Source organism: Cupressus sempervirens, chromosome 2 (genome assembly GCF_028749045.1).
Source record: "Cupressus sempervirens isolate cs-2001-9-10 chromosome 2, ASM2874904v1, whole genome shotgun sequence".
Taxonomy (NCBI): domain Eukaryota; kingdom Viridiplantae; phylum Streptophyta; class Pinopsida; order Cupressales; family Cupressaceae; genus Cupressus; species Cupressus sempervirens.
Window position 1 is genome coordinate 32076112 of NC_143119.1, and position 460122 is coordinate 32536233.

The window sequence follows — 460122 nt, forward strand, 5'->3', positions numbered from 1 at the left end:
GATGTCTAAGGTCCCATGGATGAAGTAAGATGTAATATTAACCCAACATGTAAGACCATTAGCCCGAGTAGCACAATATAAGCCATCACAATCAACTTGGTCCAAGTATCAATGCTAGAGTAGGATTTGATGCTTTTAGAGGTTTCGAGTCTTTTTTATTTGTAATGCACCTATCTTATATATTTTCAAAAGGTTTGTGTGTATATTTTTTCAAGTTTCAAAAATTATCAAAAGTGACAAAATGTTGATTGACTACATTTTTTTAACTATGCAACTTTACACAAAATCAACCAAATAACTATATCTAATGCTTAGAACTTTCAAATTTTAGTTGGGTGAGTTAGCATGGATATATTTAAGATGATTTAGATCAAATCTAAGAAGAGGTGTATAGTTTGGATGAATTTGTTGTTAAATACGATAAATAGTTTATTAGTTCCCCTACAAAATTCCACATTACATGTGTTATCATTGTGTTTAACTAACTCATTGTGACCCAAACTTTTTATGTTTGGATAGAGGTATGACAACATTTGAAGGGTTTTGGAAGCATATTTTTCAAACTGGGTTGAAATCGTCACTTAACCCAAGGTTTTAGCTAGAAATGTCTCTAAATTGAATATCCATAATTGGATTTCCAAGGACATTGGGGAGAAGAAAGTAGATACAATGTATTCCAGTTCCCCAAAAGCCTTTTCCGAGAAAACATCAATTTCTATTTTTCTACTCATCCCTAGTTAGGCATCCCTTTGTAACCAACTCTATTAGAAGTGTAAACTTATGCATAGAATACAAAAAAAAATGGATAAAGATTTTAAATTAAGGATTTGGAGCATTATTGACATGGAAGAATTATTTTGAACCTTTCCTTGTGGGGATCAATACATTTTTAGGAGCTTGTACCATAAATAATACCTAATTAGCCCTATTGGAGTTTAGGCATCATAACTTCTAGCCAGACCTTGAAAATTTGGAATATTGTAAACCTCTTACAAGGGTATTTGAAACATCCATTTGTTCCTAAGGTCCTTTTGAAGTCTAGAGAGATAAGGCTAAAAAACTGATTAGGTAAACCTAATGCAAGTAGGTCTCCCTACTAGGTCAAGTTGAATAATTTGGATCACAAACCTTGAAAGGTTGTGTCAAGGGTTGGATTGGGATATTTTAGTCACGTTGAGACAAATTTGACCCACTCCTATCATATTGAACTCCTTATGATGCATTTTGAGTATGTATGCCTAATATAAAATTAGGTCATAGAAATGTTGTGTATTGATCTAGAGGTTGTCAAAACTTCCTTAAAGCATTGATCTTTTCCTCATAGGGTTGATAAAGTAACGAATCACTTATGGATATTGTTAAACCATTTCCTTGTGAGTTTGTGGATATAGGCCTAGAGTCAAGCCTCCCTGTTTGGCTTTGTTCCATAGTGGTATCAGATGAGGTTGATCAAGCCTTTGCAAGGTATATGTGAGAAGAGTTTGAGCTTGAATACTTTGAGGTTGAGGTTCCAAACATTTCTCCTAAAGGGATGGCTGCATAAGTAGTAAGAAAGTTCCTAGAAATTGAGGAACTCAATAAGAAACTAGTAGAGGAAGTCAATAGATTGAGGGGGTTGGAAGAAAAACTAAGGAATCCTAGATAAGATAGAATATCCTATGGAATGGAAGAGAAATGAGAGAGAATCCCCCAAGAAGAAGGAAGTGCCTATAGAACAAAGATATCTAGTAGAAACCTTGAATTAATTGGAAGAAAAGAATTAGATGACCAAAAAGATATCACTATTTTTATATGGAAGATTGAATCCATATGTTTTAATGGAAGAGATCAAGGATCCTAAAAATCAATTTGGATGTGAAGAGGTTCTTGAAAATCAAAAGGTGAAACTAGCCAAGTTAGAGATGAAAGGTTAAGACTTAACTTTGTGAAAATATGTCTAAGATGAGAGGGCAAGACAAGGGGACAACACAATCTCTACATATAATTTGATGGGCCATAAAATAAAATAATTGTACATTCTTGAGGATAATGAGATACATTTGCATAGGGAAAGACAAAACCTTAACCAAAAGAACATGGATATCAATGCCTATATAGAAGAATTTCATAAGCTTAGTTTGAGGTCAACACAAAATGAATGAGATAAAGAGAAAGTAGAAAGGTACTTGAATGGACGTAATTATATTATAAAAGATGAAATGATTCTTTTGGCCTTTATAACAAGGAATAGGTGCTATCAATTGGGACTTTGAGTAGAAGAAAAGTTTAGAAGAAAGCAAGAGACAAATAATAGATGCAATGTAAAAAAAAATTTAGAGCAAGAGGAGGAGCCAATGGAAGAAGCAATTTTCCAGAACACAAGGTGAACAAATCCAATTTAAACAAGGAGAATCAAGTTCAAGAGGAAAATTCAAAAAAAGAATACCAAATTGCATAGGAATATTTGGAGTTCAATTACATGCAATTTGGTTACCATGCAAGTAGATACCTAAAGAGGACTGGGTCCAATACACAAGGAGAAAGGAGAAATCAAATCATCTAAGAAGATTCTCAAAGAGTCAACTCAACATCCAAATATCTTGATTGTGAGGAGAGAGTAATGTTGTTGATGATGAGAGATTTTCTAAAGGTACCTTCTACCCAAGAGCCACCACAAAGAAAGAATTTATTCATAACCAACTGCAAGAGCCATGGAAAGGTATGAAAACTTCTGATTGACTTTGGATCCTCAAAAAAATTAGTGTCTCTTGAAATGGAAGAGAAATCAAATCTAACAATAATTCCTCATCCCTACCCCTACAAAGTATCATGGTTGAATAATTTCAAAAAAACTTTAGTGAATGAACAATCATGGGTAGAATTTCCAATTAGGTAATATAAGGATAAGGGTCTATGCGATATTTTAGATATGGATGCATGTCTACTTGGTCATCATTGGCAATATGGCCTAAATGTCATACACAATGGAAATAAATACACCTATAGAATTCTAAAAAATGGTGTCACGTACAAAATAGAACCCATGTTTAATTTGAAGCTAGAAAATGAATCAATTTTCATACTAGTAGGAGAAAAGGAAATTTTCCAAACCTTCAAGGAAGTAGGTGATATAGGGTGTGCAATGGTTATGCAACCTAAGGATAAGGAAGAATCATATAAACTGAAGGAGATCCTTGATGAAGTTAACTTGTTGTTGGATACACACAATGGGGTGGTTGGAGAAGACTTGCAGAATACCCCTTCACCCTTAAAAGATATTAGTCGTCATATTGACTTGGTCCCTAGAGAATCTCTACTAGGCAAGGTAGCATACAAGATGACCCTTGCTAAAAAATTATAAATCACAAAACAAGCACAAGAACTATTAGATAAAGGACTAATAAAGAAAAGCCTAGTTCTTGTGCAATACCAACTATTTTGGCTCCCAAAAAGGACGACAAATGAAGACTTTCAACTAACTCTAGGGAAATAAATAAAACCACTATAAGGTATAGATTTCTAAAACCTATAATTGAAGACCTATTTGATAAGTAAGGGTGTGCATGTTGCTTCTCCAAGATGACCTAAAATCAGGCTATCACCAAATCAAAACAAGGCTAGGAAATGAATGGAAAATGACATTCAAAACAATTGAGGGTCTACATGAATGACTTGTAATGCCTTTTGGTTTTAATAATACTTTAGGCACATTTACAAGGCTTATGAATGAAATTATTCATGAATTCATAGGAAAATTTGTAATTATTTCTTCGATGACATTATTATCTTTAACAAAATTAAAGAAGAGCATTTGTAATACTTGAATATGGTTATGAAAAGGTTACATGTGCACAAACTAATGATCAATCTAGATAAGTGTATTTTAATGTTCGAGGAACTCACAAACCTTGGGTTTTTTGTCTGCAAGGGAACTCCTCAAGATTGACCCTTCCAAGGAGGAAGCCATCATTAATTGGCCCACTCCAAGAACACCGGGTGATGTGAAAAGATCTCATAGTTTGACCACTTTTTTACACTGAATTTATAAATAATTTTTGTCAAATTTGTGCACCAATATTGGATATAATCAAAGGGTGTAAAACGGTAAATTATTCTTGGAATATTAATGTAGATAAGGTCTTTGAGTATTTGAAAACTAGGGTGACACAATCGTCCATTCTCGTTCTCACTAATTTCAACGAATTATTCACCTTAGAAACATATGTTAGTAATTTGGCAATAGGAGCTATCCTTAGCCAAGAAGGCATATCCATAGATTTCTTTTTCAAGAAATAAAATTAGGCCAAGGAAAACTATTCTACCCATGATCTTGAATTATATGCTATGGTACAAGAACTAAAAAAATTGAGGCATTACCTACTTCTAAATAAATTTATTATTTTCATATATAACCTTGCTTTGAGTAACTTGAATAACTTCAACAAGTTGAGTGCAGACATATGAAATGGGTGGAGAAAATACAAGCCTATAAATTCACTATCAAGCACAAAAAGGGCCAAGTGAATAGGGTTTCAAGTGCACTTATTAGAAGGATAACATTGGTAGAAAAAATTCAATTGTAAAGTGTGGGGATAAACACCCTAAAAGATCTATATAAGGATGATCTAGAATTTGGAGAAGTCTATATGGTTCACACTCAATTTACTGATGCATATCAGTTAAAATTTCTTGATGTTTTACTACAAGATGGATTGCTTTTCAAAATGGGACAAATCTACATCCTTAAATCTGAAGTAATATCATTAAAGAAAAAGATTGTTGTAATACAGTGGTAACTTTAATATAGATGAAACTATTGAATTGGTGAAAAGGAATTACTATTGGCCAAAAATGTAAAATGACATAAGGAAATTCTTTGAGTCATGTGTAGTTTGTCAAGGGGAAAAGGGTGTAGAAAAAAATCAATGTATCTACCAAGCTCTCCCAAACCAAACAAGGTCATGAGGAATCATAAGTATGAATTTTTTCATGGCTCTCCAAAGAGAAAAATAAGAGTTTGACAATGCATTTGTGGTTGTAGACATATTTATAAAAATGACACACTTTATCCCCTGCAAGAGCACACATGATGCCTCCCACAAGGAAAACCTAATCTTCAAAGAAGTGATTAGGATTCATGGTTTACCAATCAACATTATTTAAGAAAAAGATGTAAAATTTCAAGGACATTTTTGGAGGACACTTTGGATAAATTTGGGCATTAACTTATCTTTCAGTTTTGCTTACCATTCCCAAATAGATGACCAGAAAGAGGTGGTAAATAGGTCATGTGGAAATGTCATAAGATGTCTCACAAAATAGTATGGTCAAAGTTGGGATGCCATCTCATGACAAGATGAATATGCGTATACTGATTCTATAAAAAAACCTACATGAAAGACACCTTTCCAAATCAACTATGGAGTGCACCCCATAGGTATCATAGAGTTAATGGAGTTACCAAATAGTCTCAAGATTAGTGCACATGGAGAAGAGTTGGTAGAGTTCTGAAGCATGAGCATCTTAGGTTTCCTTTCTATCATTCTCATCTTTGTTCATTTTTCTTTTTACTGTCGAATTCTAGTGGTTGCCAAGTTGTAGTTGCTAGCAAGTTGTTAAGTGTTGACTGAGTTGTTTAGTGTTGGTAGAATTGCCTAGTATTGACTGAGTGCTTTGGTGGTCAAGTGTTCCTTCATGTGCCAAGTGAACCTGGTGTTTATTGATGCTTAGTTCCTTCTTTGACCGAGTTTTTTTGTGATTGGTTGTTAGTTTGAGCCAACTTATGTATTTGGGTCATAAATTTAATGTAAGAATCTTGTCTTGGGATATGTGTAGACAATTTTGAGGTTGGCCTTCTATTATATAATAATCTATAATCTTTTGTAGGTCATTTTGAAAAGTATAAATAGGGATGTTTAGGTTAGTTTAGGAGTGATGAGGGGGAGATTGTGAAGTAGAAGGGCTGGAAGTCCGAATAAAGGATTTGCAAAAATTCTAAATCTAGAATTTCATAAATCTTGTTGGTTGTAACCTAGAAGGTCATATAACCAAGCATGTATGTGGACAATTTGGTGAATTAAAAAGTATTTGTTTTTCTTTCTCTCCTTGGTGTTGTTCTCTGTGTTGTTTTCTTTCATTGTGTTTACTCAATGAGGTGGTTAGATATTTAGGTGTGCCTCTAGCCCTGTCTTTTCATATCCTCCTTGTGTCAAGTTCATTAAAAGGTTCATGATCAAGTGAAGTTATCACTACAATAGAATACTAAAAAGTATAAACAAAGTACAAATAAAAAAAGAAGAGTAGTACATTCCAAAATAAGTTATACATATGTGCATATCTTAGAGAAGGAAGATTACCTAAAGTCAAGAACACAAAGTTACATGTAAGGAAGATTGGTCCATGCACAACCATCCATAAGTTTGGAGAAAATACCTATGAAACTTCACTTCCACCATCTATTTCTATTTCACCCATTGTAACATTTTTAATCAACATGTTAAAAAGATACTTTAGGTTACAATGATGTTGTACATGGTGAAGAAGATTTAGATTGACTCAAGGATCTACCTCCTACATAATCAATGGAGTTAGAAAAGATCTTGGACACCAAGATGATCAAGAAAATTAGTAGGAACAACTACAAAAAATACCTTGTGGAACGTAAAGACCTTCCATATGTAAATGCAACATGGATAGGTAACAAAGCTATTTTGAAGCATGGCAAGACATTGGATGCACTCCTCTTAAGTTCAGAACTGGAGATATTTTCTTCAAGGCAGTATGGTACAGGAGCACCTTGAAGGAAAATAACACTCATGGGATGCCATGAGACTAAATGGTGTATCTATGTGTCAATATGATGTCTAAGGTCATATGGACCAAATAAGGTATAATAATGATCCAACATGTAAGAGAATTGACATGAGTAGCATAATGAAAACCCTCATGGTTAACATGGTCAAAAGATCAATGTTAGAATAAGATTTGATGTTTTTAGGGTTTTTGAGTGTTTTTGAGTCATAATGCACCTATTTGATATGTTTTCAAAATATTTGTGTGTATGATTGTTCAAGTTGCAGAAAACATCACAATTGAAAAAATGTTGCTTGACGACATTTTGTCAATTATGCAACTTTACACAAAATTGACCAACTAACCATCTCCAATGGTTGGAACTTTCAAATTTGGGTTGGATGAGTTAGTGTGGATCTATTTAAGATAATTTGGATTGTCCAAGAAGAGGTATAAGTTTTGGATGAATTTGGTGTTCAATGCAATAAATAATTTACTAGTTTCCTTGTAAATCTCCACTTTGCACTTGTTGCTATTGTGTCTAACTAAATCATTGTGATCCAAACTAGATATGGTTGGATAGAGGTATATGTTAGGGTCACAATACACCTAGTTGCATTAATTTTGATGAAGTTTAAAGGGTTTTAGAAGCAATTGTTTCAGGCTGGTTTGAAACCCTTACCTAACCTAGGATGTTGGCTAGAAATGTCTCTAACTTGAATTTCCACCATTGAATTTCCATGACCATTGAGAAAATCAAGTAGAGATAATGTATTTTAGTTTCCAAAAAGCATTTTGTAGGAAAAAATCATTTGCTATTTTTGCTAGCCATTTGTAGCCAATCATCCCTATGTGTCTAACTTTGTTAGAAGTGCAAAATTGTGCATATAATGTAGAAAAGAGTGGATCAAAACTTGAAATCAAGGATTTGGAGTCTAACGTACGTGGAAAAAATATTATGAACCTTTCCTTGTGGGGATCAATCCATTTTGAAGCACCTGTAGTATAAATTAGACACAATAGACCTAATTAGCCTTATTTGGGATTGGACATCATAACTTCCATCCAAACCTTGAAAAATTTGGAATCTTGTAAACCTCCTAAATGGGTTTATGAAACAATTATTTATTCCAAAGGTCCTTTCAAATTTTGGAGAGATAAAGCTAAAAAAATCATTAGGTTGACCTAATTCAATTAGGTCTCCCCACTAGATCAAGTTGTGCAAATTGAATCATAGACCTTGAAAGGTTGTTTCAAGGGTTGGATTGGGATATTTTGGTCGTGTTGAGACTAATTTGATCCATTCCTATCACATTGAATTCCCTATGATGCATTTTGAGTATGTATGCCTAATCCTTAAAGCTAGGTGCATGGAGATGTCTTATGGTTCTTGTCACACAAATGTTGTGTGTTGATCTATAGGTTATGAAATATTCCTTAAAGCATTGAGATTTCCCTCATAGGGTTGATAAAGTAAGGAACCACTTGTGGTTATTATTAAACCATCTCCTTGCACGTTTATGGGCATGGGCATAGAGTCAAGCCTTCCTATTTGGCTCTGCATCACTCACTTAACCGACCCATTAAATGGTGAATCCCTATAATATACATTTTTAAATATCTAGTATCATTTCAATTAATTTATAAAGATGGAATGAAGGAGTGACAACTGAGATAGAATCAAAGATAGATGAAAAAACCAAAAATAAAGGAAAAGAGAAAACCAAGAGATGAAGACATGGAAAAAGGAGAACTACATAGACGACGAAAGTTAGTATGAAAGAAAAAGTAAAGAAAGAGAGGATTGTAATTCAATTGGTTGTACACAATTGTTAAATATGACTTCCCCTGATTGTACCATCCACTAAGATTCAAATTATAAATTTCAAAGCCGATTTTTTGATTTAAATATATGACATTTTAATTTAACATAGATAACTTATTACATGTATTTTGACATTATTATTATATTATAAACCATATATCAATATTAAATATATTTATCGATGAAATGTCCCTTTACTGATTTTTATTGATATTTCCAGCCTCAAATCAGAACTTTAAAATCAAACAACCAATATTACAAAGATCTGCCAATTTCCCAATAAAACCCAAATCGGGTATGTCCAAATTAGTGCCAAAAACTTCACAACTTCACAAATTATTAATAAATCTAAAAATGGACATTTTTACAGAAATTTCAGCAGCATAACAGCCTACAAAATGACATTTCCAAATTTTTATAGCCTTTACACAATAGCTCACAAAAGTAGGGCAAAAACTATGCTCAATCGGGCTCCTGAAATTAACACAAAAATGCTCGGAAACACCACAAAACACTCATAAACTATCTCAGAAGTTTAATCACGACCCAATACATATATTCAGCTCTATTTTAACATCATAAAGTCTGAAATACAACAGCAAACCAAACTGATATGAAACACTCAATTGAAAACCCAAACTCAAACCAAAAACAACCCCGAAAACACCCAAATTGGCACTATTCAACACAAAGGCAAACTCTGTATGAGCATGCGCATGGAATGGCTTCAAACTCCCATCCTTAGCCTTCCTGGAAACCTGCAAACTCTCGTTCTTGGGTCTCCTTCTCCACAGGTTTGGCAACCTCTTAACAAAGTTTATTTTTTTTTAAATTATTTGAATAGGGGACATGACAAGTCCTCCCCTCCCAAATATTGGTTGTCCTCAAGCAATGAAGGTTGGAATTCTCAAGAATATGTTCTCCTTTCCAAGTTGCATCCTCTAGTGGTAATCCTTTCCATTTGACCAAATGCTCTATGATGCTCCTATTTCTCAACCTTTTCTCTCTTGTATCCAAAATCTCTTCTGGTATCAAAACTAATTTCCCTTCATCATCAAGAGGTGGTAATTCTGTAGATACTATGGTTTGCTGGCCTAGAACCTTCTTTAAGCAAGATACATGAAAAATATTATGTATTTTGCTGTTTGGTGGGAGCTCCAATTCATAAGCTACCTCTCCTACCTTCTTGATGATTTTATAAGGCCCATAGAACCTTGGCTTGAGTTTCTCTGCCCCACTTCTCTTCAAGGTGCTTTGCTTATATGGCTGCAACCTAACAAATACCAAATCTCCCACCTCAAAAGATCTTTCAATCCTTTTCCTGTCAGCATATATCTTCTGTTGGTTTTGTGCATGTTGTAGATTATCCTTGAGGGACCTTATTATGTCTTGGCTTTGCTTGATGAAATCACTTGCTGCGGGTACTCTGCTATCGGAAAGTATTAGATCAACAAAGGAAAGGGCATCATAACCATAAAGAGCACGAAAAGGAGGCATACCAATAGACATGTGATGAGATGTATTGTAACAATACTCCCCTAGGTGTAACCATTTCACCCAAGCATGTTGTTGATTTGAAACATAGTTCCTCAAATATCCTTCTATCCATTTATTAACTATCTCTGTTTGTCCATCTGTTTGAGGGTGATAGCTAGTACTGGGAGTGAGTTCAGTTCCTGCCAAATGAAAGAGCTCCTTCCAAAAAGAGCTGAGGAATCTACTGTCCCGGTCACTAACAATGTTTCTAGGCAAACCATGTAATCTAAAAATTTTCTTGAAGAACAATTCGGCCACTTCTGATGCCTTGAAATCAGATGTGATAGGAAAGAAATGTGCATACTTAGTTAGTCTATCTACCACCACATATATGCAATCCTTACCTTGAACCTTGGGCAACCCAGCGATGAAATCCATGGAAATACTTTCCCATTTTTGTTCGAGAATAGGAAGTGGCTGCAACAACCCTGTAGGAAAATTTTGCTCACTCTTGCTTTGTTGGCATACCATACATTCCTTAATGTTTTTAAGGACATCCTCCTTCATACCCTTCCATGAAAACCGCTCTTGAATTTGCCTGTATGTCTTGAAGTATCCCTGGTGACCAGCCAAAGGTGTGTCATGAAAGGCCCTCAATATCCTCTCCTTAGTTTTTGACCCTGGCACTAAGAAGATCCTGTTCTTGTAATAAATCAATTCATCAACAACCTTGTACCTGTTATCATCCACTAACTTATTCAAAATCTTGGTGGCAAATGAATCTTTAGCATACTCTAAAATTATGGAGACTTTCCAATCAGCAGAGATAGATGATAAGGAACACAAAGTGGGCTTTCTTGAGAGAGCATCAACAACCACATTATTCTTTCCTTTCATGTATTCAATATCAAAATCATAAGCTTGCAATTTGCTTACCCATTTTTGTTGACGATCATTCAAATCCCTTTGGTTCAAGAAGAACTTGAGGCTATTATGGTCTGTCTTTACAATGAATCTCCCACATACCAAATATTGTCTAAACTTATGAAGTGCATGCATGATTGCCAACATTTCCTTATCATAGATGGAGTACCCTTTCTCTGATTGATTTAATTTTCAACTCTCAAATGCTATTGGATGTCCCCTTTGAGTTAGGACAGCCCCTATACCTTCTTCCGAAGCATCACATTCAACAACAAAAGGTAAAGAGAAATCTGGAATTGCAAGCACAGGGCATGAAATCATTACCTCCTTAAGCTTATCAAATGTTTTTTGTGCCTCTTCTGTCCAAACAAAAGCTCCTTTCTTTGTCAAATCAGTCAAGGGGGCAGCAAGCTGAGAAAATCCCTTGGCAAATCTCCTATAGTAGCTACACAACCCGAAGAAACCTCTCAACTGTGTAAGATTAGTGGGTGGAGGCCAATCCAAAATTGCCTGGATTTTTTGTTGATCAACCTGTACTCCTTTAAAGCTTATAATATGTCCCAAATATAGGATCTCTGTCAAACCAAACTCACATTTAGATATCTTAGCATAGAAGGATTGCTGCTCCAAGATTCCCAAAACAGTGTCTATGTGCTTTAGATGCTCTTCCCATGTTTTACTGTATATCAAGATATCATCAAAAAATACCAAAACAAATTTTTGAAGATGCTGACTGAATACCTTATTCATACAAGATTGGAATGTTGCAGGTGCATTAGTGAGTCCAAATGGCATAACAAGAAATTCAAAGTGCCCATAGTGACATCTGAAAGCAGTCTTTTCCACATCTTCACTCCTCATTCGGATTTGATGGTAGCCTGATTTTAAGTCAATTTTTGAGAAGTATACAGCACCATGTAACTCATCAATGAGTTCATCTATGCGTGGTATGGGATACCTATTTTTTATGGTCTTCTTGTTTAGAGCCCTGTAGTCTATACACATTCTCATTGTACCATCCTTTTTCTTGACAAGTACCACAGATGATGCAAACGGACTAGAGCTAGGCCTTATGAATCCCATGTCCAGGAGTTCTTTAATAGTTTTTTCAATTTCTTCCTTATAACCTCTTGGATGGCGGTATGGGGTTGTTATAACTGGTTTGGCACCCTGTTCTAACTCTATAACATGCTCAAAACCTCTATCTGGTGGTAATCCTGGAGGCAAATCAGTGAAAACTATACTATGCTTATCAAGAATATTTTGAATTTCAAAATGGAAATTACCTTGATTCTTTGGAGAGCTTGTTGGTTGGATTATGACTCCTGCTGCCCATGTTACTTGTCCTCTTTGAAAAGTCCTCTCCATCCTCTTTGCAGAGACCGCCTTAGGTGCTTCATTCGATAACCCTCTCAATATGACTTCTTTCCCATTGGAATGAAATTTAAACTCCATAGTTTGATGGTTCATGTAATAGCCTCCGATAGAGTGCAACCATTGAACACCCAATACAAGATCTGTCTCCCCAATACCAACCACATAGAAGTCATCACATAACTCATAATCTCCTAAGGTCATCTTGAGTTGTTGCACCACCCGTGTGCAAGGCATAGTGAATCCATCAGCTACAGTAACATTGAATCCCTCAAAATCTTCTGCTTTAAGCCCTCTTTTCATGACAAATCTCTCATCAATAAAATTGTGAGTTGCCCCACTATCAAGAAGAACAGTCAACCTTTGCCCTGCTAGTACCCCTCGAATTCGGAAGGGATGGTATCTTGGGACTCCTGATAATGCTGCTAAAGTGCCATCCTTGCTGATTTCTTTTACTTTCTCTTCTTCTACCTCCTCCTTAGTATCATGAAATTCCTCATGCTCATCTGAATCAGATTCTGAAGCAACTTCAATATAGTGCACTTGACCTTTCCCCAAACATCTGCGTCCTAGAACCCATGGTTCTCTACAAGTAAAACAAAGCTTTTTCCTTCGTAATTCACTCCTAGTCTCTTCATCTACCTTCTTTTTTGCCACATTTGTTACATCTTTTGGTGGTAGTGTTGGGAAAGTCTTTTTTTGAAAATTTCCCTTATGTTGCCAAAGATTTGGGGGTTTTTGATTAGTGATTGATTTCACAGGCATGCAAGTTTCAAGTTGCAAGCTTCTTTTGATAGTTTCCTGTAAGGTTGAGGGTGAGAAAGCCTTAACCAAACCCTTAACAGAATCTTCTAAACCATCAAGAAAAAGATAAACGATCCTCTTTTCACTCATATCAGGTACCATAATAGCCACTTTTTGAAATTCTTCTATATACTCATTAACTGATTTGGTTTGCTTCAACTTTGACAATTCTTTAAAGTACTCTTCATCATCCTTGAGGTCAAATCTATCTATCACCCTTTGACTAAAATTTTCAAATGTAGTTACCTGATCGTGACCTTGAGTAGTCATTCCATGATACCACCAATCATAGGCTGCATCTTCCAAGTGTAGACTTGCAAATTGAATAACATCACTCTCTTTCATGGGGTTAAGTGTGAAGAAAGTTTGTAATTTTTGTAGCCATGCTCTAGCTGAAATTTTATTTGTTCCATCAAAAGTAGGTGCTGTAAACTTGCTTATTTTATTTTTGAGCTCTCTTCCACTTGTGTCATGCTCCCTCCTGTTCTCTTTCTTGGGCATCAAAGCGTTCATCATATCCACATATTCTCTAAAAGGAACTGAACTACGAAAGTCATCATCTAAGCCATTGTAAGTAGCTCTTAATGTAATCAAATTACCTGTAACCTCTTCCACTCGATTAATGGCTGGATTTGGTACTGGTGGCTCATCTGCAGGCAAGAAAATAGATTTGGTTGATTTAGATGGTGTGGATCTCCCATTTCTCGGCTCCTCTGAAGTGCTCCCTTTCTCATTAATAGATGCAATTCCTTGTAATTTTTCTGTCAATATTCGCAAAGCCTCTCTAGTTTCCGCCAAACCATCCACTGTTTGCTTCTGAGTATTTTGGATGTCTTGGAAGAATTTCTTTGCCATCTCATCTGGATCAGCCATACTTTTTTCTTCCTTGGATTTTGTACTTTTGCTTTCAACTGGGGGTTTGATCAAAATTTCTTTATTCTTTTCTCGCTGCAAATATCTTTTTTCTCTTTCACTTAGTTGCATGCAATCATAAAATATGACATGCAAGATCTGGGTAGTTATCGAAACTTGACATGCAAGATCTGGGTAGTTGTTAAAAACTGACATGCAACTTCTACAAACCCTCAGGCTGGCAAGATCACGGCTCTGATACCACTGAAATGTCCCTTTACTGATTTTTATTGATATTTTCAGCCTCAAATCAGAACTTTAAAATCAAACAACCAATATTACAAAGATCTGCCAATTTCCCAATAAAACCCAAATCGTGTATGTCCAAATTAGTGCCAAAAACTTCACAACTTCACAAATTATTAATAAATCTGAAAATGGACATTTTTACAGAAATTTCAGTAGCATAACAGCCTACAAAATGACATTTCCAGATTTTTATAGCCTTTACACAACAGCTCACAAATGTAGGGCAAAAACTATGCTCAATCGGGCTCCCGAAATTAACACAAAAATGTCCGAAAACACCACAAAACACTCATAAACTATCTCAGAAGTTTAATCACGACCCAATACATATATTCAACTCTATTTTAACATCATAAAGTTTGAAATACAGCAGCAAACCAAACTGATATGAAACACTCAACTGAAAACCCAAATTCAAACAAAAAACAACCCCGAAAATACCCAAATCAGCACTATTCAGCACAAAGGCAAACTCTGTATGAGCATGCGCATGGAATGGCTTCAAACTCCCATCCTTAGCCTTCCCGAAAACCTGCAAACTCCCGTTCTTGAGTCTCCTTCTCCACAGGTTTGGCAGCCTCTTAACAAAGTTTATTTTTTTTTAAATTATTTGAATAGGGGACATGACAATCGATAAGTGATAATAATATATTACATTTGATTAAGAAAAAGGAAGATATAAAAATAAAATATATATTAAAAAAAAGAAGAGGAGAAAGAAATTAAAAGGAAAATAGAGAACATATCCCCTTCCTCGTATATAATGGTCAATATTTAACAGGGAGTCAAAACTCCCATTACTTAGTTAAGAACCAACTATTTTAGAATGTGACTCAACATAATAGCTTTTTAAATATATTTTCAACTAATCAACTAATCACATGCTATCTTTAGCTCACCACTCTTTCACATTGAGTTAATAATAGACTATTATTAGTTTAACCCTGAATCAAATCCTAATTGAAAAAACATTAAGATGTATGACCTTCCCAGAAATCTAGGTACTCACCTCTATAAACATTTCCCTAAATACAATAAGTACATGTCTTCATTTCCGGAGAATAAATTGAAGTGAACCTTCCATCTCATTGACTTCCACTTTAACTTCCACTTTCCTGCTCAGCCCCGCCCACTGTTTGGTGTAACCATTGTGCCTCATGGTGCGGTAGTTACTTTGCAATGCGAATACATTAAAAGAAATTTATACCGTTCATTGCCTGAAATAGAACTGTGAACAGAAGTTTGAGCGAAATCCTGAACGAGGATAGTTGCTATCCAGCAAACTAACCCAAATATATGACAGTTTGAAAAAATACTCAAGTGTCCCACCTTGGTAAGCTATGCGTTCTACTTTGCTGTTTAGACGTTGACGAACAACTGTGATAGTACTCCAACTCTCCGAATTCCCCTATCCACTAGATACAGCTGTAGTATATTATTCGCAATTATTTTGTAAATTCAAATAATCGCTACTTTCATGGCAGGAGAATTAAAGAGACTTGCCATTTCAAATTCAACATTACACAGGCCAGTAGAGTAGCTCAGTGCAGGTTACTTCATTATCAACAGAAGATGGGCATTCCTTACTTCAGCCTGGCACCTGGACTAAAAGTCTCAAAGCTTTGCCTAGGTATTCTTAATGATGTTTTTCTTTCGTCGAATTATTGCTTTTGCAACTCTTATAGTAGGTTCTGCTATGGACATTGGTTAAATGGCCGTCCTCTCACTGTCCACTACAGGTATCATTTATACTGCAAGTCTCTATTGTGTTTCATAATTTCCTTTATTCTTCCTTCTGTCTGACACCTTCCTAAATTATGCATTCATCAATTTTTTTATGGTGCTTATATTGATGCTCTTTATATGTATCTATTAAGGATCCAAAAAAGGAACCTAGTTTACTATGAGATGTTTTAACACTAGACTATTCATCCTTGCGCTGTAGGAGAGCATATTGCTATTCCATTTGTCATTGGCCACTGTTGTAATAGCCATACATAAACCCACAAATACTAAATGTTGCGGCAAAAAGTTAGTTGCTAATAGATAATGAAGAAAATAAAATTGAATAATTGAATAATAGAATAATAACAAGCGACAAATTTATGTGGTAAAACCTTGAAAATATGCTAAGGAGACATCCATGGGGCAAAGTCTTGGGATTCTTATTACTAAAAAAAAATGCAGTCTCCAATGCTTCTGCTATTATGGTTTCTTTGCCCTGAGAGCAACAGAGATAGGTAGAATTGTTAATGTTTCATCATCGCCCAAGCTTCTGCAACATCATAACACAACCATGGTATACATCAGAGTGCAGTCATACATCCATTGTCATACACCCCTGCAGCATCATATTGGAAGAAGCAGTGATACTTATTGAGGCGTCATACAGTGCTATCTTCAGCATTGACAAATATTGTGACATTAGTAAATCAGACATACTGACACCAGCACACTGAACATATACACATCTGCATCTTGAGCATATAGACATGTGCACATTGGGCATCCTACTATTAGCACATTGTACTGTTAGAAATAGGGAATACTGAGGGGGGGAGGGGGGTGAGTCAATGTTCCACAAACTGTTCCCCAACTATGAATATTATTAACAATCTTTAAACTTGCATAGATGATCAAACTGAAAAGTAAACATAAGCATAACACAATGAAACTCATAACACCATTATTTATTAACTAGGGAAACCCTGGCCAAGGGAAAACCCTGGTGGGGATGGAACCCAGAAATGATCCACCAATAAAAGTATCTTGTGAAAGATATTGATCCTGTTAGGAATCTTTTACATCTGTACAGCGTATCTGTCCTTGTTAGTGGACTAGGCCTTGTTAGAAGCCTCAACCTTGTTAGGAGTTGTTACAATACAAAAGAGTGCAAGATGAACCCAATGCTCAAACATGCGTATACAATCGTATAATGCTTATCTATAAGATAGATACAAAAACCTTTTTCTTTGCTGATATCTTCAATATTTGATCAGTCTTTGTAGTTCCTCTTTAAAACTGTACATGCAACTATTCTGCTGAGTTATAGCATCAAGTTTGCATCTATACCAATCACATAAAATGCGCATATAAACTTTTGCTCAACAAACTTTTTATTAACAATCTTTAAACTTGCATAGATGATCAAATTGAAGAGTAAATGTAAGCATAACACAATGAAACTCATACCACCATTATTGGTTAACTAGGGAAACCTTGGTGAGGATGGAACCCGCAAATGATCCACTAGTAAAAGCATAGTGTGGGGGGGGAGAGTGAATCAGTGTTCCACAAACTTTTGCCCAACTATGGATATTATTAACAATCTTTAAATTTGCATAGATGATCAAATTGAAACACATAAGCATAACACAATGAAACTCATAACACCATTATTTGTTAACTAGGGAAACCCTGGCCAAGGGAAAACCCCGGTGGGGATGGAACCCACAAATGATTCACTAATAAAAGTATCTTGTGAAAGATATTGACCCTGTTAGGAGTCTAACACAACCGTACAATGTAACTATCCTTGTTAGAGCACTAGTCCCTATTAGAAGCCTCAACTTTGTTAGGAGTTGTTGTTACAATACAAAAGAGTGCAAGATGAACCCACTGTTCAAACATGCATATACAATTGTACGATGCTTATCTATGAGATAGATACAAAAACTATTTTCTGTGTTGATATCTTTAATATCTGATCAGTCTTTGTAGTTCCTCTTCAAAACTGTACATGCAACCATTTTGCTCTGTTCTAGCATCAAATTCACATCTATACCAATCACATAAAGTGCACATATAAATATTATATCAATACAATACAATGCCATACTTTGCTTAACAAAATTCCTTTCCTTTATACCAAAACTTTCAGCCCTATTGGCCTTGTGCTACTTGATACTTTGCTAAATCTTTAAATTATATTCTGCCATGTGTGGGTTGATATCTAAGATGTGGTCCCAACCTTATTAAGTAATAATTTTGGTAAACCAAAGCAATTCCCTAATCAAAATGCCATTATACTATTGTTTCATCTGTTCTGTCCTGTCAGCCTATACGTGGTAAATCTGCCATAACTTACATTGTATTCCTCATAAGCTTTAATGCTCTTGCACATGTGCTGTATGCTGTCCATACTACCTTCCTTTAACTAAGTCATCAAGTGCCCCTAGTGAAGCATGCCAAACCAAACTGTCTGACTATTCACTGTTTTCCTTTACCACACTTAGACAATTTTTTAAGTTTCTATACTTCAAAATTATTCATATCTTTTGCCATCTCAAAATAGACTATATGTTTCCATAAATGACAATCGTAATACATTACATTAGCCAAATTGCCAACAATCTCCCCCTTTGGCATTGATGGCAACATATGGTTAAAATTGGCCAAGTAACAAAATCTCAAATTTGCAAAATCCGTGGAGTGTTTCACTTGGTCATCAAAGTTTCAAAAATTGTGGATCATCTCTATTTATCATATCAAATTCTACATGTGTATAGTGCGCTCCCCCTTTGACTACGCTCTAACTTATATCTCCCTCTTACAATCTTTATGATGCTAATACTTGCAACTTTTGTTACCATTACTTTCCCTCTTTGACATCAATGACAAAGGTGAGTCCAGAATTTATGTACATGACAAAATTTTAAGTCTAGCATGGAGTCTTCATGCTGAATGAGTGCTAAGAAGTGCCTTCCAGTCAGAAAAAATCTTCTTTAGACTGAACTTTCAGTCCTGTCGGCCTTGTGCTGCTTGGTACTTTGTTAAATCTTTAAATTATATTCTGCCACGTGTGGGTTGACATCTAGGATATTCTCCCAACCTCATTAAGTAATTATCTTGCTAAACCAAAACAATTCCTTAATCAAAATGCCATTATACTATTGTGTCCTTTTTTCTGTCCTGTTAGCTTGTACCTGTTGTGAGGTTTTCACACCATCGCCCCAAAATTTTTGGGGACCCCCCTTTTTTCTAATCACCTCGACAAATTTTTGGATTGCCCAAAATTTTGAGTTTTGAAAATGTCACGCCTTGGCACCTTCAGGACAGATTTGGGAGGCTTAGCTTATTTTCACCCAGTTTCAACTTGATTTTCCAGAGCTATCAATTTTATCCCTAAGCCGAATAATTTTCTAAGTTAACTTCAACTTGGCAGGATAAAGTTGTGAATTTTGTACTTAGGCATTTTCTTTTGAAAATTTGGTCTTAACTCTATAAATTTGGATAATTCTTAAAAGAGAAATTTTAATTAGACTTAAGTTTTTGGAAAATCTCAAATTTTTCTTTGGTGAAATTTTTTAATTTTGTTGAAATGTGGAAAATTGCAAAAAATCGATTTTTGGTTCTAAATGCAATTTTAATTTTTAGCTTGGCAAAATCGATTTGGTAGAAAATTGCAAAAAATTGGCTTTAATTGGATTAATTGCCTTGAAAACTTTTAAGTTTTTAATGAATTCAGTAATTTAATATGGAAAAAAATGACTTTTGGTTAGCCAAAATACAATTTCAATGACGTATTAATTACTAAACCCTCATTAAATGGAAATATTTAACACCCTCAAGGCCATTTAATTTCGTTTTGCAATTGGAGCTAATTGGTAAATTTAAAAGTGCAATTTTCTTTCGGCAAAATTAATTTTTTTAAGCTAAGTATTTAATTGTGGGCCTTCACTTGAATTTAATTTTTGTTTTTTGTTTTCTCCTAGACTATGTAGGCCGACTTTATGGAAAAAGAAAATTGGCTATAAAAGGAGTCTCCTCCTCATTTCATTTTCACAAATCATTTCTTCCTCTCCTTGTGGGCGAATTTTGTGGAGGAGCAGATTTTTTTTCAGACTTGGGCGAAATTGGTGGAGGCTGAATTTTGTGGAAGCCGAATTTTGTGGGGGCCGAATTTTGTGGGAGCCGAAATTTGTGGAAGATAAAATTCTGATTTTTTTCAAGAGGCTGCGATTTTTGCCCTAGGTTGGGTAACTTTATTTGGAGGTGAATTGCATGGTAAATTCCTGATTTGCAAAGGGATTTGAACTTCTTGAAAGTCATATCCTAGGTTCCGAAAAGTCGCTGTAAGTTTATTGGTTAAGGTGAATTTTCATCATCTAGAGTTGCAAGGAGTGCTTAAGCTGAGATATCCATCTTTCGTTCTAAGCTAAGGATTGCTCCGCTTGGTTCTTCTTGCCTTTTGGTCCACCACTCTACCATCCTGTAATAGGGCGACGAGCATGGAGGATGATAGTGCAAGTAAGAATCCCAAGCGGGCGAACACTAAGAAAGACAAAGAGGATATGACGCTCAATACTTCCTTCTTCTCGAAAATGAAGAGAATAACTGACACCAATATCTGTACAGTGGACATGATACGGATGAGGGACAGACTAAAGGAAGGACAATCCCCCTTGGCAAAAAGGATTTACAAGAGTGGAATTGTACACGCAGCAGCTTTTCCTCCCACATTGCCTTGTCCAGAATTGATCATGGAATGTGCATCCAGATTTGATCTAAATAGTAATTCCATCATTTTTGATGGAAGGAAGAGAGTGTTGGCCAGCATTGGCAAACAAGCGATTGAAAAAACATTTAACATTCCCCAATACAAGAGCATGACAATTGTAATGATGGATCAAGCAACTAAGTTATTTCAAGATAACCAAGGGGCCTATTACACTCATCTAAAGCAGAATTGGATACGCAAGGGAAGGAAAGGAGTTAACAGATCATCGAGACTTACAGTGACACTTGATTTTGAGGATATTAGAGAAGAGGATGTCAATGAAACAGATTTTGGATCGAGGTTGGATGAGTTTGGAAAGGTTGCTATCAATAAAAAGCATTTGGGCACCCTTTCCTCTCTCAGTGCTCTTATTGGATTTGTGAATGAATATGAGAAGGATCATGAAAAAAATACTACAAGCAGTGAACAGCGTGGCAAAGACAGCGGAACTCAAGGCGAAGCACACACCTTGTCCTCCTATGGAATAAGTTAACAAAAGGCTAGCTAAGTTCATTTCCTTAGCCAAGAAAATGAAAGAAAAGGGAAGATTTATATTAGAAGATCATTTGATGTAAGCGCAAGTGGCAAATTTCCCCTTTCTTCTAGAATAGGACAAGTGTCTATTTTTGATTGGCCACCATTTTGGTGCCTTCTCATTGGTTGCCACTTTTTGCACTTTTTTCATTGGTCCATTGATGAGGTGGCAGCTTCTCATTGGCCGATGGGGTGGCAACCCTAATTAGGGTTTTGAGGATCCAATCTGGATCGTTGATCTTGTTTTGATCTCCACCGTCCATTGTATTTCTGGCCTCTATAAAAGGCCATTTGCTCTCATTTGTAAAGTGGTCGGAGAAATTGTTGCGAACATAATACCAAAATTGCTCTCTTCATTGTTGCGTTTTGCATGTTGATTAAGAACATTGGGTATTATTGCATGTTTTCTACTTCCACTTAGTTAGATTTTCTTTCAAGTTGTTAAAGTTGGTTGCATTTGAAGTTGTTTAAGTGAAGCTAAAGTAGGTGGATAGTTGTGTGGTAGCATTGGTAAATGTTTGATAGGGATCAATACTAGGCCACTAGCATCCTAGCGGCTAGTTGGGAAGCTTTGTGTGGTAAACTAGTTTATTTTTCCTTAGAATCATTGCACCTGTGGAAGTGAGGCCGCTGGTCAGCTCTCATTAGGTTCGATCCCCATCCGTTTGCTAACCTTCCATTCATAGGAGTAGGAGTAGAATAGTGAGTAGTTGGGTAGTCGAAGCTTAGAGAGGGAAGTTAGAAGGAGTAGGTCAAACATTAGAACACATCCATTCACCTTCAACGACCATCGCTTTCCCATCAACATCATCACCGGCAGACACATCCTCCATCACCACCATCATCAACATTATCTGCTTTCGCACATTTCACAAACCGAGCCGCCATCACCTTCAGTCCACCAAAGTCCAAGTCATCCTTGAATGAATAGCGTAAGGCCGTCTACGTGATTACCAGCGAATCACATTGATAAAATTGAGCGAGTATCCAACGGTGTAAGGAACATTGGAGCTAATACTTATGTCTTCATGAGTAATGACTTTTCAAGAGAGGAGTTGCATGTTTGATATCCCATATTGAATATTCAAATCCTAATATGTTATGTAAGTGACACAAAACTCGCATCAACAGTACCTAATAAATCTTCCATAACTTCACTGTATTCCAAATAAGCTTTAGCGCTCTTGCACACGTGCTGTATGCTGTCCATACAACTGTCCTTTAATTGCGCAAGTCATCAAGTGCCTCTAGCCGAGCGTGCCAAACCAAACTGTCCGACTGTTCACCATTTCCCTTTACCATATTTAGATGATTTTCTAAGTTTCTATACTTCAAACTTATTCTTATCTTTTGCCATCTTAAAATAGAATATATCTTGCTATAAATGACATCCCTAATGCATTATAGAAGTGTCATCCTCTCACGACTCCTAGCATAGAATAATTGTTAAAAGGCTAAGGTGCAACATCTCTTGAGCTTTGTCATGAATGTAATAGCAAATGTAATGATTTGAGTATTAATTGGAATCTTAGATTGCTGGTCTATCACTGCATATCTTGTCTATTTAGTTCTTTTGTCTATATTAATTGGAATCTTAGATTGCTGCTCTATCACTGAATATCTTGTCTATTTAGTTCTTTTGTCTTCTTGGAGTATTTTGAAGTCCATTACAGTTTTCATCATCAAGAAGCTCTGGAAGAACTGAGGTTCATTCCAACAACATAAAAATATCATTCACAAGTCTAACTTCACAAATGAGCCTACGTTGGCCTTATACAAATATTTGGAGGGAAATATTCAATTAGAATATAATAATTTCTTTTTTTCCTTCCCAAAAATCTTTTAGAAGAATTAATATTAATTTTTGTGTCCGAAATCCCCCAGGCCTAGAGATCTTTTAAATATGATTAGATTCATTTCATATTTGAACTATATATGTATCATTCGAATTTTCAGAATATAATTCTTACTAATCTCTGTATTTCAGTAGTAATCAAAATTCGGTCTTTGACAAATGTGTATGCTAGTGACAATTCAATATTGATAAATACTGAATATTAATTAGTAATTTTGAATCTGCTATCTGTAGACACTGAACTCCAAAGGGCAGAACATTAATTGATTTCAATGCTCTTTTTGGCCGATTGATTTGAGTATATGTAAGAGATGAAATGGTATGTCCATGAGTGTTTATGGAGACAATGGACATGTCTCTTTCAATGCAACTATTTGTTTCCAAACTAAAAGCTGATCTTATTCAGGATTAACAATAGTTAGCATTTAATCAATATATATGATATGTCGCCGATCTGCAATAAGGAAAAATTAGACTTCGATCTGATTTAGTCGAGCATTTGATCATAACTCTATCTGGGCAAGAGGAACATAAAAATGACAATGATCAGTAGTGGAATCTGCGAGTGCAGATATACAATATTCTTGGATCCATTATGATCTGATATAGATAATTATCTATCTTCAATAAGATCATTTATTTGTAGGGTTTCAATTAGATGCAAGGGTGATGATTATTTTTCCAAAACAATCAATCAACATACCTATATCCGACCGAAGCTGCTTTTAATTCAACAAGATCAAACTTAGAATACATCTCAATACCTTTTCAACGAGCTGTTACATTAAGTTGTCCTTTTAATATTTCCAACATTAGACAACTTAATTAATTAAATAATAACTCAATTGCTTACCTAAGTTGCAGAAAGTATGTAGAAGATATATTTATGAAATTATGATCATACCACAACGATATTGGAATCATAGGACAATGAATTGAAGCAACTAGGTGATGTACTGAAAATAGCTTGCTTCTCCAAGGAGTTCGGAGAGCACCCAAAACATTGGATATTGATTTTGAAAGCATCAAGAGGCTCCATATAATCATTTGTATTCATTGCCAACCAACAATATCTTTGCAAGACACAACTTGAGCACTCTAAGAAATTTGAAAACCCCAAATAGGGGGTCCCCATTTGCAATGGGGTGATGGTGTGAAAAGCCCACAACATGTACTTGTCCAATCCTTGATTTTGCAACTTCAGAGGCTTTGGTTAGGCTCATATAGACACATTTTCAGGTGCCATTTTCTTTGAAAGTGCATAATTTTTAGAGAGCAATCCATATATGCTATCATAGAATAGACTTATTTGGATGAAAATTTCATCTTCAGCATTTGGTCTATTTTGGCCAATTGGCTACTTGTACTTTCTGGATCCTTTAGAGATCTTGTGTCCTAGTAGTATTGAGTCTATTATTGTCTTATATTTGTTGTTGTAATAATTAGAATCAAAAGTCCACTTTGGCCAATTGAGCAATTGACAATTGTACATGTTAGTCCTTGTTAGGAGACTTTGAATCCTTGTTAGAAGATTCCAACTTTGTTAGGAGTTGTGCCAACCCTATTAGGAGTTGAAAGGAGAACAACTGAACCCATTGCTCAATTAGCCTCAAACTGTCTTCACCAAACGATCTTTAGGATAATCTTTCCAAGTTCTGAACTAATTAAATAACAACTTTTTTGCCAATACAGCTCCTTTGAAGCTCACAATACATCCTCAACATCAATCTTTGCTTTGACTTTAGCCAAATTCGCATCCAAGTTCGCATAACCAAACATCACAATACATATGATCTCACGGATGATCAACCAAGGAAACAATCTTTCCTTTATACCAAGTCCTAAAACAAGTATTGAGTTGGCCATGATGCTTTCTCAATTTACAATGAATAATATAGGACATCATAAAGATATTGCAATACATGTTACATTACAACCAAACTCTTTCTACAAATGATTTTATTGATAGTGGGCTCATAGGAACAAACACGTTGAATAGACTTCATAAGTCGGCTCAAACTGCAAATCTGATTTTTCCATCTGGAACATAACATCTTGAATATGTCTCTGACAATCCTCTAAGTGCACTGAACATAATATCATCTCAATCAAAAGATACAACCAATTTACTAGTATCCGATTACGAGAAACTCTCTCTGAAAGCTACCTCCATAAAACATCTCATAACTCTATCATAATTGAATATCTCTTTTTGCGCATTTAACTATAGCATCTATACACATATTTGACTATATGTCTAAGAGTGCACATCCCAACTCGATGACCTATGATTGTGCCAAATGCATCTACCTCTGCAACATTGGAAATCTTCACAGAATAAGGTGTATGTTGACATTAGTGACAAACATTGTCATGAATGCAACACATAAACATTGAATCCTGTCTCCAGCAATGGTAACATACCCCCCCCACACAAATACCATCAACATTCATTGTAACACATTATTTATGTAATCATGGAACTACATCCTTCTACCATACAATTAATTAGGGGTAATGATGCATTATGGGCAAAAGGAATCATCACACATTGTAGATGGCTTAATATCTTGCCCAATCGTTATGGACTCATACCTGAGCCAAAGACATATGGGAAGCTGTCATGTCCCCTTTTCAAATAATAAAAAAATAATAATCTTTGCTAAGACAGGCAGGCCCAAGAAAGTGAAGTTTCGGAAAAAGGGAGTTAATCTTTGGAAACCGTTGGACTAATAAATGATAATTATTATTAAAATATGTTTCATTAACCTCTCTTGGACGTGAGTTACAGTTATGCCCTTTTTAAAGAGGTTTGGAGGCATTTTTGGGGGGATTCCAGAACTTGATTTTTGGCTCATTCTTTGTTATTCTTCAGAGGCTGCCAAACCTGTGGAGAAGGAGACCCAAGAACGGGAGTTTGCAGGTTTCCAGGGAGACCCAAGAACGGGAGTTTGCAGGTTTCCAGGAAGGCTAAGGATGGGAGTTTGAAGCCATTCCATGTGCATGCTCATACAGAGTTTGCCTTTGTGCTGAACAGTGTAGAGTTGTGGGTTTTTGGGTGTGTTTTTTGCATGAGTGTGGTGTTTTCAGTTGAGCATTTCATATCAGTTTTGGTTGCTACTGTATTTCAGACTTTAAGCTGTTAAAATAGAGCTGAATATATGTATTGGGACGTGATTAAACTTTTGAGATAGTTTATTAGTGTTTTTGTGGTGTTTCCAAGCATTTTTGTGTTAATTTCGAGAGCCCGATGAGCATAGTTTTTGTCCTACATTTGTGAGCTGTTGTGTAAAGGCTATATAGATCTGGAAATATCATTTTTTAGGCTGTTATGCTGCTGAAAAACTGTAAAAATGGCCATTCTCAGATTTATTAATAATAGGTGAAGCTGTGAAGCTTTTGGCACTATTTCTGGCATACCCGATTTGGGATTTCTTGAGAAATTTGGAGGATCTTTGTGATATTAGTTGTTTGATCTTAAAGATCTGATTAAAGATTGGAAATATCATACAAAATCAGAAAAGGGACATTTCAGTGGTATCAGAGCCATGATCTTGCCAGCCTGAGGGTTTGTAGAAGTTTGCAGGTCAGTTTTGACAACTACCCAGATCTTGCATTTCAGTTTTGAGAACTACCCAAATCTTGCATGTCATAATTTATGGTTGCATGTTTCTTCTAATTAGCTGCATGTCAAAATTAATGGGTGCATGCTACTTCTAATCATTTTCATGTTAGTTCTTGGTGAATTTGGTGCTTGTAGAAGTTTGCATGTCAGTTTTCACAACTACCCAGATCTTGCATGTCAGTTTTGACAACTACCCAGATCTTGGATGCCATAATTTGGTGGTTGCATGTTGCTTCTAATCAGTTGCATGTCCAAATCTATGGTTTCATGTTAGTTCTTGGTGAATTTGGTGGTTGTAGAAGTTTGTATATCAGTTTTGACAACTACCCAGATCTTGCATGTCAGTTTTGACAACTACCCAGATCTTGCATGTCATAATTTGGTGGTTGCATGTTGCTTCTAATCAGTTGCATGTCAAAATCTATGGTTGCATGCTACTTCTAATCATTTGCATGTTAGTTCTTGGTGTTTGAAGAAGTTATATCCTATTGGGGTTACACTCTACTTTATCCAGAATGGACAGGTATAGTACAGAGTCTCAGAGGACACGATCTTGGACAATTGATATCCAGAGTCAAAACAATAGGAAGGATGGTTATTTAGACATTCGAGATAAACTTATGAAAATAAGCCATGACATGTCTAAACAGTTGGTTGAGCACCACCGTATAATGAATGACATGTTATCTGACCCAGCTAAGGTGGATAAGTTGACTGGATTTCTATTTGGCAGATTTTCTCACAGGACAGATGATACAATTCCCAAGAACTTGCATGAGGAGTTTGAGAAACTAGCTGATAGCCAGGTAGAGGTCTCAGATTCTACTTTGCCACAGGAGGTGGTGGGAAAGGATATTACACAGATTGATAGTAACAGTCAACTTGATACTCAAATTGAGACAATTGTTTACAGGTTGTCAAAGGGTGATGCCACAAGTATTCAGGATGGTATAGTTACAACAGGCAGTGACTACAGTGTAGTGGGTTCAGATGATGATTATGAGGATGTTGTTGTGCAGGATGGTGAGATACCTGGTAGAGATGAGCAGACATTGAGCATTCATGACTTTGCTGAGAAAGAGTACCAAGCGCAGTTAGATGCTTCATCACATGAGGTTGAGGCAGGTAGTACTTCACATGATTTATCCCGCCAGCTGAAGGTGAGTGAAGATAGTATTGTGACTTCATTACCTCATCATGACAGGTATGTGGAGTTAGTTGGTATTGGTCATATTACTCAGGTGAGGAGTTTGCTTGAGTTACCAGTTGATTCTAGTTTACGGATATGGACTCGAGATTGTTATATTGGTGTTTGGGATTCAGTTGATTGGAGATCTTTAACATTTTTTGGTAGCAGTGTTTGTTTGGGTGCTATCATGGATTTGATTAGCAGATTACACGGTGTTGTCTTTTCTTGTGCCAGTATCTTGTCTGATGTTGGTATTAGTTTTTATACACCGGTGTTGGGCTTTGTTCATATATCCAGTCGACCATACTTGCTGGAATGTGTTGATGATCTTTCATATTTGGCAGTGTGTACAGATGAGTCCCAGGATCATATTGGCATTGATGACATCCAGGAGGATGTAGTGGGCAATTTTGAAGACTTAGTTTCTTTGGGTACAGAGGAGTTGGACAGCAGTGCTACAGTTTTTGATACTCTGTATGTTGATATGAGCTTTAGAGTTGATTCACAGGACATGGATGGTAATACTCTAGAGACTAGTAACTTTGAGGATACTCCTTTAGACAGTGCATCAAAGGAGGTTTGTAGGAGACAGTCAAGCCAATGCCATCATGTGTCTAATCAGTTGAGAGTTAGTGACTGAGACATTGCTATCACTTGCCAACATTTTGATGCTGCTCGTCAGTTATTAGCAGTTTATGGATGGGGTTCTCCTACTAGTGATGAGCAGGAAGGAAGTTATCTTTCCTTGACAGAGATCCACTCTTTATGGGAGGCTATTCGGATTTTGAGACAGAATTATATGCAGTTGGTAGCTGACAGAGATTATCTTATGGAGTGGGGTAGTACAGCATATGATGCATTGTTGGCCAAGGAAGATGAGGTGAGTGAGCTTACTGAGCAGCTTGAGGTGACTTCTGAGATTCTTGAGAGTACACAGTTGGCTTTCAAGGAGTCACAGTTTCATTTGGCTAAAGTGACCATGGAGTTAGAGCGACTACAGTCTTTATCTGATTCTATACAGTCACAAGCTATGGTGTTTGGTGATTCGAGGATGTCCATGGCTGAGATTGTTAGAGACAGTGGAGATGGGGATGCATTCATCCTTGATACTAACATTGGCATATCAGGTTCATTCCCACTAGAGTCAGGTTTAGTTGAGTTGGGTATTGTAGCAGATTATTGTATGCCTGATAGGGTGGTGGCCTCTAGTACTGAAGGCACAGAGACTAGAGATGTATCAAAGGTCATGCGTGATGTTGGTGAGTCGACAGTTGGCATGGTTCCTGCTAGTAATACTACTCCCTTGGTGATATCTTTGGAGGTAGTAGTCAGTTCCAACATGGTTGATGATCAATTGCAGTTAGTTTCATCTGGATTACAGTCTGAGCCACTGATTGAGATTGGCGCATTCTATTGGCATTACACTGTGAGGTACGCTCATCAATTCACCTTTGATGACCATGTTGATGAGATTATGATACAGAGATGTACTTTGGTTCCTAGTGCTTATCATCAGTTATGGAATAGTTTGATGCCTCGAGATGAGAGTTGTGATGGGCACGACATGGCGACAGGTTCTGTAGTTGATAGCTTGATAATACATGACTTAGAGCAGGAGTTTTGGAGTGATGCTTCAGCAAGTGTTGTTATTGATTCTACTCCTTTGGCTATGACATCTCCTGACTTAGCTAGTGATAAGTCACAGTGGGTTGTATCACTTGTTCATGTTGAGCTGTTGACTGAGGTTGGTTTTTTTAATCAACATTATATTGCAGGGTATGTACATCAGTTAACAATTGATCCTTATGCTGAGGAGTTGATGGCAGGAAAATTTGGTTTGGGTTCCATTTCTTGTTGTTTATCTTGTGATGGCTTTTCACCATCAGGGGTGCATGGGTTATGGTTATGAGACAGTGGCCAATGATCTACAGAGTTGTGTTGACTGCAGGAGTTGTACAGTGTGTGGATTCTCCATACTTGGTATAGTTTCATTTGAGAGCATTCACCATTGTTGCAGAGTTGGATTGTACATTCCATATAGGCCAGTGGAATGCATTGATGGTATTTACTATGTTGGTAGTCCACTTTACTTGGGTTTTGATATTCTAAGAGTTTGTGTCTCATGGGTTTTTGACTGTGGTAATGGTGATTTTGGAGTTTGGTTGAGCTATAATTGCCAGTTTGATTATGGATTCCTCTTGGTCATATTGCAGAGGATCTTGCAGGAGTCTGTGTTAATTGGTAGTAGTATAGTTCATGACTACATTTGGGATCCAGGAGGATTGATTGGTTTATTGTTTAGCCATTGCTTGAGGACAAGCAATGTTTGGGAGGGGAGGACTTGTCATGTCCCCTTTTCAAATAATAAAAAAATAATAATCTTTACTAAGACAGGTAGGCCCAAGAAAGTGAAGTTTCGGAAAAAGGGAGTTAATCTTTGGAAACCGTTGGACTAATAAATGATAATTATTATTAAAATATGTTTCATTAACCTCTCTTGGATGTGAGTTACAGTTATGCCCTTTTTAAAGAGGTTTGGAGGCATTTTGGGGGGGATTCCAGAACTTGATTTTTGGCTCATTCTTTGTTATTCTTGAGAGGCTGCCAAACCTGTGGAGAAGGAGACCCAAGAACGGGAGTTTGCAGGTTTCCAGGAAGGCTAAGGAAGGGGGTTTGAAGCCATTCCATGTGCATGCTCATACAGAGTTTGCCTTTGTGCTGAACAGTGTAGATTTGTGGGTTTTTGGGTGTGTTTTTTGCATGAGTTTGGTGTTTTCAGTTGAGCATTTCATATCAGTTTTGGTTGCTACTGTATTTCAGACTTTAAGCTATTAAAATAGAGCTGAATATATGTATTGGGACGTGATTAAACTTTTGAGATAGTTTATTAGTGTTTTTGTGGTGTTTCCGGGCATTTTTGTGTTAATTTCGGGAGCCCGATGAGCATAGTTTTTGTCCTACATTTGTGAGCTGTTGTGTAAAGGCTATATAGATCTGGAAATATCATTTTTTAGGCTGTTATGCTGCTGAAAAATCTGTAAAAATGGCCATTTTCAGATTTATTAATAATAGGTGAAGCTGTGAAGCTTTTGGCACCATTTCTGGCATACCCGATTTGGGGTTTCTTGAGAAATTTGGAGGATCTTTGTGATATTAGTTGTTTGATCTTAAAGATCTGATTAAAGATTGGAAATATCATACAAAATCAGAAAAGGGACATTTCAGAAGCAATCAGCTTGCATGAGTAAAAATGAACGTATTTGTGCTATAATTTTTCGTAGTCTCCATTCCTTTAGATATTATATAGTCTACCATATGGCTATGGATAATGATTTCCCTCCTAGTTTGGATTATTATTTAGGAACATTTTGGAGATCCAGATATTCCTCTAGTATCAACTGATCCAGTTGCATTTTGTCTCATTCCACTTGATGATGAAGATAATATTCCCTATGATGATGAAATACTAGAGTTGACCACAGATCTTGCAGAAGAAGAGAGTCTTGATGATCGAAAGCCTCTAGTTGCATCACCTACTTCTCTAGTTGAGATCACATCTGCTGTTGTTCATGATGATACTTGCACTTCACACAACCATGGATTCAGGCGATTTAGTGCAGCAGGACATTCCTTGTCTCCCAATTACAACTCCTTGGGATGACTTCTTGGCAAACATTCTAGGTTTGTTTGTGGAGTCCTACATTGAGGATTTGGGAGACATCATTGATGATGTTCATCTTCTCTTTGTTGAGGATGATCATTCTTCAGTTTTTGCGAGGGAACATTTTGACCCTCATCATTCTTAACTTGATCATTCCTTTGAGTTTAACATGATTGTGGATCCTTTGATACAACAGTTGCAGGAGGTCCCTTTCACTTTAGAGAAGACTTTTGAGTCTTTGGAGATTAGTTTTCATGAGTTTCAAACTTCACTTGAGATGTCACATTGCATGGTTGATCATACTCATGTGGTGGAGATTCCTATTCAGCTTTCTGAGACATCTTACATCTTGAGGGTTCTTCCTACTACTTGGGGGGAGGATTATTTGATACACCTATGACACTATTTCTTTCTAAAGGGAGGAACATCATTTAGTTTTTTTGGTGCAATTTCTACATTTATCCAAGAGCATCTATCATGGGTGTAGTACAATCTACATTGAGGGGGACTTATTTGCTTCTCTTCTAACTTCTTCTCTTGAGGAGATATCTTTATCTTTAGAATTTGATCCATATTCTTACATGGATCAGTTACCACTAGTTCCTTGTTTGTCACCTTCTATTGGGCTTGATTCTGATTGAATCGTGACATCTTTATCACTCAAGAAAATGATGACACATCATCAGACTTCAGAGACTTCATACTTCATTTTGATTTCCCTTCCCTCTTCCTATCCTCAAGAAGCATTCTTGCATTTGTACTTGGTGTATCTTCTTCCTAAGGGGAGAAATGTTGTTTGTAGGCATTGGACCACCTTTTGTCTTCAAGCACTTGGCATACTTGTAGGAGATCATTCATTATGGGGGGGGATATATTGTATTTTTTTTTCCTTCCTACAGAGGGATTCTATATAGTATATGTGTGATGTATGTCATAATAGGGGGGTCTTGATTACTCCATCAATGCATGCATCTTGCTTCTTTTTCATCTCTCTTTTGGGGGGAGGGTTTTTCTCATGAGGTTTCCATCTTTGTCCACTTTATGAGAGATTGCATTGCATATGTTTTGCACTCACAGTTTGTACATGGGTACCTAACATGGCCTAGTAGTTGGGACCCATCTTACATTGTCATCTAGCTTTTGTAAGCTTAAGTGCATTCCGCTAAGTTGCACTTAAGGGGGGTTTTGGTATAATTAAATATTACTAATTACGCTTTACTTAAGTTTACATAGGATAATGCATTTTCATATTAGTTATCATGTAGACACCTAGGAGTTCACATTTTATTTTGGCACATGGTTTAGGAGAAATCCACTTGCACATAGTTGTTGTCTCACACTTCATTGTTTGTGAGCTCTACCTTTGTGTTCTTATCACATTATCATCCTCTCATTGTTGTACATACTTTATTGCACAATGGAGGACGATCCACCTTTAGTGGACATGTGGTTACACCTTGCGTGGTTGATAGGTTATCTCTATCATCACTACTACTTATCATGCATTGTCTATATATTCAAGCACTTCTACATGCATTGTATTTGAATATCTATTATCATTTGATCATTATTGAGATTCTCATTTGATCATCACTTTGTCTCTCTTGTGCTGTCTCTTGAGCTTCTAGATCTTGACATTACATTCATTGCCTTAGGCAAATTCTTAATAATTATGCGTGTAGATATAAGATGTTTTAGATTAAGGTAAAAACAGGTTTTGAAGGGACCCGAAACCCTTAACATAAAATCAAAAGATAGACAATTAAGCACAACCAGGTTTTACAAGGACCTGAAACCTGCAGTATGAAAGTAGCTAAACCAAGTTTTACAGGGACATGAAACCACAAAATAGGACTAGAAAACAAAACCAGGTTTTGCAAGGACTTGGAACCTAGAGTTTGAACAAACGGAAGAAAAAACCAACTAAAAAACCCAAACCAGAGACCAGTATCTAGAACCACTACCAACAACTATTGCAGTTCCTTGATCATTTTCACCACCTCCTTGCTGACCTCTGCAGTATTCTGAATAATGTTAGCAGAAGAGAGCCCAATTCCCCCAGTAGCCTCATGCGCCTTCTTCCTTGAACTCAATCTTGTTCTTTTGCTTGGCCCGCCAAGAGACATGATTTCCTCGTTATTTTTCTTACCTAAGCTGGCAATAGCCGCACAAAGGCTTGAAGTGACCTGTTCCATCTTGTTACCACTCTCTCTGATCAAAAGACGGAGCTCATGTTCATATTCCTTTAACTTCTCCAGGATATTGCCAACCTAAGCTTCCAGCTGGATGATCTTAGCTCTGTTAGTATCCTGGTCTTGCTGCATCTTTCCAGTTCTTTTTTTCAGAGTCATTAACTCATTGTACATCCAAGAATCACCTTGGAGAGAGGAATCTGCCTTGAGCTTTGCAGTGTGAAGGAAAGAAAGCGTAGTACCCATACCAGTTGGGTCATCCTTCTCCTTCCCCATATCTTCCTCCATCTTTTCCTCCCTAGCTTTCTGGGGTTGCTCACTCTGGTTTTTATCCTCTTCTCCACCGACCCTATATTTTTGTCATGACTTTCCTTAGCCTCGGCCCTTCCAAATTCGTCTTTGCTGCCAGAGTAACCATTCAGATTTGAACTGAAGTCCCCCACATCCGTATTCTCCTCATTCTCTATATTCATTTCATCATTTTTCTCTGAATTTTCAGATTCCGTTATTTCCACAGCATATTTCTGAGGTGTTTCTTGCTTTAGACTCTTCTTTTTCACACTTACCCCTTCGTCTCCCTTACTGTTCCTTGAATAGGTCTCACTAACAAACCCTTTCTTTTTTTTAGAGGGTGGGGAAGAAATAATGGCCTTATTCTTATAGTAATTTTCAATTAAAAGAATTAGCCCTTCATGTAAGACCAGACGGGATTCTTTTTTCCTATGGGCTCGAAGGCTTTGAAGTAAGGAAAACCTTAGATAAAACGGGAAAGAGATCCTATCCTTGTACGAAAAATGATTCAGGAAAATAAAATGAAATTTATGAACTCTTTTTGCCCTACCATCAAGAATGAAGTACTCACAGATGCAAGAGAGGACGTCCCCCCCAAATGACTTTTATCTGGTTCAGCTCATAAAAGTCACCATTCTTCTCCAATTTTTTCTCCTCCTCTTCAGTCTTCGGGAATTTCTTGATTGCAGCATTTGAAATACTGGTTTCCTTATTGAACTTTATTCCTTCCTTAGGAAGCCCTGTAACTTTAGCAATGAAATCTTCAGTCAGATGCACCATAACACAATGCATGGTAACCTTGTCTTCGATCCAATTTTTAAAAAAGGCTTCCGTGATATGAGGTTAATAGCCATGAAGGCGCTCTAGGTAAGTAGTAACATTACCCTTCTCTAGATCTGCCAGACATGGACTTTGGCCTTCCACGCTTTATAGTTCTTTGGTTCCTGTTTTCTCGGTTCCCCGCACATATCCAGAAATTGCATTTCACTATGAAAAGCCAAAGTAGAGCAGACTAGAAGAAATAAAGATATTGAGAAAAGTCGAGACGCTCATAAAAACAGCCAAAGATCTCATTAAAACACTTATGTGCCAAGCATAGGTGATACTGAAATGAAATAAAATGCTTAAAGACCAAATATTATTTTTTTGGTTTTTCAAAGATATAAAATGCTGAAATAATACTGAACTGAAATATAAGTAATAACTATGCAACAACCACTATTAACTTGTAACACAATGCTGCAAATTATTGCTTTATTACCCAGGAAATTACAATGTAATTAAGGAACCTATAAATGCTCGGTGCAGATGTCCAATTTGCAGCAGTAATACCATGGAGAATCATGCACATTAATTCCCACACCCAACTCTCAACCAAGTAGAAGATCACAGCTGTCAGATGAAAAACACTGCCTTGTCAACAAAGCCAGAGACCCATATTCGTGGCTGCCAGATAATTACCATGCCTATGTAGCAAACTCATGTAAAAAACGTGAATGTTTGCAGCAGAACAAACACCCTTTAATGACATCTAAAGAGAAGAAAACAATTGGGGATAATAGATGCCCAATCACACTCAATCCATAGAAACAAATGGCTACCCAAAAAGATAACAATATCAAACAATCCCAACGACAATCTGCTGTTAAATTGATGCCAAATATGCAGAGATCAAGGACGCCCAATTGCAGCAAATATTCGCGTTCTAGTCAGAGTCAACACAGTAGAGAATGACAGAGAAACTTGCAGAACTATAAAAGTCACAACGGACACCAAAATCAGATTGAAGTCACAATCAATTCACTGTTTCAATTCAGATTCAGGAGACTGATTCAAATGCTTTACAACAGCAGCAATTGATCCATAGATCAAGAGGAATCAGTCTTCAAGAATTCTCTACCTTGACAAGTCATCAAAAGGAAATAGACAAAAATGAATATATTTCTTTCATGAAGTCACTTTCATGATGCAACTTGGCTTCTCCAATATACTTTTCGTTAAAGATGCTTCATCAATACACCTTTTAATTAGAAGCTTACAACTAATTGTTTTAAATAAATAACTTTCAAGCTTATAGCTTCATGAAGACGCTCTTCACTTAAAAGGCTTCTTCAACATACCATCAAATTATAACACATAAATGATAGTCATTTATTAAGATAGCCTTAATAAACGACTTATAATATAGAGCTCCATTAATTTACCCAATCAGTTAGTGAAGAAGCTAAACACCTGGGGCCTTAACTGCACTGCTAAAAATAATAATTGCCCACAATTGACTTACTATAAATGGCAAGAGTTGTACATATACCATCCCAAAGAACCTTCCCGAAGGGGCCCGTCGGCTACATGACAATTATTGACAACATCAACCCATCGGCTACTTCAATATTTATTGACGACAACAAGTCGGCCATAGAGACCATCAAATCACACTGTTAGCTCACGAGGGTTGCAATGATGAAATGACTAAGCCTAGCTACAAGAGTTTGCTAAAATGGAGACGTTACATTTTTTGAAAGTACTTGCAGCAATAATTATTATTCTGATCGCCCTCGTATTGCAACTCAAACCCTTGATAAATACCAATCAAACATGTCTCTTAAGGAAGGTCGATCAAGCTATACTTTGCACCTTGCTTGACAATGACTCGAAGATGTACAAAACTGAAAATTAAATAACTTATATAGCTTTTGTGTGCTTTTCCATAGTTTTGACTTAGGCACCATTTAATATAAAATTCCATCACTTAAAGAACTAATGGATGGGTCATGGCTCCATTGTCCCTTTAAATGATCTTTAAAGTGACTTATTAAACAAATTTATTTATAAGTTATTTAATATCACTAATTATACCCTTTAATAATTCGTAAGTTAACTTTAATCACCACTGCAAATGGGGTTTTGACTGGTCATCAAGTGCCCTGCTAAATTTAGCAACCCTCTTAATAACTTACTATAAATAGTAAGTCCTCATAAACACTCCAAACAAATATAGCAGGAAATTGCAACTGATAACACTTTGCATTGTATCACGACTGCCTCTAGTAGCCATTTCCAAATATAGTAACTGGAATCATTTTTTGCAAATGTACAAACATTTCCATTGTTATAGATGTATTCCAAATGCAGATCCCAATCTCTTATAAATATAAGAGGAGGAGACATGTCTGATGAATTCATGAGACACGTCTCTATGATTAATCATTATTAGTTAATATATATTAACTATATAAATCACAATATAACATATATATATATATATATATATATAATTATAATATTATATATATGATATATATATATCAAAATTGTGTCTTACAATTGAATCAATCTGATTGTAGCTATAATCTTAACACTCCCTCTTAGTTGGGGAGGGTTTGTTATGGAACACAATATGCTCTCAAGCATATGGAGATAGATCATCTCAATGTGATATCCCTGGAATCACATATTTATGGATACCAACATAATTCCATCAACACACACACACATATATTAACATATATTACATATGGAATTTGCTTCAGTTCACTATGAGGCTAAATTTCTCAACACTCCCTCTTTAGCAAAGAGAGAATTAAAGCAATTATAATACAAGATTTGAGAACCACCTTAAGCGTGGTCTATAATAGATTTAAGTTATGGTGTTCGACAAGATCCAGCCTGAAGAACCATACCAAATTGATTTTCATGGTTGCCGGTAAAATCTGGCCCGAAGAACCTTTAGGAGTTGATTATTAAGGTGTCTGGCAAAATTTTGCCCGAAAAACCATGATAACAAGTCTACCATATATAAGCTCGTCACCTTACAATGGTTACCTTCTGTTTATATATGTCAATGAAAGATTGTCACCTTTCATTACATATCATATGTGAAATAGTAACCACCATGAACCAAGTCAGAGGGTGGTACAAAAGCTTAAACCTCAATTCTATCTCATAGAGAAGAATACATTACAATAAATTTTACTTAGAACTTCTCATCGCACTTAATTTCGTGCTTAATGGAGGATAACCCATATCTGGTGGACATGTGCTTGGTTGTATGACTTATCATGTTGCTGACTTCTATGCATTCTAGAAGCTCTTTTGAGGCCTTTATATATAGGCACTCTTAGTGTACTCTCAAGCTAGCATATTGAATTAATATCGTCATTCTGATTATACTCTCTCTATTTTGGTCTATTGTTGTGCTTGTGTTTGAGTTCCTTGGTCTTGGGTGAATTCTGGCCTAAGCCAAATTCTTACATGATATCAGAGCTGAGGGAGATTCTCTACACATAGCCGTTCGAGACCGTTTATGCTTTAGCACCTTGACCTGAATCCGGAGCATCCGCAGAAATTGAGAGCATCTAGAGCTAGATTTGACCTCATCGTTGCGTCCAAAGCGTCGATTCGGTGAAGATTGACTATAAATTTGCCTATCTTGGGTGAAAGTTGATCGTGAGACAAATTTTTTTTGCAAATTAGAACCCGAGGGCCCTGATTTGCAGATTGGAGAAATTTTTTTTGCAGAACCAGGCTGTTAGATCCCGACTCTGCAATTTCAAATATTTTATTATTTCGTAGGGTACCATATACCTTATTAGTGGGCCATACAACCAATTTTCGGCATAGTTTTTTCAAGGGCCGTACCAGCTAAATTCGAGCACCTTAAAGTGCACAGACCAAGCACCTTCAATAATTTCGACAATCTCAATAAATTCGAGCACTGCACTTAGCACATCAAGCGGCCATCCAAAGACCAACGGGGCACCTGTTTATTTAAACTATCCCGCACGTAGTCCTTTATGCACTTTCTACACAGCAGAACCCACTCATGTGGGATTAAAATTGTAAACTCTAGTGTTTGCTGATAACATTTTGGCATTTGGTAAATCACGGCATTGCCAAAAAGGATTCCGGCAGGTCCGTTGAGTTCCGGCCCTCGCAACGCTCTCCATCTCTTGCGACATACACACCGGAATATTCTGTGATTCCCGGTGTCCACTTTGCAACATTCTGCGACGAAAAACTAATCCGACAGGGCATTTGCGATTTTCGGCGCACATTTAACTCATCCGTAGCGACATGTGGCAGTACCCCACTCGCCCATGCGGATAGATCAGACTTGTGACACGTCAGCAGCCGTAGACAACCCTGCTGACGCAAGCATCCAGTCAGCGCCACGCAGTGGCACAAGTCATTGCCCAGTCAATAGTTGCACCCTGCCACGTCGATATTTCCCGTATGATTCCATACAATTGCATACAGTCACATCATCCGTTGATGTCACCATCTGTATAGATGATGTCATCATCAGGTTGAATTGTCGCTGACGTCATCAGTTTCACTACCCTAAATTTGACGACCGCCTGATCGTCATTCTAGGGTGATTTACAATTATCGCGACGGCCGTATGACCTTCAAATTTAACCCCATCGTTTGCTGATGCAACCCCTCTCTAGATTGATTTTGGTTTTTGCAATCCAACTTCAGGAGGCTATAACTCGGACATCCGGACTCCAAATCAGGTGCGATTTTTTTTGAAATTGGGTAGAATTTTCTAAAATTTTCAGTGGTGCAGTTTTTTCTTGGTTTTGGTGCACGGATTTGTTAGAATTTGCGTTTTTTGGTGACTGTACCTGCATAATCCTGCATTTTGCAACTTCAAATGCTCCGTATGGGCACATCTCGAGTTGAAAACAAGTTCTGTTTTTTTTGAAAGTGTGTTATTTTTCGTCTACTTTCCACATCTGCAGTTGGATTGAAGGGTTGTGTGGACAAAAGTGTCACTTTCAGCAATAGGGCCTTTCTTTGCTTTGTAATGCTTCAGAATTGTAGCACATTGTAAAGTCCCAGATTTGTAATCCATTAAGAGGTTGTAACAAGAAAAATCAGAAGTCCACGAAGGCCAAAATTGGCAACTGGCCCATTGTAATCGCACTACTGATAAAGTGCCCAAAGCATCTATTTTGGGGGGGTTTCTTGATTTAGTGAAAGGGGGGGTGTTCTTGGTGTTGTGTTCTCTCTTTTCTGCACTTTTCTTTCATTTTCTACGTTATGGGCAACTTTAAGTTCCTAAATTAACTCCTCATAACTATGCTTCATTGTCCATCAAAATGTGGTATCACTTAATGCATAATGGAGTTTCACAATATGTAGATGGTACTCTTCCTAAACCAACAAGTGATAAAGTTTCAGATAGTGATATTTCAGCTTGGTTAGCAATGGATAGGAAAGCTGTAGGTGATATATGTTTGGGGGTAGATGAAAAGATCATGTATCAAATCAAGATGTGTTCTACATCCAAGGAAGCTTGGGATACCCTCGAAAACCTTTATGAGAAAGTGTCTAAAGAGGATGTTTTCAAAATTGAAGATGAGCTTGTCTCCTTAGATCCTAAGTCATATGATTCCATGTAGGATTTCATCATCAAGGTGAATGAACTAAGGACAAAGCTTACTGATTGTGGGAGTTCTATCAAAGATGACAGACTGATCTATCACATTCATAACAAACTGCCATCGGAGTATTCCACATTTGTATCTTCTTTGAACACCTGAAAGACTACCTTAGGGTCTGCCTACAAGAAAGTCACTTTTGACGAATATGCTAAACTGTTAGATGATGAAGAAAAGAAGTTGAAATCAATGGGGATTCTCAAGTCACTTCAGTCCAAAGCATTGGTGGCCAATGAGGATTCTCAAAATTCAGCTAGACAGTCGTCAAATAAAGGAAAAGGTAAGAAGAAGTGGAAGAACAAATCAGAGGATGCAGAAAAGACAACACCACAATCCAATCAACAAGGCAAGTCCTCGAATTCCAACAAGAAGGGGACAACAATAAGGAGAAGAAAAAGTGCGCTTATTGCAAGAAATCGGATCATGAAGAGCATGAGTGTTATCTCAAGAAGATTGATGAGTTGACCAACATCATGAAGAAACATAATGTTCCATTGCCTAATGCTTATAAGGATAAAGGGTTGTCTTCAGATTCCAAGGGCAAAGGACAAGCACTCATGGAAAATTCGAACTCTTCAAAGGAATGGGTATTTTACTCAAGTGCCTCATATCACATGGGATCTTCAAAGGAGGATTTTTCTTCAATGAAGCAGTCCAAGGTACCGCACATCTTCATGCGAGATGATAGCAAAATGGAAGTTGAAGGAAAAGGAAATGTGGAAATGGAAAATGGAGAGTTTCAAGATGTTCTCTATGTTCCAAACCTAAGTTCAAATCTCTTATCAATCTACCAAATCACTCATCTTGGAGATGGACATAGAGTTGAGTTCCTTCCAGACTTAGTAGAGTTGCACACTCTTAAAGATGATTCCTTGGTTGCAGTGGGGAAAGTGAATCATAACAAAAGGTTGTACTCTTTCTCTCATTTTGTACCCAAGTCTCCTTCAAAGGCCTTGTTATCACAATGAAATTCAAACATGCAATTATGGCATGAGCGGTATGGTCATCTTGACTTCCGCTACCTTCAACAACTTTGCACAAACCAAATGGTCAAAGGTCTACCTCAAATCAACTTTTCCAATGGTGAATGTTCAACGGATTCAGTGGATATGCATCCAGAGGGAAAGTTACAGAGAGGGAAGTCTTCAAGAGCACCAGGTGTTCTACAGATGGTTCACATGGTATTAGCAGGTCCTTTTGCATGCAGCCAGGGTCGCTACATACTTGCTTTTGTTGATGACTTTTCAAGGTTCACTTGGGTCTATTTTCTTCATAACAAGAATGAAGTGGTGGACACGTTTCTAGACTTCAAGACTCATGTAGAACAGAAATCTAGAAAGGCCATCAAAGTACTCCGAATGGATAATGGAAACATGTATGTGAACAGAAGACTTATAGACTTTTGCAGACTCAAGGGCATTGATCTTCAGACTCCGCCAGCATTCAGTCCGCATAAGACAGATGTTGCAGCATTGAGGATCCGAACTCTTAAGTCTATGGCGAGTTGCATGATTCAAGCCAAGTCCCTAGATCCATCATTAGAAGTCGAAGCAATATCTAGTGCCACTCACATTCTTAATCGTTCTCCTCATCCAGCCTTAGATGGCAAGACTCCTTTTGAGGCATGATGTGGCATAAAACCTATTGTGACACACTTTAGAGTCTTCGGTTGTCCTGCATGGGCAAACAGATCTTCCAGGGGTTGCAAGGCACAGTCACCTCGACCTTGTACCTTCATTGGTTATGAAGACAGTGTGAAGGCATACAGACTTCTAGATCCAAAGACGCATCAGCTTTTTGTGGAGAAGGAAGTATACTTTGAGGAAAATTCACCTAGGTTGTTCTCTCTTCTTCGCACATCATACAGTGTGGAAATTGATAGTGACACTAGCGATAGTGCTTCAATAGATTTAGACGTGGGGTTTTATCGACAGTTACAGTGAGAGGTCACTACATCAGTTTAGTCCAATGCATACATCGCCACAGTGATAGGTCCAGAACAACAAGGTACATTCAGTCATCCAAGTACAAGTTTAGTGACAGATTTGGGGGACACTATTGATGATCTGCCTCTTCTTCTTGATGCAGAAGTACCTTCTTCAGTTGTCACAAGGGCTCCATCCGACTCTCTTGTTCATTCTCCACATGATCGATCCTCATAGGTTGAAGTGATTGTGGATACTTATGATCAGCAATTGCAGCAGGTTTCTTCATCAGTTGAGGAGACAAACAACTCTTTGAGACAGGTTCTTCAGTTAGTTGAGCAAGTTTCAGAGACATCACTTATCCATGGGATTCTTTCCATGCACAATAGAAGCGTCTCATTTGTACCCTTGGCATTGTTTCTTCTTAAGGGTAGGAACACCATTCTGTAGTCTTTCATCACCTTCTTCATTGGAGTAGTCACTGTTCAACATTCTTCTTTGGGGGGGGGAGCCTATCCTATCTCTCTTTCTCTTCTCATCATTCTCTTATGTATATATTGGATGTATGTCGTAATGGGGGGGGTCTTGATTATTCCATCCATCCATGCATCCCTATTTATCTCTCTTTTTGGGGGAGGGTTTTTTCCATGAGGTATTCCCTCTTTCTCCGCTTTATGAGAGATTGCATCTTCATTATGTACATGGGTACCTAACATGGCCTAGTAGCCGGGACCCATCCTGCATATCATCCTAGATTTCGTAAGCTTAAGGGCATTCCCCTAAGTTGCACTTAAGGGGGGGTGTTGGTGTAAGTAAGTATTTACTTATTACACTTACTTAAGTTTACTTAGGTTAATGCATTATTTAATTATTTTGCATTATTTTATTATTTATTTAGGTGAGACACTTAGGAGTTTGTGTACTCTCATGAGTTACACAATTCTAATTATGCACATGGTGTCTACAACACGAGTTTGCATCATTCACTTAGTTGTCATGATGACAACATAGTTATCCGCACTCTTGATACACCACTGATTTGCGTGCTACACCATTTTAGGCTTATCCTCACATCATCGCACTTAATTCCATGCTTAATAGAGGATAACCCATATCTAGTGGGTATGTGCCTAGTTGTATGACTTATCATGTTGTTGACTTTTATGCATTCTAGAAGCTCTCCTGAGGCCTTTATATACAGGCACTCCTAGTGTACTCTCAAGCTGGCATATTGAATGAATATCGTCATTCTGATCATACTCTCTCTATTTTGGTTTACTGTTGTGCTTGTGTCTGAGTTCCTTGGTCTTGGGTGAATTTTGGCCTAAGCCAAATTCTTACAAAACCTTAATTTACTTATGGATCCCTTGCTACAGAGAATATGAGTGCAAATTTCTATTCCTTAGTCTATGAGTTCACTCGACACTAGAGTCGCATACGATGACTCTTCAATCACATGCACCATAATCTGACCGAAGATATACTTAGCTAGTAAATCTGCTTTCCTTGAAATAACTGTACAAATATATTGGCGCTTCTAGTTCTTATTGATAACAAAATTCTTAGCACAAACAAGAGTCCTACTAGGACCATCCACACCTCCAATTATAGTGATAAGCATATTTGTGTCATTGTCAATGGCTCTTACCATTTTAAGAAACTTATTTGAATATTTCTGAATCTTCCCATCAAACAAATCTAGTATATTGAGGAATTCACTTGCAGCTACCATTTGTCTTTTCTCCATTTGAAATCGGCATACATTTCACATTTTGGTTTAGGTCATTTTTAGATGAATTCTTCATATCCACGTGACTGGCGATTAAATGTTTTCCTAAGGTAATGTCCCTTCTGGATATGCCCTTATGGTATATACTTGACTTACTTAACAATTTTATATCTTTTTAACATAGAGACTTCTCTTCAAATACAAACATTCATAAGTCACTTCCCTTCTTAAATTGTCTCATTTAGAAAATAACGACTGGTGGTAAACAAGTTGTCGCTCTTGGAATTTTTTTTTTTTCCGACAAGTTTATTATATTCTCTTCCCACAATAGATTGTAAATGGTGTATTAATAAATTATTTTATGCCGCGTTCCCATTGATAACATCTATCTTGGCTCAACAATCTATATCTTTGAAATTTGCATTCTCTTTATTCTGTGATATGTAAATAGAAATAAATATACCTACCTTTTTAAGTGAGAATTTACATACCTTCTAGAACAAGGAGGTTTCTAATCTCAAATTCTCAACTACTTTTCCACGTGGATTTCCTCTTTTAATTTCTTCCATGATTGGCGGTCAAATGGATAGAGTGTGCTCCAAACCATTAGAAGCCATGCATTGAGCATGAAAGAATAATACATCAATTCATGTTGCAAGCCATGCCTTCATCTACAATCCAAGTTACAGAATCAGAATAACTTAATAATGCTCTGTGTTCTCTCCTGTTGATTTTGGCATCTATATTAATGAAGAGATGCACACTAATTTCCCAACCAACACGCCTTGTCATAAAGAATAACTAATCCTTATGTCAATATCTTAAAATATATATTTAATTAATGAAGAATGTAAGTTTGGAGTATGCTTTGGTTTATTGCGTGTATGGATTAGAGAGGTTTGTCCGTCATCTGGAACATAAGGTTGTCTATTGCCTTGATGTTGCAGCAAGGCAGCGATCAAATGATATAAGGCATTGAATACTGTCAGAGATGAGGATGCGACAAGTATTATTGAATTGAGCCAATATGCCGACCACTATGATAGGATGTAGTTTCCACTTCTGCTATGAATTCTTTCTGTATGTTGCCAATTGCATATGATGACTGCTCACAGGTTGATGGTGAGTGAATTTGAATGTAGTGCTGCCTTGAAAAGCTGATTCAAACGGGTTGAAGTTGAACTCTTTTTCTTCCTTATGAGCATTTCTTGATCTCTTATGTGAGGGTGTTACTCCACAAATGGACCTCGTAGTCTCCTTACCGCCTAACCTGACGATGCCTCTTAACAATGTTCTATGCATGATACACTTCTCATGGGGTTTGGACATCTGAATGCTATGGAAGGTTTGTGTAAATACTTGACTAGCTTGCTGTCAGTGTTGCCTCATATTTCGAGAGCTCAGATCTCACCCCATTCGTGCTTATTAGGATGCTCAAGTTTGAAGCTTGACTGTAGAGAAATTTTTTATTGGAAATCAGTGGTTGAAAACAGGCAACATTGGTGGCCTCACGAGTATGTATCTAAGATGTTTGTTTTTCATAGGGCATCTCTCGGTTTCTTTTGAATATGTATTTGAGAAGCCATTCTCAAGCCACTCAGCAAATCCTTCTTTCGCAAAGATATACAGATTAAGGTTTGTCACAACAACCTTCATTCCTAAGTCATTAGCTTCAAATCTGTATTGTTCTATCATCCTTTATTCCTTCTTTTACATTTGTAGTATGGCTCTGATACCATGTTGAGTAACTAGAATCGTTTTCTGCAAACGTATTAACATTTCTGTTGTTAAGATGTATTTCAAATGCAGATCCCAATCTCTTATAAATACAAGAGTAGGAGACATGTCTTTGTGATTAATCATTATTAGTTAATATATATTAACAATATAAATCACAATATAACATATGTATATATATATATATATATATTATATAATTATAATATTATATGTATATGATATATATATCAACATTGTGTCTTACAATTGAATCAATCTGATTGTAGCTATAATCTTAACAATAACTACTAGGGTGATCAACTTACTATAAATAGTAAGTCCCTCAAATTGACTCAAATGAAAATTTGATGTGTTTGGACTTGGTCAATAACTACTCTGCCCTCTGGTGATGTCCAAAAAATAGCAGGTATCGGTGTACAAAAATACACTCAATCCATATGATAAGTCTACGAGGGTCGTAGTAAAGGACTAATCTGAATAACTTAGAGTCAACTGAAAAAGGGGACATTACACACATCTATAGAAGATGTTCCTGCAAATAACCATCCGTAGAGTTTGCACCTTCGCCACCACTTGGAATACATGTTTTAGGATCATGACATAACTTATTTAACTCTAGATCAACATCCATACTTTCTTGTGGACTGGCTACAAGGCTCACTTTGGTTCCTAGTACTGCCTGCATTTTGCCACCTCTGAAGTTCCACTTCATCATTGGCTTGTAGTTGCTTGTGGATTTATTTCTTCTAGTATTCTGTTAACTCTCATCTATGACTAGCTAAAATTATCCTATAATGTAGCTATGCTCTCACAAACCATATGATGACGGTGGCACAACACACTATGATTCTAGTCAAGCACATGACTGTTCTGTTGACCCTTTAATCTAGGCGTATGGAAATTGAGTATGATGTCATTGGAGGTTCGTGTATTAACCATTGTGATTCGTACAATAAACTCCCACAATGTATAGTGAGATTCAATGCCATACAATAGGATTTCTAGATGCAAGGACACGCACCAAGATAGATGTGAATGCCGACAGAGGCACAAACACAAATGCGAGCATGACATGTGCACGAAGATGAACATAGACATGGAAACGAAGATGGACATAAACACAAACATGGGCATGGAGATGGATGCAAACATGGAGATGGATACGAATATGGGTATGGGCACGAATACAGATGAGATACAGACACATACACAAAAACGGATAGAAATAAAACAGATATGAAAACAGACAGACAGAGACACGACCATGGATAAAGACACAAACACGACCCCGAACATGGCTACGAAAACGGGTATGAATATGGACATAGGCACCGGTACGAACATAGACATGGACATGGCCTCTAACATGGTTACGAACATAGACACAATTACAAACACGACCACTGTCTCATATATGGGCACAGGCATAGACATGAAAACGAACACGACCAACACAACCACGACCTTGGAACGATCGTAGAATTGGATATCGCCACAACCACAAACACAGCGACGACTACAGACACGGCCACGACTATGGACACGAACACAGACATAGACACGAACATGCTCACGGATACAACCACGGACTTAGAGATGAACATGACCAACCATGGACATGGAGACAGACATGGCTATGGCCATGAACATGGACAAAGAAGAATTTGATTGTAGATAATTCCTCCAAATATCTCTTGGATCACGAGGCCTCTTCCTAATCTCCAATTGTTGTTGATCCTCAAAGATATGGATGCCAACACTCCTTGCAATCCTGTCATCACACCATTCAATTACTCCCTCAGAATGGTATGGAACCTCCAAGCTCATTTGCATCTTGTTTGTCCCATGTGGTTGCCATTCTTTTAGAAAAGCAATGACCATTTCCATTGCATGTTGCACAAAAAGGACTCTAAACTCAACCAAATGCAGGCCTGGTCCACAAAAAGGACTAGTGGTAGAGCTCATGTCTCCATGATCAATCTTGGCAAGTTCTATACAAACATCCTCTTCACCTTTTTGATTGTCATATATGTTTATGTTTTCTCCACATGTAGGTTTAGAAGCAATATTTAGCCCATCCTCATGTGATTGAGCAATTTTGGGATCATGCCTTCATCCTTCTCATGTAATGCCTCACCCTTATGTCATCATCTACTTTCTTCCACTTGTGCAAATGAGATATTAAATTTTTTTCATAATGCTTCATTACTTACCAATTTACATGCCGCCGTAGATGAGACACATTCTAGATTGTGAACCACCTACAACATAGATATGATAGGTTGGGATATTTCTTCCATCTCTTCAATGCACAAAATCATAAGGCTTCCATAGCAACCAAAACCTTAGTATCATGATATTCCTTGATTGTGACTAAGAAATGATGAAACATATCATGGATAGGTCTTGCAACTCTAAATCTAAGAGGAGTTTACTTTGACATTTGCGCAATTCTCCAATATTGTAGAACTCTTGCCAAAAGGATCACCATTGATGTCATCGAGGCTCTGCAAGCTGTCAACAATCAAATGTAATATATCTATCACGGTGTTATTATCATACGATGCTCTAGTAGTCGAGATTCTCAAAATCTCATTTAGACATGTAGCAACTGCCAACTTGATTTCGTTGTCATGGTGTCTCAAATAACTTGGGTTAACTTAAGGCACCCTTAATTGGAGAAAGGATCTGCTATATAAATCTTGAAGGTGATTGGTCCACCTTCCACAAACATACTTCCAGTAATCTAATGGAAGATCAACATCATCACTGAGCTCTTTGCCAATCTTTTGTAGTGTATTTAACCATCATTGTCATCGTTGTTAGGCACCATAGTGTGATCCAAGTCCCAAAATCTCTCAATCATCCCAATAAGTTGGTAAGATCACCTACTTTGATACCACTGTAATGTTTCGCTTGACACTCCCCTTAATTATAATTGCATACCTCGACAAATACTTCAAAATGTCGATCTGTTGGACATGTACTAGTTGAATTTCATTGTAGCTGACCATCACTGAATATAACATCCCATACATTAGAAATGGAGATGTGTTGATGTTGAGGAAGTGACCATCTGTGGCGTATGGGGAGGCTAGAGAATAGATTAGCCTACAATTGTTTTGACTGACTGTACGATGGTTGTTTGTAAGAATAGCCTAAGGGACCTCAATTGTGGCCAGTGAGAGATGTTCTTCTAGCCGTGTGGAATGCCAATGCCATAAGGTAGGTGTTCTGCAGTATGGTGTGGAGTCTAGCTGATTGTACATACACCAAACTATTGCGTGTGATGAATTCAACAGTTGTGGGCTCAAGTTGGCTCAAAAAGGCGTGGAGTATGGCATCATCATGGACACTTTCATGTCGAGTTTACTCCCACTCCAAGGGACAAAGATAACAAAACTCTACCGAAGAAGCCTTCATTGGACAAAACTACCAAATAGGAACTATGAAGGAAGAAATTATGTTTCACCTTTAAGGATCTGTGGGAATCTGGGCACAAATGCCTCGGTAAAGGAAAAATGCACTACATCAAGGTCATATTTGATGATGAGGATGATTAGGAAGATTTACCCATAGAGGGTGGTCATCTACAGGAGGACACCAAGGTGCTCATCCTAAACCATACAGAGAAGATCGCCACATTGGTACAATGTGAAGAAACTATCACCCTTTTCGGAAGCCCAAGATGTACGATATTCCAGGTATAGGGAACCCTTTAGGGATAGAGGGTCATTGTGATGTTGGATAGCGGAGCCATTCTAAGCTTTATAATCTCATTATTGGTGAAACAAAGAGGTATACCTACAAAGGCACGCATAGGTTTCCAAGTCAAGGTCATCGAAGGAACACTCTTACCCTGCACGCACCTTGTTCACCAACTTAGTATCACCATGGCTAATTACACAGTGACGAAGGGTTTCTTTATAGTAGACTTGGATGATATGGAGGTCACTGTGGGCATACAATGGATGGAGTCATTGGACGAATACACAGAGTTTCAAATAGATGGACTTGACTTTTGTTGTTGATGGAAAGAAGGTTGTTCTTAGATAGATGGCCAATTAGGGTCTGAAGGAAGTTTCCGCACAATGGATGGAAGCCATTTTTCGGCATGATGACATTGTGTGGGTTGCACGTTGTTTCGTTTCGGAAGAACCAATAAAATGCCTATGGGCTTACCATCAGGATGGTGAGCTATATGCCATTTTGAATACACATGATAAAGTTTTTGCAGACACTCTTCTTGGCATACCTCCCCATCGTGGGTTTGAGCATACCATCGAATTGGAAGCCAACACCAAACCAATTATCACCACGCCATACCGCCATCCTAGAAAATTCAAAGATGAGATTGAGAAGACGATTCAAGAACTACTCGAGAAGGGATGGATCCATCCCAACTCTAGCCCTTTTGCATCATCAGTGGTGTTGGCAAAAAAGAAGGATGGGACGTTATGCATGTGTGTGGACTACCATGCGTTAAACAAAAAGACAATAAAACATAGATACCCTATTCCCAGAATTGATGAATTTTTGGATGAGTTGCATGATGTGGTTTACTTTTTTAAATACATCTCCGCTCTGGATACCATGTAAAAACCTCTAGCCTGGCTATAACTTGAGCAATTCCAATTTTCATTAAATTTTCACCAATTCTTCCTCATAAATCAGATGTTTGGCATTTTGTCAAACATTTGGCACATAGCTGGTCAATACTGTATTTATGGTATTTGGCATGTACTTTTCTTTTTGCGTTTGGCATATATGATTTGCAAATTGAATACATTCAAATATAAATACTGAAACTAAATGCTAACTGAAATCATTTCTCATAAAATAGCTATTAGAGCATCTAATTCCAATGAGTTCCAATGTTGAGACTAACTTTATTGACTCACAACAACTATTATTGGTAATCAAACTAATTACAATGATCATAATCTTCTGGAAACGAAATGCAATGACTTAGAATCTGATTAGACTCCTCCAAGATTTTGTTCAAGTATAGACTTTGCTGGTGGCTCTAAACCTGATTGCAGTATGCAAAATGATATACATAGATCTTCCAGACTTCACTGTAAGTCTCTTAAACAAAACACTGGCCCTTAAAGAAAGTGCAGAATATTTAATCACTTCCTTGCATCTGCTATATTGCCAAATATGTAGTGACATCCCTTGGAGTCAAATCGCAGGTAGATGGAATTGGACGTTGGCTTATAGGGACTGATCACATACCTAACATGCAGATCGCAGGTCAAAACATTGACTGCTATGCCTGTAGATTAATCCGCAGCTGCTGTAGGAGATCACACACTACTTGAAATCAATCACAGACCCAATATGCAATGCTGTCCAGCCCCAAGGGAATTAGATTGGCTCAGAGATCGCCAAGTATACACACAGCATTTGCAATGCTGCCCTCTATAAATTGATACACAAAAAATGCCCCAATTTGAAACCAAATATCGTCTCACAAAAATGCTGCCAACAAATATGCAGCTTCAGAATTACTAATGTCCTCCACAATCAGAATTTGCAAATGCAAAACAGATTCTGATCTCCGCAATTGAAGATGTTCACACACAATCTCTCCTTAGCCACAGGTATCACAGTAGAAGAGAAAAGGGCAAATTATTTACCTCGGCATATTTTACACACACCAACTCAAAATTCTCAAAAATATAATTCCAATCTCCCAGACACAGATAATCACAGATAGGAGATTTAACTTTTGAAACCACTATACATCAGCAGTGACTTCAAATGAATCTTTAGGAACTAAGAAACCCTTATACTTCAGCAAGGGCTCACAATTCAAAACTTAGGAAAAAGCCACAAAGGCAACAAAAGAAAATATATCTTTAAGTGTGCTTTTCCCCATGAAATGAGCTCTCATTTATAATCTTCCGTTGGCTCAAAGTTTCCTAAAAAACTCCACTTTAGAAATTGTGAAAGTTTCCCAAAAGAACTCAACACTAGAAACTTTCCAACACACTTATTATAAATATCACTTAATGTCATTATTATAATAATATAAACATTATTATAATAATGCAACATAATAATTAATGAATAAATAAGAGCTCATGCAATTATTAACTTGTTTATTGTAGGGGACGACCAACTAACAAAGCCACCCACTGTTTACCGTATAGGTAAATAGATTAATGCACACAGACAATGAACAATAATATGTCACAGTAGTACTCCTTTTATTATTTGCATATGCCAAGGACATTACATTATGTTTATGATGATGATTACAATGGTCTCGAATAGTGTATATATGCTTTCCGAAGGGGTCCGTCGGCTACATAACAATTATTGAAGGGCCCGTCGGCTACATAACAAGAATTGATGACATCAACCCGTCGGCTACACAATATTTATTGATAACATCAACCCGTCAGCTACACAATATTTACCGACGACATCATCGCCCCCAAAAGAAAAAGTCGTCTCGGGACGACAATTACAAAATATCTGAGACAGATTTACAAAATGGAATACATTAACCAACAAACTACAACAAGATAAATCTGCTTTTGTCACATCATTTTCATATTTGTTCCGTGCCTGCACCAAACTGGTCTCCAAAACATGTTGCATCTATAGCCTCTGCTAACAATACTGTCTCCTTAGCCAAGCTGACCGTGATAGCCACCCGTGTCGCCTTCTCTGCTTCCAACTCCTAGGTACATTGAGCCAAGTGTCGTTGTACTGCCTTCAATTGGATGATCAACTCCTCGCGAGCTCTCTATGCATTCACCAAGACAGCTTCACGTCCAACACCTACTCCAAGTGCCTCAAAGCGTATCACCCCTCTCAAAAGGCTTGCTCTGTTCTTTCCACCTCTGGTACATAGATACTCTATGTCTAGAATAGTTCCAAGTCTCATGAACTAGTCACACTTCCCACGACTAATAATTGCACCGATTGGGGGTCTAGGGGGCATTGCTCCCAGCGGGGTCGAGGGGTAGCACCCCTGCCGCCAAGACCAAATTAGCACTCTCAAAGCTACACAAAACTACATGGAACACACCATTTTTGTGATTTTCTTCTGATTCCATACTCTTTCAGCGAACCGCTTATGTTTTACTACCTTTTATGTCTTTCCCTTCCCTTCGGTATCATATGTTACTCATTCTGAACTGTTTTGATCTGTTGTCGTTTTTTATTTTTTTGGAACACTTCTTGTCCCCTTCTATCAATCACCTCTGCCTTTTGCAATCCTCTAATTGATCGTACGGTAATGCTTATTCTCCCACCGATCCTGCAAGGTCCGTACAACCACTTCTTCTTTCACTCTTGGGTGTACGGTCCAATTTTGCTCATTCAATTGTTTAGGCCGTACGGCCGTATAGGGCTCTTATAGGCTTCTTTCTCCAATCTAGCTGTACGCATTGGATGCGTGTACGATATTCTCCTTTTTCCTTAAGCCATGTGATCATGTCCGTACGGTTCAATAACCTCATTGCCTTTGTTGTTGTACGGTCCGTACAGTGTTGCTACATCCGGTGATCTTTTGTTGACAATACGGTATGTCTTCTTTCTTGCTTTCCGTACTTTCTCCCTTCCAATTTGCCTGTATAGCCATAAGGTATTTTTCTAGTGTTCACTATTTGTCTTGGCCGTACCTTTTCTTTTGCTTCTAGTGCCCGTACGGCTCTCTGTTTGGCTGTACTATACTTTGCGTGGGCCGTACGGTGCTCTCCAAGGTTCTCCTTGAGTCTGTACGGTCCAATTCACTAGCCAGTTATTACCCATACGGTGATACTTATTACCCTCTTAAGCCATACGGTGTGTCATGTACAATATCTTCTCTTGTTTGGCCATACGGTGGATCACCTGTAATTTTCTGCTGTCTTTTGCCTGGCTGTACGGTGTTCTTACTAGGTCATACAGAGTTTTGTTTTTCTTTACTGCCTTCCTTTCTTGCTTATGCTCCTGATAGGCTGTATGGCCCTATTTTATGGCAATTGTACTCCCTTCTACTTTCCTTCACACGTGCCTGTACGAACAAAATTCCTTTTGACGCTTGTTGGTATGGTGTACTTGCTTTGCTCTCCTAAAAGGCCATACTACTATTTTAAATGCAATAGTTTTTAATTTTGGATTCTAGTTATTTCCTACCAGTATGTTTTTTGTTTCAATATCATTTCCAAGGTTCATGGTTTGTATTGTGGCCTCTTCATATTTTATCGGCTTATCTTCACTGAACGTATGGGTCGGTGTTTCATCCACCTGCGCTTCTCCCTCCATTAGTTCACTATACTCCTTCGGGAACTCGTTTCTTCCTTTTTTTTCTTCAATGCCCAACATGTTGCAGCTCGGGAAGAGTTCATAATCTTCCATCTGCCAGTGAAATAGTCTTTTCACCGAATCTAGGTTGTCCTCATTTGACCCTTTCGTCCAGTCTCGATACTCTCTCTTCATCAGGTTCCATTCTCTTCTTCCCCTTGTCATCCCCTTCGCCTTCGCCTTCAGAATTCGATGACATTGCCTCCTCGCAGACCATTTGTGTGTGCAGGTCAATTATGAATCTTTTGCCTCCGCTCTCCATTGATAGGGTATTTCATTTCTAGTCATGTTTTACTTTTGCTTGTACCAACCAAATCCGTCCAAGAATAGTCATACCCTCTTCTTTCTAGTGGAATGACCACGAAATCCAATAAAACTGACTGTGTTCCAATAGTTGCTGGTTGTGCCATCAAGGTTCCCAACGGTTTGATCCCATGTTGGTCTGCCGTGAGCAACTGGAATGTTGGTGGCCACAACGTAGGTTGTCCTAATTTTTTCCATACATCTTCTGATAACACATTCACGCTTGACCCTCCATCCACAATTGTGTTTGTCAGAACAGTTCCTAGAATGCCCATTTCGATTACTGCTGGATACCTTCCTGTTGTGAGTGCCAGAAGCTTTAGGTCTGTTGCTGTTGTTCCACTATTGTCGCTTCCTGTTTCTTTTGTCGCTTTAGGAAATGGTGTCATATTCAGAATGGCCGTTCGTAACTGGAGCATTGTGAGGTCACTTAATTTGATCAAGACTTCCATTTCCATCACCTGCCTTATTATGTTTTGCTCAGCTCAGTTCCTTGTTGAGGTACTAGTAGTGTCCTTCAATTGTGATTTCTCTGCCTACATTGCTTTCTCAATTTACGCCCGTGCTTCTTCCAATCTCTTCTTTTCTTCCGCTGGGTTGAGATACAATTTTGCTTGTTTACGGGTGATTGCCAAGACTTCTTCGTCCGCACCGATGCTGATCAAATTCACTCTTGATTTTAGGCACTTGGCATCTTCATGATCTCCAGGACCGCACCATCTGCATAACAACTTTGGTGCGTTTGTTGATGTACAGTTCCGTGCAAAGTGGCCCCACAAATTGCATGCTCGGCATTGAACCATCAGTTGGCTGTTCGCATCGTATTGAATTTGGCTGCGACCCCCATTATTATTGTTGGTATTGTTGTTTTGCCCTCTTCTATTGTTTCTGTACCCCCCCGAAGTGGCACCATCACTACTGGTGTTTTCGCTCCCTCTGGATGCAGAAGCCTCCTATGTCAGGAGCACTTGTTGAGGTCCTCTCATTTTCATATTGAAGGGGCATTCTTTTATGGAATGTCCCATAATTTGGTAGATCTCACAGAACTAGTTCTTCGGACAAGATCCCTTCGTGTGATCTTTTGTCTTGCATTTGGTGCACCATAGCTCGTTTCCCTTCGTCTCTTTTTGCATATTTTTAAATTATTTCATCATTCTAATCATATCCTTCTAGAGAGCTCGGACCTTTTTGCTGCCCTTTTCGTCATCATTACTATCTTCTTCCACAGACGCGTCATCTGAGTCGGATGAGCTACTTTTCTTCTTCTTTTTCGTTTTTTGTTCACTTTCTAAGTCCATTGCTCGATTGTATGCTTCGGTGTATGATGATGGCGGCACAATCTTCATTTTCTTCCTTAACTCGGGGCGTAGTCCCTCAATGAACCATCACTTTTTCAGCCCATCTGTCAGCGTAATTGGATGCTTGATACAGAATATCAAATACACAATTCCTCTCTTGAAAAGTTATCTCTCATGGGACATGAGTATAACTCCAATGTTCCTTACACCGTTGGATACTCGCTCAGTTTTATCAATGTGATTTGCTGGTAATCACGTAGGCGGCCTTACGTTTTCTTGTTTGAGAAAAATTTGGATCTTGGTGAGAAAATGGAGATGGTGGTTCGGTGTGAATGCTAGATGATGTTGATGGCGCGATGATGGCAATGTAGGGTGAATGGCGATGGAAGGTGAGAATGTCGATGTTTTGGTTTACTTCTCTAACTAACCTCTTCTAAGCATGAAATTTGGCTACTCAACTACTCCTACTCCTAAGAATGGAAGGTTAGCAGATGGACGGGGATCGAATCTAATGAAGGCTAACCAGCGGCCCTACCTCCATAGATGCAACGCTTCAAAGGAAAGTAAACTAGATCACCACACAAAGCCTCCCAACCAGCCGCTAGGATGCTAGTGGCCTAGTGTTGACCCCTATCAAACATCTACCAAAGCTACCATGCAACTATCCATTTTATTTTACTCTTACTCTAACAACTTGAAATGAAATTGCTTCAACTTGAAAAGAAAATTTAACTATGTGGAAGTAGAAAACATGCAATAACACCCAATGTTCTTAGTCAACATGCAATGAAAAAGAGAGCACTTTGGTATTATTTTCGCAACAATTTCTCCAACCCCTCCCCTTTACAAATGAGAGCCAATGGCCTTATATAGAGGTCCAAAATACAATGGACGGTAGAGATCAAAACAAGATCGACGATCCAGATTGGATCCAAAAACCCTAATTAGGGTTGCCACCCCATCGGCCAATGAGAAGATGCCACCTCATCAATGGACCAATGAAAAAAGTGCAAAAATGGCAACCAATGAGAAGGCACCAAAATGGTGGCCAATCAGAAACAAACACTTGTCCTATTCTAGAAGAAAGAGAAAGTTGCCACTTGGGCTTACATAAGATGATCTTCTAATATAATTCTTCCTTTTTCTTTTGTTCTTTTAGCTAAGGCAATGAACTTAGCTAGCCTTTCGTTAACTTCTTCCATAGGAGGACAAGGTGTGTGCTTCGCTCGGAGTTCTGCTGACTTTGCCACGCTGTTTGCTGCTTGTAGTATCCTTTCGTGATCCTTCTCATATTCCTTTGCAAACCCAATAAAAGCATTGAGTGAGGAAAGGGTGTTCAGATGTTTCCTTTTGATGGCAGCCTTTCCTAACTCATCCAATCTCGATCCAAATCCTGTCTCACTGACATCCTCCTCTCTAATACCCTCAAAATCAAGCGCCACCCCAACGTCGCTCATCATGGTCGAAATGGAAGTGTCGACGCTTGGGCCGTGTTGTGCAATCTTATCATGAATTTCTTCAAGTGTTCTGAATCTGGTAGTCAATGCGACATACCAAGATTCAACTATGCTCAATCCTCTCTCATCAACCAACCGGGCTCTTTCCAAATATGCCTCCGGTAGCCTAATGAACGCCTGCAGCCTAGGAATAACCAAATCCTTGATGGGAAGAAAATTCTTCCATTCCTCTTCAAATAATCTGAATTTGTTTCTAACAGTCACCAATGACTGGAATGTTGAGATGAAGGAGGGCAAGAAATTTCGCCCATCTTGGATTGTATCATAGATCCAACCCCTTACTTCATGTAACTGAGCTGATACCTCTTCTGAATTGCTGCCGCTGTCTTGAGGAAGGGCTGCTGATGCAGCTGTTGGATTGGCTGGCAATCTCTCCAATATTTGTTTTCGGCCTCCAACTTTACTATCCTTTCGTTTGCCTTCCTCAATCTTTCTCTGATTGATGCTATGCCTTCCTGAACCTCCTCACATTCCATATCATCTGTATTTCTTCCCAAATTATGTTCTACTATTTCGTACTCCTGGGCTGCAATCTCATCCGCTGCCTTATTGACTGTTGGTATAGCAATCTGAACCCTTCGATGACCATCACTGTCGCTTCTGATTACCCTTGCCACCGTATTTGCCATCTGTTTTTGGTTCTCGCTATCATCCTTTTCTATTAGTCCTTGGATATCATCAACTGCGTGAGCCATTACCACCTCGCCTCTTGGCATAAGCATTTGCCTTAACCATAGTGGTGCAGTGCATGTCCCTAAATCCGGATTCGGTTCGACCAACAAAGCATCACCAACGGCCTTAGACGCCTGACTTATCTCTTCAATATCAATCGGCCCATCTTCTTCTCTACTAGTTTCTGCCATATTTCCTTGCTGGTTCTTCGAGAGAGGGGAGTACTCCGTACTTTCACTGTAGCAACTTGATTCCGAATCAGATCTCACCTCCACTGCGGCCCCTTTATCACTCGAATTGACCTCTTGGCTTCTAGCCTTAGTTATACTCTCCCTTGACGGCGCTGCCCGCTGTCTCTTGGCTGGAGGTTCCGAACGTTCTTGGCTTTTCTCTACCTCCAAAGCCCTCTTCTTGCTATTTCTAACTGTCTCCGATTGCCAGCCACTTCCATCACCCTTCTGTCCGATTGATTCTACTAGACCTTCTTTCGGTTTCATCATCTCATAAGTAAGGAGAACCTTTTGTCTTTGTAGCTTTCTCAACTTGGCATTATACCACGACTCGGTATGCAAATCTACTGTCCTTGTGACTGCGTCCAAGGAAGGATCCTGATGATCGTCCCAATCCACTGGATTCAACTCTGTTCCAATTACTGTCTCATAGTCTTCTCTCAACACACTACGATCATCCTCCAATTGATCGGGAATATCAAGGCCTCTCCATCTGATATCTCTCATCATGTTCACCGACAATCTCGAGAAAGCTAGCTTTCTCACGTGAAAATCATCCTTTGCATTGGCCCAAAAGTCCTCTATAGTGGGAACATGCTTAAATTCGCTTCCATGAGATGCCTTGATAAGACCAACAGAGTCGAATCCTTGCCTTGCTCTGTACCATCCTAGATGATACCACTCCAATTCCTTTTCCGTAGCCTCAAAGGTGGCCCGATTTGGGCAACTATCATTGCCAATCATAATTGAGAAGGAAACGCCTGTTTTCCCCTCATTCCTCATTACTCTATCATAGTGCTCAAGCTGCCTAGCCAATTCCATCAAAACTACCTTGTCGGGCGGGTATCTTGGAAGCCTCTTGGGACAAACTGTACTTCCTGCCACTCTAATGTATGTGAATTGCGGGAATTGGATGAACCAACTCCCAAACTTCTTAGTCCTTGCTTCTGCTTCCGATGAAAGTCTCTTAGCAGGCGCCCCTTGTAATACCCTTACTGTCTTCATGGCGAATGCATCGCAAAACATCTTGTAATCCTTGTTATTGTGCAAATGAAGCTGCGGATAGCATTCATGCACCAAATATTGCCCCGGCCCATTACCAATCTCTCCTAAGGCCCTAAGTCCCGGACTCTCATACAATCTAGCAATTAAGTAAAACAGATAGGATCCCATGTAGAATTGCCTTTGGTTTTGAACTGTTCTAAGTTGCAACTCTAAATTTTCACTTATGATCCTAGCCCAATCAAATTTTCCTTTTCCCTTTTCAATTTCATCAATGAAGAAGTACATCCAGTTTTCGAATTGCATAGCTTGAGCTAGGCCCATGATCCGGCTGAGAAGAACAATGAGATCGCCATATTCCGGCTTGAAATCTGCCACTGTAAGCCTTGTTGATTTGTTAACTCCTTTCCTTCCTTCGTGTATCCAATTCCGCTTTAGATGTGAGAAGTAGGCCTCTTGGTTACCTTGAAATGATTTGGCCGCCTGATCCACCATTACAACTGTCATGCCCTTGCTCTGGGGAATATTAAATGTCTCTTCAATTGCTTGTTCGCCAATGTTGGCCAACACTCTCTTCCCTTCGCCAAAAATGATGGATTTACTGTCTAGATCAAATCTGGATGCACACTCCATAATCAATTCCGGACAAGGCAAAGTAGGAGGAAAAGTTGTTGCATGTACAATTACGCTCTTGTATATCCTCTTTGCCAAGGGGGATTGTCCTTCCTTTAGTCTGTCCCTCATCCGTATCATGTCCACTGTAGCGATATTAGTATCGGTTATTTTCTTCATTTTCGAGAAGAAGGAAGTTTTGTTCGTCATATCCTCTTTGTCTTTCTTAGCGTTTGCCCGCTTGGGATTCTTACTTGCACTATCATCCTCCATGCTCGTCGCCCTATTACGGGATGGTAGAGTGGTGGACCAAAAGGCAAGAAGAACCAAGTAGTGCAATTCTTAGAAAAGAGCGAAAGAATGGATGTCAGCTTAAGCACTCCTTGCAACTCTAGATGATGACTTTCACCTTAACTAATAATCTTACAACTTTTTTTCGGAACTCGGGATATGACATCAAAGAATTACAAATCCCTTTGCAAATTATAAAACAAAGCCTCTAAGCTTATCCAACACTTGCCTTCTATGCAAAAATCAAACTTTCATATGTATCTCTTCTCCCAACAAAATTGCCCAAATCTGATATAAAAATTGCAGCCCCTCTAGAAAATCAGAATTTTGTCTTCCACAAATTTCGGCCCCCACAAAATTCGGCTAATCATGAAAAAAAATCTGGCCCTTAGACAAATCGCCCAACAATGGCAATGGAGAAATTGCCCAAAAATCGCCAAAAAACTGCCTTCCACCAATTTCACCCAAGTCTGAAAATCTGCCCTTGCTTCAAATTCGCCCAAGCATGAGGAGCAAATGAATTGATGAAAATGAAATGGGAGGGGACTCCCTTTATAGCAGCTTTCACCTTCCTCCCAGGCTGGCCGACTTGGTCCTATAGAGGAAAAAAAAAAGAAAATTAAAGCTAAGTTAGTGGCCCACTTTAAATACTTTGCCAAAATTTTAATTTTCTAAAATGAAAACTGCACTTTTAATTTACTAATCAACCACAAATTGCAAAACAAAATTGAATGGTGCCTTGGGGATGCTAAAAATTTCTATTTAATGAGGGTTTGCTAATTAATACATCCTTGAAGTTGAATTTTGGCTAACCAAAAGCCATTTCTTAATATTAATTTACCAATTTCATTAAATACCAAAAGCTTTCAAGGCAAATTTAATCTATTAAAGCCAATTTTTGCAATTTTCCTCTAAATTGATTTTGCTAAATAATTAAAATTTTATGACAAAAAAAAAAATTGCCTCTAGAGTAAAAATCGATTTTGCAATTTAACTTCATCTTACAAAATTAAATTCTATTTCACCAAAAAAAATAAGATTTTCCAAGAACCTAAGTCTAACGAAAAATTTCCTTATTTGAAAATCATTCAAATTTACAATTAAATCCAAATTTTCAAAAGAAATCGTCTAAGTACAAAATTCACAATCTTATCCTGCCAAGTTGAAATCAATTTTGAACTTATTCGGCCTAAGGATAGAACTGATAGCTCTGGAAAATCAAGTTGAAACCGGGCGAAAAATACATCTAACCTTCTCCACTGGCCCTAAAGGCGATTAAAAAGGGGGTCCCCAAGATTTTGGGGCGATGTGTGAAAACCTCACAACATCTGGCGACTCCACGGGTGAAATGTTCCTGAACATTTCGAGAAACAAGTAACTTAGAACAAAATCTCAGGATGGCCTATCCACAAATCACTTAAGGACGAGCACTCAACAAGGGAAAGGACTCTCAAGTTGAACCTAAGCACTCTGACCATAAGTTACTCACGTGTGTGCAAATGATTTATTCCCCGCTCGACAAGAAGTTGATAGTCTCTCAGATCCATTAAACTTAGCTATTATAAATATCCTTACTTCAATAGCAACCCGGATAGAGCTCCGCTGCCAGTCAGGCGTCTATAGCCCCGACGGAGTTATCGCTGTGGCACCACAATCACGGTTCTGCCTTTAGTGATTATCTTTATAGCACCGACAGAGATGACTGCACACCCTTTAACCAAATTTTATCTTTATTTTCACTTTAATATTGCCTTTTCTCTTTTCTCCTGATATTTTCTCTTTTTCTTCTCTCTTTTCAATCTTTTGTTTGGTTTGCAGGCAATGAAGCTTGCGGAGGGTTTGGAAGACCACAGTGGCGCTGAAGCAGGTGTATGATTTTTACTAAGTCCAACTTCACTTTAAAACACCAAGAACTCAGAGCAATTAAGTGTGAGTAGAATGTTGTAACCATGTCAAAAGATAACTTAAGAACCTCTATAGAGTCTAACCCAAATTTAGTACAAGTCCTACCATAGACCAACGACTAGACACATCCTTTAATCTCTGAACCTTGTTAAATGCATTCGAGAAATGAACAAGACAGACTCCGTTTTGTCCCAATATAATATAAAATCTACACACCTTGCCCATGAGTGATAACATGGAACCCTCCTTTGCACTTGCAAAGGTCCAAAACCAAAACTACTCTCCGACTGAGGGAAGCAAAAAGATCTCAAGTCAAATGACTTGATGCAAATCAAATTCAAGCTCCCTCAAAATTCCTAAACTAAGCAACTAAAAGAAAACTACTCTAAACAATTGAAAGGGAAACTACTCGAACCCTTGGGCCAAATGGTCCAGGATAAACTCTATTCTAAAGAACTGAAAGCAAACCTAAACTAACAACTGCAAGCAAACCTAAACTAACTATGTACAAAGGGCTCCGGACAGAGTCCTAGGCTTGGAAATAATGCTTGAGGAATTGCCCATTGACGGACAATGGGACATCTTCTCCAGTGAGTGTCTTGAGTCTAAATGCATTATCTACGATGATCTCAACAATCTGGAAAGGACCTTTCCAAAGTTTGTCGAATTTATTATGTTGTCCTTTCTTTTCATGGGCTTTGTCCCAATATAAGACCAAGTCAGAAATCCTGAAGGCCTTGTTTTGTGCTTTTCTGTCAAACCAACGTTTTACTACCCCTTGATGTTTTGCAAATTTTTCCAGGGCTTCGTCTCTTTTCTCATCTAACTGCATCAGTTGAGTCAACCTGACTTGGACTCTGTCTTCGTTCTCATCATAGTATTCCTGTATGAACCTTAAAGTTGGAATTTTCAATTGAATTGGGAATACAGGGTCTTGTCCATAAACCATATGAAAAGGAGTGATCCCTATGGACTCTTTAACTCTTGTTCTATCTGCCCACAAAGCGTATCTCAGTTGTGTGTGCCAATCTTTTGGGTTCCTGTCTAAAAGTTTTCCAATCACAGTCAAAAGGTTCTTGTTTGTGGATTCTGCTAGGCCATTTCCCTGGGGATAGTAACCTGATGAAAATTTTAAAATAATCCCGTGATCAAATGCCCATGTATGAAATTTCAAAGAAGTGAAAGCAGAACCATTATCACAAACAAAAGCAGAAGGACACCCAAACCTGGTAGTGATTCTTTCCTCTAAAAATTTGATAACAATCTCAGCAGTGCAATTCTTGAAAGCTTGGGCTTCTGACCACCGAGTACAGTAGTCAGTTGCGGTTAGAATATACCTGTGTTGTGCTGAGGAAGGTGGATTGATAGGACCGATGAAGTCAAGTCCCCACATCGCGAAAGGTCTCACCTCGATGATTGGCCGCAGAGGCATTGCCGGATTCCTTTGTCGTTTTGCCGAAGTTTGGCAAACATGACAAATCTTTACGTGCTCGTGAGTATCCTTGAACAAAGTTGGCCAATAATATCCTGCTCTTAGTATCCAATGTGCTGTGGCCAAGTCTGATCCGTGTCCTGTTCCCCATTTATCATGAAAATGTTCCAAAATATTTCTGGCTTCTTCCTTTCCGACACATCTCAAATATATCCCTTCATGATTCTGCTTGTATAATACTGCTCCTTGTAACATATATCTTCTGCTCTTGAATCTCAATGCTCGCTTCTGTACTGGATTCAAATGTGAAGGGCACCGATGATTTAACAAATAGTTGGTTATGTCCTGGTACCATTCATCGGGATGTACATCCTCCAATTCATAAACTTGTTGCACAAGTCCAGGCCCCTCTGATGCCATGGTCTGTGCCAATTGTTGTCCTCTAACCAATTTCATTGGTAGGATTTCTATGTCATATTCTTGGATAGTGGCGACCCACTTGCCTCTTCTTTCTCCAAGCTCACTCTGCATCAATAGCGTCTTCACTGCTATATCAGGTACAATTGCACGTACTTTACTTCTCAAGATGTAGTGCCTGAATTTCTTCATTGCCTTCACCAAGGCATAAGCTTGCTTCTCCACATTTGGATAATTCAATTCAGCTTCTCTGAAAGGTGCGCTCATGAAGGCTATCGGGTGCTCTTCATCTTCTTCATTCTTCTATGTTAAAATAGCCGCGCATGCATGATCAGAGGCGAAAGAATATATATTGAATGGCCTCTCATAATCTGGACTCACTAGAACTGGTGCATTGATGATAGCATGTTTTATCTCTTCAAATGCCTTCTTAGCTACTGGAGTCCAATCCACTTTTGCATCCTTTTTCAACATGTCATTCATTGGCTTCACGATCTCAGCAAATGCAGATATGAACTTTCTCACAAAGTTGATCTTTCCAAAGAACGATTTGAGCTCCTTCTTACTTCCTGGCATGCCAAGTTTGGAAATTGCTTCCACCCTCTCTGGATCTATCATGATACCTCTTTCTGAAATTATATGTCCTAGCAATTTACCCTCAGTGACTCCAAACATACATTTCTTCGGGTTCAGAGAAATTCCATACCTACTACATTTCCTGAAAACTTTCCTCAAATCCAGAATGTGATCTTCTCTGTTCTTTGAAAATACGGTTATGTCATCCATGTAGATTATAATGCACTTGTCTTTTAAGTCCTTGAAAGCATAATCCATGGCTCTTTGAAATGTTGCGCCTGCATTGATCAAGCCAAAAGGCATCCTTCTGTATGCAAATGTTCCCCACTTCGTGGTGAAAGCTGTTTTTAACCTATCTTCTTCTTCGACTATCACTTGATTGTATCCCGAGTATCCATCCATAAATGACATCATTTGGGCTCCATTTACAATTTGCAAAACCTCGTCTAGTGATGGCAATGGATAATTGTCTTTTTCTGAGGCTCTGTTCAAATTTCTGAAATCTACACATAGTCTTATCTCTCCGTTCTTCTTCCTTACTGGGACAAGATTGGGGACCCACGTTGAATGTCTCACTGGGAAAGTGATCCGCGCATCTAGCAACTTCTTTACTTCTTGATATATCAATGGTTCTAACAAAGGATTGACTGGCCTCTGCCGCTGCCTGAATGGCTTACTCCCTTCCTTCAGTGGAATTGTATGTGTGATGATAGAAGGATCATATGTTTTCAAATCTCCATATCCCCAAGCAATTACATCTGGGAATTCCTTCATCAAACTCAATATATCTGCCTTCTCCTTAGGTGTGCAAACTTTCCCAATGTGAACTATTTTGGGACAATCTTCTGTCCCCAAATTAACCTTTTCACACTCATCGCCCCCTGTGGGTTGATACTGCATTTTGTGGAACTGGTCCATGTCAAATATCCTTTCTAACTCAATAATCCCCTTTGGAATAGTATTTTCTTTTAAGCTCATAATTCCTTCTGCATCAATCTCTGCTTCTTCATCCACTTCACCATCTATGATTTGCGCTGTGAAATCATCTGAATTGGTCAAGAATTTGAGGATATGTCTATCATCTTCAAACACTTGGAAATTCTTGACATTGTCTGGTACTGATGGAACCGATGCCAACTCAACTCTGAATTTCTTCAAACCATGCAACTTAATTGGTGCCAGCGAGCTTGCAGTCTGTGCAAGGGCATTTGCCACCTGATTGTTCGCTCTATAGCTAAACTTGATATTGAAGGCATCGAAGTCCTCTATCAAATCCCAAACCCTGTTTCTATATCTCTTCAATCTCTTGTCATAGCAGGCGAACTTCTGTTTTATCTGCTCAATTATCAAATATGAGTCCCCAAGAACACGTAGTATTTTGGCACCTTTCTTGATAGCGCATAACAATCCTAAAATCAAAGCTTCATATTCTGCCACATTGTTAGTGCATGAGAATTGAAATCTATGTGCCTCTAAATATGTTGTCCCTGTTGGGCTGACTAACTCAAATCCGGCTCCAGCTCCTTGTTTGGTTCGGGAACCATCGAATCTTAGAGTCCATACTCCATTTCTTTCTAGATGCTTCTCCTTTTGGAGACTCTCCGACTCGTCTATTTCATCATCTTCTTTTATTTCCGCACTGGGTGGTGTAATTTGGTTCTTTGTTTCACCCATCATGTTGCTTTCTGCTTCATCAACTTGTTGAATCTCAACCTTCTCAACTTGTTGAATCTCAACCTTTTGTTTACCATGTTGATCTTCTCGTTTTAGAGCCCCTGGTATTCTCTTTTCCACTTGTTCTAAGGCTACTGTACACGGAGAGCAAGATAACTCCGAGTGGAATGCATTGTGAATTCTGCACCAATTGGGTAATAATAAGTCTCTTACTGGTGTTCGGTTACCCAACTCCATTCCTTGTTGCACGGTCCTAGTCACGAAATTCTTGAAATTTTCAAACATGCCTTCACCCTCATCGGACGAAGCATCTGGATCTGACTCAATCAGGATCTCAGTGGAATCCCTTCCTTTGCTTATGATATTCATTGTCAATACTTCTACTTTCTTTGGTCTGTAGGTGCTCATATTTGTCTCCACAAACAATATTTCGTTTGACTCCCCATTTTCGGTCACTATCAATCTCAACCTTGGGGTGCTATCAATTCTAATTTGATTCGCCAAACCTTTCCATGGGAGCCACATGTGGGAGAAGTCAGTAGCCATATATCCATTCAATTTTCTAGCCCAATCTCTCCCTAGGATCAATCCGTAGGTATCGGCTACATCCACTACTGAAATGTCTACCATGTGTTCCATCCTCGGATCAGATGCCAACTGCATATGTATATTGTGTAATTCTCCTACCACTGGCACTTCCGTTTTATCCAATTGAGTAACTCTTCTGTTGGAGTCCAAAGGCGTGATTCCTAACCTTCTGCAAATGTTCAAAGGCATGACGTTGCTTGATGCTCCTGAATCTATCAAACAATTGTGAAGCAACTTCCCGAACATCCTTACTGACAACAAGAATGGGGCTGGTTCCTCTTTCCCTTGATAATATACCACAGGTGTCTTATGTGCTTGCTTTGGCTTCACTCCGAAATCTATTGTTTGAGCAATCTCTTCCTTCTTCACCTTTTCTTTATTGTTCACCGGATTTTGACTCTTTTGAGTTTGTTGTTCTATAGGCGTCGATCCTTGAGCCACATAAATTGGTTGAGGCCCTAACTGGCCATTGAAACTGCTAATGTCGCCATATGCAACCTCTTGTGTAGGGTTCTCCCCCTCACCATACGAAATTTCTTGAGATGAATTTGTCATATTCGCTCCTAGAGCGTCTTGGATTACATGCACCGAATTAGGAGGAGACCTCCCTTGAGTATGTGTTACTGTACTTTGAGTTTGAGATCCTTGTGGTTTGTTATCCTTCAAATTGTTAAGGAACGTATCCCTAACCTCTGCTATCTTCAGTAATTCGAACAAAGGGAGACTGATCTTGATCTTCCTCATTTCCTCTGTCACACTTTGTCCCAACTTCTTCAATTCTTCGTTATTGACAGTGTTGTTTCCCGTTCTTCCTCTATTTGTTTCTTGTGTCGACTGGACATTCTGTGATCTTTGAACATCTTGATTGTTCTTTTGTGTACCCTGTTGAAAATTCTGTTGTCCATTCCCACTGCTATGGTTACTCTGTCTGTATTCAGGGGCATCCCTTGAAGCATTTGGTACATTGCTCGCATTGGGGTGTGGAGGTGTATTGAAATTATTCGGGGGAATGGAGGATGTGAAGGGTCCGTCATTCCTCCTGTTGTTTCTCTGATAAAATCTTGCGTTGCTAGCCGGTTGTTGAAATGTTTGATTCCCACCTGTTCCTTGAACTAGAACAGTATCCTCCAAAGGTGGGAAAGAAAAATCCGACTCATTGTTATATTCATTTTGATTTATCACCTCGCTAACTGGCCCATTGGCTGATTCGGGTGGAAATCTTCCTTGGTGCTCTTTATATGCTTCAAATTCTGGCGGGAATGAAAACTCCTCAAAAGTCAAACACTGATCATATCCCGGGGATGGAACAATCTCATACCCCGTGACCTTCACATCTTCCTGACTATTTGACTCATCTATTATGTTTTGAAACAGGTTAGATGCCCTCTTGAACTCAGCACATCCTAACTCCGAATGTAAATCAGTCTCATGAAATCTGCAATATTTGGACATAGCGGACTCAGCTAGAAATATTCTATCTACCGGTCTACTGTCCGCTGAGGCCTGATTATCAAGTGGCGACACCACATTTCCATTGTTTGGGCCTGTGTTCCAAGTCTTCCTTTGGTTAGACTGATTGCTATATCCTTGGTCTTGTGACTGATTGTTACCTTGATAGTTGTTTTGATAGTTCCTTTGATAACCACCACCTTGATTGTTTCTTTGGTAGTCTCTATCCTGATAATTTCTTTGGTATCCCCCTTCTTGATGGTTTCTTTGATACCCTCCTTGATAACTTCCACCTTGATTCTGGTAATTATTCCCTTGGTTCTGATAATTGCTTCCTTGGTTGTTTCTATGGGAACTTTGGAGTTGATTGTTCTGATTTCTCAAATAGGTGACTTCCGTGGATAGCTTCTTGACTTGGTCAATCAACTCTTTCATCTCATCCTTCTCTTCTTGTGTCCTCGTGGAGGAACCTGCACCTTGTAGATAAACTGGTACTGAGGGTGGTGCTTGAGATAATGGAGGTCCCGGGTGTACCACCAATTGATTTGTAGGAGCTTGGTAAGCAAGTTGTGGAACTGGATTGTTCGGATACCTTACACCTTGAGGTTCTATTCCTTGTTGGCCTAATTGCCTCCCAATCTTAATTGCTTTAGTGTAAGCCTCAGTTAGCGTTGTAGGAGCAAGATTCGCCATCCTTGTGAACATAGCCGTCTGGCTGTCTAAGGCACTGTAGTATGCTTCCAATGCACCCGCCTCTGCTATTGTGTAAGGAGCTTGCAATCTCGTGTAAGCCTTATGGAAACGATCATTGAAGGAACTTACTGACTCTTTATCACGTCTCCTGATGTCCACAAACATTCTATGTAACTCCAGTGGTGTGGTGGGTATACCAAACTTTGCAATAAAGGCTTCCCTGAGTTGAACGCATCCCGTTATTGATGATGCTGGCAAATTGACAAACCAGTAATATGGTTCCTCACTCAATGAATAGGGGAAAAGCCTACATGCAACATCTTCTTCTTGAATTCTTCTGTTGCATAATGCCTCTTGAAACACTTTGATATGCTCTTCTGCTGTGCAGTTAGGGTTATTGACAAAAAACTTGGAGCAAAAAACCTCAGGATTTTTAGGTAGATCATGGTACTGTTGGAATGAAATGGGTGAAGCATTGTTTTGAATCCATGGTGGTTGAGCCATTGTTGGTTGATTGGCTTGAACTTGAACTTGAACTTGAACTGGCGAATTAACCAAAGCTTGGATTGTTTGACCACTTGAGGAGCTAGCTAAGTTTGAGATATCAGCTACCTGACGATTCCTTGACCTTTTGGGAGATTCTAACACAAGTAAATCTTCTTCTTGGTGTGGTGTATTTCTCAATATCCTCTGTCTCTTATCCGATATCAATCTCTCAAATCTTTCAGGGGAAAAAGATCCAATCTTTCTATCCAGCTTGAATATAGTTCAGACCCGACTCAAGTGATTCTCTAATTTGAGTCTTCTTTGATAATAGCTTGAGCTTGTCTTTGCGCCTTTCTTTCTCTCTCAAGCTTCCTTTCCAATTCTCTTTGGCGTTCCAACTTCCTTTGAATTCTCCTTTCAATAGCTCTTGCTTTCCTTTCTTCTTGATTCAATACTTCAATGGTGTCCAAATACTCTCTGGTGTTTTCACTTTCCTCCCAAGCAATTGAGCCCAAACTGGCTACAAGGTGATCCTGAAGTGTTCTCCAAGTTGCTCTAGGTTGATTTGATCTAGGAAGCACCATTCTTCTTCATACTTATCTTGAAAGTTTCTCAAAAAGAAAAATTTCTTGCCCTCCTTCTAGCGCCAGATAATGTTGATGTGCGTTTTGTGTCACTACATAACATATTAGTAATTGGATGCTTGATACAGAATATCAAATACACAATTCCTCTCTTGAAAAGTTATCTCTCATGGGACATGAGTATAACTCCAATGTTCCTTACACCGTTGGATACTCGCTCAGTTTTATCAATGTGATTTGCTGGTAATCACGTAGGCGGCCTTACGTTTTCTTGTTTGAGAAAAATTTGGATCTTGGTGAGAAAATGGAGATGGTGGTTCGGTGTGAATGCTAGATGATGTTGATGGCGCGATGATGGCAATGTAGGGTGAATGGCGATGGAAGGTGAGAATGTCGATGTTTTGGTTTACTTCTCTAACTAACCTCTTCTAAGCATGAAATTTGGCTACTCAACTACTCCTACTCCTAAGAATGGAAGGTTAGCAGATGGACGGGGATCGAATCTAATGAAGGCTAACTAGCGGCCCTACCTCCATAGATGCAACGCTTCAAAGGAAAGTAAACTAGATCACCACACAAAGCCTCCCAACCAGCCGCTAGGATGCTAGTGGCCTAGTGTTGACCCCTATCAAACATCTACCAAAGCTACCATGCAACTATCCATTTTATTTTACTCTTACTCTAACAACTTGAAATGAAATTGCTTCAACTTGAAAAGAAAATTTAACTATGTGGAAGTAGAAAACATGCAATAACACCCAATGTTCTTAGTCAACATGCAATGAAAAAGAGAGCACTTTGGTATTATTTTCGCAACAATTTCTCCAACCCCTCCCCTTTACAAATGAGAGCCAATGGCCTTATATAGAGGTCCAAAATACAATGGACGGTAGAGATCAAAACAAGATCGACGATCCAGATTGGATCCAAAAACCCTAATTAGGGTTGCCACCCCATCGGCCAATGAGAAGATGCCACCTCATCAATGGACCAATGAAAAAAGTGCAAAAATGGCAACCAATGAGAAGGCACCAAAATGGTGGCCAATCAGAAACAAACACTTGTCCTATTCTAGAAGAAAGAGAAAGTTGCCACTTGGGCTTACATAAGATAATCTTCTAATATAATTCTTCCTTTTTCTTTTGTTCTTTTAGCTAAGGCAATGAACTTAGCTAGCCTTTCGTTAACTTCTTACATAGGAGGACAAGGTGTGTGCTTCGCTCGGAGTTCTGCTGACTTTGCCACGCTGTTTGCTGCTTGTAGTATCCTTTCGTGATCCTTCTCATATTCTTTTGCAAACCTAATAAAAGCATTGAGTGAGGAAAGGGTGTTCAGATGTTTCCTTTTGATGGCAGCCTTTCCTAACTCATCCAATCTCGATCCAAATCCTGTCTCACTGACATCCTCCTCTCTAATACCCTCAAAATCAAGCGCCACCCCAACGTCGCTCATCATGGTCGAAATGGAAGTGTCGACGCTTGGGCCGTGTTGTGCAATCTTATCATGAATTTCTTCAAGTGCTCTGAATCTGGTAGTCAATGCGACATACCAAGATTCAACTATGCTCAATCCTCTCTCATCAACCAACCGGGCTCTTTCCAAATATGCCTCCGGTAGCCTAATGAACGCTTGCAGCCTAGGAATAACCAAATCCTTGATGGGAAGAAAATTCTTCCATTCCTCTTCAAATAATCTGAATTTGTTTCTAACAGTCACCAATGACTGGAATGTTGAGATGAATGAGGGCAAGAAATTTCGCCCATCTTGGATTGTATCATAGATCCAACCCCTTACTTCATGTAACTGAGCTGATACCTCTTCTGAATTGCTGCCGCTGTCTTGAGGAAGGGCTGCCTGATGCAGCTGTTGGATTGGCTGGCAATCTCTCCAATATTTGTTTTCGGCTTCCAACTTTACTATCCTTTCGTTTGCCTTCCTCAATCTTTCTCTGATTGATGCTATGCCTTCTTGAACCTCCTCACATTCCATATCATCTGTATTTCTTCCCAAATTATGTTCTACTATTTCGTACTCCTGGGCTGCAATCTCATCCGCTGCCTTATTGACTGTTGGTATAGCAATCTGAACCCTTCGGTGACCATCACTGTCGCTTCTGATTACCCTTGCCACCGTATTTGCCATCTGTTTTTGGTTCTCGCTATCATCCTTTTCTATTAGTCCTTGGATATCATCAACTGCGTGAGCCATTACCACCTCGCCTCTCGGCATAAGCATTTGCCTTAACCATAGTGGTGCAGTGCATGTCCCCAAATCCGGATTCGGTTCAACCAACAAAGCATCACCAACGGCCTTAGACGCCTGACTTATCTCTTCAATATCAATCGGCCCATCTTCTTCTCTACTAGTTTCTGCCATATTTCCTTGCTGGTTCTCCGAGAGAGGGGAGTACTCCGTACTTTCACTGTAGCCACTTGATTCCGAATCAGAGCTCACCTCCACTGCGGCCCCTTTATCACTCGAATTGACCTCTTGGCTTCTAGCCTTAGTTATACTCTCCCTTGACGGCGCTGCCCGCTGTCTCTTGGCTGGAGGTTCCGAACGTTCTTGGCTTTTCTCTACCTCCAAAGCCCTCTTCTTGCTATTTCTAACTGTCTCCGATTGTCGGCCACTTCCTTCACCCTTCTGTCCGATTGATTCTACTAGACCTTCCTTTGGTTTCATCATCTCATAAGTAAGGAGAACCTTTTGTCTTTGTAGCTTTTTCAACTTGGCATTATACCACGACTCGGTATGCAAATCTACTGTCCTTGTGACTGCCTCCAAGGAAGGATCCTGATGATCGTCCCAATCCACTGGATTCAACTCTGTTCCAACTACTGTCTCATAGTCTTCTCTCAACACACTACGATCATCCTCCAATTGATCGGGAATATCAAGGCCTCTCCATCTGATATCTCTCATCATGTTCACCGACAATCTCGAGAAAGCTAGCTTTCTCACGTGAAAATCATCCTTTGCATTGGCCCAAAAGTCCTCTATAGTGGGAACATGCTTAAATTCGCTTCCATGAGATGCCTTGATAAGACCAACAGGGTCAAATCCTTGCCTTGCTCTGTACCATCCTAGATGATACCACTCCAATTCCTTTTCCGCAGCCTCAAAGGTGGCTCGATTTGGGCAACTATCATTGCCAATCATAATTGAGAAGGAAACGCCTGTTTTCCTCTCATTCCTCATTACTCTATCATAGTGCTCAAGCTGCCTAGCCAATTCCATCAAAACTACCTTGTCGGGCGGGTATCTTGGAAGCCTCTTGGGACAAACTGTACTTCTTGCCACTCTAATGTATGTGAATTGCGGGAATTGGATGAACCAACTCCCAAACTTCTTAATGCTTGCTTCTGCTTCCGATGAAAGTCTCTTAGCAGGCGCCCCTTGTAATACCCTTACTGTCTTCATGGCGAATGCATCGCAAAACATCTTGTAATCCTTGTTATTGTGCAAATGAAGCTGCGGATAGCATTCATGCACCAAATATTGCCCCGGCCCATTACCAATCTCTCCTAAGGCCCTAAGTCCCGGACTCTCATACAATCTAGCAATTAAGTAAAACAGATAGGATCCCATGTAGAATTGCCTTTGGTTTTGAACTGTTCTAAGTTGCAACTCTAAATTTTCACTTATGATCCTAGCCCAATCAAATTTTCCTTTTCCCTTTTCAATTTCATCAATGAAGAAGTACATCCAGTTTTCGAATTGCATAGCTTGAGCTAGGCCCATGATCCGGCTGAGAAGAACAATGAGATCGCCATATTCCGGCTTGAAATCTGCCACTGTAAGCCTTGTTGATTTGTTAACTCCTTTCCTTCCTTCGTGTATCCAATTCCGCTTTAGATGTGAGAAGTAGGCCTCTTGGTTACCTTGAAATGATTTGGCCGCCTGATCCACCATTACAACTGTCATGCCCTTGCTCTGGGGAATATTAAATGTCTCTTCAATTGCTTGTTCGCCAATGTTGGCCAACACTCTCTTCCCTTCGCCAAAAATGATGGATTTACTGTCTAGATCAAATCTGGATGCACACTCCATAATCAATTCCGAACAAGGCAAAGTAGGAGGAAAAGCTGCTGCATGTACAATTCCGCTCTTGTATATCTTCTTTGCCAAGGGGGATTGTCCTTCCTTTAGTCTGTCCCTCATCCGTATCATGTCCACTGTAGCGATATTAGTATCGGTTATTTTCTTCATTTTCGAGAAGAAGGAAGTTTTGGGCGTCATATCCTCTTTGTCTTTCTTAGCGTTTGCCCGCTTGGGATTCTTACTTGCACTATCATCCTCCATGCTCGTCGCCCTATTACGGGATGGTAGAGTGGTGGACCAAAAGGCAAGAAGAACCAAGTAGTGCAATTCTTAGAAAAGAGCGAAAGAATGGATGTCAGCTTAAGCACTCCTTGCAACTCTAGATGATGACTTTCACCTTAACTAATAATCTTACAGCAACTTTTCGGAACCCGGGATATGACATCAAAGAATTACAAATCCCTTCGCAAATTAGAAAACAAAGCCTCTAAGCTTATCCAACACTTGCCTTCTATGCAAAAATCAAACTTTCATATGTATCTCTTCTCCCAACAAAATTGCCCAAATCTGATATAAAAATTGCAGCCCCTCTAGAAAATCAGAATTTTGTCTTCCACAAATTTCGGCCCCCACAAAATTCGGCTAAGCATGAAAAAAAATCTGCCCTTCCACAAAATTCGCCCAAGCAAAGAAGGAGCAAAATCTGTAAAATCTGCCACCTAGGGCACAAATCGCAGCACACAAAGTGGAGCAAAAATCCCCAAAAACGCAAAAAATCTGGCCCTTAGACAAATCGCCCAACAATGGCAATGGAGAAATTGCTCAAAAATCGCCAAAAAACTGCCTTCCACCAATTTCGCCCAAGTCTGGAAATCTGCCCTTGCTTCAAATTCGCCCAAGCATGAGGAGCAAATGAATTGATAAAAATGAAATGGGAGGGGACTCTCTTTATAGCAGCTTTCACCTTCCTCCCAGGCTGGCCGACTTGGTCCTATAGAGGAAAAAAAAAAGAAAATTAAAGCTAAGTTAGTGGCCCACTTTAAATACTTTGCCAAAATTTTAATTTTCTAAAATGAAAACTGCACTTTTAATTTACTAATCAACCACAAATTGCAAAACGAAATTGAATGGTGCCTTGGGGATGCTAAAAATTTCTATTTAATGAGGGTTTGCTAATTAATACATCCTTGAAGTTGAATTTTGGCTAACCAAAAGCCATTTCTTAATATTAATTTACCAATTTCATTAAATACCAAAAGCTTTCAAGGCAAATTTAATCTATTAACGCCAATTTTTGCAATTTTCCTCTAAATTGATTTTGTTAAATAATTAAAATTTTATGACAAAAAAAAAAATTGCCTCTAGAGTAAAAATCGATTTTGCAATTTAACTTCATCTTACAAAATTAAATTCTATTTCACCAAAAAAAATAAGATTTTCCGAGTACCTAAGTCTAACGAAAAATTTCCTTATTTGAAAATCATTCAAATTTACAATTAAATCCAAATTTTCAAAAGAAATCGTCTAAGTACAAAATTCACAATCTTATCCTGCCAAGTTGAAATCAATTTTGAACTTATTCGGCCTGAGGATAGAACTGATAGCTCTGGAAAATCAAGTTGAAACCGGGCGAAAAATACATCTAACCTTCTCCACTGGCCCTAAAGGCGATTAAAAAGGGGGTCCCCAAGATTTTGGGGCGATGTGTGAAAACCTCACAACAAAGACTTGTATATATTTCAAGTTACGTGCCGAGTAGTAGTTACTGCCAAGCAGGCCAGAGGTTGTTGAGTACTCCAATGATTGCTGAGTTTATCAGGGATAGTAGTTGATGCCGAGTGATATAGAGGCCGAGTAATTCAGTATATGTCGAGTATAGTTTAGGTTGAGGGATAACATGATGCAACAGTTTATGTTTAGCGTTAGTACGATGTTAGTGCCGAATAATACAGATTCACATATTTGTTTGGAATTACACAAAATCTCATGTGAACTATTTTTATCGAGCTAGAAGTGTGTTTTGAAGATCGAGGAGGTAATCAAGTAGCTGATTATGCATTAAAAGGAAGATCATTAATCCCTATGCGAGGCAATTCACCAATCAGAAAATTGCAAGGATGAAGTGGGAAAATAAATGAATCTAGATCGTTGATTGAGATCTAGAAGGTTTTCCCAAACAACTATTTAAGGAGGGTCTATGACCTAGTTTGCGTGTGTGAGTGTATGGATGAATGTAATGTCCTAATTTCCATGATTGATTTAATAATAAGAGTTAATATAAGATTAAACAAATGAATAAATAAATAATTAGATATAATCAATCATTAATGTTTAATAAAAGATAATATAATATAATAATTATTAAATTAAAATACTAACTCAATAAAATAATAAACTATAATATAGTTTATTAATTATATAATGAAAGAGTATAATTGTACTAATATATACAAAAGAATAATAATATTAAAATGTAAAGACTAATGATAATATTTCACATATCATCATTAATAAATACTTAAATATTATATAGAACAAATAATATTTAAATATGAAATATTATATCATATTATATTAAAATGTAAATTTTGACAAGAGACGTATGTCTTCATTCTTCATAGTATTAAAAAGACGAAGATACTCAGAAAAAATATAGAAGGGACATCAGACGATCACACTCAAAAACCAGTTGATATACTCAACGGAGAAGCAAAGTGGATTTCAGGCAAATTGATAAATCGGGACACTTGAAACCCAACATTCAGCAAGGATAAAAACATAGGCATCAAATACAGGAAATAATCCCATTGGAAGTATCTTGCAATCCAATGCGCCCATTCCGTTCTTCCATGTTGGGGAAATGATCAATGTTATAATCATTGAAATAGTTGGCCTTTCCTAAGCAAGAAGAATGGAGGTGTAAAATATATAAGCCGACAAAGGAGGTTTAAAAGCGGTAACGGGAAGACTATTAAGAGAGCGTAAACCACACCAAAGATATTGCATCTCAATATGAAGAGCACGCAGCATCCAGGTCAGAGGTCAGCAGCACAATACATCCATAACCCTGTGTAAATATTATAATTACGTCAAATAGAAACCTCCACAGATACAGTCAGCATTGAAGAATGTCCATGTCCTTTGAGCAGTCTCGTGCAATTAGAAAATCGATTAGGAGAAGAACAAAAATCAGTTCCAATCAGCCAACAGATAAGTAATACAAAAAATAATTACTAGTAGCGATTAAAAGATGACAGAAATCTGGTATACTTACGGCATCCAAGCAGAGAATGTCTCAAAGAAAAAACCCATCCCAGACACTATGTATATCGAGTATTGAGTTCCAAATGAAGTTATAGACGATCTGTATAGGAAGGGAATAGTGAAGTTCAGTCCACAAGCGCACGCAGCATGACCGGGTAGAGTCAGTAATTTCTTAGACACTGACAAATACTTGTAGAAGGAATTGGAGATCGTAACTAACAGGGGTTAAATTCATGGCTTGAAAGAGTTATTAATCCTTGATAGTTATCAATAGAAGACAACATCCCAATTAATTAAATCTGAACTGGCATTCAGGAGGAACTATTACTTATATTTATCTTTTTTCCATCTACATAGCATATTTACAACAATGTCATAAGCTATTGATCAAGACTTCATCATTATCCATTCTTAACATATATGTATGATCAATTCAACTCATATAGATCAAGTTGTCCAATTAGAGACAGTATTGTACAATAATATGTCTTTCTGGTAACTACTCTATAAAGAATCTAAGATATCCATAATGTTCTTGAAATAATACTATCACTCTCTATACCTCACAGATTACATAAGTTTAAGGTGTGCTTCAGAATAAGAGTCAAGAATTTAAGTTTCAGTTTCAGACAACTGAGAAAGGAACATTACTTTATAAATTATCTAGTGTTGGCTTTAGCTTTCTAGCCTATATTGCCTCTTGCTAAATCAGTAAGCATATAATCTAGAGGTGATACATCAGCAACATAACTCAGTTCAGATCTAACAGAAAGATTAATCATCTAATTGCAGCAATTATATTACAACTATCCTACAAGGCACCTTTGGAACAATATTCCATCACCCATATCTTATCGATTACATAAGGTTGCAAGTAGTAATTCATAGTAAGAATAGAGGATTAAGGATAAATGTCCTAGATTCCTAAACGACTCTACCAAGGGATATTACAATGAAGAGTTTGGTTGCATGTGAAGTTTTGGAGGTGAATCAGAGTGTTAAAAACAATTGAGACCGAGTAGTGCAGTGAATTGTTTCAAATAGAGATAAAAGAAGATCAATCACAGTAAGGTGAAATTATATTGCATAGAGGAGATCTGATATTAGCATTGTAAGTGCATACCGAAGGATTAGGTACTGAACATTCTAACAGTTGTTTTAGGGTTTAAATCTCTTAGCAGAGCAGCTTTAACAACCTTTTGTAAATCTCCTAACAGATTACTCACTTAGTTGTGATGTAAAAATCCTTTAATCAAAGTAGAACCTAGTAGTTCTTTTAGTCTTTAACAGGGTAGACCCCTCATAGGGTAGATATTCAAAAGTGATCAAACATTGTAGCCTTAACAGACACACTTTATTGCTGCAGTAGTGAAGATTTCATGGGTGTCATCCCCATTGCAGTTTTGTCTTCACTTTACAGGTTCTACGTTACCAAATTTGTGTGTTAATGTGTTATGTGTTTATGAGTTTTCATTGATGCAATTAGAAGTTAGATCTGATATTATGTTGATGTGAATGATTACATTGATGTAAGGTTAATGTTCAAATGAGGGTTTATGTGAAGATATCAAATATGTTTCATGTTGAAGTTGAAGAAGTTTTATAGATCCTCATTCACCCCTCCTCTCAGTATCACACTTTCCCTATTAGATTTCCAACAGAAGGCTATGGGGCAGAACATCCTTGTATCCACCGACCTGCTACCTTTGAATGATGAAGGGAAGTTGATGTTGGAGCCTGTCGAAATCCTTGATGTATGGGAGAGCAAATTGTGGAATCACACCATCAAGGAATATTTGCTATGTTGGAAACACTTGCCCCTCGATGATGCCACATGGGAAGGTGAGCAAGTTTTCTAGTATCCAACACTATGTTTGCTTGAGGGCAGGCAAATTCTGGGACAAGAGGATCGTAATGTCCTTGTCATAAAATCAATAATAAACTAAAACTTCTTTTATGGGCCGATTGATTTAGCATATCTTGGACCCATTTTTATTTTAATTGTTTCCATCATAGTTTAAAAATTTGGTATCGACAATATCTTGGCTGACCCAAATTTTTGAAAATATCGGAATCAGCAAAAACTCGGCAAAGAATTTGGCAATAAATCGACACTTTTATCAAACATTTGAAAATATACAATCTCTTAAAATATTCTTAAAAATGCATACATACACACTAAATTTGTAGAACATATAAAGATTTGAGATATCTACCATATATGAAGCAAAGTTCCGAGTTAAACAATAATTCATAATTTCATAGCAATTAAAACTTAGTAGATTAACAAAGTAATAGAATCATAAACCGAAAAACAAGTATAACATCAAAATATAAATAAGTTCAATACATATAGCAATCAAACTCCATGAAAGTTTGAAACTACAACTTCTGAATACATATTAAGTTCAAGTTTTAGTATCAATGAAAACTAAAAGTAGCAATCATAAATTGCGTTTATGAATAAAACTCAAAAAAGATCGTTGCTGCTGGGTGAGTGGTGTTGAAGTAGTTGCCATAGCAACATCCTCAACAAGTACCCTAGTAGGTGCCTCACGCTCCACAAAAGCCTTTGATGGATGACCAAGCTTAGGATCCTCCTCACGTGCTGCCACATCTGTATCCCAGTCATGTGCCTCTATCTCAAACTTAGCTAGCTGCTCATTTGTCAATAAAGGTTCACCCACATCCGCATTTGCACCCTCACCATCAAGAGGAGCAATCCAGTCTGCTGAATATGGATTAATGTCAACCAAGTCTAGTGCTGCATATGAAGCTTGCCTTTTCACCTTCTTCTCGTGCTAGAGAAGGTTGTACTTCACACAGACCAAGTCATTTAGGCATTTTTGAGTCGACCTATTACATTTCTTTGTGTGTATGTTTTGAAAAGTATTCCAATTTCTCTTGCAGCTAGAAGCACTACAAGGCTGCAATAAAATTCAGATGGCAAGCTGTCGAAGATTAGGCGTTGTGGCACCATAATCTTTCCACCAAAAATCTGCAAGGCTTAAAAAAATCATTTATGATGTGGTATAACTTCCAATAAACTTCACGAGTGAAATAAATGGTATGATAAAAGTAAACGCATGTTCTTTTTTGCCTGGCTGCGAGGTGTATCTCCTACGCTTGCAATCAGGAGAAGAAAACAATGGCCCCTCTTCCCTCTTGTAGCTCTGTAACTCATCAAGTATGACATCTCAGAGGTCTGTATCAGCAACCAATCTTCGAATACATGTGTTCAAGCCAATTTGAACCTCTGCATCTACTTTAAAAGTGTTGGAGAAATAGTACTTGGGGTTCAAGAAGTAGGCAGCTGCATGAATTGTCAGCCGACTGGATTGTCGTCGGTGGGTAAATAGTTTGTAGCAGACATAATGTTTGTGGTCGACGGACTCCTTCGAGAAGGTTCGACGGATAGTATTTATATCCCGTTTGGGATCATTGTAAATCATAATCTATCTATCATTCACCTTATGAAGCATAATGTATCTCTGGCATATGCGAATATAATTCTGCTGTTCGTGTTCCATTGTCTGGATGCGTCCATTTATTTTACCCGTACGGTAACCATTTGGCGCCATTGACTTATGAACCTGGAAGGTGGGAGGAATGAAGATTAATGCAAAATCAGCTTAACAAGGATCGGAATAAGGTCAAGGGAAAAGATGGAATCCGTACTGTGTAAGAGAATTTAATTCTGGCGCAGCAAGCCGAACGCCGATGGAAATCGGAGTGCCGAAGAATTGTTGGAGGAGACTCGGCAGCAAGTGGAATTGGTGGAAGAAGCATGGGAGAAGTTTTTGAATTTGTGTTCGCCGAGGGAAGAGAATCCAGACGGAAGAGCATTGACTCGCACGGCTCGGAGTGCCGATAGAGCAAGAGCGTGGAGTGAACTCTTCGTTTGGGATATACTTCCGCAGGGGACAACTTCAAAACACCCTTCTTCACCAAGGTTCGCAGTTGTTGAGTCTGACAGTGTGGGAGAGCAGTCTGCCGGTGTGGGAGTGCAGATCGCCGGTGTGGGAGTGCAGTCCGCCGGTGTGGGAGAGCAGTTCGCTGGTGTGGGAGAGCAGTTCGCTGGTGTGGGAGTGCAGATCGCCGTTGTGGGAGACTAGTCCGCCGGTGTGGGAGACCAGTCCCCCAGTGTAGGAGTACAGACCGCTGGTGTGGGAGTGAAGAGCGCCAGTGTTGCAGGACCGAGCAACGCCTGTTTACAGAAACCAATTGTGATGGCGGGACCAAGAGAGAAACTGCCGAAGTTCAATGGCGATGGTACGGCCGATCCCATTCGACATTGCAAAACATGTGAAACGATCTGGAAGGAAAATGGGATAACTGATGAAGACGACTGGATGAGGCAATTTCCAGCCACCCTACGAGGCGTAGCAATTGATTGGTTCATTGATACAGATTCACAGAAGCTAAACAGTTGGGATAACATTAAAAAGGAGTTTCTGGGAGAATTTAAATTGTTGTGGGATGATAATGAAATTTGAGCAGAGATCTTCAATACTAAGCGGGGGAAGAACGAAACCGTCCGTGTTTACGTCAAGAAATTAAAAGACTTGATAAACAAAATGGAAAGTAAGCCGGTAGATGGACTTCAAAAAAGATGGTTCGTGGAAGGTCTACGCTCGAAGTTGCGGAGGAAAATGAAAATTGTGCCACCGTTGTCATACACAGAAGCTTATAACAGAGCATTGGACCTCGAAAGTGAGCAGAAAAAAAAGAAGAAGGAGAACACTAGCTCATCCGATTTTGATGACGACAAGCCTGCCGGAGAAGATAGCAGCGATGATGAAGGCAGTAGCAAGAAGGTCTGCGTTTTACAGAAGGACATGATCCGCATGATGAAGGAGTTTAAAAACATGCAGAAGGAGCCAAAAGGCAGTGAGCTGTGGTGCACAGAGTGTAAGACTGACGGTCATACTAAAGGATCGTGTCCAAAGAACCAATTTTGTGACATTTGTCAGATCGTGGGCCATTCGACAAAAGAGTGCTCCTTTAACATTAAGACGAGGATCTCCGTAGGTGCTTCTCACACAGGAGGCTTCCCCGTTGGGTAGTAGTGGAAATACGAATAGCGCAGGTGCCACATCCGTAGGGTACAGAAATAATAACAGAGGGCAAAATAACAACAATGCTAATAATAACAATAATAATGGGAGCCGAAGTCAAACCCAGTATGATGCAAACGGACGGCCGATTGTTGAATGCCGAGCATTTAATTTATGGGGTCATTTTGCGTGGGATTGTACAGCGGCAAACACACCGAAATTATTATGCAGATGGTGCGGACCCGGCGACCATGAAGATGCCAAGTGCCCAAAGTCTGGAGTAAACTTGATCACTGTCGGCATGGATGAAGAGGAGGTTCTGGCAATTACGCGGAGGCAAGCAAGGTTGCTGGTGGAGGGAAAAAGAAAATTGGGGGAAGCGCAGGCGGAAATTGGAAAGGCATCGTCGGCAAGGACATCTCAGTTGAAGGACATCACCGGCACCTTGGCAAAGAACTTCGCAGAACAAAACATTGTACGACAGATCTTACAAACGGAGATACCGGTCAAGATAAGTGACTTCACAATGCCCCAGTTACGGACAACCATTCTGAATCATACACCGTTTTCAAAAGCACCGGAGGACACAGGAAGGGACAGTAGTCCAATGACGGCAACAGACCCAATGCTTTTGGCACTCACGACGAGAAGGCATCCGACAGTCGTCGAGATGGGGATTTTAGGAAATGTTTTGACAGACACAATTGTCGGCGGAGGGTCCGGCGTAAATGTCTTACAGGAGGATACCTGGAAGAAGTTGGGAAAGCGACATTGTGGCCACTTGCATTTCAGTTGCACACGGCAGACCAGCACGGGATCAAACCGTTGGGAACCTTAAGGGTGCAACCGGTAACCATTGGTACGCAACCATTTTTATTGGATTTTGTAGTCATTCCATTGAAAAGAAAAGGATATGATGCTATTCTTGGACGGACTTGGTTGGTGCAAGCAAAAGTAAAACATGATTGGAAACGAAGTACCCTATCAATGGAGCGCGGAGGCAAAAGATTCATATTTGACCTGCACACACAAATGGTAGGTGAGGAGGCAACATCGTCAGACTCAGAAGGTGAAGAAGACAGTGACAACGAAAGAAATGACGATGAAGGAAAGAGGAGAATGGAACCGAACGACGAAGGAGTATTGACACTAGAAGGAGGATGAAATGATGATGACCTAGACTCGGTGAATGGCCTTTACCATTGGCAGATAGAAGACTACGAATTGTTTCCGAGCTGTAACATGCTAAGGGTCGACGAAGGTGAGAAAAAAGAGGAAAATGAGTGTCTGAAGGAATACAGAGTAGCGGAAGAAGGCAAGGCGGTTCCGCCTGAAACTGAGGGGAAGAACATACAGTCCAAATCTAGAAAAAAGAAAGATCCCACCATTCGGTACACGGTGAACGGACCGCACAGGAAGAAAAGAATACATCGTACCATAAAATTACTTGAAGGGTACCGACGGCAAGGAAATAAGCTAGATGCGCGACGATCGCAGGCACAATGGGTGACGAAGGTGACACAGAACAGGCATAAGGCGTGGCATGACAAACTCAACATGTTTCAGCCGGGGCAGTTGGTACTCAAGTATGACGATCAGAATGAAAGCAAACAGGAAAGTTTTAAGGCAAGATGGGTTGGACCATATCAGATCCGGGAGGTCGGCGACAATCGAGTGGTAAAGTTGGGGACGTTGGATGGGCAAAAGGTACCTCACGCAGTCAACGGATCCTACCGTGCCAGGAAGATGCCGTCGCCGTCACCGTCATAGAATGATCAGATGATTCCCTTGTCGTTGTCATTGCAGAATGGCGACGCGTGGAGGCAAAATTGAGGTGCTGTTTTTAATTTATTTTATTTTTGTCAAAAAAAAAAAAAGAGGACCCAAAAAAAAAAAAAAAAAAAAAAAATTGTCCGCGGGAGGTACTCCGCAGGCACCTGTCTGCAGGGTTGTTTTAAAAGGCCACGAAGTTCCTTTCTTGTCCACGGGGTTCTCTCCAGGTTGTCCACGGATGACAACCCGCGGTGTTGTGCTTGCGGGCTTCTTTTTCAATAATTTTTGCCGCTGTAAAATGGCCTCCCGCATGTGTATAGCAGTCTCCCGAGGTGTTATCCCTCCACGGCCGGTGAATAATCGGAAAACAATCTCCGGGCATGACAGTATTTACCAAGAAAGAAAACAAGAGAGAAGTGACGAGGTTTATGGTTTTTTGTGGCAATGGATAGAGGTTTGCAGTGTGGGGTTGAGATAAAAAATGAAAAAAAACTGTATTTTTGGGAGTTTGAGGTTTGAGGATTGGGGTTTGTTATTCCAGCAGATTTTTTTGCTCAGGCAGCGGTTTGATCCGGATACGGAAAGCACGGTGGAAGGGAGCGGGTGCATGTTGTGTCTTGGAGTGAATCAAGCAGGCGACGACTTTGGCTTTGAGTGGGGGTGGTGGATGATGCTGATGAGGGGTGTTTTTGTGTTTTGTGCGGGGCAGTATTGCCTTTGCTAATCTCAGCAAGTGGTTGCCTCCTCCTTTCCATTGGCAATTTCTTTCTCTGCTAAGCTCGGCAATGGTATTGTGGTAAAAGATAACTATACAGACAATATCGTCCCTCCAGTAGAAGACTGTATTGCAGTAATTCTGTGTTTTCTTATTCGGAAGGGAGCACCAGATCTAACAAACTTGGAAAATCACGCAATGAATTAAAGTTAACAAGCGGCAATTTGGAAGAGAGAACTTGCTTTTTTATTCCAATGGTGGTTGATTGAGATTCAAAATGCCAGGTGTGAGTAAGGTGTGTGGAGGACTGGGAAATTTTAATTGGAGGCATCGGAGGATTGGAATACAGGAGGGGGAAAGAGGTGTGTGTTGTCGTTGGTAGAAATTGTGTATCGGCCGATGGGTCCCTTCGGAAAGGAAATTGTGTATCAGCCGATGGGTCCCTTCGGAAAGGAAATTGTGTATCAGCTGACGGGGCCCTTCGGAAAAGTGCTTGTTATGTAGCCGACGGGTAAATAATTTGTAGCGGACATAATGTATCTGGCCGATGGACTCCTTCGGGAAAGTTCTTCGGAAAGTATTTATAACCCCTTCGGGAAGCATTGTAAAGATGATATCATATCATACAAGAATAATGTATTGTTGGGCATATGCGAATAATAATAAGAGTTCTGCTGTTCGTGTTTGTGTTTATTATCTGTGTGCGTTTCCTAATTAATCTATGTGGTAAACATTTGGCGCCGTTGCCCGATGGACCTGGTACGCAGGCAGGCGAATATGAATTAAATGCTGAATCAGTTGAACAAAGATAAGAATAAGCTGAAAGAAAAAGATGACATACGTGTTGCGTAGGAAAATTTAATTTTGGCTTAGCAGATAGAGCGTCAAAGGAGATTTCAGAAAATTGCCGACGGAAACAAGAGCGCGAAAGGATTGTTGAAAGAGAGTCGACAACGGCTTGAGTTGGTGGAAGAAGTGAGGGAGGAATTTCTGAACTTGCATATGCCATGAGAAGAGAATCCTGACGGAAGGAGATTGACTCGCACGGCTCGGAGTGCCGAGGGAGCACAAGTGTGGAGTGACCTCTTCGTTCGAGATATACTTCCAGAATGAACAACTTCAGTTGACGAACCCTCTTCTTCACCAAACAGCGTGGAAGTCGAAAACAGCGCAGATGTTGAGAACAACGCGAGTGTTGGGAATAGCGCGGGTGTGCAGAACAACGCAGGTGTGCAGAACAGCACGGGAGTGCAAAACAGCGCAGGTACACAACAAAACCCTCAACATACAGTGATCATGGCAGGTCCGAAAGAAAAGTTGCCTAAATTTGATGGTGATGAAGCAAGTGATCCCATTCGACATTGTAAAACATGTGAAACGATCTGGAGGGCAAATGGCATAACAGATACAAACGAATGGATCCGACAATTTCCTGCTACCCTACGGGGTGTTGTGATTGATTGGTTTACTGATGCTGATCCATAAAAATTAAATAGTTGGGATAACATTAAGGAGTTCATTGCAGAATTTCAACTTTTGCGTGATGATAATGAAATTGTAGCGGAGATATTCAATACCAATCAAAAGAAGAATGAAACAGTACGGGTCTTCGCCAGGAGATTGAAGGACTTAATCAGTAAAATGGAGAGTAAGTTGGCAAATGGGCTCAAGAAAAGATGGTTCATTGAAGGCCTTCACCCAAAGCTGCGGAAAAAGATGAAGATCGTGCCACCATCAACATACGATGAAGCGTACAATCGGGCAATGAACCTCGAAAGTGACTAGAAGACAAAGAAGAAGAAGAAGAACAGCTCGTCCGATTCAGATGACGATGCATCTTCAGGAGAAGATAGCAGCGATGACGAGGGAAGCAACAGGAAAGTCCGTGCCCTCCAGAAGGAAATGATTCGGATGATGAAGGAATTCAAAAACATGAACAAGGAGACTAAGGGCAATGACTTATGGTGCACGGAGTGCAAGAAAGAAGGCCATATGAAGGGATCCTACCCGAAAGATCAATTTTGTGAGATTTGCCAGATTCTGGGACACTCGGTAAAGGAATGACCTTTCAATTTGAAAGCAAGAACACTGCAGCAAGTGTTCGTGATGCAGGAGGCATCCCTGTTAGGAGGGAACGGGAATACCAGTACGGAAGGTGCCACATCGGGAGGATATAGAAACAATCAGCGCGGTCAAAACAACAACAATAATGGTGGGAGGAGTCGAATCCAGTACGATGCCAATGGCCGGCCGATAATTCAATGCCGCGCATGCAATCTGTGGGGTCACTTCGCCCGAGAGTGTACAACAGCGAACACACCGAAGTTATGTAGATGGTGTGGACCTAGTGATCATGAAGATGCTAGGTGTCCGAAGTCGGGAGTAAACTTGATCACCGTCGGGACGGACAAAGAAGAGGTTCTGGCCATCACACGGCAACAAGCGAAAGTGTACCCCGACCTAGCAGAAGAAAAGAAGAGACTGGAGGAAGCACGAGCAGAGATCCAGAAAGCAACACAGGCAGAAATAGCACACCTGAAGGACACGCAGAGTACCTCCGTACGGAACTGCATAGAACAGAACATTGTACGGCAAATATTGCAAGCCGAGATACCCATCAGGATAAGTGATCTGTTGCTCACTATGCCTCAGCTCCGATCGGCACTCACAAACATCGTTCTCGTTACTCAACTACCAGGAGAACATGGAAGCAGGAAAGTGGAGCAAGTGCAGCGGACAAAAAGGAGAAGGAAAGTGGCGCAAGTGTAGAAGATCCGATGCTGTTAGCTCTTTCATCCGGACGCTATCCAATAGTCGTTGAAATGGGAATTCTCGGGACTTTATTGATGGAAACAATTGTGGACGGATGGTCCGATGTCAATGTGTTGCCTGAAGATACTTGGAAAAAGTTGGGACAGCCGACATTATGGCCGCCTACATTCCATCTGCTAACGGCCGATCAACATGGAATCAAGCCATTGGGAGTTCTGACAGCACAACCAGTGATGATTGGAACACAACCATTCTTGTTGGATTTCGTCGTGATCCCATTGAAGCGGAGAGGATATGATGCCATTCTGGGCCGGGGGTCGCTGATACAAGCCAAGGCGAAGCACGATTGGAAGAAAAATACTTTATCACTTGAAAACAAAGGCTGAAAGTATGTCATCGATCTACACACTCAGATGGTTGGAGAAGAAGCTCTATTGTCGGATTTTGAAGGAGAAGACGATGAGAGGAGACAGAGTATGGAACCCAATCAGGAGGGAGTCCTACGATTGGAAGGAGATGACGATCTGGATTCAGTAAATGGTCTTTACCACTGGAAGATAGAGGATTACGAGCTCTTTCCAAGTTGTAATATGCTAAGGATCGACAAAGGTAAGAAAGAAGAAGGAAATGAATGTCCAAAGGAACATAGAGAAGCCGACGGAGGAAATGAATGTTTGAAGGAACATGGAGAAGTCGAAGGAGGAAATGAATGTCCGAAGCAACACATAGAAGCCGAAGAAGGAAACACGGGTATAACTGAAGCTGAAGGAAAGAACATACAGTACGAACCCGAAAGGAGGGAAGATTCTACTGTACGACTGCGCAGGAAGAAAGTATTATGTCGAACCACAGATATAGCAGAAAGGTACCGGTAGCAAGGAAGACACACGATACGGTCTGCACAGGCAACAAAGAGGAAGGGTTCAATAAAAGTTGTAGCAGTATAGAGTGAAAGTGTTATTGACGGACAGAAGGGGCAGCTGATGGAGTCCATGGTAGCGAACTTCGGGAACAAATTGGGCGATATGGAGATGACACAAAACAGGCGTAGCAGGTTTCAACTCAGACAGTGGGTGTTGAAGTACGACGACTGGAATGAGATCAAACCAGGCAAGTTCAAAGTTAAGTAGGTTGGGCCGTATCAGATCCAGGAAGTAGGAGCAATAAAATTATGGACTTTGGATGGACAGGAAATCCCTCAGGCGGTGAATGGCTCGAAGCTGAAGGTATACCACGGTCGGAAGACTTCTGTGTCACAGAATGGCCTTCGGGAGACCCCTTCGTCATTGCAAACCGACGGTGACGACGGTCGAAGGGAAAACTGACTTTGTTATTCATTATTATTCAAAAAAAAAAAAAAAATTAAAAACAGAAATAAAAAAAAAAAAAGAGAAAAAAATTGCGGTACGATTTTCAGGATTGGAGAAAAAATTTCATAATTTAAGTGCCGTACGGTTTTCATGGTTGGAGGAAAATGTTCATAATTTAAGTGGTGTATGGTTTTCATAATTCAAGGAAAGTACCGTACAGTTTCCATATTGAAAAAACAGTACCGTACGAATTCATAGCCGATGGAAAGTGCCGTACGGTTTCCATATTGAAGAAAACAGTGCTGTACGGATTTCATAGTCGAAGGGAAGAATATTGTACGGCTTCCATTTCGAAGGTTGGTGTATGGTTTTGCTGTAGTACGGCTTTTTCTTACAGTGTACGATTTTTTTAAGAGTTGCATATTGTAACATTGAGACCACCGTATGGATTTTAATAGCCTGAAAAAGTACAGACTTTTTCACTGTGTGGATTTCACTACTCACCGTACGGATTTCATGAAGACTTGGAGCGTATGGATTTTTAGCTATTTTAACCATGTAAAATCACCGTAGGGTATCCCTGTACGGATTTTTGAGGAAAGCCATTGACACTGCAAATTTTGGCCGTACGGTGCACAAAATTTGGAAGTAAAGACAGTGTACGGAAATTGCAATTTGGAATGCGAGGTGATTGTACGGATTTTTCAAGCATATCATGTGTACGGATTTGGATTGCGAGATTACAGATTTTGAAGAGTGGGGTTTTGGCGTACGACTTCTACTTGCTATTGCATTCAGACTTTGGAGGACGTTACAGGATATTGCATAAGGAAGGAGTCGATACAATGGCAAGATGTATGGTGTAGCTGTACATTTGTAGCATAGAAGGGTGACAGGAGGTTTTCTAAAAAAAAAAAAGAAAAAAAAACGTCGACAAATCGAGAGTGCTCAGAATGAGTATCAGATGATGCCATAGGGAAGGGGAAGCATCAACAATTGCCAGAAAGAGTGTAGAATCGGTAGAAAATGACAAAAATGGTGTGTTCAGTGCAGTTTTGTGTAGGTTTCAGAGTGCTAATTTGGTCTTGGCGGCGAGGGGCGCTGCCCCTCGACCCCGCCGGGGACGTTGTCCCCTGGACCCCCAGTCGTTGCAGATATCAATTGTGGGAGTCTGACCAGTTGAGAAGACTTGGAGCTGCTGTAGGCATGGAGTGTCTGTGTATTAGAGGCACTGAGAGTAGGTGTTGGCTGTGAGGCTGTCTTGGTGGATGCGTAGAGAGCTCGGGAGGAGCTGATCATCCAGTTGGAGGCAGTGCAGCGACACTTGGTTTAGTGTACTTGGAATTGGAAGGCAGAAAGCGGCGCAAGTGGCTATCAGGGTCAGATGTCAGATTGGCTAAGGTGACAGTGTTGAAGACCAATTAGTCAGTCAATGTATTTTGGTTGTTGATTTGTCTTAGAGATTTTGTAATAGTCGTCAGGAGACGACTTTTCTTTTTGGGGGGGATGATGTTGTCGGTAGAAATTGTGTATCAGCCGATGGGTCCCTTCAGAAAGGAAATTGTGTATCAGCCGATGGGTCCTTTCAGAAAGGAAATTGTGTATCAGCCGACGGGTCCCTTCGGAAAGGAAATTGTGTATCAGCCAATGGGTCCCTTCGGAAAGGAAATTGTGTATCAGCCGACAGGTCCCTTCGGAAAAGTTCTTGTTATGTAGCCGACGGGTAAATAGTTTGTAGCGGACATAATGTATTTGGCCGACGAACTCCTTCGGGAAAGTTCTTCGGAAAGTATTTATAACCCCTTCGGAAAGCATTATAAAGATGATATCATATCATACAAGAATAATGTACTGTTGGGCATATGCGAATAATAATAATAAGAGTTCTGCTATTCGTATTCGTGTTTATTATTTGTGTGCGTTTCTTAATTAATCTATGCGGTACACATGTGTTAGGCTAGAAGACAATGGAAGCAATCAGAAGTAACAAAAAAAAAAAAAAAAAAAAAAAAAACGATGACAGATTCAAATTGTTCAGAATGAGTTATAGATGATGCCAAAGGAAAGGGGACGCATCAGTGGTTGCCAGAAAGAGTGTAGAATTGGCAGAAAATGGCAGAAACAGTGTGTTCCATGTAGTTTTGTGTGGGTTTTGGAGTGCTAATTTGGTCTTGGCAGTGAGGGGCATTGCCCCTCGACCCTGCCGGGGGTGTTGCCCCTTGGACCCCCAGTCGTTGCGGATATCAGTCGTGGGAGTCTGACTAGTTGAGAAGAGTTGAAGTTGTTGCAGGCATGGATTTTTTATGTACCAGAGGCACTGGGAGTAGGTGTTGGCCAGGAGGCTGTCTTGGTGGATGCGTAGAGAGCTCGGGAGGAGCTAATCATCTAGTTGGAGGCAGTGCAGTGACACTTGGCTCACGGTACCGAGGAATTGGAAACAGAGAAAGCAGCACAGGTGGCTATCAAGGTCAGCTTCATTGAGGAGACAGTATTGTGTTAGCAGAGGCTACATATATAACTGGATGAATGAGGAAGTGATGTGACAGAAGCAGATTTTTTGTAGTCACTCTGTTAATGTATTTTGTTTGTTAATTTGTCTCGGATATTTTGTTAGTCGTCAGGAGACGACTTTTCTTTTTGGGGGGGATGGTGTCAGCCGATTGGATTGTTGTTGGTGTTTCTATAGCCGACGGGGTGATTGTCGTCGGTGGGTAAATAGTTTGTAGCGGACATAATGTTTGTGGCAGACGGACTCCTTCGGGAAGGTTCGGCGAATAGTATTTATATCCCGTCTGGGATCATTGTAAATCATAATCTATCTATCATTCACCTTATGAAGCATAATGTATGTCTGGCATATGCAAATATAATTTTGCTGTTCGTGTTCCATTGTTTGGATACGTCCATTTATTTTACCCGTACGGTAACCATGAATGTGTTGACGGAGTTGTCGGTTCCACCTACGATCAATGATGTTCCATATGGGTAATATTTGGTCTCATTTGACCTATACAAGTGCTGAATGGCTTCTTTTGCGCTATCCATAGCCTCATATAGAAACCCTATGGGGTTTTTATCCCCATCCACAATTCGTAGAACCTTCACCAATGGTTCTGATACCTGGACATAATAAAGCATACAAAATCAGCCAATGAAAATATTTCAAAATTAAATACTAAATCATCAATTAAGATTTGAAAACTTACTTTGAGGGTCTCCTCCATTAGCTTTTCAAAGCTACCATCAAACACAATCCTCACATTCTTCTCTGCTTCAGGCTTCTTGGCATAAGGACTCTCTAACCATTTCTTATCAAGAAATATGCACTTGAGGTCTAACAATGTCTCTGATATGCTTTGCAAGTTAAGAAAATTAGTAGCAAAGCATGTGACCCCTGCTTGTACAAGATCCTTACCACTAGTGTGCTCTCTCATAAGACTCAAGACCCATGTATGATTGTAGATGTATTTCGCAATATTCCGTCCATCTTCAACCACCTTCTCCACAAAGCTCAGTTTCCCTAGATCCTCAAGAAGCAAGTCGAGACAATGGGCAGCACAAGGGCTCCAAAACAATGTGTGATTTTTCACGTGATGAGAGGCATCAACTGATTTTAGAAATACCAATTGCCCCCTTGAAGCAACTATAAAGTTGATGAGCATCCTATTCCTGCCATCAGTCCACCCATAAGATATAATAGTGCAAACTTTCTGTTCCCAAACTCTTCTTTGCTCTTCCACAAATTAATGAATGTTTCTCACCTTGTCATCTAACAATGGCCCACTCACCTCATAGGGAGTTGGGGACTTGAACCCCTTACCCGACAAAGAAATGGAAGTTACCACTTGATCCCAATATGGACTACATAAAGCATTGAAGGAAAGATCATTTTGGACCCAAAATCTCGTAATTGCCACATTCGTCTTCTTGTGCATCTCTTTGTTCCATGCAGTACCTAGTAAGCCAGGTTGAGCACCAAGAGTGTTACGTGGAACCCAAAAATCTAGTAAAGACCCACTCACACTTCCTGATCCTCGTATCTGAGGCCCAATAGAAGAAGAACTTTCTCCACCTGTTTGTGATCCTGTAGAACTAAAAGTCCCCATTGGGGCTGCCATGGCCTTGAATATCCTCTTTTTTGCTGGCTTACTTTGTGCATATTTTTGAAGGCTTGTCATAGCCTCTCTTGTAGCCTCTTCTGGACACTTTTCACATAGTGTAATATCATTACATGGAATCTTTGCAAGATGATATTTCAATCGGCTAATGTTTGAAATCATGCATTTAAAGCAATGGATACATTGGACATCTCCTTTCTTTTCTCTTGGGATACCATGTTTCCATAAAGGGTCCTTTGATCTGCCACCACTAGTCATCCTGTTTTAGTGACACACACAAGTCCACTGAACAAGAATGAAAAATCAAATATTAGATAAGTTTGAGATAAAACATAATTTGTAACAATTTCTAAAATAGTATGAATCTAGAAAGCATAAATCACAATTAAATAATGAAACCAGAAAACACAAATTAGGTGCGATTCCCAAAATGCACAGGTTAACCAAATAAATTGGAATGAGGTCTATTTAATAGGGATAAATCATAGATCTATTAAAATATATTAAGGATTAATTTATATAATTGTATTATTTTATAAAACTCTTAATAACTCAAAAAAATTAAAACGATAAAATGGCAAATGGTGTTATATATTTATTATTTATAATTTTATAGTTATTAAAAATGAAAAAGATGATATAAAATAGATATAAATTATTACTGATAATTTGACTTATTATTGATAATTATTAGTATGTTATTGAATAATAAATAATAAATAATAAATATCCTTGTTTAAATTTAGATTTAATATTTTATCTTACAATTACACTACAGTTATTAACTTATTAATATTTAATATTTATAATTTATTAATTAATAATAATAAAATATTAATTATATTTTAACCTAAAAAAACAAGGAAGTCTTATATTTATTATTGTCAACATTTGGAAAAAAAACAAAAAAATTCTGTGTATGGAAATGGAAGTTACCCCTTACCTGGATGTCAATGTCGATTGGCTCTCCACTCTCCACTGCTAGCTTTCTGTCTTTGCAAATCATCCCCACTCAAATCGATTTTTTGGCCCCCAAATGAAAGAATCCTTTGTTAATCACAAATAATTTTATAATTTGACTCCTGACTGAAATCAGAAACCGTTCAAATTTTTTGGCCCCTGACTGAAATCACAAATAATTTGTGAATTTGAAAATTGCGGAATGGAAGAGTGTTGTTTCAATGCATTGAAATGGCGGAATCCGACTCGTAATAAGGAAGTTGTCGGTGGCAGGTAGAAAGAAGGCAGTTTTAATAAAGTTAAAAAAACCCTAAACGATGGATGACTTTTCAACGATTTTTTGGGTGACTTTTTCATTTCAACTCATTTTTTTTCCGTTTTTATCACTGTGGTTTTTTGCATTATTTCGGCGCCGAAATTTACTGCGTTTTATTCGGCTGCAGGAGGGTTTCACGAGATATCGCAATATCTACATTTTTTTGGTGATATTTTGAGTTATGGTTTCCATAGGAGTATACCGTGTCTTCTGTCAGCACTTAGTTTCTCCCTCAACAAGGTATTTATGTTTCATCTCAAAAAGGTGAATTTGTTCATCTCTTCCAAGAGGTGTTACATCAGGCATTGATATCATTGCTCCAATTGTTCATGCTCCACTTATACAAAATTGTTTGTAGACATGCAAGGTCCTGCAAGCAGCTGAAAAACAGTAGCTATTTTGCTGAACCAGTTAATGTTTTCATCTAAGCAGTTGCATTGTTAGTTAGTTTTAATTAGGCAGGTTTTTCTTTGTTTTTAATAAGTGTGTCCGCACAAGCTTGTGCGTGTTTTGTTTTAACTAGGTTTGCTTTGTGTTAGTTGTGTTATTCTTTTTAAGTTTGTTTTGTTTTAACTAGGTTTGCTTTGCCAATTCATTTCTTAATGTGATATTCCATTTCTTGAATTTCCAAACTTCAGTTTGGGCTAATAAATTAACATTTTTCTTTTGAGATTTTAGAACATAACAATATTTTGATTGGAAATTAATGATGCAGGCACCATGACATTTGGGCAGCAGAATAGCTTCCAGGAATCATGCAAGCTTTTGGACAGAGCTTCAGCTGCTGGCATCAATTTCATTGATGCTGCTGAAATGTGAGTATGATTGTGCCCATATATGCTTATTTTGTGGCTATGAAAAAATCAGATTAATCTAATTCCTACTTAGATATACAGTATTTTGTAAGAGAACTAGTAAATAGATCAAAGAGGGAGCTTAAGCATAGATTATGCGAGGGTGCTATCAGAGATGACACCCAACTGGGTAGGAGTCAGGAAAAGTCCTCTTTTTGGGCAAACAAAGGTGACATTATTGTTCTATCAGTCATACTGTTCTTAAGGATGGGGTAAGTCCTTGAAATTAGTGCAATCTCTGGGTGACTGGGATTTATCTGGCATTCAGTATCTTGTGTGTACCCCCTTTGCTGTAGAATCTCTACAGCCAAGCTTTGAACTACTACATTCTAATAAGCCCGGGTTAGTGTTTGAGCCAAGAGCCTCATTGGCTCCAAAAAGCAAGAAGATTGGGTGAATGAATGGGAAGCATGATATTCCGTGCTTTCTGGGTGATTTAAGGCTTTGGTCCTGTAATTAGCCATCTGTTTGACATTTTGTCTAGTTCAGTTGGCATATGGTTGTCCTCTGGGGAATAAAAATAACTGATACATTAAGTAACAATTAGTAAATGCTTTTGCCAACCGGCAACCTAAACCTATATGGATCAGGTCCGTGCGCATCTATGATTAGAGGTTCTGAGGTGAGTTTTTGACATCACTGAAAGTTACGGAGTTGATGATATATTATGGGCCCTGATATCTGGTGCTAATACTTCTTTATGGTAGAGTGCAAGGGTTGCCCTGTTATACTTTTTAGTACATATTAATCTTTTCTTAATGAGTTCAATAAAAAAAAAGTCATCTATTTTTTATGCGCTGTAGTTATTATTGACTGTCTGCTTTTATAAATGGGTAATTTTATTTGTCTTCCCAGTCTGCATAGACATTACTTTAATTCCAGGCTCATAAATATTATATAACTGTAGTATTTTTTGTAGGCAAACTGCAGTTCCAATGCAAATCGGTTATATGTCCTATTATATTACGGTTATGTTGCAATCACGTGGAAAAGCTGCATTGATAATGTTTAATGTGTCCGCACTTGTTGAAGTTACAGTTTACTTTTCATTGGGGACTTTTTCACATGCAATTCTGTTAAGTTGCACTGCTTACTTCTCATTCATAGGCATTGGAAAGGAGCACTCAGGACATCTATGAATTTATATGATTTTTTATATGCTGCTTGTTTAAGAGCATATGTTTTAGTTAATGCTCAAAGGATGCATGCTTTACCTTGACTAAGCCAACTTATTTGTTTGTTAAACTATTATAGTATTATGCAGTGCTTTCCATCTTCCTGTCTTAATTTTCCATGCACCACTTCCCTTTTAGACTTGCTGTAGAAAGTCACTTGTAGGCATGTTAAAAACGATTTTTTGATAATATTGCTATTGTATACTGGAAAGCTGTCTAGCTAGATGAACCTTAATTGATCTGCAATATTTAGATTGCATATGCAGATTAGAACACAAATATCTATTTTAAATTTCTGGCAAGATTTTTGAAGATGTTTTCTTTCTTTATTAGTTTATGAAACCCTTCTATTATATGTAACTGATACATGTTTTGTAGGTATCCTGTGCCACAACATCCCAATACCCAGGGAAAGACAGAAGAGTATATTGGACGTTGGCTTAGGATCCGAAAGCTACCTAGAGACCATTTTGTTTTGGCAACAAAGGTAATTGTGGTTTTGATGCTTGCAATTTCACAGAAGCAAGCTCCATTCTCTAAGTACACATTTCTTAGGAGATGAGAGTCACACATATCCAGCTAGAAGAAGATTCTAATTCAATATATCACATCAGTTATTAAATATTATTCTCAAAACCAATATTTGAGATCAATTTAATTTCCATTCCTCCCATGTCATTTGTCGTATCAAAATATCATCATATTCTTTGCTAACTATTGTGGAATTTTCACACCATCACTCCATTGCAAATGGGGGTCCCCTTTTGTCTCTTGGTTTTGTCCTTTTGGCTTTAGTTCTTGGTAGTATTGGGCTCAATCTTCTAAGGTCCCCTCTTTCAAATGAGAATTGGTAAAATTGGCTAGATTTGGAAAGTGTTGTCCGTGTGGCTCTAAGAATGGAAATTGTTTGCTTGTTTGAGAACTGAATGTCTTGACATACTATTTTTTAGCTTCTCTGTTTTTAGTAAGTCTATTTATAGTAAATTTCACTGCCTTTCAGATTGACCTTGTTTTGACTTTGGAACCGCTTACTATTTTTAGAAAGTCTATTTTTAGTAAATTTCACTGCCTCTCAGATTGACCTTATTTTGACTTCGGGACAACTTACTATTTTTAGAATGTCTATTTTTGGTAGGTCTATTTTGGCAACAAGTGAGCTATGGTTGATAAAGAGCCAAAAGGGTACATGTTTCTATATCCAAAAGAATGAGCAAGCATGACAATCAATCAAAAAAAAATGGTTAAGTTTGAAATCACCCTTGAAACCAAATGTGGAAAGGCATGAAAACATCAGGAAAAATGGTTGTCCCGAAATTCTTCCATCATGGACAAAAACCATGACCACTCAAAAAATCCTCCCATGGACAAAAATGGTTGTTGCGGAATTCTTCCATCATGACCAAAATCCATGATCTCTCAAAATATCCTGCCATGGAGAAAAATGGTTGTTGTAGAATTCTTCCATCATGGACAAAATCCAGGATCACTTAAAAAATCTTGCCTTGGAGAAAAATGGTTGTTGTGGAATTCTTCTGTCATGGACAAAATCCACGATCTCTAAAAAATCCTCCCATGGAGAAAAATGGTTGTTGCGGAATTCTTCCATCATGGAAAAAATCCACGGTCTCTCAAAATATCCTACCATAGAGAAAAATGGTTGTTGCAGAATTCTTCCATCATGGACAAAATCCATGATCACTCAAAAAATCCTGCCTTGGAGAAAAATGGTTGCTGTGGAATTCTTCCATCATGGACAAAATTCATGACCACTCAAAATTTCAGCTTGCAAGAAAATTATAAATCTTGGAAAAATGGCTTAGTGTTGGAAATTCCTCCTTCATGGAAGAAAAAATGTTGAGTGTTGAAAATTTGTCCTTCATGGAAGAAAAATGGAAAGTGTTGGAAATTTGCCCTTCATGGAAGAAAAAATGGCGAAGTGTTGGAAATTCCTTCTTCACGGAAGAAAAAATTCTAAGTGTTGGAAACTTTTTCCTTCATTGAAAAATAATGACAACTGTTGGAAGTTTGTCCTTCATGGAAGAAAAAAATGGCTAAGTGTTGGAAATTCCTCCTTCATGGAAGAAAAAATTCTAAGTGTTGGAAGCTTTCTCCTTCATTGAAGGAAAATGACGAGTGTTGGTCCTTCATGGAAGTAAAAATGGCTAAGTGTTGGAAATTCTTCTATCATGGAAGAAGAAATGCTGAGTGTTGAAAATTTGTCCTTCATGGAAGAAAAATGGGAAGTGTTGGAAATTTGTCCTTCATGGAAGAAAAATGGCTAAGTGTTGGAAATTCCTCCTTTATGGAAGAAAAAATTTTGAGTGTTGGAAACTTTCTCCTTTATGGAAGAAAAATGACAAGTGTTGGAAGTTTTTCCTTCATGGAAGAAAAAAAATGGCTAAGTGTTGGAAATTCCTCCTTCATGGAAGAAAAATTTCGAAGTGTTGGAAACTTTCTCCTTCATTGAAGGAAAATGACAAGTGTTGGTCCTTCATGGAAGTAAAAATGGCTGAGTGTTGGAAACTTTCTCCTCCATGGAAGAAAAAATGGCCAAGTTTCAGAAAATTTTGCCTTCGTGGAAGAGAAAAATGGCCGAGTGTTTGAAATTTTTCCTTCATGGAAAAATGAAAAAAGATCAGTGTTGGAAATTTCTCCTCTAGATCTAAAATTTCACCCTCTTCAAGTGTGCACCCAAGACTGGAAAAATGATTGATGATGATAAAGAAATAGGGGGAATTCTTCAAAAATGTAAGAAAAGGTGTAATAGTGAATTTAAAGCATTTGAAGAGAAAGGAGGAGAAAGCTCTAGTTCTAGAAATTTAAGAAAGATGCTCAAATCCAAAAATCCAAGAACATGGTGAAAGAAGTTCAATATGAAGAAATTCTAGTTTAAAATAATCACCAGCAAGGGATTCTAATCCATTTTAGGGAGATAAATTTCCAAGCAAGTACATGGAAGACGAGAATGTTCAAGGAGAGATTTTCAAAAAAGTCAGTTAAAGTTGGATCTTAGTTATAAAATGACGCAGTTGGAAAAGATTCGAGCTTGCATGGCCTCCATCATCATTTCATGGCATCCAATTATCTTTGACGAAGAACTAAGGTCTCCAAGTCAAACTTCTATGCATTTAGAGAATGGAATCAAGAATAATTTATTCAAGGAAGACTGAGCATTTATTGGGTAATGGACATGCATGGTGGATATTTATTGCACCCCACTCACTTTCTGTGCAAGCATTCATAGTGGGAATTTATTACCCACTACAATAGTGGATTCCTTGATGCATTAATGTACAATCCTTTTCTTTGCCCTAACCCTAATTAGGGCTGATATGGCATGCTCTGGGCCATCGGTTATTGTGATCATCCGGGCCACCCATTGTAATCAAGAACCTATATAAAGGCCTCACTTCTCATTTGTAAAAGGGGGTATTTTTATGAGATTGTTGCTATGAGCTACCGAGATAATAAAGTTTTCATTGAAGCGTGGTGAATACTTGATGCGTCCTAGTGCTTGCTTGTTCTCTTAAATTCCTTCAATTAGATTAAGTTTAGCCTAGTTAATGTGTGGTGGTCACAATGAAGAATATGATGGTGTATTGATGAATTCCTTTGGTTCATACTTTTGACGTTTTAGTGATTCTAACTCGTTGTGCAAAATTAGCTTTAACCCCTTTCATACATATGTTTAACTTCTATCATTTGTATACATTGTTCTTTATGATGGTGTATGCGGTGGTATGAAAATCTTTGGCATAACCTTTGAAGATTGCACTAGTTCACTCGTAGTTGTAGTATAACTTGGCGAAGTGGAGCTCGATAATTTGAGGAATTTTTCCACTAGAGTACTATTTATTGCCATCGCTACCCTTAGGATTAGAATAGAATTCCTAAAGCCTATCCTATTTAATTTCTGCATCTTTTGTGAAAACTCCAAAAAGTACTTCATTGCAAAACCTTAGGATAGCTCTCACATCTAGTATGGCTTGAAATAAATCTGAATAAACATGTAAGTCCCCTTATGATCATCAACAAATCACATCAACCACCGATCTTATCCACAGTCAAGACTTGGCATTAAAGGAACCTTGAAGTCATCGTATGATCTTCTAGCAATCTTAGCATACACGAGACTTTATTCAAGAGAGGATAAGATATTTTGGTATTTTGTTCTACTGTTTGGTGGGTCATAAAACACACATCAACACTAACCTTAACCTTAACCATATCAAATGGTCTTATAATGGCATTGTCGATCATCTAGCAACAGATGTGCTTGTTGACGTCCCCCATTCTTTTCATTTGCTTCGCTTCAACTGTTTTACTCATGGGGAAATTTTGAAGTCAAGTTTATCAGTTGGATATCCTCATTTATCTACCCTCAACATGTTTCGAAATCTTATCTTTTATGCATCATGTTGTTGGGTCTTTTTAGTATCCCACAGGATTGTACATTCAAACACTCAAAGAATAACCAGACACGTTAAAACAGTCCAGGGATGCATTGGTGAATAACTAGTGTATTGGCATGTTGAAGTCTTTCAGCATGTGTAATGTCCCTACTGAAGAATTTTAATATCTCTGATTTTTTTTGGAAATTTTCTGACTTTTTTGAAAATTATAGACTAGAACAACAAACTGGAAATCAGCTAAATAGCTGGAGACTTGTGGAATAAACTCTCACAGGCTGAAATACTCATAGCACCACAACCGTAAATAAAACACGTAGAGGCCCAGTTAATTATTGTACTTGCTTATTGATGAGTGAATAGCAGTATCAATTTTAGAGCAATAATTGTTTTCAGATATGAAATCAATTGGAAGCATAAAATCAAACCACAAACTGATTTGATTCCAATGTTCTGTCACTAGCAAGCTATAATTTCTGTCCAAGCGAAATGGCAATTTAAGTAACAAATTTCAGAGAAAGTATCATGAGATCCACTCACACAGACCCCTGTTGATAGTATGGCTGGCTCGAACAGCAATTGTTAGCCCTATATTGAGGCTGTATGACTGTATAGAAGTGTGCAGCTATGGCTAGGACTAGTATGACTGATGAAAGATCTGGACCAACAAAAATTTAAGAACGTATAATATCCTCAATGCTGGTACTGTGGTCCAATGATAGAGAAATGTTTGTCTCCCACCAAGGATGCCCTGCATCTATTGACCACTCCCTCAAATGGTACAAACATAGATGGAAAACTTGGATTGGTCAAAAACTCATCGAGTACTCAATGATTTTTTACCAAAAATGCCAAGCTTTTTCCTGAATTAGTCGTGAGCATGTTTGACTCGGTGATCAATCAGTGAGTTCTCCGTCTATGCTACATAATTCACCTCAAATGTTGGCACACCTATAATAGGCATTTGTTTTCATTTTCTAGGGAATCTAAAACACATGCTTAAATTTTCAAATTAGTTTTGTAATATGTGTGCACATGTGTTTTTATTTGTTTGCGTTTAAGAAAGAATATGTTGTTCAGTGATCTTGTTATAGGGATTACAAACAAAACTATTGTAGCTCCATGGGCTGACCATGCTTCAAAACAAACCCATATTCTCTTCTTCAGAAATATGTTGATAGGGTACAACTTCTAGGCGGTGAGAATCACGTTTGGACTTGTAGTAGGTGGGATGTTAGCTATTCAAGCTCATAAAGTTGGGTAAAGGGCCATTTATGCCACATCCCTAGACTAGGCATCAAAGCTTGCACAAGAAAAAATGATGTATCCATTCTAGAAGCATAAATCCTAGCATATATTAATGAAAGGATAAAGCACATCAAATAGAAAGAAAAAAGTCAAATCAAAAGGATTTCAAGAAATGAAGCTCTCCTTCATTGGTGTCTAATCTTCTACTTGTAGGGTGCCACCCACTTTTTTCCATACTTGAAGAATAACCTAGAACCTTTAGACATAAGAGATCAAAGGTTTAACTCCCTAACTTTGACCACTCGGTCTCCTACACAACATCCTTTTAGAAGTGGCCAAACCCATATTGTTGGTAAAATTATAAAACAACCGACGGGTAGATTAGCATGCAGTCGGTAATTGTTATGTAACCGACGGACCCCTTTGGGAAGGTTCTTCGGGAAGTATATGTACACCATCCGAGATCATTGTAATCATCATTGGAAGCACTATGTAATCTCTTTGGCATATATGCGAATAATAAAAGGAGTACTACTATGTTACATGTTCTTGTCTATTGTCTGTATGCATTAAGCCATTTACCTCGTACGGTAAACAAACCTTACATGAGAAGTGCAGAAGCGAGATCTAGTCTTATTGCCATTTGAGCTTTGGTGTTTAGAGCCCACAACCATTTTAGTTGGTCATGCCCTGTAGACTTCCATGCCTATGAGAATGATCTTCATGACTAGGCATATACTACTAGTTCAAGTGATGGATGGTTACTACACCATTGCATAGCACCACATTGGCCAAAGTCTTATTGATGCAAGCATTGTACATTGTGCTTCTAGTTTTACCACCGTCTCTTGATATTCTTTCCCACCTTTTATTTGAAATTAGGGAGATAATAATAAAGTGGCTTTATTACTAAATTACTAAACTCGTGTAATGTCCCTTTTTTGGGGACATTAGAAAATTAACATCCAAATTATAAGACAATTAAAAGTGACTTTGGAGTTCAATTAAAACTATTTAAAAGGTCTCTTTTATCTAAAGAAGGGGAAAAGGTGACAAAGGAGATAAGATGAAAGACGAAATAGGATTCTGAAGAGTAATAGTTGAGCTTTAAAAGAGGGAGTCTCGTTCTGTCGTGGGGATGCTTGGATATTTACTTGGTTTTTGATCTGATTATTGATCTCTCTAGGAGAGTCAATTGGAAGCTTCAACTTCAGCCTACTTGGAGGACGAAACCCCACAAGCCAAAAGACGGTGGACGAAAACCCATCGTGGGGGAGGCGTCATTTCGGGTGTCTCATTTGTACTTACATTGTATTTGGTCTAGTATTTCCAATCTGACTGTAATATTGTTTTTAAGATTGGATTATGGTGATAATAAGTTATTGTAGTGCTGATGTATAATGCAATAACGAACTCGAGGTTATAGAAGCTGTTATATTGGATGAATTGGTGGGGATATTTTGTTGAGAATTGTTAGATTCAGTTCCATACATTGTTGTTCAATATTTTTATGAGATTTCACTTGAGAGTTTGAAGATAATACCCAGCCGGGGTATTACAACTTGCCATTTATAGGCACCCATAATAGGCACACGATAAAATCATATCAACCTATCCTAAGCTGTTGGTGTAAATAACTCCCATAGGTCTGAAAACTCTAAGAGGTCTGAAATCAATGCCATGTAACATATCTTGCCAAGGTAACTTAAGAAAGACCCCATCAACCAATTCCTTGCCAATCACAATCTTGGGTAACATAAAGAATAATCCATTTAACGAAAAAGTAAAAGTCTCAGTATCTCCCCTCATGATGACTCAAACAAGAATTTGACCCGTCACTATCGGGGGACTGGAATAGAAGTCAGCATAACCAACCATGACACCAACTAGCCAAGTTTTACTTCTATGGTCAACCACCAGAAACATTGTATCGACAGTTAGCCTCCAAATGCTAGTGTAGGAAAATCAAGTTTCTTAACAATTCCAACTCTTCGATTATCATTTGAAAGAAAACATACTAATGTTATTAAATGATAGCAGTACCTCAAATTCAACCCAGTGGAAGTGAAAGATAATTGAGTTGTGCCCAAAGGATGGCCCACAACTAACTGCACTGAAGTCTGCAAGTGTACACAATCAAATTGCCTTATGACGGAGGTCAACACCAATGTTGTGAAGTAATTACTACAATAGTTAAAATATATAAATTCCATTGAACACATAGGAGTTATGAGTATGGACGTAGATGAAAATCTATCTCCTATGATCAAAGCATATCTACTATTGCCCCTTAACGAGGAACTATTCATCTGTCGTACCAAAGAATCCATCCAACTCATCTGTAGATTAGAATTTGAGCCCATGTGCAGGCTGATTAGAAAGTTTTAACTCTAGAGATCGATCCACTACTCCAATCTAGTGACCAAACCTCATCACTAGAAACTGCACCTGGGTCCTAATTCTTGTAATCAATTCCATTCTTATCACTGGGGTTAGAAAGAACTTCCTCATCCAACTCTAAGAGTGGATTATCAAATTTCCAATCAATATCTACCTCAAACAAAGAATTGTCAACCAGCTGAATATTATCCTTTACTCCCAACTCACATTGTTGTTCTAGCTGGTCCAATTTTTTTTTATTCGATCTTCTAGGACAATTTTCCAAATCATAAGTCTGTTGTTAAGTTCCTTAATCACTTCATTGATAAATTCAGTCCTTACTTGATTCTCTTGCTCCCTAAAATGATTAGTAACAATAATATAATTTTTTGCTTTTTGAAGAGACATTTTGCTTATTCTCCAATATTTTCTGAGTATCTTTAAGTTTCATAATGAGCTTATTGACCTCATCCTTCTTTCCCTTCAATTTGTTAGCATACACTTCAATTACCTTTAAGACATGACCCCTATCTGAAAGTAAATACACATAATCAGATTTCATTGATTCATGAGCTACTTTAACCACTTGCAATTCTATAAAATGAGAATCGTATTCCATGCCCTTTTGTCTCCTTCAATTTGAGCCTTCATGTAGAGGTCTTCAATGATCTGTGAGTGTCATCATTGTTTACCGCATAGATTAATTATGGCACACAGATAATGAACACGAACAACAAAACTCCTTAGATTATTCGCATATGCCAGAATATTACATTATGCTTCATAAGATGATTTACAGTGATCCCAGACGGGATATAAATACTATCCGCCGAACCTTCCCGAAGGGGTTTGTCGGCTACATAACAATATTAATCTACTTTCCACAGAACCTTCCCGAAGGGGTCTGTCGGCTACATGACAATTACCGATGACATCAACCCATCGGCTACACAACAATTACTGACGACGCCAACCCATCGGCTACAATATTTACCGACGACATCATCCCCCCCAAAAGAAAAAGTTGTCTTCGGACGACAATTACAAAATATCTAAGACAAATTAACAACCAAAATACATTAACTGACTAACTACAACAAGATAAATCTGCTTCTGTCACTTGCCTTTCACATTCGTCCCGTGCCTACACCAAACTAGTCTTCAACACTGTCACCTTAGCCAATCTGATATCTAACCCTGATAGCCACCTGTGCCCTTTCTCTGCTTCCAATTCCTGGGTACACTGAGCCAAGTGTTGCTCTACTGCCCTCAATTGGATGATCAACTCCTCCCGAGCTCTCTATGCATCCACCATGACAGCCTTACGCCAAACACTTACTCCACTCTGGTACATAGACACTCCATGCCTGCAGTAGCTCCAGGTCTCATCAATTGGTCCCACTTCCCATGACTAATAACCGCAACGATTGGGGGTCTAGGGGGCATCACCCTCGCAGGGTCGAGGGGCAGCGCCCCTCGCCGCCAAGACCAAATTAGCACTTTCGAAGCCACACAAACACCATTTTCGTGATTTTCTTTTGATCCCACACTCTTTTTGACAACTGCTTGCATTTTCCACTTGTTTATGTCTTTTCCTTCCCCTCGGTATGATGCGTTATTCATTCTGAACATTTTTGAGTTGTTTTATTTTTATTTTTTTGGCTCCTTCCTCTGCCCGTCATGAACCTAATCAATGAAAACATTCTATGATATTCTGTCTGTCTAGAGCTGCCTCGACTGCTCTTTCCCACACTTCGTCCAGCCCATCACTCGGACCCCAACATAATCCAACCGCATAAGAAAACCCACAAAATGTTGATCAAACTGCGATCTGGAATGCTCAAACTGCACGTATCGATACAACAAATTCAATAAACTATGCACCAAGGGTACTAAGAACTGCATCCGAGCTCAAGATCCTTAAATCCTCAATCATTCCTCTTCCTCGAAATGAATTGCGTGCATGATGGTTGTTTCTTCCTCTTGCACATGGATGTTCTGGTCTTTATCAACGTGCTGAATCACAAAGCTGCCCTTTGTTTTGTTTGTGGGAGAATAGGCAAGTCGTGGTTGCTTTAAGGTAACCTAGCAGGAGAAAACACCAAACGTCGAATTGATAAGCACCTCCGCTGAACATAGAGTGAACTCTGTTGAATTAAGAGACACGTTGTGGGTAAGAAAAGGCAAGTGCGCGGTTTCAAAAAAACTGGCCGCGGAAGACACAAGATGAAGCCGTGGGAGTAGAAGATAAAGTTGCGGACAAAAAGTGAAGCTGTGGATTTAATAAGCAATCCGTGGGAGAACAATGCAAGTCCGCCGGGAGAAAAAAAATAGGCCGCCCGCAGAACCATGCCTGCAGGGGATAACACTCTGTCCGCGGCCATCTTGCAAGTTGAGTCTCTTTCTTTTTTTCTTTTTTTTTCCCAATTTTTATTTATTTATTTATTTATTTTTTCAATCTTTTTTTTTAAATTTTTGTTTTTTTTTTTTTTTTACAATAAATATACAACACCTCAATTTTGCCTCGGGGCGTCGCTGTTCTGTAACGACAATGACAAAGGAGTCATCTGGTCATTCTGCGACGGCAACGGCGACGAAGTCTTCTTGGCACGGTATATTTTCAATTTTGAACCGTTGACTGCCTGAGGCACCTCTTGCCCGTCCAAGGGCCACAATTTGATCGCTTAATTGTCGCTGACCTCTCGGATCTGGTATGGCCCAACCCATCTGACCTTAAACTTCCTTGGTCTAATTTTATTCCGACCATCGTACTTGAGTACCAATTGCCCCAGTTGAAACCTGTTGAGTTTGAGATGCTTGTCATGCCACGCCTTACGTCTGTTCTGTGTCACCTCCGTCACCCACTATGCCTGCGGTTGTCGTGCATCTAGATTATTTCCTTACTGTCGGCACCCTTCAACTAATTTTATGGTGCGATGCATTCTTTTCTTTTTGTGCGGTACGTTCACCGTGTATTGGATGGTGGAATTTTTCCTTTTTCTGGGTTTGTACTGTATGTTCTTCCCCTCAACTTCAGCCGTAACCGCCTTTCCTTCATCCGCTTCTCTATATTCCTTCGGACATTCATTTTTCTCTGTTTTCTCACCTTCGTTGACCCTTAACATATTACAACTCGGAAATAGTTCGTAGTCTTCTATCTACCAGTGGAAAATGCCATTCACTGAGTCTAGGTCATTGTCATTCGATCCTCCTCCTAGTCTCAATACTCCTTCGTCTGGTTCCATTCTCCTCTTTCTTTCGTTGTCACTTTCGCCTTCACCTTCTGAATCTGACGATGCTGTCTCCTCACCTACCATTTGTGTGTGTAGGTCAATTATGAATCTTTTGCCTCCGCGCTCCATTGATAGGGTATTACGTTTCCAATCATGTTTTACTTTTGCTTGCACCAACCAATTACGTCCCAGAATAGCATCATATCCTTTTCTTTTCAATGGAATGACCATGAAGTCCAAGAAAAATGGTTGCGTTCCAATAGTTATTGGTTGCGCCCTCAAGGTTCCCAACGGTTTGATCCCGTGCTGGTCTTTCGTGAGCAACTAGAATGTAGGTGGCCACAACGTCGGCTTTCCCAACTTCTTCCAGGTATCCTCCAATAACACATTCACGCCGAACCGTCCGTCGACAATTGTGTCTGTCAGAACATTTTCCAAAGTCTCCATCTCGACGACTGCTGGATGCCTTCCCGTTGTGAGTGCCAGAAGCATTGGGTTTGTTGCCGTCGTTCCACTACTGTCCCTTCCTATGTCCTTCATTGCTTTTGAAAATGGTGTATAATTCAGAATGGCCGTCCGTAATTGGCACATTGTGAGGAGGTCACTTATCTTGACCGGTACCTCCGTTTGTAAGATCTTTCGTACAATGTTTTGTTCCGTGGAGTTCCTTGCCGAGGTGCCGGTGATGTCTTTCAACTGAGATGTCTCTGCTTGTGATGCCTTTTCAATTTCTGCCCGTGCTTCCCCCAATTTCCTCTTTTCTTCCGCCGAGTCCGGGTACACCTTTGCTTGCCTCTGTGTAATTGCTAGAACCTCCTCTTCTTCTGTTCCGACAGTGATCAAATTTACTCCGGATTTTGGGCACTTCGCATCTTTATGGTCTCCAGGTCCGCACCATCTGCATAATAATTTCGGTGTGTTTGCCGTTGTACAATCCTGTGAAAATGACCTCACAAATTACATGCTCGACATTGAACGATCGGTCGTCCATTTGCATCATACTGAATTTGACTTCTGTTGCCATTATTATTGTTATTGTTCGCATTGTTATTGTTGTTTTGCCCTCTGCTATTATTCTTGTACCCACTCGAAGTGGCACCATCAATGTTTGCATTTCCGTTCCCTCTTGACGTGGAAGCTGCCTATGTTAGGAACACTTTTTGATTTCCTTTGGTTTTCATGTTGAAGGGGCATTCTTTTGTGGAATGTCCCATGATTTGACAAATATCACAGAACTAGTTCTTTAGACAGGACCCTTTAGTATGACCTTCCGTTTTACATTCTGTGCACCACATCTCGCTTCCCTTTGTCTCATTCTGCATGTTTTTAAATTCCTTCATCATACAGATCATGTCCTTCTATAGGGCGCGGACCTTCTTGCTATTGTTTTCATCATCACTGCTATCCTCTCTCGAGGAGGCGTCATCATTTGAGTCGGAGGAACTATTCTTCTTCTTTTTCGTCCTTTGCTCACTTTCCAAGTTCATCGCTCTGTTGTATGCTTCTATGTATGACGATGGCAGCATAATTTTCATCTTCTTCTGCAACTTCGGGCATAGGCCTTCCACGAACCATCTTTTCTTCAGTCCGTCCGCCGACTTATTTTCCCTTTTACTTATCAAATCTTTTAATTTCCTGGCGTAGACGCGGACAATTTCATTCTTCTTTTGCTTTGTATTGTATATCTCTATGACATTTTCGTTGTTGTCACGCAATAGTTGAAATTCGGGAGTAAACTCTTTCTTAAGGTTGTCCCAAGTGGTTAAGTTTTGGGGATCTGCATCAGTGAACCAATCAATTGCAACACCCCGTAGGGTTGCCGAAAACTGTCGGACCCATTCGTTTGTATCTGTTATGCTATTTGTCCTCCAAATCGTTTCGCATGTTTTATAGTGTTGGATCGGATCAGTCGTACCATCACCATCAAATTTCGGCAACTTTCTTTTGGTCTTGCCATCACTACTGGATTTTGTGCACGGGCGTTGCTCGGTCCTGCAACACTAGCACTGTTCACTCCCACACCGGCAATTTGTAATCCCACAGCGGTGGACTATACTCCCACATCGGCAGACTGGTCTCCCACACCAGAGGACTGTTCTCCAACACCAGCGGTCTGTTCTCCCACACTGACGGACTGTTCTCCCACATTGGCAGTCTCAACAGCTGCAAACCTTGGTGAAGAAGGATCTTCTGAAGTTGTCCCTTGCGGAAGTGTATCCTGGACAAAGAGTTCACTCCATGCTCTTGCTCTGTCAGCACTCTGAGCCATGCGAGTCAGTTCTCTTTCGTCTGGACTCTCTTCTCTCGGTGAATACAAATTCAAAAACTCCTCCCTTGCTTCCTCCACCAATTCCACCCGCTGTCGAGTCTCCTCCAACAATTCTTTCGCGCTTCTATGTCCGTCGGCAATCTCCTGAAACCTCCTTCTGCGTTTGGCCTTCTGTGTCAGAATTAAATTTTCTTGCGCAGTACGGATTCCATCTTTTCTCTTGACCTTATTTCGATCCTTGTTAAGCTGATTTGGCATAATCTTCATTCCTCCCACCTTCCAGGTTCATGGGGCAATGACACCAAATGTTTACCGCATAGATTAATATGGCACACAGATAATGAACACGAACAACAAAACTCCTTAGAGTATTCGCATATGCTAGAACATTATATTATGCTTCATAAGATGATTTACAATGATCCCAGACGGGATATAAATACTACCTGCCGAACCTTCCCGAAGGGGTCCATCGACGACATAACAATACTAATCTACTTCTCGCGGAACCTTCCTGAAGGGGTCTGTCGGCTACATGACAATTACCGACGACATCAACCCATCGACTACACAACAATTACTGATGACACCAACCTGTTCGCTACAATATTTATCGACGACAATCATAGTGTACTAAGGGCAACAATTATATTACTAGTGACCTTCAATTGATTCTTCAAAGTATCTTTCTCAACACCATTACCTTGAAATAAATTTTTTGTCAATCCTCCAAATGAGCCCCTTTAGTGTCAAATCTCTAGTATATTTTGGATTCACAAGTTGGGAAAGCCCCTTGGCCAATACACAATTCACCATTGGCTGCAATAATTTTGCATTTCATGTTTGAGGATTTTTTTTGCGGGTTGTGATTAGTTGCAGGAATTGTTGGTGAAGCACTATGTTTAGTTTGTTCGTGGGAGTGAGCATACTGATTGGGTTGCTGAGATTTTGATTTTGGAATTGATGAAGCAGAGCTGGTGGATTTGCAGATTTGGTCTCTTGTCCTTGATAGATTGGAAGCTTTTAGTAAAGATGAAGTTGGGTGTAGATATTTCTTTGGGCATCAAAGTATGGGAGATACTTTTCTATCTACCTGGGTGGTTTGATGTAGGAGCATTGAGTTTGGATTTTGTGGACTTTACAGTTTGCACAGTTGGGGATGTGATCGAGGCACATTGGTGGACCTTTTCCTATGTGCGCATAATGATTGGATTGATCACATTGGAGCTAGAGCCTTCTTGGTGGTGCGGGTAACGTGTTCCTATTTTTTGGGTAGATCTTGGAGATTATTTCTGTGAGCTTCTATTTGTGGGATTTTGAAAGATCCCTGATGGATCTCTTCTATTGATATGCTGTAATTTTATATTTTTAAATCTGTTTTCCTGTTTATTTATGTTTTCTTGCAGAACTAGATAGAAGTGCAGAAAGGTTTGTTTGTTTTTGATCCTTTTATAACATAGGAAGGAATAGGGAACAACAACCATGGAACAAGACTGAAATAAATAAGGTATTCAGTAAAAATCAGAACTATTGCAAACCGTACCAGGTAGATTTGTCTGAATTATAGAGCTAAGCAATAAATCCAATGCATTTCCTAAAGCTCACATACAAATTTGATGTCAAACTGGAAAGTGAAGATTGTTCTTGAATCCATCATACATTTGGAGGTGAATACAAGCAATACTCTATACACCGTGTGGTGTATCTGCTGCAAATGGTGTCCCACAGGCTGCAATGAACCGCGTCCCAACTGGAAAGATGATATGCCATGCTGAAACCCCAATGAGAATTGATGTCTCTGTCCTTAATCACCACGTACAATGTCTAAGAGATTCGGTGCCAAAGATTGCTAAGGGCTACGTCCTAGCCAATCACTAACTTGGTGTTTGCGTCCCAGACTAAAAATTGCCTATTTAGAGAAAATTCATTAACAAGTTGTCAAATATGCAAAATATGATCTTAGAATGAAGCTTCTATCTCCTTATAAACCCTCTCAATTGCAAATCGAACCCTAAGTGTCTCCAAGTGGCATTGGGTAGTGAAAGTGTTATAATTTCTTATTTTAAAGTGGTCATGTTACTAGAAAATGACCTTTTTCCTCATAGACAGAAATCTGTTCACTGAATTGCCCTGAGACCAAAGAGAAAGATTTAGAGAATTTTGAGACCTTTCCAACGAGCTATCACACCATAGGATGCGCATCCAGATGAGACCAAAAACCCCTTATTACTCCAAAATGGCTAATAACTTAGCCTTATTTAATTATTAAACGCTAACTTAGGAAATATTAAAAATATAACCCAAATAGCCACAAAATGCCCAACTGACATTACAAACCATAAAATCATCCTATCACCTGTCTGTGACTGAAGTTGGAAATCAAGGATCCACTGGCAGTGTCATCTCTAAAATCTAGGGATGCTCCTAAAATTTTTAGGAAACAAGCCCTATCCCTCTGAAATTGAACCCAAAGAGTAATCTCATGGAGACCCAACCCTGGGCAAGATCATACCTCCTAAAAAGTAGGAACTGCCTCCTAAAAACAAGGAATGTCTCCCAACTAATCAGTAACTGCTAGAACATCAAGTCCCCAACACTGAATAACCATACTGGGTCTCTATCCAACCCTGTTAGCCTACAAGACCCCATAATAAGCTGACTCACATGTCTCTGCTAGATTGAGCTAAAAGAGGGGACATGACGGATTTGGTTTATGCACTTTTGGATTTGGATCGTTGGATGACACGTGGATGTCATGTCCCCAAATTTTAATTTAATTTTTTTATTAAATTAATTAATTAAGTGGTCCCGGAATTTAAATAATATAAGGACCTTTAATTAGTTACTTTAATTAATTAATATGGGACCCAAGTTAATATTTGTATTTGTGGTTCCGACTGATTTTATATATCTCAGAACTATTTTTATTTTAGTTTCTATTGGTAAGTGTTGCTGTCGGCTATCTTTGTACACCGTCGGAAAGGTTTTCCTTGACGGGTATTTAAGCATGGCTTGTAGATAGTCGTAGATATGCATTCTGATTATTTATTTTGTATTGCAAATTCCCGTTGGGGTTCTCTGTTGTTTGCCGTTTCGGAAGTTAAAGATCTTCCGATTCAACCCTCACCCTATTCCGTTACATGTAATACTTCGCTCGGATCTAGCAAATTGGAGCACCATCTTTTGGCAAATATTAATTGAAGGATTATTCATGTTCAATCTCCATTATTTTTTGGATTTTATCTGATGAGTTCTGGTCTCTTAGTTATTCATTGCATGCTTGAACATTTCCTTTCCATCTGTACATCATCCGCTTCCCATAGTGCGAAGCACATCTTTTCTGCATTGCTACATTACTCTACTATATAGACAATTTTTCCCGGCTCCCTCCTCCCTACTGCACGTACGATTGTGCCTTCACACCATACCACATCACATCACAGAGGACTGACATTATTCTACCGTACGGCTTGTTCCTGATACCATACGAACATTATCCTATCTACCGTACGACAGTTGCGTCTTGCCTACCATATGGCCACAAGCCTCTCTCGTACGGCCAAGACTTGGCCACCGTACACCACTGCCTCCCTACTGTACGGACTCCTCATCCAAGCCCCACATCCTACGGTCTTCACTGTACGACCATCCTTCCTGAGCATCCATTCTCCTTGTGTCACCGTATGACACACCTTCAGTCCAACACTGTACCATACGACCTTCCCATTGTCCATACATTTTCTTTGACATCTGTACGGCTTTTAGATTACCGCACATGCTTCATTTGATTGTCATTTTTTTGGGTAGAAAGATTTTTTTAGAATAGAGGTCGAGAACAGAACATTATAGTGGTATCAGAGCAGAAACCATTTGGGAGCATCTCTAAAACTTTTAGGAACATTACCGAAATCGTTCGGAATATTACAGTGGTATCAGAGTAGAAACCATTTGGTAGCATCTCCGAAACTGTTTAGGAAATCTCCAAAACTTTCAGGAACATTACTGAAACATTACAGTGGACCTATGCCTTAGGGCACATACTTTTATGTTGTCATATGAGTTAGTTATGCATCGTAGACTTGGGGTTTGTCCTAACTATTTAGTCATGTATTTAATGTTTGTTGTCAAGCCAACTTGTGGCATGACGGTTTATTTAATGTAACTTGCTAGGTTGACTTGTGGCTTGGTTTTAGTATAAGTAGAGGGTCTTGTTTTATTTAGAGTCATTCGTTCAACATGGAGTATTAAGAGGAGCGAAGTTAAGAAGAGCTAGTAGCTAAGTGTGGGCTTGGGAAACAAGAAGGTTGCTTGGTGGCTTGTGAGGACAAGTTTAGATTCTTGTTAAGGTTTTCTACTAGTTTGAGGGTCTGGGCTAGCTAAGGGGTTGGATCTTGCGAGGTCTTGGAGAACTATTATTGTAATCACTTGTATTTGGCCATACCTAGAAGGTCTTACAGCCGAGCATGTTGGATGTGAATCTTATGATTCTATTATGAGAATTGGCATTGTTTGGATCTAAATCCCTTTGTTATTGTTTATATTTAGTTGTGTGGTTAATTGCTAGGGGCTAGGACATCTCCTTTGGGGATTTTCCTGCCTTGTGCTGCACCAGATCCACATTAAGGTCAGATAAAAACTTGCTACAGTATGATCATCATTTTCACACAAAATACCTCATTCTACCTTCAAATTTTATCCAACTTCCTCTTCAAACATCACTATTAACCTTATTGAGTCATTGGTAGTTGATGGATTTCAAAAGAAAAGTTTATGATTGGGGGGAGGGGAGCGGGAATATTTTGATTTGGAGGATTGTTTCAAGGCGGACATCTTGGGCTTAGAGGAATTCCACCATTTATTACATGCTTTATCTTGATCATAATCTCCCTCTCTCCTTCAACATTTTCATCATTTAGCCCCTTCAATTTTCACCGTTCTCATCTTTTGATATTCGATCAGTTCTATCTCTTCCACTTTGAGCTCTCAATTATCATAAAAAAACGTCCCTCTTTGGGCGAGGATCTTGAGGATAGAGGATTGACTTTGGGTGGAAATCTTGGACTTAAGAGGATTTCCGCCACCCTTTACACGCTTTGCCTTGTTCAAAGCTCCCTTGTTTGCCTTCAAAATTTAATAATTTCACCTTTTTCATCTCTTAACCATCAATTTTTTTCATTTTCATGACTTGGGCACTTAAATTTGTCAAAGGTTGTGTTTTCACTTGGGCAGAGATTCTGAGAGTAGAGGATTAACTTTGGGTGGAATACTTAGGCTTAGAGGAATTCTGCTAACTCTTGCTCTCTTGATCAAACTTACTTGATTTTGTCTTTGTACCATTTCCCATATTTTTGATCAATTTGGAGTTGATAGCTTTGATCAAAATGTCACTTAAAACTACATCACTTAAATATAGATAGAAAATGCTAGGATTTCACAAGAGTAGAAATCTTGGGATCCTACAATTTACGACCCCTACTTTGCATGTTGAAATTCACACGTTGTCACTTCAAATTTTTTTAGCTCAAAGGGCAAAGTAATTTAGATAAAGTGTGACGTTTAGGTGTCTTTCTTATACTTTAAGTTTTATTTTAGATAAATATTATGAAGATGTTTGGGATAGATTTCAGCTTCATAGGGTTTATAATAAAGATTCTATATTTTGGGAGTTTCTAAAAATTTCTAGACTTAGCCAATTTTCAAGATTCAACATGCCTTCAACAATGTTATTTCCCACAACACGTCTTGACTTTCTAAGGTGAAATCGAAACAGGAACAATTTTTTTCAAAAGGTTCTTACTTATTTCATCAGAAATCCATATCCTTGAGTAGCTTAGCTCAACTCTTGCTCATACCCTTGACAAACTTGACTTCTCAACAGTTAAAGTCGCCCAAATTGATCTCTTTGACTTGGAAACTTGAAAAAATGCTACCCAATAAGACCAACTAAGAGAACCTAAGACCACTACTACTACTAAAGCAAAAAGAGGGTGTCCCCATTTGCAATGGGGCGATGGTGTTAAAACCTCACAACAGTTCTTTGGTGGAATTCCCAGCAACTGCAACCATGAGTCAATGGTGGCATGGATCTCACCCTTGGTAGTCTCTACTAGCACTATCTTACCTGCACCACCCTCAGTTGGAAGTGTCTCTGTGATGTCCCCATTTTTATAGGACTTAATAATAAATAATCATGAAATAAAAAGATTTTCATAAATAAATATACAAATAAATAAATATTATAATCATTATTAGTGAACTATAATATGATTTATTATCAGAGTAATTATATTATTAACATGATATTGGAATAATATTATTTATGCAAATAAGTAAAAATAGAATATGATTATAATATAGATAAGTATTAGATCATAATCAATAAATTTTATTTATATATATAAAATAAAATGTCATTATAATATAGACAAATAATAATGATCAGCTAAATAAATTATATATAATAAAACATAAAATTTAAACTAGTGACAATATGTTGCAACTACTAGAAAGGATCAACTAGGAGAGGTAAATAAATAAGAAGAGATCATATCAGAAAGAGGAAGGATAATCAATGTATATTTGGTGTTTAGGATATAAATGAAGAAAGGAACAACAATACAATAATTCCTCTTACTCAAACAGATAGAAACAAAGAGAAGAAATAAGAAGCATTGAACTCAACACATGCTAAGTAATCGACTTGTCATCTCTGCATGAAAGTTGGTTAGAATATTTAATCACCAAGAATTGAAACAGAGGGAGAAATGATAATACAATTAGCATACAATTTGCGCTGCTTACAGTCAGCAAACAAGACATCAGCCAACATCTATAATTAAGCATCCGCATCATTGAAGAGGTCTTTGTCCGATCACTTATAATCATGGATTAAAGAATTAAAATATAAAAAAGACTGTATATAATCAGATCAATAAATTTGATAGCTTTATCAGAAGTATAAGAGAACATTGAATACAATTTAGTCTCCCTCTCTACCAATCAGGGCTTGTGTTACATGAGGAGCTTGGTCCCTTTGTGAACATAATAATCTCGTAGTTAGGAGAGATTTCTTGTGGTGAGGTCAACCAATGCTGATTGAGCAGCGATTATAACTATGATGATATTAGAGGATATTGTCAGTAAGGAAAAACTACTAAGGAATATGGCTCATTTATCAGAGGCAGTGGAATGCATATGGTATTCCTACATAAATACAACTATCGTGGATATTGCCAAACCATATCAGATTAAAGGGGAGTATTCACTAATCATCCTACTCATCACTAGCAGTACATGATTGTCAAGATTGTTAAAATAATGATGAAATAGCATTGTCTTGGAAGAGTATGATTCAAAAACAATATAATGACAGATCATTCACATTCAAACCTTTACTAATTCATTAACTATGAAGTGATGCAATTTAAGTAAGAGTTGAGAAAGAGAAAAAAATATGTCTCTTGACGAAATCCTATCTGTTCACAAGTTAGAAGAAGATATTCCATATCAGTTAATAGGGTGGAGATTTAATTAAAAGAGAAATAAGTAACATAAACTTCTAATAAAAGGAAGATTCGAAGAAAAGAACACAAACAAGATAAAAGTCATCGTTGCGGAAGATAGAACAAAAAAAAAAAGCATTCAGGAGTAAAAGGAGCAAATAAGACAGGTGACGTGGAATACACACAAGCAGTGAAGAGTTTGGAGAGAACCAAGAACAATAGAAACAATGAATTGAGGTAGAAGATTGATTGTCAATATTCATTGGCACTCACATAATAAAGAGAAGTAGATGATATAAACAAGGACAATGATCACTACCAAGGATTGTGGTTAGTAAAACATATTATTATAATGTTGACCACAACATATATAATCTGTCATAACAAGGAGAGTAAACATTAAGGCCACAATGACAGTGAATAAATGTAAAAACCCAAACTGGCTCCCAATTTGAATAATGATGCACAAACTCTTATTTGCAATATTTAATTGTTCTCCAATTTATTTTGAATTTTTCCAAGTTGATAAGTTACAAGAAATCTGAAATGATGTTATAAATTTAGACTATAACTGGAAAAAGATTCTTTGCATTTGATATGAAAATCACAGATCAGAAATATACGTTTTAATAATGGCACCTGGCTGCAGGTAATTTGCCAATTTATTAAATTGAGGAAATGACCAACCATGCATAAAATCTCAATACAATTCTAAATAGCGATTTGAACCTGAAATGAATTGTAGATAGAAGTTTTCCACAATCAATTAGAATTCTTTGCTGTGTTTTGTGGGCAAATTGTGTTACAATTTTTTCTTTAGCTCTCTCATCCTGATGATGGATCATAGAGTGTAATCCAAAATGTTGATGCAAAAAATTGTAACACAATCTGCCCAGAAAATACAGCAACTGTATTGATTTGTTTGGAAAATGGCCGTCTCTCCTTATATCAACTCACAACTGAATTGCAGATGCACCAACTACCTCCAGCAGAGATGGTTACGTCTCCAATAGCACTTCCAACGCCTGCCGTCACCAATATGCAGCTCCACACCAACACATGGATATAATCTGCTTGCTCACATGACCAATATTAAACCATAAACCCAGTTTAAGGTAACGCTGACCTCTCAACAATTGTCCCAATTCAAAATATTGAGCTGAGAATGATGTGGGGTCCCTGTTGCTGCTGTCAATTCTCTTTATGCAATCAGCCCTTGCTTTCCAACACAACTGCTAGTATTATCAAATTTGCAGCCTTCCCACTGATAATTTCATTCAGCATACCCAATGTAGATTCACAACAAGAGACGTTATCCTTCACTATCAGAATTCTCCCAACACACTAACAGACAAATCCTTAGGAGATCCCAACACACTATCCTTCATTATGCCTACCCAATCATCCTGCAGACAATCTAGCTAAGGCTCAGACTAACTCTATACCCGGTGCAAATCCTGAACATGGGAGTCAAATACCAAACTATAATTACTCATCACAGTATGGACTCTATCATCAATATGCTCATCTTCATCGACATCCTCATGCTGCTGTGATGACTCATCCTCAATCACATCAGTGTAAACCCACATACCATGATTTGCTGCTCCCTTTGGCCTTAACACACAAGTATGACCTTTAGAGAAAGGCCCCTTGCACCAAAGCAAAGTTGACGCCTCCTCAAATCCTCTTTTGAAGTGACATCTGACCTCCCCATTGACTTGCCCTTGTCCTCAACAGTTGGTGGGGACTCCTCATCATCAGGCGGAAGAGCAGAAGATTTCGAAGCAACCTTGCTTTGAGAAGAGAACTCCAAGTCCCGTGCCTTCTGCATTGCTACCTATAGAGAAGATGGGTCCAATGACTTCACCCATCCATGGAGTGGCTCAGTCAATCCCTCCATAAATAACATTACTCGTTTGCACTCCGAAATATCATAAACCATGACATAAAGCCTTTGGAACTCATTGATGTAACTCTCCAATCCACAAGACTACTTCAGTTGAGCCAACTCATGAAAGTACACCTCCGGATCCTTCTTATCAAATCTCTTGATCAAGTGATCCACGAACTCCTGATAAGAAGTGATCTAATCATATTGCAAAGAAACTAACCCATGGTACCACCAGTCATGGGCAGCTTCATCCAGATGCAACACTCCAAATCTAATAGTGTCCACTTCTGACATAGGACGCAAAGCTAAATATGTGTCGAGCTTATGAATCCAAGCTCGAGCTATAACTCTCCCAGTACCATCAACGTGCTCCAATGTCATCTTACTAGTAGCTTGTTGTAGCTCAACTTGTTGGGGTTGTTGTCTCTCAGGTGCCGACCTTGCTTTGGAATGCTCCCATTTTTGAGTTTGGAAACCTAGCAAAACTTAGATGATCTTCAATAGCTTGTGGTAAAGCATCCCACTCTGTAAAGTGTGCCAACACATCATCAACAAAAGAAGCAGCCTTAGACTCAATACTGACCGCATCCAGCTCAGGTCTCAGAAATGCGAGCCTTTGTAGCCTATCATGAGTGCCAGTATGTATGTTAGCTCTGTTGGCTAATCTACCACGATCCTCAACTCGAACCCGATCTACATCTCTATACCTAACACCATCTCAGGTTCTATCCTCGACTCGAGATCTATGAGAACCAACAGAAACATCTCGAGCTCTCTCCCTACTCAGTCCTCGAGGAAATGCTATCTGCTACAGAGTATTAGACAACTGCTGCAATACACCTAGTATTTGTTGTTGCTCGGCTGCAATATTCCAAAATGCCTGCAGGGCACCTCTATCAACCTCAGCATCTGCGAGTCGTAGTCCAGTGCTACCAGAGCCACCTGAACTACTAGCCAAACCAAATTGAATATCAAGCTCTCCTTCTCTAGGAGGAGAATAATGTCCTCTTCGGGTATAGTGCATACCTGACACATATCTCCTATCATCAGCCATGATAGAAAATAATGGATCACATACAGACCACTAACAATTGATTTGGAGTCCAATTCCTGCAGGTTGGCAGGAAATCGCTCTGATAACATTGCAAAAACCCAAACTGGCTCCCAATTTGAATAATGATGCACAAACTCTTATTTGCAATATTTAGTTGTTCTCCAATTTATTTTGAATTTTTCCAAGTTTATAAGTTACAAAAAAATTGAAATGATGTTATAAATTCAGACTATAACCGGAAAGAGATTCTTTGCATTTGATATGAAAACCACAAATCAGAAATATACGTTCTAATAATGACACCCGGCTGCAGGTAATTTGCTAATTTATTAAATTGAGGAAATGACCAACCATGCATAAATTCTGAATACAATTCTAAATAGCGATTTGAACATGAATTGAATTGTTTGGAAAATGACCATCTCTCCTTATATCAACTCACAGCTGAATTGCAGATGCATCAACTACCTCCAGTAGAGATGGTTACGTCTCCAATAGCACTCCCAACAACTGCCGTCACCAATATGCAGCTCCACACCAACAGAGAGCTATAATTTTCTTGCTCACATGACCAATACTAAACCGTGACCTCTAAACAACTGTCCCAATTCAAAATGTTGAGCTGAGAATGACGTGGGGTCCCTGTTGCTGCTATCAATTCTCTTTATGCAATCGGTCCTTGCTTTCCAACACAACTGCTAGTATTATCAAGTTCGCAGCCTTCCCAGTGATAATTTCATTCAGCCTACCCAATGTAGATTCATAGCAACAGACATTATCCTTCACTATCAAAATTCTCCAAGCCACAGTAGACACAATCAGAGAATATTGATAACATTTACCTTAGCACAATTATCAAAGAAGATCTCACAAATTCTTCAAACCCTTAGCTAGATGATATGAGTAAGAAAATATATAATTCAAGATTATTCTCCTTAGCTACAACAAATATAGTAGGAGAATGTTGGCCAATTGTATACTTCAACACAATTGCCAAGAACTTCTCAGACTTAACCCTTGTACTTCAGCAACGGCACAGTTTAGAACTTAGGAAAAGCTACAAAGGCACAAAAACAAATATATATTCAAGCGTGCTTTTCCCAATGCAATGAGCTCTCATTTATAATCTTCCGTTGGCCAAAGTTTCCTAAATAACTCCACCTCAAAAATTGTGGAAGTTTCCCAAAAGAACTCTGTTGGAGTTCTTACTAGTAAGGAACATACTAGGTTGCTTTGAACCTAATACCAGGGCGCACAAGACTAAGACCAAACCTAAGGAATAGTTAAAACCTATAAATAGCTGGGTTCATCCTAGCTCTGGACCAACATTAATAGAGTCATTAGGACTCTGTTTACTGTATTGGGTAAAGAAATCAATGCATACAGATAATGGATCAAAATATTAGTAAGAATACCAGAACTATTGTATTATTTGCATATGCCAAAGATGTTATAGTCAGATGACAAGATCATTACAACGATCCCGGAGGGGGTTATATATACATCTCGAGGAACCTTCCCGAAGGTGTCTGTCGGCTATATACATGTCAACTACAATAATAGAACCTTCCCGATATCGACGAGAACATTCCCGATACACGCCCTGTCGGCCGATACCGACGACACACATCCTAATACACACCCCATCCTGATATCAACGGAATACATCTTGATACACTATTTCTTGACGACGGACTCACTTCACTTTAGGCTTTACAGGGCCAAGGTGGGAAAACCTTAGGTATTGATATGACTACTATGATATTCTTCTCTTCAAGACAATCCCCTATAGCAAACAGTGGTGAACGTTCTTCTATAGTTTAACAATAACTTCCCTATCATAGTAGCTAACTATAACTAAGAAGATGTTGCAAATAAGTAACGACCAACAAATTTAGTTCTTCATTACATGAAATGGTCAATTGATTGTTTGTAATTTGTGTATTTAGCAAATATATGAATCATCAGTTTGCAACTTAAAAATTAATGACCAGTGTCTTATCCATTGTTATATAGAGTCAAAATCTATAGCTTAGACCTATTTAGTCAACTTGTAACTAAATCTATCAACAATGAGCTCTCATTTTCATTCTTACCATATCCTTCTCATAAACCCTAAACCCTATCACTTACAAAAAGCAATTACTTAATTATTTGAATTAACAACAATTAGTAAGAGATATACAATTCATTCAAATTGAATTAAATTGAAAGAAACTTGTTCATTTCAATCTCAAGATCAAAGATATATGGAGGAGACAAAACTCAAAGACACAGATATATATAAGATTTCCTTTTCTTTTTGTATTGATTTTCCTTTGAAAATGCTTACAATACTGATAGAGACTCAAAAATAACTTAGAACTTGACAATTGATACTCAATACTCACTATATTCTGGAGTATACAGAACTGATTACATCCATATAATTACCAAAATTGGGTGGACTTAAAAAAGGCATAAAACATGAAGATTCTATAGATTACCCACTTTATTCCACATCTTGGGAATCCTTATATAGAGGATTGCAACAAGCTTTGGATGGGAGGGCAGGTGTCAAAAACTATCCGGTCCAAACAAAAAGCAAAAAACTTTTTAAAAGTTACATTAATACATTCTTTGCAGTTGGAGAATAGATAGGAAAGCAGGTGCATAAAGTAGATGTCATTTATGGCAAGAGCCTTTGCTTTAATTGTTGTGTCCTCTTCTATCTCCTTTTGTCTTTTCGTAGCAGCTTCATAGTTGTATCTGTCTAATCATCCTCCTGGGATGGTAGAGCCTTGATGTTTGCAATCAATTCCCAAATGACCAAATCTGATTTTACTTCCGGCCAAGTAGCATCCCTTACTGCATTTAATTCTTCTACACATTTATTCCACTTAGAATTGGTAATAGCTTTCACATATCCTGAGGCTTTACTGATATCTAATTCTATTCTAAAAAGGAAATCAACCAAATCATATGCAGCATTTATATCAGTCTCATTATTAGAATATGCCAAAAACTTTGGATATCTCAAAATATCTTCAAAAGAAGGAGACCATTCCTCCCAATCCTTAAGATCTCCATTACTATCTATTATACTAGGAATGAAAATTGGTATTCCCGCAGCAATCAACTTCATTTTTCCTTGGATTAATTGCAACTTTCCTATGAAGAAACCATGCAACTACCTTACCCTATTTATCATTTTTCTAGTATTAATGATTACCAACTTGGGTAAATCCTTTTTCTGGGGTAGTAGAGGGACCAAATTATCGAAGAATTGAGCATAGGGCCCCCAAATTGTGAATAGAGAGGCTAAAATGTCTAAGCCTCTGAGCATCTGTATTCAGCTCCCTTCAAGCTTATGTAGCTGCTGTGCACAATTTATGAAAGAATTTGTAAGGCACCAATTTTGTGCATGAGGAAATTCTGCATTGTCTTTATCTCCACTTCCTTAGCACCATCCCATTCATCAATATTCATATGTTGGGCCTTCCCTACAACTGCAATCTCAGCTTCAGTCTGAGTTTCTCTATCCTTTACCTCAATAACAGGTCTGATTATGACCCTTAAGCTCCTTATTTCTTCTTCCATGTCAGCAATTTTCTTTTCCAGGACATAAGTCCTCTTCAACTGTTCTTCATATTTTTTCCTAGCATCAATGGATATACTATAGTTTGTGTATAATTGTTCTTGCAATGTATCTATTTTGCTCTTCCCCATTAATGATGCTGTATTCACCAAATTGTGAATTTGGTCACTGGATACAGTGAAAACATTCCAAAAATTCACATTTCCCTGAGGGGATTCCTTTATTTCCATAAGAGTTGGTTTATTATCATCACGAGGCATGCTCCATGTTGCCATTGTTTTGCTGTCTATGTTGAATTGAGAGCCTTGCAACTCACCAGTGATATTAGTTTCTTCAAAAGAGACTGATCTTTCCTGTTTCCTAATCTGATCCAACATAAAAGAGGAAGTAAGTTCCCAACCAGGAAAGAGCAACATTCCACTTCTTGTTACTAATTCTCTTGCCTCCTCAACTGTGAGATTCTCACTGTTGGGATCATAATCTTGCAACCTTCGCACTAGTTCTGCAATTTTTTCAGGTGAATCCCCATGTTGCAACTGCAGGGCAAGTTCATTCTATTTTACTTTATGAAGGAATGACTTAAATTCGTTAGAATTTACAAATTGGTCATCCTTAGTGAACTCTTCTGCCTGAATTATTCTTTCATTCAACATTTGGATTTGCAATTCAATCATGTTGGGGATCTTCTCATGCTCACCTACCTATTTGATTAGAAAATTGTGTCTAATTGTATCAAAGAATTTTGATCCTTGAGGTATAATTTGCACTGCCTTTCCTTTGAGCTTATCAGCTCTCTTGTTGATCATCTTCAACCTCTACAGTTATAACATCCTCCTGTTGAGGAGGTGGAGATTCTGCTCTATCTCTGAATTCTGTAGGGACTTGAGTCATTAGCTCATCAAAATTATCTAGGCACTTATTGTATCTATCAAGGTATGGCACATCATGGTGGAAACTTTTGAATGACGGGTCTGTAGCCTTCATGGCTTCTTCTATCTTCATTATCTTTTTCTAGTTTAGAGTCCTCTCCCTACACACCTCTATTTGCAGGCAGTTCATGATGCAATCTTCTTCCTAGATTGGTTTGCTGCTAGGAAGGGTGTACTTCCTCATTTGTTTAAGAGCAGTTCTCACCAAATCATTTGGGTCATAGGTCCTAGCTGGGGCAGAGAGAAGTTTGAATTCAGCTAAACACTGATCTATTTCATCTATGGCATCTTTCCCTATTAGGAAATCACCTATTTTTGTATTTCTAGCTACAAAGGAGCCTTTCCAGACAGCAGGGCCTAGATACTCTCTATTCATCATTAATAGTTGCTAGAAGAATTCTACCTGGCCTTAGGGACATACCTAGGTAATACATGGGGAGGCTGAGGACAACCAAATACTCTTATAATTGAAAAGTTTTCAAATAAAAACAAACTATCCCAATCATGGCTAGGTACCTTATCCTCATTTGGGCAGGTAGATGGTCTAATTAACATTCTTACCCCTTTAGGTACTCTTTCATTTATATCTATTAACATGTTCATGATTGGAAATACAAAATCATTATAGAAAGCAATAGTACTAGCATAGGGATAAAACCTTTGCCAGAAGTGAGTCCATAATTGCATAGGTAGGGTTTCTCCATTCTCCTCAGTAGCCTCGATGAAGTCTGGACTAATGCGCCCTATATTCATGAAGAGGATGATGTGCATTGACAATGAATAATGGAAAAACTTGAAGTTTCCCATGTCCCCCTTCTAAGTTGCCTCAATTTTCTCATTCATTCTATCAATGATGTATTCCAAAAAATCATAACAAACATTATGATTTGGATCCTAGATATCCAATGCCATGATATATACATAACCTAGGGCATTCATGGTACCATCGACTCCCAGTACCTTCTCAATCCCAAAGATGGTGTATCTGAAATATTTCTAGAAGAATTCCAATGGCATTAGTTCCCCTACCTTCTTAGGTAGGTCTCCCGTTTCTTTCTTTGATTTGGGAATGTGCCTCCTCATGACAGTTCCAGTGACGAAACTTTTGGAAGTCTTGAAGGTCTCATTCATTTTTTCTTTCTCAATTTTCTTCGTGAGAGGCCCCCCTAGGTCAAAAACCTCAGCAAAGTTCTCCCTATCCAATCTGCAGAGGACACTCATATCTTTTCTGTGAAAGGCCTTGGTAGTCGGATTATAAGACTTAATCAGTGCTTTCACCAAATCAACATCAATTATCACCTCTAGCGTTTTTAATTTTGCCATGTTACTGATCCATGGGTTATAGATTGGAGACTTTCAATACCTATTTTGATGAAAATACTAGAATAACTCATTCTCGTTGGTCTCAGGCACAATGGCATCCTTGCAGAGGGAGTATACATCTCTGAAGACATGGGCATTCAGAGTTTGAGCATGTGAGGACCCCAGGAGAAAATACACCCACTCCTCTGCATATAAAGTTGCCAACTTTGGCTTCACTTGCTTTGTGGCCTGTGAAGATTCGTCCACATCAACTTGTGCTATCATCTTTCCTTCCTCTTGTGCCATGATCTCTATAACTGAAGATTTTGGAACAATATCTATCAATACTGGCTCCGAGAACTCTGAAATTTTGGCAAATTCTTGGCCCTCAAATTCTTGTTTCTGACTTATGCAAAATACTGTAACTGAGGAATTCGTTACATCAACCTCTTAATGGAGATAAAAGATAACAAAAGAGCATTTATGTCTCTTAATGTCAACATGCATGGGAAATCTCAAAATTTGCAAAGTGCAAAGCCATGACATGTACAACCAACCATTTAATTCTTTAATGCATGCTTTTGACAGGACATAATCTTTGAAATCATAATAGGGCTTCCAACAACCATTTTTCACTTATCATTTCCTCCTTACGACCAGGCGACCGCAACATCTTACCTTTTTCCGCTGCTTTGCGGTCTATTCTCTGTTGTTGACAACTAACTGCGCGATCATAGGTTCTGATCCTTCATTTTGCTTCAATCATGCGGTCACCACCTTATTTTAGCATCTAATCTTAACATCAGCGACCCTAAGATCACCATCAGTTCATGAAGTTGCGGCATCGCGCATAGTTAAGCTTTTAAAAATTTACTCTTACGACCTAGTGACTCTTACATTTAGCTTTAACTTTTACTACATCACATGGTCACGGTCAAACTTCCTTTCATATCTACTGACTACACGACCAAGCGATCAAACCCTTTCTAACTATCTTTGCCGGATTGCTGAGTAAACAATTCTTATCCCTTTTGGTGATGTGACTGGGCGAACAAACACTTATGTATCTTTATAACAATGATCCTTGGCTCGCCACTTCTCTTACCAGTTCGCTGATATTGCAATTGCACAATTCAGCATTTCTTTTAAACCTTGCGCCATTTCGCGGTTAACCACAAACCTTTATTTACCAAGTGCCCCATTGAGCGATCAAAATAATCTCCTAGTCGCTGCCACATTTTGATAAAACACTTATCTAAGGTGACCGCAAGATCAAGGCAACCTTAATTGCTTCGCTCGGTCGCATCTAGGGAACAACTTTACCACCAACCCACTACGACTCAGAGATCAAAGGGAAAACTTGACTTCTTTGGGTCGCGCCCTTCCTTGCTGTAGTTTGATTAGGATCCTCGATCGTGCGACTAATCGTAGTCACATGGTCACATTTTTAAAACATAAGAGCCCTCATCAGAAGATAAAAAGATATAAAATAAGGCGCCATCTTTTAGGCACTTTGAATTATTTTTAAAATTTAAAGGTGTGGGCTTAAAAACAAGGTCATGCTTAGGGTAAAGCACATTCATGAAAATCTCAAAGAAACCTTAGGTGCCTGGCATAAATAAATTTCAAGATAAGGTATTCGCCAGGGGATAAAAACATATTGTCATTAACTCAAATTGCTCAAAGGTTTAGAACAATTTGGTGACACAACTTGGATAAAAAGGGCTATTGGAAGTAAGGGCTAACAAACTCAACACTAGAAACTTTCTAACATGCTTTTTGAGAAATATCTATTAATGTCATTATTATAATAATATAAACACTATTATATTAATGCAACTCAAATAATTAAGAGCTCATGCAATTATTACTTCATTAAGTGCAGGTGATGACCAATTGCTGAAGCCACCTACTGCACTGCTAAAAATAGCAACTGCCAATAATAGACTTACTAAAAATAGTAAGTTCACAATTGAGACGCCCAAAACACCTTGTCAGCTCATGAGGGTTGCTATGATGAGCTAACTCCATCAACTGTGTAGACCTACCAAAAACGGGAATATTATAACAAAGGCCATCAAAGGCCTGGTCAATATATTTGAGAGTCCCTTATTCTATTAAAATTAAATTCCTGAAAATAAAAGATAGTATAAAGATACAAGGAAGTGAGACTAAAGATAGAGTAAAGAATCAAGTGCAATCTTAAGGACAACATAAAGGTTATAGTCTTCATTACTCAATCCGGAAAGCGGGGACATTACAGTCTCACCTTCGACACCCTCAACTCACAATGTCTCACTCTCAACACATTTGGCTGGCACTATCTCACCCTCAGCTAGATAATAGACCTTGGAATGCGCCACTTATACAATTCTTTTATTTGGCAAAACAAATAGGAAATTGGACAAAAGTATATGGAATTAGGATTTTGCAATTTAATTTGGCATTAGAAGAAATTATTTTTATTTCTTTACTTTTGAGGGTTTTGGATTTACCTCTTTTGATCATCTCTTATTATACGGGCATTGTTTTTGGTTCAACTAGGTCACAGGACCATCTGGACAAATGACATGGATTCGTGATGGACCTAAAAGTCTCAATGCATGCAACATTAAAGAAGCTATTGATAATAGGTGATTTCTTTGTTGGATGCCTACTAATTTTGTTTATCTTTAGTTATATATTGGGAATATGAAGTCTAACACAATATCTTTACTTTTATTTTTGTAAGCATTTGCTACTTAATCATATTATGCCTTTTTCTATCACTTTATATGGTCATTCTTAGAGATTTGCATTAAAAAGTGTTTGAAATTTAATAGAATTGTTAATCCAAGTCAAGGTAAACCCATAAGTTAATGACATCGTTTTTTACTGTTCAATGTTTATTTTGAGACAAGTGAAAACATAATAGTATGTAAGATAAAACCACTTTTTAAATTGCAAGATGAAGCTCCTTGAGATCCAAACTACCTTTGACAAAATTATAGACAATGTACACATTGATTCACACTATACAATATGTTTTTAGAGAGATTTGCATAAATAAAATCATAGAAGCATAAAACTTCAAAAAATCTTGATTTATGCCATTTAAATAAAATCTACAGTCAAAAAGTCCTGGTTAATGTGATTATGATCATCCGATTTCTCAACTGCTTCTTTCTCACTTCCAATACATTTACAAATTCCAAAATTATCTTTCCTTCCTTATCCAAAGGAGATAATCTAGAAGTACTCACAAGATTCTCCCAGTAGCCTTCTAGAGACATGAAACATGGAAGATATTATGAATCTATGTATTAGGTGGCAACTCAAGCTTATATGCCATTTCTTCAATCCTCCTCGCTATTCTGTATGGAACATAAAACTTGGGTTCAAGCTTTTGTACGCCATTGTTCTTCAACGCCCTCTAGCTATATGGATGAAGGCCTAGAAATGCGATATCTCTAACCTCAAAAATCCTCTTTGTCCTGTGGCGATCAATATACATCCTTTTCTAATTTTGTACATGTTGGATATTATCTTTGAAAGGCCTAGGGGTCCTATAACCAATCCTTGGCTCAGGAAGCCCTATTGTCATCAAATGCCAAATTTTTGAAAGATAAAGGCTCATAACCATAGAGAGCACAAAAAAAGTAACATTCCAATAGTCATGTGATATGTAGAATTATAGCATCACTCATCAAGATACAACTAACTGACCCACGTCTTCAAGATACAACTAGAATTAAGGATAGTTTCAATGCCTTTAGTAGCAGAGTTAGTTTCAGTGGGACCACCACCACCATCGGCCGAGTTGACTTTACCTACAGTGTTACAGGAGGTTGGGAAGGGTAGACCTCAGAGGGAATTCCCAGGTGTTGAGTCACAAGGGGGAGTGCTCGGATAGGTAGAGACAGAGGAGAGAGAGCCACATAGACAGATGAAGATCTTAGGAGGTGGAGAGATGCTAGAGGAGGAGACAACACTAGAAAACATTGATGAGGCAGATTGTGTCATGTCCCCAAATTTTAATGTACTGTTTTCAATTAAACTAATTAATTAACTAGTCCCAAAGTTAAATAATATAAGGACCTTTAATTAACTAATATGGGGCCCAAGTTAATATTTGGATTTGTGGTTCCGATTGATTTAATATATCTTAGACCCATTTATATTTTAGTTTCTGTTGGTAATTGTTGCCGTCGACTATCTTTGTACACCTCGAAAAGGTTTTCCCCGACGGGTATTTAAGCATGGCTTGTAAGTAGTCGTAGATATGCATTCTGGATTATTTCTTTGTATTGCAAACTCTTGTTTAGGGTTCTCTATTGTTCGCCATTTCGGAAGTGAAAGATCTTCCGTATTTGGCTTGTGTAGTTTTGGTGGGATTCAACCCTCACCCTATTCCATTGCCTGTAATACTTTGCTCGGTTCTGGTAAGTCAGAGCACCATTTGTTGGCAAATCAAGAATTGAAGATTGTTTGTGTTTGGAGCTCGATTATTATTTACCATTATTGAATCTATACTTGGTAGCAAATTAATTGTCTATATGTATCCACTACTTGTGTATCTCAGATAGATGATAGCACACCATCTTCCCATACTTTCCCCTTCGGTCTCCAGACTATCTACCCCTTTGTACGACTAACTAACCTGTGCTCTCTCATCGTACGAACATTCTCTTCCCATCGTACGAACATTCTGTTTCCATCATACGGAAACACCCCATCTATCATACGACAGCCTCCTCTACCACTGTAGGCTCACACCTTTTGTTACCCTCTTCCGTACAAGTACTTGTAGACACCGTACAACCACTGTCTCTTCTTCTATGGGCTGTGTAAACATCGTATGACCATTGCAACAACTTCACCGTACGGTCCCTTTTTGGTACACTCCTTGTCCATATAGTCATCCTCAATAGTGATCCTTTGTACATCAGAGAAAGCAAAGGGCCAGAGGCTATTTGAGAACATTACAGTGGTATCAGAGCTTTGATGTTGTAGGCATTGGATACTGTACAGTACTGTTTGAGTTGCATCCAACTGGCATCTGGAGGTCAAGAACACTACAGTGGTATCAGAGCATAAATTGTTGGGAGCATCTCTGAAATTGTTTAGGAAAGTGGCCACGCAGAACGGGTAGTAGCTGTGTAGCATGGGCAATTGAGGCCGCACAGCACAGACTGTGATCGCGCAGCACAGGAGCATCTCCGAAATCGTTTGGGAAAGTGGCCGCATAGCATGGGCAGTGGCCATGCAACACGGGCAACCGAGGCCGCATAGCATGGGCTATGACTGCATAGCACGGGAGCATCTCTGAAACCATTCGGGAATATTATAGTGGTATTAGAGAGAATCATTAGAAGCATCTTCGAAACCATTTGAGAAAGTGCCCGTGTAGCATGGGCAGTAGCTGCGTAGCACGAGCTGTGACTGTGCAGTACGGGAACATCTCCTAAACCGTTCGGGAAATTTCTGAAACTTTTAGGAACATTACCGAAACCGTTGGAATATTATAGTGGTATCATAGTTGGTGATCTTGCCAACCTCCTGGGATGATTGAGAGATTTTGGCACTTGGATCACACTATTGCCCCAAACAGTGATGGAGAGTGGTGGTTGAAGGCACTACAAAGGATTGGCAAAGAGCTCAGTGAGGGTGTTGATCTTCCATTAGATATATTGGAAGTTTGTTTGTGTTAGGTGAACCGATTACCTTCAAGATTTATACAGAGAATCCTCTCGCCGATTAAGGAGGCCTTAAGTCAACCCAAGATTTTGAGACACCATGACAAGGATAAAAGATTGGCAGTTGCAGCATGTCTCAGTGAGGTTATGAGAATTTTGGCTCCTAAAGCACCGTATGATGATAATGCCGTGATAAAGATATTGCAATTGATAGTTACAACTTTCAGAGTCTCAAATGACTTCAATAGTGACCCTTTTGGTAGGAAAATCTACAATATTGGAGAATTGTGCAAATGTCAAAGTAAGTAACCTTCTGTTAGATCTTGAGTTGCAAAATTTGGTCCATGATATGTTTCATCAGTTCTTGGTCACCATCAAGGAAGATGATGATACTAAGATTTCTGTTGCTATGGAGAGTCTTATGATTTCGTGCATTGAAGAGATGGATGAGATATCCCAACCCATCACATCTATGTTATGGGCTGTTCGTAATTTAGAATGTATCCCCTCTATAGCAGCATATAGATTGGTCAGTAATGTTTTCAAACATTGTGAAGAAAAACTAATATCTCATTTGCACAAGTGGGAGAAATTGGATAACAACGATAAGGCTGATGCTTTACATGAGGAGAATGAAGGCATGATTACAAGGCCGCTCTAGGAGGATTTGCTAAATTTTTCTACTACACCAACATGGGGAAAACACCAATAAAATGAAGAGGTTGCTTGCACAGATCTTGTGAAGACATGGATGGATCAAGTTGTGCCCAAGGTTGTGCCTGTCACCAAGGCACTATTTGTTGAGGAAGTTAAGTTAGTTGCCGAAGTTGTGTCCATCATAGAAGCTGTACTTGTTGCCAAGGTTCTGTGTTTGTCACCGAAGCTATGTCCATCGTGGTCTTGTCCATCGCTGAGGTTGTATGTCTGTCCCCATCATTGTGTCTGTTACCATCGTGTTCATCATTGTCATGTTCGTCACCGACACCGAGTTTGTGTCCATTGTCGAGTTCGTGTCTGTTACCATCATCGTCTCTATCACCGTAGTGTCTGTCACCGACATTGAGTCGGTGTTCGTTGTTGAGTTCGTGTCCGTCACTGTCGTGTCCATCACCGACGACGAGTTTGTGTTCATCGTCGAGTTCATGTCTGTCACTGTCATGTCCACTGATGACGAGTATATCGTCGAGTTCGTGTTTGTCACTGTTGTTATATTTGTCACCATTGTGTCCATCACCGACGTGTCCCTCACTGACGTCGCGTCCGTGTTCATCATCGAGTTCGTGTCCGTCAATGTCGTGTCCATCACCTACACCGAGTTCGTGTCCATCACCGTTGTTGTGTTTGTCACTATCGTGTCCATCACTTTCATGTCTGTCACCAACATCAAGTTTGTGTCTGTAGTCGAGTTTGTGTCCCTCACTGACACCGAGTCCATCATCGAGTTCATGTTTGTCATCGTTGTCGTGTTTGTCACCATCATGTCCATCATCGATGTCGAGTTCATGTCTGTTACTATTGTGTCCATCATCGATGCCAAGTTTTTGTCCCTCGTCAAGTTCGTATTCGTCACCGTCGTGTCCGTCACTAACACTGAGTCCATGTCTGTTGTCGAGTTCATGTCCGTCACCATCGTTGTGTCCATTGTTGTCACTGTTGCCATATCCGTCATCGTCATTGTGTCCGTTGTCATCACCACTGCCTTGTCCATTGCCATGTCCGACACCGCAGTCATCATCTTCATTGTATCCATTGTCGTCACTGCAGCCTTGTCTATTGCCAAGTCCATCATCATGTTCGTTACTGTCGTTGCATCTGTCAACATCATTTTGTCTATCATCGACGTCAAATCTGTATCCATCATCAAGGGTGTATCCGTCATTGTAGTTGTATCCATCGATGACATCATGGTTATCTCCACCATCATTGTGGCTGCATTGGTCGCAATAGCTATGTTTGTTGCCATTGAGACATTGCTCACTTTCGAGGCTCTATCCATTATTGAGGCTTCAACCGAGGTTCTACATGCCATTGAGGTTTTATTTGGAGCTAAAATTTTGTTTATCGCTGAGGCACTCTCCATTGAGGTTTTCTCTGCTAAGGTTCCCTTTAATGTGGTACTCTTTACTGAGGCTCCCATCATTGCAACACCCTTCACAAAGCTCATATCACTAAGGTTTTCACAGTTGAGCTCTCCTTTGTTGGCATTCTCACCACTGGGTAATGTTCCCATTATAAAATAAATCATTTATCAAACTTTTGTAACAGGCCGATTGATTTAATATATCTTGGACCAATTTTTATTTCTATTTCCATAGTTTGTGTCACTGTCGGCTATCTTTGTACACCCTCAGAAAGTTTCCCAATGTGTATTTAAGCACGACTTGTAGGTAGTCTTTAATCATGCAATTTGGATTATTTCTTTGTACTGCGAATTCCAGTCGGGATTCTCTGTTGTTCGCCATTTTGGAGGTGAAAGATCTTCCCTACTTGGCTTTTCGGTTTTGGTGGGATTCGACCCTCACCCGATTCCGTCTGTGTATTGCTTGGCTCGGATTTGGCAAATCGGAGCATCATTTTCTATGTGGAATATTATTATTTGGTACAAGTGCGTATCTATTAAGTATTTGATTATTTGCAAGTTATTCTTGTTTTAATATATATTGCTTGCATTTGAGACAGCGTCACCAAACTTCTCCATTGTCCATCATCATCTTCATTTCACTGTTCGTCCTCTAGTCACCACACAGACATACAACCTCAACTGGTCTCACCTTCTTTATACATCCTTCCGACTCCCCTCTGTGCTACTGTACAAATATCATAATTCCGCACGGCCGTATGGCCTACTTGTCCCCTCCCCTCTCCATACTTCCATTATCCCTGCATTCACTGTACGACATCCTTGTGCCACCTTACGACCTAGTTACTCGACACCGTATGACATTTATGCGCTCGCACTCCCCACTGTACAGTCTCAATACTGTACAATGTGCAACCATTCCTATACAACCATTAATAGCCACTGTATGGCCAAGTGTAGGGTCCGTATGACCAACATTCCATCTATACAACGCTCCTTGTATAATCGCCTGGTCACACCATACGCCCCAGAACCATACAGCCTTCTGTTCCTCTGCACAAAGCAAAAGAAAAATCATTTTTTCCAAAGAAGACATCGGTAAGGATCATTACAGTGCTATCAGAGCTCTTCGATCCTGCCAACCTATGGATAGTGAATGAGAGTTTATAGCTGGAAGAGGACACATTCAGTTGATCGAATGGCTGCCGAACTGGAAACGACAACTGCTGAACTTGTGGCACTACTGAGGGAACTTGCTAGGAACCAGGCACAGATCACTGATACGCAACAACTCATGGAAAAGACTCTCAAGAAGTTGGTGGACAATAATTTATCCGGCGAACAAAATGGTCACAGTATGGACTTGGTGTCGGGTAAATCAACCCTTCATCCAACACGCTCTTGACCGTCCATGCTAACTTTTCCTTCACGGACGGAGACACGACTCGGAGGGAAACAACCAACCTTTGAAGAGATGCAAGAACAACTGAGAGAAGACTGGAAGAATGCAAATTTTGAAGAAGATATATCCTACAAAGATTATGCAGATCTGAGAATGAGATATTCGGGAGGCGGAAATAGAGAATATTTTAACAATGATTTCAGAAGAAAGTTGAGTAAAGTAAATTTGTTTCCATTTGACGGATTTGGTTCCATATTTGTGCAAGTGTGGGTAATGAAGGCTGATACTTACTTTTAGTTGAATCGTATGCCAGAAGAAGCAATCAAATTTGCGGCACTGCTTCTAGAGGGAGTTGCGCATGAAGGGTGGCATCGCGACATTATCATGCTGGGGCATGATCAGATAAATACTTATGTAGAATTCATTGAGAGATTGATAGATCGATTTTTCGGTAAAGATCTGGAACTCAATTTCAAAGATTCGGCACAGTTGAGACAAAATGGATCAGTTGATCAGTACATTGTGGAATTTCAGAAACTCTCTGTTTTGGTCACAGACATTTCTGAAAGAACACAAGTAGTACTCTTCATGGATGGACTGATAGAACCTTTGAAAGGTTAGGTAAAGTGGTTCAACCCTGCCACCTTGTCGGAGGCTATCATTAAGGCACAGAGTATGGCATCATCATCTGCATCATCCTCTCAACGTTACTCATATGCCAAATTGTCGGCATTTTTGAGGGCAAATAAACCTCCACCCAGGAAGCCATCGTTGGACGAAGCTACCAGATAGGAACTCCGAAGGAAGAAACTATTTTTCAATTGCAAGGGAGCTTGGGAGCCTGGCATAGATGCCTTGGAAAAGGGAAGATCCATTACATTGAGGTCTTGTCCGATGATGAGGACGAACAGGAAGAAGTGCCCGTTGAAGACAACCAACATCACGACGACATCAGCATGGTCAATTTAAACCGTACGGAAAGATTTGCAGCTTTGGTACGGCGTGAAAGAACTATTTCCCTAGTTGGTAGCCGAGGTGCACAGATTTTCGTGTACGGGGAACCCTCCAAGGACAATGGGTCACGGTGATGTTGGATAGTGGAGCCATTCTAAATTTCATAAACTCATCCTTAGTGAAGCGAAGAAGTCTACCTACAGAGACGCATGCAAGCTGTTAGGTCAAGGTTGCCGGAGGGCCTCTTCTGCCCTGTATGCAGTTGCACCTTGTTCCTCGGCTAAGTATCACAATGGAAAATCACACGGTGCCTGAGGATTTCTTCATAGTAGACGTGGATGACATGGAAGTTATTCTAGGCATACAGTGGATGGAGACACTTGATTAATACACTCAGAGTTTCAAATGGATGGACTTCACTTTTGTTGTCGATGCAAAGAAGGTTATCCTCCATGGAATGGCAAATGAAGGTTCGAAGGAAGTTTTTGCACATTGGATGGAGGCAATTTTTCGGCATGATGATGTTGCTTGGGTTGCGCATTGTTTTATATTGGCGGAACCTATAAAAGGACATCGAACACCTCTACATGATGATGAACTTCAAAATATTTTGAGTAAACATGATAAAGTTTTCATTGACATTCCTCTTGGCATACTGCCTCATTGAGGGTTTAAGCATAATATCGAGTTGGAAGCAGGAGTCAAGGTGGTCATAATCACACCATACCGGCATCCAAAGAAATTCAAAGATGAGATCAAAAAAACAATTCAGGAACTGCTAGATAAAGGATGGATTCGACCCAGTTCCAGCCCTTTTGTGTCATCTGTAGTTTTGGTCAAAAAGGATGGGACGATGTGCATGTGTGTGGACTACCGTGCGTTGAACAAAAATAAAACAAAGAAGAGATGTCTCATTTGAAGGATAGATGAGTTACTGGATGAGTTGCATGGTGCAGTCTATTTTTTGAAAATAGATCTCCATTTCAGATACTATTAGATCAGCATGAGGGAGGAAGATAGAGAAAAAACGACCTTCCATTGCCACTACGGACATTACGAGTTTTTGGTCATGCTGTTCAGATTGACAAACGCACGTGCTACATTCTAATCATGCATGAATCGCATTTTCAACAAACAACTGCATAAGTACTTATTGGTATTTTTTGATGATCTTATTTATAGCAGGACATGGGAGGAGCGCCTGAAGCATCTGAATGAAGTCCTAAAGATCATGGAGGAGCAATCTTTGTTCGCCAAGCAATCCAAATGTGAATTCGGCATGACAGAAATATTGTACCTGGGGCATGTTAGTAAATACGGAGTTCAAGTGCATCAGGAGAAGATTCAAGCTATCCTTGATTGGCTTCCCCCAAAATCACTCACAAATTTGCGAGGATTTTTTGGGCTATGCAGTTATTCTTGGAGATTTGTCAAAGGATTCTCTCAGCTCAACGCACCTTTGATGGATTTGACAAAGAAGGGGTCTTCCAGTGGAGCGAAAAGGCACAACTCACTTTTGAGAAATTGAAAGAGGCAATGAGCACTTGTCCCGTACTTGCATTACTTGACTTCACGCAACCATTCATTTTGGAGTGCGACGCGTCCGGAGAAGGCATTGGCGCAGTACTGATGCAGGATAGACACCCCATAACTTATGAGAGTAGGAAGCATACGCAGACAGAACGCCTCTATTCCATCTATGACAAAGAGATGTTGGCCATCGTACATGCACTAACCAAGTTCCGATAGTATCTGGTAGGTTCCAAGTTTGTCGTGCGCACTGATCACAATAGTTTGAGATATTTTCTGGAGCAACAGGATTTGAACAAGTGGCAACAGAAATGGGTAAGCAAAGGTTCAGGCCTTTGATTTTGACATTGAATATGTAAAAGGAAAGAACAATGTGGTTGTAGATGCTTTGTCCAGAAAGCCCACTGTCTGCTTACTAACCCAAATTTCAGCAGATTGGAAAGCACAATTCTTGGTAGAATATTCCAAAAACACATTTTCCTGTGAGCTAATGGATGGCATCGCCAAGGATGACAGGTACAGAGTAGTAGATGACATCATTTACTATAAGAGTTGGATATTCCTAGTACCTGAATCTAAATTGAAGTAGAAAATCTTGGAGTTACATGACTCACCTTTGGCAGGACACCCAAGCTTCCTCAAAACGTACAGAAGTCTACCGGAGAGGTTTTCATGGAAAGGATTAAAAGGGGACGTGTTGTAGTATGTGAGAGAGTGTGCGGTTTGCTAACAGAACGAATCTGAACATACTCTGCCTACCGGTTACTGGAACTGCTACTAATTCTAGAACATAAGTGGGAAAGTATGTCGATGAATTTCATAATGGGGCTTCCCCAGGTGAATGAGAAGGATTGTATTTACGTGGTGGTTGATAGGTTGACAAAGTATGCACATTTCTTCGCCATCCCCTCAAAATTTCAGCCTGCAGAAGTTGTCGAGCTATTTTTTAGAGAAGTTTTTCGTTTGTACGGGTTACTCCGAAACATTGTCAGTGATCGGGATGGGCGATTCATTATATCTTCTGGACATAACTGTTTCGGATGGTAGGGAAAAAATTGTCACCAAGTACTAGTTACCTTCTGCAGATAGACGGGCAAACAGAGATTGTGAACAAATGGCTCAAAGGTTACCTTCGGAACTATGTTTTGGCACAACGAGCGTAGGTCAAATGGATCCATCTCGGGGAATATTGCTACAATACCACATATCATATGTCCATCGGAATGGCACCATTCAAAGCTCTAAATGGGTACAAACCCCTTTCCTTCATTGACACAGTTCTGGGAGACAACCGTGCACCAAGGGCGAGAAACTGGCTTTAGGAGGGACAGGATATTCTGAGATGCTTGAAGGACAATCTATAGAGGGCACAAAATCAACAGAAGATGTACGCCGAAAGACACAGAATGAAGAGGAGTTTCAAAGTAGGTGGTTTGGTTTGTCTCCGGCTCCAACACTATCGACAATCCTCATTGAAGGAGAAAGGAAAAGAAAAACTGAAACCCCGATTCTATGGCCCCTATCGTGTAACTCACCACATTGGGAAAGTTGCCTATGAGCTGGAACTTCTGGAGGGTATCCGTATTCATAATGTCTTCCATGTTTCTTGTCTGAAGAAAGCCATAGGACAAAACGTCACAGTTGCTACTGACCTCCCACCATTCAATGAAGAAGGCAAGCTCATATTGGAACCGGTCGAGATCATCGAAGTTCGTGAGAAGACTTTGCAGAACCACACTATGAAGGAATATTTGGGGCGTTGGAAACACTTGCCATTGTACGACGCGACATGGGAAGGCGATCACATTCTCCAACACTCGGCATTGCAATTGCTTGAGGACAAGCAAATTTTGGGACGGGAGGACTGTAATGTTCCCATTATAAAATAAATCATTTACCAAACTTTTGTAACAGGCCAATTGATTTAATATATCTCGGGCCCATTTTTATTTCTATTTCCGTAGTTTGTGTTGCCGTTGGCTATCTTTGTACACCCTCAGAAAGTTTCCCGATGGGTATTTAAGCACGGCTTGTAGGCAGTCTTTAATCATGCAATTTGAATTATTTCTTTGTATTGCGAATTCCAGTTGGGATTCTCTGTTGTTCGGCATTTTGAAAGTGAAAGATCTTCCCTACTTGGCTTTTCGATTTCAGTGGGATTCGATTCTCACCCTATTCCATTCTGTGTATTGCTTGACTCAAATGTGGCAAATCAGAGCATCATTTTCTATGTGGAATATAATTATTTGGTACAAGTGTGTATCTGTTCGATCTCTGATTATCTGCAAGTTATTCTTGTTTTAATATATATTGCTTGTGTTTGAGACAGCATTGCCAAACTTCTCCATTGTCCATCATCATCTTCATTTCATTGTTCGTCCTCTTGTCATCGCACGAACATACAACCTCAATTGGTCTCACCCTCTTTATACATCCTTCTGACTCCCCTGTGTGCTACCGTACGGACATCACAATTCCGTACGACCATACGGCCTGCTTGTCCCCTCCCCTCACCATACTTCCATTCTCCCTACATTCATCATACGACATCCTTGTGCCATTGTACAACCTAGTTACTCACCATCGTATGACATATATCCACCTGCACTCCACATTGTACTGTCTCAATACCGTACGACATGCAACCATTCCCATACGGCCATTGATAGCCACTGTACGACCAAGTGCAAGGGTCCGTATGATCAACATTCCATCCTTACAACCCTCCTTGTATAGTTGCCTGGTCACACCATACACCCCAGAACTGTATGACCTTCTATTCCTCTGCACAAAGCGAAAGAAAAATCATTTTTTTTAGAGAAGACATTGGTAAGGATCATTACACATTGAAGCTCTCTTTGTCAAGGTTTTATCCGTCAGGAATTTAAAAGTGATTGTTATGGTTGTGTCAGTGGGTAAGTTTATGCCAGCATCAATGTTTGTGTGCATGACCATACCCAAGGAGATTTTTGAATATAATGACATGAAAGATTGCATCAATTTGTGTCATTGGGATCTTGGTGAAGGCTACGACAATATTTATGTCAGAGTGGCACAGCGGATGCTTAATGACAGTAGAGTCCAAGGGAGGTTTGATGACAATTCACTCATTTTGCCTGCATGTTTAGTTTGGGATCCTAGTGACTCAAGATACGATAATGTTTATATCACAGTGGCGCAACGAAAGTTTGATAGCAATGTAGTGCTGCAGAGGATTGATGTCATTTCACTTGTCTTGCCTACATGTTTGATTTGGGATTCGGGAGCTGTTGGTGTTTCATCAGATGACAGACAATCTTTGGGCAGCGAGGATTTGTCATGTTCCCAAATTTTAATATAATTTTTTCAATTAAATTAATTAATTAATTGGTCCCAGAATTAAATAATATAAGGACCTTTAATTAGTTACTTTAATTAAATAATATGGCGCTCAAGTTAATATTTGGATTTGTGGTTTTGATTGATTTAATATATCTTGGACCGATTTATATTTTAGTTTCCGTTGGTAACTGTTGCCGTCAGCTATCTTTGTACACCCTCGGAAAGGTTTTCCTCGATGGATATTTAAGCACGGCTTGTAGGTAGTCATAGATATGCATTCTTGATTATTTCTTTGTACTGCGAACTCCTGTTTAGGGTTCTCTGTTGTTCGTCATTTCGAAAGTGAAAGATCTTCCCTATTTGGTTTGTGTGGTTTTGGTGGGATTCAACCCTCACCCTATTTCGTTGCCTGTAATACTTTGCTTGGTTTTGGCAAGTCGGAGCACCATCTGTTGGGAAATCAAGAATTGAAGATTGTTTGTGTTTGGAGCTCTGTTATTATTGACCATTATTGAATCTATACTTGGTAACAGCTTAATTGTCTATACGTATTTACTATCTGTGTATCTTAGACAGATGATAGCACACCATCTTCCCATACTTTCCCCTTCGGCCTCCAGCTTGTCTACCCCTTTGTACGGCTAACTAACTTGTGCTCTCTCACCGTACAAATATTTTGTTCCAACCGTACAGGCATTCTGTTTCCATCGTACGGAAACACCTCATCTACCATACATCAGCCTCCTCTACCACTCTAAGCTCACACCTTTTGTTGCCCTCTTCCGTACGGTTACTTGCAGACATCGTACGACCACTGTCTCTTCTTTTGCAGGCTGTGTAGACATCGTACAACCATTGTAACAACTTTACCTTACAGTCCCTTTTTGGCACACCCTCCTTGTTCATATGGTCATCCTTAGTAGTGATCCTCTGTACATCATAGAAAGCAAAGGGCCAGAGACTATTTGGGAACATTACACTGGTATCAGAGCTTTGATGCTGTAGGCATTGGATACCATACAATACCGTTTGAGTTGCATTCAACTGGCATCCGTAGGTTAGAAACACTATAGTGGTATCAGAGCAGAAACCGTTGGGAACATCTCTGAAACTGTTTGGGAAAGTGGTCGTGCAACATGAGCAGTAGCCGCGTAGCACGGGCAACTGAGGCCGCCCAACACGGGCTGTGATTGCCCAGCACAAGAGCATCTCCGAAACCGTTCGGGAAAGTGGCCGTGCAGCACGAGAGCATCTCCGAAACAATTTGGGAAAGTGGGCGCGCAACACGGGCTGTGACCGTGCAACATAGGAGCATCTCCAAAACTATTCAAGAAAGTGGCCACGCGACACGGGTAGTAGCCGCGCAGCACGGGTAACTGAGGCCACGTAGCACGAGCTGTGACGGCGTAGCACGGGAGCATCTCCTAAACTGTTGGGGAAATTTTCGAAACTTTCGGAAACATTACCAAAACCGTTCGGGAATATTACAGATTGGGGGAACCCTTACCTCTCCACAACACGACCTACCATCTCCATAGGAGATAATTGATTTGGAGGTTAATAAATCACCAATTTGACCAATAATCATGGAGTTGGTGAAGATAGACTTTGAGCCCCCGAGAAAGCCAGACTATACTAGAGTTAGTCATTGAGCCTACTGAGGAGATGCTCGCGACAGTGAGTGTCGAGAAGGGCCTTGTATAGGAGTGTAGTAGGATGGAGTCTAGAGAGGGTGACATGGAGCATTACCTGCAAGAGGTGGTCGCAGGAGCTAGGAGGGTGATAGCATCTTCTCGGTTACAGACTCAGGAGGAGGTGATAGAGGAGTTAGAGAGACTCTTGACGTTTGTACGAGTAGGATGCTCAGAGGAGTTTAAAATTTTCTACGAGTCTAGGTGGTGGCCTACAAAAGAGTCACTTACCATGTTGGAGAAGTGGACACTCTAGAAGAGTCTAGGAGGACTCGAGTACTTGCTTTGGTTAGGTAGATTGGGCAAACCTTCATGGAAGGCTACTACGCCTTGTGGTGCTTAGAGCATGTCTCAGCCACATGTGAGACAACTAGGACGGAGTTGTTGACTAAGTCATGCATAGTGAAGGGTGAAGTGGCTTGAGAGAGGGAGGCATGGGCCACAAAGAGGGTAGATATGGAGGTAGAGAGGGAAACCATGTAGGCAAAGAGGGAAACTATGTAGAGAAAAACAAAGGGAGAGTCCAAAGTCTGGCAGGTAAGGAATTTCAGCATGAAGAAACCATCGAAGACCACTGGATGAATGCAACAAATGACTACGATGTCTGTATGAGGGATTATTGTAGGATGACTTTGTATTTGGCGGAGAAGGCTCAAAAGCTCCAGATTCTATTGCAGATACTACAACAAGACTCAGGGGAGCTGCTCGACCCTTTGTTCAACGCAGACAAAATTGGAGAAAGGCTCATAATGAACGCTGAGGTTGACAAGGAAGAAAATGATGATATTAATCATCAGGCGAGGCACGTCATCAAAATGACGTAGGATTGGATCAGGAAACCATTTAAACTTGATCTAATAGAGACAGTGGTCTTCCATGCACAAGCCCGCCCAACCAAAGGTAGAGGGAAGAAGGTCACTATTCCTACCTTTGTAGCCTAGTCACCAATAAGGCCGGAAACAGTATACCAACTTGGCTGACCGGTTGGATACTATCACCCTCCGGAGAAGAAAGGAAAGGGCAAAAGAAAACGTGCAAGGGCCAGAAGATACTAGAGCTTCCCAAGTCCAGATAGACCCTTAATTGCCATGGTTATTTTGCAATAAAATTATGCTTTTGGATTGTAGTGATTCTTGCTTAAATGTGTCATTCGCATTTGGATTGTAGTGATTCTTGCTTAAATGTGTCATTGTTTTGTAAATTTATGTTCATGGAATCATGATTGAGCCAAAAGTTTATTGCTTTGTTTCTGGTTGTGCGATCTTTTTTAGTTCTGGTGTTTGCTATGGTTTTAACGAATTCCATTGATGTATCTAGCTCTAGAATAAATTATCGAATTGTATTTGCATAACTCCTTGTCTTGCATGAGCGCACTTTCCGTGGCTTTGTGATTTGATGAAGAGTGAAATATCATACGATTATTAAAGTTTCCCATCGACATTTTTGATTAATGACTATATATAGTTCCTTACATGCGGGGAATCAACTGGAATTTGCCTTGTTCGTACGGTAGCCAAAACCAATGAATGGTGTAGGGTGATAGCAAGTTGTTCATACAATGAAGTTGGAATGGTATGTCCATATGACGAAAAAATTCAGTTCGTGCGGGTGGAGCATAAGTCCATGCAGTGGGGAAAATGTGATTGCAATGCTCCACCCGGTGGGGAAAATGTGATTGTACGATGATGTTGGCTAGGTGTCATATGATAATGTGGAAGGATGACTGTATGGCTAGGGAATGTGAGGTGTTGGCCTACGAGAAATTTATGGTGATGGTGTACGATGGGGTGATGGTTGTTGGTGGGTTGTACGACTGCTCGTCCGTACAGATGAAGGTAAGATCTGCGCCAAGGAATAGTGGAGTGTGTGTGCCTTCCACGATGCCGAATCCATTACAAGTTAAGACAATCGCCAATAACAAACATAAATCAACACAAATATGGACAATGTAAATCATGTAAATATATATTAGCAGACAATGATGGTGCTCTAGATGTGCTAGACCCGAAGTAAAGTAATACAAAGAATCGAAATAGGATAAAGGTTGAGTCCCACCAAAACCAAACTAGCCAAGTAGGGAAGATCTTTTACTTCCGAAATAGTGAACAGCAAAGAACTCCAACAGGAATTTGCAGTACAAAGAAAATGATCAAAAGAGCATGACAACTACTACCTACACGTCGTGCTTAAATACCCATCAGAGGAGCTCCCGAGGGTTTAGAAAGATATCCGACGACAATACCTATGGAAACAATAAAAATGTGTCTAAGATATTAATAATCAATTGACCCATAAACAATGCTTTGATTATTTATTTATTTTATGATGGGAACAATATAGTCCTCTCGTCCCAAAATTTGCTTGTCCTTAAGCAATCGCAATGCCGGATGCTGAAGAATGCATTCATCTTCCCAAGTTTCATCGTCTCGCAGCAAGTGTTTCCAGCATATCAAGTATTCCCTCAGGGTATGGTTCCGTAGAGTCTTCTCCCATACATCAATGATCTCCGCCGGTTCTAACACGAGCTTCCTTTCTTCATTGAGTGGTGGAAGATTTTTGGTTACTGTGATGTTCTGTCCTATGGCTTTCTTCACGCAGGAGATGTGAAAGACGTTATGGATGCAGCTCCCTTTTGGAAGTTCCAATTCATAGGCATCTTCACCGACACGATGAGTTACACAATAAGGACCATAAAAACATGGCTTCAATTTTTCTTTCCATTTTGCTTTCAATGAGGATTGCTTGTATGGCTGGAGCCTGTAATAGACCAAGTCTCCCACTTCAAAACTTCTCTTGATTCAATGTCTATCGGCATAGATGTTTTGTTGATTCTGTGCCCTTTGTAAGTTTTCTTTCAAGAATCTCAGGATGTCTTTCCCTTCTTGAAGCCAATCCCTTGCCCTAAGTGTGTGACTATCATCCAAGATCAGGTCGATAAATGAAAGGGGTTCATACCTATACAATGCTTTGAAGGATGCCATCCCAATGGACATGTGATAAGTTGTATGTAACAATATTCCTCTAAATGCATCCATTTGATCCATGCCCATTGTTGGTGAAATGTAGTTCCGGAGGTAGCCTTCCAGCCATTTGTTCACAATCTCTGCCTGTTCGTCCATGTGAAGGTGGTAGCTAGTACTTTGCGACAATTCTGTTCCTGCCAACCGAAACAATTCTGTCCAGAAAATACTGAGAAACCGACCATCCTTGACATTAACAATGTTTCGGGGTAACCTGTACAGCTGAAAAACTTGTAAAAGTAAGTCAGTTACCTGTGCGGCTTGGATTTGAGGAGATGGGAAAATAAATGTGCATACTTCGTCAATCTGCCAACCACCATAAAGATACAATCTTTTGCATTTACCTTAGGAAGTCTAGTGATGAAATCCATAGAGATACTTTCCCACTTTTGTTTTGGTATTGGCAAGGGTTGCAATAGCCCAACAGGTAAAATGTGTTTAGATTTTTTTTACTGGTAGATTGTACATTTCTGTACTGTACTGCAAAACATCATCTTTGAGTCCCTTCCACGAGAACCTCTCCTTGAGCTATCTATAGGTTTTGAGAAACCCCGGATGTCCGACCAAGGGTGAGGGATGTATTTCCTTCAAGATTTTCTGCTTTAGTTTGGATTCAAGCACTAAGTATATCCGCTTCTTATTGTAAATGATGTCATCCATCACCTTTTATCGGTCGTCTTGACTGTTGCCGTCCATTAGCTTACATGCAAATGTGTTTTTGGAATATACCACCAATAAGTGTGCTTTCCAGTTAGCTGAAATCTGAGACGAGTAGATAGTGGGTTTTCTTGACAGAGTATCTGCAACCAGATTGTTTTTTCCTTTTACATAATTAATGTCGAAATCAAAAGCTTGAATCTTACCCATTTTTGTTGCCTCTTGTTCAGATCCCATTGCTCCAGAAAATATCTCAAAATATTATGATTGGTACAAATGACAAGTTTTGCATCCACCAAATATTGTCAGGGCTTGGTCAATGCATGCACGATGGCCAACATCTCTTTGTCGTAAATGGAATATAGGTGCTTAGCTTGTGTAAGCTTCTGACTCTCATAGGTTCTAGGGAGTCTATCTTGCATCAATACTGCGTCAATGCCCTCTCCGAATGTGTCACACTCTAGAGTGAATGGTTGAGTGAAGTCAGGTAAGGTGAGAATCGGGCAAGTGCTCATTGCTTTTTTTAACTTATCAAAAGTGTGTTGCTCCTTTCATTCCACTGGAAGGAGCCTTTCTTAGTTAGATCTGTTAATGGTGCACTGAGCCAAGATAATCCTTTAATAAACCTCTAGTAATAACTGCATCGTCCAAAAATCCTCGCAACTCAGAGAGTGATTTTGGTGGGTCCCAATCAAGGATACCTTGAATCTTCTCCTCATGGACTTGTACTCCATATTTATTGACAATGTGCCCTAGGTATAATATTTCTGTCATTTTGAATTCACACTTTGAGTGCTTGGCGAACAAGGATTGAGCCTCCATGACTGCTAGGACTTCTTCCAAATGTCTCAGGTGTTCATCTTAGGTTTTGTTGTAAATAAGGATATCATCAAAGAATACCAACAAGTACTTATGCAATTGTTTGTTGAAGATGTGATTCATGCAAGACTGAAAAGTAGCTAGTGCATTCGTTAATCTGAACGGCATGACTAGGAACTCAGAATGCTCGTAGTGACAATGAAAAATTGTCTTCTCCACATCTTCCCGCATGCAGATCTGATGGTACCTAGAACAAAGATCTATTTTAGAAAAATAAACTGCACAATGCAACTCATCCAACAATTCATCGATCCTAGGAATACAATATCTATTTTTTATTGTCTTCTTATTCAACGCATGGTAATCCACACACATGCGCAATGTCTAATCCTTCTTTTTTTACCAATACTACTGATGATGCAAAAGTGCTACAGCTGGGATGGATCCATCCTTTCTTGAGCAGCTTCTGAATCATCTTCTTGATCTCATCTTTGAATTTTTGGGGATGGTGGCAAGGCATGGTGGTAACTAGTTTGGTGCCAGCTTCCAACTCGATGGTATGCTCAAAACCACAATTGGGAGGTATGCTAGGAGGAATGTCTATAAAAACTTTATCATGGGTACTTAAGATAGTTTGAAGATCATCATCTCGGTGGGGTGTCTGTTGTCCTTTTATTGGTTTTGCCTAAACAAAGCAATTTGCAGCCCATGTATGTCATCATGTCAAGAAATGGCCTTCATCGGCTGTGCTGAAACTTCCTTCGGTCCCTCATTGGCCATCCCATGGAGAACCTTCTTTCCATCGACAACAAAAGTGAATTCCATCGGCTTGAAACTTTGTGTGTATTCATCTAGTGACTCCATCCATTGTATGCCCATAATAACCTCCATATCATCCAGATCTACTATAAAGAAATCCTCTGTCATAGTGTGATTAGCCATAGTAATACTTAGTTGGGGAACAAAGAGTGTCCAGGGTAAAAGTGTTCTTCTGGCGACCTTGACCTAGTACCCTACGTGCGTCTTTGTAGGTAGACCTCTTCTTTTCACTAAAGATGAGTTTATGAAGTTTAGAGTGGTTCTGCTATCGAGCATCACAATTATCCTCGGTCCTTGAATTGTTCCCCATACTCGCAATGTCGTACATTTCAGGCTCCTAGCTAGGGCGATGGCTCCTCCACGTCGTACCAATGCAATGATCCTCTTCGTAGGGTTCAAATTAACCATTTTGGAGGCCTCTTGTGGGTGACCGTCCGTTGTGGCTAGAGTCTCTTGATTGTCTTCATTATCAGACATCAGTAACGACCTCGATGTAGTGTATTTTCCCTTTAGCGAGGCATTTGTGCCCAGGTTCCCATGACTCCTTACAATTGAAACATAATTTTTTCCTTCGGAGCTTCTGTTTGGTAGCTTTGTCCAATGAATGCTTCTTTGGTAGAGGTTTGTTATCTTTGTCCCTTGGAAATACTGACAATTTATAGTGGGAGTTACCTCGAGAGGATGATGTCGATGATGATGCCATGCTTTGTGCCCTTTTTACAGCCTCCGAAAGGGTAGAAGGATTCAAACCTTTTACCCAACCCCTCAGGGGTTTTGTCAGTCCATCCATGAAGAGCACTATCCGTCTCCTTTCAGAAATGTTTGTAACCAAAACAGAGAGTTTCTGAGGTTCCGTGATGTATTAGTTGATCGATCCAGTTTGCCTCAATTGTGCCAATTCTTTAAAATTAAGTTTCGGAACTTTACCATCAAACCGATCTATCAATCTTTCAGTGAATTCTTTATAAGTATTTACTTGGTAATGCCCTAGTGTAATAATGCCATGATGCCACTATTCATGTTCTACTCCCTTCAAGTGGAGTGCTGCAAATTTAATTGCTTTTGCTTTCGGCATTGGATTAAGCTAGAAGTAAGTATCAACTTTAATTACCCTTTCTTGGGCAAATGTGGATCCGGATCCGTCAAATGGTGACAAATTTACTTTATGAAATATCCCAAATGGATATTTGTTCTGCTGCTGCTATGATGTTTGATTATATAAATTATATTTTCCTGGAGATTTTTCTTTGATCTTATACAACTAGACAGAAGTTGTAGAAGGATGTTGTTTCTTTATTTATTTTTCAGAATAAAGGTATTACAGTGAACAAATAACAATAACTGATAAAATAGAAGTGATAGAAATCATATGCAACAATACATACTAATTTGGAAATGATTCTAAAATCATATCAGCAGAGTCTGATTTATTTCAAAATAGTACCCATATAGATGTACTTTAAACAAGGTTGCCACTAGTTGAAGATGGGAACTGGCTACAACCAAACAAGTTCAAATGATAAGCTCAAGCTTCTGCAATAAAACAAATCCAGTTTGTTGCAAATAAACACCCTAGAATTCCTCACGTGAGTTGCTATAAGGAAACGCCAGGCTGAACCAAAGTGGCCGCCTTCCCTAAAAATCCACTACCTGCAAAGTGTGACTGCAATACTAGAAATCGATCCTCTGCCTTGATCAAACTGTATGCATAAGAACCTTCGAATCTGATCTTGTTGAGGGCTATATCCCAACAAATCTGCTCTCAGCTCTAGGGTTTGCGTCCTAGGTGAGGAATGCTCTTCCAGAGCAATGATGTCCAAAATAGGTTGACAAAATGATAAAAGATACTCACCTTTAGGTTACCATCTCCATATATTCCCTCTCCAAGGCAAATTGAACCCTAAAAGAATCCTAAAGTGGATTTCATTTGAACTTTATAATATAACATTATTTTCCCAATAAAGGCATCCTAATAGAAGGAAATCATTACTTTATTAATGACAAATAGCTCCAAGCATCAAATAAGTTGCGGCAAGTGATAATCAAATAGTAGAGACTGAGCTCTTTCCAATAAGCTATCACAGAATGGAAAATTGATCCAAATAGAGCCAAACAACTCCTTATTACTCCAAAATTGCTAAACACTAAGCCTTATTTAAATTATTAAAATGCTAACTTAGGAGAATATTTAAATATATTAAAATATTTCCCAAGTAGCCATGGAACAACCCAAATACCTCTAAAACATGAAACTAAGTTTGTCACCTGCCTATGACTGATGTTTGACAACCTGGGCCAACTGGCAGTCTCACCCTCAAATCTAGGGATACTCCTAAAAAATAGGGAACACACCTAAATCTCCTGAAATTGAGACCAGGGGGTGATCTCATAGAACCTCAATTCTAGAAACATCACCACCTCCTAAAAGGTAGGAATGTCTTACAATTAAGGAACTACCTCCTAAAATCAAATAACTGCTCTCAATTGATCTACTACTGCCAGTAATACCAAATCTGGATGTTGAAAACCCTGACTGAGTCCCTGATCACCACTGTTAGCCTATGAGACTCCATAATAGCTTAACTCTCATATCACTGCTAGACAGAGCTAAAGAGGGGACATGGCACTTTACTCAACTTTCTTTTGAGATTATTGTTAAAATATCCTCAATTTTCACCTCTGTAATATCGCATTCTCAATTCTGTGTAATCTTTGTAGGATATATCCTCTTCAAAGTTTGCATTCTTCCAGTCTTCTTTCAATTATTCTTGAACTTCATCGAAAGTTGGTTGCCTTCCTCTATGTGGTTCCTCCATCCGTGGAGGGAAAGTCAACATAGATGGTTGAGAGTGTGTCGGATGAGGATTTGCCTTTCCTGAAATTGAGTTGGTATTGTGACCATTTTGTTCCCTAGATATCTTATTGTCTACCAATTTCTAGATAGTTTCTTCCATAAGTCGCTGAGTGTCATTGATCTGTGCGTGATAAATCGAAAGATCCCTCAATAGTGCCATGACATTCATAGGAGTGGGTTCTTGATCTTCCATTCTATTAACTGAGTGGGATCCCTAGCTATAAACTTTCATTCATTGTCCATAGGTTGGTGGTATCTTTGGCTCTGATACCACTATAATGTTCCTATGCCCATCGACCTTAGATTTCTGGTTAAAGAATGTATATACTTCCTTGCATGTGGTGAATCAATTGGAACTTGCATTGTTCGTACGTTAGCCAGGACCAATGAGTGCTGTATGGTGATAGCAAGTTGTTCATATAGTGAAGTTGGAATGGTATGTCTGTATGGCAAAAAAATTCAGATCATGCAGGTGGAGTGTAAGTCCATACAGTGGACGTAATGTGACCGTTTAGTGATATTGGCTAGGTTTCTTACAGTAATATGAAAGGATGTTTGTACGACTAGGAAATGTGAGGTGTTGGCATACGATAGAGGTATTGTGATGGTGTACGGCGGGGTGATGGTTGTTGGTGGGTAGTATGGCTGCCCTTCGATATGGATGGGGATAGATCTGCGCCAAGGAATAGTGGAGTGTGTGTGCCTTCCACGATGCCAAATCCACTACGATTTAAGAGAATTGCCAATAACAAACATAAATCAACACAAAGTTGGGCAATCTAAATAATGTAAATTGTTGATAACAATTGTTCAATTGTATATTGTCTTTGATGTTACACAAAATGTCAAGTCTTTATGAGTCAGTGTCTGCCGAGCTCGCTCGGGCAATGAAGATAGTTTCCAGTGCCTGCTAAGCATTCTAGGGATAATCATGTTCAAAGACAGCATTTGCCGAGTTCAGTAGGGCATCAAAGGAAGTTTGCAGGAAGGCAGTGTCTACCGAGTTCACTTGGGCACCAAAGAGAAGTTGGCATAGAACCAGTGTTAACCGAGCTCACACGGTTGCCAATTTAAATTCAGTTCAGGATGTAGTGTTAACTAAGTTCACATAGTTAACAAAAGAAGTTTGAAGAAAGTCTTTTCTGAGTTAGTGTTGACCGAGTTGGGTCAGCTAACGAAGAATTTTCTTGAATCAACATATTTAGTTTGATGAATTTATTTGTTAAGTTGAACTGACTTAAGGGATGAATATTGAATATTTGTAAGTGTATTCAAGCCGACTTGACTAGGCAAAAGATATAAGGTCAAGTTGTGGGATTGAAAGAGAGAAGCGTGGGATTGAAAAGATAAACCAAGGAAGCGAATTGGAAGGATAGCAGAGTATCCAGAGTTGACCAAGCTGCAAAGTTTTATATGATCAAGGAGGATCAAGTATTCAAGCCAGAACAGAGATTTGAAATCAGCAATATAGTTGCATTAGCAATTAGGTCATATCATTGTTACTCTCTCATAATTGTAGCAGTGTAACAAATCTCTTAATAGAGTTAGCTTGACAACTATTTGCCAAATCCTCTAACAAGGCCACTCCTAATAGTGTGATTAAATCCTTTAACAGGGTCACACCTAACAATGTGTTTTGTAACCTTTAATAGGGTTGGCTTCTAATAGGGCTCACTTCAGAAGCATGAAAAACAATAACTAGTTGCAATTGGTGGTTTTTCCCAAATTGGGTTTCCACGTTAAATCCTGGTGTCATATGTGTTCATGTTATTTGCTTTATGTTTCTGCAACTAATTTAATTGTGGTTAATAACATTAAACATCTTAAGAAGCATTTATTTTAGTAATTGCCGAGTAAGTGTTTGCCAAGTGATTCAGTGCTGAGTTACAACAGTATTTTTAGTTTCAACAGAGTTTGGTTTTGATTTGTATTGACATCTAAGGGATCTGGGATTTATTTTTGTGGTAACTAATTCACCCCTCCCCTCTCAATTACTCCTCTTATCTTTCCAACTGTAAATATATATTAGCAGACAATGATGGTGCTCTAGATGTGCCAAACCTGAAGCAATGTAATACAGAGAATCAGAATAGGGTGAGGCTTGAGTTGCACTGAAACCGAACTAGCCAAGTAGGGAAGATCTTTCACTTCCGAAATGACGAACAATAGAGAACTCCAACAAGAAATTGTAGTACAAAGAAAACAATCCAAATCACATGACAACTACTACCTATATGCCGTGTTTAAATACCCTTCGAAGGAACTATCGAGGGTTTACAAAGATAGCCAACAGGAAGGCCTACGGAAACAATAAAAATGGGTCTGAGATATATTGAATCAATCGGCCCATAAACAATGCGTAGATTATTTATTTATTTATGACAAGAACATTACATTAGATGGAGGAGGCTAGGGAAGATAAGGTTGTGCTAGAGTCATGCGTGATGAGTTCTATGGAAGAGCTCAATGCCAAGGAGAAATAACTACTAGAGACAACTATGATGGTGTAAAAGAAGTTGGTCGTAGATTGGGACTTGCAACTCAAAACACAATAGGTGTACGAGTTGCAGGTTCGCTTATCATTCACTCCACTACCCTTATCCACCACTATGACATCAAGGACGCACTCTTAGCTTCTCCCATCCTGATTTTCTTTTCTCTTTTGTACAATGTAGTGTAGGTTTCACCACCATTCGATTTGGATTGTATGTCGTTAGGAGACAACTTTCTTTTTGAGGGGAATGATGTTGTCGGGTATAATGCTGTGTTAATGGCTGAGGGGTAGGTAGTTATGTTCGTAACGGTTCAGATCATCATTATCATTGCTGTCATTGGTGTTGTCTGTATCACCTGATGTAAACCTTGACTAATATTAATGGAATATATGGCGGTTCTCCGATGTTGCTTGCATTTACTTATATCTATTATAACTCTTATTCAATAGCATTAAAGTACCTATAGCTATAGGTGGTAAACAAAGTGCATGGTTGTAGCTGTATAGTACATAAGGCAAGCTCTCATCCCATGTGCAAGGATGCTTGTAGTGATACATTCGCAAGATATGAGTAATCATTCAATTCACCACCTTTGTCTGCCCATCTATTTGATGATGGAATGTTGTGGACCCTGTCAACTTTGTGTCCATTCTAGCCCATAGTTAAGACCAAAACTTACTTATGAACTTGCTATTGCTATTAGAAATAATACTTTTTAGCAAACCAAAATGAACTTAAACATGTTATAAAAATAGCTTGGTAGTGCACTCCGCAAAATCATTTTAATAGGTCAGCATGATAGCCATTTTAGAAAATCTATCTACCACCACGTATACACACTTGTGTCCTCGTCTTGTAGTTGCAAGTCTAAAAATAAAATCCATTGAAACAAAATGCCATGGTTTATTAGGAATAGGCAATGGTAAATAGAGGCTGAATTTTTGATTTATAGGCTTTGCAATTGCACAGGCTGCACAAGTTTGTACATACAAAATATGATTTTTAAATTTTTTTTCTTTTTCCTTTTCGATGTTCCTTGACACTCTGGATCAATTACGCTCTGACACAACTGTAATGTCACCACTACCTGGACTGATGTAGGTTTTATCCTTGGCAAATAAACCTGCAATAGATGTTACTATTACACAAAATATATAGGTAAAATTATTAGTAAAAGTAAGATATTATCTAATTACTGCAAATTATTTATGAAGTATAAGATTCTAAATTGGCCAAATTAATCCCCTTCTTAAGGAGAGATTGTGATTAGATACTTAGCCCTTGGGGGGCTTCTTCTTGGGGCTCTAGTTGTACTTTTACAACTTAGAACAACTCTCTAGCTAAGTACCATCTCCTCACTTTAGTTTAGGCTAGAAAATTAGGCTAATGTAATGTCCCCGATTTAGCAGGTTTCTGGATTATGGTTTTGTCAGCTTATCATTGTGACCCTCGTGAGATGACGTTTCGATTTGGGGGTCTTTGTTGAGGAATTACTATTTTGGGAATTTACCATTTTGGTCTGAGCACTTGGGAGGATCCACGTCAATGATCAGAGGCGTTAGTTTGTCATTTAAGGAGGATGTTATTCATCATTGAGGTTCTGCAATACTGGAAACCTGCCGTATATCTTCTCCTGAGGCATTTGTGTTTCAAATCTGTTGCTACAGGCATTTGCGAGTTGGAGGATTTGTGGAGCCAATACATTGTGCAAAGTGAATTGAAATTCAGGTTCCCATTTGTCATTATTTTTACAATTGAGCAATCAGATTTATATATTTTGTTTCATAGTGGTGAGAATTTGTATTTAGTTTTCAGTCATTTCTTCAAAGCATTTTTACTTAACCAGAAAAAATACAAAAAAAAAAAAAAAACATTTTTTCAAAAAATTACAAAAAATGGAAAGCACCAAAGAAAATACAAGAATACCAGTTGTGTATGAGCATTTCAGTTAGAAGCCAGTTCAGGTCTTTACAGCTAACCAAGCTCTTGGAGAGATTACAAAAGAAGAGGGCCTTACATTTTTTGGCTAATTGGCAAATTCTTCAAGAAAATGTGAGTATACTTTCTATAGAATAAGTATAATTGCTTAAAAACCTTTGTCAAACACAAAAGATTGATTGAAAATTATAGAGGTATAATTTATTTGGAATCATTTCTTATCCATTTAATTATCATTATTCTTAATCAACAGTTATGCACCAAAATTCTGTTTTTTTATGCCTAGCAATAGGAAAAATTATTCTACAATTTATTTTATTTTCCCTAAATTGTGATGGGATCTGTGAACATAATACTGGCATTTAATTAATTAAAAATTTGAAGGTTTCACCAAATGAAAAGTGCATTCTTCTCATTTAATTTCTCTTCTGCAATGCTAAGCAAGGCCTACGATGATTTACATTAGATAGTGCATCTCCTACTTATTGGTTTCCTGATAATGTATAAATCTTTATCATCCAAATTGTAGATGGAGTGTTAAGAAAAGTATTAACAATTGGCTATTTAAATGTTTTGCTCAATTTGTTCTTATCCTGACTGAAATGTACTCATGGACATTCTACAGTTTGTTGCGGCTAGGTACTGATTATATTGATCTTTATCAGATCCACTGGCCTGACCGGTTTGTTTTGAATTTCTCCTTATAATTCATTTGTTGGACGATTTCTTGAATTTTTCTGAATATATTTGCACTTAAATACAACAAAATTGTAAGGTAGTTATGTTTTAAACATTTCTTTTAGCTTTATATTGGATCCATAATTGCAGCTATGTACCCATGTTTGGAGAAACAGAATATGATCCTACACAGAAATATGCGGCAGTGCCAATAGAAGAGCAACTAGAAGCTCTTGGGAGGGCTTTTAATGCTGGGAAGGTATGTATGCATCATGATCAATTTTAGCACCTTATCTTGTTGTTTCAGTATAAGTTATTTTGTTTGTGCTTCCACAATGACTGTAATGTCTTGCAGATCAGATATGTTGGGGTTAGTAATGAGACACCTTATGGTGTAATGGAATTTTGCAGGCTTGCTCAATTAATTCCCCATTACCCAAGAATAGTGTCAATTCAGGTAGGTAGAAGTTGGGGAAACAGTATTCCGTGAGGCAATAAACTGATTTTGGTTTGAAACATCTTAATGGTTTTTCTTTACTAAATAGAAATTTCTGTGTCTTGTTGGAAACAGAATGCATACAACTTGCTTTGCAGAAATTTTGATGCAGGTTTAGCAGAATGCTGTCACCATGAGAGGTAGTTCACTTTTTTTTACAGTGTCCTTGACTGTACGTGTAATGAAATAAAGATGATTAAATGATGGATTGCAGCATAGTTAATATGAATATAAAAAAAGAGATGGTATGAGAGTTGTAAAGACTAAGTGTGAGTATATAATATATCTATGCAAGGGAGGAAATATGACTGGAGAGAATCAGGACACATCCCCCCAAAAATGGACCATTCTATGTAATAGATACCATAAGAACTCCCTTCCAGAAATGCTTTCTCCTCAAAGCATTGGAAACAAAAGACACAAATTCATAAATAACTGGTTCTCCCATGAAGCTTCTGCCTTCCATAAAGTTTTCCATAGAAGGCTTTGATTTATGTTTCAAAATGTTTTTTACTTCTCAAATAATTCACCTTGTGCCAATCTGGAATCTCAAACTGAATTGGAGATTGTAAGAATTTGGTATAGCTCTGATACCATGTAAGAATTTGCCTAAGGCAATAATTCAATATCAAGATTTAAGAAGCTCAATAGATAGCACAAGAGAGACAAATGATGATCAAATGAGAATCTCAATAATGATCAAAATGATAATGGATATCAGATGATTAAATACACACTAGAAGTGCTTGTAAATAAAGACAACTAGAATGACTAGGAGTCAGCAAAGAGATAAAAATCACAACTAAGCATATGTCCACCAAGAGTGGATTATCCTCCATTGAGCACAGGAGTTTGTGCGATGATGAGAGGATAAGTTTACATAAGTGTATCTCAAAAAGAGATGTTGTAAACACCATGTGCTCAAATAAGTTGCTAACTCCTGTGTTGTCAACAAGACAACTCATGTGACTATGCATATTCCTAAGTAAACTTAAGTAAAGTGTAATAATAATTAATTATTTACACTAGTAGAGATGATTTTAAGTTTGTGGCACCCATTTTGGTTAGCGGACCCTTTTCTTAGTAGGTATTACAGTTCCATCTTTTATTGTTCTTGATGGAAGATCATTGCCTAATCATTGCCATCAATTAAGCAATTCATCTTCTTGTGTCTGTGATTCCTATTTAGGAATTCGAATTGGAGAGTAGTTTCAGAGGTGAGAGATCCCTCTAGTCTGATAATTACTTCAATTAAGTCACTTAGTGACCTAATTGGACCAATTGCAATGGTGGTCTTATTTGTAGATCAGAGACAGCCGACACCATTGGAAACATGAAAATCAGTCACATCTCCTTGCTGATTGGTGACTTTTCACAATGAAATTTGTTGGGCTAGTAATCTTTCATATATGGTGATATGTCCCTTGAGCAGTCAGATATGAACATCTATACTAGCGAATGTCTTGAATCTACAACCTCATTACACTGACACACATACATTCATTGTGCAACTGGTTGGCAACCATAATCCTTCAAGTAAGCCACAATATTAGCACCACATTTGATATCATAGGCGACTATCAGAAACGATATTCTATGATATCCCTCACATTGGCAATTTGGAGATCCATCTGTATTTGGAGATCAAGTATAACAGTGGCAAAGTCCATTCATGTACTGAGATATCAATTCAATCTTGCTATATTTATATACATCAGAAACATCCACCTACCATTGATTGGATCTCTGCTTTGGTAGATAGAGTAACATAAACAGTCTTGAAGAATTCTAAAAGACATCTTTGACAAATCTGATCACTCAAATACCATTCATCCACTCCTTTGCATATCAGAGACAATTGCACATTTGGGGGCATAGAATACTGTATTTGCATAGTTTTAGCAGCATCCACACCTTACAATGCTGATACTAATCGTTAGAGGACTTATCACCAAGATTTCCAGGCATATACAAATTGTAATCACGCTCTGAATTCAATTGAGATTTGATTGATGGAATATTGTCATTTATGTTAAAAGCATGAGCAAGATTATAAGATTAGCATCATCCATTTCAAAGAGGAGTGAGTAATGAATCAGCCAATGCAAGAAGGATACAACAAATTAGCAGCTACAATAAAGGTTAAATAGATAGACATTAAAGTTTAATTAAAGATTTAAACTTTGTCTAGCTAACACACAGCTAAGATAATAATCATGATATGTTCTATTTGTAAAAGAAAAGAAAGAAAATTGAAGTATTTCATGTGGATAAAACTGAAATTAGAATAAAGTTTTTATATGAAAAGAAACATTAGATACGATGCAATCAAATATACAAAGTGCCACCGAGGAGTGAGAAACATGAGACAGCAAAATACATGACAAATGGTGACCATGTGAAGACATCTACCTCAGGAATAATAAGACAAAGCAATATGATATTATATGCAGCTACACAAGCAGCGAATAAGCTGTGCATAAGATAGACTATGAAACACCGTATTTGATAGCAGCAATGATTGGAATAAAATATATCAACGGCACCATGTATTTGTTTTATAGAAGAGACCATATCAATATCGAATGAAATGAAGTGCAGAACAAGAAAACGGGTTTGGAATCTTGAAGAAAGCATGTAGAAAACAAACAAATTCATAAACTATATAGATGACATCGTAAATTCTGGAAGATGCGGAGTTTACAACAAAAATGGTTGAAGAAATTATAAAGTGATATATAAGTGGCACCGCTAATAAATACCAAGACAATCTGTTGAGACACATTGACAAGAAAATAGAATATCCCATCAATGATTCGAGTGTCACACTACAGAATGTATCCTTATACAGATGCCGTCAAAGTAGTCAAAGTTTGAATGAAATATACTTAACATTTATAAAAGCGCCCATGACAAATATAGACATCATTATTTTCTATGTTTCGATAAATCAAACTATTATGTTACATCTGGCCAAAGATTGCAAAATGAATATGGCCTACTAAGGGGCTGAAAGAGTTGACACAAAGTGTGCCGCCATATATATAAGTAAAGAAGGATGTCGTGTAATAAAGCCTGACATGTACAGAGAATCATATGAATAAGAAAATAATACTATTGGGAGATATCTCTTTCTGCGGCAAATGGAAACCAAAATGAATATATTAAACTTGAACAGGCAGGTATTCAAATACGCACAAAGAGAATGTTTGTTTGATTGTCTCAGAACAGGAAAGTAACGGCAAATGATGAAGAATTTAATGACGAACCTAAGTGTGAGCAGTATTGGCATATCAAGTGCCCATAAGCCTGACATTCTAAAGTAGTCCTAAGATAAAGTTCCATCAAGCAAGGACAGAATTAATTAATATTACCTTTGGAATTGAAAGATTATTAAAAATATAGAAGTCATCAATGTTTATGCAGTCCTCAAAAGGTCAAATGATGACTGAAATTTAAAAGGATATTAAAACATCAAATCAAGACAAGCAGTAGTATACTTAAGATGAGATTAAAGGGGAGACATAATTAATTTTTTTTTTATAAAGGTGCAATTATATAAGTTAACAACAAAGTAATTTAACTAATACAAGGTTGTGACTTTTCATTTCAAGAGACATGATCTTTATAAGTAAAAGATACAGAAAAACTTAAAAGATTTCTTTTCTTGCATAAGTGAGTCAAATGTTGGGAAAAAAGAGTAAAGGAAAAAGAAAAGAGTATGAAAAGTCAGTAAGAGGAGTGAAAAGAAGAATTAGACGTGAGTGAAGTCAACAGTGGATTATAAGGAGTAGAAAATATATTCATGATATAAATCAGATTTTATATCTGTTTTATATATACATCAGAGCTAAAAGAAAGAAAGTTATATATATATAAAGAAGTGGACTGCGTGTAATATATGCATTTATAAATGAAAGACTGACTTTAGATAGATTGAAGAATAGATCGCATCCATTATCCAATTGCGTAAGCAACATTATCAGGGTGGAACATAAGTGTGTGCGTAGTGGGTTGGTGCTCATGAAGATAGCAAAGGGAGTTAAAGCTTCCAGTAGGTTGGATCATCCAAAGTGTGGGAGTTGGAGCTTCTAGTGAGTTGATGCTCATAAACTTAGAGGTCGTAGCCTCTAGTAGATTGGAGCCTGCAAATAATTGTAATAGAAAAGTTTATATAAGAAAGTATTTATTTGCCGTGGTTTTCTCCCGCATTGGGTTTCTATGTAAATCTTGTGTTATTGTGTTCATGTGCATAATCGTTCATTTCAACATTTGAAGTTAATTGTTTGGATAAAAGTTTTAAATTGGCAAATTTTTTATTATATTGATTCACTCCCCTCCTTCTCAGTATAATCGTGTGTTGGTTTGATATTGATGAAGGGTGCTCCTTTTAATACCACAAACACATAACAAAAACAAAGAAATAACAACAATTTGTGATAACAAAATATGGGCTTCTTATTATCATTGCAAATGTAGAATTACAAAACTTGGAAGTACAATATGCAAACCCACATGGGTGTCTTCCTTACACTAATTTGCAACATAGAGCTGCGAACTATCACCCAGAGTTATCCTAGACAATGTACAGACATTTCTTAAATAGACATTTTTACACCGCTCGGGAAGTTTCTAGACATCAAACTCCAACCCTTGAGACCAACTAACTCTAAAATTACATATAGAGTTGGCCCGATAAACCTTTGACATTTATTTTGGAAATTTTGATTGGCCCAACTTCGGAAGGCCATAACTTTTGAACTATTGCTCTGATTGGCTATTATACCACTTTGCAGAATCCCCAACTTTTGATCTACAGAGCACGTCTTGCACAAGCACTAGCCGGCCCCATTTCAGAGCCCATCCGAGGCCTCTAAAGTCTTCAATGGTGAGCCTGAAGTTTTTATACCAAAAATGCACATAAAAAATCCACAATAAATCCACAAATACTCATGATACGACACTAAGCCTCAACTAGTAGGATGATATATCCAAGATGAACATCCACCTCTGAAATTAGGACATTCTGAGCTAGTATGACTGACTTACTAAGTAGCAAGTCCCCAGAACAATAACTACATTGAGTCAAAACCCTTATTCAAGAAACAAAAAGGAAATAATTTTGGATGATGTAAGATTGCTCTTACACCCAGATGCTCCGGCATCAGACACCCAGGGTAATTTTAGAAGTGGCCCCATCATGTCTCAGGCGGTCAGAGGAAAACCAAGGCGGTTAACCTCCTCCCTTAGTAGCCATGATGAATCTTCTACAGGACTCCCTTTCCATTTGACTAGGTACTCTTCAAAAGTTTTGTTCTTTGTACTTTTGCCAACACGTCTGCCCAATATCTCCTCAATCTCCTTTGTAGCCGAACTAGGTGCTGGAATGCTCCATTGCGCTTCTGCAACTTCATCTCCATCACCTCATTCATAATACTCTATCAGATCTGAAATGTTAAATACTCGTGAAATTTTCAATTCAATAGGCAACTCCACTTCATAGGCATTTCTAGAATCATGCCTCTTCACTATCTTGCACGGTCCAAACTTCTTCATTTTTCGCTCATTATATGTACCCATTGGAAAATGCTCCTTTCTCAAATGAACCATGACTTCATCTCCAATCCGAAATTCCTTATACCTCCCTTTCACATCTACCTTAGCTTTATACTGCGTATTCATTTTAATAATGTGCTTCCTCACCTCTTCATGGATATTCTTCAAATGTTTAGCAAATTCTTTTTCTTCAGCACTATTAATTTCTCCTTTACCCAATTGCCTCCATTCAAAAGCATCTCTGGGACTGTTCCCATATACAATCTGGAATGGTGATTTGCTAGTACTCCTATTGATAGAATTATTGTAAACAAATTCTGCCTTTAGTAAAATCAGTTCCAGCCCTTTGGTTTATCTCCAACTAAGCATCTCAACAAATTACCCAAACTCCAGTTCACAACTTTTGTTTGTCTATCAGTCTGTGGATGATGTGATGAACTAAATTTCAAATTTGTCTTCAATTTCTTCCACAATGTACGCTAGAAATACCCAACAAACTTGGTATCTCGATCTGAAACTATACTCTTTGGCAGACAATGTAGTCTCACCACTTATCTGAAAAAAACTCCAGCACATGAACATCATCGATAGTCTTCTTGTAGGGAATGAAATGTGCCATTTTTGAAAATTTGTCAACCACCACAAATATAGAATCATACCCTCGCTGTGTCCTTGGTAAACCACAAACAAAATCCATGCTGACATCCTCCCACAACTTCTTTGGTACAGGTAATGGTTGATACAACCTAGTATTCTGCTTCACTCCTTTTGCTATCTGACATACTCTGCAACTTTGCACAAACTTCTTCACATCTTGTTGCAACTGTGACCATTAATAATTTTCAGCAACCAAAGCAATGGTCCTATCTCTACCAAAGTGTCCAACGAACCCTCCACCATGCTTCGCCTTCATGAGATTCTCTCTCATAGAACTTTTGGGAATGCATAATTGACATCCTTTGAACAACATACCATCTTGAATTATGAAATCCAACCATTTGTCCTCTCAAGTGTAATAAGTTCTGTACAAGCCTTCCAAGCTTCACTAAAATCAAGATCCTCTAGATACAAATTCTTGTGTTCCTCGAACTTAACCATCTCAATCTGCGACTTTGTCAGCAAAAGCTCTCTTCTACTAAGAACATCTGCAACTTGTTAGACTTCCCATGCTTGTGTTTCAAAACAAATGTATAACTCTGCAAAAATTCAACCCACTTAAAATGCCTTTGGTTCAATTTTCCTTGACTATTCAAATGTTGCAAAACTTGATGATCAATATACAAAACTAACTCCTTAGGAAGAAGATGGTTTCTCCACTTCTTTAATGCTTGAACTATAGCATAAAATTTTTGATCATAAACAAGATATTTTCTTTTGGCATCATTCAACTTCTCACTGAAATAAGCAACAGGTCTAACTTTTTGGCTCAACAGAACTCCTATTGCAGTACCACTAGCATCATAGTCTACTTGAAACACCTTGTTAAAATTTGAAAGTGCTAAAACGGGCTCCTCTGTAACTTTTAGTTTCAACAGATTAAAACTCTTATCTGCTCTTACATTCCACTTAAATTCTTTCCTATCCTCTCTCATAGTTTCAATCAAGGGTCCTAAAACATTGCTAAAACCTCTGATAAACTTTCTATAAAAACTAGCCAGTCCATGGAAAGATCTTACCTCAGTCACACTCCTTGGAGTAGGTTATTCGAGGATAGCCTTCACTTTCTCAGGGTTCATTTTTAAACCTGTTGATACTATGAATCCCAAGTACACCAACTCCTTCAAAAAATTACACTTCTTTAGATTTATCAACAAATTTTCTTCCCTCAACTTATCAAACCCCTTATGAATATGCATCAAATGCTCCTCCTATGTCTTGCTAAAGATCAAAATATCATCTACGTAAACAATGACATACTTACCCAAAAACTCCTTCAATACCTCATTCATGAGCCTCATGAAAGTGCTTGGTGCATTGGTTAGCTCAAAAGGCATGACTAACCACTCATACAATCCTTCCCTTGTCTTGAAAGCAGTCTTTCACTGATCTCCTTCTCTAATGTGAATCTGATGGTACCCACTATTCTAATCTATCTTTGTGAAATACACAGCTTCACTCAAACAATCCATAATATCATCTATCCTTGGCAATGAAAATTTGTACTTGATTGTGATCTTGTTGATAGCTCACGAATCTGTGCACATCCTCCATTCTCCATTCTTCTTTGGTGCTAATACAACACATGGACTCAGACTCTCTCGAATCTAACCCATTTGCAACAACTCATGAACTTGTCTGTTCAACTCTTCATTTTTTATTGGTGTCATTCTGTGCGCTGCCTTGTTTGGCAAACTGGCTCTTGGAATCAAATCCATTTGGTGACTGATCTTCCTCACTGGGGGTAATCCATCAAGTACATTATCTGACACAATATTAGGAAACTCTCCCAACAAATTTGCAACTTTTGCAGGTACCTCCTCTACTTCTTTACCATCTTTCTGGATTACAACAAAACACATATGTTCATGCTTCACACCTTGGAGAAACTCCTTTCCATCAACAAAACATATTCTGACAGCACTACATACCTTTTCTTCTTTCTCGTTCAATGGCTTCAACTTATGTTTCACCCCATCCTTTGTCAGAGTGTAAGTATTTGCTTGCCCATCATGTACAACATGCCTGCCAAACTGCCGTGGCCTACCCAACAACATGACTTATTTTCATAGGTATGATATTTTCCCAAATAATTTGCTTAAAAAATTTCAGGATTGTAATGACAAATCATCCCATATGATTATGAAAGATATAGCGAAATGATAAACTTATTATGGATGATAAATCTCAGGAAGAATACTAACTACTATATCATCATGAAGCAAACATCAATGTCCTATGAACCAGCTCAATAATGACTAAGCAACAATTATCAAAGAGTATACCATCAGCAACTAAAATAAGATATTGGAGGTATGGAATAATAATAAATGGGAATCATATTAGCCGCAGTTCCTACGATTGCAATATCTTGACCTGCAATATACAAATATTGTGAACAATTTTGTTGTTGTGTATGAATTCGCTTCCACTTACTCATAATGGAAGAGTGGATTGAATGATTAATGTGGTTTGCACTAAAATAGTACATGTTGTTGATGGTTTTCAAATGGTTTTGTCCTATGCCTGGGTGTTATCTGATTAAAGACTAAGGAGTATTGTATTCAGGAGAGGAGCGATTTGCTAATCCAACTAAAATTAATTGTAATCGAAGGGTGATCATTGTGTTTAACTGTAATTCCTATTATGACAGTGATTAGATTGATGACTGAGATAGCCAACCAATTTTAGATAAATGATATGATTAACATTAATATGAATGCAGCAATTAGGAAGGCATTTATAAACAGAGATGAGTCATGTGATTCATCCATTCATTATCACATCAAGAAGCATGGAAGAAGGATTTATGAAATGGATTCATGGACTTAGTGATTTAATGAATTACTTATATCTGAAGAAAGGAATCAGATAATATAAAAGATCTATGTTACTCTTCATAAGGAAGAGATAAGAAAGGTAATATAATTGTGAATACTCTTCAAAAGAAGAATAGTAAGAGAGTAAATACAGGTGCTACTCATCAAATGCCAGAGAGATCATTTTATTAATATTATCTGCAATCTATTGAGGATGGTATCATTATATTCATGTGTCTATTAAAAATATGTGATCATATATATATAGAAATACTTGCACTGTTAATAGTAGATAGTCAAATACATGAGAGATAGTGAAACAGAGTAATATAAGATTATGGCAAATAGCTATATATATAATATAAATAATAATATCTTTATCTGATACTTGGATTGTAGATAATAGGAATTTGATTCCCATCTTTTACTATGGGCTTGCATAAGATAGGGAGTTTGACAAAGAGAAGGGTAGAGTAATGTTGGTCACATGTGTTAAGTTTATAACAGTGATAATCTACTGGTCTGAGAGTGCAGACTGCACCTAGTCTTCCTCCTTTCTAATATCATTTGAAGGCATTAAATATATAACTTACACCTCTTGTGATGGGCGGCGATTTCTGAGATACATTACTAGTAATATTAACTTAACACATTGTGTTAGTTATTGTTTATTGTTAAATATCTTTGCTAGTTGCCAATTTTTGGGAGAGAGGTTTGAGCCCAATTAGGGAGGGTCATGTCCCTTTGAGGGACATGCCCTTTGGTCATGATATTAAAGGAGGGTGTTATTGTAGTTTGAGGACACAACAATTACAAGTCTGCTCCCTCAAGCAATAATACCAATTCGAATTTATTGCAGAGATAAAAAAACATTTCAGTAAAGAATACAAGTTGACAACTCCTCCATACTTCGGAATATTAAAAAGATCATTTTCAGCAACAAAGGATAACACAGAAATCTGAATTATTTAGTACAGAATTTGCAGAAACTTTACACAGTATTAGAGCTTTGGTAGTCGAACCTAGGCTTTGCAAATTTAAGTAATCAGACTTTATATATATCTAGCATCTATCTCCTATCTTCAATGGCATACACAACCAGACCCGAGGACAGGTTTGATGGGAAAAAACACTTTGATGCCTGAAAATTCAGAATCATGATGATTCTTGAAGCAAATGATGTAAAACAATTTGTTGATTCAACATCCAAACAATCTCCAATTGAACCTCATACATCTATCTGGAGTAAAGGAAATAGAAGAGCCATTCAGATCATATTAGATGGAGTAAAGAAACGTATTGTACCTATGCTAACAAAACATCAGACAACATTTGAGATGATGGATGCATTACAAAATGCATATGATGTCATGTCCTCTTTTTAGTGACATGTTATTTTTTAGGACTCTTGTAGGTAGATATTTTGGTGAGAAAGTCATTCTGATGATTATTTGGGGATTAGATGGTCTTATTTGCTCTTGGAGAGATGGGGTTTATCATATTTTTATTTTGTGTTATGCGGGGCCAAAATATTATAATTTTGAGTTGAGTTGCACTTTTTATTTTATAAAGTTACTTTTATATAAAAGTGCATTACAAAGGATTTCATAAGAATATTTTATGGATACTTCTAGAAGTTTTTAGTAGCTTTTTAGAAAAGTGAATAAATAGGGTGCTTGGCCTCTCATTTGGACATGCTATGACTTGAGTTTACACTACTTTTCTCTTTGAGCATTTGCGGCACCATCTTGGTCTGCAGATTGTCATTTGATCATTAAGAATGGAGTCTCCTAAGGATTTGCATAATTGAGGACGTGAAATATCTTTTGAAGGGTTGCACTTTGAAAGTGGTATTCAACTACTTCAAGTTGGGCTTATTTGGACATTTCCAGCAGGGTTCGATTTTTAGCCTAGACATACATTTTTGCTCATATCTCACTGTTGGCTGGGAGTTTGATTTTTATTTTTTAGGAGAATTTTCCTTGGAGCCTGGCGATTATTTTCATAGCATTTTCAGCACCTTTCAGCCCAACATTTATTTTTGCTAGGTGTTGTACCAGTCCGTACATGTATGGTTGTAACTACAGGCTGTACGGTCAGCAATTTAGAGGGCAGGTTGGAGTTGCATTTTCATCATTTTGTCTTCACCATTCAGTCTCTAGCATTTGCTCAATCCAGTTCTTTCATTTTAGTTTGTAGTTGCAAGAAATTCTCAGTTGCATTCAGCCAGTGAGGGTTTGTTTGTAATGTGCCATGTTGTAATGCTCAGAGTTGAAAATCGCATATCATATGTAAAAGCATTTGGTTATCATTGAATAAATATATTGGCACTATTTACATCAGCTATTTGAGTAGTTTTGTTGCACAACAATTTCTTTTATTCAGCATTTTACTTTCAACAGTGTATTTAGTTTGCATGTCAAGTGTTTGACAAAATTTCATAGTTCAGTATTAGTGGTTATTAGTGGCCTATTAGCAAGGGCCATTACATATGAGTTCAACAATGCAACTAGAGTTCTCACACTGAAAAGGCAACTAAATCACATACAAATAAAGAAAGGAGAATCAATGAATTTTTACTTCCTAAGAGTTGTCAGCATAAGAGATGAACTATCAATTATAGGAACCATTATTAGTGACACAAAACTAACACTAATGGAAATAGATGGATTATCAGATTCATGGGAAACTTTTGCACAAGGAATAAGTGCTAGAGATAAACTTCCTGACTTCAATAGCCTTAACAGGGATTGTCTTCAAGAAGAATCCAAAAAATAAAAAAAAGGAGGGGAACTAAAAACAGAAGATGAAGAACTTCATGTTCTTAATACAAACTCCTATAAGGGCAAGAAGAAGCATTTCAAGAAGGAAAAGGGAAATCAAAAGAATGGAAAACCCAAGAAAGATCTATCCAAGATAAAGTGTTTCGGATGTGAAAAGTTTGGACACTATAGATCCAATTGTCCTGAGAATTCTAAACAAGTGAACTGTACAAATGTTACTAGGGAAGAAGATAACTATGATCTTGAGAATCATGTATTGTATTCGTTACTATCAAATGAAATCTCAAGTAAAGCATGGGTAATTGATAGTGGATCTTCTAGACATAACATGATACAAAGAAGTACTAGACTCTATTTCAAAAAAGGTTAATGGCGAAGTTACCATTGGTGATAATTCAACACATTTCGTTGAAGGAATTGGAAACTGCACCTTGAAACTAAAATTGGGAAATTCTCTTTTACCCAAAGGAGTACTCTACGTACTAGGAATAAAAAGAAATCTAATCTCGGTTACCAAGATGATCGGCATAATATTGCATTCATGGATGGTAAAGTAATAACTTGGGCAAAAAACTCCTCAATTAAAAAAGCAAAGTTGATTGGTCAGAGAAAAAGATATTTGTATGAATTAAACTCAAAATCTAGTCGACCTATTCAAGCCTTAATTCATGAAGCTATAGACATAAATGAAATATGACACAAAAGATTAGGGCATCTAACTTTCAAAACCTTATCAACTATGGAGAAGATGGTTACTGGTTTACCTAAACTAAATAAAGGCCACTCAAGCATATGCAAAGGGTGCACTCTGGGTAAGAACACCAAAAGTCCATTTCATGATAGCACTAGAAAAACAAATAATGTTTTGGAATTAATTCATTCAGATTTATGTGGACATATGTTTGTTCTTTCTCTTGGAGGATTTTGGTATAGTATTTTGTTCATAGATGACTTCTCTAGGAAAACATGGATTTACTTCTTAAAATGCAAAGAATCAAAAGAAATCATAAAGAGATTTAAAGAGTTCAAAACATTAACTGAAAACTTATCGGGACATAAAATTAAAACTTTTAGAACTGATAATGGAAGAGAATACACCTTAGATTTGTTTACAAGGGTTTGTAAAGAAACATGAATTAAGAGGGAGTACATCGTTCCTTATAATCCATAACAAAATAGGGTAGGAGAAAAAAAGAATAGAACAATTATTGAAGCTTCTAGAACTATGATATTTGTATCAAAATGTAGAATATTATCTTTGGGCAGAAGCCTCTTGTATTGCTGTCTATATTCAAAATAAAAGCCCTCACTCTTACTTTAGAGATAAAACTCCTGAAGAAGTATTTACTAAGGTTAAACCCAATATAAGTCATCTTAGGATTTTTGGGTGCCCTATATATATCCATGTTCCAAAAGAAAAGAGAACTAAGTTAGAACCCTTTGGGAGGAAAGGTATTTTTGTAGGGTATAGTGAAACATCTAAAACATATAGGATTTTCACACCTGGATAGAAAAGTATTGAACATATTAGGGATATAATTTTTGAGCAAGATTTAGCATTCAAAATAGCCCTAAGTTCTGAAGAACCTTCTCTTTTACCTAGTTCCGAAAGAAATACTGAGTCTGAGTCTTAGAGGGAGAACATAGAAGAAATTGAAGATGAAATTCAAAATTTAAATCTTGGAGAAACTGAAAATTTAAAGAAAAGACCACTTTGGGCTATTAAAACAATCGAGGAAGCACAAGACTTTGCTGGACCTTCTGGAACAGTCAGAGAAAGCAAAAGACCTAAAATATTTTCTAGTTATACAACAAACATGAATGATTTGTCCAAAACAAAACCAACCAATCCTTTAGATGCTATTAAACATATGGCTTGGCAAGAAGCTATGACAGAAGAATACCAATCTATTATGAAGAATGATGTTTGGGAAATTGTTTCAAGACCTGAAGGAAAATCAGTTGTTTCTTCCAAGTGGATATTTAAAATAAAGCATGTTGCTGACGGTAGCATTGAGAAATATAAAGCTAGATTTGTGGCCAGAGGATTCTCTCAGAAAGAAGGGATTGATTATGAAGAAACTTTTGCTCCTGTTGCCAAATATACCTTTATAAGAGTAGTCCTGGCAATTGCAGCATCAAAGGGATGGAAAGTACATTGGATGGATGTAAAGACAACATTCCTAAATGGAAACAAAAGAAGTATATTTGGAGCAACTTGAAGGATTTGAAACTCACAATCCTAATGTTTTTGTTTGCAGGCTCAAGAAAGCTCTCTATGGGCTTAAGTAGGCTCTAAGGGCTTGGTATGAAAGAATTGATAAGTATCTCATTGGCTTAGTGTTCTCCAAAAATGAAGCCGATCGAAATTTATATTATAAAAAAGATAAAGGTGATATGATAATTTTGATACTGTATGTTGATGATTTACTAATAACAGGTGAGGATCATCTCATAGATCATTGCAAGAAAGATCTAATTAGAGAATTCGAGATAAAAGACTTGGGACTCCATTACTTCCTAGGACTAGAAGCATGGCAAAATTCTGACAATATCATACTTAATCAAGGGAAGTATACATCAGACATTTTGAAGAGATTTGGAATGTGGAATTGCAAGTCTATGTCTTCTCCAATGGAGACTAATCTATATAAACTTAAAGAAGCAGCAACAGAATCAACTTCCATAAATTCTACTCTCTATAGACAGATGATTGGGTCCCTTATGTATTTAGTAAATACAAGACCTGATATTTTCTATGCTATTAATGCCTTAAGCCAGTTTATGTATGAGGCAAAGGAGATTCACCTAGTTGCAGTTAAACACATTGTAAGATACTTACAAGGCACTCTTAATTTTTGGCTCAAATATGAGAAAGTTGATTTAGATTTGCATGAATTCATTGAATCAGATTGGGGTGGAAGTGTTAAAGACATAAAAAGTACTTTAGGATGTTGTTTCAGTTTAGGATCAGCAATGATATCTTGGATATGCAGAAAGAAGCCTTAAGTAGCTCAAAGCTCCATAGCAGCTGAATACATTTAAGAAACGATGGCCTTGCGAGAAGCAGTTTGGCTAAGGAAGTTACTTGTATTATTTGGGCAAGCTATGAATCCTATGATTATTCATTGTCATAATCAGAGTTCCATGAAGCTTTCGGTGAATTTGGGTTTTCATGACAGGTCCAAACAAATTGAAATTCCTTAGCATTATGTAACAGATATGGTAGACAGGAATACTGTAAAATTAGAATACATTTGCACTGCAGATCAAACAACAGACATACTCACCAAACCTCTATCTAGAGTGAAGATAGATCACTTCAGGAGAAGACTTTGTATGGTTGAATTGTAATCCATTTGTATTCTTTAAATTATTAATAAAATAATTTTATTTGTCAGGCTATTGAGTGTTATGGGCTCCACCATCTATATTCATTATTTAAGAGGTGATGATCTTTGAGATAATGAATACTTGTATAAAAGACATGAGAGATGACGATCCCTCAAATAATGTATTGAACACTAGAGAACTACTGTTAGATTTAGGTGAATTCAAGATCATTTGTGAAATAAGCATTTCTATGCCTATTTATCACAACTTGGATAAAGGAAGAATTTATTCTTCAGACTTTATCCTATTTTCTGGTAGATCTTGACTCAAGATCAAGTTGTGATATAGGATTACCAATTACTATAAGTCACAACTTGGATAAATGAAGAATTTAATCAATCTTCAGATTTTAGCCTATGTGTATTGCATTATATTCAATACTGACGTCACTAGTATAAGTGATGAGTCATATCACAAGATGGTTATATGACTCAGTATCTTGTGATGTTATTTTCTCAAGAAGATTTAGATAGATATAGAGTATCAATCTATGCTTATTCATTGTAATTGATAATGCTAGATATGTTCTCTCAGAATGATTATCAAGTTAAGAGGGAGTGTTAAGTTTATAACATTGATAATCTACTGGTTTGAGAGTGAAGACTGCACTTAGTCTTCCTCCTCTCTAATATCATTTGAAGGCATTAAATATATAACTTACACCTCTTGTGATGGGTGGCGATTTCTGAGATAGATTAATATTAATATTAACATAAAACATTGTGTTAGTTATTGTTTATTGTTAAATATCTTTGCTAGTCGCTAATTTTTGGGAGAGGGGTTTGAGCCGACTTAGGGAGGGTCATGTCCCTTTGAGGACATGCCCTTTGGTCATGATATTAAAGGAGGGTGTTATTGTAGTTTGAGGACACAACAATTACAGGACTGCTCCCTAAAGCAATAATACCCAGTCAAATTTATTGCAGAGATAAATAACTTTTCAGTAAAGAATAAAAGTTGACAACTCCTCCATACTTCAGAATATTAAGAAGATCATTTTCAGCAACAAAGGATAACATAGAAGTCTGAATTATTTAGTACAAAATTTGCAGAAACTTTACAACATGATGGGTATTTCCCAAGAGAGGGTTAAATCTTGAGGGAGCCTGCTTGTAGATTGCACACCATTGGTACAGTAAAACTTCCATCTCATGACATTATTTGTAAGAAGGGAAGAAGGGATTCATGCAATCTATATAAGGAGATCATTCAAATGACAAGTTTAGGCTACAATAATTATTGACGTTTAGCGAATTACTTGTTGGTTTGCATTTCCTTTTACATTTATAAGTTAATGATAGATAAACATGGAGTAATATGTGAATATGCTTGGTTAGTAAGAATGATCCCTACTTCAAAATTCCAAAGCTGTACAAATTTATAGATTGTAGGTCAAGTGATAGGAAGGGATGTTACAAACTCCCACAACTAAGCACCCACTCAGGAAAAGATGCTAATCTCTCCTTTAGGAAGCACTAACTTCAAAATCAAAAAAAGGTTCCACTTGAATGTTGCTATTATTATAATTTTTCTTGATGTCTGCAATCATTAAGCTGTAATGCTTGAATAGAACTGTCATATGGAGTTTAGTGTACGGATATTGTCAATTTGTGGGGAATGTTTTGATGAATTGGTAATAAACTCTGGAAAACATCTTTTTCTTATATATATTTAATTCTTGTAGGGTGAGGTTGTTGGCATACAGTCCTCTAGCAATGGGCTTGCTTTCCGGGAAGTATTTTGCTGCTGATGGAGGTCCAACTGATGCACGCCTTAACCTCTTCAAAGGTAAGGGAAAAATGTAATAATGGTTTAATCTCTAGTGTTTTGAATGAGTGGTTTCAAATGTTCTAATTTTTTTAAGTTTGGCATTGCCATTGAAAAAATACAGGACGATATGCAGAAGGGGAATCACGATACAGTCTATCAAAGAACAATGTTATTGCTGCAATCAAGGCAAGTATGAGATTCTAATATCCCTTAGAAGGTTCTTAGATTTTCAAGGGCTGTATGGATGTGGCTTTCTGTAATTTGACTTTTCAATTCTATTGCTGTGTGAGCTTTGTCACGGTGTTGCAAATTTACATAAAACCAAAAAGTAATGCTACAAAAGAAGTATAAACTCGGAATGGTCAAATCCATTCATTCAATCTATAACTATTTAGAAAATATATGATTTAAATACTATAAGAATAGATCTTTTTCCGTAAAGTTTCTGCAAATTTTATGGGTTCAGATCTGAGATAATACCTTTAGTCTTTGTTGCTGTTCTGATCTTCTTCCTCTTCTAAATGTAGCAGGTAATTTTCAGAATATTTTATGTTTCTTTGAAACTTGTTTCTCTGTGCAATAACTCGTATAGGACAGTATTGTTTTAAGGAGCAGACTTCAATGTATAGTGTGTTCTTAAACTACAATAACACCCACCTATTATACCATGACCAAAGCGCATGTCCCTTAGAGGGGCATGACCCTATCTAGGTCAGCCCACACCTCACTTGTAGAAATCGAAGCCCAAGAAGGAGATAACACATATATTAACTAACATAACTATTAGTTATGGTGAGTGTATAACAATGTTATTGTCAAGGATTGCCGCCATTCTTATTTGCTAAGTGTAAAGTATATAATGCTTTGGAATGGTATACAAGGGGAGAAGATTAAAGTGCGGTCTGCACTCTCAAACCAGTATGAATATCACTATTATAAATTTAACACTCCCTCTTAACTTGATAATCTTACTGATAGATAACATATCTAGCATCATCAATTACGATGAATAAGCATAGATTGATACTCTATATCTATCTGAATCTTATGAGAAAATGGTATCATGGAACACATGATATTGAGTCATATAACCATCTTGTGATATGAGTTATCAGTTATACTAGTGATATCAGTATTGCATGTAATGCAATACACACAGTATAAAATCTGAAGAATGATTAAATTCTTCATTTATCTAGGTTGTGACTCATTGGAACTGGCAATCCTATATCACAACTCGATCTTGAGTTAAGATCTACCAGAACACAAGATAAAGTCTAAAGAATAAATTCTTCCTTTATCCAAGCTGTGAATCATAGGCATAGAAATGCTTACATCACAAATGATCTTGAACTCACCTAGATCTAATAGTAGTTCTATACTATTCAACACATTATCTGAGAAATCATCATCTCTCATAATGTCTTTTGTACAAGTATTCATTACCTCAGAGATCGTCACCTCTAAAACAATGAATACAAATGGTGGAGCCGATAACAGTCAATAGCCTGACAATAAAATTATTTTATTAATAATTTAAAGAATACAAATGAATTACAATTCAATCATACCAAGTCTTTTTTGAAGTGATCTATCTTCACTCTAGAGAGAGGTTTGGTGAGTGATGCAGGAGCATCCTGGGTTGCATTGTTGACTTGCATGTTTCAATTTTCCTAGCTTTTGCCGAGTTGCAATGTCTTGCATTGCCGAGTTATCAGTTGTTACCGAGCGTTTAGTGGATGCTGAGCTTCTTGGTTGATGCCTAGTTCACAGTTGCTGCCGAGTGTTCTTTGCATGCCGAGTTGTATGGGTGCTGAGTTCATGTGGTTGCCGAGTTCGTGTGGATGCCGAGTTCGTGTGGATGCTGAGTTTGTTTAGATGCCGAGTGTTAGTATTTCGTGGAGCTTTCATTTGCTAAGTTGTTTGTGTGTGGTTTCTTGTCGAGGCCGACCTTTGCATTTAATTTAGTATTAGATATTTGTTGTGTGTTGTCTTGTGGCTTAGCCTAGCATTTAATATGAGAGTTTATTTAGTTATATTTGCAATAGGCCGACTTGTGGCCATGCATGTATTTAAGAGACCTTGTGTCATGTCCCCTTTCTAGTAACCATAACTTTAACAAGGAATTTGCCTATTAACGACTCTCGTAGGCAAATGATTCTGGAAAGAGAGTCATTTTATTTCCAGATGATTACATTTTTGTTCTCGGAGAATAATAGTTCAGCAAGTGAGACCTACTTGTTCTAATATTAAATTAAGGTTTTACTTTAACTTTATAAAGTTATTTATTTAATTTTATAAAGTTTAATAATAAAAATACATTATAAAAGATAATTCCGGAAAACTTCCGGTAACTTCTCAACCAAGTGAATAAATAGAGGACATGAGGCACCCATTTGGACAAGCGATTTTGTGGATTCTACTTCTTCTTCAGTTGGAGTAATTTGTGGTCATTTGGTCTGCGAATTCTCAATTTATCTTTGGGAACGAAAACTCCCATTGATAAACAATTGTGAGGGTGTGAGATATCACCTGAATTATTGCAAAAATAGGAGGTGGCATTTCAGGCATCTCATAAGGGCGGAAATCTGTGGCCTAGGGCTGAATTAGGAATTCTTGCATTTTGATTATCTATACATGGATCATTGCAGAACAAGGTAATTTTTCGGGCTATAGCTAGGGTTATTTGCTGCATAACTATATTGAGGCCGGAGTGTATTTGTATGGGCCGACAGCTATTTTCGACCCCATTTCCGACTCTGTCTGGAAACTGTTCTTCCGCAGTTAACTAAGTGCAGATAGCGGGAAGGGCACATTACCTCAAGCAGGCTCTATCACACGAGCAACGCGTTGCATATCCATTGTTCGGACGTCTGCATCCAAACTTGGCAAATCGTCAGCCAGTCTTACAGCGGTAACATCATCAAATAGCGGGTGGATAAAATTGGTCTCGTGAACCTTCAGATTGCGAAAGATAAGGGCTTCATCCAATAATAGCATTGCAAGTCGAATCTTGGAGGTCGGCAGTTTCAGAACTGAACCAATATCCCATTTCCGGGTAACTTCGGCATAGCTGATTATCATAACAAACACGCGGCAGGTGGTAACAATATCGGCGCTGGTCTAAGAAGGCAGGATATAAATCACGCAAGATCGTAGGCGGCAGTTGGAATAAATCGGCAACAGCAATCGGGTCTGACAATTCCATAAAGTGACCAATATCCAGGTTCCATTGTTTGGTTCTGATATTTGGTTATTCACCTTTGTTATTATAATAGCACTTGCAATAAAATTATTTTGAACTACCATTATTATTGGTATTTGGATATTTGGTAAATTTTCTGGAAACATCATGTATTGAAATTTTTATGCCAAATGTTAGTCAAAGTACCTCAATTCAGAATTGTTATTTAGTAGCTCAAATTGAGGGAGTTATTTCAGTAATATCAGAGCTTGCTTGCAAAATGTTTGATGAAATGACAAACAACTGAAGGATAGAGAAATTTTGTTGCTGGAAGAATCTATAACCTATTGGGGTTATTTCAGTGGTATCAGAGCAGTGTTCCTGCCATCCTGTTGGGTAGGACATCTTATGAAATCATATTCCAGGTATTATATTCGCAGGAGGTCTAGATATAAAGACAGAGATATGGGGGAAAGACAATCACTGAGTCCACCGAGATTTCCCAGAATTGATGATGATGAAACCAGAGAGTTTTACAGAATCATGACTACAAGACAGCAAGAAATAGCTCAGTCACTACAGGCTTTGAATACCATGATGGAAAGAGTTGTTCAGCCCAGGATTCAGGAACAAGGTAGAGGTACATCTAATCATGATAATAGAAGTGTAGCAGGTTCACAAGGTGCTCCTAGGCGCAGATCATGGACAGCAAATAGACCTACTCGTCCCACCTTCGTAAGGGAAGAAGCTCAGGAGATAGGAGAAGATGACTTGCCAGATGATTTCCAGGATGATCTCAGAGCTGCTACTGCAGAATGGCAGGCATTACCCTCGCATGTGCGTGAACTATTGAACTTTGATCGCTATCTAAATCAAAGGAGAGAACATATGAGGAGCAGCCGCCAGAATAGGAGGCCTAGAGGAGGTCATGATAGTGAGTTACAGCGAGCTGTTAACAAACTCACTTTACCAATTTTCGATGGTAGTGGTCAGATGACAGTGCAAGCTTGGGTTCACAAGTTGGATACATTCTTAGCATTGAGGCCTATGACAGAGATAGATGCCATTAGGTACGCCACCCTGCATCTGGAAGGTGCAGCTCATGATTGGTGGTCACATGGGATGGTTACTTTGCAGCACAATCAGGTAACATCTTACCAAGACTTTGTGGATAGATTGGTTGAGCGTTTTGATAAGAAGGATCCAGAGATTTATTTTCGCGACCTTGCACAATTGAGACAGTCTGGCAATTTGGAGGTTTATATTAGTGAATTCCAGTGGTTGTCAGTCATGGTACAGGATGTGTCTAAAAGAAGGTTAGTTATCTTATTTACAGAAGGATTGTCTGAACCTCTCAAGGGATGGATTAAGGCATTTGACCCACCAACACTGTAGGAAGCTATGAGGAAAGCACGAAGTATGGAGCTCACAGCACCTTCTAGTAGGTTCACCTCTTGGAGTACTACCTCTTTCAGAGACAAAAAGAAGTTTGATAAGAATAAAGGGAAGAGCATTGAAACCAAAGGAAAATCTACTACACCCCTGGATGCAGAAACATTAAACGACTTGCGCAAGAAGAAATTATGTTTCTATTGCAAAGGCCCATATGATAGGGATCATGATTGTCCTTTGAGACCTAAAGGAAAAGCCAATAGAGTTATGTGGGCATATTACGAAGAATCAGACTTTGACAATACAACGCATGAAGATGATCACAGTGATTCAGAGCCTGAAGGAGAAACAGGGAATTCAGAGCAAAAAAAGGAACCAGAATTGCATTTACAGCAGGGGTGTTTGTCTAGCATTCAGCAGGAGGGATCTTTTAGGTTATGTGGTGTTCTAGTAGGACAGAAGGTGATCACCTTGGTTGATACAAGCACTACTCACAACTTCATTGTTGCACAACTGGTTGAGTGCCGTGGTATTAAGAAAGAAGAATTTGAAGGTCTTTGAGTACAGGTTGCTGATGGTTACACTCTTAAGTGTAACAAGATGGTTAGAGACATGCCGTTACGCCTGAATAATTATGAGTTCAAAGCGGATTACCATGTGGTCAATATGGGTGACTTGGATATCGTTTTGGGTATTGCATGGCTACGTTTATTTGGCGAAGTTACTTTCCGACTGAAGGACATGGAGATTAAGTTTGAGGTTGATGGGAGGCAGCATGTGCTGAGAGTAATCAGAAATAGTGACATCCGAACCATTTCCCTCAAGCGAATGGAAAGATTGGTGAGGCATAATGATATTGAATGGGCAGCCATGTGTACTCTCATGCCTACACAGGAGGAACAACAAAAGACAGAATATCATCCCGACATACAAATATTGAGGGAAAGGTATAGTAAGGTATTCAGCGATATTCCACCGGGTACACCACCTGATAGAGGGATTGAGCACATCATCGAATTAGAAGAAGGTGCTAAACCAGTCATGATCACTCCATATAGGCATCCAAAAAGGCTCAAAGATGAAATAGAGAAAACCATCAAGGAGCTTCTCGCGATGGGACACATCAGACCTAGTAAGTCTCCTTTTGCTTCTTTAGTAGTTTTGGTTAAGAAGAAAGATGGTTCGTTACGGATGTGTATAGATTACAGGATGCTGAATAAGAAAACCATTAAGAATAGATATCCTATTCCATGGATTGATGAGCTAATAGATGAACTACATGGGGCATGCTACTTTAGTAAGATTGATTTGAGATCAGGTTACCACCAGATTAGAGTTAGAGAACAGGACATAGAGAAGACTGCATTCAGATGTCACTATGGGCATTTTGAGTTTATAGTGATGCCATTCGGGTTGACCAATGCACCAGCTACTTTCCAGTCTACCATGAATAAAGTCTTCCATCATCAGATGAGAAAATTCGTGCTGGTATTCTTTGATGATATCTTGGTATATAGTCGAACATGGCATGAGCATATGAAGCATCTAGAGACAGTATTGAAGACCTTGCAAGCAGAGTCCTTGTATGCCAAAGAGTCTAAATGTGATTTGGGCACGACCGAGTTGTTATACTTGGGACATATTATCAGCAGAGAAGGAGTACGGATGGACCCTGATAAGATTCGTGCTATTATGGAGTGGCCTATTCCTGAGAACCTGACACAGCTGAGAGGATTCCTTGGTTTATGTGGCTTCTACCGCAGATTTGTTTGCGGATATTCGCGACATGCGGCTCCTATGACAGATTTACTTAAAAAGGGAGCTTTCGTTTGGACAGCGAAGGCACAGGCTTGTTTTGACCGATTTAAGGAGATCATGACTTCATGTCCGGTACTAGCATTGCCCGATTTCTCGAAGCCATTTGAACTCCAGTGTGATGCTTCAGGAGATGGTATTGGGGCTGTTTTGATGCAGGACAAACACCCAATTGCATATGAAAGCAGAAAACTCTGTGGGCCAGAGAAAACATTCAGCATTTACGACAAGGAGATGTTAGCTATCATGCATGCATTAGCTAAGTTCAGGCAGTACTTAGTAGGTGGTAAGTTTTGTATAAAAACTGACCACAACAGTCTGAGACATTTCCTTGGGCAAAGGGATCTCAATGATAGACAGCAGAAATGGGTGAGTAAGCTTTAGGCATACGACTTTGATATATCATATGTTAAGGGCACTCAGAACATAGTAGCAGACGCCTTGTCACGCAGGCCACATCTTAGCGCAATGGTAGGGATTTCTGAGGATTGGAGGCATCTGATTATTGCAGAATATGTTAGAGATCCATGGGCATCTGGGATAGTTGATGGGACAATTGTTGATACCAGGCATACACTTATGGATGAATTGATTATTTACAAGAGCAGGATATTTTTAGTCCCAGGATCGAAGGTGAAGCAGTCTATTATGCGAGCTCTTCATGATTCACCTATAGCTGGTCACCCCGGATACTTTAAAACATATAGACAGGTGCGAGAACGATTCACTTGGAAGGGACTCAAGACAGATGTATTGCAGTATGTTCGTGAGTGTCCTGTTTGTCAGCAGAATAAGCAAGAACACACTTTCCTAGCAGGACTCCTACAACCACTTCCTATTCCAGATCAGAAGTGGGAATGCATATCCATGGATTTCATTACCGGGTTGCCCAAGGCTTAGGGTCGTTATTGCATTTATGTGGTGGTAGATAGACTAACGAAATATGCTCATTTCTTTCCCATCACCACTACTTATACTACAGTACAAGTAGCCGAGGTATTCTTCAGAGAGGTTTTTAGGTTACATGGGATACCCCGCAGTGTTGTCAGTGGCAGGTATAGTAGATTCTTGAGTCATTTTTGGCGAGAGGTGTTCCGATTATGTGGCACTGAGCTCACACCCAGTACCAGTTATCATCCGCAAACTGATGGACAGACAGAGATAGTAAACAAATGGGTGGAAGGCTACTTGAGGAATTACGTGGCGGATCAGCAGAAGACATGGGTAAAATGGATTTATTTGTGTGAATATTGCTACAATACCACTTTCCACATGCCTATTCAGATGACACCTTTCCGAGCATTATATGGATATGATGCACCAAGTTTCATTGACTTGTTAATGGGTGATGTTCGGGTTCCACGTGCCGGGGATTTGATTCAAGAAAGTAAAGACATTATTAGCACTCTACGGGATAACATAGCTCGGGCACAGAATCAGTATAAGCAATATGCAGATCAAAAGAGGACGGAGAGGAGCTTTGAGGTGGGTGACATGGTTTACCTAATGCTTCAGCCATTTCGACAATCTACTCTCAAAAAGAGTGGGTCAGAGAAGCCTAAGCCTAAGTATTATGGGCCTTTCAAGATCACCAGGTGAATAGGGGAATTGGCTTATGAGCTTGAGCTTCCAGCAGATAGCAAAGTGTATAATGTGTTTCATGTATCACGCCTCAAAATAGCGTTGGGTCAGAATGTGATACCTTCTACAGTATTACCTCTCTTGGATGATGAAGGGAAATTGATCTTAGTACCGGAATTCATTCTAGAAAGCAGGGAAAAATAGCTCCGCAGAAGGGTAATCGGAGAATATTTGGTCAAATGGAGAGATCTACCAGTTGAAGATGCTACTTGGGAAAATGAAACAATTTTGCAGCATCCAGCTTTGAGATTGCTTGAGGAAAAAGCAATTTTAGGAAGGGCAGACTGTCATGTCCCCTTTCTAGTAACCATAACTTTAACAAGGAATTTGCCTATTAACGACTCTCGTAGGCAAATGATTCTGGAAAGAGAGTCATTTTATTTCCAGATGATTACATTTTTGTTCTCGGAGAATAATAGTTCAGCAAGTGGGACCTACTTGTTCTAATATTAAATTAAGGTTGTACTTTAACTTTATAAAGTTATTTATTTAATTTTATAAAGTTTAATAATAAAAGTACATTATAAAAGATAATTCCGGAAAACTTCCGGTAACTTCTCAACCAAGTGAATAAATAGAGGACATGAGGCACCCATTTGGACAAGCGATTTTGTGGATTCTACTTATTCTTCAGTTGAAGTAATTTGTGGTCATTTGGTCTGCGAATTCTCAATTTATCTTTGGGAACGAAAACTCCCATTGATAAGCAATTGTGAGGGTGTGAGATATCACCTGAATTATTGCAAAAACAGGAGGTGGAATTTCAGGCATCTCATAAGGGCGGAAATCTGTGGCCTAGGGCTGAATTAGGAATTCTTGCATTTTGATTATCTATCCATGAATCATTGCAGAACAAGGTAATTTTTCGAGCCAGAGCTAGGGTTATTTGCTGCATAACTATATTGAGGCCGGAGTGTATTTGTATGGGCCGGCAGCTATTTTCAACCCCGTTTCCGACTCTGTTTGGAAACTGTTCTTCCACAGTTAACTAAGTGCAGATAGCGGGAAGGGCACATTACCTCAAGCAGGCTCTATCACACGAGCAGCGCGTTGCATATCCATTGTTCGGACGTCTACATCCAAACCTTGGCAAATCGTCAGCCAGTCTTACAGCGGTAACATCATCAAATAGCGGGTGGATAAAATTGGTCTCGTGAACCTTTAGATCGCGAAAGATAAGGGCTTCTTCCAATAACAGCATTGCAAGTCGAATCTTGGAGGTCGGCAGTTTCAGAACTGAACCAATATCCCATTTCCGGGTAACTTCGGCATAGCTGATTATCATAACAAACCCGCGGCAGGTGGTAACAATATCGACACTGGTCTAAGAAGGCAAGATATAAATCGCGCAAGACCGTAGGCGACAGTTTGAATAAATCGACAATAGCAATCGGGTCTGACAATTCCATAAAGTGACCAATATCCAGGTTCCATTGTTTGTTTCTGATATTTGGTTATTCACCTTTGTTATTATAATAGCACTTGCAATAAAATTATTTTGAACTACTATTATTATTGGTATTTGGATATTTGGTAAATTTTCTGGAAACATCATGTATTGAACTTTTTATGCCGAATGTTAGTCGAAGTACCTCAATTCAGAATTGTTATTTAGTAGCTCAAATAGAGGGAGTTATTTCAGTAATATCAGAGCTTGCTTGCAAAATGTTTGATGAAATGACAAACAACTGAAGGATAGAGAAATTTTGTTGCTGGAAGAATTTATAACCTATTGGGGTTATTTCACCTTGGTTAGAATCTTAGCAGAGGGAACTTGGAGATTGAGAGAGAGCAAAATTCGAAGTTGGATCATCGAAGATTGTAATTAACATTGATATATGGCCATAACCCAGTAGGCCTTACAGCTGGGCATGTCATTGATCATTGATGAATATATGAATGAAAGAATCTTATTTCCTCTTTCTCCCGAGTTGTTTACATTTGTTGTTATTTTCGCTATGTTGACTCTGTGCAGACGGTTTGAATAGCTGGGTGTGCCTTTGGCCCTAGTTTTTTGTACCTTCTAGCGTTAGGAATTGAAAATCTTCCCTCTAGATCCTCACCTTTAGATGCAATTGACTTTTGAAAAATCGAAACATTACAGTAGTATTAGAGCAATTGCCTTCGAGTCGAGATCTCCTTCGGGAAGTCATTGCCTTCAGGTCGAGATCCCCTTCGGACCGAGATTGCCTTCAAATCGAGATTGCCTCTAGACAGAGATCCCCTTCGGGTTGAGATTGCCTCCGGATAGAGATCCCCTTCGAGCCAAGTTCCCCTTTGGCCCAAAATTGCCTTCGGGTTGAGATTGCCTTTGGGACATTATAGGTATGAGAGCAATTGCCTTCGGGTTGAGATCTTCAGGAAGTCATTGCCTTGGGGTTGAGATCCCGTTTTGGTCAATATCAACTTCGGGTCGAGATTGCCTTCGGATCAAGATTGCCTGCGCATAGAGATCCCCTTCTGGTCGAGATTGCCTTTGGATAGAGATCCCCTTCGGGCTGAGGTTGCTTTCGCATCGAGATTGCCTTCGCACTGAGATCACCTTCAGGCCGAGTTCGCCTTTGGAACATTACAATGTATAACTGCATGATTTAATGGGCCTACCCCCTGTGTACATGAGGAAGTGACAACATCCAAATGATCATCACTTGTATTTGTAGAAATTATTGAAAGGTGACGCTCTTACAATAATTTAATTTTCTATGATGATGGATATCTTACGATGTCTATGTAGATCATGATAGATTATACTTTGCATGGTAGATGTTTCTATGGGAAGCATTATGAGAATGTGTGTCACATGCCTGACACGTGATTTCATTGTGGAGTGTCCAGATTGTCCTCTGTTCTGGCATAATCTCTGTTTAGCTGAAGTATCATGATAGAAAACAATGCAAATGAACCCCTTTTCCAATAGGAGCAGCATCAGATCATCTGATGCTTTAATTACTTCAATAAGAGAAGTATCCTTGCCTTCAAAGATTGGTTCTTTATTGTGCCATCATAATTTAGTGCAATCATTTCTAGTCATGAATCCATTTGAATGCGACTATTTAAGAACTATACATGACCAACAATTGACTTGTATGACCTTTCTTTAATGCTGGTTCTATAGTCCAAACCATCATTCTCCCACGAGGATTCTCCCATGCATTCATTTGTGTAAGTTACTTACTTTTCCCGATAAAAAATGTAGACAAAAATTTGGGCTTCATCACCACCTTCCAAAAAGAAGACCGCTGTATCCAGTGACGATTCCCAATTTTTTCTCAAAGCCCCCGTTACTACCGCACAACTGATTCCTGCCACTTATACTTCCCATACTCGTATTCCCAATACCAGTATGGCTACTGGACCATGGAGAGCAGCTTTTGGTCCACTGAATCTTGCAACACTGTTACATGCAATGGCCTAGGGTACTTGTAAAAACTTTCCTAAATTCTATTAGGACGGAAAACAACACCCAGATGAACACATTAAAGCTTTCTACTTTTCTGTAGTATTTTTTGGTGTGGAACATGAAGATATCTTTGTAAGGCTCTTCATTGAAACTTTATAAGGTGTAGTGGCTGACTGGCTCTACAATTTGGAAACCAATTCCATCACGGATTAGGCCTCTTTGTAGACTAAATTTCTTGCCAAATTCAAGCCGACCAAAGATGAGCATGCTCTCCTAGCACAATTCACACAAATGATGATGGAAGCGCAAGATGGAATGCAAGATTTTATTACTGAATTCAATAAACCAGCCAACCGGATTCTCACAACTTCTCAACCAATTGCTGCGAATTTGAAGTGTTTCTTCATTAACACTTAACTTGCAAAGGTTAGTTTCTTGCTAAGAAGGCTGCCCCTTCGACTTTGGCTCTTGCAAAAACTTTAGCAACGAAGATTGAAGATGACTTGATACTTGAGGGAAAAATCCATAAGGTTTCTAATTGATTCAAGAACAATTCCTATATAGGATCTTCTTTATCGAGGTCGTCTGATCCATTGGTTTAGAAATTAGCAAATGAATTTCTTTTCCCTCAAGAAGCAAATATCTTATGGATCATTTGCTGCTTCATACAAGGATATACCAAGGAGGTCATATCCTAGTGTTGCAAATAACTATGTAGCTGTTGTCAGTAAACACTATATTGTAGCCGACAGGTTGAGTTGATATCTGAAAGGTTGCGTGACGATTGAGTCACTCCTTTAGGAATTATATGTACATCGTCCGAATGGATTTACAAATCATCATTATCGTAATTGGAAGTGCATGTATGCTTATATGAATAAAGTATCTGTTTTGTGTTACATTCTAATCTATTAATGCGATAAGTATCCGTTCACCCTGTATGGTAAACAACAACCAAGAACCAGAACAAGCTTCCTCATCCTCTGGAGAGGCTTGAACTAGAAGCACCACCAAGTAATTCAGCCAATAGTTACTATAAAGCTGATCCTACTGGTGATAATCAAGAAGACTATCCTTCCGAGGATATTGCTACCCAATATCATGATACAACTGCCCAATATCATGAAGATCATCAAGACGCTGGCGACTCTACTATTGGGTACGTCCAATATAATGATGAGGACCATGAGATTGATTTTGCACAAGCCTACGTGGTCATGACGTGTTGGCAAACAAAGCTGGCTCAACAACAAGAAGAGGCTGAAAAGAAATTGGATGCTCCTCAGATGCTTGCTATTATTGCAAAGAGGGGAACAACTCAGCCAACCCTACCTAACAAGTCAACTAAAAAACAAGTAAATGTTGATCTACCTGATGGAACCCAGAAATTCGTTATTCTATTCATGTGAACGAATGTTGTGGAGAGGTTTCTTTCTTATATTTTGATGAGGAAATGATGTGTAGAAGAAGCACGCTATGATATTTGGTCACCCACTTAAATGGGCATTACTTAATTCAGTTTGCAGCAGGGGCACCTACATTATTAGTCTGAGAGGTTTTAAGTGTATTGTTCATATATTTCTCTTCAAAGGAAATATTCAGTTAAAGAATAATCATGAAGAAGCTTCTTCTCAGCTTTCAAATCTGTTGTTGCAAAAGTTGGGTCAAATCTGAATCACCTTGAAAGGATGTAAAGATACTCTCATACAAGAACCTGCAGGAGTTAGGAATCATCAGTCAATTAATACACTGGATTATTTATGATTAAGTTAGCATGTTGATGCTGGGTTGACTAGATTTCGATTGGTCAAAGGAATAGTCTGGCTAGGCCTCTTATTGTTGATAAAGTTCATCTTAGAAGGTAATATAGCACGTACAGAATTATCCATGGTCTGAGAGAGCACTTTGTAATTGTAGTTCAGTACAAGATGGCACTACGGAGTTAATGAAAACAGAGAAAATGTGTGCAAAATCCCAGTTTCTTATCTCAAGTTTCAATTATGAAATAGATCTACTTTCCCACTTTGGTGGTTTTATGCGCCAGCAGCAGTGGAAGAGGTATTCTTCTTTCCTGAAAGTTAAAGGACCATGCGTAACATTGCTAACAGGAGTCGGGAAAAGATGATTACTGTTTTGCTAAAAAGCCTGGAACTACTGCCCAGAAAATAGTTATATACAGTACCGTTAAAGATTGAGATTAACAATATTTAAGGAGCTATCATCGAGAGGGGTGCCAATATGTGTTTTCAGAATCGCACAGTGATTATAAATGGTGAATGACTGCAAAATCAGAAACTTAAGCATTGACAGCATCAGATATATCTGCGATAGAAAGACACCCGAGTCTGAAAACATATGGTTGAGGGGAGATCTTTATTGAAGATTGAGGAATTTTGATTAATATTTTGCGTGCTTATTTATGTGTTGTTTGATCGTAGGTCTGTGCGCTGCAAGGGCAACAGCAGATTGCGATTGGAACTAATTGCCGGCAGCTTCAGTTTGATCGCAATTGTTTGAAAAGGGATGAAGGCCTCCTTGTGTATGAGAAACGTCATAGTTCTGGTCGCACATGAGGGGTTTCGAGGCATGAGCAGAATGTATGCACGTTTGGGTGAAGGATGCCATCTGTGCATATAATGGTGAAAGTGCTCACATAATGTTGAGCGATTCAGAATGCAGTGCGAATATCAATGGCAGAGGCAAGCGTTGGAGTTTATCGGCATGGATGGAAATGTCCATATTCGAATTTTGATGATTTAATTAGCAGGCAGGCAGTTGTGAAATATTAGTGTTTTAATAAAAATTTATTACAATGGGCGGTTAGTCGTTAGTTTTGAATAGCTATGTTATTAAAACATGACTTTTCAAAGAGACGTAACCTTTCAAAGTATGACTCTTCGTAGTCTATATATATGTGAAATGTAAATCAAGTAAGATATCATAAAAAGGGAGGAATTGGTCATTATTCAGCAAAAATGTATTGAAATTTTTATCTTCTAAAGGAGAAATTAGAGTTACGAACTAAGCAGAGAGAATTGTAAATTTTCTGAGCATTAATTCAAGCATTGTGTGGTTCGAACTGTGCTGAATAGAGCATCAGAAAGTTGAGTGTCTTCAGCACGATTTGTCCAGCAATTAAATCAGTAAGAAATTCTATTTATTTTAGAGTTGAAAATATATAGAACTCGTCCTTTATGGTTTTATTGTCCATTTGTTTCTAATTTATCAATTTGATAAGTACATTAAATTGTTTGCTGTTATTCAGATTTGATCAATACAAATAGTGCAGGATATAATTTCAATCCCATTGTTTGTAGCTATTGTGTCCGCATAATGGTTAAACCATAATAGACTAGTCTGAATACGTTACAGTGTGACAATTTGTGGCATTAAGTTGATTAAGTTATTGACAAATACTTTATCATCAATACTATAAAGTTGTATGTAAGTAATATATGTTTGACTCTATCACCCAATTAGAATTCAGCACTGATCATAAACTTGCTCATTAATTTTGAATCTAATGCTGGCGTATCTCTATCCTTTTTCTTTGAAGATCTGATTTCATATAGTAATTTGTTTTAACTTTTCTATTTTCAGCATACAACTCTCATAAATAATCAAAGTCTGAAGTTATTAATCGCAATTAGAAGTCTTCCTTGATGCTTGCCAATTGAGGAGTCTATTTGATTTCAATAATCTGCTATAAATCATCTTGGAATTGAGTTTTGCCATCCAGGATTTAGGTAAACAGGCCTTGGTCCAGCAGAACCAAAAGCGCAGAGGATTGAAGTCAATCCTGTCAAGTTGGCCAAAATCAGTTAGATACCCAGCATCGAGCAGGCAAGGCTCGTAGGTTTCTAACTAGTGATTTTGATTACCAACACTACCTACTCCATCTAGTATTTCAAATCCCAATGTACCTAATACTAATGCTAAGCCCCAGGCTGAAAATTTCAATTCTTCTCTAGTTAGTTCTTTCCAAGCTTTTGATATGATAGACCATGCTAAGAGGACTAAAATCAATTTTATTTGTGCAATGAGAGTCTTCAAGATTGATGTTGCTCTTTGTTCTATTTAGACTTATAACATAAGTTTCAGTCAATTTTGACTTTCTTTGTAATTAATGAGCTTCTCTGATGAACTTCCGCTAAATGATACAGAGGAATCCATGGTGTAACATCTCGATTTCAAGGGTCTTAATTATCAATTTACAACTAACATACTCAAAGAAATACAGTTATAACTACATCTTCACAGGAAGTCAATTAAATCAGTTTCATTCATATGAAAGAGATTGACGGTTAAAATTAGTTAAACAAATTTTTTTAATGAAGAGCTGAAAACACCATCAATGAAAATTACTATAGAAGTTAAAAACCACATACCTTGAAATTTGAGATCGAAATTAAAACTAGGGATGCTTCTGCAACCACCAGGGTTAGTTCACAAATACCACTATAACCTTATCACAAAAAAATTTCCATCCAATCTTGTTAATTCAAAATCAAATGACGATTATCATTAAATACCACGATATAAAATTAGGGCATTACTTATCACTGTAATCATTAGGGCATCGATTACCATTGAAATCTTTTAGGGCTTCTGATACCCTTGTATCACTTAGGGTTTTCAGTACCACTGATTCAGATAGGACTTCCGATGCCATTGATTCAAATAGGGTTCCTAATACCACTGTATCATTTAGGGTTCCAGTTATCACTCAATCAATTAGGGCTACAGATTCCTTTCCTTCTGATTTCTTAACTGTGACAGTAACTCAAGATTAGAAAATATACTTATATTCGATATTCATATAAATGAAAAACAATCCAAAAATCTATCTCTTGCATCTAGGTGTAACAATGAAATAACTCAATTACTCTTACCTTGTTGCATATTAATTCGATGCATGCTCGACAATTTGTGGAGAGGCGGTGAAACATTGTCAGGGGCTTAACCACCCAACCTCAAGCCAAATCTTATCCCCACACAATCTCTAACAAGAAAGGCCCTCCCTATCCAGAATAGATAGGGGTCATCTTGCCACCTACTGGACATCCTAGTATTTTAACATATAACTTGGCAGCAGGAGATCACAATTCATGCATGAGCTATTAATTAATTCATATTAAAAATGATAAATGTTGTTCCTTCATAACTGATACTAATTCATGTTATTGATGATTCCTTTCTCTCACCTCATCACTCATCTCCTTGGCTATGCAGTTGGGTGAGTCCTAGGTATTCCGAATTGTTAGAGTAGACAACTCTGTCAATTATTCAAGAAGATTACATACATCCATCATCTCACACTCCGTGATTACATAATTATGTTCTTTAAAGATTTCAAAATTGAATGTTTAATTAATCAATTTAATCATAACTGATTTCTCTTTTGCGTTCTTGTAGATTAACTCCACCTGTTCACCATTTCATGGCTTCTCTGCCAGTGAATTCCATGGTGTTAATAGTATTCTGAATTTGTTTGGAAAAACTGTGATAGCATGTGCATTGGTGTTGATTCACATAAACAATCAGGTTTTAAACACTACTATTTGAATTCATAAATGATGTATTCCCAAGGATACACGAAGATTGATCTCTTTTGCACTTCGGGAAACCAACAACTAGTACATATATTGATCTCAACTATTATGCCTAGCCGGCTAAGGATGGATACTCAATTAGAAAAGAAAAGAGTTGGATCATATTTGATTTATTCTTTGACCTATCATTATGTACTAACTGAAAATAGATATTATGCTCAGTGAAAAACGAATCAGGAATTACAATACTTCTATGGTTTCAAATCTTGGAATGAGAAATGCAACTGCAGTCAGCTTATCCTTGAAAGAGAAAGAAAATAGAAACGAGACTTGTGACCTGCAAAAAGAATGTGGCTTTTCCTGCCTTGGCCGTATCTCTTGTTCACCCGTTAACTTGAGACTTATTTGCAAATTTCTTTCACTGGCGGATTAAGGGAAAATCGAGGCAATAATGGTTTATGAAAAATCAGAATGATTGTTCAGCTGAAAAAGGTTATACTCTGCTTGAAGAGGTAGAGGCAATGTGGGAAGAAAAAGAGTTGTCTCTAACATGATTCATGATACTCTTTTTAATGGTCAGCCATGACCCTTTGGCTACCATCGGTTATCACGAAGACTATTTGGCCATTCAAATTCATCATAAATTCGAATTGAAAAAGGAGAGAACTAAAGAGGGAAGAGAAAATAAAAGGTTGGAAGAGAAGTTGGAAAGATTATAAAACAATTCGAATTGCCAAAAATCAAATTGATTTATCTTGCCAAGTGTTAATCGATTAAAAACAAAAATATTAAAAAGAAAGAATAGAATTGGAAGATTATAATTCGAAAATTATAATAATTCAAATGTTATTATAATTCAAACATTCTTATAATCTTATATGTACATGTAACATTACTTTATTAATTATTAAATTATAATGGTGCCAAATTATTTTTATATTATATGCACGTTTATAAATATTTATTAAAATAATATGATGAGAGATAAATTAAAATTCTTTGAGATATGTTTTATATTTTAACTCAATTATTTTAATTAAATTAATTATCTAAATAATTTATGCGGTTCCGTAGATGTATCTTGTTTCAAGTCACTAGATCCTCTACCCCTCTGCCCAGTGATGGTGATGCTTCTACCTAATTCTTTTCTAAAAATGCTTCGAACCCCTTCGACATGTTTCCTGCAAGGAAATTCCCCGCAGTTAAATTATATTATCATAATGAATTATTTAATTATAATTAATCATAACGGTTTAACCATCTTCTCAATTCCATGAATTCGTGATTAACGATCAATTAGCTTGTTATCTTCACTTGAAATCATAACCACTAACTATCTTACCATTTCTCCAGATTATAATGAATTAAACTGCCAACTGACTTCATGTGAACCTCAACGGCTATATTTTTCAAATTAGGTCAAAATTTGGGATGTAACACATGGACTTATTGCTTTTGTAATGTTTCGATCGTGGGAGGTACTTCTATGATCTGGGAGACCACGATTTTCTCAAGTATGGAGGAGTTGGCTGATGGTGTATAGCCTGGTATGTTTGAAGTTAGCAGCTGTATGATTTAGGGGAGGACTGATGTACGGTGGAGATGGGAGAGATAGTGTGTCACACGTGAATGGAAGGGGAAACTAGACAGCATATGGTGGGTGACTTGCTGGAGGCCGTATAATGGAGTGGGGTGATGGAATGAGTCACACAGCTAGGGAAGGGGGACTCCACACGGTGAATAGTAGTGGTGTCTGTATGAATTGTTCAACCCGTAGGTGAACAAGAAAGAAACATATAATCAATGCAAAATATTATTCATTTATCAAATGCTTTCTGTACACAACAATGATATTTCATACAATGATAATGATGCCAAAATACATAAGTGTTCACGACATTTATAATGTCCGAAATGATGCCAATGAAATGACACAACTGTGTCCGCACTGGTAACTATTTAACTACTCCTTTTGCCGAACAACATCATCCCCCCCCAAAAAAGAAAAGTCGTCTCTTGGCGACTCAAAATTAGGAGACAACATACAAACATAGAAACATAGAAACAATATAGACTAGGGAGGAGGTTGTGTCCTTGAAGTGCTCTGCTATCATTGCAACTCATAAACTTGATTAGTGCAGATGCGTAAATCCTTCTGCGTTCATGTGTTAACCTCCATTGCGTCCTTCAGGAGAAGTGCTGTGTCCATGGGCTGGGGCTTAGCTGTTTGCAATTCTTGTTCGGCTGCCTATAATCTTTGTTCGGCCTTCTCCTTATCTCGCAAGATTGCTGTACGCTCGGCTGCCCATGCTCTTTGTTGGTGAACTAATTTAGCAGCTAACTTCTCTCTAGTTTTCCTCTCAATTGTCATAGACTTCTCAACTGCAATCCTCTCTAATGCTCTATCTGTCTCATACGCCTATGAGCATAGTAGATGCCTTTACATGCCCTCACTATCTCGTGTGCCAACTTTTCCATATGAGTGTTGCACGGTCCCAACTCAGACTCTATAGCCCAATCAACCGACATCTCCGATGTTTCCACGGTTGGCCATCTCCAGTGCCGCCTCCTCTGTGGGTGCACCCTCAGACTGTGGTACTCGCACGTCCTGTGGCTCTAATATGGAAGCTGCCCTTGGGGATACCTCTCCATGCCTCGGGGATTGAATGGAGGGGCTGACCTCTGCAGGAATGAGTTAGAACTGCTGTCGCAGGAATGTACTAGCTCTGTCCATCACCTCAACCTTCTCGGGTTGTGCTACCTATGTCGTCTCAATGCTCTCAACTAGTTCTGCTGGCTGGGCCTTGACCGACAAAGATGAAGAGATGGTGACCACAACGCAGAGCCAATCACATCTAGTCGAACTTGAGGTTCGAGCTTTGGCATGCGCATCTCTACTATCTCTGCTATTGGCACTGCTGGTGCAACTGAATTTGGTGAAGCACTTTTTGGTGTCATAGCATCTGTCATGGTCATTGGTGGAGTCATAACATTTGTCGTGGCCGTTAGTGGAGTCATGATAACTGACGCATGCCTTTGGCCAAACAGAGGAATGAGCTAGGTAGTGGTTGTCAAGTGTGTCAAAGTTGGCAATTGGGGAGGGGTGAAAAATGTGGACCCTTTGACTGCCGCATTGCTCCCAAGTTCCACCGAGGTACTTTCTTCCTTAGAGTCGGCCCTACTACTCTCTGTGGTTTCCTCCCTTCCGCCGTTCGTGTCCCCGTATGCCTCCAACCCTTACATTACCTTCTTCTGACTGGCCGTAGCTCCATCCGTATCTAAATGCCTCCTGTAGAATACTGGAGGTTGTCCTGGTGCCAATTTCCCCCTCGTTGGAATTTCAAAGTCGTCTACTGGAACTTGATGAAGGGCTGCTTCCAGAAACAAGTTGATGGCATGAAAAGTGTCTTATGCTGTAATGTCATAAACTCCTCCATCTTGTTGGTGAGGACCCTGGCCCAATCATACACGATACCACTCATGATGCCTTTCATGAATGTAATCTGAGGCAAGGTGATATCTGAGGCCCTACTTGTCCCCGTCAACTTGCTTTTAATTACATCCATAATACATCTCTAATGGCCCTCTTGAATGAAATCTCTTTGTAGTCCTTGGCTCTTGGCACCTTTCACCATAGACTTTATTTCCTTTGGTGTGAGATCACGGCCCACCAATTTTACCATTTCTTACGTTCTTGTGGCAACTTGTGATTCTTGGTCTCCACTTTGCGACCTCCTTGGCCAGGAATGCCAAAAACCCTACCGAAATCTGGCGGTTTGAAAGAGGTTCTCATACGGTGCTTCTTGTAAACAAATGTACTTTTTTTGCTATTCTTCTTGTACATTTCTATAATAGTGTTTAAGATCGATTCAAGCAGCCGAATGGAGAACATTGGAAGTTGTATTACCCAACGTACTTGCGCTCGTATTAGAATTTTTTTGATTAAATCTGTATTTGTAGTCTCTTGCCACCATTTTTGGCTTTCATTGCCATTCAACCCTTCAAACTGAACTATGAGGTGTGACAGATTAGCCTTCACCTTCTGTTTCTTGTTGTTGGAAGCTGTTGGCCTTGCAACTTGAACTCCAGAAGCCAACACTCTGGCATTCTTTTCCATATTTTCCTTCAACTGATCTCTCCACTATTTTCTTTTCCTTGTGGACTCCATAGTAACAGCCTCTTGTTTTGTCTTTTAATGTAACCAAAAGAAATGGTTAGGGTATGCTCTCTCTTTTTGTCTTCCGCGGCAGTGCTTCTCCGGCAACAATGGTTCCCAATGCATTTGTTATCTTTTACTTCCCTACTGGTATTCTTCTGTTTCCCGCGGACGCTATGCTTTGAAATATGGTTCCTTTCCCTCGGAACGTGGCTTCTTTCTTTTCTCCTTCAACATATACTCTTCTTATGGCTTCCTGTAGATGCTCTTCTTGTATACTGACATCAATACTGCTACCCTGGACTGCCTTTCTCTATCTTTAGCATACCCTTTTCCCTTTCTGGTAGAATTTCTGTCCCACTCGCGACTTTACTTCTTTTTGTGGATTATCATCAGCAATTGTCGTGGATATTTCATGTCACCAAAAACCTTTCGCAACATATATCTAGGTCAACTCCATGGCTTATATTTTGCACCCACGGTGGCATGGATTTTTGTTGTTGTGCGACACCATAGTCTGTGTCTGCACACCTCCCTCCGCGGAAACATATACCCGCAGGACACTTAGTGCCCGCAGAAACATGTCTGCAGGACACTTAGTGTCTGTGGAGTGATATTTCTGTGGTACCTTTGGTTGCTGTGGAAACATATGTCCGTGGGACCTTTGGTTGCTATGGAAACATATGTTCGTGGCTTGTTTTTTTTCTTATAATGTTTTTTTTGGTAAGTCGATACATCGAATTCCCATCTGGTATCACTACCCATTTCACCTTGTTGTCGTTCACAATAAATTTTTAGCTTAGACCCATTGACGGCGTCAGGGATTTCTTGCCTGTCGAGAGTACATAGTTTTATGGATCCATTATCGTCGACTTCTCTCACTTTATACGGTCCAAGCCATTTAACCTTGAATTTCCTTGGTTCTATCTCGTTCCGGCTATTGTACCAAAGAACGAGATGGCCTGGTTGAAACCTTGTTCTTTTCAAATGTTTGTTGTGCCACGCTTTTCAATGGGTTTGTGCTACCTCTATCACCCATTGCGTTGTTAATCTGCATTCATGCAGTTTGTTCAATTGATATAAGCATTCTTGTAAACTCTCCATATGCTCGAGTCTATTGTCAATTGCAATTCGTAGACTTGGGACCATAAATTCAGCTGGTACCACAGCTTCTTGGCCAAACATCAACTAGAACAACGTCTGTCTAGTTGTGACTTTGAATGTGGTACGGTAGGCCCACAGTGCCGAAGATAACTTCTCCCAATCTGACTATTCCCAGTCTGACTATTCGAGACCACATGATTTATATATTTAATATTATGGCCACTAGAATTTAATTTGTGGCTTCGGCCTGGCCGTTGGCTCATGGGTAGTAGGGGCTTGCCAACGAATGAAAAATCTTTAATTCCATTGTCAATAATCTGATCACGTGGTTGACAAAGCGAACCCCTTTGTCACTTGTCAACTGAATATGTATGCCATACCGCGTGATGATTTGTTTAGACAAGAACTTAGCCGTACTGATTGCAAAATTTTCAAGTAGTGCTCGTGCCTCTACCCACTTTGTCAAATATTCCGTAGCCACTACTATGTATCGGCAATGCCGGGCCCTACTCGCCTTCAATGGACCCACGAAGTCTAGTCCCCAACATTCAAACAACTCCTTGTAGAGTGGTAATATCACTCAAGTTCACAGATACAAAATAACACAATTGGTATACACACGCATAAAACATAGAATGTACCAGTAATACCACAATCCAGTAGGCAAGGAAATGATTTCTTTATTAATACCAAAAAATCCACACTCGTATATTGACAATCATCCAAGTTCTTATAGAAGGGTCGGTTGGTTGGAAATCAACCGACGCATTTCCTTACCACCTAACTACCCAACCCGATAACAAGTACTAACATAATAGTTACTATACTTCAACTACATCTATCCCCCCATAAAAGAAGTCGTCTTCTAGACGACTGCTGAACATGAAAACAACAGAAAAGAACATTGACTGCAAGAAGAGGGATGGGAGGACATCCCTGTGGTTGGTTCAGCTTCCTCTATCTTGTAGGCTTCCTCCATGGCCACTTTTCTTGCTTCCTATTGTTGAGAGGTGGCAGCCACAAGCTGCCAATGCTTTTGCTACCCTTGGCCATCTCACCCTTGCCCTTTGCCATCTCCCTTATTGTTGCTTGTATGTGCCACCTATACCAACCATTCCTATGATGTGACTGCTTGTAACCTACTTCCACAGGATGTCCCATTTGTCGTACAGATTTTTCAGGTACTAGGAATGTTTGTGTTTGTCGTACCTCTGTTTGCCATTGTAGCCGTACCTTCGTCTGCAGTCTTCGAGATTGTTTTCGTACAGGTGTCTTCCCTTGCTGTACGGAACTCCATCGTACACACTCTTGTCATACGGCTGAAAGTCTTGGATTGTGATACTGTACGAATATGAATGATTGCCGTACAGACACTGAATGTCCTCGTCTGCGACCTTGCCATACACGTACGGATGAGAAGCTTTCACCTTGATGCCGTACGAATGTAAGTTCTGGCTGTCGTACTTCCTTTGACTTCCATACGTGGTAATGCCGGACTCCTTGTTCCTGTCCATGGTGACATTGTACTCCCTCTCCCCATACGGAATTTATGTGTTGATACTGTACTTTTTGTGGCCCCTGTACAGAATTGCTTTGGGGTCCAGTTGCCGTACGACTTACTTTGGCACCCCTTTGTTTTGTTTGTATGACTGTTTGTACATCCAATCTTTTCTCCTGTCCAGCTGTCAGAGCAATCTTTGCTACTTCTTCCTCTCAGCCACACTTTGCAATTTCCTAGATGTTGTCTCTGGCACTCCCTTCTCTATCACTTTGGGTACTGTTTTGGGAAGTGTTTTACAACTTCGTCCTTTTATAAGGACTTGGTTCGATTTTTTGTCTTATTGCCACTTTATTCTGTCTCTCATGCGCTTTTAACATAGACTCATTTATGAGGTCTCTGATAGGTTTGTTAGCCCAAGTAGATAACTTTACTGCCCCATTCTCTTTATGCTTCGTGTACTCCTTTGGGTACCCTCCTTCTGACTGAGAGTCTTGTACTTGTAACATATTACATTCTGCGTGGAAAGCTTCATAGTCTCCCATTTGCCAGTGGAATAATCCATTAAGGGAATTTGTGTCGTCGTCTGAGCATTCCCTTAGTCTGAGCACCCCTTCCTCATCTGGTTCCATCCCTTCATAGTTTTCTCCTTCAGAATCAAAAGCCAAGTCCTGATTTACTGACTGGTTTTTGAGATCTATAGTGTACTTCCTTTCTTCCAATTCAATAGAGAGGGTGTTTCGTTTCCAGTTTTGATTGGCCTTTGCTACTACTAGCCATTCTCTCCCTAATAAAGCATTGTATCCTTTCTTCTCTAAGGTAATAACCACAAAGTCTAAAACAAATTGTTGGGTTTCTATTATTACCTTTTGCCTTATCAAGGTGCCAATCGATTTGATGCCATGTTGATCTGCTCCTACGAGTTGGAACATGGGCGGCCATAAGGTAGGTTTCCCAATCGCCTTCCAAGTATCTTCTGATAGGACATTTACCTCAAAACCTCCATCAATTATCATGTTTGAGAGTTTGTACCCCATGATCTTCATTTCTACCTGTTAGAAGTTGTATTTGTTTGATTCCATCCTCTATGAAGATGGATACTCAGAGCACAAAGATGGATAGTCAGCGCTAGAAGCCATTGTTTGTTCATCCTAACAGAGATCTTCATTTCCACCACTTTGTATTTCCTCTGAGCCAAAAAAAAACTATGTTTATGCTCTAAACCCAAAAACACTCTTATATCTGAAATCACAACCAAAATTTAAGGTCGGTCCTCCCAGATGAACTTGGGAACGTTCTCTGATGACCGTTTACAATATGGGGGTTTCTTATATGGAAGAAAGAGACTTTTGGAGCACATAAAATAATGTATCTGCAGGAAAGCAGAATGCTAATAAAAGGCAAAAGCAGGAGGGAGGACAGGCAAGACAGATATCAAAAGAGTACAGAGTTGCTAATAAGGAAAACTCTTTCGCGGCAAGCCTTCCAAAGGGGGTTAGATGAAAACTAATAGAAAATAAGAAGTAACCTGCACAAATTAGAGCACACAAAAGTTAATCAGGTTTGGCGGTAAACCAGCCAAACTCAAGAAAAAATTCAATTTCTTCCATCTTTAAGAAGATTAAAGAAGAAATTACTAAAATCTCTCTAAAGAGTCTCCTTCGAATCGTACCTTCATGCAAACACTCAAAACAAAGATTAACCTGCTCTGATACCATGTTAGAAATGGAAAAAGAAATATGTAAATAAGCAAAACCAGGAAAGAATCTAAGTGAGCAAATGCATGATAAGATATTACCATAAAATAGGAGAGAGAAAGCTTCAAGCTCCAACACCATGAGACAAGATATTTGGAAAGGGGAAAGCAAAGAAAACCCCTTGTGACATTATGAATGAGGCATGAAAAGCCTAAGAAGGAAGAGAGAAAGAGAGAGAGAGCAAGAGAGCAATTGCTCATACAATAATTGAGAAGAGGAAGAAACCTCGTTCTTAAGAAATGAGAGAGTAGGGTCATCTCTTAAATAGAGATGATAGAGAGGAGTTAGAATGTAACTCCCATGTCTATGAATGCCACCATTCATAAGTGTGTGAGGCCAAGTGTGAGATTCCTCTTAAGGAGGAATAATCTAAAATTAGAAATTACAATAAATATTTGTCCTCACATATTCCACTAGATGACAAAATAAGATGTAGTGGAAAAAGGACAAAAAAGAAATATATTAGGATACCTTGGCTTATATCCTAATATATTACAACAATAAAGAAAGGAGTTCTAACCTTGGTTTATAAACACACCAAGGAAAGATTACAACTTCTAACACTACCACTCCTGGCGCTCTCCCTAGTCCTGTTATAAATAAGGTATTTTCTTCCTTTTGCACAAAAGTTTCTTCTTTTTCTACCTGTTCTACTGCTTCTGGTTCCACTTGTTCCGCTATTTTTGGTTCCACTTGGGCATCCTGTTGAGTTGGCAGTGTTCCCTGTGTCAATGCAACTTGCAACTGGGGTAGAGTGTCCAGTAACCAAAGTAACAAGACTCGGACCCAGCTCGGACTCAGCAAGGGTAACTCGACTCGTGACCTAGCTCAGACTCGGCAGTGACTCAACAAAGTGATAAAACCCTTGAAATTTAGAGATTTTTGTGGATTTAAATTAATTCCATGCACCCATTATTGAATAAAGATTAAATACACTAACATCATAAAATAGAAGGTAATTTGATCACATACATAACATATATGAATTACGTAACTACAAAGGCAAAAAAAATAAAAATCAGCCAAGTTAGATGAGTCAGCCGAGTCACCTAGGCGAGTCAATTGAGTCACCCTACCGAGTCAGGCGAGTTAGCTTAGTTGACTCGCTGAGCCAGGGTCACGAGTCATTTTGACATGGCTAAGGCAACTTGACTCGCCGACTCAGACGACTCGCCCAACTCGCGGCGAGTCTTGTTACTATGCTAGTAACTCCCCAATGGAGCCCAGAATGGTAGTTTCTAATACTTTTCTTATGATGTTGGGTACCCCCTTGCTCATAGGGGTCTTTGCTAGCTTAGCTGTTGTTTCCCCTCTCAACTCATTTTGGATGTTCTACTTTGCCTACTCAAATCTTGCTTTTTCCATAGTCACCTTCGGGTACATGGCTTTCTTAGCTTGCATCCTTGTTATTGCAAGTATCTCACTTTTTGATCCTGCAATATCCAACATGTTCACACCCTTTTGCCTTGGGCAATTCGCATCCTCATGGTTGCCAGGCTCACACCATTTGCAGAGCATTCCTCCATTTTGTCCCCCTTTGTTTTGACATTCTCGAGCAAAATAGCCCCATTCGTTGCATCTTCGACATTGGTTCATGGGCCGTCCTCAAGAATTATATTGGATTGCCCATTGAGGTGTGTTCATGTTGCTATTGTTATTAATACTATTGGCACTGCCTCTTGGGTTATTCCTGTACCCCCCTGGTGAAGCTTCTGTATTATTATTCTTTGGGGGAGTTGCTGGTACTGTAGACTGTTCTCTAGTAAACAGTATCTGGGCATTCGTTGTTTTTAGGTTATAAGGGCAGTCTTTGATTGCATGAACCCCTATCTGGCAAATCTTGCAAAACATCTTTCTTGGGCATGCTCCTTTGGTATGACCCTCTTTATTTGCAGTCTGTAGACCATAGGTCTTTACCTTCCTTCTTGTTATCCTTAGTTTCGGCTACTTCCTTCATAAGCCGTTTGAGGTCCTTCCTCAAGGCTTGGATCGTTTTCGACTCTTCCTCACTCTCCTCCGAACTCTCACTAGAGCTTCCATGTCGTCTCCTCTTCGAGATTTTATTTACACTTTCAATGTCCATGGCACGCGTACAAGCATCTCCAAAAGTAGATGGTGGTACTATCTTCATTTTTCTTCTTGAGGACGGGGTGAGTCCTTCAATAAACCATCTTTTCTTTAACCCGTCCATAGGCTTATTGTCCAATTTGTTGATGAGTTCCTTCAGTCGCCTGGTATAAACCTTCACTGATTCCTTCTTGTCTTGCCTCGTGTTATAGATTTCTGTGACAATTTCATCATCATCTCTTAACAATTTGAATTCCTCCTCAAATGCTCCACACAAATTATCCCAAGTGTTCTTCTTGCCAACATCCAAGTCTGCATACCAATCTATGGTGATCCCTCTTAATGTGGCAGGAAATGCCTTCAACCATTCATTACTATCATTCTCCCCGTACGCTTGCCATATAGTTATATAGGTTTTGCAATGGCGAGCAGGGTACTTTGATCCATCCCTTGTAAATTTAGGCATTTTTTGTTTGTCTAATGCCATTCTCTTTCCTTGTTGCCTCCTTCCCAATGGAACCCCTCCTCCCGAGGGAACACCACCACTGGATGGAACCCCACTTCTCGATGGAACACCACTTCCCGCTGGAACTCCACTTCCTGATGGAACTTTACTTCCTGATGGAACACCCCTTCCCGTTGGAACTCCACTTCTTGATGGAACTTTACTTCCCGATGGAACACCACTTCTCGATGGAACCCCGCTTCCTGATGGAACACGCCTTCCCGATGTAACACCACTTCCCACTAGAACACCACTTCCTGATGGTACTTTACTTCTCGATAGAACTTTACTTCCCGATGGGACACCACTTCCTGATGGAACACCACTTCGTGCTGGAACTCCACTTCCCAATGAGACACCACTTCCCGATGGAACACCACTTCCCGTTGGAACTCCACTTCCTGATGGAACTTTACTTCCCGATGGGACATCACTTCCTGATGGAACACCACTTCTCGTTGGAACTCCACTTCCTGATGGAACTTTACCTCCCGATGGAACACCACTTCTCGATGGGACACCACTTCCCAATGGAACACCACCTCACGATGGAACACCACCTCCCAATGGAGCACCACTTCTTGATGGACTAGACTCTTGATTGTTTATCTCCTCCTGACGAAATTCTTGTTGTGCAGGGGTTTTTGGGTTTTTGCACCCGAACTGCCTTCCTGGTGTTTCTGAAATAACCAAATTGGCTAGGTCCTCAATGGTATGTTCAATCCACCCTTCCTGATTTCAGTGGGAATCCCCTTGTGTCCTCATGTTACGGCGTCTCTCTTCTTGCTGCTAGAGACGTAAGGTTCTTAGGGCGACTTCCTCCTCAGTTTCGTCCTCTGGTGTTGTCCTCTGGTATTTATTTGGAATCAGGGGCATGAAGTAATTCAGTGCCTATCTCCCTTTCTTGGCTTATTGGGTTCCTCTAATTTGTGATCCTGCGTCCTCTCGATAAATTGTTGAAGAACTCGTTGCCTTCTTCGTTCCCTCTTGATCTGTGCTCTTTCGTCCTCAATATGTACTAAGTTCCTTGCTAAAAGCTGAGGAATCTGTCCTAGGAGATCATGCAGCACCGGTGGCATGGAGAGTTTGTCGCGTACCGTGCTCTCAGGAATCATCCTCTCACGAGCTTCCCTTTGCACGTACTACTCGACTGCAACTTCCCACGCTGTCATTAGGTCGCTTGTCAATTGATCCTCCCTAGTTATTTCCACCTCTCTGTTGCTATTAGTAATTTGGATGCAAGGTATGAATGGTCTTCCCATTAGTCCATCCTGTCTAGCACAATACCTCTAGATCCAAATTTAGGCAACGGCACTAAAAATGTAGAGTGGTAATATCACTCAAGTTCATAGATACAAATTAACACAATTGGTATACACATGCATAAGATATAGAATGTGCTAGTAATACCACAATCCAGTAGGCAAAGAAATGATTTCTTTATTAATAGTAGAAAACCCACACCCGTATATTGACAATCATCCAAGTTCTTATAGAAGGGTTGGTTGGTTGGAAACCAACCGACGCATTTCCTTACCACCTAACTACCCAACCCAATAACAAGTACTAACATAATAGTTACTATACTCCGACTACGCTCCTGGGCGTGGGACGAGTTTAATGGCACGAAGTCCCTCTTGAGTGGTTTGCTAGTTCTCTAGCATGTATCACAGCTCAACACCCATTCCTGTGCATCGTTGTAAAGTGTGGGCCACCATAACCCGGTAAGCAAAACCTTCCATGTTGTGTCGGGTCCCATGTGGCCACCTGCCAGACTTTTATGTGCTTCCCTTAGAACACCTTGCACTTCTTCTATTACACATCGCTGTAGTACTTGATCAAGACCTTGATGGAGCCCTAATTTTTAAAGTCTCCATTTGTGCACCATATTTAATCTTTTCACCCTATGATATATATTGTTGTTCTATTTTGATACTTTAAAGAAAAACTTAGTGACCTATACAAATTGCCAATCATTATTAATCTTCTCCATATTCATAAAAAATATTGTCCTTAGTATTGCAGATAAAAACAACCCACTTAGGGACATCCCTGCATGTCATCCTTTTGATATTGTAACAAAAATTGTTGTCAGCAGTCTATCTTACCAAAAAACCATGTCAGATTTCATATCTCTAATTGCTATCCCATTTTCAATCGGAGTGTCATCTTGCCTGTGATATGTGATCAGTGTGACCATACCTGCAACTAAGTGCACAACCAAAGTAGAAAAGCATACTGCGTGTAGAGGCCAGAATAATCACAATCTGAGACTATCATATGTTTAGATCGAGTTGGTAGAACAGACTGAGATAAAGCTGTGTTGTCTGGAAAGTCTGTACACATGATTTGATTCTAAAACAGAATTCAGCACCAAAGAAAAGAGTTTGCTCAAACATATCATAACAGTGGGTGTGCTTCTTGATTGATATACAAATATATTGGTTTGTACAAGGTGGAGGGCTATCCATTGGACAAATGAAAGTCTGCATCAGGTATTTTCAAATACAGATTGCAGAGGTTATCTTGCCAGCCTGGAGTGTCATCCGATATATTAAAAGTTACTCTTAAATAGAAGTTGAATCTATCTTCAGCAGGGACCATTAGAAAGAAATGATGATGGTACTTCAAACTCTCAATACCTATTCTCATTAATGAAACTCTCCTACAGATGAAGAAGTAATATGCCAAAGCTGTGGAACTACAGGGGATCAAAATTGAAGTTAGAAAGTGTCATCACAACAATGCACAGGAAACTGTGGATATAAACATTCAGCTGCCTTAAAGTTTTTGGAGATCACTGTAACAATAAGTGTGTGACAGGAGACCATCATCTGACAAAGTCCATAATACAAACCCATATGATTGACGATGGCACATCATATACTTCTGGTGACGATGCAAATGAAGACGGGCTCTTGTAGAGCATAATCTTCTTGTGCACTGTTCTGAAAGGAAGGCACTGAATTGATGCAGACTTTCATCCACCGTGGAGGCTCAAAAGAAATTCAGTCCAAATATTGATAATACACGGAGAAGGACAAATACAATCCATAAAAGCCCATCGAATATCAAACAGAAGATGAAGATTTGAATTGATCAATATATATGCATTGTAATAGCCGCAGATGTAAGAAGATATGCTATAATATGCCCAGTCTGGTAACCTAATTTAGCGATCATTATATACAAATGCCCTGGATATGGATGCACGAATGATGAATAAATCTCAGACAAGCTTATAACAATTATACCAGAAGGTGAATAAACTCCAACCAATGGAAGCGTTGCTTTGCAAAGATTATTCGTCCACAACTATATAGTAGTGTTGTTGAAATATTAAAATTTGAAGTATAGTCTTCCACATGCTCCTGAAAATAAAAGGCATAAGATATCCGCCAATGATAATAGGTGATTAAACTTACTAAAGGTCTTTTATTGAGGATATCAAACAAGGATTATTTTAAAAGAAAAAAAGATTTAAATGACGACATGTGATTGTAATTGAATTGAAAATATTATTTTTAAAGGGAGGTACCCTTTCATATTTAAAATTCACGTCTCTTTATATCTAAGATATAAATAAGGGACAAGTTAATTGTGACAAGACATATTCGAAACACATCCGAACATTTTATATTCTTAAGAAGAAGTATTTTATATTACTTGTACAAAGGGATAAGGGCTACATTATGACTTGTAATATAAATTCTATTATTTTATTTTAATAATAAAATAAAATGTTCTTTTATTTATATTAAAGGTGTGGAGATTTAAACTGCAGGCAAATCATCTTTTGTAATTGTTTTCTGGAATTTTGTATACAATTTAAATAATATTAGATAAGTGGACATGGTCATTTAGCATTTTAAATTTGATCATTGCAGATATTGTAAAATATTAAATCATCTCTGTATCTATGTCCTGTTTGTCTCCCTCCCAGAAGAGTTAAAATTTAATCTGGACTAATTTAAGGTTGTATAAATATTTGATCTGTCGCATCTTGATTATTTAATTGTTGGCAGTTCAAGTACGTGGAATATTATAAAGTTGTACATGAAAATTCATTGAAGTTGACTCTATCGCCCGGATGAGCAGAGGCATTGGTCTTTTTATTATTGAAGTCAAAAAATCTATATATTCCTTCTACAAGCATCAAATTAATTACTATTCAATTATACAAAACATTTAACCATTATCTAGCATCCAGTTTTCATTATGATTGAGTTTGAGGACCTTGCCAGTTGGGGAACTCCAAAAGTTTAAATTCGCTATAGAAAAACCTTGAACTGGATAGTCAACGTTTGAGGAGGTCTACCCGCCTAGGTGTAGCAGAGCCTGAAGTGCAGGGGAATCGAGAAGTATTCCCGTTCGTTGGCCAAAATTGATTGTGGAATCCTATTGGAGAAGTGGCAGGCTCTTGGATTTCCAATCTGTGGTTTCGGGAACCAATAGACCCATCTTGTAGAGAAGACCTTTTATTAGTTGAAAAGTTTGGCTCCTTAAAGCTAGCTTCCGCTATTCGCTTGGTGGCATCTCTCTCAAAAATTGAGATGTCAATAGATACAGCCTGATAGATTTGTACCATCCTGGAAGAATGGCGATTTTGAATAAGTGTGCATCCGGGAAATCATCATTGACACCTTCTGGTGGCTCCCTGGACCTGATTCGGGAGAGCTGGTCCGTAATGACATGACTCTTCCCAGGTTGCACAATGAAGGTGAAGGTGAATTCCTATAGTAGCAACAACCATCTGCTAATTCTGCCTTAGCTAATTGGTTTGTTCACTAGGTACATTAACGCTTGCTGATCCACATAAAAGGTAAATGGCGTAGCCAATAGGTAATGTCTCAACTTTTGTACTGAGTACACCATCCCGAAAGCCTTCCTTTCAGTGGTGCTATAATTCTTCTCGGCTTTTGACTGTAGCTGACTTGCGAAATACTCTAGGTGATCAAGGCCATGCTCACGAATCTGTGCCAACGTTGCACCTACGGCAAAGTTTGAAGCATCCACGTGGATGTGAAATTCCCTGTCCCAATTTGGATATGCTAATATGGGTGCCCCCAACAATCTATTCTTCAGTTCTGTGAAGGCGGTCTCTTGCTCGAAAGTCCAGATGTATGGTTCTCCTTTCTGTGTCAACTTGTCCAAGGGCAGAGCAATTGGGGCATAGTTCTTTATAAACGATCTATAGTACCCAATGTGCCTGAGAAAAGACTTGACTCTAGATACCTCCGTTGGGGCTTCCATTTCCACTATCACCCTTACTTTATCGGGGTTAGTCTTTAATCTTGCCTTGCAAACAATGTGCCCAAGTAGTTTTCCTTGAGGAACCATGAACCTACATTTTTTTGGATTCAGTGCGAGCCTTGCTCATCGACACCTCTCCATACATTCTTGGAGTGCCTTCAAGTGGTTGTCTTGTCCACTGAAAATGGACCAATCATCTAAAAATGCTCGGAAGTTGCCTATTGACATTTTTTCGAATATGTGCAAAATGATCCTCTGAAATGTGGTAGGCGCATTACACAATTCGAAGGGCATTCGGTTGTATGCATACACTCCATCCTCCACCACAAAAGTAGTTTTCAGTTTGTCTTCCTCAGCAATGGAGATCTAGTTATAGCCAGAGAATCCATCCATGAGGGAATACATCTCGTGTCCAGTTACTTCTTCCAGAATTGCGTCAGTGAACGAAATTGGGAAGGGATCTTTTATTGTGACTGCGTTGAGGCATCGAAAGTCCACACATATCCATATTTGGATCCCATCCTTCTTCACCGATATCAGAATTTGTGACACCAACTCATTTTTTTGAATTTTGAATATTATGCCGGCTTCCAGCATTCGTTGTATTTCCTCATCTACGTAGGCTGTGTAGTTTTTTTCATTCTGTACCGGCGCTTCTACACAGGTATGGCTCCGGGTACCAATTGTATGCAATGGACACATCTCCGGAGGGACTCCTTTTAAATCCTTGTAAGTCATTGCAAATACATCTTTTTACTCCAAAAAGATTTTGAATGCCATGGCCTTCAGTATCGGGTTCTAGTTGTCTCCCACAAGTATGTTCCTCGGATTCTCTGCATCGCCAAGATTAGTACCCTCTACGGCCAGCTCTTCGTGTCTTATCTATTTTCCTTCAAAGCAATAGGTGGGACTCTTATTGATCTCCGCGTTTCCTTCTTTGTATTCTCCGTGTTTCCTTCTCTGTATTCCCCAAACTGTGGTGGGAATACCTCCTCATCTTCGGGCTCCTCGATGCCAAGCATGTACTTATGGAAGAGTTCATAGTCTTCCATCTGCCATTGAAAAAGTCCATTCAATGAATTGGTCTTGTCTTCTGAACACTCCTCCAGTTCTAAAACGCCTTCATCGTTCGGAGCCATTCTTCCCTCATCTACCTAATGCTCTTCGTCTGACTCAAACTTTGATGACGATGTCATTTCTTCACTTACCATTTGAGTTTGGAGATCAATAGTAAACTTCCACCCTCCTCTAGTTTCCATTAACATGATATTCTTCTTCCAGCTGTGATTTACTTTCGCGGCCAGCAGCCATCCTCTTCCAAGAATGGCATCATATCCCTTCTTTAAGGGAATTACTACGCAATCCAGCACAAATGTCTGCGTCCTCTCATAGTTACTTGTTGAGCCACCAAGGTCCCTAGGGGCTTTATCCCCTGCTGGTTGGCGCCAAGCAAGTTGAATGTGGGCTGCCACAAGGTAGGCTTGCCCAATTTCCTCCATGTCTCCTCAATAAGAACATTCACCACTGACCCACCATCCACGATGGTGTCCATTAGGATGGTTCTAAGGATTCTTGTCTCAACCACAGCCGGATGACGGTTGTTGCTTACTGTTAGAAACATGGGATCTGTTGCCGACCCTCTTGGTACCATTGATTGTTCCTTCGTATTTAACGGGTTTGTGTGGGCATTTAGTAATGCCATCCTTAGTTGTGGTACCACTTGTAGTAGGTCTTGAACTCTAATGTGCACCTCCATTTGCAGAATCTGATTGACCAAGTTGTTCTCTCCCTCCAATCACCGAGGAATAGTATCTTTCATATCTTTTGTAGCCTTCATTGCCCTATCTATGTCTTTCTGTGCCTCTCGTAGCCTTTGCTTCTCTGTGCGAGGGTCAAGATAGGTGGCATGCTTAGCTTGGTTGCAGGTGATAACCAGAACATTTTCCTTGTTAATGTTAATGAGGTTTACTTGTTTTGGGCAGTTAGCATCTTCGTGCTCCCCTGGGGCACACCATCATCATAATTTCTATAGTGTCATTCTTCGGACACTCTTTGGCGAAGTGGCCCCATTGGTTACAAGCCCGACATTGGATTATGGGCATTCCGTTGGAATCATATTGTATCTGATTCTTCTTGTCATTTCCGCCCTGTCCTCCTTGGCGGTTGTTCCGGTAGCCACCAGATGTGACATTATTGTTGCCCTAGGTCTCATTGTTTATGCCAGAAGTGGATGGTTGTTCCTGTGTGAACAGTATCTGTTGGCTTCTAGTCGTTATGTTGAACGGACATTCCTTTGTAGAATGACCTAGGATTTTACAAATATCACACATTGCCTTTTTTGGGCACGCTCTCTTTGAATGACCTTTCTCTTTGCAATTAGTACACCAAATTTCTCCTTCCTCCATGTGGCCATTGGTTCCCATCATGGATTTGAATTCCTTTCTCATCTGCTCTAAGTCTTTTTGGAGTGCTTGCACTTTCTTGCTATCTCCTCACTGTTTGCACTGCTTCCCTCATTAGAGGATTAATCGCTCTCGGAGGAGGATGAAGATTTACTTCTCTTTTTCTTCTTCTTTGCTGTTTTGCTCTCACTTTCTAGATTTAAGGCATGGTTGTATGCATTTGTGTATGATGTGGGCAGAACTATCTTCATTTTCCTTCTCAATGCCTCACGGAGGCCTTTTACAAACCAGCTTTTTTTTAGTTCATCTGTGGGTTGAGTACCCATCCGGCTAAGAAGATCTTTGAGCCTTCGATTGTAGGCTCTAACAATGTCCATTGTCATCAGGAAATAATGTAACGGGATGTACCTGTCGGGGTAACGGGATGTATGCGTCAGTGTATCGGGATGTTCTCGACGAGGTATCGAGAGGTTCTCAACGGTGTATTAGGAGCTTCCTGACAGGGTATCGGGAGGTTTCTGCCAGTGTATCAGGATGTGTGCTGTCAGGCCGACATGTATCGAGATGTATCCAGAAGGTTCTATTATTGTAGTTGACATGTTGCATGTGGCCGACGGATACCTTCGAGAAGGTTCCTCGAATAGTATTTATATCTCCCTTCGGGATCATTGTAATCATGATCATATTAGAACCTAATGTAATATCTTGGCATATGCGAATAATAAGAAGAGTTCTGCTGTTCGAGTTCGTGTTCATTATCTGTGTGAATTTCTTAATTAACCTATGCGGTAAACATTTGGCGTCGTTGCCCGATGGACCTAGAAAGGCAGGAGAATGAAGAGTAATGCCGAATCAGCTGAACAAGGATAAGAACAAACTAAAGGACAAGGACGAAATATGCACAACACACGACGATCTGATTTTGGCGCAGCAAGTCGAACGCAGAAAGAGATTCCAGAAGATTGTTGCCGACGGACATGGAAGCATTGTTGGAGGAGACGCGATAGCGGGTGGAGTTGGTAGAAGAAGCACGTGAGGAGTTTTTGAATTGGTGTTTGCTTAGGGAAGACAATCTAGACGGAAGAAAACCGACTCACACAGCTCGGAGTGCCACAGGAGCAAGAGCATGGAGTGAACTCTTCGTCCAGGATCCACTTCCGGAAGGAATAGATTCACTTAACGGAGAGCCTTCTTCACCAAACACAGCTGTCGAGATACCAAGTGTGAGCATCAAGATACCAGGTGTGAGCATCGAAATACCAAGCGTGAGCATCGGGATGGTGGGACCAAAGGAGAAGTTACCTAAATTTGATGTTGATGGAGCAGCTGATCCCATCCGACATTGTAAAACCTGTGAAACGATTTGGAGAGCTAATGGCATAACGGATACAAATGAATGGATGAGGCAATTTTCGGCAACCCTACGGGGTGTTGCAATTGATTGGTTTACTGATATCGATCTACAAAAGTTAAATAGTTGGGATAACATTAAAAAGGAGTTCATCGCCGAATTTCAACTCCTGCGCGAGGTTAATGAAATTGTAGCGGAGATATTCAATACTAAGCAGGGGAAGAATGAAACAGTCCGAGTCTTCGCAAGGAAATTGAAGGACTTGATCAATAAGATGGAAAATAAGCCAGCTGACGAGTTACAGAAGAGATGGTTCATTGAAGGCCTTCACCCAAAGCTGCGGAAGAAGATAAAGATCGTGCCACCATCAGCATACATTGAAGCATATAACCAGGCAATGAACTTGGAAAGTGAGTAGAAGATCAAGAAGAAGAAGAAGAAGAATAGTTCATCCGATTCAGACGATGACGCCTCTTCAGGAGAAGATAGCAGTGATGATAAGGGTAGCAGCAAGAAGGTTCGTTCCCTTCAGAAAGACATGATTCTGATGATGAAAGAATTCAAGAGCATGAACAAAGAGACTAAGGGCAATGAATTGTGGTGCACGAAGTGTAAGAAGGAAGGCCATACAAAGGGATCCTGCCCGAAAGAGCAATATTGTGAGATCTGCCAGATTATGGGACACTCGGTAAAGGAATGCCCTTTCAATCTAAAAACAAGAACACTGTAGCAAGTGCTCCTGACGCAGGAGGCATCCTCGTCAGGAGGGAACGGGAACACCAGTACGGAAGGTGCCACATCGGGAGGATATAGAAACAATTAGTGCAGTCAAAACAACAACAATAATGGCGGGAGAAATCGAATCAAGTACGATGCCAATGGCCGGCTGATAGTTCAATGCCGCGCATGCAATCTGTGGGGTCACTTCGCCGAGAGTGTAGAATGGCGAACACACCGAAGTTGTTATGTAGATGGTGTGGACTTGGCGATCATGACGATGCTAAGTGCTCGAAGTTCGGAGTAAACTTGATTACTGTCGGGATGGATGAGGAAGAAGTTCTGGGAATCACTTGGAAGTAGGCGAAGCTATACCTCGATCCGATGGAGAAAAAGAAGAGACTGGAGGAAGTACGGGCAGAGATCCAGAGAGCAACGCAGGTAGAAATGACACACTTGAAGGACATACCTGGTACCTCCGTACAGAATTGCGTAGAACAAAACATTGTACGACAAATATTGCAAGTCGAGGTACCTGTCAAGATAAATGATCTATTGCTCACTATGCCTCAGCTTCGATCGGCACTCGCAAACATTGTTCCCGTTGCTAAACTACCAAGAGAACATGGAAGGGAGCAGGAAAGTGGAGCAAGTACAGCAGACAAAAAGAGGAAGGAAAGTGGCGCAAGTGCAGAAGATCCAATGCTGTTAGCCCTCTCATCCGGACGCCATCCGCCAGTCGTCGAAATGGGAATTCTTGGGATTGTATTGACGGAAACGATTGTGGATGGGTTTGGTGTCAATGTGTTGCCTGAAGACACCAAGAAAAAGTTGGGACAGCCGACATTATGGCCGCCTACATTCCAGCTGCTAACGGACGATCAACATGGAATCAAGCCATTGAGAGTCCTGATAGCACAACCAGTGACAATTGGAACATAGCCATTCTTGTTGGATTTCGTAGTGATCCCATTGAAGCGGAGAGGATATGATGCCATTCTAGGCTGGGGGTGGTTGATACCAGCCAAGGGGAAGCACAATTGGAAGAAAAATACTTTATCACTTGAAAGCAAAGGGCGGAAGTACGTCATCGATTTACACACTCAAATGGTCGGGGAAGAAGCTCTATTGTCAGATTTCGAAGAAGAGGATGAAAGGAGGCAGAATATGGAACCAGATCAGGAGGGAGTCCTGCGGTTGGAAGGAGGATCGACAGACGACGATCTCGATTCGGTGAACGGTCTTTACCACTGGCAGATAGAGGACTACGAACTCTTTTCGAGTTGTAATATGCTAAGGATCGACAAAGGTAAAAAAGAAGGAAATGAATGTTCGAAGGAACATAGAGAAGCCAAAGAAGGAAATGAATGTCCGAAGGAACACAGAGAAGCCGAAGAAGGAAATTAATGTCCGAAGGAACACAGAGAAGCCGATGGAGGAAATGAATGTCCGAAGGAACATGGAGAAGCAGGAGGAAATGAATGTTCGAAGCAACACAGAGAAGCCGAAGAAGGAAACGCGGGTATGACTGAAGTTGAAGGAAAGAACATACAATATTAACCTGAAAGGAGGAAAGATTCCACTGTACGACCGTGCACGAAGGAAGTATTACATCGACCCACAGATATAGCAAAAAGGTGCTAGCAGCAAGGAAGACACATCATACGGTCCGCACAGGAAACAAAGCGGAAGGGTTTAATAAAAGTTGCAGCAGTACAGAGTAGACGTGTTATTGACGGACAGAAGGGGCAGCTGACGGAGTCCATGGTAGCAAGCTTCGGGAACAAACTGGGCGATATGGAGATGACACAGAACAGGCGTAGCAAGTATCAACTTGGACAGTGGGTGTTGAAGTATGATGATCGGAATGAGATCAAACCAGGCAAGTTCAAAATTAAATGGGTCGGGCCATACCAGATTCGGGAAGTGGGTGATAACAGAGCAATAAATCCATGGATACTAGATGGAAAGGAGGTGGCCAACGTAGTGAATAGGTGGAAGTTGAATGTCTACTATGAAAGAAGTAACGCACCTCCGTGGACGAACAATTGAGACAAGAACGACTGTAAGTACTGTATATATGTAAATATTGTACTGAGTTATTTGCTAAAAAAATTTTAAAAAAAAAAAGAACAAAAAAAAGGGGGAAAAAAAAGAGAGAGAGAGAAGAGCACCGTACGATCAAGTGACCGTATGGCATTGTGAAGAACAATAGAGACCGTACGGTGGAAAGGTTGCATCGCCGTACGGTCAAGTGACCGTATATCATTGTGAAGAACAGTAGACACCGTACAATGGAAAGGTTGCATCACCGTACACTATCATCTTATATCACCATTCGGCTTGGAATGAGAACATAAAGGCAAATTGGAAGCATTGATCACCGTACGGGCTAAGAAAGAGTCCAAATGACCACCGTATGGTGTTCCTAGTCACTCACCGTACGATTTCTAAATTCATATCATTGTACGGCTCGGAATTGAAAAATGAATCCCGTATGGTTTCCAGTCTGTCAAACAAATCATTTCTTCCTGAAGCACTGAAGGCATTCTTCATCGTACGGACACAGCTGGAGTACAAGTTGAACACTGTACGGCTTCGAGAGGTGTCCACATTGAGCCGTATAGCTTCTTTCTGGACAACAGCATTCAGCATTGAAAGTGGTAATCTTGTACAGCGTATTCAAGTTGTATCATCATACAGTAGCACATGTTGGAAAATTGAAGAAAGAATTGAGGCACATCAGCCATACGGTGATGCAAAAGGACCGAAGCACAGTAGCTGTATATTGGCAGTGCAGAAGAATGATGACAGGAGGTTTTTAAAAAAAAAAACGACGATAGATTCAAGTTGTCCGGAATGAGTAGCAGATGATGCCAAAGGGAAGGGGAAGCATCAATGGTTGCTAGAAAGAGTGTAGAATCGACAGAAAATGACAGAAATGGTGTGTTTCGTGCAATTTTGTGTGGGTTTCAGAGTGTTAATTTGCTGCCTCAGGACCCCGTCGGGGGCGTTGCCCCCTGGACCCCCAGTCGTTGCGGATATCAGTTGTGAAGTGTGACCAATTGAGAAGACTTGAAGCTGCTGTAGGCATGGATTGTCTGTGTACCAGAGGCACTAGGAGTAGGTGTTGGCCGAGAGGCTGTTTTGGTGGATGCGTAGAGAGCTCGGGAGGAGTCGATCATCCAGTTGAAGGCACTTCAGCGACACTTGGCTCAGTGGACCCAGAGTTGGAAGCAGACTAGGCAGCACGGGTGGCTATCAAGGTCAGCTAAGGAGACAGTTTTTGTTGTCTAGTTGTTGGGAGACGACTTTTCTTTTTGGGGGAGATGATGTCATAAGGAAATAATGTAACGGGATGTACCTGTCGGGGTAACGGGATGTATGCGTTAGTGTATTGGGATGTTCCCGATGAGGTATCAGGAGGTTCTCGACGGTGTATCAGGAGTTTCCTAACAGGGTATCGGGAGGTTCCTGACGGTGTATCAAGATGTTCCTGAGGGGGTATTGGGAGGTTCCCGATGGTGTATCAGGATGTTCCCGACGGGGTATTGGGAGGTTCCCGATGGTGTATCAGGATGTTCCCGACGGTGTATCAGGATGTTCCCGATGGTGTATCAGGATGTTCCTGACGAGGTATCGGGAGGTTCCTGACAGTGTATCAGGATGTTCCCGACGGTGTATCAGGAGCTTCCTGACGAGGTATCGAGAGGTTCTCGACGGTGTATCGGGAGGATTCTGCCAGTGTATTGAGATGTGTGCTGTCAGGCCGACATGTATCGAGATGTATCCAAAAGGTTCTATTATTGTAGTTGACATGTTGTATGTGGCTGACGGATACCTTCGAGAAGGTTCCTCGGACAGTATTTATATCTCCCTTCGGGATCATTGTAATCATGATCATATCAGAATCTAATGTAATATCTTGGCATATGCGAATAATAAGAAGAGTTCTGCTGTTCGAGTTTGTGTTAATTATTTGTGTGAATTTCTTAATTACCCTATGCGGTAAACATCTTTCTTCCCTTGTTTACAGTTGTAGATTTACCCTACAACCTCATTTTCGTCTCGGAGTAGTCGAAGTTCTGCTTGGAATTCTTTCTTCAGATCATCCATATGGAGATCTTTGCCTTGTCCATGTCGGAGAACCAATCCACTACCACTCCCCATAGGCTGGCTGGAAACTGGGTCAGCCATTCATCCGCATCTATGACCAAGTTGGTGGTACATATTGTTTCACACGTACGACAATGCCGCATAGGATCTTCCTTCCCATCACCTGTAAACTTCAAGAATTTTTTCTTTTGAGGCATTGTGCTTCTTTCCCTTTGATTATCACTAGATCATGTCGCTGAACTATTAGAAGTTGGTCCTGGCGGGTTACTCTAAACATCATATAGTGCTACTGCTGCTCCGACATTTCCTTTTCCCCGAGTGTCTTTTGTTGGCCTCGCCTCCTCTCCTACTTCTTCACAGGTTCCCTCTCTTAGTGGTGTTCGTGATGAATGTAAAAAAAGCTCCTTTGTCTCCTCAAGCACTACTAATCTATGTCGTGTTTCCTCAAGCAACTCTTCATTGCTCCATCCCCGCTGTTCCAACGAACTGTGGCATGCTTTGTTGGTTCCTGTGAACCCCGCTATGACCACCACACTAGGTGATTCCTCCGGCTGCCCCTTAGTCCATTCCTTGGCAATTTGTCTTATTCTCTGCCATCTTCACCATACAGTTTGTAATTTGTCGATTTCTTCCCTCAAATTCCTATTCTTATTTAAAAGATTACGCATTTGACATATATCATTATAAAACAAAACAAAATAGAACACTCTTTTATTTATTTAATTTGTATACATAATGTGTTGATTTATGCAACAATTACAGACTTCTGAGTGCCCTTGACATCGCGTCGCAACAACTCATGGTTTGGTTTTCTGACACAGTGCGTCTCTCTCATAGAATTTCTTGAGGATCTCTTGATGGTGTTCCTCACATTCTGCTTCCTCCCGACGTCTCTTCTGTGCCACGTAGGCTTGTGCAATCAGACAGGGGAGTTGGTCTAAAAATTTGTTCATGGTTGGGCTTGCGTGCATAGCATCCCACACATTGTCTGTCGTAACCTTGTTCTGCGTGGCTTCTTTCTATACGAAAGTTTCAAGGCCTACACGGTATAGGATGTGAAAGTTCTGTGCTGCCTCGTGCTCTCCTTCAAATTTTTTTGTTTCATCATCCTCATTTGTCTTTCGGCTGTCTTGTACTGTTCTTCCCATTTATCTTCATCCTTCCATACTACTCCAAATTCAAACTAGCAACGACACCAAATGTTTAGCCCGTAGGTGAATAGAAAATAAACATATAATCAATGCAAAATATTATTCATTTATCAAATGCTTTTCGTACACAACAATGATATTTCATACAATAATAATGATGCCAAAATACATAAGTGTTCACGACATTTATAATGTCCGAAACAGTGCCAATGAAACGATACAATTGTGTCCGCCCTGATAATTGTCTAACTACCCCTTTTCCCGGACAACACGGACTAGGTGAGTTGTGATGGTGTCCATACAGACTGAAGGTCGTATAGTGGAGTTATGCCAATGAATAACAATAGCGTACAAACATAGATTATATGGTGGATAGGGGAGGATGTTATGGGCATACGGAGCAAGGGTATTGGAGGGAGTAATGAAGGGAGGTTTATGGCATACAGAAGAAATGTGTACGGTTTGAGTATTATAATAAAACATAGAGATTTATAATTACCTTCGATCTGCCAAATGAAATAAACACTAAAGATTGAATACACACAAAACATCAATTTGGAACCAAGCAGAGATTATAGTTGCAAATAGTGATGGTGCTCTGATTTGCCACATCCGAGCCAAGTAATACACCGATGAATTAGGGTGGACGTTGAATCTCACCGAAAGTAGAATAGCCAAGTAGGGAAAATCTTTCACTTCTGAAATGGCGTACAACAGAGAATTCCAACTGGAATTTCTAATACAAAGAAAAATAATCCAAATCGCATAACAACTACTACTTACATGTACTTAAATACCCTTTGGAGGAATTCCTGAGGGTCTACAAAGATAGCCGACATACTGAAATAATTAAAAATTAAAATGGGCTCGAGATATACTAAATCAATCGGTCCATAAGAAAAGCTTTGATTATATATTTATTTTATGATGGGAATATTATAGTTCTCCCATCAGCAAATTTGATTGTCCTGCAAATGCAATGCCAGATGTTGAAGAATGTGTTCACCTTCCCAAGTTGTGTTGTCCAGCGTCAAGTGTTTCTAGCGCATTGAGCAAAACTTAGTCTAATATCACCGAGGAAAATAATATCTCCTGCATAAACTTTGAATATTAAAGAAAGGTTCAAGTAATGGACATATTGGGTAATACATAGAAACAAATAATACAAGGATAATTCAAGATAATCTTCTGAAGTTACCATAGTTAGAGGACAAAAAACGAAAAGATAAAGGAAATGAGGGTTTATTATTTTCCATCTTATAAACTGATGAAAGTAAGGCAGGAGAATAATATTGTATGCAATGTCAAATGAGAACAAGGAAGAAGGTTTGGTTATGAAGCAATCCATCTTTCTAATCTATACCATTGTGGAGTAAAACAATTTTTTTTTTTCACTCAACCTCGATCACCAGCATCACTTGGCTGAGTTGATGAAACCCAAAATCGATGAGATACATGGATAATAAATATCAAAATAGTCAATTGTGAGCAGTTTGGACGAGCCTTGATTGGATATATGGTTTAATAGTTTATTATCAGCATATCAACAAATAATGAAGAGCAACCTTGAATGATCGGAAAGCTCATCAACAAAAGAGGAAACATAGATTGGAAGGAGAAATACTTTTGTGAATCATAAGTAAGACTAGTGCTAGATAGAAGGTAGTGGGACCAACACCAACGCTGACTGCTGAAAGAAAACCACGCCCTATATGCAAGCAGTAAATCTCCAGGATAAATAGTGGATAATATGTTCCTCTCTCCATTATTGACTATTTAGAATCTGCTGAAGCCTATGCATATTCAGACTAAGGCTTGATAGCCAAATTTCTCGTATAATATAGTGACGAGAAATATGAACTATTCAGGTATGATGTACATGAAGTGAGATGCCATTAGGATATCATTAGGGATAAAGAGAATTATTACCACACAAAATTAGAGGAGTCATAGGCTACCATTATTTGCAATTCATGAGATTGAAGGATGACAATAATATTAAGCGATGGCTGGCTATGAATACAATCCATCGAATATGGAAACAATAAGAAGAGTGAATATCCAAAAAACAAAGGAAGACAAGCGATGAATGGATCAGCAGAGAGATGAACATATACTGCAGGAAAATGAAATTATCATGGGAATTCAATTGTTAATATACCAATATATACAATAGTGTTATCGCAGATAACAACAAAAATTCAGAATTTTAGGGTAATTGGCAAATATCACTAATTTGGAATATCATGTGGCCACTAATCAATATCGTCTAACATTGAAGATATCATTAAATAAGACATCAATACCTAATATTCCAAGTGTAAAAATATCATCGAAGGATTAGTTGAAGACATGGATGATAACTGAAGATCAATCAATGGTAAAATCTATGGAAGGAAAATAATCACATTGTATGAACAATAAAAAAATATTGTGTACAGGCAACACAAGGTTATGATACAAAAGGATATTTGGTGACATACTTTCAAGACTAGTTTATTAGAGAGGTTATCCATGCCAGATAAATACTAATAAGTATATGTAAAGATGTACCAAACATAAAGCAATTCCATGGACTTTGTGCAAATGGAGGTTAAGGTAATAAGGTAATATGGAGGTATGTATTATTTTCATGTTTTATTATGAATATGTAGTTTAAATTGATTCTTGGTTTTTTAAATGTATTTGGTATTATAATTAAATAATTATCAAATAGGATGATTACAATTAAGTAATGATTGATTAGAATTAAGTTTCCAAATTCGAATATTGAGAGGGATTAGTTTTCAATCGTTATCACAAATAATGTTGTAAACTAAAAACTAATTTAATTATCTAAGATCACCATCTTCCAAGATAAGATAAGGCCGGCGGTGGAATGGGTTGGGTGTGTCATGTCCCCTTTTCAAATAATTAAAAAAGAAAATCTTTGCTAAGGTAGGCAGGCCCAAGAAAGTGAAGTTTCGGAAAAAGGGGGTTAATCTTTGGAAACCGTTGGACTAATAAATGAAAATTATTATTAAAATAAGTTTCATTAACCTCTCTTGGACGTGAGTTACAGTTATGCCCTCTTTTAAGGGGTTTGGAGGCATTTTGGGCTCATTCCAGAACTTGATTTTTGCTCATTCTTTGTTATTCTTCAGAGGCTGCCAACCCTGTGGAGAAGGAGACCCAAGAACGGGAGTTTGCAGGTTTCCAGGGAGACCCAAGAACGGGAGTTTGCAGGTTTCCAGGAAGGCTAAGGACAGGAGTTTGAAGCCATTCCATGTGCATGCTCATACAGAGTTTGCCTTTGTGCTGAACAGTGCAGATTTGTGAGTTTTCGGGTGTGTTTTTGTATGAGTTTGGTGTTTACAGTTGAGTATTTCATATCAGTGTGGGTTGCTACTGTATATCAGACTTTTAAATGTTAAAATAGAGCTGAATATATATATTGGGACGTGATTAAACTTCTGAGATAGATTATTAGTGTTTTTGTGGTGTTTCCGGGCATATTTTGTGCTATTTCGGGAGCCCGATGAGCATAATTTTGGTCCTACATTTTCGAGCTGTTGTGTAAAGGCTATACGGATCTAGAAATGTCAATTTGTAGGCTGTTATGCTGCTGAAAGTTCTGTAAAAATTTCCATTTTCAGATTTATCAATAATTTGTGAAGTTGTGAAGCTTTTAGCACTATTTTCAGCATACCCGATTTGGGGTTTGTTGAGGAATTTGGTGGATCTTTGTGATATTAGTTGTTTGATTTTAAAGATCTGATTAGAGGCGTGAAATATCATGAAAAATCAGAAAAGGGACATTTCAGTGGTATCAGAGCCATGATCTTGCCAGCCTGAGGGTTTGTAGAAGTTGCAGGTCAGTTTTGACAACTACCCAGATCTTGCATTTCAGTTTTTAGAACTACCCAAATCTTGCATGCCATAATTTATGGTTGCATGTTGCTTCTAATCAGATGCATGTCAAAATTTATGGTTGCATGCTACTTCAAATCATTTTCATGTTAGTTCTTGGTGAATTTGGTGGTTGTAGAAGTTTGCATTTCAGTTTTGACAAGTACCCAGATCTTGCATGTCAGTTTTGACAACTACCCAGATCTTGCATGTCATAATTTGGTGGTTGCATGTTGCTTCTAATTAGTTTCATGTCAAAATCTATGGTTTCATGCTACTTCTAATCATTTTCATGTTAGTTCTTGGTGAATTTGGTGGTTGTAGAAGTTTGCATGTCAGTTTTGACAACTACCCAGATCTTGCATGTCAGTTTTGACAACTACCCAGATCTTGCATGTCAGTTTTTGGTGGTTGCATGTTGCTTCTAATCAGTTGCATGTCCAAATCTATGGTTGCATGCTACTTCTAATCATTTGCATGTTAGTTCTTGGTGTTTGAAGAAGTTATATCCTATTGGGGTTACACTCTACTTTATCCAGAATGGACAGGTATAGTACAGAGTCTCAGAGGGAACAATCTTGGACAATTGATAGCCAGAGTCAAAATAATAGAAAGGATGGTTATTTAGACATTCGAGATAAACTTATGAAAATAAGCCATGACATGTCTAAACAGTTGGTTGAGCACCACCGTATAAATGACATGTTATCTGACCCAGCTAAGGTGGATAAGTTGACTGGATTTCTATTTGGCAGATTTTCTCACAGGACAGATGACACAATTCCCAAGAACTTGCATATGGAGTTTGAGAAACTAGCTGATAGCCAGGTAGAGGTCTCAGATTCTACTCTGCCAGAAGAGGTGGTGGGGAAGGATATTACACAGATTGATAGTAACGGTCAACTTGATACTCAAATTGAGACAATTGTTTACAGGTCGTCAAAGGGTGATGCCACAGGTATTCAGGATGGTATAGTTACAACAGGCAGTGACTACAGTGTAGTGGGTTCAGATGATGATTATGAGGATGTTGTTGTGCAGGATGGTGAGATACCTGGTAGAGATGAGCAGACATTGAGCATTCATGACTTTGCTGAGAAAGAGTACCAGACACAGTTAGATGCTTCATCACATGAGGTTGAGGCTGGTAGTACTTCACATGATTTGTCCAGCCAGCTAAAGGTGAACAAAGATAGTAGTGTGACTTCATTATCTCATCATGACAGGTATGTGGAGTTAGTTGGTATTGGTCATATTACTCAGGTGAGGAGTTTGCTTGAGTTACCAGTTGATTCTAGTTTACGGATATGGACTCGAGATTGTTATATTGGCATTTGGGATTCAGTTGACTGGAGATCTTTAACACTTTTTGGTAGCAGTGTTTGTTTGGGTGCTATCATGGATTTGATTAGCAGATTACACGGTGTTGTCTTTTCTTGTGCCAGTATCTTGTCTCATGTTGGTATTAGTTTTTATACACCAATGTTGAGCTTTGTTCATATATCCAGTCGGCCATACTTGTTGGAATGTGTTGATGATATTTCATATTTGGCAGTGTGTATAGATGAGTCCCAGGATCATATTGGCATTGATGACATCCAGAAGGATGCAGTGGGCAGTTTTGAAGACTTAGTTTCCTTGGGTATAGAGGAGTTGGACAACAATGCTAATGTTTTTGATACTCTGTATGTTGATATGAGCTTTAGATTTGATTCACAGGATATGGATGGTAATACTCTAGGGACTAGTAACTTTGAGGAAACTCCTTCAGACAGTGCATTAGAGGAGGCTTGTAGGAGACAGTCAAACCAGTGCCATCATGTGTCTAATCAGTTGAGAGTTAGTGACCAAGACATTGCTATCACTTGCCAACATTTTGATGCTGCTCGTCAGTTGTTAGCAGTTTATGGATGGGGTTCTCCTACTAGTGATGAGCAGGGAGGAAGTTATCTTTCCTTGACAGAGATCCACTCTTTATGGGAGGCTATTCGGATTTTGAGACAGAATTATATGCAGTTGGTAGCCGACAGAGATTATCTTATGGAGTGGGGCAGTACAGCATATGATGCATTGTTGGCCAAGGAAGATGAGGTGAGTGAGCTTACTGAGCAGCTTGAGGTGACTTCTGAGATTCTTGAGAGTACACAATTGGCTCTCAAGGAGTCACAGTTTCATTTGGCTAAGGTGACCATGGAGTTAGAGCAACTACAGTCTTTAGCTGATTCTATACAGTCACAAGCTATGGTGTTTGGTGATCCGAGGATGTCCATGGTCGAGATTGTTAGAGACAGTGGAGATGGGGATGCATCCATCCTTGATACTAACATTGGCATATCAGGTTCATTCCCACTAGATTCGGGTTCAATTGAGTTGGGTGCTGTAGCAGATTTTTGTGGTGTGCCTGACATGTTGGTGACCTCTAGTACTAATGGCACGAAGACTAGAGATGTTGTATCAAAGACCATGTGTGATGTTGGTGAGCTGATAGTTGACATGGTTCCTACTAGTAATACTACTCCCTTCGCAATGTCTTCAGAGGTAGTAGTCAGTTCCAACTTGGTTAATGATCGATTGCAGTTAGTTACATCTGGATTGCAGTCTGAGCCACTGACTGAGATTGGTGCATTCTATCGACATTACACTGTGAGGTATGCTCATCTATCTACCTTTGATGACCATGTTGATGAGATGATGATACAGAGATGTACTTTGGTTCCTAGTGCTTATCATCAGTTATGGGATAGTTTGATGCCTCGGGATGAGAGTTGTGATGGGCATGACATGGTGATAGGTCCTGCAATTGACAGGTTGATAATACATGACTTAGAGAAGGAGTTTTGGAGTGATGCTTTAGCAGGTGTTGTTATTGATTCTACTCCTTTGGCTATGACATCTCTTGACTTAGCTGGTGATCAGTCACAGTGGGTTGTATCACTTCTTCATGGTGAGCTGTTGACTGAGGTTGGTTTTTTTTATCAACATTATATTGCAGGGTATGTAAATCAGTTAGCATTTGATCCTTGTGCTGAGGAGTTGATGGTAGACAAATTTTGTTTGGATTCCATTTCTTACTCTTTATCTTTTAATGTCTTTTCACCATCAGCAGTGTATGGGAGTTATGGTTATGAGATAGTGGCCGATGATTTGCAGAGTTGTGTTGACTGCAGGAGTTGTACAGTGTGTGGATTCTCCATACTTGGTACAGTTTCATTCAAGAGGGTTCACCATTGTTGCAGAGTTGGATTGTACATTCCATATAGGCCAGTGGGATGCATTGATGGTATTTACTGTGTTGGTAGTTTGATTTGTCCACTTTACTTGGGTTCTGATGTTCTAAGAGTTTTTGCCTCATGGGTTTTTGATTGTGGTAGTGGTGATTTCGAAGTTTGGTTGAGCTATAATTGTCAATTTGATTATGGATTCCTCTTGGTCATATTGCAGAGGATATTGCAGGAACCTGTGTTAATTGGTAGTAGTATAGTTCATGACTACATTTGGGATCCAGGTGGATTGATTGGTTTATTGTTCAGCCATTGCTTGAGGACAAGCAATGATTGGGAGGGGAGGACTTGTCATGTCCCCTTTTCAAATAATTAAAAAAGAAAATCTTTGCTAAGGCAGGCAGGCCCAAGAAAGTGAAGTTTCGGAAAAAGGGGGTTAATCTTTGGAAACCGTTGGACTAATAAATGAAAATTATTATTAAAATAAGTTTCATTAACCTCTCTTGGATGTGAGTTACAGTTATGCCCTCTTTTAAGGGGTTTGGAGGCATTTTGGGCTCATTCCAGAACTTGATTTTTGCTCATTCTTTGTTATTCTTCAGAGGCTGCCAACCCTGTGGAGAAGGAGACCCAAGAACGGGAGTTTGCAGGTTTCCAGGAAGGCTAAGGATGGGAGTTTGAAGCCATTCCATGTGCATGCTCATACAGAGTTTGCCTTTGTCCTGAACAGTGCAGATTTGTGAGTTTTCGGGTGTGTTTTTGTATGAGTTTGGTGTTTACAGTTGAGTATTTCATATCAGTGTGGGTTGCTGCTGTATATCAGACTTTTAAATGTTAAAATAGAGCTGAATATATATATTGGGACGTGATTAAACTTCTGAGATAGATTATTAGTGTTTTTGTGGTGTTTCCGGGCATATTTTGTGCTATTTCGGGAGCCCGATGAGCATAGTTTTGGTCCTACATTTTCGAGCTGTTGTGTAAAGGCTATACGGATCTGGAAATGTCAATTTGTAGGCTGTTATGCTGTTGAAAGTTCTGTAAAAATTTCCATTTTCAGATTTATCAATAATTTGTGAAGTTGTGAAGCTTTTAGCACTATTTTCAGCATACCCGATTTGGGGTTTGTTGAGGAATTTGGTGGATCTTTGTGATATTAGTTGTTTGATTTTAAAGATCTGATTAGAGGCGTGAAATATCATGAAAAATCAGAAAAGGGACATTTCAGGGTGACACCACACGGAGGTATTAGGTAAGGCCTGCAGTGAGATGGGCATTGGACTACATCATCCAAGGGTACTAGGTAAGGCCTATGGTGGAGCAAATACCCCAGAGTACATCATACAAAGGCACTAACTTGGAGATGATGATCAAAGAGAGATAACAGTAATGAGGGAGAATGGTGAGGTCCATTATTGGGTAACTAGGCACCCTATTATAGTTTTTCCTCCCATACTCAGATAATGATGAGTTAATAAATGAGCTATACTTTTGATTAACAAGTCACTAAATTGACACCATGGATACCTTGTTAGGGGATTGATATAAGAAAATCCTACAAAGGAAAATTTATATATAAATGTGTACTAATGATTCTTTGTGGTTGCAGGTTCACAATCAAGGAATTGCATAACGTGTGTCTTCATTTGTCTGCATTGTGTTTGCTTCGTGTCTTCATTTGTTTGCATCGTGTTTACTTCATGTCTTCATCTATCTACATTGTGTTGCATTTTGTCTTCATCTGTTTGCATTGTGTTTGCTTCGTATTTTCATTAATTAAAGATGTATATCTCATAAATTTTTTAGGTCTTTTATATGCAAATATGTTTTGTATCTATGAAGAAGTTTGTTTATGAATGATTTTTCTTGAGGACAAGCAAATTCGAGAGGGGAGGACTATGATATCCCCATTTTGACATATACAATTTAATAATAAATAAGCATAATATATAAAGTTATAATATTAAAATGATTAATAAAGAATATAAATTATTACATATCATATATATTATCATACATATTTAATATATATACATATATATTAGATATTTAAAATAATATATTGTTGAATATAAATAATTTATATATATCAATACTATGATATATAAGATTAATGAATAAATAAACACTAATAGTCTAATACTGTTAATAACGATATCACTATAGATATAATATATGTTATTAAACTTATATAGATAATGTCTATATATTAATATAATATGTGGTATTATTAATATAAATATATATAATTAATATAATTATATTATTCTTAATATAATATAATTATTATCAATCAAAGGACATGACTCTATGAAACATGCATAAATATAATATTCAACATTGAGAGGGAAAAATGGAAAATATATACACAACACTGTTTTAAAACCTAATGTCTCAATCGGGGACATAACAGATTTGGTGTATGTCGACGTAGATCTTTTGTTGATTATGTGCCCTTTGTAAGTTTTCCTTCAAGAATCTCAGAATGTCTTGTCCCTCCTGAAGCCAGTCCTTTGCCCTAGGTGCGCGGCTGTCACCAGAACTATGTCCATAAATGAAAGGGATTCATACCCGTAGAGTGCTTAAAAGAGTGCCATCCCAATAGACATGTGATAAGTTGTATTGTAACAGTATTCCCCCAGATGCAACCATTTGACCCATGCATGTTGTTGTGTTGAAACGTAGTTCTAGAGGTAGCCTTCCAACCACTTTTTCACAATCTCCGTCTGTTTGTCTGTCTGTCTGTCTGAGGGTGGTAGCTAGTACTTGGTGACAATTTTGTTCCTGCTAATCAAAACAATTCTGTCTAGAAAATATTAAGAAACTGACCATCCCTGTCACTAACAATGTTTTGGAGCAACCCGTGCAAATGAAAAATTTCTTTGAAAAATATGTCGGCTACCTGTGTGACCTAGAAATCTAAGATGGTGAAGAAATGTGCATACTTTGTAAATTTGTCAACCACCACAAAGATACAATCCCTTCCATTTACCTTAGGAAGTTCAGTGATGAAGTCTGTAATGACCCTTACTATAAAGGCCACTGAAACCCTCAAACTGGACTTAGGAATTTTGTCAAACAGTTGGCATGTAACCGAATAAGGCTGCAATATTACTAATTGTTGTACAACGAAACCTCAATATATGATGCCAATAATGTATGAACAACAATTCCAGATTATAACACTACCAATCTAAGAGATAGATGACAATATGAAACTCAAATATGAAGCCCAATGCAATTCTGATTTTATGACAGCAAATAGAACTGATTACAATGAGAGACTGTCACAGCTATGCACTTCTAATACATCAAGCTCTTGACAATGCAATGTTATGACATGAACAATAACCCAGTTCAGATTTGGAATGCAAATGACGAAACTTTTACAACAGTTATTAATGACTGGAAATAACTATTTATGCAATGACAGTGCTAATTGTTCTAATCCATAACATGCAATATTTTGGCAATCAAAACTTCAGTTTGTGCACCTGAAATAGCTCCAATTTTGCCGGATATGAATGCTGAATTAATGCCACACGAAGACCTCACAATCTGCCCCAAACCGACTCACAAAATTGCTACTGCTGCCCAACTGACAGGGCCGTACAGGTACGGCCTGGTACGGCTGCTAGATAAAAATACTGCAGCGTTTTTTGTCACTCTAAAAGCAATAAATCTGGGCGCCTAGGGTTGCTGAATAACCCCCTAAAATATGAAATTCATCCGTCAAGCCAATTAGGAGTTATGAGCAAAAACGTGGGTCCAAACCCTGGACTGGCAGTCTGAAAATAATGCACAACTGTGTCTTCAAACCCTGTTAATCAATCCACAAATGCTAGGGCACAACTGAAACCCTTATTCCAACCAAAGTAAACCCTTATAACTGAATCTCAACGAAGTCCAAATGAGATGGCTGAATTACCAACTCCTCAAATGCAACAATTCAGGTGATATTTCACAACCTCAAAGTCGCCAATCCAAGGGAGTGATTCGTTCCCAAAGATCAAATAATAATTTGCAGACCCAAGAGACTACAAATTTGCTCCATAATGGAAGAAGTAGAAGAAATCTCAAATCCAAGCATGTCCAAAATGAGAGGCCCAGCCCTCTATTTATTCACTTTTCTAAGAAGTTGCTAGAACTTCTAGAAACATCCTTTATAAAATCTCATTATAATGCACTTTTTCTAGAACTTCTAAAAACATCCTTTATAAAATCTCATTATAATGCACTTTTTATAATAAAGTAATTTTATAAAATAAAAAGTGCAACTCAACTTAAAATTATAACATGTAGGCCCCAATAACACATAATAATAAAATATAACCTCTTAACACTTCTTCAAGAGCAAGATATGACCATCTGATCCGCGAAATTGACTCTCTCTCCACACCATTTGCCTACGAGAGTCTGGAATAGGCAAAATCCATGATCAATGTCATGTCGAACTAAAGAGGGGACATTACAGTCCGCCCCTCCTGAAATTGCTTGGCCTCAAGCAATCTCAACGCCGGGTGCTGCAAAATAGCTTCCCCATCCCAAGTAGCATCCTCAACAGGTAGATCTTTCCACTTAACCAAGTATTCTCTGATCACTCTTCTGCGAAGCTGCTTTTCTCTGCTCTCCAGGATGGATTCTGGCACTAAAATCAATTTTTCCTCATCGTCTAAAGGAGGTAATACTGCGGAAGGCACCACATTCTGACCCAACGCCTTCTTGAGGCGGGACACATGAAACACATTGTGCACCCTGCTGTCTGCCGGAAGCTCCAACTCATAAGCCACCTCACCAATTCGCCTGGTAACCCTGAATGGTCCGTAATAGCGTGGCTTGAGTTTCTCTGCACCACTCTTCGTAAGAGTAGATTGCCTGTATGGCTGCAACATGAGGTAAACCATATCATCCACCTCAAAACTACGCTCAGTCCTCTTCTGGTCTGCATACTGCTTCTGCTGGTTCTGAGCTCTCGCAATATTATCTTTGAGAGTAGCAACTATATCCTTACTCTCCTGTAATAATTCTCCTGCACTGGGTACCCGGCTGTCGCCCAACAACAAATCCAAGAAACTAGGTGCTTCATAACCGTAAAGTGCCATGAAGGGTGTCATCTGTATAGTGATGTGATATGTAGTATTGTGACAATACTTGCAGAGATATATCCATCTGACCCAAGCTCGCTGCTGAGCTGCCACATAATTCCTTAAATACCCTTCCACCCATTTGTTCACAATCTCCGTCTGACCATCGGTTTGTGGGTGATAGCTAGTGCTGGGTGTAAGCTCCGTGCCACATAACCGGAATACCTCCTGCCAAAAATGACTCATGAAACGGATATCCCTGTCACTCACAATGTTCCGAGGCAATCCGTTTAATCTGAAAATCTCCCGAAAGAAAACCTCTGCCACTTGAGCTGCTGAGTGGGTAGTGGTGATAGGAAAGAAATGAGCATATTTTGTTAATCTATCTACCACCACATAAATACAATCCCGTCCTTGTACCTTGGGCAAACCTGTGATAAAGTCCATGGAGATGCACTCCCACTTCCTGTCAGGGATCGGAAGTGGCTGTAGGAACCCTGCCGGATAGGTGTGTTCTTGTTTGTTTTGCTGGCAAACAAGACACTCTCGAATGTACTGCAAAACATCAGCTTTCAGCCCCTTCCAAGTGAACCGCTCTCGAACTGACCTCTAAGTCTTGAAGTACCCGTGATGGCCTGCTGTAGGTGAGTCGTGAAATGCTCTCAAAATCAGTTGCTTAACCTTCGATCCTGGGACTAGGTAAATCCTGTTCTTGTAAATGATTAAATCATCTACAAGTGTGTATCTGGTATCAATCACTGTTCCCTCCACTATATCGGAGGCCCATGTATCCCTGGCATACTCTGCTATAATCAAGTGTTGCCAATCCTATGATATCTGAACCATAAGAGTGAGGTGTGGCCTTCGAGAAAGAGCATCTGCAACAACATTCTGAGTTCCCTTGACATATGAGATGTCAAAATCATATGCCTGCAACTTACTTACCCACCTTTGCTGGCGATCATTCAGGTCCCGCTATCCCAAGAAATGCCTCAAACTGTTATGATCAGTTTTAATACAAAACTTGCTACCCACAAGATATTGTCTGAATTTGGCCAAAGCATGCATGATGGTCAACATCTCCTTATCATATATACTGAATGAACGCTCGGGGCCTCTGAGCTTCCTGCTCTCATAAGCTATGGGGTGCTTATTCTGCATAAGTACAGCACCTACTCCCTCTCCAGATGCATCACATTGAAGCTCAAATGGCTTCGTGAAATCAGGTAATGCTAGAACTGGGCACGTAGTCATTATCTCCTTAAATCTCATAAAACAGTCCTGTGCCTTCTGAGTCCACACAAATTCCCCTTTTTTCAGTAGATCTGTCATGGGAGCTGCATGTCGTGAGTAGCCACTGACAAACCTGCGATAGAAACCACATAAACCAAGGAACCCCCTCAACTGTGTAAGGTTCTCTGGTGGAGGCCAATCAACAATAGCACGAATCTTTTCAGGATCCATCCGCACTCCATCTACACTAATAATGTGTCCCAAATATAACAGCTCGGTCATCCCTAAGTCACATTTGGACTCTTTTGCATACAAGGACTCCTCCTGTAAAATGCTCAACACTGTCTCCAAATGCTCTAGATGCTCCTGCCATGATCGGCTATAGATCAAAATGTCATCAAAAAACACTAGCACGAATTTCCTCAACTGATGGTGGAAAACTCTGTTCATAGTGGACTAGAAAGTGGCAGGTGCATTGGTCAGACCGAAAGGCATGACTACAAACTCAAAGTGCCCACAATGACATCTAAAAGCAATTTTCTCAATATCCTGTTCACGGACTCTGATCTGGTGATATCCTGTTCTCAAATCAATTTTCGTGAAATAACAAGCCCCATGCAATTCATCTATCAACTCATCAATGCGAGGAATGGGATACCTGTTCTTAATGGTTCTCTTATTTAATTCCCTGTAATCAACACACATCCGAAGAGTTCCATCCTTCTTTTTTACCAAAACAACAGAAGATGCAAAAGGTGACTTACTTGGTCGGATGTGCCCCATAGCTAGGAACTCCTCGATGGTCCTTTCGATCTCATCCTTGAGTCGCTTTGGGTGTCGATATGGTGTGATCATGATAGGCTTAGCACCTTCCTCCAGCTCAATAACATGCTCAATGCCTCTGTCCGGTGGCCTGCCTGGTGGAATCTCACTGAATACTTTTTCATACTTAATCCTCAATTTCTGAATATCAGGATGATATTCCGTCTTATGTTGCTCCTCCTGTGTAGGTGTCAAAGTACAAACTGCTGCCCACTCTATATCATTATGCCTAGTTAATCTCTCCAGCCGCCTAAATGAGATAGTCCTGATGTCTCCATTACGGATAGCCTTAAGCACATGAGTCCTACCATTCACTTCGAATTGTATCTCCATATCCTCTAGTCTCAGGGTAACCACCTTCAATGAATGTAGCCACTGCATTCCAAGTACTATGTCCATGTCACCCATGTTGACCACATGATAGTCCGCCTTAAACTCATAGTTGTTCAGGCGCAAAGGTAGGTCTTGTACCATCCTGTCACAACGAAGAGTGTATCCATCAACTACCTTGACTCTTAGTCCCACGAACTCCTCAGTAATGAGTCCATGCTTCTCCACGAATCGTGCATCAATGAAATTATGTGTGGCACCTGTGTCCAATAATGTAATAACCTTCTACCCAGCCGAAACTCCCCGAAGTCTGAAAGATCCCTCTCTCTGGATACTAGACAGTCGTGCTTTCTGTAAATGTAGCTCTGTTCCCTGCTGTTGCCTTGCACTGTCTATCTCCTGCTCTCCCTCTACTTCATCAGGATCCTCATCATGATGTTCTGAACTATCTGAATCTGAGCTTTCGTAATAAGCCCACATTGCTCGGTTGGTCTTCCCTTTTGGCCTCATAGGACAGTCATGGCCATACTCATACGGGCCTTTGCAATAGAAGCATAGCTTCTTCCTACGCAAGTCATTAAGTGTCTCCTTGTCCAACCTCTTACTTTCCTCCTTAGGTAGCTGTGCCTCTCTATGAAAGGGTTTCCTGTCCCTATCTTTTTCTGAAAGGAAACTCTTTGCCTGGAATTTATTTTTAGAAGCTAAAGAGGAATCCATGTCACGAGCTTTCTTAATGGCTTCCTGCAAAGTGGGAGGGTTGAGAGCTTTAATCCACCCTCTCAACGGATCAACTAGCCCATCCATAAATAAAACCAATAGCCTCCGTTCAGATACATCTGTTACTAACACTGCAAGTTTCTAAAATTCTGAAATGTATGTTTCCAATGATCCCCATTGTTTAAGCTGAGCTAACTCCTTAAAATGGAGTTCTGGATCCTTCTTATCAAAACGTTCAATCAGTCTCTCCGTAAACTCCACATATGAGGTAATGTGTGCATGACCCATAGTGATCATACCGTGATGCCACCACTCGTGTGCTAACCCATCCAGGTGAATTGCTGCATACTTAATAGCTTCTTCCTCAGACATAGGGTTCAATTGAAAGTATGTGTCAAGTTTTTGAACCCAAGCTCTTGCTGTAGACTTCCTCGAGCCATCATAATATGGTAACTGAAGTTTCCGTACTTTCTTTCGTAGCTCATAGCTCTGAGTCCTGTCATGTCCACGGGGCATATGCTTCATCCGCACATCCATATACTCTCTAAAGATGATTGCAGCTGTAAAATTTGGACCTCCTGCTTCCCAATCTCTCCTCAGCTGATCCTGTATGTCAGTGATCTGGGGTTCTGGTACTGGCTGCTCTGGAGCTCTAAGAAGGAACGTGGGAATCATAGGTCTTGAACTCACTGTCCTAGCTTGCTGGGGTGCATGACCGAAATTGTTCCCAATTTGTTCGCCTCCATTATGTATCCCATCCTGATTATTCCCATTCTGATTGTTACCATTCTGATTATTTCCTCCACCTATGTTAGCGTTCAACCCCATTTGACGAGCCATCATCTGCATCATAAGCTCCATTCTCTGATTCTGTTCCTGTGCTCTTTGTTCGGCTAATCGCTGTCCCTGTGCCAAGGTGTCTAATAACTGTAAAAATCTTTCCTCTTGCTGATTTGGATCGGCATTCCCGCCTCTATCCATATTGTAGTCGTAGTCTTGATCAAAGAATACCTCCCCTGTGTCTGTATGACTGGATTCTATGTCCACCTGTACAGATGAGCTAGACTGTTCGCTCTGCAGGTCTGAAATCCTATCTTGTCTTGCTTTGGTATTGCGGAAATTATAAAGCCTCTGTCGCATGCTCATAAATGTTCTGATTTTAGTGTTTTGACATTTCGTCAAACACTTTCCCTTCTATCCAGCTGTTCCAAATTCCCTATAAGACCTCCACAGGATGGCAGGACTTATAGCTCTGATACCAAGTTAGTAACCGTAGTACCAAAAGCCCGGACTGTTAGTAAACGGCACCTCCCCGCGTTAAGGGGGCAACCCCAGGATAGCTTCGCTGGCGAGGACCCCAGACACGTGGTAGCGACAAACCGCACGGACAGACCTACGTCACCTTCCGTTAGGGGCCCACTCTGGGGACATCACAACCCACCACGCTCCGCGGGTCTCGACCTCGAGACCTCCGGCTCTGATACCACTGTAATGACCCTTACTATAAAGGCCACTGAAACCCTCAAACTGGACTTAGGAATTTTGTCAAACAGTTGGCATGTAACTGAATAAGGCTGCAATATTACTAATTGTTGTACAACGAAACCTCAATATATGATGCCAATAATGTATGAACAACAATTCCAGATTATAACACTACCAATCTAAGAGATAGATGACAATATGAAACTCAAATATGAAGCCCAATGCAATTCTGATTTTATGACAGCAAATAGAACTGATTACAATGAGAGACTGTCACAACTATGCACTTCTAATACATCAAGCTCTTGACAATGCAATGTTATGACATGAACAATAACCCAGTTCAGATTTGGAATGCAAATGACGAAACTTTTACAACAGTTATTAATGACTGGAAATAACTATTTATGCAATGACAGTGCTGACTGTTCTAATCCATAACATGCAATATTTTGGCAATCAAAACTTCAGTTTGTGCACCTGAAATAGCTCCAATTTTGCCGGATATGAATGCTGAATTAATGCCACACGAAGACCTCACAATCTGCCCCAAACCGACTCACAAAATTGCTGTTGCTACCCAACTGACAGGGCCGTACAGGTACGGCCTGGTACGGCTGCTAGATAAAAATACTGCAGCGTTTTTTGTCACTCCAAAAGCAATAAATCTGGGCACCTAGGGTTGCTGAATAACCCCCTAAAATATGAAATTCATCCGTCAAGCCAATTAGGAGTTATGAGCAAAAACGTGGGTCCAAACCCTGGACTGACAGTCTGAAAATAATGCACAACTGTGTCTTCAAACCCTGTTAATCAATCCACAAATGCTAGGGCACAACTGAAACCCTTATTCCAACCAAAGTAAACCCTTATAACTGAATCTCAATGAAGTCCAAATGAGATGGCTGAATTACCAACTCCTCAAATGCAACAATTCAGGTGATATTTCACACCCTCAAAGTCGCCAATCCAAGGAAGTGATTCGTTCCCAAAGATCAAATAATAATTTGCAGACCCAAGAGACTACAAATTTGCTCCACAATGGAAGAAGTAGAAGAAATCTCAAATCCAAGCATGTCCAAAATGAGAGGCCCAACCCTCTATTTATTCACTTTTCTAAGAAGTTGCTAGAACTTCTAGAAACATCCTTTATAAAATCTCATTATAATGCACTTTTTCTAGAACTTCTAGAAACATCCTTTATAAAATCTCATTATAATGCACTTTTTATAATAAAGTAATTTTATAAAATAAAAAGTGCAACTCAACTTAAAATTATAACATGTAGGCCCCAATAACACATAATAATAAAATATAACCTCTTTACACTTCTTCAAGAGCAAGATATGACCATCTGATCCGCAAAATTGACTGTCTCTCCACACCATTTGCCTACGAGAGTCTGGAATAGGCAAAATCCATGATCAATGTCATGTTGAACTAAAGAGGGGACATTACAAAGTCCATAGAGATACTTTACGACTTTTGTTTTGGTATCAACAAGGGTTCCAATAGTCCTGCTGTAAGGTGTGTTCAAATTTATTTTGTTGGCAGACTGCACATTCGTGCATGTACTATAAAACATCATGTTAAGTCCCTTCCACGAAAATATCTCCCTGAGTTGTGTATAGGTTTTGGGAAACCCTGGGTGTCTGACCAAGGGTGAGGCATGTATTTCCTTTAGGATTTTCTAGTTTAGTTTGGATTCAAGCACTAAGTATATCCGATCCTTATAGTAAATGATGTCATCTACCACCTTGTATTGGTCATCTTGAGTGTCACCATCTATTAGCTTACATGTAAATGTGTTTTTGGAATATTCCACCAATAAGTGTGTTTTCTAGTCAGCTGAAATATGAGACAGTAAGTAGATGGCGGGTTTTCTTGACAAAGCATTTGCAACCATATTGTTCTTTCACTTCACACATTCAATGTCGAAATCAAAAGCCTAAATTTTACTTAACCATTTTTGGTACCTCTTGTTTAGATCTCGTTGCTCCAAAAAATATCTCAAACTATAATGATATAGACGACAAACTTGACACCTACTAGATACTACCAAAACTTGGTTAGGGCATGCACCATGGCTAACATCTCTTTGTCATAAATGGAATTTAGGCGCTCAACTTGTGTAACCTTTCAACTCTCATAGGCTATAGGGTGTCTTTCCTGCATCAATATCGCGCCAATGCCCTCTCCAGATGCATCACACTCTAGAATGAATGGTTGAGTAAAGTCAGGTAAGGTGAGAATTAGGCAAGTGCTCATTGCTTCTTTTAACTTATCAAAAGTGTGCCGTACCTTTTCATTCCACTGTAAGGAGCCTTTCTTAGTCAGACCTGTTAATGGTGCACTGATTTGAGATAATCGTTTTATAAACTTTCGATAATAACTGCACAACCCAAAGAACCCTCGCAACTCAGAGGGTGATTTTGGTGGGGGCCAATCAAGGATAGCTTGAATCTTTTCCTGGTGGACCTATACTCCATATTTATTGACAACGTGCCTTAGCTATAACATTTCTATCATCCCAAATTCACACTTGGATTGCTTGGTTAACAACGACTAAGCCTCCATGATCCCTAGGACTTCATCCAAATGTCTTAGGTGTTCTTCCTAGGTTTAACTAAAAATAAGGATATCATCAAAGAATACTAGCAAGTAGTTACGAAATTATTTGTTGAAGATGCGATTCATGCAAGACTGAAAAGTAGTTAGTGCATTCGTTAATCTGAATGATGTGACCAGAAACTAATAATGCCCCGTAGTGACCACCAAAAGCCATCTTCTCCACAAATTCTTCCCTTATGTGGATCTGATGGTATTCAGAACGAAGATCTATTTTAGAAAAATAAACTGCAACATGCAAGTCATCCAACAATTAATCAATCTTGGTATTAGGATATCTATTTTTTATTGTCTTCTTATTCAATGCATGGCAGTAAAGACACATGTGCAATGTCCCATCCTTCTTTTTCACCAATACCAATTATGATGCAAAAGGGCTAGAGCTGGGACAGATCCATCCCTTCTCGAGTAGCTCTTTAATCGTCTTCTCAATCTGATCTTTGAATTTTTTGGATGGCAGTATGGCGTGGTGATAACTGGTTTGGCACCAGCTTCCAACTCGATGGTATGCTCAAAATTGCAATGGGGAGGTATCAATTTATGAGCTTAAGGGGCATTCTAATGAATGGTTCATAAGGCACAACACTCGGTTAAGGTTTTGCAAATGGGGTTGCAAGCTCTGGGTTAAACCATGGAGGAAACTTTGTAGTTAAGTGCAGGGATGGGTGACCTCTTGGGAAGTCTTGGTGCTTTACCCCTGTGAGCATCACTTAGATCCAATGAGTGCTAAGTGTTCCATTTATTCTCATGAGAGATGGATTTATGTTGAATCACTACTCATGAAACATGGGTCAATGAGTTTGACTTGAAATCACAGTTAAATTCTGATAGCAATATCACAATGGGGAGGTATGCCAGGAGTATGTCTATAAAATCTTTATCATGGGTACTCAAGATAGATCATCATCTTGGTGGGGTGTCCATTGTCCATTTATTGGTTTAGCGGAAACAAAGCAATGTGGAACCCATGCAATGTCATCATGCTGAAAAATGGCCTCCATCCTTCCTTCGGTTCCTCATTGACCATCTCACTCAGAACAACCTTCTCTCCATCGACAACAAAAGTGAAGTCTATCAGCTTGAAACTTTGTGTGTATTTGTCTAGTGACTTCATCCACTGTATGCCCAAAATAACCTCCATATCATCCAAGTCTACTATAAAGAAATCCTTCGTCATAGTGTGATTAGCTATAGTAATACTTAGTTGTCATTTCCCCTTTTTGGAGGTAATTTGATTTAATTAATTTAATTAATTAAGTTGTCCAAAATAATGAATATTTTATGAGGATGACTAATTAATTATTTTAATTAAATAAATAAGTGGTATTAAGTTAATTATTTATAAGTCATCAAATAAACAAATATTAAAAAGTAACTTTATATTTAATTAATTTAATAAAGTGACTTGAATTATAAAATATATCATAAAGTCACTTAATAAAAATAAAATAATTTCTGGAAGCTTCTAGATTTTGGGCCAACCTCTTGAGGAAAAAGTATAAATAGACATCATGGGCCTCATTCTTATCATTCAAGAATTGTTGTTTGAATTGATGACTTTTTGATAGTGGAGAAGCTAGTTAGGGTTTCAGCCATTGGAGGGCTCTTGGAGGACGAAAACCCTCATTGGTTACGCAATTTTGAGGCTGTGAGAAACTAGCTGAATTATTGCTGACTATGGGCTTTACTTCAGAAGTCCAATCTTGTGCTTTACGGTGGAGATTATTTGAGTACAATAGTTGATTTATTATTGTACTTGCAACAGCTGATGTATTGTTGCATTTGATAGAGAAGTTACTTCAGCAGCTGATGTATTGCTGAGATTGATTATCTTATTGAGTAGGATCATTACAGACCTTCATAATCTGCTGTCATGGAGGTTGATCAGTCTATGTGAGTCTCATGTTTTTGCTCATATCTTTCGATCGAGGAAGCCAATCATTCTGTGTATTGTTGCATTCAATTCCTATCGTCAAGACAATCATTTTAGGGGCAAATTGGAAGGTGTTTGGTGCTGCAAAATTATCTAAACTTTTGCCAGGCAAGAATTGGGGCAGCAGCTTGAGTATTTTGATTTGAGCTTGGAAGGTGCCTATCACATTGGATTTTTATAGTTCCTTCATCAACAACATTGGCAATCATCATTACCAGGTTCTTCTTGCATTCACTAAGTAGTTTGTATTTTCATAAGTGAATACTCAGAAAATCAGATTTGGCACCATTGTCAAACAATTGTAAGCCAAGAGTCTTGACCAATTCATAGCATTATTGTAGTAGACATTTTATTGCAAAGGAGATATAAGTTGTTGGTCAACTACTATTGTAATTGAATATGTTATTGCCATTCATGATCAACTTATTAGTTTGCATGCCAATTGTTTGTCAAAATGTCAATTGGATGTGGGTTCTCTTTTTTTTGGCATAAATAATGTTATAATCATGCATACCAAATGTTTGTTAAAATACCACTTGGCTGTAAGTGCATAAATGTCATCTTAAGTTGCATCCAAAGTGTTTGTCATAATTACTAGTTGCTGTAGCTGCATATTGCAAGTAGTTTCAGTCAAATATATGCATTGAATATTGTCAAAATAAGTTGCATATTCATGTTAGGTCATTGTTTAGTCAATTTAGAGTCATTTGTAAACATTCTCATTGATGCTAATTGAAGAAAAGAGTCATTAAAGCAAATTGAAATGTTATATCAGTTATATGACCCTTGTATGTGAAGTGTTTGACGAAATTCTTTGAGCCTTCAATCAGCATTTTAAGGTCAGATTTGAGCAGGGTCATTACATTAGTTGGGGAGCAAGGTGTGTGCAAGGTAAAAGTGTTCTTCTAGTAACCTTGACATGGAATCCTGCATGCGTCTTTGTAGGTAGACCTCTTCTTTTCACCAAAGATGAGTTTATGAAGTTTAGAGTGGCTTTGCTATTGAGCATCACAATGACCCTTTGTCCTTGAAGGGTTCCCCTTACTTGAAATACCGTACATCTTGGGCTCCTAGCCAAGTTGATGGTTCCTCCACATTGTACTAGTGTAATGATCTTCTCCTTACGGTTCGAATGAACCATTTTGGAGTCTTCCTGCGGGTGACTGTCTTTTGTGGGTAGCTGATCATCCTCATCATTAGACGCAACATCGATGTATTTTATTTTTCCTTACTGAGGAATTTGTGCCCAAGTTCTCACAGCTCCTTATAATGAAACCATAATTTCTTCCTTCAGAGCTCTCATCTGGTAGCTTCGTCCAACGAAGGCTTCTTCAGTGGAGGTTTGTTATCATTGTCCCTTGGAAATACTAGCAGTTTGGAGTGAGAGTAACCTCGAGTGGACGATGTCAATGATGATGCCATGCTTTGTGCCTTTTTTATAGCCTCCGAAAGGGTGGTAAGGTCGAAACATTTTACCCAACACCTCAGTGGTTTTGTTAGTTTGTCCATGAAGAGCACTATCCATCTCCTTTCAAAAATGTCCGTAACAAAAATAGAGAGTTTTTGAAATTTCTTGATGTACTAGTTGATCAATTTGTTTACCTCGATTGTGCCAGTTCTTTAAAATTAAGTTCCAGATCTTTACCATCAAACCAATCTATCAATCTTTCAGTGAATTTTGCATAAGTATTTACTTGGTCATACCCTAGCATAATGGTGCCATGATGCCACTATTCATGCACCATTCCCTCCAATTGGAGTGCTGCAAATTTAATTGCTTCTTCTGGCATTGGATTAAGCTAGAAGTAAGTACCGACCTTCATTACCCATGCCTGGGCGGATATGGATCGAGATCTATTAAATGGTGATAGATTGAATTTACTCAACTTTGTTTTGAGATCATCTTTAAAATATCCTTTGTTTCCGTCTCCGGAATATCATATTCTTTGTAGGATATATCCTCTTCCAAGTTTGTTTTCTTCTAGTCTTCTTTCAACTATTTCTTGAACTTCCTCAAAGGGTGCCTTTGTGTGGTGCCTCCGTTAATGGAGGAAAAGTTGGCATGGAAGATCGAGAGCATGTTGGATGAGGATTTGCCTTTCCTGAGGTTGAGTCGTTACTCTGACCTTGTACCCTAGATATCTTATTGTCTGCCTGTTTATGGAGAGTTTCTTTCTTAAGTTGCTAAGTGCCATTAATATGTGCCTGATTCCTTGAAAGATCCCTCAATAGTGCCATGACTTCAGCAGTAGTGGGTTCTTGATCTGCTATTCTATCAATTGAGTGGGATCTCTTTCTTTTCCAGTTATAAACTTTCATTCACTGTGCTTAGGCTGGCAGGATCTATGGCTCTGATACCTTTGTAATCTTCTGATCGTGGGAGGTACTTTTATGAGCTAGGAGACCACAATTTTCTGATCATGTTTCACTTTTTCTTGTAGCAACCAACCCCGTCCAAGGATAGCGTCATACCCTTTTCTTTAAGTGGAATGAGCACGAAATCTAAAAAAAATGGTTGTGTTCTAATAGTTATCGACTGCGCCATCAAGGTTCCCAACGATTTGATTCCATGCTGATCCGCCGTGAGTAACTGGAATATAGGTGGCCACAGCATAGGTTGTCCCAACTTTTTCAATGTCTTCTGGTAACACATTCACGCTTGACCGTTCGTCCACAATTGTGTCTGTAAGTACAATTCCCAGAATACCCATCTCGACTACTGTTGGATGCCTTCCCGTCGTGAGTTCCAGTAGCATTGGGTCTGCTGCCGTCATTCCACTACTGTCCCTGATTCCTCTGTTGCTTTCGGAAGCGGTGTCATATTCAGAATGGTCTTCCATAGTTGGGGCATTGTAAGGTCATGTAATTTAATAGGGACTTCTATTTGCATTACTTGCCTTATCACATTTTGTTCAGCTAGGTTCCTCTTCGAGGTGTCGACAGTTTGCAACTATCTTGTTTCCGTCTATTTTTCCTACTCCATTCGTGCTTGCTCTAACCTCTTGTTTTCTTTCCTCTACGTCAAGGTATCTTGCCTTTTTAGCTTGTTCACGTGTAATGGCTAGTACCTTCTCATCACATGCTTTGATGCTTAACAAATTTACCCCCTACTTTGGGTATTTTGAATCTTCATGGTCTCCCAGACCACACCATCTGCATAACAGTTGCAACATCTCTTTCGTGGTACAATCTCTGGTGAGGTGCCCCCAGAGGTTACATACATGACACTCTATCATTGGTCGTCCATTTGCATCGTACTATATCCGACTCCAGCCTCCATTGTTATTATTATTACCACCCCTTTTGTGTTGGTTATTGTTGCGATATCCTCTTAAGGTTGCATCATTGTTCGTGTTATTTCCGGTGGACACTTTTTGCATCAGTAACACTTGCTGGTGTCCCTTTGACTTCATATTAAACGGGCATTCTTTTATGGAATGTCTCGCAACCTGACAGATATCACAAAATTACTTTTTTAAGCATGAACCCTTTATGTGGCCTTCCTCTTTACAATCCCTACACCACAATTCTCCCTTCACCGAGTCAAGACTCTTTTTCAAAATTTTAAATTCTTTCATCATCAATAGCATATCCTTCTGTAATGCTGAAACTTTCTTGCTTGATTCTTCATCACTACTACTTTCGGATGATGAATCGTTGAAATTCGACAATTTGTGCTTCTTCTTGCTTGTTTTCTATTCCCTCTCTAGATCCATTGCCCGATTATATGCATTTGTGTACAATGCTAGAGGTACAATCTTCATTTTCTTCTTCAGAGCCAGCTGTAGCCCCTCAACAAACCATTGTTTTTTCAATCCGTCAGTTGGTTAATTCTCCATCTTCCCAACCAACTCTTTCAACCGTCTTGCATAGGCACGGATTGTTTCATTCCTTCCTTGCTTTGTGCTGTACATTTTTGTTTCAATTTCATTATCGTCCCATAGTAGTCGGAACTCTGCTATGAACTCCTTACTGACGTCTACCCATGTAGTCAACTTCTAAGGATCCGCGTCTGCAAACCAATCGATTGCCACACATCGTAGGGTTGTTGGAAACTGTTTGACCCAGTCATCCTCGTCTGTTACACCATTTGCTGTCCATATTGTTTTGCACGTCTTGCAGTGTCTGATCGGATTTTCTATTCATGCTATTTTGAGTACCCATGTTGTTCTGAGCACCCGCACTGCTTCAGATTGCCCTGTTCCTAACAACCACATTACTTGGTGAAAGAAAATCTTCCTCAAGCGAAGTTGTTTGATTCTTTGCTTGTATCTGTTCATCAGGTGCAAAGTAACAAGAATCGGAATCGGATCGAAATCGGCAAGGCCGAATCAAATCGTGAATCGGCCATGAATTGGAATCGAATCGGCCATGAATCGGAAAATTTAGAAAACCCTTGAAATTTAGTGAGTAAATTATTTCATAAACCCTTTATCGCTGATTCGATTCACCGATTCACAAAAAATCGTTTGGCTTGAATCGAATCGCCGAATCGCGTGAATCGCATGAATCGCTGTGATTCTTGGAACTATGATCAGGTGTATTGGGAACGAAAAGTTCACTCCACGCTCATGCTCCTTTGGCACTTCGAATCGTGCGAGTTGCTTTCCTTCCGTTCAGATGCTCTATCCTCGGCATATACAAGTTAAGGAAGTCCTCCCTTGTTTTCTCCACCAAATTCAATCGCTGTTGGGTCTCTTCTAGCAATTCCTCAGCACTCCTCGGCTTGCTAGTTGAATGCACTCCCTCCGTCTATGCCCCTTCACCCCCTCGGTGTCTGTCAACAATTTGCTGAAGCTTTTGTTTGCTTTGTGCCTATTGTGCTAAAATTAAAACATCTTGTGATGTATGTATTTCATCCTTATCTTTTATCTTATTCCTATCCTTCTTAAGCAAATTCAGCATTAATCTTGATAACATTTCCTTAGGTCCAAGTTCAATTGGCAATGGCGCCAAATGTTTATCGAATAGGGTAAAACGATAGTTATCGCATGTAGTATAGCAACATATAACACATAACAAATATTGTATTCATATACACAATATGCTTATTACAATGATTCCAATGATTTAGATTGATCCAAAGTCCTCTCCGGACAGTGTACATATACTTTCCCGAAGGGGTGACTCAACCGTCATGCGCCCTTTTAGATACAATTCTACTCGTCAACAACAATATAGAATTTACCAATAACAAATGGTATATGTAAAAGCAATTACAAATATATTTTCTTAAAGCGGATGTTTACCATACTGGTAAAGAAATCAACGTATACAGACAATGGAACAAAATAGCAGAGTTATATTCGCATATGCTAGACATACATTATGCTTGATAAGATGAATCATAGAATATCCATTACAATGATCCCAGACGGGATATAAATACTATCCGTCGAACCTTCTCGAAGGAGTCCGTCAGCCACAAACATCATGTCCGCTACAAACTATTTACCTGTCGGCTGCAGAAACACCGACGATAATCTAGTCGGCTGACACCATCCCCCCCCAAAAAGGAAAGTCGTCTCCTGACGACTAACAAAATATCTGAGACAAATTAACAAACAAAATACATTAACATAGTGACTACAACAAGAAAAATCTGCTTCTATCACATTACTTCCACATTCATCCGGTTACATTTGTAGCCTCTGCTAACCTAATACTGTCTTCTCAAGCTAACCTTGATAGCCACCCGTGCTGCTTTCTTTGCTTCCAACATTGGGTCCACTGAGCTAAGTGTCGTTGTACTAGCTTCTGGATGACCCACTCCTCCCGAGCTCTCTATGCATCCACCAATACAGCTTCTCGGCCAACACCTACTCCCAGTGCCTCTGGTACACAGACACTCCATGTCTGCAACAGCTTCAAGTTTTCTCAACTGGTCACACTTCACGACTGATATCCGCAACGATTGGGGGTCCAGGGGGCAATGCCCCCGGCGGGGTCGAGGGGCAACGCCCCCGTGGAGTCTGGGGGCACTCTGAAACCCACATTCTGTCATTTTCTGCCGATTCCTCACTCTTCCTGGCAACCACTAATGCTTCCCCTTCCCTTTGGCATCATCTGCAACTCATTCTGAACAATTTGATTCTATCGCCGTTTTTTTTTTTTTTTTTTTTGGAAACCCTCCTGCTTCTGTTTGTTTGTTGCTGTTTCGACTCTCTACAAGTTCCTCCTTCCAATGCTTTTGTTTTTCGCGGCCATGTTCTGTGCAGAACCCCAACAATGCCTCCGGCTTAATATTTCTTTTTCTCCCACGGAAACTTACAACAACTGAAACCGTGAACATTCACCCATCCGCAAACTGGAAAGAGATCTTCGCAAGGTGCGTGAATACCCAATGGGAAGAGGACCTCCTGATAGGCTGCCACGGACAGGTGCCCACGCAACACTTCCCGCAGACAGATGTCCGCAGAGCACCTCCCGCGAATAGGTGCCTGCGGAGCACCTCCCACGGATAGGTTTTTTTTTTTTTTTTTTTCAAATTTTTTTTTTCCTCCAACTTTTTTTTTTCTACATCAATTTGGTGTTGGAGCATTACGGTCATCTGACAACAACGGAGGAGTCACGTGGGCATTCGGCGACGGTGAAAGCAACGACAACATCTTTCTAGCTTGATATATTCTCAATTTGGAATCGTTGACTGCTTGAGATACCTCTTCCCCGTTCAAATTTGACAATTTGATCGCTCCATTGTTGCCGACCTCCCAGATCTGATATGGTCCAACCCCTCTTGCCTTACACTTTTCCTGCTTGATTTCATTCCGACCGTCGTACTTGAGTACCAGTTGCCTCGACTGAAACCTGTTGAGCTTGTCATGCCACGCCTTATGCCTGTTCTGTGTCACCTTCGTTGCCCCCCGTGCCTGCGGTCGTTGCGCATCTAGCTTATTTCCTTGCTGTCGGCACCTTTCAACCAATTTTATGGTGCGATGCATTCTTTTCTTCTTGTGTGGTCCATTCATCGTGTACTGGACGATGGAATTTTTCTTTTTTCTGGTCTGTATTGTATGTTCTTCCCTTCTTCAGCTGTAACCTCCTTTGCGTCATCTGCTTCTCTGTATTCCTCCAGACACTCATTTTCCTCCTTTTTCTCACCTTCATCGACCCTTAGCATATTACAACTCGGAAAGAATTCGTAGTCTTCTATTTGCCAATGGTAAAGGCCATTCACCGAGTCTAGGTCGTCGTCATTCGATCCTCCGTCTAGTCTCAATATTACTTCGTCGTCCGGTTCCATTCTCCTCTTTCCTTCATCGTCATTTCTTTCGTCATCACTGTCGCCTTCACCTTCTGAGTCTAATGGTGCTACCTCCTCACCTACCATTTGTGTGTGCAAGTCAATTATGAATCTTTTGCCTCCGTGCTCCATTGATAGGGTATTTTGTTTCCAATCATGTTTTACTTTTTCTTGCACCAACCAAGTCCGTCCGAGAATAGCATCATATCTTTTTCTTTTCAATGGAATGACCACAAAATCCAATAAAAATGGTTGCGTACCAATTGTTACCGGTTGCGCCCTCAAGGTTCCTAACGGTTTGATCTTGTGCTGGTCCACTGTGAGCAACTGGAATGTAGGTGGCCACAGCATCGACTTTCCCAACTTCTTCTAGGTATCCTCCGATAAGACATTCATGCCGGACCCTCCATCAACAATTGTGTCTGTCAAAATATTTTCCAAAATCCCCATCTTGACGACCGCCGGATGCCTTTCCGTTGTGAGCGCCAGAAGCATTGGGTTTGTTGCCGTCGTTGGACTACTGTCCTTTCCTGTGTCCTCTGTTACTTTTGGAAATGGTGTATGATTCAGAATGGCCGTCCGTAACTGGGGCATTGTGAGAAGGAGGTTACTTATCTTGACCGGTATCTCCGTTTGTAAGATTTGCCGTACAATGTTTTGTTCTGCGAAGTTCCTTGCCAAGGTGCTGGTGATGTCCTTCAACTAAGATGTCCCTGCCGATGGTGCCTTTGCAATTTCCACCTACGCTTCTTCCAATTTTCTTTTTTCCTCCGCCGGCAATTTTGCTTGCCTCCTCATAATTGCCAGAACCACCTCTTCATCCGTGCTGACAGTGATCAAGTTTACTGCAGACTTTGGGCACTTGGCATCTTCATGGTCACCGGGTCTGCACCATCTGCATAATAATTTCGGTGTGTTTGCCGCTGTACAATCCTACGCAAAATGACCTCACAAATTACATGCTCAGCATTGAACGATTGGCCGTTCGTTTGCATCATACTAGGTTCGACTTCGGCTCCCATTATTATTGTTATTGTTCACATTGTTGTTATTTTGCCCTCTGTTATTATTCTTGTACCCTCCAGATGTGGCACCTACACTATTCGTATTTTCGCTACTGCCCGACGGGGAAGCCTCCTGTGTAAGAAGCACCTGCGGAGATCCTCTTGTCTTTATGTTAAAGGGGCACTCTTTTGTCGAATGGCCTATGCTCTGACAAATGTCACAAAATTAGTTCTTTGTACACGATCCTTTAGTATGATCGTCGGTCTTACACTCCGTGCACCACAGCTCACTGCCTTTTGGCTCCTTCTGCATATTTTTAAACTCCTTCATCATGCGGATCATGTCTTTCTATAGGGCACGAACCTTCTTACTATTGCCTTCATCATCGCTGCTATCACCTCCGGCAGGTTCTTCGTCATCCGAATCAGATGAGCTATTCTTCATCTTCTTCTTTGTCTTCAGCTCACTTTCGAGGTCCAATGCTCTGTTATAAGCTTCCGTATATGATGATGGTGGCACAATTTTCATTTTCCTCCGCAATTTTGAGCATAGGCCTTCCACGAACCATCTTTTCTAAAGTCTGTCCGCTGGCTTACTTTCCATTTTGTTTATCAAGTCTTTTAATTTCCTAGCGTAAATGCGGACAATTTCGTTCTTCCCCTGCTTGGTATTGAAGATCTCTGCTACAATTTCATTATCATCCCACAATAGTTTAAATTCTGCCAGAAACTCCTTTTAAATGTTATCCCAATTGTTTAGCTTTTGTGGATCTGCATCAGTAAACCAATCAATTGCTACGCCCCGTAGGGTGGTCGGAAATTGCCTCATCCAGTCGTCTTCATCAGTTATCCCATTTTCCTTCCAGATCGTTTCACATGTTTTGCAATGTCGAATGGGATCGGTCGTACCATCGCCATTGAACTTCGGCAGTTTCTCTTTTGGTCCTGCCATCACGATTGGTTTTTGTAAATAGGTGTTGCTCGGTCCTGTAACACTGGCGCTCTTCACTCCCACACCGGAGGTTTGCACTCCCACACCGGCAGTCTGTACTCCCACATCGATGGACTGGTCTCCCACACCAGCGGTCTGCACTCCCACACCGACAGTCTGTACTCCCACACCGACAGACTGGTCTCCCACACCGGTGGACTGCACTCCCACACCGGCGGACTGGTTTCCCACACTGACGGACTATTTTCCCACTCCGTCAGACTCAACAGCTGCGAACCTTGGTGAAGAAAAAGGATCTTCTGAAGTTGTTTCCCACGGAAGTGTATCCCGGACGAAGAGTTCACTCCACGCTCTTGCTCCGTCGGCACTCTGAGCTGTGCGAGTCGATGCTCTTTCGTCTGGATTCTCTTTCCTCGGCGAACACAAATTCAAAAACTTCTCCCGTGCTTCTTCCACCAATTCCACCCGTTGTCGAGTCTCCTCCAACAATGCCTTCGCACTCCTATTTCCGTCGGCAATCTTCTGGAATCTCCTTCGGCGGTCTGCCTGCTGTGCCAGAATTAAATTTTTTTGCGCAATACAGATTCCATTTTTTCCCTTGGCCTTATTTCGATCCTTGTTAAGCTGATTTGGCATTAATCTTCATTTTCCAGGTTCTTCGGCAACGATGCCAAATGTTTACCGTACTGGTAAAGAAATCAACGCATACAGACAATGGAACAGAATAGCAGAGTTATATTCGCATATGCCAGACATACATTATGCTTGATAAGATGAATCATAGAATATCCATTACAATGATCCTAGACGGGATATAAATACTATCCGCTGAACCTTTCTGAAGGAGTCTGTCGGCCACAAACATCATGTCCGCTACAAACTATTTACCCGTCGGCTACAAAATACAAAAACACCGACGACAATCACCTCGTCGGCTACATAAACAACTACGACAATCCAGTCGGCTGACAGCGGAAACACGAGAACCGATATTTTTCTAGCCACATGCAATCTTTCAAAAAATTACAGTTGAGAGGTGTAGGCTAATCCAACCAAACTCTAATGCTTGTGAAACTAGGGACATTATAGTCCACCCTCCCTGAGATTGCTTGTCCTTAAAAAATCCTAACTATAGAGAAATTCCACTACACTATAAGTCCGAAGGAAGACTTGATATATCCCACACAACATCACTGCTGAAGCACCATGATAACCACAAGTACACAAAAATGAACAACAAACTATCCAAAGATTCTACTCACTAAAACTGTGTATCTGAAACCAATAATGTAAATGAGAATCATAAATGAAACAACAAATAATCCACACTATGTACATGCTACAATACTCCCCAGTGAACTCAAATTGGAACCCTGATGCACACAAAAGATCCCACAACACACTAAAAAGTCTCCAAAATAATATACCTAGATCCCAAATTTTGAATATACGCTTGCCAAGAAGAACATCGTAAAATTTCTGCTTGTCAACATTGATCCACACTTCCCCATGCCAAAAGAGGTGAAGGCATTCAACGGAATCCGCTCAAGCTTTATTGCTAGCCCTGTCACCACCTAGATCCCAATGCACCGAGGCTCAACAATATAGATGGATGTCATCTCACGCTTATACAAAGTTTCCTTACTATTGTCATGAAAATCAGAACTGTTATCAGAGAAAATTTCGCTGCAATCCCCATTCTTGGCACCAATATCATGAGTACCAATACCCAAAGTCACCACCATAACACTTTTTGGACTTGCCACGACTTGCAATTTTTCTTTACGCTCAAGTGGACAACCGCTGTCATAAAAATCAGGCTTATTATCATGACTGATAACAACTACTTCAGCATTGATAATTTCCACTTCCTCAATTTTCACCTTCCATCCACTAGATACAATTTTCTTGCAATTATGTGAACCAATCCTTCTTGTAAATAGATCACAAGCTATCCTATGATATTGTTTCTTTACCAAGTTATTCTTAGAGAGTAGTCTTGGATGAAAGTCCATGAAAGATTTGAAAGATAAACCCTTCTTAAGATATTGAGGAAGAGTCTCATATTCCCCAAAAATGCTAAATACTTCATCCCTTTTGTTTTCCATTACTGAACAATTGCAAGAGTGCTGATCACTCACATGTCATCTATATGAATTCTATGAAATTTTAATTTCCAGCCCCAACATGATTGCAGGAAACCGCTGTAAGAACCCCTGCTATTTCAAGCTTCATTAATCCATTGATTTGCTATGAAAATGATATGTTGTCTTGAAATTTGATAGTTATATGTAAGAATCCCGTGTTTGCTAGTTAGCTTTTTTGAATTATGGATGTTTAATATTTTGTCAACCACTTTGTGTGCAAGCTTCGATACCACTGTAATGAACCCTGTTGGTTCAACCTCTAACCAATCTAGCAACTGACTAGTTTTTTAATTTTTGAAAGGTTTTATACTTTTTGTGCTTTTGGAAACATAAAGGTTTTTTTACAATGGTGTACAGTTTTTTTTTTTTGAGTTTTTTGAATATATGTTTTTTGAGTGTTTTTGGGTTTCTTTGGGAATATACGAATCAGTTGCTCATTAAACAGTTTAACTCAAGCTATTTATGTAAGTAAGATTCGCTTTCATTACATGATTTCTTTCTTCAGAATCAGTGATACTTAAGGCATAATCGTTGCTTTAATTATGTCAACTGCTGACCAATGTTATTTTATGTTAAAAACCATACACTATAATGAAGTACCTCCTTTATTAAAGTAGAGTCACTCATTGTCTCTAATGAATACAATGTGAGAGATTTTAAACATTAGTCTCTTCTTGGTCAAGTAAACATGTCTCCACTTTCAACACTGATGATTTAATATCCTTATTCTTTGCCAATGATTTATTTGACATTTATGATAACTAATATAACCTTATTTGACAGTAGAACTCATCTAACAAACTCCTTCCATACTGGTTTGATATCAATAAAAATCTTGTCTTTTAAACTTTGATATGTATTTGGACGACTGAACAGGTTCTCATTAGATTTGTGTGGTGCGTAACTTGCTGAAAACTTGCAAGTTTGTTGAGATTCTGTCAAGTTCTCACTGCTTTTTTGGCAAGTTTTCAAAAAGAGAATTCAGCCAGTCCCTGCCCAAACATACAAAGTACTTATTTAGGAAAAAAAACATTAAGAAAACAAAATGTACACATGATGTTTTGTTTGGCGAAATCCTTCTTTTGGGCTTAGTGGCAGGGGTTAGGGGCATTGCCGTTGGACACTTCGAGGGGTAGTAACCTTCGATCTCGTTGACAGTGCTGCTTCTATACCTCCCCCTCCCTCCCCTCCCCTGGGGACACTACCCTTCAATCCCATTGGGATCTCTAATATGCTATAACCCCACTAGCTATCCCAGATTTCTTCTCATATAAAATAACTGATTACAATGGGGGTATTTGGGAGAGGAGACGAGAGTTGATGACATAGACAATTATTTTTACCACTATCATTATATCATCGATCAATGATGAAGTATCATACTATCCATATCAAATATTCAAATGTCATTATTTCTATAAATCCAATACAACCTTTAGCTTTGCATAAGAAAGCTAGACAACAAATTAGAGATCATATGTTTGGTTGAGTCAAAACTACAAATATATCTTTCAATATTAAGAAAGAGGCTGCGACAAAGTGCAAGGATTAGACGGTTTAGACCTCTCTACTAGTTTTCATTGGACTAGGGAAGAGGGAGATGTAAATTGTTGTAATATGCAATTTATAATTATGATAATGATTTTTGAAAGGCAATTGTCATAAATTCATAATAGCTGCCGACTAACTCTTTTATTGTGATGTAGTATAATGATGCAATTTGTATTCAAATAAACCAGATTGAATAGAAGACACTTTTATGCTAATTTATGGATTCATTGTATATATTTTTGTCACTGAATTTTGTCAAAAAAACATTTAGAAAAACAAGCAATTATTTAAACTGACAAATTTGTTTGCCAAGCCACAAATTTCGGGTCTGCTGAGTTTTTCTTAATTTTGTGTCTGTCAAATATATTGTAACTATGGTTTACTGAATAATACATTTAGGTACTGTTAATTGTGGGGTTCTTTTCCTGAAAAGGTTTTCCCCACCGTCCTACTTAAAAGATTGAAATTTGGTCAACATTCTCAACATATTAGTGTAGTAAGCATTTTTTAGTACCTTGCTTCCTTTGACAAAATACATTTTTAGGAGATTTATTGGATCTAAGCAACAGTTAGAGATTAGACAATATTCCATGGGGATGCATCCCCCTTCCTCCAAAAAACAAGTGTCCCCTGCATGGGGATGTTTCCTAGACTTGGGAACTTTGGATAAACATCCCGTAATAATTCTACTACCTTATCCGCCTCTACTAGGGACATTATTGGGTCACTTGCTATATTGCACATGTCATTATGTATTGATTGCCAATCATTAACTCTTTGAAAGCTAGTTTGCCTTTCATGAGACACTCACATAAATGTTATGTTGTAGATTTTGCCTCAAAGATTTCAATTCACCTCAATTTTAATATCAGTGTCACCCCTACCACCATTCCCACACCATCACCTTATCGTCACCCTTGTCGTCTCCTAACTTAGGCCCTTGGTCTTGCTGTCCTTGAAACTCGTCCCATGTCACCCTATTAGGAAACTCTATGGAACAATAGTTCTAGCAAACTAATACTGATTATATAATTTGGAGTGTCAAATTTTTTGTTCCTCGATTAACAAGAAAGTTGACAGGAGATTAAGGCGTGCTTTGTTTTGTTAAATTGGTTAGATGTTCTAGGATTTTGTATGAGTGTAAGAATCATGTTAAGATATTGGCATTGCTTTCACACTCTTCACAAACTAAATATATAAATGTTATTTACTATATTGCAGGAATATCTACAGATATCGAAAAAATATGGTATCAATCCTGTGGGACTTGCAGTAGGTATTGTACTTTGTTTGCATTTCATTTTTGTCACATTTTAGTTATATTTATAATTTCATCCTTTGAAATCTCTCGTATTGATTTGGGTTTTAGACATCCTATATAATTTCAAAATGACTTTTTGCAACTTTGCAAACAAAAATGTCATGCTATTCAGAATTGGCATGGAATCCTTTTGTTGCACATCGTATATTTCTGAATCTGATCAAATATCAATTGTGGCTGTGAAAAAACCTTCCCTCTGATAAGTTTTCAAATAGCTAAATTTTTTGTTGAAGACATACAAACATAATTATTTATCTATCAGTTAAATAAATAATCAGAATTGAAGATGGTCTTCTGAAGATTTCACCAATGGCAACTGAAAATAAGATAATATACATCAAATTTCTCTGTCCAATTGATGGAGTTTCCCAAGAATCTAATTATCTAATCTACACTCTTCCAATTCAAGTTAAGACTATTGTGGCTTGCACACACGCACCCCTGTAGTTAGGGACCCCCATTTGTTTTTGTTGTTCACTTAGGTTAGGTTGATTATGTCTTTACAGTATGAATCCTAGAGAATGTCTTGCATTGCAGAGATTTGCAACCTCGAAGCCTGCCAAGGAATTGATTAAAAAGGAATAGTATAGGGCAAGAGTCGTTAGAATACCCTTGGAATTGATAGGGCAATATAGGAATTGGGTTAGACAAAGATTTACATAATTCTGTACTTGGGAACGCATCAAGAACCAATCAAGGAAGCAGGTGTGGAATGAATCTCGCAAATTTGGAACGAACCATTTGGTCTATTGAGTCATAAAGGAATCAAGTAAAGTTGAGAAGAAACATGCACAAAGATGAGAAATTCCAAATTTTTATTGAATACGAGCATAGAAAACCATCATTTGTACTTGAGAATACCAAACTAAGAGTGCATTCAATACCATATGATGGGGATAACACCTTATCTTGGAAAATCCAAGACTACCTCCTTGAGCTGCCATTTGTGTGCCTTATCCAAGTCCACCCAAAGACAAATTCGAAGGAAAAAAGTGCAAAGGCAAATAGAAATGGGACGTGGAGGCTTGTGGCTGGGATAAGCTAGAAACAAGGACAATTTGGAAAACTTCTTCTGAGACTGCCATTCCTTGTGCCACTCCTAAAACCACTTTGATATCAGCCTGAAATTGAAAGAGAGCACAAGTCCAACACAAAAAGCACGACGACTGATTTGAAATGGTAGGGAAGGCGTCATGTTTTGAGAAAGTCCCTAGGCTTCTCCAAAGGCCACCAGTTCTTGTGCCTCCTCGTACCTGCAAAATTGTGATTTTAGGCTCGTCGTGACATTTCTGCTCTTAGCACTAGGGGAGGCTCCCTTCTTATTGTAGGTGGCTTTGATAGGATCTTAACTAAAATTACAAAAGAGGTGATGCTCTCAGTCAGTTCCTATCTATTCAGGAATGGTTCACAGACAATTACAACTCTAAATTGTACAAAAATCACCTATTGCTATGATGCAGGAGGATCTTGGGTGTAAGAACAATCTTGCATCACCCAAAAATATTTCTTATGTCTTTCAATAAATGCTATCTCAATGCAAAGTTGCTATTTCTGGAAGCTTACTATTTTTAATAAGTTGGTTGTTTGAGCTTAGAATGTTTTGATTTCTCCCTTGGAAATATGCACACGATGTGCCCTCTTGTGGATCGACCCCAACTTTCTCCTATGATCTTTTTGTCTCCTTCCCTTGGCATTAATGGAGATCTTCATCCTGCCTATCCTGCAGCGTTACTTGCGACTATTCTGCCTCCATTCTTTTGCTCGCCAATGTTACTCGCGATTGTGTGCTTGTTCCGTTTTTCCTGTTATGGGTTTTGTTGCATGTCCGTGTCTCTCTTCGCAAGTGGTGTTCTCTAGTGTCTTGCTTCTGTGGGTGTCTTCTGCTTTATCGGAAGGTGCCTTTTGCTTCTACGAGTGTCTTTCACGAGCTTTCGCAGGTGCCTTCTTCTCTGCCCTTTACTTCCTTTTCATTGTCTTTGATTAGGCGTCTCGGCTCTCTGCCCTTGTTACCTAGCTCTGTCTTGGTTGCGATTGTTTGGGCCTGTCTACTGCTTGCATCCCAACTACTCCTCTTCCCTCCTGTTTTCTAGTGTGCGGGACCTCCGAACAGTGATAACAGTAAGGGAGTGTGCTCATTATGTTTGTTGCATATAGACAACTTCTGGCTTGTGCTTGTTGTTTGTCATGTACCAGTCTGTTGTGTGTTCTGTTGCTAATAAGTATGACTACAGGTGATAGCTGTTTGCCACAAAATCAACCTCTGACCTAGTAGAGACTATGTGACCATGTGAACAAGTTGGAAACTAACAATACCCTGCTTAGAGATCAGGTTGCTGCGCTAACAGCAAAAATTACAGAACTCAAACAGGCTACAACATTGAACACCTCGAATATCAAGGGTTTTTCTGATACCTTCATCTCCGAAACTGCAAGTTCAAAAACTAATTTAGAATCCATCATTGAACAATTGGATGGATTGGAAAAATCAAGGAACAACAAACAAAAATGACCACTATACACTCTTCTCTGATTTTTGAAACTGAATAGAAGGTGAAATCATGGGCCTCTCTTTGCACCAATATAAATACTACTACACCTCTATTGATCTTAGATAAGATTGTCTAGGGAAAGATTGATGATGAGCGTGTGTGATGGGCTCGTGAGCTCAACTTGCGTGATCACAGTCTCCCTTCCATTTCCAACCCCCTTTCTACTAGGCACTCTTTCCTTACTAATCAGCTTGGTATTTCCTACATCAGTTTGGATAAATGTTGGTTAGGTCCGAGAGATGCTCTTTTCATCAGGTTTTTCTCTTTTGCTGATAGTCTTCGTGCTCTTAGGGCGAAGAGAAAGCTTTTTTCTCTTCCCTCTAAAATTTATCTTGATGAAGATCTCACGAAGGCATAGGTTATAGAGCTGAAATAGGCACGGGGAATTGTGGCAGATGCTAGAAGGGCTGAAAAATGGGCTCTTATTAGGAATGTTAGAGCAGTTGTTCGTGATTATACTCCTAGTGGTTGGGAAGCGAGGCAATCCTCCAAGACTGATGACATTTTTGACATCAATCTGACAAGAAGACGCCCTCCACTCTTCCTCTTCTTGTCAACTGCTGGAATGATAATGGTTTATTATGGTCATCACCTGGTCTCTTTCACGATGCGGTGGGGTCCATTGATATTTTGGCCGTTATGGAGGTCCACAAGAGTTCCATGCACCCTCTTCCAGGATATCTTGGGTATTAGTGGTTTTTAGTATGTAGAGAGGAGGTTCGTACTTCTGGTGGAGTCCGTGGGTTCGGGGGTGTTGCCTGTTTGATTAGGGATGATATTTTTAGCTCCACCATAGTGGTTCACTCCGACGGTTTTGCTAGATTCATGTGGGTCCGTATTGGTTGTAAGAACCACCGACAGAGGGACATCTTTCTTGCAATATGTTATTTTCCACCGACCTCTTCCCCATATGCCATTCATGGCACTAAGGATGGGGACCCTTTTTGTGATCTTTATGAGAGTATCTCATAGTTTGTAGCTTTGGGTGATATCATTATTCTCAGAGACTTTAACACACATACTAGGAATCTCTAGACTCCCATACATGATTGTGGTTTTGATTCGATCTACACTTCTGAGATTGATTCAACTAGTCTGGGACTTTAATGTACCTCGGAGGATGTTCTTGGACCGCTCTCTTGTTATGGTCACCACCTCCTCCAGCTCTGTGAGTTCTCTGGTTTATTGATTTTGAACGGTCTATCCTCCTTCTCTGGCTCAGACCTCTTTACTTGCTGGCCTCATTGTGGTGGTGTGAGTGTTGTGGACTATGTCATCACCTCTTCCTCCTTTATCTCTTCCATTCACAGCTTCACCATTTCTTGTCTCCCCTTCGTCGATCATGCTCTTCTTAGCATTGCTCTCCATGACTCACTCTGTCTGTCGCCTTTCCCCCAGCCTCCTTGCATTCCGTTTGACACTGCCCACACCCCTACTCGCTTCCTCTACCGTGAGAGAGATAGTGAGCTCTTTTCCTACCATCTGGGGAGAGTCGAGACTACTGACCTTTGCTAGTTTGAGTGATTCATATGCGGCCTCCACCATGTTTGATTTACTTGCTCATGTCATTTGGATGTCCGCTCTTCTTTCTATCCCTCATCGCTCTCCACGCTCTCTTAGGTCTAGGCGTCGAAATATATGTCCTATGAACCAATGGTTTGATGCTGATTGTAAAGCTTTCCATCACTCTGTTTGCTCTGCTTTTGAGACTCATTCTCTTGCATTCACCCACTTGCGTTTCTCTTACCTTAGTTTTCTTCACCATAAGAAATGGTCTTTTGCCTCTTCTCAATGCAGATCACTTTGCTCCACGCGTATTCACAATCCCCAGATCTTCTAGCGCACCCTTTTCCCTCGGTGTCCCCCTTTGTCCTTCACTCTTGACTTTCAGTCTCTGACCTCCCAGACCATTACTCTTTATGACATTCTTGGGCAGCCATCTTTGCATTCCACTCCACCTCCATATTGACATCTATTCACCCCCTTGAGTATTTATGAGGCCATTAGATCCATGAGATGCAGTAGAGCAGTTGATGAGAATGGTTTTCAGGCCAAACTTTTCAAACTTGGTGCCTTGGTCTTTAGATCCTGCCTTCCTACACTCTTTAATAGAGTGGTCTGCATTGGGTTTCCTAAGTCCTAGTCACAACATGTGATTTACCCTATTTATAAGTTGTCGCCTATTTCCGACCTTGGCAACTACATGAACATAAAGATCGGCATACATTTGCTAAACTTTATGCCACTGCTCTAAACACTATGCTATCCAGAGAGCTTGACAGAAGAGGCTGTAGAGCTAGAGGTTAGGCTTGTTTTTGGGCTGACTGCCAGACTATGGATCATATCTTCACACTGCGGGCCACTATTGAGGAGGCTAGACACCCCTCTAAGAAAGTTTATTGTTGTTTCGTGGACTTTTGCAAGACTTTTGATTCTGTTCCTAGTAAGCTCTATTTTAGAGATTTAGTGAGATTGGGATCTCAGATATGTTATTGACAGCTATTATGAGACTATATGACAAGCTAATTGGTAGATTTAGGACTCCAGAGGGTTTTTATATTCCAATTTAGAGCACCATTGGGGTGAAGTAGGGCTGCCCCCTTTTTCCCACCCCGTTTGGGTTGTATATCGACAAGCTCAAGGATTTTCTTATGAACTCCTCACAACCCAATGGTGATGGGTGCTATTTGCATTAGGTTTTGATCTCCATTCTTCTTTTTGCAGATGTGTAGTTCTTTTGGCCTCTTCCTTTGACAATTTACAGAGACTCCTTGATAGTTTGGCTTCTTCTTGTGATCAATGTCAGCTTGTGGTCAATTTGGGTAAGACTCGGGTTATGATCTTTAATTGCTTAAAGATCTCTACTCTTCATTTTTTCTTCCAGGGGCAGGAGGTTGAGATTACTTCTTTGTACATTTATCTTGGGGTGAAGTTCTTGGGACCTCGCTTTGGCTTGTGTAATGTCCCATTTTTAACATTCATAGCATGATGTTGTCATTAGCCTATTTCCCCACAGTCGCGTAGGCTAACCGGGACATTAAAGGGACTTAGAGGCCATTTGGCCTAGATAGTTTCAGTTGCAGGTCTTTCTGAGGGGTTTTGAGGCAACTTTGGGCATACTTACTATTTATAGTAAGTCATCTTGGGCATGGGCGGACATCCAGTGGCAACGGTATGTCGATGGTAATTGTTTAAAATCGACAAGAAGACTTGTTTATCACTGATAAGATTTGTTATGCATTGATAAAGCTATTTTATAAAGTTAAATTTAAATATTTAACTTTATTAATGTGTAGACTATAGTTTGTGGGAAATATTTAAATTAAAAGAGTCCCCTTTATTTTATAACACATTGGAGACATAAGTTACATAAAGGGAGTTATGTTTTATCCCACATTGAGAAAACGAAGGATGGAGCCTTTGTGAGAACACTATAAAAGAAATGAAAGAGCTTCTTTTAACCATGGTTGAAAATATCAAAGAAATTGGGAAATTTTTTGGAGATTATGTCTCAATAGTTTGAAGGACAAAATCCCTTCAAGTTGGAAATCTTGACACCATTGAAAGATATGGTCTTGAGATTCAACATGGTAGCAATTTGAAAAAACAGATACGAAAAAGCAGCTCGAAAAAGCAGAACCGAAAAAGCAGGCTGAAAAAGCAGTTCAAAAAGAAGATCCAAAAAAGTAGTTCGAAAAAGCAAATCGGAAAAGCAAAGTAAAAGGGGCAGCATTGAAGAAAATTAGTACAGGCATCTACAACCAGGTTCCTTTATTAGTATTGTTTTTTAGGTGTTATAAGTTTCAACTGTAAGTGTGCATTATACCAGCATTATCATTTTGTAATCCATGTAAATGCCAAAAGTCTTGACCATATTTCATGAGCATTGTATTAGAAATTTCATTGCAAATTAAGAAGATAATAGTTGCTAGTGTCATTTAAGCAATTCAATATCATTATTTATTAGCTAGTTAGTTTGCATACCAACTGTTTGTAAAAATGCCAGTTGGCTGTAGGTGTTCATTTCTCATGCTTAGATCATATATATGCACTGAATTTTGTCAAAAATTAGTAGCACACTCATGTTAGGCCATTGTGTAGTCCATTTGGAGTCTTCTAGCACAAGATTCTCATTGATGCAAATTGAAAAAAGAGTCATTTAAAGCCAACTGAAATACTATACCAGTCATACGTCCCTTGCATGTGAATTGTTTGATGAAATTCTTTGAGCTTTCATTAGCATTTTTTGAGAGTAGATTTGAGGAGCGCCATTACAGTGGTATCAGAGCTTGCTTGCAAAGTGTTTGACGAAATGTCAAACAAATGAAGTATAAAGATTTTTGGTGTTTGAAGAAGTTATAACCTATTGGGGTTATTACAGTGGTATCAAAGCTTGCTTGTAAAGTGTTTGACGAAATGTCAAACAACTGAAGTATAAAGATTTTTGGTGTTTGAAGAAGTTATAACCTATTGAGGTTATTACAGTGGTATCAGAGCGGTTTCCTGCCAGCCTGATTGGGTTATTTCAAATTGAATTCAATTATCAGAATGGCTTTAACAGGAGACAAGGATTTGGAAGAAAGAATGCACAATGTAAAGAAGAAATTAGATTGTCCATTTCAGCAAACAAAGGACCTTCTAAGAACTTTGGAGGAGTTGGAAACTTATTTAGGCAAGTTTGATCAGTCAAGACCAGATGCTATGCAAACATCTTTATCTCCAGCATTTGGTTCGTTGGTTAAGCCCCGATTATTGAGACATCATGATGAGGTAATAAGACTTACAACTCTCTCTTGCATTAGTGAAATCATGAGGATAATAGCTGGCCTTGATTCTTATGACGATCAGATTATGAAAGAGGTACTTCATGCCATGGTAAAAAGCTTTGAAAAGTTGGACAACATTCGGGACCCTTATTTCACAAAGAGGGCAAGATTATTTTAAGTATTTGCAAGGTGTAGATTTGAAAATATTATGCTGGCAATTGGTTGTATTAGTGACATTCGTAGGATGTTTAATACATTTTGGAATATTATGGACGAGTTTCATCCCAGCAGAGTATTGGCATCAATGCACTCCATCATGTTCACAATCTTGTTTGAGGGGGAGGATGAAATTTCTAAACTTTTGGCAGAAGACTTATGGTGTCTTTGGACAAAAGAGAGGAATTTGTCACCTATGGCATGTACGTGGTTAAAGAGCCTGATTGATAGGCCTAAGGATCGTACCTTCCCTATGATAGGCAGAAACTTGTATGAGGAGTTTAACAGACATGCGGATTCGATACAGGGAGACATTAGCACATCTTCAGGTAATGGTTTATCAGCATCATCTTCACAGGCAGAAGGGGTTAAAGATGTTGTGCAGGTTGAGCCAGTTGCATCAGAAGGTGATATCACAGACACACTAGATTGCGTGATTGACACAGATATTGATTGCAGTACAGTTGGGCTAGATGAAGTTACAGCAGTTGAGGATACTATCATGTTTGAGGATAGTACAGTTGATCAGAAAGTGAGCATTCATGACTTTGCTGAGAAAGAGTACCAGGCACAGTTAGATGCTTCGTCACATGAGGTTGAGGCTGGTAGAAGGTGAGCAAAGACAGTATTGTGACTTCATTATCTCATCATGAAAGGATGTGGGATATGATAGAGTATCACATTTGGATGATTCAATTACAGGGTAGACATAAGGGAGTTTAGGCAAAGTCTTCTTGTGTTGACTTACAGGCGATTAGGGAAGGAATGGGAACGATGAAGTTGAGTTATTTACATCTTCTATCAGATCGTGACCATCTTTTTAGCTTTGTCGGAGACTATTCAGATGCCTTGAGGAGGAAGGAGGAGGAAGTTGACAGGCTTTCTTGCGAGCTTGAGGACACTCGAGTTTCTTTGGTGAATACATCATTGGCATTATAGGACTGGGAGAGACATGGGGATAAGCATGGCATGGAGTTGAGTTTAGTTTCATCTTGCACTCCTGATACTCAGCTTTCTGCGGCACGTAAATCATATGTGGTCGTTGATAATGTTGTGAGTTCATCTTGCATTCACATCCAGGATACAGGGACAATGTCAGACAGGTATGTGGAATTAGTTGGTATTGGTCATATTACTCAGCTGAGGAGTTTGCTTGAGTTACCAGCTGATTTTAGTTTACGGATATGGACTCGAGATTGTTTCATTAGCGTTTGGGATTCAGTTGACTGGAGATCTTTAACACTTTTTGGTAGCAGTGATTGTTTGGGTACTATCATGGATTTGATTAGCAGATTGCACGGTGTTGTCTTTTCTTGTTCCAACAGCTTGTCCGATGTTGGTATTAGTTTTTATACACTGGTGTTGGGCTTTGTTCATATATCCAGTCGACCATTCTTGCTGGAATGTGTTGATGATCTTTCACATTTAGCAGTGTGTACAAATGAGTCCCAGGATCACATTGGCATTGATGACATCCAGGAGGATGCAGTGGGTAGTTTTGAAGACTTAGTTTCCTTGGCAGTTTCTTTTGGTACAGAGGAGTTGGACAGCAGTGCTACAGACTTTGATACTCCGTATGTTGATATGAGCTTTGGAGTTGATTTGCAGGATATGGATGGTAATACTCCAGAGACCAGTAACTTTGAGGATACTCCTTTAGACAGTGCGTTAGAGGAGGTTTGTAAGAGACAGTCTAGCCAGTGCCATCATGTGTCTAATTAGTTGAGAGTTAGTGAGTGAGACATTGCTATCACTTGCTAGCATTTCGATGCCCCTCATCAGTTCTTAGCAGTTTATGGATGGGGTTCTCCTACTAGTGATGAGCAGGGAGGCAGTTATTTTTCCTTGACAGAGATCCACTCTTTATGGGAGGGTATTCGGATTCTGAGACAAAATTATATGTAGTTGGTAGCCGATAGAGATTATCTTATGGAATGGGGTAGTACAGCATACAATGCATTATTCGCCAAGGAAGATGAGGTGAGTGAGCTTACTCAACAGCTCGAGGTGACTTCTGAGTTTCTTGAGAGTACACAGTTGGCTTTCAAAGAGTCATAGTTTCATTTAGCTAAGGTGACCATGAAGTTAGAACGACTTCAGTCTTTACCAAATTTTGTACAATCACGGACCGTGGTGTCTGGTGATCCGCGGATGTCCATGGTCGAGGTTGATAGAGGTAGTGGAGATGAGGATATATCTGTCCATGACACTAGTATTGGCATATTTGGTCCATTTCCACTGGAGGCAGGTTCAACTGAGTAGGGCGTTGCAGCTAAGCATTGTGATATGTTTGACTTGGAGGGCACAAAGACTAGTGATGTTGTTGTTGATTCTTCTATATCATCCTTTGACTTAGCTGATGATCAGTCATAGTTGGTTGTATCACGTCTATAGGATGAGTCTTTGACTGGGATTGGTTCTTTTTACCGGCATTATACTGTAGGATATGTTCATCGGTTTGCTTTTGATCCATGTGTTGAGGAGTTGATGGTAGACAGGTTTGGTCTGGGCTCTCGTTTTTGCTATCTACCGTGTAATGACTATTCACCATCAACAGTGCATGGGTGTTATGGTTATGAGACAGTGACCGGTGATCTGCAGAGTTGTGATAATTGTAGTAGGTGTGCAGTGTGTGGATTCTCTATATTTGGTGCAGTTTCATGCGGGAGTATTCATCGTTGTTGCAGAATTGTATTGTACATTCCACATAGGCTAGTGGGATGTGTTGATGGTATTTACTATGTTGGCAGTTTGGGTTATCTACTCTACTTGGGTTCTGATATTTCGAGAGCTTGTTTCTCATGGGTTCCTTACTTTGGAGTTTGGGTGAGTTGTATTCGCCAATTTGATTATGGATTCCTCTTGTTTAATTTTCAGAGGTTGTTGCAGGAGCCTATGTTGACTGACGGCAGTATAGTTCATGACTGCATTTGGAATCTAAGTGGATTGATTGGGTTGTTGTTCGACCATTGCTTGGGGACAAGCAATTTTGGGAAGGGCAGACTGTAATGTCCCCTTTTTAGCATTCATAGCATGATGCTGTCGTTAGCCTATTTCCCCACGGTCCCGTAGGCTAACCAGGACATTAAAGGGACTTAGAGGCCATTTGGCCTAGATAGTTTCAGTTACAGGTCTTTCTGAGGGGTTTTGAGGCAACTTTGGGCATACTTACTAATTATAGTAAGTCATCTTGGGCATGGGCGGACATCCAGTGGCAACGGTATGTCGATGGTAATTGTTTAAAATCGACAAAAAGACTCATTTATCACTGATAAGATTTGTTATGCATTGATAAAGCTATTTTATAAAGTTAAATTTAAATATTTAACTTTATTAATGCATAGACTGTAGTTTGTGGGAAATATTTAAATTAAAAGAGTCCCCTTTATTTTATAACACATTGGAGACATAAGTTACATAAAGGGAGTTATGTTTTATCCCACATTGAGAAAACGAAGGATGGAGCTCTTGTGAGAACACTATAAAAGAAATGGAAGAGCTTCTTTTAACCATGGTTGAAAATATCAAAGAAATTGGGAAATTTTTTGGAGATTATGTCTCAATAGTTTGAAGGACGAAATTTCTTCAAGTTGGAAATCTTGACACCATTGAAAGATATGGTCTTGAGATTCAACATGGTAGCAGTCTGAAAAAGTAGATACAAAAAGCAGCCCGAAAAAGCAGGCTGAAAAAGCAGTCCGAAAAAGTAGTTCAAAAAGCAGATCCGAAAAAGCAAATCGGAAAAGCAAAGTAGAAGGGGCGGCATTGAAGAAAATTATTACAGCCATCTATAACCAAGTTCCTTTATTAGTATTGCTTTTTTAGGTGTTATAAGTTTCAGCTGTAAGTGTGCATTATACCAGCATTATCATTTTGTAATCCCTGTAAATGCCAAATGTCTTGGTCATATTTCATGAGCATTGTATTAGAAATTTCATTGCAAATTAAGAAGATAATAGTTGCTGGTGTCATTTAAGCAATTCAATATCATTATTTATCAGCTAGTTAGTTTGCATACCAACTGTTTGTAAAAATGCCAGTTGGCTGTAGGTGTTCATTTCTCATGCTTAGATCATATATATGCACTGAATATTGTCAAAAATTAGTAGCACACTCATGTTAGGCCATTGTGTAGTCCATTTGGAGTCTTCTAGCACAAGATTCTCATTGATGCAAATTGAAAAAAGAGTCATTTAAAGCCAGCTGAAATACTATATCAGTCATATGTCCCTTGCATGTGAATTGTTTGATGAAATTCCTTGAGCTTTCATCAGCATTTTTTGAGAGCAGATTTGAGGAGGGCCATTACAGTGGTATCTGAGCTTGCTTGCAAAGTGTTTGACAAAATGTCAAACAACTAAAGTATAAAGATTTTTGGTGTTTGAAGAAGTTATAACCTATTGGGGTATTACAATGGTATCAAAGCTTGCTTGCAAAGTGTTTGACGAAATGTCAAACAACTGAACTATAAAGAATTTTGGTGTTTGAAGAAGTTATAACCTATTGGGGTTATTACAGCTTGAGACCGATTATTCAGTCCAGAGCCAGCAAGGGTATGGGTTCCCTGACCATGCTTGAAAGATAGTGCTTCAGACATCATTTTTAGGATACTTTGTCCAAGTTATCCCTCTTGGACTCCTTGGTTCAGTTGACAGTTCTTTATGGCACGGTGGTTTGGGGACCTTCTCTTCTTCTATCAGATTGGGCCTTTATAGAGCGTGTTTAGATGTTGCTTTTACGGCGTATCATTGAATGTCACAAGCTCACCCCGCACAACATTATCGTGGCCAAGTTTGGAGCTCATCCTTTCAAACTTGCAGCTATTTTTGACTTGATCTAGTTTGTTCATTGACTTTGGGGTTTGCGGATTCAGCTGTTGACCGACATAGATACTCCTACTTGGCATAGTGTTATTTTGTTATGGTTATGAGATCTGATACTAGCACTATATCTTTCTGTTGGTATGCCCAGGCCACCTCTTCGTTGAGTTAGATTGGGATTGAGATTGATTGTCTTCCTCCTTACCAGTTTTCGTTGGATGCTCCTGCTCGCCTTCTTCCCTCGTGAAAGGAGCTAAATGAACATCTTAGGCAGGATATTTATAGACAATACATTATCACTATCTGGCATAATCCTCCAGGTGGATTATGATTGAAGATGGCCTTTTATGTTGAGCATTTTCTCGAGATTCAGAATGGTATTATTGTCCGTCTTGCTTACCTTTATTGGCACTAGATTCACACCCTGCATTTCTCCTTGGGATCCTTCAAAGTTGGCTCCCACTGTCTTCGGGTTCAGATCAATCACCATATGGCTAGAAATGACCAGATTTGTCAGCTATGTACTTTGGCAGAAGTTGAAACAGAGAATTACTTTATATTTCATTGTCCTATCTATTATGAGATCAGAGGGAGATTTTACTGCCTATTTAGAGATTGCTTTTCTTTTTCAACGTTCTTGAACTATATTGACCAACGATGCCTTGCACTTTACCTCCAAGAGGCCACCCAGCTCCGTGAGCATACGCTTCAGTTGCTCATACCTCAAGGCCATATCTCAAATCAACTCATCACCAACTTTTTCTCCCCTTGTCTCCACCACATGGTGCAAAAGGTTGTCTAGCATCACTCGCTGCAGATCGGTGAGACATTGCACAAGTCTGTCCAGGGAGTGACACTCCTCCAACGGTTCTTGGCGACAATCTAAGACTTTGGATCATCCGCAATTATACCCATCTGTGACCGATTTCTTTGTGCCAAGGAAGGTCCCTAGGCCTTACCTTGGCTTTTCTGGTTTTATGTGTTGTTTTGTTTCTTCTTGGACACCATTTGGTGCTCCTTCCTTGGTTGGCTCTTTTGTTTGTATGCTCAGTCCTATAAACGCTTGGGGTTTCCTATTGGACATTAATATGATTATCTTATTTTATCTTATCTTATGTTCCCTAGAGGTTCATTTTAGAAATATTAGCGTACCAGTAAAGTTTCATTTCAATATCAAGTCAATTTGTGAAGTTATAGAAAATTATCGATATTGGTAGTAAGGTATAAAAACATTAAACTCAATTTTAAAGGCTTTAGAGGCTCCGGAAAGGGGTTAATCCTTAGTTGAAAGGAGCATTCACATTATTGGCATTGTAGAGCAGTTCATTGCATTTCTGAAAGGGGGTCATAATAGTCAATTGAAGCAATTGGTGAGGGTTTATGGTCTTCCGAAGTCGCGCCACCTGAGATAGACAAAAATGAATTTCCTTCAAGATTTCTTTTGAGTTCCAAAAGTTGTTAGGGCTTACTCTAATGTAATAAACTTGGGCGGTTGAAAATTGTCTTTATAAAGGTCTGTAGGGTTGTCTAGGACAATTTTGGGGATGTTTATGGTGGCATTGGCTTACAAAATATCGTAAGGAAAATTTGCATGTGGCTATGAATGTTATATTTTTGAAACTTATATTTTCATACTTTTGGATGTAATAAGAAGCCAATTTTTTTTTCTTGCAACTTGTTATTTCTGTATTTGTGTTGTGTGTTTGTGTTATTAAAGGGAGTATCCTTCATCAAGTGGTATCAGAGCAACAATTTCTATAATGTTTTGTTCTACAGTTTCCTTATGAAGTCCCGTAGTATGCTTTAGGTATTCTTGTCGCGTGCTTCAAGTAGTCTGGTTGTGTGTTCCAAGTAGTAACCCTCAGTGCTTCGGGTGGCTAGTGCTTCAGGTTAGTGCTTCAAGTGGCGAGTGCTTCAGGTTAGTGTTTCAGGTGGCTTGTGCTTCAGTAGTATAATATTATCTTGATGGTCGTACGGTAGAGTCTAATGATCTGTTTTCCATGAGTGCCTGATAGCGAGTTCCAAAATGCTAAATGTTTGTATGGATAGGGTTGCAAGAATGTCGTACGATAGGAAGTACGGTTGTATGGTGTCTAGGGAAGGTGTATAGTAGGTAATTGTTGAAGCAGATGGTGTACGGATCTTTTGTTGTTTACCTTGGTGACCGTACAGGAAGGTAAGAAGTCTGTACGATGAAGCTAGAGGACCATACGGTATGTGAGGGAGTAGATAGGTACGGGGAGCAACAGTGGATGAAGCCGTACGGTAGGCTTGTGAGGTTGTACGATTGAAATTGAGGCCTTCTGAAATGTGGAGTTCGAATTGTATTTGATATCAAGACAACACAGTTACCAAATATGCTATAAAATGATAGAATAAATTATTCAATACAATTCCATATATATATATATATATATATGCATTAGCTACAAAGATTGTGCTCCAATTTGCTAGATCTGAGTGAAGTGTTACAGATGATGGAATAAGGGGAGAGCTGAATCCCACTGAAACCGGACAAACCAAATAGGGAAGGTCTTTCACTTCCGAAATGGCGAACTTAGTACAAAATAAATAATTCGAATGCATGTCTACAACTACCTACAAGCTGTGCTTAAATACCCGTCGGGGAAAACCTTTCCGAGGGTGTACAAAGATAGCCGACGGCAACACATACCAATTTAAACTAAAATAAAAATAGGTCCAAGATATATTAAATCAATTGGAACCACAAATACAAATATTAACTTGGGCCCCATATTAATTAATTAAAGTAACTAATTAAAGGTCCTTAAATTATTTAAATTCTGGGACTCGTTAATTAATTAATTAAATTAAAAAAATTAAATTAAAATTTAGGGACATGACAAGTTCTAAGTGTGTAGAAAGATCGTGGAATGTGAGGTAGTTTGCACTAGGATTTTGGGTTTAAGCGATAAGCGTGGAAATGCCTCCACGAAAGAATTGTGGTGAAAGAGTCAAAGGTGTGACAAAAGAGGGTTTTAGAGCCCTCCAGAGACATGTGCAAGTATGGAATGTTCCACTTCTGGATTACGTATGGATATTGTAAACTGCAATCATTTTTTAGTATAATATTGAAAAAAATAAACATTTCCATAGTATGTCTAAACAAATATTAAATTAAATTCTACCCAAGCTACCCTTCCTAATTCTTTGAAAAAGCCCCTTCTCAAATTACCTAACCCTCTGGTGAACTATATCTCGATTAGGTGATTAATATAGAAAAGAGCGTCTTCCTTAGGCCTCTTGGGATCTTTGGTAACACTACTTGGTAGAGATCCCACCTCTAACCAAGTCTCTTATCTCTGACATATGCATATGTTTGACCACTACAATATATATATTGCCCCTAAGGGATTCTTTAGAAATCCCTTCTCTATAATCCAATTCAGGATCTCAACATTCGATTACGAATGCCCTCTGGTCTCTATGTTTCATTTTATGTTCATAATTATTTATTACCAAAGTTTACCTTGTCTCTTAGATATTAGCTCTCACTACAGTATGCATCATACCTCTATGTGGGAAGATTGTGTGCCTCTAAAGTTTCTTATGTTGATCTATTCTTCAATTCTTATTTAATATTCTTATGAATACTTCACCAATACTATTGCTATATTCAGACGAGAGTTGAAGATTAATTGGTAATGTAGCATTCTGTTTGTTGTTATCCACAGTGGCTATGTAGTTAAGGTTCCTTCTTTCCCACTAATGTCGATTAGTGATATTGACTTATCACTTCACCAACTGACTGTGGATGGCTTCCTTCAAAGATGATCGATTCTTCCTGTCCTACAGTATGGTGTGGCGGCAGATATTGATTGGTGTTTTAGAAACTCTTCCCACAAATCGATATCCGATGCTTCACTTCTAATAAGGGATGGGGTGTAATACTGGTGTTTGCAATTCTTCCTTTCCGCGTCTGTAATTTGAGTGACATACTCACTTATCTCGCCACAACTGGTGCTCCTCACTATTTCCATCTACGAAGGGAGTATTTATATTGCTTTGTATACCCTCTTTGAGTTGGATGTGCTTTGATCTCCTATTCGATGCCTTCCTTCTCTCTCATGATGATAGCGGTTAATTGCAGATAGCTACCTTACTTGTTCATTCGATGAGACTAGTGGTGATGAAGTTTGATGCCTGACAATATAATCCTTGAGCACTTGTTGACTCAGACTTGCCTTCGTGCTTTGTTGGATGTCGATGATGAATCTCCCTTCTTTTCTGCCCCTCGATAGCTATCGATTACCTATATATATTGTGTTGGTGTATACTTACACTCTTTTGCATGCGTCGGTTTGATTAATATCAGTGGGTATTATAATTTGATAATTATATTAAGTCTTAGCCAAAATAGATTAAATTGATAATTACGTTAAGTATTGGCAAAATAAATTTAATTTATAATTTCCCTATTTATTTATAATAGGTATTACTTATAATTAAAAAAAAATGCTTTTAATTATAATTCATTATAATAATATAAATTCATGTACATGTCTCTTATAATGAAACTATGTCATTAGGATCTCATTTCTGGTTTATTACAAAGTATTGCAACGAGAGATAAAAGTGAGGATGAATTTGAAGAGGGCATGTTAAAAATGGAGCAGAAGAAGATATGGATCTTGGGGAAGATAGGCTTTTTAGAACCATTTCTAGGATTGGAAAAAGACTGAAGATTGACGTCCCCACATTTTTGGGAAATCTTAACTCAGAGGAGCTAATCAACTGGATCAATGAATTAGAAGAATATTGAGTATAAAGATATCAAAGGTCCTAAGAGGGTCAAATTTGAAAAAGCCAAAATAAATTGTAATTCAAAAATTTGGTTGTAAGAGATTCAGTTTGAGCTAAATAGAATAAGAAATGAGCACAATCGTAAGATCGGATCAGTCACGAGCTCGATTTGCTGAAGAAAATGCAAGGGTGTAAGCTAGTAGAAGGATCTTTTTAGGAGTATACAAAAGAATTCTATGGGGTCCTCATCAAAATAACCCATGTGAAAGATGACAAGAAGAAAGTTATCCATTATCTTAATGGGCTAAGGTCAAGTAGTCAAAAGGAGTTGTCTAGTTAGAATGACCAGTATTGAAGAGGCATACCAGTTTGCCTTGCGGGTGGAAGAAAAGTTGAATAAAAAGTTGGAGAGGAAGCAAGGTAGAAGAGGGCGTGGTAGAAGATCCAATAGACGGTCTTATGAAAGCCAAAATGAAGACAAAAAAAGACTGATGAGGCCAGTAGCAATCATAATAAGGGGAAATAATTTTGGTCGTTCTCATGATCAAAATAACAGGGATCAAAGCGGATGGGGAAGAGGTCAAGGAATAGGAAGAGGAGGTTTAAGTGGACATGTTTCCATGGTGGAGAAGCACGTAGTGCTTATGAGTGTCCTCAACATCAAAGGAGAGCCAACAAAAGACCTAAGGGCAATGCACCAGTTGCACATGTAGATGAAGATGCCAATTCATCACAATCTCAAGATGCTGAAAGAGAAGTCTTTGTTACTAGAAGAGCCTTTTTGAGTGATGAGAATGAATTTGAACAAAGGAAGAATTTGTTCTGTATGAGGTGTAAATGTAATGGTAAAGTATGCAATGTCATTATTGATAGTGGCAGCACAAATAATCTTGTTTATGAGGAAATGGTTAATAAGCTGAAGTTAGAAAGAAAGAAGCATTCGATTTAATGTCCCCATTTTTGGCAAGCTCTTGCAGTTGATTGAGTCAGTTCATTATAGTGACCCTTGTGAGATGACAAGGTGTTTTGGGGGTCTCTGTTGTGGCCTTATTAGTAAGTCAAATTCAGACAGTTGCCATATTTGGCAGTGCAAATGGTGGTGTTGGCAGTTTGTCATGTTTTGCATCAAATGGGGCTATTTATTGCACGGGTTCATATTTATTAAGATTTTATTAGTATAATAGCACTTTATTATATCATGTTATAAACTGATGTTGTGTTGGTGAAGCTTCTTTAGTGAAGTTGCATTTGGGAAACTTTGTGCCTATAGGGTTCATAAATATAAGCCCATTTGATGAGAAAGGCATCTGATTATCTTTTTTTGTTTTGTTGTCTTGGTGACTTTTTCTAAGGTTCTGTTTTTAATACCCTTGCTAAGGTATGAGGGTTGGAGTTTTGAGATGTGGTCTGTAATTCACAGCTGAGGTATTGTCAATTAATTCCAAGAATTGGTTCTGGTTAAATTGTTGAGATTCCCTTCTGTTGTTATTGTGCTTAAGAAGTTCATATTTGCGGAAGAATTTGGCAACTACGGAAATTTAGTCTTGGTGTGCCAGATATTTCTGCGTGGCTGGCATTTGGGAATTCTAATTTCTTGTCTCTGTTTGGACTTCCTATACCATGTTATATGGTGTGTCTAATTCCTTGATACGTAGCTGGTAAATTTGCATTCTGATGCTCCAATTTCTGGCCATTTGGTGTTAGACATTCTTGTGCCTTGGATGCACTTCCCTTCTGATTGTCTGGCATCTGGTATTCAGCTATGTGGCATTCATGTTACTTGCTAGCAGGCGCCCAAAAACACTAGGCGACCATCTTTGGAGGTCTGCCTTTATGTTTGAGAGATTTGTAATTCCATTTCAAGGTCAGCATCCATAGCATTTCTCCTGCAAATCATTTCCAGCAGCCTACGTTTCAAATTCAATGACCTGCGATCTGAATTGGGGATCACTGTGCATTTAGAGGGTTGTAAATATCATTGCAAGCAGCGTGGTACTCTTCTTAATACCTGCAACCATAGTTGGCATAATCGCCGAATAATCGGCGAGTTTTTACTAATCGCCGAGTTTTTGGGACTGGTGAGTTTTTCTCAGATTTAATCGCCAGAAAAAATCGCCGAGTTTTTGTGAAAAATCGCCGACTAATCGCCGAGTTTTTTAGAATTTTTTTTTTTTTTTTTTTTTTTTTTTTAAATCAAAATTTTTTTATTTTTTTTTTGGTTAAAAAAAAGGCAAAAAGCCTATATATATTATGTAAGATAGAGAGTTACAATATGCTAGTAGAGCTAGGAAGAGGAAAATGTGATTGTAATGATGTTTTTACTTCTAGTTTGACACAAATTATTTACTATTATGCTTCCCACCATCAGCATTCAGCATGAGAATGTGATTTTGAACTCATTAGATGCATCTTCTCATTGAAATTTGCAAAAAAATGTATTTTGAATTAAATTTTAGCGGTTTTTTTAGGTTCCCGAGTTTTCCCGAGTTTTTTTTAAAAATGGCCGAGTTTTTCCCGATTAAACTTTTGGGGGGCTCGGCGAGTTTTTGGATTTGGCGAGTTTTCCAACTATGCCTGCAACCACCTTTAGAAAAAGTAGCATTCAGTATAGACAGCCTGCAACCAAGAAAGGTGGGGCTGTGTTTGATGTTTAGGGCCTGCGATTTGTGCAGATAGTTCCCCTTGTTCATTGAAAAGATATTATCAGGTTCAAATCTATAATTGTTTTACTCCTTGTGTGTTTGCAACAATAAATTGATCAAATTCTTGCAGTTACATTTCAATTGTAGTTATGTGTTTAAATTGAAATGCATTAGTGGAGGAGAGTTATATTTCAGACCTGTATATACAAGTTCATAAAGTTCATAAGGAAGACTTACATAATTGTTGGCTGGTATTCATTTTGACAAGAATATAAAACTCAAATTGTCATGAACATTGTGAGCACCTCTTTTGCATTCTCTAGTTTGGTGTTCAAAATTTAGAATATCATGTTTATAGTGAAAACAGTGAAGCATACCAAGTGTTTGACAAAATGCTGGATTTTTTATTAATTAAAGAAATTGATGTTCATTTAAACTATAACCAGTTGAGGGTTATTACAGTGGTATCAGGGTGGTTTATTGCCATCCTATGGGGTAGGAAATCTATTATTTTAGATTTGCTATTGCTTTTGGAGTGACCAACAGTCTAGCAATTTTTTAGCTATGAAAGACATAGGAGGACTAGTAATTTCGGGAGTCGGCGGAGTAGTGTAGAAAATAATGAAAAAATAAATGCTTTAAGGGAAAGTATGGAGAGACTTAAGCTTCATCAGAAGAGATTGGAGGTGAGGTTGTTAGATCTAGTGATGGTGATAGAGCAGTGAGGTACATGGTTTCAGCTTTTAGTAGACCGACACTGAGGATGTAGGGAAGGAGGATTGAGTTTTCCTTGATAGGTGTTCATGAAGCAAATGTACCTATGTTTTGTACAACACCCACTAGTCCTATCTGCAATGTTGATGATGGACTTATTTCACAGGCTCATCTGGATGTGTTAGTGACAGCAGAGGATAACAACATTGAGCTTCAGTAGGTTGAGGATTTGAGAGTTGTTGTGGATGGTGTGGAGTTAGATGATGCAGTCATTACCACTGAGTGTTCAAACTCTTTTGAGGAGGTAGTTGATTGTGTGGAGAGTTTGAACACTAATTTATATGATAGTTGTTGTAGTGTTTCTCTAGGGCTGGAGGCAACATATTTATCAGGTGGGATAGGCAAGAGCATGGAGCTTACATGCTATGATATTAGTGATCCGGGTGTTACAATGGAGTCGGTGGCTATTGCTTCATGCTCAAGCATTATTGATTCACAACCTTACATTGAGTCATGTATGTAGAGTCAGGTGACAGCATTTGAGGCTCTGGTTGGTTATGTGGATATAGATAGTATGGACACTTCTAATGATCTATTTAAGGATGTTATGAGGTGTAGCAGGTGAGCATGTTATGGATGGGTCCTAGGATTGATTTTTGTAGTGTAATGTCCCCATTTTTGTCAGTATCAGAGTTTCATGGATTAGCCTATTAATGTGATCCTTGTAGGCTAATTATTGTGGATAGAGGGTCTTTTGAAGTAGTGGTTTGGCTTGAGAGGGTCTTATCTTCTCCACAGTTTAGTAAGCTACAGGTTGGTCTTCATTTGGCTCAGATTGGACTTCATTTGACCTTAGTTTTGTGTACTTACTATTAGTGGTAAGTTGGTGTTGATTGAGATGGACCCTTTCTATTTTTGGAAAGTGCATTTGGTCACATCGAGAAATAATAGGTATTTTAGACTCCTATTTTAGACGGCATATTTATCACTCCTATTTCAGACAACATATTTACTACTATTTTAGACAACATATTTAAATGATGAGTATTTTGGGAGATATTATATTTTTAGTGGCCAAATTATTATTAAATAATTAAATGGCTTATTATAAAGTTATAATTTAACTTTATAATTTCACTTAAGTTGAAGGTTGAGTTATTAGTGGAAAGTGCTATTTATTAATTAGTTAAGCCAAGTCAAGTGAGAGAATCTAATGGAAGCTTCTAATTAATATTGTGTGCTGAAGCTTCCTGAGTGAAGTTACATTTTGGCAACAAAAGGGAATCTGGAGGTTAGAAATACAAGCCCATTTGTTGAGAAAAGTATGCTTGGATAATTAATTTTCTTTTGATGCCTTTGTGGCTTTTTTTGAGTTCTAATATTTTGTGGCCCTTGCTGAAGTATAAGGGTTGAGTCTGAGAAGTTCTTGGCAATTGTGCTGAAGTATACAATTGGCCAACATATCCTACTGTATTTGTTGTAGCTAAGGAGAATAATCTTGATTATTATATACTTATTGAAGCATCTGGCTAAGGGTTTGGAGTTTTAGAATTAAACATTGATCATGCAGATGAGGTATTGTGGATCAATTTCTTAAGGTTTTTATCTTCCATTTCTGTCATTACTGTTGCTTGGAAGAAAGTGTGTGAAATTTTGAGATGTAATTTGATTCAATGCTGATGTAAATTGAATTAAGGGATGAATATGGAGTAGTTCAATTTTTTTTGAAGTGACATGGCATAGTAAATCAAATGCAAATCTATCATTGCCATTGAATTGAGCTTGGTCATCATCAGTGTTCAAAAATTGCCTAATCTTGGTGAATGTGATTTAGTTAGCCTTAGAGTTCTTTTCAGTAATATTGGCATTGTATGCTAAATGTTTTGACGTAATGTCAAAAGTAAAAAATATTAGTATTTGTTAGAGCTATAGTCAAGGAGGGTTATTACATATAGGGAGTTACTATAGAGGGGGAAGTTGAGTCATGCAAGGAGATTGATACTATGAGGGCATCCACTTCTTCATTTGAGGAGTCGATAGAAGTACCGAGTAGCTGTACCTCAGTTATTGATGTATGTGAGGAAGATAGCGCACATGATGTTAGCAATCACAATGTGAGACATTTAGATTCAGTCTCTTGTCATAGTGTAGTTAGTGAGACAAAACTTGCATACGAGAAGATAACTGATAGTGGCATCTCTTCATCTCTTGAGCATTATGATGTCATTTGTCAAATGTTAGCAACATATGGTTGGGGAGCTCCTACGTCAGATGAGCATGGTGATAGAAGTCTTTCCCCAACACAGGTTCCTATGCTTCGAGAAGCTGTTGGGATGTTATAGCATAATTATTTATAGTTAGCTGCAGACAAGGATTACCTTCTGGAGTGGAGCAGCACCTGTTATGAGACATTGTTAGGGAAGAGGTTCCTGTAGTTGGCTTGGTCAGTTCACTATCGCGACCCTCGTGAGATGACAGTGAGATTTGAGTGTCTCACTTGTGTAGTTATAGGGTTTCTAGTAGCCTATAGTGTGTTTTGGCTCCGTATGAGGGACTTACTATTATAGTAAGTCAAAATGTTGATTTCGATGAGCTAAGTTGAGTTAGAGGAGTTCAGTGATGCTCTCAATTTTTATTTTAGGCTTTTGGTTTGGGCTCCAAAAATCTTGGAGGGAGCGTCTATATATAGTAAGTCACCCTATCAGGTTCATTCATTTTTTTTCTTAATCAGGATTACTCTGGTGTTGTCAAATTTCAATTCTGAAGCTTCTTTAGTTGTTTTTGCAAGACGGGTGAATTATTATTATTATTCATCTACGAGGACTTCAATACATGGACTAGAGAGCTCCAGACTACTCTATGTGATCGTTGTTTTGATTCAATTTGCACTTCAGAAAGATCTGACCTGTTTGGGACTTCAACGTACTTCTGATGATGTTCTTGGGCTGGTTTCATGCTATGGTCGACACCTCCTCCAGCTTTGTGAGTCCTCTGGTCTAGTGATTTCGATCGGTCTTTCTTGCTTTTCGGATTTTGAGCTCTTTATCTACTAGCCTTATAGTGGGGACACGAGCATTGTGGACTATGCGCTCACTTTTTCCTCCTTCATTCCCTCCATTGCAGCTTCACCTTTTCATGGCTCTCCTTAGCTGACCATGCTCTCCTCTGTATTGCTCTTCGCATTTTCCCCCACTCGTCACCTTCTCTCTAGCCTCCTCGTCTCTTGTTTGTCTTTGCCCACCCCTTGCTAGTTTTTGCTTCCTTGACAGAGATTGTGAGCTCTTTTCCTCCCATCTTAGGAGGCTCCTTAACCCTACTTGCTTTAGTGATTCTTGTGAGGCCTTCTCCATGTTTGATTTACTTGCTATTGCCATTTGGGAGTCCACACTCCTTTCCATCTCCCATCGCTCTTCTCTCTCCTTTAGAACCAAACACCGAAACGCTTTTGAGGCCCATTCCCCCACTTTTGCTTGCTTGTGTTCTTACCTCCATTTTCTTCATTGCAAGAAACGGTTGTAATGGTCCGACCTCCTCTGGTAAACAAATCAATCAGATAATGGTGTGTATACCCTCCAAGAGAATGTCGTACGGATGGTGTACAGAGTAGGTGTGAGGAATGGATGCTCAGGAATCCATATGAAAGGCCACAAAGATCATGTGGTAAGAATAATTGAGCCGTATGGTAGGAAATGGGTGTCCTGTACTGTGAAATTAGCTAGGTTGTACGGTGAGCGGTTGTTGTGCAGTTAGGTGGAGATTGCTAGGCCGTATGGTGGAAGAGGATCAGCTGTACGATGGAGGAGGAGACAGATCAAAGGACTATGCTGGTCGTACAAGGAAGTAAACAACCGTATGGTGATGTTTGAAGACCATATGGATGAATTGGAGGCCATACAATAGTAAGCTATACAGTGGCAGGAAGGGCATATGCCATACAATGATATGGATGTCGGAGGGATGGGGGTCAAGCAGTACAAAATGACAAGATAGGTACCGGGGACCAAAAAATATAGAATACACTCTTTGTTTATACACAAACACAATAGATCCTGATAAAAACCACGCAATAATAGAGATTTGAATGCGAGTGATAATTGCTGAAAGACGGTGCTCTGACTTGCTAGATCTAAGCGAAGAAGTACAATGCAACAATGGAATAGGGTGAGGGTTGAATTCCACCAAAATTGCACGAGCCAAATAGGGAAGATCTTTCACGGCCGAAATGGCAAACAATCCGAACTCCAAAAGGAATTCACAGTATAGAGAAAAATAATCCAAAGCATGCCTAAAGACTTCCTACAAGCTGTGCTTAAATATCCATTGGGAAACCATTCCAAGGGTGTATAAAGATAGTCGACAGTGACACAAATTTCGAACACAAAAATAAAAATGGGTCCGAGATACATTAAATCAATTGACCTGTTACAAGGTTTAATTTATTATTTATTTTATTACGGGAACATCACAATGGTCCTTTGTTGCGCCTCAGTGGAAGTCCCTATGCTCCACGCTTATCGACAATCCCCAGTTCTTTTGGCATACCCTGTTCCCTTGCTGCCCCCCCGCCCTCCATCCTTGACTTTTGCACTCTGACATCTCACACCGTTGCGCTTTATGACATTCCTGGCCAGCCATTTGTCCACCCCATTCCACCTTCCCACTGTCGCTTGTTCACCCCCTCCAACATTTAAGAGGCAGTTAGATCTATGAGATGCAGTAGAGTGACTGATGAGGAGAGGTTCTTGGCCAAAATTTTCAAGTTTGGTGCCTCGGTCCTTTGCTCCTAACTCCCTATACTCTTTAATAGAGTGCTTTGTACTGCAGTAGTGTTAGTCTCAAATGATCCCTCTTTATCACTTCTTCCTCATCGTTACAATCTTACCACAGATCTTCTAGGTGAGGAACTGTCGGTGATTGACCTTTTAAGCTAAGTATTTTAGCTGCAAACCCTTTACTGTCAAAATTTCTCCTTCCTCGGTAGGATCCAAAATTGAAACTGAGTAAATTACTTCCAACCACTGAGGCATTGATCATATTACTATAGGTTGAATAGCCAAGCTTAATAGGGAAAACGGACTCCCACTTCTCCTGAGGTAGATTATCCTTAATCATCAAGAACAACTGCCTACAAATCTTAGCTATAATAAAACATTCTAAAGCATACCGAGATAATCTCACTGGTTCCTCTTTGAATCCCCCTATTCCTAAGTATGTGAACTTAGGAAATTGAATGAAATAGATCCCATACATTTGAATCAATGTTTGGGCCTCCAAGGATATCCTTGGCATGGGTGCTTTTCTAAGGTTCAAATGCACACTTTCTATCGGAACATCATGTGTTTTCCTGAAATCTTCCAGTACTCTATCTCTTTGAAGTAGAGGATAATACTAATAGACAGTCACATTTTTCTTCCAAGTTTCATGAGGAAGAGAAGTGATATTGCTAACACACACAATGCAATTGGTCAGATAGGAGGAGATATAAAAATCTTCTCTGGATACCTTAGAGTGTGTGAGCTGATATCTTAATGAACTGGCTATTAATTATGCCCAATCCAACAATTGTTCTCTTTCAGAAAAATTTCTATATAACGGTACATCCAATCATCAGAGAGAAAAATGTCTATAAAACCTTTCATCCGATGCAATAAAACCATGAGGTCATGAACATGAGGCTTCATATGATCCTTGGTTATTATTTTGGGCAATCTTGAACTACCTTTATAATTAGTCTCTATCCATTTCTTAGCCAACATGTTACGGTATTTGTCTGGACTTTCTTGATATTCAACCAAGGATTGGGTAGGATTGAAAGCAGAAAAGGTACATTCAGATAGATGAAATACTGATGAAATAGTCTCCCTAGAAGTGGAGAACACTGGTTGCCCGTCTTTATTTAGAATACTCTTGGTTCTTATGTCATAATGATCAATGCACAATTGGAGTAACTCAGGACTCAAAAAGGCAGGGGGAAAAGCCACAGCTTCAACTAAACCACTTGTTAGAATTTCTAAGCAACCATTAACCTCATTAGCTTGCTCAAGGAAATTTTCCTGTAGCTTTTCAACTTTGACACCTTCCAAATTAGTATCAGAAATGATAGGCCTCTTACACTCTAAACTAGAAATACTTCCGGAGAAATGCATAATAGACCTCATTTTAAGAAAATGAAATAAAAACCCAACACTGCTTTTGTGCTTCAAAACACATACAAAAGAAAGAACAAGGGGCTTCTTGTATTCTCACCTGTAGTCCACTGAGAGAAAACCAGACCTCTTTTCTTCCCTTATTGCTGTTCCATCTTTAATTTGCTTCTTAGCATGATAAAACAATTAAGTTGGAGACTTATGCTTTTAAAAGGAAGGAGACATACTAGCGAAAGTACCGCCTAATAATGAGGTATTCATAGCAATTTCGTTGCGGCCTAATTTGCATGCTTGAAATTGTGACAAGACGCCTTCATTAAATGATCATCTTTGTGGATGTCCTTGCAATAATTACAAATCTCTGACAAATAATTAGACTCCCAAATGAAAGATTTTCCTCCTTTTTTTATCATGATGACAACTGATCTTTCATCTCAAACAAAAAAAACTCAAACAAGATTCTCAATCATTACTCTTGACATCTCAATTAATTCCTCGGGAACCGGTTGTCCTTTGGGAATCATTAGCACTCGTGCAAACCTTCAATGATAGAGCTACTTTGAACTGAAGTTCAAAGAGATTTGAAGAGGTTCAAACAAACATCTCCAATATACTTAGCGGGACCGCTACAGAACAATTAGTATCTAAATCCCTTAGTTGAACTACTTTGAACTACTTCAAACTGAGTTTCAAAGCGGTTCAAGAAATAAGAACTGTAAATGACATCACTGGATTAATCTCTATATGCAAAGCCTGGCAATGCTTATAAGATATGAGACCGTTAAGGGCTTGTTTAATGTATGATTTCGAGTTTCAAAAGGAACCGAAGAAAGTTTTAAAATATGGCGACTCAAAACTAAGGCTAACAAGCCTATAGAACTCCCCTACCTCCAGCCCTTGTCAGAATGCATAATGTGTTCCATGTATCATATCTTTAGAAATATATAACCCATCATGAGCATGTTATTGACTAGAGCCTTTTGCAAGCACGAGACCAAGGGGTGGTTAAAATAGAGGTGCTCAGAATACTCGAGTTGTGTAAGTTTTGCTTATAGAATCAGGACATAACATAGTGCAAGGTCCAGTAGGACCAGTATACTGAGGAAAATGTCACTTGGGAAGATTATGATGAGATCTTCCAAAAACTTACTTATATTTTTTCAAGAACTTGATCTATGAATAAACTTTGATAGAATGCATTACAGAACTATATATGTTTTAATTAGAATGTTTTTCTTTTATATTGCAAAGTTTATCAAGGACGATAAAACACAAGGGGAGGGTATGTTAAATCCCAAATTTTTGCCCAATTTAAAATAATCATACAACCCTTGTGTAATTCTTGTGAAGTCAGTTGGTTGGTAAATCAGTTAAATAATATAATCATATGAAATGGAAATATGGTTATCCTTTTTAATTCATATGAAGATGACATGTTAGTTGATCATTACAATTTTTACTAAAAATGAATATTTATTATTTTGAGAAGTTTGGAAAAGTTAGTTGCTTGTTTGAAATGGTGGTTAGCCTTATGATGATTATGAAAATGATTTTTGGTTATAGTAACCTTGATTTTATTGAGGAATATGTTATTATCGTGGAAATTCTTGTTGTTTGCAAAACACGATGAATGGGGGGAAGTATTGCCAAAATGACAGCTAAGGTTGGGGCACCAAAAAGTTCACTAGCAGGCCATCAGGTATGGATTCTAACCATCTTGGCTAAGATTAAATGATTGGGCATGCAAAAGTGCACCCTTGACAACTATGAGCTAACTAGTCAATTCATAACACTTATCAATTAAAGCATTAAGCATTAAATTAATAGGTCAAGTTGTTACCTTTTTATTTGATATTATTGTGGAGCTCCTCGATACGCTTTATATATCAACACCATAATATTAGAACACCTATACTTGCACATACATGTATATAGATGTGTGTGTGTGTAAATCAATATAATGGTACAAAAGAAATAAATGATTAAGTTTATGGACATGTATGTATATGTGTACGTACAAAAAGGTGGCATAGTTACCATGAGGCCAATATATTTTAAAAAACATTTGGTAGGGAGAACCATTATCATTATTATTGTTCCTTGGCAAAAGGGCTCATTTGCTTTATGTTGAGCGATTACCTATCTTTCTCATCGGGCTTATATTTCTCAAATGTTTATTTTTCAAATATTTCAGTTGATGTAGTTTAATTGTTTGAGACAATGAACTTATAATTCTTTTTGAAACTTATGCTTGGCTATGTGTCCCCCACCTCGATCTTTCTTGTAACTGAGCATGCACTTAGTAGAATGTTTTATATCTTTCTCGCCATAACCTTGTGAGCATTCTTCCAAATTATTAGCTCTGTGATTTCTATTCATTCTTCTGGCAATAATCATTAGCCATACTATGAGCACTGCAAGTAGTCCTGCGTTCAAGCTCCCATATCTAATATGAGTCGAGCATTCGTGGTTTTTCAGATTCACCATATCATATAGCATCCAACTTCTTTCATATTGTCAAATACGTCTACCAAATGAGGACAACGATTCATACCTGTAAAAGGTTGTGTATTTCTTTCTAGACGTATAGTAAGTTTATGCATTTCACTTATTCTTTTGTGCTACAACATAAAGATTGAATGAGTAATATCATAGATTTAAACTTCATATGTTCAATATAATACTGCAAGCAATCCACCATGCATATATTTCTTACATTTTCTTTGTATGATATGATAATTCGAAGCACTAAAGTACCTTTATTGCACATATTGTCTAAGTGTGTTGGCTTATATAGAGGTTTTCGCAATATGCCTTTGAGATAATTACAACACTTGTAGGCATGGTAATAATTTTGTATATGAATATGATATAAAAAATGCAACTAGAAAGAAAATTGAAACTTTACTCATGGGATCTCCTAGGAAAGCACCCATAAGGACCAGCATGGTCGAGATAAAAGGTGGGAGGATAAAATATTGCTGCAATAGCCAAAAAAAAAGGATGGATCAGTAATACATAACAGTATTAAATAACTGAGTCAGCTCATGGTTGTCCAATATATAACTCTTGTTGTCAAGTCAAGCGGTGGGTGATCGGGCATAATTAATAGTTCATTGAAATCCTTGGCCAAGGTAGGTTAGTGGCATGCTTGTCACTGTGATCTCTAGAGATCAGAGTGCTAGCAAGGAGAGGATATGTTGATGGAGGATATCCATAGCCTCATTTGCTGTCTAGTCAACGCTCTAACACTGGGATTCTTTGGTGACAGGACCATGGTGCCCCAAGCCTAATCCCAGTGTAGGGAGGGCCTTTCTCAGATGAGATTGTGTAGGGATAGTTAAAGGTCCATGGTTGAGAGGTTAAGCCTATGACAATGCTTCTCCTCTCTACTAGATGTCGAGGCTGTAATGATCCCATCTTTTGGCCTTCACGTTCTCCAAAGTCTAAGTGGAGGATAAGAAAAAATTAAATTAATTTCTTATAAAGTCATTCAATTTAAAGGTGACTTTGTATTTAATTAATTTAATTATTAATTACAAGGGAGTAGCTTCTAGGGTATGTATTAATTATTGGAAGGACGGAAGCCTCTCGATTTAATTAATTATTTCTAGGGAGGAGTTTTTAGGTATGCATTAATTATAGGAAGGAGGAAGCTTCTAGCCCTTGCAATTAATTAATGTTTTAGTTCCTTCCAAAAGGATGAAGAAAAGGATAAATAGGGCTGAAAGTCTCATTGTTGAGCATGGGATTATTGTATCGGATGATTATACCTTGCATTTGATAACAGCTTGGATGTGTGAATCACACTCTTTTTTGGCAATAGGGGACGTTCATTCTCTGTTGTAACATTCTAGACGTCATTCCCTTAGGGTTTGGCCTTTGGAATACATCTCTTTGTAATTGATTGCAACATTTTCAGCATTAATATAATTTCAGCCTTGGTTCAGCTTTTGGGCATTCCTAGGTGTCCATTACAGAGGCTTGCTCAACATAGTAACTGTTGTCTAGTTCATATCTGGTATTTGATTCTTTTTTGCATTTTCGATTATCATTTGATAAATTATTATGTAATCATGAAACTTGGTTATGTTATTTCCTTATGCTATCATTTGAAAGATTGTATTAGGAATGGAAATGAAATAGATATGTTAGTTATAACTATATTTCATGTGAACTTAGATTAGTTCATTATTGTTTCTCTTTAAAGTGAATTGCAATATCAGAATAAGTTCGCTAAATTTATCTTTCATATGTAGTTGCTCTTATAACTGTCACTTTGTCATTCTGTTATGAATATAGATGTATCTTGAATTAATAGTTTAATTTGGCTACAAGAAAATACCATGTTACATATGGTGTCTATCTATTCAGCCATTTGCCTTACAGCTTGTTTCAGCTCCTTTTAATGCCACTCATCCTTCCATGTCCTGGACAGTATCCTCTTGGTAGAGAATTCAAAATGCTTAGTGCCAACGGCTCTTGATGTGACCGCAATCAATATTTTGAACAATAAAGTTTTTAGAAGAGGTGTCTTCCACATCTTTATTTGTTACAGGTTTCGCCACCTCTGCCATCCGATGCCCTGTATCGTAAAAACAAAACATTGCTAATCATTTGAAAGGTAGGCATGTAACACCATGTCTGTCATAATTGTAACTTGAAGAGTCTATTTTCTAACACAAAAGTGTGGGCATTCACCTATTCCTGCAACTGTACAAAAACTAAGCTTCATTTTCCCTTTCTATGGCATGCAAATAATCACTGCCTCCAACTTTTGGTATCAAAAAGTTCCCATCACCTTCTAGAAGACACGAGAGTCAATGAAGAGGCAACATTTAAATAATAACTTTTTATTTGATTGTGATAAGAAATACCATATGGTGTATGTTATGAGTTTTTTGTCATTGTGTGTATGTTCTGAGACTTTTGTTAATCATTTTTAAATTTATATGCTTTAAAATAAATACTATGTTTTTCATCACAAATGACATTCAAAATTGATGAACATTTCCTTGTTTCAGCATTTGTTCTTCGACATCCTTTGGTTGGCAGTGTTATTTTTGGAGCAACAAAACCTTGGCAACTCAGTGAGATTTTAGATGCGTGTGAGTTGAATCTCACATCTGAAATTCTGAATGATATTAATAGGGTCCATAAAATGTACCCAAATCCTTGTCCATAGTGAAATAGTGAGTGGAAATGTTTTTATATTGTTCAATGCACATTTGTTATTATTTTGCATGATATAATGGTTCATTTTTGGTATATGTAAATGATTTTAATATCAGTTATCAGTCCACTTTTTTATATATCTCGGTGTTATGGTCTAATACTATTCAGTAAGAAATGTTTATATTGATTGTGAATTTCATGTTTTACTTTTAACATTAGGGGCATCAATTATAATTGCAAACCAGATTGTATTTGTAAGTTTAACTTTGATATTGTGTATATACTATATGGTTGGCACAGACTATGACATTTAAGCAATTCATTTACATCACCATATAGTGGTGAAGAATCCAAATGTTCTATGGGAATCAATTATTGATATGGTTCAAGCCATCACGGGCTGAAACATTTTAAATATTTCCTCTGCCTACTCTTTTATTTTATTCTCCTGTGACATTTTAGGAAGCACGCACTATAGTGGGAGTAGGTAAAGCTATTTTTACGTATAGTGGGAGTTGGTAGTAAATAATATTTTTAAATCATAGGAAGTTTCTAGAGGTTAAATCTTAGCCCTTGAGAAGATTTAATCCTGACCATTGATTCAAATTGTAAAAACTATAAAAGGCCTATGGCTCTCCTCATTTTTAACAAGGATTTCATGAATTGTGCTTAAATGCTGGTGAAATGAATGCAATTTTTACTTTGACTTGGTGACAAACTTTGTTTATTTGCGAGTGCGCATGGTACTTGCCTTCTCCAAATCTTATTTCCAAGTCATTTTAGTTAGTTTATGAAAGCTATTTTGCTTGATATGCTAGAATTACTGTGTTCATAGTCATACCATTTGCAGCTTGTTGATGCATGTTGCAATGCATGGTTAAATAAAACTTGTTTCAGAAATTTAGTTCAATTTCCAAGTCTATTTATCATTACCTTTTGTCTTATGGGATTGATGAATGCTTAGTGATCTGAAAATCATTCACGTCACCTTGGAAGATAGCATCAATTGTGTTAGTTGCATTGACCTGGCATAGCACATTCTGGTTTATGAGTTTCAGCAGTCAGATAGGAGAATGCTTCATTTGGTCAAAGTACTATTAGCTCTCTCTAAATACCTTTTGTCCTGTTTTCAGTTTATTTCAAAAGGAGTTAAGTTAGATTATCAAAGTCTTGCAGTGATAGAGGATTACATCTGTTGTCCAAGAACAATTATGCAAGTCCCTTTGTGAAACCAGTAATGACGTTTTCCACCAAGTTATCCATGCATAGTCAAGACCTGACATTAGGAACCTTGGGGTTGTCTCACATGATCACATCTAATAGCACTTGAGACTCCTTGTTCAAGAGTGTAGGATGATCATGAAGGGGGTAGGACCGCAAACCAAGGCAGACAAGACCTTATATGAAAATTCAAGAAGGCCAAGAAATCTTATAGACTAGGTCTTGTCAGCTTTGGTTTGCGGTCCTATCCCCTTCATCCCACCTCTCTTTTTATCCAATCCTTGGTCTGCAATCTGCGTTTTACTTCTTGGCTCTTTGTTAGAATTATTATAATAACTGAGGGTGGGGGGGAATCAGCCATTGTCAGGTCCATATGTACCAATTAAACTTTTCACAACTTAATCAAACTTATAAATCCACTCGGTCCATACAAAAATTCATCAATAATCTCACTTATTCATCCAATACTTAGCTCTATGTTTAGTATATGTTGAATAACAAAAACATATAACAGTAAATAACATGAAACATGAAAACAACATTCACACAAGTATGACACCAGGATTTAACGTGGAAACCCAGGATTTAATTTGGGAAAAACCACCAAGTAACATGCTACCACTTTTCACTCTTCTGAAGTGAGCTCGATTAACCCTATTAACGTGGAAACCTAGGATTTAACGTGGAAACCCAGGATTTAATTTGGGAAAAACCACCAAGTAACATGCTACCATTTTTCACTCTTCTGAAGTGAGCTCGATTAAGATGTAATGTCCCCTTTTTAGCATTCATAGCATGATGTTGTCATTAGCCTATTTCCCCACGGTCCCGTAGGCTAACCAGGACATTAAAGGGGCTTAGAGGCTATTTGGCCTAGTTAGTTTCAGTTGTAGGTCTTTTGGAGGGGTTTTGAGACAACTTTGGGCATACTTACTATTTATAGTAAGTCATCTTGGATATGGTCGGACATCCAGTGGCAGCGGTATGTCGATGCTAATTGTTTAAAATCGGCAAGAAGACTTGTTTATCATTGATAAGATTTGTTATGCATTGATAAATCTATTTTATAAAGTTAAATTTAAATATTTAACTTTATTAATGCATAGACTATAGTTTGTGGGAAATATTTAAATTAAAAGAGTCCCTTTTATTTTATAACACATTGGAGACATAAGTTACATAAAGGGAGTGATGTTTTATCCCACATTGAGAAAACGAAGGATTGAGCTCTTGTGAGAACATTATAAGAGAAAGGGAAGAGCTTCTTTTTAGTAGGCTTGGAAATATCAAAAAAATTGGATAATTTGCTGGAGATTATGTTTCAATAGTTTGGAGGACGAAATCCCTTCAAGCTGGAAATCTTGATGCCATTGAAAGATATGGTCTTGAGATTCAACATAGTAGCAATCCGAAAAAGCAGGTATGAAAAAGCGGAATCGAAAAAGCAGGCTAAAAAAGCGAATACGAAAAAGCAGTCCGAAAAAAGCGGAACCGAAAAAGCAGTCCGAAAAAGCAATCCGAACAAGCGGAACCGAAAAAGCAGGCCGAAAAAAGTAGTCCGAAAAAGCAGTTCGAAAAAAGCAAATCAGAAGGGGCAGCATTGAAGAAGATTATTACAGCCATCTACAACTAGGTTCCTTTATTAGTATTGTTTTTTAGGGGGTTATAAGTTTCAGCTGTAAGTGTGCATTATACTAGCCATTATCATTTTGTAATCCATGTAAATGCCAAAAGTCTTGGCCATATTTCATGAGCATTGTATTAGAAATTTCATTGCAAATTAAGAAGATAATAGTTGCTAGTGTCATTTAAGCAATTTAATATCATTATTTATTAGCTAGTTAGTTTGTACACCAACTGTTTGTAAAAATGCCAGTTGGTTGTAGGTGTACATTTCTCATGCTCAGATCATATATATGCACTAGATATTGTCAAAATTAGTAGCACACTCATGTTAGGCCATTGTGTAGTCCATTTGGAGTCTTCTAGCACAAGTTTTTCATTAATGCAAATTGAAAAAGAGTCATTTAAAGCCAGCTGAAATACTATATCAGTCATACGTCCCTTGCATGTGAATTGTTTGATGAAATTCCTTGAGCTTTCATCAGCGTTTTTTTGAGGGCAGATTTGAGGAGGGCCATTACAGTGGTATTAGAGCTTGCTTGCAAAGTGTTTGACGAAATGTCAAACAACTGAAGTATAAAGATTTTTGGTGTTTGAAGAAGTTATAACCTATTGGGGTTATTACAGTGGTATCAGAGCGGTTTCCTGCCATCCTGTGGAGGTCTTACTGGGAATTTGGGTTAGCCAAATAGAGAAAAATGTTTGACAAAATGAATGCCAGTCCAGATCAGGGAAAGGAAAGATTCTTACAGTTATTAGACACCTTAGCACAGGAACAGAGTCAGAGATTGGAGCTTATGATGCCGATGATGGCTCGTCAAATGGGGTTGAATGCTAACGTAGGTGGAGGAAATAATCAGAATGGGAATAATCAGGATGGGACACGTAATGGAGGTGAACAAGTTGGGAACAATTTTGGTCATGCACCCCAGCAAGCTAGGACAGTGAGTTCGAGGCCCATGATTCCCACATTTCCTCCTAGAGCTCCAAAGTAGCCCGTACCAGAGCCCCAGATCACTGCTATACAGGACCAACTGAGGAGAGATTGGGAAGCCGGAGGTTCAGATTTTACTGCTGCAATTACCTTTAGGGAGTATATAGATGTGTGGATGAAGCATATGCCTCGTGGGCATGACAAGAACTAGAGCTATGAGCTATGGAAGAAAGTAGGAAAACTTCAATTACCATATTATGATGGCTCGGGGAAGTCTACAACAAGAGTTTGGGTTCAAAGGCTTGACACATACTTTCAAATGAACCCTATGCCTGAGGAAGAAGCTATTAATTATGCAGCAATTCACCTGGATGGGTTAGCACACGAGTGGTGGCATCATGGTATGGTCACTATGGGTCATGCACACATTACCTCATATGTGGAGTTTAAGGAGAGACTGATTGAACGTTCGTACCTTCCCTATGACAAGCAAAAACTTGTATGAGGAGTTTAACAGACATGCTGATTCGATACAGGGAGACATTAGCATATCTTCAGGTAATGGTTTATCTGCATCATCTTCACAGGTAGAAGGGGTTACAGACATTGTGCAAGTTGAGCCGGAAGGTGATATCACGGGCACACTGGATTGTGTGATTGACATAGATAGTGATTCCAGTACAGTTGGGCTGGATGAAGTTACAGCAGTTGAGGATACTATCATGTTTGAGGATAGTACAGTTGATCAGAAAGTGAGCATTCAGGACTTTGTAGAAAGTGAGTATCAGGCACAGTTGGATGCTTCTTCACATGAGATAGAGGCTAGTAGCTCTTTACTTGGTTTGGCACGCTAGCTGAAGACAAGGGACAAGAATATTGTCACGGCTTTATCTCATCATGATAGGATACATGGATTGATTGAGAATCACATTTGGATGATTCAACTGCAGGAGAGACAGAAAGGAGTCACAACAGGTTCTTCTTGTGACGATTTACAGCAGATCAAGGAAGGCATGGAGGCAATGAAGTTGGCTCTCCAGGATTCTGAGAGACATGTGGACGAGCGTTGTCTTGAGGTGAGTTCAGTTCGAGAGTTAGCGCATATAGCAGGGACTCAGTTTCCTTTTACAGTCGAGTCACATATTGATGATGATATGAGTACATCTAGCATTCACACTCCGGATTCAGAGATTGTAGACAAGTGCGTGAAGTCAGTTGGTATTGTTCACATTACTCAGGTGAGAAGTTTACTTGAATTGCCAGTTGGTTTCCGTTCATGGATTAGATGTTGGGATCCTGATCTTAGTACTTGGGATTGTTTTGACTGGAGATATTTATCATTCTTTGGTAGTAGTATCTTTTGCACCATCATGGACTTGATTAGTAGCTTGTCAGGTGTAGTTCTCATCCATGCCAACAGCTTGTTTGATGCTGGAATTAATTTTTACACACTTTTGTTGGGCATTGTTCATGTATCCAGTCGACCATTCTTGTTGGAATGGGTTGATGATCTCTCAGATATGACAAAGTTTACAAAAGAGTCCCAGGATCTGATTATTACAGATGACACCCAGGGGGATGTTGTGGACAGTTTTGAGGACTTAGTCTCCTCAACAGTTTCCTTTGATACGGAGGTTTATGTTGATGCCTCAATCACTCCATTTGATGAGACAAGTTCAGCAATTGGACTGCAAAATTTGGATGGCAGTATTACAGATGATAGCCATTCTGAGGTTACTCCTTTGGAAAGTGTACCAGGGGTAGAGTATAGGAGTTTGACCAGTCAACACAATCATGTGTCTAGTCAGCTCAGAGTTTGCGAGCGAGACATTTCTATCGCTTGCGAGCATTTTGATGTTGCGCGTCAATTGTTAGCAGTTTATGGATGGGGTTCTCCTGCTAGTGATGAGCAGGGAGGCAGTTATCTTTCCTTGATAGAGATCCACTCTTTATGGGAGGCTATCCGGATTTTGAGACAGAATTATATGCAGTTGGTAGCCGATAGAGATTATCTTATGCAGTGGGGGAGTACAGCATATGATGCATTATTGGTCAAGGAAGATGAGGTGAGTAAGCTTACTCAAAAGCTTGAAGTGACTTCTGAGTTTCTTGAGAGTACACAGTTGGCTTTCGAGGAGTCACAGTTTCATTTAGCTGAGGTGACCGTGGAGTTGGAACGACTTCAGTCTTTACCAAATTCTGTACAGTCACTAACTGTGGTGTCTAGTGATCCGAGGATGTCCATGGTCGAGGTTGATAGAGGCAGTGGAGATGAGGATATATCTATCCATGACACTAGTATTGGCATATTTGGTCCATTTCCACTGGAGGCAGGTTCAACTGAGTTGGGCGTTGCAGCTGAGCATTATGGTATGTTTGACTTGGAGGGCACAAAGACTAGTGATGTTGTTGTTGATTCTGCACTCTTGGCTATATCATCCTCTGACTTAGCTGATGATCAGTCACAGTTGGTTGTATCACGTCCGCAGGATGAGTCTTTGACTGGGATTGGTTCTTTTTACCGGCATTATACTGTAGGATATGTTCATCGGTTTGCTTTTGATCCATGTGTTGAGGAGTTGATGGCAGATAGGTTTGGTCTGGGCTCACGTTTTTGCTATCTACCGTGTAATGACTATTCACCATCAGCAGTGCATGGGTGTTATGGTTATGAGACAGTGACCGGTGATCTGTAGAGTTGTGTTAATTGCAGTAGGTGTGCAGTGTGTGGATTCTCTATATTTGGTGTAGTTTCATGCGGGAGTATTCATCGTTGTTGCAGAATTGTATTGTACATTCCACATAGGCTAGTGGGATGTGTTGATGGTATTTACTATGTTGGCAGTTTGGGTTATCTACTCTACTTGGGTTCTGATATTTCGAGAGCTTGTTTCTCATGGGTTCGTGACTTTGGAGTTTGGGTGAGTTGTATTCGCCAATTTGATTATGGATTCCTTTTGGTTAATTTTCAGAGGTTGTTGTAGGAGCCTATCTTGATTGATAGCAGTATAGTTCATGACTACATTTGGGATCCAGGTGGATTGATTGGGTTGTTGTTCGACCATTGCTTGGAGACAAGCAATTTTCGGAAGCGCGGACTGTAATGTCCCCTTTTTAGCATTCATAGCATGATGTTGTCGTTAGCCTATTTCCCCATGGTCCCGTAGGCTAACCAGGACATTAAAGGGGCTTAGAGGCTATTTGGCCTAGTTAGTTTCAGTTGCAGGTCTTTATGAGGAGTTTTGAGGCAACTTTAGGCATACTTACTATTTATAGTAAGTCATCTTGGATATGGTCGGACATCCAGTGGCAGCGGTATGTCGATGCTAATTGTTTAAAATCGGCAAGAAGACTTGTTTATCATTGATAAGATTTGTTATGCATTGATAAAGCTATTTTATAAAGTTAAATTTATATATTTAACTTTATTAATGCATAGACTATAGTTTGTGAAAAATATTTAAATTAAAAGAGTCCCCTTTATTTTATAACACATTGGAGACATAAGTTACATAAAGGGAGTGATGTTTTATCCCACATTGAGAAAACGAAGGATTGAGCTCTTGTGACAACATTATAAAAGAAAGGGAAGAGCTTCTTTTTAGTAGGCTTGCAAATATCAAAAAAATTGGAGAATTTGCTGGAGATTATGTCTCAATAGTTTGGAGGACGAAATCCCTTCAAGCTGGAAATCTTAACACCATTGAAAGATATGGTCTTGAGATTCAACATAGTAGCAATCCGAAAAAGCAGGTACAAAAAAAAAGTCCGAAAAAGAAGAATCGAAAAAGCAGGCTAAAAAAGCGGATACGAAAAAGCAGTCCGAAAAAAGCGGAACTGAAAAAGCAGTCCGAAAAAGCGGAACCGAAAAAGCAGGCCGAAAAAAGCAGTCGGAAAAAGCAGTTTGAAAAAAGCAAATCAGAAGGGGCAGCATTGAAGAAGATTATTACAGCCATCTACAACCAGGTTCCTTTATTAGTATTGTTTTTTAGGGGGTTATAAGTTTCAACTGTAAGTGTGCATTATACCAGCCATTATCATTTTGTAATCCATGTAAATGCCAAAAGTCTTGGCCATATTTCATGAGCATTGTATTAGAAATTTCATTGCAAATTAAGAAGATAATAGTTGTTGGTGTCATTTAAGCAATTTAATATCATTATTTATTAGCTAGTTAGTTTGTACACCAACTGTTTGTAAAAATGCCAGTTGGCTGTAGGTGTACATTTCTCATGCTTAGATCATATATATGCACTAAATATTGTCAAAATTAGTAGCACACTCATGTTAGGCCATTGTGTAGTCCATTTGGAGTCTTCTAGCACAAGTTTTTCATTGATGCAAATTGAAAGAGAGTCATTTAAAGCCAGCTGAAATACTATATCAGTCATATGTCCCTTGCATGTGAATTGTTTGATGAAATTCCTTGAGCTTTCATCAGCGTTTTTTTGAGGGCAGATTTGAGGAGGGCCATTACAGTGGTATCAGAGCTTGCTTGCAAAGTGTTTGACGAAATGTCAAACAACTAAAGTATAAAGATTTTTGGTGTTTGAAGAAGTTATAACCTATTGGGGTTATTATATAAGAGCCAACCCTATTAATTTGGAAACCCAGGATTTAATTTGGGAAAAACCACCAAGTAACATGCTACCACTTTTCACTCTTCTGAAGTGAGCTTGATTAAGAGCCAACCCTATTAAAGGTTATAAAACACACTGTTAGGTGTAACCCTGTTAAAGGATTTAATCACCTTGTTAGGAGTGGCCTTGTTAAAGGTCTTTAAAACATCCCATTAGAATGTCACTTTGTTTAAAGGATTTACAATATGACTGTTAGGTCAACCTTGGTTAAAGGATTTACTGCCACAATGGTTAGAAAGTAATAGCTAGGTTGGTCTGATAAAACACAACTCACTTTGCAAATTCAAATCTCTATCTGACTCATTCCTGGTTCATTGACTGGACTTCATAACATTCTCCATCTCTGATTTGCTTCGCAGCTCATCAAGCAATCTCGCTTCACCAACTTCATGCTTTTCTTTTGCAACTCTATTCTTCACTTGTTCACAAATTCACTAGCAAACAACACTGTAACTCATTTCATATGTCTCCTTAAATAGATAGGTTAATCTTTTGCTACTTAAACATAAATATAGATCTTAGGGTTTGATCAGATTCATTGAGTCTATCTATTGATTTGTCCTTCTACTTCTTTGTTGAAACTTAGGGATGCTTTTTATTAAATCTTTGCCTTAGATCACTTTAAGAACTCAATTCATGCATTAAATACACCAACTCATCAATCGCTATCTTTCACACATTTTGACCAATTCGTAAATTCAACTGTGTTGGCCTCAAATCTTGTTTCTTTCATAAACTATTAATTTGTTGACACTCAGTCATCACTAGGTAGCTTGGTCTTTACTAATTTGTCTCACTTGGCTTGCACTGGCTCGCTCGGCTTATACTACACACAATTGTTACTTCAATTTACCTTTATCTTACTCGGCCATTACCATCACTCGGCTAATTTTTGCTTGGCTATTACTTAAGTTCCTTAATCTTTTGTTTCAACTTCTTCAATGACCTAGTAACCTGTTACTCGGTCAAGCTTAGTGTTTTACTCAATTTCTTGACTTTCATCAATCATCTCTTGCACACTTCAACTCATCTTTCTTCTTTACTTAATACAATGATCAAACAACACATTATTTTGTCAAATACCAACTGATCAAGTGCCCATTGTAGTTCCATCATATTTACTCCTTTTTACTCAATCACTTTACTAGTTCATCTTGTTATCTCTCTTTTTAAATCCTCTTCATCAATCAACTAATATGACACTCTACACTGTTAGCAAATGTCTTACCAGTAAGGTTTGTCATCAAATACAACATAACAATTGCTCCAATCGTAGTTCCAACACTCTCATGCATCCTGATGATGGATCATGTAGTATGATCTGAAACCTTGATGTTAAAAAAACTTACACAATCGAACCCAAAAGAAGAAAGAAACAAACAAATATCCTCTTAGATCTTGAATTGCAAGATTTGATCCATGATATGTTTCATCACTTCTTCATCACAATCAATGAATTAGATACTAAGATTTTGGTTTCTTTGGAGAGCCTTATGATTTTGTGCATTGAAGAGATAGAGGAAATACATCAACCTATCATATCTATGCCATATGTTGTTCATAATCTAGAATGTATTCCTTCAATTGTGGCATTTAGATTGGTCAATAATTTATTCAAGTATAAGTGTTGTGAAAAAAAGTTAGTTTCACTTGCACAAGTATGAGGAAGTTGGAGATAACAACATGAGTGACACACCACATGAGGAAAATGAAGAATTTTCTGCTACCCCTACATATGGAGAAAACCTAAGCCTACATAACAAAAGCAAGGTTGAAGAAGACACTTACACGGAGCTTGTCTAGAAGACAACATTGATCAATCAATTGATGGACAAGTAAACACTATCAATGATCCTTTTTATGGGCATGACCACATAAAGATTTTGGATTAGAGCTTTGATGTGTTTTGTGATCAGCTTCCTTGGGATGCTGATAACCCTAGGCATGGCAATGTTTATGTTAGAGTGGAGCAACGGAAGCATGATGGGGAGTTACTCTTCACTATTACAGAGGCAGTGTTGATTGATATAGATATGGTGGTAGTGCTGACTAGCATGGTACTAGTGTCAACGATGGTAGTGTCGACTGATATAGGTATGGGGGCAGTGTTGACTAGTACAAATATGGTGGCAGCGTTGAACTGCATCGTGGGGTGGTGACTGGTATCATATTATTACCAACAGATATCATGGCAGTGTCGATTGGTATGGTAGCAGTGCTGACAAGTACAAGTATGGTGGCAATGCCAATAGGCACTATAAAAGTTTTGATTGGTAAGATGGAAGTGTCACTTGGCATCGTGGAAGTGTCAACAGGTGTGGGTACAGTGGTAGTGTCGATTGCCATCACAATAGTGCCGACTAGTATGGTGGAAGTGTCAACTAGCATGGTGGTAGTGAGGATTGGTACAGTGTAATGTCCTTGACTACAATACTCAAAGACCTTTAGATATTTGTAAGAATTTGTTCGTAGATCCTTATGTACAGTTCAAGGGAGTGCATATGGCTAATGCATGTGCAGGTTGTATTGTCAATGCAAGGCAGGTTGTACGGTAGATGTAGAGTCAAGCGTACAGTTAAAGTAGTGGCCAATGCATGGTGGTTGTTGTGTGTATGGTTGATTGTTGGTGAGTGTGTGCATGTATACTGGTGCATACAATGGGCGGTTATCCTGGTCATGCGGTGGACTATCTGTGGAAGAGAGGTGTCGTTCAAAGGACTGCAAGGATGTGAAGTGGCAGGTTGGCAGACAAGGAAGGTTGCAACATCTGGCTGTATAGTGGTAATAAGTTTCTATATGGTTAGGATGGTGACCTATGGTAAATCCTTAGTGACAGATGCGCCTTAAACTCAATGTCATTATATTTTCAGACTTTACATAAAATATTATAGTCTATATAAAAATTGAAGTACCCAAAGTACCACCCTCATCTCCTTTTTTGAAAAAATAACCATACCTATACCTATCTCCAAAGTAACCAACTACCCCCATCTCCGTGCAACCTTGTTTTTTGGCATTGACTGGGATTTTTTATTATCTCCACAAGAAACATCGGGAGATACTTGGAGATTGGCAGGGCATTTCTTGCGTTCATAGATGTCCCTAATTATGTCCTGGGTGTGAGAGTCGTGTCCTATAGAGCTGGAGATGTGTCTCCCTGCAACTTTTCTTTATTAGAAAATTAACTGTTAATAATCTCTCATAATTTTTGATGAGCAATTTCCATAAGTTTCCTTTCCTTTTTATGACATTCTTTCATGCTTATTGGTTATAAATTTATAATCACAAGGCAAGCTAACATGCATTCTACGTGGGACTGGGAACATATTTATGTTTCATGGATAAGAAAAGCCATTTTTTATAACTATTGTTGCTGCCACCTTAGAGCCAACCCTCTACAGTCTTATTTTGAGCATCTTGCAATGCTTGTAGCCTAAATTTAACCAAAACTTATCTCAATGTAGATCTGAGAGGGGATTAGGGGTGATAAGCATTGGATCCCTTTCTTGAGGTCTACAGATTAGTCTTTGGTTCAGAGATAGAGCTTATAAGCCAAAGAAAAGAGCTACCTGCTTGTTCCAGAGCCCATATGCAGTATAGAGATGCCCGAAATAGAGGACTCCAGCTCCACATTCAGACTATGACATACTTACTATACTTTTAGGACTAATTTACTAATTTGTAAATATTTCATTTTCCCTTGGAGAGATTTTGATCCAAAACTGAAGCATGTGTTGCATAACTTGAACTCTGATCTAGAAGCCATCAGCTTTACCACATTTTATAGATAAAATGTAGAAACACTTTCTCTGTCTTTCCACAAAGCATTAACATTCATATTATTATATCTCTAGGTGCAACATAGAATTAGAAGTACGCTGAGGCTTACTTGATTCTGTGCCTGCTATCTCTGTATTAGTTTATATGGGATATCTTATTTCTGTTTAGATTACTGACACAGTCACTGTCAACTTATCCAGGGTTTTCTTGCCCAGGCATATACATGAAGGGAAATCTCTATGCAATGTGCGTTTTGACATTTTGATAACTACCAAGAACTATCGTGTATGTTCTGTAATTTGTTTTTGACTATATATGCAGATAATTTCCTCCTTACCTTTAAGATGGCCACACAAATATCTATTATTCCTAATGTTAAATCATGGCAGAGGTTATTTCTCACCATAAAAGAAATGCTTACTTTTGTAGTTGTTGGTCACAACTTATCTCATGAATGCATTGAATTTACAAAAGCAGACATATATTAAAAACCAAAATAAATATAATATTGAAAGCAACTAAAAGTAACCTAAAGGGACCCTAAAAATGTTAATGTTTAGCAAGCTTACTGAAAGTAACATTTGCCAATAGGCAATGGCCTATAGCACAATGGTAAGTTGTGAACCTCTCATCTAGGAGGTCTTGGGTTCGAGTCTACTCAGCTTAACAAGTAAAAATAATTTATCTCAAAACTTACAATGATAATTAATCTCGGCTTTGGCCTATTATCCATTAAAAAAAATAACATTTGTCAATTGAAAATATTTTTGAAAAGAACCAAGATTTAAAGAAAAACCTATTTTGTATGCATAGTGCATAAAAATTAGAATACAACAATTTAAAGCAATGGATATTCTGAATGAATAAACTCGGAGCACAAAATAAAATTGCATGGCCTTTGAAGCCAATAGGTCAAGACTCAAGAAGTTTGCACAAGTATTGTTAACAACTCTAGCAGTCAGTACTAGTATAATAATGATTTTTAACATCATGTAGAAGAAAGTGATTTATAGGACCTATACAGAAATTACATAAGTCTTATATCTGATCCACATTTTGCTGTGAAAACAAAGCAACATGTCCAATGCCTTATAACAGAATGACCACACAAGTCAGTTGTTGTAATGACTGTTTCCTTTGGTTATTTCACTGGCACATGAAGAAGCCTTGAATGCATGTTTGTCCAGAAGCACATTATTTCTGTCTTCAATCAGACTTGGTGCTGAATAGATGGCTATATAGCCATATATTAATCCTACAGTAGCTTGAATGTTCTCCACCTCTGCTTTGCTTCCCCTGTCCATAAAAATGATCTTAATAAACCTTTGCAATTTATTATGGACTTCATTTCCTAATATGTTTTTAATCTTTTCTAATACAGCCTCAGTATGTTTTGCAGCAACCAGCCCCATACCCTTGGCAAGTCCAACTCTGTTTGTTTTATCTGCCATGTTAGCTTTGCTGTACATCAAATCGATCTTCTCACTAACATAAGCCCTGTCACCAACCTTCCGAAGTAACATGCCAAGACACCTATGTAGCAGCCCAGAATGTTCGTTATCACTGATGTACAGTTCATATTGCCTACAGAGAGCATCTCCAAGAGATAAAACCCATTTTTGTTCCCTTATTACATTCAAAGATTTAGCAAAAAAATCTAGGATCATGTCATCCCATTTTTCCTGTTCCATTAATATTTCTTCCCGAGAATCTTGACTATTAAGGATGTATGCTTTCATCTTTGGAATTTCATCTTCCCAAAGTGCTCTTACATTTTTTGGGAAAAGCGGTGCCAAATAATGTAGAACAGATAGAATGTGTACAGCAAGTTGATTGCTTGCCAGATGGTTGTGCAAAAGCACAACAAAACGTGCAAATAGCTCCTGAACAGTTGGCAAATGATTATCAAGTGATTTCATTTCTGTGAATAATGGAATGCCACAATTGATTCTACCTTTTGCCAACTCTGAAATACACCTGCAAATGGTAGCCATTGCTCGGGTGTAATTCAATTGAATTATAGTCTTAAACAAAAATGGCCAAAGAATTGTCTCCATCTCAGGAACAGTAATTGCCAGTAAAAGAAGCCCTTTCTCAAAAACAGCCACTGAAGCCTCGCTTTTCATGCAAGTCTTGGTAAAATCAAGATTTAGAAAACCTGTTACTTTATTTGGGTGTTTTTGGCACCGGATGAATTCTTCTTCTTCAATGGTACACTGTTGCACAAGGAACTCCAGAAACAACTCTCCACAACTGCGTTCCATAATATAGCCCCAAGAGGCCATCACAACAATTAACTCAGCAACACACTTCCGAATGCTCAAATCCTGCTCATTCAGCAATGATATCACAGCTTCAATGAGATATTGTCTACTTCCATGCCATGATTTAGACAACCAGGATAACAGATGCTTCACAACACAGAGCACCTCCAACTTAAGAGAAATAGCATTTTTCTCTTGATAAGTTATTTGGCCTATAAGGAGAGTGAATAGATCAGGGGGATATGTCAACCCTATACTAAGAAAGCAATGTATCATCTTGTTGTAATTCTTCAATGTTACTCCAATTTCATTGTTGTTGGTAAGAGGGAAAGCAGTGAGCAGAGGAAGAAGAGTATTCACAACAACAATAACATCCTTAAAATCCAGGATTGGAGTCCCGCTGGCTGATGTTAGTGAGGCATCAAGAAGATCATGTAGGCTGCACGTTACCGTCCATGCATTGCTTTCATTCTCGACTCTTTTATACAATCTTAATATTGCAGAAAGCAGTCTATAAACTACAGCCTTTAAATGTGACTTACTGATAAGCGCTGCCATCTTTCCTAAAGAATCAATTGCCGATAAGGCCACGTTAAGCTTACCAGAAGTGGCCCAAACATCAAGTAATAAATCAAATGTAGAATGCAGATGAACCTGAACATCACTGTTAAATGGTGGAGCTGACGGAAAGTCTGCATAGTACTGCAAGGCTGCTTCACAGCAGCATTTGATTGCATTTGCGAAAATGGGGCGTAGATCATCCGTTGTCTTTCTAAGAAGAGGCGAAACTTGTGAAAGAACATCTTTCAAAAGTGGGGCAAATTTTGAAGGCTGTGCAGATGCAAATTCTGCAAGTGCTTGCACCATGTCGACAACACAAGTTCTAGTAGATAGATGAATAAAGACTTGTTGCAACATGAGATCAGGCAGGCGTGCGCCTATTGCAACAAGTAAACTACATGCAGCCTCTTGTACACCATCATCTAAATTGTCCTTATAATTAGTGGTAATTTGAGATGCTGCAAGCTTAGTTAATGCGTTCATGAGATCAGCATTAGCTTCTGTTTCATTCATTACACCAACAGTGAATGCCATGATTTGATAAACTTCTGGAACATGACCAGATGGTTTTCTCCCACCTCGGACCAATACTTGAGTACAGCAATCGAAAATGGGTATTGAATTAAAATGAGCATTTTTCTGTAAAGAAGCCATTGCTGCTTCTCTGACCTTCGCTGACTCATCTGCTAGAGCTCCAACCAGATTCTTTATAACCTCTAGACCATCGTGAGAGTGGGATGATGCCATCAATCAATACAATTTGAAATGAATTTTTGAAAATTTTGCTGTTCACAAATTTGTTAAAAAATTTCTACCAAAGATCCATTTTTACCGAATGCCAAGGCTTTAGACCATGTTCAAATCAGAGCAATTTTGGGAGCATACATACCTTCTGTCCTTTCCACTAAATTGAAGACGATCCCTTACGCCAGGGATCCATTTTTACTGAATGCAAACGCTCAAGGCCTGTTCGAGTCAGAGCAATTTTGGCAGAATAAATACCTATAGTCCTTTCCACCAAATTGAAGATGATTCCCTGGACCAATTATCAATAAGATGTTTAAACTCTTCAGTTACGGGGAAAATATATAACGGAATGTCATAATGCAGGCCTTGATTTTACCTCTGTTTTATCGTAACTTAGTTTTTCTTCTAATTAATATAATAAACTCAAACTGAACAGGGTAACAATTTATAAAATTCATTTTGTTCTCCTATCGCTATAAAAAGCCATTGGTTAGGCGGAAGCTTCGGCCGACGTAACGATAACATAACTATATGTTGTTTTATGTGATTGTTGTTAATGGTGAAATGGGGTATATTCCCCTGCATTTGACTTCTAGAGTCCATTGGCTAATTTTAACATTGATTGAATATTTTAATGTTCATTTGAGGAATTCTTTCTACAGCATTGACCATTGAGAAATCTTTATTTTCAAAGAAATTGCCATAAAAAACCGACACCGGTTTATGTGTTTGCCTCTCCTTATCCTTATGTAGCGTTCGATACTATAGAGGTTTTGAGTTCTATCTTTTTCCTGCAAGCTTACTCTCGTTTATCTTATACCCAAATGTTATACACTCGGATCTTTTCTGCATTGAAAACAACGGGCATTACATTTCCAATACTTGGCTACGAGAAGCCATTAAGATAATATTATTTTCATAGTGAAGATAGCCGTTGAAAACATATAGGACGGGGGACGATGGAGGGTAGGAGGCCAGAGGATGAAGGGTATGAAAACGATGAATTAAAAGTTGCCGTAATAAATTGCACACAGTAACTTGTTTGTCTGGGCGGCAGATGTACAACCATTTTTTTCCTCCGGAGATTTGAAAGTTACAGTGTGGGATGTATTCCAAATTGCTCGTGGGTCGTGGTAAGAAAATGAATTGAAGTTAGGCATTTGGTGGAGAAAGGGGGGAAACGGGTAGAATTTGCAACCCTAAGGATCTGCAACAGAAATCGAATTCCTGTAGGGTCTTTCTAAGCGACTACACCCCACTTTTAGAATTTTACAAAGCTTGAAAATTTTATCACAACAGTTGGGTTTCCCATTAACGTGCTGCAGAGTATTTTCCACCATTGTCTATGCAGCATCCAAAACACTTCACTTAGGATAATTATTATTTAATTAGAGCCATTAGCATGACTGGATGTTCTTGGGTTATTGTCTCATACAATAGTAAAAAAAAAATGTTTTGACTAAAGTATCCGGTGTGGTTTAGGTGGTGTTATATATATATATATATAGGTGGTTGGATAGATGCTGGCTAGGATCAATCTAATATATATATATATATATATATATATTAGATTGATCGTAGCCAGCATCTATATATATATATATATTAGATTGATTCTAGCCAGCATCTATCCAACCACCTAAACCACGTCGGATACATTAGTAAATTTTTTTTTTTTTTTTACTATTGTATGAGACAATAACCCTAGAACATCCAAGGCTAGGATCAATCTAATATATATATATATAATTAATGTATGGGGTATTGTCTAGGTGGTTCAATAGAACTGATATGGCCTTGCTATGGAAATGATAATGTTAAATGATGTGCATTCTTCTAAAGAGATATTATGATTTTAGAGGTTCTAATTGTTAGATTAATTAGTATAGTTGTCTCATTAATTCTCTCTAGTCAAATTACTTTTCTTAAAAGATTTATATATATTTAGATTAAGCTAATAATAAGTCATATTATTTCAAAAAATAGGTTGGGACCATTTGTCATGATCTAATTTAATTCTTATTGAAATTTTAGATGATGATATTTCATTTTATGCTTCTGTAAGCATTCATTATAATCATTCAATTGTATCCAATTAATTTGTAGGTTAACTTCATTATTTGATTCATTTTTGGATCAACATCTCAATCCCGCATAGCATAACCATGGCTTCTTTTAAACATGGTGGGCGTTTGATTGTAGGTAATTTATGAGAGATATGTTTCACTATCAATTCCAACATGGAAATAAAGTATTAAAGTTGTAATTCCTATTCAAATTTTGAGATATCTGACTCTGAGATAAGAATTGGCTTATCCTAGATAAAAACACACATCATTGTATGATCTAGAACATTAAAAATATAGAGATTATTTTCCTAGATATTGAAATTTAAGTAGTTGAAAAAAGATTAAGCGACAAGGATCTATCCATGAAAATTCATACGGTCATACATACTTGCAAGCTTCCCTACCACCATTAATCTTGTGTAAGAAAATGAATTTTAGTTCCATAAATTGCACACACTTCTTAAGGTGCCAAATTTCATACTTACTTAGCTCTCATTTTAGTGTGTGTTCATTCTTCCATGCATCATAAGACTTCCTATGCATTTAATTAATAAAGATGTAAATGTAAGTCCTCTCTTTTTTTTTTTTGAAGGACTAATAATTATAGTTGCACCCATTTCAATTTTTATTTATTTATTACCACTTGCATACAACAGCCCTATTTTGTTATGACTGGCCTTTTGTATTTATTTTGATGTAACACCTAGATTTCATGTGCATTTTGAGCATGCCCATATTTGAATTGACCATCAATTCAAGTCCGAGCCTTGACTAGCTGGTATAGGGTGCCAAGGGAGGTATGGAGTGAGTCAACTTGCCCCAAACCATATAAGTCACCCCACCATTACTAGTCCTAATCTAGTTCCTTGAAATCTATAAAAATCTTGTGCTACCCCCCTCTCTCTTTTTGACCTCTTTAAGTATCCTTCTCTATCTTTCTTTCTCTAGCTTCCCATTATTTTTAAGGACCAACTTGTACACATTCATCCAAAAGTCATTTTATTCTCAATGTATGAGTCCCTCCTTGGAGCTTAAAAACTATTAGAAGAAGAAAATGAAATGGACGTGCTAGTTTTAAGTTACTATATTTGTACAAACTTCAACTAGGAGAGGGTTTGTTCAAGAAATGTCATATTATTTCATTGGAGGAGTTATTTAAAAAGATTTTACAAAGATGAAAATCCCTTGACATCCTAATTCTTTAGATCCAAGTTGTGGACATATACCATTTTGTGTACCTCTCACTTGCCCCCCCTCTCCCTCTCTTCCTCCTCTCCATTTACCCCACTCCCCTTGCGTAGTCTCTCGCTTTTGAAATTTTCATTTAGTGATTTTGGTTTAGGAGCATCTAGGGTTTGAGAAATAACCCTTGAAGTTTTGGCTTCTAATGACCTTAGCTAGGTCATGAGTGAAATAAGGATCATTTGTGGATCCAATGAGTGTATTTTGGAGGTTTAATGGTATGTGTCATTGCCTAAATTGGGCAAAAAGTTTCTGGGTAGGTTAATTTTAGCACAATGAGTATAAGGATCCAAAATGCTCAAATTGGGTCAAAATAGTGTAAGATGGTTCTTGGATATGATTCTAGGTCATTCTACACAAACTCGAGCCTAGTTGATACAAGGAAATGCAAAATTGTAATTTTCTCAAAAAGTTGTCATGACAACTATTTGTAAGAATGTGCAACTTCATGCCAAATCAATTATAGGCACCATAGATCGATTGGGACAGTTGAAGGAGGTCAATATAAGGTCTGTCATACAAATTTTGCCAGGTTGGAGGCATTTTGTTTGAAAAGCAACTTGAATAGAAGATAAATTTTTGGAAAATTTATCACAGTTAATACTTTGCTTGAGTAAATCCACCTCCATGGATTGAAATTGCCTTATTTTCATCATGTGTGGTTAGATTAGCTTGTTTTCTTTCATTTCAAGTGTTGGTGTGGCATTGTGAATAGTTTTGTTTGATCAAATAAAAGTACAACCCTACTTAGTTATTCAGTGCTAGGTTCAGGGTTAGTATTGGTCAAATTCCTTTAACTTGAAATCTAATTGTGGGATTTCTATGGCTCTTGGAGGATTGAAAGTAGAGTCATTGTACATTATGCTTGTTTTTGTACAGGTCCAAATAACACAATTTTCTATTTTGAAACTCATGCCCTAAGTGAGTGCAATGATTTGACTAAGAGTGAAACATGATAGTTTGATCAATCTTGTAGGAGTTGAATGGGAAATGCAATCTAAGAGCATAGAGGACTTGTGTTGATACTAGAGACCCCCTGTTAGAAAGTAAACTCCACCAAGATATCTAAGAGGGGGGGGGGGGGGTGGTGGTGGTGAATCAATTATCCAACTATTAAAACATTCATCAACCTTATTATTCCTTAAGCATGTGAACAATATAATCAATAACCATAAGATGATACTCATACATAATATCACTAGATATGTTAACTAGGGAAACCCTTGATCAGAGGGAAAACCCCGGTGGGAATGGCACCCACAAATGACGTACTAATATAAAAGTTCCTTGTTAGAGGATGGACTCTGTTAGGAGCCATTGAAATACATTTAGTACATGTTAGTCCCTGTTGGGAGATTCCAACCCTGTTAGGAGTTGTAGAAGGCAGATGGACCCACTGTCCCAACAACTTCAAGAGAAAGACCACTGAACTCACTATCCAACTAATCTTCATATTATTTCTTGCAGAATAATAGAAATGTATAGCTTCTTCACTACCCTATGACTGGACCAAACCTCTTCTGATCTTGATACTAGATCACCAACTTTGCATCCAATGATCCCTTTGATTGCCTACTCGCATTTACCAAATACTTTGCATATCACGCTTGAATACAAGTAATCACTTGCACACTTCATACAAGGAAAATAACCTTCCTTTATACCATATCCTCAAAATAATTCCTTGATTCGGCCTTGAGGCTTTCCCAATTAATTATAACAGGACCTCATTAAGATATTACAAAACTTTACATCTTTTCACAATTAAAAATTAGTGTCGGCTCACAGTTTTTACAACTTCTCATACAGGCGATCTTTGACCTTGCCCACTTGCTCACGTCATCATTAGGTTGTCTTCTATTATTCTATAATTGCACTCATCACGATTCTATCTTTGTTAGGAGATACAATTCAAATATCAAAAACTACTTCTCAAGTACTCTATTTGTATATTGTCCTCTATAAATCAAACATATCTCTTGCATGGCTTCAACTTTATCGATGCACACTTAACCACTTCATTAGGACACAATGTAGAACACATCCTTAACTATGCTTGACTTGATTATTAATACGCAGTTTGTACAACCACATTCTCTGTTTGCTACTCTGTTAGTCCTCACAGAAACAATGTTATGTTAACATCAATGACAAACAAAGTCATGAATGCCACATGTCAATTATGTTAACAATCTCCCCAATTGTACCAGCAATGGTTAAGATACTCCCCAAAAGGAATGCCATCAACATTAATGCTAACAATCTCCCCCTTTGGCGATGATGATAATATAGATGAAAAACATCCAAGTTTCAAGAATACTCAATGCAACTCTATTTGTTGTTGTTGCTCTCTTCTTTTCAAATCCTCTTCATCAATCAAATTTGAAGTCCACTAAAACATTGCTCTGTCTGTGATTTCTCCTTCTTAGGATCAACATCAATTGTTCACCTCTGACTCTTAGAAAAAACCCTCATTCTTCCATGGAGGGAAATGAATTGTTCACAACTTCTCCCCATTCGATGTTTCTCCCCATTGATATTAATAATTTATTATAACACTTCTCTCCCATACATACATAGGATTTTTTCATGTAATCTATCCCCCATACATAGGAGACACTTCTTCCTCATTCATAGGAGATTTTTTTCATGTATAATATTCCCATATTGACATCAATGACAAAGGCTTCATTATGTCATCTGCTCCAAGTCTTTAATCAACAAGTGTCCAAAGACATTGTTCTATATCAACTACTATGAGTCCTTGATGACTCTATTCATGATAGATACTCCCCCGTACAGGAAGCATCAACATTCTGTCTGGATAAACAATAGTGCTTTGTACCACTAGACTGATGCACTCTCTACATTAGCTACTCAGAAGTAAGCAGGGGTATAACCCTAAGCATGCCGTCCAAGTACTCAAATGTATCTTTAGGCAAATGTTTTGTAAAGATATCCGTAATTTGCTCTTTTGTACTTACATATTCCAATTTGATCTCTTTCTCTGTACGTTTTGTCTCAAAACATGATATTTAATTGATATATGTTTAGTCTTAGAATGCAACACAAGATTCTTAGATATACTCATTGTACTTGTGTTATCACAATGTATGATAACAAATTCTGAAAATTCTATTCCAATGTCCTTCAGCATCTGCTTCATCCACATGATCTGATTGCAATTGTTTGTTGCTGCTATATACTCTACTTGTGTTGTCCTTTGTGAAATACAATCTTATTTCTTTCTTAGCCAAGAATCAAATCTTCCTCCAAGGAAAAATGCTCCATTAGTAGTGCTCTTTATGTCATTGATATTGCTTACCTAATCCACATCTGTATAAGCACACAAAGTGAAATCACTTGATCTATCATACCATAGTCCAAAATCAGGTGTACCATTTAGATATCTAAATATCCTCTTTACTGCAACATAATGTGATTTCTTAGGATTAGCTTGAAATCTTGCTACTATCCCAATTGCATTTGCTATATCTAGTCTGGTGTGAGTCAGATATTGCAAATCTCTTATCATAGATCTATACTTCTTCTGCTCAACTATAGGTGTCTCATCTTTGCTAGTTAACTTGTGACCAATTATCATATATGTACCAATAGGCTTACAACTTTCCAAACCAAATCTTTTCAACTAGTATTTTAGATACTTAGCTTGTGATATGAAAATACCATCATTTTTTTTGCACGATTTATAAACCTACGAAAAACTTCTTTTTGCCAATTATACTCGTGTTAATCTCATTCTTCATTTCAATAGAAAACTTATCACTTGCTTCATTATTACCTCCAAAAATGATGTCATCAACAAATATTACAATGATCAATAATCCATTCTCAATTTCTTTCAAATATAAGTTACTATTTGTCATACCTTTAGCAAATTCTAACTTTGCCAAATATTTGTCCAATCTTGCATACTGGGTTCTTGGTGCTTGCTTTAGACCGTACAATGCTTTTAATCTACGTACCATGTCCATTTCTTCTATCAAAGGGAATCCTTTAGGCCGCTCAATGTAAACTTCTTCTTAAAGTTCTCCATTTAAAAATGTTGACTTAACATCTATTTGATACACTTTAAACTTCTTATTTTCTGCATAAGTCAAAAACATTCTTATTGCTTCCATTTTGGCAACAGGGGAGAATGTCTCTCCATAATCTACACCTTCTTGATGTGAATAACCTTTGCATACCAGTCTTGCTTTATTCCTCACAACTTCACCTTGTTCATTCATATTATTTCTGAATACCCATTTAGTTCTTATAACATTTTTGTCTTTAGCCCTAGGAACTAATTCCCATGTCTCATTCTTCACAATTTAATCTAGTTCTTCCTTCATTTCTTGAATCCAATGATTGTCCTTACATCCCTTATTGTAGTTTTTGGTTCAACTTGAGAAATCAAACATAATTCCTCATGTACTTTGTTTTTTGTCATCACTCCTTTGTCTTTACTTTCAATGATCTCTTCAATAGGGTGATTCTTTGTAAAATTCCTATTTAGTGTAGGAGTTGCTATCTCAACTCTTATCTCTTCTCTTGGTTCTAATCTTTGTTCAACAATTTGAACATCATTTTGCAAGTCATTATTAGTCTCAAAGAAAACTTAAATAGTTTTTTTAACGAATTTTATATTATCTTCTTCTTCACCAGAAATATAATCCAATATTCTCGTTGTAACTCCAAACTTTCATCCACTTTCACATTTGTACACTTAACAATTGTCTTAGTTCCATGATTTAAACATCTATAAGCTTTGTTTTTCAAAGAATAACCATAGACCATACCTTGATTTCTTCTTGGATCAAACTTACCAATATCATCATCTCTCTTTTTGTAACACTTACTTTCAAATATTCTAAAATACTTTACTGATGGTACATATCCAAACCATAATTCATAAGGAGTCTTGTTTGAACCTTTTTTGAACTATACTTTGTTCATGGTGTATACTGTTGTGTTGATTGCTTCTTTCCAAAATTTCTTGGATACATCATTCTCAAACATCATTGCTCTTACTACTTCTTATATAGATCTATTCCTTCTATCTACAATCCCATTTTTCTGAGGAGTCTTGGGTGATGATAACTATCTCTTGATTTGATTTTCTTCACAAAAGATGTTAAACTCTCTAGAAGTAAACTCTCAACCTTTATATGATCTCAAACATTTAATCTTTACACTAGATTCATTCTCAACTCTAGTCTTAAACACCTTAAATTTTTCAAATGTCCAGATTTTTCTTTAAGAAATGCTACCCACATCATTCTAGTGAAATCATCAATAAAAATCATAAAGTACCTTTCTCCATAGAATCTTTTTATTCTAGTAGGACCACTCAAGTTTGTAGGAATAATCTCCAATTTCTCTATGGTAGTGAACTTCTTGATGGGAAAAGAAACTTTCTTATGCTTCGGCATAATACATTCTTTGCAAACAACATTAGTAGCCTCCATCATTCTATGTAAATCTCTGACAACAAATGTGCTACTAGCCTTAACAATATTATCAAAGTTTATGTGACAAAACCTTCTATGGAATATTCAATTGTTATCCACTTTTGCAACCAAACAAGTCATTTTTGTAGGGTTCAATTGAAACACATTACCTCTAGATCTTGTACATGTTCCAATCAACTTACCATCTTTGTCTTTGATAATGCATGTCATCTCTATGATTTGCAGCTGATAACCTTTATCAACCAATTGTCCAACACTTAGTAGATTATGTTTTAGTCCATCAACAAAATAAACATCATCACTATTAGTCTTTCCATTAAGAGTAATAGATTCTATCTATGTGATGTGACAAGATACATTGTTACCAACTCTAACAATTCCCCCATCATGATATCTAAACTTGACAAACGTATGCATATCTCTAGTCATATAATGTGAACATCCACTATCTATAATCCAATCAAATTTCTTTTCAACTTGTGAAACTAGGACTTTTTCTTCTCTAATTTCATTTTCAAAATTCTTTTCTTTTATAGCCACAAATCCTAATTCACCATCACTTTCACTATGAACTCTTTCCTTAGATTCATCATCTTCATTTGCATAAAAATAATCTCTAGGTCTTCTAGATTTGAAATTATTCTTATTCTTTTTCTCTCTTTTATTACACTTAGAACCATAATGACCAAATTCATTGCAAGTCCAACATTGTAAAATTCTCTTACCATCTAGTTCTCTTCTTACAAGTAGGGCAATTTCTTCTTCAATTCTTCTATCCTCCTTAGATCTGGATTTGTTGTTGCCAGCATAGCCTCCACTAGTGCTTGCACTTCTTGATAATGAAGGATGAATACTTAATGCACTAAAAGTTGTTTCCACTTTGGAAAATTCTCCAGATTGCTTTAAGCTTACTTCTATTGCTTCCAATCTTTGAAGTTAGGTCTTTTTGGTAAACTACTCAGTGCAAGGTATCACTTGCTAAATCATCTGTGTTGTTTGTTTGAATGGTGGTGTCAATGTTTTCAAAATTTTCCAAATAATCTCATCTGCATCATTAGATCCTTCACAAGAATTAATTCCTGCAACAATCTCATATATTCTACCAGCATAGCTTCTCACTGACTCATCTTCCATCATTTTAACATCTTGAAATAAACATATCCAATTTTGTAGTTAGACTCTTAGCATGCTTATCACCTTCAAAAGTAGATTCTAAATCTTTCTAAATTTCATGAGATGTTTGTAAGGATTTTACTTGAATGTATTCTTTCTCAGGAAGAGTTGACAATAATGCTTCTCTGGCAAGAATATTACACATAAATAGATCTCTTTCAGTTTCACTGCCTTCCTCAAGTTTGATTTCTTCCGCTATCTTCTTTTTGGTCTTTGTCATTAGCTAATATCTTCAACCCATACATAGCAAATGAGTCTTCATCTTCTCCTTCCAATTGTCATAGTTAACTCCATCAAACTTTAGACTTTCTTTTATGAAGTGATCTTCCATTGATCTCCCATAATTTTTAAGCTTTCTCTTCAAGGACTTGACGCTTTGATACCAATCGTTAAAAGGTAAAGTCCACCAAGCTAACTAGCTAGGGGGGGAAGAGGGATGAATCAATTATCTAATTATTAAAACATTTATCAACTTTATTATTCTAGAAGCATGTGAATAATGTAATCAATAACCATAAGAAGATACTCATACATAGTAACATCATATATGTTAACTAGGGAAACCCTTGATTAGAGGGAAAACCCTAGTGGAAATGGTACCCACAAAATGATGTACTAATATAAAAGTTCCTTGTTAGAGGATGGACTTTGTTAGGAGGTAATGAAATACTTTTAGTACATAGCAGTCCATTTTAGGAGACTTTGAAGCCTTGTTAGGAGTTGTAGAAGGCATATGTACCCATTGTCCAAATAGCTTCAGGGGCAAGACCACTAAACTCACTGTCCAACTAATCTATGTATTATTCCTTGTAGAATAATAGAAATATATAGCTCCTTCTCTATCCTCTAACTAGACTAAACCTCTTCAAAACTTGATACTAGATCACCAACTTCGCATCCAATGATCTGTTGGATCACTTACTTGAATTTACCAAATACTTTGCATATTACACATGAATACACTTAATCACTTGCATACTTCATATAAGGAAAATAACCTTTCATTATACCATATCCTCAAAATAATTCCTTGAGTCGGCCTTGAGGCTTTCCCAATTAATTATAATAGGACCTCATTAAGATATTACAAAACTTTACATCCTTTTGCAATTACAAATTATTGTCATCTCTCAATCTTTACAAATTCTCACACTTGCAACCTTTGATCTTGTGCATTCACTGATGTCATCATTAGGTTGTCTTTTGTTACTATATAGCTGCACTCATCACGATTCTATCTCTGTTAGGAGATACAATCCAAACATCAGAAACTACTTCTTAGGTACTCTATAAATTAGGCATATCTCTTGCATGTCTTTGACTTTCGCCATTCAAACTTAACCACTTCATCATGACACAATGTAGAACACATCCTTAACTGCGCTTGACTTGCTAATTAATACTCAGTCCGTCTAATCTTGTTCTCTGTCTGCTACTCTGCCAATCTTCAGAGAAACAATGCTATGTTGACATCAATGACAAAACCAATCATGAATGCAACATGTCAATCATGCTAATAATCTCCCCAAGTGTTTTAGCAATGGTTAGGATACTCCTCCAAAGGAATACCATCAACATTGATTCTAATAGATCCTAGGTGTAATATCAAATTTAGTTAAATTAATTTCATAAGAGTTTCCATTGAAAGATTAAGTGTTTCTCATTTCCTTTGTATTTTTGCCCTAATTGGGTTTGATATTATATGGACAGGGTGGTGAATTAAAACCCTAGAAACCTTTAAACTCTCCAAAAAGGGTATCAACATTGGTGATTAGTTTATAGCCTCATATGGGAAGTTTTGTAATTATTAGGCAAAAATTCAGTTAGGAGGCATGATTTGGCCTAATAGACCTAAAAGTTCTAAAACTAGGAAACTTGGAGATCGATAAGAGAAGAATGCCTAGATAATATAAAATGAGATAAATGGTGATTAAAATGATGGAACTAGAAGCCAAATACTCTTGCAAGATGATGGTGAGTGAACAAAGGAGTTGTTGTGTAGACTTAGCTTAGCGAGTTCAAGAAAGCATGCATAGTTTTGAAATGGTAGAGAGACTCTAGAAAAAGGGGAAAATAGTTTGGGTTTCCCAAGGGATATAATGTTGAGGAGAGAGAAAATGCCTGAAGGTCTAAGAGTGGCTTAGAGAGGAGTTCAAAGGAACTTAGTGTGGGAGTCTGCTAATCAAATTTGTATTAGAGTTCCTAAGATTTGGGCTAAGGAATTGTGGATGTGATCCCTCGAATCAAGAGGTGACACAAGCATGGTGACTAATGTGGAGTTAACAAAAATGGTCCAAGGCCAAGAGGAGGAAAATAAATAGTTGAAAAAAAAGCTTTTTGAGTTGGAAGCTAAATTAGGTGAAGTGGCAAATAAGATAAAGGGCGACAATTAAGGTCATTGCAAAAGAAGAACAAGAAAGACAAAAATGAGGTGTTAGTTGAAGATGAGGTCCCAAAACCAGACCTTGTATTGCAAGGAGAATAATTTCTTTAGGCAATGAAGGCATTAGGAGGTATGACACTTGAAGGTAACCACTTTTTAGTGGAAAGATGGAGATAGAGTTAGTAATGGAATGGATAGAGGGTATGAAGAATCATTTTGATTGTGAGGGCATAAGTGGAGCCAAAAAAGTTAAAGTAGCAAAATCTAGGAGAGGAGCAACTTTGACATGGTATAAGTTTGTGCAAACAAAAGGGAGAAAAAAGACAAGAACCCCATAGGTGGATGGAAGAGTATGGTAGCCATGGTAAGAGAAACATATCTCCCTGAGGATTATGAGATTCAACTCCATAGGAAGAGACAAAATCAAAGACAGAGAGACCTAGATGTAAATTCCCACACAAAAGAATTTTAAAAATAGTGTTTGAGATCCAAGGTCCAAGAGGATGAAAGTATTAAGATTGCTAGGTATTTAAATGGTTTAAGATGGAATATCAAAGAAGAGATCGATCTCTTAAGCCCCATAGTAGTTTATGAATGTTATCAACCAACCTTTAAGGTGGAAGAGAAGAGTAAGAAGAAACATGATTCTAAAAGTAAGGGTAGGGTGTTGGGTAGATATTTTGCAACTAACAATTTTGGGTAAAATTGAATCACAAAATAAGTAGGCCACTCACATGGTGTGAGACATAGTCTCTCCTACCTTAAAGGGAAGGCTCCTCCTTACTGTTCATTGGATCAACTCAAGGTAAGAAAAAGCTTGAGAAATTTGAAAGGGTACTACTAGTATTCTTTCCTCTTAGCTTTTAGAAAAAAATCTACTTACCCGTGGAGCAAGTAATGGGCACAATGAAACCTTGAACTATACTTCTATCTAGAGTTGTAGACGGTGATATCAATAAACTAACACTAACTCAAAGGCTAGCTGAAAGCATACCCATTTGGCTATAAGTTTGGTCTTGATCTATGGTATAAGAATAATTTTTACTTTTGGGGCACAAAGACTTCTAGTTGTAAAGAATTCTAACTATTTTTCATGAATTTGAGATCGTAATACAAGTTACAATCAAATCTCCTAGTCTGTGTATCACCATAATCACTTGTAGTCAAAGCTTTGACTCTAATTGCTTCTTAACTCACTATGCTCTATTATTGAACACACAATAATAACATGAATGAAAGACAATAGGCACAAATTATAGTCAAAGCTTCTAATTTTCTCTATCACAATTGGTTCCAGTCAAAGCTTCGAATCCAATTGCTTCTTTTATTCTTTTTTCTCCCCAATTCGTTCTGTATAATCAAACTTATACTTGCACAAGTGTGGTGGAGCTTTCTTGCATACAACAAAAAGTGATTTTTACAATGAGGGGGCACTCCTTTATAAAGGCCAAGGAGTTGAGAAAAAATGGAGGAAAAAGTGGGAGCAACTCAACCAACTTTGATCTGGTCTAACTACAGAGATAAATTATTAGATTACATGTCATTACACATGTAAACCATAGTACATGCAATTACACAATTTAATGTAATACATCCTCTTCATCTACAAACTTGGACACTAAAGAAGGAAGAAGACAGAAGAGAATTGAAACAATCCTAGGGATTGTTTTGAAGGGCCTTGTACTTGATGTTTTCTCGGATGATAACATGACTGAGAGTTCCTGTATTTGTGCCATTGTATTCACCTTGAGAATCATGGTGTTGCGTCTTTTGATAGCCTCTGACTCTCTTTGATGAATTTCTTGTTGTCATTTGAAAACTTGATGTGATCAAGATTTTTCTCATTCAAGATGTTGTGAATTCTCCTTTGTAGATTAGCACAAACTAGAGTCTCTGACACTTTGAAAACCTTCTTGATGGTGTCCGGATGTAAACTCGAAATAACTTTTTATTAGCACCTTTAACTCTCTTTTTTTGAAGCAAAATGCTTGTTACATTTCCACACGTACTTATGTTCCCGGACAACCATTGAAAAAATAGAGACCAAATGAATTACTTCTTTGATTCAAAGCACACCTTCTTTACTAGACATCTTCACTCTTTATAGAAATTTTGGCATATCTTGACTTGCTGCAACATGAAAGTTTCAATGGGATTGAATCCATCATTGGAAGACATGGATTCTAACTCCATGAGAAGATTGGAAAAATAGATCTCTAAGGAGCATTATATTCCAAGTATTGATTAGATAATCATGGAATATATGCAATGAATTGGATGTGATATGGAAAGTACATGTAGAGGGCTAAAGTGTGACTTAGGAAGATGAATGACATGTAAATGTGTATGGGAAAATGATGAGTTCTTATAAAGATGCCTTGAGGAATAAAAACTAGGTGCATGGTAATGCATGCAAATGATAAGTTTTGACTTTAAATGTGTGACCTTTAGTAAAAGATAGGTTCTTTGGATGTCATTACATGTAAAGTAGATTACATATAAAATGAACATGCATTCAGGGTCAGAAGATGTAAATGCATGTGAATGGGAACGAATGATGAGATTGCATGTAAATGTGGATGGAGAGTGACATTACATTCACATATGGAAAATGAGATGCAATGTGCCTTGGCATGTAATGGCAGATATGGAATGAAATGATGCACTTGCACAAAATGGTGGAAAGTGGAGTGAAGTGAAACGTGTTCAAGTTCTTGGGAAATAACTTGCAACTTCTTCCCAAAGAAGACAAAATGAGAAAACAACAAAAACAAACAAAAAGAAAATATATATATTTGGTTTTAGACTCAAACATGTCAACAAGCAAGTTCTTTTGATATGCAAATTCAAATTTGGAGTTTGGGGAAAATCCAAAAGTGTGAAAATGAGAGTTTTCATCATATTTAAAGGCAAACTGCACTATTCTTGGCATATATATGGACAAGTGTGTAACTTCAAGCTAAAATATGCATGGAAATAACAAGATAATAATGAATTGATGAGCAAGTTGGAAAATGTCTGCTTACTTGGAAATCAAAGAGCCAAAATAACAAGATTCGTAGATTTTGAAGACCAATTCTCCTCGAAATCCATATTCTCAAACAATAATTTGACTTCTGCCACACTTGCATTCAATGAATATTAATGAGCAATGAAGTATCAAACTTGGCATGAGGATGCCAAAAACGTGATCAAAGATCACTTGTGCATGCCACATTTTTTTTGGTTATAAAACCAAGTCTTGGGACATTTGTTGCAAAAATGTGGTCTCTTGTTGCCATGAAACAAGTCATTTTTCTTATGAGAATGCAAAAAAATTTCATAGATGGCATAGATATGGATTCAAACCGCAAAATGATCCATCTTTGGTAAAAAATGCGACTCAAATCTCAAATTCTGGGCGTTTTTGTAAAAACGTGACTCATAGATTGTATGAAATGAAGTGTTTTTGACATCTAAAAGAAAAAAATGTGTTAACCAATAGTAATGGCATGCATTGAAATGCCAGAATGATTCCTCTTTGAGAAAAAACATGACAAAACTATCCTAAATCTAGGTGTTTTTCACTAAAACATGGCTCCAAAATGCCATAAAATAAACCATTTTTTGTGTGATCTTCAATGCACAGGCATTATAATGCCAAGGGATGCTAAAATGACCCTCTTCTTCGGGATTCCAAACCATATCATGGGTAGATCTAGGCATTCTAAATGAAAAATGTGTTCTCAAAGGAAGAAAACATCAAGTTTTTCGCTCTTGAATCTTCAATTTTGTGTTTACCATTTGCAAATCTATGAAACAAATGCAAAATTCATTCTCCAAGTGTCATTATGTATTTTAAAAACACGAGTATGTATTGCTCATGCAAAACACACTCTCGAAGTGCAATGACATTTTCTAAAACTATATTTTTTGCTCTAAAGATGCAAAACACACTCTAGGAGGGTGATTGCACACTTTAAATAACATGTTTTAAGGCAAGACTCATTCTCCAAGCCCCATTGCATATTTTAAAAATATGCAAAACCCACTCTAGGAGGGTCATTGCACATTTTAAAAACTCGAATATGCATTGTTCACTCTAGGAGGGTGATTGCATATTTTAAGTTAAAGACATTTACATGCTTTTAGTTCAAAAACTCATTCTCTAGGAGCATTTGCATATTTTACATGCAAATGAGTTTGAAGAATATGTTTGCACAAGTTAAGTGATCAATTAACCACTTGTTTAATTGGTTTTTGAAGAAATATCATAAATAATATTTACCCTATATAGTATAATAAATATGTGCAAATATCATTAAAAAAGTAATATTTACTTAGATTGTTTAAATTAAAACATAAAGTAACTCAAAATTTTAAATCAAACTATAGTTTTGATTAAGTAAAAATAGGTTTTGAAAGGACCCAAAACCTTGTACAAAGAGAAAAGAAAGATATAACAATGAAGGATCTTAACTCAACATGGAACACCACTCAACAAACTAGAGGGTGTATCACCTGATCTAGTAGTGTAATATTGAATACTAACTATTAACGAATTCATTTACAATACTAAAGCAGTTAACACTTATGATAGGTCAAGGTTATCACCAAGAAGGAAGGCAAACCAAGAATGGTAAGCTCTTTGGGTGTACCCTATGATGACGTAGATATGACCCTGATGGATAGGGGATGTATGCCCACAGTGTGCTCAAGCTTCCAATGGGTATGTGTTTTTACCAAGTGTGTAAATGGGTGAGGATTTCAATAATAGAGGTGTGGATGTATTTTAGCATGGTGATGGTGTACAATGACTGTGATGTAGTGGTCAACAGGGCATTATAAGTTTGCATAAAAGTTGATGATTGTGGATTGTGAGAGTGAAGGGCTTTCTTTATAGGCTAGGGGTAGTGAAATGGAGAGTCAAGATGCAAGGATGGTAGAATGGTGAGGGAGGGCTAGGATGCATTCAAAGGGGAGCACATGGATTGTGCTTGTTCAAGGATCTAGCCTTGTGACAAGTGTCACAAGGGGATTGGGTGGTCAAAAGGGAGGGTCAAGAGGAGTAATGAGGGAGGATGAGTGTGTAAGAGGGATGGAAGAGCCATTAATGCTCTTAGATAGGGACGGAAGAGGATAAGGGAGACTTGTTGACTTTGGCTTGGGTTAGCAAGTCTTAACCCTTGCTTAAAGTTGTGCACATGTTTAGGAGGGTGATTAGACTTAGTTTAGAAAGGGGGTTAAGGAGCAAGTGGCTTAGCTTTGATGGGATGGGTTAGTTAGGAGGCTAAGTGAGGTTAGTATGGGTGAATGGATTGGATTAGGGGTAACGGTAGGTTTAGGGATGTTTTATGGGTTTGGATAATTTATTAAATGATTTATTTAATAAATAAGGGACATGGGATTAAATTAAATAGATACCCCTCTCATCTCATCACTAGGTCCAAATTCATCCACCATCTATAGATTTCTATAGGTAGGGTGCCACCTTATCCCAGTGTAGGTTGTCTTCCAATGCGTGTAGATGTATGGGCTACTGGGGCATAGATATATAGGGCTCCTTAGATCACTAGATGATAGTCTCTTGTCTATCTATCCATCTATTTGTACTATTAGGAAGGGGGAAGGGATACGATCCAATCCATACCATAGTTGGGATGGAACTATAGAATAGAAATGCCCCTAGATTAAATATGGCTAGCTCCCTATCACCCATATGGCTCGCTGAACACCTCTCTATCCACATATAGTTTATTTAATAGAGGAATAGGGTTTTAATTAATAAATTGATTTTGGGTTATCATTTGATTTATCAATTGGACAATAGTTAATTGAATAAATTAATTAACCAGGGGATGGGGATTAATTAATTAAATAATAAATATTTAATCAATAATGTCCTGGGAGATGACTAAATATGATTACCTAGTAGTGTAATTAGATTTAGGTGTTTATAGAGCAATGCACCATAGTTCCCAACAATAGGGCTAAAAATTAGTCCAGAACAAAACAAAAGACAATCAAGATTTACATTTTGGTCTAGTCTTTTGAGAACATAAAGACATATCAAATGAAGGTTTGGAGCATTTGACTTCTTTTCCTTTAACTGATGTCAATCCATCATCCACCTTTCTAGCAGTCATCTGCCAATCTAGAGATAAACCCAAAGAACTAGGGAAGACCATATGAGTATCCATAAGAGGGAAAGGGGTAGCACCACTACTAACCCCCAAAGCACTTGCAGAAGAAACATGGGCATTAATACCCACAATAGTAGGAGATAAGACAACTGAATTAGCTCCAACATCAATGTCTTGGACAGAGCCAACAACTAAAGAAGGGGCAACCTTCAAAGCTGCCTTAGAGACACCATCAGTATCATCAAAGACAACAACAATATCATTTTCCAAAGAAAGATCATTTTGAGGTCAGCAATCCACCCCATCCCCTTCCTTGGAAACTTTTTGAATTGTATAATGATGGTATGAAACTCTCAACCACCAAGAAGGTGATTTCTTTGATCTAACCTTATCAAAGGAACACTGCACAACGAGATGAGCAGTCTTGTGACATTATTTCATCTGAAAGGATTACCCTCATAATCAAGATTTTGGGTCCAATAACCATTTGGAGAAGCCAAAGTAATCTGTTTAGGGAGACCCTTAGAAACATCAACCTCCACAAGAATGCGAGCATACATCATTTTAAACATATCAGAAGAATCCATACCAACCATCTGGAAATCCCCAATGGCCACCTTTACGAACTCCAAGACTGAATCCAACCAAAGATGAAGGGGAAGATTCGACAATCTTACCCATAAAGGTATCTTATTTAAGGATTCAGTAGCCAAATCAAATCCTTGATACCGAGGTTTTCCCATCAAGGGAAACCTCTCCTCTCAAGAGAAACAATTATTACACAAAATGGTTTTCTAATTTGCAACATTAGAAAATTTCACAATTAAAAACCTCTTTCCATAGGGTAAATCTAAATTGTATCAATTATGATTGGTTCCCAATGTTTGGAAATCCAAGCATGTAAATCTGGAAGAGAGGGCCAAAAACCCCTAAAACAAAAAATAACAACAATAGAAGAGTAATCCACCACATTTTTGGAAATCTCATACAAAATTTCTGAATCAAGATTAACCACAATGGGGCTACTTACATAGAAAGACACAACCAATGGATGGGGTCCCCCTCTCCTAATAGAGGCAGGACCACCAAGACCCGCCTCAAAAGTAGCCACATTTGCATAAGAAATCACAGACCTCCCTGCAACAACTTGAGACTTGGAGAGGGTTGTCTGAGACAACCTACAATACCCACCAAGAGATGCAACAACATGGACAAAGAATTTCTCATGAGAAGCACCCCCAAACACTACAACATTTGGGGTCCAATTGTGACAACAATTTGTGATGATGGTGTAATTTGTGGTCATTTTCATTTTTTTTTTTGCAATTATCCATGACGTAGTTGCAGTATTGATATTGGCATCATAATTGTGACATCCTTGCGATCTTAAAACAAAAAAAAAGGAAAACATGACAATCATTTTCCATTTGTTTTGATTTTTGAACGTTGTGCATGAAAGAGGTGGAGAGCTTTGAATGAGGGTGAAGAGTTGTGAACGTTGTCTTGGCCCTTATGATCAAAGCATTTGGTTGTTGTGCCCTCATGATCTCTGCATTTTGTTGTTGTGCCCTTGCTTTGCGATTTCATTGTCATGTCATGCCCTTGTTCTATGATTTCATTGTCATGTCATGTCCTTACTCTGTGATTTCATTGTTGTGTCGTGCCTTTGTGATCTATGTGCCCTTGCTCTATGATTTTCTTCAAGGGCAAGAAGAGGTACGTATGTAAATAATTTTTTTCTTTTTCTTTGTAAACATGTATGTCTTTATATTTCCTTCTAAACATGTATATCTTTATATATTTAGAAAGATCATTTTCAAGGTTCTTATTACATATATGATCCAGTTGCATACATATTCTAGAATCTAAATAATAAAACAATAAAGCTTTGTCAACCTATGCTAAGTGACTTATCCCAAGATCCTGCACAAAAATAATGTAGACATGAAAAATGGGCCGAGTTTGCAAGAAATTTTACAAAAACATATCATATCAGATATTTTTAGAAAGAACCAAAACATAAGCCAGTTAAATTGGTGTAGTTGCTGATTAGCTGGGTTGATTATGAATTCTTGTAGAATTGTTATTAGATTAGGTACAATAAAATGAACAACAATTAGCTGGGTTGATTATGAATTCTTGTAGAACTATTATTAAATTAGGTACAATAAAATGAACAATCAGCTTTACCAAAAATGATCTAGTTGCATACATATTCCATAATATTGGCCTTCACATCTTTTTCACTTATTGTACAATAACATCATAGGGATGGTGAATTTTTCAAATAGATGTAGAGAGTGCATGTTGCGTAGAAATATTCAGGAGGAGATCTATATGGATCAACTATAGGGTTTTTTAAAGGAATTCTATGTTTCTTGTAGTATCCAACATTCATTATATGGCCTCAAGAAAGTTCGTGGGGCTTGGTAGGAGAAGATGAAATCATTTTCTCTCTCTTCTAGTTTCATTCATTGTCATTCCAATCCCTTAGTTTACACTCAATAGCAAGATGGAAACAAAAAGAGAGGTATAATTTTATCTTGGTATTATATGTATATGATTTGGTCCTTACAAATAGATCTCACTCTATGATTCGAAGTGTTCAGTGAAAATTGATGGAGATTTTTGACATGAGAGATCTTGGGCGTCTACATTATTTCCTTGGGATTGAGGCTATTCAATATTTCCATGTGATTTTCATTTGTCAACAAAAGTGACATGCTTTCAAAGGTTTGGCATGCTTGATTCCAAGCCAACTGCCACTCTTTCAACTGGGTATTGTTTTGAATACCAATAACACTTCTTTATTAGTTGATATTTTGTTTGGCAATCCTTTATACCTAACACATCCTTGTCCTAATATTTCTTTTATGATTGAGCTTTATGTGCTCACTTTTCTATTGACCCACATGAGTCATTGGGAGACTATCAAATGCATTTTAAGGTACGTACTATTCATCAAGTGACTCTTGCATCATTGAATTCAAAGATTTAAACTGGGCTTGTGATTCTGATGATTGGAAGTTTACTTCTAGCTTTGTTTTATTTCTTTTTCTTGGTTTAGGCCTTATTTCATTTTTTTGCAAGAACTAATCTCTAATTGTATTATCATCTACAAAGGCTAAGTACAAAGCAACAATTCTTAATAGTCAAAAGGTTTTATGGATTAATTAGTTAATGATAGAGTTTCTCTCTCCTCCTAATGGTCTCATTATTCTTTTGTGTGATAATTAGAGTGCTATTCACATTTTGTGCAACCTAGTGGAGCATCAAAGGATTAAGTATATTGAAATCCACATGTTCACTATATTTAACAATTGATTCAAGATGATATTCTCCACTTGGAGTACACATTGATAGAGGAAAAAGTTGTAAGCATCTTTGTAAAGCCTTTGGCATCTCCATGCTATCTTTAGTTGCATTTGATTATTTCAATGAACAAATTTGTCTTTGAGGGGTCCTCTTGAGGCCTCCCTTTATTTTACATTTTATATAGTTACATCTCTCACTTTTAGAGAGGGTTTTTTGACCATGTGGTTTTGCTCCTTATTCTTCACTTTGAGAGTCTTTCATTGTGCAAGGGTACTTAATAAGGTATTTTTTTGTTAGGACCTATTCTTACATTTCATGCTTAGAGAGTTTGCAATCTTGCGTTAACTAATTGCCTACATGTTCAAGAATATCATCATAGACATTTTTATACATAATCAAGAACATGTTTGGACATTCATGCTCTAACTTAAGTTCACTTAATTGAGCCCAAATTAATAATATTTTAGTCTAGTAGGGCTCTAGCTTATACATTGTGCATATCACACACTTCTAACTTGCATATCTAGCTACTATAAATTTAGTTTGAGTTATGTCTTCATTGTAATTCATATTGCATATTATGACTTTTTTAAAGGAATATGACTCCCTATTTGAATTTTTTTCCCTCTATTTTTTGCCGAAATTTTATGTACCAAGATCTTACTTTGTGCATACTTTGATTGTTATAAGTATATGGTGATTAGCTAGTTTAGTATTTCATTAAATATCATTAGACACAAATTATTTATTTAATTGAATTCCTTTTTGAGTTTTTTTTCCATATATTTGCAATCACTTTCCTTAGTGTTATCATAAGATGATATGGACTATTCTATGCATCATAAAAACATGGAGAAAGAAATTGAAAATCTATTCTACAATATATAACAATAGAGAAACAATATAGCTGGGAGAAGCAAGGATTTAGGTTAGTTGAAGATGGAGAAATAAATTTTCAAGTGAAAATAATTTGAACAATCAGTTGTTCCTAGCTAGTAGGATCAAGTACAATTTTTCAAGGTGATAAAATTGCATATGTAGATGCAACACTTGCATGTCAGGCATGAAGTGTGTTCCCCAACTTATAACAAATGGTTGGATATAAAGGCTCCATACGTTTTTCCAACAATGGAAGGCAAGGATGTTAAAGAATAACTTCAACAAAGGGTTGAGTGACATTACCTCTAAACCTCTAGACATAGTGAGAGACATTTTGTGGTTGACATTGAGTCCCTTTCAAATGATGATCAAATAGGGCTCTAAGAGGCAAATGTCTTGGACATTAATTTGAGCACCCAAGATCGTGATTAAGGACTTCAATGTAATGAGGATGAACTAGGTGAGATTACCTCCCTAACATGGCTATCAAAGTGAATGTGATGGGGACAAATAATAATAGCCCAACCAATTAGGAGTTAGCAAGGTAGATCTAATATCAACACTGTGTTCTTGCTTCTAAGCTAATGGTTCTTTAGGTGCATTTTCTTGTAAAATATTAATTTTTTTGAACAATTCTAAACTCTTAGAAAATGTATTCTTTTTTTCTATTACCATTTGTTAGAATCTGAAAAGATTAATAACCCAAAAAACTAGTGCAAAGAGTAAATATCTAAACTATGAATGCAAATGATACAAAATCAAAATAGCATCATAGAGTTAGTCTCCAAGAGAGTAATGCAAATGCTGGAAGCAAAATAGCATTAAGAGGATGTAAAAACAAGAGATGCAAATACAAGCCACGTAGCATGCTTATATAGGCTAGGAAGAGGGAGGAGGTGGCAACACCAATCAATGAGGAGCAACCATCTATCGGACTAAAGATAGCAAAGTATCTTCCCAAGATAGCTAATAGATGCTCACATGTAGGAAGGTGACACCTCACAACCATTCACCTAATAAGACATGCTTTATTAACCTAAGTGAGATTATTAAAAGTGTAGGAAAAACCTAGCAAAATAGAAAAAATAAAAAACTACACTAACACCCCCCCATAAGCGAAGCTTAGGTGGATGTAGAAATGGGTCCCGACAAGTCAAGCCTGATGAGGTACCCATGTACATAAAATTCCTCCAAAAGAGAGATAAAAGAGACTCCCCAAAGAAAATTAGGACTCCAAGTGAGAGGAAGAGGCCCCCCTAAAAGATGTAGCATCCTGCACCTCCAGCAAAGCTTGCAAATTTTGTTCGATAGATCCACTTACATCAAACAAGTTTTCTTTCCTTAGGAAAAGGGACAAGATCCCAAGTGTGGTTCCTCATCGAAGAACTATACTCTTCCTGCATAGCTGTATCCCACTTAGAAATACCAGAAGCCTCATGAAAGGACCATGGATTTGAGGTAGTAGCAATGAAGATATGTAGAGCATCTTGGAATTGTGAACGATTCTGCTTGGTGTCTGATGGATCCCCAACCCAATCACCTGCAAACTGCAAGGTCTGTCTAGCCCAAAGTGGACCAGAAGATGGAGAATCTAGAGGAGAATCATCAACTTGTAAATGATGACTAGGAGAGGAAGGAGGTGAGTCCTCTGAATCACTCTCTGCATCAAAAGTGGAGGTAGAAGACTGCTCAAGTGAATCTGACCCATTAGAAGATCTATCATGTATTCCAAGTGACTCCAATGTCAAAGTAGAAGGCAACCCTATGATCATGCTCTGTTGGTTAAGCTGATGCAAGTAGTGGAAGTTAAGATGGCCAAACCACTCATGCCATAATCTGCTCACATCATTAGAGTGAATGAGTGAAATAGTCAAAGGAGGATCAAGAACAAAGTGAGAAAACATATAGAGTCATGACTGATGATCTGCTCTCCCAACTGCAACTGTAGAATCATGGTGCAACTCACATATCTCCACTGAACTAGGAGTGAACTCAACCCGCTTACCTAAACCTGTGTGAGTGATCTGGTGTACCGACAGGAGATTAGTTGACAATGAGGGTACACAAGGAACATCATGAAATGTGCCAACCCCCACATCAACAGACCCTCTCTCACACACCTCAACATGAGTGTTATCACCCATCAAAATAGAAGGCATAGTACACGGCTCCAAGGATGCAAGTTCTTCCTTAGATGAAGCCATGTGGTGTGAAGCACTCGAATCAAGAACCCAAGTGGATGGTGAGGAAGCAACTGCAAAAAGTGTCTTGCCCTTTCCTTTCCCCTTGTTGTTTTCTTTTTCTTTGTTAGACCCTTCATTAGAACTTTGTTTAATAGACTGAGGAACACTGATATTATTCTTCTCAAGAATGTATGTCAAGTGATCAAGTTGTTTCTGCAAACATTTATGTTCATCATGACCAGGTCTTTTACAATAGGCACATTTGACATTTTCTTTCTTAGGCTTATCACCCTTGGAAGATGGTGTATCAATAGTTGCTTTTGAAGAAATCGATATCTGATCCTTCTTCTCCTCGCTATTCTTTTGTTTCTTATCCTTACTATTGTTGTTACTACTTTGTCCTTGTTGTTCTTTTGTGCCTTGGTTGGCAGCCAAGGCATGTGAGTTAGAGGACTTAAGAGTGCCCATCTGGATTAGCTTGTCCTGTTCTTGAGTGAGATTGACAGCAAAATCATCTAAAGATGGCATGGTAAATTGAGTACCAAGTGCACCCTTAGTAGCATAGAAGGTAGAGACAAACACAGAATATTCTGAACTTAGCTTAGAAAGAATACTAAGAATCAGTTGTTCATCTTTCTTTTCAATTCCACATTGTTTTAACTGCAGCCTTAGTGATTTCAATTTGGTGAAGAAATCTTGGATTGTGTTGAAATTGCCTAGACTCAAACTAATTAATTCATTTTCCAACATATGACCCCTCATTGAATCTTGTGTACCAAATAGTGTTTCTAGCTTTGTCCATACTTCATTTGGTATATCCAAAGACTCAATATGAAATAGCAAGTCAGGAGAAATAGACAAGCACAATGTTCCAAATGCCTGATCACATTTGTTAAACTACTTCGGCTTATCTTCATCTTTAGCAGGTTCAGTTTCAAGTCCCATAATTATCCTATTTAATCCAGCTTTCTTTAAGTGAATTGTCATGCGTGATTTCCACTCAAAGTAATTGTATGGAGTTAGGATAGGCATATTTGTTTGATCCATGATGAAGAAATCTAGAGAAGAAATGCTAGAAGGAAGAGAACCCAGCCACGACAATGCCCCCCACTTTTTACTCAATCAAAGAACCCCCCCAAAGAAATATGATTTGGCACTTTATTTTAGTGTGTTTACAGCTACCACTAGAAAGAAATACTTAGTGGTCTTGATTTCAATGCATTACAAACCCTCATGAAGAGCATATGCTAGAAGTGAAACTTGGGCACAATAATCAAGGAAACAAATAGCACCACTGCGATCTACTCAAAAAATCATGCACTTTCAAAAAAAGAATCGCCTCGATATAAGGTCGTATGAGAAAGTTATGATCCTCCGAAGTTTCCAAAATGAGAACTGTGCACAGTCATGGCTGAGAATCTGCAATTTCTGAAGAATTCATGAATGAAAATCATAAAAGAACTCCACTAGTGGATAGAGCAAAAAAAAATAGCCAAGTTCATAATAAGAATCATCAAAATCGAAGTCCGTATGAGCAAGAATGAGACATTTGAAAACTGCGTTCAAATCTACGACTGCCAATGGAGAGGGGTATGGTTGTAGCTTTGCATGCTCGATTTTGCAAAATATATAGCTTGCATGCAAAATCTAAAAGATACCCAGATGGTTTTTCGGGGCTGCGAACAAAACCCAGAAAGCGTTTTTCTTTTTGATGTATAGAAGATGCTGCTGTAGTGTAAATTGGACGCCTTTAATAGTAAAAAACGGCTCCAAAAATAAAAAATGACCCTAGCAACTAGAATATGACATGCAAATGTTGGATCAGCTTCCTAAGTCCATCAATGGCATGCTAGAACCTACAAAAACTGATTGAAAAATCCAAATATGCAAGTTGGCTGTCAGATTTGAGATTGAAACCCCAAAGAAAAATCATTTTTGTCAAAACTTTTCTGATTCTCAGGATCATCCAAAGATGCAAGAGAAGAGCATACTTCATTTTTCAAAAAACTACAATAAAGTTTATTTGCCCCCCACACCCCCCCCCCGAATCTCTCAAATAAGGAAACTAAAATCTACTCTTGCATATAGAAAAGCTCTGATACCATGTTAGAATCTAAAAAGATTAATAACTCAGAAAACTAGTGCAAAGAGTAAATATCTAAGCTATGAATGCAAATGATAGAAAATCAAAATAGCATCATAGAGTTAGTCTCCAAGAGAGTAATGCAAATGCTGGAAGCAAAATAACATTAAGAGGATGCAAAAACAAGAGATGCAAATACAAGCCAGGTAGCATGCTTATATAAGCTAGGAAGAGCGAGGAGGTGGCAACACCAACCAATGAGGAGCAACCATCTATCAGACTAAAGATAGCAAAGTATCTTCCCAAGATAGCTAATGGATGCTCACATGTAGGAAGGTGACACCTCACAACCATTCACCTAATAAGACATGCTTTATTAACCTAAGTGAGATTATTAAAAGTGTAGAAAAAACCTAGCAAAATAGGAAAAATAAAAAACTACACTAACACCATTGATGGGCTTCCCTTGAAAAAAATCAAAATGAAGAGGCATAAATACTCCAAGTTTTTCTTTCAAAACCATATGTGTAGATATAAACATTAAGTACAACATATCCAATATTTTTGCAGATATACACATTAATTACACCAAATTTTTCTTTCAAAATCATATGTGTAGATATAAACATTAAGTACAACATATCCAATATTTTTGCAGATATACACATTAATTACACCAAATTTTTCTTTCAAAATCATATGTGTAGATATAAACATTAAGTACAACATGTCGAATATTTTTGTAGATAGACACATTAATTACACCAAAATTTCCTTTCAAAACCATATATGCAAATATAAACATTAAGTACAACATGTCCAATATTTTTGCAGATAGACACATTAATTACATCAAATTTTTCTTTCAAAATCATATGTGTAGATGTAAACACTAATTAGATGATGCTCTTGATGGAAATAATGTTGCTACTAATCAAGATGATGATGCTTCTACTAATCATGATGATGATGATTTTAACCTTTTAATACTTATAATTCATATGTGATGCTAATATTCGATGTAATTTTGAGTATATGTATCATGAATTTTTTAGCTAATATAAGACAATTGATTTACTATTGCATAAACATGAAGTCGTTTCACAAGCATCCCAGATTGTCTCATGGATCATCAGGCATAAGTCATTACACCCCATAGAGATTAATGTGTTTTACTATTTGTAAATTATCTCTCTCATTTCCACCTATCTCTCTTATTTCATGGAGTCCAGGTACCAGTGAATAGGTATTTGTTAGATTTGTCTTCCTCTAGCGAGGAAAATGTAGGAATGGAAGAAGAAAGTGGGACATTTAGTATGTCTAAATCAATGAGATCGACTTGAGGTCAAAATATAAGAAAGAAATTCAATAAGCACATAAAAAATTTTCTTGCTCAAGGGGATCATGTTCTTATGATGATGAGAGTAAAGGGGAATCTGATGTGCCCTTTAGGTACAAATATCTACAGAAACAGTGGGTCCCCAATGAACTTCCTCCAATAAACATTAATTTTTGTGTTGGAGAGAGGATATATCACCTAGCACCATCCTCATTACATGGTTTGGGCCTATTTTCCATGGATGACATAAATGTCTCTTACAACAAGGTTGTTGAATTGATGGATTATGTCAGACCTTGTTACAATTACAGTAGTTGGATGCAGATTGTTAGATATAAAAAAATTGTGTGTAGGTATGCACTCACATCAAATTATATACAACAAAAAGTTAGTGAACAAAGTAAAACAATAGCTATATACATTGACGCAAGGCACAAAATTTGGTGAAGGTTTTGCAAATGGGGTTGCAAGCTCTGGGTTTAACCATGGAGGAAACTCTGTAGTTAAGTGCACTCAGGTTGGAGTAGTACTGGGATGGGTGACCTCCCGGGAAGTCTCAGTGCTTCACCCCTGTGAGCATCACCTAGATCCAATGAGTGCCAAGTGTTCCATTAATTCTCATGAGAGATGGACTCATGTTGAATCACTACTCATGAAACATGGGTCAATGAGTTTGACTCAAAATCACATAGTTAAATCCTGATAGCAATATCACAATTTGACTTGCTATGGAAATTATTTTCTAGTTATCAATTGATGAGCTTAAGGGCCTTCTAATGAATGGTTCATAAGGCACAACACTTGGTGAAGGTTTGGGTTTAACCATGGAGGAAACTCTGTAGTTAAGCACGCTTAGGCTAGAATAGTACTGGGATGGGTGACCTCCTGGGAAGTCTCGGTGCTTCACCCCTGTGAGCATTACCTAGATCCAATTAGTGCAAAGTGTTCCATTTATTCTCATGAGAGATGGATTCATGTTGAATCACTACTCATGAAACATGGGTCAATGAGTTTGACTCAAAATCACACAATTAAATCTTGATAGCAATATCACAATGAGTATATCTTTTCACTCCCAAGTCCAATTGAGTTTTAGTATAGATTGAATCGAAGGGAAGATTAAAAGTAATAATTTAAGCAAAGCCAAAAGACCAAAAGCTAACAAACACACACTTAAAAATGCAAAAAAGGACTATGAAGGCTTCACAAATCAAGCATAGGCTCAACAAATAGAACTAAAAAAATTGATGAAAGCCTTTAGTAAAAGGATTCATTATATCAATTGGGGTTGATTAGTTTATCAATATTTTTCAATTAAATAATTAACTAGCTTAGAGAAATGAAAAACTAAAATAAAAAATTTTCGTACTATTACCTATATTTTGTGGGGACAAAATGTAGGACAACACATGGAAAGAGGCAGCGACAATAGAGGTCACATAGAAAGCTATATTAAAGGGGAATTGATCAGAGATGACAAGGTGAATCTAAAGTGACAAAGCAGAGGGGTCATTTAAGTGGTAGAGGGAGTTATAGAAAAGAAAGACGTCCTCATGACAATAGTAGAGGTAGGTTTTGAGGTTCAAGCAAGGGATCTCATTTTGCTACAATGAAATGTTGTAACTGTAATCAATTAGGACACCTTCTTTATAGGTGTCCTAAGAAAGCTACCTCATCCCAAGGTGATAAAAGGGTGAATTATGTTCTAGAAGACACTACTAGTGTCAAGTCCTTTGAGGTAAACCTAGACTTAGAAGTTGGAGACAGTTTGATGATAAGGAGCATATTGATTTAAAATCCATTCAAGGATGGACCAAAGAATAAGAGATATGTCTTCAGTGTCAAATGCAAAATCCTAGGCAAGGCATGTAAGTGCAAGAATTAAGTATATCTCTGATACCATGTAAGAATTTTCCCAAGGCAATAATCCAACACCACGATCAAGAAGCTCAATAGATAGCACAAGAGAGACTATTGATGATTAAATGATAATGGATATTAGATAATTGGATATTAGATGACTGGATATCAGATGATTGGATAATTGGATGATTGAATACAAACTAGAAGTACCTATATATAAAGGCAACTAGAATGACTAGGAGTCAACAAAGATATAAACATCACAACTAAGCACATGTCCACCACGAGTGGATTATCCTCCATTGAGCACAAGAGATTGTGCAATGATGAGAGTATAAGTTTACATAGGTGTATCTCAAAAAGAGATGTTGTAAACACCATGTGCTCAAATAAGTTGCTGAGTCCTGTGTTGTCAACAAGACAACTCATGTGTCTATGCATATTCCTAGGTAAACTTAAGTAAAGTGTAATAATAATTAATTATTTACACTACCACCCCCCCTAAGTGTAGCTCAGGGGAATGCACTTAAGCTCATAAAGATAAATACAAGATGTAATGTGGGTCCCGGCTACTGGGCCATGTTAGGTACCCATGTACAAATGCAAAGCTCTACATACAATGCTATGCAATGCAATCTCTCTGAAAATGGAGAAAGAGGGAGAATCTCATGGGAAAAACCTCCTCCAAAAAGAGAGATGAAGAAATACAAGATGCATGCAAGGATGGAGTAATCAAGACCCCCCTAGTATGACATACATCATGCATGTACAAGCATATATCCCTCATAAGAAAAAATACATGATGGTATCCCCCCATATTGAATAATCTCCTACAAGGATGTCATGAAGACAAAAATGTATCCAAAGCCTACAAGTGACATTTCTCCCTTTAGGAAGAAAATACACCCAAGTATAGGTTCAGGTATACTTCCCATTGTGGATAGGAAGATGGATGAGGAATCCATATGTAGTATGCTATGGATGTTGCCTCTGAAGTTTTCTCATATGTTGACAAGTGCTTGATGAATGTAGATGCCACAAGCCAATCTAGTGGATGCCCAAAAGAAGGTGTCAAACAAGGTAACATGTCCATGTGTGAAAGTGAATCAAACTCCAAAGACAAGGAATCATCCTTATAGAAAGACATGGGAGGAGAAGAAATGTAGCCTCCCCTCAATGATGAATGCACACCCATGAAAGAAGCTCCTCGATGACTGAAGAAGTTGCACCATGAAAACTGAATAATGTTCCTCCTTGTAGGAAGAAGTGGTGCCATAGGTGTAGTAGAGAATGCTCCCTAACTAGTAGGAACAATCCTCAAAATATACGATGTCTGAGGAAATTGGAATACAATCTCCAAAGACTTATATGTCTCCTTTGAAGTAAAGGAGTACTCCTCCAACTGTTGAAAAGAAGTGTCCATAATCATGTTAGTCTCAAAAGAAAGGTCAAGTGGTTGAGGGTCAGAGTGTTCCCTCGCAACAAGTGAAGAAGAATTCTCTTCAACAAAGAGAAGATGGATGTTATCAATAATGTCTCCCACATCTTCAATGCCACATCTTCAATGTAAGACTCCACAAACAACACTACAATGTCTAGAAGGAAGTCATCCCATGAAGCTAAAATAGGAAGACATGGTCTTTCATGCTACATTGAATCAGGAGCATCTGTGGCTGAAACTAGATCAATAGAAGCAATATGAGCATCAGGAGGTATGATCTCAATTGAAGTTGTAGATACCACAACTAGAGTGACTATAGGTAGAATGTCCTTTGGTAATGAAGGGACTCGTGGATCTCCATATGCTTCCCAAAGACACATCCAAACATCATGAGGACTACTTGCTTTACTAAGACGAGAAAAATATTCCTTGCTCATACCGTTATACTTAAAGTGAAGAAGAAGAGAAAGATGTCCCCAATTAGTATTAGGTGGAAATATCTTCGAATATAGATAAGGAAACACTTCCTTATGTTCTCTTAGATGATCAATCATCAAAGCACTCCATTTTTTATAGTTCCTTTTTGTCAATTTGAATCTTAAACTAAAGTGACGCTTCTGACATGACTTCATGAGATCAAATAATGTATTCACCCCCAAAATGCAAAAAAAATCAAAGAAACCCCCCCTAATGCATGATTTGGCACTTTATATTTAGTGTGATTACAGTGGGCCACTTGTCCAAATGAAGGAAAGTGGACTTATAATTTTGATGATTACAACGACAAATATGAAGCTATATTAGACTCAACAAGATAAGACACAAGACCTCTCAAGGATCTAATTAATTACAAGTGTTAATAGGCCAAAATGAGACCAAAATTTGAAATTACTATGTCTACTCAAAATTACTCCAAAGTAATACCAGATCTAGAAAGTAGACAAAAAAAATAGCACCTGAATATGTGTCTAGATGAGCCCAAACTAAGTCTTTGAAGTTGCAAAAATTAGGATTTGCGATTTGTAAAAAAATTTAGGAACAAAGATCTCAAACATCCTGCACCAATATGTAGATCACAAATTCTACCCCAAAATTAAAAAAATTCTCGAAAAAGGGAGTCCATATGAGGGAAACATCACTGTTTGATAATCACCTTTGTAATTATTTTTCTCAAATCATCATCATCGCACCTCCAAAAATCAAATGACTCTAGATTTCACCTTAGATGTCTAATTTTGATGAAACAAAAGTTGATTTGTGGTTTTTTTTGAATTTTTGAATGTGATGCCAATATTTGATTTGCACCAAGAAGCTCCAATCTTGACTTGCAAAAAGTCTCTCCAATGGTTATGTAATGAAACTCCTATGACTTTGATACCATGTAAGAATTTGCTATAGCTTTGATATCATGTAAGAATTTTCCTAAGGCAATAATTCAACACCAAGATTAAGAAGCTCAACAAATAGAACAAGAGAAACTAATGATGATCAAATGATAATGGATATCAGATAATTGAATATCAAATGATTGGATATCAGATAATTAGATAATTAGATGATTGAATACACACTAGAAGTGCTTGTGTATAAAGATAACTAGAAAGACTAGGAGTTAGCAAAGAGATAAACATCACAATTAAGCATATGTCCACCAAGAGTGGATTATCTTTCATTAAGCACAAGAGTTTGTGTGATGATGAGAGGATAAGTTTACATAGGTGTATCTCAAAAATAGATGTTGTAGACACCATATGCTCAAGTAAGTTGCTAACTCCTATGTTGTCAACAAGACAAAACATGTGTCTATGCATATTCCTAAGTAAACTTAAGTGTAATAATAATTAATTATTTACACTAATAGTTGTTAGTCTCAAACTGGTTTTGAAAAATTGAGTGTCAACACCCTTAAGATATTTCTAAGTTGATGTTAAGTATAATATAGATACCGAGCTACAGTATGTGCCAATCTAGAAATTCAATAGGTGTCGCGTTATTCAAGTTCCAAGAAAGTTTCAAGTACCAAGTGTACCTGTGAAATGTGGGCCTCTGAACCTCACAGACACTTCAACACGGTCCTTATTTGCGGATTCATCCTAGAATGAACATCAGATTGTTCACCCAAGATTAGTCCTACAAGGTGACCTATTGCCTCCTATCTAAAGGAATTTTGCCTGTTAATATCCTCAGAATCAAGGTGCAAGCAACTAGACCCTCTAAGAACGAAGGATTTAAGAATGCAACTAATTCTATATGAGTGTGCAGATTAATCTAGAATGAAATATGCATTTTTAATCGAAAAACATGTGAAAGAAATTATACTAAATGCATGCATATTAAATCTAGATGACATTAAGATAAGAAATGTATGAAAGATAACAATGCGCTATGTGAGTGCAAAATACATTCGACGTCTATTCAAACATCTCCTCCCAAAATGAAGAAATGAGGGTCTCTTAAATAGATTTTCCTCGAATCCATCAATAGTTGAGATCGATTTCAATCAACAGTTAGGATTGAAGATGAGGTTTAGTTAAAGTGGAAGATTCTCAAATTAAAGGGAGTTAACTAACTCAAATCTAAGTGCAAGAGTCAGTCAGCTCAGATAGACTTTAGTGTGAAAGCAAGTGACATGGGTCACTTCTAATTTGATCAACAGTGAATTGGGAATTTCCATTTTTGAACTGAAGAGAAGAATTAGAAAGAATATTTATTTAATAAAATGAGATATGCTCTCATAAATACTTTTATTTATTTAATTAATTAATTTTATTTAATTAATTAGAGACACTTTTCTTATTTAATTAAATAACTTCATTTAATTAATTAGGAATGGCTTCCTATTTAATTAAATAACTTTTCTTAATTAATTATAAATAGATTTTCTATTCATTTAAATAATTTATTTTAATTAATTAAAATAGGCATATTTATTAAATTAAATAAATTTAATTCCGTAGTACATTAGCCATAGGAGATAATTTAATTTAATAAAGTATGAATACTTTAGATTAAATTAAATTGAAATCAAATAGGTTTAACGTGGCTAATATGAGTGCGTACTATAGGGATTAAATAATGAGTATGATGAATACAAATTAGGGTTTTCTGTATCTGACAATTAAGTCAAGTAGCGAGTAGCAGAATGAGAATTGCCTATTAGAATAGGTCTTAAAATTTATCAGAATATACCAGAATTGGTGATCATGGCAATGAGCCAATTTTGGGGTATTACACCAAGTGACAATTGATGCCAAGCTAGTATATGTGTCGAGTAAAGTATAGGTGCCGAGTAAGACTAAATTACTATAGGAGCAGAGTAAGATAGAATTTCTATATGTGCTGAGCATTAGCAATCAGTAAGTGCCAAGTAACATAGAATTAACATAAGAGTTTTGTAGGTCCCACTTGCCGTTGCACCAAAAGCCATGACTATTAGTGAACATGGAACACCACATAATTAACCACCTGTGGGCAGGGGAGCGCGTCGCATCACCCAACAATCTCCCCCTCGACGTGCATACCAGGTGCTTACGCGGGTCGGGATGGCACCGGGGAGATTTGAACCCATGACCAAGCCAAAACCAAGCTCTGATACCAATTGTAGGTCCCACTTGCCGTTGCACCAAAAGCCATGACTATTAGTGAACATGGAACACCACATAATTAACCACCTGTGGGTAGGGGAGCGCGTCGCATCACCCAACAAGTTTGTGCCTTCACAAACTCAGATGTAAACCATTTTTGAGTCAACTCAAGATGAATCTTGAAGGATCTAAAAGATAAGATCAAATCTATTACATTCCCTATGCAATCAACAATCAACCAATCAGAAAAATGGAAAGAACATGCAACCAATCAAGAAAAGAGACTTGAGAGGGAAAGATGGATGGATCTCAATCATAGATTCATACCTAACCCTAATTCTTGAAACCTTTATAAGGAGGTCAAAACCCCATAATTCAAGTGAGTGTAGGAGAGAGAGTATGGTACATGAATGCAAGGAGAGAATGCTAGTGAAGTTTAAAGGGGTGTAAAGACTTAGAAGAGGAACAACATTATAGAATCAAGTTGATCAGAACAGAGTATCAACACTTCGAATAAAGTTATATAAGATCAAGAAGGATCAAATTAGATTGGACAAAACAAGGATCTAGAATCATCAATTGAAGATTGTAAGTCATCAGATCAACACATTCTACTATACTTTCTAGCCATTGTATTAGGAGAATGAAAATCCTATGATGATAGGTTGGTTTAACAACCATATTGTAAATCCTCAACAGGGTGTTAAACCCTTTAATAGATTGACATTCCAAGTGTGTGTTTGTAAATCCTTTAAATAAGTCACTTTTAACAAGATGTTAAAGCCTTTAATAGGGCAGGCCTTTCATAGGGAAGACCATTGATGATGGTCAAACTTTATAACCTTAACAAGTTACATATTGTTGTAGTGATAAGTTGTGGGTGTCATCCCCACCCTAGTTTTACCTTCTAATTTTGGAGGGTTTCTGAGTGATCAAATCTTGTGTTATCTATTTTCATGCATGCCTTTACTTTCATGTTTATTAGAGATGTTAGATGCATGTATTGATTTCAATTAAATAGTTTTAGAGGATAAAGTTTGGTACTTTTGATTCGACACCCCCCCCCCCCCCCCCCCAAGAAATATCCTTCTCACTTGTAAATTCCAACAACAGTAAGGTTATCATATACTTAGGATCTATTGATAACATTATTTTTGAAGTGCCAAATAAATTGGGTTTAACTAGGATACCTCATAGTAGTCCTTATAGGGTTACGCAATTAAACAAAGGGCAACATGTGTTAGTCAATGAACAATCATGGGTGGATTTTACTATAAGATGATATAAGGACACGATTTTATGGGATGTGTTTCCTATGAATGCTTGCCATTTTCTATTGGTCAGACCATGGCAATTTGATAGAAAATCCATACACAATGGTGAGAAGAATTCATATTCTTTCAAAAAGATGGGATGACATAAAATACGGTCTTTGATGGATGGAGAAGAGACTACATCTATTGGTCCTAATGTGTTAATGGTTGGAGGAAAATAGTTTCTAAATGATCTCAAGAAGGAAGATGGAGTGGGCTTTGCTATCATTGTGAAACCTAAAGAGGAGGAGAAAAATAAAAGGTCATTCTTACCTATAGAAGTACAAGAACTTTTGGATCAATTCAAAGACATTATTAGTGATGGAAGCCCTACAACTCTACCACCGCAAAGATCACTGAGTCATCAATTTGACTTTATACCTGGAGCATCCTTACTAAATAAGGAATATTACAAAATGGCCCTGGAATAGAACAAGAATTGATTGCCATTGGGTTGGTAAGGAAAACCAGTAGTCCTTATATAGTCCCAGTGGTATTGGCACCCAAGAAAGGAGGGGCATGGAGACTATGCATTGATTCAAGGGCAATAAATATTGTAACAATTAGGTATGTTAAAGTTTGATTAGATTATAAATTTAGATTTTTGTATAAACTAAAACCTTACACTTAGAACCCCACTTTTTAATAGCACTTTAATATTATGTGTGTTTCAAATGTGGGTTCTTACTCCTATAAATATATTTGAAGGGGGTATGAACATAACCTTTACAAGGCACACATCTCATTAAATACAACCTATCAGCATGAAACCAATAGTTAATATATGTATCGATGCAATATATATATATATATATATATATATATATAGATTTATATTGTTATATCTGTGATAACATTTAATCAAGGAGATTCCTTTAGGTTAACACTACATCTTTTATCTGACTGATGCTATAAAATGTTAACACTCCCTCTTAACTAGGGAGGATGAACATGATTCATACACAATATGAATAACATATGACCTTAATGTTAAAATGGTTTCTAGAATGTCAACTCATTTGACTTTCCAGTTTATTGAATGCTGATTCATTTGGTAAATGTCAACTCATTTGACATTTTAAAGTCAACTCATTTGAATTTGAATGTTGACTCATTCAACATTTGAATGTCGACTCATTTGACATTCACTAGGTGCCTTTGAGTAATGACCTCCTGAATGTCAAGTTTGCAAGATATTCACCAATTACTATGAGTAATGGCCTCCTGAACATCAATTTTAATAACATTTACCAAGTACTAAAAAATGTTTATAAGGTATGTGCACACACATTCTCATAATGTGTACCATATAAAAATTCACCATAATCTCTCATGATCTGCATATACATCATAAGACATCCATCATAATAGAAAATTAAGTTATTGTAAGATTGTCACCTTGCAATAACTCCTATAAATACAAGTGATAATCATTTGGAAGTCGTCACTTCCTCATGATGTACATAGGGCCCATACAAAATAACTTTTATCAATAAGTAATTAAATAGTAAAATAAACATCTTGAGATTCTTCTCATTTATTTCAGTATACCAAGTTTACTTCGAAAGTGATCCAATTTTATTTTGCTAGAGGTTTGGTGTGGATAATAAAGAACTCCCTCTTAATCTAGAATTTTACAAAATCTTGGAGATTCTTTTAGAATGCAAGATTCTCTAAATCCAAGTTTGAATTTCTGATTTTAGCGAAAGAAGCTTGATGTTTGATTCTGTTAGGACATCTTTCTTGCAGTGTGACAATATTTTTCACATCTAAAAATTGTACATGAGAAAGATCTTTTTGTTTCTTGAATGGTTTTTTATCATTCTTTCCATTTTTCCTTTTTAAGTTTGTGGTGAGAGCCTAAATGTCTTCATTTGTGGACTCTATGTCAATTCCTTTAGTTTTTCGATTACACTCTGCTTGAATACAATCAGCTTTTAGTCGATCAAATTTTTGAGGTTTAGGACAAGAACGTATTCCTTGTCTAAGGTTTTCCCATGAAAAAGGCAGCCCATTTGATGATACCATAATTAACTCTTTACTATCATACTTGTGACCAACTATTAATAGTTGGTTTCTTAACTCTATTATCCTCATAAAGTATGATGTGATGGACTCTCCTTTCTTCATTTTTATATTATTGAGTTGATTTTTCAAAGTGAGAATCTTGCTAGTGTTGTTGATCTCAAACATGTCTTCTAGAGCTTTGAACATTTCATATGCAGAGTCTAATTTTGTGATAATAGGTAGTAGATGATCTTTTACTCTCTCTGCTAGTAATTCCATTACTTTGGTGTTGTTAGTTTCCCATTCATCAATCTTCTTATGTTTTAGAGGATTTTCCACAATCATTGTTAACTTTTGTTTTCTTAGTATCATCATTATATGCAATTTCCATGCTTCAAAATTTGAAGCACCTTGGAGTCTATCTTCAATCCTCATTCCACTTATCATTTTGATAAGTAGGGTTTAATAATGTTTGAGTGCACCAATTAAATAAATCTAATCTAAATCATCTCTTAAACTTGGCTATGATACCATGTTAAAGTTTGATTAGATTTATAAATTTAGATTTTTGTATGAACTAAAACCTTACACTTAGAACCCAACTTTGTAATAACACTTTGATATTATTTTTGTTTCAAAGGCAGGCTCTTACTCCTATGAATATATTTGAAGGATATATGAAAATAACCTTTACCAAGGGGCATATCTCATTAAATGCAACCTATCAACATGAAACCAATAGTTAATATTGTAATACCCCAAAATTGGCTCATTGCCATGATCACCAATTCTAGTCAATTCTGATCAATTTTAAGACCTATTCTAATAGGCAATTCTCATTCTACTACTCGCTACTTGACTTAATTTTCAGATAGAGAAAACCCTAATCTGTATTCATCATACTCATTATTTAATCCCTATAGTACTCACTCATATTAGCCACGTTAAACCTATTTGATTTCAATTTAATTTAATCTAAAGTATTCATATTTTATTAAATTAAATTATCTCTTAAGGCTAATGTACTACAGAATTAAATTTATTTAATTTAATAAATATGCCTATTTTAATTAATTAAACGAAATTATTTAATTGAATAGAAAAGCTATTTCTAATTAATTAAGCAAATTTATTTAATTAAATAGGAAGCCATTCCTAATTAATTAAATGAAGTTATTTAATTAAATAAGAAAAGTGTCTCTAATTAATTAAATAAAATTATTTAATTAAATAAAAAAAGGTATTTATGAGAGCATATCTCATTTTATTAAATAAATATTCTTTCTAATTCTTCTCTTCAGTTCAAAAATGGAAATTCCCAGTTCATTGTTGATCAAATTAGAAGTGACCTAGATCCCTTGCTTTCACACTAAAGTCTATCTGAGCTGACTGACTCTTACACTCAGATCTAAGTTAGTTAACTCCCTTTAATTTGGGAATCTTCCACTTTAATTTAACCTCATCTTCAATCCCGACCATTGATTGAAATCGATCTCAACCATTGATGGATTCCAGGAAAATATATTTAAGAGACCCTCATTTCTTCATTTTGAGAGGAGAAATTTGAATAGACATCGAATTGCTGCTGCATTTTGCACTCACATAGCTCATTGCTATCTTTCATATATTTCTTAGCTTAATGTCATCTAGATTTAATATGCATGCATTTAGTATAATTTCTTTCACATGTTTTTAGATTAAAAATACATATTTTATTCTAGATTAATCTGCACAGTCATATAGAATTCATATAGATTAATTTTCATAATCATATAGTTGCATTCAAAACCCTTCATTCTAGATGGTCTGATTACCTGTACCCCAAATCTAAGAGCATAAGCAGGTAAAATCCACTTAGATAGAAGGCAACAAGTCATCTTGCAACACTCCTCTTGGGTGAACAATCTCATGTTCATTCAAGGATGAGTCCACAAATAAGGACCGTGTTGAAGTGTGTGTTAGTAGAGGCCACAATTCACGCATACAAATATATGTATCTATGCAATCTATATATATTAATATATATTTGATAGATCTATATTGTTATATCTATGATAACATTTAATCAAGGAGATGTCCTTTAGGTTGACACTATATCTTTTATCCGACTGGCACTATAAAACATTAACAAGGTATAGGTTCCCATTTCCTAGACTAGAAGATTTAATGGATTGTCTAGGAGGAGCTTAGTATTTCACCAAAACAAATATGAAGGATGGATACCACAAAATCAAAATAAAGGAAGGAGATCAGTAGAAAAAAACTTTCAAGACCACATAAGGCCTTTATAAATGACTCTTTATGCCATTTGGACTCACTAATGACCCTAACAAATTCATGAGGCTCATGAATGAAGTCCCCAAGGACTATATTGGTAAATTTATTATTATTTATCTAGAATCATACTCAAGGACTATGAAGCCCTAATGAATGAAGTCCAAAATAAGGCCATTCATAGAATGACTCCTATAGAAAGTGAAGTATTTAATAGACAAATACATGAGTAATTGCAAAAGGGGTTGATTTCATGAGAGCTTGAGTCTATGTGATATACCAATAATATTAGCACCAAAGAAAAATGGAGAATGGAGAATATGTACAAATTCTCAGGCCATAAACAAGACCACTATCAAGTGGACAACTCCATTGCCAAAGATGAATGATATTATGAACTATTTGAGTGGATCTATTTATTTTACAAAGATAGATTTTAATGAGAGGATATCACCAAATTCAAATCAGAGAAGGAGGTGAATGGAAGATAACATTCAAAACTAGGAAGGACTTTTATGATTGGTTAGTCATGCCTTTTGGGCTAACTAATACACTGGGCATATTCACGTGGCTCATGAATGAGGTACTAAAAGAATTTATAGGTAAGCTTGTTATTGTTTACCTAGATGATATTTTGATCTTAAGTAAAACATTGGAAGAGCATATAATGCATATTCATAGAGTCTTTGAGAGTATATGAGAAGAGAAAATGTTGATTAATCTAAAGAAGTGTAGTTTGGTGAAGGAATTAGTGTATTTGAGATTTGCAGTTTCAATAGAAGGTCTAAAAATAAACCCAAAGAAGGTGAAGGATATTCTTGAATGACCTATTTCAAGAAGTGTGCTTGAGGTAAGATCTTTTTACTATTTGGATAGCTTTTACATAAAGTTTATCATGAGTTTTAGTAGTGTCTATGGGCCCTTGACTAAATAGATGAAAAGGGATATAAAGGAGTTTAAGTGGACTACAAGAGAAGACAAGAGTTTTGAATTGTTGAAATGGAAAATTACTAAACAACCTATTTTAGCACTTCTGAATTTTCATAAGGTCTTTTAAGTAGACACTAATGCTAGTGGTAATGCAATAAGAATTTTTTTGAGCTAAGAAGGTAGATCCATTTCTTACTTCAGTTAGGCATTAAATGACATCAAAACAAAATATTATGTTTATGATCAAGAGCTTTATGCTATAGTTTAGGCATTGAATAAGTGGAGACATCATCTATTTACTGAGGAGTTCATTTTATTATTGATCATCAAGCTTTGCATTATCTGAACAATCAAGGAAAATTATACTAGAGGTATTTGAAATGGGTTGATTTTTTTACAAATTTAGTACATTTTTTTTGAAACATAAGGCTGGAAAGTCTAACAAGGTTATAGATGCTCTTAGTAGAAGATATATTTTTCTGAAACAAAAGCAAAATGAGGTTGTTGGGTTCTATTGTGGGGTTTTTACACCATTGCTCCATTGCAAATGGGGAACCCCTTTTTGTCTCTTGATCTTGTACTTTTGGATTTAGCTCTTGGTAGTCATGTGCTTGATCTTCTAAGGTCCCCTATTTTGAATGAGAATTGGTAAAATTGGCCAAGTCTGGAAAGTGTTGTCCCATGTAGCTCCTAGAATGGAAAATATTTACTTGTTTGAGAATTGAATGTCTTGACATGCTATTTTTAGCTTGTCTATTTTTAGTAAGTCTATTTCTAGTAAATTTTATTGCCTCTCAGATTGACCTTATCTTGACTTTGGAACAACTTACTATTTTAAGAAAGTCTATTTTTAGTAAATTTCACTACCTCTCAAATTGACCTTATTTTAACTTCGAGACAACTTACTATTTTTAAAAAGTCTATTTTTAGCAAGTTTGATTTGGAAACAAGTAAATTGTAGTTGATAAAGAGCCAAAAGGGTACATGTTTCTATATCCAAAAGAATGAACAAGTAAGATAGTCAATCAAAAAATAGTTAAGTTTGAAATCACCCTTGAAATATCCAAAAGTGGAAATTCATGAAAACATCAAGACAATTAGTTCTTGCAACATTCTTCCATCATGGAGAAAATCCATGACCACTCAAAAAATCATTCCTTGGAGAAAATGGTTGTTGAATAATTCTTCCATCATGGACAAAATCCATGACCACTAAATTTTTTTTGCCTTGGAGAAAAATAGTTGTTGCAAAATTCTTCTATCATAGACAAAATCCATGATCACTCAAAAAATCTCGCCTTGGAGAAAAATGGTTATCGCGGAACTCTTCCATCATGGCAAAAATCCATTACCACTCAAAATTTCCTCCAACAAGAAAATTGGAAATCTTGGAAAAAAATGGCTAAGAGTTGGAAATTTCTCGTTCATGGAAGAAAAAATGGCCAAGCGTTGTAAAATTTCTCCTTCATGGAAGAAATAATGGCAAAGTGTTGGAAAATTTCTCCTTCATAGAAGAAAAAATGGCTAAGTGTTGGAAAATTTCTTCTCTGTGGAAGGAAAAATTGCTCAGTTCTAGAAAATTTCACCTTTGTGGAAGGTAAAAAGGGCTCCTTCATGGAAGAAAAATGGCTAAGTGTTTGAAATTTCTCCTTCATGGAAAAATGAACAATGATTAAGTGTTGGAAAATTTCTCCTCTAGATCTCAAATTTTACCCTCTTCAAGTGTGCACCCATGATTGGAAAAATGATTGATGATGATAAAAAAAGGGGGAATGCTTCAAAAACATAAGAAAAAGGTGTAATAATGAATTTAAGGCACTTGAAGAGAAATGCGGAGAAAGCTCTAGTTCTAGAAATTCAAGAAAGACACTAAAATCCAAAACTCTAGTACCAACATCAAAGTACTAAGTTATCATATCCTAGGCATTCAAGGTTCAAAGTGTTGGATTAAAAACACCATTGGGGGGGGGGAATCTGTGGTTTAAAATACATTTAAAAACTTAAAACAATTACAAAATTTAATACATGAGAAAGATAGTTAATGAATAACAAAGTGATACAATATTTTAACATGGAAAACCCCTTAGGGTAAAAAGTCACTTTGAATCTAAAATTTTATTGGCCTCTTGGGAAAATATTTTAGAGCTACAACTCTAGGAAGCACCAATACCTTGTTTTAGAAACACCAATTTTGAGGAACACCAATCCCTTACACCTGAAGCACCAACTTTATAAATACAAGAAGCACCAACTTCATGAATACAAGAAGCACCAACTTCAAAAATGAACAAGTGAAATATAAAATCAATGGATCATCTCTGTTACAACAAAAATCATGAATCATTAGTTACAACTTCTTGTTGAAAACACAATGTAGGATATACTTCTATTCTCCTCAAAACATCCAATATCCAAATATATTTTCTTTCTCCATGTAATGCCGCGCCAAGGGATCCAAAGAATTTTACTAAGTTTACCAACAATTTTTTTTTTTTTTTTAAACATGAAAGTAAAACCATACACAACACCTGTGGAAGCAATAGTAGCATCCAACTGAAATAACATAACTTAACATATTACATTCTTTAAAGATCCCTTAACATTGAATTACTTCCAATCAAAACTTATTCATCTAACATTACATCCTTAACAATGAAATAACAAGGATACATCAAATGTTCTTAAACCATATACAAGTGTACATTTTAGATTGCTCAATCATCCATTATACATGTTACAAGGTATGAAAAGCTTAAAAGTATAACATCTGTACAAATAAAGTACAACATCATCCAATATTAATCCATGATGTGATTAAAGTAAATGAAACCACATATCATACATGATACAACATCATCATAAAGATGTAAACATCCATCATAAAAAGATAACCATACATCACAAACATAACTAACTAAGTGCACGGTTCCTCCCAACCGTTAATAGCATCATTAGACCATCATGGATCCTAGCCATTGCTCTGTGCGTAACATTCCAAAGCACCAAAGAGATCATCGGCTATAAACATAGTAGGAATGTCACTCCTAAAAACATCCTACTAACATGCAAAGTAAAGCATAAGATATCATCATCTAACATATGCAAATCATCAATGTAAGGAACATACCAGTAAATACATCCATCATAGGGTATATCATCTACCATAATGATCCAAGAACATAATGAAGATAAATACCAACCAAGAATACTCTAGCCACGGTGTTTCAATGGATCTCAAATGATAAGAGTGATAAAACACTACCACCCGACCGCGTGAAACTTAAGTGGTCCACTCCCATCGTGCTGAAGAGATAATCTCAAGTCCCAAACAAGATATCAAAACCACAAAACATAAATCTCTTAAAGTCCAGGAATCTTAAAAGTATACTACTCAAAGGTTCCAACACACACAAAATCGACATCTAATTCCCAGAGGCACACAATGACATGTAGGAAACCTACTCTGCAAGCGGGAAAGTGTCATCGCATTTATCTCGTACAAGTTACCCTAGCAGTTAGCTAAACTCCACAGGTCCATACAGATCTCATGCGGCCATTAGTATCTTCTCATACTGACGAGGCATACTATGGAATGCAAGGTCGCAACCATGCGTCTCACTACTCCCATCCTAGCCTATACAAGCGCTCAAGGCATGGGCGAGAACATCCAAAACAATTATCTTTTTAGGTTCATTTAATCCCCATTTAGTGTGTAAATGTTATCACTTATTAACCAAACTTACAATGAGTTGTCCTGGTAGCCACTTAGGGCCCCGACCCCCATTGCAAGCCACTTCCCAACACTACAAGTAGATTACCTACCCTAATGCTCATGGAATCATAAATCACCACAGTCCTATACAAGCGACTATAAAGAAAATCCAAAAGATAATCCATAAAAAGAATCATCAAATATCCAAAATATAAGCATCAAATATTCACAATAAGAATTATCAAATCTCCAAGATAAGAATCATCAAAATCTCCATGATAAAATCATCAAATATGCATAAAAGCATCAAATCTCCATAAGCAACATCCATAGAAAATCATGACCACAACAGTTCTCTATTGGCGACTGAAGGTATCACTGATAATCATAAGTATCCATTGGTTCTCAATAACCAAAATAAATCATCACATCCATTGGTTCTCAACAAGCAACCAAGAATATCTCAAAATCATACTGATCGAAGACTCCAAAATGGTTGAGTCAAACATGTCACAACATGACATCATCAAGAAATAAATCAACATTTTAGTTCCATCATGGCGACTACAAAATAATCCAAGGATAACTGATCGATGACTCAAAAATAATGGTTAAGTCAAGTGTCTCAGATACATACATCTCAGCTTCACACATGAAGACTGATGAACAATAACCAACATTTCATAGAGCATATGATCACATTACCATGGTTGGGCTTATAAAGATCGAGACCAAATAAAATCAGCATGCCAACACATCTCATAACCCCCGAGCCTCTAGTAACAACCTAGGACTGGTCAATACTAGTCAACCCAAAAACCCAAAACAAGAAGCATATAGAATACACGATGCAAACACATGTTTTGGTTTTGCTATCTTACATAGCTGAATTAAGTGTAGAGTTTCATTTTTCCATTTTCAAGTGTAGGGGTTTCAGTTTCCATTTTCAAGTATACTTCATATGTCTAGGTTTCATCATTTGACCTATAAGTCAACCCATTTGTTCCCCGATAGCATTATCCTTCTATTATTAAGAATTACATTCTAAGAATAACTTAAGGATAAACATTTACTCATTAAATTGATCATCATTGCTCTTTAATCAAGTTGTTCTCTATTTTAACCATGATCCATATTCTAATTGATTAACTTTCCTATAATGTTACTTCAACTTTCAACATAAATCAAAGATCATTATTCTTTTATAAAAGAACCAATTATCAATCCTCGAATAAGAAGAATTATATCTTAATTAAAATGATCAATTAAATCAATCAATTAACATAGGCACACCATCTATGACCTATTATCATTCTAATAACTCTTGATTAAGACTTAATTAAATAATATTAAAATTTAAGCCTTTAATTCAATCGTTATCATCATTGACAACCATATAATATCTAAAATCATAATTCAAGTCATAAGACTTATCAACCTCAATATAGATAATTTACAATATCGTCAAAAGATTTATATTAATTAAATCTCCATTACATAACTTAAGTATTAAATCTAATTAACTGTAATTAATTGATTTAATTAATAATTTCACAACCAAACCATCAACTCAATGAGTATTAGTTGACTAATAATAGTTTGTACGTCAAAATCAACTTCAATCTAATACAAAAATATTAATATTTTAATAATAATATTAACAAGTTATTTTGGAAATCTTATCCATAATGACTATATTCATCTTTCTTAACGATTTCGTATTAATGATAATCATTTCCTAGTTAAATCTCTTTCGCATTTAATTATATTGACAACTCATCAATCAATTTATAATCCAAATCCAAAAACTAATGTCTTTACAAGACTTCAATCGTTAAATAATCTCCACTAGATTAACTCTAATCGAATTTATTGATACCTATATAATCTATTTATTATTTATTAATAGTTTATTAGACCGAACAACATTAATAAATAATAAACTCATCACTACTATAAATAATATGACTCCATGTCAATTAAATCCTAATCCATTATCATTAAAGTCTCATCGTAATATAAAATTGCCATTTCTTATTTACTTAATGTATATATTAATATACATTAGATAATTAATATTAAAAGTCACCCTTTAGACTCAATTCTCTAATCACACAATATTCAAATTAATAATTCAGTATCTCTTAATAATAATTCACGAATTATTATTAATCGATTATCATTTATCATTTTCAATGAGTCAATTAAGGACCCCAAAAATAATAGCTAACTTAAATATTTAAACTCATCTATTATCTCTATTTAATTAACTTGATTAATTACTTAATATTACATATATCTACATACATACATACATACATACATACATACATACATATATATATATATATAATGATTAATATTCAATACTTCATTATGTTTACAAAATCGAATTCAATATAATATTATACACACACACACACACACACACACACACACACACATATTTATTTATATATTTATACGTATATATATATACATATATACATATAATAATTATATATAAAATTGAAATCCAAACTTTATAACATATCGCATAACCTGTTTATAGCAACAGATGCCGCGGTACATAGTACACTGCGAACTAACAAATATCGATTCCAACATCATACATTGCGATAATAATTTGCAACAACGCTGTGCACTTTAGTCGTGCGGCCTCCTGATAGGGTGCTGCAGGCTTATTTATATAGGCCGTGCGGCCCCCTGCGTCAGCAGGTCCGCCGACTCTCACATGTGGTCACGGGGTGCAGTGGGTATAACCCTGCCCACCCCAAAGTTATATAATTTATATTTTTATATAATTTTTTTAATAAAACATTTTCTCAAAGCGGGTTTTATAAAACGATTTTACACCATTCGATCCGGATTTATTATTAAGGTTTCTCATTTCAACTTATACAAATATATACATATATGTATATATGTATATACGTATATGTATGTATATCTATATATATATACACACACAAAATTTATTATCAACCATCACTATATTTAAAATACAGATATATGTATTTATTTATATGCAGATTTACAAAAGAAAATGCATACTTAGATTGAAAGGACTTTTCTAAATAAGTATTTTTTTTCCCTTTTAAATAATTGTTTTCTAAACATATCCATTAATTTATCTATAGGTTTAACTATAAATTTGAAATCACCTTTTTCAATTTAATTCTAATTCGAACCCAAACCCGATTCAGATCTAATCACTTCCTTAATTGGATCTAGGGTTTTCTTATGTTTCCTTCTCAACCAAATAAAATATCTAGATACCAATTTTCAATTATAGATTCAATTACAAGAGTATTTAGACACATAGGCATGATAAAGAAAGGAAGAGAAATAGTGCAAAGAGAATATGCGATTATCAGGAGTGCACCTGGACACTGATGCTAATCCGCCATGCCTCAGAAGTCCATAGAAAATCCCTTCTTTCTCCATCATCCGCGATCCTTCCAAGATCCAAGCCAACCGAGAATCTCCAAGTGACTAAAAATGCTAGAAGAAGCATGGAAGCATATAGAACATATGAGCATGAAGGAGAATATGAGCTTGTAGCTTGTAGCTTCCATTAAGGTTTCATTAAGCTTGCATTAAGCTTCTCCAAACACACTAGGAGAGCCTCTATTTAAAGGCCTCTAAGATGCATCTAGAGTGTCTCTAGAGACAACTAGAAGATAAGCATGACAACCAAGCATGAGCCTTCTCCAACCTTCTAGATAAGTCTTAAGGTTGTAGACACCATGTGCTCAAATAAAAATGCTAACTTCTAAGTGTAGACAACTAGTGCATTCTTAGAGTGCAAACTCCAGTGTTGTCTACATGACAACTCCCGAGAATTTGCTAACTCCTATGTGAGCAAATAATAAAATAATGCACATTAATTAATATAATATTTAATTTACTCTTTCCAATTTAATTTATTTATTTATTAAATCTCATGCACAAACTTTTATAATTCCACTTTTCAATCTTAATATATTTATATTTTAATTACATGAGATTTAAAATCTTTTATTAATTTTAAATATATCTTCCTCTTTTAAATTTCTTTTTCCAAAACTTAATTGCTAAAATATTTATTAACTTTAATAATAATATTATTTAGTCATTTATTTAAAATGAGCTCCAATAAATATTGTCACATTCCAAATTTAAACTTTTAACTTTTATTTTCACATTTAATTATTTTATTTAATTAATTTTCCAATTAATTAAATAAAATAAATATTAAAATATCATATTAATTTTCTATTTAATTAAATCTTTTAATTAGGCTTAATCAATAGAAAATACATCAAAGACTCACAAGATAAAAATATGAAAATCTATCATAGCCAAAATACATACAAAATCAAATCAAGGGTTAATATAACGAATTACGTTATCCAACATATTCAGAGGGTACTCAACTCAGATACTTGTCCTAATTTTCCAATTAGAACAAATGGCTTAAAAGGGTTGGGATTTGGACTTGAGAATTTATCTCCCCTCTCTTATCATTGAGATAATATGACAGGGTACGCTCATCCTGACAATTCAAGGAAGTCGATACTCGGTACCTGCAACCTGCATAAAAACTACGCATGTACAAGCACAATATATACTAAACTAAACAAGCAATGGCAGGAAGTGGTGCATCGTGTAGATCCCGACTAGCAGGTGACTACGACTCCCTTCCTTACCACATCAGACACGCCATACAAAAGAAAACACGCAAAGCAAACACACACACCATACACATGCAAGTATGGGGTAAGTATCCATAATAAAACACATATGATAGTAAACCATCTAACTAATTATCATTAATAACTGAAAGCAATGTAATAATCATCATCAATAATTATGAACACTAAAAATAACCATCATACATACATGAAATACAGAGTTTAAGTAATCTCATCACATAATAAACTGAATCCATAACACAATATTTGATAATCTCAAAAGAATGCTGCTAACCAATAACATAAAACTAGTCTTAAAAGAGTTTAGCAATGCGAACTAGGGGCAGGCACTACATCCATCCCCCCTGGGATTAGGCTTACTCCTGGAAGCCTACAAGAATGAAAAACTAAGATACTCACTTTGCGGGTCCCATTGAACCTTTTTCCTCTATAGGGAGGCATGATTCCACTGAAGATATTACAACAACCTTGGAGCAATATGATTCTGGTTTAATGGTAAACCGAAAATGACATCGATCCAACATCATTCATTTAACAACTACTAAAATAGATCCCCTAATGCATTCTAAACAAAAGCAACTTAATGCTTGCAAAGATAATCAAGGGCATACTACCTTACATTATAGATAGAATTATACATATTTTGCAACTAGCATAAGTTTCAATTTTCAGTTTTGCCCTCGTTTAGGTTTAAGTAGAATTTTCAGTTTTAAAAGCTAAGTGTTGAAGTATGAAAAATATGCAAGTAACAGTTTCAAGTTCTGTTTCAGTTCACCTAGTTTCAAGTTTTCAGTTTGAAAGAGATACACATGATAGTTCAAAGTTTTCATTTTGTTCAACTAGCTAACAACCAGTGCCATTCTAATATACCCAGAGCTCCCAATGTTGAAACTCAGGCTCTGATACCAAATGTAATGCCCCGCCAAGGGATCTAAAGAATTTTACTAAGTTTAACAACAATTTTTTTTTTTTAAAACATGAAAGTAAAACCATACACAACACCTGTGGAAGCAATAGTAGCATCCAACTGAAATAACATAACTTAACAGATTACATTCTTTAAAGATCCCTTAACGTTGAATTACTTCTAATCATAACTTATTCATCTAACATTACATCCTTAACAATGAAATAACAAGGATACATCCAATGTTCTTAAACCATATACAAGTGTACATTTTAGATTGCTCAATCATCCATTATACATGTTACAAGGTATGAAAAGCTTAAAAGTATAACATCTGTACAAATAAAGTACAACATCATCCAATATTAATCCATGATGCGATTAAAGTAAATGAAACCACATATCATACATGATACAACATCATCATAAAGATGTAAACATCCATCATAAAAGATAACCATACATCACAAACATAACTAACTAAGTGCACGGTTCCTCCCAACCGTTAATAGCATCATTAGACCATCATGGATCCTAGCCATTGCTCTGTGCGTAACATTCCAAAGCACCGAAGAGATCATCGGCTATAAACATAGTAGGAATGTCACTCCTAAAAACATCCTACTAACATGCAAAGTAAAGCATAAGATATCATCATCTAACATATGCAAATCATCAATGTAAGGAACATACCAGTAAATACATCCATCATAGGGTATATCATCTACCATAATGATCCAAGAACATAATGAAGATAAATACCAACCAAGAATACTCCAGCCACGGTGTTTCAATGGATCTCAAATGATAAGAGTAATAAAACACTACCACCCGACCGCGTGAAACCTAAGTGGTCCACTCCCACCGTGCTGAGGAGATAATCTCAAGTCTCAAATAGGATATCAAAACCACAAAGCATAAATCTCTTAAAGTCCAAGAATCCTAAAAGTATACTACTCAAAGGTTCCAACACACACAAAATCGACATCTAATTCTTAGAGGCACACAATGACATGTAGGAAACCTACTCTACAAGCAGAAAAGTGTTACCGCATTTATCTCGTACAAGTTACCCTGGCAGTTAGCTAAACTCCACGGGTCCATACAGATCTCATGCAGCCACTAGTATCCTCTCATATTGACGAGGCATACTATGGAATGCAAGGTCGCAACCATGTGTCTCACTACTCCTATCCTAGCCTGTACAAGTGCTCAAGGCATGGGCGAGAACATCCAAAACAATTATCTTTTTAGGTTCATTTAATCCTCATTTAGCGTGTAAATGTTATCACTTATTAACCAAACTTACAATGAGTTATCTTGGCAACCACTTAGGGCCCCGACCCCCATTGCAAGCCACTTCCCGACACTACAAGTAGATTACCTACCCTAATGCTCATAGAATCATAAATCACCACAGTCCTGTACAAGCGACTGTAAAGAAAATCCAAAAGATAATCCATAAAAAGAATCATCAAATATCCAAAATGTAAGCATCAAATATTCACAATAAGAATTATCAAATCTCCAAGATAAGAATCATCAAAATCTCCATGATAAAATCATCAAATATGCATAAAAGCATCAAATCTCCATGAGCAACATCCATAGAAAATCATGACCACAATAGTTCTCTATTGGCAACTGAAGGTATCACTGATAATCATAAGTATCCATTGGTTCTCAATAACCAAAATAAATCATCACATCCATTGGTTCTCAACAAGCAACCAAGAATATCTCAAAATCATACTGATCGAAGACTCCAAAATGGTTGAGTCAAACATGTCACAACATGACATCATCAAGAAATAAATCAACATTTTAGTTCTATCATGGCAACTACAAAATAATTCAAGGATAACTGATCGATGACTCAAAAATAATGGTTAAGTTAAGTGTCTCAGATACATATATCTCAGCTTCACACATGAAGACTGATGAACAATAACAAACATTACCATGGTTGGGCTTATAAAGATCGAGACAAAATAAAATCAACATGCCAACACATCTCATAACCCCCGAGCCTCTAGTAACAACCTAGGACTGGTCAACACTAGTCAACCCAAAAACCCAAAACAAGAAGCATATAGAATACACGATGCAAACACATGTTTTGTTTTTCTATCTTACATAGCTGAATTAAGTGTAGAGTTTCATTTTTCCATTTTCAAGTGTAGGGGTTTTAGTTTCCATTTTCAAGTATACTTCAAATGTCTAGGTTTCATCATTTGACCTATAAGTCAACCCATTTGTTCCCCGACAGCATTGTCCTTCTATTATTAAGAATTACATTCTAAGAATAACTTAAGGATAAATATTTACTCATTAAATTGATCATCATTGCTCTTTAATCAAGTTGTTCTTTATTTTAACCATGATCCATATTCTAATTGATTAACTTTTCTATAATGTTACTTCAACTTTCAACATAAATCAAAGATCATTATTCTTTTATAAAAGAACCAATTATCAATCCTCGAATAAGAAGAATTATATCTTAATTAAAATGATCAATTAAATCAATCAATTAACATAGGCACACCATCTATGACCTATTATCATTCTTATAATTCTTGATTAAGACTTAATTAAATAATATTAAAATTTAAGCCTTTAATTCAATCGTTATCATCATTGACAACCATATAATATCTAAAATCATAATTCAAGTCATAAGACTTATCAACCTCAATATAGATAATTTACAATCTGGTCAAAAGATTTATATTAATTAAATCTCCATTACATAACTTAAGTATTAAATCCAATTAACTGTAATTAATTGATTTAATTAATAATTTCACAACCAAACCATCAACTCAATGAGTATTAGTTGACTAATAATAGTTTGTACGTCAAAGTCAACTTCAATCCAATACACAAATATTAATATTTTAATAATAATATTAACAAGTTATTTTGAAAATCTTATCCATAATGACTATATTCATCTTTCTTAACAATTTCGTATTAATGATAATCATTTCCTAGTTAAATCTCTTTCGCATTTAATTATATTGACAACTCATTAATCAATTTATAATCCAAATCCAAAAACTAATGTCTTTACAAGACTTCAATCGTTAAATAATCTCCACTAGGTTAACTCCAATTGAATTTATTGATAGCTATATAATCTATTTATTATTTATTAATAGTTTATTAGACCGAACAACATTAATAAATAATAAACTCATCGCTACTATAAATAATATGACTCCATGTCAATTAAATCCTAATCCATTATCATTAAAGTCTCATTGTAATATAAAATTGCCATTTCTTATTTACTTAATGTATATATTAATATACATTAGATAATTAATATTAAAAGTCGCCCTTTAGACTCAATTCTCTAATCACACAATATTCAAATTAATAATTCAGTATCTCTTAATAATAATTCACGAATTATTATTAATCAATTATCATTTATCATTTTCAACGAGTCGATTAAGGACCCCAAAAATAATAGATAACTTAAATATTTAAACTCATCTATTATCACTATTTAATTAACTTGATTAATTACTTAATATTACATATATATACATATATATATATATATATATATATATATATATATATATATATATATATATATATAATTATATATATATAATGATTAATATTCAATACTTCATTATGTTTACAAAATCGAATTCAATATAATATTATATATATATATATATTTATACGTATATATATACATATATATATATATATATATATATATATAATAATAATTATATGTAAAACCGAAATCCAAACTTTATAACATATCGCATAACCTGTTTATAGCAACAGATGCTGCGGTACATAGTACACTGCGAACTAACAAATATCGATTCCAACATCATACATTGCGATAATAATTCGCAACAGTGCCGTGCACTTTAGCCGTGCGGCCTCCTGACAGGGTGCCGCAGGCTTATTTATATAGGCCGTGCGGCCCCCTGCGTCAGCAGGTCCGCCGGCTCTCACATGTGGTCACAGGGTGCGGTGGGTTTAACCCTGCCCGCCCTAAAGTTATATAATTTATATTTTTATATAATGTTTTTAATAAAACATTTTCTCAAAGCGGGTTTTATAAAATGATTTTACACCATGCGATCCGGATTTATTATTAAGGTTTCTCATTTCAACTTATACAAATATATATATATATGTTTATATGTATATATATGTATATACGTATATGTATGTATATGTATGTATGTACAAATATATATATATATATATATATATATATATATATATATATATATATATATATATATATATATATATATATATATATATATATATATATATATATATACAAAATTTATTATCAACCATCACTATATTTAAAATACAGATATATGTATTTATTTATATGCAGATTTACAAGAGAAAATGCATACTTCGATTTAAAGGACTTTTCTAAATAAGTAATTTTTTTCCCTTTTAAATAATTATTTTCTAAACATATCCATTAATTTATCTATGGGTTTAACTATAAATTTGAAATCACCTTTCTCAATTTAATTCTAATTCGAACCCAAACCCGATTCAGATCTAATTACTTCCTTAATTGGATCTAGGGTTTTCTTATGTTTCCTTCTCAACCAAATAAAATATCTAGATACCAATTTTCAATTATAGATTCAATCACAAGAGTATTTAGACACATAGGCATGATAAAGATAGGAAGAGAAATAGTGCAAAGAGAATATGAGATTATCACGAGTGCACCTGGACACCGATGCTAATCCGCCATGCCTTAGAAGTCCATAGAAAATCCCTTCTTTCTCCATCATCCGTGATCCTTCCAAGATCCAAGCCAATCGAGAATCTCGAAGTGACTAAAAATGCTAGAAGAAGCATAGAAGCATATAGAACATATGAGCATGAAGGAGAATATGAGCTTGTAGCTTGTAGCTTCCATTAAGCTTCCATTAAGCTTGCATTAAGCTTCTCCAAACACACTAGGAGAGCCTCTATTTAAAGACCTCTAAGATGCATCTAGAGTGTCTCTAGAGACAACTAGAAGATAAACATGACAACCAAGCATGAGCCTTCTCCAACCTTCTAGATAAGTCTTAAGGTTGTAGACACCATGTGCTCAAATAAAAATGCTAACTTCTAAGTGTAGACAACTAGTGCATTCTTAGAGTGCAAACTCCAGTGTTGTCTACATGACAACTCCTGAGAATTTGCTAACTCCTATGTGAGAAAATAATAAAATAATGCACATTAATTAATATAATATTTAATTTACTCTTTCCAATTTAATTTATTTATTTATTAAATCTCAAGCACAAACTTTTATAATTCCACTTTTCAATCTTAATATATTTATATTTTAATTACATGAGATTTAGAGTCTTTTATTAATTTTAAATATATCTTCCACTTTTAAATTTCTTTTTCCAAAACTTAATTGCTAAAATATTTATTAGCTTTAATAATAATATTATTTAGTCATTTATTTAATATGAGCTCCAATAAATATTGTCATATTCCAAATTTAAACTTTTAACTTTTATTTTCACATTTAATTATTTTATTTAATTAATTTCTCAATTAATTAATTAAAATAAATATGAAAATATCATATTAATTTTCCATTTAATTAAATCTTTTAATTAGGCTTAATCAATAGAAAATACATCAAAGACTCACAAGATAAAAATATGAAAATATATCATAGCCAAAATACATACAAAATCAAATCAAGGGTTAATATCACGAATTACGTTATCCAACGTATTCAGAGTGTACTCAACTCAGATACTTGTCCTAATTTTTCAATTAGAACAAATGGCTTAAAAGGGTTGGAATTTGGACTTGAGAATTTATCTCCCCTCTCTTATCATTGAGATAATATGATAGGGTACGCTCATCTTGACAATTCAGGAAAGTCAATACTCGGTACCTGCAACCTGCATAAAAACTATGCATGTACAAGCACAATATATACTAAACTAAACAGGCAATGGTAGGAAGTGGTGCATCGTGTAGATCCCGACTAGCAGGTGACTACGACTCCCTTCCTTACCACATCAGACACGCCATACAAAAGCAAACACGCAAAGAAAACACACACACCATACACATGCAAGTATGGGGTAAGTATCCATAATAAAATACATATGATAGTAAACCATCTAACTAATCATCATTAATAACTAAAAGCAATGTAATAATCATCATCAATAATTGTGAACACTAAAAATAACCATCATACATACATGAAATATAGAGTTTAAGTAATCTCATCACATAATAAACTGAATCCATAACACAATATTTGATAATCTCAAAAGAATGTTGCTAACCAACAACATAAAACTAGTCTTAAAAGAGTTCAACAATGCGAACTAGGGGCAGACACTACACTCCATTAAAAGATATGATCAAATATTGATATGAATGAATAAAGAAGCAATATATAACGCTTCTTCTACCTCTAATAAACTTTTGCAATGAAAATTAAATCACAAATGTGAAATAAGAAACAAAAAGCATTACCCTCTTCTTTGCTGTTAAAAAAATTGCCTTCAAACTATTCGGTCTATAAGGAATTTCACACCAATTCTGTAACTTCTATCAAAACCATCTATTGAATGTGTTAGAGGAATGCATCCTCTACTTATAAACCAATAAAGTCAAAATTTTGGAGGAAATTACATACCCCAAACTTCCATTAGACCAAAACTGCTCAAAATTGCTAAAATTGTCATAATAATTTGGTAGTTGTTTCTGATAAACAAACTTTTTCTCTTTCCATACATGTGTTATGCAAAAACTAACAAAGACCCATTTTAGCTAACTCCGAGTCCTTTCCAGAAAGGTATTATAGTTGGGGTTTATTTGATAAATAAGCTTGTCGAATTTCTAATAGACCAAAACTATTTTTTTAATATCCATTTTTAAAACTAATGTGAACATTAAGTGTTTACTATATAACACTTAAGTATTTGTCTTGAATATGTTTTGAACAATATTGAAGGACATCAAATAAGATAATTACAAGATGTTAGCCATACCATATACTCATTATTGACATGAATGACAATAATCAAAGACCAAATACCAAGGGTTAAACATACTCCCCCTTTGGCATTGATGTCAATACCAACTTCCACCTGTATATCCATGTGTGCCTGTATATCTTATATTTTTACTTGTATATCTTTGTATCCATATGTACCTGTACCTATATATATCCATGTGTACTTGTACCTATATATCCATCATGTAGACATCATCATTTTTCTCCTGCTTTGAAATCAATGAAAAAGGAGATATACCAAGGTTTCAGTGGAGAAAGATAAACAAAATATGGTCCCCCTGAAACCCATCATTCATTTATGAACTTGTGCAAGAGAAGAGAGGGACAAAACCCACAATCTTGTTCTTAACCCTTCAAATGTGGCTCTTGAGAGAGGTTTTATAAATATGTTAGCAAGATGATTTGAAGAAGGAACAAATTCTAATTCAACATTACCATTCAAGACATGTTCCCTTATGAAATGACAATGAACATCAATGTGCTTGGTGCATGAATGCATAACTAGATTCTTAAAAATATTGATTGCACTCTGATTATCACAATGGATAGGAATTGGTTTAGACACTATTACTTTCATATCTGATAAAGTTTGAACCACCTAAAGAACTTGTTGACAACAAGAACATGCGGCTATATATTTAGCCTCTACAGTAGAAAGTGTAGCAAATTCTTATTTCTTATGATGCCAACACACTAGCCTATTACCCAAGAAAAATGCTGCCCCTAAAGTATTTTTTCTTTCATCTAGACAACTTGCCCAATCTAAGTTAGTATAAGCAACAAATCTGAAATCATCATGTTTAGGATACCAAATCCCATAATCCAAAGTATCTTGAATATATCTAAAAATTCTTTTAACTTCCATAACATGAGATTCTTCAGGTGAAGATTGAAATCTTACAACCAAACATACATCATGTATGATATCAAGCCTTGAAGCTGTGAGATGTAGTAAAGTGCCAATCATGGATCTATAAGTAGTTTGATCAACATCAGGAGAATCATCATTTTGAGTAATCTTACATCCTGTTATCATTGGTGTTCCCATAGGTTTACAATCTTCCATATGAAATTTCTTTAACATCTCTTTTGCATACTTAGTTTGGGATAAGAATTGTTGGATACAATTGATTAATTTTGTGTTATCTTTGATGTTACACAAATGTCATATCAATTGATAAATAGTGCTTACTGAGCTCACTTGGTTAGTGAAGATAGTTTTCCTTGTCTACCAAGTGTTCACAGGTTTACTCTGAATAGATGATAGTGTCTACTGAGTTCACTTGGGTGTTGAAGGAATTTAGGCAGAAAAGAGTGTTAATTGAGCTCACTCGGTTAAGGAAAGGAAAGTTGGAAAGAGTTAGTATTCACCAAGTTCACTCGGTTTCCAAAAGATTTCTACAAGTTTGCAATGTTAACCGAGATTTTGTTGGTTAACATAGGAAATTGTTCCAAAGTTAGTTTCTACTGAGAAGGGTAAGCTTACGAAGGATTTTTCTTATTTTGGCATATGAAGCTTAATTACTCTATGTATTGATTCTAACCATTCGTGATGATGAATATTGGTTATTATAATTTTAATTTGGGCTGACTAGACAATTTGGAAGGTATAAATAAAGGGTCAAGTTGAGATTTCTAGTGTTTAAAAGTGTGTTGATTGAATTGAAAAGAAAAGAGAGGGAGTGAACTTGAAGGATATGCAAGTATCCTTGTGGAGTAGAAATGTAAATATTCAATTAGGGAGGATTAAGTTTAAGTAGAAATGAGATCTGGATTTAGCAATTTAGTTGCATCACAATCAGGTCATTTCATTGTTACTCTCTAACCATTATAGCAATGATTTAAAATCTCTTAATAGAGTTGGTTTAACAACCAGTTGTAAATCCTCTAACAAGGTGGAAATTCCATTGAATTTTTTTAAAACCTCTTTCAAGGACACTCCTAGTAGGGTGATTAAATCCTCTAATAGGGTCACACCTAATAGTGTGTTTTGTAACCTTTAAAAGGGTTGGCTCCTAATAGTGCTCACTTCAGAAGAGTGAAAAATAATAACTAGTTACATTGGTTGTTTTTCTCGAATTGGGTTTCCACGTTAAATCCTAGTGTCTCATCTTTCATGTTATTTCTCTTATGCTTGCAAGTTGATTGCTAATAATGTTTTAAGATTTGCTAAATGTAATTCACTCTACATTTATCGAGTTACAACAATTTCTGTTTGTTTACCGAGCATCTGCAACAATCAATTTTTTCAGTGTAAATTTTGTTGTTGACATCTAAGGGATCTATGATTTATTTTAGTGGTAACTAATTCAACCCCCCCCCCCCCCCCCCCCCCTCATTTAAACCTATTTTTCCAACAATTGCTATCAGAGCTTCTGGTGCTTGCAGGAAAGGTTTCAAGGACCTAAGTTAAAGATTAGGATGTCTTACAAGAGAGAGATTCCAAAGCTAAATAGAGACAACTTTTTAGTATGGGAGGGATTCATGAGATTTCATCTAGCCACCATTAGTGATCCAGGCTACAAATACCTTGATGAAGAATACAAAACTCCTACTAGTACATTATTTGTTGGAGATCTTGTTGAGAAAAAGAACCATAAAATCATGATGATTGGTATTGTATCTACTCTTAGCTATGATGAATTTGATGAGATCAAAGACTGTAAAATTTCTTTTGATATGTGGAACAAGCTAAATGATATCTATGGTGGTGATGAAAATGTAAGGAGAGCCAAAGCAGAAAGCCTTAGAGGACAGTTTGATAAGATGAGAATGAGAGAAGATGAAAATGTTGCCAAATATGTGGAAAGAATCAAAGCTAGTGTTAGTGCAATCAGAGCCTCTAAAGAGAAATAAAGGAAGAAACTATTCTAATTAAAATTTTTAGAACTTTGCTTCCCATCTATGCAATCAGAGTGTCTTCTATTTAAGAAAAGAGATGTAGTTCAGATAACAAGCTAGGCTAGGATGTCCTAGTAGGAAGATTGACAACTTTTGAGCTAGACAACTTTGACAATTATGTTCCAACTTTCAAAAATGTTGAGTCTACATTTGAAGCTAAACTTTCACTAAAAAAAAAAGCAAGAAAACAAAGGACAATCAGTCAAAAAGTGAAGAGGAAATAGATGAAAGTTTTGATAGTGATCTTGAAGTTGTTGAAGCTTTACTTGCAAAGAAATATTCTAGAGGTAGAGGAAAGTACAAAGGTAAAGTTCCTTTAATCTATTTTTCATGTGAAGAAATTGGTTATGTTGCTGCTAGGTTTCCAAATAGAGAAAGAAAGGATGAGAAGAAGAGCCACAAGTACAAGGGCAAGAAAGAATCTAAAAGTCACAAATCCTTCAAAGAGAAAGGTAAGAACACTTTTTTTATGGCTATAGATTCTGATAACTATGAAGATGAAATATTATACATTGTTGTAAAAGATGAATCTGATGAAGAAGAAGATAAGATGACACTTATCTCTCATGTTAGTAAAAATGATACATGGCTCATAGATAGTGGATGTTCACATCATATGACTAGAGACAAAACAAAATTTGAACACTTTGAACACTATGATGGAGGTAGTGTAAGGTTTGGAAATAGTGAACCTTGTTGCATAAAAGGGAAAGGTCACATCTCATTAACCAATGAACTTGTATGTGACAATGCCTATTCAGTTGAAGGACTAAAGCATAACATTCTAAGTGTAGCATAGCTAATCAACATTATGTTCAAGGTAGAATTCATGCATGACAAGGAAAGACTACTAGATGACAAAATGAATATGATTGGATTAGGCAAACAAACAAGAGGTAACCTATTTTATCTTGATCTTGGTGATTGCTTATGTTTTATTGGTCAAATGGAAGAAAGTTAGTTATGGCACAGAAGACTATGTCATGTAAACTTCGATAATATGGTCAAGATAAGAAAGTTTAGAAAAGTAAGAGGTATCCCTAGTTTGAAGAAACCAGATGTTGGTTTATGCAAGAATTATCAGATTGGAAAAATGGGAAAGACTAGTTTTAAGAGCCAAAACTATTAGTCTAAAGATGTCTTGGAAATTGTGCATATTGACTTATGTGGACCTATTGGAGTAGAAAGTTATAGTGGAGAAAAATTCTTTATTCTTTTTATTGATGACAACTCTAGAATGATGATTGTTATGTATCTTAGAGAAAAGTCAGAAGCATTTGACAAATTTAATTGGTATTTGGCAAGAGTAGAAAAAGAATTAGGAAAAAGGGTAAAATGCTTAAGAACATACAGAGGTGGTGAATTCATCTCCAATAAATTCAATAATTTCTACATTGAAAGAGGAATCAAAAGAAAAGTATCTACCCCTAGAACCCCTGACCATAATGGAATAGCTGAAAGAAGAAACATATCCATCATGGATTTTGCAATAACTCTAATGATTGAAAATAATGTTGCTATCAAATACTGAAAGGAAGCCATTAACACTATAGTTCATATTTTGAATTGAGTATAGTTGAAGAAGGACTCAGATAAAATTACCTATGAATTATGGTATGGCTACAAACCTAATGTAAGTTACCTGAAAGTATTTGGTAGTAAATGTTATATCTTGAAAGAGTCTAGAAAAGACAAATTTGATGTGAAAGGTGATGAAGGTATATTCTTAGGATATTCCTACAGAAGTAAGACATAAGTATTTGAATTTGTCTACTCATAAAATCATAGAAAGTGCACATGTGAGAATTGATGAGTTTGTAGAAAAGATTGAAGAAGAAAGCAAAAAAGAACTAGAAGATTACAAAGATTTGTTTACTTCGAACCTGATACATTCTCAGGAATATCTAACAATAAGGAGACTTCACCTCCCAAGTCTTCTATAGTTATCAAGTTGCAAGAAGTAAAAACTGAGCCATAGGGACTTGAGTCACATTTTGAAGCTACTGAGTCAATACCCACCGAGTTTCAATGACCTAAGCTTGAAGTTGAAATTCAAAATGAAGATAGTGTTATTCATTCAAAAGGCAAAGAACTTATATTGAAAAAGTATGTCAGAAGGCATCATGCACCTAATTAGATTATTGGAGATAAATTAGAAGGTACTATGACAAGAAGAAAATTAAAAGGTACATGTTTACTTGCTGATCTTGAACCTAGAAGTACTAAGGATGCTCTAGAAAATGAAAGTTGGATTGAGGAAATGAATGAAGACCTAGTACAAATAGAAAATAACAACACTTGGACTCTTGTTCCTAGGCCTAAAGATAAAAATGTGATTGGAACAAAATGAGTATTCATAAATAAGCTGAATGACGATGGACAAGTATCAAAAAATAAAGCTAGATTAGTGTGTAAAGGCTATTCTCAAGAAGAAGGAATTGAGTATGGTGATACTTTTTCCCTTGTTGCAAGACTAAAATGTGTTATGACCCTACTTGCATATGAATCTCATAGAGGATTCAAAGTATATCAAATGGATGTTAAATCCACATTCCTAAATGGAATTCTTGATGAAAAAGTCTACATTGAATAGCTAGAAGGTTTTGTTGATCTTGGAAAAAGGGACATGGTCTGTAAATTACACAAAGCACTGTATGGTCTCAAACAAAGTCCTAGAGCCTAGTATGAAAGATTACATAACTACTTGATACAAATTGGTTTTTAGAGAACAAATGATAATAGTAGTCTGTACATCAAGGAAGGACTAGATAACAAAATTGTGTTGGTAGAGATATTTGTGGATGATACTCTATTTATAGTAAGTGATGACTTATGCAAAGCATTTTCAAAACAAATGAAAAAAGAGTTTGAGATGTCCATGTTTGGTGAAATAAAATTCTTTGTTGGATTGTAGATACAATAGAACAAAAATGGTATCTATATCACTCAATCCAAGTACATAAAAGAGATACTCAAGAAGTTTAGAATGGAAGATTCAAAACCAGTTGGTACCCCCATGTGTAATGGACTCAAGCTTACCAAAGATGATGACTTCAAAAAAGTAGATCAAATCTTATATAGATCCATAATTGGAAAATTACAGTATGTAGTTCACACAAGGCTTGATATTGCCTTAACAATTGGGACAATGGCAAGATTCTCAGCTAAACCTAGAGAAAATCACATGATGGCAATTAAAAGAATCTTGAGATATCTAAAAGGTACTAAAGAGTATGGCTTATGGTACAAACTTTGAGGAAACCTAGACCTAAAGGTATTTACTAATGCTGATTGGGCAGGAAATCTTGATGACAAAAAAAGCACTAGTGATGGAGTTTTCTTTCTTGGTAAAAGGCTAGTATCTTGGAAAAGAAATGAGAAAAATTGCACATCCCAATCCATAACAGAAATAGAGTATGTGGCAGCAGTAGTAAATTGTTCAAACATTATTTGTTTCAAACAATTGCTGGAAGGAATGAAGGTTGAAAACAAAGAGTTAGTGGTCATGGATTGTGATAACACCAGTGTAATTAACATATCAAAGAACCCAATGATGCATTCCAAAACAAAGCACATTTCTATAACAGATCACTTTGTCAGAGAACTGGTGTAGGACAAAGAAATCAGATTGGAATATGTCCATACAAAAGAAAAATTGTAGACATATTCACCAAGGTATTACCTAAGGATGCATTCTTGTATCTAAGAGGTAAGATAGGGGCCATTCCCCTATTTGAAGCTCACTAAATAAAGTTTAGTGATGCATCAACAAGAACCAAGTTAAAGATCAATCAGTTGATGCAACATAATCAAGAGAATATTGTATATGAATCAGTACTCAAGGTACATTGATAAAAATTTGGCATGTGTTTTCTTTGGCATGTGTTATCAAAGAGGGAGAAGTTTGCTGCCATATCTTTATCTTTCTAAACTTTGTAGAGATCTTTATCTTTCTAAAATTTTGTAGAGGGAGAAGTTTGAAAAGAAGTTATGCAGTTCCTACACAAAGGGAGAATACAACATAAAGAAGAAGTTCTTGTGTAAAATCAAAGAGGAAGAAACTTTCTATCAAAGGGAATCTTATTCTCAAATTTCATTATGCTATGACATGTTGTGTGGCCATCAAGGCCAAAGAGGGAGATTGTTGAATATAATTGATTAATTGTGTGTTATCTTTGATGTTACACAAATGTCATATCAATTGATAGATAGTGTTTACTGAGCTCACTTGGTTAGTGAAGATAGTTTTCCCTGTGTATGGAGTATTCACAGGTTTACTCTAAATAGGTGACAATGTCTATTGAGCTCACTCGAGTGTCGAAAAAATTTAGGTAGAAAAGAGTGTTAACCGAGCTCACTTGGTTAATGAAGGGAAAGTTGGATAGAGTTAGTATTCACCAAGTTCACTCAGTTGCCAAAGGATTTTTGTAAGTTTTTAGTGTTAATTGAGCTTCTATTGGTTAACACAAAAAATCATTCCAAATTTAGTTTCTACCAAGCAGGGTCAACTTACAAATGATTTTTCTTATTTTAACATATGAATATTAATTACTTTATGTATTGATTCTAGCTAATTGTGATGATGACTATTGGTTATTGAAATTTTAATTTGGGTTGATATGTCAATCTGGAAGGTATAAATAAAAGGTCAAGTTGAGATTTATAGTGTGTGCAAGTGTATTGATTAAATTGAAAAAGAAAAGAGAGGGAGTGAACTTGAAGGATAAGTAGGTATCCTTGTGGAGTAGAAAAGAAATATTCAATCAAGAAGGATCAAGTTTAAGAAGGAATGAGATCTTGATTCATCAATTCAGTTGCATCACAATCAAGTCATTTCATTGTTACTCTCTAACCATTGTAGTAGTGATCTAAAATCTCTTAATAGAGTTGGTTTAAAAATTAGATGTGAATTCTCTAACAAGGTCACAATTCCATTGAATTGTTTCTAGACCTCTTGGGAGGCCACTCCTAGCAAGGTGATTAAATTCTCTAACAAGGTCACACCTAAAAGTATGTTTTGTAACCTTTAATAGGGTTGGCTCCTAACAGGGCTCACTTTAGAAGAGTGAAAAATAGTAACTACTTACATTGGTGGTTTTTCTCAAATTGGGTTTCCACGTTAAATCCTATTGTCTCATGTGTTCATGTTATTTCTCTTATGCTTTCAATTTAATTACTAATAATGTTTTAAGATCTGATAAATGTAATTCACTCTGCATTTACTAACTTACAACAATTTCTATTTGTTTATCGAGCATCTGCAACAATTAGTTTTCTTAGTGTAAATTTAATTGTTGACATCTAAGGGATCTGGGATTTATTTTAGTGTAATTGATTTAGATGCCCTCTTAGTTACTCATTCTATATTTCCAACAAATAATATACCATTTTTCAATTGAGAAAATTTGTAACCCAAGAAAATAGGATAGTTTCCTAAGCATGGACATTTCAAATTCAGATTGCATAAGCTTTGAGAAACCTTGACTTAAAGCATCATCATTAGATCCAAATACTATATCATGAACATAAACAAGAACAATGAGAACATCATCACATGTACCATATATGTACAAATTGCTATCAATGCCACCTCTTCTGAAGCCATTTTTGATAAGATATTAACCAAGCCCTTAGAGCTTGTTTCAAACTATAAAGAGCCTTTTTTATCCTATAGACATGATTAGGATAGTTTTTGTTTTCAAATCCTTCAATTGATCCATATAAATCTCTTCATCAAGATAACCATTAAGAAATATTGTTTTAACATGTATTTGGTACATTTTACAACCCTTGAAGCTAAATATGCAAAAAAGATTCTAATTGCTTCAACTCTAGCCATTGGTGCAAAAGTTTCATCAAAGTACACACCTTCTATTTGTGCATAACCCTTACAAACCAATCTAGCTTTGTTCCTTGAAATCTTTCCATTTTCATTAAGTTTATTTCTAAAGACCCATTTAGCACCTATTATATTTTTATCTTTAGGTCTAGGCACTAATTCCCAAGTTTTTTTTTTTTTTTTTTCAATTTGACTTAGTTCCTCTTTCATAGAATTAACCCAAAACTCATCAATAGTAGCTTCTTTATATGATTTAGGTTCAATTTGAGATAAAAAATAAAAGATTAGCACATTCACTAGATGTAGTCCTTGTTCTCATTTGAATACCTACATGTTTATCCCCTATAATATGTTCTTGAAGATGATACTTCTTCAATCTTGTTCCTGTAGCCTTTGTACTTATGGGTTCTATTGTTTCTATTTGATCTTTTATATTTTCTTCAGTTTGAATGACTTTATTATCTTCTTCTTTTAAGTCTTTACCACCATCTTGTAGGAAAGTATTATCCATTCTTATTTCCTTTTTATCTTGCACAACTTCATCCACTTTCACATGCATAGTTTCAACAAGTTTATTTGACCTTTTATTAAATCATTTGTATGCTTTACTTTGAGAAGAATATCTAGAAAACATTCCTTCATCACATCTTGAATCAAATCTTCCTATTTTATCATCATAATTCTTAATGAAACATCTACTTCCAAAAATTCTAAAATGCTTAACAGATGCAGGATGTCCATACCATAACTCATAAGGAGTGTACTTAATTTTTACCCTTAGTTGTGCCTTGTTTAAAATATATACTACTATTTGAACTGCTTCTTTCCAATATCTATTTGATACTTTAGATTCATCTAAAATAGTCCTTGACATTTCTTTCACTGTTCAATTCTTTCTCTCAACAACTCCATTTTGTTGAGGTGTCCTGGATGCTGCATATTATCTTTTGATGCCATGTTTTTCACAATAATCAAAAAATTCATTTGAAGTATACTCACCACCTTTATCTAATCATAAGCATTTAATCTTCATGTCTAACTTATTTTCAACCATTTTCTTGAAAATCTTAAACTTGTTAAATGCCTCTGATAAATGTTTTAAGAATGTTACACATGTCATTCCTACATAATCATCTATAAAAAGCATATTTTTAACCATTTAACGACATTGTCCTTGTACAACCACACAAATTAGTATGTACTAATTGCAATGGTTTAGAACCAAAATATTCTTTTGAAGGAAAAGATGCCTTTGTTTTTTTACCATGTTGACACCCTTCATAAATAACATTCTTTGATTTACTTATACATGGCATACCTCTTACTTTTTGATGCTTACTAACCTTTACCAAGTTCTCAAAATTCAAGTATCCAAGCCTTTTGTTCAATAGACAACTTTCATTCACCTATACCATAAGAGAAACATCTTCATGATTGTTAGTATTTTTGATATCTTTTAAATTGTATACATTCCCTTTAGATCTTTTACTTGATGCAACCAACTGCCTATATTTTAATTTGATTTGGCAGCCATGGTCATCAAAAACAACTTCATATCCATGATCACAAATTTTACTAACACTTAGAAGATTTTACTTTAATCCATCAACATAATACACATCATGAATGAACATTTTGTCACTAAGCATCAAAGAACCCAAACCTTTAATTTTCCTTGAAGAATCATCACCAAAACTAACATTGCCACCTTTGTAGTTAATCAATTTGTCAAACTTCATTCTATCTCTTATCATGTGTCTAGAGCAACCACTATAAATTATCCAAAAGTCCTTTTCTTCAAAATTTAGAGCCATTTGAACAAACATAGACTTATTAATCTTAGGCCTCCATATCTTAGACACTTTAGTATCAAATTCTTTATCAACTTGTAGACTAGCATAAGATTGATCATTCTAAATTGACTTAGTTTTGCAATTAATCATAACATGACCAAAGAGATTGTATTTGTAACATCTTAGACTATTCATTTGACGAAATGAATAACCAAAAGAAACTTTGAATACCTTCTTGACATGTATTTGCAATTACTTATTCTATGTCCATATTGATGACACATGAAGCAATACCCATCAAAGAAAGAAGTGAACCTGTTTGAGTATTTTTTACCCATGAATGAAGTGCTTGATATAACCTGATTTTTATCATTATAAATCTGATTAAAATCTGCATTTTTCCCATCATTTGAAGTGGTAGCATTCTGATTTGTATCCTTACTTTTAGATTTAAATATCTCAAATAAATATTTTATCTTTCTTGTAACTAGAACATTGTCCAAGTTCAAAACCAATTCTTGCTAGATCATCAGTTCTTCTTTGTTTCCTTAACATATCATCCAAAGTAGTGTTTTCATATTTTTCTAACTTTCTTCTATATGATACTATTTCATTCATTAACCTTATACATTCCCAATCTTTAGAACTTAACTCTCCCTTAGTGACAAAGACAATTCTCTTTTGTTCCTCAACTTGTAATTTCATTCCTATAACTTGTTGATTTAATTCCTTAGTTTCATTTTCAAAGTTCTCTTTTTCTTTTAAGAATTTATTTTCTTGAACACTTAAATTCCTTTTTAATTCCTTGATATTTTTAGGTGCATAAAAGAAATTCACATTCTAAATCAGCCTCAACAAGTTCAACATCATCATCACTATCTAATTCTTGATAAGTAGTTTCTATAGCCATAAATGAAACTTTATTTTCATCTCATTCAAAACTACTAGAATCACTATCTAATACATGAGCAATCAAACTCTTCTTCTTCTTAAAGAACTTCTTTTTGTTATAGAATTTCTTTTTATTTGATTTCTCTTTCTCATCATCTACTTAATCATGACTATTATAAGGACATTTAGATGCAAAGTGTCCTATTTTACCACCATTAAATTATTTGAAAGAATGTTTACCTTTTTATTTACCCAATCTTTTATTTAATTTCCTTTATAAATATGCTTTAAGAACATCAAGATTTTCTGATTCTGAAGAAACTTGCTTCACTTTCTTTTCCACCTTGAATGCTACTTCTTTGCTAATGGATTCCTGTTTGCCAAACTTTCTCATTCCATAAGCTACAAGTGCTCCATAAAAATCTTCCATTGTATACTTGTTAATATTTCTAGTTTCTTCAAAAGAACATATCTTAGAATCAAATTTATCAGGAAGAGATCTCAAAAATTTCTTTACAATATCAATAACATCAATTTTTTCACCAAGTCCTTTTATGCCATTTATAGTTTCCACGTTAAATCCTAGTGTCTCATGTGTTCATGTTATTTCTCTTATGCTGTCAATTTAATTAATAATAATGTTTTAAAATCTAATAAATGTAATTCACTCTGCATTTAATGAGTCACAACAATTTCTATTTGTTTACTGAGCATCTGCAACAATTAGTTTTCCCAGTGTAAATTTAATTGTTGACATCTAAGGGATCCAGGATTTATTTTAGTGGTAATTGATTCAACCCGCCTCTCAGTTACTCATTCTATATTTCGAACAAAGAATATACCATTTTTCAATTGAGAAAATTTGTAACCCAAGAAAATTGGATAGTTCCCCAAGCATGGATATTTCAAATTTAGATTACATAAGCTTTGAGAAACCTTGACTTAAAGAATCATCATTAGATTCAAATACTATATCATCAACATAAACAAGAACAATGAGAACATCATCACATGTACCATATATGTACAAATTGCTATCAATGCCACCTCTTCTAAAGCCATTTTTGATAAGACACTGATCCAACCTAGAATAAAAAGCCCTCAAAGCTTGTTTCAAACCATAAAGACCCTTTTTTATCCTGTAGACATGATTAGGATAGTTTTTGTTTTCAAATCCTTCAGTTCATCCATATAAACCTCTTCATCAAGATAACCATTAAGAAATGTTGTTTTAACATCCATTTGGTACATTTTCCAACCCTTGAACGCTAAATACGCAAAAAAGATTTTAATTGCTTCAACTCTAGCCACCGGAGCAAAAGTTTCATCAAAGTACACACCTTCTATTTGTGCATAACCCTTAGAAACCAATCTAGCTTTGTTCCTTGATATCTTTCCATTTTCATTAATTTTATTTCTAAAGACCCATTTAGCACCTATTACATTTTTATCTTTAGGTCTAGGCACTAATTCCCAAGTTTTATTTTTTTCAATTTGACTTAGTTCCTCTTTCATAGAATTAACCCAAAACTCATCCATACTAGCCTCTTTATATGATTTAGGTTCAGTTTGAGATTAAAAAACAAAGATTAGCACATTCACTAGGTGTAGTTCTTGTTCTTGTTTGAATAACTAAATGTTTATCCCCTATAATATGTTCTTGAGGATGATACTTCTTCAATCTTGTTCCTGTAGCCTTGGTACTTGTGGGTTCTAGTATTTCTATTTTATCTTTAATATTTTCTTCAACTTCAACAACTTTATTATCTTCTTATTTCAAGTCTTTATCACCATCTTGTAGGAAAGTATTATCCATTCTTATTTCCTTTTTATCCTACACAACTTCATCCACTTTCACATGTATAGTTTCAACAAGTTTATTCGACCTTTTATTAAAACATTTGTATGCTTTACTTTGAGAAGAATATCTGGAAAACATTCCATCATCACATACTGAATCAAAGCTTCCTATTTTATCATCATAATTCTTAATGAAGCATCTACTTCCAAAAATTCTAAAATACCTAACAAATGCAGGATGTCCATACCATAACTCATAAGGAGTGTACTTAATTTTTACCCTTAGTTGTGCCCTGTTTAAAATATATACTACTGTTTGAACGGCTTCTTTCCAATACCTATTTGGTTCTTTAGATTCATCTAGCATAGTCCTTGACATTTCTTTCACCGTTTGATTCTTTCTCTCAACAACTCCATTTTGTTGTGTGTCCTAGATGCTACATATTATCTTTTGATTGCATGTTTTTCACAATAATCAACAAATTCATTTGAAGTAAACTCACTACCTTTATCTAATCATAAGAATTTAATCTTCATGTCTAACTTATTTTTAACCATTTTCCTAAAAATCTTAATTTTGTTAAATGCCTTTGATAAATGTTTTAAGAATGTTACCCATGTTATTCTTACATAATTATCTATAAAAATTATATTTTTTGCCATTTAACAACATTGTTCTTGTATGACCACACAAATCAATATGTACTAATTGCAATGGTTTAGAACTGACATATTATTTTGAAGGAAAAGATGCCTTTTTTATTTTACCCTTCACAAATAATAGTCTTTGGTTTACTTATACATGGCATACCTCTTACTTTTTGATGCTTACTAACCTTTACCAAGTTGTCAAAATTCAAGTGCCCGAGCCTTTTGTGCCATAACCAACTTTCATTCACCTATCCCATAAGAGAAACATCTTCATGATTGTTAGTATTTGTGATATCTTTTAGATTGTATACATTCCCTTTAGATCTTTTACCTGATGCTACCAACTGCCTAGATTTTAATTTGATTTGGCAACCATGGTCATAAAAAACAACTTCATATCCATGATCACAAATTTTACTAACACTTAGAAGATTTTCCTTTAATCCATCAAATAATACACAACATGAATCGACATTTTTTCACTAAGCATCAAAGAACCCAAACCTTTAAATTTCCTTGAAGAATCATCACCAAAACTAACATTGCCACCTTTGTAGTTAATCAATTTTTCAAACTTCATTCTATCTCCTGTCATGTGTCTAGAACAACCACTATCAATTATCCAAAAGTATTTTTCTTCAAAATTTAGAGCCATTTGAACAAACATAGACTTATTAATCTTAGGCCTCCATATCTTAGACACTTTAGTATCAAATTCTTTATCAACTTGTAGACTAGCATAAGATTGATCATTCTAAATTGACTTAGTTTTGCAATTACTCATAACATGACCAAAGAGATTGCATTTGTAACATCTTAGACTATTCACTTGAGGAAATGAATAACCAAAATGAAGCTTTGAATACCTTCTTTACATGTATTTGCATTTACTTATTCTATGTCCATATTGATGACACATGAAGCAATACCCATCAAAGAAAGAAGTGAACCTGTTTGAGTATCTTTTACCCATGAATGAAGTGCTTGATATAACCTAATTTTTATCATTAGAAATCTGATTAAAATCTTCATTTTTCCTTGTATTTGATGTGGTAGCATTCTGATTTGTATCCTTACTTTCAGATTTAAATATCTCAAATAAAGATTTATCTTTCTTGTCACTAGAACATTCTCCAAGTTCAAAACCAATTCTTGCTAGATCATCAGTTCTTCTTTGTTTCATTAACATATCATCCAAAGTGGTGTTCTCATATTTTTCTAACTTTCTTCTATGTGATACTATTTCATTCATTAACCTGATACATTCTTGATCTTTAGAACTTAAATCTCCCTTGGTGACAAAGACAATTCTCTTTTCTTCCTCAACTTGTAATTTCAATTCTATAACTTGTTGATTTAATTCCTTAGTTTCTTTTTCAAAGTTCTCTTTTTCTTTTAAGAATTTATTTTCTTGAACACTTTAATTCCTTGATCTTTTTAGGTGCATAAAAGAAATTCACATTCTAAATCAGCCCCAACAAGTTCAACATCATTATCACTATCTGATTCTTGACAAGTAGTTTCTATAGCCATGAATGACACTTTATTTTCATCTCATTCAAAACTACTAGAGTCACTATCTAATACATGAGAAATCAAACTCTTCTTCTTCTTCTTAAAGAACTTCTTTTTGTTACAGAATTTCTTTTTACTTGATTTCTCTTTCTCATCATCTACTACAACATGACTATTATAAGGACATTTAGATACAAAGTGTCATATTTTACCAAAATTAAATCATTTGAAAGGATGTTTACCTTTTTATTTACCCGATCCTTTATTTAATTTCCTTGATAAAGGTGCTTTAAGAACATCAAGATTTTTTGATTCTGAAGAAACTTGCTTCACTTTCTTTTCCAACTTGAATGCTACTTCTTTGCTTATGGATTCCTATTTGCCAAACTTGCTCATTCCATAAGCTACAAGTGCTCCATGAAAATCTTCTATTGTATACTTGTTAATATTTCTAGTTTCTTTGATAGAACATATCTTAGAATCAAACTTATCAAGAAGAGATCTCAAAACTTTCTTTACAATATCAATATCATTATTTTTTTCACCAAGTCCTCTTATGCCATTTATAGTTTCATCTATCTTAAGGAGATAATCTTCTACATTTTCATCATTACCCATCTTAAGGTCTTCAAATCTTGATTTCAAATGTTGTATCTTGGCTTCTTTAACTCTATCATTACCATGATATGTGTTTTTTAATTTGTCCCATAATTCTTTAGAAGAACTGCAATGCATTACCTTAACAAAAATATCTTTAGATAAACTATTAAGTATAAGAAATTTAGCTTTCATATCAGTTTCATACTTCCTCTTTTCATCAGGATCTGTAGGTAAAGTATTAGGAACTTTATAACCATTAACAACTTAAGCCCAAACATCAACATTAATAGATAACAAATATGTTTACATCATTATTTCCCAAAAATCATAAATTAGAAACTTTATAACCATTAATAATTGAATCCCAAACATCAACATTAATAGATAACAAATATGTTTGCATCATTATTTTCCAAAAAGCATAATCTGATCCGTCTGAAATAGGAACCTTTGAAGAACTATCTTGAGCCATAAAAGATATGTATTCCACTCAACCAAAATTTACGCAAAGTTGTTGAACTTGATATAGGGAACCTTGCTCTGATAACACTTTTTGGAATACAAATACCGCTAGGGGCATGGGGGGTGAATCAGTGGTTTAAAATATTTTTAAAAACTTGAAGCAATTACAAAATTTAACACATGAGAAAGATAGTTAGTGAATAACAAAGTGACACAATATTTTAACATGGAAAATCCCCTAGGGTAAAAAACCACTTTGAATCTAAAACATTATTGGCTCTTTTAGAGCTACAGCTTTGGGAAGCACCAACACCCTGTTTTAGAAACACCAATTTCAAGGAACACCAATCCCTTACACCTGAAGCATCAACATTATGAATATAAGAAGCATTAACTTAAAAAATGAACAAGTGAGATAGAAAATCAGAGGATCATCTCTGTTACAACACAAATCATAAATCACTAGTTTCAACTTCTTGTTTAAAACACAATGCAGGATATACTTCTATTCTCCTCAAAACATCCGATATCCACATATATTCTCTTTTTCCACTGAAAGATATGATAAAATACTGATATGAATGCATAAAGAAGAAATATAAAACTATTCTTCTACCTCTAATAAACTTTTGCAATGAAAATCAAATCACGAATATGAAATAAGAAACATGAAGCATTACCCTCTTCTTTGCTGTTAAAAAATCTGCTTACAAACTATTCGGTCTACAAGGAAATTTACACCAATTCTACAACTTCTATCAAAACCACCTATTGGATGTTTTAGAGGAATGTATCCTCTACTTATAAACCAAGAAATTCAAAATTTTGGAGGTAGATACATACCCCAAACTTCCATTAGACTAAAACTGCTCAAAGCTACTAAAATTGTCATAACAAATTAGTAACTATTTCTGATAAACATATTGTTTGTCTTTCCATACATGTGTTATGTAAAAAATAACAAAGATTCATTTTAGCTAACTCTAAGAACTTTCCAAAAAGGTATGATAGTTGGGGTCTGTCTGATAAAAAAGCTTGTCAAGTTTCTAATAGACCAAAACTATTGTTTTATATCCATTTTCAAAACTAATGTGAACATTAAGTGTTAATTGTATAACACTTAGGTATTTGTCTTGAGTATATTTTGAAAAATATTGAAGGAAATAAAATAAGATAATTACATGATTTTAGCCATACCATATGCTCATTATTGACATCAATGACAATAATCAAAGACTAAATACCAAGGGTTCAACACAAAGATCAAATAGAAAAGTTCAATATGGGGAAATTATAAAGTGACAAAACCATCAACAATAGTTTCCAATCCATTATAGGGAGAAATTTTTTAGAGAAAGTACATTGTCATGTCCCCTTTTCTAATAATTAAAAATAATAATCTTTCCTAAGGCAGGCAGGCCCAAAAAGGTGAAGTTTCAGAAAAAGGGGATAATCTTTGGAAGCTAATGGACTAATAAATGAAAATTATTATTAAAATATGTTTTATTAACCCCTCTTGGACGTGAGTTAGGGTTATGCCCTCTTTTAAGGGGTTTGGAGGCATTTTGGGCTGATTCCAAAACTTGATTTTTTGCACATTGCTTTGTTGTTCTTCAGAGGCTGCCAAACCTGTGGAGAAGGAGACCCAAGAATGGGAGTTTGCAGATTTCTAGGAAGGCTAAGGATGGGAGTTTGGAGCCATTCCATGTGCATGGTCATGCAGAGTTTGCCTTTGTGCTGAACAGTGTAGATTTGTGGGTTTTCGAGTGTGTTTTTTGTAAGAGTTTGGTGTTTCCAGTTGAGTATTTCACATCAGTTTGGGTTGCTATTGTATTTCAGACTTTTAGATGTTAAAATAGAGCTGAATATATATATTTGGTAATGATTGTACTTCTGTGATAGATTATCAGTGCTTTTGTGGTGTTTTCGGCTATTTTGTGTTGTTTTTGGGAGCCCGATGAACATTGTTTTTGTCCTCCATTTGGGAGCTGTTGTATAAATGTTATACAGATCTAAAAATGTCATTTTGTAGGCTGTTATGCTGCTGAAATTTTTATAAAAATTTCCACTTTCAAATTTATTAATAATATGTGAAGCTGTGAAGTTTTTGGCACTATTTCCAACATACCCGATTTGGGGTTTATTGAAAAATTAGTAGTCTTTGAAATATTGGTTGTTTGATCTTAAAGATCTGATTAGAGGCTTGAAATATCATATAAAATCAAAAAAAGGATATTTCAGTGGTATCAGAGCTATGATCTTGCTAGCCTGAGGGATTGTAGAAGTTTGCATGTCAGTTTTGACAACTACCTAAATCTTGCATGTCAAAATTTATGGTTGCATGCTACTTCTAATCATTTGCATGTTAGTTCTTGGTGAATTTGGTGGTTGCATGTTGCTTCTAATCAGTTGCATGTCAAAATCTATGGTTGCATGCTACTTCTAATCATTTGCATGTTAGTTCTTGGTGAATTTGGTGGTTGCATGTTGCTTCTAATCAGCTGCATGTCAAAATCTATGGTTGCATGCTACTTCTAATCAATTGCATGTTAGTTCTTGGTGTTTGAAGAAGTTATAACCTATTGGGGTTACACTCTACTTTATCTAGAATGGACATGTATAGTACAGAGTCTCAGAGGGCACGATCTTGGACAATTGATATCCAGAGTCAGAACAGTAGAAAGGATGGTTATTTAGACATTCGAGATAAACTTAGGAAAATAAGCCATGACATGTCTGAATAGTTGGTTGAGCACCACTTTATAATGAATGACATGTTGTCTGAACTAGCTAAGGTGGATAAGTTGACTGAATTTTTATTTGGCAGATTTTCTCACAGGGTAGATGACAAAATTACCAAGAACTTACATGAGGATTTTGAGAAACTAGCTTATAGCCAGGTTGAGGTCTCAGATTCTACTCCACCACAGGAGGTAGTGAGAAAGGATATTATGCAGATTGATATTAATGGTCAACTTGATACTCAAATTGAAAAAATTGTATACATGTCATCAAAGGGTGATGTCACAGGTATTTAGGATAGTATAGTTACAATAGGTAGTGACTACAACGTAGTGGGTTCAGATGATAATTATGAGGATGATGTTGTGCATGATGGTGAGATACCTGGTAGAGATGAGCAAACATTGAGCATTCATGACTTTGCTTAGAAAGAGTACCAGGCACAGTTAGATGCTTCAACACATGAGGTTGAGGCTGGTAGTACTTCACATGATTTTTCCAGCTAGCTGAAAGTGAACAAAGATAGTATTGTGACTTCATTATCTCATCATGACAGGTATGTGGATTTAGTTGGTATTGGTCATATTACTCAGGTGAGGAGTTTTCTTGAGTTACCAGTTGATTCTAGTTTACAGATATGGACTCGAGATTGTTATATTGGTGTTTGGGATTTAGTTGACTAGAGATCTTTAACACATTTTGGTAGCAGTGTTTGTTTGGGTACTATCATGGATTTGATTAGCAAATTGCATGGTGTTGTCTTTTCTTGTGCCAGCATCTTGTCAGATGCTGGTATTAGTTTTTATACACTGGTGTTGGGCTTTGTTCATATATCCAGTCAACCATACTTGTTGGAATGTGTTGATGATCTTTCATATTTGGCAGTGTGTATAGATGAGTCCTAGGATCATATTGGCATTGATGACATCTAGGAGGATGCAGTGAGTAGTTTTGAAGACTTAGTTTCCTTGGCAGTTTCTTTTGGTACAGAGGAGTTAGACATCAATGCTACAGTTTTTGATACTCCATATGTTGATATGAGCTTTGGAGTTGATTCACAAGATATGGATGGTAATACTCTAGAGACTAGTAACTTTGAGGATACTCCTTTAGATAGTGCATCAAAGGAGGTTTGTAGGAGATAGTCCAGCCAGTGCCATCATGTGTCTAATCAGTTGAGAGTTAGTGAGCAAGACATTGCTATCGCTTGCTAGCATTTTGATGCTGCTCGTCAGTTGTTAGCAGTTTACGGATGGGGTTCTCCTACTAGTGATGAGTAGGGAGGTAGTTATCTTTCCTTGATAGAGTTCCACTCTTTATGGGAGGCTATCTAGATTTTGAGACAGGATTATATGCAGTTGGTAGCTGATAGAGATTATCTTATGGAGTGGGGCAGTACAGCATATGATGCATTGTTGGCCAAGGAAGATGAGGTGAGTGAGCTTACTCAGTAGCTTGAGGTGACTTCTAAGATTCTTGAGAGTACATAGTTGGCTTTCAAGGAGTCATAGTTTCATTTGGCTAAGGTGACCATGGAGTTAGAGTAACTAAAGTCTTTACCAGATTCTATATAGTCACAAGCTATGGTGTCTGGTGATCCGAGGATGTCCATAGTCGAGATTGTCAAAGATAGTGGAGATGGGGATGCATCCATCCTTGATACTAGCATTGGCATATCGGGTTTGTCCGCACTAGAGTCAGGTTCAGTTGAGTTGGGTGTTGCAACAAATTGTTGTGGTATGCTTGACATGGTGGTGACCTCTAGTACTAATGGCACAAAAACTAGAGATGATGTATCAAAGACCATGTGTGATGTTGGTGAGATGACAGTTGGCATGGTTCCTGCTAGTAATACTACTCCCTTGGCAATGTCTTCAGAGGTAGTAGTCAGTTCCAACTTGGTTAGTGATCAATTGCAGTTAGTTACATCTGGATTGTAGTCTGAGCCACTGACTGAGATTCGTGCATTCTATCGACATTACATTGTGAGGTATGCTCATCAATTCACCTTTGATGACCATGTTGATGAGATGATGATACTGAGATGTACTTTGATTCCTATTGCTTATCATCAGTTATGGGATAGTTTGATGCCTTAGGATGAGAGTTGTGATGGGCACGACATGGCGATAGGTCCTGCAGTTGATAGCTTGATAATACATGACTTAGAGTAGGAGTTTTGGAGTGATACTTCAGCGGGTGTTGTTATTGATTCTACTCCTTTAGCTATGACATCTCCTGACTTAGCTGGTGATCAATCATAGTGGGTTGTATCACTTGTTCATGGTGAGTTGTTGATTGAGGTTGGTTTTTTTTATCAACATTATATTGCAGGGTATTTACATCAGTTAGCATTTGATCCTTGTGCTGAGGAGTTGATGGCAGACAAACTTGGTTTGGGTTCCATTTCTTGCTATTTATCTTGTGATGGCTTTTCACCATCAGGGGTGCATGGGAGTTATGGTTATGAGATAGTGGTTGGTGATCTGTAGAGTTGTGTTGACTATAGGAGTTGTACAGTGTGTGGATTCTCCATACTTGGTACAGTTTCATTCGGGAGCATTCACCATTGTTGCAGAGTTGGATTGTACATTCCGTATAGGCCAGTGGGATGCGTTGATGGTATTTACTATGTTGGCAATTTGATTTGTCTAGTTTACTTGAGTTTTGATGTTCTAAGAGTTTGTGTCTCATGGGTTTCTGACTGTGGAAGTTGTGACTTTGGAGTTTGGTTGAGCAGTAATTGTCAGTTTGATTATGGATTCCTCTTGGTTATATTGTAGAGGATATTGCAAGAGCCTGCGTTAATTGACAATAGTATAGTTCATGACTACATTTTGGATCCAGGTGGATTTATTGGTCTATTTTTCAGCCATTTCTTGAGGATAAACAATATTTGGAAGGGGAGGACTTATCATGTCCCTTTTTCAAATAATTAAAAATAATAATCTTTGCTAAGGCAGGCAGGCCCAAAAAGGTAAAGTTTCAGAAAAAGGGGATAATCTTTGGAAGCTAATGGACTAATAAATGAAAATTATTATTAAAATATGTTTTATTAACCCCTCTTGGAGGTGAGTTAGGGTTATGCCCTCTTTTAAGGGGTTTGGAGGCATTTTGGGCTGATTCCAAAACTTGATTTTTGCGCATTGCTTTGTTGTTCTTCAGAGGCTGCCAAACCTGTGGAGAAGGAGACCTAAGAATGAGAGTTTGTAGGTTTTTAAGAAGGATAAGGATGGGAGTTTGAAGCCATTCCATGTGCATGCTCATAGAGAGTTTGCCTTTGTGCTGAACAATGCAGATTTGTGAGTTTTCGGGTGTGTTTTTTGTAAGAGTTTGGTGTTTTCAGTTGAGTATTTCATATCAGTTTTGGTTGCTGTTGTATTTCAGACTTTTAGATGTTAAAATAGAGCTAAATATATGTATTTGGTCATGATTATACTTTTGTGATAGATTATCAGTGCTTTTTTGGTGCTTCTGGCTATTTTGTGTTGTTTTCGGGAGCTCGATGAGCATTGTTTTTGTCCTCCGTTTGGGAGCTATTGTATAAATGTTATACAGATCTGAAAATGTCATTTTTTAAGCTGTTATGCTGCTGAAATTTCTATAAAAATGTCCACTTTCAGATTTATTAATAATATGTGAAGCTGTGAAGTTTTTGGCACTATTTCCAACATACCCGATTTGGGGTTTATTAAGAAATTAGTGGATCTTTGAAATATTGGTTGTTTGATCTTAAAGATCTGATTAGAGGCTTGAAATATCATATAAAATCAAAAAAGGGACATTTCATACATGAAATATGTGATGTTCGAGGCAATATTTTAAGAAAAGTCAATTAAAGTTGGATCTTAGTTAAAAAAATGATACTATTGGAAAGGAATCAAGCTTACATGGCCTCCATCACAATTTTGTGGCACCCAATTATCTTTACTAATGAGTTGAGGTCTCCACATCAGACTACTATGCATTCAGGGAATGGAATCAATAATAATATATTCAAGGAAGATTGAGAATTTATTGGGGAATGAGCCTACATAGTGGATAGTTATTGCACCCCACTCTCTTTTTGTGCAAGCATGCATATTGGGAATTTATTACCCACTATGGTAGTGGATTCTTTTATTGCATTGATGTAAATTCCTTTTCTTTTCCCTAACCCTAATTATGACTGATGTGGCATGATCTAGGCCATCAGTTATTACGATCATCCAAGTCATTCATTGTAATTAAGGACCTATATAAAGGCCTCACTTATTATTTGTAAAGAGAGGATTTTCTGAGATTGTTGATATGAGCTACTAAGATAATAAAGTTTTCATTAAAGATTTGTGAATACTTGATGTGTCTTGGTGCTTGCTTCTTCTCTCAAATTCCCTTAATTAGATTAATTTTAGCTTAGTTAAAGTGTTGTGATTGCAATGGAGAATATGATGGTGTATTGATGAATTCCTTTGGTTCACACTTTTGATGTTTAATGATCCTAAATAATTATGCAAAGTTAGCCTAAACCTATAACATGCATATGTTTAACTTCGATCATTCATATACATTATTTTATATGATGGTGTATGTGGTGGTATGAAAATATTTGGTATAACCCTTGAAGATTGTACCAGTTTATGTGTAGTTTTAATATAACTTGGAAAATTAGAGCTTGGTAAATTGAGGAATTTTCCGATCAAAGTACCATTTATTGTCATCACTACCCTTAGGAGAACCCTATCCTATTTTGTTTCTACATATTTCATGAAAAACTAAAAAAAGTAGTTTTTATCACAAAACTTTTAGATAATTCTCACATCTAGTATGTCTTGAAATGACTATGAGTAATCATACATAAGCCCCTTGTGACCATCAATAAGTCATGTCAACTACAAAGCTTATCCATAGTCAAGATTTAACATTGAAGGAACCTTGGATTCATTATATGTTCTTCTAGAAATATTAGCATACAAGAGACTTTGTTCAAGAGGATAAGATATTTCAGTATTTTGTTTTACTGTTTGGTGGGTCATAAAACACACATCAACATGTTCAAGGAACTCAAGAGTTTGTATCTAGAGGATCCTAATGTTTACGAGTCTTTGGAAGATTGTATAGAACTTGCTACTTTAGATATAACCAAGTGGTCAAATTTCATCATCTAGGATGGTATGTTATTCAAAGGAAGTCAATTGTGCATTTTGAGTTCTATGAGGGAGAGTCTCATCAAGGAGAAGCATAGTAGAGGGCTAGTTGGACATTTTGGTTAAGATAAAACCATTTCTCTAGTTAGGGAAAATTATTACTAGCCATAGTTACATCAAGGTGTCAAGAGATTTGTATAAAGTTATAAAGCAAGTTAGATGAAAAAAGGAGAAAAATTTATATAGGGTTATATTAGCCATTACTTGTACCAGAGAAGCCATGAAAGGATGTCAATACAGACTTTTTTCATGGTTTACCAAGGAATCAACAAGGGCGTGATTCAATTTTTGTGGTGGTTGATAGGTTTTCAATGATGACACATTTGATTCCCTCCAAGAAGACTAATGATGTTGTTCATGTGGTAGAATTATTTTCAAAGAAGTGAGAAGACTACATGGTCTACCAAAGAGCATAGTTTTAGACTGAGACATCAAGTTTGTTAGGTACTTTTGGTAGATACTATCAAAGAAGTTAAATATAAGTTTGAAGTTCAACTCATCACATTCTCCTTAGACTAATGGATATACAAAAGTGGTGAATAGGATTTTGGGGAATTCATTGTGAAGTTTGGTTGAAGATAAATTGAAGGGATGGGATTTGATTTTACCATCTACAAAATTTCCATATAATAATTCTATCAATAGGAGTATCGAAAACTCACTTTTATAGATAGTATATAGAAGTAGTCCTATAAATTCTTTTGAAATAAAGAATTTTAGAAAAAGGGAGCCAAAGAGTACCGAACTTGAAGATTTTGTAGAACACTTGAAGACCATTCACAAGGAGGTGAGGAAGCACAATACTCAAATGAATGTATAATGCATAATACAAAGATAAGGAAGAAGAGAAAGGGAGGCATAAGGAATTTAAGATTAGAGATGAATTCATGGTTCATTTGAGAAAAGAGAGATTTTCAAATGGGAATATATAATAAGTTAAAGAGATATAAAAGTTTAAACAATGCAAGATACTGAAGAAGCATGACTTGGAAAATGCCAAGTGAACTAAATATTAGATCTAATAGAGTATCATAAAGGAGGTTTTGATGATGAGGTCACATAAGCACAATGGAGTATTCTAACAACTACTTTAATTATGCAAAGGATTGAAGTAATCTTAAACAATCTTGCCGGCATAAGCACAAGAAACAAGACATATGAAGAATATCTAGTCAAATAGAAAGGAAGACCTATTAAAGATTCATCATGTCTCACAAGGGAGGAGGTTAATTGACTTTTATTTTCTCTAAACACCCAAGACATGACAGAGGCACTTCCCAAATTACCTTGAGTTTCTAATGCACGAGCATCCTAGGTGTAAGGACAATCTTGCGTCACTCAAAATATTTCTATTTTGATTTTTCAATAAGGGCTATTTTAGTGTAGAGTTACTATTTCTAGAAGCTTACTATTTTAAGTAAGTTGGTCATTTGAGCTTAGAATGTTTTGGTTTAATCCTAGAGATTCATTTTAGATATATAACCATGCAAATAAAGTTTCATTGTAATATCAAGTGTATTTGTGAAGATTGAAATTTTTTGATATTTGCAATATGGTGTAAAAATGGTGAACTTAGTTTTGAAGGCTTTAGAGGCTCAGATTGGGGGCCAAACCTCAACCAATTGGAGCTTTCATACTTTGGATATTGTAGATCAAAATGTGGCATTTCTTGAAATGGGCCATAATAGTCAATTAGAGCAACTGGTGATCAGTTATGATTCCCAGAAGTTGTGCTACTTGAAATCAAACAAAATGAGATTTTTAAAAAATTCTCTTAAGCTCCAAAAGTTATTGGGGCTTACTTTAATGTAATAAAATATGAATAATAATAATAATTTAGGGCTAGTTGGCCTTAGAGTCTAGAGCTAAATTTCTAGAACCTTCTTGGTTGGTGGAAAATTGCCTATATAAAGAATTCCTGTAGGGTTGTCTAGGAGAGTTCTAGGATGTTGGTGATGGCTCTAGCTTCCTAAATATTTTATTTAGAATGCCCATGTGTTTAGTTCTTATAATTTTTTCTTGTTTCTCTATTTTTGTTATGTGTTCTATTATTAAGGGGACTATGCTTCATCGAATTAATTTTAAAAAAAAGGGATATTGTGTTGGAAACTAAATTAAATTTACTACATACTCAATTCTTACATTTTTTTGATATATTGATAAATTACTCAAATTTTTACGTCAACTTTCCTAAACCTAAATTTTTGAATTTTCTTTGACACTTAAGTGCCTAGTTTGGCATAACATGTGTTAGATAATAGAGGGGGGAAGGGAGATTATATCTAGTTATCCTACAGGCATTAAAAAACTTTTCCACAATATTAAGTCTTTAAAGTTTTAGATTCTAGCTCAGTAAACATATTATACATTCAACAATAACAAATCAAACTTTTATTAGTAAACTATTAACTTCATAAACTTCATGTATCGAGTATCAGAGTAAACATTTTGTGTATAACAAGTTGCAAAATGAAACAATAAACATGAAATGAACATGCAAGACAATAAGCATTGATGCAATGTGACACAAGTATTTAGCATGGAAACCCTATTAATGGAAAAACCACCTATGGCCAAAAATCCAAAAAAATTATTCTTCTAAAGTAAGCTCTATTGGGAGCCAACCTTGTAAAAGGTTACATACATGTTGTCAAATGTGATCTTGTTAGAGGATTTACACCAAAGATCATCTAGACCTTATCATTCCATAATATTTAGAGTGGCATGTTCTAAAGGACTTGCAAAATATTCAACTGAATGCTATGATGCAATTGGATTTATAAATAAGACTTGTTGAGTCCACTCAATTAAGATATTCTATGCTACAATGATTAGAAAGTTATAGTGAAATGATCTATTAAGATTAGAAACTCACTTTTCTTCTTCAAATATTTTTTTCTTCAATCTCTTTCCACTATTCATCCTCTTTCACCTTATGCTCCCTTTTGGCTGACCCTCTAACTTAGACATTCACTTAACACTTCTCCTTTCTTGAACTTCACAATGTAGTTATGCTCAAGTATCCTTTGGCCATCAACTTTCTTCTTTAACTTGATCATAAATAATGAACACTATTTAATTGAAATCATTAAATCTCCTTCATTCAATCATTTTTGAATTTCTCCATTGGTAGATCTAATAACTAACTTCATCCTTATCTTCAAAAATTCTTGAACAATGTTCATGTTCAACAAATGTCAGCCTCAAGTCAATATATCTTCAACATGTTCTTCCTTTTCTTCACTCTATTGAGAATACACTTGCTCGGTCAATACTAAGCTCAACTAAAATAGTTCTTTCATTACTTCTTTCCACACACTTTGTTACAACTATAGGAGCTTGGTTGATACCAACTTTTTCATTCACCAACCGAATTGGCTTCTCACTTCATGACTTCATAACTTTCTTATACATGATCTCAAGAACTTAATCAAATCATGTAAAACAATCAAACCGACATCATACTGTTAGAGTCTAACTCATTAAATTTCTTATTGAATATCATATACTTTTCATTATACTTTTCTTCAAACCCTATTCAATAATCAAGTCCTCTTCATCAATCAAATTTTCTTATACTAATTTAGTATAATGTCTCAGTAATTAAGACTTTACATTAATGACAATCATAACAATTGATCCGACTCTTTCATAGACATTATCAACATTATCAATTGGTGCTAACAACATGTTCTTGCACACACACCCCTCAATTTATATTTATATTTTTGCTTTCTTATATTGGAAATGAAAACTATTCAAGTCTTTGTTTGTCAATCTAGTAGGAGATTCAAGGGTAGTGGTGTTTCTATACAACGAGTCTTCAAGTGAGAGATTATTTTGTGTAGATCTTGATTAGTCTCCAAGTGGGATATTATTATTTTACTATGACCAATCAAGAAAGTAGTATAATTAAAAATTATTAGAATATAGTTTTCTCCTTTTAGATAATAAAATTAATGGACAATTATTTCTCCAGTGGATCTGTCCCGTATTGGGTGAGCTATGTTAAGTTATTGTGTTGTATATTTTTTCATCTTCTCCATTTTAACATTACATTTATGTTATTTATTTCTCATATCTACCTAAAAATATCAATAATCCATTTCCATCTCATACCTAATTCTATACATCCTTAGAATCACATAGATTATAGAATGACCATTCTTGTTAGCAACAATGAAGTCCACAAGCTCACACTTTGTAGACATCAAGTAAGGTTTCCTTGAATTTCTATCACATGAGGTTGCACATGTTGGAAATATAAGAGGAGAAACTAAGAGGGGAGGGGTGAATCAATTACCACCAAAATAAATCCTAGATCCCTTAGATGTCAACACAGAATATAAACTTCACTAAAATATTTTTTCTCAGCAAACTCACATGCACTTGGTTAATACTGATAATATATTGTAACTCGGTAACCACTTGAATAAAAATTGTAACTATGAAAATATTAAGATATTATCTATGATTAACCTTACTTAACTTAGTTGCATACACATAAAGGAAATATCATGAACACAAGTGACACCAAGATTTAATGTGAAAACCCATTTTGTGAAAAAAAACACCAATTGCAACTAGTTATTGATTTTCACTCTTCTATAGTGAGCCCTATTAGGATCCAACCCCATTAAAGGTTAAAAAACACATTGTTAGGTGTGACCGTATTAGAGGATTTAATCACGCTATTAGGAGTGGCCTTGTTAGAAGTTTTTAGACACTTAAATCTAAAAATGCCACCTTGTTAGAGGATTTACAAATAGTAGTTAAGCCAAATCTGTTAAAAGATTTAGATTACTACTAAAATGGTTAGAGAGTAAGAATGAGATGACCTAATTTCTAATGCAACTGAATTGCTGATTATAAATCTTAATTTTGGCTTGAATACTTGATCATTTCTGATCAAATGTATCTTTGCAACTCCTCAAAGATATTCTTCTTATCCTTCTAATTCACTTCCTCTTAGCATCTTCTATTCTTCCATACGCTTGCACTCATTCAATCCTCAACTTGACCTTATACTAATACCTTATGCATTGTCAAGTTGACTTGAATATAAATTAGAATAATTACTATTCATTTCTTTAGTTAGCTAGAACCAATAAACAAATCTATTAAAATTAATATGCAAAAACAAGAAAATCCTTCATTAGCTGACCCTGCTTAGTAGATACTAACTGATAAATGATTTTCCTATGTTAACCAAGTGAACTCAGTTAAACCTACATCTTCAAAAACTTCGTTTAGTAATTGATAGAGCATAGTGAACACTGGTTCCATCCAATTTTTTCTTCATTAATCGAGTCAGCTCGTTTAACACTCCACTTCTACAAACTTCTCTTTGTTGCTTGAGTGAACTTGGTTGACACTATGTTTTAAACTTGGCAGACATTGGAATGCTTGGTAGACATAGGAAACTATCTTCATCACCTGAGTGATCTCGACATACATTGATTAGAAAAGATATGACATTTCATGTAACATCAAAGACAATACACAAACAACCAATTTTTTTCAATAATCTCCCTCTTTGGAATTGATGGCAATACATTTCATAATGAAATTTTAGAGAAAAAATAATATCAAGGAAAGTATCCCTAGTTTCATCTTGATTCTAATCCAAGAGAAATTCCTCTATGAGTGTGAACTCCCTTTGCCTTTATTTTCTCCCTCTATTAGAAAGTTCCATCTTCAACATCTTCTTTTGACAGAAAACTCTGCCTTTTTGATATCATACCAAGTTCTTCCTATTTGACATCTCTGCAAGTTCTCCCTCATCACAAAACTCTTCCTTTATAAAATTTCTATGAATATGATAGAAAAACTCTCCCTCTTTGACATCTCATGTCAAAGAAAATATTCCTTGAATATCAATGTACCTCATGTACTGATTCATATGCAATCTATCCTTTCAATACTGCATCAACTTGATCGATCTTCAACATGATTTGGTTGATGCATCACTAAAATTCATTTAATGAACTTCAAATAGGGGAATAACCTCTAACTTACCTCTTAGATAAAAAAAATGCATCTTTAAGCAATGTCTTAGTGAATATGTCCACAATTTGTTTTTTAGTATTCACATATTCCAATCTTATCTCTTTATCTTGTACCAATTCTCTCAGAAAATGATATTTTATTGCAATGTGCTTGGTCTTGGTATGCATCATTGGATTCTTTGATGTATTAATTGCATTGGTGTTATCACAAAAGATAACCATTGGATCCTTGATCTCTACCTTCATACCTGCCAACATTTTCTTGAATCAAACAACATTGGAGCAATTAACTAATGTTGCCACATACTTTCCCCTACTATAGATTGAGAAATGCAATTCTACTTCTTACTTGTCCAAGACACTAGTCTTTTACCAAGAAAGAACACTCTACCACTGGTGCTCTTTGTGTCATCAACACTTCCTACCCAATCAACATCTGTGAAGGCTTTCAAATCTAGATTACCTCCTTTCTTGTACCATAATCCATAGTCTTCAATACCCTTCAGATACATCATGATTCTCTTGATTTCTATCATATAATTTTCTTTCAGATTTGTTGAGAATCTTGCCACCATACCAACTGCTAGTGCAATATTAGGTTGTGTATGCACTACATATTGTAGTTTTCTAATCATTGATCTATATGTGGTCTGATCTACCTCCTTGGAATCATCATTTTTGGAAAGCTTATGTTCAGTAGACATAGGTGTTCCAACTAGTCTTGAATCTTCTATTGCAAACTTTTTTAGTATCTCATTCATGTATTTGGATTGAGTAATGTAGATACTATCTTTCTTCTGTGGAATTTGTAATCCAACAAAGAATTTTATCTCTCCAAACATGGACATCTTAAATTATTTACTCATCTCTTATGAAAAGACTTTGCACAAGTTATCAGTTCCAATAAACAATGTGTCATCTACAAAGATTTATTCCAATAAAATATTCTAGTATGTTCCTTCTTTGATATACATGCCACTGTTATCATGTGTTCTTTGAAAACCAATCTTTATCAAGTAGTTATAAAGTCTTTCATACCAAGCTCTAGGAGCTTGTGTGAGACCATACGATATTTTGTGTAGTTCACAAACCATATCCTTTTTGCTTGGATGTACAAAATGTTCAAGTTTTTCTATGTAAAGTTCCTCTTCAAGAATTCCATTCAAGAATGCATATTTCACATCCATTTGAAAAACTATAAATCCTCTATTTAACATAAGCCAGTAAAGTTCTAACACCTTCTAATCTTGCAATAAGAGAAAAAGTTTCAACATAATCAATACCTTCTTCTTGAGAATTACCTTTGAATACTAACCTTGCTTTATTTCTTGAAATTTGTTCATCTTCATTCAACTTTTTTATGAAAACCCACTTTGTGCCAATTACATTCTTATCCTTGGGTCTAGGAACAAGTGTCTAGGTCTTATTCTTCTCTATTTTTTCTATCTCTTCATTTATAGCTTCAATCCAACTTTCATTATCCAAAGCATCTTTAACCAATCGAGCTCCAAATTTAGTAAGCAAACATGTACCTTTCAATTGTTTCATTGTACCATCTGACTTGTCTCCAATGATCTAATTAGGTGCATAGTGCCTTCTGACATATCTTTCTAACACATGTACTTTGGATTTATAACTTGTTCCACTAGCCTTGCCATGATCTTTGCGGGTTCCACTATTTGTGACTCAGGTCTTTCAAACTCAATTTGCTCTGGTTGCAACTTGATAGCCTCTGATTGTGACTCGAGTTCTTCAGACTATGATTTGGGTTGTACTAGTTGCAACTTGGGTGCTTCTAGAGATTTTGAGGACTCAAGAGGTGAAGTCTCCTGACTTCCAATTAGATTTGGCAATGTATTAGGTTCATAGTAAATAAACCTTCTATAATCCTCAGGTTCTTTACTGCTCTCTACTTTACTCTTTTTTGCAAACTTATCAATACTCTTTACAAGAGGAGTGAAAATTTTGAGTTAAATTCCTACACTAATGTAGATTGAGGAGGTAATATAGATGATAGAAAAAGCACTAGGTAAAAGATTAGTCACTTGGACTAGAAAAAAGAAAAGTTGTACCTCATAGTCCATAGCTGAAGCTGAGTATGTTGTTGCAACCATCAAATACAAAAATATTGTGAGAATTGATCATCATTTGACGCATCCTTCATGGCTACATAGACTAACTCATCATCATTTTCATTAGAATCCTCTTCTTTAACAATGTAGCACTTTTTGCCTTTGTCTTTGTAATCTCTGCCATCATCTTCTCTTTTGTTCTTGTACTTCTTGCCTTCTCTATTGTTCTTTTTCTATGTGCATCTTGTGGCAATATGTCCAACTTCATTACAATTAAAAAAAATGATAGACATCTTACCTTTGAATTTACCTTTGCTTGTGTGAAAACTTTTGGCCAACAATGCTTCCAATTGTTCCACATCTTCTTCATCTACACTGCTATCACTAGATACATATTTTATCTTTCTTTTCTTCTTCTTTGGTTTCACATCTTCAGTGTCTTTCAACAACACCTTGGCCTTGAAAGAAGATTCAAGATTCTTAAGTCTATAGTTCTCAAAGTTGGATAACTCAAATGTAGTAAGTCTTCCCACTATACCTTCAAGAGTTAGCTTGTTTCATGGTACACATCTTAACTCTTAGATGGTTGACACTCTAATAACATAGATGGGGAGTAAGGTTCTTAAGAATTTTCTATTGATAGTTTCATAATCTAAATGACCACCCAACCTTCTTATTGCACTCACTACTTTCTTTATTCTAGAGGCATATTGAGCAATGTTCTCACCTTCCTCCATTCTTATGTCATCAAAATTTTCTTTGAAACTTTCTCTTTTTGCTCTTTGGGCAGTCTAATCTCCTCCATAAATATTAGTCAAGGCTTTTCACATCTTGAATACATAGTCACATCCCTTGATGTCATTAAATTCAACATAGTTGAGGGCAGAGGCAATTTCCAGCATTGCCTGATTATGCTCCTTTTTCTTCATGTCTTTTATAGTAGGGACACTAGCTGGATCAACATGTTCTAATTCAATTAAGGTTTGTGTATGATCACCTATTGATCCAAGGTGTAGCTTCATTAAAATTTTTCATGCACCAAAGTTATCTCTGTTGAGCTCGAGCACTTCTCTCTTTAACATCTTGATCTTTTCTACTTCTAGTATCTTTAAACCAAATCAGCAGATGGCTCTAATACCAATTGTTAGAAATGCTTTAGAATAACTGGGGGGGGTGAATCAATTATTCAAGGTCCAAATTTCTTGATAATTTTTTTTCAATAAGTATAGTGAGCCCATTAAACTAACCATGTGTCCAAGCTAAAAATTCATCTTAGCAAGTTACTGAGAAATCAACATGCAAGAATAAGACATGAAAGATCAACACACAACATAGTGATTTACATGGAAATCCAATTTGGAAAAAATCACTAGTAACATACTACTCCCTTTTCACTCTTCTAAAGTGATGCCTTATGAAAGGCCTGCCTTGTTAAAGGCTACAACACTTTGTTAAATGTGACTTGGTTAAAGGATTTTAACCACCCTATTAGAAGTGGGCCTAGTTAAAGGACTTTAGAACATTCACTTGAAATATCACCTTGTTAAAAGATTTACAAAATGGCTATTAAACCAACCTAATTCCATAGGATTTTACCCTAATTGATATAATTGCTAAAGAGTAACAATAAGGGCTTTTGATCTAATAGAACTCACAACATAACTTGTAGATTTTAGATCTCAATTCAACTCACAAATTTTCCTAGCTTTCAGCCTCTATAGCTTTGACAAATTTTCTTCCATTCAATCTTCATCTCCTTGAGTCTCCATGCTTGTTGTTCCAATGCAATCTCCTCTATGGTCACCTATCGAAGCAGAGTCTCTATACTCTATTCCTCCCTCTCGATGCCTTCTTCTTGACACTACGCACTCTCTCCAACCACTCTTGCTTCTTGACCTATAACTCCTTAAATAGAAGTTTGGAATACTTTTTTTTCTCTAATCTTCTTACTCTTATTTTTGGTTTGAATGGATTAGGTAAGATTCAATGAATCTACCCTTAATTTTGTTTCTTCTAGAAACATCATGTAGAATCCACTTGTATTCACCTAAAAATGATTAACCTTAAATTCTATGTCACCAGCTCATCATCCTTATCTTCCATCTAGTTCAAAAACTTTAAGGTAAAATTTTTTTTGGCTTAGATTTGGCAAATCTTTGACTTTTCAAATAATGTAGCAGTTTTGCCTTCGCACACTTGACCCTATCAAGATCCTTAATATCTTCATACCCAAAGTACTCTAGTTCATTGATCCAATTTATCAGCTCCTTTAGGTTAAGATTTCCTAAAAGTGTGGGAACCTCAAACTTAGGTCTTTTTCCAATCTTGGAGATGGACCTAAAAAGTCTTTCTTCCTCTGGGTTTAGAACTACCTTTTCTTCGACATTTTCTTCTACTTCTTCCTCATCCTTGCTTTCATCTCTTACAAGAAGATTTACTACTTTATGCATTTGTTCTTCTAATGCTTGCATTTGTCTTTGGAGGGCTTGGAAACTCTTAGATGTAACACCTACAACTCTTCTGCAATGTTCTCTTCATGGAGGCATTTTTGTGCTTCCACTGAAACCCTAGTGTAAACTGCCTCACAGTTGGCGATCTACCTACACACTCAAGAACTCTAGTTTTGATACCACTTGATGAAGGGTGCTCCCCTTAATACCATAAAAACATAACATAAATAAAGAAACAATAGCAAAAGTGAGAAAAAAATATGGACTTCTTATTTGTGTTGCAAATGCGAAACTATAGAATTCACAAGTACAATATGCTAACCCACATGGGCACCTTCATTATAGTAATCTATAAGACTAAGCTATGAACTACCACCTAGAGTTGTTCTAGACAATGTTTGGGCCTTTCTTAAGTAGGCAATTTTATGCCACTTGAGAAGGTTCTAGACATTGAAACTTAATATCTAGTGCTGACAGACCCTAACAATACATAAAGAGTTGGCCAAATATATATTTGACAATTATTTTAGATATTTCAAGTATCCCAACTTCAGAAGGCCATAACTCTCAAACTATTGCTCCAATTGGCTATTATAAACACTTTTGGGAAACACCAACTTCCATCAAGTTTTTGGACCTCATCTGGGCACTCTAAGGCCTAAATTTTTTTTTTTGCAATTTTTTCCCCCAGAAATCTACAATAACATTTCCAATACTTAAGCTTGAGCAATGCGAGTTTTATGGTAGGCTTATAACTCTAAAATAAACCTTCCTAGAGAAAATGAGAATATTTTGAGCTCATGTGAAAAATTTACTAAAAATAACAAGTTCCCATAAATAATAACTACCCTATCTACTAGTCCTTGTTAAAATAGAAAAGACTAAAAAATAAAATATTTTTGGGTAATGCAAGATTTCTATTACACCCAGGGTGCTCCTACATCAAAAATCCTTCTTGCTTTTGTACTTGTTCTACTTCTTTTCATCTTTGTCTTCTATGTTGAACATCTTGTTGGAATGTGTCCAACTTCTTCACAATAAAAATAGATCAAATAAATTTTACCTTTGTACTTTCCTTTGCCTTTGGGATACCTTCTTGCAAGTAATTATTCAATGGCTTCAAGATCACTTCTAGAACTATCTTCCTCTTCACTTTCAAATTGTTTACCTTTAAACCTTTTAGCTTTCTTCTTGAGTGATAACTTGGCTTCAAATATAGACTCAAGATTGCTAGAACTAAGAGTATAATTATCATAGTTATCTAGTTCAAATGTAGTGAATCTTCTAACTAGAGTATCCATATTTATTTTGTTATTTGGATCACATCTCATCTCTTGAATAGAAGATACTCTAATTACATAGATAGGAAGAAGGGTTCTGAGTACCTTGCTTACCACTTTCACATCTTTAATTGTCCCTCTAGAGGATTCGATAACACTGACACTAGCTTTGATTTTCTCAATATATTTTGCAATATTTACATCCTCTCATCTTCATCTGATCAAACTAACCTTTCAAGCTTTCTTCGTTGGCTCTTGTTGCATTATAATCACCTCCATAGATATCCTTTAGTTTGGACCACATGTCATGAGTAGTAGCACATCCTTTGATCTCATCAAATTTAGCATAGTTAAGAGCTAATGCAATTAAGATCATCATAATGCTATGATTTTTCTTTTCAGTAATTTGTTTCATAGTTAATGTTCTATTAGGAGCCTTGTAAGCATTTTCCAGATATTTTAAACTTGAATCACTGATGGTTGACAAGTGCAACTTCATAAGTTCCTGCCATGCCTTGAAGTTACCTCTTTTCATTTTGGGAATCTCTCTTCTATAAGACATCCTAATCTTTAGCTTAGGTCATTGAAACTTTTTTTGCAAGCACCAAGAGGCTTTGATACCAATTGTTGCAAATATAAAAGGAGTAACTAAGAGGGAAGAGGTGAATCAATTACCACTAAAATAAATCCCAGATCCCTTAGATGTCAACATAGAATATAAACTTCACTAAAATACTATTTCTTGGAAAACTCACAGGCACTCTATTAATACTAATAATATGTTGTTGTCATGCACAAACTACGGGGGTAGAAACAAACACAATTTTTTTTTTTTAAAACAATAATTAAAATTCATTAAGTAGATATGTTTGTGATCACAGTTTAAGTAAAGGTTCTCTACATTTCATCTTAAGTTTATAATCTTCCTGCATGAATTAATCATTAATCTATCTTTCATCATTAACTCGGTTAATTATTTTAACAATCAAATTTCTAATTTAAAAGTTTTATCACATTGGTAATTTTATATACTTGTATACAATATCTTTAAATTATTCGAATAACTTTAAATATTAGATCATTAATTAAACAAATTATTAATTAAGCTACTAAAATAAAATACATGGTACTAACCATGTTTAATTAAATCAATTAATATTTACATCTAATGCTAACTATCTTTAAACTAAGTTAATTTAATGAAACAATTTACTAAAACCAAATTAACAAGATACTATTTAATACTAACATCTCTAAAATCTAAAACTTAACTTAAATCTAAACAAAATTTAATCAAAATTAAATTCAATCTAAGCTAAATTAAATTTAATATTAATTTCATACTAAACTAACCTAATTTAATACTAATCAAACAACTATCTTAAAAATAAATATTAACTTAAAACACAACTAAGTTTTGATTAAGCACTAACTAAAAAAAAAAACAAAATTTAACTTAAATTAAATACTAAATTCAATTTTACATATATATGAATTGAAACTAATTAATATTCCAAAATTAATTAGTATTCTACACTAATACTAACTCAAGCTTTTAATAAATTCTAAAGAAGAAATTTCATTAATCTTATCATTAAGTCTAAAACTTTAACTTAGCTAATTTATATATTTAAAATAAAACTAACTTACAAGACATAATAATTACTTAAAATTAAAACTAACTATAACAAAATTAAACTACAACTAATTATACTACATAACTTATGTTTAGACGAAAACATATTTCTTAACTTTCATAAACAATTAAGCTAACTAAATAATTTAAGAACTTAATTTAAAACATACAAACTTACTCTAACTCTAACATAAATCATAAAACCTAAACCAAATTTAAATATGACTCATCTTATCATATACTAAACTTATCCTAAAAACTAACACAAAAACTAACATACCTACAAAACCAAACTTATTACTAACATTATTCTAAACTTTCTATAGAAATACTAACTCAACAAATTAAATCAAAGCCTATATTAACAATTATTAACATAACTAAATTAATACTATAACATTTAATCCCTCTTATCTAAAACTAATCTTAAGTTAAAGAAACTTTAAATGCTACAAACAAATGATAACTAATAATAATAAGAATAACATATAATTTAATATAACAAAATTTAACTAACCTAAACTACACACTAACAATACTATTAACAAAATCAAAACACTATAAAAACTAACTAAACTTACCTACTAACTATCCCACCCCTAAGCTACCCCTACACCATGGGCAACGCTAACCTATGATCAAAGGAGAATAACATAGCAAATTTTAAACACCATTTACTCTCAAATCTTCCTACCAACAAATCTGACGCCAACCCATCACCATTTATACTCTTACCACAAGTATGTCAGTGCTTCAAAGTGCTTCCCAAGTACAATGACCCTGCATCAGTGATATTCCCCCCCGCCCCACTCACATGTCTTGGGTGAAAACCAAGATGGCCACCCAAGGAGAAAAGCAAACTTGCTTTTAAAACTTAACAAATTTAAAACACTATATTCCAAGGCTAAAGTCAGTGTCAGTTATGAAAGGGTAGGGGTGAGTGACATCATCCTAATGATGTAAAAAAGACTTTGTTAAAATAAAACCCTTTTTTAAAGCAAAACTCAATTTGATGCCCAAGGGAGATGCTTATGCATTTAACCCATAAAGTTTTATAAGTATAATAGATATTTAGTTTTTAAATATGTTAATATTCTATTTTTGAATTGCTACATTCATTTATAAATTGATTAATTTATATTTATATTTTTAAAAAAAAATATAAAAGGAATCTTTATAAGATTCTCTGTTGTAATGAGGGGAATTAAATTGCCTCCTCATACAAAATCCAGAGAGTTTTCAGTCTCTTGGAATACATTTTTTTTTTCAGAATTTTTTTCTAAGTATAGATTATAAAGTTGATATCTTACCAAGAGTGGGTAATATTTTTTTTATTTTTATTTTCAAAGCAAATCTAAAGGGATTGTTACAACTTAATATACCAAGGATGTGAATTATTCATTTGATTCAATAATATAATAATTGTTTGATTCTGATAATCATGAAAACTGAATCTACATCCATAATATGATTTTTTTTTTTTCAACATACAAGGAAACTTGAAATATTAGTCTAATTAAATCAACATCATTTCCAACCTATTTTTGATGTGCATCTATCTAATTTAAAATTACGATTAATTCACATAATAAGCAATTATACTCAATCACCATTTTATTGGCAAACCTAATTCAAAGGCTCAGCTGGGAAAGAACTAGGAAGAAAACTCGACGTCATTGCCATTACAACAAAGTTTTGAAATACAATTTACATAGGATTTCAATCTTGAATTACGATAATTTAATTGAATTTCCTTCACGACCCTCATCAAAGGTTCCATAACAATCTCTGCAACACTTTTCTAAGAACCGTGGAGGGAACAAAATATGATTAGGTGACAACAAGCATGACCAAGAAACAAGTCAAACATGCATATTCATACAAGTTTTTCACAATAGGATTCACAATGAATCAAAACTAGGGAAAGGTGGATTTTTCCAATAGGAGATGTCAGACACAACACCAAACCAGGTGCTCAATCGGAGCTATAAATCAAGAACTTTCATTCTTCCATTCTTACATGCCAAAACTCATACGTGGTTTGTGTTGAAAGGTAGGGGCCCATAACACCCTACCCTCTCTCCCTCTTCTCATCCTAAGAAGAGACTCTACACTATTGGAGTCCAACTAAAATGACCTTTACCAAAATTGGCCACTTCTACCCTCTCCAAGGGTGAGTAATGCCAAAACACCCATGCAAGAACATCTCAAAATTCAAACATAAACATGAAAGAAAAAAATTCAAAAGGCATGGTTTTCAAACCTTCCCAACATACCCACATACATAAAAGCATTCAAACAACAACAAGGTAGCATAAGCATGAAGCAAAAATGAAAATCTGAACAAGGGAGATGAGAATTCCTACCTTCACAAAGAGGTAATGGCAAATGAACAAGTTTGAGTAGAGTTTTTCCCTTCCTTGCTTCAATCTTCCAAGACTCCTCTCTAAATGTAGAGATTTGGTAACAACCTTCACTAATCCCAGAAGGGCCTCTAAATAAGCTTCCAACTCAACCACCAAAGGGATCAATAACTTCACTCACCCACCTACAAATCTAGAAGCTCCTAACTCAACCCATACTATGGTTAACCACTAAGTGGAGGTGAGGTGAGACAACTCATGGTAGACATAGTCAATTTTTGCACAAAGCCAAAAAGAAATTTTTTGAGTGACCTCAAAAGTCAATAAAAGGGGCTTAGGGGTTGGAAAAGACCCCCAACCCATACCCATACCCCTTGGGTATAAATATTTCATGTTTTAAAGCCTTAGGAATAGGTTTAGAGCCAAACAAAAGCTAGAAATTAAATAGGACCATCTAACAACACAAAAATGCAGATTAAGCACTAATCCGAATTAAGGGTGACTAAACTCGATTAAGAACTCAATTAGCAAACTGACACTAACTTAATCCGACTTAGGTCTAGAGGTTACATAGCTAACCCTAATTAGCATGCTGAAGAGCATACACAATTCATGAGTGTCAAGTGACACTAAAAGAACATAGTTACGAACATTAACATTCACTGAACACAGAAAAATATACATACATCTCACAGTTAAAATACTTGAATTACGAACAACAAGGTTTCCAAAATTAGCACATAGGGATTAGTTCTATTCCTCCATCGATTTTCCTCGACTAAAATATCTGCACACTCATTGCACACATCAGTAGTCCCAAAAATCACATGTACATATGTATATATATGTATTAGGAATCACATAAATTAAAACATCCATCTATAACAAAATCAGGGTTCCTCTCATCCTATTCAATTCTTAACCATTTAAAATATATTAAACCAAAATGTTAATCCTACCTTTTTACTTAATTCATCAACATACATATACATAAATCATTAAATGATGGACATCAAATATCTGAAAATAACATCACACAATCATGAAATAATATGATATGTTCAAGTATATGATAATGTCTCAACATTTCGAGTTGTGAGTATCAAAATGGTATAGTAACAACTAAGGCTACGAAGGGTCGGGGCGAGGCCTCATAGTTGTAACTTAATAACCACTTGAATAAGAACTGTAACTATGAAAATCTTAAGATATTATCTTTGATTAACCTTACTTAACTTAGTTTCATACACATAAAGGAAATATCACGAACACAAGTGACACCAATATTTAATGTGGAAATCCAATTTAAGAAGAACTACCAATTGTAACTAGTTACTAATTTTCACTCTTTTGAAAGGAGTCCTGTTAGGAGCCAACCCTATTAAAGGTTACAAAACACACTATTAGGTGTGACATTGTTAGAAGATTTAGTCACCCTATTAAGAGTGCCTTGTTAGAGGTCTTTAGACACTTCAATCTAGAAATGCCACCTTGTTAGAGGATTTACAAACAATTGTTAAGCCAACTCAGTTAAGAGATTTAGATCATTGCTATAATGGTTAGAGAATAACAATGAGATGAGTTGATTTATGATGCAATTGAATTACTAATTATAGGTCTCAATTTTTTCTTGAATACTTGATTCTTTTTTATTGAATGTATCTTTATAGCCCCTCAAGGATATTATTCTTATCTTTCTAATGTGCTTCCTCTTAGCATCTTCTATTCTTCCATACACTTACACACATTCAATCCTCAACTTGACCTTATACTTATGACTTATTAAGTGTCAAGTCAGCTTGAATATAACTCAAAATAATTAATATTCACCTCCTTAGTTAGCTAGAACCAACAAATAAATCCATTAAACTCAATATGCCAAAACATGAAAATCCTTCATTAGCCAACTTTGCTTGGTAGATACTAACTCAGAAATGATTTTCCTATGTTAACCAAGTGAATTGTTAATATTGCATCTTCATAGACTTCCTCTGACAACTAAATGATCTTTGTTAATACTAGTTCCAGCCAACTTTTCCTTCATTAACCGAGTGAGCTTGGTTAACACTCAACTTCTGCGAACTTCTCTTTGTTGCTCAAGTGAACTTGGTTGACACTGTCTTTTGAACTTGGTAGACATTGGAATGCTCGATAGACATAGGAAATTTTCTTCATCACCCACGTGAGCTTGACACACATTGACTACCAAAGATATGACATTTTGTGTAACATCAAAGACAATACACAATTAACCAATTGTTTTGAACAAAATAATGTTTCTAGAACCCTATATTTTAGCAGTGTTTGAATTATTACATCTCTTGGAATTATTTCTTGGGAGAATGCAAAGTAGCATACAAATTCTATAGAATGTTTTTTATTTATTTATAAAACTTTATATATATTAATAATAATTGGTTCAAAAATCACCCCCAGAGAAAAGAACCAAAAAAGAAAAACTTTGGTCATTTCCAAATAGAAAAATGATGTAGAAGAAGAAACTACATCCATAGAGAGTATCTATCAACACTAATGATTCTTCTCAATGTGAATCCCAAATCTAGAACATTGTGATTACAAAAGATCCCAAAACTCAAACGAAGGATATTATTAATCCAATCAAGGTAATTATTAATCCAATCATTATTTTGTGTCAGAGAAAACACCAAGATCCAAGCCAAAAACTGATATAAAAGTTTCCATCATTGATCTTCATCCAAAATTCCAATTGAGATTGTGATATTAGTAAAAAACCATTCGATACAAGTGCAAGCCAGGACCTTAAACTACATACAATATCTCAAAAGAACAAGTGAGATTGATAAAAGTAAAACATGTGAAATCATAGAGAAGCCATGCTTTCCTATCAAATAATATTTGAGAAGGGCTCAAAAAGTTTCTAACCATGTTCTTTTGTCATCATATTAACCAAGCTAGTTTTCACTCTGCTAGGGTTTCTTGCTTCATGCGATCTGCTTTGTGTATGACTTTTTCATCTAAACTTTCCCTCTATTAGCTCCACTTGTCACACCACATTTACTACGAGCATTTTTAAGGCTAGGATATAATGGCTCTGACTAGTGGTGAACCAGTTGTTTCTGATATTCATGTTGCTACTTTGGTCTGCCATGGTGCCTCCATAGAACAAACGTTCGTGAAAGTTTGTCCCGAAAGTTTTTTGCAAGGTAATCCTAACATTATCCTTCCTTTGCAAGAATTTGATGCTACATGTGATTGGTTAGAACAAAACACCTTAATAGGTTATTTTGTGGGTAGGACTCCCCCTGAAGCTATGCTCCAAGAATGGGTTAACAAGAGCTAGACTCCTCATGGAGTCTACCTTGACACTGTGCAAAACCTTACCAAAGGTTTTTTTTTTTTTTAAATTTCACTTCACTAACCCTTCACAGGTAGACACGGTCTTTAACAATGGACCATGGTCTATGCATTCCTCCTTGCTTATTTTTCAAAAATGGTCATGAGAATTCACAGTCTTGGATGATAAAAAGCTTAGGGTTCTTATATAGGTCAAGTTCCCAGGTCTACCCCTACCTTGCTGGCCTTTCATTGAGTCGATTACCAAAGCCCTTGGCAAAGTTGTCACCAAGGAGCTTGAGAAATTCTTCAATGCTTGCCCACAATGAGATGTTTGTGTAGAGGTGGATCTTTCCAAAGATCTCAAGGATTTTTTGGAAATTTAGATTGGGACCAAAACCTTCTCTCAGAAGGTTCTTTACTTGAACCTCCCCAACACCTATTATAGGTGCTAGTCTATAGAACACAAGATCAATGACTACCCTCTGGCTATGCCTAGGGTCAAGCCCATGCCTAAAGAGGCACCTATCAAATAGGCTGAAGAGCTACTATTGGGCATAAGGGCAAGGCTCCCTTGAATCCCTTGCCCCCCAAGTAGTCCTATGTTGTGGTCACTGTGGTTCCTCTTATCCCTATAGGAGCATCAACTCCCACCAGAGTAGGGATGCAAGCAGCGAACAAAGGACCTACTTATAGAGTTTCGCAGGATTCAAACCTTGCTGGCAAGCAAGGGATTAAGGTAGCTACTAGGGTTTCTGCCTTGGCTGGAGTGTGAACTCCTCTTGTTGCCTCTTCCATAGCTCCATCAGCAATGGAACATTCTTGCAGTCCTCCTAGACATAAGGAGATACTAGAGGTGAAACGTTAGGCTGTAAGTTCAGAGGATTTTCCATTTGACTTCAACCATGTTTCTACCTTCTTACAGAATAGCTACTCCTCTCTTGAGGATGAAGATGATATGGAAGAGTTCTCATGTACTTCCTATCATGTAATGTGTGAGCTCTCATAGACCTCCCCAGAAAAGTATTATGTTCGAGATGTCCATCATAGACTTGGTAATTTAGATTTTCTCTATCTGCAAGAAGTTAAAATTTTTGATTTCATGCTTGCTTTGGCATGCCACGTAATTTGGTGGGATGGCATGATGTTTTCTTTCCAACATGAAGCTGGCCGAGGTGGTGTAGTTACTCTCCTGTCACCTTCCCTTCATTCTGTTGTTATTTTGCATGGTTCTGACCCCACACATAGAATTATTTGGTTTTTTCTTCCATTAAAAATCATTCTTTTGGAGTCATTAATGTTTATGCTTCCAATGATGTTGTGGAAAGATCTTAGATGTGGGCCTAGCTAGCTGACAACTTGCCTCCAGCTACTTGGGTTATGTGTGGGGACTTTAATATGGTTGAAGTAGCTTCTAACAAAGCTGACATTTTACCTTTTCACTGGATAGTTGAGGAAAGACAAGCCTGGCATTACATGTGTAATAAATTGGGGCATTTTGATCCCAATACCAATCATTGCCAAGATAGTGGGGTTTGGCACACTTGGTCCAACTTTTGAGCTAGCTCTAACCGCATATTAAAATGCCTTGATCATGCTATGATCATTGCACAATCTTTTTCTCCTTTTTGAGGATCGAGATTTACCTATCATTCCCCTGCCAAATGTGACATTATCTGACCACTACCCCATCTTTTTTGTCATTTCTTGGCAAACAGTTGTCCCAAAGGTGGCCAAGTCTCAGTTCTTCCTCAATATGTCTGTGCTGATGCATGCTTCCACCATTTCACACATCCTACATGTTTGTAACTTGGAGCCATGTCTGCATTCTCAAAGGGGTTGGATTCAATGGTGGAATGATGCCATTACTAGAATTGCTCAGTTCTTGCACATTTATGGGTGACAATTGGCTATGTTTAGCAAACAGTCCTATGAGGCCAACACGCTTGCCCTCCAAAAAGCCTTTGAGGCCCTCACCCTCAATCCTTTTGATGTGGACTTGCAAATTCAGCTTTCCAAGCTTCATCATGACAAGCAAATTGCTGATAATTATGCTACATAGGGAGCTCCAATCAAAGCCCATCTCCATTGGTTGGAGGTTGGTGACAAAGCCTTGAAGGATTTTTTTTAGGCTCTTCTAGCTCATCATACCAATGTTGGGATTAAAAAAATCAAACAAGGAAATGCTATTCTATCTAGTCTCCTTTCCATCTTGCAAGCATTTTTTCATCACTATGAGAACGTGTTTTCTTCGTAGGGAAATTTGGTTGCTCAAGAGGTAGCTCTTAGAAAGTGTATTTCTATTACTCCAAACTGTCTAGCAGCTAAGCAACATGCTTTTTGTGAGAAACTTCTTTCTCTCCATGACCTTAAAGAGGTAGTCTACTCCATGGTGGATGACAAGTCCCATGGGTGTGATAGGTTCCCTTGTGAATTCTACAAACACCTCTAGGAGCATATAGGTCCTGACCTGCACCAAGTTTATCTTGAAGCCTATCACTCTAAAAGCTTAGGAGCCATTATAAAGAAAGGAAATATCAAATTCATACCTAAAGCTGGTGATCCAGAGGATATATGCAATTGGAGACCCATTACCCTTCTAAATGTGTCATACAAGATCATTGCCAAGGCTCTCTCTCTCAAAATCAGGCACATGTTTCCCTTAATTGTTCGACTAGAGAAAACTAGATTCATCAAGTCCAGATATATTCTTGATAATATCATTACTATCTGGGAGGGAATGGAATGGAATCGCAAGTCCAATCAGAAGGCCATCTTCTTAAATATAGATTTTGCTAAAGCCTATGATCGCATTGAATGGCCCTTCATCTTGGCTATTCTCCAAGCTCTGGGTTTTGGCCCCAACTTCCTCCAGTCTATAGAGATGCTCTTTGGGGATGCTAATGCTTGCATTACCATCAAAAATTCACAATTGGAGGCTTTTGATATTTTTCATTCCATTAGACAAGGTTGTTCGCTAGCTCCTGTGCTTTATGTCCTTGCTACGAAAGGTTTTGGTTATTTACTTGTGCATTCTATGTCCTCTAGACTAGTTCATGGCATTTCCTTGATTAAATCATCCTCCCAACTAGTCAATGGACACTTTGCTGATGATTCTTTTCTCACTTTTTTAGAGGATGAAGAAAACATCAATAATGCTTTAAGTTGCCTAGACACCTTTTGTCAAGCTTCTTGTTCTGCCATTCAATGGCATAAAATGCTCTGCTTCTGCCGGTCCTTTCTGCTAGCTCCACCTTGGCTTAGCCAATTTGAGTGGAAATGGGTTACTCATAGAGAAATCTTCTTCTTTCTCATCATTCCTTTTTCATTTTGGGCACTGCCTATGGAACTTTGGAATGCTGTGTTGGCCAAGATTAGCAAAAATATCAACTACTGGATCACAAAGCCGCCCTCCTTGCAGGAAAATTTTAGATTTTCTCTAAGATTCTTGTGGCCAGTCATGTTTATTACTCATCCTGCTGGGCTCCATCCAAAGCTTCTTACATGAAGCTAGAAAGATTGCTCAGGGATTTTCTCTAGGCCTCTAGTTCTGATCACCATGGCTTCCATAGAGTGGCCTGAGACTTTTTTTGTCTCCCAAGAGAGTCCAATGGTCTTGGCTTGCTTTCCACTAAAAGACAAGGCCTTTCTTTCTATGGAAAATGGATTATTAGGGATCTCTTAGGAGATGAAGCTTGGAAGATTCTGGTTTGGCACTGCATTTATTTTGGCTTCCCTATCAATAGGCCTGCTTGGAAGGGGATTAGCTTCCAAACCCTTCTCATTATGCATAAGCCCATGGTCATTCAGGGCTCCTTTGTCATTAAGAGCATCTAAAAAGCCTAGGAGGCTATCAAGCCCTAGCTTTAATGGGTTGGAGATGAATTCTGCAATGGCCTCTCCTTCATTCAGCTTAACATATGGTAGTCTCCCTTGTTTTCCATTCAGGGTACTCCCCTCGCCAAGACTCAAGGGGCTAGTGCTCTACATTTTTTCAAATGTGGTATAAAAACTCCAAAGGACATCTTTTCATGGCTCACCATGAATTTTAGGACCTGGAAAGATATGCAAGTACAGTACCACCTTGTCCATTGAAACCGACAAACTTTTGACCTCCTGGTTTCTTCCATCCCTATTCACTTAGTTCATAAAGTGGGGATTTAGTCTATTTTCCCTTGGTGGGTTGATTGGAGGTGGTTTCCTACCACTTCTTTTTCTAATTACAAGCCAAGTTTGGGATACAAATGGCTTTCACCTCATCTTCCCATGGTTGATACATTAAACCACAGGTGGCATTTGCAATCTTCCCTTTCTCAATGGAGAAAATACTTTGACACCATATGGAATGCTATAATTGAACCCAAGATTGCACATATTTCTTGGTGCTTGGCCTTCCAAGGTCTTCCATTGGGGCCTTGACTCAAACACATTGGGGTTTCTGACCCTAGATGCCCCTTTTGTGGACAACTTGAGTCTTTTTTGCATATTTTTTGGTTCTGCAAGTGTGCTCAGAATTATTGTCATTGGATTCATGATTTCTTCAAGCCATTCAGACCTAAGTTTTTCTCTTGGCATATGATTTTACTAGGTGACTCTCCTAGATTTCCTCAAAAGTTCACCTAGATTTGGCACACCTTCAGGCTGGGTATCCTATTTTCTCTGTGGAAAGATAGGAATGTTGTTCTTTTCACACACAGTTTTCCAGATGTTAACATTGCTATATATACTTAGGAATGCATTTTTAATAATGTTATTATGTAGATATAGGTGTAAGCTAATAAAGTTGCACTCAAAGTTTCTCACCTATGAGAGTTGCTCAATCACTAGGGCAATGCTCCTTGTATTGTTGCTAGAGTTCCTCCAGATGCCTTAGAAGAGACCCCATGCTCCTAGGCTTCTCGCCACCACTCTCACAATGGTCATGATGCTGGATGGAGGTGCTGCTCAGCTTCCCCACCTCGTGGTGGTTCTGATTGGTCCCCTGTTCCTCCTTTTGGTTCCCGTTGTGCATACTCAAGGAAGTGGCCTTGCCTAGACCTGGTGATTTCTCCTCTATGGCTAGAGGTTAAAGATGTAGAGGCTACCACTATTGCTATTGCTAGTGAAGATGGTTGGACTATTCCCAGCCTACCCACCAATCCCAAAGATGATTGGGGTTTTCAAGATAAAGATGATCCACCACCCTCGATTGGCACTGCTTTGGCAGCCTGAGGTTGCCTTATTTGTTTTTTTTTATGAATAGTTTCTGATTCTAGCTGCGACAGTGTTTCTTGCTCGACTTTGGCTATTTGAACTCTTTCACAGGGTGATCTTGTATCCCCTGACCCCTTTTTTGTGAATTGTAAACCGTTTATATTTTATTTATAGAAAAGGTAACTATTCATAAATTAAAAAAAAAAAAAATTTAAGCAAGATGGGGAAATTCTATACAAAGTGATTTTCAAAGTTGAAATGATTATATTTAGGGGAATTCCTTTCTCACAAGTATGTTTGAAACTAGATTTGCAACATATCACCTTGATTATATTTCATTATAACTTGCATCTTATCATTCCAAAGTCATTTCAATATCTAAAAAGATAATGGAAAACCATTGACTATAATTTTAAATAAAATTACTTATGCTTTCTTTTTCCTTGGCAAAAGTTTGGAGTTTGTCTTTCAAATATTGTGCATAAGAAAATTTGGCATTTTCTAAATTTGGACTCTATATCTAAACTCTCATGCATAATGTATCAATTGAAATCAAATCCTTATCATAATGACCTAATATTTCATATAGATCATAGTAAATCATGACAAAATAGTCTTCAAATGTATCCAAGAGAAAATGATCATTCTCAACCAAAAATTTGAATTGTATTCCTATAAGGGCCCTTTTATTTTAATTTTTAAATGACAACTCCTATGTATAACTGTACAAGTCTCATATGTTTACTTAAGCTACTTCAAATAAATTATTATTAATAAATCTTTATTAAGAAAAAACTAAATCTATAATAGAAATCTTATTCACATCAATCATTCCACAACCACTTACTATTAACACTACTTTTCTACCAATGTCATATCCCTATATTCCTTGCTTGATAAAATCAATATAAAAAGAAATATTTGGTAGTACAAGATTTTCCATGTCGATATCCTATCCATTTCTTATTGGGATTTTGGCTTTCATTTCTTATACAAGTTATCAAACAAGTTGTAACCCTTCTTAAGTAGGTAATCATCTTTAACCCTAGTTAGGTTATCTAACAGTGTGTAGTTTATGCCTTCATAGTTGTATCCTATTAATGACACTCTTTATCCATATAATTTCTTTGTTGGCTCCTCATCAAACTTTTGGAAAGCTTATTTTTTACACATTTTTTTTCACTTAATTCACTTACAAACTAGGGTTTGTAGTTTTTTGATTGAAGGTTTCAAATAGCTATCTTTGAACATAATTTTAACTCCTCCTAAATAGACCTTAAGATAGCTTGCAATTATAAACATAATGACTAAGAAACCTAGAAGCTAGACTTTACTACCTCTTTAAGCGTTTATCATTTGATTGAATTGACAAACCCTAATTTTCCTTGGAACTTTCTCTAGAGATTGAAATGTTAAATTTTGATGACTATAAATTATTATGATGAATAATATGGTACTCAATAAGGAATTTAAGTATTTGTAATAGGAAAAATTGACATACTTTAGTCACACTTCTTTTACTATATTTGTGGGTATTTACTACTTATAATTAGGTGTTTCCTTTAGTTTGAATATGATCCTTCGGTAGTTCAGGACCATGCATGGTGAGACAATGTAGATTAAAAGATTTAAGTTTTAAATTACTGAAGGATTTATTTTTAAAAATGTGTCTAATCAAGCTTTAGAATGTGAATTCTAGTTAGACACATGGCACAACAACATTTCTTAGTGCATGAGAAGGATTTTATACTCTTGCATTATGTGGGTGTGTAAGAAATGATAAGATTGAGCAAGGAACAAAAAAAAATCCAAGTAAGTTAAGTGTGAAACAATGTTACCATAAGATAAGAAAAATCCAAGAGCATACACCAAGATGGTTCAACAATGGAGACAACGATTTATAAGGGGAAAGAAAAGAAAACACCTTGTGAGTATTATGAATGAAGGCAAATGCCTAGAGAAGAGAGAGAGAGTGTTGGAGCAAAATAGCTCAATACAATAACATCAAAGTGATAAGAGTGAAGAGGAAAGGAGGAGGAGCATCTCTTATATAGAGATGAGAAAGGAGTTGCATTTGTAACTCCTATTTCTATGAATGCCACATTCATAATAGGTGTGTGCAAAGTGTCACAATCCTCTTAAGGAGGATAAACTAAATAAAGAAATAAAAAAGAGTTGTCCTTACATGTGGAATAAAGGAAAAACAATGACATGTCCTCCACATGTGTACAAGAGGAAAAACTACATTTAGGGACCCTTGGAATATCCCAATTAATATATCTAAGGAAAGATTAACCTTTCTAACACCCCCCCTTAATCTTTACTTGGGGAGTTTACATCAACGGGTTGTAAGCCCAAATTTTTACAATGGAACTGAAATCTTTCTTTAGAAAGTGATTTGGTTAAAATATCAGCCACTTGATCTTCTCCTTTACAATAAAGAAGAGCAATTTGCTTGTCTTCAACTTGTTCTCGAATGAAGTGACGTTGAAGTGAAATATGTTTGGTTCGTGCATGAAAAATTGGATTCTTTGCCAAGGCAATAGCACTTTGATTGTCACAATGTATAGGGGTAGGTAATTGTTGAGGTAGACCCAAGTCTTCAAGAAGTTTTCTAAGCCATAAAGATTCCTTAGCTGCATTGGTACAACCTTTGTATTTAGCTTTAGTTGAGCAAAGGGAAATAGAGTGTTCTTTTTTGCTTTTCCAAGAAATTGCACCTAAACCAACAAAGAAACAATAACCACAAGTGGATTTCCCATCATTGGGATCTCCACCTAGATCGGAATAAGTATAGCCATGCAGAATAAATTTAGAATTTGCATCATAAAATAATCCTATATTAATAGTTCCTTTAATGTACCGTAAAATTCGTTTAGCAACTTTAAAATGAGTTTGTTGAGGTTTAGACATAAATAGAGAAACTAAACCAACACTATAAGCAATATCAGGTATAGTAAGAGTTAAATAATTTAAACTTCCTACCAACTGTCTATACAAAGTTTCATCAACAAAAGGAGTATTCATATTAGTCATTAATTTAGTACCTAATTCACATGGAATTGAAACATGGTTAGAATCATTCATCTTAAATTTTTCTAAAAGATCATAAGCATACTTGCTTTGAGAAAGAAAGATACCCTTAGGAGTTTGGCAAATTTGCATACCTAAGAAGTAATGTAAGATACCTAAATCAGTCATCTGAAATTTTTGTTTAAGTTGAAACTTGATATCAAAAATCAAGGCATCTGAACTAGAAGTGAGAATTAGATCATCTACATAAACAATAACAATGATAATATCATCGTTAGTATGTTTAATATACAAATTAGGATCATTTTGACTTCTAGAAAAACCTTGAGAAATAAAGAAAGAATTAATTTTAGAATACCATTCTCTAGGTGATTGTTTAAGACCATAAATAGATTTGTTCAGTTTGCAAACTAGATTTTCACTACCTTTCTTAACAAATCTAGGAGGTTGAGCCATATAGATTTCTTCATGTAAATCACCATTTAAGAAGGCACTTTTAACATCCATTTGATGAATGGGCCAATTCATTTTAGAGGCTAAAGCAAGAATTAATTTGATAGTAGGCATTTTAGCAACATGAGCAAAAGTTTCATTATAGTCTAATCCTTCAATTTGTGAAAACCCTCTGGCAACTAGTCTAGCCTTAAATTTACTAATTTCATTATTAGTATTCAATTTGGTTTTTTATAACCATTTACATGAAACTATATTCTTGCCATGAGGTAACTGGACTAAGTCCCAAGTTTGATTAGCCATTAAAGAATCATATTCCTCTTGCATGGCTTTTGGCCAATGAGGTTGAGAGTTAGCTTGATCAAAAGACTTAGGATCATTAGAATTCATAATAGTATTCATCAAAGCATAATTAAAATAATTAATCCTTCTATGTTTAATTCCACCAAATCTAGAAATTTAATCATCACCTTCATTGATTAAATTTTGAGCCCATTTAGGTTTACGTTTAGTTGTAATGGAATTATCACTAGAGGAAGAATCATTAGCAATAAAAGCATCATTAGTATCTACTTGAATATCATGAGTTGTAGGAGTAGAAATAATAGGTGGTACTTGAGTTGAAGAGTTAAGAGGAGGAGTAGGGTTAAGAGAAGGAGGTTGGTCCTCCACCAACACAATTTTAGTGCCATTGAATTCTCCATCATGTGTAGTAGAACAGTCATGGACTCCATTTTCTGCAATACAAACATCTCTAGCAACTTGAACTTTGTTAGTAGTGGAATCATAAACATGATAACCCTTAGTGTTTTCATCATAACCAACAAACATATAAGGATATGACTTAGCATCTAATTTATGCCTTTTCTGTTTAGGAGTATGAACATAAGCAATAGATCCAAAAATCCGCAAATGATGTAAATTAGGTTTCCTTCCAGACCAAGCCTCTTCTGGAGTAATAACCTTGAGAGCTTTGGTAGGAGTCCTATTAAGAATATAAGTTGCACAAAACATGGCTTCAGCCCAAAATTTATAATGCAGATTCTTAGCATGCAACATGCTTCTAGCCATTTTAACAATGGTCCGATGCTTTCTTTCCGCCAAACCATTTTGTTGTACTGTATAAGGAATAGTAAGCTCGTGTTTAATTCCACATGATTTCAAATAAGAGTGAAAAGCATTATTCACATATTCCTTTCCATTATCAGTTCTAAGAATTTTAAGTTTAAAACCAGATTGCCTCTCAATATATAACTTAAATTCAATGAATATATCAAGAACTTGATCCTTGCTATGCAAAAAATAGATCCAAGTTCGTATAGAAAAATCATCAAAAAAGGTAAGTTCATATCGAGAACCTTGGATGGAGTTATTCTCCATGGGGCCCAAAAGGTCACTATGGACAAGATGCAACTTATGAGTTGCCGGCCATGATTTTCCACTTGGAAAGGGCTCCCTATGCATCTTACCACTCATACAACCTGTACAGGCAATCTTAGATGGAATAATGTGAGGCAAGCCGTCAGCCATATTATGCTTTTGCATGAAGGTAATATAATCTGAATTTAAATGGCCAAGTCTTTCATGCCATATGTTGAAATCAATAGAAGTATGTAATGAATAACGTGAATTAGCAAATTCATGGAATTTAAACAAATTGTCATTGTCCATTTTAGCATGAGCAATCATTTTTTGAATTTGAGGATCTATGATATAACATGTATCTTTGTAGAATTCAACTTTATAGTCCTGACATGATTGTGAAACAGAAAGTAGATTAGTTTTTAAGTCAGGTACATATAATACATCATGCAATTTACCATTAGGAATAGTAACATCACCTAATCCTTCAACTTTACAAGTCTGATTATTAGCTAATTGAATAGGAATGTTAGCAATATCAGGTTGCAAAGAATAAAAAATTTCTTTATGAGACGTTACATGTTGGGATGCACCACTGTCAACAATCCATTCTAAAGGTCTACAAAGATTAAAGCTACAAGTAAAAGCATGACAAGAATTAGAAGAGTTATCTTTTTTATGATTTGATTTTTGATTATTGTTACTATTGTTCATAGGTTTTTTATCATTTTGCTTTTTAAAATAGTTATTGATAATATGACCATCTTTGCCACAATAAGAACAATGAGGTTTGGAATTGGAATGATTCCTTTGATTATTAGTATTATGAGTGTTATTATGATGATTGTTATTATTATTATATTTTGTATGAAATTTATTGTTGGAATTATTTGAATTAGTATTATATTGTTTGGTGTTATTATTATTATGATTGGAACAAAAATTATTATTTGAATTTCTAGACACAAATGCATGTTCAATTGATTTAAGGGTACCAAACCGAATTAGCTTAGCTTCTTCCTGTCTTAATAAAGTTTGAAAAATAACATAAGTTAACTGAGAAGTTAAAGTAGGAATAGCAAGCTAGGCATGAACATTAGTTATAAACTGTTGAAACTATCTAAGAAGACACTTTTTAAGAATAAGATGAATTAAACGAATGTCCTCTAATTGAACACCTAAGGCAATAATTTGGCTTTTAAGAGAATCAAATTTTAACAAAAATTCATCCATACTCTTAAAATCTACATACTTGAGATCTTCAAGTTGATCCTGCAACTGCATTTTGCGGTATTCATCTCCACTGTCATACTTGGTTTGCAAGATGGACCATGCATCATGAGCTTTAGAACAATGAGAAATTAACACATATAAATCTGGAATAATAGAAATACCAATTAAACCTAAAGCTTCTTCTTTTTTAGATTTCCAAGTATCTTTCTCGTCTTGGGTAGCCGCTGAACCAGGTTCAAGAGAGGGATCAGTGGCTATTTCGAAGAGGTGTTTAAAACGAAAAATGAATGAGATATGAGTTTTCCAGGAATGATAATTAGAATAACTAAGTTTTATTTCTGGAAGTAAGGTTGACATGATTGAATTTAAAAAAAAACTCCTTGATTGGAAAATTAAATTAATTGAAAAAATATCTCATTTTTTTTTTTTTAATATATAAAATTAATAATATATTTTTCCAATTATTTATTTGAAAGAAAACAAAATAAATTTTATGAAATGAAAAAGTAATTTAAAAAAAAAATAAAATAAAAAATAAATATAAAAATTTTGTTTGATATAATAAACTTTGTAAGGTTAACAAAGTTTCTTTTTTTTTAAAAAAACTTCTAAAAAAAATAAATTAAACAAATAGTAATGTTCAGATTTATGAAGAGGGCGTCGGTGAAAAGGCGGGCATGAGCGAGCGGAGAGTTTTAAAAAAATGCGCTGTCTCTTGCGGAAGAAGATAAGGGGGGAGCGGATGGACTGACTGCGCAGGCTGCGGGTGATGCGTGGCCTGAATGCAGGCAGCGATGGAGGTGGTAGGTCGGGCCGTGCAGGCGGCGGGTGACCCGTGGCGAAAGTGCAGACAGCGACAAATGACGGGTGGTCTGCATGAAGGCAGCGGCGGGAGCGGTGGGTCTGCGCGGTGGTAGAGAAAAAGGAAAGGGCAAAAAATCAGATAGAAGGTCTCAAAAGGCCAGTCTTCAATTTCCCGTGGGAAGAATCGACAGATATTTGAAAACGGAAGGTATGCTAAATGCATCGGGGCTCCTGTTTATCTTGCAGCTATTGGGGCGTTGGTGGCGCACGGGCTAGGCGAAGGTAGCGTGCGGGCTGGGCGAAGGTGGCGCGCGGGTGGCGCGACTGCCCAACAAAGATGTGGAAAAAAAATGAGATATATAAAATCTCATATATATATTAAATTTTTTTTTTTATATTTCAAAATAAATATTTATTTTTTTAAATATGAATATGAAAGGTTTAAAATATCTCAAATGAGATATAAAATTTAAAATAGAAATATAAGAAATGATTTAAATTTCAATTTTTTAAAGACTAATCTATTGAAGGACCTAAATGTTTTAAAAGCACACTTTAAATAATGATATCCTTCAATAATAATAAATAAATGATATGAAGTAATATTTTGTTGTTTTGGCAGCACGCCTTCCAAAACAACAACAAAATTGAAACTTTTATAGGAAAACCCTTTGGTGGCAAGCCTTCCAAAGAGGGTTAGTAAACAATGATTAAAAATGATGCAATAAAATCTGCACACAAAGGATGTTAGAGTGAGCAGAAAATCACAACACAAACTTCTTCTCCCAATGATGTCTCCAAATAAGGTGTGCTCCAATGAATGGCAACCTTCAACACAAAACTTAAAACAAGGATTAGATAACCAAGCTCTGATACCATGTAAGAAATGATAAGATTGAGCAAGGAACAAGAAACAATCCAAGTAAGTTAAGTGTGAAACAACATTACCATAAGATAAGCAAAATCCAAGAGCATACACCAAGATGGTTCAACAATGGAGACAAGGATTTATAAGGGGAAAGCAAAGAAAACCCCTTGTGAGTATTATGAATGAAGGCAAATGCCTAGAGAAGAGATAGAGAGTGTTGGAGCAAAATAGCTCAATACAATAACATCAAAGTGATAAGAGTGAAGAGGAAAGAAGGAGGAGCATCTCTTATATAGAGATGAGAAAGGAGTTGCATTTGTAACTCCCATTTCTATGAATGCCACATTCATAATAGGTGTGTGCAAAGTGTCACAATCCTCTTAAGGAGGATAAACTAAATAAAGAAATAAACAAGAGTTGTCCTTACATGTGGAATAAAGGAAAAACAATGACATGTCCTCCACATGTGTACAAGAGGAAAAACTACATTTAGGGACCCTTGGCATATCCCAATTAATATATCCAAGGAAAGATTAACCTTTCTAATAGGGTGCAATCTAGTAAGAAGAAGGAAAAAATCTCTTATGTGTCTTAGCTCTAACAATGGTTTATACCATGGGAGAACATTGTACATACTATGTGAGTCAATCTTCAATCTAAGATAGATATATAGGTAAATTTTAATAGCCATGAGGATAAATATAGCGTATGAGACAACTTGTCAAACTAAGACAACTTCGTTAATTTGTTCTTTTCTTGTACAAGTTGATGATGAGCACACCCAACTTCTCAATGTACTCCTCACTGAATAAGTTATTCCAAAAGATATTGGATATAATATCCATAATTATTTTCCTATTTTCTCAATATTCATCGCATACTAAAATAAAGTGTTGTTCAGTTTCAACATTCCTAGAATTGTAAAACATGCAATTTCTCTCTTCCTAAGCTTCTTTCCTCTTCAAATGCCCAATCTCAAAAAGGAGTTGATGAGATTGGTTCTTGTCTAGGAAATAATATTTTTATCTCTCCATGAAATGCTGGCTCCTATGTACATTTTTTTAAGTTGATCACATGTGGTGTAAAATACATTGATGTAATAGATTTTCCTACTTCCAATCCCATTTCCCTAATTTATCTTGTGAATTTTCTCTATAGTGAAGACCTTTATTTCCTTTTTATTGGTGGGGAACATATTAAAATGGATATTTCATTTACTCATCCACTTGATGTTTTTTTGCATCCACAAATATTTTAATTTGCACAATATATCATGACGGACAACTTTGGGCTATCTACCTTCTTCCATTTTTTTGGTTCTTTAAAGATATCTTATGAAGTCTACCATAGAATCTTCCTCAATAGGAATAGAATCCATTTCACTTAGCATGATATTATATGGGATAAAGTTGTTGACTTTGAACTTTCTTGTGATCAAATACTTTTGGATTCCCTTAGTTTTCCTCTATGTCAGTTAGAAGTGTTGTTGCTAATGACCTACATTTTAATGGACACATAATTCTTACAAGATTGTAGGCTACAAGAAAATGCCACCCATGATTTATTCAAAGGAAAAATAATGCTTACTTATGAAAAATTAAAACCTATGTAATGGGCCCATCCTTAATGTAATGGCTCACATTTCTCTATATCTTTGACATATCTAATAACAAGCTTTAGAGACATTAGAAGACACTAGTCATTGATCTATATAAAGGAATAATTAATACTTAAGAAATATTTAACTTCGTACACTTCCAAAATATTGTAAACTAGAAAAGTGAAAACTAGGAAGTTGGGGCTAGAGGGACACAACTTGACATCCATTAGAGACATAACTTAAAGACCCAGAAACGAACTACATCAAGTCAATGAAAAATTATAACATGAAGGGTTTAAGGCTTTAACATAAAATAGGCTTATATGTTTAGAGTTTTAAATTCTTGAGGATATTACCAAGCCTAACAAGGAACCTTTAAAGATAATTTTTATGATAATTTTTAGCGGTTCTATCATGTACCTAATAGAAGGAAATGAAAGATCTATTACATTTCATAATACACTATGATATTACACCACCTCTAACTTAAGAATCTTGTATAATCAATTCCCAAAGAAACTATTTAAGAAGAATGGGTAGTTGTAGCTCTTGAAATATTTGTTGTAGAAGACCTTGATTTGAATCTTGTATGGTTTAAAGAGGGTGAATAATGTCTCATGGATGAGAGAAAGAAATTATTTGGAGTTTGCATTCATCAAATCCTCCATGAAAAAAATATTTGTAGGAAGATGACTTAAGATGAAGGTGAGATGGCAATAAAGCCAAAGGCATAGGAGTAAGTCAAAAGATTTTTTGATTGTTGTGAAAAGGTGTTGTAAGAGGAAGGAAAAATAAATGATAGGTTGGAAGATTGAAGTTAGAAAAGAAGAACAACATTGAATAAGAATAATACTAATTAAAATGTTAAATAACTATCTAGATCATTACAAGACCAATGACATAGTGATCCATAAACAAATTTTTTTTTTTTTACACATGATTTATCAATTACACATCCATACTATTTCACATTTATGAAACCTCTAGCACACTTGACCACTTACAATGGGATCAACACAACAAAAAAATCATATACATTGTTTCATACATTGTTAAAGAGAAACAAGAAATATGAATATCAAACAACATGAAAGATTGACAACTAAGAAAAAATCCCCAAATAATCCCTTCAAATAAGAAAAATTTCAACTAAAGTGAGCTTTAATCTATCTATATCAATGTGACCGTTGCACAGAGTTTTACGATGTCACCAAAATGGATTTCAACATTCCCCTAGAAGTTGCCTTCTTTCAATATAGAAGAACATTGCATCACTCACATCCATCCCATGCTTAAATGCATCATGTAGTGTTTGATGTTAATTATTCTTGTCTTTCCTTCCTATGTAAATGGATGTGAAGATTTTTATACTACCAGGTGTAATGATGGGATTGCCACAACACTCATCTTCAAAGAAAATAAAATGGCTTTCAAGTCTTTAATTGAGATGTCTAAGTATTTTTTTTGACATAATTATTATTAATTTTTTAAATTTGGAGAGTCTATTATAATGGAGGAGGTTGAATATACATGTCAGAATTTCTTACTAAATGGACATTCACTATCACAGTTACATTCCATTGAGTAATGTTGATTCTTTCAAACATAAAACAATTAAATATTTCAGTTGATTCTTTTGGAAAGTAAAATAGTCAAATGTTTTAGCTAATTCTTTCAAAAATGAAGAATCAAATGGCTTAGCTACTTCTTTCAAAAATAAAAGAATTGAGTGTTTGTGCTGATATTTTCAATGAAAGAAAACAAATAAGAATATTTCACCTTTTTCTCAAAAGCTTGAAAAGAGTTGAGTGTGAGTTACATAAAATTGAAGGTTAAGGTAAGGTCTTGACAATATCTATAATTTGTTTTTAGTCTCCATACACTAGCAGCAATACATGAGACTATTCTATATTGCTGTATTATAAACTAGCACTTGCATCATATGAAGTGTAAGTGAATAGCTAATAGGTAATTTTGTACACATTTTTAACTTAACTATCTATATGTCTGACTATGTAAAATTAAATAGATTATCCAAGTAATTTTTACTATGTGCATTATTTACTCCTATCAAAGAGCTTTCTTAGCTTGTCATGAAAAAAAAAGTTTCCCAATAGATAGGTTACTTTGCCACAAATTCTTGTCATGGTAGATGGATCCAATAACTCAAGAAGCAAGAAAATAAAAGATATCTCAACTTGCTTGAGTAGTGAAAATTCCAAAGAAAATTATCATGCACTATCTTGCTTGTCAAATTTATAAGGACCATCAAGTTCATTCACCTTCATTGTGACATTGAAGGATACCTCTAAGAAAAAGCCTTCTTGTCCCCCTTTCCATTTGTCATGGCTTTACTAAGGCAAGAGTGATTTTCCTTTTAATGCTTTATTAGTCATTACTCTATTCGTAGAAACGATAATGATTGGAAGTGACAAACTATCAAGTTAAAAAAAAAAAAGATTTAGAGCATAACCCCAAGTATCCTTTCATGTTTTATAGTTATCTGCTTGATGATTTAATATTTTGAGAACTCTCGAGTGAACCCTTCCCACATGTTTCTATCCAATCTTGGACATATAACTCCCCTTCATCCCAAAGGAGGTATTAAAAATATTTTGATGACCAATTGCCACAATCTCTTCACATAATTACAACCTATAGATGTAATAAGAAGAGAAAATCAGAATAACACTCCTTAAAGACTCTCATTTGAAGGAATATAATTCTTATTGAAGTTATCTCAAATAAACTAAGTGTCTTTCACAATCTACTTTTTATATCAATTATAGAGATGAGAATGAAACATTCTACATATAAAGCTATCAAATCCTGATCAAAAGGTTCAAAATGTAAGAAAAGTGAATGTTAGTACATAAAAAAAACCAACCATCCATGCAATAATAACTTAATAAAACTAAACTCAAATATGTTGCAAGATTCTTCAGAGGACTAATTTGAACCTAAAATCATACCACACAATAAAACAAACTATTATTACAATCTAAAAATAGGTAGATATTACCACATGAAAAGTTGTCTATAAGAAAATATCTTGGATCTATTTAAAGGGTCTTGAAACACAAAACTAAGAAATCTTGAATATCAGTGCTTGCAACAATTAGTTCCATTTTAGCAATAATAAGTATACTAAATGGACAATTGATACTTAACACTATATCAAATAAACAACTGCCAAAATACTTACAAATAAATATACAATTTGAACTTCATTCATACAAATATGTCAAATATCTTTTAGTATGTGAGTCTTCTGAAGTCTATGGTTATTTGAAATACTTTGACCCTATTTTTTATAGGCAGAAGTTCAACACATGACAATATTTGTGCATAGCTTTTAGGAAAATTTTAAAAATTAATTTTTTTTAAAAATTTATTATTTTAGAGATTTATGAGTATTATATTAATTATTCTATTTTTTTGTTTAATAAAATAGATAATTTATATTGATTATTTTAGTTATTAAAAAATAGTTTTATTGTCATTTTTTTTTCTTAAAAAAAATTAATGCAAATATGTTGTATTTCATACAAATCTATTTTATTTAATATTCTAGAGATTTACACATTTTACTATTGTTTATTTTAATTTTGATATTTTCATCTAATAAAAAATACTTTATTTTGATTATTTTATTTATTAAAAAATATAAGCAGAATATTATATTAAGAAAATATTTATTTAATTTTAATATAAAAAATATTAAATTTAAATTTTTTAAAACTTAATTAAATAGATGATAGTATTTTTTTTAATATAGAATATTAAAAAACTATTTATTTAATTATTCATATAAAAAGTATCTTAAATTTAGCATATAAAGTTGTCCAAATATATATAAGTTGTGATATTGCTACCAGGAATCAACAATGTGATTTTGAGTCGAAACCATTGACCCATGTTTCATGAGTAGTGATTCAAAATGAATCCATCTCTCATGAGAATAAATGGAACACTTAGCACTCATTGGACCTAGGTGATGCTCACAGGGGTGAAGCATCAAGACTTCTCAGGAGGTCACCCATCCTAATAGTACTCTAGCTTGAGCATGCTTAACTACAAAGTTTCCTCCATGGTTAAACCCAAAGCTTGTAACCCCATTTTAAAAACCTTCACCAAGTGTTTTGCGTTATGAACCATTCATTAGAAAGCCCCTTAAGCTCATTAATTGATAAGTAGGAGACAATTTCTACAGAAAGTCAAATTGTGATATTGCTATTAGGATTTAACTGTGTGATTTTGAGTCAAACTCATTGACCCATGTTTCATGATTAGTGATTCAGCATGAATCCATCTCTCATGAGAATAAATGGAACACTTAGCACTCATTGGATCTAGGTGATGCTCATAGGGGTGAAGCACCGAGACTTCTTGAGAGGTCACCCATCCCAGTACTACTCCAACTTGGGTGCACTTAACTACATAATTTCCTCTATGGCTAAACCCAAAGCTTGCAACCCCATTTGCAAAACCTTCACCACATGTTGTGCCTTATGAACCATTCATTAGAAAGCCCCTTATGCTCATCAACTGACAAGTAGGAGACAATTTCTACAACAAATCAAATTGTGATATTGCTATCAGGATTTAACTGTGTGATTTTGAGTCAAACTCATTGACCCATGTTTCATGGGTAGTGATTCTTGAACATGAATCCATCTTTCATGAGAATAAATGGAACACCCAACACTCATTGGATCTAGGTGATGCTCATTGGGGTGAAGCACTGCGACTTCTTGAGAGGTTACCCATCCCAGTACTACTCAAGCCTAAGCGCACTTAACTATATAGTTTCCTCCATGGTTAAACCCAAAGCTTGCAACCCTATTCACAAAACCTTCACCAAGTGTTGTGCCTTATGAAACATTCATTAGAAAGCCCCTTAAGCTTTTCAATTGATAAGTAGGAGACAATTTCCACAACAAGTCAAATTGTGATATTCCTATTAGGATTTAACTATGTGATTTTGAGTCAACCTCATTGACCCATGTTTCATGATTAGTGATTCAACATGAATTTATCTCTCATGAGAATATATGGAACACTTAACACTCATTGGATCTAGGCGATGCTCATAGGGGTGAAGCACCAAGACTTCCCAGGAGGTCACCCATCCTAGTATTACTCTAGCCTGAGCATGTTTAACTATAGAGTTTCCTTCATGGTTAAACCCAAAACTTGCAACCCCATTTGCAAAACCCAAATCATCGCCTAGATCTAATGATTTCTAAGTGTCCCATTTATTCTTATGAGAGATGGATTCATTTTGAATCACTACTCATGAAACATGTGTTAGTGTGTTTGACTCAAAATCACATAGTTAAATCTTGATAGCAATATCACAATTTGACTTGCTATGGAAATTGTCTCCTACTTATCAATTGATGAGCTCAAGGGGCTTTCTAATGAATGGTTCATAAGGTGCAATTCTTGGTGAAGGTTTTGCAAATGGAGTTGCAAGATTTGGGTTTAATCATGGAGGAAATATTGTTGTTAAGCACACTCATGTAAGAGTAGGACTAGGATGGGTGACATCTCAGGAAGTCTCAATGCTTCACCTCTATGAGCATCACCTAGATCCAATGACTGCTAAGTGTTCCATTTACTCTCATGAGAGATGGATTTATGTTGAATCACTACTCATGAAACATGGGTCAATGAGTTAGACTCAAAATCACACAGTCAAATCCATATAGCAATATCACAATTTGACTTGCTTTGGAAATTGTCTCCTACTTATCAATTAATGAGATTAAGGGGCTTTCTAATGAATGGTTCATAAGGCACAACATTTTGTGAAGGTTTTGCAAGCTTTGGGTTTAACCATGGAGGAAAATTTGTAGCTAAGTGTGCTCAGGCTGGAGTAGTACTAGGATGGGTAACATCCCAGGAAGTCCCTATGCTTCACCCCTGTGAGCATCACCTAGATCCAATGAGTGCTAAGTGTTCTATTTATTCTGATGAGAGATGGATTCATGTTGAATCACTACTCATGAAACATGGGTCAATGAGTTTGACTCAAAATCACACAGTCAAATCCTGATAGCAATATCACAATTTGACTTACTATGAAAATTGTCTCCTACTTATCCATATATTTAAGTTTTATACAATTAGTTTTATCTATTTTACTATTATTTTATATAATATTATTATTTATTTAAATTTTTAAAATGATTAATACAAAAGAAAAAGTAAAAAACAACAAAAATTTTCTATTAATAAAAAATTAATGGATGGTTTTCAAATTAATTTAATAAAGATTTTTTTTAAAAAATGATAATAGAAATAACAAAAACAAATTATTGAATTTTTGATAGAAAAGAGTAATCACAACTTTTATATACTAAGTTTTTTTTAAATTAATTAAATAGATGATAGTTATTTTTTCATAAGAATATAAATTTAGATAAAGTATTTATTTAACTTTTAATATAAAAAATAGTCTAAAATTTACTATTTGACATTTTGAAGATTTTATTAAAAATTAGTATATTTAAATATTATCATTTCATTTATATATTGTTTTATTTTATTCACTCAAGAATATTATTATTCTTATTTTAAAAAAAAGTATAAGAATTATTGCTATTAATTATTATTTTTTTGCTAAAAGAATATTAAATTAATGAAAAAATATACTTGTTCTACTATAATTTATCAAAAAACAAACTTGATTCTTTTTTACCTAAAAAATACAATTGTAGGGTTTATACAATCAATTTTATCTAGTCTGCTATTAGTTTATATAATGTTATTGTTTATTTTAATTTGCAAATTGATTAATAAAAAGAGATAATTAGTAATAATTATTTTACTAATTAAAAATTAGATAAGAAGAGTTTTTTCAAATAAATAACAAATATATAATGTTGCACATCATTTTCATAGTGTGAACATATTTTTTGACCGCTGCAAAATGGTGTTATGGGTTTTCAAAGCTTATTTTGTGGCTTTTAAATTAGTTTCATGATGTGAGACAATTTTTTTGGGTAAAATGTAAATAGGAAATTCTACATTAAAGGCCTATCAGCAAATGAAGTGTCCATAATTTATCTCTTATTAGATTATTTTTGACCTCTCTTTTAAGATAACAAATTCTCTACATAGGTCAACTAAGACAATGAGTACAAAATTAGCAAAGTTGAATTGAGTAGACATATTCTAGTGCCTACAATACAAGACACACTTAGACACAAAGAGAAATAGATTTTGTTTTAAAACATGAGTAATAATTTATGCATTTTATGATTATTGTTAGTCCTTACCTCTATAGGCAAGGATTATTGTTTTTGGTTTCAAAAAGTAATAAATTTGATTGAAAGTCATGCTAAAAATATTTTTTACTATATAGTTTGTATGGTTGATAATTTAAATATTTATTTTTCACTCTTTTTAACTTTTTTCTAATTGGACAACCTTAAATTAAAAGGGTTTAGTAGTTTTCTTATTAAAGTAGTTAATAATCAATGAGCAATTGTCAATAAGAAAAAAATAAACTAATGTTTATTTTCTACTTGCCAACATTTATTTATCCAACATTTTGTAGGAAATTACAAATGGATTAATTTTTCCAATCAAATTACTGCTAATATTATTAAGTTTCATCATATTCTAAACTTCTGTTAAACTCATTTTCACCATTTGAATTAATTTTGATTTAGGATTTGTATATCATTTTTATTATTTTCATATGTATTAGGAAATATTTTATTTTATATTCTATTTAATTAATGTTAATGTAAGATACAATATTAATTAAATATTATATATATATATATATATAATTTTAAAATAATGATATATTTTAATAAATAATTATATTATATCTTCAAATTAAATCATTTTTTTACTTAATTATACTTGTTTTTGTTAACAATCTATTACAATAATTTAAAGTTTAATACAATAAAATGGTTATACTATGAATTATTTTGAAGAGTTTTTTAATTTTATTTTTGACTTTGAACGAACAAAATAGATATAAAAAGTCAAAAAATAAAACATAATAAAGTTTTTCGGACCATTTCATTGGATGGAAAAATTATCTTAACACCACTACCTAGAACTCTCTTACTCTATGGTGAAGATGGTAGCCATAATCTTTTTTTAGTGTTAGTTGTTTGATCAAAGCAATAAATAGAAGTGCATGTTCTTTTTGAAACATGCAGAATAGTAGTATCTCATCTTTGGTAAGAATACCTTTGTCCCTCCCTCCCTCCCTCCCTCCCTCCCTCCCTCCATTTATCCATTTAAAAACTTTTCTCCATCTAAGAATCATTTTCTACATGACCTACCAGAGTGAGTTAAGAATGTCTAAATAGTTCGATGAAGGCTACTACTAAATGTCATAGTAAACCAATCTCCCTATTTAGCTTTTGGACACATTTTTACTTGGAATTAAATTCTATGTAAAATTTTTGCAATCATGAGCACTATGGGTTTGGGAATTCTATCCAAGTAATTTATCTCTTATGAAAAATTAACATTTTGATACAAAAGATAAATTGAAATGCAAAAAAGAAGAGAGTGAAGACAATAAGTAGTTTCTAAAACATCTATGTTTGTTAATTTGGTTTATTTATTGTTAAATAATAAGTTTTATTAAAAAAATAATTTAAAATTGATGTAAGCTATTTCAATAGAATTGTTTTTTTTGTTAGTGTCATACTTTTTAGTATTTGAGAATAATTTTATATGTAATATTTCTCAATAATAGTATATATAGTTTATTTAAGATAATTTATCTCTTGTACATAAAATTAAAATTTTAATAATATTTATTATTATAGACTATATTCTACTGAATATATGTTATTAAATGTAAACATAATTTTATATTAATCAATGCTTTGTAACATCAAAAGTTTATATTTCTTATCATAACATTGACCTGATTTTAAAAAATAAAATTATGTCAATCTTCTAAGGGGACATCCACTAGATATCCATCATATCACCGAGGCATGACAATAGTATCATTTTTCAATGAAACAATATTCTAAAAATATATAATTGTCAAAAAGGAGGAAGAGATGTGGACATCTAAAATTGTCTAATATGTCATCATCTCTTCATCATTTTAATTGTGTACATAAATTATTGAGGTATTTTTCTCTATAATTAAAATAATAATAATAATAATTAATAACATTTTTTACTATTGGTCTACCCCTGATTTTGATTTCCCATTAAATTAAAATTTTGTGGTTCCTCATTGGTAACTAGGGTCAGGGATGAGGGGGTGATTTGTTGGATGCCTATTCAGTGAATCTAGGGATCCAATCAGCTCATATAGTAGAGTTTAAAATGCACTCTTCCATGGGGTCATGTTGGCTAAGCAATGTGGATATTGAAAAATTTTCATTGAAGAGGATGTAAATTCATGATCATGTTTCTTAATTTTGGCAATAAAGTGGGTTGGGAGATGAAACATGCGATAAGAAATATCATAGCTCACCTTTCCATGTTGGGCATGTTCTAGTGCCAGCACATTTTTAGTGAAGGTAGTCGCATTGTTCATAAAATTATGGAAGAAAGTCATCTCATGGATAACATCATTATATGGAATTATTTTTCATAATCTCTCCAAGGCTACTCATGTGGAGATTTCTCAAGATATTGACAACTTGGGAAATAATGGTTACAATAATTATCATTTTCATGGGTTTTGATGGAAATTAAATCCCTTGAGGCTCATGTTTTGGGTTCTTGATACTTCATATTCTAATGTGATATGTTGAACCCAAAAGCCATATGTTAAGGCACCATTCTTGGGGACAAAATTTCAACTTGAGACACTAATTTTGTGGATGGTTTTAGCTTTGTATTCTTTCTTTCTTCAATTGTTGCAAAAAGATGACAAGAAATAAACTAGGTTGAGCTTAATAATTGGAATAAGTACTATATATGCTATTTTAGTATGTTAGAAACAATAAATTAAAACAATCAAAAAGCATTTGCATACTAATTTAACATAACTTCATGAGAGACAAAGTGAAGTCCTCGAATGAGAATATGAACCATGGATAGGAACCATGGATAAGCTCTCTCAATGAGGATGATCACTTGATGTAGAGGTGTGTCTAATAGCTAAGATGGCTTGATTATGTATGTATGCTCAAATGCTCAAATGGGCTTCAATGGAGGATTTTTGATAGATTTTGGTGAATGGATTTTATGTAAAAATGGCTTCTCAAAATGGCATTATGGCTTTACTTTCTAGATTGTGTTAAAATAGCTTGGGAGATGATTCTTTAAATAGGCAAAGGGCTTGAGGGATCAAGGGCTAGGATGCAAGGATGGGAGAAAGCTTATGGAAGGTTTAGATTGAATGAGAGGAGAGCACATGGATTGTGCTTTCTTACAACCAATCAGGGAGTGACACATGTCATAGGGTGATTGGCTAGAGCAAGAGGGGTTGAGGGGTCAACAAAGGAGGCTCAAACATCATAAAGACCCTCATAATGGCTTGTAAGAGAAATGAATGGGCTTGTAAGAGTCATTTATGGCTTTGTGGGCTTCATAAAGTTTTATGGTTGGGATATTTGTGAGAGAGTTGAGATATTTTGACTTGGGTTGGATTAAGAAAGTCTTAAGCTTGACTTAGGAATGGGCAAATGATTATGGCTTGGATTAGGCTTGGGTTAAGATTAGATTAGGCTTGTTAGAGATGGGTAAGTGGATGGCATTTAATGAGGGTGGGTGAAAGAGGAGATATTTGTTAACTTTGGCTTGGGTTAGCAAGTCTTAACCCATGTTTAGGGAATGTGACAAGGTTAGGGGGGGATTAGGATTAGGGTCAAAGATAAGGATTGACATCTTCTAGAAGAGTCTAGGCTTTGGATGAGGATGAAGACTTTTTAGAAGAGTCTAGAACTTCCTACGATGAGGATGAATAAGGTTTTTAGGAAATAAATAAAGTTTTATTTATTTCAAGGGTTTGGGTTGAGGAGATATTTATTAAAATATTTTTAATAAACATGAGGATTAATATTTAATCTTAATTAAATATTTTGAGTTGAGATTAGGGGTAGGAAATGATGGGATTAGCCTTTAATCAAAATTAAAGAAGGATTAGAAGATTTTGGAAGAGGTTAGTGGTCTTAAGAAAATTGGTCAAGTTTTGGGCAAAAAATAAATAAACTATTTAATTTTGGATTTTTGGTCAATTTATTAATTAAATAATTAATAAATAAGGAAATAATGTTTAAATAAGATTTAAACATTTTTGGGAGGGATTCCTTAATTAAATATTTTAAATTAAGATAAAGGGATTTAATGGCATAAAAATTAATTAATTAATAAATGATGATGTCATCAGGGATTTTTTCAGAAAATAAAAATACTTTATTTTCTAAAGGATTTATTAGGTGTCTACATTTTACCCCTCTTTGATGTGATGCCGCAAGTGGCATGGCATTAAAGATAAGAAAATAAGATGCCCATGGCTAGAGCAAAAGAGGAGAGAATGGATTGCAAGATGCCCCCTCAAGAAGGCGACAGAGAGAGAAAGCGAGGCTTGACGACTTCTTGAAAAGTACAAGAATCTTGACAGGTGGGAGGACGAAGAGTGGCTTAAGAGAAGAGGTTTAGTTATCTCAAACTCTCACTATGGGAGAATGAGAAAGGGAGAATTAGATGCACAAGAGGAAGCAAGCTTAAGACTTTACGAAAGGTGGAGGATGAATGAGCGGAGCACTATAAAATGAAATCCAGGATAGGGAGATGGATGAGGGGATTATAAAGCTGATGCAATAGGATTTCAAAAAGTCAAATTAGTGAAAGATGAGTTTCGGAGATCCCTAGGGCTAGGATTGTGAATCTCAAAAGGTGAGGCTTGGTGGATTGATTGGATTGGTAGATCCCTAAGATTAAGATTGTGGATCCCTAAAGCTAAAATTGAAGATTGATTCAAAGAGATACTGATGCATAAGCTTGGGTAGGAGAGATAGATGCTAGATATGGATGGGGGATAATGGAGATAAAGGGATTCCATTAAAGCTTTTTGAGCAGGGGGATACTTCAAACAGAAGTACCACCATGTAGTTGAGCACTAGATTTTATATAGGATTGTTGGTTAATTTCAAAGGTTACCAAAAATATCAAGGCTATGTCACCAACCATCCAGAGGACTGGTGGACTTGACTCAAAACAAACATGCAAGGATTGCCCTAGTAGCACACATGAATCCCAGAGGAAGCAGTGTGGAACTGACACTGGGTAACCCACAAGCAGAAAAGAAAAACAAACAAAAGACCTGATGAAAACTTTATGCTTAGATTGCCCCATTCGTAGTATACCATGATATGGAATATCATGGCAACCTTGAGGAGGGAACAAAAAGATTGCTTGGAAAAGATACTTCAAGACTGAAAGAGAAGATTTCAAATCAAAAGAAAGTGAAAATCAAAAAGAGAACTTTTTTCCAATGAGATGGTTAGGATGAGGTACTAACATACCAAGATCAAACATGAGGAAAGCTATATCCTACAAGGATCTATTGGAGAGCACCTAGGCTGATGGATCTGGATGAGTGATGCATCTAGCAAGCTGAACTAAGAAGGATAAAACTTTGGTGATAGGAGATCTAGCTAAAAGATGCATTGGAATAGGTAACCAAGGGTTGTGCGATGTGTGCAAGATGCTGATCAAGGATGAACTAACATGAAAGCTGGATAGATATAATGGTACAAAGCTAAAGAGGATGTACAAGCTGACAGACCAAGATATGTTTCAAATGTACAAGGTTGTTCATGTTTTGGGTTGGTGAGATGGAAATGTTCTAGAGTGTGTTGGATGTTTGCAATGTGTGATAGATGGATAGTTGGATAATTTGAGGGTTTTGTGAAAAGCTTAAGTGAAGTAGGATTTGTGTGTGTACGTGATAGGGTACAAACTAGGATACAAGATTATTTACAAGTTGGAATATGGTACAAGTTTTGGACAAGATTTGGATATACAAGCTATGATACAAGGGATGATACAAGATTTATAAAGGTATGATACAAGTTTTGGTACAAGATTTACAAGCTATACAGGAGGTATTTACAAGCTTCATTAGATTTTGGATATTTGGTTGGAACACCAAGGGAACAAGTAGGTGTTTTATGGGATGGTGAGTGGATGGATGAGGGATATGATAGTGATAGATAATGGATTAGTCTTAGTACACAAGGCGCCTGAATTACCAGGTTTTTACCAAGGTACCTATCTAAGGCGCTTGAATTGGCAACTTTTCACCATTGGATGCTTATTTCTCTTTACTATTTTTTTTTTTTTTTTTGTATTTTTCAAAAGCTGGGTATACAAAGAGTCTTCAAGCATAGAACTTCTTGAGATGAATGATGTTAGTAGGATCATTCAAGAGTTCTCCTTCTAGTGTAGATAGCTGATAGGCTCCAGAGCCAAATGAAGCAGTGACAACATAAGGACTAAGCCATGTAGGTTCAAACTTGCCTTTCTTTTCTCGATCAGCTCGGATTTTCATATTTTCTTTGAGGACCATGTCACCCAGCTGAAAGTGTCATGGGAGTTCCTTCCTTTTGAAATTCCTTTTGAGACAAGTTTGATAGACAGTGAGATGATCATAGGCTTTTTGTCACTTCTCGTCTAAGAGATCTAATTAGGTGAGCCAAGCTATTCTGTATTCTTCATCTAATATTTTCCCTTGCAAAGATATGCGCAAGGAGGGAAGTTCAACCTCTATGGGTAGTATTGCTTCAGCACCATAGACAAAGGAGTATGGAGTTATGCCTATGGATGTATGAAAGGAAGTTTGATAGGCCCATAGGGCTGGATTTATTTGTAGGTTCCAATCACGGCCAAAATCATTGAAAACTTTCTTTAGAATTTTGAGGAGGGTTTTGTTAGTTGCCTCTGCCTAGCCGTTACTTTGTGGGAAATATGGGCTAGAAAAGTAGTGATGAATGCGGAGGGAAGTGCATAATTCTTCCATGTTGAGATTTTCAAAGTTACCTCTGTGGTCGATGAAGATGGTGGATGGGATGCCGAAGTGGCAAACAATGTGGTACAAGATGAACTTGGAGACCTTAACTCCTATAGCTAAGACTAGGGGGACTACTTCCACCCACTTAGTGAAATAGTCTGTAGTTATTATTATCCATTTATGTACATCAAATGAGAGAGGTGTGATAGTTCCAACTAGATCAAGGCCCTAACAAGAAAAACGCCAAGGTGGTGCAATAAGTTGTAGATCCTGTGCTAGAGCGTGCATAAGATTTGTGTGCTGCTACCATGGGAGACACTTTTTGACAAAGTCATAGGAGTCTTCTTCAATGGTAGGCCAATAGTAGCTTGCTCTAAGGATTTTTCATGCAAGGACAATACCACTCATGTGGGCACCACAAAGTTTGGAGTGTACTTCTTTTAACGCCATCGTGGCCTCATGTTCATCTAAACATCAAGAGAGAGTATCATCATAACCCTGACGATATAAGGTATTGGCTATGATAACATAGCGGGATGATTTTCGGATGAGGTTTTGGCATTGGGTACGTGTGAGGTGAGGGGAGATGATACCATCTTTAAGGTAAGCATGAATCTCATGGTACCAAGGGGATTGGGGACCAACTAAGATACAAACACAATTTGAGTCATCATTCGCATAGGTAGGTGTGAGGAGTTGCTCGACTAAAAACTATTACTGCGTAGCCGCTTGGGGAATTTCTAAGAGTGAGCCGATAGTAGCCATAGCATCTGTTGCTTTGTTCTACATTTGAGGCACTTATGTAAACTGAAGCTTTGTAAAATGTTGGGTTAGCTGATCAACTAGCTTTTTGTAGGGTAATAGCTTTTCATCTTTCATTTGATATTCATTTAGGGCTTGCTTGATGTTGAGATGAGAATAGCAAAAGATTTGTAACTCATTGATGTTCCATTCTGCAACTATCTTTAATCCTACTATGAGAGCTTCATATTCAGCTATATTGTTGGTGCTAGAGAATTGTAGCTTGAAGGATTTTGGAATGTAATCTCCAAAGGTGTGACCAAAAATATTCCTGCCCCTGATCCATGAGATGTGTATGAACCATCAAAATAAAATTTCCATGGGGGCTGTTCTTCAATTAGATAGATATGCTCATCTGGAAATTCTATGATCAAAGGATATGTATCTACTAGAGGCACATCAACTAGGTGATTTGCTATAGCTTGCCCTTTGATTGCCTTTCTATCCACATACTGGATGTCAAATTTTCTAAGGAGCATAACCCATTTGACCAAACGGCCTGTAAGTGCTATTCTGGAGAGCATATACTTGAGAGGGTCAATCTTGGAGACTAGTTAGATGGTATGACTTAACATTAGTGGTGAAGCTTTTGAGTTGAGAAAACAACTACCAAAGAAGCTTTTTCCATAGGAGTATAATTGAGTTCATAACCAACTAGGGTTCTAATGATGTAGTAGATGGCTCTTTCTCTACCATAGTCATTGAGCTGTGCTAGAAGTGCCCCTAGAGTAGTAGGCATTGCTGATATGTACAAGATCAAGGGATGACTAAGAACTCATGGAACCAAGATAGGAGGATTGATGAGATATTGCTTGAGATGATCGAAGCTCCATTGACATAAAGGATCCCACTTGAAGTTTTCATCCTTCTTCAGTAAGTGTGCAAATGGCGTACACTTATCTACAAGTTGGGAGATGAAGCACCAAATAGATTGAAGCTTTCCCTAAAGAGTGCATAACTGGCGTAGTTTCTGGGGACGAGGCATGTCTAAGATAGCTTTGACCTTCTTGGGGTCAAACTCTATACCTCATTTAGAAACTATAAAGCCTAGAAGCTTGCCAGATGTGACCCCAAAGACACATTTTTTGGGATTCAGCATGAGATGATATTTAGCTAACCTATCAAAGACTTTCTCCAGGGCAGCAAGATGATCCATGAAGGTATGAGATTTAACCAAGATATCATCCACATAATCCTCCAAAATGCTATGGATAAGATCATGGAAAATGGTTGTCATAGATCTTTGATAGGTAGCCCCACCATTCTTTAGGCCAAAAGGCATCATGTTGTAGCAAAAGGTTCCCCAAGGGGTAGTGAATGTTGTCTTATGCTAATCCTCTTCTACAATCTTGATTTGATTATACTTAGAAAATCCATCCATGAGGAACATAATTTCATGTCCAACTGTAAGATCTACAATCATATCTATGTTGGGCAAGGAAAAATCATCTTTTGGACAAGATTTGTTAAGATCTCAAAAATTAGTATAGATTCTGATGTCATCGGAAGGCTTAGTGCCGGGGACCATGTTGGAGATCCACTCTAAGTAGTCGATAGGTCAGATAACCTTAGCAGCTAACATTCTTTCTAATTCAGCTTTGACCAGTAATGCCACCTTGGGGTGCATTTTTTAAAGCTTTTTTCTGATGGGCTTGATCTTTGGATCGACTGAGAGATGATGAACTACAAGCTTTGGATCTAGTCTTGGCATGTCTTGATATGACCATGAAAATCAGCCAATGTTCTCTCTTAAGACCTCAAAGAGGAGGTCAGTTTGGTCTCGTGATAGGGATGCAGCAATGTGAACAAGTCTAGGGATCTTTGAAGAACTAATGTTGACTTCTCTAGTATCCTCAATTAGAATAGAATACACCTCTGTCGATTATCTTAAGGAGGCAATGCTAAATCCTCATGTTCTACTTGTGACTCTAGATTTTCTTGCTAAGGGGTTCTCTTTGCTACCTTAGCTAGTCCCAAATTCACCTTAGTTCCAGTTTTGGGTGTATCAGAACTAGGTTGGGGATTTTCTCCAAAATACCCCTTGGGATCTAGCTTACAGATATAGGAAGAATCTAGCTTTGTTTTCTTGTGAGGAGTTTCGGCTCCCATGAATCTCAAAAGCACTTCCTCTGATGTGATCTCATCAATGTGTATGATTCTTGGTTGGTCCCAATCTATGAGTTGTGGATGGGCTCTCTTTTCAAATTTCTCAGGAATGTTTTCACTTTTGACAATGTTGCAGTGAATGTTTGAAAAAGCATGACTGTTCTCATTGGTGCTCCCAGTTGTGGGTATGCCAAAGCCAAGACCTTACTTCGATTGCCACTTGTGTGCATTGATGGGGCACTACATGCCTCTTTCTTGTGGTCCTAGACCACCACCTTGATAGTTCCATTTGTTAGTGATGAGCTTATGTTCTTTGGGATACTTCTGGATGAAGTGATCAAGGTGTGCTTGATTTCTTGGAGGTGCATCCTTATGTAACCAATTGTTGATATCTGGAGTGAGCTCCTCATGAAGAGGGATTTTCGAGGATACAAAAGTTGTTGGGCCAAACTGTTTGTATGAAGGAGGTGGAATCTCCTTAGCTTTGTGATATGTCGGTCATCCATGGGCCTTTGGATCAAGTGGGAGTGCCTTGACAGCAAATGCGTCTGACATACAATACTCCCCACAACCTTTATTATTGATCTTCACGGTAGACAGGGTGGAGGTGAGGATGGTTTTTGGGTCATTACAAGTGTGGGATGAGCTAGCAATGGCTGTGCCAATATCAATTCCAGGGCAATGGTTTGTATATGAAGCTTCAATCGCATTGCAATAAGAAAAGGGTTTTGGATTGGCATGGATGGTTACCTCAGTGCCCTGATGCAAAAATTTGACACACTAATGGTAAGTGGATGGAATGACTTTCATGGCATGAATCCGTAGGCGACTGAGGAGGATGTTAAATGGTAGGTTTAGATCAATAACATGGCAAAGTGTTTCTTGGATGACTGGCCCAATCTTGATGGGTAGAAAAACTGTGCCCTCTATGGTTCTCTCCAGATTATCATAAGCTTTAATGGTGATAACCTCATTGATGATATCTTCCTCAGTGTACCCAACCTTTTTTATGAATTTTAGGGTGCAAATATTCAAGGCTGATCCATTATCTATCATTACTCTTTTTATGGCAAAATTGGATACCATAATGGCTATGCGAAGTGGAAGGGTGTGATTTGGCTCGACCACGGGTATGTTAGTGGGCTTGACTGATAAGGCACATGAGGATGAAAGGTGTCCAACAAGATTACAAAAATCAGTCACATTGATATCTGAAGGGACACAGGATTCTATGAGAGCACTATCAAGGATGTCTTTGTACACAGGACTAGTGCGGAGAAGGTCTAAAATGGAGATTGGGCTAGAATGTTCCCAAGGTGTTTCAAGATATTGTATTAGCTTTTTGATGGAGCTGATGATGTTGTTGGGGTTAATAGTGTTGATGGGACTAATGGGGCTATGATGTTCAATTGCGCTCTTCGAGTGGTGACTCCACACTCATTGTTTGGGCCTTGGATATTGATAACATTTACAGAAGGCTCTTTTTTAGATATACAACCGATGAGGCTACCATAGTATATGTAGGATGGAGTGTGGTCATTGTTCTTCCTATGCTATTGGATTGGCTAGAGGTTGTTGGTGTTGTTGTTATTGGTTTGGATGGGCACTTTTCTAGGATTTTTATTGTTGTGAGGAGGAAAAGCATTTTGATAGATCTGCAAGCCTGCATTGGGAGAGCTTTGAGCTCCAACTTTGATTTTTTTTTGATTAATGAGCATCTGCACATAATCTTTCAGCTTCATGCATCTGAGGGTGGTGTGCCCGTTTACCCTATGAAACTTGCAATACTCATTGTCTCTATACCATGAAACTTTGGATTGGCCTGGGTCAATTTGCTGGGTAGGAGGAAATTTGATGAGGTTTTCCTTGACTAACTTCTCAAAAATGACATCCAATGGCTCACCAAGGGGTGTATAGTTTCGAGGTACAGGTTGCAACTTGGGCTTTGGTCCTATAGCTACATTGATGGCATTAGCTTGATTTTTAGACCCTTGAAAGTTGGGCTTTGGATTGTGGCTTTGAAAGCTTGGTTGATTCTGATGTTGGTTGTTGATAACTTGTTGATTGTTTGGTTGATAAGGTTGGTTGGACTAATTTTGGGAAGGACCAGATTTATTCATATGTCTGGTGTCAGTGACCCCATCTGTTGCAACGTGCTTGTTTTTGTTCCAATACCTAGACTTGTCATTTGAATGTGTTTGATTTTGGTAGGCTTCTTTGTAAATCTTGACCACACCATCTTTAATGAGTCCTTGCTTAAGGATCATTCCTTTCTTTTTGATATCCTTTTAGGTCTGCAAATAATTCATGGTCATGTGGTGAGCCAAGCTAGGATGGGCATTATCAATAAACATTTTCACCAAATGGCACTCTGGCAAGGTGCAAGATATGTGGGTGGTAAGGGTTTTCCATCTTTGCAGATATTCAGGAAGGCTTTCTCCACCTTTTTTCTTAGTGTGGACAAGATCAACTACTGATAGTTCTGTTTCGACAAGATGAGAATATTGGGCTACAAATGCCTCAGACAATTCAGCAAAGTTTTTAATTGTGCCATATGGGATTTATAAAACCATTCAAGAGCTGGTCTAGCCAAGCTTTTGGAAAAAAGATGAAAGAGGAAGACGTCATCGTATGCCACTTCTTGGTAGTGCATGTAAAATTCTTTGATATGTGTGACAGGGTCTCCTTTTCCTTTGAATTTATCAAACTTGGGTATCTCAAAGTGTTTGGGAAATGGTGTCATGGTAATGGCTCTGTCAAATGGGTAAGGACACACATTCTCAAACTTGAAGGGTTTTGGATCATTTCCCTCCTCGATGTTCTTCAAAGCTATCTTCATGGCTTCCCATTCTAAATTAACGGGTGATGGTTGGGGTACACCCAATGTAAGAGTTCCCTGAGGTAGGTATGTGCTAGATGGGGCAATGGAAGATTGATGGCTTTGAGGTATGGGCTAGTAGGGATTGTACATGGCTTGGGCAACTGAATGGTGGATGATGGGTTGCTGAGGTGGAGGAGGCACATATTGTTGCATGTGTTGCGAGGCTTGTTGCTGATATGGGATTTGGGATAGGGATTGAGGGACATAGGCTAGCTGTGGGATAAATAGATTGCTTTGTGGAGGTAAGGTATAAGATGGATTTGAAGCTTGGAGAAAGGATCGAGGAGCTTGTGGAACTTGATTTGGGATTTGAGGAGTTTGACCAATATATGTGGGTTGTGAACCCATTTGGGAGGGTATCATGGCAAAGGAGGCCAAGTAATTGGTGGTAGGTGATGGTGGATTTCCTCCTAGAAGTAGCATAGAAAAATAGTTAGTAATATGAGGTAATGGATTAGTTGGTGGTGGAGGTGATGGGAATTGAAAGCTTGGGAATGGAACTGATGGGGTTTGATAGCTTGGTGGCTGGATTTGAAAGCTTGGTAGAGTGGTGGCAGGATCTTGGGTCACTTGAGAGCTTGGCAGAACATTGGTAGTAGCTTGTGGGGTTTGATAGCTTTGTGAAGTGAGAGCAATAGCTTGTGGATTTGTGGATAATGGCACTAGGCTCCAAGGACCTAGTGGAAATGATGGAATTGTGCTCTAAGCTGAGGTAAACAAGCTGGGGGTGATGAAAGGTTGATTACTTGGCCCCATGGGTGGCATCCCGATTGTATATTAATGAGGTTGGCCAAAGATGCTAGCACTGGTTTGGGAGATGGGTGGATTTGGAAGGCTGGGTTGGAGAGCAACAATAGCAATAGTGAAGGGAGTGAATGATGAGGTGTTTTGGGTGAAGGGGGTTTGGGATGGAGTGGTATGGACCAATGGTGGAGTGGTGGTGGCTAGATTGGCTTGGGGAAGGGAGATTTCAACTTGAGTGGAGGTTGGCATGTTTGGTCTGTTGGATCATAAGGATTGGCTTGAGGCTCTTCTTTTGGTACATATTGAGGATAATTTGAATCATAAGAGCCTATGGGTGGTGGGAGTTGTCCAAACAATGGGTGAGATGGATCTGATAAGGGAGGAAGTCTTCCAAAGTCAAAGGATATTATATTGTCCCTTCAAAAGTTAGCCATGATTATTTCTTTGTTCTTGTCTATAATGGCGTTCACCAATACGACATTTCCTAGTTGGTTCATTAAAGCTTCAATGTCAGTAGGTGATGGTATAGTGTTCTCTAGGCTGAAGGATGGTTGAGTGCTCAAGGGGAGCGATGCTATTTTATCCAAATGATAGGGTTCCATTGTTTCTTTCTTCTTCTTTGCTAAGTGAGTGACAGGTGGCATGGAAATTTTCCTAGGGATGAGATGCAACAATGTTGATGGATGCAAAGGGGGAAGGCTTTTCTATGCAAATGATTTCCTAGGTTGAGGCAAAGCTATATGAAAAACCTAAGGAGGATTAGGTTGGGGATTCTAAATTCAAAGATATGTCACCAAATCATGAAAGGTCTGATTTCCTATGTGCAAGCTTGGTGGTGATTGTGTCAACTTTAAGGATATACTGATGATCCTTTAGGAAAAACATGAGATTGACCACTTGTGGATCCCAACCTTTGGCTCAAGGTGATGAGGGATAATAAGTGACAAAGCTAGATTACCCTAGACAAAGCTCTATTAGAGGGATAACCTCGACGAGGTTGGTGGATTTGCAAGATGGTAGGAATGGAAAACCTTTGGCAAGGTGGCAACAATTCTAAAGGCTTAGATGTGAAAATTAGGCTTTTTGGGATGCTAGCTAGGTTTGAGGGGATTGGTTTGATTCTAAGGCAAAGATCAAGATGAGATGGATGAGCTAAAATGATTTAAAGGGATAACCTAGAATGGTTGGCTTTCCTACAAAGATGAATATAAAGTGAAACTTATGCAAGAAGATGTGGAAAAACAAGGGGGCTTAATCATAGAAATCATGCCTAATTGGTAAGACATAAGTAGGGTTAACTCTTGGATGCTTGCTAAATTTGATAATGCAATCTAACCAGGTGTACTGACAAGTTTCATCAGCCGCTTTGTATTTTTCTTTGTGGAGTTTGGCAATTTGAGGGCTTTGTGTTACTTCCTTTCTCTTGGCTGAAATTTCCTGGCATGCTTTAGAGGGCTTGAGTTTGGCTTTGTGAAACTTCTATTTGGGTTTGGGTTGTTCTGACATAAATTCCTGAATCTGCTTGGCTTAGAGAGATTTTGGTTGTTTTGCTTCAATGTGTTAAACTTCTAAAATAGGTAGTGACTATGCTAAGTGCGCCCTAAGCTAGGATTGACCAAGTTTGGCAAACATTCATTCAATAAGTAAAAGATCAAGCAATAGATAGGAATAACCAGATAGAAGTTTTTGATTCTCAGAATGTGATACGTGCACCAAGGAGTGTGTATATTCTAAATTTTTTCTGGTTAGTCACTTCAAATACATTAACATCCTTGATGGTTGTCTACAAGGTTGAAAGTTGGTTTAGCTAGGGAGTTCTTGATATACCCAAGGTACGTGAGGCCCAAATCTGTAGATGAAACCAAAACAATGTCACATAGTCGAGAGCAGCAGTAACCCACTTCTCCTCTTTGACTTCTCAAGGGTATAAAGTTCCTTGAGGCTTAGCCCGAGTGACAAAATTTTGATCCCAAGAAAGGTGTCTTTGGATTCACCTCTTGATCTTTATACTTCATCAGAATGCTGGAGTTGAGGTTGTCCCAAGGGGTGATGAAAGGGGAGAGAAGACTTGGATGATCTTGGGCTAAAAGATAGAATTCTTTTCCAACTGACGCTTAAGTTTTTCGGATCTAGACCTTGCAAAAACACATGTTTAGGGTGCAAATGTTCAATTCCAACTTGAAGCATTAACAAAAATTGATCAAAGAATGAGTACACCAAGAAGATTTTGGGTCAACAAAAGTAAACTCGCGTGCCCAGAGGCCCTCCATGTCAAGTATCGATTGATTTTTCTTTAAGGCATTCAAGATTGAGTGGGAGTTTATTTTAAGCCCAAAATAAAGATGTGTAAAACTTAGTTTCAAGCGCATGCCCGGAGGCACTCCACGTCAAGATTTGTTCAATTTTTATGCCCAAATGAAGTGTTAGCGAGACTAATGTGCATTGAAGAAATTTTCTATCTTAGAAAAACCAATAAAAACTCAAGTGAGTGGAATTTGATTTTTGTAGAGCACTTAACACCTTCTTAAGTAGACCTGTCCCCATATATGGCACTGATATTGCAACCAATGGTTAGAATAATGGATGATTAAAGAGGGTGAGTCCAATAAAAAATTCACTCAAAGTGTCTTTATTTGTTTTTATAACTTAGAAAGTTTCTAAAATGTAGATTCTTTTTATGCCCCAAAAGATGAAGTGTGAGATATTGTAATGATTAATTGACCTTTTGCATTCAAGATTGGATTTTTTTTTTAATCATGAATTCATAAAAAAAAACAAACTTGATTTTAATCCATGGCACTCAAGAGTGATTTTAGCAACATGCATTCAAAGACAAGTGATTAAACATTCAAGTTTTTTTCTTTGAGCATTCAAGATTGAGATTTTGTGTGTTGTTTTAAGAACTTTGAAGTGCTTTGTTTTAACCTTAGATTATTCAAGATTGTTTTGGACTCAAAACTGAAAATGACTCTTTGGACTTTGGTTTTCATTCAAGATTTTGTGTTCTAGTTTGCATGTTTTAAGCCCAAAAATGATATTCCTAGATTGTTTTGATGCATGAAAAACCTAAGAAACATTCAAGATTTTGCAACAAGACATCTGTTTGAAACAAATAACAAAGCTTTTAGGACAATTTTGGCAACCATTTAGGACTCTTAGTTTTCATGAGATTTTTAAAAGAACTTTAAAATATTTGCAAATTAGGTTCATTTTATCCTTGATTGATGCTTTGAGTTTGATTTAGATTTTAGTGTGCACTTAGTGTTGATTTTGAACCTTTTGAAATGGAAATTTGAAGTTCTTTTTAAATTCCCAAAAATGAAGTGTTCCTAACTTTGCATGAATGCATCTAAAACCTTGATGTTGCAAGGATACAAATGATTGGATTGGTTTAGTTTTACTTGTTAAAAGATTTTTTATTTTTTATTTTTTCAAATTTTTAATTTTTAATGAATTTAAGTATGATTTGGGGGTTCATTTTAAGCGCTAAAAAGAAGTGTGTATATTTTGCTTCCTTAAAAAAAAAATGGCCAAGATCTACCACAAGAAGAAGAAGAAGAAGTAGATGGAATAAGAAGAATATAGACAATAAGAGGAAGAAGAATTCCAAGTGCTTTGTCCACCTATAAGCTTGAAAAATCTGCAAACACTATGAGATAGACTATGAGTTCCTTTGTCTTTTTCATGCTCATATGGACCTACAAAACCAATTTATAGAATCCTACCAATCACAAAAACAAGCAAAATTAGCCAAAATTAGCAAATGACATACAAAACTTGACTAAAAAAGCTAATGAAAATGACCCATGCAGGGTCCCACCAGGTGTGCCAAAGGGCTTTGTCTAAATAGATAGGATGTATGCTCAATCTTATGCTTCAAAAAGGGCTTCAAATGGAGTTGGAATTTGGGTTTGAGTGTATGGTTTTGATGTAAAATGGCTTCTTAAAATGGTATTATGACTTTACTTCATGGATTGTGTTAAAATGGCTTGGGAGAGGATTCTTTAAATAGGCAAAGGGCTTGAGGGATCAAGAGCTAGGATGCAAGGATGGGAGAAAGCTTATAGATGGTTTAGATTGAATGAGAGGAGAGCACATGGATTGTGCTTCTTTAAAGCCAATTAGCGAGTGACACATGTCATAAGGTGATTGGCTAGAGCAAGAGGGGTTGAGGGGTCAACAAAAGAGGCTCAAAGCTCATAAAGTCCCTCATAATGGCTTGTAAGAGCAATGAATGGGCTTGTAAGAGTCATTTATGGCTTTGTGGGCTTCATAAAGTTTTATGGTTGAGATATTTTGAGGGAGATGAGAGGAATTTTGACTTGGGCTTGATTAGGAAGGTTTTAAGCTTTCTTAGGATTGTGCAAATGATTAGAGGATGGATTAGGATGGTTTAAGATTAGCTTAGGGATAGGCAAGTGGATGAAATTTAATGAGGGTGGGTGAAGGAGGAGATATTTGTTAACTTTGGCTTGGGTTAGTAAGTCTTAATCCATTTTTAGGTAATGTGACAAGGTTAGGAGGGGATTAGGATTAGGTTTAAAGACATCTTCTAGAAGAGTCTAGACTTTAGATGAGGATAACGACTTTCTAAAAGAGTCTAGAACTTCTTAGGATGAGGATGAAGACTTTCTAGAAGATTTTAGAACTTCTTAGGATGAGGATAAATTAGATTTTTAGGAAATAAATAAAATTTTATTTATTTCAAAGGTTTGGGTTGAGGAGATATTTATTAAAACTTTTTAAATAAACATTTGGATTAATATTTAATCTTAATTAAATATTTTGAGTTGGGATTAGGGGTAATCCACAAGCAAAAAAGAAAAACAAACAAAAGACCTAATTAAGACCTTATGCTCAGATTGCCCCATTTGTAGTATACCATGATATGGAAGATCATGGAAACTTTGAGGAGGGAACAAGGAGATTGCTTGGAAAAGATACTTTAAGACCCAAAGAGAAGATTCCAAATCAAAAGAAAGTGAAAGTCCAAAAGAGAACCGTTTTCCAATGAGATGGGTAAGACAAGGTACTAACGGACCAAGATCAGACATGAGGAAAGCTATATCCTACAAGGATCTATTGGAGAGCACCTAAGATGATGGATCTAGATGAGTGATGCATCTAGCAAGCTGAACTAAGAAGGATAACACTTTGGTGATAGGAGATCTAGCTAAAGGATGCATTGGAATAGCTAATCAAGGGTTGTGCAATGTGTGCAAGATGCTGATCAAGGATGAACTAACACGAAAGCTGGATAGATTCAATGGTACTAAGCTAAAGAGGATGTACAAGCTGACAGACCAAGATATGTTACAAATGTACAAGGTTGTTCATGTTTGAGTTTTGTGAGATGGAAATTTTTATGAAGGGTGGGATGTTTGCAATAGTTTATAGGTGGATAGGTAGATGGTTTGTGAAAAGCTTAAAGAAAATGTGATTCTTTGTGTGCATGTGATAGGATACAAGCTAGGATACAAGATTTGGCATATAATACAAGCTGGAATAAGGTACAAGCTTTGGACAAGATTTGGATATACAAGCTATGATACAAGATTTACAAGATGGGGTACAAGATTTACAAGCTGAGGTATAAGATTTATAAGCTGTACAAGAGGTATTTACAAGCTTCATTAGATTTTGGATATTTGGTCGGAACACCAAGGGAACAAGTAGGTATTTTATGGGATGGTGAGTGGATGGATGAGGGATAGGATAGTGATAGATAATGGATTAGTCTTAGTACCCAAGGTGTCTCAATTACCAGGTTTTCACTAAGGTACCTATCCAAGGTGTTTGAATTGCCAAGTTTTCACCATTGGATGCTTATTTCTCTTTACTATTTAAAAAAATTTTTTTGTTTGTATTTTCAAAAGCTGGGTATACCAAGGATCTTCAAGCATAGAACTTTTTGAGATGAATGATGTTAGTAGGATCATTCAAGAGTTCTCCTTTCGGTGTAGATAGCTGATAGGCTCCAGAGCCAAAAGAGGCAATGACAACATAACCAAGCCATGTAGGTTCAAACTTACCTTTTTTTTCTCGATCTTCTTGGACTTTCATGTTTTCTTTGAGAACCATGTTGCTCGACTGAAAGTGTCATGGAAGTACCTTCTTGTTGAAATTCCTTTTGAGATGAGTTTGGTAGACTATGAGATGATCATAGGCTTGTTGTCGCTTTTTGTCTAAGAGATCTAGCTGGGTGAGTCTGGCTACTCTATATTCTTCATCCAATATTTGCCCTTGCAAAGATATGTGCAAGGAGGGAAGTTCAACCTCTATCGGTAGTACCACTTCAACACCATAGACTAGAGAGAATGGAGTTGTGCTTGTGGATGTATGGAAGGAAGTTCGATAAGCCCATAGGGAATGATTAGTCTTTAGGTGCCAATCGTGATCAAAATCATTGACAACTTTCTTTAGAATTTTCAGGAGGGTTTTGTTAGTTGCCTTTGCTTGGTCATTACCTTGTGGGAAATATGGGGTAGAAAAGTGGTGATGGATGTGGAGGGAAGTGCATAATTCTTCCATGTTGAGATTTTCAAAGTTACCTCCATGGTTAGTGAAGATGGTGGATGGGATGCCGAAGCGGCAAACAATGTGGTACAAGATGAACTTGGAGACCTAAACTCCTATAGCTAAGACTAGGGGGACTGCTTCCACCCATTTAGTGAAATAGTCTATAGCTATTATTATCCATTTATATCCATTAGATGAGAGAGGTGTGATAGTTCCAACTAGATCAAGGCCCCAACAAACAAAAGGCCAAGGTGGTGTAATAGGCTATAAATCCTGTGCTAGAGCGTGCATAAGATTTGCGTGTTGCTGACATGGGAGACTCTTTCTAACAAAGTCACAGGAGTCTTCTTCAATGGTAGGCCAATAGTAGCTTGCTCTAAGGATTTTTTGCATGAGGATAATACCACTCGTGTTGGCACCGCAAAGTTTGGAGTGTACTTCTTTTAATGCCATCGCGGCCTCATTTTCATCTAAACATCAAGAGAGAGAATTATGATAACCCCGACAATATAGGGTATTGGCTATGATAATGTAGCGGGATGATTTTCAAATGAGGTTTTGGCATTGGGTACATGAGAGGTGAGGGGAGATGATACCATCTTTAAGGTAATCGTGAATCTCATGGTACCAAGGGGATTAGGGACTAACCAAGATACAAACATGGTTTGAGTCATCATTTGCATAGGCAGGTGTGAGGAGTTACTCGACTAAAAACTCATACTATGTAACCACTTGGAGAATTTCCAAGAGCGAGCCGATAGTAGCCATAGCGTCTGCTACTTTGTTCTACATTCGAGACACTTGTGTAAATTGAAGCTTTGTAAAATGTTGGGTTAGCTGATCAACTAGCTCTTTGTAGGGTAATAACTTTTCATCTTTGGTTTGATATTCATTTAGGGCTTGCTTGATGATGAGCTGAGAATTGCCAAAGGTTTTTAACTCAGTGATGTTCCATTCTATAGCTATCTTTAATCCTGCTATGAGAGCCTCATATTCAGCTATATTTTTGGTGCTAGGGAATTGTAGCTTGAAGGCTTTTGGAATGTAATCTCCTTGAGGTGTGACCAACAATATTCCTGCCCTTGATCCATGAGATGCATATGAGCCATCAAAATAAAATTTCCATGGGGGCAATTTTTCAATTAGACAAATATGCTCATCTGGAAATTATGTGATCAAAGGATATGTATCTACTAGAGGTGCATCAACTAGGTGATCTACTATAGATTTTTCTTTGATTGCCTTTCTGTCCACATACTGGATGTCAAATTTGCTAAGGAGCATAACCCATTTGGCCAAATGACATGTAAGTGCTGTTCTGGAGAGCATATACTTGAGAGGGTCAATCTTGGAGACTAGTTGGATGGTATGACTTAGAATGTAGTGGAAAAGCTTTTGAGTTGAGAAAACAACTGCCAAACAAGCTTTTTCCATAGGCGTATAATTGAGTTCATAACCAACTAGGGTTCTATTGATGTAGTAGATGGCTCTTTCTCTGCCGTAGTGATCAAGCTATGCTAGAAGTGCCCCTAGAGTAGTAGGCATTACTAATATGTAGAAGATCAAGGGATGACCAAGAACTGGTTGAACCAAGATAGGGATATTAATGAGATACTACTTGAGATGATCGAAGCTGCGTTAACATAAAGGATCTCACTTGAAGTTTTCATCCTTCTTCAGTAAGTGTGCAAATGACGTACACTTATCTGCAAGTTGGGAGATGAAGTGCCGAATGGATTGAAGCTTTCCCTAAAGAGTGCAAAGCTATCACATTGTCTAGGGAGCAAGCATGTCTAAGATAGCTTTGACCTTCTTGAGGTCAATCTCTATGCCTCATTTAGAAACTATAAAGTCTAGAAGCTTGCCAGATGTGACCCCAAAGACACATTTCTTTGGATTCAACATGAGATGATATTTGGCTAACCTATCAAAGACTTTCTCCAGGTCAGAAAGATGATCCATGAAGGTGTGAGATTTAACCAAGATATCATCCACATAATCCTCCAAAATGCTATGGATAAGATCATGGAAAATGGTTGTCATAGGTCTTTGATAGGTAGCCCCACCATTCTTTAGGCCAAAAGGCATCATGTTGTAGAAAAAGGTTCCCCAATGGGTAGTGAATGCTGTCTTATGTTGATCCTCTTCTGCAATCTTGATTTGATTATACCCAAAAAATCCATCCATGAGGGACAAAATTTCATGTCCAGCTGTAAGATCTACAATCATATCTATGTTGGGCAAGGGAAAATCATCTTTTGGACAAGCTTTGTTAAAATCTCTAAAATCAGTGCAGATTCTGATGTCACCGAAAGGCTTAGTGATGGGGACCATGTTGGAGATCCACTCTAAGTAGTCAATAGGTCAGATAACCTTAGCAGCTAACGTTCTTTCTAATTCAGCTTTGACCAGTAATGCCACCTTGGGGTGCATTTTTTAAGCTTTTGTCTGACGGGCTTGATCTTTGGATCGACTGCAAGATGATGAACTACAAGCTTTGGATCTAGTCCTGGCATGTCCTGATATGACCATAAAAATTGGCCAATGTTCTCTCTTAAGACCTCAAAGAGGAGGTCAGCTTGGTCTTGTGATAGGGATGTAGCAATGTGAACAAGTCTGGGGATCTCTGAAGAACCGATGTTGACTTCTCTAGTATCCTCAATTAGAATAGAAGACACCTCTGGTCAATTATCTTAAGGAGGCAATGATAAATCCTCATGTTCTTCTTGTGACTCTAGATTTTCTTGCTGAGGGGTTCTCTTTGCTGCCTTAGCTAGTCCTGGATTCACCTTAGTTCCAGTTTTGGGTGTATCAGAACTAGGTTGGAGATTTTCTCCAAAATACCCCTTGGGATCTAGCTTATAGATATAGGCAAAATTTGGCTTTATTTTCTTGTGAGGATTTTAGGCTCCCATGAATCTTAGAAGTGCTTCCTCTGATGTGAACTCATCAATGTGTATGATGCTTGGTTGATCCCAATCTATGAGTTGTGGATGGGCAAGTGGTAGGTAAATGAAATGGATGGATAGTTTTTGGATAACAGAGTCTCTGAGGAAGATTTGGTCTGGGATATCATTGTAGGCTCTCATTTCAACTTCCTTAGGAATGTCTTCAATTTTGACAAGGTTGTAGTGAATGTTTGAAAAAGTGTGACCATTCTCATTGGTGCCCCTAGTTGTGGGTATGCCAAAGCCAAGACCTGACTTCGATTCCCACTTGTGTGTGTCGATGGGGCACTACATGCCTCTTTCTTCTGGTCTTAGACCACCACTTTGATAGTTCCATTTCTCAGTGATGAGCTTATCTTCTTGGGGATACTTTTGGCTAAAGTTATCAAGGCGTGCTTGATTTCTTGGAGGTGCATCCTTATGTAACCAATTGCTGATATCTGGAGTGAGCTCCTCATGAAGAGGGATTTTCAAAGATACAAAGGTTGTTGGTCCAAACTATTTGTATCAAAGAGATGGAATCTCCTTAGCTTTATGATATGTTGATCATCCATGGGCGTGTGGATCAAGTGGGAGTGCCCCAATAGCAAATGCATTTGACAGACTATACTCTCCACAACCTTTGTTATTGATCTTCATGGTAGATATGGTGGAGGCGAGGATGGTTTTTAGGGTATTACAAGTGTGGGATGAGCTAGCGATGGTTGTGTCAATATCAATTCTAGGGCAATGGTTTGCATATGAAGCTTCAATCACATTGCAGTAAGCAAAGAGTTATGGATCGGCATGGATGGTTACCTATGTGCCCTGATGCAAAAATTTGATGCACTGATGGTAAGTGGATGGAACGGCTTTCATGGCATGAACCCATGGGCGACTGAGGAGGATGTTAAATGGTAGGTTTAGATTAATAACATGGCAGAGTGTTTCTTGGATGACTAGACCAACCTTGATTGGCAGAAAAATAGTTCCTTCTATGGTTCTTTCCAAGTTGTCATAAGCTTTGATGGTGATAACCTCACTGATGATATCTTCCTTAGTATACCTAGCTTGTTTTATGAATTTTAGGGTGCAAATATTCAAGGCTGATCCATTATCTATCATTACTCTTTTTATGGAAAAATTGGATACCATAATGGCTATGTGGAGCAAAAGGGTGTGATCTGGCTCAACCACGAGTATGTTGGTGGGTTTGAATGATAGGGCACATGAGGATGAAAGGTATCCAACAAGATTACAAAAATTAGTAGTGTTGATATCTGAAAGGAAATGAGATTCTATGAGAGCACTGTCAAGGATGTTTTTGTACACAAGACTAGTGCAGAGAAGGTCTAAAATGGAGATTTGGGCTGGCATGTTCCCAAGGTGTTCTAAGATATTCTACTCGCTTTTTGATGGAGCTGATGGTGCTAGGGAAACTGGTGGCCTGCGATGTTAAATCACACTCTTTGAGTGGTGACTGCACACTCATTGTTTGGTCCTTGGATATTGATAACATTGATAGAAGACTCTTTCTTGGATAGACAACCTATGAGGCTACCATAATCTATATAGGATGAAGTGTGATCATTGTTCTTCCCATGCTATTGGTTTGGCTGGTGGTTGTTGGTGTTGTTGTTGTTTGTTTGGATAGGTGCTTTTCTAGGATTTTGGTTGTTGTGAGGGGGAAAAGCATTTTGATAGATTTGTAAGCCTACATCGGGAGAGGTTTGGGCACCAATGGTGATTTCTTTCGAATCAATGAGGTCCTGCACATAATCTTTCAGTTTCATGCATCTAAGGGTGGTGTCACCTTTTACCCTATGAAATTTGTAGTACTCATTGTCTTTGTACCATGCAGCTTTGGATTGGCCTAAGTCAATTTTTTGGGTAGGAGGAAATTTGATGAGGTTTTCCTTAGTCAATTTCTCAAAAATGACATCTAATGGCTCACCAAGGGGTGTATAATTTCTAGGTGCAAGTTGGAACTTGGGCTTTCATCCTCTAGCTACATTGATGGCATTAACTTGATTGCTAGACCCTTGAAAGTTGGGTCTTGGATTGTGGCCTTGGTAGCTTTAGTGATTTTGGTGTTGGTAGTTGATAGTTTGTTGATTGTTTGGTTGATAAGGTGGGTTGGACTGATTTTGGGAAGGACCAACAATATTCACATGTCTGGTGTCAGTGACACCATCTGTTGCAATGTGCTTTTTTTTGTTCCAATACCTAGATTTGTCATTGGAATGTGATTGATTTTGGTTGGCTTCCTTGTAAATATTTACCACACCATTTTTAATGAGTCCTTGCTCAAGGATCATTCCTTTTTCTTTGATATCTTTGTAGGTTTGCAAACAATTCATGGTCATGTGGTGAGCCAAGCTAGGATGGGTATTATCAATAAACATTTTCACCAAATGGCGTTCTTGCAAGGTGCAAGATATGTGGGTGGTAAGGGTTTTCCATCTTTGCAAATATTCAAGAAGGCTTTCTCCACCTTTTTGCTTAGTGTGGACAAGATCAACTACTGAGAGCTCTGTTTCAACAAGATGGGCATATTGGGCTACAAATGCCTCAAACAATTCAGCAAAGTTTTTAATTGTGCCATATGGGATTCTATAAAACCATTCAAGAGCTGGTTCGGTGAAGCTTTTGGGAAAGAGATGCAAGAGGATGATGTCACCATATGCCACTTCTTGGTAGTGCATGTAAAATTCTTTTTTATGTGTGATAGGGTCTCCTTTTCCTCTGAATTTGTCAAACTTGGGTATCTCAAAGTGTTTGGAAAATGGTGTCATGGTAATGGCTCTGTCAAATGGGTAAGGACACACATTTTAAAACTTGAAGGTTTTTGGATCATTTCCTTCCTAGATGTTTTTCAAAGCTATCTTCATGGCTTCCCATTCTAAATTAATGGGTGATGTAAGAGTGCCTTGAGGTAGGTATGTGCTAGATGGGGCAATGGAACATGGATGGCTTTGAGGTATGGGCTAGTAGGGATTGTACATGGCTTGGACAACTAAATGGTGGATGATGGGTTGTTGAGGTGGAGGAGGCACATATTTTTGCATGTGTTGCAAGGCTTGCTATTGATATGGGATTTGGGATAGGGATTGAGGGACGTAGGCTGGCTGTGGGATAAATAAATTGCTTTGTGGAGGTAAGGTATAAGATGGTTGTAAAGCTTGGAGAAAGGATCAAGGAGCTTGTCGAAATAGATTTGGGATTTGAGGAGTTTGACCAATATATGTGGGTTTTGAACCCATTTGGGAGGGTATCATGGAAAAGGAGGCCAAGTAATTGGTGGTTGGTGGTGGTGGATTTCCTCCTAAAAGTGGCATAGATAAATAGTTAGTAATAGGAGGCAATGGGTTAGTTGGTGGTGGAGATGGTGGGAATTGAAAGCTTGGGAGTGGAACTGATAGGGTTTGATTGCTTGGTGGGTGGATTTGAAAGCTTGGTAGAGTGGTGGAAGGAGCTTGGGTCACTTGAGAGCTTGGCAGAACATTGGTAGTAGCTTGTGGGGTTTGATGGGTTTGTGGAGTGACGGTAGTAGCTTGTGGATTTGTGGCTGATGGCACTAAGCTCCAAGGACCTAGTGGAAATGATGGAATTGTGATCTGAGCTGAGGTAAACAAGGTGGGGGTGATGAAAGGTTGATTACTTGGCCCCATGGGTGGCATCTTGGTTGGATATTGCTGAGGTTGGCCATAGATGCTAGCACTGATTTGGGAGATGGGTGGATTTGGAAGGCTGGGTTGGAGAGCAACAATAGCAATAGTGAAGGGAGTGAATGATGAGGTGTTTTTGGTGAAGAGGGTTTGGTATGGAGTGGTATGGACCAATGGTGGAGTGGTGGTGGCTAGATTGGCTTGGGGAAGGGAGATTTCAACTTGAGTGGAGGCTAGTATGTTTGGGTCTATTGGATCATAAGGATTGGCTTGAGGCTCTTCTTTTGGCACATATTGAGGATAATTAGAATCATAAGAGCCTATTGGGAGTGGTAGTTGTCCAAACAATGGGTGAGATGGATCTGATAAGGGAGGAGGTCTTCCAAAGTCGAAGGCTCCTATATTGTCCCTTCGAAAGTTAGCCATGATTGTTTCTTTGTTCTTGTCTATAATGGTGTTCACCAATACTACATTTCCTGGTTGGTTCATGAAAGCTTCAATGTCAGTAGGTGATGGTAGAGTGTTCTCTAGGCTGAAGGATGGTTGAGCTCTCAAGGGGAGTGATGCTATTTGATCCAAATGATAGGGCTTCATTGTTTCCTTCTTCTTCTTGGCTAAGCAAGTGACGGGTGGCATGAAAATGTTCCTAGGGATGAGATGCAACAATGTTGATGGATGCAAAGGGGGAAGGATTTTCTATGCAAATAATTTCTTAGGTTGAGGCAAAGCTATATGAAAAACCTAAGGAGGATGGGGTTGGGGATTCTAACTTCAAAGATATGTTGCCAAAGCATGAAGATCTTCTTTCCTATGTGCAAGCTTGGTGGTGATTGTGTTCAACTTAACGATAGACTGATGATCCTTTAGGAAAAACACGAGATTGACGACTTGTGGATCCCAACCTTTAGCTCAAGGTGATGAGGGATAACAAGTGACAAAAGCTAGATTACCCTAGACAAAGCTCTATCAAAGGGATAAACTTGGTGAGATCGGTGGATTTGGAAGATGTTAGGAATGGTAAAATATTAGCAAGGTGATAACAATTTTGAAGGCTTGGATGTGAGATTTAGGCTTTTGGGATGCTAGCTAGGTTTGAGGGGATTGGTTTGGTTCTAAGGCAAAGATCTAAATGAGATGGATGAGCTAAAATGCTTAATGGGATAACTAAGGATGGTTGGCTTACCTACAAGGGTGACTCCAAATTGAAGCTTATGCAAGAATATGTGGAGAAACAAGGGGGTCTAATCATAGAAATCATGCCTAGTTGGTAAGACATAAGCAGGGTTAACTCTTGGATGCTTGCTAAATCTGATAGAGCAATCTAACCAAGCGTCTTGATAGGTTTTGTCAGCTGCTTTGTCTTCTGCTTTGTGGAGTTTGGCAATTCGAGGGCTTGGTGTTACTTCCTTTCTCTTGGCTAAAATTTATTGGTATGCCTGAGATGGCTTGAGTTTGGATTTGTGAAACTTCTATTTGGGTTTGGGTTGTTCTGACATAAATTCTTGAATCTTCTTAGCTTTGAGAGATCTTGGTTGTTTTGCTTCAACATGTTCAACTTCTGAAATAGGCAATGACTATGCTAAGTGTGCCTTAAGCTAGGATTGACCAAGTTTGGAAAACATTCATTCAATAAGTAAATGATCAAGCAATAGATAGAAACAACCAGATAGACATTTGTGATTCTCAAAAGATAGTAACTGCGTCATGGAGTGTGTATATTCTACAAATGTTTCAAGCAGTCACTTAAAACACATTAACATCCTAGATGGTTGTCTACAAGGTTGACAGTTGGTTTAGCTAGGGAATCTTGGATATACCCAACGTACGTGAGGCCCAAATTTGTAGATGAAACCAAAACAATGTCACATAGCCGAGAGGAGCGATAACCCACTTCTCCTCTTTCACTTCTCAAGGGTATAAAGTTCCTTGAGGCTTAGCCCGAGTGACAAAATCTTGATCCCAAGAGAGGTGTCTTTGGATTCACCTCCCGATCTTTATACTTCATCGAAATGTTGGAGTTGAGGTCATCCCAAGGGGTGATGAAATCCCCAAGCAGGCCTCCTAAAAGCTAAGACAAGATTTTGGATCCTAATCTTATGCACCCAAGATGGCCTCGAAATATGACAAGAAGAGAGAAGACTTGGATGATCTCGGGCTAAAAGATAGAGTTCTTTTCCAACTGATGCTTTAACTTTTCTGATCTAGACCTTTTGAAAACACACATGATTTAAGATGCAAAGGTTCAATTCCAATTTGAAATGCACCAACAAAAGAGAAGTGATCAAAGAATGAATACACCAAAAAGATTTAGGGTCAACAAAAAGTAAACTCGTACGCCTGAAGGCCCTCCATGTCAAGTATCGATTGATTTTCTTTAAAGCATTCAAGATTGAGTGTGAGTTTTTTTTAATACCAAAACAAAGATGTGTGTAAAGCTTGATTTCAAGCGTGCATTTAGAGGTCCTCCACATCAATATTTGTTCAATTTTTATTCCCAATGAAGTGTTAGTGAGACTAATGTGCATTCAAAAAATTTTCTATCTTAGAAAAACCAATAAAAACTCAAGTGAGTGGAATTTGATTTTTGTGAAGCACTTAACACCTTCTTAGGTAGACCCATCCCCATATATGGTTTTGATATTGCAACCAATGGTTAGAATGATGGGTGACTAAAGAGGGTGAGTCCAACAACAAATTCACTCAAAGTGTCTTTATTTGTTTTAATAACTTAGAAATTTTTTAATATGTAGATTCTTTTTATGCCCCAAAAGATGAAGTGTGAGATATTGTAATGATTAATTGACCTTTTGCATTCAAGATTGGATTTGTTGTTTTAATCATGCATTCATAAAAAAAAAAAAAATTGATTTTAATCCATGGCACTCAAGAGTGATTTTAGCAACATGCATTCAAAGACAAATGATTAAACATTCAAGTTTTTTCCTTTGAGCATTCAAGATTGAGATTTTGCGTGTTATTTTAAGAACTTTGAAGTGCTTTGTTTTAACCTTAGATCATTCAAGATTTTTTTGGACTCAAAACTAAAAATAACTCTTTGAACTTTGGTTTTCATTCAAGATTTTGTGTTCTAGTTTGCATGTTTTAAGCCCAAAAATGATATTTCTAGATTGTTTTGATGTATGAAAAATCTAAGAAACATTCAAGATTTTGCAACAAGACATTTGTTTGGAATAAATAACAAAGCTTTTTAGGACAATTTTGGCAACCATTTAGGACTCTTAGTTTTCATGAGATTTTTAAAAGAACTTTAAAATATTTGCAATGAGGTTCATTTTATCCTTGACTGATGCTTTGAGTTTGATTTAGATTTTAGTGTGCACTTAGTGTTGATTTTGAACTTTTTGAAATGGAGACTTGAAGTTCTTTTTAAATTCCCAAAAATGAAGTGTTTCTAACTTTTCATGAATGCATCTAAAACCTTGATGTTGCAAGGATGCAAATTATTGGATTGGTTTAGTTTCACTTGTTAAATTTTTTTTTTTTTACTTGCAAATTTTTAGTTTTTAATGGATTTAAGTATGATTTGGGAGTTCATTTTAAGCACTTAAAAAAAAGTGTGTATGATTTTGCTTTCTTAAAAAAAAAAAGGCCAAGATCCCTCAAGAAGAAGAAGAAGAAGTAGATGGAATAGAAGAAGAATATAGACAAGAAGAGGAAGAAGAATTCCAAGTGCGTTGTCCACCTATAAGCTTGAAAAATTTGCAAACACTATGAGATAGACTATGAGTTCCTTTGTCTTCTTCATGCTCATGTGGACCTAGAAAACCAATTTATACAATCCTACCAATCACAAAAATAAGAAAAATTAGCCAAAATCAGCAAATGACATACAAAACTTGACTAATAAAGCTAATAAAGATGACCCATGCGGGGTCCCACTAGGTGTGCCAAAATGTATATGCTATTTTAGTATGTTAGAAACACTAAATTAAAACAATCAAAAAGCATTTGCATACTAATTTAACATAACTTCATGAGAGATAAAGTGAATTCCTCAAATGAGAATATGAGCCATACATAGGCTCTCTCATTGAGGATGATCACTTGATGTAGAGGTGTGTCGAATAGCTAAGATGGCTTGATTATGTATGTATGCTCAAATGCTCAAATGTGCTTCAATGGAGGATTTTTGATAGATTTTGGTGAATGAATTTGATGTAAAAATGGCTTCTCAAAATGACATTATGGATTACTTTCTAGATTGTGTTAAAATGGCTTGGGAGAGGATTCCTTAAATAGGCAAAGGGCTTGAGGGATCAAGGGCTAGGATGCAAGGATGGGAGAAATATTATGGAAGGTTTAGATTGAATGAGAGGAGAGCACATGTATTGTGCTTCCTTACAGCCAATCAGGGAGTGACACATGTCATAGGGTGATTGGCTAGAGCAAGAGGGGTTGAGGGGTCAACAAAGGAGGCTCAAAGCTCATAAAGACCCTCATAATGGCTTGTAAGAGAAATGAATGGGCTTGTAAGAGTCATTTATGGTTTTGTGGGCTTCATAAAGTTTTATGGTTGCGATATTTGTGAGAGAGTTGAGATGTTTTTACTTAGGTTGGATTAAGAAAGTCTTAAGCTTGACTTAGGAATGTGCAAATGATTAAGGCTTGGATTAGGCTTCGGTTAAGATTAGATTAGGCTTGTTAGAGATGGGCAAGTGGATGGCATTTAATGAGGGTGGGCGAAGGAGGAGATATTTATTAACTTTGGCTTGAGTTAGCAAGTCTTAACCCATGTTTATGGAATGTGACAAGGTTGGGGGGGGATTAGGATTAGGGTCAAAGATAAGGATTGACATCTTCTAGAAGAGTCTAGGTTTTGGATGAGGATGAAGACTTTCTAGAAGAGTCTAGAACTTCCTAGGATGAGGATAAATAAAGTTTTTAGGAAATAAATAAAGTTTTATTTATTTCAAGGGTTTGGGTTGAGGAGATATTTATTAAAATATTTTTAAGAAACATGAGGATTAATATTTAATCTTAATTAAATATTTTGAGTTGGGATTAGGGGTAGGAAATGATGGGATTAGCCTTTAATCGAAATTAAAGAAGGATTAGAAGGTTTTGGAAAAGGTTAGTGGTCTTAAGGAAATTGGCCAAATTTTGGGCAAAAAATAAATAAATTATTTATTTTGAGATTTTTGGTCAATTTATTAATTAAATAATTAATAAATAAGGAAATAATGTTTAAATAAGATTTAAACATTTTCGGAGGGATTCCTTAATTAAATATTTTAAATTAAGATAAAGGGATTTAATGGCATAAAAATTAATTAATTAATTAATTAAATAATTAATTAATAAATGATGATGTCATCAAGGATTTTTTCAAAAAATAAAAATACTTTATTTTCTAAAGGATTTTTAAGGTGTCTACAAGTACAATAATGAAGATATAATTTGGAAGAACATCATCGACTTGTTGTTTGATAAGTATGTTGAGGGAATGAAGGATCTTAATCTTGCTTTCCTAGAATTTTTTTTGTTACAAGTTAGGGTTTCCATTGCACCATAACATCAACCTATAAATACTCGATACAACCACTATACTTATAGAACATAAGAGGTAATTAAGCCATGCCATGAACCCTAAAGGGAATGTTGGAGGTTAGTCCAACAATCCCCCAGTCCCTCCCCCCCCCCCCCCCCAACTTTACTTAAGGAGATTCATTTCTATAACCAAGATTTGAAAGAAATTTTTACAAACTAGGGTTTTCATTGCACCCAAATATCAACTTTACAATGTCAATCAACCGCTAGACTATAGGGTAAGTGCACCAAGTTGTGGTGCCAAAAGTGGGGTATAAGTGGACACCTTTTGCCTAAAATTATCAATGTCTGAACTTCAACAAGAATTTAAAATAGTTATGCTCAAAATTTTAAGATATGACAAAAATAAAAGTAGTAGTCCTTTGAATCTAGTTTTTGAACCACTATTTTTTTTCAAAGTGGTTTAGTTTTAGGTCCTCAAAAAAGGGGTCCACAAAAAGTGGTATTGTTTATTCAGAAAAAAAATAACTCAATACAAAGTGTGGCCCCCCTAAAATTTTAACTATTTTTTTGAAATTCTTTAATCACTCTAGTCAAAAGTTACCTAACACTTTGTAGTTTATCCTAGATTTTTTGGGTAATTTTATAATGTGTATTTTTTAATAAATTTTTTAATTGGACACATCCCAAAAATGTGAAATATCTGTGTGCTCCCCCTAGAAATTATTTAAAACTAATCTAAAATCAAAACTTTTTCTTTTAAAACTGTTTAGAATGGAGTCTAGTTTCTAAAAAACTAAGTTGTTGCAAAATTCGATGAATGAGCTAAAATTTATAGCCCAATTAGTACACATTGGTTTTTGATAGAAAATGAACATACATTCAGAAAAAAATATAGTTGAAAGGTTTAAAATAGTTCAAATAAAAAGTAAATTATATGTTTATATAGCTAACACAGAGACCTAAAATGTGTTATAACCTAATTTTATCGATGCTCAACCATGAGGAAACTTGAAGGAGAGCACATAAGAAAAATCAATCATTTTTTGTATGTTTGTAGCAAAACATGTGTCAGACTAGTTTAAAGGCTCCAAAACTTTGGGTTGGATCCCCAAGGAAAAACCAAGCCTTAGGCTTGGTAGCATCCAAATATTTAAATAATGCATGTGCACTATAGCACATACATACTATTTAAAGCTTTTTAAAATTTAGGCCTTAATAGTGCATATGCACTTAGTCTGCATGCACTCTTGAAGCCTAAATTTTAATAGAGAGGGAAGGAGAGAGGTAGAGAGGGTAGAGAATGAGATAGATTAGAAGATGAGGAGAGAGTAGGAGGTGGTATAGGGAGAGAGGGAGGAGAAATAGAGAGAGTGTAGGGGATCAGAGAAGGTGGGATAGGGAGAGAGGGATAGAGAGAGAGAAAGAGAGAGTAGGAGATGGAAGTGTGTGTGTGTAAGAGAGAGTACAAGATGGGAGAGAGAGAAGGGGATGGCTGTGTGAGAGAGAGAGAATAGGTGAAGGGAGAGAGAGATTAGAGAGAGAGTAGGGGATGAGAGAGAAGAGAGAGGGAGTGAGAGAGAGAGAGAGTAGGGAGAGAGATAGAAAGAGTACAAGGTGAGAAAGAGAGAGGGATGAGAGTGTGTGTGAGAGAGAGTAGGAGATGGGAGAGAGAGAGAGTAGGGGGTGGTAGAGAGAGATTAGGGGATGGAAGATAGAGAGTGAGAGTAGAGAATGGGAGAGAGAGAGAGTAGAGAGGGAGAGGGAGAGAGGGAGAGAGAGAGAGAGAGACTAGGGGTGGGAGAGACAAATTTAGATAGAGAGAGAGTAGGGGATGGGAGAGAGTGAGAGAGAGAGAGTAGGGGATGTGTGAGAGAGTAGGCAGTGGGAGAGAGAGGGGATGGGAGAGAGTAGGGGGTGGGAGAGAGAGAGTAGGAAATGGGAGAGAGAGTAGGGGATGGGGGAGAGAGAGAGTAGGTAGTGGGAGAGGGAGTGAGAGAGCTAGAGAGAGGGGGGGATGGGAGTGTGTATATGTGAGAGAGAGAGAGTAGGGGATGGGAGAGGAGAGAGAGTGAGAGAGAGAGTATCCTGAGAGTAGGGGATGGAAGAGAAAGTGTGTGAGTGAGAGAGAGAGAGAGAGTAGGTGGTGGGAGAGGGAGAGGGAGAGGGAGAGGGAGAGGGAGAGTGAGATAGAGAGAGGGGAAGAGAGAGTGAGGGGATGGGAGAGTGTGTGTGTGTGAGAGAGTAGGGGGTGGGAGAGAGAGAGTAGGGGATGGGGGAAGAGGGAGAGTGAGAGATTAGGGGGTGGGATAATGAGAGAGAGAGAGAGTAGAGAGGGAGAGATAGTAGGTGATGGGAGAGGGAGTGAGAGAGGGAAATGGAGAGAGAGGGAGGATGGGAGTGTGTGAGAGAGTAAGGAATGGGAGAGGAGAGGGAGAGAGTGAGAGAGAGTAGTTTGAGAGAGATAGTAGGGGATGGGAGAGAGAGAGAGAGTAGGTTGTGGGAGAGGGAGTGGGAGAGGGAGAGGGGGAGAGAGAGAGGGGATGGGATCATGTGCAAGAGAGAGAGAGAGAAAGAGTAGGGGATGGGAGAGTATGAGTGAGAGAGTAGGGGGTGGGAGAATGAGAGAGAGAGAGAATGGGATGGGAGGGAGAGAGTAGGTAGTGGGAGAGGGAGAGCGAGAGGGGTATGGGAGTATGTGAGTGAGAGAGAGAGAGTAGGGGATGGGAGAGAGAGGGGGGGATGGGAGTGTGTGTGAAAGAGAGAGAGTAGGGAATGGAAGAGGAGAGGGAGAGAGAGTAGCCTAAGAGAGAGAGTAGGGGATGGGAGAGAGAGAGTGAGAGAGAGAGAGTAGGTAGTGGAAGAGTGAGTGGGAGAGAGATAGAGAGAAAGAGTGGGATGGGAGTGTGTGTAAGAGAGAGAGAATAGGAGATGTGAGAGGAGAGAGAGTAGGGGATGGGAGATAGAGAGTGAGAGAGAGAGAGCAGGGAGTGGGAGAATGTGAGAGAGTAGTGGATGGGAGACAGAGTAGGTGGTGGGAGAGGGAGAGCAAGAGAGAGAAAGAGAGTGGGGATGGGTTTGTGTGAAAGAGAGTAGGGGATGGGAGAAGAGAGAGAGATAGTAGGGGATGGGAGAGAGAGAGAGTGAGAGAGAAAGTAGGCGATGGAAGAGGGAATGGGAGAGGGAGATAGAGAGAGGGGTGATGGGAGTGTGTGTGAGAGAGAGGGTAAGGGATGGGAGAGGAGAGAGAGCATGAGAGAGAGTAGCCCAAAAGAGATAGAGAGAGAGAGAGTAGGCAATAAGAGAGGGAGTTTTAGAGGGAGAGAGAGAGGGGGGATGGGAGTATAAGTGAGAGAGTAGGGGATAGGAGAGGGGAGAGAGACTAGGGTATGGGAGAGAGAGTAAGAGAGATAGTAGGGGGTGGGAGAATGAGAGAGAGAGAGTAGGGGATGGGAGAGAGAGAGAGTGAAAGAGAGAGTAGGTGGTGGGAGAGGGAGTGGGAGAGTGAGATAGAGAGAGATAAAGTATTGGATGATAGAGGGAGAGGGAGGGAAGGGGAGAGAGAGGTAGAGAGATAGAGAGAGGGGGGAGAGAGGGGTAGAGAGAGAGGGAGAGGGAGAGGGAGGGAGAGGAGGAGAGAGAGATAGAGAGAGAGGATGGGATAGGGAGGGAGGGAGGGAGAAATGGGGAGAGAGGGAGAGAGAATGGAGAGGGAAGGAGGGAGGGAGGGAGGGAGAGTAGGGGATGGGAGTTCAAAGCATATATGGGCTAGGATTCATAGAAAGAGAAAGGGACATAGAGTAGGAGCGAGAGAGAGAGGAGAGAGAGAGAGAGAGAGAGAGAGAGAGAGAGAGAGAGAGTAGTGGGTAGGGAAGAGAGAGGGTGAGATTGATATGAGTAGAGGATGTGGATTCAAAGAGTACATGGAATAGGATGCATAGAAAGAGAGAGGGACACAAAGTAGGGGATGAGAGTTGGATAGAGAGAGAGGGAGTAGAGGATGGGGGATCAAAGGGTACATGGGATATGATGCATAGAAAGAGAGAGAGGGACACATAGTAGGGGATGTGAGAGGGTGGGATTGGATAGAGAGAGAGAGAGAGAGAGAGAGAGAGAGAGAGAGAGAGAGAGAGAGAGAGAGAGAGAGAGCGGTGAGAGTGAGGAATTGTGGTTCAAAGAATACATGGAATAGGATGCATATAAAGAAAGAGGGAGGGAGGGAGGGAGGGAAGGAGGAGGGAGGGGGAGGGGGAGGGAGAGGAGGGAGAGTGAGAGAGAGCGAGTAGCATATAGGAGAGAGAGAGAGATTGATAGGGAGTAGAGGATGGGAGTTCAAAGAGTATGTGGGATAGGATTCATAGAAAGAGAGAAAGGGACACAAATTAGGGGGTGGGAGAGAGAGAGAGAGGGGATGAGGGAAAGATAATGAGATAGGATGCAAAGAAAGAGAGAGGATGGGGTAGAGAGAGAGGATAAAGTAGGGAGAGAGGGAGGGAGAAATGAAGAGAGAGGGAGGGAGACATGGAGAGAGAGGGAGGGAGCAATGGAGAGAGGGGAATGAAGAGGGGAGGGAGGGAGCAAAGGAGAGGGAGAGGGAGAGAGAGGGAGAGAGAGAGAGAGAGAGAGAGAGAGAGAGAGAGAGAGAGAGAGAGAGAGAGAGAGAGAGAGAGAGAGAGAGAGAGAGTTAGGGAGGGAGGGAGGGAGGGGGAGGGGGGGAAGAGAGGAATAATGGTTCAAAGTGTACATGGAATAGGATGCATATAAAGAGAGGGAGGGAGGGAGGGGGATTGTGAGGAGGGAGAGGGAGAGAGAGAAAGTACCAGATAGGAGAGAGAGAGATTGATAGGGAGTAGAGGATGGGGGCTCAAAGACTACATGGGATATGATTCATAGAAAGAGAGAAATGGACACAGATTAGGGGGTGGGAGAGAGAAGAGGGGATGAGGGAAAGAGTATGAGATAGGATGTAAATAAAGAGAGAGAGAATGGGGTAGGGGGGAGAGAGAGAGGGGGGGATGAAGTAGGGAGAGATGGAGGGAGAAATGGAGAGAGGGAGGGAGAAATGGAGAGATGGGTATAGAGAGGGAAGGAGGGAGGGAGGG

The 460122-nt window shown here is 37.3% G+C and overlaps 1 protein-coding gene and 1 pseudogene across 12 annotated transcripts; one reads left to right on the forward strand and one right to left on the reverse strand.

Annotated features, from left to right (window-relative positions):
• Positions 1-15379: 15379 nt before the first annotated feature.
• LOC149570935 (uncharacterized) lies at positions 15380-296636 on the forward strand. Of its 12 annotated transcripts, none has more exons than XM_089812484.1 (14): positions 15467-15668; positions 15820-15965; positions 95096-95195; positions 96788-96896; positions 128750-128838; positions 156086-156142; positions 156289-156397; positions 156494-156595; positions 156710-156774; positions 173527-173630; positions 173734-173798; positions 252133-252187; positions 283874-283957; positions 296423-296636. In XM_089812484.1, exons 2-14 carry the CDS (start codon positions 15908-15910, stop codon positions 296485-296487), a joined length of 1062 nt encoding a protein of 353 aa, XP_089668610.1. In that variant the 5' UTR covers positions 15467-15668; positions 15820-15907; the 3' UTR covers positions 296488-296636. The 12 variants fall into 12 exon arrangements, with proteins under 12 accessions (XP_089668608.1, XP_089668610.1, XP_089668618.1 ...); XM_089812492.1 differs by having other exon boundaries at positions 252133-252183; XM_089812493.1 differs by having other exon boundaries at positions 15535-15668; positions 173734-173802.
• A 525-nt stretch (positions 296637-297161) lies between these two features.
• LOC149570936 (protein SHOOT GRAVITROPISM 6 pseudogene) lies at positions 297162-300368 on the reverse strand (annotated as a pseudogene).
• Positions 300369-460122: the final 159754 nt, after the last annotated feature.

Bases quoted from the DNA above. Each gene is read 5' to 3' on its own strand.
- LOC149570935 (XM_089812482.1), top strand. From the start codon at position 15,908: ATGGGCATTCCTTACTTCAGCCTGGCACCTGGACTAAAAGTCTCAAAG. The intron at 96,897-128,749 runs GTAATTGTGGTT...TGGTTCAACTAG, and splicing joins ATTTTGTTTTGGCAACAAAG to GTCACAGGACCATCTGGACA. The intron at 128,839-156,085 runs GTGATTTCTTTG...GACATTCTACAG, and splicing joins AAAGAAGCTATTGATAATAG to TTTGTTGCGGCTAGGTACTG.